General features: G+C 41.4%; 1 protein-coding gene and 1 non-coding gene across 3 annotated transcripts; both read right to left on the minus strand.

Moving 5' to 3' along the window:
• Window positions 1-56,539: 56,539 nt before the first annotated feature.
• Window positions 56,540-320,808, minus strand: LOC124615630 (GPI ethanolamine phosphate transferase 1). Of its 2 annotated transcripts, XM_047143638.1 has the most exons (15): window positions 320,397-320,808; window positions 297,939-298,059; window positions 275,133-275,232; window positions 218,456-218,690; window positions 197,840-197,970; window positions 195,858-196,048; window positions 181,252-181,479; window positions 158,987-159,293; window positions 129,644-129,819; window positions 129,373-129,560; window positions 102,014-102,225; window positions 85,345-85,535; window positions 69,726-69,815; window positions 57,080-57,271; window positions 56,540-56,984 (listed from the first exon to the last, which is right to left on the minus strand). In XM_047143638.1, the coding sequence occupies exons 1-15, from the start codon at window positions 320,606-320,608 to the stop codon at window positions 56,652-56,654; spliced, it is 2,907 nt and encodes a 968-aa protein (XP_046999594.1). In that variant the 5' UTR covers window positions 320,609-320,808; the 3' UTR covers window positions 56,540-56,651. The 2 variants fall into 2 exon arrangements, with proteins under 2 accessions (XP_046999594.1, XP_046999595.1); XM_047143639.1 differs by lacking the exons at window positions 275,133-275,232; window positions 297,939-298,059; window positions 320,397-320,808 and adding an exon at window positions 274,087-274,198.
• On the minus strand, window positions 176,675-176,749 carry Trnal-uaa. Its single transcript has one exon. It is a non-coding gene; the product is annotated as a tRNA-Leu (tRNA).
• Window positions 320,809-416,070: the final 95,262 nt, after the last annotated feature.

Genomic DNA, 416,070 nt, shown 5'->3' on the forward strand with positions numbered 1-416,070 from the left:
GAGCGGTTCTAGGCGCTACAGTCTGGAACCGCGCTACCACTACGGTCGCAGGTTCGAATCCTGCCTCGGGCATGGATGTGTGTGATGTCCTTAGGTTAGTTAGGTTTAAGCAGTTCTAAGTTCTAGGGGACTGATGACCTTAGCAGTTAAGTCCCATAGTGCTCAGAGCCATTTGAACCAATTAGAGGTAGCTGCCATTCATCACACCACTGGAAATTTTGTCTAAGTCGACTTTTATTTTCCTACAGTCACTCAACTTCGATACCTTACCGTACACCACGGCATCAGCAGCAAATAATCGCCGATTGCTGCCCACCCTGTCCGCCACATCATTTATGTATACAGGGTGTTACAAAAAGGTACGGCCAAACGTTCAGGAAACATTCGTCACACACAAAGAAAGAAAATACGTTATGTGGACATGTGTCCGGAAACGCTTACTTTCCGTGTTAGAGCTCATTTTATTACTTCTCTTCAGATCACATTAATCATGGAACGGAAACACACAGCAACAGAACGTACCAGCGTGACTTCAAACACTTTGTTACAGGACATGTTCAAAATGTCCTCCTTTAGCGAGGATACATGCATCCACCCTCCGTCGCATGGAATCCCTGATGCGCTGATGCAGCCCTGGAGAATGGCGTATTGTATCACAGCCGTCCACAATACGAGCACGAAGAGTCTCTAGATTTGGTACCGGGGTTGCCTAGACAAGAGCTTTCAAATGCCCCCATAAATGAAAGTCAAGAGGGTTGAGGTCAGGAGAGCGTGGAGGCCATGGAATTGGTCCGCCTCTACCAATCCATGGGTCACCGAATCTGTTGTTGAGAAGCGCACGAACACTTCGACTGAAATGTGCAGGAGCTCCATCGTGCATGAACCACATGTTGTGTCGTACTTGTAAAGGCACATGTTCTAGCATCACAGGTAGAGTATCCCGTATAAAATCATGATAACGTGCTCCATTGAGCGTAGGTGGAAGAACATGGGGCCCAATCAAGACATCACCAACAATGCCTGCCCAAACGTTCACAGAAAATCTGTGTTGATGACGTGATTGCACAATTGCGTGCGGATTCTCGTCAGCCCACACAGCTGATTGTGAAAATTTACAATTTCATCGCGTTGGAATGAAGCCTCATCCGTAAAGAGAACATTTGCACTGAAATGAGGATTGACACATTGTTGGATGAACCATTCGCAGAAGTGTACCCGTGGAGGCCAATCAGCTGCTGATAGTGCCTGCACACGCTGTACATGGTACGGAAACAACTGGTTCTCCCGTAGCACTCTCCATACAGTGACGTGGTCAACGTTACCTTGTACAGCAGCAACTTCTCTGACGCTGACATTAGGGTTATCGTCAACTGCACGAAGAATTGCCTCGTCCATTGCAGGTGTCCTCGCCGTTCTAGGTCTTCCCCAGTCGCGAGTCATAGGCTGGAATGTTCCGTGCTCCCTAAGACGCCGATCAATTGCTTCGAACGTCTTCCTGTCGGGACACCTTCGTTCTGGAAATCTGTCTCGATACAAACGTACCGCGCCACGGCTATTGCCCCGTGCTAATCCATACATCAAATGGGCATCTGCCAACTCAGCATTTGTAAACATTGCACTGACTGCAAAACCACGTTCGTGATGAACACTAACCTGTTGATGCTACGTACTGATATGCTTGATGCTAGTACTGTAGAGCAATGAGTCGCATGTCAACACAAGCACCGAAGTCAACATTACCTTCCTTCAATTGGGCCAACTGGCGGTGAATCGAGGAAGTACAGTACATACTGACGAAACTAAAATGAGCTCTAACGTGGAAATTAAGCGCTTCCGGACACATGTCCACATAACATATTTTCTTTCTTTGTGTGTGAGGAATGTTTCCTGAAAGTTTGGCCGTACCTTTTTTTAACACCCTGTATAGAGGATGACAGCGGTCCTGTCACACTTCCCTGGGGGCACTCCTGACGATACTCTTGTCTCTGATGAACACTCGCTGTCTAGGACAACATACTGGGGTCTGTGTACGCCAGCCGTTCACCAACGGCGAATGTGCTGTGCTGTGCTGTCCCCCTCGGCCCTCGCCGACAACTTCGTTTCCGTACATTTTTTATTATTTATTTATTTTTGGCGTTGGTCAGCAAAGACAATACAACTAACAGTAGTTACAAAAGTGCCATATTAACATAATTATGATTTCAACAGTAGAACAATAAAAATCCGATGTGCAGACGTTATTAATCTGACATAAAAACACTAAAAGACAAACACCAGACAGCCAGCAATAGTTACAACAGTGCAGAGATAACGTTAGTGCAATATTCACTCAGTATAGTCATAAGAATGTGAAGTAAAAAGGTAAGTTCGTTATATAAATTAAAAAAGAAGCACACAAATTACGCCCCAGGGTTCGAACCGGGCCGGTTCCAGAGGAGGACGCCGTGCACAGCAACTTATAATTGAAAAGTGGACAACTACTTCGTTTACAAACATAAGTTCGTAATGCAAAGTAAAATCTCGAACGAACGTACCAGTTTTCGAACCGGGCTGGTTCTATGCGAGGACAAGATCCACACAGCTTACAAGTTAATGCTGGATACCGGCGTCTTTCAAACAATTCGCAAGCAAATAATATACATATCAAACCGGTGAATAAAGCAGATACACTTGTAGGATAGGGCTAGCCTCCTGCAACACATTTTTTGTAAGAGGCCGCCTGCACTGCCGAGTACTTGCTGCACGACAATATGACATGGCTCAGATCCGCCACCGCCGTTGTGTCCTGATCACAATGTCCAGATGATTATTTTCAACCGGTATAGGTGAGCGGGATAACGGTTTTGTGTAATTTCGTAGGCCTAAGCTGCTTGAGTTCTATACAAGGTGAGTAGCCGGCCGAGGTGGCCAAGCGGTTCTAGGCGCTACAGTCTGGAACCGCGCAACCGCTACGGTCGCAGGCTCGAATCCTGCCTCGGGCATGGATGTGTGTGATGTCCTTAGGTTAGTTAGGTTTAAGTAGTTCTAAGTTCTAGGGAACTGACGACCTCAGCAGTTAAGTCCCATAGTGCTCAGAGCCATTTGAACCATCTTCTTAATACTTCTTCATTCCTTACTTGGTCTTCCCATTTCACATTTGCCATTGTTCTCCATATCCACACTTCTAGTGCCTCCAATCTTCTTTCGTTTTTCTTCCTCAATGTCCGGGTCTCCGCAACATACAGTGCAACGCTTCAGATGTAACACTTGGCAAGTCTTTTCCTCAGATCTTTGTTTAGTGGTCCGCAAAGTAATTTCTGTTTCCTCTTGAATCCTTCTTTTGCCATCGCAATTCTTTTCCTAATTTCTGTTGAGCAATACATATCAGCCATTATTACACTTCCCAAGTAATTGAAGTTTTTCACTTGCTCTATTTCCTCTCCCCCTATTTTCATATGGCATTTTCTCCCCTTTCCTCCAATTTCCATGCTTTTCGTTTTCTTCTTGTTAATCTTCATTTCATATGCTTCTAATTTTGTGTTTAGATCATCTAACATTTGTTCCATCTCTCTTGCACTCTCTTGCACAACCATGTCGTCTGCAAATCTTATACACTCCACTCGCCAACCCCCTGTACAAAATCCTCTCCTTCCATGGATGTATTCATGAGATGGACCTCTTTGTAAAACATTCCGTATGTAAAGCTTCCCCCTATTCAAGTAACTAACCTTAAAAACTACTGTTTTTTGTACTCCCAACAGATTGTAAATAAAAACTCGTCTATGGAACGAAAGTTGTCCCGGAGAAATGATTTGAGATTAGCATTAAACATGCATTGCTACGCGTCAGACATTTTATGTTGTCGGACAAATGATCAAAAACTGTTGTTGATGCAAAATGAACTCTTTTATGAACCGCTAACTTCTTTAATGATGGCACTAAACGTCATTTTTTTCTTTTGTTTGTAGTTGTGGACATTACTGTTCTAAAATCGTGGTGAATTACTTATGATGGGTTCATTAGTGAATATGTATACTGCGTATATGTATACCCAAAAATTTGGACTATTCTGCCCTGTTTGTTGATGGCTGCTCAAATTGAATATAGTTTATTTTCTCAGAATTCAGAGAGAGGTCTTTTAAAAACATTATTAACAATTTCTCCTGTTGTTTTCTCTCTCTCTTATATTACTTTCCCCAATGGGCTTTGCCGCCTGCAAAAAGTACCAACTCCGTTTGATGAGTGTTAAATACGAGGTCTTTCACATTTATAAGGAATAGGAGTGGACCAAAAATTTAATCCTCGCGAACTACCTTCGCGTTTTTTTCCCTCCCAGTCACTAACATTTTCTCTCCTTTTAGCGCGGTTCCAGTCCTCGCACCAAGGAACACCAGTGCCCGCAAAGGAACCCAGATCTACGTATGTCAGTGATACATGCCGGCTTTTCCCTGCGAAGACGTGTCTGTTGGAAAATCATTCGTCAGAAAATCTAAATCTGGATCATCTCATCTTCTTCCGTTGAAGAAGCGGATGTTGGCTTTTTCTGAAACCAAAGGAATATAACAAAAACTGTTGTCTCTAAGGCAGACATTCAGATTATGTGTTCATTCCACTTTTTTGTAGTGTCTAATCTCTTTTGTCATTGTTGTTTTTACGCCTAGTAACTGTCTTGTATCTTCACTCCACTCTCTCTCTCTCTCTCTCTCTCTCTCTCTCTCTCTTAGCGTTAGTCCAAGAAGTGACCTCAGAAACCTCATCTCAGCTGCTTCATTTTTTCGTTCATCTCTTTTTCTTAGGATGCAGTTTTGCCTATCATAAATAGGAGCTGGCTTAGCTATCAAATTATGTAGTCTTAATGTTATCACTTTCGTCATAGTTGTACCACGATACCTCCTTACAAAACCATCTATAGCATTATACTTCTTCATATTTTGAACTACATATGAATTAATTTTATAATATGTTGTAACTTTTTACAATTCATGGCGGTATGGTACAGGAACTAGTGATAAATGTTTTGAAGAGATGAACAGTCTTGGCTACAAAAAAGGCTTCATTATTTTATATTTTGCGAATAACTGTTTTGCTTCGTTTCAAGCATCTTCAGATTGGCCTACAAGGAAAAATGCAAACTTTTCTTAGAAAATTGCATGACCCCGATTTAGTAAAACTTTAGATTACGTTGGTAGCTCTTTAGTATTGTAGTAGCGGTTCGTTGAAGGCTATTCTGAAGACGCCTTAAACAAGACGAACCGCGTTGTTGGCAAAATATAGAATAATAAACAATGTTTTACAGCCAAATTTTTGATGTATTGATTTTCTATGCCGAGATAGTTAAACGAATTTACCTGTTCTATTGTTTTGGGTACCCCAGTCATTCATTTCATTTTACTTAAATGTTTATCGCTATTTTTGCTCTTCTTATGTGTTTCCCTTGAATTGCCGTTACTCATAATTCGTATACAGATACCACCATTTGATAAGCTTGTGAAATATTAGTCAATTTAAACACAGTTTCTTGTGAAGCATTTTCACTATGTGTAGGAGAACTTGGATCACCTGCAAATAAAATAGTGTTAGTAAATTTGTTCCTTCCCAGATCCGTCTTCACGCGATTTTTTAAATTCATTCTTCTATAACTCTGATTATAAAAACAATCAAAAAGAATTAGTAAGAGAGTACACACTTCTTTTAGTTCCTGTTTTACAGGCAATAACTCGCCGTTTATACTGATTTTAGTGCTACTGTACACTGATTTAATGGCATTCAACAACTTTCGGGGTACACTATAGTAAGAGAGCATTTCTCATAATTTTATCCTACCTATCCTACCGTAAACCTTCTCATAGTCTAGAAAGAGGAGAAATATACGATTGTTGAATTCTCTTCTCTTTTCTATCTTCTGTTTTCATAGGCTGTGACATTAAAACTTCAGGTAATGTTTCTGAGATCACTTAGCATCTCCGCCAGTAAATCCTACACCCACGTCCACGATGGTGAAAACTGCGTAATCGTTGGGCAACGCACTCTCTCATCGGGAGTGTAGCAGACGAGGGAGGCTGAAAGGCGAGTGCCCAGAGCCTTAACTGGGACTTTTCGGTTAAGGGAGAAAACCCCGACAGAAAAATCACGCGAGTCAGGGGACGTTAAGGTGGCAACCCGCCCCCCCCCCCCACCCCCCACCACAACCACCGAACTAGAGACTTGTATCCTCAAATGAGGAAAATGTAACTCACTCGAAGGAAAAAGCTGGACAGATGTATAAGGAGCAGATAAATGACAACGAGACGGGTGGAAAAAAAGTAAACTCTTTATTATTTCAAAAGTAATCGTCATATCTGTTATTTATGCCGTTGAGAGACACACCGGAGAATGCCTTCAGGAAAAAATCTTTGCGTTTGTCTGTGGAACCATAATCGTACCTACGCAAGGACCTCTTCGTCCGCCGGCCGCTCAGGCCGAGCGGTTCTAGGCGCTACAGTCTGGAACCGCGCGACTGCTACGGTCGCAGGTTCGAATCCTGCCTCGGGCATGGATGTGTGTGATGTCCTTAGGTTACTCAGGTTTAAGTACACTCCTGGAAATGGAAAAAAGAACACATTGACACCGGTGTGTCAGACCCACCATACTTGCTCCGGACACTGCGAGAGGGCTGTACAAGCAATGATCACACGCACGGCACAGCGGACACACCAGGAACCGCGGTGTTGGCCGTCGAATGGCGCTAGTTGCGCAGCATTTGTGCACCGCCGCCGTCAGTGTCAGCCAGTTTGCCGTGGCATACGGAGCTCCATCGCAGTCTTTAACACTGGTAGCATGCCGCGACAGCGTGGACGTGAACCGTATGTGCAGTTGACGGACTTTGAGCGAGGGCGTATAGTGGGCATGCGGGAGGCCGGGTGGACGTACCGCCGAATTGCTCAACACGTGGGGCGTGAGGTCTCCACAGTACATCGATGTTGTCGCCAGTGGTCGGCGGAAGGTGCACGTGCCCGTCGACCTGGGACCGGACCGCAGCGACGCACGGATGCACGCCAAGACCGTAGGATCCTACGCAGTGCCGTAGGGGACCGCACCGCCACTTCCCAGCAAATTAGGGACACTGTTGCTCCTGGGGTATCGGCGAGGACCATTCGCAACCGTCTCCATGAAGCTGGGCTACGGTCCCGCGCACCGTTAGGCCGTCTTCCGCTCACGCCCCAACATCGTGCAGCCCGCCTCCAGTGGTGTCGCGACAGGCGTGAATGGAGGGACGAATGGAGACGTGTCGTCTTCAGCGATGAGAGTCGCTTCTGCCTTGGTGCCAATGATGGTCGTATGCGTGTTTGGCGCCGTGCAGGTGAGCGCCACAATCAGGACTGCATACGACCGAGGCACACAGGGCCAACACCCGGCATCATGGTGTGGGGAGCGATCTCCTACACTGGCCGTACACCACTGGTGATCGTCGAGGGGACACTGAATAGTGCACGGTACATCCAAACCGTCATCGAACCCATCGTTCTACCATTCCTAGACCGGCAAGGGAACTTGCTGTTCCAACAGGACAATGCACGTCCGCATGTATCCCGTGCCACCCAACGTGCTCTAGAAGGTGTAAGTCAACTACCCTGGCCAGCAAGATCTCCGGATCTGTCCCCCATTGAGCATGTTTGGGACTGGATGAAGCGTCGTCTCACGCGGTCTGCACGTCCAGCACGAACGCTGGTCCAACTGAGGCGCCAGGTGGAAATGGCATGGCAAGCCGTTCCACAGGACTACATCCAGCATCTCTACGATCGTCTCCATGGGAGAATAGCAGCCTGCATTGCTGCGAAAGGTGGATATACACTGTACTAGTGCCGACATTGTGCATGCTCTGTTGCCTGTGTCTATGTGCCTGTGGTTCTGTCAGTGTGATCATGTGATGTATCTGACCCCAGGAATGTGTCAATAAAGTTTCCCCTTCCTGGGACAATGAATTCACGGTGTTCTTATTTCAATTTCCAGGAGTGTAGTTCTAAGTTCTAGGGGACTGATGACCACAACAGTTAAGTCCCATAGTGTTCAGAGCCATTTGAACCTCTTCGTCCGAAACACGACGGCCACGAAGAACTCCGAAAATGCGGAAGTCGCATGGGGAGAGATCGGGTCTGTACGGAGAATGTGTAAGGTCTAAGGGCTTCCAAGCAAAATTTCTGCAGCGTACACGAAACAAACTTGGCCCTTAGACATCCAAACCAACTCACTGATGACGTCTAATGTGAGCTGGACATATAAAATTATTCCATTCCACTGTGGCAAGTTGCTACAGCCATCAGCTTAGAATTATTTCAAAACAAAAACAGTCTTTGTTGAAATTGTTTAAAGTTATGGACATTAAATAATTTTGCAACCAATACTGTTTTTCCTCTGAAATAATTAGACATATACGCATCTTTCAGCAAAACTGTTAATTAACGCGTGTATACCAACAGTGTGGCAATGTGGGTTAGACAGTCAATACTATGATGTTCTACAAACAGATACAATGCATTATTATTAAAAGGTATAAATATGCATCCCTTTATAAAAGTAAAAAATTTTACATACAAGTTTAGATCGTAGTTTTCCCTTCAACACTTCGGGAAACAAATTCTATAATGATATCCATAAGTTACTTTTCCCCAGCCCCGTCTTGATAAACATGATGGTAAATAATGTGAGACCTGAGTTTCTCCTGGCGTATACAACTTTCAAATAACTTCCGGGAATTCAGCCAGGTAACACTTTCAGACGCTGCAGAGGAAGTTAGGAGGGAGGCATGCCGTGTTTTGACTAGGGCTCGTCCACCCAAGAGTAATGTAACAGCAGCAGAGAGGGCTGCTTTACGCTCTCTCAAAGTTGATCCCAGTATTGTTATTTTACCTGCTGACAAGGGCAATGCCACCGTTGTTTTAAATAAACATGATTATGTACAAAAGATGCAACGTTTACTATCTGATTCAACGTATCGCAGAATCGATGCTGACCCCACGAAAAGTGTTGAGAGAAAGACCAACAGCCTCCTGAAGAAAAGTGGTTTGTCGCAGGACACAATCAAGAGGCTTAACACCTATAGTGCGGTTCCCCCTAGGTTATATGGCCTTCCAAAGGTTCATAAGGAAGGGGTTCCTTTCCGTCCTATAGTGAGTAACATCGGCGCCCCGACATATTGTGTATCCAAGCATCTTGCTTCTCTGTTGGGTCCACAAGTAGGACGGTATGAACATCATATCAGGAACTCAGCTGATTTTTTACGTCGTTTGGAGGGACTGAGGCTGAATGTCTCTGATATTTTAGTGAGTTTCGATGTGGTCTCTCTCTTCACTCGTGTTCCTCTGTCTGATTCGTTGCGGTTAATTGAAGCCAGGTTTGGTGCTGATTTAACTAATCTCTTTAGGCATGTGTTGACATCCACTTACTTTTTATTTAATGACCAGTATTACGAGCAGACAGATGGAGTTGCGATGGGTAGTCCGTTGTCTCCTGTGATCGCAAATTTGTTTATGGAAGACTTCGAGGAACGTGCATTGGAGTCGGCGCCTTTAAAACCCGCCTGTTTCTATAGATACGTTGACGATACCTTCGTTGTTTGGCCTCACGGTAGGGAGAATTTGAATGTCTTTCTAGAACATCTGAACTCGATCCACCCGAACATTTGTTTTACGATGGAGGTGGAAAAGGATGGTTGCCTTCCCTTTCTCGACGTGTTGGCTAGGAGGAAGGATGATGGATCATTGGGACATGCAGTCTACAGGAAACGTACTCACACCGACTTGTACTTACAAGCTAATAGTTGTCACTATTCGGCTCAGCGTGAAGGGGTACTTCGTACCTTGGTACACAGGGCACATATCGTTTCTGACGCTGAGACTTTGCCAGCTGAGCTGTCCCATCTTGAAGTTACATTTCGTCAAAATGGTTACAGTGATAGACAGATTGAACGTGCGTTGCGCTATCGACCAACTGTACATCAGGTGATTGATGATAATTCTGAGTCAACACCTAAGTCTATTGCCTTCTTGCCTTACGTAGGAAACACGTCCAATAAGATAGGTCGTATTTTACGGAAATACGATGTGAAATGTGTTTTCCGACCTCCATCTAAAATTAGAGCACTTTTGAGTTCCGTTAAGGATGATCTTGGACTGCGTAAGGCGGGTGTATATCGTGTCCCTTGTAGCTGCGGCATGGCATATATTGGTCAAACTATCAGGACCGTGGAGGACAGATGTACTGAGCATAAACGGCACACACGATTACAGCAGCCAAATAGATCTGCTATTGCCGACCATTGCTTGGATACTGGTCACTCCATGTTATATAATAACACCGAGATATTGGCATGCACGTCCAGCTATTGGGACAGTGTGATTCGGGAGGCAGTTGAGATTAAACTAGCGAGCAACCTTGTTAACAGGGATGGAGGTTTCTGTTTAAACTCTGTTTGGAATCCGGCTCTCTCCCTTGTCAAGAAACAGAGGGACAGACTCAATGCTACCTCACCTGCGAATTCATAGTGTCACTATCGATAGCTCTGACTTTGGCCATCTTTGGTGGCACTAGTGTTCAGTGTGTGTGTGTTATCTTTCCTGCTTGGGTCCGAGAACCGAGGTATTAAATTTGCATGTACGCCGCCTGTCCGTTGCAGTTTGCCTTGAAAATGGCGGGGTGTTCTCCCGCCGAAATATCGGCGGTCGCTGAAAGTGTTACCTGGCTGAATTCCCGGAAGTTATTTGAATGATGGTAAATAGTAGATCGTAGGTCCCCACTGTGTCATTGTTGATACGAGGCAAGTTTTAGTCATAGTAATGCGCTGATTGACCTCTCGGAGGATGCTGCCGATGCTAGAACTGTCATAATCAGAATGATCACGCGGATAACTTCATGAAACAGATTTTTAATCCTACCACGTTCATCAAAAGCTGCCTTCAAATAGCATGTACAATGCATTGCTGTATGCAAATCGTAACAGTTGGCAGCATTTCAGGCTGTGCGTGGAGAATCTACAGGTTAAAGTCTGCTGTGTGTACTCCGAACAGCTCTTCCAATTGTCGTGTAGATGAAGAATTTGTTTGGGATGACATAACAAATATCTATTCAAGATGGTAGAGTCGCATTTGATCCTCTCGGTTGAACCTTCGACTAATCTCAATCAAGAAAAGATCAATTATTTCAAACTGGCCTCCTTAAATCTTCGTTCATGAGACAGATTTAGTTTCTTAGAAGAATGTTTTACTTTCTCCAACAGCGTATCAAATACTTCCGTAGACCTCAAAATCACAAGAACCTCTTTTAGAACGTCTACGGAACGTTGCACCCAGACAGCATAAAATATGGACTCTGTAGAGATCTGGCCAATTTCTCGTATAGTCCAAACAGTTTAATAGTGACTGTCATATAAAAAATAGCCTCAGATGGTTGGAAATGCTTCGTGTAGCTCCATAGGACTGGCCGTCTTTCGTCTCTAATTGAGGCGAAAGACGGTTAGTCATCCAGTACTTCAATAATTTTACCCTTAGAGTCCACTGAGCCGTAGACATTGGTGTCAAGCCGTTGAATTTTCGAATTTTACTCCCTCTTGTCGTAACGAAATAGTAGCACAACATCTGCATACACGTTTTCCCTTTCGTGAATTCCAGAGTTAGATTTGAGATGTCTTTCGCAGTCATAAAGACAGCGGAGAATGGATCACAGCTTCTTGAAACACCCTGTAGCGCAAGATCAGAACAATGATTACTGCAGTGGATGTAACAGTTCTTTGGCCAGTCTTGAAGAATTTCTTCCACAGCCTTGTTCCGCCCAGACATATTAGCTGCACCATCAAATTAATAGATGCACAGAAACACCATATCTAGTAAGAATCTTATGAGGATGACTTCAATGGTATTGGCAGTGTTCGTGCCCTGGAGCGCACCCGACTGTATGAACTCAGAAAAAGTTATTTTAGTTCGAGCGTCTCACGGTCGACGCAACGTGCGCAAGAAATGAATTGTTCCTTGCCAGCCACGTCCGTCATTGAGTCAGCCTTAATTCCGGCAAATAAAGATTTTTAATTTCTTGTACAATTTCTCGTTGGGTCTCGTGCGCCGTAATTTCTAGTATTTGTACCGCCAGAGTCAACCAAGTGTCGCGGCGCTTCGACCATATCTTCAGTTCTTGTACATCGTTCTTGTTCTCACCGAGATACGTCATAATCTCTCAGTGCGTTTCCTGTTCGACACAGCAACCTGGCTGAACTGATAATCACTATCAAGGCGGTTCTAGCTTTCTCCTGATCGGCCGGCAAGTTTGCCAATCACAGGTGTGCTGTTTTCACATCGCCGAATAATTGCCACAGGCTGTTGGTGGTAAAAATCTCTTTTTGTGTATTTTCAGCTTTTCTATATCATTTTTCCAGTTACTGAAATCATCTTTAAGACAAGTCGTTTCTTCCTGTGATCTTCTATTGCTTACTATATGGGTGGATTTAGGGCAGTCATTACAGAGAACAGATAACAGCTTCAAGAATAAAAAAATGGTTCAAATGGCTCTGAGCACTATGGGACTTAACATCTACGGTCATCAGTCCCCTAGAACTTAGAACTACTTAAACCTAGCTAACGTAAGGACATCACACACATCCATGCCCGAGGCAGGATTCGAACCTGCGACCGTAGCAGTCGCGCGGCTCCGGACTGAGCGCCTAGAACCGCTAGACCACCTTGGCCGGCACTTCAAGAATACGATAGTTTCATTGAGTCATGAGCAAAAATTGCTGTCAACCAAAATACTTATCCCAAATTTCCTGAATATAGCATGATTTCTATGTGACTGACTCCGCCATCAAATTATGTGACTACGGGCCGACGGGGGTGGAGGGGGGTGGGGGGGGGGCAGAGGGGGTCGTAAACGCATCTCGTCGCCCTCCTCCCCCGACCTCGACTTTGGTGTGGGATGCACGCCCCCTCCCGTGTGCCTCGCAGTTGATTAGCCGTTGGAAACCATATTCCTCACACATACACACAAATACAATAAGTAGTCTAATATACAGACATGGGCACGGAACGCTTTATTGCCATGTTAAAAGTCATCTCTACGGTTGTTCATATTACGTTGATCATTGGAAACACACAGGAACACAACGTAATAGCATACCAACACAAACTCTTTCTTATATTAAATGTTCAAAACGCCCTTTTGTTTATGTCTGGTTACTGCTGGGCCGGCATTATTGGTGACGATTATTAAGGCCCCCTGTTCTTCCGTCCAGGCTCAAGGTACGAACTTACAGTGTTTTCTTAGAGAGTACTGTACCCCACCTCGTGGAAGATGAGCCGTTACCAGTGCGGTGAATCGTATACTCAGCTACAGGTGCTATAAAGTTCAGTTTCGATGCCTGTCGGCTTCTAGATAACAGATTCCGCCGCATAGGAAGAGGCGAGTCATTCCGTGGCTTCACGTTCTCCAGACATGAAGAGACTACGCTTTTACTTGTGCGGACGTTTGAAGTAGCTTGTGTATCGAAGCCCAGTACAAGATGGAGAGATTCTACGAGTCCATACTATGGAAGGCTGCGACCCCATGCACAATACTGGACGGATGCATCGTCGCATCCGGGATTCGATACATCGCTGATGCATGTGTCGCTGCTACCAGAGGGCATCTTGAACGTTTCATGTAAGAAAGAGTTCCTGTGGTATACTGGCACGTGGTGTTCCCTTGACTTTCCCTTAGTTGGTCTCTCTTCATATGGTTCAAATGGCTCTAAGTACTATGGGACTTAACATCTGAGGTCATCAGCCCCCTAGACTTAAAACTACTTGAACCTAACTAACCTAAGGACATCACACACATCCGTGCCCGAGGTAGGATTCGAACCTGCGACCGTGGCAGCAGCGTGGTGTCACTATCCACGTTTATAGAAAATGAGCTCTAGCACGGGAACAAAGTGTTTGCGGGTCCATTTCTAAATAAGATACTTTCTTCGTCCTTGCGTGACGAATGTGTCCAGGGGACAACGCTTCATTAATTAATTCATTCATTCAGTTCGCTTGTTGTGGTTTGTAGATCCCGCAAAGAAGGAGAACCTTGAGGGATATCGAACAGCTCGATTTGCGAACAAAAGACAAGCAAATTACAGAATCTTAATCCGTATGCTGTATTAGTAATAAATTACATTACATTGTGTAATGCTGTTCACGATTACACCAGCTATATTTAACCTAGTAAATTAGAAATAAAGTTACTACTTAGGAAGAAGTTACTTTTTATCAGTTAAATAAACTAATAACACCATAGAATAATGAAAACATTTAAAAAGATTGGACAGGTGCGTGCAGGACTATTGCTCTGAGTGTTCCGTTACAAAATTAAGTACGTATATAGGCAGTTCATTCATTCCAGATATAGGCAGTTCATTCATCCCAGCAATAGGGAATCTCAACAATTTTTGCCTGTTATCGATATTGATACTGGCAAGATAACGATCGGTTCCGGGAATTCCAAGAGTTTCGAGAGTGTGTAAGTTTGAAGTGGGATAGAAAATGACAAAAAATATTTTTTCCGTGTGATGTAATTAACAAATAAGAAATTTATGATTTTTTTTCCCTTAACTCATACTGTGAAACCTTGCTTCTTCCAACAGTCAACGGGAAGTACGCTGCAGGTTTTAATGAGCGAGTTTGCAAACATCAAAATACAGTGTCCGCCAGAAAAATGTATACACTTTTTGTCAGGCTGTACCGACATATCGGTATTGTTTCGATTTGAGTTACGAGTGTGTTGCAGTATGGTCTTTGGCTCAATAGATGTTAGTACTATCATCTTGGTAATGAGAAAACAAGACGGCTGGATCACGCTTAACATTCGAGCAACGAAAATTTATTGTGAAGTGGTTCTTCAAGTTTGATAATGTCGTTGAAGCGCAACGCCAATGGAGGCGGGAGCTTGAAACAGAACCGCCATCGCGCCTAACAATTAAACGTATCACTGACAAGTCTGAATTGCATAGAACGATTTGTAATATTCACAAAGGAAGATCAGGAATACAGCGTACATCTACAAGTCCTGCTTCGTCGGCTCTCGTGTTGGAAACGCTTGTTAATTCTCTATAGAAGTCTGCTACGCAATGTGAACGTGAAGTGGGAGTTAGCAGTGGAAGTATACGAAGAATTATGAAAGCTGCGAAGTGGGAAGTTTACATTCCACGATTACTGCACGCGATTACTAATGACGATCCTGATCGCTAATGGAACCGTGAATCGGCAAATAGTGCGTACTGGGCACCAGAAAATCCACATTTTTATGTGGATAAAGCGGTCAATCTACCAGGGGTTCATGTGTGGTGTGGACTATCATCTAGGGGCTTAGTAGGACCCTTTTTCTTTGATGCTTCTGTCACTGGAGAAGTGTACCTGAAATGTTAGACACATCAATTTTGCCTGGTACGCGCTCTTTATGGAGCTGATGAAGAGGTCTTCTACTAACAGGAGGGGGCGCCACCACACTACCACCTAGCCGTACGAGCTTTCCTGGATGACAATTTTCCGGGGCATTGGATTGGACGAAGAGGGCCCATTGAGTTCCCTCCACGGTCGCCATATCTGACACCTGTGGACTTTTAGTTGTGGGGAACTGTGAAAGATAACGTCTATCGACGTAATCCACGCACAGGGGAGAAACTTCGCCAGGAGATTGCAGCGACACGTGCAGCGATCTCCACTGTAACATGGACTGACGTAGTTGCGGCGACCGCTCGTCGTTCTGTTATGTGTACAGTCGCCGGCGGTGAACATTTTGAACATTTAAAGTAAGCATGTGCCTAACTGAAGGTTGTACAACATGTGTGGTCAATTATTAAATGTAAAATAAACGCATAAGTAATACTTTTCGTTCGTTGAAGGGTGTATACATTTTTCTGGCGGACTCTGTGCGTATCATACATGGCCGTATCTTTTGGCTCCATTGACTTAGAGGCTTCAAGTTTTTACATCCCCAAGGGACCATAGATCATAATACGTGACATACACTACTGGCCATTAAAATTGCTACACCAAGAAGAAATGCAGATGATAAACGGGTTTTCAATGGACAAATATATTATACTAGGACTGACATGTGATTACATTTTCACGCAATTTGGGTGCATAGATCCTGAGAAATCAGTACCCAGAGCAACCACCTCTGGCCGTAATAACGGCCTTGATACGCCTGGGCATTGAGTCAAACAGAGCTTGGATGGCATGTACAGGTACAGCTGCCCATGCAGCTTCAACACATTTTTTTAAATAGAGGTGGAGCCCCTCCACGCCCACACCGGCATGATGGCCAACACAAAAGGTCTACTGCCATCTCTGCATAAGGGTTAGTATTCACTAAAGTGAGGTGTCGCAGGATGTGGGTACTGCGATGTTTGCGTACGTCTGGTTAGGATTAACCATTAATACGCGCTCATCTGGAGATAGATTGGTCGAAATCTGACGAAGGGTAGCGGTTAGAAGGGCAGAGGAAAAAAAGTGCCAAGGCAAGAGCCAAGGGAAAAAAAACCTCTGCGAAAGTTAGGTCGGGCGGCAAGAGCAGTAGCGGTTGTCTTGCTGCCTGCGATAGGTTGTGCAAGGACAGGCTTTGTTAGTAGTGGGTATCATGCATGTCGATACCTTGACGTTGTGCGTTTGTGCTGCTCGGCGGCTGGCGCTGGGTGCTGGTACAAAGTCCTCGTTCAGCGTCCTGCAACCTGCAACAGTTATGTTTGTTATCGGTCTTGTGTCCGATAGGTCATATACCGGAGGCACAGTGTGAGGGAGTGTTGGGAGATTGTTCGTGCGTCTGTGGGCGAGCTCGTCGGTGTCCCTGCTGTGGCCTGTTGGTCGGCTCTAATAGCAGCTGGTAGTTGCCAGTCAGTATTGCTGAAATGCAGGGGCTTACCGACGTTTGTCGCTGTTTGCGTATGTTAGTTTACCATAGGTGGTTATGCCCTAGCTAGCAGTGTCTTTGGTCGCTTGTGTTTCCACCTGTGGTTGTGATCGTAGTTTCCCAGAGTGAGGATGAAAGGATTGTTCGAGTGTCTCGAGTTCCTGTATAGTCGTGTGGCGTGTTTCTTGAATACTTCCTTGAGGGTATCAAGGCGGTATTCATGGTGAAGATCCACGGTGCGTGTGTAGCGTGGAGCATTGCTAATGATTCGTAGCACTTTGTTCTGTATGATCTGCAGGCGGTGCAGTCGTGTGGGAGCTGCATATCCCCAGACGGGAGCTGCGTACGTCATCAGAGGTCTAATCAGTGTCGTGTATAAGGACCTCGACACCCTCCTATTCAGTGTGCTTTCCCTGTTGAGCATTGGGTAGAGCTGTTTGAGCCTCGCGTGCGCTCGGTTGGCAACGTATTCGATGTGGTCCCCCCATGTAAGTTTCCGGTCCAGCCAGACACCAAGGTATCTGACTTTCTCTCGGAAACGTATTGGGCGTGTATGTAGTGTTATCGGTCTGCAGTGTTGGTGTTTGCGCAGTAGTTTCGGTCTGCGTGTGAACAGAACTGCTTCGCACTTGTCGACGTTTACTTTAATACGCCATCGCTCCAGCCAAGGCTCAGCTGTTCTGAGTGCTGTCTGTATTCGTGAGTTGATGTTCGACGGTTTCCAGTCTTGCGCGAGGATGGCTGTGTCATCCGCGTAGACGGCTAACGTCGTGTTTCGTGTCGCTGGGTAGTCATTAATGTACAGGTTAAACAAGATGGGCCCCAGAATGCTTCCTTGGGGTACTCCAGCTTGGATACCGTGTTGTGTTGATTGTTTATCCTGCACGTTAGTGTTGAAACATCTGTTCGTGAGATATGAGTGTATGAGACGTACGAGCCCGTCTGGGAAACCAGCTTCGCTTAGTTTGCGTATGAGTCCGTTGTGCCAGAGACGATCGAAAGCCTTTTCGATGTCTAGGAGCAGCTTCAACACAATACCACAGTTCATTAAGAGTAGTGACTGGCGTATTGTGACGAGCCAGGTGCTCGGCCACCATTGACCAAACGTTTTCAATTGGTGAGAGATCTGGAGAACGTGCAGGCCAGGGCAGCAGTCGAACATTTTCTGTATCCAGAAAGGCCCGTACAGGAACTGCGACATGCGGTCGTGCATTATCGTGCTGAAATGTAGGGTTTCGCAGGGAGTGTGAGAATTGTAAGATCCTTATAGGTCTCTGTAAGGCACACAGCTAACTACGTTACACATGTTCAGATTACTCTCTTCTGATGGCTAAATACTTTATTTATTTTAAGCGCTGTCCCAAAGGACAAATCCATGAGTGAAGTGGGAGCTTCACAGAATAGATGATGACGTCAATTAGATATCGGCGATGAAAATGTAATCTTTGAAATTAATTATAACAGTCTAAATCACAAGCCACGTTTATTAAATGCTGACTGGTTTCGGTCTTCACCTGATCATCTTCAGACCTACAGCCATATAGATGGACAATGGAGGCGTATGGAGCAGGAATTTTTTAGATTAGATTAGATTTACTTTCATTCCAATTGATCCGTAGTGAGGAGGTCCTCCAGGATATAGAACATTTCAGAGAAACAACAATACACGACAAATCTTTACAACTCAAACAAATAAGCTAATGTACCATTCCACAGGTCCCAAGTGGAATGATTGTCATTTTTTTTTTAATGAACACTATATGAAAGAAACATTTTACAAATACTAATGCACTAAATCTAAAATATTTTTTTAATTTATTTATATGGTAATAAACGCGTAATACAACTACTATAATACTTATTTACAATGAACACATTACTGCACTGAAATTGTGCAGAAGTATATATATATATTTAATTTCTCAGTAGAACCAACTGTATATATATATATATATATATATATATATATATATATATATATATATATATATATATATATCAGTTGGTTCTACTGAGAAATTCATCATTGGAGTAGAAGGAGTTGGTCACCAATAAATTCTGTAGGCTTCTCTTAAACTGAATTTCATTGGATGTTAAGCTTTTTATGGCTGCTGGCAAGTTATTGAAAATGTGTGTTCCTGAATAATGCACACCTTTTTGTACAAGACTAAGTGTCTTTAAATCCTTGTGAAGATTATTCTTATTTCTAGTATTGATGCCATGAATTGAGATGTTGGTTTGAAAAAGTGATATATTTTTAATGACAAATTTCATTAAGGAATAAATATATTGGGAAGCAGTAGTTTGTATCCCTAGTTCGCTAAACAGGCTTCTGCAGGATGTACTTGAGTTCACACCACATATAACTCTTACTGGACGTTTTTGTGCCCGGAAAACTTTAGCTTGGCTTGATGAATTGCACCAAAAAATAATCCCATATGACATTATGAAGTGAAAGCATAGTATGCCAGCTTTTTCATTTTTATATCCCCTATGTCTGACACAATTCGCATTGCAGATAGAGATTTGTTAAGACACTTCAGCAGTTCTGTGGTTTGCTCCTCCCAGTTGAATTTATTATCATGCTGTAATCCCAAGAATTTAACACTGTCCATTTCTTCTAACTGTTTGTCATAGTACGTTAGGCATATACTCGTGGGACACCCCTTACAAGTTCTGAACTGCATGTAGTACGTTTTTTGAAAGTTTACTGACAAAGAACTGGCTAGGAGTCAGTGATTAATGTCCACAAATATTTTATTAGCCGATCTTTCTAGCTGAATTGAACAGTTGACTATCGTCATTCAGCGGTTCCTGCTCCATGCAGAGCCATTATCCATCAGTATGGCTGTAGGTCTGAAGATGACCGTGTGATGATCGAAACCGGTCACTTTGCGATCTCGTCTCTTATAATTAATTTCAAAGATGACGATATCAGTTGGCGGATAAATGAATGAACGAATAAAAACAGGACACGGCTTGGACAGGCAACACTGGCGTTCGTGGGGAGGCTGGCACCAGGTGGCCAGTTTTGGCGGGACTCAGGTGTACCGAGCAAGAGTCTGGTCTCTGTGCAACGCACGGCCAACTGCCGGATCGGAGGGTTGGCCTTGCGCGCCACCCCACCCCACCTCACCAACCCCCCAGCCTGAGGAGCGCAGCGTCAGTTAACGGGGCTGCTGCTTGTCGCCGGGGGAAGGAGGCAGGGAAGGAAGGAAGGAAACACAAGAGCGGCGCGGCGAGGCCGGCAGGGGCAACTTGGCAGCCAGCGCCGCTGCGCGCAAAGCCACACCTGCGCGGGCCGCGCCGCGCGACCTTCCCTCCAACTGCCACCGGCTGTGGCGGGGCCGGGCCCGGGGCTTTAAACTCGCCTCTTCTCAACTCTCGCGGGCGGCTGTGCATACGGGTCTGCTACAAATGGTCCACAGATTTTGGAAGCTCTTTACTTTCCACAGTATTATATGTACAAACGTCATTGATCGATTAAAACGATCGTAAACTAACCACGCTTGCATATTGCACTCTACGAATGTTCTATAAGCGTGCGTCTCTGGTCTACGGTTGCCAGGTATCCAACTTTATATATACAGGGAGGTCCATTGATCGTGACCGGGGCAAATATCTCACGAAAAAAGCGTCAAACGAAAAAACTACAAAGAACGAAACTTGTCTAGCTTGAAGGGGGAAACCAGATGGCGCTATGGTTGGCCGGCTAGATGTCGCTGCCATGGGTCAAACGGATATCAACTGCGTTTTTTAAAATAGGAACCCCCATTTTTTATTACATATTCGTGTAGTACATACTAAAGAAATATGAATGTTTTAGTTGGACCACTTTTTTCGCTTTGTGATACATGGCGCTGTAATAGTCACAAACATATGGCTCACAATTTTAGACGAACAGTTGGTAACTGGTAGGTTTTTTAAATTAAAATGCAGAACGTAAGTAAGTTTGAACATTTTATTTCGGTTGTTCCAATGTGATATATGTACCTTTGTGAACTCATCATTTCTGAGAACGCATGCTGTTACAGCGTGATTACCCGTAAATACCACATTAATGCAATAAATGCTCAAAATGATGTCCGTCAACCTCAATGCCTTTGCAAATACGTGTAACGACATTCCTCTCAACAGCGAGTAGTTCGCCTTCCGTAATGTTCGCACATGCACTGACAATGCGCTGACGCATGTTCTCAGACGCTGTCGGTGGATCACGATAGCAAATATCCTTCAACTTTCCCCACAAAAAGAAATCCGGGGACGTCAGATCCGGCCAACGTGCGGGCCGTGGAAATGTGCTTCGACGACCAATCCACCTGTCATGACATATACTATTCAATACCGCTTCAACCGCACGCGAGCCATGTGCCGGACATCCATTGTGTTGGAAGTACATCGCCATTCTGTCATGCAGTGAAACATCTTGTATTAACATCGGTAGAACATTACGTAGGAAATCAGGATACATTGCAAAATTTAGATTGCCATCGATAAAATGGGGGCCAATTATCCTTCCTCCCATAATGCCGCACCATACATTAACCCGCCAAGGTCGCTGATGTTCCACTTGTCGCAGCATTCGTGGATTTTCCGTCGCCCAATAGTGCATATTACGCCGGTTTACGTTACCGCTGTTGGTGAATGACGCTTCGTCGCTAAATAGAACGCGTGCAAAAAATCTGTCATCGTCCCGTAATTTCTCTTGTGCCCAGTGGCAAAACTGTACACGACGTTCAAAGTCGTCGCCATGCAATTCCTGGTGCATAGAAATATGGTACGGGTGCAATCGATGTTGATGTAGCATTCTCAACACCGACGTTTTTGAGATTCCCGATTCTCGCGCAATTTGTCTGCTACTAATGTGCGGATTAGTCGCGACAGCAGGTAAAACACCTACTTGGGCATCACCATTTGTTGCAGGTCGTGGTTGACGTTTCACATGTGGCCGAACACTTCCTGTTTCCTTAAATAACGTAACTATCCGCCGAAAGGTTCGGATACTTGGATGATGTCGTCCAGGATACCGAGCAGCATACATGGCACACGGCCGTTGGGCATTTTGATCACAATAGCCATACATCAACACGATATCGACCTTTCCGCAATTAGTAAACGGTCCATTTTAACGTGGGTAATGTATCACGAAGCAAATACCGTCCGCACTGACGGAATGTTACGTGATACCTCGTACTTATACGTTTTCGACTATTACAGCGCCATCTATCACAAAGCGAAAAAAGTGGTCCAACTAAAACATTCGTATTTCTTTACGTACTACACGAATATGTAATAAAAAATAGGGGTTCCTATTTAAAAAAAACGCGGTTGATATCCATTTGGCTTATGGCAGCGGCATCTAGCGGGCCAACCATAGCGCCATCTGGTTTCCCCCTTCAAGCTAGACGAGTTTCGTTCTTTGTAGTTTTTTCGTTTGATGCTTATTTCGTGAGATATTTGGCCCGGTCACTATCAATGGACCACCCTGTATACAAGTCCGGTCTGCTCAGCTTTTGTTAGGCTTTTTAGCGATGAAGCAGAAATCTCACAGCTACTGCCAGTTCGATTCTAATGACGTAAAGGCCGGCAAGCAACGGCAGCGGCAAGCGTTTCCGCTTTGACGCGGCGGCTCGCGGAATTGGCGTTCCCATCTGGAAGCGGCAGACGCTAGCGGTAGCCAATGACGGACAGCCACTGAGGTACGGGGTGGGACCCACCGAAACGACCGGTGCGTTTGAATAACTATATCTTACACCTACAAGAAGGAAAGAGGAAGTTGGGTGAAGACATACCAATTTTTCATTTTCTGTACAATGTATTCTTTCACATATTTCATTATTCGTGTTTTCTCATTTCAACATAAACAGATTTCATGACTACCGTTCATGATTGTTCACTGTCTCCTAACACATTGAAACAATGTACGATAAAAGAGATTATTCAGATAGTTAAGCGAGACAAAAATTTAAAATGTGATACGGTAGCAGGTACACGAAAACAGGAAGAACACAAAGGCTAGGTGGAAGGGATTAAAGTGGAAACCACCTGATAGAATTTCCCACAGAGCATAATGTAATCATCGCCAGCACCTTGCTTAAGAATCACGAAAGAATAATATATCTTTGGAACAGAGTTTTCGAAACCAGATTTTAAATTGTAATGCATTTCCTGGTGCAGACGCAAACCTGACTGAAGACTGTCAATAGCAAGAAAAGCGTTCTGAAAAAGAAAATTTGTTCACACCGAATATGTCCAAAACGTGGTGATCAATAAGAATGCTGAAGATTAGATACGAGGATCGTGTGACTAAAGAAGAGGTACGGAATTAAATAGAGGAAATTACGGCACAACTTTGACAACAATAGGGGTTAGTTGACAGGACGTATTATGGGGCGTCAAAGAGTGAGGACAAAGGGGTTGGGTGATAGTATTCTGATAATAATCATCTGTTGAAATACTATTCTACTATTTTATCTATTAATGTAAGCAGTGAATTTACTCTTCCATGCACTCCTCCACAAAACATTTAAACCAAAACTGAAATCAGCTGAACACCAAATCTTTCAACCACTGTCTGACAACTACTGGATTCACTTTCAACTTTCTATACCTATCACTGGCTAGTCACACACACATACAGATATAAGGAGAACAAAAATAAACAAACATTAGTTCTCAGCATATAATTCTGCAGGTTGGCAACATGTACATAAACAAACCAAACAGGAAGGGACATGAGGTGAACAAACTGTAGTTACGACTTCAAATCAGTGTTTTCGGTAAAATGTCTACAGCTAGTGACAGAAGAAAAAAAAAACATGAAAATGTGCTTATGTTCCATAATCTAAGTTTTAGCTCAACCTCCAACATGCGACCAGGTGAGGGGAAACGTAGATGTCCGACAAAAACTCGATTCACTGTAAGTAATCAGTTATTCACGTAAGAAAGATGTGAACTATTTTATAAGCTGCAAGTATCACATATCAAAACAGAACTGAATCATTCTAGATTCCACCGAAGATGCCTTAAAGTAAAAGGCGAAACGCGTCTTGAACCAATAAAGTACACTGGATAAAGAAAAAAACGTTTGTTACTTCCAAAGGAAATAATCAGTAGCTGTAGATACTTAGCAAATTACATCTTATGACATACCAGTAAATTAGTCTCGGTTTAACTTCTCATTCCACATGCTATTAAATGCCGTTTAAAAAAATTCATCTATCCCTTCCGAAAAACTGTAGTTTCTTTCATATCTCGGTAGATAAACAGATTTAGGATATTTATCATGTGACGAAATACATGACTTTTTACAAGTTATTGTTTGCAAAAAAACACTTTTCGATTTCCTCAACCGTTTACGAAATTTGCAGTTGATACAACCACATGGTTTACGACGAGCAGGACGAAGTATCGGTCGCGTCGCGAGCAACCTGCGCGCGTCACCGCACAGCCCGTCCGCCGACATATCATTCAATATCTCGAGAACGGTGATAGCTATCGTTCTGCTCTCAGCTTTAAAAACAATTTCGATATGTTGACTAAATTTCATACGCAATAATGTATTACCTAAAATGAACTGTACGCAAACTCCACGCAATGCGTTTTTACCTCTGCACACTCATTAAAATTTCGTGTAAAGGTTTACGTAAATGCAATACAGCAAGTAACCACGGCGAATAACGAAAATAAATTCGGTCCTTTATCGAGAGAAGATATCAAGCTGTAACATGTCCAAGAATCAAATTTTTCTACCGAATAGGTTCCTTGGAATTGGATGATAAGTATTTCATAGCTGCCGCCGCGTCCGCGCCAGCGGTTCGGCGAAAGTTCGTGTGGCGCGGGGTTCCGTACCTGACGTCACGCTCAGCGCGTTCTGTGATTGGCGGCGCGCACCTGGAGTGCGGCACGCGGCAGCGGAAGCGGTTCGACATGGTCAAACCGCGACGCAGAGCCCGCCGCGCCGTGCCGCTGACGCCGTTTCCATGGCAACCACTCCGCTGACGCGTTGTTTTGACGCGCGGCAGCCCTAGTGGGAACCGGCCTTAAGTGTGATGTGTAAGGGTAAAGAGATATGCCACAAGGATATATCGATATGCCAACCAAAGCTATCGTTATGTACACTGAGATGACAAAGTCATGGGAAACCTCCTAATATCGTGTCGCACCTCCTTTTGCTCAGAGTATTGCAGCACCTCGACGTGGCATGGACTCAACAAGTCGTTGGAAGCCTCTGCAGAAATATTGAGACACATTATCTCTGTAGCTGTCCATAACTGTGAAAGTGTTGCTGGTGCAGGATTTTGTGCACGAACTGACCTCTCTATTATGTCTCACAAATGTTCGTGGGACTCAAGTCGGGCGATTTGGATGGCCAAACCATCCGCTCGAATTGCCCAGAATGTTCTTCAAACCAATCGCGAACAATTGTGGCCTGGTGACACGACACATTGTCATCCATAAAAGTTCCATCGTTGTTTGAGAATGGGAAATCCACGATTGGCCGCACATGTTCTCCAAATAGCCGAACACAACCAGAGAACCAACCCATTACATATAAACACAGCCCACATCATCATGGAGCCACCACCATTCCGCACAAGACATTGTTGGCGTCATGGGTTCATAGCTACGTTGGGTCTGGGCCACACACGAACCCTACCATCGACTCTTGTTAACTGAAATCGAGACTCATCTCACCAGGCCACGGTTTTCCACTCGTCTAGGGTCCAATCGATATGGCCACGAGCCCAGGAGAGGCGCTGCAGGTGATGTCGTGCCATTAGAAGACACTTCCTTTAGTCGCCTGCTGCCACAGCTCATTAAAGCCACATTTCACCGCACTATCCTAACGGACACGTTAGTCGCACGTCCCACATTGATTTATGCGGTTATTCCACGCAGTGTTGTTTGTCTGTTAGCACTGATAACGCAAACGCCGCTGCTCTCGGTCGTCAAGTGAAGGCCGTTGGTCGCTGTGTTGGTCTCTGTGAGAGGTAATGCCCGAAATTTGGTATTATCGGCACACTCTTGACCCTGTCGATCTTGGAATATTAAATTCCCTAAGGATTTCCGAGATGGAATGTCTAACTTCAGTTACCATATCGTGTTCCATGTCGTGTTTTCATCTGTATACGTGCTCATCGCTATCTCTTGAGTTCTGTCACCTCAGTATATGCGTCCTATATTTTTCTTCGTAGGCCGAACGAGCCGTAACACATTGTGTCAATCACGCTGCCCGCACAGCGAGCGACGCAAATGAGAATATGCCCATCAGCCAATACCAAACCAAGAGGAAAAAATTTAGAGCAAACGCGACTTATATGTACATAATTGCCAAAGGCTGTTTCAGATCAAGGGAATGTGAATTTAGCACCCAATCAAAGCGCTTTCATTGAAGGACATTAGCTTTATGTACCTACCTGATAACAAACAGCAGAAGCTACAGAGCCGGCTTCTGAGACCGATCGGTTCTAGGGGCTTCAGTCCGGAACCGCGCTGCTGCTACGGTCGCAGGTTCGAATCCTGCCTCGGGCATGGGTGTGTGTGTTGTCCTTAGGTTAGTTAGGTTTAAGTAGTTCCAAGTTCTAGGGGACTGATGACCTCAGATGTTAAGTCCCATAGTGCTTAGAGCCATTTGAACCAGAAGCTATAGACATTTCGTCTACAAAAAAATGTGAAGTTGGATCGCTGTAAATTCTTTGACCAGTGTCAAAATTTCGCGAAATTTATATAACATAAAAAGATGAGTCTGCTTTTAAAAAGCTTTTGGCACACAAAAAATGGACAGCTTATTTCAAATCACAGCTCAGTGGAGATTTTATTCGGAATTATTGAAAATAACAGAATATTACTTTGTAATTCCAGACCATAACGCCAATTTCCAAAGGATGCTCTCTTTCATAAACGCGCAATAGATAAAGGGACGCAATAAATGGCGAACCGACACAATCGCAAAGATGACGATGTTCTTGTGTAATTTTTAAATTAGACTGTCAAGAGCTCCGCGAAATGATTTCCAAGAAAAGTACGTTCTTAATCAAATTGGTTTGAATGAGTAATATTAATGCTTAGCTACAGATTATTGCCATTTCTTTGTAAGTGTAAGTAAATTATCGAAGGTAAGGCTAGATAACTGCTTATTTTGTTTAAGAACTTTTAGTTTCTTTTGGCATAAGATTTTCTTAGTAAGAGAACTGAGCACTTACTTGCTACCATAACTGCCAAATTACAAAGCTGTTTACTGATTCTTTTTTCTTATGCCGCAAACACTGGCTGTAACTCCAAAAAAAAAAAAAATTAAATTAAATTAAATTAAAAAAAAATAGATGGGCTCTGAGCACTATAGGACTTCACTGCTGAGGTTATCAGTCCCCTAGAACTTAGAACTACTTAAACCTAACTAACCTAAGGACATCACACACATCCATGCCCGAGGCAGGATTCGAACCTGCGACCGTAGCGGTCGCGCGGTTCCAGACTGTAGCGCCTAGAACCATTCGGCCACCCCAGCCGGCGGTGTAACTACAGAAAACCCCAACTGATTCTACTCCTATTTGAAATCGTTAGTCTGTTTCTTAGGCCAAAATGCCCGGCTAAATGTAGCGCTTATGCCGGCATTTCCATTTTTCAGTCTGACAACCCTGCTCCAGTCACACGACACACATCCAATCGGTAGACAAGTTCGTCCCATAACTCCTGTAGCAACTTTCTGTCAGTGGCCATCACAGCAGCATTGATGCCCTCTCTGAGTTGTACCAGTATTCTTGGCAGTCAGAGTACGTCAACACGGCCCTTAATGTACCACCAAAGGAAAAACTCTCAAGGCCTAAGGCCAATGGACCTGCGTGTCCAAGGGAACAGAGCCACATCATCTTCACCATTATATCCCATCCAGCGATTCTTGGGATATCCATCGTTTAGGTATCGACGATCATCGATGTTCGAATGAGGGAGTGCCCCGTGTGGTTGGAAGATGAAATTTTCCCGAATTAGCAATCAGTTGTGGAAACAACCACAACTGCGAAATATCGAAGGTAAGAATTGCCCGACACCGTCTCCACACAGAAGAATAAACGGTCCATATAGCTTCGTCTGTGACTCTGCACAGAAAACATTAACCTTCGGCGAATCTCTTTCGTGCGCCACAATTGAATGACGATGTTCAGCGCACCACATTCTCGCGTTGTGGCGATTAACCTTTCCAGGTAAATTGGATGTTGCTTACTCACTGAATATCAGCTTGGAGGTGAAATATTCGTCCTCAACTGCTTCTTGCATCTTTTGAATGCATGTGCACTGTTGTAACAGATAAATAATAGAACTCTTTTCTTGCTTTCTCGCCATTTTGTCAAGCGTCTGCAATCGTAACGGTAACTGGTAGACATAATGCAAAGTCGACGAGTTTACGGCTCTGTTCATGCACCAGTCATTTTCCTATATGTAAAACATTGCTTGACAACTGCTACGAAACGGGGGCATTGTTGGACAGGCAATGATGGACGACATGAAACAGAGTACATACGCAATAGAGGTGGAGTAGGATATTTATAACGAAAGATGGTACAGATTTCACCACATGGGAAATCAAGGTAACAGGCATAAAAAAACGTTCATGTTTGAGTCAGGTTAGACTCCCAACATAAATGTCGACATTGGTCTCTCAGTAAGGAATACGTCCTCCTAGGCACAAATGCACAATTGGACCTGTTATTCGTGCTGGCTACCAAACTGCTCAGGAGTCCTTGGGGATATTGCCCCACTCCTCTCTCGAGACGGTTTCAGGGGGTTTTCGTTGAGAAACACGTCTACCAAGAGCATCCCAGGCATGCTCTCTAGGGTTTAGGTTGGGGATTTCGCAAGCCGTCCCATACGTTCAGTCTTCACTTTTTAGTGTGTCCGGTGCGGTCGGGCATTGTCGTCTATAAACAGAATGTCAGGACCTACTGCAACCGTAAACACACGGACATGTTCAAGTACACAACGGTACCGCGCACAAAGATATGCAGCGGTGTTCCGCCATTGTGCTAATGCCTGACCACACCATAAAGTCTAGGCTCTACTGATGACTTTTATAGTGTCCCTTCTGAAATATTCAAGCCGATATATTTGAAGTAAATAGTAAAAGGACTTTGAATAATATTATATGGACATAAACGACAAATTAATTATGAAAATGTATTAAATTAGCTTCAAAAAATCACTTCGAGTCAGATCATTTCTTCTGCTGTATGTAAGGTACGCTTGCTGTTGTAAAGCGGTAGCTTCAGTTCTATTTGTTTTGTACGTAGCGAATAATTCAAGTGTGTATTCTGTGCTTAGTGGAAATATATTTACAAAAAATGAGAGCATTGTGTTAGTTAAAGAACCTATGCAAAGAATTCTTCCTGAATTAATAATTGCAAGAAGTTATTTAGCATTTTTTCAGTCTCTGCGAAGCGAGCAGCGGTGATCTTTGACTGGCAACAATTGGCCGCCATTACGCGGCGTATTTAAATTTATTTTTTTGTGTAACGTTATCACCACAGCCGGAGCAAAAAGAATCATTTCAAGTTATTCAACTAAATAAAGTGAATTTTATTTCGTCAAAAAATGCACACTTTCAAAGATGCGATTTATTCTAGGTCAGTGAACTTAGCCTGCATTACATTTCGCCGAAAGCATTTGAATTAATTTGTAGGGAGCCTGGCGCTCATTTGAAACATAATTTAATATTTATCTTTGGCCACCTACAAATCAATTATATATATATCCCTTTCTTGTGTTTCACTTAATAGTAATAATAATTAGTAACCACAGAAAGAAAGGGATAATATACATTCATGAACATTCTGTGGTATGTAACGTGTTTTCCCTCTCTCTCCACACTAAATGGTCGCCAGAATCACTTGCCACAGTGAAGCGCGGTTCGCTTCTAAACATCACTCTGGACCACTGTTACTGACCCCAAGAAACATGTTCCCTACACCAACGAAACCTTTCTCGATGATGACGTGGCTGAAGTGAGTTGGATTTAAAAGGGTTCCGATCATACAAACCACCCAGATTTAATGACCGCGAAATGACTCTGATGGAGACACTTGTACCGGTAGCGATTGCAAGGTCTGCAGCATTCAGGTTAGGAATGAGATGCCGGTTCCATTTCGACACTAGGACTACATATCGATCCCACGACCACTGGCATGCTTTCGCATAGCATTTTCACCTTCAGCGGCCCTTTTAATATGGTTGGTTCGTTGGTTTGCCTGGAGCGGTTTAGGGAAATCACGGAAAACCTAAATCAGGATGGTCGGACGCGGGATTGAACCGTCGTCCTCCCGAATACGAGTCCAGTGTCTAACCACTGCGCCACCTCGCTCGGTTTTAATATGTAGATGACACTTCGGTCACACTCATTACTGTGACACCCGACCGACCGGCTTCGAGCCGTCCAACAGCTCGTCCACGATCGTAAGCACTCAAATAATGTCTTGCGGAGATGTTGCCGCACCACACAGAATAACGCACTAATCAGTTCCGCAATAAACCTCGTCAAACACAGCACTGGATGAATTGTCGAATGCATACAGAAGGTTCGTGCATAGGCTTCGCTGTAGTTAACACGTCCCGCCCTCTAGATCTCCTACTATCACTGGTCGGGTGTTCCGCAGCAGATGACAGTTGCTCCTTATCAAGTGCCAGTTCTTCCTTAGCAACTGTCAAGCAGTGTACTTTGGAAAATACAGAGCTTTGAAAACGAATGTATCAGTTGTAGTAGCCCTGTGTATCACGACATGCCTTCCCACCAGGGCGTCATCACACAGTCATTCACATATCCACATATGTAAACACACAACGAAAACATTCACTAAGTTTCAATTACCATATGGGACCTTTGGTAACACTGTCCCAGAAATAAAATAGCCCCATTCCCCTGGTTCCGTCTACGGTTTTTCGGAGGTTTTTCTCGGTTATCGGGTCAAGTCCCCACCCCTCCCAGACATTCACAATTAGTATTCCCTCTGCCCCACTCCCAGCCTGCTGGAATATTCGGCTTAAAAGAACGAAGTTCTACAACAGCCCGCCCGACCCTCACGAGTTGGGAATAATAATAACAATAATGAATTAGTCTTTACATTCAAGCATGAAAAAGATATTACCACTACCTGTTTGTCAATGCTATAGTGGAATTCCTTGAACGTTTAATAACAAAAAATTGCGGTTATTGGCATTGCAGAAACCAGAGGCACAGGCAGAAAAATTAATGTTCGTAACTACGTGAACACGGTAATTTCAAAAACTACATGACGAATTTTTATGGGGTTTACACAGGTAACTCGAGTGTAGCTTGGAGCAACATATAGGCTTTATTTCAAAACGGGATCACGGAAAAAAGATATCGTGATTTAAAGTGCAATCTAAACCCATCGTGTTTGTCTGCTCGTCTGTTTGAACACACTACTCTCCAAAACTACTAGACGAATTTTCATGGAGTTCCGACAGGTAATTTGACTGTAGCTTGGGGCAACATGCAGACTTTATTTCATCCACACTGGATCATGGCAAAAAAGATAACATGATTTAAATATTTATAATTTCGAAGGTGTGTTTATGTGTTACTGAATGGATTTTGATGCAATTTGGTTTGGATATAGCTTTAACGCTGAGAAGAACATAGGTTACTTTAGAAAGTGTGTAGTACAATATGTTTATTGATTTGCAGAATATTAGGTGAAGTAGGGGAAAATATTTACTGTTTGAAAAACCTATTTATTCTTTAACTTTTCTTCTTTATCACATTCGTGAAAATGCTTTTATTGATTGATATATGAAAGAAATACAGTAGAGGAAGAATGGGTAGCTTTGAGGGATGAAGTAGTGAAGGCAGCAGAGGATCAAGTAGGTAAACAGACGACGGCTAGCAGAAATCCTTGGGTAACAGAAGAGATACTGAATTTAATTAATGAAAGCAGAAAACACAAAAATGCAGTAAGTGAAGCAGGCAAAAAGGAATACAAACGTCTCAAAAATGAGATCGACAGGAAGTGCAAAATGGCTAAGCAGGGATGGCTAGAGGACAAATGTAAGGAGGTAGATGCTTATCTCACGAGGGGTAAGATAGATACTGCCTACAGGAAAATTAAAGAGACCTTTGGAGAAAAGAGAACCACTTGCAAGAATATCAAGAGCTCAGATGGAAACCCAGTTCTAAGCAAAGAAGGGAAAGCAGAAAGGTGGAAGGAGTATATAGAGGGTCTATACAGGGGCGATGTTCTTGAGGACAGTATTATGGAAATGAAAGAGGATGTAGATGAAGATGAAATGGGAGATATGATACTGCGTGAAGAGTTTGACAGAGCACTGAAAGACCTGAGTCGAAACAAGGCCCCGGGAGTAGACAACATTCCATTAGAACTATTGACAGCCTTGGGAGAGCCAGTCCTGAAAAAACTCTACCATCTGGTGAGCAAGATGTATGAGACAGGCGAAATACCCTCAGACTTCAAGAAGAATATAATAATTCCAATCCCAAAGAAAGCAGGTGTTGACACTGGACTCGCATTCGGGAGGACGACGGTTCAATCCCGCGTCCAGCCATCCTGATTTAGGTTTTCCGTGATTTCCCTAAATCACTCCAGGCAAATGCCGGGATGGTTCCTCTGAAAGGGCACGGCCGACTTCCTTCCCCATCCTTCTCTAATCCGATGAGACCGATGACCACGCTGTCTGGTCTCCTTCCCCAACACAACCAACCACAGCAGGTGTTGACAGATGTGAAAATTACCGAACTATCAGTTTAATAAGTCACAGCTGCAAAATACTAACGCGAATTCTTTACGGACGAATGGAAAAACTGGTAGAAGCCGACCTCGGGGAAGATCGGGTTGGATTCCGTAGAAATGTTGGAACACGTGAGGCAATACTGACCCTACGACTTATCTTAGAAGAAAGATTAAGAAAAGGCAAACCTACGTTTCTAGCATTTGTCGACTTAGAGAAAGCTTTTGACAATGTTGACTGGAATACTCTCGAATTCTGAAGGTGGCAGGGGTAAAATACAGGGAGCGAAAGGCTATGTACAATTTGTACAGAAACCAGATGGCAGTTATAAGAGGCGAGGGACATGAAAGGGAAGCAGAGGTTGGGAAGGGAGTGAGACAGGGTTGTAGCCTCTCCCCGATGCTATTCAAAAGGGAACAAAAGAAAAGTTCGGAGTAGGTATTAAAATCCATGGAGAAGAAATAAAAACTTTGAGGTCCGCCGATGACATTGTAATTCTATCAGAGACGGCAAAGAACTTGGAAGAGCAGTTGAACGGAATGGACAGTGTCTTGAAAGGAGGATATAAGATGAACATCAACAAAAGCAAAACGAGGATAAAGCAATGTAGTCGAATTAAGTCGGGTGATGCTGAGGGAATTAGATTAAGAAATGAGATACTTAAAGAAGTAAAGGAGTTTTTCTATTTGGGGAGCAAAATAACTGATGATGGCCGAAGTAGAGAGGATATAAAATGTAGACTGGCAATCGCAAGGAAAGCGTTTCTGAAGAAGAGAAATTTGTTAACATCGAGTATTGGTTTAAGTGTCAGGAAACCGTTTCTGAAAGTATTTGTATGGAGTGTAGCCATGTATGGAAGTGAAACATGGACGATAAATAGTTTAGACAAGAAGAGAATAGAAGCTTTCGAAATGTGGTGTTACAGAAGAATGCTGAAGATTAGATGGGTAGATCACATAACTAATGAGGAGGTATTGAATAGAATTGGGGAGAAGAGGAGTTGGTGGCACAACTTGGCTAGAAGAAGGGATCGGTTGGTAGGACATGTTCTGAGGCATCAAGGAATCACCAATTTAGTACTGTAGTGTAGCGTGGAGGGTAAAAATAGTAGAGGGAGACCAAGAGATGAATACACTAAGCAGATGGAGAAGGATGTAGGCTGCATTAGGTACTGGGAGATGAAGAAGCTTGCACAGGATAGAGTAGAATGGAGAGCTGCATCCAACCAGTCTCTGGACTAAAGACCACAACAACAACAACAACAACAACAACAACATTCAACATACTGCCATTCAACACAATGAATACAATGCTTATACAATCCTCAACATGTTTATTTCTTACTTCCATACACTATACTATACCGAGGAGACAGAAGTCGTTGGGGACCTCCTTTTGCCCGGCGTGGAGCAGCAACTCAATATATATAAATGACCTAGTAAATAGTGTCGGAAGTTCCATGCGGCTTTTCGCGGATGATGCTGTAGTATACAGAGAAGTTGCAGCATTAGAAAATTGCAGCGAAATGCAGGAAGATCTGTAGCGGATAGGCACTTGGTGCAGGGAGTGGCAACTGACCCTTAACATAGACAAATGTAATGTATTGCGAATACATAGAAAGAAGGATCCTTTATTGTATGATTATATGATAGCGGAACAAACACTAGTAGCAGTTACTTCTGTAAAATATCTGGGAGTATGCATACGAAACGATTTGAAGTGGAACGATCATATAAAATTAAATGTCGGTAAGGCGAGTGCCAGGTAGAGATTCATTGGGAAAGTCCTTAGAAAATGTAGTCCATCAACAAAGGAGGCGGCTTACAAAAGACTCGTTCGACCTACACTTGAGTATTGCTCACCAGTGTGGGATCCGTACCAGGTCGGGATGACGGAGGAAATAGAGAAGATCCAAAGAAGAGCGGCGCGTTTCGCCACAGGGTTATTTGGTAAGCGTGATGCCGTTACGGAGATGTTTAGCAAACGCAAGTGGCAGACTCTGCAAGAGAGGCGCTCTGCATCGCGGTGTAGCTTGCTGTCCAGGTTTCAAGAGGGTGCGTTTCTGGATGAGGTATCGAATATATTGCTTCCCCCTACTTATACTTCCCGAGGAGATCACGAATGTAAAATTAGAGAGATTCGAGCGCGCACGGAGGCTTTCCGGCAGTCGTTCTTCCCGCAAACCATATGCGACTGGAACAAGAAAGGGAGGTAATGATAGTGGCACATAAAGTGCCCTCCGCCACACACCGTTAGGTGGATTGCGGAGTATGAGTGTAGATGTAGATGAACTGACCTCTCGATTGTGTCCCATTAATATTCGATAGGATTCATGTTGGGCGATGTTGGTGGCCAAATCATTCGCTCGAATTGTCCAGAATCTTCTTCAAACCAATCGCGAAGAATTGTGGCTCGCCGCTGACATGGCGCATTACCAGCCACAAAAATTCCATCATTGTTTGGGGACATGAAGTCCACGAATGGCTGCAAAAGGTCTCCAAGTAGCCGAACACAACTATTTCCAGTCAATGATCGCTTCACCTGGACCGGAGAAACAAGACCATACCATGTAAACACAGCCCACCACCAGCTTGCATAGTGCCTTGTTTACGGCCTGAGTTCGTGGGTCTGCACCACACTCGAACCCCCCCATCAGCTGTTACCAACTGAAGCTGGGACTCATCCGACCAGGCCACGATCCTCCAGTCGTCTATGGTACAGTCGATATGGTCACGAGTCCAGGAGAGGCGCTGCAGGCGATGTCGTTCCATTAGAAGACACTCGCGTTGGTCGCCTGCGCCACATTAGCACTCAGTTTCGCCGCACTGTCCAACAGATACATTAGCCGCATGTGCCACACTGATTTCTGCAGTTATTTCACGTAGTGCTGCTTGTCTGTTAGCACTGATGACTCTACGCAAACAGCACTGCTCTCGGTCGTTAAGTGAAGGCTATTGGTCACTGTGTTGGCTATGGAGAGTGGTAATGCCTGAAATGTGATACTCTCGGCACACTCTTGACATTGTGGATTTCGGAATACTGAATATGCTCAAGATTTCCGAAATGGAATGTCTCGCTGCAACTACCATTTTGCGTTCCACGTCTGTTAATTCCTGTTGTGAGGTCATAATCACCTCTGAAACCTTTTCACGTGTATCACCCGAGTACAAATGACAGGTGTGCCAGTGCACTGCCCTTTCATACCTGGTATACGCGACACTATTGCCAACTGTATATGTATATGAGCACATCGCTACCCCCTGATTTTTGTCAACTCAGTACATATTACTTGCGAAAGTAACTCTGTTACATTTGCTCGACTAAACTGCTGAACCAATTTCGTCGAAATTTGGTATGGAGATAGCTTGAACCCTGAAGAAGAACATGGTCTACGTTAGCAAAATAAAACAAAAAGAAAACAGGAACCTAAAAGTGTGGTAGGGGTAGGAACACCATTTTTAACGTAAGTGAACATAAACCGTGCAAAAAACTATTAAATTTGTTGCATAATGTACACGTTGTGTAATGTGTAGCTACTTCAGGAGCACGATGCATAGATGTGCGCACCTGCCTGCGCTCGTCCGCATGCAGTGCTTGGCAGCAACGCTCTCTGCATGCCGTGTCGTTGCACTGGGATAGTTTTATTGGGGGGGGGGGGGGGGGGGGGGATAACGAAACTTTTGCTATACGAGCACGCCCACAGGTAACTTCTAGTGTATAAGAAACAAAATTAAAGAGAAAAATCGCGGTAAGAATGTGGTCTGTGTGGAACAGACTCAGTGACGTAATAAGAAGACAAAGTCGCGAACATGGGCGAGGTAATCAAAAGGGCCAGCGCTAGATCCACACGGTCCCAGTCTTTTTCGGAAAAAAGAAAAAAAGAAAAAAAAACAAAAAAACAGACGAGTTATGGGAGACACCCATTGTGAAGAGTCAGCCTTAATAGTGGATGAAACATCATAACGGATGACCTCGAGAAAGCAGAACTGTTACGAAACAGGTAATAAAAATTCACAATTGTCCCCAAGATCCGAAATTCGACAAAACCCACGAAGAAATGGTAGCACGTGAATAACGTTTGGTACTCCAAAATTCGAACAGAACCGCTGAACAACCGCTAGTTCTTGAAATGAAGGAATCTGATATACACTATGTGATCAAAAGTATCTGGACACTTGGCTGAAAATGACTTACAAGTTCGTGGCGTCCTCCATCGGTAATGTGGCGATCCGATGGCAGGGTGTTGGTATGGTGAATGCCCGGTGAATGTCATCTGCCAGTGTGTATAGTGGCCGGCCGGAGTGGCCGAGCGGTTCTAGGCACTACAGTCTGGAACCGCGCGACCGCTACGGTCGCAGGTTCGAATCCTGCCTCGGGCATGAATGTGTGTGATGTCCTTAGGTTAGTTAGGTATAAGTAGTTCTAAGTTCTAGTGGACTGATGACCTCAGAAGTTAAGTCCCGTAGTGCTCAAAGCCATTTGAACCATTTTTTTGTGTATAGTGCCAAAAGTAAAATTCGCAGTCGCGGGTGTTATCGTGTGGTTGTGTTTTTCATGGTGGGGTCTTGCACCCCTTGTTGTTTCGCGTGGCACAATCACAGCACAGGCCTACATTGATGTTTTAAGCACCTCCTTGCTTCCCACTGTTGAAGAGCAATTCAGGGATGGCGATTCAGTCTTTCAGCATGATCGAGCACCTGTTCATAATGCACGGCCTGTGGCGGAGTGGTTACACGACAATAACATCCTTGTAATGGACTGGCCTGCACAGAGATCTGACCTGTATATTATAGAACACCTTTGGGACGTTTTGGAACGCCAACTTCGTGCCAGACCTCACTGACCGACATCGATTCCTCTTCTCAGTGAAACACTCCTTGAAGAATGGGCTGCCATTCCCCAAGAAACCTTCCAGCACCTGAACGTATGACTGCGAGAGTGGAAGGTGTCATCAAGGCTAAGGGTGGGCCAACACCATACTGAATTCCAGCATTACCAATGGAGAGTGCCACGAACTTGTAAGTCATTGTCAGCCACGTGGCTGGATACTTTTGATCACATAATGTATGTGTAACTTTTACACTCTTCGTGCGATACTATTATTCCAGATCATACACAGCATCTTTGTCAAGAATATCCACCATAAATTTTGATGTGGACATTAATAAATGCTGCTACTATAACTAGGTCTTTAATACTGGTTCTACACTGCCTGACAAAAAAGTGAAGCGCCCAGAAAGCTAGGAGGAAACGAAATGAAACGTCACTGGTTGAGAGAGTATGTGATGTCATTTCATTTATTACACAGCTGAGTCAAATTTACAAAGAACTTCACAGTACGATTCCACTTATCAGTATAACGATGCACCCCCTCTGGCCTGGCTGAATGCAGTGATTCAGTTGTACCCTCTCCTGAGACAAACTGGCACACAACTTTTGTAACTGGTCATTGGTATCCCTAATAGTGGCACAGAGACGGAGTTGATGCCCAGCGTGTTCCCATAAAATTACATTTGGGACAAATCTGGTGGTATCCCTTGTTGCAGGAAAACCTCGACATCGTGCAGACAGTTCATAGAGCCACGTGAATAGTACAGCCAAATGTGTTCTGGAACACTCTGCACTACGGCTAGATTTCACGACCCCCTCCTCCTTAACCTCTTTTGTGACATGATACATTATTGTCAGTCTCTCCCCCTCTGATATACCAGTTGCCATATGTATAAAATGGTGTGAAAATCAAAGTAGCCCAGCTGTACTCTAGGGTTTTCCCCCAATCCTCTGATGTTATTGTGCAATGAAGACTGCTGTCCTAAGTATGAACTGGCAGGAAATTTAAGATGGCGCATTGTTCTGGTGGCTTGAAATTCATGGACAGACTCTATGAAGTCGGAATCCAAAATAACGATCCGAGATGGCTGACTTAGGACACTGGTGCCACCTGCATAGTTGCCAGATCACTTGTGCTAAATACAGAGTCGGGTTCCTAAGTTTAAAATGATTGGAAACTCAAAAATCATTCGTTTTACTATGACAATACAATTTGATTGCACTAACTTAAAATCCAGTTGTCTTATATTTAAAAAATTCCCCCCACCCTTTCCCTCTCATGTTACAGTTTAACCAAGTGTCACTGTAAGTTTGGATCTGACTTGCTCTAAATGTAAATGCACTCGTGCTATGCTTAAACAAATGCCACCACTGCTGGGAGAGCATATAAACATTTATGTCTTTATTCAAACAAACACCGCACGGGCCAGTCCCCTTTCTGCAGTCGTAGGAAGCCACATAAGGCCATGTAGCATGCTGGAGTGAGTGCAAAACCCCTGCCGCATGCAGGCCAGAGAGCAGGGCCAGGCAGCTGCCAATGGGCTGGATGCAGAGCTACCACTAAGTATATCTGTCTGCCCAGTATTAAAGTGTGTTCATATTTCAACATATTTTCAATGAAGTGCAAATAAAATATGTCTCTCTGCTTAATAGGTTCTTTTTTAGAGTTGATGCACTCATAAATTTTTTTTCTTCGAAAAGCTTAGAATAGTCATAGCACAATTTCTTATGTTGTAGGACAGTGGATGCACATAACATTTTTTAATGGAGTTCATGTACTTTAACCACACTTTACATGGAATATTTATGGTTCCCTGGGAGACATAATACTAAACTAAATTTGGTTTCCTTTAGTATGATAAACAGCAGTGAAACGTAACCTAATTTGTTGACAGTATACACAATGCACACATGCATACAAAGTACTCGGTCACTTTCACATGGTGCGCAAAACAACACAGCTCACACTCGTAGTGTGCAAAACAAGCCAACTCGCATACACAGTGTGCAATCTCACATATATATATATATATATATATATATATATATATATATATATATATATATATATACTATGATAAGCAGATCATACTGATCCATAAACACACACATTTTCACCATATATACAACACACATGTATACACACCATCACTCAAATGAATAGTCTCATATATTAGGGTTCTGATCCCGGCAGCTCAAATAACTCACCTATTATCATGTCGTGACAGACTGATTCTCAGTTGTGATACACTGTGCATATCATGTCTTCATGACTGGACACTGACTTGTTGCACCATATGCAGAAGGGGAAATGCAACAACACCAATTTCACAGCACAGGCATTTCAAGTAGTCTACAACTGTGAGAGCCTTTGAGGCCGCATGACACACACTCTAGCCCTTATCTGTGCAGCACTTGTGTCTGTAAGGTATGGGTACATATCTGAGCAGAGACTTACAAACTCCACAGTTAGCAAACCATTCGCCTCATCTTTCATCAAGCCGAAATCCTTATTTTTAGCAGCTTTATGCCATAAGCATTATCAGTTGCATATCTAAAAATGTAAAATGCATCTAGGGTGGCACATCCTTACTTCATATGGATCACAGCCCTTTATCAACTAGATGAAGCTGTGAATATCCATATAAAGCAACTTTGGCTCTGTGAAATGATTATTCGCAAACTCATAATGGAATTGGTGGACGAGGAGTTTAGATAGATCTAATATACACGTACCCACACACACAGATTTCATGAACTCTGCTGATACCTTAGCCGTATCCAGATCAACAAAACTTTTGTTGAAGATTGTGGCCCATTTTAAATCTGGCCTGGTGAGACACGTTTATGTGACCACTAACTACATTCGACGCCAGCAGGCAATAATCTCTCACAGACAGGGGATGTGTAATACAGTGCAGTCATCACAATGGAGAAATGCAGCAATTTGTCTTGCATCCAAAGAGTATAATCATTGACTTTTGGACCAACAGTGGAAGCATAATCGAAATGGCCAAATTTACAAACTGTTCACATGCCGCCGTGTTACAGTATACCATGATGGGAAAATGGAGCTATCCAAAACTGGCACCAAGACTGTGGCGCACAACATACCATAGATGACAGGGGTGAATGATGGCTGCAGAGTTATGTATGAGTGAACAGACATGCAAATATTGATCAACTGAACATCCAGAAGAAGCAAGGGACTAGCAACAAAGTCTCCTCAACAACCGCCCAGCGAATGTTGCTGCATATGGGCTTCTGCAGCAGCCTATTGGTTCAAGCACCCATGCTGACTGTTGTTCATCAGTGACGAAGGCTGGAATTTGCCACCAATGCTGCAACTGGACATCCACTGTGCAGTGACAGGTGATCTTTTATATGAATCATGCTTTATGCTCCATCAGACACATGACTATTGACATATATGGACCTGCAACAATCTTTGGAAGGGTCCAGGCCCGAGAAGAGAATGCTAAGGTCTGCAGAATGTTTTGGTAGCATTCCCTGAATGATCTCTGGAAGGCACAAGGGATGAACACAAGTATGCATCTATGCTTGGGGATCGTGTCCACCCCTACAAGCAGTTTGATTTTCCTCGGCTTGATGCCAAGTACCCGAAGGCAATTTAACATGTCAAACAACTTGCAGAGCATGTGTGTGGTTTGAAGAGCACTACGATTAGTTTACAACAGTCCCCTGTCACAAGCCCCCCCCCCCCCCCCCCCAACCAGATTTAAACCCAACCGAGAATCTGTAGGCCCACTTCAACCCACTTCAATCACGCTGTTTGCTCCATCTCAATCATGAAACCTAGAGCAGATGGCCATGACACTGGAGTGGGCATTGCTCTACATCTCTGTTGGTATCCTCTGGAACTTCATTGACTCTGGTCCTATACGTACATGCTGCAAAAGGTGATTATTCAGGCTTTTGACCAATGTGACTGGATCAAGTGTAATCTGCTGCATCATAATGCCCCTTACAACGGGTAGTAAATTTTGTGATGTTCTCTAAGATTTTCCATAATTTTGTCGAAAGCTGCATTATTCATAAGTTTGCAAAAATCTTTCTCAAATGTACATGTCTTGGAAGCCCTATTTTTGATATTTAAATCAATATATATCTTCAACCAGGGATGCTGCTGGGAAGAAATAGGGAGGATAACTCTATCCATTAGCAACCCTAACTGGAGATATTTCTAGAGATTATGATAATATACTAAGTATCATGTTTTTCTCTCCAGTGTTGTCAACTTCTTGGGGTGGGAACCATTTCATGGAAATCAGTACTCTGGACATAGCAGCAAATCGCTGTCCATATTACACAGACTGCCTATAAAATATATTGTGTTTCAGAATCCGACACATCACCAAATTTACCCAGCTTGGCAATTTCCTTATCACATAGCCGCTGAAACCCTTCAACAGATAAAGACTGTTGCCTGGTATGACTGTATAAATTGGTTACATCCAAATGCATGATGCAAGTTAAATCGCCAGAAACAATGAACTGCTCATGCATTTGTGGATTACTTCCCTTGACATGCCTAGGGACATATTGGTAATACCACTGAGAATCCCTCATTCAATAAACAGCAGTATGTCAACAATGGTCAAGCATTCAATATTGACAAGTGTCTTTTTCAACATGGCGTGTGACAAAAGTCCTGGTGCAGTGTAGTATTAGGCAGGATCCAGATTGTATGTGTCCATGCATATACCTCAAAATCATTCAAAAATGTCTTTAAGTAAGTGCACACCTGCATCCATACAAGGCTATGCCTACTCTCTCAAATTTCAGATGTTGAACTTCTGCCATACACAAACCACATCCTCATATTCCACATCTGATATGACAGTGCCTGAAAGATTGTTGGTATACACAGTTATGTCAGGCAATGTGGTTCTATTGAGTTTCTCTCTCGGATCCAGATATTAGTATGGGAGAACCCATTTGTTCGTTACCTGGTGAAACTTAGCATCATCAGGAAATGTAGCTCAAGTCAGACATAAATCCTCCTGATGCATCAATTCAGCAAGTTTCTATAGTGGTGTCTGCTTGGAACTCAATGAGTCCAGGCAACACAGAGTAAATCTTGGTGATTCTTTTCGAAAACCAAATACATTTCTCTGTGCTCTTGGGCCGCACACTAACCCGATATTTGCTCACACTGTAATCAGCCAAGGGCTTGGCTAGGAAGTCAGCATCATACCCACTTAAATTATAGTTGAAAATGGGTATGTGTCATTACTTACTCACTTACTTACTTATCTGTGGTTTGGGCCTTAGTGACCATAAACCTGCTCCACACTCCTCTTCCATCATTCCCGGTTGCGAGCCTCCTGCCACCACTAGCCCACTCCTAGTCCCATGTTCTTAGTGTCCTTGTCAATAATGGCCTTCCACCTTGTACACTGTCATCCCCGGTACCTCCTTCCACCTACAGTTCCCAGAAACACATCACGGGGTATCCTCCCTTCATTCATCGTTGCTACATGTCCAGTCCAGGTCAAATTTGTTCTTCTTATTCTTTTTATAATGTCAGGCTGTGCATAAAGCTCTTTTAATTCTTGGTTTTTTTCGAATTCTTCATTCCCCTGTTTGTGAATCTATCACAGGACCAAATATTTTTCGGAGGATTTTTCGTTTGAAAAAAAAGTATTTTCTTTTCGTCTGTTCTCCTAAAGGTGAGGCTTTCACAACCGTACATAACCACTGGCAGAATTGTACTTTGGTACAGCCTGATCTTAAAACTTTTTAACAGGGATCTTTCCTTCAGCACATCCTGAAGGTTGAAGTATGCTCTGTTGCCTCTGACAATTCTTGCATTTATTTCTATTTCACAGTGGTTCTGATCACTGCAGAGATTACCAAGGTATTTGAAAGTATTTGACCTTTTGAATCGGAGACTGTCCACCGTGAGTAGGTCCCCATCTCTCACTGACTTGCTCAGGACCATGTTGATGTTGTTGTTGTTGTTGTTGTTGTGGTCTTCAGTCCTGAGACTGGTTTGATGTAGCTCTCCATGCTACTCTATCCTGTGCAAGCTTCTTGATCTCCCAGTACTTAACGCAACCAACATCCTTCTGAATCTGCTTAGTGTATTCATCTCTTGGTCTCCCTCTAAGATTTTTACCCTCCACGCTGCCCTCCAATGCTAAATTTGTGATCCTTTGATGCCTCAGAACATGTCCTACCAACCGGTCCCTTCTTCTTGTCAAGTGGCGCCACAAACTCCTCTTCTCCCCAATTATGTTCAATACCTCCTCATTAGTTATGTGATCTACCCATCTAATCTTTAGCATTCTCCTGTAGCACCACATCTCGAAAGCTTCTATTCTCTTCTTGTCCAAACTATTTATCGTCCATGTTTCACTTCCATACATGGCTACACTCCATACAAATAATTTCAGAATCGACTTCCTGACACTTAAATCTATACTCGATGTTAACAAATTTCTCTTCCTCAGAAACGCTTTCCTTGCCTTTGCCATGTATTCTGTCTTACCTTCACTGACTTGCAGGCCTGCCCTACTGGCAATCTTACAGTACGAGCCTGCCATTCTTCTGAGCTCTTTTCTGCTATCGCTGATTAGGGTTATATCATCCACATTTGCCAGTCGAGTAATTGACATGTTGTCTAGGGGTATTGCAATGGGGTCAGTTTTCATAAATTCCCGGTCTATTTTTTCTAGCACGAGGTTGAATAATATAGGGGAGAGGGCATAGCCCTGTCTGAGGCCGGTTCAAGCTTCAAACTGTTCTGATAGACCGGTACTTGTCTGCATTTTACAGAGTGTTTGTTCTAGGCACATTGCCACATTGCTCACTGATACTACACACACCATATGTGTGTCTGAACAAAACTAAACTCCTCCCGAACGGGTAACGAAGGCCCAATGGTACCGAACAGCCGCCATGTCATCATCAGCCCATTCTATTTTAGATGGAAACTGAAATTCCTTTAGAACTCTGATTATATTACCCTGTGTATGTTGTCATAGGCTTGTTAGAAGTCACTGAAGAGCATGTGCATGTCTGTATTATTTTCCCAGCATTTCTCCGTTGTTTGACGTAGGGTAAATAGGTGGTCAACTGTTGATCTGTTGTGTCTAAACCCACACTGGTAGTCTCCTACAGCTCCTTCAGCAAGTGGTAGTATCCTATTTAGGAGGCATAGAGATAGTACTTTACAGCTGACATCTAGCAGAGATATTCCCCTATAATTGTCACACACCAGGGGGTCATTCTTTTTCAGTAATGGGCAGATTATGGCGAAAAAAAATTTCGTCTCACGTTTCATACCCAGAACATGGGGAAAATTTCATGACATGAGCCACTTGGTGTTCCCACATGATTGGTATCTTCTGTGACTGCGATTTGGTGATTGTTCATAATCATTTCTTCCTCTTTTACCATTATTTCATAGACTGATAATGTTCTGGGATGTCCCTGGCACTCGTCAATTTGTCTTCACAGTTTTTTCAAAGCATTTATACCACTTTGTAAACCCTTGTTTTACTCGTAGCAGACTTTATTCCATTTTTTATAGCAAACTTTAATACAACTTCCCTGATACTCTTTCATACAAAATAAGTAACCAAAACACATGGAACCTCTTCATCAGCTGACACAGACTAAAATAAATCCGATACACACTGATCAGCCAGAGCACTGTGGCCACATACCTAATAGCCGGGATGTCCACCTTTGGCACGGATAGCAGCGGCGACGCTTCATGGCTTGGAAGCAGTGAGGTCTCGGTAGGTCGCTGGAGGGAGTTGGCACCACATCTGCACACACAGGTCACCTAATTCTTATAAATTCTGTGGAGGGGGGGACAATGGTCTCTGATGCCACATTCAATAACGTCCCAGATGTGTTCAATCGAGTTCAGATATGGTGAGTTGGGGGGGCCAGCACATCAACTGGAACTCGTCACAGTGTTCCTCAAACCACTCCATCACACTCCTGGCCTTGTGACAGGCATATCGCCTTGTTGAAAAATGTCACTGCTGTCGGGAAACATGATTGTCATGAAAGAGTGTATGTTGTCTGCAACCAGTGTACAATACTCCCTGGACATCATGGTGTCTTGTACAAGCTCCACTGGATCCGTGGATGCCCAACTGAATGTTCTTCAGAGCATAATGGAGCTGCCGCCAGCTTGTCCCTGTCTTGCATTGCAGGTCTCAGGGAGCTGTTCCACTGAAAGAAAATGGATTTGTGCCCTCCTGTCGGCACGATGAAGAAGGTATCGGCGTTCATCAAACTGTACAACACACTGCCACTGCACAATGTTCAGTGTCAATGGTCACTTGTTCATTTCACTCCATAGTTGCCAATGTTGCAATGTTAACATTGGCACGTGCACGCATCATTGAGTGCGGAGGCCCATCATTTGGAGTGTTTGGTGCACTATGTGTTCAGACACACTTGTACTCTGGTCAGCATTAAATTCTGATGTTAGTTCTGCCACAATCTGCTGCCTGCCCTTTTTACCAGTCTGCCCAGCCTATTAAACCGACATCTGTAACGAAGTGTGGCCTCTGAACCCCATGATGACTGGATGTGGTTTCTTCTCCGTTTCGCCACGTGCTGAAGACACTCACCACTGCACGCTTCGAATACCCAGCAACTCGTACAGTTTCTGAAATACTCGTGCCGAGCCTCCAGCCTATCACACTCTGTCCTCGGTAAAACTCATATAGATCGTCCGTCTCCCCTATTCTACACATGGATGGCACGCTCACTGATACTACACACACCATATGTGTGTCTGAACTAAACTAAACTCCTCCCGAACAGGTCACGAATGCCCAATGGTACCGACCGGCCGCCGTGTCATCATCAGCCCATAGGTGTCAAATGGCTCTGAGCACTATGGGACTTAACTTCTGAGGTCATCAGTCCCCTACAACTTAGAACTACTTAAACCTAACTGACCTAAGGACAACGCACACATCCATGCCCGAGGCAGGATTCGAACCTGCGACTGTAGCGGTCGCGCAGTTCCAGACTGTATTGCCTAGAACTGCTCGGCCACCCCGGCTGGCCCATAGGTGTCACTGGATGTGGATATGGAGGGGCATGTGGTCAGCACACCGCTCTCCTTGCGTATGTCAGTTTCCGAGACTGGAGATGCTACTTCTCAATCAAGTAACTCCTCAGTTTGCCTCACAAGGGCTGAGTGCACCTCGCTGGCCAACAGTGCCCGGCAGACTGGATGGTCATCCATTGGCGTGCTAGCCCAGCCTGACAGCACTTAACTTTGGTGATCTGACGGGAACCTGTGTTTCCACTGCGGCAAGGCCATTGGCTATGTGTGTCTGAGTAGCAGTCGTTCCTCTCCAGCTGACACTGCTATCGCCTGGACGGGTTTATATCGACAGTGGTTTGGATGTCATAATGTTCTAGCTGATCAGGGTAGATAACATTGTACATATAAAAAGTCATGCAAATCAGATTAATACAAGAAGAAAAATTACACAATTCCCATTAATTTTTGGAACACATCTTGTACTTCTATTAACTCAGAAAACTTTAATCCAATCACATTGTATGCACAGACATTCTGTATACATGTAGTTTAAAGCCTATCTGGAAGTAAAAAAAATTCATAAAGTCTGAACAGTGTAATATACTGGCTTCGGGTCTCATGAACGAAATGAGCAAGCTGGATCATCAGTGCTTGTAGAACCTAGATATATCTGCCTCTACATTCTACAAGCCACCTTACAGTGTGTGGCGCAGGGTACCACTGGCAACACTGCTAGTTTCTCCTCTTCCTGTTCTGTTCGTGAATGGTGCCAGGAAAGAATGACTGTCGACAAATTTCTGCATGAGCTCAAATTTCTCTGATTTTCTCGTCACGATCATTTCACCAGCAATTTGTGAGAGGTAGTAATGTGTTGTCTAACTCTTCTTAAAGAATGCACACCCTTGGAATTTCAACGTAATCATCTTCATGAGCCGTGGGGCCTCTGCTGTAAACTGACACTGTAGTTTGTTCACCATCTCTGTAAGGACTTACTAAATGATCATATGACAAAACTTGCCGCTCTATGTTGCGTTTTTTCTATCTCTGTTGCTAATTGTGTTTGGTAAGGGCACCATGCCAATGAACAATATTCAAGAATCTGTTGAACAAGTACTTTGTGTGTCACTTCTTTTGTGGATGAATTACATTTCATTATAATTCTTCCAAAGAATCTCTGTGTGGTGTCTGCTTTTCTACAATTTCTTTTATGTGGTTATTCATCTTCAAGTCTCTCTGGAAGGTTACTCCTAGGTATTTTATGGTTGTTATTGTTTCTACTGATTTTTCACCAATTGTGTGATCTAACAGTAGTGGATCCCCTTGCCTATTCACACAGAATATACTACATTTATTTATGTTCACAGTCAACTGCCAGACCCTGCACCGATGTTTGATACTGTGCAAGTCTTTCTGCATTTTATTACAGTCTTCTGGCATTGCAGCCTTTCTACAGACAACAGCATCATTTACAAAAAGCCTCAAAGAGCTTCCGACATTATCTACTAGATCATTTACACATATTGCAAACAGTAATGGCCCTGTAATACTGCTGTGGGGCACTACAGAAGTTATTGTTACTTTTGTCAATTTCATCTCTTTCTTACAGAGGAGTGGTTCTCCAGAATCATAACACATGATCATAAGATTTGTTGCACAATTCTGCTAGAAGGTGACGTCATTGAGAAAGAGTTACAGTTATTTGCATTAGTCTTATATCCCTTGTTGGGACTAACTGTAATTTTTTCCAGTCTTGTAGCATGCTCCAATCTAAGATACACTAATGCTAGGGAACTGATGCTTCTCAGTACCATCAATGTAGCACCTAACAGCCAGCCCATCGGGTCCACAGTTATTAGTCAACTACACAAGTCCCAAAAGGCGATTACAGCACAAATATATCTGTGCTCTGACTGTTGGAACTGAAGGCTGCAGTTAACTATGTAACAGTGTGGAGTCAGTAACTCTAAACTCAGAAATATACAATTAAAAATATTCACAATATAAAATCAGCAGTGAGAGAAAGACTTCCAAAACAAAAATTAGTAAAAAAAATACTTAATTACTAAAAGGTGTAGATAAGCTAGAAGTGCACTAGCAGTAGGATAGACAGCGCCCACCTGCAGCCGTGATCCATGAGTGTCAAACTACGTTGCAAGTGTACACTGAATGGCCAGAATAAAACTATTGTTAAACTGAAGTATTGTTATATGAGCGCGAACTTGTAGAGGAAGGAACCTCAACAAACAAAGAGGCAAAAAAGATTTCGTTACAGAAATTGCTTTGTTCATCTGCTGCAACAACTTTTTAAAAAAGTTTTAACATTTTCAAGATATTCAAATGACATCCTTTAGGACAGGGGTGTCCACCCTCCAGCCTGTAAGTGGCCTCAAAAGTGAGCATTTATCACACAATTGGTTAAAAAAAATCCATAACATACTATTTATGTAAAGTCATGTTAAACTGAAACACAATCCTAATATAAAGTAAGAATGAAATACGCAGCCATAGTCTTCAATTTGATACAAGAATTAGAAAATAGATTTCAGGATTTTTAAAAAAATAATCAAAATTGTTGTATTTACGTGACACTGTTTACAAACAATATAGATACGTCATCAGAAGATTTTTAGATGGGACGCATAGAGTTGCAGTCTGACAGTAACCTGAAAGAAAAATCTGATCATGTACCTTTGTCAGAATTTTACAAATCATACCTGCCCAGAGACAAATATCCCTTGCTGCAAAGTCATGCTTTGTATATGTTATCTTGGTTTGGAAGCACTTACATTAGTTAACGGTTAAAATTCAAGAGTAAAGTACACTACGAGGAAAAACGTAACCAAAATCTCAGATGAACACTTTGACATTGAAACCACTATGACTGACCTGCTAATCATACATTTGTTTCCCAATTTCAAAGTCAAATGTTGCATCAGTTCTACAATTTGTAATTATTTATATATAAAATCATTAATGAAATCACATACATAAAATGTCAAACTAATTTAAGTGTAAAATGTATTACGTGTGGTCCAAAAACACTCAACTTCTTCCAGTGTGGCCCAGGTAAGCTAAAATGTTGGACACACCCCTGCTTTAGGATAATAATGACACACACATATCAAGATGTTTACCTATGCATCCAATTTTATGCCTGCATTTTTTTAATGACAACCAAAAACAGCTATATCGCCAACTACTTTACAATGTTTTTTGCAATAAACATTGAAAGATGTGCCTGTTGTCTGTGTAAAATTCTGGACAGATGCCACATTTTATCTCATACTCATCTGATTAGGCATTTATTATGGATTACTCGTTTCTGCTGTAGTTTTACATTGATTGTCAGTAAGTTAAGTCTCGTTTTATTTTTGAAGAAAGAATGAACACAGTATTGAAACAGTTTTTCTATAAATTAATATGACGACTTTTTTGTGCAGTTCAAATTTAGCATCTACACTGCTCGCCCACTTCTTAATTAATTTCTTATGCAAATTAATTATGTCCTTCACTTTATAACCATTATTCACAGCTACTGGTACATCAAGCTCATGGCTGTACTCATCCTAAAGACAATGTAGTGTGTATCATAGATTGGAAATAAGCCTACCTGCACAGCGGAAAGATTCATTGACTTCCAATTAATGAGAGCATTTGCAAAAATCAGTTTATGGTAGACAGTGAAACTCTTATTACTACCTTGTTTTCGTGTGTTAAGATCTAAGAAACTGAAGCTGTTATTTTTCTCAGTTTGTATTGTGAATCTGTTTTTTAGGTGAAATGCATTCAACTTTTCATTAGTATCCCATAAGATGACTGTATCATCAATATATATATATATATAAAATAGGAGGCCATTTTTTCCTTAAGCCCTGGGCATTGGCTAATGAACCTATTTTCCAAATCTTTCATAAAGATTAGAATGTTTTGCCAACTCCTTCTCATTAGGATGATGCAAGACAAGTGGGCAGGACCTCACATTGGCAACGAGGAGTTACAAACCAACCCCGCACCTGACTGCCACGGAATATTTTGTACTTTGCTGGCACCTTAATCCTTTCTTGTCTTTACCTTGCAGGGGCGTTCACTTGCTTTAACAATTTCTTGTAGTTTTTGCTAATCAATGGTTTCAGGTGGGGCGTTGCAGAAATTCTCTTTGCTTTTGTACATATTTTTCTTGTTTGCCTTGTCTGTTTGTTGTATTTGTCTCTTCCAAAATGCCCACCCTACCTATACCGCCCCCTGCTTAGGTGCCACAGTCACAAACGTTAGATGCAACACAGCTAATGCAGGTGTTTTAGTTTCTTGCACAGGCAGATATCTGCACTACTCAACTCGGTGCAGCAGCTACTGGCCAACACTATGCGCCCGACGGAACAAGCACCACCTACTACAGCTGCTATACCACCTTTTCGACAGTTTCGTGAACAAGAAGAGGAATGGCTTGAGTGGTTGTCCCAATTTGAAGCTCATCTACTAGCTCACAATGTACCAGATACTACAAAACTTCCTTATGTATTATCAACGGTAAGAAGTGCAGTGTTCTGCTTAACTCGGAAGTTGTCTCCAAACACCACTCCGAGTGAACTTGCTTATGACCAAGTGGACGAGTTGCTAACAAACTATTATGACAAAGAAGTGAATGTGGTAGCAGCTATGTATCAATGCTTTAATTGCAAAAAACGATCAGAACAAACTTATTGTGAGTGGGTGACAGATTTGCAGGGTATGACAAGGAAATACAAATTCAAATGTGCTTGCAGTGATGTCAAACTCAGAGAACAGATTTTGAAACAGTCCAAGCCGTCATTTCAGCAGGTAGTGCAAATACTAGATCAGTATGATTCCGGTGCCCTGTTGGCTGTTAAATTTGAGCAGCCAGCTATTTGTCAGGTAGAGTCCCTCGTTTGTGATCGGCCCATTCAGCAGTGGCTTGTGATAGCCACACCGAGCAAACATCGCTCCACATCATGTAAGCAGTTCACTAAACATGTGGCTACACAGGTGAACAGAATTAGGGCTTGCCCTCAGTGTTATTCATGGCACAAATACCAAGACTGCCCTTCCCGACAAACTCCGTGTTACGCTTGTGGTAGGAAAAGACATGTACAATCTGTATGTTTGCAACAGAACAAACATAAGAATTCAGCCCACTCACCAATATCTCGGCACCTGGCCCATGTCATTAATGCAATGCATTCAAAGTGTGCAACAGGCATTCGCAAAACTGGCATGCAAACAGTTTCTTCAGTGATATGCCAGTCGAACAAACTTTTTGTTCATTTACTTATCTGTGGGTAACATGTGAAATTTCAGTTGGACACGGGTGCCTCTGTCACGCTGCTAAATCATCACACATATGAACTGTCAGGCACCCCATGCCTGTCTAAAACTAGCATGCAACTGACGACTCATAATGGACAAGACATTCCCGTTCTGACATGTATTGCTCGGGTACATGAACAGACTTTTACAGTGTTACAATCACGCGATTGTGAGAACATATTTGTTCTTGATTCATTTGATTTGTTTGGCTTTAACATTCAGGCCAATGTGCTGTCAGTGTCTGCATTCAATGCAAAAGACAGTATAGCTAGCTTGCTAAAAGAATTCCTGGAACTCTTTTTTGAAAGTTTAGGAAAGGCTAACAATTTCGTTGCACATATTACTCTGAAGGACAATGCTCATCCAAAATTTTGCCAGGCCAGAACTGTTCCCATTGCATTACAGGAAAAAGTCATGGTTGAACTTACAGATTTGCAAGATGCAGAGTTATTGTGCTCATATCAGCTAGTCAATGGGCAAGTCCAATGGTTTTGCTCCCCAAACCTTTAGGTTGAATATGCCTCTGTGTTGACTTTAAGTCTACAGTCAACCCACAAACTGTCATTGAATCTTATCCATTACCACACCCAGAGGATGTCATGCACAAATTAGGCACTGGACGCTACTTTTCAAAAATTGATTTGCAGGACGTGTATCTTCAAATACTGCCTGACGAAGAATCTCAAAAAGTGTGTGCAGTAAATACTCAATTGGGCTTGTTTAAATATTTGGGTTTGCCTTTTGGCAGTGCTTCCGCATCCACCATTTTCCAATGATATTTGGAACAGCTGACAGCACAAGTGCCAAACTGTTCAAACTAATTAGACGATATTGTAGTAGCAAGTCATACACCTGAAGGACATATTGCAAATTTACATCTTTTGTTTTGTGTGTTGTCTGATGCAGTAGTAAAGTGTAGACTGGACAAGTGTGATTTTTTAAACCTCAGTTGCAGTATCTTGGTCATGTCATAAACAGTCAAGGTGTACATCCTCTTCAGTCATATTTCTTAGCCATATGAGATTTGCCAGTTCCTTCCAATGTCACAGAATTGCAGTCAGTTTTAGGGAAAATTAACTATTATAGCCAGTTCATACTGAATGCTGTGCAAATTGCAGCTCCATTGCATCACTTGCATCACAAGAATGTTCCCTTTGTTTGGACAGATGAGTGCCAAGTAGCTTTCCAAAAACTTAAAGATGCGTTGCTCAGTGGTCGATGCTTAGTTCACTTTGATCCTGCCAAACCAGTTGTCTTGCAAATTGACACTTCCTCTTAAGGAATCGGTGCAGTACTTCTGCACAGAATTGGTGATAAAGACAGGCCAATTGCTTTCGCAGCAAAAGTGTTGTCCAAAGCTCAGTGTAACTATTCACAAACCGAGAGAGAGGCTTTGGCTGTTGTGTATGGTGTCACCAAATTCCACCACTATTTGTATGGCAGAAAATTCTACTTAGTAATGGATCACAAGCATTTGCAGTCCTCGTTTCATCCGACAAAACTGGTTCCTGTATGAACTGTCCAAAAATTACAATGATGGTCTTCGTTGTTGCCTCAATACCAGTACCAGATTGTGTATCATCTGACGACTCAACATGGTAATGCAGACGCACTTTCACGTCTTCCGATTGGCCCTTATACAGACTTTGAGGCTTCTGCTGCATCTTGTTGTCATGTTAATGCCCAGGATTCTGAATTGCTTGAATCTTTTCAGCTGAACTATAGGAAAATTGTACAGGCCTCGGAAGCTGATTCACCTTTGAATATTTAGCTAACATACATTCACACATCTTGGCCTCATTCCTTGCATAACATAAAGAACTCTGTAGCGTGCCGATACTTTGCCCATCGGCATAGCCTCACTGAACAGAAAGGTGTAATTCTTGTTCAAAATGACAGTGGACAGTCAGGTGTGTTGATACCTAAAGTTTGCAAAAGGATGTGCTACAGTTACTTCACTAGAGACAATGGGGGATTGTTCGTATGAAACAGTTAGTGTGTCAACACTTTACTTGGCAGGGTATGGACATCCAAATGGAACAGATAACATCACAGTGTCACGCATGTGTGGAAAATCAGTCCGGTCTGCCACAGAAATTCTCCATTTGGCCTAAGTTGCAATTGCCATAGTAACGTGTGCACATAGACTTTGCGGGACCTTTTTGCAACACTTGTTGGTTGATTGTGGTTGATTCATATAGCACATTTCCTTTTGCTGTGCCAATGAACTCGGCAACGTCACATAGTGCAATTCAGGTGTTGTCCTCTAGTTTTTGCCTCGAAGGTTTACCTGAAGTAATAGTGTTAGACAGTGGACCTCAGTTCACATAAAATGAATTTGAAACATTCTGTGAACGCGATATCAAACAGCATCTAACTAGTGCACTGTTCCATCTACAGTCAAACGGTGAAGCAGAAGGTTTTGTCAGAACCTTCAAGCCGCAGATGGCCAAACTTCGCTCTGCATACATCAGGGATGAAGCACTGCAACTGTTTCTCACCTCCTATCGGTCGCACCCAAGAGATGGACCATCGCCGGCAGAATTGCTTCACAGCCACCACCATCAGACACTGCTCCAACCAGTGCCGAAGGAAGGCCGCAAGTGCTGCCTGATATTGTCCGTTATAGGGTTTGTAGTGGCAACAGGTGGTGAGCATGAACCGAGATCGTCTGTCAACTTGGCACTTGCATGTATCTTATTGCATAGCCAACATCAAAATCAACTTTGCTTCTGTCATGTGCACGATGATCTTTTGGTGTCTCTTCCCCCAGATTCATGGATCCACAAGGCAGTGCGGCCACAGCAACTGCCAGAGGGTGTCATCACGACATCGCTGGACGACCCCATGGAGACGGAGCCTTTGCCTTCTCTCATTCTACCGAGGGAGCTGGACCTGCCCACACCACAGCTGTCACTGTTTTTTCATCTGGTTCATGGCATCAGGACCCTTCTGGTCATTTCCGGGGTATGTTTCCACCAGAGCGAGGGCCAGACAGTGAGGTAAGACTGGAAGCTTGACATCCCTGCAACCACAGCTTCTGGTCCCACAATGCACTCACACTCCTGCCTCCCCCGCCGTGTTTGCACTCCCTAGGTTTTGGGGGGGGGGGGGGGGGAGGAATGTTCCGGCTTAATGACAATCGCCGGCCCAAAGATGAAGAACACAAGAGCAGAGAAGGCTGTGAGATGACATCAGCCAATAGCACACTGATTAGGACATCACCACGACCGAAACGGCCTTTACAAGGAGAGAATATAAGCGCCGCTCCTGCCAGTGTCAGCCAGATAGTTGCAGCCCAGCACTAGCAGAGCAGACCCAGAGTAGAAGACCCATCATCCTACTTGTTATACTGAGGCTTGTGCCTTATATCAGTTGCTTACATGGACATTGTATATAGTGAAGGACACTGATTATTTGCCTGTCGCCCATCGCTTGCGACAACTCATTGTAAATCCAAAGTTAAATATTGTCAATCTACTTTATTGTAATAAAAACCATTACTGTGATTTGCTTGAATTCTTGTGTGGTTATCCGAGAAAGCAGCATCCTTTAAGCACCCTGTAAGAGACAAAAGGTTTTGGGTCACTTTGGTTATTAGGGTGCATCATTATGAAATGGTAAAACAACTATACCGCAGATGTTTCGACCATCTCTTCAGCAATCCTCTTCAGGGTGACTAAACTGCTGGACGCTGGGCATCAAGAAATTTAGTCACTCTGAAGAGGATATTAGCCATCATGGGAAATCACAAGCTCTTATGTCAACCAAGTCACAATTTGACAGCATTGGTATCATGGCTTATCAAGACTGAGGTTTATTGTTCAGTGATGATGCTGCTTGTACTGGACAGGGTCCCACAACTGCCACGTCAACGTGCAATCAAGGGGTTCAGGTGGGCCATTCTCGATGGCACTCAGCATATCGGTAGCCCAAGAGGCTTTTGCCTGATATGGCAGACACATTTTTTGCTCTGCTCGGCAGGATTGCATTTCCACATCACATTGCTTTATTCAGGAAATGGGCTTCTTTGGGAATGACAATCATCCATATTGACAGTGTAACAATGTCTGGAGCATCATGGATTGTCAGCACCGTGATTGTTGTTGTGACTTCTCTTGACGCAGCAGATGAGAGAGGCATGCCAATGGTTGTGTGCCCAACATGAGTAACATTATGTTGTTTTTCAAATCATTCCTGGTTCTGTGTACAGCATCACAATGGATGTATTCACATGTCAAGGCTCAGAGGAGAACAAACATTGTAAGAGTGCATTAGTCATTGTCATACAATATAAGCACCCAGCGTGATGGCATCGAGTCCTACTGTGTACATAACGTGGTTACCTTTGCTTCAAACAGCCGGTGATTCCATATGCGATATGTTAAAGCCAGTAGCTGTGTCCTATCTTTGAGGTCTCTGTGGTGTTCTTCAAGCTCAGTTCGACTCAAAGTTAAGTAGAATTAGAGTGCAGCTCTGATGCCAGATGCCAGCTCTGTGCATTAAATTTTGTATCCTGTATACCTATAAATTACCCACAAATATATTTTTCCTACTACACTGTATATGCACAATAAATAATATTTTGTTATTTGCAATCCTTCCTGGTGTTGTGATTCTAATGGCCATCAGTGTATTTTAAAAAGTGTTAATGAGCATGGAGGAATTAGAAAGGAAAAGTGCAGACAGAAATAAAGAATATACAGAAGCTTGTAAAGAACATAATTTGGCATTTATTAATACTGACCAATAAATAAAAACCATCAGTTTCTTATTTACTACTAGAAATGTGCCTTTCCTGAAACTTGCATTTCCCATTTTTTTACTCAGCATGTTTCTTCGCCTGAAACAGAGAATGCATCTTTCTGGTATCAACTTTGTCTATGGGGAGGACTCCAGACTCCAGGGAATAGCTGGGCTTCACTGGTGACGCAGTGTCTTGCCACAGTAACTGCCAAAGTGAAGTTCGTGTCAGCCATTGTGCAGCTCCGTAGAGCACCACCACGAGCAGCGTCATTGTTTCCACAATCACAAAATGAGAAATGGATGTCCCGATCTCCAGCCAACTGCCTTGATTGGTGACTAGGTGCAGGAAATGCATGCCCATGGCATCAGAAAAAATCATCACTATGAAGAATAACTTTTCTGTTGACACCTGTAAAAAGGAAGAATATTTATCAAAGGGCAGAACAAATGTTTGTTCATTAGTTAGAAACTAATTTGTTTTGATAATCTGAGAGCATCACTTACCCTGAGTACTACATTAATAGCACGGAATGTACAGGCAACAGTCAGAAAAGGTATGACAGTCTTCCACAGGATCAGGGCAGTCATCAGAAAGGGAGAAAAAACAGTTACAAAACACCTGACCCAGGTTGGATCAAATGAATTTAAACTGGCTATATTTCCTGTGCCAAAAAATGACAGTACTATGTAGAATAACTGAGAAATGTTAAGGAAACGATCATACCAGCCATGTTAAATGTGATGTGCACTACTAGAGTGTGGTGGGGTCCTAAGGTAGGGAAGAGAAAACCTTATCAGGAAAGGAGGTGGGTGCAATAATAATACCCCGTGGAGGCCCGGGAAAAGAATAGGCCTCCGGTATGTTCTGCCAGTCGTAAAAGGCGACGAAAAGAACAAACCACTAATAGGGCTAATCCCTCTTTTAGCGTGATTACTTGTTTCAGGACAGAACTAAAGAAGCCTTGGACAAGCGCTGTCATGGTCGGGGACAACGCTTGAACCCTATCCCGGCCACAATGGTAACGACACTGCTAGCCAACTGGAAAATGATTTAAAACCAAATAGAGGTGTTTTGCAGGATATGCTTCCTGCAACCACCCTAGAAGGAAAACAAAGACAGAGGATGAGATGGTCAGATGAAGTTAATTGACACCTCATGTTCTGTTATTACCAAGCAACAAACCTAGGAACCAACACAACTGGATACAGATCACAAGTGTACACAACATTTATTACCAGATACCCAGAATTAAAATTTTTAACAGAGCAACGACTAGCTGATCAGATCCGTGTAATAATCAAAAATAACAGGATACCCCAGTCAGAATTAGAAAACATCAAACAACAAGTACAATAAATACTGGAACAAAATAATGTGCAATCAGAAGAAGAAGAAAATACAGTAATGGACTCAAACATCCCAGAGCAAACAAACAAAGACCAATACGCGTCAATTAAACAATCAGAGGAAAACGAAATCATAAGACAGCCACCAGAACAAGCACAAATAGAACACGAAGTGACACACATTTTAGATATAGAAGAGAAATTTCAGCTGACATATATAGATTACAAAGACACAAATACAGACATTAGACCATTCTTGCATAGACCGCCTAATAACCCACAAGTCGAAACAACAATAAAAACTATCAACACAATCATACACAACAAAATAAATGAAAACACAACTATGGAAGAGTTACAACTACTGGTTTATATAGGAGCACTCACTACACTAAATATACATACTAGGCAGAGATCAGAACCAACCAACACACAGAAGAAACCCACAAAACCAGCATGGCAACCCAGGCTACAGATCAGAATAGAAAAACTAAGAAAAGACATCGGACAGCTAACACAATTTATAAGAAATGAAATGTCAGAAAAAAAAAACGAAAAAGGTTAGGTAAAATCTCACAACAAGAAGCGATAGAGCAATTAGATGAAAAGAAGCAGAAATTACAAGCATTGGCCAAACGACTTAGAAGATACAAAAAAAAGTGAAAATAGAAGGAAACAAAACCAAACATTCAACACAAACCAAAAGAAATTTTACCAGACAATAGATAACACACACATTAAAATAGACAATCCACCAAGCATAACAGACATGGAACACTTCTGGAGCAACATTTGGTCAAACCCGGTACAACATAACAGGCATGTACGGTGGATACAAGCAGAAACAGACACATACTAGATGATACCACAAATGCCTGAAATGATAATTTTGCAACATGACGTCACCCAAGCAATTAATTCTACTCACAGTTGGAAAGCCCCTGGAAAAGATAAAATAGCAAATTTCTGGCTAGAGAAGTTCACCTCAACACATTCACATCTAACTAAATTATTTAACAGTTACATTGCAGACCCATACACATTCCCTGATACACTTACACATGGTATAATTTATATGAAACCTAAAGATCAAGCAAACACAGCAAACCCAGCAAAATATCGCCCCATAACATGCCTACCAACAATATACAAAATATTAACTTCAGTCATTACACAGAAATTAATGACACATACAACACAGAACAAAATTATAAATGAAGAACAAAAAGGCTGTTGCAAAGGAGCACGAGGATGTAAAGAGCAACTGATGATAGATGCAGAGATGACATATCAAGCTAAAACTAAACAAAGGTTGCTACACTACACATACATTGATTACCAAAAAGCTTTTGATAGTGTACCCCACTCATGGTTACTACAAATATTGGAAATATACAAAGTAGATCCTAAATTGATACAGTTCCTAAACATAGTAATGAAAAACTGGAAAACCACACTTAATATCCAAACAAATTCTAATAATATCACATCACAGCCAATACAGATTAAGCGTGGAATATACCAAGGAGACTCATTAAGTCCTTTCTGGTTCTGCCTTGCTCTGAACCCACTATCCAACATGCTAAATAATACGAATTATCGATACAATATTACTGGAACATACCCACACAAAATCACACATTTGCTATACATGGATGATCCAAAACTACTGGCAGCAACAAATCAACAACTCAACCAATTACTAAAGATAACAGAAGTATTCAGCAATGATATAAATATGGCTTTTGGAACAGACAAATGTAAGAAAAATAGCATAGTCAAGGGAAAACACACTAAACAAGAAGATTACATATTGGATAACCACAGCGACTGCATAGAAGCGATGGAAAAAACAGATGCCTATAAATATCTAAGATACAGACAAAAAATAGGAATAGATAATACAAATATGAAAGAAGAACTAAAAGAAAAATATAGACAAAGACTAACAAAAACACTGAAAACAGAATTGACAGCAAGATACAAGACAAAAGCTATAAATACTTATGCTATACCAATATTGACCTACTCATTTGGAGTAGTGAAATGGAGTAACACAGACCTAGGAGCACTCAATACACTTACACGATCACAATGCCACAAATATAGAATACATCACATACATTCAGCAACAGAAAGATTCAAATTAAGCATAAAGGAAGGAGGAAGGGGATTTATCGACATAAAAAACCTACATTATGGACAGGTAGACAATTTAAGAAAATTCTTTCTAGAACGAGCAGAAACTAGCAAAATACACAAAGCAATCACTCATATAAATACATCGGCTACACCATTGCAATTTCATAACCACTTCTACAACCCTCTAGATCACATAACATCAACACATACGAAGAAAGTAAATTGGAAAAAGAAAACACTATATGGCAAGCACCCGTATCATCTAACACAGCCACACATCGATCAAGACGCATCCAACACACGGCTAAGGAAAGGCAATATATACAGTGAGACGGAAGGATTCATGATTGCAATACAGGATCAAACAATAAACACCAGATATTACAGCAAGCATATTATTAAAGATCCCAATACCACAACAGATAAATGCAGACTTTGCAAACAACAAATAGAAACAGTAGATCACATCACAAGCGGATGTACAATATTAGCAAATACAGAATACCCCAGAAGACATGACAATGTAGCAAAAATAATACATCAACAGCTTGCCTTACAACATAAACTTATAAAACAACACGTTCCCACATACAAGTATGCACCACAAAAGTACTGGAGAATGATAAATACAAATTATACTGGAACAGAACCATCATAACAGATAAAACAACACCACATAACAAACCTGACATCATACTCACCAATAAAAAGAAGAAATTAACACAACTAATCGAAATATCCCTACCCAATACAACAAATATACAAAAGAAAACAGGAGAAAAAAATTGAAAAATACACCCAACTGGCTGAGGAAGTCAAGGACATGTGGCATCAGGATAAAGTTGACATTATACCAATTACACTGTCAACTACAGGAGTCATACCACACAATATCCACCAGTACATCAATGCAATACAGCTACATCCAAACTTATATATACAACTACAGAAATCCGTAATTATTGATACGTGTTCAATCACCCGAAAGTTCCTAAATGCAATATAACATATACCATACAGTTAAAAGGAAGTCACGCTTGATCAAGGTCCGCGTCACTTCCATTGACATAACGTCTGAGAAAAGAAAGAAATAATAATAATAATAATCTCATACTGATGCATCTACCTTTTAATTTTAAAATACTGTAATATCCAGTGAGACCTGCATTCTTCATCACAATCAGTAAATTATAGGGGCACTCTACTGTATGTAGTTTGGTGATATCTGACTGCCATTTTACATTTTCCACCCTACACAAAACTTCCTTTAGCATCTTTATTCAACACACAGATAAAACACTAATACTGCCCATACTCTCTTCAGAAATGTTGTAGGAAAGTTCCTGTTGAATGTAAATACTTTAGGATTAAAGGAGACCACTCACCAAAAAGCAGAAGTGTTGAGTTGTTGACAGGCACACACAAAAGAAGGAAAACCTGCTGGCATTTGGGGTTGTCCTTTGATGAGTTCGACTAAAATACACAAAAACACACACACAAGCACACACATGCCTAGGCCACTACATGGTGCCAGCTAGACTTGGGGCTAGGAATGTGTGTGTGTGTGTGTGTGTGTGTGTGTGTGTGTGTGTGTGTGTGTGTGTGCACGCGCGCGCATTCAGGCACATCAAAGGGCAATCCCAAAAGCTAGGAAGTTTTCCTTCTTGTGTGTGTGCCTATTGATAACTCAATGATTCTGTTCCTCTTCAGAAATGAACTTTTAAATCTGTGAATAGCAAAGCACCTTGATGTTATTATATGGGAGTAAAACACTTTTGGGTCATGCAAAGCTCAAAATCCTTGTTACCACGGTCTTTCCTTTGTAGGTGTAGTGTGCCTTTCCCATGTTTAGGTTTTAAATTTTGTGGCATCATGGATATTCTGGTTCAGTCCAACCTCCTCACATGTTCCGTCAATGTCTCTCCACATTTTATTATTTAATAGCAAGTTTTAGTGTTTCCAGTCGAGACAGACGCAGCAACAGATAAGTAAACCGCTTTTGTGACATTTACGTGTTCCTAACCAGGAGTGAATTTTATATCATCTGTGTGCTTTAATAGTTTCTTGAGTTTCTGCGTGTAAATTTAAAATCTAATAGCCACAGCTCTCGCGTTTTCATTTGCGTCAGAAAGTAAACCAGTTTTGTGACATATTACAAGTTCCTTATCAGGGGCAAATTATTTAGTTTCACCTGAGTGCTTCGGTAGTTAGGTTTTTGAATATCTGTGTATTACTAGACACAGTTCGTGCGTTTTCGTCAGGGTCTACAGTAGAGTTGCATAGCATGTGCTGAAGTCCATTTATCTGCATAGTTTAGTTTTCCACGGTCTTCAGTATGAACAGGGACTGCGATTGTTGTGTGCGGATGCAAGCTGAGTTCCTGACACTTCGCTCTCAGCTTCAGCCTGTGATGGCTTTGGTTACACAGCTTGAGGCTGCAGTGGATGGGCACCACTGTTGTGGGCCGGCCGTGTGGATCCAACAGACGTCCAGCGCGTCAGAGTCCTCCGATCGGTCCTCACTGGTGGCCAATCCAGTTACTGCTCGCACTGAGGCTGACCCTCCACCTGTGGTCGAGTGGGAGGTCACCCTGGTGCGAAGCAGGCGGCGAAATACTTTCCAGGCGGCCGTATGTAAGGCCTCGCCGGTTTGTCTGACAAACAGGTTCCAGGTGCTGTCTGTGGCTGAGACTATCGCTGAGCCAGATGCTGTCGCCTGTCCTGTTTCAGAGGAAACCACTCAGCCTGCAAGATCCGGGCAACCGGAGAGGGTGGGATTATTGGTAGTTGGGAGCTCCAACGTTAGGCACGTTATGGGGTCCCTTAGGGACTTGGATGACAAGAAGGGTAAGAAAACCAATGTGCATTCCATGTGCATATCGGGTGGAATCATTACAGTTGTGGAAAGGGTCCTCCCAGATGGCATGAAGAGCACAGGGTGCAGCCAACTGCAGGTGGTTGCTCACGTCTGTACCAATTATGTGTGGTTTCGGGCAGCTAACAGAAGTGGTAAAGGCTGCCAGTCTTGCTTGCAAGATGAAAGCAGAGCTGACCATTTGCAGCATAGTCAACAGGACCGATTGCGGACCTCTGGTACTAAGCTGAGTGGAGGGTCCGAATCAGAGGCTCAGTAGGTTCTGCGACCATGTAGGCTGCAGATTCCTCGACTTGTGCCAAAGGGTGGTTGGGTTTCGGGTTCCGCTGAATAGGTTCACTATTCACAGGAGGCAGCTACACGGGTAGCAGGGGCTGTGTGGCGTGGACTGGACAGTTTTTTGGGTTAGAGGGTCTCGGGAAAACACAAGAAGGGCTTCAGTCACAAAGAGAGCAGGCTCAACACAGGAAGAATGTAGATACACGAACCATTGGTATAACAGTTGTAAATTTTTGTAGCTGTGTTGGGAAAGTACCAGAGCTCCAAGCCCTAATAGAAAGCACTGAGGCTCAAATTGTTATAGGCACTGAAAGCTGGCTAAAGCCGGATATAAGCTCAGCTGAAATTTTTTCAAAGAACCTAACGGTGTTTCGAAAGGATGGGCTAAACACTGTTGGCGGAGGCGTGTTTGCTGCTGTCAGAAGTAGCTTAACTTGTCGCGAAATTGAAGTAGATACTGCCTGTGAGTTAGTATGGGCTGAGGTCACTGTTGGCAACTGGAATAAAATAATAATTGGATCCTTTTACCGACCTCCAAATTCAGATGATACAGTTGCTGAAAGGTTCAAAGGAAACTTGAGTTTGATTTCAAACACGTACCGGACTCATACGATAATAGTTGGTGGTGACTTTAATTTACCCTCAATATGTTGGCGAAAATATATGTTTAATTCTGGAGGTATGCATAAAATATCATCCGAAATTGTGCTAAAAAGAAATCTCTGAAAATTATTTCGAGCAGTTAGTTCATGAGCCCACGCGAATAGTAAATGGTTGTGAAAACGCACTTGACCTCTTAGCAACAAATAGTCCTGAGTTAATAACGAGCATCAAAACCGATTCAGGGATTAGTGAACACAGGGTTGTCGTAGCAAGACTGAGTATTGTAATCCCCAAATCCCTGAAAAATAAGCAAAAAATATACCTATTCAAAAAAGCATATAAAAACTCACTTGACGCCTTCCTTAGAGACAATCTCCACTCATTCCAAATTAATAATATAAGTGTAGACCAGATCTTGCTTAAATTCAAAGAAATAGTATCAGCAGCAATTGAAAGATTTGTACCAAATAAATTAACAAACAATGGAGCTGATCCTCCTTGGTATACAAAAAGTGTTAGAACACTGTTGCGGAAACAATGAAACAAACATACCAAATTTAAACAGATGCAAAATCCCCAAGATTGGCGATCTTTTACAGAAGCTCAAAATTTAGCAGGGACTTTAATGCGAGATGCCTATAACAGTTTCCACATGAAACGTTGTTTCGAAACCTGGCAGAAAATCCAAAGAGATTCTGGTCGTATGTGAAGTATGTTAGCGACAAGAAACAATCAATGCCTTCTCTGCACGATAGCAATGAAGATACTATCAAAGACAGTGCTGCCAAAGCACAGTTACTAAACACAGTCTTCCAAAATGCCTTCACAAAAGAAGACAAAGTAAATACTCCAGAATTCGAATCAAGAACAGCTGCCAACATGAGTAACATAGAAGTAAATATCCTTGGAGTAGTGAAGCAACTTAAATCAGTTAATAAAAGTAAGTCTTCTGGTCCAGACTGTATACGAATTAGGTTCCTTTTGGAGTATGCTGATGCATTAGCTCCATACTTAACAATCATATACAACCATTCGCTCGACGAAAGATCTGTACCCAAAGACTGGAAAGTTGCACAGGTCACACCAACATTAAAGAAAGGTAGTATGAGTAATCCATTAAATTACAGGCCCATTTCATTAATGTTGATATGTAGCAGGATTTTAGAACATATATTATGTTTGAACATTATGAATTACCTCGAAGAAAACTGTCTATTGACACACAGTCAACGTGGGTTTAGAAAACATCATTCCTGTGAAACACAACTAGCTCTTTATTCACACGAAGTGTTGAGTGCTACTGACAAGGGATTTCAGATTGATTCCGTATTTCTGGATTTTCGGAAGGCTTTTGACACTGTACTACACAAGCGGATCGTAGTGAAATTGTGTACTTATGGAATATCATCTCAGTTATGTGACTGGATTTGTGATTTTCTGTCAGTGAGGTCATAATTCATAAATTCCAATCACCAACTTTCTCCTTCGAATGCGAAAATATTTTGTTGACACCGACCTACATAGGGAGGAAAGATCACCACGATAAAATAAGGGAAATCAGAGCTCGTATGGAAAGATATAGATGTTCATTCTTTCTGTGCGCTATACGAGATTGGAATAATACAGAATTGTGAAGGTGGTTCAATGAACCCTCTGCCAGGCACTTAAATGTGATTTGCAGAGCATCCATGTAGATGTAGATGTAGATGTAGATGTAGATGTAGAGTTGTATTTTGATGACTGAAATAGAGTCCTTCTACACTTGCCCAGAGTGGTGCTTTCGCTGCCTATGACCCAGACACACATTTTATTCTATATTTTGTGTTTCTCAATCTGTGCCTGTGTGCAGGACTGGGTGTTATAGGATTCTGGAACTGTTGAACAATATAAGAGCTGACTGGCCTTGGAGGGAAGGTTTCCCTGGCTACTTTGTCTCCCGGAGCCCTCATGGACATTTGTTTTCCAATGTCTATGCTGTTTCTCAACACATCACACACATATTTCATAATCCACAAAATAATTGTAGAGGACACTTTGTACCAGTATTTTAGATTTTCTGCCCTGTTCCGTGCACATACTGAGTGAGACGAAACGATCTGTCTGTACTCCTCTACATGTGACTTAACCTCTCTTATCTTATTCTCATGATCCTTAGTCATGATGTATGCTGGTGGCAGCATAACGGTCACACAGTCTTCCTCAAACGCCAATTCTCCATATTTACTGAACAGAATTTTGCAAGAACAATGTCACTATTTTTCCAAGAGTTCAGATTTCAAATCTCTGAGAATATATCTACACTTTTGTATACGGTGTGCTGACCTGGAACGATCCTAGCAGTATGTCTCTGTATTCATTTTGTGTCTGCTGTCGTATATATATTTCATAAGGGCTCCAAACACCAGAGCAGCAATACTCCAGAATTGATTACACTAGCATTTTACACCTTTACAGATGCACAGCACATTCCCATAGCTCTGCCAACAGATCCAAGTAATCCATTCACCACCCCTCCTACAGATTTTAAGTAATCATCCCGTTTCATATTGCTTCCTACTATTATTGGTCTTCCTAAATATTTTATGATGTGAGGCCTTCCAAATGTTAAGCAGTAATCTTATAAGTGGCTACTACTAGGTTCTTTCCATTTGCTGAATGTTTTTCCACATTCAAAGGGGTCTGCAATTTATTACACCAAGTGGAAATTATCACCACGCCTTTTTGCATTTCTGTACAATTGCCCAACAGAATAATTTCTGTAGACAGTACAATCATCAGTAAACAATTTTATAGTGTTCCCGATTCTATTTAGTACATTGTTTAAATATATTGACAACATTAAAGGATTTATTATGTTTCCTTGGGACACTCCCAGTGTTAATTTAATTTCTGTTGCGCACTCAACTTATAGTACAAAATATGAGTTCCATTAGGTAAAAGTTTATCAAGCAAATCGTACACCTGGAATGATACATTAAATGTACATCTCATCATTGATTACTGGCTCTATTGGATGACTCAGTGAGATCTTAATAAATTGAGTACCGAACGCTAAGCCTCGCTTTCATTGAAACGTCCATCCATGTTTGTAAGATTTTCTGCAATACTTTCTTGCCAGACTTGTTAACTATGTTGTTCCAGGAACTCAAAGGCTGCTATATGGTCCACCTTGTTTTGTAATTCTGCTCCAAGAATTGTTCTGTGACAGCTGACTGCTTGACTGTTTCTACTGGGTGTGTCATTGATGTCTCTGGCATCTGTAATCTAGTCTTGTAATTGTCTGTTGTCTCGAATAAGACTGTGGACTGTGGCATTCACCTGGTATTTAGGTGCCTAGATCACTTTTAACACTACAAAACAGACATTTTATCTTCATCGGTTGGAGTGAAATGCATTTTATGCCGAGTTTCCACATGAATTAACCAATTTCCCCACAGATAAGACCGGCATAGCGACATATCATCGCTGAATCATGCCCAAAACCACCTCAGAAATCACATTTATTTATTTTCTCAACTAGTTCAGTGGATATTAATTTCTTGTTTCATATTTTCATTTCTTTTTCATTTCAGTATCAAGCACTGTGGCTGCATCATTATGACACTGGACTTGCCTTCAGAAGGAGGAAGCTTGAAACTCCTGTCCAGCTATCCATGTTAAGGGTTTTCTGTTGTTTCTCTAAACAATTTAATGCAAACGCTGACAGGGCCCCATTGAATGATCTCACCATTGATGAGACATGAAACTACGATTTTTCTTCCTTCTTCCTACCCAGCATTATATATCTTTTAAGCACACTCTATTCACCCGGCCTGCTCTTTTGCTATTACCGAGTGAGGTGGTGCAGTGGACTCATATTCGGGAGGACAACAATTGAAACCTGCATCCGGCCCTCCTAGTTTATATTTCTGTGATTTCCCCAAATCACTTCAGGAAAATGTTTGGACAGTTCCTTTGAAAGAGTATGGCCAATTTCCATCCCCTTCCTTTGCTAATCCAAGCTTGTGCTCCACCTCTAATCACCACAATGTCGATGGGACGTTAAACACTAATCTCCTTCTTCTAATCCTCCTCCTCCCTTTTGCTTGTGTTCAACATCCTCACTATAAACTCAGAGAATCTAAAAGCAAATTGCTGAAAAGAAGGGGAAGCTTAAGGAACTAGTATTTGAGGTATAACATTCAACAATTCTTCTACTTACATTGTATGTCTCATTTAGCGATCATGAGAACAAGGTACCAGTAACAGATTGCATAATGTGTCATTCCACAGACACACGATTAGAAACAGATTGGCTAATATTAGCATGTAGTACCTTTTGCCAGATATTCTACAGTAGTTTGTGGATTTACAGGGTGCCTGATAGCCGAAACTGCCCAGTACCTATTCTCCTAAAAGGATCGGCAACCCCTCAAATACTGAAGCATTATGGGTTTGCATAAGTACAATGCATTGCCTCCTCAGACTGCGTCAATCACGACAATAACAACAGATGGCAGGACAAGCGTCACCAGAGGTCCTGTGTGCCAGGGAGCTATTTCCTCCACCGTGTCATGTGTGCAGAACTGGATCGATACGAATTCCGCCATGCCCCAGCTATACAGGTTGGCACAAGCAGTTTCATACACCTAAGCACAGGTCAATTCATGTGCCGACTCTTAGAAGTCTGTCAGTCAGAGCCACGTTGGAAGCCACCACAGTGGTAACTACGACTTTCTAGTGATTTCATGAGACGCACCTGTCAGCTAACTATGCCGAATGCTCAACCTCTGTCATTTGGGATTATCAGTGGCAAAGTCTTCAAGTCCCACTACATTTATTCACTGTGTGTTCCAGGCATGTACCTATTAGCGTCTGAGTAGTTGTATTATTTTTTACTGAGAAGTGTTTTCTTTTGTTTGTTAAGTCTCTCTACTTTGGTTGAAATAAACCTTTGTTCTTGCTGATCTGCGTCTGATTAATTCTTATCACGCAACTTCCCACAGGAGATATAGCACATATAAAACCCCTTAAGTTACAGGTCAGTTGACAATATCAAAGTGAGATTTTCAGCAAAATACATATAGTGTGGCACACATTTGTTTTAGGCAATTAACATTATTACCTCTTGTATCAACCAGAGGAGGAAGAAAGATTCGAGGTTTAACACCCCTTCGATGGCAAGGCCATTATAGACAGACTACGAAGCTCAGGTTGCGAAAGCATGGGGAAGGAAATCAGCTCTGTCCTCCTCAAAGCAAACATCTTGGCACTAATCTAAATCAGTGTAGGGAAACCATGGAAAACCTAAATCTCAAAGACAGAACAGAGATCTGAGCTGCTATCCTATCAAAGAAGAATCTAGTGTCTTACCTCAGCACCACCTTGCTCGATATACTGAATGAGTTACTGATGTGAGTCATAATAGAAATATTTAGGTATAACACTATAATGTAAACAACAAAAACTGATGTGAGTGATAATAGAAATATTTAGGTGTACTACTACAATGTAAACAAAAAAAAACTTGTTTCCTGTGCACTTTTCTTGTGCTTTTGACACGTTCCACATCATAACAGTTTTCCGTGCTATTGATCAATGGAACATGTAACTAACTAACTAACTAATTAACTTTCCTCATGGAGCCATATGTCTTTTTCTAAATGGAATAGTGTGTGTGCATGAACATGCAAACACCCGAGCAAGCACGCGTGCACGCGCGCGCCGCGCCCACACACACACACACACACACACACACACACACACACACACAAAAAACTGGAACATGAAACATGAAAGCTAATGTGAATTTTGCATCGCAATGGTATTTGTAGACCAACCATTGTTTATCTGCAAGTGAGAGTTGCCTGTTTACAATTTTTTTGCTGTCTCCATTATGGGGATTAATTATTTATAAAAAGGATACAAAAATAAATGCTCGTCGGAAGTCACCTGATGAAACTGCTGCAGAATTTTTTCTGTTCACAGAATAATCTAGAAATGTGCACTGGAGAAGCTGAAAAGGAATGGAAAACATAAGATAAGAACTCAAAGAAATGAAAATTACACAGGAATACAAACAATACAGTGTTAAATTACAAATTACTAGAGGCATCAAATTAAAAAATCTTCTAAATTGTAATTTAACACACTTGGTGCTTAGCATGAGTGATGAGTGCTCGGTTTGACATTTCTCTCCCAATGTCAGAACCAAAGTTTCTGTACATGTTGACAGTATCTATGATTCTAATCTTTGTCTTCTACACACTAGTGTATCTCGTGAATGCTAGTTGTTTCCCGATGATGAGCCAATAAACAGTAAATCGGTTTGAAATAAACAATTAGCAATAGAACATAAATGGAATTTGTTTGTTTTCTCAATCTTAAAAGCAGTTTCTACTTTCATAGATGTTTAATAAGCTTATTAGCAACTGGACTGTAAGTCTCTCTTTCATAATCTGAACGACCAACTTCTGGACTCCAAAACTACTGCAATTATTAAAATAAACACTAAATGGAACAAAATGTAAAAAGCCCATGTGTGTGTGTGTGTGTGTGTGTGTGTGTGTGTGTGTGTGTGTAGAAAAATGAAGCCAGGTCTCAAGTCTGGAATTCAAAAGCAAGCACAAGTAATCAAGCCTGTGCTGTTCTGTTCAGCAGCATAAGTAGTGGCAGTGACACGGGCTCCACATCTGTCCACAAGTTATGTATGGGAGGGGGTTCAGGGGGCACACTACAATAAGAATCAGGTCAGCTGTAAGAAAACATACACGCTCACTCTGGTAAACCTTCTCTTGATTACTTATGAAGGAATTAATCTAGCTCAGTAGTGGGAATTCCTGGATTGGGTAATATCTAAAATAAGGAAAAGGCAATTACTCATCTGTAGCGGCCACGGCCATGGGACTGTGCGCTGTGTCTGTATGGTTGTGTGTGTGAAAGTGTGTACTTTTGCTAGAGAATAAGCAAGTGCTTGAAAGCTGGTGTGAACATCGTTTCTTGTTACATGTTTCTGTGCTTCATGTGTTGGTCCATTGTCAGTAAAGAATAACATTGATTTCCTGATCTCAATGCATCAAGACTGTTGTTTATTTCAGAGATAGTCTCTTGTTAAATCATGGCGGTATGTCACACACATTCTTAATTTTATTTATTCTAAATCTCTGAACAGTTATGTTCTATTTTTTTAAAATGTTGTTTATATGTAATAGATACATTTGGATGGCTACTTCACACTTTGTAACTTAATTATACTAATCTGATTATTGTGTTTGGTTTTCACACAGATGCTGTGGTGTAATAATATAGAACTTTAACCCTCGCAATACCAGTGGGGGCGGAACATGCGTAAAGTCGCGCCAGTGGTGTGTTGGAGCAAAACGCTTTTGACATCCCTGCACACACCGGTGTTTAATGTATAGCTGTCAGAAGTTTAATTGCTGTATGTCTGTTAATTAATGTTCAGTGTTATATTGAGAAAAATGTTGTGTTGCACAGTTTGAGAATTTCGTGTTGGCAGAGTCAGAGGAGTAACACGTCTGCATTAAATTTTGCATGAAACTCAAGAAAATGTTTACCAAGGCACACGAAGTGCTGCAGGAAGCCTGCAGTGATGAGTGCTTGATGTTATAAACGGTTCATACAGTTTAAAAATGGCCAGATGGAAGTTAAAGATGATGCTCATGTCAGAAACGTCAATGAAATTGTGCATGCCAATTTAAGACTGACTGTCCAAGAGACTGCAGAAGAATGTAACACTTCAGTTGGATCATGTCATAATATCCTGACACAGCATCTTGGAATGCATCATGTTGCCACCAAGTTCATCCCACGGCTCAAGAGATGAAACCAGAAAGACCTTCGCCTCACAGTCTCTGAAGGGTTTTTGGAATGCGCAAATAAGAAACCCACATGTTGAACCATCAGCAGCTAAACTCATGTGTTGCTGATGAGGTAACGCTACCGAACTGTGTGTCTACAACCAACTTGGCTGTCCAATAGGGAGGGTTGGAGGCGGTCACATGGGGGTGGAACCGTGGCCAGCTGCCGGGAGCAGACAAGCCGTCCGCTCTCTTCTGCTGGCAGCTTCCGACCCGACCAGACGCTCTCCTCTCCTGCCCTCTTGGGCAGCAGCCCATTCAGTTTCGGCGACTTCTCTAGGCTTGCTTTTTTTTTTTATGGGATTAAACATTCATGCATTTCAAATATATTTGATTTTTCACCTCAACGGGTGCCCACTGCTTTCCCTTCCTTGCCAATACTGACACATTAACATCTGATGTCAGATGTGGGGTCGTTCGTCTTTAGGCCCGTTTTATTAACCTAACTGCATACCCGATGAAGCTGCCAGTAGTAGTTTGTGCATGACATGCCAGATGCAATGCGCAATAACAAGCGCACACATTTGTGGTTCGCCACGCAGCCTTCTGCTGTTTCAGCGTTCCTAACATCTGCCACAGCGAATGCCAAGCACTTCACTGCGTCACACTGCCATTCCCAGGCAGTCCGGTGGTACGCCACGCTGCGGGTAGCCGCCTTCTACGCTGCTCCGATGTAGCATGGTCGCATGTTCCGGCCACGTGCCGCATGTTCCGGCTGACTAGCTGAGGCATGTCGCACAGCCATCAACACTGCCGACATAATCTTCGCTGTTTTTTTCTGCCACTGTCATCCAACGAGATGCAGCCGTCGATGACCTACAATTGCCGCAACTACGGCTCCTGTAAGTTCATTGTTCAGTTTTTCTTTGCCGCCGCCTCCTTGCTGTCGAGTGTCGGCCCTTTTTTTTGTGATCTAATTTTAAAGTTTTCGGCAAGCACTAGGTGTCCTGACATTATAACCATGCCCCAAACCCGTAGTACCACCACTGGCTAACGGAACTCCCCACCCATGGAAAAGCCAGATGCAGTAGATGCCCTTCGAGCAGAAATTGATAGATTAATGTTAAGGAAGATAGAATTAACAGAAGAATGCCAAAAATTGACTCAAACCAAGTCTGCCGATCTAAGTATGTTAGAAACACACCCTGCTGTGCCGCAAATGACGGCTGCAAGCACCTCCAGTAGCACAGTACCCCAGCCATACATTGCAACTTTGACTAACGGTTTCCCTTCAGTTGATTTCATTCCAACATTTTCCGGAAAAACCTAATGAGCAAATAAATTCCTTTCTACAAACTGTCCGAGATGTAGGCTGTACTTGCACTTGGCCAAACGATTTCTTATTAATTGTACTCCATCTTAAACTGTCAGGCAACACCCGTACCTATATCAAATCAGTTCACACCCTTAGGGACACCACCTCTTTTGCCACGTTAGAAGGTGGGTTGAAATAGAGATATTCGGACAGGCTTGACACCTGCTATTACAGAGACAAATTGTCCACCCTCTACGAGAAGCAAGGGGAGGATGTAGAGGCATTTGCTGACCAAATCTGCACTGTGGCTTGCCGCGTTTACATGCTGGGTTTGGACCCCATCTGTAACGAGGTGTTAATTGAGCAGGTAGAAGCCCACTCAAATGACATATTTATATGAGGAAGCAACCTGTATGTTGAGGAGAGGTAAAGATAACATCACCCACCTCGTTGCACGATGCCACACGACTTGCAATGTTGCAAGAGGAGGCAGCGCATTTTATTGGCAGTTCGGTTCGTTCGAACAAACAACCGCGTCCAATTTTTAAATACGAACAGTCATGCCAACACTGCCGAAGGGCAGGCCATGCTGATGCGCAGTGCCATGCACCTTATTGTTCTTGGTGTGGAACCATAGGGCATATGAGTAAAATCTGCCCACAGAATCTGGGAAACAGGGACCCCTCGCACAACCAGCAGAGGGAACAATTCACCAACAATCCACCATGACCCCAAAATCATCCGCGAAACGGTCAGGGGGCAAGTCATGGTGCCAGACCGTGCCCCCTGGAAAATTCATGCACCCAGTCCACCACGGTGTCGTAAATGAGGCAGTGAATATCCTCCTCAACAGCAAAGTTCGAGGAAAGAATGTAAGAGTGCTTGTCAACATGGGAGCACCAACCAGCGTATTATTCGTGGGACATGGGGACAGACGAGTGTTAAAACCACCCCGTCACCACATTAACGGTCAGAGTGACGAGATCATCATACCTGCTGGGTACTGCCAAGTTCAAATGAAAATTGGAGCTAGTCACTACCCTTTTGACATGGACGTAATTTGAAAACGAAGGCAAGATTTTGATGTCATCCTGGGGAGTGATTTTCTCCACCACAAACAGAGTGTAGTAGGTTACAGAACGCAAACTGCCCATCTCGGTGAGGAAACCCACCGCTTCGGTGGCCCTCACGTCGTTCCGTCACAAGGTACTTGTGAAACACAGCCGCTTCCACAGGTTCCTTCCACGCAAACATGGGCGTTACGTACAACTACCTCTGTCAGAACCAGTGGTGGCATGAGTTGCATTTTCTCTGGCTTGGGGTCAAACACTGCAAACTGCCAATAACAGCCGTATTGGTGGACCCTCTCCATCAAAACGATGTCCTTGACAGATTACAGGTACATGTTAAATGTGGCTTAATGACAGCGGAAGTGCAGGGAAAGAAATTTTATGTTCCCATCTGTTTGGACAATTTTGGAATGAAGGAGGTAGAAATTCCTAGGAGCACCATTACAGCTAGTGGCCACGAGATCGAAGAAAACCTCCCTGCACAAGAGAAGCCAAAACCTAACTGAAAACAATGGCTTCCAGAATGCAGCATATGTCATATTGCTTCCATGCTCAGAGACAAATTCAAAGATAAGTTAGCTCATCTGCCTGCGGCTGACCAAAACAAATTGTACTCCGACTTGGAAGAACACTCCTGTTTATTCGAGGAAAGGCGTTATTTGCCAGCTACTGACCTTGTTTACCATGAAATTCCCACTGGAGGTGCAAGGCCCATTGCGCAGAAACCATATAGAATACTATATCACCTCCAGCCTGTGCAGTGGCCCGGTGTAATGTTAAGTGTTTTCGTGGACTTACTTGTTGAAGAATGCTGGTTCTGCTTTCTTGCAGCGCCGATGTCTTGTGCTAGCACCGGACGCTTCTCCGAAGAGTTCACTGCTAGGAAGGGGAAATTTTCACTCTCTTGCTCTCTCTCTTTCTTCTTATTTAAAAAATACGCTACTCTTGGAATATCATTCAATGCAGCAGAACATATTTATTTCCACTTTGTACAAAAAAAAAACTAAACTTTATTACGTAAGCCCATACATTACCAGGCACCCAGAATCAGTTAATTACACATTTTTGAACACAATTAATACATAAGTTTTTATCACGGCTGACTATCCACGTCCAGTCCATGTACTCTCAATGGCAGTTCAACATCTAATAAACAGTCACTATCTCGAGTCACTCCATTTGTTTTTCAACAATACAAAGCTATATTACTCTTTGCAGCCGGCCACAGAGCTTCCAGGCCGTATTTAATTATTCTTGCCAGGTCGCGCTGAACACTTGCCAGCGCCGATGAATTATCTCCCTTCCAGTTTCGCCTGCACAAACAAGAAATGGGAGCAGTATCCCATGCTCATCCTTAGGCCCTGCTTTAAAATAACGCGTGTTCGAAACGGCTGGAACACAAGTGTCTCCAGACTTTCGTAAAATTCTGGGGGCACTACACCTGTTTGGAGGAAACTATCCAACAGCAGCTAGAGGCAGGGATAATACAACCCTCCGCCAGTCCCTGGTCGTCCCCAATCAACGTGGTCCCAAAGAAATCAATCAATGGAGAGAAGACCTACCATCTTTGCGTCGATATGAGAGCAATAAATAAGGTAACCATCCCTGATACTTACCCTCTCCCCCGTATCGACAAAACACTGGACAGGTTAGGAAATTGCAAATACTTCGCTATCCTTGATATGAAGAGTGGGTACCACCAAATACCAATTGCACCACAGGACAGGCCAAAAACAGTGTTTGTAGTTCCCTCCAGTCCATATGAATTTCTGAGAATGCCATTCGAGGTGCGCAACACGCCAGCCACTTTCCAATGCTTTGCCAACTTACTGCTACAAGGGCTGAAACCCACAATGTGTTTAGTTTATCTAGATGAGATCATTGTCTTTTCCAGAACCATAGATGAGCATGTTACTATGTTAAGGAATGTCTTGTCTAGACTGAAAAGTGCCAATTTAAGTTTGAAAATAGAAAAATGTTCCTTTGCTGAGAGTCAAGTACAGTATCTAGGGCATTTGATTAGTGCTGATGGAGTAAAGCCAGACCCGTGTCTAATTGAAGGAGTAGAACATTCGCTTCCCCTAAGAATGTAAAGGAATTGCAAAGCTTTCTGGGTCTCAGCAACTATTATAGGCGTTTTGTCAAGGACTATGCCACAATAGCTAAACCCCTTGCCCACCTATTGAAAAAAGATATACCCTATCAATGGGCCCTCGAGTGTGAAGCTGCTGTGCAGCATATCAGGGATGCTCTGACTAGTTCCTCCTTATTGATCTATCCTGATTTTGAAAAATCATTCATTCTCACCTGTGACACGCCCAACTTTGTGGTAGGGGCTATTCTGAGTCAAATTATTGATGGTGAGGTAAGACCAATTGGTTACGCATCCCTTCAGCTGAACCAGGTGAAATTTAATTACAGTACTATAGAGAAAGAATTACTGGTATTAAAGTTTGGAGTCAACTACTTTTACAGGATAAAATTTACAATAGCAACAGATCATGCAGCACTTCAGTGGCTATTAAGTTTAAAAGACCCTAGCAGCCATCTCACCCGCTCGGCCCTGAAACTGAGTGAGTATGATTACCAGGTGCAACACAAAGCTGGAAGATTGCACCAGAATGCTGATGCCCTTAGCAGAAAAGTGAGAGTAGCTCAAACAGCTGATGTGCTAGTTGATGAATTAAAAGACTCACAGGAAAATGATGCAAAATGCTGCCAGTATTGCTCCCATCGGGATTTTGTTACAGAGGATGGAATTCTATACCACAAGACCCCCCTGGGTAAACGTATAGTAATATCTAAAGACTTACAATCCAAAATTATTGCCAGTGCCATAACAGCATTCAAGCTTGCCATAGTGGACGAGGAGCCACAAATGCCTGCATTGCCACAAAGTATTGGTGGACAAAAGATGGCCAGATGTTGCCAAGTATATAAAAAAAATTGCCTACCATGCACCCAAAGAGCACCACCCCCACAAATCAAAATTATCTTACAATCTCTTCCCGAGGCATCAAAACCCTTTCAGTTTGTAGCTTTGGAAGTAGTCGGGCCTCTTCCTGTAAGTACACAAGGACGTAAATATATTCTATCCATTATTGCTCACTTCTCCCGATATCTTATTTTGGTACTCATCACTGACATATCAGCTGAAACAGTAGCACGAGCTTTTATAGATCATCTTGTCCTTCCTTTCGGAAACTCTGAAGCCATCATAACCGATCAAGGAACCAATTTTATGTCCACCTTATCTGTCCAAGTTTGAAAAATTGCTGAGAATTAAAAAATGGAGAACCACCCCTTTTCACCCCTAGGCAAATGGCCGTATTGAATGTGTCCATTGCACTGTGAAACGAATGCTTTCCTATTACATCAACTCAGCCCACAGTGACCAGCAAGGATACATTCCGTATGTGGCAAGTGCTTACAATAGGCATTTCCACGAAGCCACAGAACATGCCCCTTATGAGATAAGTGTTTGGCTGCCCTATGGAATCTCCCTTTGAAATCCACAAATTACCTCTGGGAGTCAATAACACAGCCGTTAAGGAGCTAGCCTTAGGCCATTTGGAAAAAGGTACATGGGAACAACCGCAAGGAAACCAGGAAGCAGATGGAAAGAAGAAATAAAAATGCCATCCTCCCTCCCCCCCCCCCCCTCCCCCTGGTGATTTGGTTTTGCTAAAAAAATCCTAGTGTAAAGAAAGGAAGAGTGAAGAAACTTACCCCCTGTATGACGGACCATATTCAATCATTCGGCTCACTTCCCCTGTCAATGCAGAATTACAACTGCCCAACCGCAAAGTTATTGTCCATTTTGATAGGCTAAAAACCTGTTCAGGAACTATGCCTCTCCCATCACCTTCTGAGATAAGCGCTGGATCTTCAGAAGGTTCTTTCTGCTCCCCCCGTCAAGCAGAGCAAACGGAAAGTTCCATCACCCATAGCTCGCCCAAGATATGCTCTGATATTTAAACACCCATATGCCCTTAGATCCAGGGACTAAACACTAAGGTACTGCTTCGTACTTAAGAGACTCCCAGTTATATCAAGCAAAATAAAAAGCAACAAGGCTTAAGCAACCACCTTATTACTGTCCTTTGCAAATGAACATCCTACCCATACAATATGTATTTTATGCTCCCATGCTATGATAACTGAGGTGTTGCCCTTGCCTCCCTCTCTGAAGAGGTTATCAGAGCTTTAACCGCCCAGCCCATTCAGTTTCGGAGGCTTCTCTAGGCCTGCCTTTCCTTTTTACGGCACTAAACATCCATGCATTTAAAATATGTTTGATTTTTCACCTCAGCAGGTGCCCACTGCTTTCCCTTCCTTGCCAATCCTGACACATAAACAATACTGTGGCTGTACGGTAAGATAAATTGCCAAACAGCCACCAATCATTAAACTGATGAAATGTTAAAGTAATATTACTGCTCATTGCCATTACCAGTACAGAACGAAATATACATTTATTACTGAGATGGATTATCAATCAGCTGTTATCAAACAATGGAAAATCCAGGATGGAGTGATGCAATATTATGAAAAGGATAGATTACTGCTCAGCATATAACAGAGATGCTGAGTTGCAGATAGGCACAAAATCTTTGAAAGTCATTTTGTTGTGCCTATCTGAGATTCAGCATCTCCTCTATGCGGTGAGTAGTAATCCATCCTTTTCACTATCAGCTGTTATGTGTTTTTGAGTGCTATTGTGACAGTGAGGTGATCCCAATGCTTTCTCAATAATTACATATCCATGTAACACAAAATACAATGCTGAGACACTGTGCATTGTATTACTTACTTTTAACTGATTCATGTTGTCACCAAGCAGATAACACACTGATTGAAAAAAAAAGCACAAAAAAGGGGAGGAGGAAACTTAATGGGTGGTGAGGGTATGTGATGTAATTTCAGTGACGACAATATCAAGCCAAATTTACAGGGCACATGACAGATGAACCCACTTAACCCGTCTGGACTGGATGAATGCACTGATGTGTTTGGGAAGTGTGTCATAAAACTGTTGTATTGTCTGCCAAGGCAGCTGGCCAACAACTATTGTAACAGGTCCTTGATATTCTGGATACTGGCATTGGGTCAGAGATGACATCCGAGTGGTCCAACACCATGTTCTAGTGGGAACAAATCTTAGGATTTCGCTGGCTATAGGAGTACCTCAACATCATACAGACAGTTCTTAGAGACAAGTGACACATAGATGAGAATAGTCCTGTTGAAAAATAGCACATGATACTGTTGCACGAGAGGTAAAACATGAGGACCCAGGATATCCTTGATGTACCAAAGTGCCATCAGGGTTCCCTCAATCACTCCCAGCTGTGGCCTGAAGTCATACCTAACAGCTCCCCACACCATGACACCAGGAGTAACATCACTCCTTTCCAAAAAATTTAAAGAGTGGGACCTCTCCCTAATTGGCCACTATACCCACCAACAATGTTCATCTAGGATAGTGCACAGCCATGATTCAGCACTGAACATAGTGTGGTGCCATTCATCGGCAGTTTTCCCCTTCATGGTTCCACTCCAAATGCAGCTGTTTGTGTCGTTGTGTTTATTGCAGCCTACAACTGGGATGGTAATTCCATAGTTGGGCTGTTGCTAGTCTCTGAACAATGGTGTTGGACGACAAAGAATGATGCACGAAGCCCATTACTTGTTGGTTGGGTGGCAGGCAGAGATGTGAAGGTGTTATAATGTGCTTGGTGCACAATATGTCAATCGTCCCTTGTGGTGGTCTGACGAGATCGACCAAATGTTGATGATGAGTATGCCTGCTCTCACATTCCTGTGCAGTCCAATGTTGGGCCACTGTCACATCCAAATGTTCTATAAATCTGTACAATTCAACTGGATGGAAAATTAGACAACCACAATGAGGCCTTTTTAACACTCTGTCAGGTGCTGACAACGCTGTCTCACACAAGTACACAGCATCTCCGTGTGCTTCACAGTAACCAATCAACTTCTGTCGTTGTCCACGCCCATTCATACTCTACCAGGACTGGTAACAACACTAACCATTAATCACAGTAACACATTCTGATGGCCATTCTACATGTCACAGAGAAATTGGAATTCTAACCATTTACGTAACCACTGATGATGGGTACGGGTACAAAGTTACATTGACATCCAGTCATGCCTTCTGGGTGGTTCACCTTTTTATCAGGTAATTTATGATGAAAAGGGAATTAACGCTGTATTTTGTACAGGTAATCTTTCACTCTGGAGCTGTGTGTACAATGCTGTAAAAACTATGTACTGGACCAGAACCTGAACATGGAACTTAGTCAGTTATTCAGATACAATTCAGTACCCTGAATCATAGCTCTGTTCTGCCAGAACCTCTCTCTGACATTTCAAGTCTCAGAGAAGCATCTCTGCATACCTGGCTGCTGTAGCATTCTCAGAAGAAAAGATGTCACCAGAGAAATAGCTTAATCGCAAATGATAACGTAATTGGATATACAAAAAAAATCTTCTCACTGAGCTGCAGCAGGAGAACACACATATAAAAGTATTTAAATTTGTAAGCTTCTGGAGCCAGTGGCTCCTTCTTCTGGCAGAGGGGCTCTCCTTCTTCTGGCAGAGGGGCTGAAGAAAAGGAAGAGGGGTGAGAGAAAAGGACTGGTGAGGTTTAGAAAACGGTGAGAGTTCAAAAATGTTACCCAGAATGCTGCCACTTGGTGAGTAGATTTTTTACCTATACTGTTACATTACATTTTCAAAAACTGATTACTTTCTTTGATATATTAACCACAGATTAGGTTTAGCTTCAAGAATAACTCTTCCAGACTTAGGCAGAAAGATACTCTCAGAGTTTAAGCTGTGAGACAGCAGGTTGTAATTCATGACTGTTTCCTCAATTGGTAACAGCATTACCTACGAGAGGCAAGGTTACGAGTTCCAGTCTCAGTTAAAAACACAGTTTAATGGATCAGTAAGTATAAACTTCCTGGCCTCCAAACCTGTCTTCACTCACACAGCATGCAACACTAGAAAACTGTAGCAAAATGCACAAAGATCTGCAGATGATTGACAATTGGTTCAGAAACTTACAGTTGACCCTCATTGTAAACAAATTTAATATATTGTGTCTAAGGTGACAGACCATTCCATGGTGACAGACCATTCCATTTATATTCAATTCATGCTAGATCACGAGAAACAGTAATAACCATAAAATATCTAGGAATATGCATATGGAGTGACCTTATGTATAAGGAACACGTGAAGCTAGTTGTACGAAAAGTATATGCCAGACTGAGATACATTAAAAAAATCCTAAGGCACACAATACACACACAAAAGAAGTGAGTTGCAAAACTGTTGTTGACTGATGCAAAAAGAGCAGTGTATTTCATTAAGGGTTTATGTAGTAAGCACAAGAATATCACAAATATGTTTTCAAATTCTAGTGGCAGATACTACAAGAGGTGCAATTTCCATCTGAGGAATATGGTCTTTGCAAGAAGAGTCTGGAAACATTATCTCCCTCCCACATACATCTAGCAAAATGTCTACAGAGATTTAGTCAAATTACAGATGTCTATGGACAGTCATTATTCATATGCACTACTCACAAATGAAGCAGGGAAAGAGGGAAATGGTATTGGTACCAGAAGTGCTCTCTGCCACATGCAGTGAGGTGACCTGCGGTGTACAGGCGCAGATAAAGACATAAACTTTACTACCCATGCCTGCTGTAAGCTTTCCCTTTGAAATCTGAGTTAAATTACCACGTACCTGTTGCCTGATGATCAGACATTTATGGGAGATGCCTTACAACAGATCACGTCTGACACTGAAGTAAGTCATGCATCTATAGGTTTGTGAAGTGCCTGTAATAAATAGCCACTGACTTGGTAATTACACATGAGGAGCATCTGCTATAAAAGCCAACATTGTGTATATAAACTTAGTTTAAAGGTTTCCAGCTATGGGATTCCCTAACTATGCCTTCCAAACCCCCACTTTTGCAATTCACACTGATAATTTGCCATTTTGGAGAAGTCATTACTTAACTGAATTTCATTCTTTAGCCAGTACCAGTTACTACAGTCTCCTATAGGTCATTAATTCACATAAATTCTCATTAGTAACTTTGGCTCTACTCCCACTAGAAAAAAACTCACGCCTATCACTTAACATTGATACATAAAATTATTAATCAATAACCATTCAACTTCTTAATATACTCTTCCTCTCAACACTGTCTTTAGCTTTTATTGCCACTTATTTCCATTTTAATGATCTAACATTTCTAGGTGCAGAGCCTGACCTACTCACACACCCACTTGTTACACACAGAAACAATGAGGAGACTCTACAATACTCCCACCATTGAAAAAAGGCATGTAGCATACCAAAGGTAGCAGAATGTCAGAATCGCTGGCTATTGCATCCTAACCAAAGAATAGGAGCATAGCACACACAGCACTCTAACACTGGAGCAGAGTAGTCTTCCTCTGATGCTGGACCCATTTCCTCTTCCCTTACAGTGCCTTGTCTTCTTGGTCTTCACCCTTCTTCAGTCACCACACCCTCTTCGTTGTTCATTGTATCTGACCAGCTTGACATAATGTCTCATCCCATTTAAGTCACCCCAGGGGAAACTTGCCAGATGGTGTGAGAAGAAAAGACTGATTGGTGGGGACTGCAGCAGATGAGATCTGAAAACCTGAGGGCTTAAAGGAGGGAGATAGGGTAATACGTGAAACACAGATTATTGGCAAATCGTTGTGCACGAGTTAACAAGAGCAGGAAGTACATTGTATGTGATAGAGGTGGGAGAGAGGGGGTGGGGGAAATAGACCAGCCAGGAAATAAAAGATATAGAAAAATAAAAGGGAGAGAAAAAAAGGAATAAATACTATGAAGAGATGCTGAGACCGAAGAAATGAACAAAAAAATAAGACCAGGTAGGTGGCAAGAACAAAGGACATGTTGAAATGCCAGTTTCTACCTGTGGAGTTCTGAGAAACAGGTATCAGGAGAAAGAATCTAGATGGAACGTACAGTGAAACAGGTACCAAGGGGCAGCAGTTTCATAGGGCAAGTCTTACAGCGGGTACAGTCACAGAGGTACGAGCCAGAGAGTAGGGAAATGGGTGCAGCAGGAGCATGGAGTTTGACAAGGATAATGAAGAGATTGGAAGGCAACAAGAAGGTGTTCTAGGTGAGGTTGGCAAAATGTTGGACAGAATGAATCTCATTTTAGGACATGATTTTAGGAAGTCACAGCCTTGTCAAACTAGCCGATTAATATATTCAAGACCAGGATAATACTGAGTGACAAGAGGTATACTTCTAAGTTGTTTTTTTGGAGGGATCTGCAGTGCCAGGATTTTATTTGATGCTCTGGGAAATCTGCTTTTGAACTAGGCTGGTGGGGTAATTACATCCAGTGAAGGCTGAGGTGAGAATGGTGCTGTACTGCTGTAAAGAGGCTGTATCTGAACAAATATGTTTGCCTTAAGTGGCAAGGTTGTATGGGAGGGAGTGTTTGACATGGAAAGGAAGCCAACTGTCAAAATTTAAGTATTGTTGTTTGTTAGTAGGTTTAATGTGAACAGAAGTGTGTAGCTGATCCTCGGTGAGGATGACATTGGACTTCATGCTCACGATGCACCTATTTCCCTAATCTACAGCTCCTACCCCTGTGCCTGTGTCCACTGTAAGACTTGCTGTAAGCCCTGTAGCTGGCAAAACATATACCATCAACAGGAGAGCCACATGTGAAATGATACATATCATATACCAGCTGTTATGTAAACACTGTTTGGCCTTTTACAGTGGCATGACTGCCACCAAGTTATCAGTTAGGATGAATGAACAGAGGCAGAGTGTGTATACTGGAAACACACAATATCCTTTTGCATAGCATTCTCTGCAACATGACAGTGATGACATTCGTGCCTATTTCACCATACATACCATCTAGATTCTTCCTCCTGATACCAGTTTTCAGGACTCCACAGGTGGGAACTGTCCTTGGTTTTTGGCACCCATCTGGCCTTAACTGACATTAATTTCTTTGGTCTCAGCATTTCTTCACAGTAATTATTCCTTTCTTCACTCCCTTTTAGTTTTCTATATCTTTCATTTTCTGATCTATTTTTTCCTGCCCCCCCCCCCCCCTCCCTCTATCACATACAATGCACTTAGATTTCTGCTCTTATTAACACATGCACAATACTTAGGCAGTAACCTGTGACTTGCAAATTACATTACCTTCCTCTTTTAAGCTCTCAGGTTTTCAAATCTCAGCTGGTGCAGTCCCCAGCAATCGGCCTTTCCTTCTCACTGTGTCCAGTAAGCCTCCCATGACCTGGGTTTCTGGGCAACTTTCCAGAACTCTTCCTATTTCCTACACCTCTCCAGTACTTTCCTCCATCCCTCATTGTTCCCCTTAAAGCCTTCTGCCAGAAGAATGAGCCACTGGCTCCAAAAGCTTGCAAACTGAAGTACCTTTATATGTGTATTCTCCTGACACTGCTTGGTGAGTAGATTTTTTTTATCTAGACAATTAAATTATTTTTGTAAAACTGATTACTTTTGTAGATTTAAAAATGTGTTAGATGTCAATGATGATTTCTGCTTCTGGTAACTTATACTGAGGAACATCCAGATAAATCAAAGAGGACCACAGACATTAATATCATTTAAGTTTTAAGAGATTTTGACATTATATTTGAGAGCTTTGAATTATTGACATATATTTATGGGCACCTAATAATCTGCTAAAACTGACCTGTACTACTGAAAAATAAAATAAGACAAGATGGTGTGTAGTCCAATATAGCTTAATGCTGGTTTGGGATGAAGCAAAAGTTTTCTGATTGGATGGTGTGTACGTATTAAAATAACAATTTTGTAACTGGAAAGGAGGCTGAAAATTTTGGGGTCTGGTGTTGCTGAGGAATGCTAAAAAATAAGCAGATTTAAAACAGAAAGTAAACTGAATAGCTGTTTCTGAAGTAGACAGCTGGGAGTATAAGTTATGTGGGATTAAGCTTGGAAGATAGCAGCAACATGAAGTAAAACACCAATCCTGGTATTGGTGGTGGTGGTGGTGGTGGTGGTGGTGGTGGTGATGATGATGATGATGATGATGATGATGATGGAGTAGTTATATTGACTGTAGCATATGTTGAAAGAAGAAAAGGTCACCAGGAAAGACAGAAATGTGCCAAGAGTTGAACAAACAAAGATTTACAAAATAATTATCATTTACAACTTCAAAAAATGTTAATTAGTGTGTTGTCTCAAGTAGGAAAGTAATAACACAACAAATTACCCTACCTGCTCATGTTGATGTGATACAGCATTCTCAAGACAGAGCCAACAGAGCATATTCACTGAAAGGGTCAACAGGAAGAGCCCTTCATGACTGGCTGACAGTAACAGAAAAGGGACAGCTAGTCCCAACATTATGCTCACAATACGTGGCACAACATTTTGTGAACTAAGCAGAGGCTGAAATATGGACACACCTGCAACAAGCAAATGTGAGGTGTCAAAGTTATCTACTTCAGCTAAAAATCCCAGGAACATACTCAAAATTTTCATATTATGCAGCTAGATTAAACAAGAAAATAAAAACCATATGGCTAAGAGGTTTTGAAACCTTTAAAATCTTCAGTTTGTTACCTTTTCCAGAAATCTCAGAATTAATGCAATATGCATTTAAATCCCTTATTTCTTAGTTTGACTGCCTGGTTCCATAAGAAAAACAATACAATTAAGGGAAAAAGTTACATTTTGTGGAACACTACACATCTGAGCTTCAAATTATAGTCAATAACAGTATCATCTGTTGAGTTTACTAAGACAAGAAATAAGTTGCAGGGTTCTCTGTCTAGACCAGTCAGGTCCAGGTCCAGGTCCAGGTCCAGGTCTAGTTACTGAGGTCAGTCAACATTGAGCACACAACAGTAGCAGCTAGTAAAGAGATTCTGATTACACAAATGCAATTGCAATAGATGTGTTTAACACAAAATTAAATCAAAATAAAAGATAATAACAACATTACACTACATCTATGGAACATGGTGTTTATTTATATTTACTTGTGATGAAATATTTTGTGTAAAGCCCTGAGCTGATGCGTAACACAGAATGCTCTACAGTGTTGGTTCCTAAAGTTGGGACTTCACTATTGGTTTTATTGTTTTCATGATAGAAAAATGGTGTTCACAACAAAAAATTGATCCAAACACAGACACGACCTTAGACACATTTATATGTAGCTCGGGAAACTTCCATTTGCACTTGACCATACTACTGTAACAAGTTCATGTTGCTGTAATACCTGTCCTTTAGGTGAGTGCAATTTTGTATACCAATTACCTCCAATGGCACAGTATTTGGTACATTACAAATCAGAGTGCTAAATAGCTACAATCAATTTTCTATGCTACCTAGGTCCTGAAACTTTGCCTCAAAACTCTGACAAAGTTGCACAATGTCAGCAAACTATGTTTACTTGTATGAAACTCATCTAATAATAAAATTATAATGCCTAAGAAATCACGTAGAAGCTATACCGTGAACCCAAGTTTACCTCTAGCTGTAATTTGCCTTCAGAGTGATAATAAACTGCTTACTTGTATCACCATGTACCTTATCACGTTGTAATGTTGGATATTGTATTTTATCATCATATTAAGAACCTTCTTGGATACAAAATGGAATACAATAAAAGGATGAAAAACATTATCTACAGCTTGTACAGAAACCATATTGCAGTTATAAGAGTCGAAGGACATAAAAGGGAAGGAGTAATTGAAATATGTTACATTTAATATAAAAAGTCATTGTATTGATGTCTAAAACTGACATGTCCCTGATGAAGATTTGTTTTTAGTTTTTTTTATTTTAAAAACACTTTACTGTATCAATTTCTTTCATTGACATATATTCTGCATACTATGAAGAGGATGTTAAATGATTTACCCTGAAAAAAGTGTAAAATGGAAATAACTAACTCTGTGCTATCAATAACCGTTGCTTCAGATGAATAACTGATGAAAATCACCTGACTTCAGGAGATGTCATACCCCTGCAACACAATTGCAGAGAAACCCATGGCACTCTAAGTTTGTCATGTGGGCCTCACTGATGGCCACAGCAATTCCTTAAACAAGCGACAACACCCATGACTTACTTCCCTGCCCAGGAATACCTACTAGCTGCCAGACTTCTTGGGTCACTGACAGAAGGTCATTACAATGACACTGGGGTGGGTCCTCATTCCTAAGGAAGTGACCATGAAACAATCAAATGTGGCAATTATGGAGCCACCAATGTCAAGTAGATTATCTTTGGGAAGGTAGATGTGAACCTTTTTATTGCTTTTAGCTTGTTTGTAATAGCCATCACTGCAACAAGTCTTCAAAATCTGAAGAGAGATTGTTGATCACAGGTTGGATACTGATATCACCATCTCCAAGGTTTTCATATTCATTGACATTCTTGCTAACTGGTCAGCAAGCTCATTCCCCAAAATACCAACATGATCTGGGGTCCAAGGGAATACAATCAAGTTTCCGGCACCTTGGAGGTCAGTAATAAGACTGTATACAGTTCAAAACAAATGTTTCCTAGGATGGCAATGGTTACTGCCTTGTCACTGTATATAAGGAAATTCTTGTGATTTTTGGTGAAAGTACAACAAAGGGCTTGGATAATGATCAGTAATTGTACTTTGAAAATGCTGCACCCTTATTGTAGGGAATCTCGCTCATGATCCTCAAAAGTATGAAGGTATAGCTGGTATGCTCAATGATTGAGCAATCAGCATAGACAACTTTCGAAACAGGAAATTAGCCAAGAACTGAGAGGGACAAATGCTGAACCACAGAGGGGTCTACTGTTTCCTTTGGGTCTGAAGGATAGGTCAGGAGGAATCTTTGGGTGAGGAGCACAGTGTGCATAGATATGCAAAAATGTGCCGACTGTAGGGTTCCAGGAGGGAATGTGGGGATCAGAGTGAAGAGACTCTAGATGAACTGCTATTGGGACACCAGATCTGTTCACGATTGTGGGACATGAAACCCAAGTTGGTGAAAAAGGATATAGTAGTTCAAGTATTCAGGGTAATTGCAAAAACACGTATTGCATAATTCAGTAGTAGCTGATTGTCTGATCCGTAGCAGAGGAATCCTATCCTCTGCCAGGAGGCTTGTCCACAGGACTTGTTCAAAAAGTGCTATCTGAAAGTCAGATTGATCCCTTAATGGTGCACTGGATGCAGTAATCATAACACTGATGGGGCCACTAACCCAGTGTGCCGTAATCCAGTTAAGGTAGGATGCTGGATTTTTAAAGGTTTGAATCATCCATCCATGAGGTGAGACTGAGGCAGTGGAGGCAATCAAGTTTAAACTGGCAATTCTTTTTAAGCAGATAAATATGTTACAGCACTGTCAGCCAGACATCAAATAAAACATCTCAAAAAGTAGTACAACTTTACCACAATGACCGGTTCACTATAAAGGTAATGTTCTGGATGTGGACGAGCAGTTCTGTATTGGTAGAAATGCATACAAAAAATTTTGGAAGCCGGAAAGTAGCGAAATGCAGGAAGGTCTTCGGAGGGATATGCAGTTGACCCTAAATGTAAATAATTGTAACATACTGAGCATAAATAGGTGAAGATACTCATTACCACTTCTTGACTTTTCCCAGCAGACAGAATATGCTACCCTTCAGGAGTGCACCTGGGACAGTAGGTTTTCTTCTTCTGTTATTTGGGTTGGTAATTAAACAGCCATCTTTAAGATTAGATGGCGACAGAATTAAAGCCACTTGGTACAGTACTGTGGAGTACTGTGTCAAGTGGTCTTAATTCTGTCACCAACCAACCTTGAAGATGGGTGTACAGTAATCAGTCGAAATATTGGAAGAAGAAATACTATTGTCCTGGATCCATGTCTAAAAAATGATGGAATAAACATCCATTAGTGACCGATTACGCCACTGGTGAAAAATCACTGACAATGTTAGCAATCATAAAAGTACCTAAGACTAACCATCCGGAGTGGCCTAAATGGAAAGACCATAGGAAAGCAATTGTAGGAAAAGCAGATGTCAGAATGAGATCTGATGGAACAACCTTAGGGAAATGCAACTCATGGGTAATGAAATGGCTTATAAAACACCTGTAAGACTGATTCTTGAGCATTACTCATTAATTTGGGACCCAAACTAGGCTTGACTAATAGAGGGTCGAGGGAGAGAGGGAGGGGGAGGGAGGGAGGGAGGGAGAGAGAGAGAGAGAGAGAGAGAGAGAGAGAGAGAGAGAGAGAGAGAAGATCCAACAAAGAGTGGTACGTTTTGTCATGGAATCAGTTATTAAGCGTGGGAGAATTATGGAGATAATCAACAAACTCCTGTGGCAGGTGCACAAAGAGACGTATTGGGTATTGTGAAGAGGTTTAGTGTTGAAATTTTGAGAGTGTTTTCCAAAAAGAGTTGGTCAACGTATTACATCCTCCAACATATATCTTACAAAATAAACACAATAAGAATATAACAGAAATTAGAACTCATACAGAGTTTTATTCTTCCTGTGTACCTTTTGGGAATGGAACAGAGGAGGGAAATTACAGTGGTACCAGAGGCAACATATACCACACACAATAATGGTGGCTTTCAGAGTCCAGAGATCGAAATAGATTGTCTTTCTGGAGGGTCCATCATAGTAGGCACTCAGTCAATTGTCTGTATGAATGGGTAATGACTATCAGGAATTTCCATCACAAAGGTTCTTGTCTACCCTCAATCAGATTGAGAGAAGATACCTGGAGCTACCAATCAAGAGATCAATGGCTGCATGTTTTCCATGAGCCACACTAAAATATGTGGGGGTGCTAACATTCAATAGACATAAGTCATGATCTGTGATCACTTGATTCATTCAACTGTCTCTGTGAGGTGTTGTAAGAAACACCACCCCACACAGTGTTGTGGGCATTGAAATCACCCAGGAGGAGGGTGTGGCAGAAAAAAATCACAGCCTTCAGTAAAATATAATAACATAGTCAGAGATATACTTTATGTTGTACTCGGGTAGTGAACGCACCCTTTGGTAGCTAGGGGATGTGACATCAGAAAGGGGTACAGGAAGGGACCCCCAAAAGCTAGAAACAGACACACTGTGTTTGGTGGCCATGAGAGCAACATCTCTTGTATATGATCATAACCTATGAATTCAATAAACATGTTCAGTGAATGTGGAACTTTTATTTCAACCAGTCACAACTATTACTCAAGTGACTTCTGAAATTTTCCCGGCGTATTTCTTCTTCTAATAATTTCCGGGTATGCAGCCGGATCCCGTCGACATTCTATTACTCAAGTATTTAGCAGTTCTTATTTTTTAAAACTGTAAGTGAAACATCATAATATGAGGGCCTTTCCATGATCTACCTGACAAAATCAGAGACAAATCCAAAGTCACAATTGTGTAATAAATGAAATCCAAAGGGTATGCAGATGACGAGAAATTCAAGAGGGTCATTTTGAAAGCTAAATGACTTAGGAAGTGACGTCGGGAGCCAGGTTGGGTTTGGCAAAGGTAATTCACCAGCACAGCGACGGGGGTGCCACCTAGCAGCAGTAGCAATCCATGCCACGCAGCAGGAATGGCAGCAAGAGGCGCCACTGACCACACAGCAGCAGCTGCAGCAGCAGCAGCAGCAGAGCAATGCAGTGGCTCAATAATTTTTCTGGGAAACAGCAGGACTCCAAAACATAAACATAAACAATGCAAAGTGAACTGCCTTGGGTAGAGGTGTGTTTTTGCTACTTGTGTTTAGTGAGAATTCAGAAATGAATAAATCAGACAGAAATTATATTAACAAAGTTGCCAGGGACTGTATATCAGAGATGGAGCACTGAATATCTCTGAGACGTAAATGGATCCTGTAAATTTAAAAATGCAAGCCCTGGTAAAAATGAATGACCAATTAGATGAAATTAAACAGAATACAGAAGATCAAGCAAGTGACATTAAGAAAAGCATCCATTCAATGGAAAATACTACTTTTCAAAAATGTTTTTATTTGATGATCCTACAGCCATCAAAACATTTCTTTTGGAATATATTCACTGAATTGCAAATTCTTTTAGCATCAGCTGTATTGGGTATAGCTGTACTGCCGATTGGTGATGTGTGAAAATTTGTGCCGAACTGAGACTCAAACTAAGAATTCCCACTTATTGCAAGGCGATTGGTGGCATATCTGTAAAAATGTATTACAAGCCCTAGTCAGGGCATTGACAATAATGATAACAAAGTCTCACTTCCTCATAGTTTCATTCATCCTTGTGTGGGAATACACGTAAAGTTACAAGCACAAAGGAATGAACAGATTAGACTATGATGCAAGAATGTAGACAGCATGAGATATGGAAGTTGGCTCAGGGAGCATGCTCAGATAGTCTAAAACTGGTAAGGTGACCACTCAATATAAGTGGGAAATCTAGGTATGTATCCTCGAAGCAGAAATTTTCATAAGTCACTGCCATATAGTACAGCTATACCCAATACAGCTGACACGAAAATACTTCACAGTTCAGTGAAAACATTTTGGAAAATATTTTATGCCAAGGAGAAACTTATACTGAAAACAAGCTGAAGTTGGAGATAAAAAGTACCTTGAGTGAATGCGTAAGACTGAATGGTGAGGTGAGGGGTAAGATCAACATGATTGATAACAAGTCAGGAGCTGAATGTATCAAGTTAGAGCAAAGTAATGGTGAATATTTACACCAGCCAAATAATTTGAATTTATGTGAGAGACTAAAAGTAGTTGGGATTAATGTACATGTTGATGCAGATCAAAATTCTGTGGTTTCACAAATAACTATTTCTTTAAAATGTCACGCAGATTTATTTTTTTTTATGCTGCTGATGATTTTATTCATGTTAATGACGAAGTGGATGTTAATGAAGTTGTTAATGGTGAAGTTGGTAGCAATTCAGGTAAAGATATAGCTGATTATAATTTAGAAAATGTTGATGGGGCTGAAGTCATTTAGTGGTGAGATCAGATGCAACAGCTGGAAAAATGAAAATGATATTGTGAAACCAAGGGGATTTATATCAAACAGCAGCATATTAACAGAAAATGGTAGCAGATATATAGCACACAAGACTGGTGATGCTGAAAAATTTAAGGATATGGGAGACTTCAATGTTGTTCTGCTACAGGAAGGGTGTGATACTGTAAAGGAGAACAGCTGGTTTTATAAATGCAGAAATACTTATATTTTGAGTGAGTGGGAAGAGTTTTCTGTGCCATCAGACATGTAATCTATTGGGAAATCAATAAACTCAAGTTTGCAAGGAAGCTGTAATGTAGTGTAAGGCAAAATATTTTTTGGAAAATTACTAATATAATAAAATTTTTGAGGGTAATTTGGAAACACAGCTATTTGAGGTGGAAAGTAATGTAAGCATATTTTCCTAACTTTCAGAATAGACAATGATGAATTTAATAAGGCCTGTTTACTGATAGCAGATATTAGTGTTAATTTTATACTATACATGGAGCAGATGGCAAAAGCAGGTGCCATGATTAACTGCAGCAAGCATCTGTTTGAATTTACAATAGGAGATAACAGTTTTACAGTTCCATTTAACAAGATTTTATTCAGTGAAGATGATGTAGCTTGAATCCAACTCACCATGAGTCTACTGATAACTATGGGCAATGGGACCACCCTGAGTTCTGTAAGAAAAGGGTAGCATGTGCAGTTAATGAGAAGATTAAAATTACTGAAGGGATAAATGAAGAACAGAGGGGACAACTCTCTGAGTAGTTAGAAAATTATAGTGAGCATTAACTGAAGTTCCAAGGAAGGTCCAGAATTTTGAAGATATATAAAAGGTAAATATGGATGGATTATGTATAAATTATGATTCTCAGTATTTTATTTTTCATGTGTGTGCATTAGCCTGACTTAAATTTTATTAAGTGATACCTTTTTGCAACATTTGGGAATGTTAACTGAAGAATTTTGGGGGTAGACTTTTTTTTTCATAATTTTATTGTTGATTATTGGAAAGTGAGAATAAAAGAAGGGTTCCATGCAATGGCTGATGGGGTATGGGGTGGGTGGTACTATTTGTAGTGATCGTGTAGATATTAAATTTGTTTCCTCCCATGTAGAATAGGCATTATTATTAGTTATATGGAGGGGGGGGGGGGGTGATTATCACTTGAGTAATTCTGGCTATAGTAATGAGTAGAAGGCCCTTTTTTTGCAAGTGCTAATTTTATTTAAAATATATTTATTTACATTGGTCAGGAAATAACTCAATAAATTACATACCACCACTTGTATCATTCTGGAGAGCATTTCCAGAACTCACTGGATTGAAAAATACATAAAAATAAGGAGATGTCAACCTCTCACAAATAGCAGTTCAATGCATGGAGCACAGAAACACTTAACAGAAAATATCTATTGAGCAATGGCTCTTTTTCTAGCAAAAGTACACATTCACACACTCAGCCACACAGGCACCAAAACACACTCTGCTGTGGCCACAGTGGAATTAATGATTGATACTCCTGAGGTCACAGGAGTGTGTGGATGGATGTTTGTGTGTGTGTAGTTTTGGTAGTAAAAGAGCTAGTGCTTGAAAGCTGGTGGGAATGCTGTTTTCTATTTATGTTTCTGTGCTCCATGCAACGATCCACTATGGGTGATTTGTTGTCTATCCCTTATTTTATAAATTCCTGAACTTAGGTACTCAGTTGAGCATTCAGTTTCACGATGTAGTCTTTCTGTAATGTTTTTGCAGTTTTTAATATTTTTTTACAATTGTTTATCTGAACTAGGCACTCTCTTTTCAATTTCATGTTAGACTGAATGTGACAGATGAACAGGACGAATGAGTGAGTAGTGGACTGGATGCTAATTTGGACCCATTTTTATATCCAGAAAATACAAGCTGTGCTGAGCCAGAGCACTAGAGGTATCGGAAGAGGTTCAGTCCCACTACTGTGTAGCAAGACAAAAAACAGTTATGACAGTATAGCCAAGAACTCAAGAACGTGTTAAGTGAGTGTGGTGAAAGTGATTCCATGAAAATTTACACTGAATTGTGGATTTCTGTTGTGACTGAAATATGTGGTCCTCTTAGGAACTTTTTGATATTGTTTCAACCAGAATGTTCCTTGAAAAATTTATTTGTTTGAGATGGAATCAGTTTTTTAGACACACAACTGCAAATGCAAGGAAAAATGTGGTTTCATTTTCAATAGAACTTGTAATTATACGGCGTATGTAGGCGAGCGATTTGATCGCCTGGAAGTAGTATGGAGGGAAGTAAAATTGTTGTATGGCTGAATGTTAGTGGGCCCACGGCTCAGAGTGTGCTGCGGTAGGTCCAGCTAGGCAACTGGTACGGGTAAGCCCAGGCACAAGGACAAGCAGCTCACCAGAAATGAGTACATCCCAAAGCTGGGAATTTGAATGGCTATTACTAGCATGGCCTTTGTGAAGAAGATGCTCCAAAAATGGCAATGTGGCAGACAAGCTGAAAGACAGCTTCTTAAGCTCTTTGAGAATCTATAATAATTCACAGTCAAGTATTAAAGAAAATCCAAATGCTGCTGTGATCTCAGAAAAATGGGGCACATCAAATGGGAAAACAATATTAGAGTATCTTTAAAACTAAAGAAGTTAATATTCACAGGGAATAAAGATATTCACAAAGAACCTCCAAATTAATAAATTTTAAATACTCCATGTAATTTCAGCATATGATATCACACATGATAACACTGCACTATAGCTATCATCTCTGAAAGCTACGTAATTGTAACTATTTTATTCCTTTATTTATTACATTTTTGTATATCTTCCCATTATGCAAATGTTTGCCAAAACATCATATACTCTATAATTACACAGTGAACAAACACAGGATGAATACATCATACCTTTTGTCATAGTTGCATACCTATTTGATGAACAGTTTACTATTTTTCGAATAACTTTATTTAAGTACTAATTACTACTGATAATACAAAATCATGGTAATTTAAGAAGTAGTCACTCATGTGTGGTAACTTGCTGACACCGTCCTCGTAAAAGAATGCCATAAGACACTTCTGACAAGTAGGCCTAAATAGCTGTTTAAACAATATTTAATAACAATTTGCTGTCATTCATCATGAGAGAACTTGTGCAAGAATATTGGCTTATTTATTTATGGACAAACCTTTCTTTATATTTATTGTGAATTGTCTGAGAGTGACCAAATGTTTATAGCATTTCTTTATTCAAATACTGTTGTAATATAATAGTTTAGTCTAGGAAATGGCCAAGTTGAGGTAAATCATGTCTGTAGAACTTAAGAATGGTGTATTTTTGGTGGGGACAGCCTTCAGCCAATGGAAAATCAGACAGTAGTGGACCAGTATGGGAGTCATGTGGAGACGAACACTTTTTTGAGTGAAGGGCTCAAGGGAGCAGTTCTGGGCACTTTGATGTGATTTCTGGAAGGAGGCAGACCTGCCTGTGGTACTGAGTGGTATTTGATCATGTAGGTGACTGAGTCTGGGTGGTGAATGGCTGCTATTATACTTTAACTTCTGAAGGGACTTTATATTTCGAGAGGTCTGATGTGCTCCAGAATAGGACTCTTAACTTTTTCCGCTCATATTATGGTACTGAGATTGAGTATGTGTTACTATTCTTTGTATCATGTATGATAATTTGTAAATCATCATGTTGAACTTGGAACAGTTTTGAGCAGGTGAATATCTGTGTATTGTGATTATCAAATTGACTTAATTTTGCACATATCTTTGATTACAATTTAGTTTGGAGAGTTTGTTACCATTTTCATAATGCTCTCAATGTAACTTCTGTCTATTTTAACTGAATGTCATAAGACTACTACTCACTTATTTGGGATGTCCTTTCTTGAATAAACATTATTCAACACAATTCTCTGTCGTTGTTATTAAATTACTCACTTAAGTGGCCGTGCGGTTAAAGGCGCTGCATTCTGGAACCGCAAGACCGCTACGGTCGCAGGTTCGAATCCTGCCTCGGGCATGGATGTTTGTGATGTCCTTAGGTTAGTTAGGTTTAACTAGTTCTAAGTTCTAGGGGACTAATGACCTCAGCAGTTGAGTCCCATAGTGCTCAGAGCCTATGTAACTTTTATTCTGTAATTCTGTGTATTTTGGTAACTGCAATTCTAGCCAATGCATAGACTATTTAACTGCAGGATCACAGCTATAGGTTATTTCCAGTAATTTAGCTGCAGGGCACGAAAGCAGACATGCACGGCTCGGCCCTATGACTACACAGAGCTATTCTTTTTAAACACAGCTGTGAACAGTCCACATACCAAAAGTATGTGTAACCACAAGTAAAGATCAAACTGGTTTGTTCAAATGGGATGATGTTTGGAAGAGCAACTACACTTAGCAGTAACCATTTGGTACCATGGCAATCTCTTTTTTTTTTCTTCTTAAATTGAATTTGGAAGCCTTTTTCATCACCAAGTGTCTTTAAATGTTAGCTTTTTTGAACTCATTAAAGCCATAAACTAAAACTATTAATATGAAACTAATACTACCCTTTCATGAACACTTTGTAGACAGATATGAAATGAAATTTTACTTTCTTACTTTAACCCTTAAGTCAATACTGTTGCACATCAGCAACATGGATTGAAAAATTATTTTGTGCTCCCCTGGTGGGGCTTTAGTGAGCGCTAACCCCAGTTTCACAGATGTAATGAAGTTCTTAGAGAGTACCTATGGGACTAGGTATGCAGTAGTTGACTGGACTGCACACTTCTGGTAATCTCATTGGCAGAATGCAGAGAAAATTGTCGAGTGTGGATTTTCTTTAGTTTCACGTTGTGTTTCCCTTATTAAAAATGAGATTACAACAGAGAACAACAAAAGAAAACCAAGGCAGGTATGTAGAACCATAGTCAACAAGAAACACAGTGAAAAATCATTCAACTTCAGGTTTTACATGTCAATTTGTGTATGTTGCAGATGTGCAACATTGCGTGGATACTAACACACAGCATTAGTGAGGTATTCACCATTTTTGGTGAAATATTCTCATACAGTGGACAGTTTTTTGTGCTGGATGTTACTTTATGGGGTGGTACAGTGACTATGGTAGTTACGAATTGATTATTTAATCACAGTGGTGTTTTGAAGAAAGTTGCTGCTGCAGAAGATGTAAGACAGTTACTAGCTTTACCTTCCGGAAGTGATGATGAGAAAAGTGACTTTCAAGGCTGCAGTGATGATGATCCTACAGCAAATTCAAATGAATTACTTGCTTATAACAATTCTAAAAGTGATCTCTTAGAACAAGATGAAACAGAAACAGCTGAGTTATCACATTTGTCTGCAAGTACCTCACAAAGAACTGAGAATGAAAATGTTTCTCATTGCCTTAAGCCACTAATCAACCACGATTATAGCAAAGCCATTGGCGGTGCCCACAAGCTATCACCCAAGAATCAACAATAGTGAACCTAACGTTCTGAGCTAAGGTGGAGCAATGTCTTTGTAACATAAGATGATCTGGACAAAAGGAGGGTAGACCAACTGCCACACTAATTTCCATCTGTGGCTGAAAAACTACTTTTAGTGCAGTTACTCTTACTAGAACATTGATCAGAATTCAGACATGTTAATTAAACATTCACAAAAAGTCAGAATGATGACAGAGTAAGTATGTAAGTTGATTTTAATAAAAATCTTAGGAAAAAGAAGAAAGAACTGATGTTTCCTCATTTAATATAGAGTGGCTTAGTGACGGGCAACTGATGTTTGCATGTGATATTGCATACATGCAACATCTAGGAAATGTGCTTTCTTAAAAAAACTAGCAACACACGAGTTTTCTCTCTGTTTTACCCTTTCTTTAACCCACTTAAGGAATTCAGAAATGTTATTTCTTTTTCCAAAAAATAAAAAAATCATTCAAATAGTTTTTAGTTAAGTGTTTTCAGCATATGATTATTATTATTATATTATTATTATTGATATTATAAATATCAACTGGTTCTCTCAGAACACTACTGATAATTTTGCTTTATCTGTTGTTTCAACATTGCTTATAATATGGGCAGCAGCCATCTGTTTAAAGATTTTGCTATTCATTTTATTCACATCAAAATTTTGAGCCTCCGCTGAAGTATAAGAAAATAGTTCCATATACAGTATCACTTTTTTGCGTGATCCAACAGTTCAGTATGTCTATGTACAATTATTGACCATGGTAAATCCAGGATGAAATAATGAAAGTTCTATGAAAAGCATAGACTGCTACTCACTCTCCTCTATATGGTGTGCAGCAATCTATCCTTTTCATAATATTGTCATTATTCCATCCTGGATTTTCTACTGCTTGATTTTGTCTACCAACTTTTCTTCCATCCTGCAACCCAGTGCTGTTTTTCTTTGTTATTATTTTCTAATGCATTACTTTAGTCAGTGTCTGTCATTTCCTTTCCTTTCTTTCCTGCATTTTATCTGTTGCCTTCGAAACTGCACCACACACACTGACTTATGAATCACACTGCATAAATCTTCTTGTCAATGCACAACACATCAACATATCCTCTATATGGTGAACATCAATCTATCCTTTTCATGATATTGTTATTAACCATGGTAATTGTGTGTGTTGGTTGTGTACCCTGGTTGAGCGATGATTATAAGAGTATCATATTGTAACTGTAATATGTGCTCTATGCACTAGCCATTCTTTTGTTTCAAGTATTGTGAAGGAAGCTGTTAATGAGCAATCTAAGGTCTTATCCCTGACATTTAACTTGAATGGAAATGAAATATCAAGAGGAAGGAGTTACATAAAAGATCACTGGTAAGACTCAAATCAAATTATATTGGCTACTTATTTTATTAATTATTCATCAAGGTTTCAGTTACAATGGTATGGGCTTAAAAGGAATAAGGTAATCATTTGTGATGGGTGGGAAATCCAGGTTTGAGTCCCGGTCTGGAACAAATTTTCATGTGTCTATAAAAGGAGTACATCTATATCTAACCAAGCTGATGTCAAAGAATTGGCAATCAGGAAATTAATTTCAATTTATAATTTTGTAACCATAGAGACTGGAGGATGTAAACAAGCTACTGGCATTAGAAACTAGTTATATATGTGATGGGTACTGCTTTCTCAGGGACTGAGAACACAAATTTAAACAACTTACAGCTCACAGGGGTGAATTTAAACAGTCATTATTTCTGGGCTCCATATGTGAATGGAACAGGAATTAATATGTTTTGCAATGGGAGGTACCCTCTGCCATGCATTTCATGATGGTCTGGCGAGTCTGGATGTAAAAGTTAATGTAGTAGAGCAGGTGAGGGGATTCCAGTAGCATCAATGCTTTCTAAGGAATGTAGACAACTCAACATCTTTCATTGTAACTTTGTCGCAACAAAATGGCCTCTCTGATGCATATAGTCATTCATTATATTCAGCAAATCCCTTCAAGAAGGAGAACCTTTAGTGATGCTGAATATGTGGTGGTATGTACTGACAAAAGAGAAAATCTGCTAAGGGTATAACTGTCCCACGTACAGCTTCCCTTGTGTCATCGAACACAATTTTATGCTTTGTGTAAGTCTATTCTCTGTCACTTCTGATGGTTCTAAATTGCTACAGTTAGTGTGCTGTTTGTCTTCCTCACAGCACACCTAAAGAGTATGTACAGATTGTAAAAAATGGTCACTGCCATACTCACAAGAAATTCCAGCACAGTATTCTTTAGGCTTATCAGGAGGTGGAAAATAGGTTTAATCAATTCCCTGCAAATGATTGTGCCTACAGTTCCACAGAAAAGGAGCTACACAACAGGTTAATTTTGTGTTGCTTAAACAATTACATGCCACCATTTTTTGAAAACACTGATGTATTAAGATTTAAAATAACCATTACATTCTAAAAAAATTATCTCAGATGTCTAATTTTGATTATCATTATTGGACAATGTGTTGGCTGTAGGTACCATAGTGTTTAAAATTATTCTTTAATGGGCTGGATAATGAAAACTCAATGGCCTGAGATGCAGGTCTGTTTGCTTTGGTTCAGATAATGCTGGTCATTCTGCTTGGTGGGTTCATTCACAAAAAATATTCTGGAGGATTTTTGGGCTTTTGGCAGACTACTACACTCGCAAAAAAATTAAGTTATTCCAGCAATACTGCGATGTTTTATTTGAACACAAATAAGCTGGATGGCCTAGCAACACCGTAAACCATAAATCAACTAAATAAGGCATTTTATCTTGTAGTATAATCACTCTAAATTTTTAAATATAATATGGTCGTGCTGTTACGATTTATTAAGTTTTCTTTTCGTTAGAGGTAGTGCAACAATTTGCTGGTCCAAAAGTGAAAGCAAGTACTCTTGATCCAGTCATCTTTAGCACACTTCCATGGTGCACTTATGATGATGGTGATTAGTGTTATTACGGTTATGATCGTCATCATCAGAAATTTCGGTTTGGAATTACAACTAACAAACGATCTAATTTAAAAAGTAAAAAATACCAATAACTAGAATCTCAACATTCAGATGTCGTGTTTTATAATTCAAGAATTATTTTTTTGAGTAAAAACAATGTTCCATGGGAAATGAATTACGTTTATTTTTAACGGATTTTTTATTCACAGCTGTTATAAGAGCAATCAAGTATGTAGGTTGTTGAACAAGTTAAGTGTAATGTGTGAAACCCTTCTATGATACAATACCTTTCAGGACTGAGTTATGTAGATATAACTGGTGTTCCTTGTATTGTGACTATGGACATATTTATTCTGTCACAATTCCCTAGTCCTGTTTTAAAGACACTGACTTGCAAACAGGATAGACTCATAAAGGTAAAGGTTGTGCAGGCCCATTATTATCAGCTGATGTAGGTGTGGTCTTTATGATTCAAGCTTCTTTAAGCTCCTGTTAGCATTTTGTATGCCCTAAATATTTTACTGGAGACTCACATTTCCAGGGAAGATTAATTGATGCTGAAATAATTGATGGAAGTATGCACAATATGTTTGAAATCAAGTCATGGAATTCTTGTCAATACTGTTCCAACCAAAATTTTGATTCTTCAACACTGCTTTAGTCATCGTTTCAGTTGGCTACTGCGAATAGTGTGTGCTATGCCACCTTCAGTGACTCATTCACATAAATTACAGAACATCAGACTATAACATGGATATAATTTTTAAAGTGTATTTCTGCCTGATGATAAACAAACTTATAAGGAAAATAAAATAAAATTCCAGAACAAAAGGATTTATTCTCACTGTTTAAAAGTCAAATCAGTTTAAGTCAAATCACACTCTTTTTAAAACCAAGATTGTCCACTAACAGGTCATTTGCAAACAAACCACTTATGATGTAACAGAGCATAATGGCAATAGATCTCATCTCACACAGCCTCACCTCTCCTGCCCTCTATATCTTATCAAGAAGCACTTCAACCTACAACTTACAGTGGCCATGGTGATGCCACTAGTCTTCTGTAGAGGTGACTTCAACTCTCATAAATACAGCCTGACAATGCAAATTGCACTACTTCATGAGAGCTTGCCTTCTGAATCTGACTTTTTAGAGTGCTAATAGTTGTTGGGAGTATTTGCCCACCATTGGTCTGAATCAACATTTCAGAGATAACCCCTTAAGCATGAAACCCATTATTTATTTCTCTTTCCTTGCAGTGCTGACTTGCTCCAACACAATAAAAATAGATAACGACTTCAAAAATTACCTCATATTCATTACAGGCATAGACAAAAGATGTCAATGACTTCTGCACAACATAATGTTTACTACTGATTTGCAACACAGCATTATATTTTTGAGAATCTTTTGACAGGTTTGGTTACAACTAAAAACAGAAACACATTTAAAAACTATAATCTTTACTTACTGAACAATAGCCATGATATAGCTTGATTAAAAACTGGTAAACCAGTTTTTTCTCCAAGGCTAGATGATATGTGGTGGATATTCCATACAGTTGCAGTCAAAAGCAACAGGAGGAACAAATAAACAAAGTTCCTGGTAGACTTCTCACTATGAGATTTGAAGTAAAATGTGCTGCATACACCAAACAGCACCCACAAGACACCAGACAAAAGCCTGAAACAAATGAATCTCACAGAAAATTGTTACTGAATTGTGAAGAGCATTAAGCTACAGAATATATTGAGAAGAAGTTGTCTGTCTTTGAGGTTTCATGGCCCTTAGTAAAATAATAGTAATAGTAAAATAATTAGATATTTGGTCAACAGTTCTAAAACATTAAAAAATGGGAAAATACAGTCTTGTTTAAAATTGTAACAGTATACTTATCTTACTCACCCACACATTCATAGTGTAACACAACCGGTAAGATACTGTAAATTTGGTCAAACGTTTCAAGACTTTTTTTTGCAAAAGAACAGGGATAATACAAGAACAAAACTAAAATAACTATAAAGGATGTGACTTCCTCATACAATTTAATGCAGGGCAATTATTGTATTTTTTAATAAAGAACAATAAATTTCTAGTATTACCAAAACAACAGCAAGGTACCAACCCACAATGCTACTTACTACAACACAAACTGTAAAACAGAATCTGGCAAGTAACTATTTTACCCCTTTAAAACAAAATAAATTAATACACTACCACTGCCACAGCTTGGATTTCACCCTAATGTGAACTGTCCTGACAAATCGAAATATTATCTTAGACAACTACTTCAGCTTATGAACACATGTATTCGTGGTTTCATTAGCCCATGGGAGTTATTTCAGCAGAGTATGAAAGAGAAGCTAATTATTTATAGTCTTTTTATTACCTCAAATAACTTACCAGATGTAACTTAAAACTACTACAGTTTCAGCAATGACCCATCAGCACAATTTTGAGTCATGCTGGTGACTTTATTCACCAATTCCAGAAGATTCAAACATGTTCAAACACGGCCAGTTGACTGGACAACATCCAGTTTCCCTACATGAGCATCCATCTGGCTGGATTTTTTTCAGGTACTGTTCTTTCTGGCAATGGTATCCAGATTATGAAATGGTCACTGAATTGTAGATCACTGATGATTTCCCACTGAGAAGTATGTGGGCAGGATGGAGACCACAATGAAAGATCAACAGCAGAGGATGATCTTACAGCCACACTAAAGGGTGTGCTCTGTATCCTGCTCAGAAGAAAAGTATTTTCTACGGACAAGAGGCTCTCAACAGCTGAAACCTGGGGCAGGTATTGCAGAGCCCAAAGCACATAATGTTTATCAAATTCCCCACAGAGCAGGAAAGGGTGACAGAACAATGTGATGAGATCAGTGAGAGCCTCTTGGTAAACTGGCTCACTGGCAGCAGCGTGGGGGGATGGAGGGGGGGGGGGGCTGGGATGAGGGAGGGGCAAGGCAAAGTGGAGAGTGGTATAGATTATCTATCTGGCCACAGGCTCCTTAGCACAAGGGATCAGATAATATGGAATTTGTTTCTTGTTCCTCTCACTTATAGGAATTATTTTCTGAGCTGAAGATTGCAAGGTTATTGTTGTTGCAGCTTGCATGGCTATCAATGTACACATTTGAGCCTCTTTGCAAAAAAAAAAAAACTGCCTCTTTCGACTTAACAATGAATTCTGTGTGAGTGATTTTTAAGTGGTCAAATGAATGAGAATTTGTTTCTGGTAGTAACCATGAACTTAACTGAAGATATGTAGGTGTGCTGAGTCATTCATGCTTTTATGGAAATGAAAACTCATGTCATGATTGAAAAAATGGCTTATGATTTGTGATCTGAGAAAGCAGAAGGACTGATGAGATTGGAAATTTATTTAAATGTTATGGCATACAGAAATGAGCAACTTGTTTGCTTATAAAGAAGAACAAGATACATGAACAATAAAACCAACTGTTAGTCACAAAGGCTGATCCTGTTAATGAACTTCTTATTCACAGTATCCCCTGTCTGGAAGAAAGGAGTAGTTGTAGTGGAAGTCAGGAGAATTACAGGTTTATGGTGGGGTCCCTGAAGCCCTTTTGCATTGAGCAGGTGTTACTGCTCCAAAATGATACATCCATCCTACTTACAGTGTTTTTGGGAGAAGAACTGGAAATTATTCTCATTTCATGAGCAGCTAGGTTGATTCAAGAAAATTCAAGCTTATCTGAGGAAACATGAAATAAATAAATCGTGACAGGCAGCCCATATGAAGCTTTCCAACAGATTAAGACTGGGTGCCAGACCAGGACTTGTACCTGGGAACTTTGCCTTTCATGGACAATTGCTCTACTGACTGAATTATCCAACATACATTGCAAAACTAGCGTTCCCAGAAAAAGGACATTTGGAAGGTAGCAGGTAGAATACTGGCACAGTTGGTCTGCAAGGGTGGGTCATGAACTGTGCTTTGTTAGTTCAGCCTGTAGAGCACTTGCCCACACACGGTCTTAATCTGCTAGAAAGTTTCAAATCAATACACACTTGACTACACAGTGAAAATTCATTAAGGTACCCCATAGGTTGCCTGCTAATTACTGTTTAAGGTGAACTGCTATCCACCCCATTAGTATGTACCTTTCAACATTGTCTTCAATTATTTCTTTTAAAAATAAAGGGTTGTGCCTGTACCACTTCCACAACATGCATCGCTTGTCACTACTGATGTCACCTCCTTACTGATGACACCTCCTTGTATATCACTATTACCAATGCACATGGCCTGCCTACTGCTCAACATTACTTCAGCCAGTGTCCACCTGATCCCAAACCTATGACAATCTTCCTGCTCACTTTAATCAACACTATACTTCCGACCAAATGCTTTACCTTTGAGGGGCAGGCATACAAACAGATCCGGGATACAGCCTTGGGAGCCATGATGGCTCCTTCTTACACCAACCTTGGGTTTTCCAGGGATCCATATACCTTCAGCTTCTGGACTGGTTTAGATACATTGATAGCATCTTTGCCATATGGACTCAGGGTGAGGCTGATCCATTGAAATTTTTGGAATCTCTAAACACATTCTCTCAATTAAATTTCACATGATCCCATTCTGAATCTCATACCACTTTCCCTGATGTTGACCTCATCCTCACTGAGGGTCAGCTGAAACATTTTTTTCACTTAAACCCATGAACAAACAACAGTACTTACATTTTTTGACAGCTGGCATTCCTTTCATGTCAAATGTTCTCTCCCATACAGCCTGGGGAACTTGAGATAAACATATTTGTTCAGATGCAGACTCTTTACAGCAGCACACCACCATTCTCATCTGAGCCTTTCTCTACACAATTATCCCACCAGCCTACACTGAAAGCAGAATTCCTGGGCTATCACATCCAATCCTGGTAGTGTTGATCCTTTCACAACACAGCTTAGATGTACAACTCTTGTCACTCACTGCCTGCCTGGTCTTGAATGTATAAATCAGCAACTTCAACAAGGCTATGACTCCCTAAAACCATGCTCATTCTGTCTGACATTCTGCCCGCACACCTAGAATAGCTTTGCATAAGCCCCCTATCTCTGCAATGTCCTGGTCAGACTCTGTGCTCCTTCTGCACCCATTTCCCTACCCTATGGCTCCTACCCCTATGACCATCCGCTCTGTAGGACTTGTCCAATGCAAACTCTTACCACCACCTATACAGCCCCTGTAACTGACTAAACTTATACCATCAAAGGGAGAGTCACCTGTGAAATGACCATTGTCATACTCTAGCTATTACGTAAACACTGTTCAGCCTACTACATTGGTGTGACTACCACTAAATTATTAGTTAAGATGAATGGACATAGGCAGAGGGTGTATACTAGCAACACACAATTTCCCGTTGTAAGGCATACTCTGAAACATGACAGTCGTGACCTCAGTGCCTGTACCACCACATGTGCCATCTGGATTTTCCCTCCTGACACCAGTTCATCAGAATTCCATAGGTGGGAACTGACATTAAAATATGTGCTTGGTTCTTGCCATCCACCTGGCCTAAATTTACATTAATTTCTGTGGTCTCAGCATTTCTTTTCCGTAACTATTCCTTCTCTATATATTTCATTTTCGACCTGTCTATTTTTCCCCATGTATAACGCATTTAGCTGTCCATTCTTATTGAATCAGACACAAAGTTTTTACAGTAATTTCTGTCTTGCTTATTACCCTTACTTCCATCTTCAAGTTCTCAGGTTTTCAGATCTTGCTCAGTACAGGCACCAACAATCACTTTTTCCTCTTCATGCCATCCAGTAAGTCTCCCCTGATTTAGGGTTCTGGGGAACTTACCCATAACTCTCCCCATTCCTTAAACCTTGCCAGTCCTTTTCCTTCATCCTTCTTTCTTCCCTTTCAATCTTTCTGCCAGAAGAAGGCACCAATGGCTCCAACAGCTCGCACACATCCATACCTTGGCGAGTAGCTTTTTTTATCTATCCTTATTATATTATAAATCTGTATTAGGTAATCCACAGCTAATGCAAATGAAACACTATAGCTTATAGAGGACTGGTAGTGCTGATCAGCCTCCACCTCATGAGCTCTGTGTTTACCAAACCTGAATTCAGCCATTAAGATTGAGCTACTCCAGGTACTTGCCATTAAGAATGATCCAAGAGGCACATGTAGCTTGCAAAATGTGAGATATCTGTTAGTTTGTGTCTAAGATGGTACCCCTACACAATATATTTGTATCCAAAGTTGGAAGAATACTGCAGAGTAGTTGCAGTAAAAAGATATATATTCATCTCTTTGATTTGAAATTTCACTTAATCACTATTTCTTACATTACTTGACTCCTACTTCAAGCAATGGAAAATCCAGGATGGAATGTAACAGTATTGTGAAAATAAAAGTTGCTACTCACCATATAGAAGAGAAGCAGAGTTGCAGATAGGCGCAACAAAAAGACTGTCACAAATATAGCTTTCGGCCCGTAAGGCCTTTGTCAGATTCAGATAGCAAACACACACCCATACGCACTCATGCAAACGCAAATCACACACACATGACTGCAATCTCAGGCAACTAAGGTCATACTGCGAGCACCAAAACTGGTGCATGATGGGAGTGGTGACTGGGGGGGATTAGGAGGAGGCTGGGGTGGGGAGGGGAAGGGATAGTAGGGTAGGCATGGTCGACAGTGATGTGCTGTTGGGGAGCGTGGAGGCACGAATGTGGAAAGAGAGTAGGGCAGCTATGTGTAGTCCGGAGGTTAGACAGAGGGAGTGGAGAGGTGGGGAGGGGGGACAGTGGAAAATGAGAGAAGTAAAAAGACTGGGTGCAATGGAGGAATCAGGGCTGTGTAGTGCTGGAATGGGAACAGAGAAGAGGCTAGATGGGAGAGGACAATGACTAACAAAGGTTGAGGCCAGGAGGGTTTCCGGAACGTAAGATATATTGCAGTAAAGTTCCCACCTGTGCAGTTCAAAAAAGCTGGTGTTGGTGGTAAAGATACGCATGGCACAGGCTGTGAAGCAGTCACTGAAATGAAGGATGTCATGTTTGGCAGCATGCTCAGCAACAGGGTGGTCCACTTGTTTCTTGGCCACAGTTTTCGGTGGTCATTCATGTGGACAGACAGCTTGTTGGTTGTCAATCCCACATAGAATGCAGCACAGTGGTTCCAGTTTAGGTTGCAGATCACATGACTAGTTTTACAGATAGCCCTGCCTTTGATGGGATAGGTGATGTTTGTGACTGGACTGGAGTAGGTCGTGGTGAGATCATGTATAGGACAGGTCTTTCATCTATGTCTATTACAGGGTGATGAGCCATAAGTAACAGGTTGGGAGCACGAGTTGTGTAGGGATGGATGGGTATATTGTGTAGGTTCAGTGGACATTGGAATACCACTGTGGGAGGGGTGGGAAGGATAGTGGGCAGGACATATCTCATTTCAGGGTATGGCAAGAGGTAGTCGAAATCCTGGCAGAGAATGTAATTCAGTTGCTCCAGTCATGGGTGGTACTGGGTCATGAGGGGAATGCTTCTCTGTGGCCAGGCGGTGGAAGATTGGTGAGAGATAGGAAAGATAAGGCACGGGAGATCTGAGTTTTGTACAAGGTTGGGAGGATGATTACAGTTTGTGAAGGCTTCAATGAGACCCTCAGTATATTTCGAGATGGACCACTCGTCACTGCAGATGAAGTGGTGGTCAACATCTAGGAAGGTTTCTTGTTGGGTTGAGTAGGAACAGGTGAAGCAAATGGAGGAGAAGTTGAGGTTCTGGAGCAATGTGGGTAGGGTGCCCTCACCCTCAATCGAAAACGCAAAGATGTCATCAATGAATCCAAACCAGGTGAGGGGTTTAGGATTCTGGCTGTTTAGGAAGGGTCCCTCTAGATGGCTCATGAATACATTGGCATAGGATTGTGCCATGCAAGTGCCCATAGTCGTAACCCTGATTGTTGTTGTGATCTTCAGTCCTGAGACTGGTTTGATGCAGCTCTCCATGCTACTCTATCCTGTGCAAGCTTCTTCATCTCCCAGTACCTACTACAACCTACATCCTTCTGAATCTGTTTGGTGTATTCATCTCTTGGTCTCCCTCTACGATTTTTACCCTCCAAGTTGCCCTCTAATACTAAATTGGTGATCCCTTGATGGCTCAGAACATGTCCTACCAATCGATCCCTTCTTCTAGTCAAGTTGTGCCACAAACTTCTCTTCTCCCCAATCCTATTCAATACCTCCTCATTACTTATGTGATCTACCCATCTAATCTTCAGCATTCTTCTGTAGCACCACATTTCGAAAGCTTCTATTCTCTTCTTGTCTAAGCCCTTATCGTCCACGTTTCACTTCCATACATCGCTACACTCCATACAAATAGTTTCAGAAACGACTTCCTGACACTTAACTCTATACTCGATTTTAACAAATTTCTCTTCTACGAAACGTTTTTCTTGCCATTGCCAGTCTACATTTTATATCCTCTCTACTTCAACCATCATCAGTTATTTTACTTCCCAAATAGCAAAACTCCTTTACTACTTTAAGTGTCTCATTTCCTAATCTAATACCCTCAGCGTCACCCAACTTAATTCGACTACATTCCATTATCCTCGTTTTGCTTTTGTTGATGTTCATCTTATATCCTCCTTTCAAGACACTGTCCATTCCGTTCAACTGATCTTCCAAGTCCTTTGCTGTCTCTGACAGAATTACAATTTCATCAGTGAAAATCAAAGTTTTTATTTCCTCTCCATGGATTTTAATACCTACTCCGAATTTTTCTTTTGTTTCCTTTACTGCTTGCTCAATATACAGATTGAATAACATCGGGGAAAGGCTACAACCCTGTCTCACTCCTTTCCCAACCACTGCTTCCCTTTTATGCCCCTCAACTCTTATAACTGCCATTTCGTTTCTATACAAATTGTAAATAGCCTTTCGCTCCCTGTATTTTACCCCTGCCAACTTCAGAATTTGAAAAAGAGTATTCCAGTCAACATTTTCAAAAGCTTTCCCTAAGTCTACAAATGCTAGAAATGTAGGTTTGGCTTTCCTTAATCTAGCTTCCAAGATAAGTCGTAGGGTCAGTATTGCCTCACGTGTTCCAATATTTCTATGGAATCCAAACTGATCTTACCCGAGGTCAGCTTCTACCAGTTTTTCCATTCGTCTGTAAAGAATTCGTGTTAGTATTTTGCAGCTGTGACTTATTAAACTGATAGCTCGGTAATTTTCACATCTGTCAACACCTGGTTTCTTTGGGATTGGAATTATTATATTCTTCTTGAAGTCTGAGGGCATTTCACCTGTCTCATACATCTTGCTCACCAGATGGTACAGTTTTGTCAGGACTGGCTCTCCCAAGGCTGTCAGTAGTTCTAATGGAATGTTGTCTACACCCGGGTCCTTGTTTCGACTTAGGTCTTTCAGTGCTCTGTCAAACTCTTCACGCAGTATCATATCTTCCATTTCATCTTCATCTACATTCTCTTCCATTTCCATAATATTGTCCTCAAATACATCGCCCTTGTATAGACCGTCTATATACCCCTTCCATCTTTCTGCTTTCCCTTCTTTGCTTAGAACTGGGTTTCCATCTGAGCTCTTGATATTCATACAAGTGGTTCTCTTTTCTCAAAAGGTCTTCTTAATTTTCCTGTAGGCAGTATCTATCTTACCCCTAGTGGGATAAGCCTCTACATCCTTACATTTGTCCTCTAGCCATCCCTGCTTAGTCATTTTGCACTTCCTGTCGATCGCAGTTTTGAGACATTTGTATTCATTTCCACCTGCTTCATTTACTGCATTTTTATATTTTCTCCTTTCATCAATTAAATTTAATATTTCTTCTGTCACCCAAGGATTTCTACTAGCCCTCGTCTTTTTACCTACTTGATCCTCTGCTGCCTTCACTACTTCATCCCTCAAAGCTACCCATTCTTCTTCTACTGTATTTCTTTCCCCCATTTGTGACAATTGTTCCCTTACGCTCTCCCTGAAACTCTGTACAACCTCTGGTTTAGTCAGTTTATCCAGGTCCCATCTCCTTAATTTCTCACCTTTTTGCAGTTTCTTCAGTTTTAATCTACAGTTCATAACCAATAGATTGTGGTCAGAGACCACATCTGCCTCTGGAAATGTCTTACAATTTAAAACCTGGTTCCTAAATCTCTGTCTTACCATTATATAATATATCTGAAGCCTGTCAGTGTCTCCAGGCTTCTTCCATGTATACAACCTTCTTTTATGATTCTTGAGCCAAGTGTTAGCTATGATTAAGTTATGCTCTGTGCAAAATTCTACCAGGCAGCTTCCTCTTTCATTTCTTACCCCCAATCCATATTCACCTACTACGTTTCCTTCTCTCCATTTTCCTACTACCGAATTCCAGTCACACATGACTATTAAATTTTCATCTCCCTTCACTACCTGAATAATTTCTTTTATTTCATCATACACTTCTTCAATTTCTTCGTCATCTGCAGAGCTAGTTGGCATATAAACTTGTACTACTGTAGTAGGCATGGGATTTGTGTCTATCTTGGCCACAATAATGCGTTCACTATGCTGTTTGTAGTAGCTTACCCGCATTCCTATTTTTTTATTCATTATTAAACCTACTCCTGCATTACCCCTATTTGATTTTGTATTTATAACCCTGTATTCGCCTGACCAAAAGTCTTGTTCCTCCTGCCACCGAACTTCACTAATTCCCACTATATCTAACTTTAACCTATCCATTTCCCTTTTTAAATTTTCTAACGTACCTGCCCGATTAAGGGATCTGACATTCCATGCCCTGATCCATAGAATGCCAGTTTTCTTTCTCCCGATAAAGACACACTCTTGAGTAGTCCCCGCCCAGAGATCCGAATGGGGGACTATTTTACCTCCGAAATATTTTACCCAAGAGGACGCCATCATCATTAACCATACAGTAAAGCTGCATGTCCTCGGGAAAAATTACGGCTGTAGTTTCCCCTTGCTTTCAACCGTTCACAGTACCAGTGCAGCAAGGCCGTTTTGGTTAGTGTTACAAGGCCCGATCAGTCAATCATCCAGACTGTTGCCCCTGCAACTACTGAAAAGGCTGCTGCCCCTCTTCAGGAACCACACGTTTGTCTGGCCTCTCAACAGATATCCCTCCGTTGTGGTTGCACCTACAGTACGGCTACCTGTATCGCTGAGGCACGCAGGCCTCCCCACCAACGGCTAGGTCCATGGATCATGGATGATAACAATGGTCATATGAATAATGGATTTAAACAGAAAGATCCACAAAATCTCCCATTAAAGCTGGACTGGTATTACATTAATTATCAAATGAAAAATATTATCCACATAGAAGGAAAACATTGAAATGTACAATTTTATGAGAATACTAGGTTTATGTAATGGTAAAAAGATAATTATAGCACTAATGGAAATTTATGGATGGAGCAATACATAAAGTAAGGGAATGGTAACCCTCACCTACAGCAGATCGATGCATGTGGCACAGGAACACAAAGCAGAAAACATTGTTCTCTGCTTTCAACACACAACACAAAACGGCATTTAAGTAGCAAAGCTAGTGTGAATGCTGTCTTCTGTTGTGTGTTTCTGTGCTCCACGCATCAAACTGCTAAAAAGATAATTACCTTAAAATAACTGCAAGTTTAGTTTCAGTTTGAATGAAGTGTTATTATATCCTATGATCATTTTCTTTACAGTAAACAAAAGCTGTGAATGTAACCGTATTTACTGATTGTTTGTAGGTAATGCCTTCATAAGAGAAGTACTGTGGGTGTGGAAATAGTTGGTCATAGCAAATAGGAAGGAGGTAGTTAGTTTGGAATCTGTCGGGCATTGGGAAAGGTGGTGTTCAATAGTGGTAAAGCCCTGGGCATTAAGGATCTTAGTGTAAAGGGAGGTGTCATCAATAGTGATGAGCCGGGCACCATGTGGTAAAGGGACAGGAGCTGTGGAGAGTTGGTGGAAGAAATGGTTATCATCTTTTATATAGGAGGGTAAGTTCCAGGTATTAGGTTCAAGGTGTTGGTCTACAAGAGCATAGATTCTCTCAGTGGGGGCACTGTAACTGGCCACAATGGGGCATCCTGGGCAGTTGGGTTTATGGATTTTAGGAAGCATGTAGAAGGTGGGAGTGTGAGGAGGGGTAGGGGTGAGTAGGGAGAAGGACTCCTGGGAGAGCTTCTGGGAAGGGCCTAAGGATTTGAGGACTGACTGAAGATCCTGCTGGATTTCCGGAATGGGGTCACTGTGGCAAGATTTGTAGGTGGATGTATCTGACAGATGACTGAGTCCTTCTGCAGATAGTCCTTGCGCTTCAAAACAATAGTGGTGGAGCCTCTATCCACAGGTAGGATTATATGATCAGGATCAGTTTTAAGATAGTGGACTGTGGTTCTTTCTGCGGTTGTAAGGTTAATCTGCATGGTGAAAGATTTGGGGAATGATGGTGAGGCAAGGTTCGAGGTTAAGAAATTCTGGAAGGTTAAGAGTGGGTGATTTGGGTGCAGTGGGTGTGGATGACGGTTGGACGGAGGAGTGAACTGAGTTAGGCAGGGTTCAACATCGGTCTTTGGTCAAGTCTGATTGGTAGGGTTGGTGGCAAAAAAGTGTTTCCACTGTAGGGACCAGGAGAAGGAGAGAAGGTCTTTAACAAGTCCTGCATGACTGAATTTGGGAGTGGGGCAAAAAGTGAGGCCTTTGGAAAGGACTGATATTTCTGTGGGGCCAAGGCTTCTGGAAGGAAGGTTAAAGACTATGTTTTGGATCTGTTTAGGTTCTAGATTGTGTGTGGTGATGGGAGGGAGTTTTGGAGGGTGGGGTAAATGTAGTAGGTCTGCAGGATGGAGTTTGTCAGCTATGAGGGGACATGGAAGAGGTTTGGAGGTTTTTGTGGAGGGGGTGGTCAGTGGTACTTGAAGGCGTGAGGAGGAAGTGAGCAGGATGGAGAACTTTTTGAGGTGTGTCTGTGCATGATGCTCTAGTCCATAGAGGGCAAGAGTTTCAATGCGTGTTATGGGTTCCAGGTATTTGGGATTGCATTGCAGGAGAATTTTGTGGATGGAGAGAAGATACTGCAAGGTGGTTTGGGTTTGGTTGATATGGTTGTGTAGGACTATGTTTGTGAGGGCTAAAGACTGGTGGAATCCAAACAGATAGAGGTCATTGTGGAAGGAGGGATGGCGGCCGGAAATGGGTAATTTGATGGTAAGGCCATTTGGGGGGGGATTCCATGAGTCAAGCAACAGTGCAGGAACAGTATGTGGGACTGGGTTCTGTCTAGGGATAAGGAAACTTTTCTGTATTGACGCAGATGGAAGGAGAAAGGATCTATGGTGGTGGAAAAAATGTGAAAAAATATGTGAGCAACACAGAATTATGTCCGAAAAAATACCCAAAACGACACCCAAGTACATGTGAAAAATCACAAGAAGGATGAAACGGAGGCAACAGGTGGAAACAATTTGAAATCTGTGGGAGTCAACGACAGTAACAGGTGAATACTCACTAAAATTGGCGACAAGTCACAATGAGATGAAAAACGATATAAGTAATATACAAATATATTTTACTGTGGGTAGCGGGATGGATAAGTATGAAGAAGGGGTATGACAGATGTAACTGGATGAGGTGGAATTAGTGGGTCAAACTGGGATAGAACTGAGAAAGAACCTCTCCCTGGAGTCCATCTCTCTACTCATCCCTTCCACTCCCCGCACTCCCACCTTCTACATGCTTCCTAAAATCCATAAACCCAATCACTTGGGATGCCCCATTGTGGCCGGTTACTGTGCCTGCACTGAGAGAATCTCTGCCCTAGTAGACCAAAACCTTGAACCTATTACCCAGAACTTATCCTCCTATACAAAAATTACCAACCATTTCCTCTACCGACTCTCCAAAGTTCATGTCCCCTTAACATATGTTGCCCTGATCATCACTACTGATGCCACCTCCCTTTACACTAAAATCCCAAATGCTCATCGCCTTACCATTACTGAACATTACCTTTCCTAAAGTCCGACAGATTCCAAACCAACTATCTCCATCCTAGTCACCGTGACCAACTACATCCTCACCCACAATTACTTCTCCTTTGAAGGCATTATCTACAAACAAATAGGGGTATGACTATGGGCACCTGCATGGGACAATCCTATGCCAATGTATTCATGGGCCATCTAGAGAGATCCTTCCTAAACAGCCAGAATCCTAAACCCCTCACCTGGTTCAGATTCATTGATAAAATCTTTGCGATTTCGACTGAGGGTGAGGACACCCTATCCACTTTGCTCCAGAACCTCAACTTCTCCTCTATTTGCTTCATCTGTTCCTACTCAACCCAACAAGAAACCTTCCTAGATGTTGACCTCCACCTCATCTGCAGTGACGAGTGGTCCCTCTCAAAATATACTGAGGGTCTCATTGAAGCCTTCACAAACCTGTCCTATACATGCTCCCACCACCACCTACTACAGTCCAGTCACAAACATCACCTATCCCGTCAAAGGCAGGACTACCTGTGAAACCAGTTATGTGATCTACAAGCTAAGCTGCAACCACTGTGCTGCATACTATGTGGGCTTGACAACAAACAAGCTGTCTGTCCACATGAATTTCCACTGACAAACTATGGTCAAGAAACAAGTGGACCACCTTGTTGCTGAGCATGCTGCCAAACATGACATCCTTCATTTCAATGACTGCTTCACAGCTGTGCCATATGGATCCTTCCCACCAACACCAGCTTTTCTGAATTGTACAGGTGGGTAAATTCCCTGCTATATATCCTATGTTCCTGTAACCCTCCCGGCCTCAACCTTCATTAGTAATTGTCCTCTCCCATCCAGCCCCTTCTCTGTTCCCATTCCAGCACTACACAGCCCTCATTCCTTCATTGCACCCAGTCTTTTAACTTCTGACATTTTCCGCTATCCTCCTTCCCCACCACTCCGCCCCTCTGTCTAATCTCCCAGCTGCACATGGCTGTCCTACCCTCTTTCCACTTCGTCCCTCTGTGCTCCCTAGCAGCACGTCACTGTCTGCTACGCCTACCCTACTATCCCTCCCCCTCCCTGCCCAAGCTGCCTCCTTAACCCCACCCAGTCGCCACTCCCATCATGCACCAGTGATACTGCTCGCTGTTGGTCACAGTTGCCTGAGACCGCAGTCATGTGTGTGTGTGTGTGTGAGTTTGTATGTGTGTGTTTCCTGTCTAATTCTTATGAAGGCCTTATGGGCCGAAAGCTATATTTGTGACAGTCTTTTTGTTGTGCCTATCTGCAGCTCAAATGGTGAGTAGCAACTTTCCTTTTCACAATATTGTTGGCTCCTCCTCCTGTTTACTACCAAAGAAGCACAGAGATTGCACATTTTGGCATTATTACTATGTTCCTGGCACTACATAATTCACTATAAATCCATAAAGCAGCATGCCAACACTGATATGCGACCAGACCATTCAGTCTTCATGAACTTTATTGTTCCAAAGTTGATGACGACTGGCCTTACAGAACTTGGAATAACACAACAAGTTGTCAAGACTATGGAGCTGATATCATACTGTGGTATGCTACGTATGGCATGTATGAACCAACCATCTTCTCACATAGACCCCTGCAATAATCCATACATTTTTAAACATATGCCATTGCTTGGGGTAGTAAAGCTGTGAGGGTCGGTCATAAATCATGCTTGGATAGTTCCGTCAGTAGAGCACTTGCCTGTGAAAGGCAGAGGTCCCAGGATAAAAACTGGCACTAATCCCACACTAGAATGAATCAAATTACCTTGAGAAAGATTCCAAGTTCCAGTTACGTAGATCAGTCAATACACTTTTAAGACCTCTGCAACTACCTAAAAGCTTCAGTCTAATACGAGGCCTCTACCTACGACCATATGTGCACCCATTGAGCTACAACATTCATGCAGAAAACCTCGAAAAACTGGACAGAAAACCACACTTGTGCATTGCAACATATCAGCAAATTCTTGTCATCTTCTGTAGTACAACAATAAGCTTATCAGTCACTGTGAATCACTAACTAGACACCAGAAACCAGTAACACTTTGAAGCAATTTCTCCCACCCAGATGGGCCACAAATTACTCCTACAACCAGGAGGATTGATGGCTGAGTCCTCAAATTTGATAGTTCAAGCAACTCCCAACATTATTTAAACATTGAGGCCTTTTAACAAATACGGTCTGATTTGGAGAATGATTAGCTTTTGACTCAACTGGATGCAGTGTTGTTGGACATCCCCTTATCTTGTTAGCAGCAAGACTGCTGCCTGCTGCCAGGACTTCTCATATTATTTTTCACTGAGTGATCCCTCTTCCTCCATAAACCACGGTCCTTGAGGAATTAGGGCCTTGCTTGCCTCTACAGTATATACGAAATGGCAAAATGCATGCATGTCCAAAGGAACACTGCATTGTACTTCTTAATAACAGAGGAACTCTATATTGTATTTATTCACCAATACCAGGAAGTTTGTGTCTGGCCATTATTTGTGCATGAATAGCTGAAGCTTTTAAGGTGACTGCTCACATAAAGCAAGAAATCTGGATTCGAGTCCCAGTCTGGCACAAATTTTCATTGTAGTCATTCTAATACACAGGTGAAAGTGGTTCATTTTTCCAACTGCAAATAAATTTCCTCTACAATATAAATACAGTACTGTGCACACAATCCCATTGGAAGGGCGTCCATGGAGAGGTCATAATGTCATATGATTCCAGAAGAGATGCACCAGCACTTTCTAAATCTGCAAGGACAACAGTCTGGATGATTGTCTGATCTGGCGAAGTAATTCTGCCAACACGGCCTTTTTGTGTTGGTACTGGTACTACAAATGGCTGTAAGCAATGAGGAACTGCACCATTATTTTATGTAGCTATATTATCTGGCATAATGATGATGGCATCCTCTTGGGTAAAATATCCTGGAGATAAAATAGGCCCACAGTAGACCACTGGTAGGGGACCACAAAGGAAGATGTCGTCAGCAGGTGAAACAAAACTGGCATTCTATGGGGCAGAGGGTGGAATGTTACAGTCCTTAATCAGATAGGTAGGTTAGATAATTTACAGAGGGAAATGGATAGCTTTCAGTTACATTTAGTAGGAATTAGTGAAGTGCAGTGGCAGGAAGAACACGGCTTCGGGTCAGGTCAGTATATGGTTCAACACAAAGTCAGATAGGTATAATGTAAGAGTATGCCTAATAACGAATCAGAAAACAGGAACACGGATAAGCTGTTACAAACAGTATAGTGAACAAATCGTTGTAACTGAGATGGACATGAAGTCAACAAACACAATATTCATGTAAATGTATATGCCAACTAGCTCTGCAGATGAAAAAAGGATTGAAAGAAATTACAATGAGGTAACAGAAATTATTCACATGATTTAATCATTGCTAGGATTTAGTTTAAGAATTTTGAAAGAGGGTTGCATATGTGGAAGACACCTGGGACACTGGATGGTTTCAGATTGGTTATATGATGGTAAGACAAAGATTTAAAAATCAGATTTTAAACTGGAAGACATTTCCAGGGGCAGATGTGGTTATGAAATGAAATGCAGATTAAAACTGAAGAAACTGCAGAAAGGTAGGAAATCAAGGAGATGGACCTTAATAAATTGAGAGAACCAAAGGTCATTGAAAGTTTCAAAGGTAGCATTAGGCAATGTTGCACTTGGGCAGAGGACAGGAACATAATAGAAGATGCATTGGTAGCTCTGAGAGATGAAATAGTGTATGCAGCAGAGGATCACAGAGGTAAAAAGTAAAGGCCTCATAGAAATCCTTTGGCAACATAGCAGATAAATTTAACTGCACAGGAGAAAATATAAAAATGTACAAATGAAGCATGTAAAAGGGATTACAGACTTCTACAAATGAGATTGACTGTAAGTGCAAAATAACCAGGCAGGAATGGCATGAGGACAATGCAAGTCTGTAGAAGCAGACATAACTATCAGAAACATGGCAACAATGGGAAAATTAGAGAGACCTTTGGAGAAAAGAGAAGTAACTGTATGAATATCAAGAGCTCTGATGGCAAGCCAGTACTAAGCAAAGAACAGAAAGCTGAAAGGTGGAAGGAATATATAGATGGTCTACATAAAGGAAGTTAACTTGAGGACAGTATTGTAACAAAGAAGAGGAAGTAAATGCAGATGAGGTGGGAAATATGACACTGTGAAAAGAAATTGATGGAGCACTGTAAGACCTAATTGCAAACAAGACCTCTAGAGAATATGATATCCCCTCAGAATTAATCAGATCATAGGAGAAAACCAGCAGTGGAAAAATCATTCCATCTGGTGTGCAAGGTATATGACATATGTGAAGTACTGTAAGACTTCAGGAAGAGTTTAATAATTGCAATTCCAAAGGAGGCAGGTGAGGACAGGTGTGAAATGGTAGTAAAATATTGACATGAATTATTTACAGAAGAATCAAAAAGTTGTAGAAGCTGACCTCAGGGAAGATCAGCTGGGTTCATTATCAGGAGAAAGAAAACTGGCATTCTACAGGTCGGAACACGGAATGTCAGATCCCTTAATCGGGCAGGTGCGTTAGAAAATTTAAAAAGGGAAATGGATAGGTTAAAGTTAGATATAGTGGGAATTAGTGATGTTCGGTGGCAGGAGGAACAAGACTTTTGGTCAGGTGATTACAGGGTTATAAATACAAAATCAAATAGGGGTAATGCAGGAGTAGGTTTAATAATGAATAAAAAAATAGGAGTGCGGGTTAGCTACTACAAACAGCATAGTGAACGCATCATTGTGGCCAAGATAGACACAAAGCCCATGCCTACTACAGTAGTACAAGTTTATATGCCAACTAGCTCTGCAGATGATGAAGAAATAGATGAAATGTATGACGAGATAAAAGAAACTATTCAGGTAGTGAAGGGAGACGAAAATTTAATAGTCATGGGTGACTGGAATTCGTCAGTAGGAAAAGAGAGAGAAGGAAACATAGTAGGTGAATATGGATTGGGGGGGAAGGAATGAGAGAGGAAGCCGCCTTGTAGAATTTTGCACAGAGCATAACTTAATCATAGCTAACACTTGGTTCAAGAATCATAAAAGAAGGTTGTATACGTGGAAGAATCCTGGAGATACTAAAAGGTATCAGATAGATTATATAATGGTAAGACAGAGATTTAGGAACCAGGTTTTAAAATGTAAGACATTTCCTGGGGCAGATGTGGATTCTGACCACAATCTATTGGTTATGAACTGCAGATTGAAACTGAAGAAACTGCAAAAAGGTGGGAATTTAAGGAGATGGGACTTGGATAAACTGAAAGAACCAGAGGTTGTAGAGAGTTTCAGGGAGAGCATAAGGGAACAATTGACAGGAATGGGGGAAAGAAATACAGTAGAAGAAGAATGGGTAGCTCTGAGGGATGAAGTAGTGAAGGCAGCAGACGATCAAGTAGGTAAAAAGACGAGGGGTAATAGAAATCCTTGGGTAACAGAAGAAATATTGAATTTAATTGATGAAAGGAGAAAATATAAAAATGCAGTAAATGAAGCAGGCAAAAAGGAATACAAACATCTCAAAAATGATATCGACAGGAAGTGCAAAATGGCTAAGCAGGGATGGCGAGAGGACAAATGTAAGGATGTAGAAGCTTGTCTCACTAGGGGTAAGATAGATACTGCCTACGGGAAAATTAAAGAGACCTTTGGAGAGAAGAGAACCACTTGTATGAATATCAAGAGCTCAGATGGCAACCCAGTTCTAAGCAAAGAAGGGAAGGCAGAAAGGTGGAAGGAGTATATAGAGGGTTTATAGAAGGGCGATGTACTTGAGGACAATATTATGGAAATGGAAGAGGATGTAGATGAAGACAAAATGGGGGATAAGATACTGCGTGAAGAGTTTGACACAGCACTGAAAGACCTGAGTCAAAACAAGGCCCCAGGAGTAGACAACATTCCATTAGAACTACTGACAGCCTTGGGAGAGCCAGTCCTGACAAAACTCTACCATCTGGTGAGCACGGTGTATGAGACAGGCGAAATACCCTCAGACTTCAAGAAGAATATAATAATTCCAATCCCAAAGAAACCAGGTGTTGACAGATGTGAAAATTACCGAACTATCAGTTTAATAAGTCATAGCTGCAAAATACTAACACGAATTCTTTACAGACGAATGGAAAAACTGGTAGAAGCCGACCTCGGGGAAGATCAGTTTCGATTCTGTAGAAATGTTGGAACACGTGAGGCAATACTGACCTTACGACTTATCTTAGAAAAAAGATTAAGAAAAGGCAAACCTACGTTTCTAGCATTTGTAGACTTAGAGAAAGCTTTTGACAATGTTGACTGGAATACTCTCTTTCAAATTCTGAAGGTGGCAGGGGTAAAATACAGGGAGCGAAGGGCTATTTACAATTTGTACAGAAACCAGATGGCAGTTATAAGAGTCGAGGGGCATGAAAGGGAAGCAGTGGTTGGGAAAGGAGTGAGACAGGGTTGTAGCCTTTCCCCGATGTTATTCAATCTGTATATTGAGCAAGCAGTAAAGGAAACAAAAGAAAAATTCGGAGTAGGTATTAAAATTCATGGAGAAGAAGTAAAAACTTTGAGGTTCACCGATGACATTGTAATTCTGTCAGAGACAGCAAAGGATTTGGAAGAGCAGTTGAACGGAATGGACAGTGTCTTGAAAGGAGGATATAAGGTGAACATCAACAAAAGCAAAATGAGGATAATGGAATGTAGTCAAATTAAGTTGGGTGATGCTGAGGGAATTAGATTAGGAAATGAGACACTTAAAGTAGTAAAGGAGTTTTGCTATTTAGGGAGTAAAATAACCGATGATGGTCGAAGTAGAGAGGATATAAAATGTAGACTGGCAATGGCAAGGAAAGCGTTTCTCAAGAAGAGAAATTTGTTAACATCGAGTATAGATTTAAGTGTCAGGAAGTCGTTTCTGAAAGTATTTGTATGGAGTGTAGCCATGTATGGAAGTGAAACACTGACGATAACTAGTTTGGACAAGAAGAGAATAGAAGCTTTCGAAATGTGGTGCTACAGAAGAATGCTGAAGATAAGGTGGGTAGATCACATAACTAATGAGGAGGTATTGAATAGGATGGGGGAGAAGAGAAGTTTGTGGCACAACTTGACTAGAAGAAGGGATCGGTTGGTAGGACATGTTTTGAGGCATTGAGGGATCACAAATTTAGCATTGGAGGGCACTGTGGAGGGTAAAAATCGTAGAGGGAGACCAAGAGATGAATACACTAAGCAGATGCAGAAGGATGTAGGCTGCATTAGGTACTGGGAGATGAAGAAGCTTGCACAGGATAGAGTAGAATGGAGAGCTGCATCAAACCAGTCTCAGGACTGAAGACCACAACAACAACAACAACAACAGCTGTTGTTTTCAAACTGTTACTGACTGCTGATGACAAACTTCATAAGACAGTAGATGTACTATGAGGCTGTTGTCAGTGTGCCCGACTTGTTAAAGACCTGTGTAGAAGAGGTTCTAGAGTGGAGATCACACAGTTCTTAATGCACACTTCTGTGTAACAAACACTTTTTTCCTCAATGACAAGTTACCCCAGAATATGATGATCTATAATATAAAAACAAACATGGAAAAGCTAAGTATTGCCTCAGGGAAGTGATATGAGATTGTGTGGTAATTGGAATAAAAGGATAAACTTTAATGTATACGTGGTGAAAAAAATTATTGGAAACGTATTCCAACTATTCACAATATTTGATTATAAACAACATTTTTCATTTTGTTATCTTATAAGCACAAATTTTTCTAATTTCCTACTTGAGAGCAAGCTACATATAGTTGATCATTAGAGAAGCAAGATCTTTGAGGCTGATGCTGCGATATTTTGAAGTTTGTCCTTGCAGTTTGTTAATTGTAAAAATGTAGGCTAATTTGATCGGAAACTGTAGTCTTTTAAATTGGAACCATTGGTATTCTGGGGATAAATTGCGTGTGTTCTTAGTATTTTCCAGTCATAAGTTTGGCTCTGATGATGTTATTCGATAGTTGCTTGACGATCATCCTTGTTCCATTACATAGTTTTGGTGAGTTGAGATTTCTGGGTAGTATGATCGGAGATCCAATTTCAAGTTTATTTATTTAATCGTATGGCTAGGACCCCCCATCGAGCAGGTCGTTCGCCGGGTGCCGGTCTTCCAATTCGACGCCACTTCGGCGACCTGCACTCAATGAGGATGATAGGATGATGATGAGGACAGCACAACACCTAGTCCCTGGACGGAGAAAATTCCCCGACTCAGCTGGGAATCGAACCCGGGCCCGGAGGATTGACAATCCGTCATGCTGACCATTCAGATACCGGGGCCAGGCCAATTTTAAGTTGAAGACAGTGTAATGGCATTCATGGCACTTGCAAAGAGTTTAGAAATTCTGCAGGGAAGTTCACACTTTTTTCTGCATTTACCATTGTGTCAATCGGTTTGTATATTCTCTTTTCACCAGAAACTTTCTTTTGAATATTAAAGCTGATGTCGCCGATAATATTCTTTTAGTTGCCAAAACTGCCCTTTCAAATAGGCAGTCCAGACTGGTATAGTAGTGAACAATGTTTGGTTAAATTTGGTCGAGGAGTTCATTTTCAGCAGTGGCTATGTTGTAGAAATCACTTGAGTTTAGTGACGCTGGTCATCTGGTCAGTAGGATATGTGCCTTCACCTATTTGTAAAAGCTGTTGAGCCAAATGTGCTGTTGTTGCATCTTTCAATAGTTCAACTCTCACATTTTATTGTTAGTCACAGTATTTGTATGGGTGGCCAGAGATGTGATTTCTTTAAGCATCCAATGATCTCATCTGCTGATGCTGAATTGGGGATAACTGGAAGTGTTTGTCAAAAATATCCTGAGCATATGAGTAGAGCTCCTCCCGTTACTTCAGAGTTTCCTCACAAGCCTTGTAATGTTCAGTCTTTGACTTTGAGTGATTTCATGTGTGCCATTGTGCTTTCATCCCAGAAGATAATTTTAGCTTGGTTTAGATGTTTACCCCATCGAGATGCTCTTGAGATTTTACATACCGTGAATTGTTCTTCGGCTATATTCAACGGAAGTTGTAGGGTGGAATGACGAGTTTGTCCTCCTTGTGTAAGTGCGGCTGCAATGCCGGATGATGCCAGAGCAAGTGTGATGTGTTGTTTAGCACATATTTCTGCCAGCAATAGATTTATTAGAAACGTTTTCCCGATGTCGCCTGGCGCATCCAGCTAAATAATTCTGCCAGTGTTGTTGTCGATCCGGTCCATGATAAAGCTGTAAATTTCCTTTTCATTTTTATTGAGGATGGTTTGCTGTGAGCAATGTACTGAAATTGTTCATCAACATTGTAGCTTTTTCCCTTTGTAATTTCAAAGTTAAGCAAACTGATAGCATCTTTTCGTGGTGCTTGCATCCCAAGTTGTACTAATGTCTGGTTGTTTATTACTAAATATCTAGCTTCTGGGCAAATGAGTTTTTCATTGAAGATGTCATCATTGAATTCGATAGTGAATTCAGGATGAACTTGTCAGATTTGGTATAGTAGGTCGTCACTCATCCTCTCTTTGAAGGAGTCCAATAGCTGTTTTGCATTTGATGGGTTACATGTTGTTAGAATTATGGCAAATAAATCTCTCATTTGTTCAGCAGAGGCTGTTAGTGAGGCTTCTTGTACTGTTAATTCTCACTCGTTGTCGTTTTCCAGTAGTCCTAAGTGTTGGCGTGCTTCTCTGTATGTCTGGCACAGCCAACCGTCAACAGTCTGGAGATCTGTGAAACTTTCTGGTTCCCATATTTTGTGTAGCAACATCCAGAGATAGAAACATTCGGCATTGTTTGGATGCACGGTATATACTCAGCCTAGTGCACCAGTTTTCATTATTCCTGAATGATCTTCTGCTGCATTTCCTTGTTTTCATCACTGAAAGATTTTTCTTGTTTTGCTCTGCATATAACAGGTAGAGACATCAACACACAGTAATGTTTTTGTGAACGGATCTGTTTGGCACAGCTGGTAAAGAGCTGTAATTTTTCTGCAGTGTCTTTTGTGAAGTAAACTCTCTATCCATTTTTCTAACATACTGCTAGATTTGCACAGTTGGCTGACATTTGTGCATGGAAAAACACGCTGCTTCATTATGTTGATGTGTCTCCCCATTTGGTAAATGACAATGTCACTTTATTTTCCCATTTGATACATGAGAGTCTCGTTGTTTCCATTTTATTGTTTGCTATCTTTGGCTATTTGAAATACTACCATATCACTGCTTTTGTTCAGATACTTACAGATATATTGATGAATTTCACAGAATTGGAGTATTCTACGTTTCTGTGCACTTGGAACATTTTGTAAAGTAGTGTGTTATACAATACTACCCACTGAATATTTATTTACAGTTTGTCGCTGTCTCATATTCGTATTTTTGCTGTGAAGCCACCATTTTTGGGTGATCATCATCTGTATTCGGGATAGCCATCAACTCAAGTTTGCGCGTCATCCAAGTACAGTGTCGTGTGTGTGTGTGTGTGTGTGTGTGTGTGTGTGTGTGTGTATTTTCCATAAATTATACATGGCGCATTGGGGTTTGATGGCCTGCATGGTCTGTGAATTATGTTTTCTGCTGCTGTGCCATACTATTCTGGATCTTCTTGTGCATTGGGAAATTCAGCTTGGATGATTTTATCAATATCCATGGGATGAAGTCCGTTGTGTAGCCATATGAGATCATTTTTGCCACTCGATTGTGTACACCCAGCATCTAACAGTTCCAAAGGTGTGGTATTTTGTGATGACTTCAATAAATCTCATTTGTTTTTGTCAGAAAACTCGGGCCATTATGTCGTGTCGATGTATGGAGCTTGTCCGTACCTCAGTTGTTCTTTGATTTCTAGCCACGAGTTGCATGTGAATGTTAAGAAGAGGTCAGATCATCCGTATGTCAAAGCATCTTGAATGTACCTGTGCCTGTGTCTTGAACTTCCTATGTATGATGAGGGTAAGATCACCATCATTCCAATGTCGTCAACCGTTCTGTCATCTACGACTGCGTCTCAAAATTCAATGTATTCTTCAGTCATCTATGATTGCGTCTCAAAAGTGAATGTATTCTTCAGTCATCTTCTGCATCTCAAAAGTGAATGTATTCTACAGTGTCTACTTTCTCCTGATTGTCTTATCTAAAGCACCCATTCTGCTTCTATTTTTGCATACATATCTACCAGGAATTGTTGGAATAAACGGCGAGTATTGAGAATATGATGTTTTATTGTCTTTGATCATTAAGCAGTAAGCGTAGAACTCATTGGAAGTGACTTTTTTTATTTGCTTCTATGGCTGTTTCAGGTTGGATTTGTTTGATATTAAAATGATAGTCATCCTTTCCATGCAGAACTATTAATGGATATTGGAGGTTATCATATGAGCAGTGTGTCTCTGCAATGCATTTCAGTTCTTCTCTTCATTGTAAAACTGTGTCACTCTCCCTCCCCCCCCCCCCCCCCCCACACACACACACACAACAACACAACAAAATTATGATGGCAACTTCATCTATCTGAGGTGCATAAAATCAATGTTCGTGTTCTCCAGGTGGTCTTTTGTTGGCTCGAACTATAACTTTACAATCATCAGAAATCATTCATTCTAGTGCTGTTTTGAATATATGAATCAGTTGAATGTATCTATGTAAGATCCTCTGTACATCTTGGACTACTCATCTCAATCCACTGATATTTGTGCTTTGTTGATGAATTTCTGTTCCTTCATTCCCAATGAAATATAATTGCAGAAATTTATCGTCTTCATTGGGCAGTTGTAGTAATGAGCCCATGTTGTGACAGATAAGTCCTTGGATTGAAAAAACATAATCAATATCATCTCTGTTAGTGTTGACTGAAGTGACACCAAAAGAAGTCATTTGGAAGCAGGCACTGTATGCTTTTATTTTTTGAAGAAAGCGTTTTGACTCTGGAGTTTCCTCGGTCATGTAGTGTAAAAATTCTTGCGAAGGTGCTTCCAGTGGTACTAATCCAATTTTTCCATTCATGCTCTACTGAATTTTTTTGCATTGCAAAATTGGCAGATGTTATCCATTATTTCTTACTACATTAAGTTTCTGTTTGTTGTATTCTTTTGTCAGCCTGTAGTGGAATGCTTCATTTGTTAGATTGTACTGTTTACTTTTCCTCATCTGCGCTTCTTGTAGGATAATTTTCATGGCTGGCTTGAATTAGATTTCTTTTATTGTAAGACTGGGTCGCAATTTCTGATTCTTCAATTCATTCATTTTGTTATTCTTCGGTTTCTCCACTTCTCACAGTGCTCACTGTTGATCGTTGGAAGCTTAGACGTGCTTCGATCTCTTCATCTCTTTCACTTTTTCGCTGTTCTTTTTTGTTTTTGTCATTTTGCTTTAGAACTGGCAAGATCTGCTCCTCTTTTACATTTGGGCAGTGTCTAAAAAATTAACCATATCAACCATTATTAACAAATGCACTAAGACACTTTACACACTTTATTGTCAATTAATATTCAATCACTGTATAACTTTGACTACTCACACTCACTGTTTGTTTTTATTCATTCACTGCACTACTTTTCCAGTTCCTCCCTTCGTCACTGATAAGAAACTGATGTTCAAGTCCATGATAGGTCTTGCTTCATATACCCATACCAATCGATAGCCCCACCAGTGGTGAATTCCAGAATGTACCAAAAATGCTTTGAATGGTCCACAATGTTCCAACACATTCCACAAAATTCAAGACTGTTTTGGGATGTTCTGCGATGCTCCCGAGCATTCTGGAATCTTCCTCAAAGTTGCCAACTATTCCTGGATCTTCCAGAACATATCAGGTCATGGTGGAACATTCTGGAAAGTTGTGGAATGCTCTCAAATGTTCTAGAAATTTCTAGAGGACGAAACTTCCCAGCCCTTATATCTTCAAAAGCACACCCTTCAGATAAAAATGGGAATTTTCTTCGTGGATCGAGGAGAGAAGGTACTACACCATATAACTCCCTTGATTGTACTGGGACTCGTTTCTGATTGTTAACGGTGTGCACATTGTACACTTACTTTTATTATACTGATTAGAGTCCAGTGTGTTAATCATTACGACACTTCAGTAGGAATGTAGAAATAAAACTGATCAAAGCAAATATTATTTTAGCACTGCACAGGTAATGGTCTAAAAGAGTGAGCTATGCAGGCACACCTGACATCCTGCCCTCATAGCTTCAATTCTCCCAGCACCTCTCTCATACTACACTGAAGTGCCAAAGAAACTGGTATAGGCATGCCTAGGCAAACAGGCAGAATGTGACGCTGCTGTTAGCAACACCTACATAAGACAATAAGTGTCAGACACAGTTGTTAGATCGATTACTGCTGCTACAATGGCAGGTTATCAAGATTTAAGTGAGTTTGAACATGGTGTTACAGTCAGCGCATGAGCAATGGGACACAGCATCTCTGAAGTAGCGATGAAGTGGGGATTTTCCCGTACGACCATTTCACGAGTGTACCATGAATATCAGGAATCCAGTGAAACATCAAATCTCCAATATTGCTGCAGCCAGAAAAGGATTCTGCAAGAACGGGCCAATGATGACTGAAGAGAATCATTCAATGTGGCAGAAGAGCAACCCTCCTGCAAATTGCCGCAGATTTCAATGCTGGGCTATCAACAAGTGTCAGTGTGCGAACCATTCAACAAACACCATCAATATCTGCACAACACAAAGCTTTACACCTCGCCTGAGCCTGTCAACATTGACATTGGACTGGAAACATGTTGCCTGGGCGGATGAGTCTCATTTCAAATTGAATCGAGCAGATTGATGTGTACAGGTATGGAAACAACCTCATGAGACCATGGACCCTTCACGTCAGCGGGGAACTGTTTGAGCTGTTGGAGGTTCTGTAATGGTGTGGGGTGTGTGCAGTTGGAGTGGTATGGGATCACTGATATGCCTAGGTACAACCCTGACAGGTGACATGTAAGTAAGGGTACCATCTGATCACATGCATCCATTCATGTCCACTGTGCATTCCGACGGACTTGGGCAATTGCAGCAGGACAATGTGACACCCCATATGTCCAGAATTGCTACAGAGTGGCTACAGGAACACTATTCTCAGTTTAAACACTTCCGCTGGACATCAGAGTCCTCAGACATGAACATTATTGAGCTTATCTGGGATGCCTTGTAATGTGCTTTTCAGAAGAGATCTCTACACCCTCATACTCTTATGGATTTATGGACAGGAATCATGGTGTCAGCTCTCTCCAGCACTACTTCAGACGAGTCCATGCCACATCATGTTGCGGCAGTTCTGTGTGCTCGCGGGGGGCCTACATGATATTAGGCAGGTGTACCTGTTTATTTGGCTCTTCAGAGTAGCTTTGATGGTAGATCATTTGTTGTGTGTTGATAGCTCAGTTGGTAAGAAAACTGCACACAAAAGTAAGATCCAGAATTCGAGTTCCAGTCTTGCATGAAATTTTATTCTGTCAGGAGGTGTCAAATGAGAGTACACACTGTTGTAGAATGAAAGATTTATTCAGCATTTTGTTATATCTGTGCTTGGATTAAGCAAGTTACTAAGACAGAGGAATGCAATGCCAGGAGAGAAAACCTGTGTACATATACGGGACTCATTATAAGGAAAGGAAATTTGTTAGAAATGGGTCAGACATGTAACAAATAATTATTGTAATACATTATCTAGTAAGTAATTGTAAAGTAAAACTTACAGTATCTCATTCTGTGGCTGACTTCCTATGACAGGGAGCATAGGAAACACGGCAAGAAATATACTCGACACACACCAGACCATTGTTAGTCCTCGATTACCATTGTTTTGTCCTTTTATGTAAAGGGGCCAGCACAATATGCCCAACATTCCAAAACTTAGTACAAATCTATGAAAAAATGAGAGTACCTGACAATTAATATTAAAATGAGTTGATGTTCAACAAGTTCGTTTGTATCCATACTTGAACTATATTCGAGACAGATACTTACAAGGATTTCAATGCCAATTATGTATGCAAAAACGAGAAGTATTCCATATTTTGCATCACAGTACTGCTTGGCATGGTTAAGTACATTAACCAGAATATCAATGTCTTGAAAGACATCCCACCAAAGAATTTGTGGTAAGCAGCAGTAAACGTAGAATTGAGATGGTAAAGACTGCACTGAAAACATACAAAATCATATTATAAATAACAACAAAATAATTAGTGTGGTACATAACAATAAGTCAGTATGCTTTAATAAATGCTGTTATGTAAGCTTCTCAGTTTAGCAAAATAATGGAAATCATTTCTTTCCATCTCTGGGACTGGGTGTAAGATTGTTCATCATTGCCAAATAACTGATTTAAGAAGTCTCAAGTTGACATACTGCACCTCAAGCAACTACACTTGCCACACATATGGAAGCTTTGACCCTGATAGCCACTCCATTGCATCCATTGGTATAACTCATTTTAAATCAGTTAGCCATGTAAATGCTTTTCTGGTTACTATATCAGCTTCCTCATCCCCATGCATTCCTACGTACCTAAGTGCCCATCAGAATGACACTGCTTTCTCTAATGACAATATTATGAAAAGGATAGACTGATACTCACCATTTAGTGGAGTCATTGAGTCGCAGACAGAAGACTGTCAAACAAGTACGCTTTTGGCCAAAAAGGCCTTCATTGAAATTACACACACGCAGAATAGGAGTAGGGGACAGCACAATGCTGGTTGTGGGAGCATATAGGGATGAAATGGAAAGACAGTCGAGCAGCTAGATACAGTCAGGAGGTTAGATGGGGAGGGGGCTAGACGACGTATCGGGAAAGGTGAGAAGTACAAAGACTGTGGGTGCGTTGGTGGAACAGAGAGCTGTGTAGTGCTGGAGTGGGAACAAGTAAGGGAAAAGGTGTGTGCTGGACAACGACTAACAAAGGTTGAGGCCAGAAGGCTTACAGGAACATAGTGTATATTGTAGGGGAAGTTCCCACTGCGCAATTCAGAAAAGTTGGTCTTGGTAGGAAGGATCCAGATAACATAGGCTGTAAAGCAGTCATTAAAATGACGAACATTGTGTTGGTCAGTGTGCTCAGCAACTGGGTGGTCCAGGTGAATCTTTTCCACAGTTTCTTGGTGACCATTCATGTGGACAGACAGCTTGATGATTGTCATGCCCACGTACAATGCAACACAGTAGTTGCAGCTTAGCTTGTAGATCACATGGCTGGTTTCACAGGTAGCCCTGCTTCTGATGGGACAGATGATGCTTGACCAGACTCAAGTAGGCGGCAGTGGAAGGATGTCTGAGACAGGTCTTGCAGCTAGGTCTGTTATAGGAATAAGAGCCATGAGGCAAGGTGTTGGGAGCAGGGGCTGTGTAGGGATAGATGAGGATATTGTATATGTTCGGTGGGCAGAAGAATACCACTGAAGTCCTTTTTGGTTGAAAGTTTACTTGTTTCGCAGTATTTTTGTTACACCTATCTGAGACTCAACATCTTCGCTATATGGTGAGTAGCGATCTATCCTTTTCATAACACTGTCATTATTCCATCCCAGATTTTTCCATTGCTTTGCTTGACTTCTTCCGTAACTTTTTTAATGGAGTAGGGTGTTCTGAGACAGGAGTACTTAAATAACGAAAGGCGTAAACATAATCACTCACTGTACAGTTGAGGTACTGATCAGCCAACAGGCATACAAATAAGCCAAATACCAATGCTAGGCTTTTGGACAATGTCCTTCATATGGACTTTGGTCATCCAGTGGAACAACACTCTGCTGGCACAACATGCTCTACTTCAATGCCTGTTTCACAATCTGTGCCAGTTGGATCCTAACTGCTCCCCTCCATATGATCTATTCATAGTCCCTCTTCCCTCCAAATCCACATCTCCAGTTCATCATGTGCCATACGCTACTTCCCTTGCCTGTGGCAGGATGAGCTCACCAGTCGCACATTTCTATCCTGTTGCTTCACTGCCTCTCCTTCCCAGATGTCTTCCTTCCTTTTCTTCATCCCCACCTCCGCCTCTCCTTCTCCTTGCTCCTCTCATCCAACCTCCTTCACAGAATCGCTAACTCCAGTCGAGCTGCAATACTGGGACAATGGGAGTTCCCACCTGCGCAATTCAGGAAAGCTGGTGTTGGTGGGAAGGAGGCATATGGCACAGGCTGTGAAGCAGTCACTGAAATGAAGAATGTTTTGTTGGGTGGCATGCTGAGCAACAGGGTGGTCCAGTTGTTTCGTGGCCCTGAGTTACTAGGGAAATGCTCCTCTGTGGCTGGACAGTGAGACTTTGGGTAGTGGTGGGTGACTGGAAAGAGAAGGCAAAATGGTTCAAATGGCTCTGAGCACTATGGGACTCAACTCCTGAGGTCATTAGTCCCCTAGAACTTAGAACTAGTTAAACCTAACTAACCTAAGGACATCACAAACATCCATGCCCGAGGCAGGATTCGAACCTGCGACCGTAGCGGTCTTGCGGTTCCAGACTGCAGCGCCTTTAACCGCACGGCCACTTCGGCCGGCTAAAGAGAAGACAAGGGATATTATTTTTGTACAAGGTTGGGAGGATAATTACAGTCTGCAAAGGCCTCAGTATCTTTAAGGTGGAGGTCAACACCTAGGAAGTTGGCTTGGTTTGAGGAGGACCAGGTGAAGTGAATGGGGAAGAAGGTGTTGAGCTTCTGGAGGAATGTGGATAGGGTGTTAGGATGTTCCCACCCTCGATCCATATCACAAAGATGTCATCAATGAATCTGAACCAGGTGAGGGGTTTAGGATTCTGGTTGTTAAGGAAGGATTCCTCTAGATGCTACATGAATACATTGGAATAGGATGGTGCCATGCGGGTACCCATAGCCGTACCCTGGATTTGTTTGTAGGTAATGTCTTCAAAGGAAAAGTAATTGCGGGTGAGGATACACTTGATCGTGGCGACTAGGATGGAGGTTGTTGGTTTGGAATGCGTTGGGCATTGAGAAAGGTAACATTCAATAGCAGTAAGGCCACGGACATTAGGGATGTTGCTGTAAAGAGAGGCGGCATCAATAGTGATGAGCAGGGCATCGTGTGGTAATGGAATAGGAAATGTGGAGAGTTGATGGAAGAAATGGTTGGTATGTTTTATGTAGGAGGGTAGGTGTTGAGTAATGTGCTGAAGGCATTGATCTACAAAAGCAGAAATTCTCTCAGTGGAAGCACAGTAACTGGCCACAATGGAGCGTCCTTGGTGGTTGGGTTTATTGAGTTTAGGAAGCATGTAGAAGGTAGGAATGCAGGGACTGGTAGGGGTGAGGAGAGATATGGACTTTGGGGAGAGGTTCTGGGATGGGCCTAAGGGTTTGAGGAGATTGGAGATCCTACTGGATCTCCGGAATGTGGTCACTGTGGCAAGGCTTGCAGAAGGATGTATCCCCCAAATGGCATTACCATCAAATTACCCATCTTCAGCTGCTACACTTCTCCACAATGACCTCCATCTGTTCAGGTTCTGCCAATCTTTATCCCTCACCAAATTAGTCCTGCAAAACCATATCAATCAAGCCCAAAGCTCCTCGCTATACCTTGTCTATATTTGTAATATTCTCCTGCTATGCAATCCCTAGTTCCTGGAACCTACAACACACACTGAAACTCTTGCCCTCCAGGAACTAGAGCAACATGTACAACGCTGCCTCAAAAAAGGTCTATACACTGCTCACTTCCTACTCCTGCCTTGGGGCAGCACTGTTCACCACCTCTACAACAACCTCCAGACATCCTCCACGTCCCCTCAAAGCTGACAAATCCTTTCTCACAGACCCACTTCATTTACCCAACCTACCATAACTCACTTCCACCACCACCACCAACACCACACTGAATCCAGAACTCAAACAGACCTGAAACCCAGTCATGAACCTTTCCTCCAAACACCTTAGCACCACAGAAATATCAGCCCTTTCTGTGTTCTCTTACTCATTATTTACCACATATTGACACACCACGTTGATTTAAGGATAAATTTTTGCTAATTGGGTCTCATAAAATTATGTCAAAAGTTTGTATGTCACATTCATGTAAGGGTGGCCACAGCTATCTCCCTTTTAACTTTACCTTAAGATATAAGTAGGCTGAATTGTCATGGGGCACTCACTGTTTGTTTCATAGCCTGAGGGAGCTTAATGTTGCTGTACAATATGAGGTTAGCAGATAATTTGTACAGCAATGGACGTCACACATGATGCTGCCAATAGCTGCCCAACCCCTCCCTTACAAATGCCATCCTGGAGCAGTGACCTCCCTCTTTCCAGGCAGTGTTAAGTGAGATACAGTTAATGTTCATCATTAAATGTGCGTTCACGAGCACAGTGTGCTGCGCGCGATAAATGTTAGGCCCATATGCTGCTTTTTTCCCTTTCTCTAAATTTGTAATCATATAAACTGTGTATGATAGCATTGTGATGTGTTAGTTCTACCCACATTGGTATTTAAACTGTGTAGTGTAGTGAGTTCAATATTCTGTGTTTCTGGTATGTTTATACTGCTTTGGGCAGTTAGGTAGATATTTTTTTTCTCTCATCATTTTCTTTTATCTGTGTTCTGACTACATTTGGTAATGTTGTGTTGTCGTTGAGTGCATTTCATTTTGTCTACGTTATTTTGCTTTTATGAGCTATATTACTTCCTATTTGTAATTATTTTTTCTGTACATGTTTCTTATGTTCTCTTGTTTGATTACGTGTTTGTACTTTGGCTGCACTGTAGGTTAAGGTATAGATAGATAGAAAGATAAGATTTATATGCAGTGATTACATGCCCTGCAGACCACGTGCTGCTTCCACAAACTGCCTCCATTCCTTCCTGTTTTGTGCCCGGTTCCTCCAGGTGTCTTCAATTCCCAGGGCTGCTAGGTCCTTCGTCAGGTCGTCCATTCAGCGCTGACTTGGTCGTCCAATGGGGCGTTTGGTGTTTGTTTTCCCCATTAGTGCCCTCTTCACCTGTCTTCCATCTGGCATACAGGCTACATGGTCCACCCATTGTATTCTTTTGCTCTTTATCTTCTGCAGGATATTTGGTTGTCGCATCAGAAGGTAGACTTACTCGTTTTTCCTCCTCCTCTATTCTCCGTTATCTAAAACTGGTCCCCATATCTTCTTCATTACTCTTCTTTCAAATATTAATAGCTTTTCCCTTTCTCGCTTAGTCGTGCTCCATGTTTCTGAACCGTACATTGCTGCTGGGCATATCACTGCATTGTAAATTTTCATCCTAATGTTCACTGAGATCGATTTAGAGCCGAGCGTCTCTCTGAGAGAATGCATGCATTTCCTTCCCACTGCTGTTCTTTCCTTGATTTCCATTTTTATGTCGTCCGTGGTAAACCGAGATCCCAAGTATTTGAACTGGTGTGCTCTCTTGAACCTCTTGCCATCTGTCTCAAGAAATTCTTCCTGCTCTTGTCTTCTTCCTAATTGCATGAACTCTGTTTTCTCTCGATTCACTTTTAGCCCTACGTTCTGTGCATAATTGTCCATTTTCTGGTACATTTCTTTCAACTCGTGCTTTGATTCACTTAGTAGTACTATGTCATCTGCATATGCGAGACAATTGAATTTACTGTCCATCTCTACTCCAGCACACTCCTGTGCCTACGCTCTTTTATTACTTTCTCTAAGATGACATTGAACGGAACACATGAGAGAGCATCCCCTTGTCTGAGGCCAGTCTCAATGTCGAATGTTTCTGATGTGGCTCCTCGGAAACATACTGCTGCCTTCGACCCTTCCATGCAAGCTTGCACCATTCTCACTAGCTTCTCAGGGATTCTGAAGTCACGCATTGCATTGTATAAGCTATTCCTGCGGTTGCTGTCATATGCAAGTTGAAAATCGACGAACAGGCTGTAGATATCTTTATCATATTCCCAGTGTTTTTCAAGCAATTGTCTTAGTGTGAAAATGTTATCTACTGTCAACTGGTCTGGTCGAAAGCCAACTTGGTACCCCTGTATGTTGTTCTCTATGAATGGTTGCAATTTTCTGAGGATAATGATGGACAGCACCTTATACGTTACATTCAACAAGCTGATTCCTCTGTAGTTACCGCATTCCATTTTGCTTCCCTTATTGTATATTGGGCATATTATAGCCAATTTTCATTCTTCTGGCAGTGTCTCCTTCTCCCATATCAAATGGATCAGTTTATATATCTCTAAGTGTAAGCTCTCACCTCCCTCCTTGATTAATTCTGATGTTATTCTGCCCTCTCCTGGGGCTTTGTTATTTCTGAGTCCTTCGACTGCAATCTTCATTTCTTCTTCACTAACTTCCCATTGTTCTCCATCTTTCCTTTCCTCCGTAGTGTTTGCAGGTAATATCTCATCTTGGTCTGGGCAATTCAACAGTTCTGAGAAGTATTCTTTCCATCTTTGTACAATTCTTTCCTTGTCATTTATCAAGTTGCCGTTCCTATCTCTAATGAAAAAAGTGGGGCTCTGAAATCCATGTTTCCAATTTTTTATGTATTGGAAGAATTGCCTTGAGTTCTTTTTTCGGCTCTCTGCCTCAACTTGTTCTAGCAAAATGGTTACACATATTCCCTTCTCTGCTCTTAGGATTCGCTTTGTCTCCCTTCTGATGTTGACAAAATGTTCCCTTTTCTGCGCATTATCCCTGTCAGCTAGCCACTTCTCCCTCATCTTCCTTATCTTTTCTGTAGCCTTCTTCATTATGTTCTTTCTTCCCAATATATCCTCCGCTACACTTAGTACCATGGAATTTATTTCTTTCCACCTTTCCCCCATGTTCTCTCTTGGTTCCAGGGTCTCTAGGACCTCAATATGGTTTTTGATTTCTATAGAATATTGTTCTTTAACAGCACTTTCTCGTAGTTTCTCAACATTCAAACCAGGTTTTAGTGTCCCCTTCTTCTTATCCATGTAGGTGAACATGAGTTTAAGCCTGCACACAATGAGGCAGTGGTCTGATGCACAGTTGGCTCCTCTATATGACCTCACGGCCACGACTCTCTGGCTATAGCACTGGTCCACCAAGATGTGATGTATTCTGGTTGGTGGCTCTTCCATCCGGTGAACATCATGTTCCCCTATGTATTCTCTTGTGTTCAAAGTAAGTCGAACTTACTCTCAGGTTCTTTGAGGTAGGTTAAGGTATAACAATGTATATTTCTTCCCTTTATCTTTCTTCTGATGGACCACCCCCCCGCCCCATTAGCGCTTATTTTTGTAAATTCCATTAGAATTTAGAAACAATTTTCGTGCCGAAATTTAAGCAATTATCGAGCAGTGATGATATCGATTATGATGACAGCACTATGGTCACTTCTTTTTTTTCCCGCCATAATGAGCAAGGGAGTCACATGGAGGTGTTTAACTGTGTGCTTGGTGTGAAGAAGTTAAGGAATCAAGCTAAGAGGACAAGTAAATTTTGTGACCATAACGGTGTTTGATGCTGTGCAATCATTTGTGTACCTCATTACATGTAATCCACAGTTCGCCAAGTCAAAAACCACAAGAGCAATTGCGAGAACATGATTAGGTGCATGCAAGCATTTCATCCGCGCTGGTAAATGAAACTTGGATTACCTATATTGCCACGAATGCCGCATCTGGATTGCAGTGTGGGGTGATGTATTGTGGTGTAGTGTTCGTGTATGTATCAGTGTATCAACATATTTGTTACTTTGTGAAGCATGTAACAGTGCAGCACTGTGTAGTGCAAGTGTTAAAAAAATACATCAATGGATTATACTAGGCTGAAACTTAAATTTTGGTAATTGGCACTCCTTTATTCCTCTTGTTGGTTATCATTTATTACAGCAATACTCAGGCGGCTGCTCCTAGACTGCAAGGGAAGAACAAATGACAATCGGATTTACAAGGTGAGTGGGTAGGAATAAGCCAACGCAGACTGTACTATAACCCCCCCCCTCTCCCCTTCGGCTTTTGCTTACAGGCCTCACCCTTTGCTCCACTTCCAAATTGAGTCATGCAGGACTTGTTACAGATTATGCTTGAATGGTGAACAAAAAATGGTTCAAATGGCTCTGAGAACTATGGGACTTAACTGCTGAGGTCATCAGTCCCCTAGAAATTAGAACTACTTAAACCTAACTAACATCACACACATCCATGCCCGAGGCAGGATTCGAACCTGTGACCGTAGCGGTCGCGTGGTTCCAGACTATAGCGCCTAGAACCGCTCAGCCACACTGGCCGGCAAATGGTGAACAAAAGTGGACAAGATGTAGAGAATAAGGAGGAACTCAAGAAAATGTGGAAGGAGTATTTTGAAGAAGTCCTGAGCCCAAATGGAGATGTGAATGAGGAGGAACAAGCTGAGGAGAAAAAAGAAGAGGAACAGCAAATAGAAAAAGACCTTACATGGGGGGAAGTGGAAGAGGCATTGGGCAAGATGAAGGGAGGGAAATCACCAGTTCTGGATGTAGTGATGGTGAGAGCAGCAGGAGAGGTGGGAACACAATGGTTATATCGAGTAATGAAAATTGTGTGGAGACAGAAGATGATCCCAGAAGACTGGAAGAAGGGAATAATTGTCCCGATCTTTATGAAGGGAAATAGAAAAGAGTGCAAGAACTATTGGGGGATAACACAGATGAGTCAGTGTGCAACGAGTTTTGAGAAAATTTTGGAAGCACGAATTCGGGCAAAATTAGAAGGAAGAATGTGAGAAGAGCAACATGACTTCAGAACAGGAAGGTCCACGGTGGATCTAATTTTTGGTGTACAACAACTGCAGGAATAGTGATGTAGTGATGGATTCTATAATGAGTACAGTAGCACAAGTAACGTGAAAGGAAGATGAAAGCTATGGGGTTTGCAGATGATCTAATGATTTGGAGGAATAAGGAGGAGGAAGTACAAGAGCAGTTGGATGTACGGGAATGAACAGTACAAGAATATGAGATGAAATTTAGTATAAGTAAGAGTGAGATGATTATCACAACAAGAAAGAAGGAGAGAGGAACAACTGGAATAACAATTGGTGCGGAACGATTGAGGAGAGTGGAGAGTTTCAGGTACCTAGGAAGCCTGATACAGGAAGATGGAAAAGACGACAGAAATAAATGAGTGGGGGAGAAAATCAAAAGCATTTTGGAAGTGTGTCAGAAGCCTGATATGGAGCAAGGATGTACCCCAAATCAGTAAAAAGGTTATATACAGGTCATACTATGTCCCAATAATAACATATGTATCAGAAACCAGGGTTATGAAAGGAAGAGAGAAAAGCAAAGTACTATCTAGTAAAATGAAATTCTTGAGAAACAGTATTGGATTGACAAAGACTGACAGGTTAAGAAATGAGAGGATCAAAGAGTTAATGAAGGTGGAACCATTACAGGAGGAGATAGAGAAACCAAAGGCTGCAATGGTATGGACACATTAAGAGAATGGAGGAGAAAAGGATACCCTGGAGTATACATGAGATGAAACTGAAAGGAAAGAGACCAAGAGGAAGCCTGAGAGACAGATGGCTGAAAGGAGTAGAGGAATGTGTCCAGAAGAAAGGAGAAGACTGGACCAAGGCGAAGACGGAGAGTTGGTAGCACGGCAGACGACGATGGAGAGGCCTATGTTCCATACAGACCTGGCCAGAGGCTGGAAACTGTTCAAGAAGAAGAAGAAGAAGATGATGATGATGATGATGATGATGATGATGAGGACCTGTTAAAGACCTGCTCTCCTTCTCCCGATCCCTACAGTGGAAAAACTTTTTTTGCCACGAACCGTAGCAATCAGACTCAACCAAAGACCAATGTTGAACCCTGCCTGACTCAGTTCACTCCTCCATCCAGCCATAATCCACCCCCAATGCCCCCAAATCACCCCCTGTTAATTTTCCAGGATTTCTTAACCTCAAACCTTGCCTTACCATCATTCTTCAAATCCATCAACATGCAAGCTAATCTTACATCCACAGAAAGAACAGCAGTCCACTGCCTAAACACTGATCCTGACCTTATAATCCTACCTGCGGACAAAGGATCTACTACTGTTGTTTTGAACCGCAAGAATTACCTGCCAGAAGGACCTCACCAGCTGTCAGATACATTCACCTGCAAACCTTGCCACAATGACCCCATTCCAGAAATCCAGCAGGATCTCTAGTCTCTTCTCAAATCCTTAGGCCCATCCCGGAACCCCTGGCTGCAATCCAAATCTCTAGTCACTCTTACCAATCCCTGCTTTCCTGCCTTCTACAAGCTTCCTGAACTCCATAAACCCGACCATCCAGGAAGTCCCATTCTGGCCGGTTACTGACAGCTTGTTACTTGTCATGCCCACATAGAAAGCAGCAAAATGGTTGCTGCTTAGCTTGTAAAACACATGACTGGTTTCACAGGTAGCCCTGTGTCTCATGCGACAGATGATGCTTGTGACCAGACCGGAGTCAGTGGTGGTGGGAGGATGTATGGGACAGATCTTGCATCTATGTCTATTACAGGGATATGAGCCATGAGATAAGGGCTGGGAGCAGTGGTTGTGTAGAGATGGACAAGCATATTGTGTAAGTTTGCTGGACAACAGAATACAATGGTGTGATGGGTGGGAAGGATAGCGGGCAGGACATTTCTCGTTTCCGTGGTAGTCGTTGTTCTCGTAGACTGATACCTTCAGCTTTCATCCTATTATGCGGAACCTACCCTCCCATATGCATAATGCCTATGGCCTTACCACAGTTGAACGCTACCTTTACCAATGCCCGATAGATTTCAAACCAACAACCACCTTCCTACTCACCACAGCCAACTAGATCCTCTCCCACAATTACTTCTCTTTTGAAGGCATTACCTACAAACAATAAAACAATAAGGGGTATGACTATGGGCACCTGCATGGCACCATCCTATGCCAATGTATTCATGGGCCATCTAGAGGGATCCTTCCTAAACAGCCAGAATCCTAAACCACCCACCTGGTTCAGAGTCACTGATGACATCATTGCGATCTGTATCGATGGTGAGGATACCCTATCCACATTCCTCCGGAATCTCAACACCTTCTCCCCCATTTGCTTCACCTGACCCAACTCAACCCAACAAGCCACCATCCTAGATATTGACCCCCACCTCAAAGATGGCTACATGAGTACCTCTGTCCATATCAAACCTGCCACCCGTTCCACAACCAGAAGTCCCTTCTATACAACCTCGCCACCCATGGCCCTCGCATCTGCAGTAACGAGCAGTCCCTCTCGAAATATACCGAATGTCACACTGAGGCCTTTACAGCCCATAATTATTCTCCCAACCTTGTACAAAAACGAATCTCCCATGCTGTATCATTCCAGTCAGCCACCACTTCCCAAAGCCTCACAATCTGATCACAAAGGAGCATTTCCCTAGTAACTCAGTACCGCCCAGGACTGGAGCAACTGAATTACATTCTCCTCCAGAGATTCGACTACCTCTCATCCTGCTGTCCACTGAACTTACACAATATGCTCGTCCACCCCTACACAACCCCTGCTCCCGACCCCTTACCTCATGGCTCACATTCCTGTAATAGACCCAGTGCAAGACCTGTCCAATACATCCTCCCACCACCATCTACTCCAGTCCAGTCACAAGCATCATCTATCACATCAGAAGCAGAGCTACCTGGTGCAGCTGGGAGATTAGATGGAGGGTTGGGGAGAAGGGAGTTGTGTGTGTGTGTTTTTTTTTGTCTGTCTGCCATCTGTTTTTGACAGAGGCCTTGTTGGCCGAAAGCTTATTTTGTGATAGTCTGTTTCTTGTGCCTACCTGTGACTCAGTATCTTTGTTATGTGGTGAGTAGCAACTACACTTTTTACAACCATACTCTGTGTGTTACCAACCACTAACTTCGAAAAACTGTTGCCTGCAGGACTTTTCTCCCCTGTCATATTATTTAGGCATTTAAAAAGCTTTAATGCAGTGAAAGTCTTTGATATAAGGTTTTTCAAGTGTGGTTAAGTGCGGCAACTGTGTGAACTTGAAGAGCAGTGCCTGAAGAGAACTACAGTCAGATAAATTGTTAATGAGGAGAAATGTACTTAAAGCAAACATTTTTTGCAATAATAAGTTAATTGAAACTGGCATCACATCATAGCCAAGCTGGAGGGAATACTGCAGACTGGAAGGCATCCCCAAATGCTGTGCAACTGACAGTGCTCTTTATGGTGCATGTTATAATATTTACTGCAATAGTGAAAGAGTTCACACAATATAATTCCCTGTGAAATGTAATTTTTCTGAACATAATGTCTGAGAGATAACTTACAATGTATCAGGAGAAACATTCAAGCAGGAAAGGTAGAAATACTGGCAGTTTCCAATGCTAACTGTAGCTGTGAAGCTGCCTCAGAATTTTATGCTTCAAGGCAGTGGCACAAGTTCCCTCCATGTTGGAAAAAATTAATATGAGGTGCTGTTCATGCAGAAAGCTTAGAGTATGATTATGTCCAACTGGATAAGATGCCTGAGAGTAGAGGAGAACCTCACCTAGCTCGCCTGGTTTCAAGGACTTATATCAGATGGCTGCTCAACATTCAGTTAAATGTTTACTCCACGAGCTCATCAATGCAACACACTAGGACCTACTCTTAGCTGGAGAGATCTGTACTAGTTTTAGGACAGAAATGAGTATAGTCTATTTGCATAAGTAGGAAAGTTCTGGTAGAATGTAAATACTTTACAAGTAAAGGAGACCACTCACCACTCATGCCTAGCTCTCTGAGCTGCAAGCCTCCACAATCCCTCTTCCTACCTAATGCCTCCCTCCCCCCCCCTCCTCCTCCAACACTATCTGAAGCAACCCTCACCTCAACCTAGTCCACATGCCAAACTGCAGTATTGGCATTGTGTGCCCACCCGGTGCCATATAGAGGCATAGCCGTGTGTGTGTGTGTGTGTGTGTGTGTGTGTGTGTGTGTACACCTAAAGTATTTATTATCCTCCTTAGAACAAATTTTCTTAAAAAGCTACAGAAGAAACTATTCAGAAATTACATGTAAATGTTGAAAACAACACTGTACTGAAAGTTATCTGGCGCTGGAGCTGCGTTGTAAGCCACTAGCAAGCTAAATTGTAACTCCTGAATGCGGAAGGCGTAATTGTATGGTTCTTGATTGTTGTAACTAAAATCCAACATCTCCCTTCCTTACTCTCATTATCACTCTGAAATATGGGCTCCTGTACATCTTCAGATGCTATTTCATGAAAGTAAATCAACATTTCCCATGCTACATCCACAGGGGATGTCAGTAGAGCTCCTGCATTCAACAGAGCAAGAACTGGCATTGATATGCCACTGGCAGACGTACTTACATGCTGTGATAGTTGATCTGGAGTGATTATTTCAATTCAAGAACTGTTGTTGTAACCTCAGTCTTTTCACTAACTACTGTTGGTAGTGTTTATTGTGTGACACAAATGATTCCAAGATTTACCTTTGCCAATTGATATTTAAGCCTTTGAAATTATTCCTACCTTGTACCTGACAACATAGTCCTTGTACTGCCATGAGACAAAACTGCCTTCAAAACTAAAGACAGGATGATTTTGGCACAAATATTTTATTTTTAGACTTTGGCAGATCACACCGTTAAAGCTATACTCCTTGTACTGGGGTTACTAAACTCTTTCATTTATTTATTGATGTTTGTTGTAAACACCACACAACCCCTCCGTGTTTTGTAAGGGGTTCATCTGATGATTAAAACAATTTTTGCCAAGTTGCATCATGGTTTGCAACCACATTAAACTTAAGTTTTCCCTATGTATACCTGGGTTAAATTAGTTTAGAGATTGGAGGAAGGTGTGTACAATAGGGCCATGCCTAGTAAAACACTGTCATGTTCAAACTAAACTCTAGTTGATGAAAACTTTCCTTGATGTAAGTACATATTGAGAACATTTACCATCATGGTAAGAGACAATGGACATCTCTTATTAATTAAAAAATGCAAAATGTGGATACTCAACAACGTATTATTACAGTATTAATTAATAAAATGATATAGGATAGTACAAATAAATTAAATTGTTTTGAAGTAATATCATAAAATTATCTTTTTGTGATATGCTGGCCTCTACAAGGTAAATATTAATCAATATATACCAACCACCAAAAAGTTCTGAGACTGATTTTATTCCTCACATATAATGGATGTTTAGTGTGGTAACTATGTTGACAACTTGAACTAACGACTGTAAGCAACATATGTGCATTTGGCCAGTCAGTTGTGAGCAGGCACTGTTAAGCAGTGGACAAGCAGCCATAGTTTGTCAAAACTGTTGAGTGTCAAATTGCAATGGAAGAACATCCCTAAATCAAGTGTTCAAGACATTCTCCAGAATGACCTGAAGAAGAGAAAAGCATGTACAAAGTTTGTCCTGTGCAGACTGCTTCCAGAACAAAAACAATGAAGCATGAACTCTGCCTGTGAGTTGACTGAAATGCAAAACATGGACAATTCTTTTATGGAAAAAATAGTCACTGGTGATGAGACTTGGTGTTATCAATACAAATATAAAATGACGAAGTGCAGAGATTCGCATGAAGTGTCTATGATTAGATTGACATTCAAGTCAAAATCACGAGTGAGTTGAACTGCAACCCAAAGGAGTTTCTGACAGTTTCACATGGCTGTATGAATATTACATGCATTTTACTCAAGTGGGGGGGAGACTATGTATGACACCTGAAACATGAAAACCACCAACTTAACTTTTCTCTATTTTTTATTAATCCAGTCTCAAAACTTTTTGGACTGACAGGGTATAAATATGCCAATATTGCCTAACAGGCACTATATGTTATGGCACAGAAAATCTCTGTGGGAACAGATACTCAATTGTATAAGCACATTACAGTCTCTTAAAAAGTTCATGATGATTCTGCAAGTTGTTGCATTTTCTGAAATGATGATAGTGATGACATTAATGGGTAACTGTTTCAATTTGTTTAATCTCTCAAACAAAGCTACTTGCTGATTGCAATGCTACTCACACAAATAGAATATAGGATTTGATCTTCTAATGATGTGTGTTTTTTTTTAAATTTGGGGAGTCTTTCATTCCTATTATATAGAGGTAACTGGGATATTTCTGTTATGGAAGCTTATATTTATAATGTGATGTTGGGTGCCTTCTACTGCAGTAATGGACGTTGTCAGCAGATATACCACAGCATTCTGTTCACCCTGCTGAGAATCCAACTAGGCAGCTCCCTTTTGTGCCTGCGGGGTTCACTACATGGGTCCGTTGTCTCCGTTTCGCTCTATCACGGGTTGCATCTGGGTGGATGTTCACCTATTTAAGATCTTTATGAATCGTTATCAGCCAAACATTGCTTAGGTCATCCCTTGGGTCTAATGTCGATGACTTCAAGTATGTAACCCGCCTTGGCAATAGAGTCATTATTGGCCCGTAAAACATGCCCAAACCATCGAAGACAACTCTCACACGTTTTGTATTGGGTCGGTACACCAAACTGTTTCCTAATGCAGTCATTAGAAAAGTGATCTAACTTTGTGAGGCCTGCTGTCCACCTTAGCATCTTTGTTTCCATTATACTTAGGCAGCATTCTGTCTCAACTGTAGTTGGCCAGCACTCACAACCATACAAGGCGACTGGTCGGATGACAGTGTGATAGATTTTTGATTTTAAATTATCTTTCATCCTGTGGTCACAAGTGACTCTGGTTGTTGTTTGCCACTTCATCCAGGCTGCCTGAGTTCTGGTGTTGACCTCTTCGGTGAGTCGGTTGCCAATGGTGATCGTGGAACCAAGATACTTAAACTTGCTCACATGAGTCAGATCTTCACCATTAATCATGATGGTTCCCATTTCACGTCTGTCTGATGTCATGTACTCGGTTTTCTTCAAATTAAGGCACAAACCGTGTTGCGCCAACCAATCACTCCATTCTTGAGTTAAGCTCTGCAGATCAAGCTTGTATTCTGCTGCCAGCATCACATTGTCAGCATAAAGTAGGTTCCATGATAATGGCAGGTGCAGGTCAGCTGTCATGGTGTCCATTACGAGAATGAGCAGAAATTGTGATAATGCAGAACCTTGATGGACGCTGACTGTGACGGGGAAGTCCTCGGATAGCCCTGAGGCTGTACAGACAAAACTTCTTGGCTGTGCGAAAAAGTAACTGCACCTAGTTAATAAGCTGCTCTGGCACATCATGCTGTCAAAGTGCTAGCCAGATGAGACTATGTGGCACCCAATCAAAGGCCTTTTCGAGATCCAGGAATGCTAGATGCAGCAGCTTGGCTTTCTCATGATGTTTCTCGACTAAGAGTATTGCAGCATGAATCGCATCAGTTGTGCCGCAGTTCTTCGCAAATCCAGCTTGGTTTCTGGAAATCTGTGTGATCTCATGGATCCTTTGGTCCAGAACACACTCAAAGATTTTCATGGCGTGGCAGAGAAGTCGAATTGGATGGTAGTTGGTGTGCTCAGCGGGATTTCCCTTCTTCTTAAAGATACGAACAGTGATGCTCTGCTACTAATCAGTTGGTGTTTGTCCCTCATCAATAATGTTGTTGAAGAGTTCCGTTAACCATTCGGCTGCCTTCCAATGATGGGAACACCATAACTCTGCTGGAAGGTCGTCTGGGCCGGTGGCTTTCCCAGGCTTCATTTTCCTCAAAGCAGTCTTGACCTCTTCAACCGCAATTTCTCTTATGGGTCCTTCAACAGCATGGCCGGTGGGTATTGGTGGATGGGGAAACTCTTCTGTTGAGATCTTCTTGAAGCAGCTGTGCCATCATTCTCTTGCCTTCTTCCAGTCAACTAACGGATTACCGGCCTCATTACTGACTCCGTAGAACTGATGAACATCTTGTGAATTGCGATGTCTTGCTTTAGCGAGTCAATATAAATCCCGCTCTCCTTCACGTGTGTCAAGTTTTGCATAGAGATCAGCATAACATGAGGATTTGGTTGCTGCTATAGCCTGTTTTGCATATCTTTGGGCTGTTCTGTATGCATTCCATCAGCAAGAAACTCATGATACAATTGTTTCTTTGTGTGTACCATGTCTTTGATGGTGTCATTCCAAAGCCAAGTATCTATATCTATCCTCGGTTGTCCTGGTTTTGCTGTCCCAAGAATTGCATGTGCAGCTTCATGAGCAGACACTTTCAGTTTCTCCCAGCTTTTTTCAATTGTGGTAATTGGTGGCAAAGTAATTCGGGCTATGATGTCGGCTTCCTTATCCTTGAATTTCCACCATTTGATTCTCGCAGGTCCTGTGCGATCTATGTGCTTGTTTGTTGGCAACTTGATTTGTAGCTTACAGATGAATGGACAGTGTTGTGTCGTGACTGTTTCATACGGGATGACCTTTTCATCAAACACATCTTTGAGATCACGGCATCTCGTGAGGATGTAGTCGATCTGCGCGGTGTTAGTGGTGCTGTAATACGTGATTCGATGTTGGGGTGAAGGGTACACAGTAACCAAAATAATTTTGTAAGGGGTGGGGGGTGGGGGGTGGGGGGTACAACGTAACTCAAAATTTTCTAGTTTTAATTTTTATTTCCAGGGTAATATTGCCTTGATAAATAATGCCCTTTTTGTTGTTTCTCTCTCTGCTACTCTGTAATGCGGTAAACAAATTCATGAACAACTGTGTGGCTCCTTCTTTTAGTTTTCTCTCTGTCCTGTATTAATCAGACTTAGTAATGGTCCCACAGAAGCAAAAATTAAGGCCATCAAGTAGTTCTGGTTGTGACTGTGAGGAGGTTGCTCTGCAGGCTTTGGAATCAACTTTGGAAGGAAGGGAGAAAGAAGATTAGGATTTAATATCTCATTGACATTGAGGTCATTAGAGATGAGGTGCAAGCTCAGAATGTTTCATGGATGGGGAAAGAAATTGCTGTGCCCTTTCAAAGGAGCCACCCTGAGATCGGCCTGGAGTACTTAAGGGAAATAACAGAAAACCTAAATCTGGATAGTCAGAGACACACTTGAACCACTATAATCCTGAATGTGACTCCAATGTGCTAACACTGAGCCACCTCACTTGGTTGAATCAACTGTGATTGGGGCATCCTGACCACAGATCTACATTATTTGAGGGGTCATTGCAACAGCGGCCACCTCTGAACCACAATCTCCAGCATCTCACTAGAGACACTGGATGTTTGATTCTTCTGTCTTCTTCATCCCAGCTGCTGGAGACCCCCATGGGTTCTGTACCCTGTTTTTTTGCCAGTGGAGCCATCAGTGCTTCTGGTACCCTAACCTGAGCAGCTGCACCTGTTTTCTTACCTTGTCTTCCAGATCAAAGCGTTGATGCTCCACAAGTGCCACCCAGGACCTCATCTGGCATCAGCTCACTGCCACCACACTGTCCTCCCCCCATCAGCCAGATGTTTTTGGTTCCAAACACTGATTCAAGGAGGGAAGGATCTTGTAATCCCACAGGAGATAATGACTGATGATGCGACATCGATATGACTCACTACACCTACATTCAGTGGGGTTGCTGTGAGTGGTGAACAACACAGCCCGTTCAGGTCAGGTCAAGATGGGCAATCAGCCAGTTGATGTAAGGCCAATGCTCACTTCTGACTGCTAGAAAAAGTGTTTCTCTCCATGGCCAACTAACACCCTGATGATAACTCTGGACCTGCTTGGAATCTGATTACAATGCTGTCCGCCTATCACTATTAACTAATACTTCAGTGAACTGTGGAATCACTCAGCTAAGTGACTGATCACAGCCTCGCTTACAAGTGGCTTCTACCACTGAAATTCAAATTGTGCTACTGACAATTGCTTTAATTGGTAGTCCTGGAAAATGCACAAGATCAGTCATTGTTATTAACTATTTTGTATGTCAGTGTATTCCACAATTCCATAAATGACTTTGAGATGTAAATTGGGAATTGCAGACTATCCAGAAATTTGCCAGCCACAAATTTAATCTGATACACTGATTCTCTAGTGAGATGCTGGAGCACTTGCCCGCGAAAGGCAAAGGTTCCGAGTTCGAGTCTCGGTCGGGCACACAGTTTTAATCTGCCAGGAAGTTTCAAATTAAATGGTAGTTTTGTGGCTCACTTCCACTATCCTTGTAGACATAACAACCATATTAGCAACTATGTCTGAATTGACTGTATTGAACTGCTTTCAACGATTGATTCACTAACAAACAAACAAACATGTCAAACAACCTCTATGAGGCTTCTAGGTAGATCATATTTTTGGAGTCCAAGTATAAGCTTTGATTCCCAAAACTGCAGACAATATTTTAATGTGGGTTGAGGAGCACCTTCCTACCAAATGAAATGGAAAATTTCTAAAACTATCTAGTGAGAAGATACTTTATGATGTTCTGTGAATAGGAAGAACAAAACAATTTTTGAAAGTGCAATATGATTTCAGTATCTTCCTTGCAAATCACTGGAAATTTAAAGGCAATGGACACAAAAATTTAAAGGAAGCATGTGAGTGGTTCTTGGATGGTGTGCATGCATAAATATTGAAATCACATGATATTTTTGCACAAAATCTTGTCATCATTACCAGATGGTCTGATGCATTTGAATTTTGTACATCAAAGGGCTTGTCTATGATCACCTCCATTCATTATGTGATCAGACAAGTTACACATATGAGCCAGTGCTTGGTCACATTACAAAGGTGTTGGGGTAAAATTTCCACTTCCTCTACCATTGGCACTAAAGCACAGCAAGCATGTTGCTGATCCACATGGTCTTCACTTGGCTGTGGGGCAAGAAAGGGGGCAAATCAACTTCATATAGCTCAGTGTAAATTGCTGAATGTACATAATACAACCTTCCCAAATTGCACAATCATTTGTTTGGTGAGTACAACCATGTGTCACTCTCAGCTGTGCATGCCTGAGCAGATGTTGTGAAGGTGCAGAATGCTTAGCTAGATGAGTTTCCTTTACTTGCCACTACATACCATAATGCATTGTAACATAACTTGACTGTTCTTGCTACTACTTTCTGGGTTGTCCTAAGTCCTGTTACCCTGTTGATGAGTATTGTGCAAGACCATCAAGCCAGAGAAGCTTTAGCAGACGAAACAGTCAAAGACTGTCCAGATGAACCACAAATAAGTGTCCTGTTGACAAGTTGACTACTCAGGGGCTAAGAAGTTACATCCACAAAAGAAAAATGTATGCTGGTCTAGAGGCACGGAGTTGGCAGTCTCATGACTGTATTATCATAGTACATGGTTCTGGGTGGTTCATCAGAGACAGAGGTAAGATCAGGAATGCCCCAGGAAAATATGAAAGAAACACTCCTGTTCCCATGAACATAAATGACCTGTTGCATTGGATTGGCAGAAATCTGATATTCTTAGCTGATGATGCTGCTGCGTGTGGAAAAATGTCACCATTGAGTGATTACAGGGGATTCAGGATGACTACTCGCAATGGTGGTCATGCAGAGACTGTCAGAATGAAAACATAGTTGAAAATTCCTGGCAGACTAAAACTGTGTGCAAGACCGAGACTCGAACTCGGGACCTTTGCATTTCGAAGGTAATTGCTCTACTGACTGAGCTACCTATGCACGACTCACAACCTGTCCCCCACAGCTTCAATTCTGCCAGTACCTCATCTCATACCTTTCAAACGTCATTCTGGGAACTACATAGTTCCTGTAGTCGAAGACGGCAGAGTTAGCAAAGTGAATGGATAGGCAGAAACAAAACCTAAAGAGTAACAAAAATCATTGTAAGTAAGAGCAAACAGCCCTGGTAACAATCTGAAATAGAACAGATATGATCACTCACTCTATTATCAACACGTGTGCATCAAAGGTTTCAGAGAATATCTAGAACTGCTAGACAATTGTTGGGCCACATTATTTACAGGCACTATTGCATTAGAGAATGGGTCCATGTGACAAGTCGACAGTGGTGACACTTTCCATGGGACAAAACTGTGGCTATGAGTCTGAAGCTTGAATAACTCTGCCCTATCCTCCTGTCAATACTTGGGCGATGTGGGCAATCTGTATCACTGTCAGATACTAAAGCCCTCCCCCTTTAATCGGTGCATAGGGCTACAGATGGCCTGGGCTGGGCCAACCTTGTCAAGGAATGGGCAAGAGTGGTGCTCAAATCCCCACCAAAAGTGCCCACAGTATCCCTCATCATGATGGCTGGGTCAACACTGTCTGTTAAATTGCCAACAACCTGACAGTTTCTAGGGTGCTGATTTGTCCTGCCTGTCCTGCCTGCAGGGGAGTGGGTGCTGGCTGTAGTTAAGATAGGAACAAGGGTTCAGACTTCAAGGGCACTCCAGTCTGAGAATGCTCAACCTATGACGATTGTTTGTTCTGGGGGTCTCTGGTGTTGGTGGGAGCCGGAAGGGGCTTACAGGGAGGAAGTGGTTCCACCTCTCTTGGTTCCCACCTCTGGTCACAACTGAACCCCTGATGCTGCCTGAAATGAAGGCAGAAGTTGTAGAGGTGGCAGGCAGGCTGTTGGGTAGGCTGGTCCTGGGCAAGGTTGCATGGGAAATGCTCAATCTACATCTGCTACCAGACCTTATTGTCAATAACAAAACCCAGGGTTCTGGACAAATGTGCAAACCCATACATGGGAGCCCATGCAGTAATAAGGCTGTGTGCATGGGCAGCAGGCCTGACGGGTCAGGCACAGCAAGTTGAAGAGGGTGTGGGATCCGTGCTCTTATAAAATTTTGGCCGGACTATGTCTAATTACAGGGGTTGACTGGTAGGTTGCACTGTCATCTATCATCACTATCTAGTGCACCTGCATTTTGAAGGTCTTGACCATCAGGTCACTTTCTAATTGCCCACTGGATTGAAAGAGATAGAGGTCACATACTCAATACTATTGCAATTACAAAGACCCTGAAATGTAGACCCTGTAACAGAGAGTCACTGTCAGAAACTGAATGGAAGGTGTCCCTTGTCCCTTCAATTGCAAATATGATGGTGATGGCATCAATGCTAGCTGCCGTGGTATTGGTAGCCATCTGTGCCACATATGGACAGTGTTGTGACTCGCCGATCATTCAAAACGCCGCCGCGCAATTACGCGCGTCCTCTATGTGCGGCACTGTCTGCCAGGCTAGCCATGCAGCAGCTGCGCCACCCAAGCGGCCAGCCGAGCAGCGGCCGCTAGACTGGGACTCAGTGTTCATTCGAATGCTAACGTGTACGCATGTCTTGCTTGTCAACTTACTCTGTGACTTATATGTGTTGTGGCGTTCTGAAATATATGTGTTAAACTTGACGTTATAATGATTGGCGACGAGGTAGTGGATTTTTCCTTTTCACCGTTGACCCACAGGTTTCCATGGCTACTGTCGAGCAACTACTGCAAAATCTCCTTGAACAGCACACGCTTCTAACAGCGGCGATTCGCGATTTCGTCGCGGCGACAAATGCGGGGCGTTTCTCGTCGTTGGCTATATCTCCTTTTCCTCCTTACGACGAGACGGCGGAAGACTGGTCTGATTATGAAAAATGTCTTCGACAGCACTTCTTGGCATTTCATGTCACGGAAGAACAACCATGTAAGTCTCTGTTCCTTTCCTGGATTTCACCTCAAATGTATTGGTTGTTGTCGCAATTGGCTCCTTTGAAGGATCCTGCGTCTTTGTCCTTTGCTAAAATGTGCTCACTTCTGTCTGGCTATTTTCAAAAGCAAACGCATGTGGTAGCCTCTCGTGTTGCCTTTTATTGTTGTCAAAAACAGCCACATCAATCCTATTGTGCTTGGGCTACTGAACTTCACGGCCTCAGTCGAAAGTGTCAATTTGTTACTGACTTTCACAAAGAATCCTATGCCGATTCCACGGTACGGGATGCTATTATCCGGTCGGCACCCGACAAAGAAGTTCGGCAACGGGCCCTTCAGTTGGCAAATCCGACTCTAGATGAAGTTCTCTCCATTGCGCAGTCTTTTGAAATTTCTTGCGCCGCTGGGGCGCAAATAGAGGCGTGGGGTGATGTCGGGGAAATACAACCTCTGTGCGCTGTTGACGACGCGTGTGGCGTGTCCCCGCCGGCCGACGTGACCGTAGTGCGCTCCCACGCACAGCCTTGGCCTAACCATAAACAACCCGCTATGAAACTGCAGCAAAACCCCTGACAACTTCCTTCATGTCCGCAGTGTTTTACGAAACATTCATGCGAGGATTGTCCGCAACCTGGGTTGTGTGTCACAATTGCAAAAAGAAAGGTCATGTGTCTTCCGTTTGCAAATCCGGCTGTATACATGATATTCATGAACACGATGCTGATTCTGTGTTGTCTGCCAATTGCACTTCTTCCCTTTCAGGGAAGTTATTCCTCACTGTCCAAATACTTGGTCGCGATGTTGGCATGCAGGTGGATACTGGTTCTGCTGCCACTATCGTCAATTCTCAGTTGGGTTCTCCAATCCTGTCACCTGTCACTAGGCAATTACAGACTTACAACAAACAGAAGATTTCTCTCTTGGGACAATTTGATGTGGAGGTATCTTACAAATCTGTCGTTCGTACTGTTCCCATATTTGTGGTCAACCATAGTAATGTGGAGAATCTTTTTGGTTTCGATGCCTTTCACGTTTTTGGATTCTCCATAGATGACTCTGTCAATATCGTCTCTGATGCTACTCTTTATGCTCAATTGGATTCCTTGTTGACAGCATTTTCGTCCCTTTTTTCTCCTGGGTTAGGCCATGCAAACGACTTTGGAGCTCATATCACTCTCAAACCCACTGCTCGGCCTAAGTTTTTTCGGGCGCGGCCCATTCCTGTGGCCCTTCGTGATCCTGTCAAACGGGAGCTGGATTGTCTCACTGTTTCAGAGGTCTTGCTTCCTGTCACTTCCAGTGAGTGGTCCTTTCCTGTCATTGTCGTTGCTAAGCCAAATGGTGACATTCATCTCTGTGGTGATTTCAAGGCCACTGTAAATGCTCAATGCCTTATCGACACTTACCCTATGCCTCGACCTGAAGAATTGTTCACTAAACTTGCTGGAGGCCAGTATTTTTCTAAACTTGACCTGTCAGAAGTTTATCACCAACTTCCTCTCGACGCTGCTTCCCGGCAGTTTCTGGTCATTAACACACCTTTCGGCCTCTATCAACACCAACAATTGCCATTCGGGGTTGCCAGTGCCCCTGCTCTCTTTCAGCGATTCTTGGAACAATTATTGCTCACTGTCCCTGGGTGTATAAATTGCAAGGATGACATTGTTGTCCCTGGCTCCACCACTGAAGAACGTCTTCAGAATCTCTGCACACTTTTTTATGTCTTACAGACTGCCAGTCTTAAGTGTAATCTTCAGAAATCAAAATTTTTTCAGGCATCTATCACGTACTTGGGGTTTCAACTCTCTCGGGATGGTATTCATCCGCTTCAGCAAACTGTCGCTGTGATCGATGCCCTTCCTCGCCCTACATCTGTTAAGGAACTGCAGGCCTTCTTGGGGAAAATAGCATACTATCAAAGGTTTTTACCGTCTGCGACTTCAGTGGCTCAGCCATTGCATCGCCTGTTGCATAAAAACGTGCCTTTTCACTGGTCCGCGTCATGCGATGTGGCTTTCCAGAAATTGAAGACTATGCTGAAACAGGCCCCGTGCCTGGCTACTTATTGACCTGACCAACATCTTGTTCTTGCCATGGACGCCTCTCAATACGGGGTCGGTGCCGTCCTTGCGCACCGTTTTTATGATGGTTCTGAACAACCCATTGCTTATGCCTCCAAAATGCTCACGGATGCCCAACAAAAGTATTCTCAAATTGAATAAGAAGCTTTGGCCATTATTAATGTTCTTCATAAGTTTGGTGTTTTTCTCTATGGATCCAAATTTCATCGTGTTACAGATCACAAACCACTTGTTTCCTTGTTTTATCCATCAACGTCACTTCCCGACAAGGCTACACACCGCCTCCAGCGTTGGGCTCTTTACTTGTCTCGTTTCAATTATGAGATTCATTTCTGGCTGACGGCTCAACATGCAAATGCTGATGCTCTGTCTCACCTTCCCATGGGTCTTGATCTGGCATTCGATAGGGACGAACTTTTGTGTTTCCACCTGGATGTTGCCGAGCAGCGGGTTGTGGGTGGGTTCCCCATCACCGGGGACCGGCTGGTGGCTGCTATGGGTTCTGACCCTACCCTCTCCCAGGTTTTACACTGTATTCAGAAGGGTTGGCCGGATCGTCTGTCCACTAAGACTTCTGATCCGTTGCGGAACTACTACGCTTTGCGTTACCGCCTCACGGCTAGGTATGGTGTTATCCTCCTTTCCACCGAAAATGCTTCGCCGCATGTTGTGGTACCTGCGTCTTTGCGTGCTTCGGTCTTGTGCCTCCTTCACCAAGGGCACTGGGGTGTCTCTCGCACACAATCTCTGGCGCGCCGTCATGTGTACTGGCCCAACATTGACTCTGAAATCGCACACATGGTCGCTGCCTGCGGCCCTAGTGCGTCACAGGCCGCCACCCCGAAGTCATCTTTGTCACCATAGCCTTTGTCTGATAAGCCCTGGGAGCGTATTCATGCTGACTTCGTGGGACCTTCTTTAGGTACTTATTGGCTTCTCGTTAGTGATGCCTACTCTAACTTTCCTTCCATTGTCTGTTGCACATCGCCTACCCCCGCGGCAACCACCAATGCTCTAGCTCGCATTTTTTCTATGGAAGGCCTTCCCTCTACGCTTGTTATTGATAATGGTCCGCAATTTGCCTCTTCCGATTTGGCGGATTTTTGTGCCCGTCACTGCGTCATGCATGTCACGGCCCCTCCGTTCCATCCACAGTCAAACGGTGAGGCTGAACGACTGGTCCGCACATTTAAGGCTCGGATGAGGAAACTCCTGACTTCTTCTGCTGCTGATGATGTGCTTCTCCAATTTCTGGCTTCTTACCGTTTCACCCCCATCGGCGACCACAGCCCGGCTGAGCTCTTACATGGCCGACATCCCGGCACGCTACTTCATCTTCTGCGGCCTTCCACCTTACGGCTGCGGGTGCCTTCGCTTGGCCGGTTCACCGCTGGTGACCTTGTATGGGTACGGGGATATGGCTGGCAGCCAAAATGGAGTCCTGGCTGCACCTTACGACACCGTGGCCGACTCCTGTATGAAATCCAGATGGACACGGGTGTTGCAGTGCGTCATTTGGACCAGCTTTGGCCTCGCGTGCCGGCAACGCCTGTTCCAGATGCTGCTACACCACCTTCGGCTCTACCTGACGCTCAGGATTCTGGAATCTCTCATTACTTACAATGCAGTCCTCTCACCATCGTATCGGTGCCAGCACAAGAACTGACGCCAACAGGAGACGTGCCCACGCAGGAACCAGATGACCATCATCTGCCAGAGCAACTCTACTTGCCTCCTCCTCCTATGGATGCGGACACATCACCCATGTCTCCTGTAATAACAACCGGACTTGCCGCAACGGGCAGATTGGTGCACGGGGCCCCAGCAGATTCGACCCCCACGTCTCCTGTCATCTCGATCCTTTATCACCGGGGACACTTCCGTCCGTACGGGAAGCCTCCTCCTCGAGACTTTACAGCCAGTCAACCAACACCTATGGACGTTAGCAATCTACAGGTCACCTCCATCAAGACCTGTGCAAAAACTTCAAAGGGGGTAAAAGTGTTGTGACTCGCCGATCTTTCAAAGTGCCGCCGCGCAGTTACGCGCGTCCTCTACATGCAGCGCTGTCTGCCAGCAATGCAGCAGCAGCAGCACCTAAGCAGCCAGCCAGCGGCTGTTAGACTCAGACTCAGTTATGATTTGACTGTTAAAGTGACACCCGTCTTACTCTGTTTACTTGATCTGTGACTTTCATGTATTGCGTTGTCCTTGAAATATATTTGTTCAACTTTAAGTTATAACAGCCAGACTACTGGATGATTGGATTCTTAGCAAATTGGATGATGTTGTTGGTTGGTTGTCATCAGTTGATAGTAAAATCAAGAGCAACTACTGCTAGTACTAAGAAAGTAAACAAAGTATCATGAGACATAGCTTGCACTGATACTGTTACCTCATGAGCTTTGGCAATTTTTAGCACTTCACTCAGTGTTGCATCAGTCTAAAATGTTTGCAATGATTTCTCTATCAGGAGCTAGACATATAACAACATCATGGATCAATGAGTCTGCATATGATAGATCACACTGTTTTAAAATGACAAAAACAGACCTCCCAATTGTTGTTTGCCTCATCAAAGCAAGTGAATGGTTCAGGAGGGAGGCAATGATGTTGCAGCTGCAGACTGTTGCTGGGTTTGCAGTAGCTGTAATAGCAATTCCTGCTGTTGCTGTTGGAATTCTCACTACTTTTCTTGGCGTTGCTGGAGTTGCTACTGTCGCAGTTGCAACTGCTGCTACCCCAACTTTAGAAACTCAAGACTAATGCTTCACAGTGAACAGATGCATGGTAAGAAAGTACTCATCATCACTTTTCCATCCTACTCTGCCTAGATAGAACACACTTTATGATGATGCAGACTGGCAGCGATGTTGAGACTGGTGAGACAGACACTTCCTGTGGTTGATGAGAACGGAGTTCATGAAGTGAACAGCTAGCCAGAAACGAAGTCCACACAGTTGTGAAAGTTGTCATAAGCATGAATAAAATGTCTAGGGAGCAATCCAAATCATAAAATGTAAACATAGGCAAGGTCAATCGCTTTACTATAAATGGCACATATTGAAGGCTTCAGAGAATAACGACAACTCCTGCACACATGCAGGGCAGTAATATTTACAAAAACTGTTGCTTCAATGGATGGGTCCACAGCTCACATGAAAGGGCACGGTGACATTATGGCCTCTGCATGAAAAACTGCAGCTGTGGTATGAAGACCAAATATCTCTGACCTTTCCTTCATATCGATACTTAAGCTGGACAAGGAATCAGAATTATTGTCAGATGGTGAAGTTTCAATTATGGCTTCTCATTATGTAATGGATCAGACACAATTGAGGGATACTGTATTCTCAAATGTAAAAGACATATGAGTTTTAGTGAGAAGCAAACAACAGCACTATAATATATACTAATCTTACAAAAATTGAATTTGTTAAATGTGATTTGCAGAGTATGCATGTAGATGTAGATGTAGTTCCTTTACGGTAAAAGCGAAATTACCGTATAGCATTATTGACCGGGAGACCCCGTCTGGAACTGTTTGGCCACCGGTGCAACACCACTATAACAACATGTGGAATGAAGAAGATGAGAGGAAATGATTAGGGCTACACAAATACCCGGTCCACATGTGAAGAAAATATCTAACCTGGCTGAGGATCAATCTCTGGGACCCAACGATCTAGAGACAGCAACGCTAACCATTAGACACCAGCTGTGGACTTCCTTTATGGTGTTTGAACTTCATGCTACACTTATTTCCACAGTGTAGCTTCAACAGCAAATTAGTGTTTTTTTGGGAAACTTCAGTAATTTTATAGCATTGTAGTTACCTTTTTACTAAGAGATCTTTTTCTCCTTGCTTAACAGCATAAAGTCCTGCAGGTGCAAATGCTTTACCAGTCCACAATGAAAAACCTTGATTGGAACTCGTGAACATTCAAGATGCAGCGCTTTTGCTCTGAAATACCTGAGAGAGAAAGAGAAAGAGAAAGAGAGAGAGAGAGAGAGAGAGAGAGAGAGAGAGAGAGAGTATTTAGTATTTATGTGCAATCTGCCATCTAATCAGGCCTTATTCTTGCTATGCACAGTCAAGACTGTCTTGGATTTTTACACACCAACTGGGTTTAAAATATTCCTTCAAAATACAATGACAATCCACAGAGACAAAGAACATTTCAAAGAGCACCTGTATCACAAACAGCTCTTACAAGCCAGCAAATCCACTACTGAAGAACAATGTTTTTCATAGACACACACAAAGAGGTACGAAGTTGTTTACCTGGCTGCTACTTACTACAGCAATACAGTAAAAAAAAGAGACTGTAAACCCACATTGCAATACCCTGATAAATCAACACAGAGAATACTGAGTAGTGAAAGCTAATGTCAGCTGTGTTTCAAAGCTTAGTGATAGCCACAGAAGCCTAGCAGATTTAAACTCCACAATCTCTTTGTTGTGATCAGATGAACGCATTTACATTGCACGTCCAGAGGAATAGTGATTTGAATAAGTGAGCACATATATACATTCATATGTGTCCCACATTATCAGGTGTCAGATCACCTGATGATAACTGAAATATATGTCCACAAAATAGTGTAATTTCTATGAATTTTTGTGTCACACAACCTGAAAATAACACAAGTACATAATATGCCAGCAAAGACTTAGATCAAATTTAATGCAAGGATTTTATCTGAACATACCTTGGATCAGCACCAAAGTCATGCTAATTAAAAGTACAAATATGCTGTTCACTTTTGGGCTGCCTTTGAAGAACCAGTTTCTTACTGCTGTGAATAAAGCAGTTTTCTTGTATGACGTCTTAACCCTTGGAGCATTAGGCAATTTGTTGTTGAGAAATTTACTTTCTCCAACTAATGCACACAGAAGCTTTGCAATCCATCCTAGGTAAGCTAATGTCATACACATTAACAGAAGGATCTGGTAGTAATTCTGGTAATAGTCAAGACCAGACAAACTTAAGGCAACCAAATTTTCACTGAGTAATATCTGAAAAGGAAGGAAAACATGCTATCATAATTGTTCTGGTATCAGACTTTGTAACTTATTAAGTATAACAAACAAATAAACAAAAAGACTAAAAGCATGCTTAGTCTTATAAACTTACAGAAGTGTGCACACACTGAATAAAGTGAAGCACACCCATTAATGAAGTAGAATGCTAGTCTCAATTTCCAGCAGTAGATTAAAAAAAATATTTAGTTTAGCTCATATATGTGGAAAGAATAATCAAATTATATTATAATTTAATAGAAAAGAGAATTCATTCTTTTGAAAATGTAAAATTACAAGGAGACAGATGACTGGCCTTTATTTACTTTCAGGCTGCAAAACTAACTTTTGCAACTATGGTTCCTTCCTCAGGGAGGAAAGAGGACTTTTTGGAATTTTGGGAAGGAAGGGAAGGGTCACACAGACCTCAAGTTGAGAGCGACTCACCTGCTGTGATGACCACGAGAGAGAAAGATTAAATTCATGTCAGAGAGGGTAGGAAGTCAAAGACAGCACACTAGTAAGCAATGTGCCAGTTTTGTTCCACAGATGATAGAATGACAGAACAAGAAGTAAAAATGAATTGAGAGGAAGAAAAAAGAGAAATGTAAAGAACAGTGCAAATAAGAATTAAGAGACAAGGAAAAATGAGAAGAAGATGTCGTGGTGATGAGGGGAGACAAAAGCAGTTGCCTCTCATCCTGGCGTCTTGAGTAACCTGCCATTCCTTTTTAACCTTCCTGGAGCTACCTAAAAATCTACGAATATTTAATCTGCCTGTTGCCCTTCATCCATGGTTTGCAGGATATTGTGAGAAAAATGCAAGCTGAGTTTTGCACAAGTTATGCTTTCTAAATCTGTACTGATTTGTGGACAGAAGCTTATTTGTCTCACAGAAATTTATTACACTCAAAGTCAGAATATACTCAAGAATTATGCAGTAAACTGAGCTAAGGATACTGGTCTGTAATTTTGTGGGTCTGTTCTTGTGCCTGCTTAACGATTTTAGGTAGGATCAGAATATTCTTGAATTTTTGTTAACAGTGGACGTTTTATATATGCATGAATTTCTACTAACTTCTGCCTGTCAGCATTTCAGTGACCTTTTAAAATTTTAAAAATTGAGAGTGCAACAATCTATGTTTTACAAGCACCTTCTGAAGTTTGTTATTAATCCATGGCAAGCCTTTTCCACTTAATCAGCACATATTTTTCCAGAGAGTGTCATTTACAGTTAGTTTAAACTCTGCCCATAATTCCTCTATGACCATCATACCTAAACTAAATGACGTCCATTCATTGTCTAAGTAGGAAACTAACAATTGACTATGTGCTCTTTCCAACAGGAAAACTCTCCTGCATTCTTGATGAACTGATTAACTTTGATAACTGTTATTGGTATAACAGTTCTAAATTGTCATAGCTATGTTGGAAAAGTACCAGAGCTCCAAGCTCTAATAGAAAGTACTGGTGCTCAAATTGTTATAGGCACTGAAAGCTGGCTAAAGCCGGAGATAAGTTCAGCCAAAATTTTTGTGAAGAACCCAATGGTGTTCCGAAAGGATAGGATAAACACCACTGACGATATCGTCTTTGTTCCTGTTAGTATCTTGTAGCAAAACTGAAGCGGATACTTCCTGTGAGTTAATATGGGTAGAGGTAAATTCTTGGCAAGCAGAGCAAAATAATAATTGGATCCTTTTACTGACCTCCCAACTCAGATGATACAACTGCTGAAAGGTTCAAAGAGAACTTGAGTTTAATTTCAAATACACATCCAACTTGTACAATTATAGTTGTTGATGACTTTAAATTACCCTCGACATGTTGGCGAAAATACATGTTTAAATCCAGATGTACGCATAAAACATCATCCGAACATTCTCTAAAGATTATTTCCACCAGTTAGTTCATGAGCCCATGTGAATAGTAAACAACTGTGAAAGCGCACTTGACTCCTTAGCAACAAATAATTCTGAGCTAACAACGAGCATCAAAATGGATACAGGAATTAGTGAACACAGGTTTGTTGCAGTGAGACTGAATATTGTAACCCCCAAATCCTCCAAAAATAAACAAAAAATATAACTGTTCCAAAAAGCAGATAAAAATTCACTTGACACCTTCCTGAGAGACAATCTATACTCCTTCCAAATTAACAATGAAAGTGTAGACCAGATGTGGTTTGAATTCAAAGAAATAGTATCAACAACAATTGAGAAATTTATACCACATAAATTAATGAACAATGGAGTTGATCCTCCTTGCTACACAAAATGGATCAGAATACTGTTGCAGAAGCAAAGGAAAAATGATGCCAAATTTGAATGAATGCAAAATCTCCAAGACTGGCAATGTTTTACAAAAGCTTGAAATTTAAAGTGGACATCAATGTGAGATTAATGTGGACATCAATGCGAGATGCTTATAATAGTTTCCACAATGGAACTTTGTTTCGAAACCTGGCAGAAAATCCAAAGAGATTCTGCCAATGCCTTCTCTGCATGATAGCAATGGAAATACTATTGCCTACAGTGCTGCAGAAGCATAGTTACTTAACACAGCCTTTTGAAATTCCTTCACCAAAGAAGATGAAGTAAATATTTCAGAATTCGAATCAAGAGCAGCTGCCAACATGAGTAACTCAGAAGCAGATATCCTCAGAGTAGTGAAGCAACTTAAATCACTTAATAAAAGCAAGTCTTCTGGACGAGACTGTATACCAATCAGGTTCCTTTCACAATTTGCTGATGCAATAGCTCCATACTTAACAATCATATACAACCGCTCACATGACAAAAGAAAGATCTGTACCCAAGACTTGAAAGTTGCACAGGTCACACCGACATTCAAGAAAGGTAGTAGGAGTAATCCACTAAATTATAGGCCCATATCATTAACGTCGATAAGCAACAGGATATTGGAACATATACATATTCGAACATTGTGAATTACCTTGAAGAGACTGGTCTATTGACACATAGTCAACATGGATCACAAAATATTGTTCTTGTGAAACACAACTAGCTCTTTACACAAACAAACTGTTGAGTACTATTGAAAAGGTATTTCAAATGTATTTCATATTTCTAGATTTCCAGAAAGCATTTGACACTGTACCACACAAGCGGCTCGTAGTGAAATTTCATGCTTATGGAATATTATTTCAGTTATGTGACTGGATTTGTGACTTACTGTCAGAGAGGTCACAGATCATAGTAACTGATGGAAAGTCATCGAGTAACACAGAAGTGATTTCTGGCATTCCCCAAGGTAGTGTTACAGGCTCTCTGCTGTTCCTTATCTGTCTAAATGATTTAGGAGACAACCTGAGCAGCCATCTTAGGGTATTTGCAGATGATGCTGTCGTTTGTTGTCTAGTAAACTCATCAGAAGATTAAAACAAATTGTAAAATGATTTAGAAAAGCTATCTGAATGGTGCGAAAACTGTCAACTCATCCTAAATAATGAAAATTTTGCTAAAAGGAATCTGTTAAACTTCAGTTACATGATAAATCAGTCTAATCTAATGACTGTAAATTCAACTAAATACCCAGGAATTACAATTACAAACAATTTAAATTGGAAAGAAAATGTTGTGGGGAAGGCAAAACCAAAGACTGTGTTTTAATGGCAGAACACTTAGAAAATATAACAGGTCTACTTAAGAGACTGCTACACTATGCTTGTCCATCCTCTTTTGGAGTACTGCTGTGCGGTCTGGGATCCTTACCAGACAGGATTAATAGAGTGATGATGATGAGGCCCCATACTCTGAGGAGCGTAGGGGACGATGCGGAAGACCCGCACCACCGACTAAACATCGAGAAAATTCAAAGACGAGCAGCACATTTTGTATTGTCGTGAAATAAGGGAGAATATGTCACAGACATGATATAGGATTTGGCCTGGACACTATTAAAACAAAGATGTTTTTCATTGTGGCGGAATCTCCTCAAGAAATTTCAGTTACCAACTTTCTCCTACGAATGGGAAAATATTTTATTGATGTCAACCTATATAGGGAGAAATGATCAATATAATAAAATATGGGAAATCAGAGTTCACATGGAAAGATATATGTGTTGTTTTTTCCATGCGTTGTTTGAGAGTAGAATAATAGAAAATTATTGGCACTTAAATATGATTTGCAGAGTATCCATGCAGATGTAGATGTACACGTACATGTAGATAACCATCATGATAAAATCATGATCATCACTTCCTGTCTCTATAAGGGCACTGTTCACAAGATCAGGCTTGGTTTTAGCTACAAGGTCTAAAATATTTCCATTGCATATGGGTTGTTGAACTAGCTGTGCAAGACCGTTTTTGGAAAACGTATACAAAATTACTTCACAAGGTTGTCTGTTCGCATCATCTGCAATGAATCCATAGTTGCCCTTTCTAACGTCAGCACGCTACTTCACCTCCAACAAACATTGCATTAATGGGGTGCTTCCATGTTACTCTGTGTAGATTTCTCTGATTGATGCTACAATTGTTACAGTGGAATTGGATGGTCGGTAGGAAAATCTGATGATTAACTTGAGTTTACCTAGGCCAGTTACTCGCATCAACTTCACAATCAGGTGCAATTTCAACCTTGATAGACACCATAATTTTATCAGTTGCAATGAATACTCCCCTTCCTGTAGTGTCCAATCTGTCTTTTTTATATATGTTCCACACCACATTAAATACTACAGAACTTTCTGCTTCAGGTTTTATCCAGTTTTCAGTTCCAAGTATAATTCGAGCATGACAGTTTTCCTAGAGGGCAGTAAATTCAGGGACTTTTGTATGAATGCTTTGGCAATTTACTGTAAAAATATTGACAAAGTTTCCATACTTTGTACCTGGTTTCGGTCTCTGCATATCAACGGGTGAGCATTCATCAGAGGACCTCAAACTATCACTCAGCCTAAAAAAAAACCCTATGTGCACTCCACAAGTACTCTGCTACCCAAGTAGCTGCTTCCTCTGTGTGTTGCAACCCTGAATTATCACAGGGAATCCTACATATCTTCACCCCATAATGCAGGTCCATAAATCTGGAGCCAAGACCATCACAGAACTGACATGCCTTTGGTTGAGATGCTCTACTCAGCTCCAAATCAGAGAAGCACAACAATCAGTCTCGCCTTCCCATCGAATCTGGTACATCTCCCCTGACCCAGAGTTCTGGGTGACTTTTCTACACTGTACCCCTTTCCTTAAACCTCTCCAGACCTTTTCCTTCACCCCTCTTCCCTCCCCTTCAACTCGTCTGCCAGAAGAATGAGCCACTGGCTCTGAAAGATTGTGGAAGTTCAATCCTTTTGAGCGTGTGTTCCCCTGCCACCACTTGGGGAGCAGATTTTTTTTTTATCTCTCCATTACATTATATTGGGTCTACAAAAAGACTGATGCACCAGTAAAGAGCAACATCCACTGTCCTACATTAACAGAGGACCTTGCCAATAGTTTGAAAAAATTCTGGTCCTTCATAAAAGTGCTAAATGGGTCGATGGCTTTTATTCAGTCACTTGTCAACCAGTCTGGTGTGGCAACAGAACACAGCTAAAGGAAAGCTAAAGTATTAAATTCCACATAAAAAAAAGAAAAAGAAAAAAAAAAATGTTCACATGAGAGGATCATACAGACATGACACTGTTTGACTGTCACACAGATGTCCCTATGGCAGGCATAGAAAGAAATACTGCTGGTACCAATAAACAACCAAAAGAGTTGAAAACAAATAAGTCATCAGATCTGGAGAGAGAGGGAGTACTCTTCAGCACTGCCTCCTTACCTAGCTAGCATTTATTACAAATCTCTCACCTAGCACAAAGTGCCAAGCAACTGGAAAAAAGCACAGGTGACACCTTTATATAAGAAGGATAAAAGAACGCACTTGCAAAATTACAGACAATACCCTTTCCATCAGTTTGTTGCAGAATTCTTGGGCACATTCTAAATCAGAATATAATAAATTTCCTTGAAACAAAAAGGCGTCTGTCCATAAATTAGGATGGATCTAGAAACCATTGGCCATGTGCACTCAGCTTACTCTTTTTTTCACATATCCAGTGAACCATTGGTGAAGGACAACAAGCAGCTTCCACATTCTTAGATTTCCAGAAAGCAATTGATACTGTGCTCTACTCCAGCATGTTAATGAAGGCCTGGGTATGCATAATACAGTCTCCGATATATGAATGGCTCAAAGAGTTTTTAAGTAATAGAACCCAGTACATTGTCCTGAATAGCAATCGGTCATCAGAGACAAGGATATTATTGTGAGTGACCCAGGGAAGACTGATGGAACTGTTCTTGTTCTCTATACAAACAAATAATCTGATAGTTATGGTGAGCAGCTATATGTGACCGTTTTCTGGAATGTGTAGCAAAGTGTCATCTGTCGAAGGATAAAGGTTCAACTGGACAGAATTTCTATTTGGTGTAATGAGTGGCAGCTTGCTGCAAATGTAATAAAACGTAAGCTGATGCAGATGAGTAAGAAAAGCCATCCTCTAATGTTCAAATACAGCATTAGTGGCATGCTGCTTGTCACTGTCACATCAGTTAAATATCTAGGTGCAACGTTGAAAAGCAGTATGAAATGGAACAAGCACATAAGGTCGGTACTAGGAAAGGCACATGGCCAACTCTGGTTTATTGGGAGAATTCTAGCACAGTGTAGCTCATCTAAAAAGGAGACCATGTATAGAACACTTGTGTGACCCGTTCTTGAATACTGCTTGAGTGTTTGGATCACTACCAGGTCAGATTAAAGGAAGACATTGAAGCATTTCAGAGGTTTGTTGCTAGATTTCTTACCAGTAGGTTCAATTAACATGTGAGTATTATAGAAATGCTCTGTGATCTCAAATGAGCCTTGGAGGGAAGACAACATTCTTTTTGTGAAACATATTGGAAAATTTTAGAGAATAGGCATTTGCAACTAACTGCACAATGATTCGACAGCCACCATAGTACATCTTGCATAAGGAGCACAAAGACAAGATAAGAAAAAATTAGTACTCATAATGAGACATATAGCTTGACAGTCATTTTTCCCTAACTCCATTTGCAAGTAGAGCAGGAAATGGAATAAATAGCAGTGGTACAAGATAACTTTTACTATGCAATGTTGGTGGGTTGTGGAGTATGGATGTAAATGTATGTACTGATATAGAGAGGATGAAGAATAAGGAAATGGGTGGTCAGCATAGGTGGGGGATAGGGGGAAAAGTCAGTAACAGATTGGATGGTTGCTGATAGCTGTATTGGAATGTGGCTGCAGGATGGAGCCGGGGAAGGGTAAACGGAGTTGTGGTGCTGAGGGTATTTTGAAGGATCTGCTTCCACATAGATAATTTAGAGACAATGGTGTTGATAGTGGAGACCAGAGGGCATAATCTGAGGAACAGTCATTCAGCTTTACTATATTACCATACAGTACTGAGGAGCATGCTCCTCAACTGACTGGTTCCACTCTCTCTCTGCCACTATTGAGTGGTGACTGGTCATGTGGGCGAACAGCTGATACATGACATGACTGTTTAAGCAAGTGCCTGTAACTATAATAGGATAGGATGTCTCTGGGATACAATCTGCAACTGTGGGAGCTGCCATTATCCATGTGTTCCTTCCTTGTCTCCTGTCCTCTTTCTCCTTCCCAATTCTTCACCTTTATTACCTCTTTACTGTGTAGCATCAACTCACTCCATTTGATTATTTTTTTTTTTTTTTTGTTTGTTTAGAAAATTCCATAACATGATCATCTGTGTCCTATTCCAACAATGAAAGTACAACTTTTGTCTAAATTGTAAAAGGGATTCATGACAAAATCTTCTTGGTCTTCCGTAAGGGTGGTTACATTGAAATTCCACTATGTTTCAGGGTATGTCACTCTCATCACCTGCTGGCAAAATGTTGAGATTACGAGGGCATCCCATGTACATACCTGACCGGTGGCGCCCTAGCACAAAGTCACCATCTCGAGGTGGGGGTGACTGACCGGTGGGGCCCTAGCACAAAGTCACCATCTCAAGGTGGGGGTGGGGACATGGACCACCCTTCAACTCTCAGTACATTCAGTCTTATCCAGACTTGTAAAGTGTCAACTGATGGGTGCAGTCTTGGCGTATATCTGCTAGCACACGGTGCCATGCTGAAAGCTGTAACCCTGACCTTGTTGATGAGTCTGTCATGAAGCCTTATCCAAGTTGATTATTTAATAATGCAGTGCCAAAACCCATTAGCTCAGCACATTTTTATTTTCTCAAATTTAAATGTATGTCCTTCACTGAGGCTGTGTTCTGCCACTGGTGATTTATCTTTATGCTCCAAACACATGCATGTAATGTGTTCCTGCAGCATTGTGAGATCCCACACTGTGTTTACCCGATGTACCAGAGGCCACACACACAAGGGATGCTATATACGAGGTGTGGCTAGAAAAAAACCGGACTAGTACTGGTGAAACAATAAAACGAAAGCAATAAGGCTGGAAGTCGCGTGGCCTGTCACGTGACTCTCGCTCCGCCTACTGCTCGAGTTTCATCTGCCTCCTGCACTCAGTCTGCCCGTGGCGTCTGTTTTAAGTAGTTGACGTTTTGTCTGTGCGTCGGAAAATGTTGAGTGTACAGAAAGAACAGCGTGTTAACATCAAATTTTGTTTCAAACTAGGAAAATCTGCAAATGAAACGTTTGTAATGTTACAACAAGCGTACGGCGATGATTGTTTATCGCGAACACAAGTGTTTGAGAGGTTTAAACGATTTAAAGATGGCCGCGAAGACACCAGTGATGACACTCGTACTGGCAGACCATTGTCAGCAAAATCTGATGCAAACATTGAAAATATCGGTAAACTTGTTCGACAAGATCGCCGTTTAACAATCAGAGCAGTGTCTGAGTTAACAGGAGTTGACAAGGAAAGTGTTGGGCAGATTCTTCATGAAAGTTTCAACATGAACAAAGTGTGTTCAAAAATGGTTCCAAAGTGTCTCACAATTGAACAGAAGGACGCCGAAGAATGATTTGTTCTGACATCCTGGAAAACATTGAAAGTGATCTCACCTTCTTACAAAATGTTATTACTTGCGATGAATCGTGGTTTTTTACTTACGATCCCGAAACTAAACGCCAATCGATGCATTGGAAAACTCCTGGTTCTCCATGACAAAAAAAAGCACGAATGTCAAAATCGAAATTCAAGGCAATGATGATTGTTTTTTTTGACATCAAAGGGATTGTGCACATTGATTGGGTACCAGAGGGACAAACTGTGAATCAGCATTACTACATTAGCGTCCTGGCTACCCTACGTGAGCGAGTACGGAGAAAACGGAACGATTTGTGGAGAAAAAAGTCATGGATCCTTCACCAAGACAATGCCCCAGCTCACAGTGCGTTGTCAGTGAAGACGTTTTTGGCAAAACACAACATTCCCATCTTAGATCATCCACCCTATTCACGTGATTTGGCCCCCTGTGACTTTTTTCATTTTCCTAAAGTCAAGTCAGCTTTGAAAGGAACTCGATTTGAGACTGTTGAAGCAGTAAAAGAAAAAGCGACAGAAGTAATGTATGGACTTACCGAAAATGATCTGCAGCATTGCTATGAACAGTGGAAAATTCGTATGGAGCGGTGTAGAGACCGAGGAGGAGAGTACATTGAAGGAGATAACATGAAATTGTAAATAATTGTAAATAAATGTTTTTTCCAGCATCAGTCCGGTTTTTTTCTAGCTGCACCTCGTATAACAGGTATTTACTGTTGCAGCATGTCCTTTAGTGAGCCAAGCATGTCTTTCAATTTTTGTTGTGGTCAAACTATGGCTTTGATGATGGTTTTTTCCAAGGATTCTCACAGTTTTGGCTGAAGGAAGCTCAAATATAAGGGATAAGGCGAGTCTCTCTTTCTCTACACTTTCTTTGCAGATGACTGTATCACTTATTTTGTTCAACGCACATCTAATCTGTGTTTTGCTCTATCCATTTTGGGGAAACACATCTTTAAGGTGTTGCAGCTAAATTGGGAGGCTGTCTTTGTCACAAATGGCATGTCCCTGTGAACTAGAGCTGTTGGAACAGTGTACCACTGCACTGGATGATGACAGCTCATTGCCTGTGAGGAGCTTCTTTCTGTAGATTGTGTGTCCTAGGTTTCCTTCTGATTTTCCTTTTCTTCTTCTTCTTCTTCTTCTTTCTTTCTTTCTGGCCATCTTAGGACCATGTTAATTCGCTTCAGCTTCGTTTCTTCTGGTCTTTCTTCTTTCACAATATTCTTTCATTTTCCTACTTTGCAACCTTCTTCGTTCTTCTGTCATAGATGATTTTGTTCTGAGTCTCTTTCTATCCTTGAAAGCTTCGAAGGCCAGAATTTTTGATTTAAAAATCACCCTGTTCTATATCTCTGGTTCCTGTATTCTCATTCCTTCCAGATGTCTTTGTATCTCTTGGACCCATCATACTTTGCTTTTCTTGTTCATCAGAAATTGTGTGATTCACCATGTTAACCTCCCCTGGTCCATTCTGAGGATGCGCCCGAAGAGCATGCTCCTTCTTTTCCCGATGACGTCATAAATTTTTTCTCTCTTGGTATACAGTTCCCAGTTGGCTCGGTTTCTAAATTGACCATTTACATTCTACAATGTCCTAATATTCTCCCGAGAATCTTTCATTTTGTCAGTTCTAAGTCTCTTGAGTCGAAACAAGGCCCCGGGAGTAGACAACATTCCATTAGAACTACTGATGGCCTTGGGAGAGCCAGTCATGACAAAACTCTACCATCTGGTGAGCAAGATGTATGAGACAGGCGAAATACCCACAGACTTCAAGAAGAATATAATAATTCCAATCCCAAAGAAACCAGGTGTTGACAGATGTGAAAATTACCGAACTATCAGTTTAATAAGTCACAGCTGCAAAATACTAACGCGAATTCTTTACAGACGAATGGAAAAACTGGTAGAAGCGGACCTCGGGGAAGATCAGTTTGGATTCCGTAGAAATGTTGGAACACGTGAGGCAATACTAACCTTACGACTTATCTTAGAAGAAAGATTAAGAAAAGGCAAACCTACGTTTCTAGCATTTGTAGACTTAGAGAAAGCTTTTGACAACGTTAACTGGAATACTCTCCTTCAAATTCTGAAGGTGGCAGGGGTAAAATACAGGGAGCGAAAGGCTATTTACAATTTGTACAGAAACCAGATGACAGTTATAAGAGTCGAGGGGCATGAAAGGGAAGCAGTGGTTGGGAAGGGAGTGAGACAGGGTTGTAGCCTCTCCCCGATGTTATTCAATCTGTATATTGAGCAAGCAGTAAACGAAACAAAAGAAAAATTCGGAGTAGGTATTAAAATTCATGGAGAAGAAATAAAAACTTTGAGGTTCGCCGATGACAGCAAAGGACTTGGAAGAGCAGTTGAACGGAATGGACAGTGTCTTGAAAGGGGGATATAAGATGAACATCAACAAAAGCAAAACGAAGATAATGGAATGTAGTCAAATTAAATCGGCTGACGCTGAGGGAATTAGATTAGGAAATGAGACACTTAAAGTAGTAAAGGAGTTTAGCTATTTAGGGAGCAAAATAACTGAGGATGGTTGAAGTAGAGAGGATATAAAATGTAGACTGGCAATGGCAAGGAAATCGTTTCTGAAGAAGAGAAATTTGTTAACATCGAGTATAGATTTAAGTGTCAGGAAGTCGTTTCTGAAAGTATTTGTATGGAGCGTAGCCATGTATGGAAGTGAAACATGGACGATAACCAGTTTGGACAAGAAGAGAATAGAAGCTTTCGAAATGTGGTGCTACAGAAGAATGCTGAAGATAAGGTGGGTAGATCACGTAACTAATGAGGAGGTATTGAATATGATTGGGGAGAAGAGAAGTTTGTGGCACAACTTGACTAGAAGAAGGGATCGGTTGGTAGGACATGTTTTGAGGCATCAAGGGATCACAAATTTAGCATTGGAGGGCAGCGTGGAGGGTAAAAATCGTAGAGGGAGACCAAGAGATCAATACACTAAGCAGATGGAGAAGGATGTAGGTTGCAGTAGGTACTGGGAGATGAAGAAGCTTGTACAGGATAGAGTAGCATGGAGAGCTGCATCAAACCAGTCTCAGGACTGAAGACCACAACAACAACAACAACAACAACAACAAGTCTCTTGATCACTCTGGTTCTTGCTAAGCTGAGAGTTTCTGCTGCATATAGAGATTCAGGGTGGATCACCGTTTGATAATGTTTCAATTTTGCATTTATCAAACATTCTTCTTATTGTAGGTGTTGATAGTTAGTTTATATGCTAAGTTCAATTTGTTTATTTGAGCTCCCATTGCTTCTTTTTCAGTGAGTTGAATGTCTATCCATTGTCCAAGGTATTTGAATCTCTCCACCTTCTGAATTTTCCCTTTTTCTATAGTCATCCATCTAGGAGCTGTCGTGATGTTTGTCATATTTTGTGCCTTCTCGATAGAGATCTGTAGGCCTGCTTTAGCTGCCTGTCTCTGCAGTTCTGTGGTTTGGTTAATCGCCTCTTCCAGTGATTTGGACAAGATCACAATGTAATCTGTGAATGCTAGACAATCTATCCGTATTCCTTTATTCTTACACCCCAGTCATATTCTACAACAGCTTTCCTCTGAACTTGACCTTGGATGTTGTGTTGCTTAGGGTCTGTTTAACCACGTTTCTGTATTTTCTATCCAAACTCATCTCCCCTAAAGTTTGGAACAGTGTGTGTCTGTCTACAGAATCATAGGCTTTCTTGAAGTCTATAAATGAAGGCACAAACGTTTTGCTTCTCTGTTTTTGATAAGCGATCATCAGTTTTAGATTCAGGATCTGTTCTGCGCATGATCTTTTCTTTCTGAAGCCTCCTTGGTACTCATCAATTTGTGAATTTAGTTGTTCTTCCACTCTATTTAGCAGTGCTCTTGAGAGAATACCTTATAGGTCAGAGGTATTACAGAAATTCCCCTGTAGTTCCCAGGTTCTGTCTTATTGCCTTTCTTGTGTATAGGATGGAAGCTGCTCTTCTTCCCAGATTTTTCATATAATTTGTGTTAGTTCTATGATCACATTCTCATCTGCATACTTTAAGAGTTCTGCAATGATCCTGTCTTCTCCAAGTGCTTTGTTATTTTTCAAGGTTCTTATTATGTTCTTAACCTATCCTATAGTTGGCAGTTCTGAGTCAGGGTTTGGTTCTTTCTCACTGTGGTTGAATGCCTTGGATGGTGCTTCACAATTCAGGAGGCCTTCAAAGTATTCCGCAATGATCTGACTGTTTTCCACGTCTCCATACACTGTCTTTCCTTCTTTATTCTTAAAGCTGAGGTTTAGAGGATTATATCTACTTAAGTTGGTCTTGAATGTTCTATAGAAGTCTCGCATGTTGTTCTTCTGGAAGTCTTCTTCTATTTGAGTTAAACTTTCTTTCAAATATTTCCTCTTGAGATTTCTGATGGTTTTAGCAGTGATTTTCTTTTTATTGGAATGTCTAAAAATTGAACACACCCATTCTGTTCTTGCCCCTTTGTGAACGGTATGTTTTGATGGATGCTGTTCAGGTGGTCCAGGAACTCATTCATGGACCCTCTGCCATGTTCCCAGACAATGAAGACGTCATCCACATAACAGAAGAAGCATTTTTGGTTTGAGCCATGCAGTTTTTAGTACCATCTCTTCAAAGTGTTCTGTACAGAGACTGGCAATCCCAGGGCCAAATAATGAGCCCACGACTATTCCATCAGCTTCTTCATAGAACTCCTCATCACATTTTAAATAGGTTGTGGTGAGTAAATGTTCTAACAGTTTCACTATTTGGGGCTCAAAAAGATTTGCTAAGAGTACCAAGGTACGCTGAACTGGTACTGCAGCGACGTGTGGGTGTACTTTCAAAAGGGCTGCACTTGCAACAGTGCTATGTCATCCACAGACTGTCAGAGCCCACCATGGGCCCCAGTCTATTTGAGTCTAGCCGAGCTATGAGCGCTCGGCCTCAGTCTCCACGGACTGCTACAGTGTACGTAATTAGTTCCCGCTGAATGTTACTTAAATACTGGGTTCAAGTTGTTAATGCTTCCATGGAATGAAATTGTGTTCAGTCCATTGGTCGTGTTGCTCTTATACCTAATCACAACACAACTAGCAACGAGTGTGGTCCTGTTCTCTATGCAAATTTCTACTCTGGTTGGTCCTCCATTTATTCTCATGATGGTTGATGGTGCTACAGAGGACATTTTAAGTCAGTCGGTTGAAGAGCAAGAATCATTCCCCACAGCGTAGCATCACCAATCACAGGTGCTGGATAATCAAACTCTGGTACTTAAATCATTTTCTTCTGTTTTGTCTAGTAAGCATGTTCCTCAGCCTGTGTCGCGTGCTGTTTTGCCCTCCATGGCCCCCATGGCTCATCCGCTTCCCATTTCTACATGATGAGGCCACTAAGGAATAGGACGCATATGAGAAATGTCTGTGACAACACTTTCAAGGTTTTGGGATTACTTATGCTATTTTATGTTGTGCCTTGTTCCTTTGATGGATATTGCCAGGAATGTATCACGTCCTATGTCAATCCACCCCTTTGCAGGTTCTGTCCTCTTTAACGTTTGACCAAATGCGTGAACTTCTTTCAAAATACTACCTTAAGCGCACCCGTGCTATTGCGATCCCAGGCTGAGTTTTACCGCTGTAGGAAGCAACCACTTCAATCACGTCAAGTATGGGCAGCTGAACCCCATGAGTTACGTCATCATCATCATTGTGTGTCCTCTGTTCATAAAGAACCATATGTTGATCAGATCGTGAGATATGCTATAATTCGTTTAGTTCCAGATCATGAGGTGTGAGAGCATGCCTTCCAGTGTGCAAATCCATCTATCTCCGAATGATCCTCATGTGGATATGGTCATAAACATTGTATCGGCTATTTCTGTTGTGCCAAACAAGCTTTTCATTGATGTTATGCTTTTTTGAAAAGTACTACACATGCAAATGGATACAGGAGCTGCATTAACCTTGTTAAACTAACAAAGTTATATAGATTTGGGCTCCCCTCTGCTTCTCCCTATGTCACAAAAGTTAGTAAATTACAACAAACATTCCCATTCTTACCAAACACTCTGCCCCAGTGACCTGTCAGTCAGTAGTTTGGTCATTTACACTTCTTGTTGTAGATAATGCACATATGGAGAGTCTTCTAAACCTTTAAGTTCTTTGGTTTTACCAATTCAGAGAAGTGAATTTAGTGTCTGAACAAGTGCCATACACACAGTTATATGCATTATGTTCTGAGTTTTCCTCTTTGTTCTCTCCTTGATTGGGGTGTGCCAACAATTTTCAAGCGCACATTATCATGAAACCTTCTGCTTGCCTCGTTTTTTCCAGGCCCTTCTGGTTCCAGTGGCACTCAGGGAACAAGTCAATGATGAATTAGAGCACCTCATGGAATCCGGCACTGTTCGGCCTATTGTATCAAGTGAATGGCCTACCCCCTTAGTTAAAGTAAGGAAACCGTCATGCTGGTTACCCTATACTGCGATTTTAAAGTTTCCATGAGTGCATAATCTATAGTGGATTCAATACTGTACTCGGGAGAACTCTTTGAAAAGTTATCAGATGATCAATATTCCTCACAAATTGAACTGTTGGATGCTGATTTACAGCTCCCTCTAGATACAGAGTCACTATGTATATTATTTGCAAATACCCTCTTTGGACTGCACCAATACTTGCAGTTGACTTTTGGCGTCACCAGCGCTCTCATTGTTTTTCACTATTTTTTGGAACAACTTACAGTGCTTGTGCTGGGTTGTGCAAACTACCTAGATGACACTGTAATTTCTGGTGCCTCCACTGAAGAACATCTACCCAATCTCTGTACTCTTTTTTTATGTGCTCCAAGCAGCTGAGTTGAAGTCTAGTACTTCTTCAGATCCATACGGGGTACATGTAATGTATTGCACACAGCGTTAGTCAAGCAACTGCTCACTCAGCACAGTAGCCAGCATCAGCTTTGGCAGCGTGAGAACCAAACTCTCCTCTCCTTCCAGCTCCACAGCAAGCTATGCTTTCACTTCAAGACAACAACTCATAATAATTTACTATGTTTCAAAATGAAGTTTTTTGTGAGGGTCTCAAACCCCTGTATCAACATGTCTCAGCTCTTGTGTTACTTCCACACACTAAGTTAGTCAAAGAATATAAGGTTTTACTAGGCCAAGTCACCTACTACCATAAATTTTTCTCTGGGGCAGAGGCAACTGTGCACCTGTTACTAGTGTTGCTACGCAAAGGGAGTCAGTTTCGTAGTCACTGGCTTGTGAAACAGCATTTTCCACCCTTAAGACCACATTTCAGTCTGCGCCCTTCTTAGTGACGTATCAACCAGACCTCCACTTGGTCCTTGAGACAGACATTTTGCAACATAGTAAATTATTATGAGTTGTTGTCTTGAAGTGAAAGCATAGCTTGCTGTGGAGCTGGGAGGAGAGGAGAGTTTGGTTCTCACGCTGCCAAAGCTGATGCTGGCTACTGTGCTGAGTGAGCAGTTGCTTGACTAACGCTGTGTGCAATACATTACATGTACCCCGTATGGATCTGAAGAAGTACTATTAAATATTAATCATTCTTTTTCATACTTAACATACCAAATTCTATGGCTAACACAGTCATACCGTTAAAATTTCAAATCAATAACTTTAATACTTTTGGAGATATAGATTTTTACCTAAAACACATCATAGCTGTGCTATCATTGTGAAACTGAGTTAGTGACTGTAATGTATTCATCTATAGTATCAACTGAAACTCCAACCAAGAGGATATGTTCACATAATGTAATTTTCTGGAATTTTCTTTAATTTCATTACCACTGATTTCTGAGGTAATTAAGAGAACTTTGGAAAATTATTATTTCATCATGTTTTTTGTTGTAAAGGTGTTTTGGAGAGACCGAGAGAGCAAATGGAGGACATATGCATATTGAGAATGTGACACTTTCAGAATGAGATTTTCACTCTGCAGCGGAGTGTGCGCTGATATGAAACTTCCTGGCAGATTAAAACTGTGTGCCCGACCGAGACTCGAACTCGGGACCTTTGCCTTTCGCGGTATTTTGCTCTACCAACTGAGCTACCGAAGCACGACTCACGACCGGTACCCACAGCCTTACTTCTGCCAGTACCTCGTCTCCTACCTTCCAAACTTTACAAAAGCTCTCCTGCAAACCTTGCAAAACTAGCACTCCTGAAAGAAAGGATACTGCGGAGACATGGCTTAGCCACAGCCTGGGGGATGTTTCCAGAATGAGATTTTCACTCTGCAGCAGAGTGTGCGCTGATATGAAACTTCCTGGCAGATTAAAACTGTGTGCCCGACCGAGACTCGAACTCGGGACCTTTGCCTTTTACGGGCAAGTGCTCTACCAACTGAGCTACCGAAGCACGACTCACGACCGGTACTCACAGCCTTACTTCTGCCAGTACCTCGTCTCCTACCTTCCAAACTTTACAGAAGCTTCCGTAAAGTTTGGAAGGTAGGAGACGAGGTACTGGCAGAAGTAAGGCTGTGAGTACCGGTCGTGAGTCGTGCTTCGGTAGCTCAGTTGGTAGAGCACTTGCCCATGAAAGGCAAAGGTCCCGAGTTCGAGTCTCGGTCTGGCACACAGTTTTAATCTGCCAGGAAGTTTCAATGTGACACTTTATTAAAACTATGTAAATGTATCCATGAGAAAGTTGCGCAGTAAGGCATCCAGAAGGGGCATTGAGTGTTAAACAATTTTTTTTTTTTTTTTTTGTGCAGATAACGAAACATTGTGGCAAGCACTTCTTTAGAAGGAGCTTACTGAAGAACTGAATCTGTTAACTTGCAAGTAGTCGTGGATCAGTAACTGTTCAGGACAGTCAAAATATTGGATTGGATTAAACAGCTTCTGGCTGCTTTCAGGTGCAAACTTGTAACAGAGGCAGTCAGTAACATTGCATAATTGATGTTGAGATATTACATATAGCTTGAAAGCTATTTTCTCTGTTTTAAAGACAATAAACCAACTTAAGGGAAATTTTAGACGTGTTTTCAAATGAGTTATGGAAGAATCCTGAACGCTCATTAATTTAATTAACTTTCAGGTACTACCCATGGACTGGAGTTACGTGGCCTTTGTGTGGTAGGTATTTAATTGAATTTCCATCAACACTACTTACGTTGGCTAACCAGTATCTATGATCACAGAGTGAAGGGGCAGGCAACCTGCAGCCTATCCAGGTTGGTGGACTGACTGTTTAACCCTGAGGCGGGCACGTGGCGGCATACAGTGCCGCCAATTTTGTTTTCTTTCAATAATTACGTCAGCTCGCCGAGCACACAACAGTGGTGCTAGACATGCTTCGATTGTTTAGTCACGCGCCAAACTGCATTGCTGCGCCGTCATTATACCCACCATAACAGCTGTGACTCACCTGTAAAGCGGACGACTGCACCGAGACGGCACTGCGTACCGCACGCGCCCGGTAATGTAAGTACGCACATGTAACCATACCACTGTCGAATGTTTTGATTATTAGAAGCTTTGTTTTACAACTCTGTGGGTGAATGATGATTTAGTTATTAATATTGCTTTGGTATTACAATTATTTTATTGTCTCCCAGGTCCGCACAAAGGAAAGGACTAACACCAGAAGAAATTGAGCATCTTCTTCTGCAATCATCTGTCGAAGAAAACTACGCAGATTTCTCTGACAGCGATGAGGAAGCAGAAATAATTGAAACTGCAGATCATTCCATCGAATCTGAGCAGTCATGCATTGACGAGAATAAAGTGAAAGGAATGCCACATGATGACAGCCATTTTTATATTGGTAAGGACCAAGAAACTTTGTGTATAAATAATCCGTTAGCACTACCAGGGAAACCAAAACGTAAGAATATAATCAAAGTCCTACCTGGCCCGAAACACATTGGTAGAGAAACTAAAACTGAAATTGAAAAATTTCTCAAATTGTTTGAACCTGAGATAATTGATTATGTCGTTGCAAACACAAACCTGGCCTTGGCTCTGATGGACTGCCATTTGAAAGAAAGGGCTCAGCTCTCTACTCTACCATGAGATATTCAAGGATATCTGTCACCTCATCAACCAATTCCCGCTAATCACGATGAGACTGTAACAAGGTGTGGGAGGTGCCATCTTTGTGGTGGTAAAAAAAAAAAAAAAAAAAAAAATAAAAAATAAAACTACTGTCACTTGCAATAGCTGCAAAAGATTCGTTTGCAAGCAACATTGCCACAATGTTGTCACATGTAATGATTGTCCGGCCAGTGTGGTCGTGCGGTTTTAGGCGCTTCAGTCTGGAACCGCGTGACCGCTATGGTCGCTGGTTCGAATCCAGCCTCGGGCATGGATGTGTGTGATGTCCTTAGGTTAGTTAGGTTTAATTAGTTCTAAGGTCTACGCGACTGATGACCTCAGAAGTTAAGTCGCATAGTGCTCAGAGCCATTTGAACCATTTTAATGATTGCAGAGCTTCTCCGGAGGAAGAAAGTGTGTGATTCTTGATATGTATTTACTGACTGCCTTGTTCTTTATTATTACTACAAAGTTTTTATACATATTACACGTTTTTGTAAAACTTGCTTTAACAATGGAAAACTATCGAATCATATCTGTGGTTATAATTTAATTAGAATTTGTTATTAAATTAGCGCTTAGGAAATATCCTGGAACTGTATGTCAGATATTCTGTAACAATTTTAATTTTGCCATGCACCTTGGATATATGTATACAGATCATATTAAAAGTTGATGTTAAGAATGATGTTCTAGACAATAAACAATTAATTCCACCAAAATATTAAAAAAAAACTGATTTTTTATGTATTTAAATGTAGGCGGTACTGAGTGCCGCACGTGCCCGCTGACGCAACAATCTTAAGCGCGTCTGCCGCAGGGTTAAAGGATAGTGAGAGTGCAACCCGACCTGCCACAACTTCACAGTATGGTTGGGGAGGTACTGGCCCAAAGATATCCTGATGGCTCCAAGTGGCCTATTGCTTTTGCCCGAAAGCTGCTGAGTGGTGCTCTCAGAGAGAAAAGGAAGCTTTGGCCACTGTATATGCTGTGAAGGAATTCCACACTTTTCTCTATGGTACCAAATTCCATCTGGTCGTTGATCACGAACCATTGGTTTCTTTGTTCCATCTTTCTGTGAATGGTGAGCTCCATGTGGTTCCCAAGTCATGTAGCAACCGTAAACCATAAAATTACCAAATATGCAGCAACCAGTTGCAAAATCATGTTTTATTTATTCAGTTTTGAAATCGATTTCAACTGATTAAGAGCCATCATCGGTGCTTTCAACCAATATCGATTTGCAAAAGTGAATAAATAAAACATGATTTTGCGACTGGTTGCTGCATATTTGGTAATTCCATCTTTCTGTCATTATCAGATAGAGCAGCACATCAAATTCAATACTGGGCTCTTTCCTTTTGCATTACAACTATGATATTCATTTCTGCCCTATAAATCAATACGCAAATGCTGATGCTTTGTTCCGTCCGCCAGCTGGCCCGGACCCAGGATTTGATGAGAAGTAATTGCTTTCTTTCCACACTGATGTCACAGCACAGTGGACGGTTGATGGTTTTCCTGTAACTAGCACTACGATTGTGAAGGCTGTAGCTTCGGATCCCTTTCTGCAACAGGTCATACCATTCATACAACATGGTTGCCTGGATTCACCGACTTCTTGTGTGTCTGACCCCCTCCGTAATTATTACATCTTTCAATTCTCCATTGTGGATGGTGTTCTGCTATTAGACCCAGATCATGCGGCCCATAGGGTAGTGATCCCCTCACTGCTTCATTTGCAGGTTCTCTGTTTACTGCATGCAGATCATTGGGGTGTAGACTGAACAAAAGCCTTGGCCATCGACATGTGTTTTGGTCTGGCTTAGACGGTGATGTTACCCACCTGCTTGGCTCCTGTTCACAGTGTGTGACACACCACGCAACTCCTCAGATGTCATCGTCTCCTTGACTGACCACGTCACACACATGGGACCATATACATGTGGATTTCACTGGCCGCTCCCTCAATGCTTACTGGCTGTTGGTAGTTGACACATATTCTTGTTCTCTGTATGTCATTCATTGTGTTTCCACATCCATAACTGCCAACGTCGCAGCCTTGTCTAAAAAATTTTCACTCAGTGGCTTGCTAATGATGGTAGTGTCTCATAATGGTCCACAATTTTCATTGCAAGACTTTGCAGCATTTTGCAAAATGGCTCTGAGCACTATGGGACTCAACTGCTGAGGTCATCAGTCCCCGAGAACTTAGAATTACTTAAACCTAACTAACCTAAGGACATCACACACATCCATGCCCGAGGGTGGATTCGAACCTGCGACCGTAGCGGTCGCGCGGTTCCAGACTGTAGCGCCCAGAACCCCCCCCCCCCCCCCCCCACACACACACACATATATATATATATAGGTGCATGTGCAAATGCAACTCACAGTCTCTGGCTACTGTAACCAGACTCTGAAGCCAGACTCAGACTCCTAGAGACTGCGGTCATATTTGTGTGTGTGTGTGTGTGTGTGTGTGTGTGTGTGTGTGTGATGGAGGCCTAGTTGACTCAAAGTTCACTTTCTGACAATCTTTTTGCTGCATCTATCTGCAACTCAGCATCTCTGCTATATGGTGAGTCGCAACTATCCTTTTCATAATATTGTTACATTCATCCTGGATTTTCCATTGTTTGATAAATAACATTTAACTTCTTACAAGCATAGAATAAAAATGTATACACACAAAATCTAATAACACACATACTTAAAAAATAAAAGGATTACTATCTGAGGAAAAAACCTGTACACTAAAACACTATGGTTTTTGTTTTTGCTTCTAAATGTCCTGATTGTAAAAAAGAATTGTACTTACCACATTTTCAAAATTTTTTTCCACTATATTTCTGTTGATCTCATCCAGGAACTCATTTTCTTTATCCTTTGTAAGAGGTGCAAATGGACGGTACAGGAAAGAAAGTGTTCCTGTCTCTACTGACTGACGTTTCATCTTGTATTGAGCCAACATTTGCTGTGCATTGGCAAACATTGCTTGAGATAAATCAGAGCTACTGAAGTTCAGGTACTCTTTTGGAATTAAACCCTGAAAGAATAAATATGGTTAAGGGCTTCTGCTATCATAAAACTCAGTGCCCTTATATATACTGATAACCCACATGCAGTTAGTAATTTTCATATTGATTACATCATGTTAATGATATGTCACAATAATGTGGACTGTGTCACCTTATTTATGAAAGTCATGCATTTTCTCACTGAATGTATGGCTTTACAGTGATTGTTTATGTGAATTACACACACACACACACACACACACACACACACACACACACACACACACACTGAAACATAAAACATAGAAATAATATGTATAAAAATTTCTCTATAGAGTAGAAGCTGGCCAGAAAAAAATTTATAATCCCTTTTTGTCATTTATTTTTTATTCCACAATTAAAATGTGTATGCTTGTCCTTTTCTGTGCCGGAAGCAGGTTAGGTTATGAACAGTGGGTGACAGTTTCATTCCTAGTGATTTAACTGTGGATACTAATGACAGATTCAAATTGCAACCACTAGTTAATGAGAGATGTTGTTGTTGTTGTTGTTGTTATTGTGGTCTTCAGTCCTGAGACTGGTTTGATGCAGCTCTCCATGCTACTCTATCCTGTGCAAGCTTCTTCATCTCCCAGTACCTACTGCAGCCTACATCCTTCTGAATCTGCTTAGTGTATTCATCTCTTGGTCTCCCTCTACGATTTTTACCCTCCACGCTGCCCTCCAATACTAAATTGATGATCCCTCGATGTCTCAGAATATGTCCTACCAACCGATCCCTTCTTCTAGTCAAGTTGTGCCACAAGCTCCTCTTCTCCCCAATTCTATTCAATACCTCCTCATTAGTTATGTGATCTACCCATCTAATCTTCAGCATTCTTCTGTAGCACCACATTTCAAAAGCTCCTATTCTCTTCTTGTCCAAGCTATTTATCGTCCATGTTTCACTTCCATACATGGCCACACTCCATACAAATACTTTCAGAAATGACTTCCTGACATTTAAATCTATACTCGATGTTAACAAATTTCTCTTCTTGAGAAACGCTTTCCTTGCCATTGCCAGTCTACATTTTATATCCTCTCTACTTCGACCATCATCGGTTATTTTACTCCCTAAATAGCAAAACTCCTTTACTACTTTAAGTGTCTCATTTCCTAATCTAATTCCCTCAGCATCACCCGACTTAATTTGACTACATTCCATTATCCTCGTTTTGCTTTTGTTGATGTTCATCTTATACCCTCCTTTCAAGACACTGTCTATTCTGTTCAACTGCTCTTCCAAGTCCTTTGCTGTCTGACAGAATTACAATGTCATCGGCGAACCTCAAAGTTTTTATTTCTTCTCCATGTATTTTAATACCTACTCCGAACTTTTCTTTTGTTTCGTTTATTGCTTGCTCAATATACAGATTGAATAACATCGGGGATAGGCTACAATCCCATCTCACTCCCTTCCCAACCACTGCTTCCCTTTCATGCCCCTTGACTCTTACAACTGCCATCTGGTTTCTGTACAAATTGAAAATAGCCTTTCGATCTCTGTATTTTACCCCTGCCAACTTCAGAATTTGAAAAAGAGTATTCCAATCAACATTGGCAAAAGCTTTCTCCAAGTCTACAAATGCTAGAAATGTAAGTTTGCCTTTCCTTAATCTTTCTTCTAAGATAAGACGTAGGGTCAGTATTGCCTCACGTGTTCCAACATTTCTACGGAATCCAAACTGATCTTCCCCGAGGTCGGCTTCTATCAGTTTTTCCATTCGTCTGTACAGAATTCGCGTTAGTATTTTGCAGCTGTGACTTATTAAACTGATAGTTCGGTAATTTTCACATCTGTCAACACCTGATTTCTTTGGGATTGGGATTATTATATTCTTCTTGAAGTCTGAGGGTATTTCGCCTGTCTCATACATCTTGCTCACCAGATGGTAGAGTTTTGTCAGGACTGGCTCTCCCAAGGCTGTCAGTAGTTCTAATGGAATGTTGTCTACACCGGGGGCCTTGTTTCGACTCAGGTCTTTCAATGATAGCATAAAGAAATAACTACAGTCTGAGTCTGCAATTCTTTTATTTAGATGCTTAAAAGGTGGTTTTGGATGTACATTACATACAACCTCTATTATCCAGCTTCGTGCATTAAATACTTTGTATGAAAGTGTACTGCTGTTCAAGAATATTATTCCCTGCGGCATTAATGAATATAAGTCATCGTTGTTGTCACTGTTGTTGTTTTTGTTGTGGTCTTCAGTCCAGAGACTGATTTGATGCAGCTCTCCATGCTACTCTATCCGGCACAAGCTTCTTCATCTCCAAGTAACTGCTGCACCCTACATCCTCCTCAATCTGCTCAGTGTATTCATCTCTTGGTCTCCCTCTACAATTTTTACCCCCAACATTGCCCTCCAATACTAAATTGGTTATCCCTTGATGCCTCAGAACATTTCCTACCAACCGATCCTTTCTTCTAGACTAGTTTTGCCACAAATTCCTCTTCTCCCCAATTCTATTCAGTACCTCCTCATTAGTTACGTGATCTATCCATGTAATCTTCAGCATTCTTCTTTAGCACCACATTTCAAAAGCTTCTATTCTCTTCTTGCCTAAACTATTTATCATCCACGTTTCACATCTATTCATGGCAACACTTTGAGAAAAGACTTCCTGACACTTAAATCTATACTCTATGTTAAAAAATTTCTTTTCTTCAGAAACGCTTTTCTTGCTTTTGCCAGTCTACATTCTATATCCTCCCTACTTCAACCATCATCAGTTATTTTGCTCCTCAAATAGCAAAACTCATCTACTACTTTAAGCATCTCAGTTCCTAATCTAATTCCCTCAGCATCACCTGATTTAATTAGACTACATATCATTCCTTCGTTTTGCTTTTGCGGATGTTCATCTTATATCCTCCTTTCAAGAGGCTATCCATTCCGTTCAACTGCTCTTCCAGGTACTTTGCTGTCTCTGACAGAATTACAATGTTATTGGCAAACCTCGAAGTTTTTATTTCTTCTCCACGGATTCTAATTCCTAATCCAAATTTTTCTTTTGTTTTCTTAACTGCTTGCTGAATGTATAGACTGAATAACATCAGAGATAGGCCACAACCCTGTCTCACTCCCTTCCCAACCACTGCTTCAATTCCAAGCCCCTCAACTCTTTATAACTGCTATCTGGTTTCTGTACAAATTGTAAATAGCCTTTCGCTTCCTGTATTTGAACCCTGCCACCTTCAGAATAGGAAAGAGAGTATTCGAGTCAACATTGTCAAAAGCTTTCTCTAAGTCTACAAATGCTAGAAACATAGGTTTGCCTTTCCTTGCTCTATCTTTTAGGATAAGTCGAAGGGTCAGTATCGCCTCACATGTTCCTACATTCAAACAAAATCCAACTGATCTTCCCCAAGGTTGGCTCGTACCAATTTTTCCATTTGTCTGTAAAGAATTTGTGTCAGTATTTTGCAGCTGTGACTTATTAAACTGATAGTTTGGTAATTTTCACACCTGTCAACACCTGCTTTCTCTGGGATTGGAATTATTATATTCTTCTTGAAATTTGGAATGTAAGTATGAAAAGGAAAATAATTGACACATTATGGTCACCAAAAATAGTGAGCAAGAACTGAGAAAAAGTTCCTAAATTCATGCATGAAGAAGATTTACAATGCACGAATTTGAATTCAAGCCTTTATTAACAAGCACAGGCACAATTTATAATCATAGGTGTAAATACTGCCTTCTTTCTGTGCTCTATTGTTGTTGGCAATAATGTGAGTGGACTCAACTTGAAAATTGTGCCTGGGTGGCAAAATCACTGGAGCCAGTCCTATAGAAAAGACATTCTTACTGATGAAACATGGTTTGAGTATAAATGACTACTGCATGTTTCTAATGTTAAAGAAACTTTTCAGATGGAAAGCACAATACAACACACCCAGATGACATGAACAAAGATTAAATTATTGACATGAAGGACACGTGGACAGATCACACAGTCAGCCGTAGCGCAGTGACTGCAGAAGGAGTGGTAATGAAATGGACTCAGAACAACAGTGTGGTAAGATGTGAAGGCATGGGTCCTTCCAGAAGGACTGCACCACGAGATAATTCACCTTTGGCAATGAATAGAAGAACTTACCAGAACACATAATGTACAATCAATCTATCAAAAGGAAAACAGTATGAATTAACAATGACATTTGTAGCATGGCACTGGCCACGAGTCCATAGTTCACTTCATTTTAATACAAATTTATTGTGTAAAAGCTTAACTGCTGAATAGAATTATAAAAATATTATGCTACATTAATGAAGCTGTTCTTGTTAATTCATTTGTCTTTTTTTTATGACCTATATTGAGCTCAACTTGGGCACAAAAGTGTGATTAGATTAGATTTACTTTCATTCCAATTGATCTGTAGTGAGGAGGTCCTCCAGGATGTGGAACATGTCAAAAAAACAACAATACATGACAAATATTTACAACTAAAACAAATAAGCTAATGTACCATTCCACAGGTCCCAAGTGGAATGATTGTCATTTTTTAATGAACACTAAGAGTCATTTTACAAATACTAATGCACTGAATTTAAAATAAAAAAGTTTTTTATTTATTTATAAGGTAATAAACATGTAATACAACTACTGTAATACTTATTTACAACGAACACATTACTGCACTGAAATGGTGCAGAAGTTAGATTATACACACACACACACACACACACACACACACACACACACACATTTTCAATGAACACATTACTGCACTGAAATTGTGCAGAAGTTATGTTGTACTTATATACAAATCAGTTGGTTTTACTAAGAAATTCATCAATGGAGTAGAAGGAGTTGGCCACCAATAAATCCTTTAGGCTTCTCTTAAACTGAATTTCATTGGTTGTTAAGCATTTTATGGCTGCTGGCAAGTTATTGAAAATGTGTGTTCCTGAATAATGCACACCTTTATGTACAAGACTAAGTGACTTTAAATCCTTGTGAAGATTATTCTTATTTCTAGTATTGATTCCATGAATTGAGCTGTTGGTTTGAAAAAGTGATATATTTTTAATGACAAATTTCATTAAGGAATAAATATATTGGGAAGCAGTAGTTAGTATCCCTAGTTTCCTAAACAGGCTTCTTCAGGATGTTCTTGAGTTCACACCACATATAACTCTTACTGGACGTTTTTGTGCCCAGAAAACTTTAGCTTGGCTTGATGAATTACCCCAAAAAATAATCCCATATGACATTATGGAATGAAAGTAAGCATAGTATGCCAGCTTTTTCATTTTTATATCCCCTATGTCTGACAAAATTCGCATTGCAAACAGAGATTTGTTAAGACGCTTCAGCAGTTCTGTGGTTTGCTCCTCCCAGTTGAATTTATTATCAAGCTGTAATCCCAAGAATTTAACACTGTCCACTTCTTCTATCTTCTTGTCATCGTATGTTAGACATACACTCTTGGGACACCCCTTACAAGTTCTGAACTGCATGTAGTGTGTTTTTTCAAAGTTTAGTGACAAAGAATTGACTAGGAACCAGTGATTAATGTCCACAAATATTTTATTGGCTGATCTTTCTAAGACTACACTTGATTTGCTATTTATTGCAATGTTTGTATCATCGGCAAACAAAACAAACTTGGCATCTGGTAATGTTACTGATGAAAGGTCATTGATATACACAAGAAAAAGTAAGGGCCCCAAAATGGAACCTTGTGGGACCCCACATGTAATTCGTTCCCAGTTGGATGAGGCCTGATAGCTTGATACACGTCTCTTTCCTAATAACACCCTTTGTTTCCTGCCAGAGATATAAGATTTGAACCATTTTGCAGCATTTCCTGTTACACTATAATATTCTAGTTTACTTAAAAGGATATTGTGATTTACACAGTCAAATGCCTTTGACAGATCACAAAATATACCAGTTGCCTGCAATTTTTTGTCTAATGAATTAAGCACATTTTCACTGTAAGTGTAGATAGCCTTCTCAATATCAGAACCTTTTAGAAATCCAAACTGTGACTTTGACAGTATGTTATTTGAGATAAGATGGTTATAAAGACGACTGTGCATTACTTTTTCGAAAATTTTTGAGAATGCTGGCAACAGTGAAATTGGACGGAAATTTGATGCTATTTCTTTATCTCCCTTCTTAAACAGTGGCTTAACTTCAGCATATTTCAGCCATTCAGGAAATATTCCACTGATAAATGACTGGTTACACAGATAGCTTAATATGTTACTTAGCTCAGAATCACATTCTTTAATTAACTTTGTTGATATTTCAACATACCCACTAGATGTTTTTGATTTTAAAGATTTTATGATGGACATTATTTCTGTTGGGGTAGTGAGGGTCAAATTCATATTATGGAAGTTACTTGAAACGTCTGGTCTAAGGTAATCCATAGCAGCATCTACCGAACCTGACAACCCCATCTTTTCAGTAACAGTCAGTAACAGTTATAAAATGTTTGTTAAAAAGTTCTGCAACACTATACACATCTGTCACCAATGTATCATTTACTCTTAATGCTATTTGTTCCTCTTCATGTCTGGTTCTACTGGTCTCCTCCTTCACTATATCCCACATTGTCTTTATTTTGTTATCTGATATGACTATCTTTTCCTTGTAATATATTTGCTTTGACATCTGTATTACAGTCTTTAATATTTTGCAGTATTTCTTATAATGTGTTATAGCATCAACATTGGAAATGTTTCGGATTGACAGATACAGTTTTCTTTTTATTTTACAAGATACCCCTATTCCTCGAGTAATCCATGGCTTCTTTGTAGAGTTTGCTCTAACCTTGGTAAGTTTTGGGGGAAAGCAGTGTTCGAATAAGGTAAGCACTTTATTAGCAAAAATGTTATATTTTTCATTCATGCCATGAGCACTGTAAACATCAGTCCAGTGAATGTCTCTGAGGAGTGTCCTAAAATAATCAATTTTTGGCTTACTGATTACCCTCTTGAGCTCAGATTTAACAGATTTTATATCCTGTTCAGTATTAACATTTAACAGAAGGAACTGCATGTCATGGTCTGAGAGGCCATTGACTATTGGTTTTGTAATATAATTTTGTTCATTGGACTTTTCTATAAAGATATTATCAATGGCTGTTTGTGAGCAAGTGGCTATCCTAGTGGGGAACTTTACAGTGGGAATTAAGTTGAATGATAGTGTTACTAACTCAAATAAGTTCTTATTGGGAGAGTCTTTAAGGAAATCTACATTGAGATCACCAGCAACCACTATTTCTTTGTTTTTGTTTGTTAAATGGGCCAGTACAGCTTCAAGGTGGTTTACAAACAGATTAAAGTTACCTACAGGTGCTCGATATACACTTAATATTATGAAGGAGTTTTTGTGAAATTATAATTCTGTTGCACATGCTTCCATATGCTGTTCTAGGCAAAATTTATGAATGTCTATGTTCTTAAACAACAATGTGAACAAAGCATTAACACATGGAGAGGAAATATTGCCACCATATGCTGCTTCTTGCTGGAAATATGTATTGTGCGAAGTTCTTGAGTGATACAGCAGGGAAACAATCAGTTTGAGCTCTGCTTTCTGTGGTAAGTGTGGCATCAGCTGCAGTTTTGATTTCCAGTCTCAGAAGGTCTAGCACATCAGTGTATTCATACTTGAGGTGAACTGTTTAGTTACTGCATAACTGATCTGCAAGGACACCCCTTGGGCACAGGAATGGGATTGTCTATTTAGCCAAGCAAGAGGAAAAAAGAAATAGCCTGCAGGTTTTTAACACTTTTTTAACGCGCTAACAAGATGGGTGACAATGTACTCAGATGAACTGTCTTAAATTACAGTGATACATTTTTAAAATTAAAAGCAACTGGCCAAGAGTTGTTATTCATGGAAGGTATTACAGGGATGACACCCCCATCTCAGATAAAAGGTATTGTGGCAGAATACATGGAAGAAGTTTGTATGTATGAAAGACATAAATGTTTTGAGCTTTTGCTAATAATAATGTGACAAAATCTGTATTATTAGAGTGACAAGTTCCTTGAGGCAAGAACAGTATTTTGTGTTCATTTGACACACAGTATTATGGCAAGAGCAGCCTATACATTGTTGCCACCTTCACAAAAACACAGCAATTACGTAACACTGTTCTTGAGTGTTAAAAATGAAAATGCATCACAGCTATTGGCGGCATCTCTCAAGTAAGTTTCAAAAGCACTCACACTTTGTGTCTGTATTTTTATCAAAGCTTATGCTGAAATGGTTGTGATTAGTATGCTTCATGAAGTCAATACACTTCCTGTAAATTCAGTTCCTTTCTAAATGATAATTCAGCTTCTTTCCAGGCTATAACACAAAATCACATTTTTCAATTAAAGTACATGATATTTCCTAACTGTTTGTGTAATGGGCAGAGCACATTGTAGATGCATTTTGCAGCTACTGGGGCTGCAGAGGGCTCCAGTCCACAAGTTGGCTGGCAGCAAGCAGTGCTCTTGCACATTACATGGGCATCAGCAAAAGTCTGTCTCCCTCAGTTGACACTTATGAGCGGTAGTTGTAATCTTTCGTTATTACATAAAAAAATTAAAAAATAAAAATTTAAAAAAATCAAGCTATGACCATGTAACTTGGTGATGGTTCTAGTCTTTCTCTACACATTCATCCTACAATGCAACACATTTTCCTCAAGGATGGACATCTTTGTGGAAACCTTTATTGTAGAAGTATGCCTTCTGACATTCTGGAAACCTTCCATCTTTAAAACCATGTTGTTATTCTGTAAATATCTACCATGCAACTGTTTCTTCATGTGAGAAAAGAGGCAGAAGTCACTGTGTGCTGTTTCAGCAGAATATGGGAACTGACACAAAATATGATAGCCCAAAGAAGCAGCACCCTTGTCTCCTTTCATCGTCACAACAAGTGGGCTGCTGCCATCCTGGGGTATGATTGACCTGCCTCTCCTTTTTAACATTCACCAATCTACCCCTCTCTCCTCCCTAAGGAAGGAAAATTAGTTCCAAATGTTACAGTGACGTATGTACCCTTATGTGCGTCTACAGACAGCATTTCTGCTGATGGTAAGTGTTGTTGCGGTCTTCAGTCCAAAGACTGGTCTGATGCAGCTCTCCATGCTATTCTATCCTGTGCAAGCCTCTTCATCTCCGAGTAACTACTGCAGCCTACATCCTTCTGAATCTGCTTAGTGTATTCATCTCTCGGTCTCCCTCTATGATTTATACCCTCCATGCTTCCCTCCAGTGATCCATTGATGCCTCAGAATATGTCCTACCAACGGATCCCTTCTAGTCAAGCTGTGCCACAAATTCCTTTTCTCCCCAATTCTACTCAGTACCTCCTCATTAGTTACATGATCTACCCATGTAATCTTCAGTATTCTTCTATAGCACCACATTTCAAAAGCTTCTATTCTCTTCTTGTCTAAACTGTTTATTGTCCATGTTCCACATCTATACATGGCTAAACTTCATACACATACTTTCAGAAAAGACTTCCTGACACTTAAATCTATACTCGATGTTAACAAATTTCTCTTCTTCAGAAATACTTTCCTTGCCATCACCAGTCTACATTTTATATCATCTCTACTTCGGCCATCATCAGTTATTTTGCTATCCAAATAGCAAAACTCATCTACTACTTTAAGTGTCTCATTTTCTAATCCAATTCCCTCAGCATCATCTGCTTTACAAATAATTCGACTACATTCCATTATCCTCATTCTGCTGTTGTTGATGTTCATCTTATATCCACTTTTCAAGACAGTGCCCATTCCGTGCAACTGCTCTTCCAGGTCCTTTACTGTCACTGACAGAATTACAATGTCATCGGTAAACTCAAGATTTTTATTTCTTCTCCCTGGATTTTAATTCCTACTGCAAATTTTTCTTTGGTTCCCTTTACTGCTTGTTCAATGTACTGATTGAATAACAACAGGCACATGCTTCAACCCTGTCTCACTTCCTACTTACTTTTGATGCTCATTGATTCTCGTAACTGCCATCTGGTCTCTACGAATTATATACAGCCTATTGCTCCCCTGTATTTTATCCCTGCCACCTTCAGAATTTGAATGAGAGTATTCATCAACATTGTCAAAACCTTCTCGAAGTCTACAAATGGTATAAATGTAGGTTTGCATTTTCTTATCCTAGCTTCTAAGGTAAGTCATAGAATCAGTATTGCCTGGCGTGTTCCTACATTTCTATGGAATCCAAACTGATTTTCCCTGAGGTTGACTTCTATCAGTTTTACCATATGTCTGTAAAGAATTTGTGCTAGTATTTTGCAACCACGACTTATTAAACTGATAGTTCAGTAGTTTTCACACCTGTCACCACCTGCATTCTTTGGAAATTGAATTATTATATTATTCTTGAAGTCGGAGGGTGATTCGCATGTCTCATACATCTTGCCTGCCAGATGGAAGAGTTTGGTCATGGCTGGCTCTCCCAAGGCTATCAGTAGTTCTAACAGAATGTTGTCTACTCTCAGGGCCTTGTTTCTACTTAGGTCTTTCAGTGCTCTGTCAAACTCTTCACACATTGTCATATCTCTCATCTCATCTTCATCTACGTTTTCTTCCATTTTCTCTTATTTGCTTATGACTGGTTTACCATCTGAACTCTTGATATTCATACAGGTGGTTCTCTTTTCTCCATAGGTCTCTTTAATTTTTCTGTAGGCAGCATCTACCTTACACCTAGTGACATATGCTTCTACATTCTTACATTTGTCCTCTGGCCATTCCCGCTTAGCTGTTTTGCACTTCCTATCGATCTCATTTTTGAGACATTCTTACCTGCTTCATTTACTGCATTTTTATACTTTTTCTTTTCATTAATTAAATTCAATATCTCTGGTGTTACCCAAGGATTTCTACTAGCCCTCATCTTTTTACCTGCTTGATCCTCAGCTGCCTTCACTATTACATCTCTCAAAGCTACCCCTTCTTCTTCTTCTTCTTCTACTGTATTACTTTTCCTTGTTCCCTCTGAAATTCTCTAAAACCATGCCCCATCTCCTTAAATTCCTACCTTTTTCCGTATACTTCAGTTTTAATCTGCAGTTCATAACCAATAGGATGGATGGAGTGTTTGGAGGAAGAGACCAAACAGCGAGGTCATCAGTCTCATCGGATTAGGGAAGGATGGGGAAGGAAGTCGGCCGTGCCCTTTCAAAGGAACCATCCATAACCAATAAATTGTGGTTGGAGTCCATATCTGCCCCTGGAAATGTCTTACAATTTATCCCTGGTTCCTAAACTTCTGTCTAACCATTATATAATCAATCTGAAACCTTCTTGTGTCTCCAGGTCTCTTCTATGTATATAATCTTCTTTCATGATTCTTAAACCAAGTGTTAGCGATGATTAAGTTATGCTCTGTGCAAAATTCTACCAGGCGGCTTCCTCTTTCATTCCTTACCCCCAGTCCACATTCACCTACTACTTTTCCTTCTCTTCCTTTTTCTACTATCAAATTCCAGTCCCCCATGACAATTAAATTTTTGTCTCCCTTAACTATCTGAATAATTTCTTTTATATCATCATACATTTCTGCAATCTCTTCATCATCTGTGGCTGTTTGTAGTAGCTTACCCGCATTCCTATTTTCCGGTTCATTATTAAACCTACTCCAGCATTACCCCTATCTGATTTTGTGTTTATAACCCTGTATTCACCTGACCACAAGTCTTGTTCCTCCTGCCACAGAACTACACTAATTCCCATATCTAATTTTAACCTATCCATTTCCTTTTTTAAATTTTCTAATCTGCCTGCCCGATTAAGGGATCTGACATACCAGTTCCGTAGAACACCAGTTTTGTTTTCCTGATAATGACATCCTCCGGAGTTGTCCCCCGCTCAGAAATCCGAATGGGGGACTATTTTACCTCCGGAATATTTTATCCAAGAGGGCGCCATCATCATTTAACCATACAGTAAAGCTGCATGCCCTCGGAAAAATTACAGCTGTGGTTTCCTCTTGCTTTAACCATTCCCAGTAACAGCACAGCAATGATGTATTGGTTGTGTTACAAGGCCATTTTAGTCAATCATCCAGACTATTGCCCCTGCATCTACTGCCCCTCTTCAGGAACCACACGTTTGTCTGGCCTTTAAACAGATACCCCTCTGTTGTGGTTGCACCTATGGTACGACTATCTGCATCACTGAGGCACACAAGCCTTCTCACCAGTGGCAAGGTCCATGGTTCGTGGTGGGAGTACTGGCCAGCAATCCTGTATCATAATTTTGTTATTTTATCGAGAACATTTTCCTTTTGTTGATGCTGATATAATAACCTCTTTTCAAGGCATTAAGCATTCCATTCAACTGATCTACCAAGTCCTCCATCATCTCTGACAGAATTACAAATCATCGGCAAAGGTTTTAATTGCTTCTCCATAAACTGTAATTCCTTTTTAGAATTTCACTTTTGTTTCCTTTCTGACTGCTCAATGTAAATATTGTTTAACATGGGAGGATAGGCAACAACTGTGTCACACAATTGTAAACTAAGGCCTCCCTTTCCTGAGATTTGAGTCATATAACTGCTGTCTGGTTTCTGTAATAGTTACAGACACCTTCTTTTTCCCCATTTTTTATCCTTGCTTTATCTGAGAAATTCCAAGATTATATTCATGTCAACACTGTCAAGAGCTTTCTCTAAACATATGAACGCTATAAACATAACCTGTTGGCTTCCCTCTTGGGTTCTTCAGCTGATGCTTGTCTGATGACCTTTTTTCACATTTTGATAGCACAAATGACTGGCATTGTCAAAGCTTCATTCTCCATTGCTGGTGGTGGACTGCAGCCGAGCTCACAGCTGCAGACTATACATACTTGGTGTGCCAAAGTCCAAGGGCTTCTCCATGGTCATTTCTGGTGCAGTTCTCCTGTTGCTACCTGCAATGGTCATTTGCTACAGCAAGGGAATCCAGGATCCATTTACCTTGAGGCTTTCTTCTTCCACATTTAAGCTATTCTCACGTTTGTGTATTTCTATTGCATTTCTGAACAAGTGAGTGTGATAGCTCTTCTCCACCTGCCCCCACCCACAATGTCGCTTAACAATTTTGTACTGTAAACTTAGGTTTGCCTTTCTTTAACCTATCTTCTATGACAAGTCATAGCGTCAGTATTGCCTTGTGTTCTCCTGCAGCTGAAAGAGGTGTCACAGCGGTAAGACACTAGGCTTCTATTCTGGAGCACAGCAATTCAAATCCCTGTCCAGGTATGCTGATTTGGGTTTTCTGTGGTTTCCCTAAATTTCTTAAACTGAATGCCGAGATGGCTCCTTTGAAATGGCACATCCGATTTCCTTCCTCATTCTGGTTGTGCAATATTTTCCCTCTAATCTATCTACGCATGCGTTTCTAGATTTCTCCAGGACACAAACCAACTGCATCCACGGTCAGCTTCTACTGATTTCCATTTTTCTGTAAATTATTTCTGCCAGTGTTTTTCAACCATAACTTACTGAAATGACTGTTTGGTAATATTCACTCCTGTTGGCACCTAAACTTTATTTGGAGTTGGGATTACTATATTCTTCTCGAAGTCTGAGAGTATATCTTGTGTACCAGGTGAAGCAGTTTTATCATGGTTGGTTCTTCCAAGTATCTCAATAATTCAAAGGGAACGTTATCTACTACAGGTGACTTTTTTCAACTTATGGCCCTTGCTCTAAAGACAGCAACGACTAATATACAAATGCCTAACTGCTCTGCAATTCTAATTACATCAAATATCCTACCTGGAAATTTAGATGGTGATTTAGATTCCCCACGCAGTTTTGAGTATCGACATCGACAGTGAGAAGACGTCAGAGATAGTAGGGCTACAGACTGGAACAGCAGCTTAGGCCCTTGTGAGCTGCAGCAGTGCAGCAAGCACGTGAGGTGGCACCAACCTCTGACAAGTGTCAAATACCATGGCCCACCTCTTGCTATCCAGTCTCTTACTAGTTTTTGAAGCCTTCAGTTATTTGCCACTGAATAGTATTAGAGTCTTGACCTTGCCTGGTCTACGTTTGTGATTTGGATTGTTCTCTGGGTCATTGTATACACTTAAGATGACTTTGCTATGCTGTAGACTTGTTTTGGTTAAAACTCCACTATCATTAACCTTCACACTGCTTGTTTTGTTCTTCTGGTCTCTACTCAGCAGTGAGAGTTATTGGAAATGGTGTTTCACCTATGCAGAGTAGCACAGAAAAGGAAAGCCATGTACTTTTAAAGTATCTGCATGCTTTCTTCATGGTGCTGTAGCCTCCACTACAGTAGTGTGCATGTAAGACTCAAGTAGAAAATCTTCTGGCTATACTACAACCATAAAAAATAATCATCATTTACTCACCACAGAGTTAACAGGCAGGGAAATTCCAATAAGGGCAGCCATAAGGGGAGCAATATCAGCCTGGTGAACATCTTTACGTAATGTGTCCAATTTATTCTCAGTTCCTGTTACTAACTGTGGAGTATTTATCCCAGCACCCCAAGCAATGAGTGGTGTTTCTGTTTCAGATGGATCCCCAGCGCCATGAGAGCCTTGAAATATACACAAACATTTGGTTATCCTGGAGTCATTAGTTAACAACAAAGACTGAAGTTTACTATCATTATTCTGAAAAATGTGGTCACAAAGTGCATCTGGCAATATAACAAAACTATGGAAACAACTGTGTATCTGTTCCCCACTGGCAACAAGTGTCTGGCTCTAAAAGAAGTTTTGTATACTGTTACGAAGAAACAGAAATGGAATTTATTTATTTAATCGTATGGCTAGGGCCCCCCATTGGGCAGGCCGTTTGCTGGGTGCCGGTCTTTCAATTTGACGCCTCTTCGGTGACCTGCAGTCGATGAGGATGATAGGATGATGATGAGGACAGCACAACACCCAGTCCACAGGCAGAGAAAATTCCCCGACCCAGCTGGGAATCGAACCTGGGCCCAGAGGATTGACAATCTGTCAGGCTGACCATTCAGCTACCGGGGGCGGACAGAAATGGAATGAATACACGAGAGAGAGGGAGAGAGAGAGAGAAGGAAAGAAAAAATTGAATGCAAAAGATAGACTATATTTAAAAGAAACTGGTTTTGTTGAACAAAATATTTGTACAAAGAAGTTGAAGAAATACATAACTACGGCCCATCATAAGATTTCTCTTTATACATATTCCCACTGGAACTGAGATTCACTGACAAAGAAGAAATAATGTGCCTATTAATTCCAACCCAAGCAGTGATTTGATGATAAGATGAGGCACATGCTTTTTTAAAAAACACCATAATCCCTTATATGTTAAATCCTGAAATATTTGGATACTGAGAATATTTAAATCAGGAGAACTGATTTCTGAAAATATGCTGCCTTGTAATGTGACAGTGAACCTGATTCAACAGTATAACATGTGCTATTTTCTAAGATGAGAAGATTTACTGCTATGGAAATACAGGCTTGTTTTCTAGTGAGACAATGTGGATAAGTCCATTTTTTCCGACATCGAACACTCTGGAGCTGAATCAGTGAAACTGAGACACAAGCCATGACACTGGAACAAAGAAAAATGTATGAACTAGGAGGTGGGTCACATTATAGTATCTGGCAAGATAATACCACATGGAAGTGGTCAGTAATGGCAGTAGCGTGGTTGTGAGCAGATTGACCACTGGGGGAGGGGGGGGGGGGGCAGTGCCAGCTTATAAACAGGGAAGTTCAGGGCACTGTGGCTTCCATCAAGCTTATGACTATCACAAGAAGATGTGAGAATGATGTCTTCATTTATGAAAGGCAGTAACACATGAATTGGAAACCAGAACAAAGCATAAGCCATTGTCAGGCAAATGTAGAATATCTAAAGAGCAAGTCCAAAGGAAACCCATGAAACACAGCAGGGTCTGTTCCAAGATACTGACACATGCATGACGTAAGGCTTCTTACAAAACTGGATAATAACTGTCCGGCTGTGCATTTGGGTAATTATGGGCATTACCCACAGACACTATATGATAACCTGACCTAGTGCAAGTGCTGTGTACAGAGAGAATCAAGTGCTGTCAACTTGGACAGCTCTATGACCTCCGATTTCTCATCTGCATCAGCATCTGTATTATATGATACAATACATGTAACACTTAAAGACTGTGGGTTTTCTGACTTTTTATAGGGGATGTTTTGGCAGTTACACTCTCTTTTAACTTCTGTTGGTGTCAATCCTAGCACTGCACAAAACTTATGTATATAATGTAAACTATGATACCACTTCTGCACAGAGTAAACAACATTTTGATTTCAGTTAAATTGTTATTAGCATAAGGCAAATAATCTTATACACTTACCCCAGTCTGTCATCCCATGATCAGCTGTAAAGATGTATGATGTTTTCCCATCATGATTGTAAAATGATTCAAAGAGTTCTTCCATTTTTTTCACACCCTCATCAACAGCCTTAATATTCTCTTTATATTCTCTATAACATAAGAACCATACTAATAAATTCAATACTTTTAATTAATAGCAAAACATCACACATAAAACAATGAGGTTGTCAATTGAATTTCTCAGCATTACTTAACAAACGATTGCATTAATACCTAAAAACACGGTCAGTAAATAGTAAAACATTTTTTTCAAGTCAAAAGAAGAAAAGAGTGGAGAAAAGATCTACATGCACAAAAACAGAACAATTACAATATGGGACGCATTATGTCTACCGTTCATCATTACATCTCTTCTGAAAACATAATAATTATTAGGGTCACAATACAATGGCTGCAATGTAGATAGGATAAAAGGCCTGTCTATACTCTAGGAGGCAAAAATCTGTTCCTTATGTTTTTTTCTACATCTACATCTACATGGTTACTCTGCAATTCACACTTAAGTGCCTGGCAGAAGGTTCACTGAACCATTTTCATACTACTTCTCTACCATTCCACTCTCGAATGGCGTGTGGGACAAAGGAACCTAAATATTTCCGTTCGAGCTCTGATTTCTCTTATTTTATTATGATGATCATTTCTCCCTACGTAGGTGGGTGTCAACAAAATATTTTCGCATTCAGAAGAGAAAGTTGGTGATTGAAATTTCGTAAATAGATCTCGCTGCAAAGAAAACTGCCTTTGTTTCAGTGAGTGCCGCCCCAACTTGTGTATCATATCAGTGACACTCTCACCCCTATCGCATGATAACACGAAACGAGCTGCTCTTCTTTGCACTTTTTCGACGTTCTCGGTCAATCCTACCTGATAAGGATCCCACACCACACCGCACAGCAATATTCCAGCAGAGGACGGACAAGTGTAATGTAGGCTGTCTCTTTAGTGGGTTTGTTGCAACTTCTAAGTGTTCTGCTAACACAGCACAGTCTTTGTTTTGCCTGCCTCACAGTATTATCTATGTGGTCTTTCCAATTTAAGTTGCTTGTTATTGTAATTTCTAGGTATTTAGTCAAATTGACAGCCCTTAGATTTGTGCGCTTCATCGTATACCCAAAATTTATCAGATTTCTTTTAGTACCCATGTTTAGTGCCAATTGCCATTTTTTTCACCATACAGAAATTCTCTCTAGATCATTTTGTAATTGGAATTGATCGCCTGATGATTTTACTAGACGGTAGATTACAGCGTCATCTGCAAACAATCTAAGGGGGCTGCTCATATTATCACCTACATCATTTGTGTGAATCAGGAACAGCAGAGAGCCTATGACACTACCTTGCGGAACTCCAGATATCACTTCTGTTCTACTTAATGATTTACTGTCTATCACTATGAACTGTGACCTCTCTGAGAGGAAATCATGAATCCAGTCACACAACTGTGACAATACTCCATGTACACACAATTTGATTAATAGTCGGTTGTGAGGAATGGTATCAAAAGCCTTCTGGAAATCTAGGAATACGGAAATCTGAGATCCCTTGCGACAGCACTCATTACTTCATGGGAATAAAGAGTTAGCTGTGTGCACAAGAACGATATTTTCTGAATCTGTGTTGGTTATGTATCAATAATGCATTTTCTTCACATGATTCATAATTTTCGAGTACAGTATATGCTCCAAAATCCTACTGCAAATTGAGGTCAGTGATATGGGTCTGTAATTCAGTGGGTTACTCCTATTTCCTTTCTTGAATATTGGTGTGACCTGCGCTACTTTCCAGTCTTTAGGAACAGACCTTTCATCAAGAGAGCTGTTGTATAACAGTGACATACACGACAACTGTAACAGAATAGGAGCAGTGTTTATAACTGCAAAAAAGCTCGACCAATAGGTGTTGGGTAAAAATGGATTACATTTCAGGAGAAGAGGCAAAATGCTTAACAAAATTTCTGCTGATACCTATAAAATTCCAAGTAAGAGTGAAACTAATACGGAATGACTGTGATGGTAAACAATGTATGGTATCAAAAATTGTAAGACCTACACGCTATCTGAGAAAAAGCACACTATAATTTTAATGCTGTGAATGCTGACTTAAAAGACAAAAGTTACAAAGTTGATAAATTGCAAATAACTTTACGAATGAAAAAAGTAATAAATTTTCTCAATGAATGCTGGCTCTGGCTTGTTGACATTAATATTAATGCTTAATGAAATAAAAAAATTCCAAATTACTATAAGTTGTTTAGGTGAAATAAATTGTGTGCATTTCTGCAGTCTAGAAATCATGCAATGAGGAGTACTTTAACTATTTAAATGAAAAGTGTATGTTTGAGTGCTTTAGCGGAAAAAATGATTTGAAATATTTGAATGAAAAGTGTATATTTGAAAGCTGTAGTGGAAGGGACCTAAAAGTTAAAGAAAATGTGATCTACTAAGTTCTAGAGAAAGCAACAACTTACAATTTTCTGACTAAATTTCAGTGTCTGCTTGAAAAGTTCAATAAAAAATATAAAAGAGACAGTAACACGTGTTGACTTCCACATTACTATCATGTTTACAAGCAACAATACATCCAAGTTCATTGGTATAATTAAAAAAAGTTGCTACAAATTACATTTTTTTTAAAACCACTGGACTAAAATGCTCAGTCAGCAACCTGTATTGATATTACTTTAACTAATAAATGTGCTGGATAAACTGATTCTTTTCCACACACAGTGAAAAACAACAACACAGCTGTGAAAAAATGACATACATATTTGTGTTCTAACTATGAACACTAGGAAACACACAAGCATAAAAGAGATACAATTAGCTGAGTCACAGACTGGCATAAATGAGACGACACTATCCACATCAAGTGTTGCTACTATAGTGTTGCAGGCACAGTGAACCTGGTGACAGAAGTCAGTGGCCAGGCTGCACGTGATGGCTGCCTACGGTAGTTGCTAACATGCTGTGAGAAAGTTGGAGTGCACTACACTTGCCATAGTGATCTGAATTACATCTGCTGCAGGCAGTAGGTGCAGTAGCCAGCATGTTACTACACTTCTCTTTCCTTGCGGGGAGAAAGACTGGGCATCATCACCCATAATACTTTAGCTGAAGAGATGTCCACGGCATCTGTGATAGTGCCGGGGATGACATCAAAAGGTGCAAGAAGTTTCCAATCTGCCCAGACCTGTGCTTATGGGCAAAAGAGAGTGGACAATGGCAACACAGTCATCGATGGACCGTGTGACGACTGCTGGGAAGGACTGGCGGCAGGAGGGGAGAGGGGGTGGGAGCCATCAGGACATTTTGAGTTCATGACAAGCAACAGTGGCACGGGCAGCGACAATGGTGGACTGGGGAGAAGATGCTCTGGCAATGTAGGCTGCTGATAGTGGTGCCTACTCAGCATAGTGGGAGGCCTGGCACCGGTCACGGAATCAAAGCCACTATCAGTGCTGACAAAGCTGCGACTGCCAGGAGAAGCTGGCACAACCACCCCTGCTCAACCCCTGGAGTGGCCAGGACTGACGAAAAATGTGGTATTGAGCCCATGGACCACAGGAGCCTGCGCCCAACCTTAGATGCAACTGGTTCTGGTGGCATGCCTTGAGTTGATCTTCAGTGTGAACCATGAAGACTTGGTGGTCATGCTGGCTGTGAATGGTGGCTGCAATCCTGTGGTACCAGTGTCGAAACGTCCAGGCCCAGAAGGATGTGTCGGGTGCGATCATCAATAAAACCTACACTGCTGATCATGCACGAGCTCGATGGGGCTCTTGGCCCCAATTGGCATCTTTCTGTAAGAATTTAAAAAAAATTGAGAGCCTCCTAGGCCAGGAAATCTTCTAAGTACTTGTACATCAGTGTCTTAAACATTTTGACAAGGCACTCCATCTCACTGTCCAAAATTGGATGGAAGGGAGGCACTGTGGCATGTCAAATGCCATTGTGTGTACAAAAGTCCTTGAAAGATTGCACCATGAACTGGGGACCACTGTTTGAAATCAGCATGCAAGGAAAGCCTTCTATGGAGAATATCTTTGACAAGGCCTTGACAGTAGTATCTGCATTGCAGACTGACAATGAATGGTATGGGGATGATAAGAAAATCATCAATTCCCAATAACCAGAAAGTTTATAAAAAAAACTACCAGCATAATCAATGTGGACATTTTTCTATGGCTGGACACAGCAAAAAAGCAGTGCACAGCACTGTACACCGACATAAACATATGCAGCACATCACAACAAGGTTTTCATCTTCCGATTTATGCCTGGGCAAAATACATGGTGGCATGCCATAAGTTTTGTGTGAGAGATCCCCCAGTGACACTGATAAACAGAGGACATCCCACTGCAGAGATGCTGGAAACATGACACAGGATCTAAGCTCTTCCATTGACAGGGTAATAATGCCAAGAGAGAGAGGCAATGGCAAAACGTATACAAATTCCAAAGCAGGTCTGATGTCTGACCTGGTGGACGGTTGTGCCCCCCACATTATATCACGCTTATGACCTGCCGGAACATTGGATCCGTCACCACAGCAGAGGCAATACAAGACCTGGTGATGGGAAAGCCATCAATGATGTGTCTCCATATTCAGTTGAAAACAAAGCAGCTCCTCCTGGTCGAAAGAGAGGTCAGGGCTCTTGCGGAGACAGGACAGTGCATCCATGTTTGCATGTTGCGACATGGGATGAAATTTGGATCTTATAACTGTACCAGAACAGAGCACAATGCTGAAGATGATGAGTGGCGGCTGACAGGCTAATCAGGGAAACTATGGGATTATGGTCAGTAATTAAATAAAATTTTGCACCATACAAGAACACATGAAAATTTTTAAGGCGTAGATAACAGAGAGAACTCTGTTTTTCCAAGCAAGGTCTTTCTTTCCATCTGAGAATAATGTTGCTGAGCCAAGCTGAGTGTTTCTGAAGCAAAGGTAATACAGTGTTCAGAGCCATCTGAATGACTATGGGCAAGGACTGCACTCACATAGTACTGGGATGCATACGTGGACAGGACCAGATGCTCGCTGGGCTGAAATGTTGCAAGACGTGGCGTGGAGCGAAGACTGTCCTTAAGCTGCACAAAAGTATGCTCAGAGACTGCACACAAAACACAAGGGGCACCTTCCTGAAGCAACAGATGAAACGGGTGGGTGATAGTAGATGTTGGGGAATAAACTTGTGATAGTATGCCACTTTACCATGGAATGCTTGAAGTTTTCACAGATTAGACAAATCGAGCAAGGCCTTAACAGCATCAACACGTTGTTCCATGGAGCACATGCCACATCGGGAATTTTTATGACCCAAATAAACTATGGAAAGTTGGAAAAGTGAGATTTAGTGAGATTACATGTGAGATCCACAGCCTGTAGAACAGTAAAAAAAAAAGAATGGATGTCATATAGGTGATGCTCTCTCACGACAATATCATCAAGATAGTTTATGCAATGAGGGACAATCATCGTAATCTGTTCCAAAAATGTTGAAAGATGGCAATTGCACTAGCAACCCCAAAACATAAGCCTATAATACTGATAGACACTGAAAAGCATATTAACCAGAAGCAACTGTTGTGATGCTTTGTCCAGTGGAATCTGTAGGTATGCTATGGCCAAGTCGATATTTGAAAAGAATTGACCCTCAGCAACTTTGTGAGCAACTACTACAGCCAAGGGAGGGGGTTTACTGTGCATTAATAGTACGCTTGAAGTCACCACAGAGCTGCAGACGGCTTCTCTACAACCACTAGCCCATTCACTTGAAAAAATTGGTCTAATCACTTCCAATTATGTTAAGTGATCCAGCTCAATCCTAACCTGGTCGTGTAAACCTATTGGCACTGGCCACTCCTGAAAGAGGTGAGAGCAGGTCTGCTGTGAAACTGTTGCAAAATTTAACCCTGGGGTAAACAGATCCATAAACTCAGAACACAAGGAATCCAATCCATGATAATGCACTTGGTCTGACACCCAATGCACCACATCTGGAATAGAAAAACCAAAGATAGTACAGGCATCTAACCCAAATAAATTTTCAGTGCTTGCATCATGAACCACCAAGTATATAACTGATTTGAAAACTGCCATGAATTGGCGGAAAACAGAAATCTACTGTCCGTTATAGTTTACAAAACAATGCTCGATGTGTGACAATGGTTGGACCCTAGCCTGGCATACATCTGTGAGTTGAGTAGGGGCATGGCAGCCACCAAGTGAACTTGTAGCTTTAATAGCTTATCCATTACCTGCACTTAAATGAAAAGTTTGTTCTGGCCTGCAGTCAACAGCGAACACAATGATGAAACAGTATGAATAGCAATATCCACCAATTCCTCAATGACTCCTGGGGAAGGGGGGATAGAGATAAGACATACTACTCCTATATGATCTTTGTTTTTACATTTGTGGCAGGAGATCGCCAGTTCATACTGTATGAAACAAAAGAGGCTTGAAGCAAGTGGTGTTCACTGTTCTTGCTGCTGATGACATGTTTGCATCAGCCCAGTTGGTTTGTTTGTATGAGGGCTGTTCAAAAAGTATCCAAACTTTTATTTATAAAATCAATCTTTATTCTGATACAATTACTTAACACTAGTCACCTTCAAAGCAGTCCTCCTACGCTTCAACACGCATTACTGAAAGCTGCTACTACTGCTGGGAGCATCACTGGAAAGCCTCTTTTAGTGTGGTATGCAGCTGCTCCATTGATTTCTGCATAATGTCTTCCCTCTTCTAAAATCTGGTCCCTTTCAGACTCTCTTTCACTTTAGGAAAAAGCCAGAAGTCACTCAGTGCTACATCAGGGAAACACGGAGGCTGACACACCACAGCTGTGTTGTGTTTGACCTAAAACTCAGATCTAATTGAGAACGATGAATGGGAGCATTATCATGGTAAAGATGCAAACTGCCCATAACCTACAAGTCTGGCCATATGCATCTCACTGCTTCACCATAGTGACACAGAACCTTTTGGTAATACTAATTGACATTAGTACATTCAGGATCGTACTCGTGATGGATCACGTCACAGGAGTCAAAAAAGACCATCAGCATGACTTTCATACTGCTGTGGACCCGCCTCACCTTTTTTGGTGTCAGGGATGGTTAATGCTTCCATTGCAATGATTGGAACTTTGTTTCTGGGTCATACCCATAACCCCAGGACCCATCACCAGAGATAACTGTGTTAAGAAAGCTGGGATTAATGTTCACAGTATCCTGCATGCCCTGTATGATCTGCAAACAAAGTTGCTTCTGCTCGGTTGTTATCAACTTTGGCATAATTTTTGCTGAGACTTTTCCAAGGTCCCAACCTTCCATTAAAATGAAATGAATGGATTCAATACTAATTTTACCTTCATCTGCAAGTTCTCTGATCATGATTCATCTATTTAGCAACACCAGGGTCCTTAAGTGGTCAATAACAACCTCACTTGTGCATGCTGAGATCCTATCTGAAGATGTTTCACACATGACTGAAGATGGCCATCTTTGAAGCACTTGTACCACACCTTTATTTGTGTGGTACCCATTGCTTCATCCCCAAACATTTGTTGAATCTTGCGGAGTGTTTCCAACTTGAGAATCACCAAGCTTCAAACAAAATTTGATGCAATAATGTTGATCCACTTTTTCTTTAATTTTGCCCACAACACAAAATCTGATGATTACCACTTACAGCAACTGGTCGTTTCTGTAGTCATGGAAAAAAAAAAAAAAAAAAAAAAAATCAGACATGCGCACTACGTATGCATACAAACAAAAAGCCTGTGCACCCCTATATAATTGTTGGTTTCAACAGTAAAAAATACGGTTGCACACTTTTTGATAGCTCTCTGACTGTGGTGACCATCTCATCTCTTCCCACAGCATGCTAGGCTCCACACACCAGGGCTGTACACTGTCAACAACAGCCCCTCATTGGCAGCCAGTGGCATGGGAGACCTTGAACGACTGTGCAATATTCAAAACCTCCTCTATCATAGGGACTTCCAACTGAAGGGCACATTGACACACCTTATCTGGAGCCAAATGAATGATTGTGTTCCTGACCACAGTGTCTGCATAAGACACAGTAAGGATAGATTAAATAAAGTAGGTGGTGGTGCGTTTCTGTCTGTTGGTAGTAGTTTATCTTGTAGTGAAGTTGAAATAGATAGTTCTTGCGAATTACTATGGGTAGAGGTTATACTCAACAGCCGTACCAAAATAATAATTGGTTCCTTCTACTGACCCCCGACTCAGATTATATAATAGCTGAACGGTTAAAAGAAAACTTGTATCTCATTCCAAATAAGTACCCCACTCATACCGTTATAATTGGTGGAGATTTCAATCCACGCTCAATTTGTTGGTGAAGGTACATGTTCACAGCTGGTGGTAGACAGAAAACATCTTCCGAAATTGTACTAAATGCTTTCTCTGAGAATTACTTTGAACAATTAGTTCATGAGCCCACATGAATTGTAAATAGTTGCGAAAACACACTTGACCTCTTAGCCACAAATAATCCTGATCTAATAGAGAGTGTCATGACGGATACAGGGCTTAGTGAACACAAGGTCATTGTAGCGAGGCTCAAATACATATCAACCAAAATCACTAAAAATAAACACAAACTATATCTATTTAAAACAGCAGATAAAAATTCGCTTGATGCCTTTCTAAGAGAGAGTCTCCATTCCTTCCAAGCTAATTATGTAAGTGTAGACCAGATATGGCTCAAATTCAAATATACAGTATCGACAGCAATAGATAGATTAATACCACATAAGTTAATTAGACATGGGACTGATCCAGCATGGTACACAAAACACGTCAGAACACTGTTGCAGAAGCAACAAAAAAAGCATGCCAAATTCAGAAGAACGCAAAATCCCCAAGACTGGCTAAGTTCGCAGAAGCTCGAAATATACTGTGGACATCAATGCGAGATGAAAGGTCTGTTCCTAAAGACTGGAGAGTAGCACAGGCCACACCAATATTCAAGAAAGGAAATAGGAGTAACCCACTGAATTACAGACCCATATCACTGACCTCAATTTGCAGTAGGATTTTGGAGCATATACCGTAGTCGAACATTATGAGTCACCTTGAAGGAAATGGCTTATTGATACATGTTGTTGTTGTTGTTGTGGTCATCAGTCCTGAGACTGGTTTGATGCAGCTCTCCATGCTGCTCTATCCTGTGCAAGCTTCTTCATCTCCCAGTACGTAGTGCAGCCTACATCCTTCTGAATCTTCTTAGTGTAGTCATCTCTTGGTCTCCCTCTAAATTTTTACCCTCCACGCTGCCCTCCAATACTAAATTGGTGATTCCTTGATGCCTCAGAACATGTCCTACCAACCGATCCCTTCTTCCAGTCAAGTTGTACCACAAACTCCTCTTCTCCCCTATCCTATTCAATACCTCCTCATTAGTTATGTGATCTACCCATCTAATCTTCAGCATTCTTCTGTAGCACCACATTTCAAAAGCTTCTATTCTCTTCTTGTCCAAACTGTTTATCGTCCATGTTTCACTTCCATACATGGCTACACTCCATACAAATACTTTCAGAAATGACTTCCTGACACTTAAATCTATACTCGATGTTAACAAATTTCTCTTCTTCAGAAACGCTTTCCTTGCCATTGCCAGTCTACATTTTATATCCTCTCTACTTCTACCATCATCAGTTATTTTGCTCCCCAAATAGCAAAACTCCTTTACTACTTTAAGTGTCTCATTTCCTAATCTAATACCCTCAGCATCACCCGACTTAATTTGACTACATTCCATTATCCTCGTTTTGCTTTTGTTGATATTCATCTTATACCCTCCCTTCAAGACACTGTCCACTCCGTTCAACTGCTCTTCCAAGTCCTTTGCTGTCTCTGACAGAATTACAATGTCATCGGCGAACCTCAAAGATTTTATTTCTTCTCCATGTATTTTAATACCTACTCCGAATTTTTCTTTTGTTTCCTTTACTGCTTGCTCAATATACAGATTGAATAACATCGGGGAGAGGCTACAACCCTGTCTCGCTCCCTTCCCAACCACCGCTCCCTTTGATGTCCCACGACTCTTATAACTGCCGTCTGGTTTCTGTACAAATTGTAAATAGCCATTCGCTTCCTGTATTTTACCCCTGCCACCTTCAGAATTTGAAAGAGAATATTCCAGTCAACATTATCAAAAGCTTTCTCCAAGTCTACAAATGCTAGAAACATAGATTTGCCTTTTTTTAGTCTAGCTTCTATGATAAGTCGTAGGGTCAGTATTGCCTCACGTGTTCCCATATTTCTACGGAATCCAAACTGATCTTCCCCGAGGTCAGCTTCTACGAGTTTTTCCATTCGTCTGTAAAGAATTTGCATTAGTATTTTGCAGCCGTGACTTATTAAACTGATAGTTCGGTAATGTTCACATCTGTCAACGAGTGCTTTCTTTGGGATTGGAATTATTATATTCTTCTTGAAGTCTGAGGGTATTTCACCTGTCTCATACATTTTGCTCACCAGATGGTAGAGTTTTGTTAGGACTGGCTCTCCCAAGGCCGTCAGTAGTTCTAATGGAATGTTGTCTACTCCCGGGGCCTTGTTTCGACTCAGGTCTTTTAGTGCTGTGTCAAACCCTTCACGCAGTATCGTATCTCCCATTTCATCTTCATCTACATTCTCTTCCCTTTCTATAACATTGCCCTCAAGTACAGCGCCCGTGTATGGGCCCTCTATATACTCCTTCCACCTTTCTGCTTTCCCTTCTTTGCTTAGAACTGGGTTTCCATCTGAGCTCTTGATATTCATACAAGTGGTTCTCTTTTCTGCAAAGGTCTCTCTAATTTTCCTGTAGGCAGTATCTATCTTACACCTAGTGATACATAACCAATACAAATTCAGAAAATATTGTTCTTGTGCAACACAGCTAACTCTTTATTCCCATGGAGTAATGAGTGCTGTCGACAAGGGATCTCAGATCGATTCCATATTCCTAGATTTCCAGAAGGCTTTTGATACCGTTCCTCACAACCGACTATTAATCAAATTGTGTGCATATGGGGTATCACCTCAGTTGTGTGACTGGATTCGTGATTCCTCTCAGAGAGGTCACAGTTCGTAGTGATAGATGGTAAATCATTGAGTAGAACAGAAGTGATATCTGGCGTTCCACAAGGTAGTGTCATAGGCCCTCTGCTGTTCCTGATTTACACAAATGATCTAGGTGATAATCTGAGCAGTCCCCTTAGATTGTTTGCAGATGACGCTGTAATCTAATGTCTAGTAAAATCATCAGTTGATCAATTCCAATTACAAAATGATCTAGAGAGAATTTCTGCATAGTGCCAAAAGTGGCAATTGGCACTAAACAAAGAAAAGTGCGAGGTCATCCACATGAGCACTAAAAGAAATCCGATAAATTTTGGGTATACAATAAATTGCACAAATCTAAGGGCTGTCAATTCGACTAAATACCTAGGAATTACAATTATGAGCTACTTAAATTGGAAAGACCACACAGATGATATGGTGGGGAAGGCAAAACAAAGACTGTGCTTTTTTGGCAGATCACTTAGAAGATGCGACAAACCCTCTAAAGAGACAGCCTACATCACACTTGTCCACCCTCTGTCAGAATATTGCTGCACGGTGTGGGATCCTTACCAGGTAGGATTGGTGAAGGACATCATAAAAGTGCAAAGAAGGGCAGCTCATTTCGTGTTATTACGCAATAGGGGTGAGAGTGTCACTGATATGATATACGAGTTGGGGTGGCACTTTCTGAAACAAAGGCAGTTTTCTTTGTGGCGAGATCTATTTACGAAATTTCAATTACCAAGTTTCTCTTCCAAATGCGAAAATATTTTGTTGATACCCACCTACATAGGGAGGAATGATCATCATAATAAAATAAGAGAAATCAGAGCTTGAACGGAAAGATTTAGGTGCTCTTTTTTCCCACATGCAATTCGAGAGTGGATTGGTAGAGAAATAGTATGAAAATGGTTCGATGAACCCTCTGCCTGGCACTTCAGTGTGAATTGCAGAGTAACCATGTAGATGTAGATGTAGATGTAGACTCCATGACAAGCTGACACTTATGACTGAGGCTGTGAATCTCAGTTGCCCAAGCTCGATATGACTGCTGTGGGTGTTTGTGACAGTAGTAGAATTCAACTTGCACAGCAACCACATGGTTTCACTTTTGGTAATAGGAGGACAGCAAACGAGACTTTTCACCAAAAGGAAGTAACGCTGGTTCTTATAGAGGAGCTACCTAGCATAGTAAGTGATACATATAAGAGGGTATACAAGCTAAGAAAAGAGGCTTACAGGCCTCTATGTTGACCACCATCAAATGCTGGAACAGCCACTTCTCGTAAGCATCCCAACATTCTGTGGATTCATCATACAGCATTCAGCGGATTCATCATAGGCAAGGAATGGTGGTGGGTCAACATCTGGTGGCTGAACAGAGGTTAAAATATCAAACAATCCTTCCAACATGGCCGTATGCACCTGTTGTTGTTGCAGAAGTGACTGGAGTAAAGCCTCTATGGAGAGCCAAATGGCAAAAAAGACATAGAATCCAAACACACAAAAATTCGAACTTTGTCGTCACTTGTGTTCTAACTAGGAACAGAAGGAAACACACAGCTGTAAAAGAGATACAATTTACTGGGTCATAGATTGACATAAACAAGAATACAAGGAAAGTAGTTTACGCGCCTCAAACACAATTAACACCCGAGTGCCTAGAGGCCTGTGAGTGCTCTTATAAAGATGCTACCCACGTCAGGTGTTGCTGGTGTTGTGTGCACATTGCACGACAGATCTAGTGAGGCAGCTGGTAATAGGGCTGCCCCTGGCAGTCACCTCGGGTAGTTGCAGGTGTGCTGTTTGAATGCTGGCACACACTACACTTGGCATAGTGCACTGACTTACATCCGCTGTGGGCGGTAGGTGCAGTGATTGGAGGATTACTACAATTTACACACATCCATAACTAAATTAACAAAAGTACATCCACATACAAAAAATAAATAAATTTGGAAAGAAAGAATCACATTTGCCTATTTGCCAGTTCACAAACGAACTTCACAAGAAAATAAAATTTAGCACCTGTATCAAATTTATCTTGCAAACACAATGCACTAAAGTAAAATATGGTATGCTAAGTCCTCGATCTTAGAAATAATACTGTGCACTGGTGAGTTTTTTTTAGCAACAATGTGTAGCTCTGCATCATAGCTCAACACATTTCTAGAAGGCAACCAAGACAAATGATTTGTACCATTTTAGTAGGCAGTGTATTTGTCATTGCCAGAATGTAAATTTCACTGTCTCAAACTTCTTACTTGTTATATTACAGGGAGACAAAATGAGTGGTCAGCACTTACCTGCAGCATGTGAAATAGCAAGAAACACTGATAGAGGTATTTAAAAGTGGGATCAAACGATACGTGCGTCCCCCCACCCCTTCCTGCCCCCCAAACACACAAGTGTGTGCAAAATCTGAGGTCACTAAGTGCCCAAATGACGACTTAATATGAGCAGTTTCCAACAGAAAACACTCTATGCTTTTGGGAGTTAGTTGACACACGGAGTTAGTTGACACACAGGAGTCTAAATTATAATGAATATTGCCAGTGAACCTGGAATGCTAGTTAACAAGTAACACACAAACTGGAAAGGTAAAATAAACAATCACAATGAACCTCTTTTTAAGAGGCCAACCAGTAAGAGTTCCTACAACTCTGGTCAAATATTAAATGTCCTTTGCCATGTTGCTACGGCACGTAAAGAGTAGGTTGTGTTCGACAGCATTTGCTACATCTGCTAAAACCTCAGATAGCCCAGATGACAAACACAAATTAAAATGTAAGGGGTTAAAAATTGATATTGTGTTAGAAAGTGATGCATCATTAGTGGTTCATTATAGTGAGAACAAAGAGGTGTGGGTTTACCATGTAACAGGTGGCGCTGGGTAAAAAGACAGTGCTCAACGTGCAGTCTAGCTAAAATTATCTCCTTGTAAAGAGATGGACAAGAGGAATTTGTCTGTGCTGTAGGGAAGGGTTTAATCTCCAATAGTTTGTTACTATAGAGAAATGACCAGTGCTCATGCTAGAGTGATAAAACGTCTATGTACAGTAACGATGAGGAGACTGATTGAGGGGACAGAACTGCTAAAAGGTATGGGTAGTAAAGTTGCAGCATTGGCAGCAGCATCGTCAGCCTTGTTCCCCCACGATGCGACATACCCAGGAACCCTTGTGAATGACACATGGTGCCAGCATCAGTGAGCAAGTCAAGGCATTTCTGGATCTGTTGCACTACAGGGTGGTACATGGGCAATCACAATGCGTATGACAGACTTGCTTGTATTGTTTATCTATCATATGTTTCTATTACACCCCATCAACGCTTGTATCATTGGAAGATAATTGACTGTTGAGTATAGCATCATAAGTTTGGTGTCACAAGACAGGTAATATTCCATTGCAGTATGGTCACGAGCATGCGAGACACTGGTACATAATGAGGTGGCACTGACAGAGATAAGCAGAGTGTTTGATGGTAATGTGATATGAACTATGCAAATGCGGTGGAGGAAGTGGTCTGCAGCCTTAATTTAGTAAGTAAAACTGCGGCCAAGTACTGAAGATGGCATTGTTGAAGATCTTCTCATTGGGAACTCCGTAATCAGCCAGAATGGGAAGGCCAGGAAGATTTTTGGGAACCCTTAAGAGAACGGGTATACAGAAAATGGTGAAGGAGACAAAAGAGAAGGGTTCTGGGTAAATGTTTTGGGTTGAATCTAAGGTTGCACGTCATTATGGTCTATTGGGATGACACCACCACAATGGGGAATGAACATGGAATACTTCTACAAGCGACAGAGAATATCTGCCATATTATCATTATGATCCATCCCAACAGGTCCCTCCCCATCCCAAACTGTAAGTTGACAAATGAGACATACTTGGAACTAATGAAATCTCACTCTCTGTTAGCAGAAGTTGCCCCCCCCCCCCCAGAACACTGTATTTCTGACAAAGTCCTAGTAAAAATGGGGTGAAGCAGAATCTGTGCAGATGACAAAAGAGGTGGAATTTTGCACTGAATGTCACAGATACAAATCATTATCGTAATAAAAAATAGTTGTAGTATTCATTTGGCTTCTCACAGTTGAACTTGTGTGTTGCATACCACTACTGAGGAGTGATGTGTATCATTACATCGTCTTACCGAAGAATGATACTTAAGAATGAAAACCATACAATAAGTTATTGTAGAGGGGAACACAAATATTTTGCACATCTGTTATTCTATTTTCATGTGGAGAATCATGCCAAGGGATGACATGTGTCTTCAAGATGGCATGGGCTTTGGAAAACTCTGAGAGGTTAAGCCAAGTGCAAATTTGGAGTCCAGAACAGTCTGCATAGCATCAAGTACTTGAATTACGATGGCATTATTATGAAAAGATTACGCTGCTACTCACCCTTTACCAGAGATGTTGAGTCACAGATAGTCACAACAAAAAGGCACTGGTACAATGAGCCATAGTCTTTTTACCTTTCTCCATTTCAACTGCAGCCCTGCCCCACATGCACCCTCCATCCGAACTCCCAACTGCACCTAGCTGCGCTGCCTTCCCTCCACCTTCTCCCTGTATGCTCCCACTCTCCGCCTTGTCCCTGTATGCTCAAAAAAGTGACAGTTTACCATTACCCAACCTTACACTGCAATCCCTCCCCTTCCCTGCCCCAGCCTCCTCCTTACCCCCACTACCCAGATTGCTTCTCCCATCATCCACTGCTGCTCACAGTCTGGCGTCATCAGCCATAGACTGTGGTCACGTGTGTGTGTTTTTTGTCCAAACCAATGAAGGTTTTTTTGGCCAAAAGATTACTTGTTTGACAGTCTTTTTGTTGCATCTACCTGTGACACAGCATTTCTGCTAAATGTTGTAGCAATCTGTTGTTGTTGTAGTTGTGATCTTCAGTCCTGAGACTGGTTTGATGCAGCTCTCCATGCTACTCTATCCTGTGCAAGCTTCTTCATCTCCCAGTACCTACTGCAACCTACATCCTTCTGTATCTGTTTGGTGTATTCATCTCTTGGTCTCCCTCTAAATTTTTACCCTCCACGCTGCCCTCCAATACCAAATTGGTGATCCCTTGATGCCTCAGAACATGTCCTACCAACCAATCCCTTCTTCTAGTCAAGTTGTGCCACAAACTTCTCGTCTCCCCAATCCTATTCAGTACTTCCTCATTAGTTATGTGATCTACCCATCTAATCTTCAGCATTCTTCTGTAGCACCACATTTCAAACGCTTCTATTCTCTTCTTGTCCAAACTGTTTATCGTCCATGTTTCACTTCCATACATGGCTACACTCCATACAAATACTTTCAGAAATGACTTCCAGACACTTAAATCTATACTCGATGTTAACAAATTTCTCTTCTTCAGAAACGCTTTCCTTGCCATTGCCAGTCTACATTTTATATCCTCTCTACTTCGGCCATCATCAGTTATTTTGCTCCCCAAATAGCAAAACTCCTTTACTACTTTAAGTGTCTCATTTCCTAATCTAATACCCTCAGCATCACCCGACTTAATTTGACTACATTCCATTATCCTCGTTTTGCTTTTGTTGATGTTCATCTTATACCCTCCCTTCAAGACACTGTCCACTCCGTTCAACTGCTCTTCCAAGTCCTTTGCTGCCTCTGACAGAATTACAATGTCATCGGCGAACCTCAAAGTTTTTATTTCTTCTTCATCGATTTTAATACCTACTCCGAATTTTTCTTTTGATTCCTTCACTGTTTGCTCGATATAGAGATTGAATAACATCGGGGAGAGGCTACAACCCTGTCTCACTCCCTTCCCAACCACCGCTTCCCTTTGATGTCCCTCGACTCTTATAACTGCCATCTGGTTTCTGTACAAATTGTAAATAGCTTTTCGCTCCCTGTATTTTACCCCTGCCACCTTCAGAATTTGGAAGAGAGTATTCCAGTCAACATTATCAAGAGCTTTCTCTAAGTCTACAAATGCTAGAAACGTAGGTTTGCCTTTCCTTAATCTAGCTTCTAAGATAAGTCGTAAGGTCAGTATTGCCTCACGTGTTCCAATATTTCTACGGAATCCAAACTGATCTTCCCCGAGGTCAGCTTCTACTAGTTTTTCCATTCATCTGTAAAGAATTCGCATTAGTATTTTGCAGCCATGACTTATTAAACTGATAGTTCGGTAATTTTCGCATCTGTCAACACCTGGTTTCTTTGGGATTGGAATTATTATATTCTTCTTGAAGTCTGAGGGTATTTCCCCTGTCTCATATATCTTGCCCACCAGACAGTAGAGTTTTGTCAGGACTGGCTCTCCCAAGGCTGTCAGTAGTTCTAATGGAATGTTGTCTACTCCTGGGTTGTTTTGACTCAGGTCTTTCAGTGCTCTGTCAAACTCTTCATGCAGTATCATATCTCCCATTTCATCTTCATCTACATCCTCTTCCATTTCTATAATATTGTCCTCAAGTACATCACCGTTGTATAGACCCTCTATATACTCCTTCCACCTTTCTGCTTTCCCTTCTTTGCTTAGAACTGGGTTTCCATCTGAGCTCTTGATATTCATACAAGTGGTTCTCTTTTCCCCAAAGGTCTCTTTAATTTTTCTGTAGGCAGTATCTATCTTACCCCTTGTGAGACAAGCTTCTACATCCTTACATTTGTCCTCTAGTCATCCCTGCTTAGCCATTTTGCACTTCTTGTCGATCTCATTTTTGAGACATTTGTATTCCTTTTTGCCTGCTTCATTTACTGCATTTTTATATTTTCTCCTTTGATCAATTAAATTCAGTATTTCTTCTTTACCCAAGGATTTCTAGCAGCCCTCGTCTTTTTACCTACTTTATCCTCTGCTGCCTTCACTACTTCATCCCTCAAAGCTACCCATTCTTCTTCTACTGTATTTCTTTCCCCCATTCCTGTCAATTGCTCCCTTCTGCTCTCCTTGAAACTCTGTATAACCTCTGGTTCTTTCAGTTTATCCAGGTCCCATCTCCTTAAATTCCCACCTTTTTGCAGTTTCTTCAGTTTTAATCTACAGTTCATAACCAATAGATTGTGGTCAGAGTCCACATCTGCCCCTGGAAATGTCTCACAATTTAAAATCTGGTTCCTAAATCTCTGTCTTACCATTATATAATATATCTGAAACCTGTCAGTATCTCCAGGCTTCTTCCATGTATAGAACCTTCTTTCATGATTCTTGAACCAAGTGTTAGCTATGATTAAGTTGTGCTCTGTGCAAAATTCTACCAGGCAGCTTCCTCTTTCATTTCTCCCCCCCCCCCCCCCCCTCCTCCTCCCCAAATCCATAATCACCTATTACGTTTCCTTCTCTCCCTTTTCCTATTACCGAATTCCAGTCACCCATGACTTAAATTTTCGTCTCCCTTCACTATCTGAATAATTTCTTTTATTTCATCATACATTTCTTCAATTTCTTCATCATCTGCAGAACTAGTTGGCATATAAACTTGTACTACTGTGGTAGGTGTGGGTTTTGTGTCTATTTTGGCCACAATAATGCGTTCACTATGCTGTTTGTAGTAGCTTACCCGCACTCCTATTTTTTTACTCATTATTAAACCTACTCCTGCATTACCCCTATTTTATTTTGTATTTATAACCCTGTATTCGCCTGACCAAAAGTCTTGTTCCTCCTGCCACCAAACTTCACTAATTCCCACTATATCTAACTTTAACCTATCCATTTCCCTTTTTAAATTTTCTAACCTACCTGCCCGATTAAGGGATCTGACATTCCACACTCCGACCCGTAGAACGCCAGTTTTCTTTGTCCTGATAACGACGTCCTCTTGAGTAGTCCCGCTCAGAGATCCAAATGGGGGACTATTTAACCTCTGGAATATTTTACCCAAGAGGACACCATCATCATTTAATCATACAGTAAAGCTGCAATGCCCTTGGGAAAAATTACGGCCGTAGTTTCCCCTTGCTTTCAGCCGTTCACAGTACCAGCACAGCAAGGCCGTTTTGGTTCGTGTTATAAGGACAGATCAGTCAATCATCCAGACTGTTGCCCCTGCAACTACTGAAAAGGCTGCTGCCCCTCTTCAGGAACCATACGTTTGTCTGGCCTCTCAACAGATACCCCTCTGTTGTGGTTGCACCTACGGTACAGCTATCTGTATCGCTGAGGCACGCAAGCCTCCCCACCAACGGCAAGGTCCATGTTTCATGGGGAGGAGTAGCAATCTATCCTGTTCATAATACTGTCATTATTCTATCTTGGATTTGCCACTGTTTGAATTAAGATTAAGTCATAAGTTAGTACACATAAGTTTGAGAAATGATTTAAAATTTTATACATACATGATGTATATTGTTCAACAGCTTAAGGCATTAGATTATGAACAGAAAGCATAATGGAAGCTTGTTTTCATTTGAATGGAAAAATCAGTAAACAGACTTTTGCCTATTGGGTCAATGAGAATCATTATTAAACTCAAAAAACACATCCCCATTCAAAAAGCGTAACACTGTGGTGTGCTATTTGCAGTTTTACCATCATAATCCCATAGTTTGTTAGGACTAAAATGATACTGCGACAGATACTGCTGAACATTACAGCCATATGCTCAAGACTTCCTCAGTTTCTCAACTGCCAGATTACATCTACTCTACTTCAAAATGTTTCTTTACAAAAGGATGATACAACCCTAAACAGTGCATTATTGTCAATGGATCTCATTACCAATTTTCCAGGAGTAGCCTTTTGACATTTTTGTGACATCATAGCCCTTGACCACTTTTGTTTGTGGGGATACCTCAAATCACATGTCAGCAGTCACATGCCAAACTTCTACTACTGCTATGCCATCTAACGTGGCGCAGGTAACGTGAATACTCTACCCTATATTAAAATAAGTTAGGGTACACAAGAAATGACTGTAGGAAGGAAGGAGGTAAGATTTGGGATTAATATCCCGTTAACAATGAGGTCATGAGAGATTTAGCATAAGCTCACATTGGGGAAGGAAACAGGCCATATCCTTTTCACAGGAACCATTCCAGCATTTGCCTTAAATGATTTAGGGAAAATACAAAAAACCTACATCTGGGTGCTCAGACAGGGTTCTGAATGACTGTCGTCCACAATGTGTATCCAGTGTCTCCCCACTTCGTCAGCTTGCTAGAAATATGTCCATAAAAATACGATGAGGAGTTAACAGAAACCACAGATGTACGGAACTACCTAAATAAGAGGATTAAAATCTTACTCAAAGCAGATAGGAGCAGTTTCTGGGTTGGCAAATTTAATATTACCTCAAGATAAGACATGAAACAAAGTAAAATTGACTAGTTATGTACATTCACACAGAAAATTGCACACACATCAGGAATATAATCAAAAGAATTTATGCAGAACTTCAGCAGTATCTAAACAATCATGGCAAAGGTCTCCATCATTTGCATTAAGATAAAACACACTGCAATTAAAAGTATTTAAAACCTACTTACTTTGACCCTGGTTTATGAGTATGCCCTGCAGTGTCAAGGCCCAACAAGTGCAGAAAGAAAATAATTTTATCACTGTGAAGTTTCTTTAATAGTTCCGGATTGTTTTGTGCTGATTTTATAAAATTAGAAACTTTATTAAACACCCATGTGTCCAAATGGATAGTGCTCTCCTTTCCTGAGAAGTCTTCAAGTTCTGAGCCATACATGTCCATGAAAACATGGTCACCACTAGCACCTGCAATTACAATACAGCCAATGTTAAGTCTCATGACAACTACAGTCTAGGCCAACAATTCTCCAATGTAAGCTGTATATAATAAACAAAATCATACATGCCTAACATCATACAACTGTTTTAACAACTATTGTAAACCTACAGTCAATTTTTTTATATTGCTGTAGTACAAACAGTAATATACTTTAAAAATAAGAATTGTATCAAGTTTTAATATTTTAATTTGTTTTGCAGACATCATTATTTCATGAATTTCATTTTAGTGTTTCACAGATCATGTGGGTTTTCATGAAATGTGCTTTGGGAACACAAGAAAGTAATACATGTAACACAAGACAGCAATTTCACGTAACTGTGCAACACAACAGCAGGAAGACAATGAACTAGGTGAATTGTGCTATTCACAGAAATTATCTTTACTTCTCAGTGAGCACAAGAATTCTCAAAGCAATATTCATTGTTACTCTTTTGCTGTCTGTTCACAAATAGTCTTTTTATTTTACTACACTTATTCCCACAGCATCAAACTTTACCCTAGTCAACTTTGTCTTGCTTATGACTTCATCCATCACATTTTTCTGCTTCACAGAACACAAAAATGTGAGATGGAAAAGTCAGTGATTTCATGGCAGTAAGGAAGAGAAAGCAGCAAATAACTCACAACAGAGAGAATTCTTTTAGTTTATGCATGACAGTGAATGCATCTGCAGTATGAGGACAATGTAGTCAGCTGAGACAATGCAGGAAAGCATGTACATATGTTTGTGTATTTTCAAACTTGTGTATGTGTGTATTCACTGCTCAACACCTCAACTACAGTGTCGGAAATAAAAAATGAAACACCCTCAAGGACTGTGTACAGTGACACTAGGGTATAATACATGCATACTGAGGGGTTTTACTGTTAGTGATTAATTTGTCACGGTGATCAGCTATTAGACAACACTCACTGACTGTTACTGTGCACCCTCTGTTTGGATTCTACAGGCAGAAACTCAATTAAGTTTAGAGATGAACTGTGTTTGCAAGATGCATTCTAGGGTACAACCATGCCCCACTGAAGAGTATGTATTCCTTTCAAACAGGGTCAGTTATTTGAAGAGGGTTGCATTGTGGGCCTGTGGGAAGGTGGATTAACTTATTGGAAAAATGGACACACTGTATCGGTGGCGTGTCAATACTTTCAACAGTGGTCTGTGAAATGATCCCGCACCTGTAGATCAGTTTCTGGACATCCACATCACACAGATATGCGTCAAAACTGATGCATTGTGAGAGCAGCAATAGCCGACTGGACATAATCCAGGAATGAAGTCCAGTAACACATTGCACCAGCTGTGTAATCATAGACCATTGGGAACCATATACTTGCAGCAGGATTAAAATTATGTGTAATCTGGCCAAGCTACCACTGACAGCACAACACCATCAAGCATGGCTCCTCTGGTGTCATGAAAGAGTTGACTGGAGAATGGAGTGGCATGTGATGCCCTCAGTGATGGGAATAGGTTCTGTCTGTATGCAAGTGATTAAGGTACAAGTGTATGGTGTACTCCCAGTGAGCTGCCTGTTACTCAGTGCATTCACCCATGACACACAAATCCCATCCCACACTTCACGGTTTGGGGGCCCAACAGTTACACAACTTGTGGTCACATTGCACAATGTGTTATCCCTGTGCTACTGGTTTTTTTCGACAGAGAGGTGATGTGCTTTGTCAGGCAGGACAATGCACATCCACATATGGCTGCTGTAACACAACATGCTCTTCATGGAATACAACAACTGCCCTAGCTAGCAATATCACTAGATGTCTTGCCACCTGAATGCATATGGGACATGATGAAGTCAGAACTTACTACTTCTCCAGAGCCTGTAAGAACCGTTGCTGGAATGCAACAAAATGCGGAAGAGGTTTGAGACAATCCATTGCAGGATGCCATTTAGCACCTTACGATAGTTTGCATGACAGAATTCATGTCTGCATTGCTGCCAGACGAGTTGAACTCGTCCTTGAGGGTATCGTGTTTTTTCCAGCAGTGTATATGGCAAGGAGTTACTTTAACACTTTCCATTATAGATTAATAGGATTTCAGAAATGAGTGCTTGCAAAATCCAGTTAAGTATTGATGACAGAGCTGATTAAAATCAAGAAACTCACTACACCCAACCAATAAGTGTGTCCCAAAATTCTACAGCAAACAGCCTTCTATGACACACCATGCATTTCTTTCAATCAGACTAACTATCCAACTTTAAAACAGCAGTTATTTTATTTATCATATGATGACAAGAGAAAAAATACTAGACAAATATTTGCAATAAATATATAAATTTCCATACAAACCATGGAAAGTCATGGATGGAATAACGACGATATGAAAAGAACAAATTGGTACTCATCACAGAGGGGAGGTATTGAGTTGCACACGGGCACAATGAAAAAGACTCCTTAAATATTAAGCTTACAGAAAAAAATACTTCTTTTGAAATAGAAGAAAACACAAGCACAGCTCATGCACATGAGCACTGTCACTGGGTGATGAAGCCTGACTGCAGTCATTTTCATTGTGCCTGCCTGGGTGTCAATGACTTCACTATGTAGTGAATAGCAAACCTATCCTTTTCATACTGTTATATTTCTACATAGATACACACAATATCAAGTTCACAATGTGTTGATAGCCCTAAGTCCAGGTTTGAAACCCAGTCAGAAGCTTCAGTTGACAAATTCTGAAGGTCTTCCATTGTTCCTTTGAATGCTCTGAGGGAACATTCAAATGTTATATAATACGCAATTTGCTTCTCTTTGTCACAGTCACACTGATGAATGGAATTCCATCCTCATTGCTGTAGCAATATCCTAGGTCTGTCCGCATCAGTTCTGATTCGATTCATCATGCACCATTATCATTGAGGGAGTTGCTCCCAGGGAGTTTTAATTACTTGGTGATACATCAAGGGATTTTGCTCCTACCACTGACTGCTCCAAGCATCTTACATGTTGAAATGACTATTCTGTGGAATGATTCTTGGGTGCCACCATGGTATTCCTGATCTCAATCACTGGGGCTCTGATAATGAAAATTCTGAATGTATCGGTAATTCCGGATTATTTTTTTTTTTTCTTGTTCACATATTCAGTGATGACTGTGATTTTCTTGTGAATGGTGGTAGAGTATTACAAAGAATGAGTAACCAGTGTGTGTTTGAGGGAGTGATACACCCTGTGTCATGGCTCATTCCTTGACTGTGTGTTGATTATTTTAGTGTGAGCAGAGCTTAATCAGGTTGAACAGCATATTCAGTGACTGAGTATGAAATAGTTAAGGCTAATGATCTGAGGACTGTTATCATGACCCATGTGATTTCCATTAGCTTCTGGATTTTGTTGTTCCAAGTCTTAATTTTGGCTGTCACATTCCGGAAATGGATTTTGTATGTTGGTGTTCTGTCTATGGTCAAACTAGTTATTTTAGGATGTTGCAGTATTGCAGAGATGATCTCTAAATGTCATGATATATTTATAGTTCACTTGTTTGTTCTGTAGAGCTATTTTGCAACCCCACAGGGCAATCTTCTGTAAACATTTGCTTCAAGTGGGGACAGCTTTGGTACATATTAGGTACTACAACTGACAGGAAATTAATGGGATTTTGGTGGCTCACTTTTATCTATCCCTTTATGTTGTTTTCAGGTCCATCGACAGATGCTCCTTCATCTTTCAGTTTAAGACTCACAAGGAAGTAAACAGTGGAATTGTAAAACAGTCCTATTCAGTGACAGATTCCAAAAAGGCAGCCTTTGTTTCGTTATCATCTATCCTGGCACCTGTTCCATGAATAAGGAAGCAGACACAAATTTCATTCTGTTGACTGACTTCATATATGTGCACTACTTCTTGGAATTTCTTGACAGTTCTGTGAAAAGACTTTTGCTTTGAGTTTGTAAAATGCTCCTCGCAAAGTCTTCCTGACAACTCTTTTCATTGCATTTCAATTCTGCATGTCCACAATATTCTGAGTTGTCCTGAATTTGTGGTGCTGCTCTCTCTACTTCCTTATAAATCCCTGATGCTATTATCATATCATGGTACAACTTTACTACCTTCCTCTAACTTGGTTGCAAATACTCACTCAACAAGTGTCTAATAATGTTATTAACTTACATCAGAGATCATCTGCTATTTCTTCCTTAGGATTAAATATTTGTAATTAAGTACATAAGCAATTTGTAATTTTCCATTAACCAGATTATTTACACAAACACACTTTCCTTCAACTACATTTTAAACATGAATAATTAGCTACATAACATTGTTTCCGTGGTCACTATTCCCCACACATACCCAAATTGTGTCAGTGATGTTGAATAACTCAGCAATCAGTACACCCCTCACACTGATATCTTGAGTCAGTTGTTTAATAATCTTTTTGAGATAATCTCATAACAATGCATTCAGCACAGTTTTATGCATGTCTTTAACCCCCTGCAGCACTCTCTGTCAATAATTGGGAGGTATGGAAACCATTCAGCACATTTCATGTTTAAGAAACAGATGAAGACATTTATACTGAAATGTTAGAATAATACAAACAGTGACTTACATCTTCATGGGAGAAATCACAACAGGCATTCTGCCAGATTTGATCACAGGCCCATTGTTGTTTTCACTATGTGAATGAACTACCAATTTATTTGAACAGAAGGCAGAATTAGTCTTTTTTTTTAGACAATACAAGCATTATTGCCGAGTCAATCAAATCAGCATTGACAGAGAAAATAGTAAATGATGTTTTTATTTAAGTTATTGACTGGTTTTGCAGAAATGGACAAGCTTTATACTTCGAAAAAATAAGTAAACAAAAAACCACACAACTCTTCTAGTTTTGTACAGTCAAGATACCCCACCTATAATGAATGTAGTTTATCAAGAAAACTTAATAAACTGGGTAAATTCTTCAGTATGCATATTCATGAAAACTTAAATTGGAAAAACAATACAGAAGACCTGCTAAAATGTTTAGCACCAGCTATTTTTGCCATGAGAATAACTGACAACTTTGTGGACATATTTTGCATATTTTTATTCACTGATGTCCTATGAACCAATATTCTGGGATAACTCATTACTTAGGCAAAAAGTGTTCATTGCACAAAATAAATTAATTAGTATTATTTTTGGAATTCACACTACATATTGCAGACATCTGTATTAAGTAATCTGGAATATTAACCACAGCCTCACTGTAAATTTATTCACTCATGATATTTGTTATCAATGATCTTCATGAATAATCAATCCCGCAATCGACTGAAGTGCATTTTGCTGTTTGCACGAAGTTTATTGCTGAAGTTACTCTCTGTGTCTAAGTCAACCTGTGTTGTAAACAAACCTCTAACTTCTGCAGTCAGAAATAAAAAGTAATGGAGTAAAAACCCTACACACATAATAAGTGACCCTGACAATGAAGAAAAATATACAAGCATGAACAATTTATTTTGCGGACAGTTAAATATATCATCATAACAATGGAAGACACAATAAGTTACACACCATCCATGACGCAATTCAAGGAATTTGCCTTTAAATCCAAGTTTTTGAGGTCTCTCTCTTCCTGCAATGCAAAAAGTGAACACATCCCAATGTAAAGAACTGAACTCTAATACAGTGCAATATCCTTTGTTGATTAAATGAACACAAAAAACAATAGTGAACTACACACCACTATGCATCTGATCTTTCCGCTACTCCAGAGGATGATGTTAAGCCAGATTGGTAAATGTTGACTGTTCTTGTTCTGTTGCAAGTTGGCAGCCGCTACATTCTGAGAAGCCAAATGTTACGTCCTCACTGATAGTGAAAAATGGGTGGAACTCCGACTTCAGAGCACTTCTGCTCAAGCTAGAGAAGGTTCTTGATTCACTTTGTAGGAAGTACCAGAAATTAGTTACATGTGGTGACTTCAATATTAATTTTGTATATGATGGTGCAAGAAAATGAATGTTGGTAGGTCTCCTAAATTCATATGATCTGATTCAGACTGTGTTTTTTCCAAATAGAGTGTAGGGGAACAGTAGCACAGCCATAGACAATATTTTTATTCATTCTTCATTACTAGATGTGCATTCTGTTAGTAAATGTATGAATGGCCTTTCAGACCATGATGCACAAATTTTAACACTAAAAGGCTTTTGTACTCAAACTGATGTCATATTTAATTACAAACTATGTAGGAAAGTTAATCCAACAGCAATAGAGAGTTTTTTAAACCTTGTCAAGGAACAAAAGTGGGAGGATGTTTATAGTGCCGGTAACATGGATGATAAAAACACTTTTCTCATGCTCTTGGAGAGTTGCTTTCCATTAGAATGTTCTAAATGGGATACTAGCAGTAACAGGCAGCCCAGGTGGCTGACCAGTGGGATAAGGATATCTTGTAGAACAAGGCAGAAATCATATCAAAATGTTAGAAGTAGTAGGAATCAAGCTACAGTAGCCCATTACAAACAGTATTGTAAGGTGCTTAAAAATGTTATTAGGAAGGCAAAGAGCCTGTGGTATGCAAATAGAATAGCTAATTCACAGGATAAAATTAAAACCATATGGTCAGTTGTGAAGGAAGTGTCAGGTCAACAGCACAAGGTCGACGATATAAAGTAAGTTCGCAGTAAAAATATTTCTGTTAGTGATAAATCAGATATATCTACAGTGTTTAACAATCATTTTCTGAGCATTGCTGGTGAATTAAATAAAAATTCAGTTCCTACGGGAAATCATATTACTTTATTGGCAAATGCCTTTCTGTGACTGATGCCTGAAATACTCCTCTGTGATACAGACAAGAGGGAGACTGAGTCAATAATTAAATCACTGAAGACTAAGGACTCTCATGGTTATGATGGAGTGTCTAGCGGAATATTAAAGTACTGTGCCCACATGTTAGCCCTGTATTTAGCCATATTTGTAATTTTTCCTTTAAGAATGGTCAGTTTCCTGAGTGATTAAAGTACTCAGTAGTAAAACCGCTTTATAAAAAGGGAGAAAGGGATAATGTAGATAATTTTAGACCTATTTCTATGGCATCAGTGTTTGCAAAAGTTATTGAAAAGGCTGTGTATGTAAGGATAAATGATCATTTTATACAACATGATTTGCTATCAAATGTACAGTTTGGCTTTAGAAGTCGTTTAACAACTGAAAATGTTATATTCTCCTTCCTCATTGAGGTGCTGGATGGGCTAAACAAAAGGTTTCAAACACTTGGCATATTGTTTTGATTTAACTAAGGCATTTGATTGTGTTTATCACAAATTATTGCTCCAGAAGCTGGACCATTACAGAATACGGGGAGCAGCTCACAACTGGTTCACTGCTTACATTAGCAACAGGCAGCAAAAGGTCATTATTCACAATGTTGATAATGGCTGTGATGTGGGGTCTGAGTGGAATACTGTCAAGTGGGGGTGGGGGGTGCCCCAGGGATCAGTGTTGGGGCCACCCCTGTTCCTTATTTATATAAATGATATGCCCTCTAATATTATGGGTAACTCTAAAATATTTATGTTTGCTAATGCTTGGTGGTAAAGGATGTTGTGTGCAAGGATTGGTTTCAAATAGTGCAGTACATGACCTCAGTTCATGGCTTGTAGAAAATAAACTAACGCTAAATCACAGTAAGACTCAGTTTTTACAGTTTCTAACTCACAATTCAACAAAACCTGACATTTTAATTTCACAGAATGGGCGTATGATTAGTGAAACTGAACAATTCAAATTTCTAGGTGTTCAAATAGCTAGTAAGCTGTCGTGGAAAGCCCACGTTCAGGATCTTGTTCAGAGACTTAATACTGCCATTTTTACTATACGAACGTTATCAGAAGTGAGTGATTGTTTGACATGAAAATTAGTCTACTTTGCTTATTTTCATTTGCTTATGTCGTATAGTATTATATTTTGGGGTAACTCTTCCCAATTTAAAAGGATACTTTTGGCTCAGAAACGGGCGGTTCGGGCAATAAGTGGTGTAAGTTCATGAACCTCTTGTCGACCCCTGTTCACGAGTCTGGGTATTTTGACATTGGCATACCTCTCTCTCTCTCTCTCTCTCTCTCTCTCTCTCTCTCTCTCTCTCTCTCTCTCCTGTCATTTCTTCATTTCTTGTTACCAATACTAGCTTATTCCCAAGAATAAGCAGCTTTCACTTGGTTAATACTCGGCAGAAATCAAACCTGCATTTGGATCAGACTTTCTTAACTCTTGTGCAAAAAGGTGTGCAGTAACTCTTCCCAATTTAAAAGGATACTTTTGGCTCAGAAACGGGCGGTTCGGGCAATAAGTGGTGTAAGTTCATGAACCTCTTGTCGACCCCTGTTCACGAGTCTGGGTATTTTGACATTGGCATATCTCTCTCTCTCTCTCTCTCTCTCTCTCTCTCTCTCTCTCCTGTCATTTCTTCATTTCTTGTTACCAATACTAGCTTATTCCCAAGAATAAGCAGCTTTCACTTGGTTAATACTCGGCAGAAATCAAACCTGCATTTGGATCAGACTTTCTTAACTCTTGTGCAAAAAGGTGTGCAGTATACTGCTGCATCCATTTTCAATAAGCTACCACTCGAATTAAAAAATCTTAGCAGTAATCAACATGCTTTCAAACTGAAACTGAAGAATTTCCTCATGGGTCACTCCTTCTATTCTGTCGAGGAGTTCCTTGAAAAATTAAGCTGATTCTTATTGTATTGTTGATTGCGTTTACTTAAACTTATGGACTAACTTTTTTTGGGTTCATAAACATTTATTTTTATCTGTTATTACTTTTATGTTGTAATTTCATGTGCTGACACGTTCCATGACCTTGGAGATTTGCTCCTCAATTTGGTTGTATGGAACTTGACATGTAAATAAATAAAATAAAAATAAAGATTAGATGACACAAGTGCACTTTAAATAAATATATTGTACTTGTCCTGTAGGTGAAGAAATGCTACACTGTTGACAACTTGTGGGAGCCACGGTTAACTGTAAGCAGAGCCACAACACAGGCATGTCTCTATGTACACCGAAAACTTACCAGTAGAGTTAGCTACCAATAGCTCAGTGCAATGTTTGGCACCAACTAGCAATGTAAAAGTACTCTCAATTATCAGGAATCTTGAACTAGAAGATTGCGTCTTAAACACTGCCCTGGTAGTCTTCATTAATTGGCAGCCTGGAGGTTCTTCACTGGTGGTGACGTTCAAAGTGCCGCTCACGGTGCCCGCAGTTATTTTCAAGGCACCAGCTCCAACAATATCGATAGGCTACAATTCTGCAGTTCTTGTGATTTCTGCTGCATGCTGATGCCCTCAGAGGCACCGTCCGCCAACTCAACTGTTCTTCCGCACCGTGTTTGCATTTATGGGGTCTGCCGTTTATGCCCAATGAGCCACAAATTTTGTTTGCAGTCATGGAAAATATTTTTGCTCACCAATAGGTTACTGATGAACATAAACACTTTACAATAGTGGTCAGCAATTTAGACCAATGGGCACCAGCACCGGTGTCAGATATTATTAAGCACCCACCAGGTCATCAAGCTTACCCCAAGCTTTAAAAACTGAATTAATTGCTCACTGCAACATATCCCCAGACCAGAGGCTCAGGCAAATGCTTTATCAAGAAATATGTGGCAACAAAACCCCTTTGGAATTTGGTGTGCGTCAATCAATCTACAATATATGACAGATGCAATATCAATTTTGGACATCATTCTGTTACACACATGGCAACAGCAGCTACCATCACAAGTGCAAGAAGTTTTGGTAGTGAATGAAGAGCAACCAATAAGCAAGCTGCTAAAAGTGGCCAACATAGTACACGCAACATTGGAGTCTGCAGAAAGAGTTGCCATGACAGCAGCAGCAAATGATGAATCAGCCAAGTCCACCCAGCTGACGCTGAACTCACTGAAAGAAATGACACAGGACTGTGGCATCATTATGTCCTTCCACTCACCAAGTGATCCCAAAGTGCTTTGACGTTTACTCAACACAGTTGAGACACTGGTCAAGCAGTTCAGGTGCAGCAGCAATGGATTGGACCTAGTAAATAGTTTTGCTTCCAATAAATACAGTTTCACAACCCTAAGATACCCATAACCTTGGGGCAACTTAGGTAATGGCTGCTGGTATTTTGGCTGACAAACTTTAAAATGCACAAAAGCATGAGTCTACCCAAACGACAATTGCAAGTAGAACAAAAAGCATGGCCAGCCATGGATCCAAAATAATCAATAAGTGGAATGTTGTCATGCGGTATATGACAACAAGCCAAAAGAACATTTGCGCCTGTAAGCAGTAAACAGATCGGCAGTCTCCACCTATGGCCACAAAGTATTGACTATTGATGTACACCTCGCCACCCCCTTCACATGGACATTTGTAGTTTCCGACACTGCTAAACCTATACTAGGTGATAACAGCTCTTAGACTTAATTGCCACTTCACATCCATCCATAAAGCTTTGGACAGTTGTACTTACATCATGCTCCACATAGGTCTCATTAGACTGCCGCTCCAACCACTGTACAGTGGACCCCTTCTGTATTTGTGCTGAGAATACCCCACCATGGAGAGTTTGCAAAACCACAGTCCCTACCGAGCAAGTCACACCACAATCTTCAGCATACACCAGGCGAATGTTGCAAGCCTCACCATGCCCGGAGACTCCTGACAAGACCTTAACTGCAGTTACCATCCTCCTTTATCTGACAGCAGTCACAACGTCATCACAGCTCGCAGCTGAACCAATGCCATGGCAAGAAGTTCACACACGAGCTGGTCGGCAAATAATAAATTTTAAATTTCCTTACATTTCAGGTACTCTGCAGTGTACTGGAGAAGAGGCTGCCAATACAACCAACAACCACTCCCAATATTAACTCAACACTCCGAAGAATAATGGAGACAGTATTCCACGGACTCTTGACCACCGATGTAGTCATGAAGATTATGGGGTGTGTCGCACAACTCTTTACACAGTTCACATCAGGCTCGCTCAACTGGACTAGCATAGAAACTATCATCACATCACTGTTTACATCTATACATGGATAACACACCACACCATCCCCAAAATGCAAACACCAACACAAAGTGACAGATCCTGTTTTGGAATGCCAATGGGATTGCAAACAAAATAGCCGAAATGGTTGCGTTCATAGAGTGAAAAGGTAACCGAATCACTCTAGTAAAGGAAACACTACTTACACCACACAAACAGCTAAACATAACATCCCAGGTTACTGCATTTATCGTACCGACCGAGCGTACGGGGGAGGGGGGGGGGGGGGGGGGGGGCACAGCCATCATCATACACAAAGACATAGAAAACACCCTGCACTTGAGAGACTTGAGGCCACGGCTGTCAGGGTCAAGTTCAACAGAGTCAACACTGCACTGTAACCGCTGTACAACGCTCCTAAAAACATAGTAAAACATGATATCAGCACAGTTCTCAACATAGCACTGTGGGTAATTGCCGCTGGAGATCTAAATGCAAATCACCCGGACTGGAATTCATGACTATGTAGCTCCAACAGGAAGAAACTATACGAATATGCACTAGGCTGAAACTACATTATACTTAGGCTAGGCATTCCCACATATGTGCCTGCACAGGACCGACACAGGTCAATCATGTCATCAGACACAGCCCTCATCAAGGGCATCACATGCACACTCAACGATTTGGACTCAGACCACATGCCTGTAACACCACACACAAAACAAACACTGCAGGACACAGAATATTGAACTACTAGTGCACGAATTGGACTCTGTTCAAGGAAATGCTTGATAGTTGTATTCCGGACATCCACTAAATTAACAACATGCAACAAATAGATGAGGCACTGGAGGCTCTTACTACTGCAGTCCAAGAAGCGATGACTGACACCACTTCATGTACAACATCATAACAATACTCAATGGCCCTGCCCCAGGAAATCTTGGGCCTTATCTCAATGAGGAACTGCCTCAGGAGATACTGGCAGCATACCAAGTGCCCGTTCTATAAACTGCACGTCAACAGATTCCAGGGTATAATATGGGATAAACTATAAACATTTCAAAATGGGCAATGGGGGCAAAAACTCTCAGGGCAAGATATCACATGTCCTGGCATATGGAAGCTAGCCAGACACTTCACCAGGGAGAAACATTACATTCCCACACTACAGGGACCAGACAGCCCAGCCTATGCCGTGAAGCAGAAGGCAGTGCTTATGTTCACAACACTTGCAGCATCTTTCATGCCGTATCTGGCTCCTTCATATCTAGTATTCACACGTGAAATGGACCAGGAAGTTACATGACTTGTAGCCCAGCGCCTGCACGACAAAATCAGACACAATAGCATAAACAAAATTACTTGAGCTATCAAGCATACCAATGCTAGGAAAGCCCCTGGGCCTGATGGCATTCAAAACCGTGTCCTCCAGGAGTTAATGGACAGAGTAGTAGAATACCTAGCAGACATAACGAATGCCATCTTAAAACACCAACACTTCCCTGAATTTTGGAAGGCGGCTAAGGCCCTGATGTTCAGGAAGCCAGGGAAAGACCACTCGCTCTCACAAAATTACCGACCCATCAGTATGCTGTGCTCGCTCAGCAAGATTGTTGAGAAGGTAATACATAAATGCATCACCAAGCACTGCATCATCAATGACACCCTAAGCACTCCGTCTTCAGGTCACAAGTGGCCCATCGGGACCATCCGACTGCCGTGTAATCCTCACTGAGGATGCAGATAGGAGGGGCGTGTGGTCAGCACACCGCTCTCCCAGAATGACACCCTAAGATCGGAGGAATTTGGCTTTTGGGAATCACCATTCAACAACACAACTCCTCTGCGTACTCGAAAGATCTAACACATGGCTACAACACGAACAATGCCACAGGGGCCATGTTCCTGGACATTGAAAAAGCTTTTGATCATCTCTGGCACAATGGCCTTATACACAGACTAAATGATACTGGTTTTGCTGACAGACTCGTACATCTCAAACACTCATATCTCACGAACAATTGTTTTAAGACTGATGAGCAGGGCAAACAATTGACACAACATGGTATCCAAACTGGAGTATCTCAGGGAAGCATATTGGGGACCATCTTGTTCCACCTGTACATTAAAGGCTTCCCAGCAACAAAACACTACGTTAGTCATCTGCGCAGACGATACAGCCATCCTTGGGCAAGATTGGACACCGTCAAACATAAATTCACGAATACAGACAGCACTCAGAACTTCTGAGCCTTCATTGGAACGATGGCGTATTAAAGTAAATGACGACAGGTGTGAAGCAGTTCTGTTCACACACAGACTGAAGCTACTGTGTAAACATCAACACTGTCAATAGGTAACACTTCATGCATGCCCAATATGTTTCAGAGAGAAAGTCAGATATCTCGGTATCTGGTTGGACTGGAAACTTACATGGGGGGGACCACATCGAATACGTCGCCAATAGAGTGCATGCGAGGCTCAACCAACTCTACCCAATGCTCAGCAGGGAAAGTAAATAGAATAGGAGGGCGTCGTGGTCCATATACATGACACTGATTAGACGTCTGATGACGTACAAACTCCCGCCTGGGGATATGCGGCTCCTACACACCTGCGCCGCCTACAGATCATACAGATCAAAGTGCTACACATAATTAGCAATGTTCCACGCTACACATACACCATGGATCTTCACAGTGAATACCACGTTAAAACCCTCAAGAAAGTATTCACAAAATATGCCATACGACTATACAGGAACTAGAGATACTTGAACAATCCTTTCATCCTTACTCAGGGAAACTATGATCACAACCATAGGTGGAAGCATAAGCGACCAAAGACTCTACTAGCTAGGGCATAACCACCTATGGCACGCTAATATACACCCCCATAAGCGACAACATCTGCAAGCTCCTGCATAAAAACAATGTTAAATGGATATGTCACTCGCTATTAAAGGCAACCAACAGGCTACAGCAGGGAAACAGACAAGCTCGTACACTGATGCATAGACAAACCGCCAACATTACACAACATTGTGAATCTAATATATGACCTATCATACCCAAAACAATGATGAACCTAACTGTTACGGATATGCTGACACTGACCTAGAAATCAACACTGGCACCCAGTGGCAGCCGCAGAGTAACACCACTGCACAACGACAAAGGTATTGATCTGCACAATACCCATCACTAACAAAGCCTACCCTTTCATGATCTGTCGCAGCAAGAAAATCGCTACTGCTCTTACAACCCAACCCAACTATCACTGATGTTTTTTTCCCTTGGCTCTTGCCTTGGCACTTTTTTTCCTCTTTCCTTCAAACTGCTACCCTTCATTCAACTTTTGACCCAATCTATCTCCAGATGAGTGCATACTAATGGTTAAACTAAACCAGATGTATGCAAACATTGCATTACCCGCATCCTGTGAGACCTCAGTTTAGTGAAAACTAACCATTATGCAGAGATGGCAGCAGACATTTTGTGTTGCCCATCATACCGATGTGGGCATGGAGGGGCTAAACCTCATTTTTTTTAAAAAAGGAGAAGAGGACGGGGATGGCTATTTGGAAATAATCCATCACGTAATCAACTGTAGCATAGTAGTTACTCTTAATTTCCAGTTATCCTGGGTTGTTTACAAATGTATCTTTGTACATTGATTAAAAAACAGTAATTCTGTACTGTTAAATGCTGTGTATGTCATTTTACACGGTGTACAAAGCTTATCTACAGATCCATTGCAGTTTGAGAAATGAGAGATATTCACCAATAAAATACTAGATGGAAAAATGATTCTGCACCTTCCTCAGCAAATCTAACTCTCACACAGAAAGTAATACAATACTTAGTTATAAAACTCTTTGATAATCTGCCCACTGAAATAAAATGTCTGACAGACAGTTGAAGTGTTTTCAAATATAGAGTAAAGTAGTTTCTTCTTAGCAATTCCTTCTGCATCACAGAGGAATTTTTGAACAGAAATAATGAATAGTGTGCTTTTGGCATGTTCAGCTCAGCTGTTGATTCCATTTTATGCATAATATTTTGACAAGCCACTCAGTTGTCTTCTTCAATGCTCTGAGTTGTGTCGTATGTGTTACGTGGACTGCAACCAGATTGTGCATAAAATGAAATCATCAATCACTTTGAGAAAATCTGATAAATAATATTAGTCAATTACAAATCAGTAAATTACTCCCACACACTCGCATGCAAGCACAGGAGTGCGCGCGCGCGCGCGCGCGCGCGCGCCCACACACACACACACACACACACACACACACACACACACACACGTGCGCGCGCCAATAGTCTTTGCAATCTTTTGTTCAACCGACACAGTCCATATTATTACAACATTTATCATGAATATGATCCGTGGAATACTGAACTACTACACTATGTGATCAAAAGTATGCGGACACCTGGCAGAAAATGACTTATAAGTTCGTGGTGCCCTACATCGGTAATGCTGGAATTCAATATGGTGTTGGCCCACCCTTAGCCTTGATGACAGCTTCCACTCTCACAGGCATACATTCATTCAGGTACTGGAAAGTTTCTTCGGGACACGTACAGCACAAAAACGTACAGGCTGACCTTGTCTGTTGACCGACAGAGACTGCCGTCAGTTGAAGAGGGCCGTAACGTGTAATAGGCAGCAGACACCTATCCAGACCATCACACAGGAATTCCAAACTGCTTCAGGATCCACTGCAATACTACGACAGTTAGGCGGGAGGTGAGAAAACTTGGATTTGACGGTTGAGCAGCTGCTCATAAGCCAAAAATCACACCAGTAAACGCCAAACGACACCTCGCTTGGTGTAAGCAGTGTAAATATTGGATTATTAAACAGTAGAAAAATGTTGTGAGGTGTGATGAATCACGGTACACATTGTGGCCATTCGATGGTAGGGTGTGGGTACGGCGAATGCCCAGTGAACATCATCTGCCATTGTGTGTAGTGCCAACATTGAAATTCGGAGGCGGTGGTGTTATGGTGTGGTTGTGTTTTTCATGGAGGGGGTTTACATCTCTAGGTGTTTTGTGTGGAACTATCACAGCACAGGCTTACATTGATGTTTTAAGCACCTACTTGCTTCCCACTGTTGGAGAGCGATTCGGGGATGGCGATTGCATCTCTCAACATGATCGAGGACCTGTTGATAATGCACAGCCTATGACAGAGTGGTTACACGACAATAACAGTCCTGCAATGAACTGACCTGCACAGAGTCCTGACCTGAATCATATAGAACATCTTTGGGATTTTTTGGAACACAGATTTCGTGCCAGACCTTACCGACCAGCATCGATACCTCTCCTCAGTGCAGCACTCCGTGAAGAATGGGTTGCCACTCCCGAAGAAACTTTCCAGCTCCTGACTGAATGTATGCCTGCGAGAGTGGAAGCTGTCATCAAGGCTAAGGGTGGGCGAACACCACATTGCATTCCAGCATTACAGATGGAGGGCGCCACAAACTTGCAAGTTATTTTCAGCCAGGTGTCTGGATACTTTTGATCACATAGTGTATGTCTTCATTTGACCTTTCTGGTCACATAATAGTGTCTGGTATGTTTGCAAACATACATTGTTCTATTTCAGAGTTTCAGTATACTTTCTCTGGTACACAATAGTGATTCAATATGTTGAGGTTCTAACCATCCCCCTCCTCCTCCTCCCCCCTCTCCCACCCCCATTCCCGGTTTTATTTGAATAACTTTACTTTCTGTTTGCTGCAACAGTTAATGAATCTAACCTAAGCTCATTGGTCAAAGTATCAGTCATTTTCTTAAAACACCATGCCGGTTGCTTAGGAGCGCTATTGATGGTGCAGAAGTGGTACCAGGTGGTCACATGACCCTCCACCACAGATGTAAGTTGTGGCAAAACACCATGCCTATTTGTTGGAGTATCAATGAGGACTGTGTAACATGTCTGCAACAAATGGTGATCACTTGCAGCCATGTAATGTGGTGTCCAAACAATGGTGATATAAAACTTCTAACCAACAAAGATGAGTGTCATGCCCTGTCAAGACAACTGGTTTCAAACCTGGCAGGAATTGCTTCTGCCAGTGAATGCAAGTCCATCTCAATCAGTTTCGAAGAGAGCATTACAATGGGAACTGCTTGCAATGGACATTTGGAATCTGATACCTAATGAAATGCAGAAAACTAAAAGAGATTCTAGTTGTATGTAAAATACATCAGTGGCAAGACACAGTCAATGCTTTGACTGCATGACAGCAATAGTAATGTCACTGAAGTGGAGATACTAAATATGGTTTCTGAACATCCCTCACCAAAGATGATGAAGTAATATTCCAGATTTCAAATTACGAATGCTGCCAACAAGAGTAACTTAAAAGTAGATATCCTCAATGTAGCAAAGCACCTTAAATCACTTAATGAAGGCAAGTGTTCCAGTCCAGCTTACAAACCAATTAGGTTCCTCTCAGAGTATGCTGACACAACATCTCCATACTTGGCAATTATATACAACCTCTTGCTCAATGAAAGATATGTACCTAAAATCTGGAAAGTTGCACAGGTCACATCAATACTCAAAAAATGAAAGAGACGTTATCTACTGAATTACAGACCTACATCACTTATGCCAATATACACTACGATTTTGGAACCTGTGCTTCAATATCATGAGTTACCTTGAAGACAACTTATCTATTGGCACAGTCAGCAGGGATTCGAAAATATTGTTCTTGTGAAACACAATTAGCTCTTTATTCACACAAAGTAATGGGTGCTATCAACAGGTGATCTCAAACTGCTTTCATATTGCTAGATTTCCAGAAAGCTTTATATAATATTCCTCATAAGCATCTTCTAATCAAAGTGCATACACATGAAGTATTGTCTCAGCTCTCTGACTGGATTTAGATTTCCAGTTAGAAAATTGATCACAAAGTCATTGAGTAAAACAGAAGTGATATCTGGCATTCCCAAAGGAAGTTCCTTATATACATAAAAGTTTAGGAGATGATCTGAGCAGCCTTCTTAAATTATTTGCAGATGATGTTGTCATTTGCCATCTAGTAAAGTCATCATAAGATCAAAACAAATTGCAAAATGATTTAGACAAGATACCTGTATGGTACTAAAAATGGTTTTTGTCTCTCAATAATTAAAGGACTGAAGTCATCCAATGTGTACTAAAAGGAATCCATTAAATTTTGGTTACATGATAATTCACTCAAATTTAAAGCCTGTCAATTCAATTAAATACCTAGGAATTATAAACAATTGAAATTGGAATGGTCACATAGAAAATGTTATACAGAAGGTGACCCAAAGACTATGTTTTATTTGGCAGAACACTTAGCTTGGTTGGTTGGTTGCTTTGGGGAGGAGGGGAACAAACAGTGAGGTCATCAGTTCCACGAGATTAGGGAAGAATGGGGAAGGGAGTTGGCCGTGGCCTTTAAAAGGAACCGTCTGGCATTTGCCGGAAGCAATTTTGGGAAGTCGCAGAAACCTAAATCAGGATCATCAGAACAGGACCTGAACTTTCATCCTTCCGAATGCGAGTCCACTGTGCTAAACACTGTGCCACCTTGCACGGTAGAACATTTAGAAGATGCAGCAAATCTACTGAAGAGACTGGGAACAATACACTTGTCCATCTTCTTCTGGAGTACTGCTCTGTAGTACAGGATCTTTACCAGATAGGATTGATAGAGAACAGTGATAAAGATCAAAGAAGGGCAATTCATTTTGTGTTATTGTGAAATAAAGAGGGAGATCTTTTCATGAAATTTCAGATGTCAATATTTTTTCCTCTGGATGTTAATGTGAACACAGTTGCTGGAAGGCATGTTAATTTTCACTGTTCTGTATGAGCCATGCAAGTTCACCTTGTCTGATCATGTTCTGAAACTTCCAGCCATGATACCAATTCCAGAACGAATTTTTTGAGTGCTATTTCTTTTGCTGCCTTCACCAAACTTCTAAATACAGTCTTACAGCATTTTACGTAGTTTATTAAGTCTACATTTGCATTACTTCTCAGTTCTTTATGTCAACTAGCAGCTACTTCATAGAACTGAGGAAGCTTCAGTTCTTTTGATAGCAACAGCTTGCTTCTAAGCTCTAGAAAGTTACAATTAGCTAGTGTAAGCACAGATAGCACTATGCATTATAGTGACTGTTTGTTATTAATACAGAGTACAGGTAAAGTTCCTAAGAGTTGCCACTCATTTGTTAATGTTTATCTTGTTTGATCCATTTTCTTTGATGTTTTGCTCTTTTATGCCATCTATGGAACACAATGAATGAAAGAATGAATTAATGAGTGAATGAATTAACAAGTGAATGATTGACACAGTGAATACATATGAGCACAACAAACATTTATTAACAAAGACTATCTATTACACCACTGATATATTTATTACGTAAATGACTCAAAAATATAAACTAAGAGACTTACATAATTGGAAGCTGTATCATGATAACAGATTGGGTTTGCAAAGCAACAGCTCATGTGCATTCTGGGTAAGCACAACACATGTCTGTTCACAACACTCCTCATTTCCACATACAATTAGGGGAAAAAATTAAACTTTGAAATCCCAGATAACAGTGCAGAATGTCATACAATGGTGTACAGACATCTCATGTCTCAGAGCAGAGCAGGTACAATTGTATGTTGATAAAAGAAACAACTGGAAACAATAAAAATATGAACAACACAAAATGGAAACTTATATGGGTAGACATCCCACTGCATGATTTGAGATGGCAGACAGAACTGTAGCTAGCCATTGGGGGGAAATTGTACAGACATTCAAAGACTTCTTTCATTTTTGTGTATTTCAAGAGATGAATAAGAAACTCAGATAGGTAATAATGCAAACAATGACATTCATGAAGTAATGTCTATCAATAGAAATATGAAGAAAGGAAAGGTACCAGTGTGTGTGTGTGTGTGTGTGTGTGTGTGTGTGTGTGTGTGTGTGTGTGTGCGCGCGCGCGCGCAATACACATCTTACAAAGGCCCTTAGTCTGATAGCTTACCCCACATTCTAATTTTAAAAGTATCTGTCTGCTGCTTAAACACCTCTTGTATGTGGAGAACAGCATTCTATTTTATTTCATATTGTTATTCCATCTACAATTTTCTGCTGTGTGCTAACAGAGTGTTGGCAGTTGTGATGACTGCTGTGTCCAGATGGCTTAGTCGTGAGAGTATCCGTTTAGTAAGCATGAGACCCAGATTCAGATCCTGGTCCGGCACTAATTTTCAACTTTCCCCATTGATTCCAATCAATGCCCATTCACAGCCAATATGTGTAACTCCTTTGCGTCAAAATGATATTTCACTCAGGTTTTAGTGCCAATCTCATGGCAGTAACAAAGTTTAACACTTTATAGTCTGTACATCAGTCTCTCCCACATGTGTGTTTATGAATGTATTACTTTCTGCAACTCACAATTATTTTCACTGATGTCTCTGTAACACCACGATTTAGTCACAGTTTTAAACCATCACTTTAATTAATTCCTTTCAAACCAAGTGATCTATATGTTTCGTCATCCCTGCATACTTCACACATGGAACACCAGAACGATGCCTAAGCATATCCAAATTGTCAAAAATTTTTGTGCAACATCATATTAATAACATTGCATAACCCAGGAAATAAATTTATAGAAAACATGGATACTAAACAAGTCAAACTCCCCTTCAAAGAGTCTAGAATCGCAAGGATGTGTACTCTGTGGGGTTACATGGTTTTTGAACTGTACTTCACGGGCAATCTGTCACAATGATGCGTATATATCAACTTTAGCTCATAAATAATTTCCAGTAAGTGTTCTTGAACTTAATTCTTTTCATGGTCATGCTATGTAGTGCCATGGAGCTATACCATTAGACTTCTTTGACTTTTTGCGATGTGCAGGTGCTGGAAGAGAGCTCCAATTCTTCCAAGCTACTTAATGACGTAAACAGTTCTGTGACATCTCTTCTGTATTTTACGTGCAATGTTTTTCTTGTACAGCTTCAATTACAATAACAGGTGAACAGATCTCTTACTTCATAGCTAATGACAGATGTATGTGTACTCCTTTGACATTAGCAATCGAGAGAGTGACAGTTTTTATAACAATTCTTCAATTGTTTATGATTGTTTGCATTCTTCTTTGTGTCCTTTTGCTCCCTGACCTCCAAGGCACTGCCAAGTCATCAGGTCCGAAGAACAAGTGCTCCTCCACAACTGGCAGAGCAGTTTACTCTTCATCACACCTTGCTGATATTTGTAGGTGACATGACATATGCTTCATTTGCACATACATATAATGAGAGTGCACACAGTGGGATGTTCTACACTTAACAACTACCTAAACTACATTTTCACTTCTCATGAACATGTTTTGTCAGCCAAAGAGGATAAAAGTGCAACATGTTATTGCTAAGAATCCCATGTCACACCACAGATCCCGCCCTCCCCCACCGCCCTGCTCCCCCAACTCAGACAAAAGACGTTGTGTAACTCAACATACTTAATTACAACACCTCATAATGACAAAATATTCTTTAAATAATAATAAGTTTATTTTTATTTCTATTATCATGATATTCTGCACTTAATCTTTTAAAATATAATCCATTTATATTTTTGATGAATATCTATGCATGTTCAGTCGAACATTCCTTTTTTCAATCACATCCTATATTCCAGTAAATAACATTAGTATTTTATTGCTCTCTTTGTACAGGATTTCCATGTACATTGTTCCCATTTTGTAGCAAAGAATAGGAGAAACAGTAGGTCTGTTTACTCAGACTACATGCAGTGTGATCAGAAAGTAATGGGAAATTTCATTTTTCTTGAAGAATCTTTGCTTATTCATAAACAGCAACTTTGTCCCCCTTCAAAGTAATTCCCATCAGACATAATACACTTGTGCCAGCACCTTTTACAAACTTGGAAGCACTTCTGGAACTTGCTTTTCATTATGGTGTTCAACTGCTTCAGTGATTCTGTTTTTATCTCATCACTGGAGGCAACAAGGCGTCCTTTCATGGTTCTATTCAGCCTCGGGAATAGAAAGAAGGTGCAGGGCCCATGTTTGGAGAATACAGTGGCTGAGGCAACATAACAGTTTTGTTTTTTGCCAAAAAATCAGAAATGCATTGAGATGTGAGTGGGTGCATTATCATGGCGCAATTTCCATGAGTGGTTTAGCCACAAGTCTAGTCTTTTCTTTGGATTGTTTCACGCAAATGGTGCACAACTTATAGGTAGTACTCCTTATCTACCATACAACCATAAGGCAGGAACACAGGATACACTATCCCATTGTGATCAAAGAAAACAGTTAGAAGAACCTTCACCTGTGATCCATCTTCTTGAATTTTTTTCGGTCTTACCTCTTCAGTTTCCATTGGGACACCTTGACCTTGCCTCTGATGGCATACTCATATATCAATGTTTCATCAGCAGTTACAACCTTTTTTAGAAGTTCTGGACTGTTGTTGAGTTCATTCAGTAACTCTTGAGTGATGTCTATGCAATGTTGTTTTTCATCAAAATTCAGCAATTTTGGTACAAACTCTGGAGCTGTCATTGTCTTCAACATCTTCTCGACCCTTTTTGAATCATTTATACCACTCGTAAACTCTTGTCTTACTCATGGTAGATTCACCACAAGCCACAGTCAACATTTCAAATGCGGTGCTGCATTTTATTCCATTTTTCAAGCAAAGTTTAATACAAATTATTTGAGCCTCTTTTTCAAAACTAAAACTGACCACACACTAACATGTGTAACCTTTTCAACTGTCAACAGTAAACTAAACATCCAAAACAGCTGAAAATGCAAAAATACATCACGAAATGTGTACCAATAAGATACAAAATTTGAAAATCGTTTTCACCTCTTATCTTTGTTCGTCACATGTATCTGTCCTTTTTTGGTTTTACATCATTAATCATAAGAGTGTTAGGTTTGACAAATTTATTGAGATAGAAAAGAGAGAGATTTGTTTTAACTGTACCGTAAGGAGTTACATGTTGAAATTTTAAACTACACCTTCTTTACATCTTCAGAGCTCAGATTTGTGGTAAGTCAACCCACGTGGAAATGTGAATACACAGAATCATCAGTGCCCATGTACAGCTATTACACTTTAGCTGATTTGGAGAACACTTTGATCGTGTGGCTAAGCATCACTGTACAGCTTCATACTTCTGAAGGAGCTGCACTCACACTCTCTCTATGGAGATATAATGTGTAAATATTTTTAATTTCTTCAATGTGAGTGTTCCTCTCCTCACCCCTCTACATAAAAGAAACTGCACAGGTCACTCCTCCTATGGATTCACCAGGCCAAGGCATAGGCCATCCCTTCCATGGATTTGCCTACTCTTTAATCTCCAATACCCACCCAAAATCAGGAACAGCCCATTTTAAACTTTTAACAGTATACACAGTCTCTGACTCCTATTCTTTATGCATTTGAGTGATGAAGTTTCTCCATAATATATTGACACTACCCAGTTATTCCAAATGTGTACTTCCTAACTTTTTTTCTACAACTCTGACCTATTCTCCTTGCAGTGTTATAAATTACTTATGCATAAATACCATTTGTTAATTACTGATCTCCCAGGATCTATTCATGACTACTAAATTACATGATTTATCTTTCTCTATTACCACAGCAGTCACATTCTGCCCACACTAGAAAAAAGGTCCTGCAAGAGGGCAGTTTAATGATAAAATAATATATGCTTCACTTCTTGAGAAGCATACTGGCACTATACATTGAAACGTCTTCTCAAGTCCTACAGAGAATAACTTTAAGTTTGCTCTTACACTGTATTTACTCTTCTCCATAATTATAATGTATGACACATCTACTTAATATCTTGCCAATTCATCACTTTCAGGTTAAAACAGTTAATATATTAATAACTATTCCCCTTTTTTATTGCATTGACTGAAATCATCTACATACTAGCACTCTTTCTTCTGAGGTAACTTGAGTCTCCTAGATCTATTTGCTACTAATCTGTAACTCAGTTCATTAATGCTTTTTCTCCATAGATAATTACATGGTCAAATATGGCCATCAGACAATTTTCTTTCTATTATGTTCTCAATTTTCTTTCTGGAGTGCTGCTTTACCTTTACTTATATGTTACTCCATCATGCCTACAGGGAATAGTTCCTGTTACCACGCTTCCCCCATTTTTGTGACAGGGCTAACATGTGTAACATGTGCATTACTACCAAATATATTGTTTGTGTCAGTAAACTGTATGTGTGTCTTGTGATCGTACATGTGTTACTGCCCCATGCTATTCCACCTTAGGGGGCTGTAATTACCACAATGTGGTCTGTGTAAAAGACAGGTTTCAGCAATAGAAACATATGAATGTGGAAAGAGCGACGATAGAACAGACCCTCCAGATGGAGAAGTAAGGAAAAGGAAATTGAGAATTAATTTGTTAGTATCAGAGGAATAAAGAAGATAGAACCCCCACAGTCAGAATCCCATGCCATCCCCCCAGCCCACCCAGGATCCCCTCCCTGATGAGTTCTCCACCAATACATGGGAGGATGAAGTGTGATCAACATATCTGGAAGATGAAGTGTGATTGACATATCCTACGGAAGGAACTTGTCTCGGCTTCACACATACAGGCCCTGAAAATTGATCCTAACACACCCTACTATAAGCAAGATGGTATGGACTAACAACACATTCATAATCAATCAAGCAGCCATTATTACAAGTAAGTCTGCCTATTGTCTCTGTCTCCCTACATCACTAGCTTTTGGTAGACACCCTCCCTTAAAAAAAAATTAAATTATATAAATAAATAAATAAACCAACAATAATATGTCATAATAGAAGAAAAGTAAACAGTTCTCCTTACATCATTACACATAATGTGTACACTGATTCTGCCATGTGATACAATATACCTGTAATGGTTTCTGTATTATCGTATCTGCTCCTTATACTTATGAGAGAATTACGTTAAGTCTCTCTGTGACATGTCACTCAACGATTAAAATTAGGGTAGGACAGTAGAGATCCATTCAAGTTAAAGAACACAATAGCAAGAATAAAGGTCACTGCTTCAGAGAAAACGAAATGTGAAATATTGAAATAGTTAACTCGGGCACCCAATGGGTGTCAACCAGCCGATTATGCAAAACCCGCAGATTTTCCCGGGAATTTGAAATTCTTTAACATATCAATATTATATAACTCTTTATCTTGTCCTGTTTTACATCATCATCATCATCATCATCATCATCATCATCATCATCATCAGAATTTCCTTCCAGTGAGCCAGATAGGAACTTGGTGAATGATATGCCTCCATTGATTTCTGTCCAGGTGTAGCTTTCCCCTCTCTATTACATCCCCCTCCCCTCTTGAGATCTTCCTTAACCTGATATGTCCATCTCTAGGCCGCCCAATTGGTCTTCTTCCTGGTACCTCCATCTCCAAATACTGGCACGGTGTTTTGAGTTGAGTGCATTCGCTTCACATGACCGAACCATTTCAATCTCAAAGCACGCATCCTCTCCTCTGTAGTCAATGTCACCTGCAGGTCTCTCCTTACGTAATCATTCCTGACTCTGTCTCTCCTAGTTTTTCATAGAGCTGACCTAAGTAGCTTCATTTCACATGCTTGTATTTGACTCTCTTCTCTCTTATTTACGACAATGGCCTCTAGACTATACATCATGATTCGCAAGAGACAAGTTTTATACATGGTCTGTTTGGCTCTTAGAGGGACTTCCTTGTTCCAGATTAGATTTTGTACTTGGCGGAAGACACTAGATCCTTTTGTTATTCTGTTTAAGACTTCTAGTTAGGAACTTCCATCGCATGATATGATGCTACCCAGGTAACTGAAGCTTTTCACACATTCATCCTTCTCCCCCTCCAGTATGATGTTACAAGGTGTGGGTCTCCTACTCATCTTCATTGCCACTGTCTTGTTCCTATTGACAGTTAACTTGAATTTTTTAAATTTTGTGTTCCAGTAAACTAGTCTCCTCTGAACCTCCATTTCCATCTCTCCCCATATGGCGATGACATGAACAAAAACAACAGCATTGAGATCTTCATTTTCTTCTTCCTTGATTTCTTTCATGATTTTGTCCATAAGTATAATGAAGAGTAGAGGGAAGAGCAAACTGCCTTGCTGAACACCTCTCTTTGTCTTAAACGATTTCAATCTTCCACCTCTGACTTGTACACTGCTCTCACAACCTTCGTACAGCATATGGACATTTTTAATTAATGAATCAGGAACATTATGTTTTCTTAAACATTCCCATATTTTATCCCTTGGTAGATTGTCACATGCTTTCCCAAATCCACAAATACTACTATCAGTCCTTTCCTTTTTCCCAATACTTCAAATGGTTCTGAGCACTATGGGACTTAACATCTATGGTCATCAGTCCCCTAGAACTTAGAACTACTTAAACCTAACTAACCTAAGGACATCACACAACACCCAGTCATCACGAGGCAGAGAAAATCTCTGACCCCGCCGGTAATGGAACCTGGGAACCCGGGCGTGGGAAGCGAGAATGCTACCACACAACCACGAGCTGTGGACTCCCAATACTTCTCCATTAACTGACAGAGGGATAAAATGAGATCTATTGTTCCCCTATTACTTCTGAACCCATGCTGTTCTTCCTCTAATTGGGGTTCTACAATTTTCTGGAATCTTTTTTCTATGACCTTTCCATTATCTAAATGCAGTGTGATAACAGCGTGATTCCTCGGTAGTCGGTGCATATCTTTCTACTACTTTTCTAAACAATGGTATTATAATTTCTCTTTTCCATTCATATGGCACTTTGCTTTCTTTCCATATCACCCCCAGCATCTGGTGTAACCACTGTATTCCATGAATTCTTGTGGTTTTAATCATTTCCGCTGTCAGCTCACCTACTCCAGCTGCCTTCCCACTTTTCATCTGTTTCAGGGAATTCTCAGTTTCTAACCAAGAGATTGGAACCTGCTCCTCCTCTAATTCAATGACTTTGATGTCACTTTTTTGTGCACCTTCCCCATTCAGTAAGATTTCAAAATAATTGTTCATCTCTTCTCTGATACCTTCCATGTCCCTGATAATATCCCCATCCTCTGTTTCAATTGCTTTTATGCCTTCTCTATCAGACCTTTTACTTTTCAATAACCCATATAAGCAGTTTTTGGTTCCCTTTACTATCCTGCCTTAGTTTCTGGGTGAATGTTTCCCAACTCTTCTCCTTCTCTTCTTTCATAAATCTCTTTACTTGGAGTTTCTTTTGTCCGTATTCCTTCTCCAGTGTTGTCAGTGTTGTCACCTTTTGGCACCAGTCCCTCGTTCTGATTTCTTTTTTCAAACTCCATGTTTTTCTTTGTCATATTACATTTTTTAATAGTGTCTTTCACTCTATCGCTCCACCAACTGTTTTCTTTGTCTTTCACTTTGCCCTTCGTTTTGCCACATATCTGCACAGCATTGTTAACTATTGATGTTTTAAACAGGTTCCACTCTTCCTCTACACTGCCCCTTTCAATTTTTGGCAATTGTTTTACAGTCTACTAAAAACATTACTTTCGAACATGGAATACACACTATTTTAAATGGTCCACAGTATTTTAGAAAAAATGATTTACTAATCTCTTTCTTCATATTTAGATTACGAGAATGTGATTTAATCAATACAGTCTGGAAATTACACAGTGTTCATGCATTAAGCTTGCAGCTTCAGTTAACAGCTGACTCTTATCGCTTGAAGAAACTGCTTACTTCATTCATCACGTCATTCAAAGAAAACTCTCCTTACGCTTTGATCAAGCATTACATAAATAAGTAATGAGGCTACAGAGCCTCAGGTAAGTGGTAAAATTAATCACTAAGATAATAAAATAACCAACATAACCAAACATAATTATAAATTTGAATATTTTTAGCATGGTGCAGCAGAGTCAGCAATTGTAAAATATAATTATATTAAATTTCAGCCTCCAGTTGCATAACGCAAAGAAACTTTATCTAGGTTTCGGCTATAATAATGTAGCCTACTTCAAAAATGTCACAATATACAATTAAAATTAAAACATGCTGGATATTGGTCTTATCAAACTTAAAATGTTAGTACTACAGTACATAGTCATGAGACTGCATCACTTCTATTAATGTTCTGCTGATAGGCCACACAAACAGGCCAGACAGGTGAGCCATGGGCACTGAGTCGTAAAGGCCGCTGTAATGGGGCAGTACTGGTAGCCAGTCCTGGCAGTCAGAAGTGGACGCCACCAGTTTTACCGGCCAGTAAGTCTATACACAAAGCCAATAATGGCTTCCAAAATTTTCTCATCTGTGGCCGACAGTGAGCTTGAGGCGACTTTTGACAAAGTGGTGGGTGAAATTGTTGTAACTTTAAGTGAGGAGCTGAGAACCATTTTAAATCAACATAGAGTGTGGGTAAAAGACTGGGTAGGTCGAAGAGAAACCCTTGGAGTACCATCCACTTTGTTTTGTGAATTGTCAGTGGCAGATCCTTTAAAATATAAGACACAATTGAGAATGACTGTTGAACAATTTAATGAGCTTTTGAACATAATTGAGCCACAGATAGCCAAGAGATATACTGTTATGAGAAATTCAATAACTCCCAAACAGAACTAGAGGTTATGCTGCAGTATTTAGCAAGTGGTGACAGTCTTCAGTCTCTGGCATTATTATTTCACATACCAGCCACCACAATTTCAAGATTCATTCCTGAAGTTCTCCATGTAATCATAAATGGATTGCGACACTATTTAAAGGTGAGTTTTACTGGTTGATTATTGTGTAATTTGATAAAAGTAGACCTGTAGAAAGTCGTCTAGACATACCTGCTATTAATTATGTAATTATTTAACAAATGCGACATTACAGAAATTTTGTAATGATTTGCCTATTTGGATAGTGAATTGTTTGGTTTTTATGTAGACTAACAAATCAATAAATTATATTTTAATGTTTATTTATTTATTTATTTATTTTGTTGAAGGTACCTCAAACTGTTATTTAGAAACAAAAAATCTTCATCCATAACCTTCTATTACAAAACTCTGTCCGACTCCGTAGCTCAGTCAACAGCGTTGCTGACTACCAGGCAGGGGGCCTGGGTTCAAATCCCAGCAGGGGACTGGGTGTTATGAGTTTATTATCATCATTTCATCATCATTGACATGTAAGTTGCCGAATTGGCTTCAACTACAGAGACTTGCACTAGGCAATAAAATGCCACATGATCATTTCATTTCATTATGGAACTTTGACAAGGCAAATAAAAAGTTCATCTCTTTTTTGTCATGTATTATAACTGACCCAAAGTTTTCTACAAATGAAACATTACTTTATATATATAAACATTACTTAAACATTAACTCAGTATTTATTTCTGGAGAAGTTATTGAAGATTTCTGTATGTCGTATCATATCATCAACTGTGAATACGTCTGAGTTCAAACTGGTAAGGTCTTCTTCTTCTGCCACATAAGATGTACTTCCATAAGGTGATGCCGAAGTAACTGGTGAATGTAGTGGCAAGTAGTTTAGCTTTTCTTTGGTGATAAAGGCTTTGGAACTTTTCTTGCAAGATTGCAGAGCTTCTGGCAGGAAGTGTTTTCAATTGGTCAGCAATGTGTTTGCCAAACAGGTCATACTCGTTCACTACTTTTTTGTAGACGATGTTCTCTCTGTAGCAATTTATTAATTGCACTTTCAACTTTGGAAAGTTTTGAAATGCGTCTTTTCTTTGAAACTGGTGTCACAAATTGGTTCTCTTGCGCTGTCATCATCCATGTCTTGAGTATTGTCTTCCTCATTTTCTTGACGTTCAGTAAGGAGACTACTGGCTTCCTGTTGTCCATCATCATATTCTTAAGTGGGACTTTTCTGAAAGATACAAATGCGACATTACGGAAATTTTGTAATGGTTTGCCTATTTGGATAGTGAATTGTTTGGTTTTTATATAGACTAACAAATCAATAAATTATATTTTAATGTTTATTTATTTATTTATTTTTTTGAAGGTACCTCAAACTTTGGATGAGTGGAGACAACTTCAAAACAGTTTTGAGATCAAATGGAATTTCCATCCTGATGTGATGCATTGGATGGTAAACATACTTCCATCAAACAGCCACCTGGAAGTTGTGCAGAATTTTACAACTACAAAGGGGGTTACAGCATAATACATTTGGCTTTGGTTGACGCTGATTGTAAATTCATTTATGTAGATGTTGGCACAAATGGAAGGGCTAATGATGGAAGTGTGTTTACGCTGTCTACTTTGAAAACAGCCATTGACAACAACAGCCTGAATTTGCCTCCGGATTATATTATTGTAGCAGATGATGCATTTCCCCTGACTAAAAATTTAATGAAACCATTCTCGAGAAGAAACTTGTCCTTAGAAGAACATATATTCAACTACCGGTAATCAAGAGCACGAAAAATTGCTAAGAATGCTTTCGGCATATTAACAGCTAGATTTAGAGTATTTCGAAAAGAGATTGAAGTTAATTTATCCATAGTTGATGTAATAGTGCAACCTGCATGTACAATTCGCAACTGATTATGTACAGTATCGCCAGGTACGTACTTTGAAAGGAGATGGGCTGATTATGAAGACACAGAAACAGGAGTGCTGCATCAAGGTCTATGGCGCACAGCTGGAACTGAGCTACCATCCGTAAGTAGCATTAGTATAGCAAACGCCTACTCAAAGCAGGCATCAGAAAGGAGGAATAATATGGGTGCTTACGTCAATAACAAAGGACAAGTTTTTTGGCAAATGATCGCCATCGGAATGTAAATATGGTGCAAGATGATCACTAATTCAAACTTCAGATTGTATCTACTTTTGTTCAACTATTTAGCTTTTCTACTCTTACAAAATTAGAATTTTAACAATCTCTTATAATCAGTTCAGAAGCTTGTAATACTTTTTTGTAAATAATCAATAAAAATTAGTTATTATATTATTTAAAAAATTGTTTCATTTTCCCATTAAAATTTTTTGCTTACATTGGAAAATATAATGAAACATTTCCACGTATTAAGAATTCTAAAAAGGCAATTTTTAGCTATTTCTATACTCAGTAATTTTCAAGCCATTTACTTAGAATAGAATAGAATACGTTAACTTACCAAATTTGATTGAGAGTCTCGAGTTACGACGACGCTGTTTAAAAACATGTCAGCTGTTTTGAAACATGGTAGCTTCGGCGTATAAACATCATCAGCCCCAGCTCCGCTTCTTTTAGATGAGATAACTTTTAGTAACTCACTTCTGTATATTGTCTTGATAGTATTTATTCTTGCTCTCAAAAATGCAACATTGGGACCAACTACATCCCGACTTTCAAGGCCTTCTTTCAGTTTCAAAATAATACTTTCCCTTTTTGTTTTGTTGGAGTAATCTTCATGGCGTTTATTCCACAGTAGTTCATAGTTTCAGAAAGTTTCTAAAAATATTTCAATATTATCCGTACCCCAATTCATGATCCTAGTACCAGTATCTTTGTTTGCACTTGAACAAGACATACCAAGTCACAACACGACAGCATGGCATGACAACCACTTCACCTAAGCTCAAAAACAATGGCAAAGCTCCTCACATGACGGCGGAATCAGCTCTAGTTGACGCTGATTCTGAGAAGACGAGCCTGTCTTTGGCTCAAGATGGTGCAGTTTACACAAAAAAAATTGTTATTCCTGCAGTTTCTAGGGGAGAGAGAATAGATCTTACCATTCTAGTTGATTTGTCCTTGCTGGTTGAGCCTGATCGGGGATTAGTAAAACTCAATCCCTCAGCAGGTCAGGCCAACGAGTGGTTGGCCTGTGGTGAGGTTGTTAGCCCAGTCCTTGGATGATCCGGTTGCGGGAGTGGCCTGCTTTCCCATCGAACTTCTTGGCAATGGCGCAAATCCTATCTTGGAGAGGAAGGATCCCGGTGTCCTCGTGGAGTTGGTGCATTGAGTAGCACCTCGGAAGATGCATGGCAATCTTCAGGGCATGATTTTGTATCCGCTCCAGAGTCATAATGTGAGCATTTGCGGCTTTCCCCCAGACTACGGCTGCATACTCTAACAGTGGGCGGACCAATGTTAGGTATAGACTGATGTCGTGTTGCGGTGGCAATGACAACTGTGGGTTTAGCAGTGGATACAGGGTGTGAAGGCGTCCTATTGCTCTCCCTTTGACATCACGGATGTGATGCTTCCTGGTGAGCCTGTGGTCTAAGGTGCCCCTAGGTATTTCGCTGTCCCACTCCATGGGACAGGTTCTCCCAGGATTTCGACTGGTGTAAGCCCTGGCAACAGAAGTCTTTGAGTGAAAACGACTACCTGGCTCTTTGTGGTGTTTAATTTCAGCCGCCATTTTGTTGCCCATGAGCCCAAGGTGTCGCACCCGCGATGGAGGCAGTTTCTAAGTTCTTGGGTGTTCATGCTGTGAGTGAACAGCGCCGTATCATCCGCGTACAGCACCAGTTCAACTCCTGCCACTTTTGGGGTGTCGGCAGTGTACGGGGAGTACAGTGAGGGGTCGAGTACCGACCCCTGTGGCACCCCTGCACGTATCTGCCGGTCTGTGGACATACCGTCATCGGCCCCCACATGGAAGGTTTGTTCAGACAGGTATGACCGCAATGGGATGTCGGTATCCCTTGTTCAAAAAGTTTGAACTTGAGACTGTTGTGCCACACTGAGTCAAACGCTCAGGAGACGTCGAGAAACACTGCCCCAAGGTATTCCTTTGTTTCCAGTGCCCTCATCACCGGTTCTACCACCTGCAGGAGCTGGTGGGAAGTGGTATGTTCTTCTCGAAATCCAAACTAATCGACCGGGATGGTGCCCTCCTGGGTGACAAGCTGCATTAGTCTTCTTGCGTACAGCCTCTTGAAAACCTTCGAGTGGGAAGGGAGCAGGCTGATGAGTTGGTAGCTGGATGCCTGGCGTGGGTCCTTTCCGGATTTCAGAATGGCCACAACCTCCGTGTGTTTCCATGCAGAGGGGTAAACACCTGATCAGAGGATCTCATTGTAAACATTGGCAAGTTGCTGGTGTAATCCCGGCGGAAGGGTTTTCAGCAGGAGGTTTGTGACGCCATCACTGCCTCCAGCCTTCTTGGGGTTCAGCGAGTAAAGCTGCACAGCAACTTCTTCCTCCATTATCGGCTTGATAACGCCGCCTTCCTCCCTTGTGGCGTAGAAAGTTGGTAGTTGCTCGTGGACCCGCCATATGTGCTCCCGGTCGATGACGTCGGCCACCGGTGTGCTGCCAGTGTAGGAAGGGTTTTATCACCCTCCATACACTACCACCCTCAGGATTGAGGATAGTCACAAGGTCTGCCCATTCCTGGTTCTGGTGCTGCTCAACTGCTGCCTTAATTTCCCGTCTCATGGGGTTTAAGCGGCACTTTGTGTCTGGTTGGCGAGTAAGCTGCGATTCACGAAACAGTCAGTTCTTCTCGGTGATCGCATCCAGAATAGGGCACAGCAGCTGTCGTGAGAAGTCTCGTGGCCCGTAGCGATGTCTCGGTGTGGTTTCATCTGCTGCTCAGAGTATTCTTCGTGTGAAGAATGCTAGGGCGGAATCTGCCCCTACCTCTACAGGGTTTGGTACGGCCTCGAGCAGTTCAAGTGCTTTCATCCAAAAGCGCTCGGCGTCCAGCCTGCGATTGCTCGGACGGCTCCCTGGAAGAGAAGCTCCGACCACGTCGAGGCCAAAAATAACCGGTATGTGGTCAGAGGACAGGACGTTTCGCATCTCAGCAGTTGCGAATTCCCTGATGCCCTTGAGAAGAGCAATATCAAGCAAGTCCGGTTGTCCCCGTACAGGGAAGATAGTGGTGTCAAACAGCCCCACAGTGATCACGCCATTATGGTGAACAGCACAGAAGAGATGGCACCCACTGCAGTTGACAGTTTGCGAGTTCCATTTGGTGTGTTTTGCACTGAAATCCCCGGCAATGAAAGCTCGCCCTCCAACGACAGCAGGGCATCGAAGTCGGCTTTGTCTAGTGGTCTGCCAGGCTGTTGGTACACCAACCCGAAAAGAGTCTTTCCGGTGGTGGTGTTGACGCCCCCCTGGCCCCCCTGCCACTGGATGGTGATCAGCAGTGGGCGGTGGGGCAATTTCGTCGCCGTAGTCAGTGCAGTCCCATCCCCGTCAGTCTCGGCTACTTCCGGCAGATCTGCATACCAGTTTGCAGCCTGGACCTGTTCCAGCATCACCAGTTCAAACACCCTGGCCCTCGCTGTGTGGTGCCGGGAGGGCACGATGAAGCCTTCTTCATTGGGTTGCCTCGGCGATGCAGTCATCCTGTGACACACCCTCCTCTTCATCCACCTGGCGCAACCGGAGCTGCCTCAGGGGAGGTAGTGTCCTCTACAGGCACGGCTCGGCGCTTCAGCAAGGTTTGCTCGACCTCTGCTGGCTTGTCCGGTGTTGCCAGAGTGGACATTGGCAAGGGCGTGGCGGCTTCTGTAGCCAGCACGGCTGGTGCGACTGTTGGAGCGGCAGCTGTCGTGACGGCTGCGGCATGCGCTTGGATGTCGCAAGCCACAGGTACCAAGGACCAGAGTCTCAAGAGTACCTCCTCCCTGTCCTCTTCTGTACCGGTGGCCAAACGTTGCATGTAGATGCAACTCTCCTCGGGGGTCAGCCTAGCAATGGCGGTGGCAATTTCCTCCTTTGTCAGAGGGATCAGCGACTCGATGCATCGTCTCAGTCCTGAGAGTGTGCGGGCGTGGCACTGAACATTAGCGGAAATTTCCACGTCCATCCGGTGGCCACACGCACCACTCTCGCTCACCGTTTTCATCGGTGATGAGGGGTCAGACGCTGCTGTCATCCAGGAAACCTCCCTTGGATCGTCATCTGCCACACCCTGTGTATCACCGGAGTTATCATTGCGTTCTGGCTCCTCCTCCATGTTGTGGCCCCCAACACAACAACTTTGTTTTTTTAGAATGCGACGACAATTTTTGCTTTCATTTGATAGAGGGGTCACGCCACGTGGATTTTGCCACCCAAGTCCCTAAAGGCCCTCGCAAGCTGATGTCGATTCTGGAAGAATACTGGTGAGCAAGAACACGCAAGGTGAGTAGCCAACTGTGTGAACCCTCATGACCGGTCGTTACAAACTCACGAGCAAAGGGTTAGCCTCGGCAGCGTCAGCACAGAGCGTCCACACGCTTCGGCAGCCACAGGGCAAGTGTCCCATGCGTCGTGTGTATGTGAATCAGCCCTAGTGGTGACCACTGCACTTAAGAACCATCCAATAATGACCCCAGTAGGTCACTTGATCTGCTACGGCTGCCTCAACGGCCACAAAGATCAAACATGTTTGACTTTCATTGCCGCCACTCGCTACTGGCCACGGAAGGTGCCAGTGCCCCTACACACAAGGCCACTGGCACGATAAATGGTGGCAGCCGCTACTAGCCAGTTATAGTGGACGCCATCACTAGCCGCATTGACTGGGCGCCACGGGCATCAACACAGCGAGCTCAGCTGATGGTCGCGCGTGTGTGGAGTAATACAAACTTAAAACCAGAAAATGTTAACTGAGATTACTATGGAACATAGTTTACTACAATAGTTCAGACTATTAATGGCATTAAAACCATACGTCACTGAAATTACCATTCCATAAAATGCAAAAGACATATAATAAGTGTATTGTACATAAGTAAGAATAAAAATTAATTGATAACGTTATTTGTTACAACCGCTAAAAATGTTAGTGGTAAACAAACGATAATAACTGAAGGTACAGTTCTATGAGAGGCAATGACATTATATATCATAAAGGAACCTTTTAATAACAAAAGGCCATAAGTTACGGTTAACAGTGCCTGAAATACGTGGAACTTAGCTAAGAATTAACGCCCGTAAATGATAATAAGGACAATTGTCTCATACAGCTTAGCGGTTAGATATACAATATGTGATGAGCAATTAATACATAAGAAACCAGTAGGCTGTATGTCATAGATAGATACTGACATTGGTAGAAGATCATATAAAGTAATGGATTTATTGGATAATAGGTGTGTGCAACGTCACAAAACGTTATGTATCCAGTGGAGTTATACGCAAACTTTATGAATCTCTTAAATATAAATACACAATTTTATGTGTAACAAATTGTGAAACAGCATGGAACATTAATGAGCAGTATACAGTATTAGAGTTAATGGGTTAATAAGTAGTATGTAAGGGCGTACCATGCCATAAGTTATTATAAATGCATAATCATTATCAATGTAAATGTTCAAAGTAAATGCTCGCCAAAATTTGATGTTAATACTCATCAAACGCCACGCTAGTAATGATAGAAGGTCTGTCCTGCAGCGACACATGAAAATACAACACATGCAAACTGAGAATAAGTCACTGAAGTCATACCGCAATTAACACTTTACCCCAATGCGAACTCATTGTTACATGCATACCGAGTTACGTAATACTGCCTCCAAGGCTGTTCCTTGCAACTGCACAGACGCGACGTGGCTTCCGACGCGGAATGCATGCTGATACGAATCTAGAGGAGAACTGGGGCCTGAATCCAGCTCGCAGCACTCTTATTTATATAGCTGCAGTGCGGACTGCCAAAAGCGCAGCCGACAAAATTTGCTTTCCTGACTAGCCGCTGGGGCTAGTAGAGCACCACTTCAAGTTACTAAATAATTAATTGCTTCATTTGCTGAAGGCCGATGAAGCTCTCAATTTAATTGTGCAATCAGTACACAGGTAAGTATCTATAATAAAATTCTGATGTGGCTAGGTTAAATACTTTTGGTGGGAGAATTATTTTAGTTGCACTGCACGCAATAGATGAGTTCTGAACTTGCTCTCTGGAGAGACGCTACAGCTATAGTTTTATAGCCACCTTTTGGAAACCTCTTATATCTTTGTTATTATAGGGTATCTCCATTCTACCTAAATCTAAACATCCTAGCTTTATCTAATCACTTACTTAAACTATCTTGCTTCTGTACTTTTAGGACACAAAAGCAGAAAATCATGAATTTCAACCAGAATATTACTTTGTGAGATTTAGCATGCTGTTTCCATTAAATCACAACGAGAAAGGAATCCAAAAACAAATTTTGAAGTTTCTAGCTCCTTCCTGTTGCGCCGATGATTTTTACGTAAAACGTCCAAATTTCGATAAACTGTTAAAGTTATTAAACTGAAACTTAACACATTATCATTTTAGCATCACTCAGATTATTTACTTTACTTTTAAGGTATTGTGCAACATTCCTGACATCATAGCTAGTTACAGCGGACTAGGCTGGCACACAATGGAAAGCATATGAATTCTATATGGCGTGAGTAGGCTGCTTCCCTACAGCCTGTCATAGAATTGTACCTTCAGTTATTATGGTTTATTTGCCAGTAACATTTTTAGCTGTTGTAACAAATAATGTTATCAATTCAAGTTTATTCTTACTTATGTACAGTACACTTGTTTTGTCTTTTGCCTTTTATGGAATGGTAATTTCAGTGACTTATGGTTTTAATGCCATTAATAGTCTGAACTATTGTAATAAACTATGTTCCATAATAATCTCAGTTAACATTTCTGGTTTTAAGTCAGTATTACTCTGCAAGTGCATGCGCACAACCACCAGCTGAGCTCGCTGCGTTGCTGCCTGCGGCGCCCAGTTAAGACTCAGCACCCGTGGCCCACCTGTCTGGCCCATCGGCAAAACATTAGTAAAAGTGACGCAGTCTTATGACTGTGATGACTATGTACATTTTAAGTTTGGTAAGTCCACTATCTGGCATGTTTTAATTTTATATTGTGACATTTCTGAAGAAGGCTACATTATTATATCCAAAACCTTGATAAAGCTTCTTTGCTTATGAAACTGGAAGCTGAAATATAATGTAATATAATATAATATAATAATTATAAACTCTCACAAAACAAACCAAGATCATACTGTCTTGTTCCAAATCATGTGAAAGACATATCACCACTAATGATCAATGATGTTTGCAACATTAATCACTACAACTTCATCCCAAGTTGGGAAAATAGATGCATCTTATGTTTTTAACGCAGCAATGTGCCGCTGTGCAGTTGTCATGTAGTTAGCTGACCAGCCGCTGCACTGCGAATCGAAGCTACGATTCCATTGTGATGGTTGGCTGCTCCAGAGATGCAGTCAAAACACTACTACACTTGTGGCCCCTAAATCATCACACAAAATTATTCTGTGCTGTTAACATTTTTCTTCACTCACATGCCAAAGGTTAGTTAAATATGCAGATATCTTTTGCAGCTGACCTAGTTGCTAAGGTCAACTAATCTTCTTTATCCAATTTTTTGCAACAATTCAAATATCTTCAGTTTTAACCAAATGAAAATTACTTCTTAAGTATTTAAATTACTTTGGGTGACATTAAAGCATGTGCCAACTTATGTCTTCTGCACTGTCTACTTCTGTTGCTCTGGGCAATGTTGTATTGTCTTCTGTTATTTATTGAACATTATTCTTATTTCTGCAACAGCTCTCTTCTTCAGCACCTTTTATTGGCGTCCTGCACTTAGGGCCCAAAATGCTGTGTTATCTCCTCTGTTAGTTTTGGGCACTGACAGACAGTGAGATAGTGATGAACTACTAATGTTACATAAACTGATTTTGCATCAACTCTTCTGTACTTTACACACAATGTTTTTCTTGCACTGCTTCAGTTACAATAACGCATGAACAGATCTATCTTACTTCATAGCTCATGACAGGTTACAATATACATACGTATTGCTTTGACATTAGCAATTGAGGATGACAGTTTTTATAAAAATTCTTTAATTGTTTACAATCATTTACATTCTTGTGTGCCTTTTTGCTCCTTGACCTCCAAGGCACTGCCAAGCCATGATGTCCAAAAGACAAACGCTCTGCCACAGCAGGTGGAGAGGCTTATCAATCACCATGTCTCGCTGATGTCCGGAGCTGATGTGACCACACTTCATCTTCACATACATAAAATGAGGGCACGCACATTGGGATAGTCGACACTTAACAACTTCTAAACTATGGTTCCACTTCTCATGAACATCTTTGGGTGGTGGTGGTGGTGGTGGTGGTGGTGGTGGTGGTGGTGGTGGGAGGGGGGGGGGGGGGAGGGAGGGGGGGGGGGACACCTATCCCTGTCTTAGAACCATCCAATATTCCACTTTCAACTCTGTCACTGAGATCTGCCAGTCTCCACCCACTCCAACTCCCACTATCACTAGCCCCTACTGACCACTCCTATTCACCCTCAGCCCTGTCTGTTTGCCAAGTTTGAAAGCTAATTATTACCTGATCTTATATATGCCTATGTGGCGTCCGTAACAACATTTTCGTTTTCTGAAAGAATGGCAAAAACAAGGCAAACTGCAAAATTGTACTTCAGTCTATTTACTGGTACAATTGTTGAAGAGCCATCAGGGAAATCCACATCCCTGCCAGATGAGAGAAGTAAACATCTAGAATGTTCAATGAATTAATTTCATCTGTCAGCTTGTCAGATGGCTTCATTTTTCACTGTGTCATTAGACTTAGGGATATCATTTAAAAGATGGTAATTGCTTGTTCTGTACTGATTACACTGTTCAGTCACAATGGGAATTTTATAGAGCCATCTAATTGGGAAGTGCTTTCTCCCCTATGAACAATGGCCCCGTACCTCATGTTATGTGGGAATTGTGCTTATGTATATACACTGAAGTGTACCTGACTACAATGGATGTGTGCATTGTGTTGTATGATGTTGAGAGAAAGGTGAGGATGAAATCCAATACCAGCACATAGCCAATTCCTTTCAAACAGCACCAAGTATCATGTCCCCATCTGATGGGGTGGATCACAAGCAACAATTTCATAATCAATAGTACCACATACTCTGACAACAGGAGGTACTGCAGAGAAGTTTGGAATTTAATCCAAGATATTGGAACAAAATCCGGTGACCAGAAATCTTACACCATGACCACTCCTCTCCTCGCTGACCAAATACTGCTGAAATTTTCTGACGTTTCCATGATATGTTCCAGCTACCTCTGAGCCAAGCATCATCAACCAGGCATACATTATTGATTTTGGCCATTAAATCAGGTAAAAATTTGAGAGTTCAGAATACTACAAAATGAACATGTGTCTCATGATTTGACGGCCACATAACTGATCACTGACCATGATTTAGATACATGTAATGTCATAAGTAAGCAATTATATTTTAAACAGTGTGACATTGTCATATAATTTAGCCTATGTTCAGTGTCCACAGGTACTTTAGATATGAAGGCAAGGCATGGAATGCACACACAAGGTTCTCTGTGGAATACTCTCCTGTTCCAATTGGTAGTGTCATGGTGTGAAGTGATACTGCTAACAACACCTGATCTCCACTGTTTGTGGCCCGGAAAAATTGGTAGTGGAACAGTATGTACATAAAATTTTACAATTTCATGTTTTTCCTTTCTAAAACAACTACAGAAATCAACAACCCAACAATATAATTTTTTTTTTCTTTTACACCACAAGTATTTCTCAATTGCCTTTGAAACTTAACACTTCTTAGGCCTAGAGGCTTTACATTCTTTAGGCCTGTAATGTTACTGGAACCATATGAGGAGATACCTTCTGGAAATGTACTGAAACCGGAGAAGTGGAATGGCAATTGTAGCAGTTGTCACTCAATCAGAAATTTATCACACATCTGTACAATAATATAATCATTCACATTCCTTGCCACTGTGTTAGAAGTGGCATTAACTTGCACTTTTGTTTTCTCAAAACAAACATTTATAAAAAAATCTTTACATTATTAGATGCTGTCCTGTTTCATATCAATGTGACAGAACCTTTTTAGGTAAGTTACCTGCTTGATAGAATTTCACTAAAAACAGCACCAGATTAATTAAACCAACACTAATTTTGTAGTTCAATTGCAATAGTCTATAGGGTGTATCAGGGTGTGTACTGAATGGGATGGCAAAAGAGATCATTTTCCAAAAGGGAATCCTGGTCTGAAAATGCATAGTTTGGGCACTATGGAACAGTGAAGTTGTAAGAATGGTGGTATCAACTTGTCTTCTTCTTGTATTTTGGAGCCTACTAGCCATCTGTGTACATTGATTCAAGGACTGTGGCTAATAGCATTACAATATATGTCAGTACACAAGAAATGAAATGAGTGCCATGCTACATTCATATGGAAAAGTTCATGGCAATGACAGACCTGATGCACAATTGTATGCAGAAGGGTTTTGTAAAAGAAATATTCTACACCACTCAGCATTTGCAGCAACCAAAAGAAGGCTGTGGGAGGTTGATTAGTTGCATGAAGGTACTATACTTTCCATATGCAGTTCTTCCAAAATTGTAGTATGTATGTACAGCAAAATGCATTTTCTGTGCTTTTTGCACTTTATGTACTTATAGTAGTTCTAAATCTGGTGGGATACCTATGCAATTCTGCATTAAGTATGTGAAATAAATTACTTCTTGTCTAGCAGGTGTCTACCACAGGTCATTGGAGAAACAAACTTCCCTAGTGATTGGAAAAATATGCAGTTTATTCTCATTTTCAGGAAGGGTCATTGAAAAGATGCTCACACCTCTAGGTCTATGTCAGTGACAATGATCTGTTATAAAATTTTGGAACACATTTTATGCTCACATATTATGACCTTTCTGGTGACCAAATCTTCTCTGTAGCTATTCACATAGATTGTGCAGACAATGATCTTGTTAACCCCAGTTCACTCTATTAATCCGTGAGACCCAGAAAGTAGTGGATGCAGGCACCCAGATCAATGGAATGTTCATTGGCCCAGAACTTGTTCAGCACAGTCCATGCTGTGATCTAATGAATAAAACAAGAGCGTATGGAATATCAGGCCAGCTCCATTATTGGATTGAAGAGTTACTGTCAAATTGAACACAACATGTTGATCATAGCAAAGAGAAATGTTCTGACAAAACAAATATCTTTTAGTGTACCACAAGGGTGTGTTTCAGGATCATTACTATTCACAATATACATAAACGATCTAGTGAATAACAAAATAGGCTCCATGAGGCCGTCAGTAGATTACGCTCTCATGTATAGTGTATGTGCAATTGCAGAAAATTGCAGCAATATGTAGGAAATCTGCAGAGGGTCAACACTTGATGCAAAGATTGGAAGTTGATCCTTGACATAAACATATGTAGTGTTTGTTCATGAACTGACAGAAAGATCTGTTATATTTTTTATTACACAATTATCAAACAATAACTGGAAGCAGCTGCACCTATTAAATACCCAGGAGTATGCATACAGACTGATTTAAAGAGGAATAACCATATTAAACTAATCAGAGGAAAGGCAGGTGACAATCTGGATTAACTGGAAAGAAAAAAAAATGGAAACAGATTCCAGCCATGAACAAGATAAAGGATTGTTCCACAGCTGCTTGGTAGGAAAACTTCATACTTGTAAATAAAAAACACATAAAATAGTTACTTTGCAGTATTAATTTATTAAGTGAATCAGTTTTTGGCTTACAGGGCCATTTTCAGACTCTTACTCAGACTGAGGCTTACCAAAGGTCATTTTCCCCGTACACCATTTGTGACTAAGAAGGTAGTCAAGGAATAGCATCTTTGGTTACTAATAAAAATGTCCTGTGTTCCGTCTGATTAAATTTTTAAATAAAAATCATCAGTAATGCTGGCTTAAGATTTCTGATACAAGGAACCACACCTGCTCTGCCAATGGCCTTGTCAACAATGGCAGAGGAGAGGACAACATTTCAGTGCAACATTTTGCCATTGAGATGGGAAACTGTCCCTAAAAGATAGAAGAGCCAGCAATGATCAATGACGTGAGGATGAAGAAGGTGATGGAAACCACTGCATTAAAGACACACAATATGTATCCTCAGGGTATGTGGCAAGTAACTGAAAAAGTGTAATAATAATGATCTCTCCATTCCTCTCAGATTCCAGATTAGTTCTTTTGTGGCGGTGTTCGTAGCGACAAGCAATTCGCTGTAGAAACGGCTTACGAAGTCACCGCCACACTTTTAATAGCGGGCCGACCGGTCCGCTGGAACAGTGAACAGAAAGATGAAAGCCCAAACACTCAGATTAAATAAAAGTCGGTACTTATCTTTATTCACGAAAATACAGAAACAAGGTCGTGAACTCCGTGTCTACGGAAATCTGTCTAGTTCGAGTCGGAGCGGCTAGGTCAGCGTCGGCTGACGACAAACAACAACTCTGCTGCGATGAACACCCAACTGACTAGCAAGTACACAATTCGGTGGCGAGTATACAACTGAGCGGCGAATACAGAACTGTCCTAGCGCTCGCGACTCCAGCGCTTAAGAAGCCAGAAGCCAGCGGTGGCGCGCGCAGACTTGCGGCGATTTCCTGTATCGCTGGCGCTGCTTATGCGGACGGCGTCCGGACTTTGATGCTGCCAACCTTTTGGCAGCGGGCTCGGGTGGCATTACTGGCTAGGATATAACAAGTTCCCCATTTGGATCTCCAGGAGGGGACTGCCAAGGGGGAGGTTCTAAAAGAAGTAGACTGAATACCTAATGAAAAGGTAAAATTCTATGGGTCGGAGTGTTCAATGTCTGAGGTCTGAATGCGACATGGAAGTCACAAAATCTGAAAAGAAAAATTCAAAGATTCAATCTAGGTTTAGTGGGGGTCAGTAAAGTGAAATGGAAAGAAGACAAGGATTCCTGGTGAGATGAATACAAGGAAACATCAGCAACAGCAGTAAATGGTATAACTGGGGTAGGATGCTTCAGGAATAGGAAGTTAGGACACAGAGTGAATTACTGTGAACAGTTCAGTGATAGGGTTGTTTTCATCACACTGAACAGCAAACTGCCACCAAAAACAATAGTTCAGGTATACATGCCAACATCACAATCAGAAGAAGAAGAATAAGTACAGAAAGTATATGAAGATACAGAAAGGGTAATTCAGGATGTGAAGGAAGATGATAATCTAATAATAATGGGAGATTGAAATGCAGTATTAGGGAAAGGAATAGAAGACCAAATTATGGGAGAATATGGGCTGGCAGAAGGAGTTAGAGAGGAGACAGAGTAACTGGATCTGCAGTTAATTTCAGCCAGTAATAGTGAATGCATTCAACTTGTTGACTGAAGGAGGAGTACAAAAATTTTCAGGAAAAGACAGGAATACAGCAATAAAAGTCACTTCGGAATGAAATAAATAGGAACTGGAGGGAAGTCAGGGTGAAATTGTTATAGGAAAAGTGTTAAGAAATCGAAAAAGAAATGGTGCCTGGAAAGACTGGTTCAGAATACAGAGAAGTAAACAAGCTTTGATGAAATTAAAATAGTGTTAACCTCTATTGACAGTGTAATGAAAACTTCCACTTTTAAACACAGAGGAGATAGCACTGAAGTCCTCTATGAGGAGAAGAAACTGTCTGATAATGTGATAGAAATGAGTCAGCCTGGGAAACATAGGTGATCCTGTATTAGCCAAAAGATTTTAACAGAGCTTCAGAAGACTTATTATCAAATACAGCAGAAGGCTTAGATGAAAATACAGAAGAATGGAAAAGAAAACTGAGGACGTGTTAGATTAAATCTGTTTGGCTTAGAACAGGTAAAGTCTTTATATTTGTTGAGCTACAAAAAGCATTTGACAATGTAAATGATGCAACATTTCTGAAATTCTGAGAAAAGTAGAAGTAAGCTATGGGGAAAGAAGGGCAAAATATCACACGTACGAGAACCAAGAAGGGCGATAAGAACAGAAATCCAAGAATGCAGTGCTCAAATTAAACAGGATGTAGGACAGAGAAGCAGTCTTTTGCCTCTGCTATTCAATCTATACATCAAAGAAGTAATGATGGAAATGAAACAAAGATTGAAAAGGGGGATTAGTAATCAGGGTGAGAGGATACCAATGATAAGATTCAATGATGATGCTGCTATCCTCAGTGGAAGTGAAGAAGAATTACAGGACATACTGAATGTAATGAACAGTCTAGTGAATGTAGAATATGGATTAAGAGTAAATTGAGGAAGGATAAAAGTAATGAGGAGTAACAGAAATAAGAGTAGCAATAAACTTAACATCAAAATTGGTGACCACAAAGTAGACAAAGTTAAGGAATTCTGCTACCCTGGACTGCTACCCTGGAAGCAAAATAAAATGTGAAAGATGAAGCAAGCAGGTGTACTGGGATAAACTACAGGAGTGCTTTGAGTCAAAGAGCAGACCACTAGGTACTGGACACTGGCCACCACTGGTTGTCAACCTGCATGGTCAGCACGCCAGCAGAAGCTGCCCCTCCCATGTCATCAGACTTCCACATGTCAGTGGCCAGGGAGTGGGATAGCTAAAGCAAGCTTCTGTGGTTTGATCGACAGCCTCATGACAACAGCCAGACTTTGGTCACCAACTATGTTCAACACATTTCTGCATTATATGCAAACGCGGTCTCTTACACAAAGTCAGCCAGGAGCAGCTGCATTAAACCCCACTGTACCAGCACATCATCAGTGAACAGCTGAGCATTAATATGATGTACAGGCTCTGCCTGTAGGCAGCATGCAGATGCCACTGCCACCACTACTGTCATCAAGCCTTGAACCTCTGTCCCTGCCTGAGTGTTTGGGCATTCAGGCAGCACAGCACCTTGCTGTGTTCACAGAACTACAAAGCTGGGGTCCAGCCATCCCTGCATCTGCCAAGGCTCAAACAGGAAACTCCTTTACTCTGTGAGGCTGGGGTGAGAGGCAGTCTGCCGCATTCGCAGCCACAGCAAGGGATGTCAGCCAACAGCTACAGGTCATCTAATCCGAGACTTCCCTTGACACAGTGGCACTCGGTCCATGCTAGTGTTGACTATTGGCTGGAAGTCTGTGCATTGGAGAAGCCATGAAGGAGTATTTGACTTGCTCACCATAAACACCAGCAGAATCGAAGTTTAATGAATGTAAACCAACAGCAATAATGAGGGTCTTGTATCTACATACTGCCTTATTCTCAAACAATGGAAAATCCAGGATGGAATGTAACAATATTATGAGAAGGAAAGTTGCTACTCACCATATAGCGGAGATGCTGAGTCACAGACAGGCACAACAAAAAGTGTTTCACACTTAAAGCTTTCGCCCAATGGCCTTTGTCAACAATACACATACACATATGCACATACACACACTCACAAACCCAACTCTCACACACGACTGCAGTCTCAGGCAACTGAAACCATACTCGCTGCCTTATTCTGCTGCACCTGCATCCATCTTCAGCAGATAATTGCTGCTAGACCCAGCCATCCCAGAGATCCCATTATAACTGGTATCAGAAGTATGTCTTCCACTACACCATTATATTTGGTGCCACTATAAAATATGAAGACAGGCATCAAGTGCAACACAAGGGCCAATTCTGTGTTTCCACAGCAGGGATGTCCTATGCCTCTGTATAAGTAATTTCCTATTTTAGAGCTTTTTGGGGCCTGTAGGCCGTTTCCCTAGTCATTTTTCTGCCTTATCATTTGAGTATACTGTGTATTTGCTTTGATAATAAGTAGACGATATGGATAAACAAATTTCGGTTCACAAGGTGATTCAGCATCAAACAGAATAAGTAGCTCAGTTGCAGACAGAATTAGGACAACTATGGGAGGAAATTGTCACACCATAGGGTATCTATCCTCAATACTAATACCACTTTGTCAGTCAGTCCATTTTGCGGGAAATTGGGGGAAGATGTCTTTGTGTTTTTTGAAAATTTGGTTACAGCTCCAGGTTTGGAAATTGGAGTAATGAGCATTTATTAGGTGTAGCTAAACTAAAGTTAGCAGAAGATGCTAGGCTGTCTGTAATGCACCATGAGAAACCAATGTGAAAGTTCATATGAGAATAGCTTTTTCCACCAAAGAACTGATTACATTTTAATAGTAAATTGTTCACTGTGTGTAACTGAAAGCACTGTCATTGGTTCCATTTTGACACTTTTATCTTGCCACTCAACATACTGGGCATTCCAAAGGCACAGTCGATTTGTTGTGAGGGAAATAAGTATTTTCACCTTTACATGATGGTACTGTTAAGTAGTACAGAAAGTAGTATTGGTATATAAAATTGAAAAATGTATCAGTAAGTAGTAGCTGAGGAAGCAAGGATTCAGTCAGAAACATGGATGTGTAAGGATTTGTACTGACAGCAACATGTATCAAAGAGTCTTATCAACTTATATAAATTATTGTAATTATTATTTAGTACAATACACTATTTTTACATTTATGTTTTGGATGTTAAAATAGTTAAAGAACTATTTCTGATCTGTAAGAATAGCGTAAAAAGTTTTGCCTTTGTATACTGGTGTGGAAGCCAAAATAATTATTGATAAAAGTAGTGTATATATTGTGGAGCAATGGATGATGAGATGTGGTGTGGTTGCTGATACGAAAAAAGAAAGTAATGGTGGCAATACATATGACTAATGAAATCAAGACCCCAAAATATACCAATGATATGGGGAGTTTTAAGAGGAATATGGGAAGAACTGAATGATGGTGTACGCAAAGAAGACTACAAACTAAAGGTTGCCCCCCTGTATTATTATGCCACTCTGCAAGCTTTTAAAAAGAGGAAAAAAGGAAAAGGAATAAAAAAACACTTCTTTATGAAGACTGAGATGGTTACAGTGTTGGCCTGAATAATAAAGAAATAATCAAAGAGCACCAATGTGAAAGTTCATATGAGAATAGCTTTTTCCACCAAAGAACTGATTACATTTTAATAGTAAATTGTTCACTGTGTATAACTGAATTTTTAAGTTTATTGCTTGAAATTGCCTTATTTTTCCAACTTTGATGACACCCATTCTTTTTTTATGTCACGTTCCATTAAATGGATGATCTGCAACAAGAAATAATCTAAAAAGGTGCTGGGAAGTTATTCTTATTTTTCTGCCTAACGAGATTTGACCACATTTCATTATACCACAAGTGACGTCCCTGAAAATCCAGGTAAATCTTGTTGTTGTATTTTGTAGTACATGAACCAGTGAAATTATGTTCAGTTTAGTAAACACAACTTATAAAGATGTTTTGAGAACATGTATTTAATTTGTACATATGTCTTTTAGTATGTAGTGAGTTTTAAATGCTCATAATTATTGCTGTATTTATATTCACAAGGATGCAATGTTTATTATGATATAACCCAAAGAACAGTGCAATATACTGCTTGAATTGTTCACACACATGGAAGGCAAATGCAGTACAATGAACGATACACAAGTTCCCAATAGAGTCTTGCACTCCAGCCTATACAGTAATTAGGTCCAACAGGGAGTGCAGCAAGCAAGCTGCACATGCAACTGCTTTCACATTAGCACGCTTGGTGGCCCCCAGTGGCTGAATCAAGCACAAACTTCACATGTGAACTATGAAGTGATTGAGACACAACATCGGTAGTTATAGCACTCCTCTTCCTTTGCAAAGAAGTGACCACATTGCTCACATCCATTTCTTCTGTGGTTGACGGAGGCTGTCAGGTCAGAAGTGGTGCGAGCACGAACAGGTGTGGCACCCACAGCCTGTGAAAGGCCTTACAGTAGGACAGGCGACACTGGTGCAGCCTCCATTTCCCACCATATCTCCTGGCAGCTGAAGGGGACATCCACTGCAGAGGACACATTGGTAAAGATGTCAGCAGCAGTGGCAGAGAAGGCGAGGGTGCCCACTGCGATGTAAGAGACATCCAGGCAGATGGAGGATGCGGGAGGAGGGGGAGGGGGGTCAGAAGCACACTCGGTGCACAACCATCAATGCGACGTCATACACTGAGGAGCCAAAGAAACTGGCACACCTGCCTAATACTGTGTAAGGCCCCTGTGAACACACAGATTCAACTAATGTCTGAAGTAGTGTTGCAGGGAACTGACACCATGAATCCCGCAGGGCTCTGCATAAATCCGTAAGAGCATGAGAGAGTGGAGATTTCTTCTGAACAACACTTTGCAAGGCATCCCAGATATGCTCAATAATGTTCATGTCTGGGGATTTTGGTGGTCAGCGTAATATGGTCCTACTCAAGGCTGGATTTATCGTTAAGTAGGAGTGGGAGTGGGAGGGCTAGGCCAAGTTCCGGGGGATCAAGCAATACAGGCTCCGACAAAGATAGCAAGTGGCGCGCCTCAGAATAGGCAACTCTCTCAACCCAAATACGTGCCCATGGTACAGGGTACAGGATCACAGTTGGGAGCGGAACATCAGAAACCAATATCGGTCCTGCAATGATCATAAATACAGACGTTTCTTGTCTTTACAAACCTTAAGTCGGAAGAATGTATATAAAACGATATACCAAAATTATGGTCACTATGCAACCAAACCAACAACTGGGGCACAATTCTCAATAATGATAGGTTAATTCTCAGATCTGTGGTGACTAAACACACACACACACACACACACACACAATTTAAACAGTACATATGTACATAAAATTAGAAAAAAATGTAATCAACCAAGGAACAAGCTCAGAATACTACAGCTGATGGCCGTAAGCTACCAGGTAAACCTGCTGCGGATAATACTATTAAATACCCAGAATTATTTTACCTTTTAAATATTAACAGACGGAGGTAAAGAACTACAACAAGATAATCACTGAAGCAACAAGTAGCAGGTGTTAGTGACAACAGTAATACTTAAGTTGCCAGATCTGCTGTGACCCAGCATATACATACATTAAAAATAAGGACGTTTAAACAACTAAAGGGGCTTAAACAGCAATATAAAAAAAACCTATGTAATCCACCAAGACACAAGCCCAGAGTACAACTGCTAGTGGCTGTAAAACATTTGGTAATAACAGTATTTTCAACTGTACTGATTGAGCACTCAACGGCACTTTGTCGAAAGGCTCTTCTTGCGGCTTGTCGTTAAACAAATTGTGATTCGACTGCGCATGTTAATAACAACAAGAAATATCGATGGCGCACTGTCGAAAGATAGTAATCTTGCCAAGTTATTTATAATCACAGAGCAACGACGTATTTAGTAATAACAGTAATTTCAACTGCACGCTCATTGAACACTCAATGTTGCTCTGTCGAAAGGCTCGTTGCTTTGCTGTTAAACAAATTGCCATTCAACGGTGCACGTTAACAGCAACAGGAATATCAACGGCACTCTGTCAAAAAGTAGTAATCTTGCCAACAGTATTTAATAATCACAGAGCAACGACGTATTTGGTTATAACAGTAATTTCAACTGCACGCTTATTGAACACTCAATGTTGCTCTGTCCAAAGGCTCCTCCTTAAGGGAGGCTACAATGCATAAGGAAAGAGCAATCTTACCACAAGAAGCCAGGAACTTGATAATACAAACAGCAGAACATAATGCCTCCAGGCACATTGCCTCACTTCCCTTCTGTATAAGTCGCAACACAAACCGTGATGAGGCATGGCTTCCCACCTCAAAACAGTTCACCGTACAATACAATCCCGCTTATGAAATGTGGCCGTCCATGCGGGCCACCTAACACAAACTGCATGTATGCTAGTACGTCCTCTCTCTCCGAAAGCGGCCAGCGATCACACACTAAGCGCCGTGACCCCCTCTGGCGATGCACCCGAGGAAGGAGAGCGTGGGTCACAGTGGATGTGTTTAAACTCAGAAGAGTGTTCCTGAAGCCACTCTGTAACAAGTCTGGACGTGTGGGATGTCGCATTGTTTTGCTGGAATTGCCCAAGTCTGTCGGAATGCACAATGGACACGAATGGATGCAGGTGATCAGACAGGATGCCTATGTACGTGTCACCTGTCAGAGCCGTATCTAGACATATCAGGGGTCCCATATCACTCCCACTGCACACATCCCACACCATTACAGAGCCTCCACCAGCTTGAACAGTCCCCTGCTGACATGCACGGTCCATGGATTCATGAGGTTGTCTCCATATCCGTACACATCCATCTGTTTGATACAATTGGAAATGAGGCTTGTCCGACCAGGCAACATGTTTCTAGCCATCAACAGTCCAATGTCAGCATTGACAGTTCCAGGCGAGGTGTAAAGCTTTTTGTCATCAAGGATAAACTAGTGGGCCTCCAGTTCCAAAAGCCCACTTGTTGATGGCCCGGCATTGAAATATGCAGCAATTTGTGGAAGGGTTGCAGTTCTGTCACACTGAATGATTCTCTTCAGCTGTTATTGGTCCTGTTCTTGCAGAATCTTTTTCCAGTTGCATCAATGTTGGAGATTTGATGTTTTACTGGAATCCTGATATTCATGGTAAATTCATGAAATGATAGTACAGGAAAATCCCCACTACATCGCTACCTCAGAGATGCTGTGTCCTATCGCTCATGCGCCAACTATAATACCAGGTTCAACCTCACTTAAATCTTGATAACCTGGCATTGTAGCAGCAGAATCCGATCTAACAACTTGGCCAGACACTTGTTGTCTATATAGGCTGTATTCTGCCTGTCTACATCTCTCTGTATTTGTGATATCAATATAATAGAGGGAAACATTCCACGTGGGAAAAATTATATATAAAAACAAAGATGAGGTGACTTACCGAACGAAAGCGCTGGCAGGTCGATAGACACACAAACAAACACAAACATCCACACAAAATTCAAGCTTTCGCAACAAACTGTTGCCTCATCAGGTAAGAGGGAAGGAGAGGAGAAGACGAAAGGAAGTGGGTTTTAAGGGAGAGGGTAAGGAGTCATTCCAATCCCGGGAGCGGAAAGACTTACCTTAGGGGGAAAAAAGGACAGGTATACACTCGCACTCACGCACATATCCATCCACACATACAGACACAAGCAGACATATTTAAAAGACCAATATGTCTGCTTGTGTCTGTATGTGTGGATGGATATGTGCGTTAGTGCGAGTGTATACCTGTCCTTTTTTCCCCCTAAGGTAAGTCTTTCCACTCCCGGGATTGGAATGACTCCTTACCCTCTCCCTTAAAACCCACTTCCTTTCGTCTTCCCCTCTCCTTCCCTCTTTCCTGATGAGGCAACAGTTTGTTGCGAAAGCTTGAATTTTGTGTGTATGTTTGTGTTTGTTTGTGTGTCTATCGACCTGCCAGTGCTTTCGTTCGGTAAGTCACCTCATCTTTGTTTTTATATATAATCTCTCTGTATTTGAATACGCATGCCTATACCAGTTTCTTTGGCACTTCAGTGTAGCTGGTCAATGTGTAATGATGCCCCCCTCAGTCATGTAGACAACACACAGGTGTCAGCCACAGGTATTCTCAATTACCGCTGGCACCCATTTCGGCAAGCGGCCATACCCATGAGCCCAAACAGCTGTGTCGGGCCAGAAGGTTGCAGCACCAGTGCTGATTGATGGCGTGGGGTTGGCCGAAACAGATGTAGCAGAGTCTGTGGCTGACGACCATGCAACAACTCTACTGGATTCTTATCGTCAAAAGGACTGAACCTACAAGAACTGTGGAACCGGTCAAGAGTTACTTCTGGCGGCATATCCAAAATGGACTTTTTTCATCAGAGTCTTAAATATTCATATTAGTCATTCTGCATCTCCATTTGATTGAGAGCAGAGAGGGGGAGCCGTGATATGGTGGACACGACCTCCTTTTTTTTTTTCTTCTTTTTTTTTTCCAAATATCTTCAAATTCCTGAGATATGAACTGGACACGGTTGCCTGTAACTACAGTATATGAACTTCCATTCCAAAAATTTTGGACAAAGCTGAAATTGTTGCCACTGCAGAAGTAGACAGACAATGCACCCCCATATAGCATACAGAAACTTAGAATAAACGTCAATTACAAGCTAGTGGAAATTTAAAAAAAGGACCCACAAAATCTATGTGAATTCATTTCCCAGGCTACTGTGGATCTGGCCATAGTGACAAAGAATCAAGGCAAACTGCCTGATGGGTGGCACACTGTGCGCAGGCTGCAACAACTCACACATTTCCCAATCAATGCCTGACCAAAAAACATGTCTGCTTTTGTATGTGACACAATGCAGTGGTCCACATGCAATAAACGCATAACCTCCCACTGAAGGGCAGATGGGATTACAGCCGGTGGAGTAGTGTCATCTGTAGCTAATAGCAGCACGCCATCCCAAACAGAAAGACAATTTTGTAATCCAAAATAATTTTTCAAAGGATCAGGAGCATGGCCTGGAGGTCAGATTACAGCAACTTAAACGCCCAGTCACAAGTGGAAACCAGCGCAAGGGAACATCTTTACATAATAATACATAGAATGGTTGTGCCACAGTAGCAGCATCTGGTATGAATTTGTGATAGTATGCAGTTTTGCCTAAAAATGCCTTTAATTCATTGATGGATATGAGGTGTGGAACACAGCAATATCATCAATATGCTGTCTCAATGGTCTAATGCCAGTATGCGACACTTCTAAACCAAAATAAATAATGGATAGTTGAAAAAACTGGGTCTTATAAAAATTGCACTTTAATCCTGCAGGCTGTAAAACAAGAACATGGAGCATGAAGGTTCTGCAAATGTTCCTCTATAGAGGCACCACACACTGCTATGTTATCTAAATAGTTGATGCAGACTGGAAGTGATACAATAAGTGGCTTTAGAAAGCACTGAAAAATAATGGTGTGTTTCCCCACCATAAGGTAAATGCTGGTATTGATAAAGCACAAATGGGGTATTGGTAACTAGAAGACATAGATTCCTCGCCGAGCGGCCACTGTAAATATGCCTCTGCCAAGTCAATCTTTGAAAAATAATGGCTTCCTGATAATTTTGCGAACAGCTTGTTACAGCATAGCAAAGTGTAGGTATCAATGATTGACTGTGCATTAATAGGCATTTTAAAATCACCGAAGAGGTGTATGGTGTATTTTACCGGTAGGTTTTTTGGGTATCACCAGTGGGCTTGACCATTCACTGGAAGAAAGAGATCGACTAACATGAAGGTACTGAAGATGATCAAATTCTACATTTACTTCATCCTGTGAGGGTACCAGTAACAGTTGGGCCAGAGAAAAACGGGCAGGCAGACTGTTTCATCATAATATGAGCCTGAAATTCAGTTGCACAAGCAAGTCCTGGAGAAAATATACATGAAATTCAGCACAGGGAGTCTGCCACTGTTGATACGGAACTTGATTAGAAACCAAATGCACTTCATCATCAATGGAGAATTCAAACAGTTTGAAAGTGTCCAAGCCAAACAGATTTGCAGTGTAAGCATTGTCTTCTACTAGGAATGTTAATGAACAAACCACAGTAGGTGCAGAAAACTGTCCAAGAATGGGAATCTGTTGTTTGTTATAACTCACTAGCCTCTGGTACACTGGAGTCAAAAGGAGAGAATCCAAATCCACATGAGTCTGAGAATTCACCAACTTTGCTGCTGCACCTTTGTCCATCATCATTCTCAATGGTTTGTTAAACACACACACTTCATATACAACTTACCTTGAGACACCGTCACTGCTGACACACTATTCACATCCATGTTCTTTTCATCCTCACTCAGGTTTGGAAAAGAGTTTCACGCAGAAACAATGTGTCATTTCTTATGGTACCTATTACACATTGCTCAGCACTTGAGACATGCAGTCCATTTTTTTTTAATGAAACAGTATGAGCATGAAGGCGGCAGAGCATGAGGCTGTCGCTGTTGTGATGTGGACTGTTGTTGTCGTGAACAATGATTACCTATACATTAAGACACTAGCTGGACTGCTGCAGTAGTGTCTAAATTCCCTTGCGAATGAACTGATGACTGGGAGGGGTGAGGGGAACTGATTTCTGAAATGCCGAACCAGGCTTCTGTCTGACAACCTGCAGCACATGAAACTTCAAATGAGCTACATTCAAAACTTCAGTAGGCGTAGGATTTTCACACTGCAGAGTTTGCTCACTAACTTCCTTATCAGGAGCAAAACGTATGATTGCATCACGAACCCCAAAATTGGTGTAGGATTCCTTATGAACATTTGTCACAAAATTACAACAATGGCTAAGTTCACATAGTTCTGGTGCCCATGCCTTGTATGACCGTTTTGATAACTTTTGGCAGAGGTAAAATTTGACAAAAGCAGCAATAACATGAGTAGATTTACAATGATAGGCAGAAAGGAACTCTCACATCTGAACGAAAGAAAGAGTTGGAGGTCCTTGTAAGGGAGCGAGCTCACACAACAACTGGGGCGAAATTCACGATAAAAACAGGTCCTTGCACAAGTTTACTTCTGTTACCTCAAATGCCTGGAAATGTTGCTGAAAGCATTCCTCATAAGTATACCATTCTTCTGCTGCACCATCATATGCAGCGGATGGTGGTGGATATGTTGTTGACAGCGTTGCAGGTTGTGCCAATGTAGTCATTAAACTGGAAATAGCAACTGCCAGTGCCTGCTGCTGCTGCTGCTGCTCAAGAAGAGATTGAAGCACCACTTCCATGGAAATGAAACTCAAAGGATTAATGACTGAAGTGGGACATGTGGAGACAAATACCATATTCATCTGCAAAAAGTGTTCTAACCCAAAGTACACTACATTTTATTGCTCAAACTGTTCACATATATGGAAAGCAGAGTAACAATACAATGAATGATACACAAGTGCCTGGTGGAGCTTTGTGCTCCGGCCTATAAAGTAATTAGTTACAATAGGTGTTGCAGCTTGCAGGTTGCACATGCATCTGCTGTCTTATTAGCAGGCTAGGTGGCCTCTAGAGGCCAAATCAAGCACAAACTTCCTGCACAAACTATGAAACGGTGCACGCATAACACTGGAAGTTACAGCATATTACTTTATGTACTATTCTGTGGTAATGTTTTTACATATTTACTGTGTGGGCCAAAAGGATTTTAAAATTCAAATTTTGTAACATGATTAGACAGATCATTACCAATAATTATCAATACCCTGTCAGAAGTAAGCATACTGCATCTGGTCACAGATGGGAAGGATTTGTCACCCTAGTCAAGATTTGTATTCAGTGTAATCCATTGGAGAGCTGTTTGTGGTGTCATAAGTGTCCACTTCAATCTGATAGCTAATGGGGATGCATAACTAGGGAGGATACCAAACACAATCCAAAGAAGCTCCAACACCATCATTATCAAACTCTGATGGCCCATAGTGCCGAAACTATGCATTTCCACACTGGGTACCTTCTTAAAAAATGACCATAACATACTACATGTCTTTGGTGTTTTTTCTTTGTACACTCTGTATGAAAATACTGTCTGTAGTTATTTAACAACATAGCTGATCTAATGATTAATGAGTATACATACCTTTTGCAAACATAGGTAGAATGTCAGGACTTCCCCAGGACCATGTGAAGCGGCTCTGATTGAACACAGTATCGAACTCAACAGGATTTTCTTTCCACCCCTGAAAACAAAATGCATAGCTGATTGAAAAGTTTATGATCACAACAAAATTTGCAGATAGGTAATAATTTAAAAGATGCATACGAAAGAAGCTATCTGGATGAGCAAAAGCCCAGAATAAATGTTTTCTCCGATGGTACAATTAAGTTCCTTTGCACAAAAACACGTTTGAAATGTTATGGACATGTAGCACAAATGGGTGACTTACAATTAGCCAAGAAAATTTGCCACATCTGAAGTACGACTGCTAGAAAACATATAAAAGGCTCTCACAAAAGTCACTGTTTACCCAACAGCAACTACATCGACAAGACACAAGATTAAGTCAAAATTGTTCATCTTTTTCTATGCTGCCCGATAGCTTAAACTGTATCTGTTAACATGCAGTTGCTACTGGGACACTTAGACTGTGTACCCACTGTGTTTCAGGAGGTATGAGTGAATCCATAGAGGTGGTCATATGCTTGTATTTCCATAAGTGAAGTCAAATGGTTGTACACTGCTTCAGGAAAGCTCAGCATTTACTTGTAGGCACAGCAATAACATTGATGCAAGTAAACTGTGTAACAAATCTACCACACCATGAAAACAGTATCGATCAGATACATATATTACAACTGTGAATACAACTCTTCATTTATACAGTTGCAATGGTTTCCATCGTAACTCTAAAAAAAACACTGTCATTTGGGATCTACACACAAATCCAAGGGGTTGGGGTGTCATGGAGGTGAGACGCATTGTTGTAAATAGTTAAGTAAGTTGGGTTGCACAAAATATTTCATCTAAGTGGGGGGATCTGTAGTGTAACATGGGATTCAATGCAATAACAAGTTACACTTTCATCCTCTTAGGCCGATGAAAGATGTTCGTGGAAACTGAAAATGTAGTTTAGGTAGTTGTTATGAGCAGAACACCCCACTGTGCTTGCACTCATTTGACGTATTTGCAGATATATGAAAAAAGGAGTTACCTTGACACTGGCAAGGCATGATGAAAAATGTGTGTTTCCACCAGCTGTGGAGACCCTGTAATGCTTAGATGCCACGGCTTGTCAGTGCCCTGGAGATAAAGAAGCAAAGGGGTGCTGCCAAGAATGTAGACGATGGAACAAATTAAGTTTCATTATGAAAACTGTCAGTCGGCTATGTGCTGTTGTATAATGTCATCACAGGGGTACATGTACAAATGTTGTAATCTGTCATAAGCTATGAAGTAAGAGAGATCAGTTTACCCATCATTGTAATTTGAAATGTACATGAGAACCATTGCTGGTACAAGAAAGAAGAGTTGTGAAAACTGGTTTATGTAATTTAGTAGCTTGAAATTGACTAAAGCTCTTCCAGGATCCACCTCACTCCAGAAGGTGAAGTAGTCATACGTCACTATCTCATGGGACGGTATATCAGGACCACAAAAGGAAACCACTTCAAGAATAGTAACTGGAAATTATTTAGGAGATAAAGCTGACACATATGCATCAGGGTGACAGATTGTAAATAGAGTGTACCACACCATAACCAACCAACCATTGTCATTACACTCCAAGCTGAATGTGTGGTCTAGGTAGAAACTAGGAGGTTGCATGAAGTGACCTGGTGGATACAGCCAATTGAGGGAGAGAAAGATCTTTATGAAGGTTTTCCCATTGAATTCCAATCTGGAGTCCTGCCATGTGTCAAATATCAGAATTCCTGACTGAGTAAAATGATCTGACAGTTGGGATAGTTACGGAATTGAGAGACAGAGAAGGCATAGTAAAGTAATGGTTGGTGAAGCCAAAACTGCAGCAGTAGGATCCCAGACTCAGCCAACAACTGTCTAGTGATTTCTTTTGGAAAGCCCTGGTGACAAACGTAGCCTCAGCTGCAACAATTATAGTGTTGTTTAATCATATACATGGAATCCATAGTTTAATTGTGATACAACTACAGGCCTAATGAACACTAACAGAGTAAAGTAGTCAGCAACCTAAGAGGTCTGACAGAGAAATCAGAGTCATTCAGTTCCTGTAAACAACTTAATGGATAGGGGGAAGCCACGTCCATTTATTATCAGAGCAGCCCTAGGAAGTAGGCTTTTACAATCTCTTTGAGGTGTTGGATTACTTGGAAAAGTTCTGTATCTCGATGGATCAAGATGCAATGACAAAAGCCCATGATCTGCATTTTGGTGAGATAGAAAGTACGGTCATGATTGTGGCCCAAGGAGAGGTCCTTTACATGGCTTCTTGGCATTGACACTCAGTGAGAGCCATGGACTGAAAGCTACACTAAAGGTAAAAGGTAAAAGGAGTAATGGTCAGTCCCATAGAGTCAATTATTCCATTGATGGCTACAAGGGAAAAGGCAACACTGAACACAGAGGCCTGAAATATCTCATTCTCCTGCAGCTGTGGGGACAGCTGAGGTGTTTATTAACTAACCATGAATGATCAGTAGGACACGAGGTTGTATATAAATGTCAGTAAAGTGCAACAAAAATCCCAGCCATAGAGTATGATCAACATATGATAGTATAAGGCAGTGTCATACACTTCATGTAAGTCAAACGAAACTTCAGCAAGATGGTGGTATTTAGTAAAAGGTAAGTGAAGTGGTATTGCCATTTCTAATCTGACCAAGTGGTTGGTTGTGGTCTGGTTCTTCCATATACTATACTGGTAGGTGGGCAAAAGGCCTCACGACTTGAGGGACCAGCACAATCCAAGGATCATCATCCTGTCAAGTGATTTAAACAGCATACAAGTAATGGTGCCTGGTCAGTAGCTGTCAATGGAGGATGGGTCCTTTCCTGGCTTAAGGATTTGGATAATGGTACTATTCCACCACTGTGTGAGATATTCACCACTGAGGAAGATAAATTAAAAACTCTGAGAAGTTAATTTTTCTGATATACATTAAGGTTTTGGAACAGTTCATTATGGAGCAAGTCGGCACCTAGTGCTACGTCATGTTGTGAGTCAAGGCCAACAAGTAGTTCCCTCTCTGTGAATGGTTCATTGTATGGTTCTGAACAGTGTATAGTAAAAGACAGGAAAATGTCCATCCTTTATTTTGTGCCTGGAAAGAAGGGCGGTAAGAGTGAACCATTGATGTGTCTGCAAAGTTGATCACAAAATGCTCCAAGAAGTCACGGGGATCAGTGGAAATACCATGAAGGTGAAGGCTAGGAATAGTCATTGGGCATTGGTGGTCAAATAACCCACAGTGTTTCACCCCCATCTGGGCAGGGGGGGGGGGGGGGGGGGGGTATGCATTTCCAGGGAGGATGTAAACTATTCCCAGCATTCTTTGTTTTTGAAGCTATTTGAAGATTATGAAATTGACTATCAAGAAATGTCATTTGAGTCATTCATGAGCTCGCTGACAGTCTTGCATTCTCACCCCAATTTCCCCAGCCCTCCATCTGTGAGAATGGCCCTTGGAGTATAGGATTGCTACAGAAGTGTAAGACTGATGGCCAAGAATGAACTGTGTGCTGTACTGAAATGGGCAGGGAATCTGTCATTGGGATAACATGATTTAAAATCATCAACCAACAATACAGTGAGGAGACTCCAAGCAGATTGCCTGGGACACCCCCAAAGGTGTTATGCACATTAAAAGCCTCAGGGAGGAAGAAGGGTCGGCGGAGTTGCTGCATCAGGTTAAGTAACTCAGGGTACTGTATTTTCCAGTCTGACGGGGAGGTACATTTTAAAAATAGTGAGATCAACAGCCATTCAATTCCAAGTTGGATTAAAGGAGGACATCAAAGCAATATAAATGCGCTGCTAGATTTATTGCCAGTAGTTTTAGGAACACATTATGACGATGCTTCGTGAAATCATACACTGTATGAATCGCTGGAAGGGAAGATGATGTCCATTTCACAAACCACCACTGAGAAAATTTGGAGAATCGGCATTTGCGGCTGACTGCAGAATGGTTCTACTGCTACAAACATACGTTTTGGGTATGGACCACAAAGACAAGATAAGAAAAATTAAGGCTTATACAAAGGCATATAGATATGTAATCAATGTGACTGTGTCGAGTAGCATACCACTAATACTGTATTCCAACATTACACAATTGTTTTCCCTACTCATCTGCATTAACTTGTATTGTTCTACAATTACAACAATTAGCTATTCATCAACCCAATTGAAATTCTACGTCACCATATACTGTCCCTCAGTCACTAAACGAAGACACTTTCTTGTACACTACAGTGTCGTCAACAAACCGTTGCACATTGATGCTCACCCTATCATGTACACTCGGTGCTGACTCACATACCTGGGAACCTATTCTGAATGCGTAGATCTTTGTTAACAGTCTGTAGTGGAGATTCCCACATATGTAGCTGAGAGCTTGTCTGGGTCAGCCTGAGCCACTGGATCGGCTATCTTTAATAGCCTATTCAAATCACTACAAAGGCATGAGAAGGTAGTTTTTGGTCACAAAAAGATGGTGTTATATACAATGGGATGATTGGACATAAGCATTAGTCTGCTGTTTGAAGTTTTGAGCTAAGTAGTTTGTTGATAGAATTCATTCAGAAGTTTTTGCAGTATGAACTGTTTTAGACGATTTGACACAGAAAATTTTTCTAGCCTTAACAATGTTTTGGATTCATACAAGTGCAAATATATGTTTTAGTAATAAAAGTGTTTCAAATTGTTAAATAGTTTGGAGCCGTACATCATGGGTCATTAAATGGATGGAATAGTTGTGAGTTTATGTTGAAACGTCAAATTGCAACACTTGTTTAGAGAGTTATTCTGTTTGTACTCCGCTTGCTGTGAGAAATTCTGCATGGCAAAAATGTAGCAGCACTGAACAATATTAGTGTTGTTTTTCAGCAATGCTGGTAAGCCATGCTTGTTTCTCGAGGATCATCACTAATATAAATTATTGTACCATCTACAAACAAACTTGACTGTTTTAGGGTTCATGTAGCCACTAAACAAACCTTCTTTTCTTAACAGCTTATGGGTTTATTACACTAGCTGATTACAGGAAATTATATTAAAAAAATAGAAGTGCTATTTCATTACACCTTCAGATTTTCTGTCAAGTAGACAGCTTAATACAAACATTTCATCAATATTTATGCAGCATGTGCACTTAGCTGAAGATACAGTTCTTCCCAGAATTCTTGTTTCTTGGTTTTGGGACATCACACTTGCTGCACATTGGGCACTCCCTACCTAGTTTTGTCAAGATAGTATCGAGATATTATGACCCCTTCTATTTATTTCACATTTTGGTCCACATACTGATATAATATTATCCCAACCGCATTTCTGGTATTGTCTGTCCCATTATATATAGAAGTTTATATCCTCTCCCTATCTGTCATCATCTTGCCCCCTTCCATTTTTTTGATACGACGTCTTTCTATACAGCACTTAATCCAGCATTGTGTCCTGTCCTAGTGCTGATGTTCCAAACAGAAATGCACACTTCTGACCTTTGCACAATGAACCATTGTTTAGATGTTCTGTCATTTGTGGGGAACACCCTCATGTTTTCATCACTCGAGGGGGTCATCTTAGCATTATACTTCCCTTTCATTTGTGTGTGCCGCATAATTGCATCAGTTTTTCGCTTAAATATTTTATGGTTGGTTGCCACTTGACACCAAGGTCAGGATCTTCCTGGAAGACTTGAGACTTGCTATTGACTCCTATGGGCTCTTACACCACTGTTTCTGATTGTTGCTCTGACCTAAATGCTCATCACAGCCTTGGACCTCAAAGAAGCTCTGGTGGCAGTCTTGGTATCAAAGATTTCTCTCCAGCCTTTGTGGTCCACAGGTGGTATTTTATTTCCCTCCCATCCTTCAGCTGCAATTGCTGCTTATGAGCACTCCCATATCTGCAACCTGGGAATGTGTCCCCTAGGATTAAAGCTTACTGAGGAGAGTTCTTTTCCTTTGTGCAGATTTTTACATGTTCCTTCCACCTATCAGCCCTCTCTTCTTTGCATAGTAGTGGCTAGTCATCTGGGCTCTTGATTTTCATACAGCTGCTTCTCTCCTATAGGTATCATCTATCTTTCTCATAGCCATACATGCTTCTATAGCTTTCCATTTCTTCTCTTCCCATGCCTGCCGTACCGTTTCACACTTCCTGTCAATAACATTTTTTGCAGGACTACATTCCCTTTTGTCCACTTCATTTACTGCATTTGTGTGTTTTATCCTTTCCTCAGATAAAGTGAATATATCATGCCTTATCCAAAGTTTTCAAGTGAGCCTTCTCTTTTTGCTTATTTGGTTTTCCGCTGCCTTTACAATTTCACCTCTGAAAGCTATTAATTCATTTTTTATTGTTTTGATTTATCTTGTTTCAGTCAGTTGTTACCTAATGCTGATTTTGGAATTCTCAACAACAAGTGATTGGTCGGTTGGTTGTTTTGCGGAAGGAGACCAGACAGCGAGGTCATCAGTCTCATCGGATTAGGGAAGGACGGGGGAGGAAGTCGGCCGTGCCCTTTGAAAGAAACCATCCCGGCATTTGCCTGGAGCGATTTAGGGAAATCACGGAAAACCTAAATCAGGATGGCCGGATGCGGGATTGAACCGTCGTCCTCCCGAATGCGAGTCCAGTGTCTAACCACTGCATCACCTCGCTCGGTAACAACAAGTGATTCTTTCTGGAGAAGAGATGTGGAAAAACAATGTCATAGCATTCTGCAGATTCTTCAGTTTTATTCTGCAGTCCATACACAATAAATAATGGTTCACGTGTGCCCCTGGAAATGGTTCATAGTGTACAGATACAGTTGGGTAGAAGTTATCAAAAACAAGTATTAGAGCCCAACAGGTTATGGTATATTTACCCCATACTTATGAATTAGTTCACAGATTTATTTTTTTACTTGCTTAGAAAGGCAGCACTGCCTGGGCATTTATTTATAGCTATGCCTGAGCTTTGTATGCGTGGAATTTATTTTTGTCTCCTAAAGCTTCTTTGTGCACAATGTTTGTAGTGGTATGATTGGGGCACGGACAAAGAGCTTGTTTGCTTCAGTAACGTGGGAGTGAGCAACATAGAGCTGGCAGTGCAAAAAGCAACTGACATTATGGTCCATGCCCGCAACTCACAGTGTCTGGACTCAAGCTTTGTTCATGGTCAAGGCATAACGTAAGCTCCCTAGGAATTGTAAACACTTAAAGTGAAATGGGAATAAGCAGGATTGGAGTATAAAATCTCACTTGACTGCACCACTTTTCATCAAAATTTCTGCTTCTATGATGTTACATTGGAGGGAAGTAACTTTAAGCCTTGTACCATACCCATTGGGCTACATCAGCTGTTGTCACACAACTGGCAAGTACGACATAACAGTCACTCTGTGTCCGCTACCGTGAAGTGTGGCCATCAGGGAGAGACAAAGCGGCTAAGCGACTGAGCATGATGGCTGTGTGGGGACCATCCAGCTCTACTTGTGCCACGCCGTTTATGTATGTGACTGCTGCACCAGCGATCCCCTCAGTCTGCTCATGCTCATCATGCTATTTACATTGGCTATAATGGTACTGCACCTGTCCTGCCAAGTGGCTATGCCATATCTTGTATCTGTTGTGAACTATTGTTCTCTGAGATCATTAGCTATATTCGTTCTGGAAGTGTTATCTTGTGTTTTTTTATGTTCTGATTTACAACATAACTGGCACTGACTAGGCACATTTTTCATGTCTGTTACACAACAATAGTTCCCGCGCAACATGCTACCTTCCTGGGTGTGTCAATGGAAGTTTTGGTACAGCAATTGGGGGATAGAAAAGTCAGGAAGCCTTGTTGTCCTCCTGGCAGTCAGCTACAAATCCGCCATGATTCCCACCTTACAGAAAGATGGCGGAAGAGTGGGAAGCTTAAGCGAAGTGGCCCCAGCAACACTTTATCGCATTTCAGGTAATGGATCCAGCCATCGTGAAGTCAGTTTTCCTACTGTGGATTGTACCCAATATGAACCAGATTTTGTGCAAACTGGCCCATCTCACAGAACTGGCACATTTGACCTTTGACAAAATGTGTGCTCTATTATCTACCTAATTTCACTGATTCTGGTATGTCGTTGGATCCTAAGTGGAATTTTATCAGTGTCATAAACAGCCTAATCAGTCATACCATGCATGGGTGACTGAACTGTAGGAACTCAGCAGGAAATGCTGTTTTATGACTGCAGTAAATAAGGAATCGTATGCAGAAGTGATTAGGGACATGATCATTTGAGTGGCTCTGGATATTAGGTGCATCAGAAAGCTCTACAAACTAAGGACCCTGCTTTGAAGGATGTTTTAAAACAGGGTCAATCCTTTGAAGTTATACAGACTACAGGCAATCAATTAGAATTCTTGGTCAAGGTGGTGGATGTCATGTCAAACCAAGAAAGGTGTTCCAATTTTTCCAACACAGCAAATGCATCTACAGTAGAGCACAAACATCACAACACTCTGGCTCTGTCTCATAAACAAGGACAGTAGTCTCACTCCCCTGACCTGCACTTGTTTCCTTTGTAACCAGACTGTTTTTGAACACATGTCAGAGAAGACTGCCCTGACAGGTAAGCACAGTGTAAGGACATCTCATGTCTGTCTGCCATGATCTGGGCAAAACACACTCATCTTGACAGGAACTAATGGACACTAATGTGATTTTGTCAGAGTCTCACATCACAGTTGTGTCACCAGGAAACTGTTGATCATACTCACTTTGCACAATAAACAAGTTCAACTATATGTTGGCACCAGGGCCTCTGCATCCCTGTTAAACCTTCAAACATATCATTTCAGGGATTGAAAACCTTCCATAATGAGTACCCCGAAATTTCTCTGACAGTCTAGGAGAAGCGGAAAACTTTACAGTGTACAATATATCAATATGTCGGCACACCCTTGCTTCTTCTGTGAACAACCATGCCTTTTGCATTGAGGGATGGTATCAAGAATAAGCTCAATAGATTGACAGACCTGGGCATCACTGAACCCATGTTTGCAAGTGAGAGGGCAACAGCTTTTGTTATTGTGAAAAATACATCACGAAAACTGGACCTGTGTGGAGATTTTAAGGTTATGTCAATTCCCAGTCAGAGATTGATATCTATCCCAGATGAGCTTCTCTCTGCACTTTCAGAAGCCAGTAGTTTACAAAGATCGATCTCTCCTAAACTTGCTTACAGCTACCCCTCAATGAGGAATCACAGGATGTCCTGGTAGTCAACAGGCCACATGGATTACATCATTTCAGACGCTTAGTTTTCGGGTGGCCAGTGCACCAAAAGATTTCTGAGCAGCTGTTGCAGGAAGGTTCAGGCTGTATAAATTATCTAGATGACACTGTGGTGACGGAGGTCACTACGGAAGAACACTTAGGAAACATGTGGTGGCTGTTCCGCACACTCCAGTCCACAGACCATAAATGCAATCTCACACATTATCTCTCTCTCTCTCTCTCTCTCTCTCTCTCTCTCTCTCTCTCTCTCTCTCTCTCTCTCCCCCCCCCCCCCCCCCTCTTTTTTTTTTTTTTTTTTTTTTTTTCCAAACACTGGTCCTGCGAAGGTATTACGCCCAAACAGAAACTGGTCGAACCCACCATTGCCCTTCCTCGCCCCATAAATTCAAAGGTGGTCTATTTTATCTGGGAAAAAAATCTAATTACGGAAAATTTATCCCAGGTGTGCCATTGATCGTGCACCCACTCAACAACCTGCAGGAGAAGGGTGTGCCTTTTGTATTGTTGGAGGTATGAGAACAGGTATTCAAAACCCTGAAGCAGGCCCTCCTGCCAGCACCATGTTTCACCACATTTCAAACGGGCAACCAGGTAGTGGTAGCAGCAGACGCCTCTGAACGGGGCTTGGAGGCTGTCCTGGCACAGAGAGATGAGGATGGCTCTGAATATCCAATTGCATTTGCTCTGAAGATGCTCAATGCCATACAGCAGAGGTACTCACAAATCGAGAAAGAGCCCTTCACGATCATCTTTGCGCTGAAGGAATTCCACGTATTCCTATACAGAACAAAGTTTCACCTCATTAAGGATGATAAGACCATGATATCCATCTTAAGTCCTGTAGCAAACTTACTACATGCACACTGACTAAGCTGACAATCAGCGCGCCAGCCGATGGGAGTGTCCTTAAAGACGTTTCCATTTACAGTCACTCCCATCAGCCATCGAGCTGAGTGTCAACTTAGTTTGTGCATATAATACCTGAGAGGAGTACCCACCACCTCCAGCACTGGACATTCTTTCTCAGCAGGTACAATTACGAAATTCACTTCTGCAATACCACTCAACATGACTATGCAGACATGCCGTTCCATCCCCTGACCTGAAGTTTGACCAAGACGAGATCTTGTGCTTCCTGCTGGGCAAAGAGGCTCAACAGGCAGTGGGCACTTTTGACAGCATGAAGGACTTTGTGGTTGCGGCCACAACCAGGGACACCCTCGTACAACTGATATGGCAGTACATACAACAGGGCTGGCCCGACAACATTACAGGTCTGGACTCCAATCCGTTGCGGCATTACATCCACTTGTGACACCTGCTAATACTGGTCGACAGAGTGATCTTACTAACCAAACATCAATGGTCTTTCATGGCAGTCCCACTGGAACCTCTGTGCCTGACATTCTTATGGCTCATGCACCATAGTCGTTAGGGCATCTTGGGAACTAAACTGCTCACCTGGTGCCATGTGTACTGGCTGGGCGTTGGGTGGCAAGACGAACACCTTGTTCACAAATGTCATCAGTGTGAACAATAGCAAGTAGCACACTGTCAAACGCTCTCACCCATGCCAACACCCTCACGCCTCTGGGAAATGGTTCATCTTGACTTGGCGGGTCGCTTCCTGGGTACTACCTGGCTGATTGTCCTCAATGCGTACACCAACTTTCTATAAGTGGTCAACTGTCAGTCCATACATGCGGAGCTAAGGTCAGAGTGTGCAGCACAATTTTCGCTACTGTAGGACTTACTCTCACACTGTTGGACAATGTCACATTTTGGTTACCTGGTTTTTGTTGAGTTCTGCTACAGAAATAGCATTTAACACCTGCTGTCTCTGTCTTTCCACCCCCAAAAATGGTGAGGTTGAAAGACTTGTCTAAACTTTTAAAACACAGATGAAGGAATATGTGGCAGCTGCTCCTACAGTGAAGCATTAACACTTTTTATGAGTTCCTACAGGTCAATGCCGACAGGGAAAAGTGTCTCGCGGAACTCCTCAATGGCTGTAAGCCCCATACTATCCTCCATCCCATGCTACCAACACCTGTGGGGCCATCTGCAGTGCTGTCTCCGCATTTCTGGGCGGGCATCTGCATGCGGGCATAGGGCTTCAGATGTCAGGACAAGTGGATTCCTGCATCATCCAACAGCAGCAGGGAAGTTAAGTGTTCACTCTGGCACAGGGGACTGGATGGTGACACACCATCAAAATCACCTCTATCCATGTTTGTAAGATGGACTTAGGAGAGGCCTCTGCTACCAGCGTTGGGGCCACCAAGACTCCAGCTGTTTCGGCCACACGCTGCTGTCTACATTGACTGGGAACCGCTCACTGAAATGAAGCTCGCCACTTTCCCATGTAAGAAGGGATGTAGTAATTCAATGTGCTGTCTTTGCTTGACTGACACATGTAACGTGATGGTCTCTTGAAACACTCTACTGTGAAGCATGGCTGCCAGGGGGAGAAGAGTGCAGCTAAGTGATTGTGCACAATGGCTGTGAAGACGTCTCCAAGTGCAACCTGTGACACGCCATCTACATATCCAATTGTCACTTGGCGATCACCCCAGCCTGCTCTTGCTCATCAGACTATTTACTAAGCTAGCTAGAATTTTACTGTGCCCACCTTGCCGTGTGGTTATGCCATACCTTGCCACACACTGCACCCACTGTGAACTATTGTTCTGTGAGATCATTAAATACACTTGTTCTGGAAGTGTCAACTTGTGTTTTCCACATTGCGAGTTACAACAAGAGTGTAAAAATTTCAATGGATTACTGGTATAGTCATCTTGCTACACGACTCTAGTAATAATTTCTCTCTCTCAACATGTGTGAGTATGTCTGAGTTAATTCTTGCAGTTTGATCATTTCAAGTTGTCACAGCCCTTTACAAAGCCAAGAGTTTTAACGAATTGTTGTTTGCATGTAATCACCATAAACTGAAGAAATAAGGTATTGAAGCAAAAGTACTGTACGGGCACAAATCACCAGGCAAAATGATTTGACCATCTTCTTACAGGAAGTTTTAACAATAAATCAAAAAACTACTGTCCATTTGCATTGCCTCCTATTCATGGCTGCATGTTCACTGTTAAGTCCATCCGCATGGTATCGCCACAGACGTGAGATCTTCAAGTGTGCTCTTTCTCATCTGCCCTTGTTTTCCGTGGTACAACTGAAAATGTCTGCCTAAAGCTATCACAAAACGGATTTTAACACCACCGATGACCTGATCATTTTTCTGAATATCTCTGAGGATTCTATCAACTGCCTCCACTACTTTTTGATTACTCATGGTGTACTCCACCAATATTATTGAGCAGTAATCACATAGAACCCTGGCTTTGTCATTGTTCCTAGAGGTGTCACAAACTGTGTTCACTGATATCCAAATCTATCAGGAGTTTAAACATTGTAAAAGCAGTTTTACCATCAGGTAACAAAGTGGCTGTGATTCCCAATAAAGCAACAGCTAATTGTCCTTGGGCTCATAATTGTGCCGATATGGTTTCAGTGAGGAACGTTTTCCCTGTCCCACAAGATGCAACCAGAAAAAAATTTCTCCCATATTACTGTAGACACACCCATAAATGCATCTGAATATTGTGCGCTGTTCTTCCATTAGGTTTTGGATCCATTTTGCAAGTTTTCCACATGTTCTGCTGGATTGTAACTCATTTCCACTGTATTCTCTCTGTCGATGAATTCATCTTATACTAAAGGTGCTGGCAACCGAGCTGAGGGAGAGGATTTCTTCCTACAGATGTAACCAAATTTTGAATAGCCACTAAGCATTAAGAGCACAGTCACACAATCCGTAGTTCTGTTCCCTTACAATATTTTGTCCAAAATTCCTAGAAAAGTCTTCAGCCATCTTAGCTTGGTGGTTTTGCCAAAACAGTGCAGTGTCAGGAAGGGCACAAAATACCAGCGAAATGGCAAAGAAATGTTGCAATCAATGCATATTGTCCTTAACGCCTACTTCAGCCAGAGTGTCATCATCTCGGTGCTTGTTCTCATCAAGTAAGTGGCGTTCTCAGCAAGTATCTTGATGAGGGGGATATTCTGATAATTGTCTGTATATCAGAAGGAGGAGTTGGTCCGCTCCTTGTTTGTAAAAACAAGCACAAGTAGAACATCTGGCATTGTTTGGATGAACCATATGTTAGTCTGTATTCATAAAGATAAGATCGTGGCACTTAATTCTGTCACTGATGTAAACTTCAGAAAACACTGAAAATAATTCTGTCACTAAGGGGGGAGGGGGGGGGGGGGGGGTGAGTAACAGCGCCATTTATTGGGTCTTTGATATACTATGTTGTGATGATCATGTCATTGAAGTAGGTCAGCATCCAAACTAATCTGAGCACACTGCTAAAATTTTAAATTCAAATTTTTTCCCGATAATCTGATATTGATGAAATACAGTCTGTATGCTGTCTCAAGCTATGCTCAAGTTACCTGTGACAACGCCTTGACAGTTCATCTACCAGTTTTGTAGATTAGCATGTTGAGACAGACAGTCCAAGTTTTTAAGAGTAGTCTTATTATATTCTGTTACATTCCCTACATCACCCACAATCAGTTGTTGGCAACCATTTTCAATGTATAGATGAGATGGTTTTGCAGTTTTATTATTTGTATAGACATACACATATTATTGTACCTTAGCCAGGGTTGGAGACGTTAAAAAGCAAGTACACCAGGAGTGTCCAGTACCAACAAAGTTGAAACTGCCAGCAAGATCTGTGTCTGGTTCCAGATAACAATAATTGCTAAGAACACTCCAATGTGACATCATAGTTGGAGGCCTTGTTATAATTTTGGTGGTAGTAAAGAATGCTTCTAGTTTGTCCCAGTTCCTATTTAGAGTCACTATGGAGCAAACACATTTTACTTGAATTGGGCAGAGGTCATAAGACACAAGTCTTAATAATCTGTGACTAGGGAAAGCTGAAAAAGTTTTCCTACTACCAGAGACACACAAAGTTTTTCTGGAGCTGAAAGTTTATTGATAAAAACAACATTAGTGGTAATATAGATTAGTTAGTGTAAATGCCAGAAGTAGGACTTATTTCCTTTTTTTTTTTTTTTTTTTTTTTTAACAGTAAATATTAATTAAGAGCAATGGAAAATAGTCAAACTTTATTTTAGTTTTGTTTTTCACTATTTCCCACAGCTAGAAGCAGGGTGCAGGAGTTTAGTAATTTTCAACGAATAAGAAAATCTTGGTGTCACCCGTAACTAAAAGACAACAGAAAATATTGATCTAATGTTCAAAGAGAAAAGTAAGAGTTTTACATAGGCCAGAGTCGCAATGAATTTCTCTCACTTCTACTAACTATAAGCCTAAATACTTTTGGTCACTCACCATTTCTACCTCTTGCTTAAATTACTGAAATTAATCAGAATTTTTACTCTTGCTTAAATGATCTGCTTTCAGCAACTTTACAGAACATAAGCAAATTTTTATGACCCCAAAAAAGAAAACGCATTAATTTGCGGAGCCATTTCTGACATAACTCTCTCAACTTTAACAGCTAATTGCTGTCATATTTGGCGTTCCCTTAAAAAAAATAAAAATAAAAAGAAATCTCTGGTGAGAGTGGAAAAAATATGTTTAATTGATTTTAAGATGATCCAGGTAATTATATTAAAAGCTGTTCTGTTTTCCAATTAAAATGATGTCACTAAAAATAAATAGCAATTATTGCGCTAAACACTGCACGCAGCCAGAAACCAGAACAATTCAGACTATTTTGATATAAAAATATAATATTTATTCTTGGCTTTACACTTTCATCCATTTACCTGTGAAATAAATGGTTTAATTTCAATTGCAATGTTTGCAACGACAGCCCCAAAGAGATAACAAACTTTTACTTCATTGAAATGGTCTTAAGTGGACACCTTGGCCAACACATTTTCCTTCAGAAAAATTTGATTTTTTCCATACATCCATAGCACTGTCATATTTTCTCTAGATTCTAGTGCTCTGAGAAGCTTATGTGTGATTATTCCTGCTCACTGAAAAAAGGTTTACGCATGTTGCTTTGTCACAAAAGTGCAGCATAAAAATTAGACAAGGAGATTCAGAGTAGTTTAAAATCTGGTTTCAAAATCTGTCTCCACATTACACAACTGATCTAAAATATTGTGGTGTTTATACATCCCTTCAACATATACAACCTTGTTCAATGAAGATATTACGATAAGGATACATCCCCTCACCCTACAGGGGAGACATCACAGACGGGCACAGCAAAAAGATTACTAGGCACATTAGCTGTTGGCCAGAAGGTCTTCTTCTGAAATAGACAACATACACACATTCACGCAAACGTAGCTCACACAAGATAGATCACTGTCTCTGGCAGCCAAGTCCGGACTCAATGGTTCATAAATGTAGTGTCTGGAATAATTAAATTCTGCTCTGTGAAAATTTATACCATATGGCTTCCCCTTCCAGTCTTTTACCCCAGCCCATGTCCTCCTCAGAACTGTATCGAGGCCTCGGCGAGATTGGCCCCTGTGAATGGTGCACACAAGAGAGGGTGAGGAAAGAGCAGTAAATGATTTCAATCGCCCTGCCTGCAAAATGGTGCCTTTCCCTCACCCGGGCTATAAACGCACGCTGTTGTCACAGTGTCAGTTCTTCCAAGTAACATCATAAAGAAGTAACTACTACCAAACAGACTTGGGGCACCAAGGCGAAAGGAGTACCAGGAGAGGCACACTGTAAATTTTCTACACAGGATGTATCGCAATTAGTAGTGACGACTCGGGGTGCCACAATGAGAGGACTGCCAGGGGCCAAGTGCAAGATTTGTAAACAGTGTGTATCACAACAAAAAAATTACATGGGTGGAAGAATACAATGGAAAAAGCAGGAGAGGAGAGCTGCCAGATGATAAGTTACTTGTGTTGAAAAATGTTCTCGAACTGGTCTTGAATAGTACACTTACTTCATACAGCTGCTGACTGTAAAGCAAGCTCATGTTCAGCACTGGAGTATTTGCTGCAAATCTGCTGTGGTATTGCCGGATTTTAAAGGTTGGCAAGTGGGCAATGAAGCAGATATGCTATGTGACCAAAGGCTTCTGATTTTTGCAGATTTCTGCCAAGTGAGGACTGAAGTGAAACTGAGAACTGAAGCAAAACTGTTTAAGCTGGGATGTTTAAAATTATTTAACAGAATAATAAGTAAAATGGCAAACAGTTCTTAAATATAACAAACTATTTCATTTTACTTTAGTTTTCTGTTAGCAACCATGCAAAGGAGATGCTCTTTATTTTATACTGAAATACTTGCAGTAGATTTTGTTGTCAAATATAACAAAAAGAAATAGAAACTAAAATAAAAATATTTTTTCGAAAAGAATATGTCCTCAACACTTGTTTATAGCCCTTTCTCTTTTATTTTCAACTAATGAATTATGCACTATTAATAATTTACGAGGAACAAATAAAATCGGTTATTTGTTGTACATCATATTAAAATCAGCGTGCAGTAGCTGATATAAAAATATAAGAGATACGTCACAGTTTAGAAAGTTTGTACAATTTGTCATTAATTTACAACAATGATGCTTTTAATTAGTTCTCTGCAGTATTTTTCCATCTGCTGTTGTTACCTTCAGCCCAAAGACTGTTTTGATACAACTATTTACTCTAGCCTATTCTGTGCGAGCCTCACCACCTCTGTATAACTGCTGCAACCTACGCCTATTTGAACCTACTTACTGTATTCATATCTAGGGCTCCCCCTAAGTTCCCCAACCCCCCTCCTCCCCCCATTACCAAATTGGTAATCCCTTGATGTCTCAGTATATGTCCTACCCACTGATTCCTTCTTTTAGTCTAGTTGTACCTAAATTCCCCCCCCCCCCCCCCATTTTTATTTGTTATTCCATTTGCCAATCTAAGCTTCAGCATTCATTCTTCTGCAGTGTGACATTGCAAAAGCTTCTATTCTCTGTCAGAATTGCCCTTCATCCACATTTCATTTACATACAATGCTATATTCCAAACAAATACCTTCAGAAAAGATTTCTTATGACTTCTGATTATATTAAAAGTTAACAAATTCCTGTTTTCAGAACAGCTTTCCATGCTATTGCCAGTATGCATTTTATTTCTTCTGTACTTTGGCCATCAGCAGCCTACTACTTTCACTGTCTCGTTTCATAATCTAAATCTATTACCATGACGACTTCATTCCATCACCATTGTTTTACTTTTACTGATGCTCAACTCACAATCTATTTTGAAGACACTGTTGTTGTTGTTGTTGTTGTTGTGGTCTTCAGTCCTGAGACTGGTTTGATGCAGCTCTCCATGCTACTCTAACCTGTGCAAGCTTCTTCATCTCCCAGTACCTACTGCAACCTACATCCTTCTGAATCTGTTTATTGTATTCATCTCTTGGTCTCCCTCTACGATTTTTACCCTCCACGCTGCCCTCCAATATTAAATTGGTGATCCCTTGATGCCTCAGAACATGTCCTACCAACCAATCCCTTCTTCTAGTCAAGTTGTGCCACAAACTTCTCTTCTCCCCAATCCTATTCAGTACCTCCTTAGTTATACGATCTACCCATCTAATCTTCAGCATTCTTCTGTAGCACCACATTTCGAAAGCTTCTATTCTCTTCTTGTCCAAACTATTTATCGTTCATGTTTCACTTCCATACATGGCTACGCTCCATACAAATTCTTTCAGAAACGACTTCCTGACACTTAAATCTGTATTCGATGTTAACAAATTTCTCTTCTTCAGAAACGCTTTCCTTGCCATTGCCAGTCTACATTTTATATCCTCTCTACTTCGACCATTGAAGACACTATCCAATCAATTTCACTGCTCTTTCAAGACCTCAGCCATCGCTAACAGAATTATGCAAACCGCAAAGTCCTTACGTCTTCTTCCTAAATACTAATTCCCTTTCAAAATTTCCTTTCAGTTTCCTTCACAGTTTGCTGAATAACATCAGGGATAGGATACATGTGTCTCACTCCATTCTCAACAACTGCTTCTCTTTCAATTCCTTCCAGTTTTATAATTGCCATGTGGTTTCTCTACAAGTTGTAAATTACCTCTCAGTCATTGTATCGTATCCCAGCTATCTTTAAAATTTCAATGATTAAAATCCAGTCCACACTGTCAAAAGCTTTTTCTAAATTTACAAATGCTGTAAACATAAGTTTGTCTTTGTTCAACCTTTCTTCTTGGACAAGTCGTAGGGTCAGTACTGCCTCACGCGTTTCTACATTTCTGTAGAACCCAAACTGTTCCTCCCCAAGGTCAGCCTCTACCAGTGTTTCCAATCTTCTGTAAATAATTCGTGTCAATATTTTTAAACCATAACTGATGGTTTGTAGAACTTACAGCTTCCTGCACCTGGGTTCTTTGGAATTTAAATTATTATATGCTTCCTGAAATCTGAGTATATATCTTGCATATGTCTTGCACACTGAGTGGAATAGTTTTCTCATGGTTAGCTCTCCCAAGGATTCTGAGGGAACGTCCTTATTTCAGGGGACTCATTTCCACTTACATCTTTCAGTGCTGTGTCAAATTATTCTCGCATCAGCAGGTCTTCCAGCTCAACTTCACCCACTTCCTCTTCCCTTGCTATAATCAACACACTTTATATTGTGGATAACCAAGAGTGTAAGAATGCATTCTTGTTAAACAAGGAATATTGAACATCTGCCACAGTTCTGTTTAACAAGAATCCTTTTATATTATTTTCTTCAAGTTCATTTCCCTTGTAGGGACCATAACCCTCCATCTTTCAGCTTTCCCCTTCTTTATACAGCACTGGCCTTTCCCCAGTTTCAACTGAATGTTGTTAATGCTCCTTGCAAAACTCTCAACAACCTCTGGTTCTTTCAATTTATCCAAGTGTCATCATTATCTTAATTTCCTACATTTTTGCATTTTTTGAGTTCTGTCCTGCAGTTGATAACCAATAAATTGTCCAAGTTCACATCTGCCCCTGAAGATGTCTTACCCATTGAAATCTAGTTCTGAAATCTCTGTCTTACCATTACATAATCACTCTGAAACATTCCAGTGTCCATAGGTGTCTTCTACATATACCACCATCTTACATGATTCTTAAATCAAATACTGACGACGATTCAATTATGCTGTGTGCAAAATTCTACCTAGTGGCTTCCTCTTTTCATTCCTCTCCCCCAGCACATGCTGTTCTATTATTTTTCTCTTTTTTTCATACTACTGAATTCCAGCTACCCATCACAACTATATATGAACAATTTCCTTTATCTTGTCATGCATTCTGTTGATCTATGGAAATGGTACACATATATAAAGTTGTATGGCCATTGGCTTTGTGTGTATCTTTGCTACAATGAAGTATTCATAATGCTGTTCATAGTAGCTTACCCACATTCCTATTGCCTTATTCATTATTAGACCTACTCCTGCATTATCTCTGTCTGATTTTGTGTTGATAACCTTGTACTGACAGGACCACAAGTTATGTTTTTCCTGCTACTGGACTTCACTAACTCCCACTATATCTAACTTCAACCTATCCATTTCTCTTTTTAAATTCTCTAATCTGCCTACCTGACTGAGATATCTACCATGCCATGCTCCAACCCACAGAAAACCAATTTTATTTCTCCTGGTGACAAAATCCTCCTAAGTAGTCACCATCCAGGGATCCTTCCCATTCAGTGCGGCAGCATTCCCTTGGAAGAAAAAAGCCATAGCTCTGGTTTCCCCTTGCTTTCAGCCCTTTGCAGCATCAGCACAGCAAGGCCATGCTGGTTGCTGTTACAAGGGCAGATCAACCCATCAACTACTAAAAACAAGGGTAGATCAGTCAATAAACTTCTGAAAAGGCCTGGCCTCTTTACAGACACTCCTTTGTTGTGGTTGCACCTACGGTATGGCTACCTGTATCGATTGAACGTTATAGCTCATTTTAAGAAACGCAGGATCACCTTGGTACGGCTCTGGTCCTCCTATCATTTTTCCTCCTATCAAATTAAGTTTCCACCTCCCTTAACTATTTCAATAATTTCTTTTATCTCATTACACATTCTTCCAATCTCTTCGTCTGCAGAGCTCTCATGGAAATAAAACTTGTTCTATGAAGTGGAGGTTTTCTTTTCGTCTAGCTTAATAATCATAAGCCATTCACCATGCTGTTTGCAGTAGCTATACTACACTCCTATTTTCTTATTCATTATTAGCCCTTCTCCTGCAATGCCCCTTCTTGACCTACTGCCACTAATCTTGTACTCACCCGACCAGTAGTTATGCTCTTCCTCCCACTGCACTTCCTTCACTACTATATCTAATTTCAATCCACCCATTTCTCTTCACAGTTTCTCTAATCAGCCTACTTACCTGATCAAGGGATCTAACACTGCATGGTTGTGACAATACGAGTCACAGCCTCCATTTAAATACAATAAGTAATTACATATGTTATCAGAGATATGTTTTACATTGTATTTGTGTAGTGAACACACCCTCTGTAGTCTGACACCAGGCAAGGGGTGCAGGAAGGGAATCTGACAGCAAGAAGCAGACACTCAGTTGTTACCGGCTATGAGGGTAACATGTTTGTATAGTGAGAGACTGGTTGACGTGTTTTGATAAATGTGTTTTGTACAAATCAAGCTTTTACTCAACCTATCGTGACAAACAATCAAATATTTAACAGTTCATATTTTTTAAAAACTGTATGAGAACTTCATACACCCCAATCCCCACAATGCTTGATTTGTTTCTCCTAACATCAACAACCTACTAAGTAGTTATCACCTGGAGGTTTGAGTACGGAACTATTCAACTCTAGGAATCTTTTATCCAAGGGGATGCCATCATCATAATATCACGTAGTAGACCTGCATTTCCAATGTAAGTGGGGAACTGTTCCACTTTAGGAATATTTTACCCAAGGGGAGGACATAATCATAAAATCATACATTATACAGCTGCATGTCCCCAGGAAATATAATAGCTGTAATTTCCCCATACTTTCAACTGCTGCCCCTTTTCAAAGAACATATGTTTAGTCAGGTGACTCCACAAATAACCATCCCCCCCCCTCCCCCTTTCAGTGTGATTGCATCAACAGTTTGGCAATCTGCATCATTAAGATATGCAAGGCATCTCACCATGGCAAGATCCATGGTTCATGGTGGGATATCAATAGTACATAGTTATGAATTTACCTTTCAGATTCAGCTCGATGTCTAGAACCATAGAACTGTAGTTACTGTTATGGTGAATATCTTGTGAACTCTTGGAATCATGGCCGTTCTTTGCTTTTGTAGGATGATTATACACCGAGGGGACAAAAGTCATTGGATACCTCCCAATATTGTCAGGCCTCCTTTTGTCTGGCGTAGTGCAGTAACTCGACATGGCATGCACACAACAAATCAATGGAAGTTCCTGCAGAAACACTGCACAATGCTGCCTCTATAGCCGTACACAGTTGTCAACATGTTGTCAGTGCAGGATTCTGTGCAAGTATTGACCTCTCGATTACATCCCATAAATGCTCGATGGGATTCATGTCAGGAATCTGATTGGCCAAATCATTCGCTCATACTGTCGAGAATATTATTCAAATCAACTGCGAATATTTGTGGACCAGCGATGTGACGTACTGTCATCCATAAAAATCCATCGTTGTTGGGAACATGAAATCCATGAATGGCTGCAAACAGTCTCCAAGCAGCCAAATGTAACCATTTCCAGTCAATGATACATTCAGTTGGACTGGAGGACCCAGTCCATAACAATATGGAGCCACAACCAGCTTCCATAGTGCCTTGTGGACAACTTGGTTAGATAGCTTCATGTGGTCTGTGCCATACTTGAAACCTACCTTCAGTTCTTACCAACTAAAATTGGGACTCATCTGACGAGGCCACTGTTCTCCAGTCATCTAGGGTCCAACCTATATCATCATGAGCCCAGGAGAGGCACTGCAGGTGATGTTGTTCTGTTAGTAGAGACATATGCATCTGTTGTCTGAAGCCATAGACCATTAACGCCAAATTCACCAGACTGTCCTAACGGATATGTTCATCACACATATCCTACTGATTTCTGTGGTTATTTCAGTTGCTTGCGTGTTAGCACTGATAAATCTACAGAAATTCTGCTGCCCTCAGTCATTAGGTGACGGGACTGTTGGCCACCTTGTTGTCTGCGGTAAGAGATAATGACTGAAATTTCGTATTCTTGGCATACTCTTGACAACGTAGACCTCAGAATATTGAATTCCTTAAGGGTTTCTGAAATGGAACGTCCCAACAAATGACAGCTCCGTCAATGGAGCCTCCTTTTGTACCTTGTGTTTGTGATATTACTGCCATCTGTGTATGTGCATATCACTATCCCAAGACTTTTGTCACCTCACTGTTTTTGTAGTTATTCTTAAACATTAGTGACAAAATATTTTTCTTACCCTTGCTACCGCAGAAGGATCTTCATACAGTCCAGCAATAATTGCAACATGACCTGGTCTAGTCTCTGTTGGTACCCTAGTATGTGAAATACCCCAAGTTCCTCTTGTTTCCACAATAAACCTAAAGAGAGAGGGAGAGAGAAAGGAGATAATCAACATGTTTTTAACAGAACAATTATCAAACTGTACCACAGAGTACAAGAAATCCTCTATCTTACTTAAAAATATAATTCAGATAGCCTTCTTTGTACATGATAGAGATTCATGTTACATAGAAGATAAAGAGCATCACATAATAAGGAAACAATAATCTATTCTCCATTTCAGTTAATGTTCGTCATTCATCTGCAGAAATGGAGTGTAATACCAAACCCACATGAAAACCTGTTATATGCACATAACATCACATTTAGCCATGACAATGGCACTGAACAGCAGGCAGAAAAGTGCATGTCATTTAGTTGCAAATCATAGTAATAATGTATTCAACAATTTTAAATGCATGTTTCATTTTAGAAGAAGAATCTTTGATTAGACAAAATATGAAGTGATTACAATTTTTTTTATATTTATGTGGATTGTGCAATTTGGCTTACAAAACAAATATCTGATTCAGAATCAAAAAGTAGCATGGGAAATTATTGATATTAGTAATTGGCACATTCCACATCACAGAGACAGACTACATACGTGACACAATAAAAGAACTATGCCAAATTAAGCATAGACCAATGTGTGTGTGTGTGTGTGTGTGTGCGGGCGCACGTGCTAGAACCCCGAAAACTGGACTCTCTCAATAACTCGACAGTCCTGGAAACTCGACAAGCCTGACACATTTTTTGGCTTTGAAAAAAGAAACAAAACATAAACACCCACGGTATTTTTGTAAAAAGCTAATTTAATTTACAGTAATAATCATGCTCATAGACTATTACAGAGCAGTGAATAAATAGCTCTGAAGAGACTGAAATTATATTTAAATAAATCCTAAACTATCATCAAAAGAATAAAACATAAAATATTGCTGTCGCACAGTAATAGCACTTTATTTCACTTATTAATCAGCTAATTTAAGCTTACTCTGAATAAGGCTCAGGGTTCATTAAATAAAAACAATATCTCAAAGTTAATGCTTTAATACAGTTAATAAAGTTAATACAGTATGTCTAATACTTTCAGTCAAAAAGTATGTAAATAGCAGGTTTTAATTGGGTCTTACACCCTAAAAATATTTAAGTATTTGAAAATAACTAATACAGTACTATAGTAACATAGTAATACAGTACTAAACTAGTACTAATATTTTGAAACTGAAAATTTAACATTATGAATGTATTTAATTCTCTATTTTACAAAGATTTTAAATGTTGCTCTAAATGCCATTATTAGGGCTACAGTGTCTTTAGAAAAGTGTAAATGTTGACCATCTGACTGGATCACTGAATATGAAGTCATTGATGACTGGTCGGATATCCAATTCATCCAAAACATCTCAGTGGGCATGAAGAACAGCCAAGTTGCTCAATCGCTTCTGTCCCATTGTTGATAGGATATATAACTTTAGACGTCTACGGGTGCTAAATGACCATTCTGCTGTTGCTGTTGCTGTCGTGATTGGAACTACTTGCAGAAGCTTAATGCACTTCACTACTTCACATAACATTTCTCCAACTGCAGGCTCTTGTGTAATGTACTTTCTTAAATCATGCATGTTTTTAAGACTAGTTGTTTTTATTAGCGATATTGGCTAACATATTCAAGTGTAGGTGCAGTCTTTCAATGTCTAGGTCATTTTTGAAAAACTCAGTTGATTTTCCCAAATTAGTTTCACTTCTGTTTACTAAAAGGAAGCATTCTTGTTCAACTGCAATGACCTGTGTGAGTCCAGTTGAAGCAAACCGCTAAGTAATGCAAGATTGCACCATTTCACATACTTCAATGTAAATAGCTTTGTAGCATTCCTTTGGGGTTTTGAAAGTGTGCGATGAGCTGGCTTCGTTGTTTTCATACTTCTTTGGTATACTTTGATTCCGAGGAAGTGAAAAATCAACTTTTGAAGGTTTTTCTTTTAAACACAATTCCCAAAAGTGTTCAAAACTATCATGCCTTCCCTTCAATTTACAAATCAAGCCCTCATATATTTTTTCCAGATCAGCAACACGTAGACGAGGACATTGAATTTTTTCATTGACATCCTCTACTGGGCTCATTGCATGGCAATAAAGACGTAAAAAGAAATAAGTCTTGAATTGTAACACTGACTCATGGTAGCCTGCACATTTGTAACCTGCCTCTGTTTTGTCCTCTGCAGAAAATGTTACAAAAAACTCTAGAAGTTCTTCAAAGATTTTCAATATTCTCAAGATACTAGAAGCTCGCATAATCCATTGGGTCGGGCAAAGGGGTCGTACACCAGCTTGGTCGTTGGCACTCTCACAGCGTATGCTTCTGAGAAGTCAAAAGTCCCATCCCTTTGTTGGACTCCCTTAAAGTGTTTATTAGGTCCTTGGCTAAAGCCATAATATCCCTCATAGATGTAAAATCTAAACAGTGAGCAGTGCAGTGCACATAATGTGCTTTTGGTTGTAGATCCAAAACCAACTTTTTTAATCCTTTGAACTTACCTCTTATATTCGAGGCACCATCATAGAACTGTCCTCTTAAGTTATCCATTGACAAATGAAGACGAGCAAAAATGTCTTTTAAAATACTAAACAGAGTTTGTGATTCAGTGTTGGGGGCCTCGTATAAGCCAATAAAGTCTTCTTTTTTTGAAGAAAATTGTAATAGATTTTTAGCATCTGCCTCTTTGCAGGTTTTGCAGAAAACTTTTTCGGTAGATGCTTCATATTCTAGCCATGTATATTTGATCCACCAAGACTGCTGACATGATTTTCCCTTACTGGATTTTCCAGGTTTCAGCTGTGAACAGTTCTCGCCTGAAGATGACGAAGCAATTGATGACACAGTAATTGCTGGAGGCTGACTTGCAGTGTCATCAACTTCCAATCGCGGCTTTTTGGAAACAAATTTATCCATTGCAAACTTAATTCACAACACTAAGAGACTAAAGTAAACGAATAAAATATAGTCAATATAAAATAGTCCACTACGCACTAAAGTCCGAACACTAAACATGTCTGCAGCATGCACTGAACGAAACTATCCACACTAAATGACTGCAACAGCAGGGTGGGGTTTATATAGAGCGCGGAATCGTAATGTCTCGAAGCATCAAGGTGATGCAAGGCAGAGGGTTCCAGGCACTTCTGCTCCAGTCCTTTTGATGTCGCTGCGCCGGGCTTTACCCGAAGGTTCACAAGCCAGGACAAATTTTAAGTGTGCCCGCAGCACCGTGACACTATCAAGATTCACAACACTCTTTTTCAGTTAACCTGCTTACTACCATAATAATTATTTGTTTTAACTCATCACTGAATGTATATTAAAAGGTAACTATCATCAAACAAGGAAAATAAAAAATTCCAAAATAATTTTATGATTTTACAAAGCATAATATAGCTAATAATTTTCTTAAATTATTGGGAGGGGGGCTCTGTCACCCCCCCCCCCCCAAACGAATTTTTGAGGGGGCTTGCATGCCCTCAGGCCCCATGGAATCGGCACCTGCGACGATGTGTATGACTGTACAGCTGACACTGTTCTTTTAGAGAAGCTTAGGTATTGCAGTATTGGTGATGTACCTTGCAGATGGTTTTCATCTTACATGAGTAACAGAAACACGTATTCTTATTTTTTTATTTATGTTTTAAATTAGAAGACACCCAGTTAAAAAGCTAGAGGGGATATACCGAGCCATTGCTTCAGAGTGGAGTGATAAATGCTGTGACTATAACAACACAGATCAGTAATGAATCAACTTCTGCTTTACATAATTACCTCTAACTACATGTTAGTAACAATAAGGAACCTGATCAGAGTACATTTGAATATCCAACCCAGATGTTTACACTATGTAGCTATTAGTGTCCTTAAGGCAAGCATCTTCAAAGATAGTTGTGTTGGGAATAAATATGAATGGCCTGCTAACAAAACCACTCTGCAAACAGCTTTGTGGGACAATGAGTGCAATACTCTTGGCTGAAAGTTTTATGAATCACCATCCAAGCCCAAGCGTGATTGTGTTCTATGAGTAGGTTTTGTCAGAGGTCCTAGTGACTGGTGAGTGTTCCCAGCTTCTGTGTTCTGTACCTGCACATTGCACATTAATACACGATGTTTGCCTAAATAATCAACAACATGTGCCGCAATGAACATTAAAATCTGCAGCAGAATGTGTGCTGTTTTGAAGACTGTGTGCCAGACTCAGACTTTAGCCAAGAACCTTCATTTTCACAGGTATTATTCTTACTGACTGAGCTACAGTATGTGATCAAAAGTATCCGGACACCCCAGAAACATACGTTTTTCATATTAGGTGCATCGTGCTGCCACCTACTGACAAGTACTAGATAGCAATAACCTCAGTAGTCATTAGACACCGTGAGAGAGCAGAATGGGGCACTCCACGGAAATCACGGACTTCGAACGTGGTCAGGTGATTGGGTATCACTCGTGTCATACGTTTGTATACAAGATTTCCACACTCCTAAACACTCCTAAGTCCACTGTTTCCGATGTGATAGTGAAGTGGAAATGTGAAGGGATACGTACAGCACAAAAGTGTAGAGGCTGACTTCTTCTATTGACTGACAGAGACCACTAACAGTTGATGAGGGTCATTGGTTGGTTGGTTTAAAGGCGGGAAAAGGGACCAAACTACGAGGTCATCAGTCCCTTGTTCCTAATAAAACAATGCCACAAGTGTGAGAATAAAAAGGACGAAACAGAAAGAAAGGAAAAGCCACAAGAATGAAGGGAAGGCAACAAACACTAAAAGGAACAAAAGAGGACAAGAAAACAACAGAGAGATGCTAGAAACAGAAGAGAGTAAAACATGAAAGCAGAATACAGTGGTTGGCCAACCACGAGAATAAAAAGGGAAAGCCTGCCACTCTGTAACACATTAAAACCTAAAAAAAAAATGGTTCAAATGGCTCTGAGCACTATGGGACTTAACATCTGTGGTCATCAGTCCCCTAGAACTTAGAACTACTTAAACCTAACTAACCTAAGGACATCACACACATCCATGCCCGAGGCAGGATTCGAACCTGCGACCGTAGCAGTCCCGCGGTTCCGGACTGAGCGCCTAGAACCGCTAGACCACCGCGGCCGGCTTTAAAACCTCCACCCTAAAAACACTATGGTGGAGGACACAGAGGGACAAAGGACATGTGCTAAAACCTACAGAGAACTATAAAACCCACTCTCATGGATAAAACGTAAAACTAGAGTTGCTGTGGAGGCATTGCTGCCCAACACCGAAGGTAGGGTGCTGGGAAAGTTAAAAGTCTGCTGTAGAGCGGCCAAAAGTGGGCAATCCAGCAAGGGGTGGACAACTGTCATTTGGGAGCCACAGCGACACTGACGTGGGTCCTCGCGATGGAGTAGGTAACCATGCGTTAGCCATGTGTGGCCAATGCAGAGCCGGCAGAGGACAACTGATTCCCTGCGAGAGGCCTGCACAGAAGACTTCCGCACCTTCATAGTCTCCTTAATGACACACAGTTTGTTGTGCGTGCTGTTATGCCATTCCGTCTCTCAAAGCAGCAAAACCCTGCGGTGAAGATGGAACGCAAGTCAGCTTCAGAGACGCCTAAATCCAGAAGCAGTTTCTGTGTCGCCTGTTTGGCCAGCCTGTTGGAAAGTTCTTTGCCGTGGATTCCGATGTGTCCTGGGGTCCACATAAACACCACGGAACGGCGGGACTGTTCCAGGCCATATATGGACTCCTGAATGGACGCTACCAGAGGGTGGCGAGGATAGCACTGGTCGATAGCTTGTAGGCTGCTCAGTGAGTCAGTGCACAGGAGAAATGGCTCGCCAGGGCATGAGCATATGTACTCAAGAGCACGAGATATGGCCGCCACCTTTGCAGTGAAAACACTTCTGCCAACTGGCAAGGAGTGCTTCTCAATATGTCCTCCATGAACATATGCAAAGCCTACGTGACCATCAGCCATTGAGCCGTCGGTGTAAACCATTTCAGAGCCCCGGAACACGTCAAGAATTGAGAGGAAGTGACAGCGGAGAGCGGCGGGGTTAAGGGAGTCCTTAGGGCCATGCAAAAGGTCCACACAAAGCTGCAGCCGAGGTGCACACCACGGAGGCATACGCGAACAGACAGCAAGTAGAGGTGGTAAAGGGAAGGACTCCAGTTCGGAGAGAAGGGACCACATACAAACCACAATTATTAGCCCCAATCTGGGATGCCAACACAGGAGATGGACTGCCACGAGCAGGAAAAGGAGACAGTAATTTGGATGCTCAGGGGAACTATGAATGTGTGCTGTGTAAGTGGCGGGCAGTTGCGCACATCTGATCTGCTGTGGAGGGACACCAGCCTCCACCAGTACGCTGGTCACCGGACTTGTCCTAAAAGCTCCTGTCGCTAATCGAACCCCACAGTGGTGCACAGTGTCGAGTAAATGCAATGCTGAAGGAGCTGTCGAACCATAAACCACACTCCCATAGTCAATTCTGGATTGGATAAGGGCTCTGTAGAGCTGCAGCAGCGTACAGGAATCTGCACCCCAATTGGTGTTGCTCAGGCAACGGAGGGCATTGAGGTGCTGCCAGCACTTCTGCTTAAGCTGGCGAAGATGAGGGAGCCAAGTCAATCGAGCGTCAAAAACCAGTCCTAGGAACTGATATGTCTCCACTACAGTGAGTGGATTGCCATTAAGGTAAAGTGTGGGTTCTAGATGAATGGCCGACAGAAGTGCATGACACACAACTTTGCGGCTGAAAACTGGAAGCCGTGGGCTAGAGCCCATGACGGCACCTTGTGGATGGCTCCCTGGAGGCGCCGCTCAGCAACAACAGTAGTGGAGCAGCAGTACAAAATGCAGAAGGTGTCTGCATACAGAGAACATGAGACGGAGGGCTCGACAGCTGCTGCTAGACCGTTAATGGCCACTAAAAATGGAGAGACACTTAATACAGAGGCCTGTGGGACTCAATTCTCTTGGATATGGATAGAACTATGGTAGTCACCAACTTGGACACGGGAAGTACAGAGAGACAGGAAGTTTTGGATAAAAATCGGGAGTGGTCCGCAGAGACCCCACTCATCCAATGTGGCAAGGATATGATGACACCAAGTCGTGTTGTATGCTTTACGTAAGTCAAAAAAGACGGCAATCATGGGTTGCCATCTAGAAAAGGCTGTTCGGATGGCAGACTCGATGGACACAAGATTATCAGTGGTAGAGTGACCCTGGCGGAAGCCGCACTGACATGGAGCCAGCAAGCCATATGACTCCAGGACCCAACCCAACCGTCGACATACCATACGTTCCAGCAGCTTACAAAGAACATAGGTGAGGCTGATGGGCCGATAACTATCTGCATCAAGCGGTTTTTACTGGGTTTGAGCACTGGAATGATGGTGCTCTCCCACCATTGCGACAGAAAGACGCCATCGCACCAGATCCAGTTGAAGATGACGAGAAGATGTCACTTGTAGTCAGATGAGAGACGTTTAATCATCCGGCTGTGGATGGTATCAGGCCCAGGAGCTGTGTCGGGGCAATGTGCAAGGGCACTGAGGAGCTCTCACTCTGTAAATGGGGTGTTACAGGATTCACTGCAGCATGTAGTGAATGAGAGGACGTTCCCTTCCAGCCGGCGTTTGAGTGTGCAAAAGGCTGGGTTGGTTGTTTGAGGTTAAAGGGACCAAACAGCAAGGTCATCAGTCCCTTGTTTCAAATAGACTCCATTCTGCTAACGGGACATCTCAGTATAGTCAGAAAAATAAAACGGATAAAGGGGAAACGTAAAAGGGCAGTCACGTTGTCATTAGTAAAAACAAATGAGGGAAGTTGGCAAGAGAACGAACCCAACACTATGCTGAAACAGCATAGGCAAGACCACCTGTGACTTAAAAGGTACAACTGCTATAATGCAGAAAGTACGTATGGGAATAGAAAAACTAACCAAGCCTTAAAAAGAAGGGGTAAAAACAGAGTAAAAGGGAAAGAAAAGAGGATTCCGGTCAGGGAGATGAATCGGGAATCTCTGAACACTGCCTACAGTGGGAGACACCCAAACACTCACCGCCCTGCCCCAACACCAGAGGGAGATTAAAAACTTTAAAACTGAGAATAAAAACCACTCTCCCGGAGGAAACCTAGAACCAGAGAGACCATCCGGGAATCGTCAGCCAACATCAAAGGTAAAGTGTGGGGGAGTCTGTACTTAGCACGCAGAGCCAAAAGAAGGGGGCATTCAACCAAAATGTGGGCCACTGACTGGAAGGCTCCACAACCACATAGCGGGGGTGGCTCATCACGTAAAAGGAAACCATGGGTCAGCCTGGTATGGCCAATGCGGAGACGACACAGTGTGGTCGAGTCCTTGCGGGAGAGGCTAAAGGAAGAACGCCATGGGCCTGTATTCACCTTAATGGCACGAAGTTTATTAGACAGTGGAGTAGCCTCCCAAGAATTGGCCCATGACTGTGCAAAGTGGGATTTGATGTGAAGCCGTAAATCCGCTGTAGGAGGGGTTACAGAAAACGGGGGGTAAGTAACTGCTCCCCCAGCCAAACGATCAGCGAGCTCATTACCCGGGATACCCACATGGCCCGGGACCCATAGGAAGTCAATGGAACAAGCAGCACGGTGAAGATCAGCGAGATGGTCATGGATGGCAGAGACCAAGGGATGGCGCGAAAAACACCGGTCAATAGCAAGAAGGCCACTCATCGAGTCCGTACATAACAAAACGCGGTTGTGTTGGGATTGTTTAATAAAGGTAAGGGCCCGGGAAATTGCCATCAATTCCGCAGTAAACACCCCACATGAGGGTGGCAGTAGATGATTTTCCGTTCCAACAAAGGACGTGAAGGCATACCCAACATGATCAGCAGATTTAGAGCCATCAGTGTAAAAAACAACAGCATCCCGAAACTCCCATAAAATTTGGCGGAAAAAGGAACGGAACACCACCGGGGGGATGGAATCTTTCGGACCGCGGCGGAGATCCATCCGAATTCGAGGCCGAGGAACTAACCAAGGAGGGGTGGAGGGGAGGGAGCGAGGAAGACAGGACAAAGAAGGAAGCCGAAAATCACGGGTAAGAGACGCAAGGCGCAGCCCAACCGGTAAACCCGCCCGAGGGCGGGAGTCAGGCGGGCGACGTCCATGGTCTGGGAATAGGATAGAATAGGAAGGATGAGCGGGAGAAGAACGGATAGTAAGGGCATAAGACACCAGAAGCTGGGACCGCCGAACAGAAAGAGGGGGGGCAAAAGGCTGGGGGTAATTCTCCGACACAAAGGCTCGAGCAAAGTGCTAGGCAATCGTGTTTTCGTCAGTACATAACTTGCCATTTATGGTAGCACCGGGGACAGCTGTTTGGGCCTGGTACCTGAAAAGACGTTTGATCTTTGCCCAGACTTGGGAAGGTGACGTGTGGCACCCAATGGTGGAGACGAATCTCTCCCAACACTCCTTCTTCCATTGTTTGATGAGGTAGCGAACACAGGCATGGAGCCATTTAAAGGCTACGAGGTGCTCCAGGGAAGGGTGCAGCTTATGCCACTGTAGAGCTCACCAACGCTCCTTAATTGATTCAGCGACTTGCGGCATCCACTAAGGCCTGTCTTATGCCTTGGGCACCCTAAAGAGCGAGGGATCGCATTTTCTGCCTCAGAAACTGTGGTGCCACCGCCAGACACCACACTTGCTAGGTGGTAGCCTTTAAATTGGCCGCGGTCCGTTAGTATACGTCGGACCCGCATGTCGCCACTATCAGTGATTGCAGACCGAGTGCCGCCACACGGCAGGTCTAGAGAGACTTCCTAGCACTCACCCCAGTTGTACAGCCGACTTTGCTAGCGATGGTTCACTGACAAATTACGCTCTCATTTGCCGAGACGATAGTTAGCATAGCCTTCAGCTATGTCATTTGCTACGACCTAGCGAAGCGCCATTACCAGTTACTATTGATGCTGTAAAACATGTACTGTCAAGAGCGATGTTCACCATTTATGGATTAAAGTTAAGTATTCCAACAACTACGTACATTTTTTTGCTAGTCTCATTTCCTTGACCTGTTCCAGACCTCACGCCAGCCTGCGTGAGCTAAAACGCGTGCCTTTCGGCTTCCTCTCATAGTGGGTTGGCTGTCTTGCCAATCCACAACAGAAACAATTGTGCTAGTCACCTGCTCACCCATCACATCGATGTTACCGTGTGGGGGAGATTCAGCGGTGACAGCAGAAGTGAAAGCTCTCCAGTCCGCCTTGTTCAAAGCCCATATGGGCAGGTGTCCGTGTGCCTGACGCTGGGGTCATGACAGGAAGATGGGGAAGTGGTCACTACCACACAGGTCGTCATGTGCTCTCCAGTGGATAGATGGGAGAAGTCCTGGGATGCAAATTGATAAATCAATGGCTGAGTAACAACCACAAGCCACAACTGATATGTGTGGTGGCCCCAGTATTTAAGAGGCAGAGGTCGAATTGCAACAGTAAAGTTTCGACATCTCTGCCTTGGCCAGTAAGCATGGTACCACCCCACAAGGGGTTTTGGGCATTAAAATCTCCCAGAAGTAGGAAAGGTTTAGGCAGTTGATCAATCAGTGCAGCTAATACATTCAGGGGTACTGCACCATCTGGAGGAAGATGTACATTGCAGACAGTTATTCCCTGTGTCGTCCTTATTCTGACAGCCACAGCTACAAGAGGGGTTTCAAGGGGCACATGTTCACTACAGACCAAGTTTAGGACATAAACGCAAGCTCCACCTGACACTCGATTATAGTCAGTACGGTTCCTGTAATATCCCTTACAGCCGCCGAGGGCAGGGGTCTGCATTGCTGGGAACCAGGTTTCCTGGAGGGCAATGCAGATAGCAGGTGTAAAGCTTAACAGTTGCTGTAGCTCAGCCGGGCGTTGGAAAAAACCGCCGCAATTCCACTGGAGGGTGACATCATGAGACTGGGAAGGCATGGAACATTCAATGAGGCAGTTTACACCTCAGAGTAACCTGCTGCCACCGATATATTGCCTGAGCAGTGTAGTGCCCCCAGAATTTTTATGAAAGTCTGGAGACACTTGTGTTCCAACTGTTTCGAACACGCGTTATTTTAAAGCAGGGTGTAAGGATGAGCATGGGATACTGCATCCATTTATTGTTTGTGCAGGCAAAACTGGAAGGGAGATAATTCGTCGGCGCAGGCAAGTGTTCAGCACGACCTGCAAAGAATAATTAAACACGGCCCGGAAGCCCCGTGGCCGGCTGCAAAGAGTAATGTAACTTTGTACTGTTGAAAAACAAATGGAGTGACTCGAGATAGTGACTGTTTTTTAGATGTTGAACTGCTGTTGAGAGTACGTGGACTGGACGTGGATAGTCAGCCACCATAAAAGCTTATGTATTAATTGTGCTCAAAAATGTGTAATTAACTAATTCTGGGTGCCCGGTAATGTGTGGGCTTACGTAATGAAGTTTTTTTTTTTTTTTTTTTTTGTACAAAGTGGAAATAAATATGTTATGGTGCATTTAATGATATTCCAAGAGTAGGGTATTTTTAAAATAAGAAGAGAGAGAGAGCGAGAGAGTGAAAATTTCCTCTTCCTAGCAGTGAAATCTTTGCAGAAGCATCCTGTGCTAGCAGAAGACATCGGTGCTGCAAGAAAGCAGAACCAGCATTCTTCAACAAGTTAAGTCCAGGAAAAGGCTTAACATTACACCGGGCCACTGCAAGAACGTGGCGACTGTGATAGGGCCTGAGAAAGAAGGGAAAATATTAAAGAAGTTATAAGAAAAAGAAAAGAAAGGAAAAAAAAGGGTTGGGAGTTGCCATAGCAACCGATAACAGAGAGGCTGAAGAGCGATTCCACGATACTTATCCAGAAATATTGTGTTGATAAATGGTGAAATGATTAAGGGAATCAAGAAAATCGCAAAACACTGCAACTCAAATTGCCGATGCCGCTGTCTACAAACACCGCCGCCGCCGCACACCGCCGCCGACGCACACCGCCGCCGACGCACACCAATGCCGACGCCAATGCACACCAATGCCGACGTACACCAGCGCCGACGTACACCAGCGCCGACGTACACCAACGCCGACGTACACCAACGCCGACGTTGCATCACACTAATGCTGACGTGGCCGTCCACAAAAGCCAACGCTGTCGTCCACCTACACCGATGTCGCCTTCCACCGATGCCGGGTGAGCAACTACTGACCTTTGATTGTTTGTGAAGTGTGGGGTGTTGTGGAAATAAGCGAATGTACTTTTAATTATAACTAGATTAAAGGCAAAACAAAACACAATGGAAAAGGAACCTCAATCCGTACAGTCTATTGGGGCTATGGGGATTGAAAAACACGGGCCAGATTTAGGCGAATTAATGAGGTTTACCAAAGCGCAGTTTGAATCACAAAACACAAAACTAGAGACTCAAGTTAATACCCTAAGTAATCAGATGCAAGAATGGAAAAAAGAATTGTCCGATTCCCTGAGTGAACAGACAAATATTTTATTTAAGGATTTAGAACAAAGAAATGAAGCTAAACTAAAAGGATTAGTTCAAGAATTACAGTGTGATGTAGACTGTAAATGTAGTAATTTGGAAATACAATTTAACGAAAAATACGACAAAATGTATGTAATGTTACATTTGATGTGGTCGAACAAGAATTAACTACGCTAAAAACCAATGTCCAGAAACAAGATAAGTTGCTCCCACTAGTACAAGTGCAAATTTCAGGGGTCAAATCACGGGTGGAAACCGTAGAACAGAACTTCAAAGAAAAGTTAATGACTGCAGAGCTTATAAAATAGTAACTTCCAATTTAGGTAACACCAAGAAAGACTTAGAAACGTTGAAGAAAGAATTCAAGCTTATGCAGGAGAAACTAGAGAAAGATACAGTTTCCCAAAATATTGTATTAAATAAGGACATGATAACTTATTTGCAATGGGGATCAAATTCAGGCTTGTTGAGACAGTTTCCTAAATTCAAACCAGACGGGGAGGTACACCCCGCCCATTTCTTAAAACAGTTTAACCAAGCCAATAATGTTAAGGATACAAAACGATATGTACAAAAACCCCAGGGACATTGACGTTCTGTGTCAACGGGCGGAGTGACATCCGCCGGTTCCCGAGTTGGGTTCGGTGTTACTTCCACATTAGTTTTCCTACACCGAACTCCCTTCAAATCTTCGACTATCCTGTAATCTATTTAGAGCCCTTAAGCTATCCTATCATATTAGTATTCAAAGAGACCAATTATGACTACACGATTATGACTAATTTAAGGAGTCACAATAAACAGTAACATCTAAGCACGAGATAAAACTAACAGGGTAATATTCTAACAGGAGATATAATATGATGGTACTGTTTAGGAAGAATGATACCTAGATGGCATAAACTGAACATGTATATGAAATATAAAGTGAAGTGACTAACTGAATAACTATTTGATTATATTGTATATGATTTCTATTTTTATAGAATGTTTTATATTTTTTGTAAAGTGTGATGTGATAGGGGAGGGTTTATATCTAATTTTGAAAGGGGTGGGTAGCATAGGCACAGACACGACCTACACACCACGCCCTTCATACAAACCTCACAGACAAGTGTGACTGGTTATTCATCATTTGCCATTCCATAGGAGTTGCCAAGATCTTTTCTTCGGGGACTTCAAAGGTAATGGTGAGAATGTCCATTCTGCAGGAGACGTCAAGCATCATACCTCCTCCGGCTTCTCACTTAAGTACCGGCGAAGTGGGGATCCTGGGGAAGGGGGATGGGAAGGGTTTCCTGTCTTTGGGGCTTTCTTCTTTTCTTCGGTCTTAGCAACAAATTCTTTTATTTCCTCTCTTACTTCTCTTAAGAGTACCAATCCATCTTTCCCTCTGTCCACATTCATATACTTCTATCGCTGAAGTCCTTCTCTTTTCCGTGATTTCTAAAAATCTTCAACTAAGAACCTTAGTGGGCCAAAGAATCAGGACGCATGATCACACTTCCACACTCAAACAATTAAATACAAAGACGCAGACAGGTAATACACAGGGAGACGTAACAACCGTCGCAGATAAGGAGGGAGGTAGTGCTCAGGAAGGGCTCGAGCACATGTGCTAAGTAATGAAGGTTATACATCTCAAGTGAAATGGTATAGTAAGCTTAAGCTAAAGGAACAAGGGGGGACGAAGTGTATATCCGCCTGTGTTCATAGCTATAGTAGTACAAAGTAATATGAATGGAGATAAAAAGAAATAGATATTAAGCCAGACATATCGAGTCAAATAAGCTTCTGATGAATAATATGATTGTGCAGACCGAATAGCCCGATGAAAAGAAATAAAGTTACAACCATGGACGAAACATATTTAGTTATTAAGGCTATATAAGTGGGCTGTAAGCAATGAACAAGCGAAGAATTTAAGCAGGTAGGCTGAAGGATTCAGGAGGAGCAAAGGAGAGGTAGACAGAAATTTTACCAGGAAATTTTAAATAAAATAGTGAGCAGAGGAGTACGAAAGAGGCAAGACTAGCAATCATTGTTAGAGAAGATAGGGAGGGCGCATCCGATGTAGATGAAATGAGAGAAAGAGAGACAGGTAGGCAGACCCAGAGGAGGCTGACCTACACTGTGCGGGCAGGGGCACCAAAAACGCAATTGACCTGTACCATAGTTTAGCATAAATGGAAGGGGTGTACCTACCCAAGGATGAGGAAGAAGATTTTTTCATAGTATCAACCATTACGTAGACTGGAACCCAAAGGGAAAGGGTAGCATAGTGACCTGAGATTGTAGTGGAAAGTTTCTCCTGGTAAATTTGAATTCTGAAATTTTTTTAAATAGAAAAGGCGAGTCCTGCGCGAGGAGATAGGAAAAAGAGAAAACCCCAGTACAACTAATTTTTCTTAGACCCGGAAAACCAATGGTTATCATTGCAACAGCTTCTAAAAAATAAAAAAAAATAAAAAAGTAAAGACTCGACTCAGAATAACGCCTGAACTTTGAAACTGGCTAAGGGGAGGGACTTATTTTGGCTCAATCCTGGAAGCAAGAGTAGATAAATCTATTGGAAATAGCTAATACTTGTTGTACTATTAGTTTATCATATTACTATGTCTATGAAAGATGTTACCAACAGCTTAATGAAATACCGGAGATGGAAGAGAGTTTTTGTACCTAATGCTTTTATGTAGTACAAAGTAACAAGATAAATGTTAAGAAAAAAAATTATTAAAATATATGTTGTGTGCAAAATAACTAGTGTTTGAGCTAAGGGGAGGGATATGAAGTGCCCCCAGAATTTTTACGAAAGTCTGGAGACACTTGTGTTCCAGCCGTTTCGAACACACGTTATTTTAAAGCAGAGCATAAGGATGAGCATGGGATACTGCACCCATTTATTGTTTGTGCAGGCGAAAGTGGAAGGGAGATAATTCGTCGGTACTGGCAAGTGTTCAGTGCAAACTGCCGAGAATAATTAAATACGGCCCGGAAGCTCCGTGGCCTGGATGCAAAGAGTAATGTAACTTTGTGTTGTTGAAAAACAAATGGAGTGACTCGAGATAGTGACTGTTTTTTAGACATTGAACTGCTGTTGAGAGTATGTGGACTGTGTAGCTGTTTTTACGGATGGGTCGAAACAAGGGGATTCCGTTGGTTGCTCAGTTGTTTTTCTGGATCGTGTCCTCAAGGTCCGACTGCTCAGACTTTTACTGTCTTTGATGCAGAATTGTCTGCGATCCTGCGGGCACTGGAGCTGATGAGACATTCTTCCTCTCCTAAATTTCTTGTCTGTTCCGATTCACTCAGTACCCTTCACTCATTGCAACGTTTGTATCCGGCAGACAAAATAGTCCAGACCATCCAGGATGCCCTCCTCCGACTACAGCGACTGGGGAAGGTTGTAGCTTTCTGCTGGGTTCCAGGGCATGTCGGCATTGCTGGAAATGAAAGGGCAGATCTCGCAGCCAAGGAGGCGTGTCTCGATCCACAAGTATCTCAGTGTGCTATCCCCCTGCATGCACTCACCTTGCTGTTGAGCTCACTAGTCATGCGTCGGTGGGAGGATGAATGGCTGGAAGTGACTGACAATAAGCTCCGTATAGTCAAGCCCACAACGCGTGTGTGGTGTACTTCATCTCAGCCCCATCGACGGGACGAGGTTCTCCTCACTCGGCTTCAAATAGGCCACAGCCCTATGACGCATGGCTTCCTGCTCCGGCGAGAGGACCGTCCAATGTGTGGTGCTTGCGGCGTCCAGGTCACTGTGCGCAACGTTTTATTGGATTGTGTTTTATTTTATGACCAGCAGGCCGCGGCTGACTTGCCAGCGGACCTGCCATCTCTTTTAGGCAACACTTGGACGAATGTGGTTAAAGTTTTAAAGTTCTGTGCCATGTCAAATGTTTTTACAAAGATTGTAGGGAGAGGATTTTAATTTGCTCACTGTGTGACAAGCTTGCCCATATTTTATGTAAGTGGCCAGCCAATGACAATTTCCTGTGGCATTCTTGTTGCTGTGCTTCAGTTTTATTAGGTCTGTCCACATTCGTTCCTTTTAATGTGTGGCAGGGTGCTGATGACCTCGATGTTGAGTGCCCATAAGCCCCAACACACACACACACACACACACACACACACACACACACACAGTACATGGACTGGACATGGATAGTCAGCCACCATAATAGCTCATGTAGTAATTGTGTTCAAAAATGTGTAATTAACTGACTCTGGGTGCCCGGTAATGTGTGGGCTTACGTAATAAAGTTTAGTTGTTTTTTTGTACAAAGTGGAAATAAATATGTTCTGGTGCATTGAATGATATTCCAAGAGTAGTGTATTTTTTAAATAAGAAGAGAGAGAGAGTGAAAATTTCCCCTTCCTAGCAGTGAAATCTTCGGAGAAGCGTCCGGTGCTAGTAGAAGACATCGGCACTGCAAGAAAGCAGAACCAGCACTCTTTAACAATCAAGTCCATGAAAACGCTTAACATTACACAGGGCCACCGCAGCAGTCTATATCCATTGTGTCTCAGGGTCTGGCAAGATCTTGGTCCTCAGCGGACACCAAAATCTCCACCCCATCCTCAGCCGCAGACCTTGTAGGTAGCGGTGGTGTGGGTGCCACCGAAACTTCCTTGGTCTTAGGGGGTTTTCTTTTTGGATTTCTCTTGCTGCTCCTTGGGTTTCCCTGGCTGGGAGGACTTCACTGGCTCAGTCTCCAGGACTGAGGAAGAACATGAAGCCCTACGACCAGCTGCTTTTGCGCTCTTCAGCCACTGGCGGGTGTCATCTTTCCCACTAGAAGAAACCTGGGAAGGGAGTAATCCAAGAGACCCCTTCCTAGCGAGAGAAGCTGGAGAAGACTTACGATTCTCTGGCTTAGAAGTGGGGACGGATGTCCCCGATGGTTGGGGGGTTGTTGCTCCTGAAGTAGGTGGTGCAGGAGCAACAGGGAGGGAAATGCCCCCCCCCCCCACCACCACCATCAAGGGGGCATGTGCAGTCTTCCAGCTCCGAGAGGTGACCTGGGTTGGCAGAGTTGATGTTGGATGAAATGTACACCTCTCCGCTCTAAATTAGCATGCAACTCATCGTCGGATTGCAAAAGAAGGTCTCTGTGAAATATGATACCCTGGACTATATTTAAGCTCTTCTGGGGCATGACGGTTACAGAAACATCCCCCCGCTTGTCACAAGTGAGTAACTCCCGTGACTGGGCAGAGGATGCTGTTTTGATCAAGACTGACCCAGATCTCATTTTAGACAAACCCTCCACCTCACCGAACTTGTCCTCTAAATGCTCAACAAAAAACTGAGGTTTCATCGTCATGAAAGATTCCCCATCAGCTCTCGAACATACAAGGTACTGGGGCGCGTAAGATCCGCTGCCATCCTTAGCCTGACGTTCCTCCCATGGTGTGGCCAGGAAGGGGAACGATTTGGGGTCATACTTCTGTGCGCTGAATTGACCTCGTGATTGCTTAGAGACTGCTCGTGTTTCACCACCAGCAAGAGATGATGTACTACACTTCATCGTGTGTCATCCGTCCTGATGCCACCCACTCCGACCAGGGGCCCTCCCCACAGGCGTCACCCAGCCTCAGCAAAGGCCACCTGGCAGGATGGCCATTGTCGGGAGTCCCGATGCCCCAGGTGGCTGGACATCTGCCCCTTGGGAAGTAATGGCACAGGCATCAGCAGAGTGATCCCTGTGTGGTCAGGGGGCTACAACCACCAGGGTACATGGCGGCTCCACCACAACGGACTGGCTACCGCGCTGGATATCAGGTGCAAAGAAGTCCATGGTCATCATCGAAGCAGAAATCAACACTCATAGTGCATGGCGGAAAACACACCCAGGAAAGTGTCCTCGCCCAAGAGATGGAGAATGGGCAGGACTGCAATGCGATGACGAGAAAGTGGGCTAAAGATCTCAATGCACGATGAACATGATGCACCTTGTAAGGTGCCCTTCCCAAATTGGCTCGCTCTTCAGGAAAATTCTGAAGAATGGAGGCCTAACTCTACAGAGGACCATCACATAAAGGTTGAAATGTGTGAAAGTCCTTTTACTCGTCTCGTACAACAGGCAGGAATATCTCGGGCCTATTCTAACCTCCGGACCTTCAGGGGGGGAAGAGGGTCATAATGTGTAATAGGCAGACATCTATCCAGAGAACCACACAGGAATTCCAAACTGTATCAAGATCCACTGCAAGCAAGTACTATGACATTTAGGCGGGAGGTGAGAAAAGTTGGATTTCATGGTCGAGCGGCTGCTCATAAGCCACACATCACACCAGTAAATGCCAAACCACGCTTCGAAAGGTGTAAGGAGCATAAACATTAGATGACTGAACAGTGAAAAACATGTGGAGTGACGAATCATGGTACACAATGTGGCAATCTGATGGCAGGGTGTGAGTATGGTGAATGCCCAGTGAACGTTATCTGCCAGTGTATGTAGCGCCAACAGTGAAATTCGGAGGTGGTGGTGTTAAGGTGTGGTCATTTTTTTTTCATGGAGGGGGCTTACACCCCTTGTTGTTTTGTATGGCACTATCACAGCACAGGCTTACATTGATGTTTTAAGGAGCTTCTTGCTTCCCACTGTTGAAGAGCAATTCGGGGATGGTGATTGCATTTTTTAACATGACTGAGCACCTGTTCATAATGCACGGCCTGTTGCAGAGTGGTTACATGCCAATAACATCCCCGTAATGGACTGGCCAGCACGGAGTCCTGACCTGAATCCTATAGGGCACCTTTGGGATGTTTTACAATGCTGACTTCGTGCCAGGCCTCACTGACCGTCATCGATACCTCTCCTCAGTGCAGCTCTCCGGGAAGAATGGGTTGCCATTTCCCAAGAAACCTTCCAGCACCTGATTGAACATATGTATGCAGGAGTGGAAGCTGTCATCAAGCCTAAGGGTGGGCCAACAAAATATTGAATTCCAGCATTACCAATGGAGGGCACCACGAACTTTTAAGTCATTTTCAGCCAGGTGTCCAGATACTTTTGATCATATAGTGTATCTACATCTACAGCTACACTCTACAAACCACTGTGAAGTGCTTAGCATGGAGTACATTCCATTGTACCAGTTATGATGGCTTTTTCACATTCTATTCACATACAGAGCACAGGAAGAATGAGTATTTAAATGCCTCCATGCACAGTATAATTAATCTAATCTTGTCCTCACAATCCCTATATGAGCGATACGGAGGGCATTGTAGTATATTCCTAGAATAATAATTTGATGGCAAAAACACTTCACACTAATTACAGTTTGCACAAAAAAATTTACGGGGTCATTTTTCCTGCATTCTACAAACTAACAGAATGTGAAGAAATATTAAAACATAATGCAATAATAATGATGTTACGTTCTGCCATCCACTTGACATTGATTTCGAGAGTACAAAACAATATACATTAAATTATTTTTTACATATTTTAATACTAACTTAACACAAAACTTTATGATTAACAACATTTAGTTTTCCCACAAGGAAAGGACCCGAATAAATTTTTGAGCAAATAAATATGATAAATGTATAAGTGTATATTCTAGCATAACTCTGCAGTTTCTGGAGCAACTAACTAACTATGCCACCTGATTATAACTGGCTCCAATCTCTATTGCAAATGGGGGTTTGAGTATGAATGATTTCTGGGAACATAAAGACAAGGTCAAATGCATCTAAAAGTTTCCACTGCATTCAACAAGTTTCTATGTAATTAAAATTACACTTAAATGGCACTGGGACTACCATCCATCAGTATAGTAACCCAAAAAAATCGTACATTCAACACTAATAGCATCTGTTTCCAATTGTTGTCACAAGCCACCCCTTTCACACTCAGACCCCAGCTCCTAAGCCTGATTATGAAATGTAATGAGATCTATCACCAACCATGCTAGTGAGATCAAAAAATATGGAATTGGCATGTCACCCCCTCAAAACTTCCACCTCACCCTTGCATACATGGACTTTTTTTCCTTTCTTTTCCCCAGTTAATAACACATATGAGGATCAATGTGATTAAATATTGATAAGGAGTTAACACACTTTTATAGACAGCTGTATGTGTACTATTCTAGGGCAACGTTTCACCCAAGAAGTGATATGACACTAAGCAGAAATTTTGAATACAGATGGCACGCTACACATATTATCAGACAATTCTTTAGCTTCCTAGGCATACTGATATCTGTCTGACAACTAATTTACACCTTTATTAAGAGTGTCGTCAAGAACAATTTACACTTCAGAAACATATGTTACACCCTCGTATTTAATATCAGGAGGAAAAGTTAACCATACTATTCATTACTATACTAACATTGATAAGGAAGAAGGGAAATAAGCTACTATAAAGATCTTTGGCCATTTACTCACTAATCAGAGGCATAACATAATAAAAATTTAGGAACTACAATCTGTCTAGTTGGGAAGAGAAATACAGAGTCATGGTTTTTTAGGTGGTGCTGGGAGGGGCACATCCAACATTACAACAACAAGGTATTATATGTTAATTTTTGGGGCACTGAATAAATTTCTCTCATCACACAATGACTTCCTCCAACGTCTTTGGTAAGCTGTGACTGTCAAAACAAATACTGTAATGGTATTTAAACTTAACAATGAAAGACAGAGAGGGACAGAACAATAGAGGAAAAAACGACAACAACAGAATTTTTCTGTCCATGTTCTGTATATGACCCAATAAACTAGATATAGAATAAAAAACAAAAATTACAGTTGACTAAAATAATTACTTCAACTAAATAAATAAAAGAACTTTTTCTTTCTATGATAAAATGAATAGCAGTTGCACTAAATTAATGCAGTACAACACGGAATAGTGAAAGCACTGCAGGAAATATTGATGAACTGTGATACATAAATCCTGTCTTTTTCTGTAAATTTCAAACCACAGTGTTTTCTTTTCGAATTTTACACTAATGAACTGTTACAGGCTTAGAGTATATAATGTAATTTTGACTGTAACAGTAAAATTTGGGGGCAAGGCAATATGCACTGCACAGAACCTACTGCTCAAGATTGTTTTGTATTCACATTGACAGCAACATGAACTGAAAACCAGGTATTATATCAGACAATATTTCTTGCTTCAATTCAGCAATTTATTCTTTACATTTGCTCTAGTATTCTAACGACAGCCTCAAAATGGTTTAGTTTCTTTTGATGTTATGGTAATGAGCAACCAAGAATAATTTGAAAACAGCTTTCAAGAATATAATACTAGGAACAAGAATTATCTTCAACATCCATGATGATCCTTGCAATGGCACAAACACGAGCAAAATTATGCATTTGTATGCAACCAAAATACAAGTAAATTAAAGCAGGTGATGGACAGGAACCTAACCTTAAAAATAAACTGGCATTACATTTACTCATGGACAACTTTTAATCGAGAGTGTAATTTGGTAACCCACTATAAACATAGATTAATAGTAAAGTAACCGGGCACTAAAATCACTGAAGTGAATAGTCATCGTGTAGTGGTCTATGAAAATATTCTATTTTCATGTACTAGCTGGCACTTCCATACGCTGGAAAGACTCCATGCACATAATCCATGAAAGATAGAAAAAAAAACAAGTACCATTCAATGTTCGAAAAATATTTTTCGTTGGTCCCAAGCATCCAGAATCAGTTATGACATGATTTGTCAAATAGACAGTTCAAAAAAGTTAGCAAAAATATCTGTTTGCCAGTCGTCGGGTTTTCAGTAACAGAAATTGATAAAATTCTATCTAGTTTACATTTACGAATAAAATGTTTCAAACTTACTTTAGAAAAGGAGAATCAAGATTTTCACAAGCCTTGTAGAAAGCTTCTGATCGAAGACCATCAGCGACAAAAAGAACCAGCCTTTTTGCTGGAGCGTAGCGTGTAGTAGCATTTGGTTCAATTCCTCTCACTATAGTCGACTTAAAATAAATGTCAAAAATTGACGCAAGAAACACAACGTGAACAAGTAAAGCTTGAAGTATTACGTTCATCGTTTTGGAAATCACTCAATAACACTACTTGATTTATTGCAAAGCAGATATCTAACCACAGTACTGAACACTCTGCATTCATGTCTCAAATGGTGACCATGACAATCCACACCACAACCAGTATTTATTTACACTGCACACCAAAGCAACACGCCTTTAAACATTATCACAACAATCCATAGACATTACATGTTAAAGCATCCAGCCGTCCTACGATGTTAGAAGCTTTGAACAAAGGAGGGCCGCCAACAAAACGCCAGCCATTTATATTATAGCATAGCATCCATAGAAGATCTGAATATTAGTTATTGATATTTTAAAAAATATACAGTTTGAAATAAATGTTACTGGTGCTTATTTAAATGTACTAGCCAGACGTGTAATTGCACTAGATGTACCAGATGTACCACTATATTTTGTGTCTTTATGACTTTGCATTGGCTGCTCTGTACAGAACAAATGAATAAACGTTTTTGAGGACTTTTTGAATATAGGTATAAATCGCTAAGGATTTGCGATTTGTTGAGAAGACGACACGGGAGCTCTGTGGTTCTTTTCTGTGAAATATTTCTTTAGCAGCAAAATCGGGAAGATGCTATGCGGTAAGTCACCATTTTAATTTTGTCAATAGTACTGTAGTTAGTGGTATGAATTGCAACAAACGCCTGTACGTTTCCGAGTTGCCTTGCACAAACGACGAAAGACTCTCCGTTGATATAAGACACATATTCATAGGTATATAATTTTGGAAATTTCAATTTGCTTTTCTTTTATTGTGCTTACAAACTGTGATACTTTGTAAAGAGCATCCATGATAACGCCCGTATTGTCCAACTGCATATTCTGCTCTAACGTTTTCGTCTGTTGCAATGAGAAAAACATCAATATAACTGTTGAGATCTTCAAAATTCCCACATAATTTAGCAGTCGTAACGCTATTCAGAAAAAATCTGGGTAGACACAAAAGGAAATATGGCGGCCTGCGTCCAAATTTTTCAAAACGGCTTCCCCGTGGGATAAATAACTTCAGTATTCAAGCAGTGAAACAGACGGCTCGGCTCTGCGACAAAATAGATCCAACCCTGAACTTTGAGGTGTAGATCGAGAAAACTGCCCTTTTTATACATGTACGGTCATTTATTTTTAATTGGTTTCAGGCAGGCCCTATTTCATCAGACACAAAAAACTGCGTTTTGTCCACCTGAAACTACGCGAATATTTCAATTTTCAAGTTCCAATAAAAGCATAAGAAAGTAAAGTACTGTGAACAGATGTAAAGAGGAACGGCTTATTTTTCTTAATTATTACGACTGCCTCCTTGTAAGAGGAGTATTACTATCCAATCTGTTTCTTTGCTGTTAGGGTGTGGATATGATGTCATCGGCGCCATATTGTTGCTCCGAATCGGAAGTATATCACTTGTTTGGAATATCACGACTATATACTTACGTAACATATTTTGCTACCCTACTTTTTTTGTATAAAGTGCAGGTTTTGTCAGGCTGGTCGTGCAGCAGACGGTGTTTTCATGTCTCCGATTACCATTCGGTATGGAAATGTGTAAACATGGCGTGTCTAACATCATCATAAAATGTACCTGTGGGCGAAGTTGACTAAGTTAAAATGCATAGCTACACTGTTCTTGGTGTCTCTACGAATAATTTATGTCGAGTCTGTTCACCAGTTTTGAATTAGTAGAGGTCGGAGTAGGGGCTGTTAATGCCTTATGTCAGATCTTTTTCAGTCTCAACGAACAAACATTACTTTGTTTAACAGCTTTCGGTGATTGCTACACTATGGTAAGTATTGGTGGGAACGCTATGTCGCTACTGCTTGTACTCTGTGGCAATGCGTCAGTTCACATAGCCTACGCCCTACAGGAACTTACGTTTAAGTAACCAGATAGATCAATTAAATGCGAGAAAAGAGCCCAAGTCTTTACAGCAGATATTTCTGGCTCACATGGACTTGCGATCATTGTGTTATTCATAGTTTCCTTTCGCTGTCCTGTGTTCGGGTTGCACAAATCACATAGACTCATCGAGTAAGCGTAGGGTCATTCCACTGTTGCAGGTGTGACATTTTGTCACATTTTTCACGCGTAAAGTTATATTTATTTGTACTTCAGGTGTCAGAGTAAGGCTAACTTTAATTTAGTGAATAGAATAGCGTGTTATTAAGTTCCTGTAAAAATTCCAGTCACCAGTAATGACAAATTCAGCTTGTAAATATGTAGCATTTAATAATGTGAAGCGATTCGTGAAGATAAGGAAATTCTCTCGTTAGGTCTTGAAAAAGCAGCTTAACCATTGCCCAAACCGAATATTTATTGTGGGACAAGTCATCGCTAACAATGGCATAGCTAGGTACGGTGCCATCCAGGCCACAGCTGTAAATATAGTTGTCTGCTGTTGGTGCCAGTGAGCACTCTGGATTTCATCCTGACAAACAGAAGTATAATTTTCAACATAGTCAACCTGCAAAACCAAATCGTGATTACTGAAATTTACTTTTGCATCCTCAAAGTACTTTGATTGCTTCTTCTTAACATAACAGTGCAGTTTGAATCCCAGAAGCTGTTTTCCTGTTTCTTTAATGGCATTCAAAACTGTCCCAACTGTTTGTATACGCCGAGGGCGACCTTCAACATCTTTCCATTGAGTCCATTCAAGCTCTTTGTTCAGTATTTCTTCATCAACAAGGCTCTTCGCATTTAAAGTGTTAACTTTTTGCAGGCACTGGACATACACTTACAATTTTCTGTGTCACAAACAAGAATGCTAACTAAATCTTGAGCTCTACTTGGAAATGTATTGGTTTCTCTTGCAACGCTTTCAACCAAATACTGTATGTTTGCATGGTATCGACAAATACACATATTATATGGCATAAATGATACAGGGTATACAAAAGGTGGACGAAGAGAGAAGAATTTTGATTTTTTTATCTGACACTCTGGATATTCAAGAATAAGTTTTTCATATGCTTCAGATATTGTCATCATCATATAGCACTTCTGTTTCTGTTCTCGTTCTCCTGTTTCAGGGTTCTTGACACTAACCACATCATTTCTTCCTGGTTCTTTTCGGCTTATGTCGGACTCCCTTTCTTTGTACATATCTTTTTTTAAGTTTATTTGCAACTTCAGGCAGCTCATCGTTAAACAGCTTTGCCACTACATCCTTTCGTTTCCTTGGGCTGCATGGTAAGCTTTTCCTCACCTTGTTTACCGCCTTCTCAAGTGATCTTTTGGAACTATATGATTTAGAGGGCGACAAAATACAAGATGAAGTGGGAGTTTGAGCAGAAATTTTATTCTTTTCTCGATGCCTTCTTTGTCTTTCCTTACCTTGCATACGTTTAAGTTTCTTTTGATCGTCCTGCAAGCCAGCTTTATTTTTTTCTCTCCGTAACTTATATCTTTTGCGTTCCTTTTCTAACATTGACTGATACTGAACTGGAGATTGCTTCAGTTTCTCCCTAAACTTGCGGCACCTTTCAGTGGATGACATGCTCGTCCTATAATAAGTTACAAGAATAATACTTTCAGCTGGTTGATAATAATAACAATCACAAGAATAATATCAACAATAACAATAACTGTGTCTGTTGTTACAGTAAAATTTCCTTGTTACAAAGTTCTGGTATCATGGTAACAGCTCTTAACACTTTGGCGTGTCACACCCGAAACGCGTTTCTTGACATGATAGAGTGTTCCTACAAAAAAATATTATAATTCAAAGTTGTAGCCAATGTAACTAACCTCACTTTTACAAACTTCCAACTTTACATAACATGAAACTAAACTGATAAACAAATAAATGTCTATTTCTGTGTTGCGGGTGTGGCAGAAATTCCGTATTTTTTTAAAAAATGATTCAGAGCTTATTTACCTGTATTATAAATGTAAAACCACAGTTACAGCTTCACAATTATCCAGATAGTATATGCACAACACATGGGCATTCAACTTCGAAGACACTAGTCTGTAGGGCTGCCAACATTTCACATTAAATTCTACAATTTTTTTCCCTGACACCAAGAGTAAGTTTGTAACTGTTTTACACCTTTCAGGCCAGGATATAATGAAAACTGGGATTAATTTCTGCTTCCTTGACCTTTTGGCTACAGAAAGATATGCCACACTTTAAGATCTTTTAAACTTTATTTTTTATTATGAAGGGTCCTTTCACATGGAATGACCCTGTAGTGGCTACACATCGCTACTGATTGTCATTGTTTTACAATCAGTGTCATATCGAAACTTCCTTCCTCCTCTTCCTGTACCACCCTCACATCCCCTCTGAAACTAGCTACCCAAAAGTGCACACTTAGTATCTTAGGAATAAAATCTAATTTGTAAGATTATTTTGTTCCATTTATGCTGATTTTATTACCTCTTTTATGTTTACTGGTGATTTCAGTTGTTGCCCAGTAATTGTAGTTCGCCTCGAAGATATCAGATTTTGTGTTATAAACGAAAGGGCTGCGTCCAAATTAGTTTGCTGCAGGTCTAGTTGCATATGTGCGCTGCAATACATTGTAAGAAACACTCGTCTGAAAATTTGAGATATATATGTGTCATGGAGTAATTTTATGAACAGTGGCAGCAACAAATTCTCACAGCTTTGATAATGTCATAATTTACGCAATATAAAATCGTATTGTGTATTCACGTTTATCGGTATTTCACATAGTACTACAACTATGAAAGCTCTGCAGACTATAGCTGTGTGAGCATGTAAATGAGGGGAATATTGTCGCTTCTGTCCTTTCCGCCTGCATTCAGTAAACGCCTTCCAGTTGTTTTCTTTTTTGAGGGGGGAGGGAGGGTCTTTCCTCTATTGTTCCATGCTACTTGTTAACATTCACATTTAATGAGCCTAAACTCCCGATACATTAGTTAACACTCCTCTCCTCTCAAGAAAAGAAGACAAAAAAATCTGCCCCTCACATATGCACAACTGTTCTCAGCATCACAATTCCCCTCCAAAATTTCGAAGTTGGTTTGCAATGCCTGTCAGAAATGGGACAGAACCCACAAAACTTTTATTAGAACCTACAGGAAAGGAAATACAAATTAGTAAATGACGCCAGCTTGGACTACAATAAACACACTACGATCTGTTGTCTCTTCGTTTAGTCACCAACATATGTATAAGATGTACAACAGGTGCATAAAATGTATATAACTAAAATTCTGAGTGCCTACAAATTATGGTACCACTCAGATTCATGAAGCTGAACATTTTCCTGAGAATCGAGGTTCAATATTACGTACGGCCTCACCCAATTACGTGAACTTTATAATTAATGTCACTGACTATTTTCTAGTGGAACATAAACTCGATCCTGGCACGGATACGCCATATTTGTGCAAAACCTCGTGATGATGAATTTTTCCTTAACCCTCCACAATTACTGACAGGCAGGCCACATCATTAAGAACTAACCTCTAAATACTTGTGCACAAAGTTAAATCGAAAACAAGAAAATTACGACCCTAGGCATAGCTCTCAAACAGAGGAATTTGCAGTATCTCATTCTGGTGGTGATTTTAAGTTGATTGCTAATATCTTCCGGAAAGTAAATTAGACGCCTATAACTTAATGAATGTGAAAGTGTCGAATAGAAGCAATGATTAAACTCAGTATTTACGTTTATTCATTAACAAATTTGTAAACTCAATATATTAATGCACAATCAAAACCTGTGGTAAAAAGCTCTATCGAAATTTATATAACGATTATACGGGAAGCAGTGCTGCTTCCCTATCAGTGAATGCTTCTTGCCTTCCTAAGAATTTACTGTGTCCCGTTGTTCAGTGTTCACGACGACTATTTTAATCCCACAATGCTTGATCGGAACAGTGACTGGAAATTAGTGACTAAAATTCAGAAGACCACTCATTCATTATCAGTGTAAAGGAGATGAGACAGGCTATCATTGCATCTTTCAAGTGTTCTGCCAATAAAACGCATTCTTTGGTTCGCCTTTCGCACAACATTTTCCGGTGAGTTTTTTCCAATTTAAGTTGTTCGTAATTGTAATTCCTAGGTATTTAGTAGACTTTACGGCCTTTAGATCGACTGATTTATCGATAACCGAAGTTCAACGGATTCCTGTCAGCACTCATGTTGATGACCTCACGCTTTTCCTTATTTACGGTCAATTGCCAATTTTCGCACCATACAGATATCTTTTCTAAATCGTTTTGCAATTTTTGTATTATCTGATTACCTTACTACGCGGTAAACGACAGCGTCATTTGCAAACAACCTAAAAATGCTGCTCAGATTGTCTCCTAAATCGTTTATATAGGTAAGGAACTGCAGAAGGCCTATAACATTATCTTCGGGAACGCCAGAAATCGCTTCTGTTTTACTCCATGACTTTCCATCAGTTACTACGAACTGTGACCTCTCTGACGGGAAATAAAGAATCTAGCCGCATAACTGAGACGATATTCCATAAGCATGCAATTTGATTGCAAGCCGTTTCTGAGGTACTGTGTCAAAAGCCTTCTGGAAATCTAGAAATACGGTATCAATTTGAAATCTCTTGTCGACAGCACTCAGCACTTCGTGTGAGTAAAGAGCTAGTTGTGCTTTACAAGAACGATGTTTTCTAAATCCGTGTTGACTGTGTGTCAATTGACCGTTCTCTTCGAGATAATTCATTATGTTCGAGCACAATGCATGTTCCAAAATCTTACTGCACATCGACGGTAACGATATGGGTCTCTAACTTAGTGCCTTTCTCTTATTGCCTTTCTTGAATTTTGGTGTGACTTGTGCAACTTTCCGCTCTTTGGATACGGATCTTTCGTCGAGCGAGCTGTTCTATATGATCGTTACGTACGGAGCCATTGCATCAGCATACTCTGAAAAGAATCTAGTTGATATAGTCTGGACCGAAAAACTTGCTTGCTTTCATTACGTGATTTAAGTTGCTTCACTACTCCGAGGATATCTGCTTCTAAGTTACTCATGTTGGCATCTGTTTTTTAATTCGAATTCTGGAATATTTACTTCGTCTTCTTTGGTGGCGGAATTTCAGAAGGCTGTGTTTTGTAACTCTGCTTTAGCAGAGCACCGTCATCGATAGTATTTTCATTGCTATCGCGCAGAGAAGGCATTGATTGTGTCTTGCCGCTAGCATACGGCCAGAATCTCTCTGAATTTTGTGCAAGGTTTCGAGACAAAGTTGCTTCGTGGAAACTATTATAAACATTCCGCATTGAAGTCCGCACGAAATTTTGTGTTTATGTAAATTATCGCCAATCTTGGAGATTTTGCGTTCGTTTCAATTTGGCTTGCTTTTTTCGTTGTTTCTGCAACAGTATTCTGACCTGTTTTGTGTACCAAGGGAGATCAGCTCCGTCGTTTGTTAATTTATTTGGTATAAATCTTTCAATTACCGTGGATACTATTTCTCTGAATTCAAGCCACATTTGGTCTACACTTACGTTGTTAATTCGGAAGGAGTGGAGAGTGTCTATCAGGAGGGCGTCAGGCGAATTTTTACCTGCTTTTTTTCAATAGATATATTTTTCATTTATTTTTAGTGGATTTGGGAGCTACGGTATTTAGTCTCGCCACGACTACTCTGTGTTCACCAACCCCTGTAACCGTTTTGATGTTCGTTATTAGCTCAGGATTATTTGTTGCTAAGAGGTCAAGTGTAATTCCACAATCGCTTACTATTCGAGTGGGCTTATGAACTAATTGCTCGAAATAATTGTCAGAGAATGCATATAGCACAATTTCGGACGATGTTTTATGCGTACGTGCGGATTTACACATGTACTTTCGCCAACATTCAGTCACCTCCAACTATAACTATATGAGTAGGGTACGTCTTTGAAATTAGATTCAAGTTTTCTTTGAAGCTTTCAGCAATTGTATCCTCTGAGTTGAGAGGTCGGTAAAAGAATCCAGTTATTATTTTATTCCGGTTGCCAAGAATGACCACTACCCATACTAACTTACAGAAACTACTCCAATTTCGCTACAAGATAAACTTCATCCAACAGCAACGAATACGCCACCGCCAACTGCGTTTAGCCTATGCTTTCTGAAAACCGTTAGGTCCTTCTCAAAAATTGAGGCTGAACATGTCTCCGGGTATAGCCAGCTTTCAGTGACTTTAACGGTTTGAGCATCACTGGTCCGCAGCTCGTGGTCGTGCGGTAGCGTTCTCGCTTCCCACGCCCCGGTTCCCGGGTTCGATTCCCGGCGGGGTCAGGGATTTTCTCTGCCCCGTGATGACTGGTTGTTGTGTGCTGTCCTTAGGTTGGTTAGGTTTAAGTAGTTCTAAGTTCTAGGCGACTGATGACCATAGATGTTAAGTCTCATAGTGCTCAGAGCCTTTTTTTGTGCATCACTGTTTTCTATTAGCGCTTGGCGCTCTGGTACTCTCCCAACACAGCTACGGCAGTTTGCAAGTGTTATACAGATGTCTGCTAGATCTGCGTTCTTCTTGTGTTCAGTCTACATATTTTGAGACTGAAGCCCTTTCTGTGTTTTCCCGAGAGCCTCTAATCTAAAAATCCGCCCAGTCCACGCCACAAAGCCCCCGCTACTCGTGCAGCCGCGTACTGCTTGTAATGGACTCCTGACTAATTTAGCGAAACCAAAACATCACCACCCGACGGCCGAGTTTCGCATCTTGCCTGCAAGAGATCCTCAGATGCGGACATCTTCGCGTCCTACCAGCAAGTACTTCTCATGCGGCGCTCACTAACGTCCTGTGTATTCCATGCCGCCAAAAGGGTATCAGTCGCCAGTAGCAAAATTACGAACCACGCTGCGCGACCACGAGGATTCCCTCCAACAGATAATCCCGCGAAAAACAGTGCGTCTTTTCCAGCCTCCTTTGACAACATGAAAACTCTCCCCTAACACAAAAAAAGCAATGGAAATTCAAAGAGGCCCGCTGCAGGCTAGTTTGTTTCCGGTGGTCTGCTCTTTCTACGAGAGGCATCTACTAAACTTCAAAAGACGTCAGCATACATAGGAAAGCGCCCCCGACTCCTACATGCGGTGCCATGCTGCCCGTGTTCGGACCTAAGCTGCCAGCAATCATTGCGTCCCTGAGGGTTTTGCCCGTCCTCACTTTCTGCAATCCCACGGCCACCGACCTGTTTGCCTAAGCGTTTGCTGTCACTCTGACTCGAGTCCAATAAAGAGACATGCAGACTACACAGGGCATGCTGTTGCCAATCACTATGTTTTATTATATCAATGAGATTTACATTCGAATTTCCCCTCTTGTCAGCCCCAGAATAATAAATATAATCAAACTATTGATGGAATCGGAGCGCAAAAGACTTGGTGCATTTCAATAGGTAGATGAAAATATTATCACCATAGCAAACGCCAGCTTCTTTAGACAGCTATATATGCCTGTAACTGAATTCCAAATATTCCTTTTTTATGTAGGGAGCACATTGTGCTCATGTGAGAGTGATCTAGATGCTTGTAAAACAATAAACTGGTAACCAAGATCGCAGGAATTCTTTTTATTCCATGATTATCGGTTTCGGCGAAACTAAAGCTGCCATAATCGGATCTTAGGACACATACAGGTTACAACATCAAGGCAAACAATGGTGATATTAATGGTTGCCTATAACACGCAGGCCTTACTAAATTGTCGTAAGTAGCACATAGGCGTCCAAGAGTGATAACATTATAAATATTAAGTGTCTCCATCACATACAACCGCAAGTTTAGAGGTGAATCGTTCTCTGTCTTACTGAAAAACATCAAATACAGCAGTCAACTCGCTTGTATCACTGGTGCCTCAATAGACATACAGTATAATGCTACCTCGACGGAAAAAATTGATCGCCTGTCCTGTTGCACTAACTCAGGCCGTTTTGTTTCTACATGGGTTGCAGAAGGTGGTGGATATGTCTTTCTCTGACTTCTGCTCAGTTCCACTTAAATTGGAACGATCACATGCGCTAAGCTGTAGAAATGGGAGCAATTGCAAGATGCGTAGGGGCTGACTGAAACCACGTTGGAATTTTACTGTAGCAGACATATTCGAGAAAGGTGTCTCGTTTCAAGATATGAGAGTCCCAGAAATATGATACACGTGTGGGTGAGATCCGACGCAGGTATGTGGTTGAATGGAAAGACATGATTCCAAATAGTGGACATCATTTCTATCAGATAGTGTAACACAAGCGATCTGAATAGCCTGTGTACATTTTCTTACAATCTCAATCAACACATTATCTGTTACTACTGTTGTGTTCCTTCTCAATCAGTCATCGCCTATAACTCAGTGGATATCTCGCAGAACCTCTGATATGGTATCAAGTCAGAATACGTTAAAAGTACTATAGAAATATCTAGCTGGGGGGAGGGGGGGGGAGGGAGTCACAAATACCGCTTACATACCACATCCCTTAGCCGAATCACTTTCAAAATTCAGCGATTTTATAACGAGGTAGAATCGTGGGCTAGTGTAACTGGAGTGCTGGTCTGATAATATACACTGCAGCGATCACCGTCTCGGTATTTGTCTGGATAGAAAAACCACCTCATTCAGAGGTAATGTCGTACCTCGATTTATAAAGCCAGTATAGCTTTAACATGTATACTTGTGTGGACCTGTAGAACATTGACCGCTTGTGACAGTAACATACAGTTGTTGTTGGGTTCGAGTTTTTTAATGGTACTGATATTTCTATTCCCAGAGCCACAGCCTAAATGGCTCTCAGCACTATGCGACTTAACTTCTGAGGTCATCAGTCGCCTAGAACTTAGAACTAATTAAACCTAACTAACCTAAGGACATCACACACATCCATGCCCGATGCAGGATTCGAACATGCGACCGTAGAGGTCGCTCGGTTACAAACTGTAGCGCCTAGAACCGCACGGCCACTTAGGCCGGCTAGCCGCAGCCATCAACAGAGTGTATTTCCGATACTTCGCTCATTGTCGAATGTCGTTCAACTGAGACCGCGATCGTAATATTTAGTTGTAAGTACAGGGACAAAATATACATGTGACCGATTTCTTAGCATAAAAATTCTACCTGTACGTGCTCGGCCTGCAGCGCCGGTGACCTGTGAGGGGTGATTCACTTTTCCCGTTAAACGGTAGGAGCTGTCAGACAGGAGGTGCCTGTTGGAGTGTAGGAATGTAGATGAATTAAGTGTGTTGTCCTCTAGATGACCAAATAGCGAGCTAATACTTAGTATGTGTTGGATATCTTTTGTGATTACGTGGAAATTTGAGAAGATTCAATATGGAGGTGTGTTTGTGCTGGATCGTTATTCCTGCCCATGTAATTTCTTAGGTTGACTGCTTCTGCACATTTAGCGCCTTTATTTAGTTGCGAGAAGATCGATTGTGGTGTGTGCGTCTAGCGTGTGAAAGACACGTTTGCCAGTTCTCTAGACATGAGAAGCACTTTAGTTGACCTTGTAAATTATGGGAATGATTTGGAATCTACTACATCACTGACATCGGTATTCGAGAGTGGAAATATCAGTTTCCTCTATTTGTTTCGAGTTGTCGAGTAAATGTCTTCGCGGACGTGACAAGATTCTAGTTAGTCAGTAGTTTACAACACGCCCCACCTAGCTAAAGTTTCGGGTTTGTAGAGAACTAATTTCCAGTCTATATCTTGGGAACTATGTTGCGCTAGCGATTAGATGCGCGATGCGTCAACTACACGTTGGACGTGTTCTGTTAGAATCGCGAGCAGATTTCTATTGTACGATCTGTGATATCAGTATACGCATGCGAGCTATATGCTGTGACGTCACTATGTGCGCACGGGATACACACGTCACACGAGTACCGTTAGAATCACAGGAGAGAGAAAGCGGACGAACAGATGAGAGGGATGATAGCGCTCTCTGTTGATGGTACTGTGTACTAAGTCTGTTGGAGTCTGGACCTCGTGGTGAACACGCTGGATGAGTGTACTGCATCATATTGTTAAAATAAATAGTGCATGCAAAATAATAAAGACTTATGTCCAACACAAATCGAGTCCTTTTTCTGCGAATCCTTACTAGGAAGAGGTGGTGGTCGGCTAACCTAGGTTAGTGGAGGTAGCCCAAGTGACCTTTCTTTCCCGCATTTTCTTAGGTTAGTGGAGATAGCCCAATTGACCTATCTTCCCGCCAAATTAAAACTTGGCGCCAGTTCATAGGTTGAGGTGGCCATCAGATGACTTAGGTTAGTGAAGGTAGCCCAAGTGACCTTTCTTTCCCGCCATTTTCTTAGGTTGGTAGAGGTTGCATGGTCCTAATGCAATTCGAACTTCCCGCCAAGAGGGGCGTGACTTGGGGGGGGGGGTGGCACTTTCCCGCCATCTTGGATAACGTCACCGTCGCTATCTTGGATGACGTCATCAACTAACGTTACGGACGCCATACATCATCGCCGCCATCTTGGATAACAGTACTTTGGGGCTGCACCCGCCTTGGGGTTGGGTGACGTCATCGCCGCCATCGTGGATAACGGTACTTAGAGGCCGCACTGGCATCTGCCCCAATACTCCCCATGACTATAAGATTTTCGTCTTTCTGTATGTACTAAATTACCTGCTCGATGCATTCGGGAGGACGACGGTTCAATCCCGTCTCCGGCCATCCTGATTTAGGTTTTCCGTGATTTCCCTAAATCGTTTCAGGCAAATGCCGGGATGGTTCCTTTGAAAGGGCACGGCCGATTTCCTTCCCAATCCTTCCCTCACCCGAGCTTGCGCTCCGTCTCTAATGACCTCGTTGTCGACGGGACGTTAAACACTAACCACCACCATCACCACCTGCTCGATGTTCTCATATGCTTTCCCTGTCTCTTCATCTTCTGCTTGTAATGTCGGTGTGCTTCCCTGAACTATTGTTGTCAGTTTGCTGTCGATTCTGAGGAGAACAACTCTCTCACTGAACTGTTTGATGTAATTCACTCTCTGCCCTACCTTGCTACTGATAACAAATCCTACTCTTGTGATACCATTTTCTGCTGCAGTTGGTGTTACCCTACGTATGTATGTATGTATTGAACTGGGGACCTAGAAACGATGGAGAGGCTTCATCCCCGCCATAGTCCTCAGTGGTTGACAACCCCACAACAGGCTACAGCAGTCCACTCAGCCCATCGCCGCCCCACGCCGAACCCAGGGTTATTGTGTCGTTCAGTCCCCAGTGGACCCCTCTGGGAACGTCTCATTCCAGACGAGTGTAACCCCAATGTTTGCATGGTAGAGTAATTAAGGTGTACGCGTACGTGGGGACAGTGTCCGCGCAGCAATCGCCGACATAGTGTGAGGCTCAATAAGGCGAACCAGCCCGCATTCGCCGAGGCAGATGGAAAACCGCCTTAAAAACCATCCACAGGCTGGCCAACACACCGGACAGCGACACTAATCCGTTGGGCGGATTCTTGCCGTGGACTGGCACGCCTTCCCACTCGGAAAGCAGTGCTTTAGACTGCACAGTTACCCGGGCGGGCGGTGTTACCCTATACTCATCTGATCAGTAATCCTTGTCTTCTTTCCATTTTATTTCACTGACCCCACTATATCTATATTGAGCCTTAGCATTTCCCTTCTGAGATTTTCTAGCTTTTCTACAATATTCAAACTTGTCATTCTACACGCCGACTCGTAAAACATTACTCTTTCGTTGGTTATTGGATCCTTTTTATGTGGTCACTTCTCCCTTGGTAGCCCCCTGCCGGAGATCCGATTGGTGGACTAGTCCAGATTCTTTTGCCAATAAAGAGATCTTCATGAAACTTTTTGAGTCATAGGCCTCATGCCCTGAGGATACATGTTATGTGTCTTTAATGCAGTGATTTTCACTGCCTTCTGCGTCCTCATGCCGATGATTATCCTTGATTCGTCCGCCTTTTAGGGCAGTTTCCCAAGCAAAGGGCAAGAGAGTGCCCTGAACCTCTGTCCATTCCTCTGGCCTCTTGACAAGCTTGTTGGCAGCCACAATTTTAATGTCTGCATGTTTGCTTATATTGGCTTGTAGTCTTTCTAATTCGTTTACTTCCGGTTCTTTTGTTGTTTCGAACCATGTTGAAATAGACTGAAAGTCAATCAACTGCATTTCAATTTCTTTAATTTCCAAGCAATCAGATTTAGACAATTATATTGTATCCAGTGATACATAATAAAATTTAGTGTTTCCGACAACTCTTTGGTAATTTTTTCAAATTTGGGAAATACTTGCAGTTTCTCAAAACAAAATATGGAAATTTGTGGTAAGGACTGTGGGGCCAAACTGCTGAGGCCATCGGTCCCTAGGCTTATGCACTACTTAATCTAACTTTAACTGACTTATGCTAAGGACAACACACACGCCCATGCCCGAGGGAGGACTCGTACCTCTGACGGGAGGACCTCTGACGGGAGGAGCCGCGTGAATTGTTGCAAGACGCCTCAGACCGCATGGCTACCCCGCGCGGCTTTCTCGAAACTGTAACGTTATTAAAAACAAGCAGTTTAGCCTCAAAAGCGAGAGTAAGATTTATCCCAACAATAACTGTTTTGTTTGTGACTTGAAGCTTCACATTCAAACGACTCGAATTCTGTCACATTTCGGTAAAAAACATCAATTTTGTAAGCTACATAACATCAATTAACTGTGAATGTTGCACAATTTCCCCCTAATTTTGTTAAAAAACAGCTTGATTCCTTTCAAACAATCTACAAACCTTTGAAGTACGCTGCCGTGGTTCAACGGGCAAGCACTGTCACACATCAGAAATCTATTGTACCCGAGCTGACTTCATCTAGCAACAATTAGAACTTTCTTTTATTAGAAGATTTCGACGATGTAAGATTCACCATTTTTACGACTATGGTCATTATATTGTCAAGGGAAGCGAAATGACCCTTTGCACACAAGACTTGTATGATGCAGAGGAATTCAAGAACTGAATGTCTAATGTGCGCTTGGAATAAACCAATAACACAATTTTTTTGTCCTCCATATTGCCCGCATCACCAGTCGTTAGCGAAACAATTTTGCTTAAATCTCTTTTTTTTTCAGTAAGCGAATTTTTAACAGCCACATAAGTGTCTGTGCGCTTGGAGTTGCTGGCAACCATATTATCACAATTGATTATTCTTTGATGTCATTTACAGCACAATATCGAGCAAAGACAGCTAAACGGCCAGGTTTAGTTACATCTTACTTTCGTCAAGACACAGTTTAATATAAGGAGAGGATTTGATGTAATTTTTTGTTGTTTTTTACATTCTCTACGAGTTTTAGGATTCTGTCTTTTATTGTTTCTAGATGAAGGGACCCTTCAATGAACCTGGGTCCCTGTCACAGGTGGAGTGATTTGCATGCCTCATCGATAAGAATAGCCGTACCACAGGTGCAACCACAATGGAGGGGTATCTGTTGAGAGGGCAGACAAACGTGTGGTTCCTGTATAGGGGCTGCAATCTATTCAGTAGTTGCAGGAGCTGGATACTTAACTGATCTGGCCTTGTAACATCAATCAAAATGGTCTTGCTGTGCTGGTACTGAGAAAGGCTGAAAGTAAGGGGAAACTAAATCCATAATTTTCCCTAGGGGCATGCAGCTCTACTCTACGGTTAAATGATGATGGCATCTTTTTGGATGAAATATTCCGAAGGTGAAATAGTCCCCCATTGGGATCTCCTGGTAGGGACAACTCAGGAGGACGTCAGTATCAGGAGAAACAAAACTGACATTCTACTGGTCGGAGTGTGGAATGTTGGATTCCTTAATCAGGCAGGTAGTTTAGAAAATTTAACTAGGGAAATGGATGGGTTTAAGTTAGAGATAGTGGAAGGTAGTGATGTTTGGTGGCAGGAGGAACAGAACTTCTGGGCAGGTAAATACAGGATTATAAAAACAAAATCAAATAGAGGTAATGCAGGTGTACGCTTAATAAACAATAAGAAAATAAGAATGGGGGTTAGCTACTGGGGACAGCACAGTGAACACAACATCATAGCCAAGACAAACATAAAGCCCTTCCAGGGACAAATGTGGATTCTGGTTACAATTTATTGGTTATAATTGTAGATTAAAACTAAAGAAACTACAAAAAGGAAGGAAATTAAGGAGACAGGACCTGGGAAAGCTGAAAGAACGAGAAGTGTTGAGGGTTTCAGAGGGACCATTAGACAGCGATTTACTAGAGCAGGGGAAAGGAATACATTAGAAGAGGAACGACTAGCTTTGAGAGATGAAGTAGTGAAGGCAGCAGACGATCAAATAAGTAGAAGGACAAGGGTTTGTAGAAATTCTTGGCTGTCACAGGAGATATTCTGATGAAAGCAGAAAACATAAAAATGCAGCAAATGAAGCAGGCGAAAGGGAATCCAAAATCCTAAAAAATGAAACTGACAGGAAGTGTGAAACAGCTAAGCAAGAATGGCTAGAGAGTAACTGTAATGACTTAGAAGCATAATTCAGTAGTGGGAAGATGTATGCCGCTTTCAGGAAAACTAAAGAGGCTTTTGGAGACACGAGAAGCAGCTGTATGAATATTAAAAACTGAAACGGGAAACCAGTCCTAAGCAAAGAATGGAAAGCTGAAAGACAGAAGGAGTATTTAAACGGTCTACACAAGAGAGGTGAGGTTGAAGGCAACATTATAGAAAGGGAATAGGACGTAGACGGATATGGATTGGATTGTTTGGGAGAAGAGACCAAACAGCGAGGTCATCGGTCTCATCGCTGAACGACTGTTGTGTCTTGCTGTCTCAGTGAGACAGTGTTGCCACCTTCACCCTAGGCAAAAATAATGCAGTGCCAACTTTGAATTATACACACGTCTGTCCTTCAGCTAAGGCTTCTGCTTTCATCCTAATGGCTAGTGATGTCATTTCCATTGCATCAGACAAGCCCTACGTCAGAATTACTAACTATTTTATGGCGCAAATTAAGTACCATGTAAGTTTAAGTTAGTTAGTTAATAATACAGATACTTCAATGCATGCAAGTGACACTGGGAATCCCACTCAAACTGCCGGTTCTGGTCACATGCAAATTGTGTTTATAATATTTTTATTGAACCATTTCAAACGGGATGGAAAGGGCGAGGACCATATAAAAACGAAAATAACTAAAAATGCCAAAATAAAAATTTAAGGGCGTGTTGTCATGATGTAAACAAAATGATTCCATTTGATCAGAGATTTACAAAACTGTATTTGTATTTCGTCTGGACAAAATATATGAAAGTTATTGATACGTGTTTATCGATGTTTTAATTAATAAATATTAATTAAATAATCGTTTTTGAAGTGAAATTAGTCGCCAGAACCGGGGTGTTTTGACCTACTTCGATTGAAATATAGTCATTGTTTCAAAAATCTTTCAAAAAAGGCGTTAAGATGTAGATGGACAGTGTTCTCATATAAGGCTTTGCAGGGTTAGTTGATGGAAGCGATCCCCCACAAAACCTATTATATCACTGCGAATAAGAAATGGTTCTGATTGCCAATACACGCCGGCCGCTGGTGGCCGAGCGATTCTAGGCGCTTCAGTCTGGAACCGTGCGACCGCTACTGTCGCAGGTTCGAATCCTTACTCGGGCATGGAAGAGTGTGATGTCCTTAGGTTAGTTAGGTTTAAGTAGTTCTAAGTTCTAGGGTACTGATAACCTCAGATGGTAAGTCCCATAGTGCTCAGAGCTATTTGAACCATTTGAGCCAATACATATTAGGAAAACTAGGGATAATATCTAAAAGAGAAGCCAAATATGAAAATTTTAACCACATGAAGAAAGCTGATGAAGCAAAAGTAAGCAAAAGGATCAAAATGAAAAGGGACAGATAATTTCAAGCAATGTTGTCACTTGCCGGAAGTGTCTATAATTTACATCAAAAACAGTTTTTATTACCTAGAATTTGGGTAATGACGAACAAAGTATTTGTCACTGAAGTAGTAGCTTTGTAATAGACTGACTGGTCGCAATCGATCTTGGATTTATGAAAAGCATGGTGAGTTGAATAGAATTACATCACAATGTGTCGCCCGGCCCCCCATTCGATTCAGTACTTCTCCATTATTTGCGCAATTAACCCATCTTATCTTCAGTGCTCATCTGTAGCAACACATTTAAAAAGGCTCTGTTCTCTACTTGTCAGTACTGTTAACCATCCACGTTTCACTTATAGATAACAATACGCTCCATACAAATTCTTTCAAGAAAACTTCCTGACACACTTATGTTAGATGTTAAAATATTGTTGCGCCACAGAATATTGTGGGTGTACATACCAGAATTTTTCCAAGTTTTACCCGGCGAGCTCAGGGCTAAGGAGACCAGTTCGGGACCAGTGTGCCAATTTGCACGTCAATATAGCGTACCTCCCATGTAGCGAAAGACAGAGTATCAGGCACACAACCTCTGAATGAGTGAAGCAAAATGAGCAATGAAGCAAAAACAGCAACTACACTACAACGTAACAGGACAGTATAAAGTAACACTTCGTAACTTCAAATGCCAGAGTGCAACTGCAATAGTCAAACGTAGCCGAAAGATCCGACCTCGGCGACCCAGGAGAAGTACTGAACCACCACAGGAGGCAAGGAATGCTGACGAGACCAGTGAACGAGGACGAATTCGTTCATGTTCTCTCAGCTACCGTGTCATAGGCATGGGCTCGGCTATTTAAATAATGGGGCGTTTGCTGCTCAAAGACACATTCAGCCATCCGCCACTGTATCCATATCGCCAGAACCTGAGAGAATACTGGTCTGTTGAGTTTCAGTGAAACCGCAACAAGCTGATCAGTGAGGAACTGCCAACTACACGTTTGCTGACTTCAAACGCCGTGACATGGTCCACCTTCTCCAAACGCCGTGACACAGCCAGCTTGCTCCAAGTCACAGTCGTGGGCTGCCGTTGCTGACTACCTGGACATCACGGATGAGGAGAAGACTGTTGTGCTGCCAGCCCTTCGCCCGCTGGGTGTCAATCGTGGATGATCTGCAAGCTGTTGTCCTCACACCGGCCAGGAGTGGTGCGTTTGTGCAGACCCCTGACCGATTCGTAAATATTTCTTGCAGTGTTGTTCAGGTGGTTGAGCAGGGCCTAATCTTAATGACAACCGACATCCTGGGCCACACAATCTGCTTTCCTTATCGAAGTGCACAATGGGCTGTGTACTAAAGCACTCTACTGTAGGGCTGTATTGCATAGCAGAAAGTCTGGGGCGAGCAATTCCCGACAATCTCTGTACTTCCACCTGCACAAAAACACATGGCCATGGCATACTGATGTGCAGTTCCGACGTCACGCCTCTTTGACGGAGCGTGTCAGCTCTTCGTTGCAGTATGTGCTGAAGCCTGGCCACTTTACAGTGGACCAAGGCTGCTTTACCACTCTATAAACCCATCCTGTTGAAAAAATGTTATTACAGACACCGCCATGTTTCTAAAATCTCCTAGCGTCTCTCCAGACCACTCTCCCGCGTTTCAGGCTCAGCCTCCTACACACAAGAAAACCCCAGCTCTCCGAGTCACAACGTTAGTGTTAGAACAGGCTGTCACTTCAGGATAACGGATGGTTGCATTCATGGGAAGATGGTTCAGCGACTTCAGGGTTGCAGTTTTGTCGACATGAGGTATGGTTATTGCAGCATTTTTTGTGTTTCTGATGTACTGCAAGCGTCATAAGGAGTCAGTGAGGTTTCTCTTTGCCACGTGTATAGTTGTATTGATATATATAGGATAAAGGAAGTGAATGCATATAATGATCAAAGATTGTGTGTATTAATTTGTACCGCTTTCAATGGGCAGTGTATTTTCATATTAATTAGGCTCATTGTCTTTAGGTATGGGGTAGAAATATTCCTGAGTAGCCATTCTGTAGAAACATTGAGTTGTAATGAGAGTGTGGTAGTAGTGTATCTCGGTGCTGGCACCGTCGCTTTGCGTTTTGGGTACTGTATAACTTTTAGTGGGCCAGCCTTGTTGTTGTCTGTTCCAGAGGTTGCTACATATTATGGACAATGGACTGGAAGCTATTGGAGATGTTAGTTGTGCTGTGACTATTGTGGATAATGAACTAGTAGAGACATGAGTAGTAAGTAGGACAATGGCGGTGTCAGTGCATTTGTTAGAGCCAGTTGCATACATTCATGGGAAAACTTGATTGATTTATCACTACCTCTCCCTCCACTTAACCTATCGTTCTGTTAATTGATTTGTGACTCCTTGGTGCTCTATTTATGTCACTCTGGGGATAATCTGTCCTCCTGCGAAACCTTGAACACCTCCACCTCCACCACCCCTCTGAAAAACCCACTCGCCGATACAACCACATCTTTGATATAAAAAAACTGACCAATTAATTAAATTGATAAACTAATTATCCCCTCCCTCTCTCAAAACCCCCAGCCTTCCTCTCCCATACCATGCTTTCCCACACTACCCCACCTGAAAATTGCTGGGATGCAGACTCAGTCTGTGCTACAGAGGGAGGATCTCACGACAACAAATTCAAATGAGTGTCAATTACTTAGCAAAGGATATACTGTTCATTTATAAGATTCAATTCACAGGGGTTGAATCTCTTAATTGGACAGGAAAAGCTCACATCCAGCAACTGTATTTCCTAATTAAGTAATCACACTGCTGCAGACTGTAGGCGTTGCGTTGTTGGAAAATTTTCAGTGTGTGGTCACCTTGACATACAGGGATCAGCTGAGGTAGTGCACAGTGCCACAACCAGAGGACGTCCCACTCCCAACCACCACGCTTCCATCTCCACCCCTCACTGAAGAAATTGGCAGGAAACAGACTCGGTATGTGCTGGAGAGAAAAGTTCTCACAACACGAAATTAAAATCAATGTCACTAATATGTTGATCCATATTCATTATTTAATCAGTTTGTGGGAGACAGGGCTCCCCCATTTGTGTAGAGCTCATGTCTGACCGTCATCCCCACTTCCCATAACGTATAACTGTAAGCAACGAGGAATGGAATGAAGTACAGCGTAGTTGCCAACGTTTGGGGTCACCTGCACATGTCTCTGTCGTCCAGGTGCTGAAATAGAGATCAAAAACAGCCCAATGTCATAGTTACAGATCACGATACTAAATATCACTGACCACGAACTGGATGTCAGCTTCCTTTGATCTCGCAGGTCCCAAACAAAGTGGCAACATCCCATTGAAACTTGATACCAGACACTCTTCCCGCCTCTCTGTCTCCCTCCCTCCCTCTCCTTCCCTCTCTGTATCTCTCTCTCTCTCTCTCTCTCTCTCTCCCCCCCCCCCCCTCTCTCTCTCTGTTCCAAGTAGTTCCTGTTTGTGTGAACCAACATGTGCAAAAACACACACAGACCAAGATGTAGTCCTGAACAAAGTAGTGGATACCTGGTAAATCCCCAGCTGTGTTTGTCTTGAAAATATTCCCTCACTCTATCAGATTCACAGACTAATTAATTAAATAAATACCCTTTGTGTGGAGGCAGTTTCTCCTTGCTTCCTATTGGCGGATACTACGACTTCTATATTTGTTGGGATTTGATTCTGCAACCACCTGGTTTCCAAACTGTTCTGGATTTTTTTTTTCTTTCCTTGCCTCCTTTTGTTGGATGCTGGCACAGTTACGTCGTTTGGTAGAAGGTCCATTATGTTGGAGCTAGTTGAGAATCTCAAATTTCAGCTCAGTAGCACCCTATGTCCCTAAACAATCTGTGGAGGCGTTGGATTGATATGTGTGCTTGCAGTACCACTATTGGAAACAATAAATTGACCATCGGGATTTTGATGTCTCGATTGAAAGCAGTGCCGTATAAAATGACAGTTGGAATTTCAATCTTTGACATGAATTTATACCATCACGGCTGTTGAAATCCTGACCATTCAAGTGTATTTTATAAAACGTTACGTTTTGCTGTCTCAGATACACCAGAGCAAAGAAGTAGGAGGAATGGGTCTACCTCATGATAGGATAGTAAAAACAACAATTATCATTGCAAGACAGAGTGCACAGCAATTTATTGAGAAGCAATAAACTGTGATCCTAGTAGTTGTCACGGCTAGATGCCTGAGTTCGCTAAAAAAAAACTTGTACATACACTATGTGCTTAAAAGTATCCAGACACCCTCAAAAACATACGTTTTTCATCTTAGGAGCATTGTGCTGCCACCTGCTGCCAGGTACTCCATATCAGCGACCTCAGTAGTCTGTAGACATCGTGAGAGAGCAGAATGGGGCGCTCCGCGGAACTCATGGACTTCGAACGTGGTCAGGTGATTTGGTGTCACTTGCGTCATACGTCTGTATATGAGATTTCCACACTCCTAAACATCCCTATATCCACTGTTTCCAATGCGATAGTGAAGTGGAAATGTGAAGAGACACCTACAGCACAAAAGCTTACAGGCCGACCTCGTCTGCTGACTGACAGAGACCGCCGACAGTTGAAGAGGGTCGTTATGTGTAATACGCAGACATCTATCCAGACCATCACACAGGAATTCCAAACTGCATCAGAATCAACTACAAGTAGTACAACAGTTAGGCGGGAGGTGAGACAACTTAGATTTCATTGTCGAGCGGCTGCTCATAAGCCACACATAAGAAGCGTAAACATTGGACGACTGAACAGTGAAAAAAGGTTGTGTGGAGTGACGAATCACGGTACACAATGTGGCGATCCGATGGCAGAGTGTGGGTATGGCGAATGCCCGGTGAACGTCATCTGCCAGCGTGTGTAGTGCCTACAGTAAAATTCGGAGGCGGTAGTGTTATGGTGTGGTCGTGTTTTTCATGGAGGGGGCCTGCACCCCTTGTTGTTTTGCGTGGCTCTATCACAGCATAGGTCTGCATGATGTTTTAAGCACCTTCTTGCTTCCCATTATTGAAGAGCAATTCGAAGATGGCGATTACATCTTTTAACACGATCGAGCACCTGTTCATAATGCACGACCTGTGGCGGAGTGGTTACACCTGAATAACATCCCCGTAATGGACTGGCCTGCACAGAGTCCTGACCTGAAACCTATAGAACACCTTTGGGATGTTTTGGAACGCCGACTTCGTGCCAGGGCTCACCAACCGACGTCGATACCTCTCCTCAGTGCAGCACTCCGTGAAGAATGGATTGCCATTCCCCAATAAACCTTCCAGAACCTGATTGAACGTATGCCTGCGAGAGTGGAAGCTATTATCCAGCCTAAAGGTACGTTGTCCAAGACGCGACGCACAGCAGCGACTGCGACGGGTCGCTACGTGACGTCAGAAGTTGTCCGCTGGCGCATGCGCAGTTCGAGTTTGGGATGCGACGCGCGACTGTTGCGGCAGCTGTCGCAGCACTGCACCAGTGAGCAGTGTTGCGACGGAAGTCGCACGACACAAAGACGTACGGCTGCGAGAAGATGTCGAGCCAGTCAAGGAAAACTGAAATGAGCCACTCACAGGATGTGATGCTCTGTGAGCTGGTCTCGCAACAGCCTTGCCTTTACGATTTGAAGAACCCTAAATATAGAGACACTATGTTCAGAGACAGAATTTGGGAAGAAATTGGTGCACAGTTGAAACTGGCAGGTGAGTGAAAGATATAATATTTTCCCATTAATGCAAATTTTTCAGGCCTGTTATGGAAATCAGTATAATCCATGCAGATGTAGAATTAGAATGATGAAAATGAACTTGAAGGTCAATTTTCGCATTACTCTTTTTTGTGACGATAAAAATTGAAAACGGCAAATACATTATAAAATGAACAATCTAACGTACAACGAGAATGTTACATTTTACAATACCTTCACTTTGAAAGTAAACAGTAGATTGGTGTCTTGATGATACCTTCTAGTTGTGAAAAACTACCGCCAGATTGTTGTACAGCTTTCTGTAATCAATAGATGTTCGTTTTTGAGGAAGGCGTTTCTCAACAGATTGCGCAAACAGTATGCTGCAATAAGTAATTTGTCACATTCACTTCAATTCATTGGTAGAAGATGGTGCTCAAAAAACTTGTGCCAAAAGTGCACTACTGTTTTACAAGGCCCTTCTGGTCTGACACAGTTCACAATTGAAATTCGTCTTTTGTAAATCCTAGAGTCATCTTTTGAGTGCAGCTTGGCAAGATTAAATGGATTAAATGTTGATGTCATCCATAACGATGTATGCTGTCAGAATACAAGAATATGGAAGTTCATTTCGATGGGAATAAAGATTCAGTTGCCTATGAAAGTTGCCTTAGTTTGTTCCAAAAGTTTCTGCATGGGAGAAACTGACAAGTATAATTTGGGGAAATTTTGTGAACAAGCACGGACATTATTTCTTCCACATTTCTGCCAGTGTATACTGTAGACGTTCAGAATCAAAATTCTAGAGATGTTTAAGGTGTAACCCTATCTTGTTGTCAAGAACTTGAAACAATGCAATGAAGCTAGCGTGCGCTTATTGTTAATAAACTTATCTTTCATTGGAATTTTAGGTGAAATGTGCAAAAACAGATGGAGGAATATTCGGGACTCGTATCAGAGAAATAAACGAGAAAGAAAGCTTGGAACAGGTTCAGATGCCTCAGCAAAACCAAGAAAATGGGTTCTGCTTGATCACTTGGATTTAAGAAACCTACGTTTCGTGGCATTTTAAATGAAATTGTCAAGAGCATATGGAGAAATATTAGTAACTCATACCGGAGGAATATGACATAAAATGGTTTCATTAGGTCCAAATGTGTCAGCGAAACAAAACAAATGCATTCTCTATCGTGTGATGACCACACGATTCTCGTTGCGCGTCGACAGAACTGGCGGCTAGTCGCGACGCTCCCGGAGATATATGAGCCCAAATCTCGGAAACGGAGATCGATATCAATCTGATCTCAACTTAAAAAATAATTTCGATATGTTAGCTTCTTTTCATCGGCAACGATGTATGACCTAACGTGAACCATACGTAAAGTAGCCAGCGACCACATTTTTCACCGTACACAATTCAAATTTTATGCAGTAGGTTACTTGTAAATTAAGTATCGGGATAACTGTGGCGAATATCGGAAAAATAGACACCTCATTATCAAGCTGTGATGTGAAACTGTAAGATACGCAAACATCAATTTTTTGTGCCTTTTACTTTCCTCACCATTGATAGAGAAGTAATATACAGCGAAAAAAACACGCAAAACCGGAAGAGATACTTTTCAATTTTTTAAAGTAAAAGGAGAATCTGTATCGAAAAACTAACTCTGGGAGCCGATGTAACTTTGTTGCATTAACATACAGTATTTTTTACAGCAAGAAAATCGGAATTCTTATTTTTCTTATGTATTTGAATCCGCCGCCGCCGACCGGAGCTTGGGAAACGGCGACGACTCCAGTCGTGTTGCGGCCGTGTCGCCGTCTGCCAGGGTGGGGAAAGAGGAGGGGGCAGCGTCGCAGTAGCAGCCAAGTGTCGCGTCTTGCACAACGTAACTTAAGGGTGGGCCAACACCATATTGAGTTCCAGCATTACCGATGTAGGGCGCCACGAACTTGTAAGTCATTTTCAGCCAGATGTCTGGATACTTTTGATCACATAGTGTACAGACCATTCACCTCCCAGATATCCACACGCTTCGCCCCAGGCCAGAGGTTGTGTATTTCTCGTTGATTCCTTCCGATCACACACACACACACACACACACACACACACACACACACACATACACACACCGACTGCGAGGTAGCTGTATCCACACAGGCCGGAGAGACCTCCACCTGCAGTGGCCATGCCGACAGCTTCACGCCCATCCACTGCCATACACATACCAACCGTATCGAACACTCAGAGGTCAGAGAGACTGTCACCAATCAATCAACCGATCAGTTTACATGGAGGGAATAATCGTCCAGTGCAAACACCAATCGTATTGAATCACCTTACGCCACACTCACATCCACTTCTGTCACTGCTCTACCAGCATACTGGCTAGTTCACTATTCAGCTATCCAGAAAGCACTACGAGAGTCACTGCCAGGACTTGTTTCCATTGCTGCGGGTAAGAGCCAACTAGCCGGCCAGCTGCAACTTTTCGTTTTTCCCACTTTAGCTAAGGTACACTTTATAAAAATCTATAAGGTGGTTGCCAATAATTCCGTGCTAACACCAAGGCTTGTGATCCAACAAATGTAAATTAATTACTCTGCGTTTGGTGGTCATCCACGTCAAACAATCTATTTCAGCCGTCCTATTGCTGTCCTCAAAAAAATAACTGTTTCCCTGGTCTCAATACTCCCATGTCAACTTTTTCTCCTATTCCTCTTGCTGTCACATTCTCATTCCAAAGTATAAGAATTTTCCTACACCAAGCAGAAGACATGAAAGTACACCCTCATTCCTCCCAATTTCCCCACATTTTGGTGTATTTTCCCTCAGTGTACACGTATTTTTCATCAATTTTCGCAATTTTTTCGATTTTATGTCACTTCTGCTCATGCGATCATGACATCACTTCTTGCCACGTGTTCTGTAACTACTTGTAAATGTAATATAGTTGTCAAGACGTAGCGCAGATGTACTATTTTTCTGTATGTGTGTGTACCCGTATCAGTTTCATGTGGGGAGCCTCCATGGCATAGGCTAGGTTCAGGATACGATCCATATGGAGCTCGTAGGTGGATCCACCACGTGTTATGTCAGGGATGGGAGCCAGGGTGTATCCACGATATGTTACGTTGGGATAAGGTTTAGTGGTGGATCCATAATGCGTTATGGCCGTAGATGGGGTTTGGAGGTGGATTTACCACACGTTACAGCCAGAATAGTGTTCGAAGGGGAATCTACTAACTGTATGTCCGTGGCGGTGTCTCGAAGTGGATTTACGACCGGTAGGTTCGAAGTATGTTCTGGGGGCCCCATACATGAAACCAGTGCATGCACACACACATACAGAAAAATAATACATTTGCGCTAGGTGTTAACAAGTGTACTACATTTACAAGTGATTTTAAAATACGTGGTGAGAAGTGATGTCATGACTGAATGAGCAGAAGTGACATAAAATCTAGAAAATTACAAAAATTGGCGGAAAGTACATATAAACCAAGGGAAAATATACCAAAATGAGGGGAAATTGAGGTGAGTGAGGGAGCACTTGCATTTCTTCTGCCTGGTGCAGAGTAGATGATAACAAGAGGAATATGAGAAAAAGTTGACATGGAAGTACCGGGAGCCAGGGAAACAGTCATTTTTCATGCACAGTGATAAGACGGCTAGAACAGATTGTTTAACGTGAATGACTACCAAATGTAGAGTAATGAATCTATACATGTTGGATCACAAGCCCAGGTGTGACCCCAAAGTTATTGGCAATCACTTTATAGACTTTTATAGTGTCCTTAGCTAAAGAGCGTTGTATTACCAGCTGGGGAGCTGCAATATACAACTACGGAATGGATCGGGCGATTGCCCCTGTGTAAGACTGTTTAATTGTTTTAAACCCTAAAAAACAATGTTTACGATGTGCTTTTCCATACACTCTACCAATCGCAGCCATATGGTGTCAACTAACAAATACCTTTCAGAACAGTTGCTCCAGGGTTTTAACAACATTCTACTGTATGTCTATTTAGGTAATAGGGATACATGCAAATTGACTGCTGTCTTTGATGTTTTGCTGGAAAAGAGAACCATCTGTTCCTAAATTAACCTGGATCTTCGTTAAAGGATGGTAGAAAGTAGATGGAGTAATCGGTCGAGAGGGGTTGTAACGAGGAATGTATTAATGGTAGGCTGATGATGCATTATAGAGAGAGGAAGATGTTGTGGCAAGTCATTTATCACGCATTTAACGTCTGTCTTCGTTTTTCTCTCAGGGTGAATCAGTTGTGTGATATAACTTGTTTTCGACTCATATACAACTGTGTGTTCTGTATGCGACTTACACTACTAGCTATGTGCAATCGTTAACAGCAAACCTCTCCGTACCACAGTCAGCAGAGGACTTCCAACACATGTGTGATTAATCATGTCCACTGATGGAAAACCTATTTCAGCACCCTCCTCTAGATGAATGAATATGTACTCAAAGTACTCCGTTTCTCTGCCACATCTTGGACATAAATTGAGTCTTCAGATTCATAACTACAGTGATTCTACATCAGTGACAGGGGTTTGTGAGGTACTGCAATGGCTCTATATACGTTTGCTCGACAGATGTTGTGTGTGTGGAAGAGACTGCGTTCTGTTCACAGAGTTAATTTAGCATGGCGGGTAATTTCACATGTCAAACACCATTGCTATGTTTACGTTCTATGCTCATCTCTCTTTTCCCAGTATCTTCTTAGTGTGGAATCCAAACACTACAACAATTGTATAGAATTCATAGTACAAGTGATTTACGTAAAATGTTTGTCACTCCTTCCAACTGGAGCTCCATCTTCTTCTTCTTAATTGTCTTTAATATCATCACAACACTCTCAAATGTATCAGGCTCGTATCTACTAATCTACTATATATCAATATGGAGTGCTAAGCTCCTGAGCCTGAAAGCATCTAGAGAGATCGTATGTACGAGTAATTGGATGGGTGACGTAAGTAAGATTGGTATGGAACAGTCTTTGGGGAAGGGCAATTGCAGTATTGGAATGAGAATACTAGCCTGTATCACTAATGCCGGTCAGCACAAGTTTGGAGCATGTGTTCCAGTCTCTGCAAAAGCAAAAGCTCATTCTGTTTCTTCATGAGACATCAAATGTAATGGATATAGTGCCCTCCTACTTCTGGTCATTTTCAACATAAATCAGTGACAATGTTACAGGGAGGATTGGTTACAGACACACAAGATGCATGGAGAGAGGCCATATATAGTTTTGCTCAGGGTTCTTAGCTCACAGGTTTAACTAAAGAGTAGCTCCCTTCGAAGTAGAGGGCTAAGTGCTAGTGCTTTGAATCTCCGATTTTTTCCCACGAATGTGAGAGTGTTTTGTTACTCCATCCACATAGGGGGAGATGGCATATCATAATGAAATGTTACTGAATTTATAAAGTGTCTCGGCTAAGGAACATAGCTTTTTGAATCTCCTCTATGCTGATAGCTATTTCCTGCACTAAGAAACAGTGTTGGTGTCATGTAATGTAGCCTATGTAACAGGGTTTGCAGTATGTCCACATATGTATAATCCTCACAAAATTATGGAAGGGGTGATTTAGCAATGATTCAGAAATTGAGACTGGTGCTGCAATGTCATTGGCTGATAGTATCATGAGATAAACATGACGAGACATTTTGTTGACATGACAACTTTTTGGGAGTGGTGCTTGCACCTTGAGTAATTGAGTAAAATGCATTGAAACTACGGAAAAACCTGGTAAAATTGTGAAAATTTGATGGAAAATACGTAAAACTGATGAAAATACAACAAAAATGTGGAGCGTTGTGGGTACTTGCAAGCTGCATGAAAATCATTCCATTCCTCCACCAGTGGGATTGACAGTTGATGGTGCATACTATCTGTTCTCTGTGGGTTTGAGTCCTGCAGAATACCTGTAGTTCCACATGTCGTTATGCACTGTAAGTCATAAAAATAGAAGGCACAGTGTTCAAGGATTTGGAGGTCAGGATGACACCAAAACAGCGATCATATACCTGGATGCATTATGCATTACCAATATGAAGAGTCAATGCTCAGAGTCTGTTCAAACAATGGAATGCCAAGACATATGCTACCCCATGACCATGAAAATGAGATTAAATGCAGAGGTTATCACCTTTGGACAGTTGTTTGCAAATGCTCCACAATGCCACAAGCTCTTTCAGTTTCCATATTTTGAAATGTCCTCAACATTTTTGTCAACAAGAAACACCGACTCTGTCTTTCATTTCATGCATCCTGTGTGTTGTGGGAGCACAATAGTTTACAGTGTAAACTTTACACCATGCGATGTCCAGCATTCTGTGAGAGCTAATGCACTGAATGTCAGTTTAATACGTGACGCAGACCTCGAAGTCGTGGTGGAAAAACAAAATGTATGATGGTGTACAGAGCTGTTGTCATACACTGCCTGGATGTCTTACAACAGAAAAACAGTGTATCATACTGTATATGAAAGAATAACACAGGAGCCCTCTCTTTTGACTAGTAGTCTGTACAGGCGACCAAACTTTACACTGGACTGTACAAGTGACTTCGATCACTGGCCACGTGCTCCAGTGGACCAAAACCTATATATGTAATAGGATCGCCACATACGCTAAGTGTCAATATTCAGATGGTATTAGCAAAGTGCTATTACAGTGCATACTATGGCGCTCAAAAGTTCTGTTCCATGTAGTTCGTAGTTATTCTCTGTTGGATGGTACAAAAGAAGGAGGGGAGAGAGAGAGAGAGCTGTTTGGGTTACAGACATGAGTGCACTCTTGAGAGACACAGATCCCCTTCAGATTGCAGTGCCTGTATGTAGTTTGGAGACACACCGCAGTGCAGTAGCAAAATCCTCATCCTTCTGCCAGTTTCCGTATGATGGGAAGTCTTCCTAATTTCCCCTATAAGAAACAGCACTGTAACTGCTTGTACTGTCTTTTCTACTACCCTGTGTTGCAGGAGAAAGCATAGTTTGGTGCTGGTTTTACACACTGTACATGTCTGGTGGAGCTATGACAACATTTTCCCATTTCCACTGAATGGTTAAAACACAGTTCTGTCGCATTAACTCAGCTCATCCTGTTTCTCCACAGGATGCAGCCAGTGGCACATATAACATGCAACTCAGTTCTGACTTAAATTGGAACGATCACATGGGCAAAGCTGCAGGGATGGTAGGGTAGAGACTGAGAAACAGTTACAAGATGCATAGAGACTTTCTAAAATCATGCTGGTGGTTTGCCGTATGGGGCTCTTAGTAGCAGATAGGTTTGGAGAAAGGTGACTCGTTTTGAGATATGAGAATGCCACAAATATTATTCACCAGTGTCCGTAATTATTAAAAGATATCTCCATAGAATCAAACGCAAATGTGTGGTTGAATGGAGAGACTTGATACCAAATCACAGACAGCATTTCTACCAAAAACAAAAAGCGTAACACTGTAGATCTGAAAAATCAGTGTATCAGTCATAGGATTTTGTACATTTCTTATGACTTCAATCCAGCATTGTATTTTTTAAGTGATTCATCACACAGCATACCATCTACTGTACGAGATCATTCTCAATCAGCCATCATACTCCCTCGCCTATAACCCTGTGGATGTATCACAGAACCCCTGTGACACTGTCTACATGCCACTGAGATAGAATGCATTACAAATACTATCTGTTGGCTTGAGAAATATCTAGCGGCTGCAAGAGGGAGCTGCAAATATCGGCTTAATACTACGTTCCCTAGCGGAACCACTTTCTAAATTCGGTGAGAAGGGTGATTTTATTACGACAGGGTGCATACACCCCGCGACAACCGGGAAATCCGGGAAAAACCCGGGAATTTTTTCATTCGGGAGAAAATCGGGAAGAACCCGGGAATTTTTCGGAATTCTGGTAATTTTTCACTGTTTTAGTTTTCAGCTACATTTTCGTAAGTTTGGCTGATAAGAAATGATACTCTAACAAAGAATATTACCGTATCCCGCTACTGCAGAATAATACTGCGACAATAAAACAAATGAGAGAAAAAAATAAAACTTCAGTTGCAAAGGAAATGCGCCATTTACAGCAACTAAACACCATGCTCACACAAGCATCTGCCAACAACAAAATGTGTCAGACACTTTAGGATAAAGACTATGCAACACATCGTAACAACAAACTGCTTTTGATGTACATGACAACTGTTGTCCGCTCCGGTAGCTGAGTGGTCAGTGCGACAGAATGTCAATCTTAAGGGCCCGGGTTCGATTCCCGGCTGGGTCGGAGATTTTCTCCGCTCACAGACTGGGTGTTGTGTTGTCCTTGTTATCATCATCTCATCCCCATCGACGCGCAAGTCGCCGAAGTGGCGTCAAATTGAAAGACGTGCTCCCGGCGAACGGTCTACCCGACGGGTAGCCCTACTTACCCGACAACAACAACAACATTAGGCTCGTTTGAGCAATTGCCTGCTATTTCATGCACAAGTGCACGCGCAGTTGAGTTGTGTATGAGCAGTACCTTCTCCCGCTTCTGGCTACTTGAAGTGTCGCTGTTATAGTCAAGCATTAATTGCCTTGCTGAACATTGAAGTTATTTTTGTTGGTTTGTTAGAGAAATTGGCTTTTATTAATCTTTTCCGCTGATGCAATCAATTTATTTGAAATGAAGTCTTTAATTCCACAGTACTGGCTAGTTCCAATTGTTCGCTGAATTTCAAGTGCACATTTTCATCTTCTGGCATGTATGGCATTATGCCATAATAAAGAACCAAACATGAGACAGTGCATTACTTGTTGCAACTGTTCGCTGAGATTCAAGTGCATGTTTTCACTTTCTGCCATGTATGGTATAATGCCATAATAGTGAACTAAACATTCAATAATATGGTACTGGTACGCCTAGAAAATGTACCTGCCAAAAACCACAGTGAAAAGCATATCAGGTTGGAGTCTACTTCATTGTGAATCTGGACATAGGAATGTTTACTTCAAGCCGAGTTATGCCTTTTCGTATGGTTTACGAAATTCTGATGCTCCTGGAGTATCATCTGGTGTCCTGTTTCTTTTATGATGTAACATAAGATCTCGTAATGCTCTGTAAATACGAATATACGGACTTCCTACGTCATCGTAGATGTGCTCGTGCAGTAAAGTCTGTTCTCTGGCGCTCTCTAGCAACTGCTAAAAAGAACCTTTTTTTGATAGGTCTCAGGAAAGTATTGTAAATGGTGACTTGAAAAGCGTTACTTTCAAAGTATGTTTCCTTTTACACAAGGTGAATTATGTTGCGTGTATCAATGTGCAATGAATTTCTTAAATCACAGAGCGTTTGACTCTTGATTAAAACTTAACACTTTGAGGATCAGCTACTTGGATGAATTTCAAGCCCAGAAGACCAGACATTTATATCATTATTTTAAATTTTACTGGCACATTTGTGAGATGTATCTTAAAGTGTAACACATGCAATAAAATATCAGTATTACATTTGAAACCTTAGCTTCTCTGATAGCTTCTCTGGTAGCGGGCGCAAGGCAGAGTAGTTCAGCGCCCCGTCCGCGACCGTGTGTCGCTGGCGTCGGCATAGGAGCGAGAGAGAGCTGCGGAACGAGTGAGATCTCACAGCACTGCCCTGTGCTGGACATTCCGGTGGCCAGATCCAACGTAAACAAAATAACAGAGGAAGTGCAGCTCTGTAAAAGTGGTCCATGAGCGGTAAAACAAGCAAACCATTTACTGTTAAGGTAACAACTAGTGTTCGTGTGCCAGAATTACTGCGCAAAGCTTTAGAAAACAATATCCAAAACAAGAATCGAAGAACAACTTAATAGCTTTATGACCCACAGGTTGATTCTACTAGTACTACACATGCACACTCGTCGTATGTACAATAGGCGTCTTCTGAAAAATACATCAGTTTCTTAAATGAACTAGAGTCATAAATATTCGGTTTTAGAAATAATTTTATGTAAGGGATATAGAGTCGCATTCCTACTGTTAGTAGTTACAAGTAAATATTTTTTGTTGTACTTCGTGCTACAGCTTTTTGTATCCCTTTTCAGAGTTTAGAAATCGGATGCTTAGTTTGCTGTTTCGTACGTAATAATTTTAACAGACCAAGTTTGAAACCTTATTAAAATAGAATTAACGTTATAAAGCTCTTTAATTCTTACAGTCAACATTGTTAAAGAAGACAATTAACATTTTATATGTTTTTGTTTTTCGAAGAAATCATTTTGTCTAGGTTTGGTACAATATTCCGTGAGACTGCTAACCTCAAAGAATTAGTCAAATTTTTATCGCTAAGTAATGAACGGTTCTTAGTTTTAGCAAGCTTTAACAGAGAAAAAAGCGCTCACAGATATATGTGGAACCAAACATTGACAGAACTTGGACCGCGGGCTTGTGCAAAAGAGGATATTTCTCTTATGGGAGACAACTGTAAAATTCATCCAAAGTTTTACACATGAGAAACCGGTCCCTCACTCGGATATCGCACTGCAGGTCAATTACCTCTAGTTGAAGCACTTGTAAGCCGTCCTCTGCCCGAAGGGAAAACGGGCGAACAAATATATCTAAGGCCGGCTGAAGCTCACTTATCTCCAAAAATCTGTTTTCAAACTGTTCTTGTAATTCGAAAATGATTTGAACGTAATCTGAAAAATCCACATCTTCTTTAACGCTGTCTAGTGCAGGAAAGTGACAACAATTCTTCTCGTGCAACTGTTTTTCCCCACAAAATAAGATTTTTTTGAAATGCTTGAATCGTCTGCACTAAATCAACAACAGAGTGATTTTCGCCTTGGAGTGAAAGGTTCAAAGTATTTAAATGACCACTAAGATCACTCAAAAAAGCCAAATTCGCCACCCACATAGGATCACAAAGTAATTCTTCTGGACGTCCTTTCATTTCCAAAAAGGTATTTATTTCGCATCTCAAGGAGAAAAACCGATGAAGCACCTTTTCTCTGCTCAGCCATCTTACTTCAGCGTGGTAGGGGATGTCGGGGTATTCCGCTTCGATATCAGACAAAAATTCTTTATATTGGCGATATGTGAGTCCATGCGATCGAAGATAATTAACCGTTCGAAGAACTGTGTTCATAACACTTTTTATGTTGACAATCTTCGCACAAAGTGCCTCCTGGTGTATCAGACAATGGACTGTCGCGAATAACGAACATCTAACTTAAGCCATTTTTGACCTGACAAAACTCATAAATCCAGTGCGTATCCCTCGTAGCGCAGGGGCTCCATGCGTTGTTACACTGGTCAGGCGTTCCCATTTTAAACCCATTGACTCTAACACGTTTCCCACGGCTAGAAAAATATCCAAACCCTTGGTTGTGTCTTTCAGTGGTATAAGGTCGAGAAATTCTTCTGTGACACGCAGATTGTCGTCGACACCTCGAATGAGTATGACGAGCTGAGATATATCCGCAACGTCCGTGGACTCGTCAAGAGCGATAGAAAATGAAATTAAGTTTGCCGCTCTCTACATTAAACACTCGGTGAGCAACAGTTTGAGGCGAAAGAGCTAGTTTTTCAAATTTTTCCGTGAGGTCTGCTGGACAAATACAAGCCGAGTCGACTAGGCAATCCTTGATGAGATTCCCAGCCGCAAAGGGTTTCCTTGCTTTCGCAACTCTCAGCGAGCATTTCTAACTTGCGCGCAAACTTTGCCCATCTGTTTCCTGCTCCTACCACGGCAAAAAAAGAACACCAATTAATTTTGTTCAATCCTGTTTTTTAAAACACTTTTATCATTTTAACTATTGTTTCATTCATCGAAACTCAAAAAACTAACAATGAAAGATTGGTTTTAGGTGCGTTTTCCCCCAGATCCTCCGAAAAGCAGCCTTAGACGCTATCTAGGACAGCGAAATGTGGTCGCAAAATAATTTTTTATCTATTGGAATATCTGCGTTTTAATTAATTTAAAATATAGATCAAACTACAACATATGTTTTCCCATCCATAAAAACACAAATATATAAAAACAAAGAATGACACTTTGCTGCCCGAGAAAGCGTTTGTGACGGCTTTTCAGAAAGTGGCAAGAAATAATGCACCTTAAACTTTTTCTTATGTCTGTGCAACGCGATTTGCCGGACAGTGTGGCCGAGCGGTTCTAGGCGCTTCAGTCTGGAATCGCGCGACCGCTACGGTCGCAGGTTCGAATCCTGCCTCGGGCATGGATGTGTGTGATGTTCTTTGGTTAGTTAGGTTTAAGTTGTTCTAAGTTCTAGAGGACTGATGACCTCAGCAGTTAAGTCCCATAGTGCTCAGAGCCATTAGAACCATTAGAACCAACGCGATTTAACGCAACCCAAATATAAAAATTAACTGAAAATAAATGTTCCTTTTTGCTGACAATCTGATATTTGATAACTGTCACATTGCTAAGTGACAGATTAAAAAATATAGTTTTATTTATCATCTTTAAAAAATGGTTCAAATGGCTCTGAGCACTATGGGACTCAACTGCTGTGGTCATAAGTCCCCTAGAACTTAGAACTACTTAAACCTAACTAACCTAAGGACAGCACACAACACCCAGCCATCACGAGGCAGAGAAAATCCCTGACCCCGCCGGGAATCGAACCCGGGAACCCGGGCGTGGGAAGCGAGAACGCTACCGCACGACCACGAGATGCGGGCTATCATCTTTATAAATTATAAAGAGTCATACGATAGGAAACCCTTACTTCGCTGTAATGCTGCTTGAAATTTTCTTTGAGTTCTTCAAGCTTTGACTGGCGTTCCTCTTGCGACAAAATTTCGAACTGATGTTTGTGACAGGTATTAAAGTGCCGTTCAATCGAGTACTTTTTTAAGTACATGAGGTTCCGATGACATACCGAACATTTGGCATGATTTTCGACAGCAGTACAAAGTAAATTAATTTCCCACTCGAGTTTAAATAGTGCGGACCCGCCGCTCCCCTTTCTTTTTGTCTGCTGCTGTTGACCATCCATCTCGATCCACTGTAGCCTTAGTTCTGTTGCCTAACGGCTTTGTGTCGCTTTTGGCCGCTGCCGGTACGTACAGGGGCATGGCGAGACGCGGCGGGCGTTCCGCACGGCCAGCTGAGCGACACGGCTGGGCCACTGCGACAACACCCGAATTCGCCCGGGGCGCCGGCCCCGGGCGATCGCGGGCGCTGGCGCCCCGGGGGCACAGTTTGGACGAGCCTGGCTTAGAATATCTGCTGTCATCAGCTGGCGATGTCACTTCATCGCAATCTCGATTACAAAGATTGGGAAACTAACGTGCTGTGTTTGGTGGAATTCGAATATATACTTTCGTAATACGAAAATATGCAGCGTACATGTTGCTGCAGATCGAAGATCTTTCCAAAACTTTTTTTCTGGGTTTCATTTACTAAAGCGTTGAGAAGTTCTACACGCCGGTGTATAAAATGATAACTATTCGAAGGATTCATAAGTTTTACAGTTCCGGGGGAAAGTATACTGTTATATAACAGGGTTCAAAATGGCTCTGAGCACTATGCGACTTAACTTCTAAGGTCATCAGTCGCTTAGAACTTAGAACTAATTAAACCTAACTAACCTAAGGACATCACACACATCCATGCCCGAGGCAGGATTCGAACCTGCGACCGTTGCGGTCGCTCGGCTCCAGACTGTAGACATAACAGGGAAAAAATGTAATTTCACCTGGGAAAAAGCATCTATTTTAACTGAGAAATCCGGAGATTTGTTTTTCCTTGCCCGCGTATACAATCCGCACGAGCTTACACCGCTGGCAACGAACATCCGCACTTTCGGTCTGTTAGTACACACCTCAGCGATCACTGTCTATATTCAGTGTCGCTGTATTTATGTGGAAGACCATTTCATTCAGCCACCCGATGTGGCAGAGCGGTTCTAGACTCTTTAGTCTGGAACTTCGCGACCGCTATTGTCGCAGGTTCGAATCCTGCCTCGGACATGGATGTGTGTGATGTCCTTAGGTTAGTGTGATGTCCTTAGATTTAAGTAATTCTAGGTTCTAGGGGACTGATGACCTCAGAAGTTAAGTACCATAGTGTTCAGAGCCATTTGAACCATTTTTGAACCACTTCATTCAGAAGCAATGCCTCAATTTATAAAGCATGTATAGTTTTTGACATGGATATCGTTAGTGATACTTGTGTGTACCTGGAGTGGCCGAGCGGTTCTAGGCGCTTCAGTCTGGAACCGCGTGACCGCTACGGTTGCAGGTTCGAATCCTGCCGCGGGCATGGATGTGTGTGATGTCCTTAGGTTAGTTAGGTTGAAGTAGTTCTAAGTTCTAGGGGACTGATGACCGCAGAAGTTAAGTCCCATAGTGCTCAGAGCCATTTGAACCTTTTGTGTGTACCTATAGATCCAAAACAGATTTCTATGTAGGGTGACAGTAAAATAGTCGTTGCGATCGTGTTTTTAATATCTGGTCGCTTATAAGACGATTACGTATCTCTTCCTAAATAACACTGCTACCACTCCCAAGAAAAACACATGGAGCATGTCCACACATCCCAGGATTTTCGCTCAGTATTGTTTGGTGTCACCGACATTCAGTTATTGGCGAAGCATTATACTTAGTAGGGGATGTGTGATAGAATCGCTGTGATCAGCAGGATTATAAAGTATGTGTTGGCCTGAAAACTAACTGGTCCGTGTTACGACACTGTTGTTGTTGTTGTGGTCTTCAGTCCTGAGACTGGTTTGATGCAGCTCTCCATGCTAATCTAACCTGTGCAAGCTCCTTCATCTCCCAGTACCTACTGCAACCTACATCCTTCTGAAACTAGTTAGTGTATTCATCTCTTGGTCTCCCTCTACCATTTTTACCCTCTGCACTGCCCTCCAATGCTAAATTTGTGATCCCTTGATGCCTCAGAACATGTCCTACCAACCGGTCCCTTCTTCTAGTCAAGTTGTGCCACAAACTTCTCTTCTCCCCAATCCTATTCAATACCTCCTCATTAGTTACGTGTTCTACCCAACTAATCTTCAACATTCTTCTGTAGCACCACATTTCGAAAGCTTCTATTCTCTTCTTGTCTAAACTGTTTATCGTCCATGTTTCACTTCCATACATGGCACGCTCCATATAAATACTTTCAGAAACGACTTACTGAGACTTAAATCAATACTCGATGTTAACAAATTTCTCTTCTTCAGAAACGCTTTCCTTGCCATTGCCAGTCTACATTTTATATCCTCTCTACTTCGACCATCATCAGTTATTTTGCTCCCCAAATAGCAAAACTCCTTTACTACTTTAAGTGTCTCATTTCCTAATCAAATTCCCTCAGCATCATCCGACTTAATTCGACTGCATTCCATTATCCACGTTTTGCTTTTGTTGATGTTCATCTTACATCCTCCTTTCAAGACACTGTCCATTCCGTTCAACTGCTCTTCCAAGTCCTTTGATGTCTCTCACAGAATTACAATGTCATCGGCAAACCTCAAAGTTTTTATTTCTTCTCCCTGGATTTTAATACCTACTCCAAATTTTTCTTTTGTTTCCTTTACTGCTTGCTCAATATACAGGTTGAATAACATCGGGGAGAGGCTACAACCCTGTCTCAATCCCTTCCCAACCACTGCCCTTTCATGCCCTTGACTCTTATAACTGCCATCTGGTTTCTGTACAAATTGTAAATAGCCATTCGCTCCCTGTATTTTACCCCTGCCACCTTCAGAATTTTAAAGAGAGTATTCCAGTCAACATTGTCAAAAGCTTTCTCTAAGTCTACAAATGCTAGAAACGTAGGTTTGCCTTTCCTTAATCTTCCTTCTAAGATAAGTCGTAAGGTCAGTATTGCCTCACGTGTTCCAACATTTCTACGGAATCCAAACTGATCTTCCCCGAGGTCGGCTTCTACCAGTTTTTCCATTCGTCTGTAAATAATTCTCGTTAGTATTTTGCAGCTGTGACTTATTAAACTGATAGTTCGGTAATTTTCACATCTGTCAACACTTGCTTTCTTTGGGATTGTAATTATTATATTCTTCTTGAAGTCTGAGGGTATTTCGCCTGTCTCGTACATCTTGCTCACCAAATGGTAAGAGTTTTGTCAGGACTGGCTCTCCCAAGGCCTTCAGTAGTTCTAATGGAATGTTGTCTACTCCCGGGGCCTTGTTTCGACTCAGGTCTTTCAGTGCTCTGTCAAACTCTTCACGCAGTATCGTATCTCCTATTTCATCTTCATCCTCTTCCATTTCCATAATATTGTCCTCAAGTACATCGCCCTTGTATAGACCCTCTATATACTCCTTCCACCTTTCTGCTTTCCCCTCTTTGCTTAGAACTGGGTTTCCATCTGAGCTCTTGATATTCATACAAGTGGCTCTCTTTTCTCCAAATGTCTCTTTAATTTTCCTGTAGGCTGTATCTATCTTACCCCTAGTGAAATAAGCCTCTACATCCTTACATTTGTCCTCTAGCCATGCCTGCTTAGCCATTTTGCACTTCCTGTCGATCTCGTTTTTGAGCCGTTTGTATTCCTTTTTGCCTGCTTCATTTACTGCATTTTTATATTTTCTCCTTTCATCAATTAAATTCAATATTTCTTCTGTTACCCAAGGATTTCTACTAGCCCTCGTCTTTTTATCTACTTGATCCTCTGCTGCCTTCACTACTTCTCCCTCAGAGCTACCCATTCGTCTTCTACTGCATTTCTTTCCCCCATTCCTGTCAGTTGTTCCCTTATGCTCTCCCTGAAACTCTGTACAACCTCTGGTTTAGTCAGTTTATCCAGGTCCCATCTACATCTACATCTACATCTACATTGATACTCCGCAAGCCACCCAACGGTGTGTGGCGGAGGGCACTTTACGTGCCACTGTCATTACCTCCCTTTCCTGTTCCAGTCGCGTATGGTTCGCGGGAAGAACGACTGTCTGAAAGCCTCCGTGCGCGCTCTAATCTCTCTAATTTTACATTCGTGATCTCCTCGGGAAGTATAAGTAGGGGGAAGCAATATATTCGATACCTCATCCAGAAACGCACCCTCTCGAAACCTGGCGAGCAAGCTACACCGCGATGCAGAGCGCCTCTCTTGCAGAGTCTGCCACTTGAGTTTATTAAACATCTCCGTAACGCTATCACGGTTACCAAATAACCCGGTGACGAAACGCGCCGCTCTTCTTTGGATCTTCTCTATCTCCTCCGTCAACCCGACCTGGTACGGATCCCACACTGATGAGCAATACTCAAGTATAGGTCGAACGAGTGTTTTGTAAGCCACCTCCTTTGTTGATGGACTACATTTTCTAAGCACTCTCCCAATGAATCTCAACCTGGTACCCGCCTTACCAACAATTAATTTTATATGATCATTCCACTTCAAATCGTTCCGCACGCATACTCCCAGATATTTTACAGAAGTAACTGCTACCAGTGTTTGTTCCGCTATCATATAATCATACAATAAAGGATCCTTCTTTCTATGTATTCGCAATACATTACATTTGTCTATGTTAAGGGTCAGTTGCCACTCCCTGCACCAAGTGCCTATCCGCTGCAGATCTTCCTGTATTTCGCTACAATTTTCTAATGCAGCAACTTCTCTGTATACTACAGCATCATCCGCGAAAAGCCGCATGGAACTTCCGACACTATCTACTAAGTCATTTATATATATTGTGAAAAGCAATGGTCCCATAACACTCCCCTGTGGCACGCCAGAGGTTACTTTAACGTCTGTAGACGTCTCTCCATTGATAACAACATGCTGTGTTCTGTTTGCTAAAAACTCTTCAATCCAGCCACACAGCTGGTCTGATATTCCGTAGGCTCTTACTTTGTTTATCAGGCGACAGTGCGGAACTGTATCGAACGCCTTCCGGAAGTCAAGAAAAATAGCATCTACCTGGGAGCCTGTATCTAATATTTTCTGGGTCTCATGAACAAATAAGGCGAGTTGGGTCTCACACGATCGCTGTTTCCGGAATCCATGTTGATTCCTACATAGTAGATTCTGGGTTTCCAGAAATGACATGATACGCGAGCAAAAAACATGTTCTAAAATTCTACAAGAGATCGACGTAAGAGATATAGGTCTATAGTTTTGCGCATCTGCTCGACGACCCTTCTTGAAGACTGGGACTATCTGTGCTCTCTTCCAATCATTTGGAACCCTCCGTTCCTCTAGAGACTTGCTGTACACGGCTGTTAGAAGGGGGGCAAGTTCTTTCGCGTACTCTTAAATTCCCACCTTTTTGCAATTTCTTCAGTTTTAATCTACAGTTCATAACCATTAGATTGTGGTCAGAGTCCACATCTGCCCCTGGAAATGTCCTACAATTTAAAACCTCGTTCCTAAATCTCTGTCTTACCATTACATAATCTATCTGATGCCTTTTAGTATCTCCAGGATTCTTCCATGTATACAACCTTCTTTTATGATTCTTGAACCAAGTGTTAACTATGATTAAGTTATGCTCTGTGCAAAATTCTACCAGACGGCTTCCTCTTTCATTTCTTAGCCCCAATCCATATTCTCCTACTATGTTTCCTTCTCTCCCTTTTCCTACTGTCGAATTCCAGTCACCCATGACTATTAAATTTTCGTCTCCCTTCACTACCTGAATAATTTCTTTTATCTCATCATACATTTCTTCAATTTCTTCGTCATCTGCAGAGCTAGTTGGCATATAAATTTGTCCTGCTATAGTAGGGATGGGCTTCGTGTCTATCTTGGCCACTATAATACGTTCACTATGCAGTTTGTAGTGGCTTACCCGCACTCCTATTTTTTTATTCATAATTAAACCTACTCCTGCATTGCCCCTATTTGATTTTGTATTTATAACCCTGTATTCACCTGACCAGAAGTCTTGTTCCTCCTGCCACCGAACTTCACTAATTCCCACTATATCTAACTTTAACCTATCCATTTCCCTTTTTAAATTTTCTAACCTACCTGATCGATTAAGGGATCTGACATTCCACGCTCCGATCCGTAGAACGCCAGTTTTCTTTCTCCTGATTACGACGTCTTCTTGAGTAGTCCCCGCCCGGAGATCCGAATGGGGTACTATTTTACCTCCGGAATATTTTACCCAAGAGAATGCCATCATCATTTAATCATACAGTAAAGCTGCATGCCCTCGGGAAAAATTAGGGCTGTAGTTTCCCCTTGGTTTCAGCCGTTCGCAGTACCACGACAGCAAGCCCGGTTTGGTTAATGTGACAAGGTCTGATCAGTCCATCATCCAGACTGTTGCCCCTACTGAAATGGCACACGTTTGTGTGTGTGTGTGTGGGGGGGGGGGGGGGGGTGTTACGACACATGAAAAGAAAATGACTATGTCTGGTCATAAGGGATGTTTAGATTTGAGTGTAAAATTGCGATTCCAGTGCATCGATAGCGATAAGGGCGATGAAAGATTTTACATGAAAAATTATATCAAGTCATGAGAAGGAAACAGATTTACATGGGCAATGAAATTTCCAGAGCTACAGCCGTCAGAAGGAGGTATTTCCAATACTTCGCTCATTGTCGAATGTCACCATATTTGGGCTGCAATCATAATATTTAAATGTAATTACAATGGTAATATGTGGTTAGTTTTCTAGGACGACTGTGCCTGCCATCCGGGTGCATGGCAGAGGTAGCTGGTGACTGGAATGAATGGGCATTTCTGGCTTAAGACTGTCGTGAGTGGCAGGTACAAAGAAAAGTTCCTGCTGGCCAGGTAGATGACTGTTGCCCACAGCCGTGGGAACACGTACTGACAGCAGCCCTTGCGGCGACCTCTCGATAGCTGAATAGTGAATTAGCCAATATGCTGGCAGAGCGGCGATAGAAGCAGATGTGGGTGTCGCATGAGAAGATTCAATATGATGGGTGTTTTTACTGGACAATTATTCTCTCCATGTAAATAAATTGGTTGACTGCTTGGCGACAGTCTCACCGACCTCTGAGAATTCAGGCATGTGGATGGCGGGGGATGGGCATACACCTGTCGGCATGGCCGCCATGGGTGCAGGTCTGTCCCAGCGTGCATGGGTGCAGCTACCCAGCAGTTGGTGGATGATGCAAGCTTCAAGATCACGAGTGTGTGTGTGTGTGTGTGTGTGTGTGTGTGTGTGTGTGTGTGTGTGTGTGTTTGTGTGTGTGTGCGTGTGTGTGTGCGCGTGTGTGTGTATGTATGTGATCAGAAAGAATCAACTAGCGATACACGACCTCTGGCCTGGTGCACTGCGTGTAGACATCTGGGAGGTGAATGGGCTGTAGGTACTAGTGTTTTCAGCGATCTCAGGCATCTAGTCGTGACTGCTACTAGGATTGTGGTTTAGTGCTTTTCAATACATTATGTGCACTCTGTCTTGCCTCAACATGATCCAGGGGATTATTTTCCATCACGACCTCCTCTTGCAGTCTGACGATGAGCTCTGCAGCAATTTAGAATGGCAGGGTGTTCATTTCATCCGGCGCGTTTACAGGGGATCCAAAGACAACAGGGTTGCCGCCAGTGCCTTCATCTTGGCCTTTGAGGGTGATTCATTGCCTGAAAAGGTCAAGGTGATGGTTCACCGCTGTGTTAAACCATATGTCCCTCCCCCTATGCGGTGCTTTAAGTGCTGGAAATTTGGGCACATGTCTTCCCACTGCACTTCCAGCATCACATGTCGAGGCTGTGGACGTTCACTGCATCCAGATACTCCCTGTGCACATCATCCCACTTGTATCATCTGCAGAGAGCAGCACTCCCCCTGCTCGCCAGACTGCACAGTACTCCAAAGGGGGCGGAAAATCATGGAGTACAGGACCCTGGGCCAGTTGACTTACCAAGAGGTTAAACGTAAATTTGAACGGTTACACCCCATTCCATTGACGTCTACATACGCTGCAGCTACATTACCATTGCCATCACGAGTACCAGTCGTACCACACTCTGTGCCACCAACAGTGGAACCTCCAGGCCTCCAGAGTACATCCACCCCCTCGGTGGTAGGGGGAAAATCTTCTTTCATTGCTTCCTAAGCACCTACTTCAGCAGTAAAGCCCGTCCCCCAAACGCAGTGAACATCAGTCCCCTCCCCCTCCCCCCCCCCCCCCAGCTGGAGAAGCAACAGTCTCCTCTGGCTCCTCTCGTTCAGAAGGGGTCCCTTGGGACCCTCTCTCCCAAGGTCTCCACTAATGTCACAGCAGACACTTGCCAGTGGATGAAGGAGCAAAAAGCTGCAGGACGAAGAGCTTCACAGTCTTCCTCCATGCCTGAAGCTGCTTCAGAGAAATCCTCGCACCAAGCCCCTAAAGAGAAGCGAGAGGGCAAGCAAACTAAGAAGTCTACTTATTAAATGGACTCTTCAGTGGCCCCAATCCACCACTCCCTACCAATTCTGCACCTGTGGATGAGGTGGAGATCTCAGCGTCCCCTGGGGACCTGGATCTCACTGATGCCTCATCAACAGTGGGGGAATGGATACAAATACTCAGTCGGTGGCAGCAGGTGACCATGAGGCGTAACCTGCCTCCTTGCATGCTTCATACCTTCCCAGCCTCACGATAACTTCATCCTCCAGTGGAATTGCTGCGGTTTTCTCCACCACCTGGCTGGGCTACGGCAACTGTTAAGCTTTACACCTGCTTTCTGCATTGCCCTCCAGGAGATGTGGTTCCTGGCAATGCGGACCCCTGCCCTTCGCAGCTATAGGGGATATTACAACAACCATAGTGACTATAATAGAGTGTCAGATGGCGTTTGTGTCTATGTCCTGAACTCAGTATGCAGTGAACCTGTGCCCTTCGAACTCTCCTTGAACCTGAGGTTGTCAGGATAAGGACGATGCAGGAAATAACTGTCTGCAGCTTATATCTTCCTCTAGATGGTGCAGTACCCCTGAACACATTGGCTGCATTGATTCATCAACTCCCTAAACCTTTCCTACTTTGGGAGATTTTAACACCCATAACCTTTTCTGGAGTGGCACTATGCTTACTGGCCGAGGTAGAGATGTCGAAACTTTACTGCCTCAGTTCGACCTCAGCCTCTTAAATACTGGGGGCCACGCATTTCAGTGTGGCTTATGGCAGTTACTCGGCCATTGATTTATCCCTTTGCAGCCCAGGACTTCTCCCATCTGTCCGCTGGAGAGCTCACGATGAATTGTGTGATAGTGACCACTTTCCCATCTTCCTGTCATTCCCCTGCGCCATTCCCCCGGACGTCTACCAAGATGGGCTTTAAACAAGTCAGACTGGGAAGCTTTCACCTCTGCTGTCACCGTTGAATCTCCTCCACATGGTACCATTGATGTGTTAGTTGAGCAGGTTACTAGAACGATCGTTTCTGCGGTGGAAGACTCGATCCCTTGTTCTTTAGGGTGCACCCGGCGCAAGTCAGTACCTTGTTGGTCGCCAGGAATCGCGGAGACTATTAAAGAGCGTCGGCGCACTCCACAGCGACATAAGCGGCACCCTTCCCTAGAGCACCTAATAGCTCTTAAACGGCTCTGTGCCCGCATTCGCCAGCTTATAAAAAGACGGAAACAGGAGTGTTGGAAGAGGTACATCTCGACAATTGGGTGCCATACGTCACCTTCCCAAGTCTGGATGATGATCTGACGTCTTTTTGGGTACCAGACCCTGGCAAGTATTACTGGCATGAACATCAGTGGCGTGTTATCTACTAACGCAAACGCAATTGCTGAGCACTATGTTCGAGCCTCCACATCGGAGAATTATACCCCAGCGTTTTGCACCTTCAAACAGCGGATCGAAAGGAAAGACCTACCGTTCACTCAATGTTACAGTGAACCCTATAATGCTCCATTTATAGAATGGGAGCTCCTCAGTGTCCTTGCACATTGCCCCGACGCAGCTCCTGGGCCAGATCGGATCCACAGTCAGAAGATCTAACATCTCTCGTTCGACTACAAGCGACATCTCCTCGTCATCTTCAAACGGATCTGGTGCGATGGCGTCTTTCCATCGCAATGGCGGGAGAGCACCATCATTCCGGTGCTCAAACCCGGTAAAAACGTGCTTGATGTGTATAGTTATCAGCCCATCTGCCTCGCCAACGTTCTTTGTAAGCTGCTGGAATGTATGGTATGTCTGCGGTTGGGTTGGGTCCTGGTGTCACGTGGCTTGCTGGATCCATGTCAGGGCGGCTTCCACCAGGGTCGCTCTACCACTGATAATCTTGTGTCCATCGCGTCTGCCATCCAAACAGCCTTTTCCAGACGACAACACCTGGATGCCATCTTTTTTGACTTACGTAAGGCGTACGACACATCTTGGTGACATCATATCCTTGCCACATTATATGAGTAGGGTCTCTGGGGCCTGCTCCCGATTTTTATCCAGAATTTCTTATCGCTCTATACTTTCCATGTCCTAGTTGGTGCCTCCCATATTTCCCCCCATACCCAGGAGAATGGGGTCCCATAGTGCTCTGTATTGAGTATATCTCTATTTTTAATGGCCATTAACGGTCTTCCAGGCGCTATCGGGCCATCGGTGTCACCTTCCCTGTATGCAAACGACTTCTGCATTTCGTACTGCTCCTCCAGTACTGGTGTTGCCGAGTGGCGCCTACAGAGAGCCATCCACAAGGTGCATTCATGGGCTCTAGCCCACAGCTTCCAGTTTTCAGCCAGGAAGTCATGTGTCATGCACTTCTGTCGGCGTCGTACAGTTCATCCAGAACCAGAACTTTATCTTAATAACGATCTACTCACTGCAGTGGAGACATATCGATTCTTAGGACTGGTTTTCGACGCCCAATTGACTCGGCTTCCTCACCTTCGTCAGCTTAAGTGGAAGTGCTGGCAGCCCCTCAATGCCCTCCACTGCCTGAGCAACAACAACTGGGATACAGATCGCTCTACGCTGCTGCAGCTTTACAGATCCCTTGTTAATCCCGCCTTGGCTATAGGTGTCTGGTTTATGGCTCCACGGCGCCCTCAGCATTGGGTTTACTCAGCCCAGTGCACCACTGTGGCGTTCGACTGGCAACAGGAGCTTTCAGGATGAGTCCGGTGACCAGTGTCCTGGTGGAGGACAGAGTCCCTCCATTGAAGGTTAGGTGTGCGCAACTGCTCGCCAGTTACATTGCACACATTCGTAGTTCTCCTGAGCATCCAAATTACCGTCTCCTTTTCCCATCCATGGTAGTACACCTCCTGAATCGGAGGCCCAGGTCAGAGCTTACGATTATGGTTTGTGTCCGATTTCTTCTGTCTGAAGTGGAGTCCTTGCCTTCACCACCTATACTCGAGGTCCATTCACGTACACCTCCTTGGTGTACACCTAGACCAAGGCTTCGCCTGGACCTTTCACGTGGTCCTAAGGACGCAGTCAACACCGTGGCTCTCTGCTGTTACTTCCTCTCGATTCTTGACGTGTACCAGAACAATGAAATGGTTTACACTGATGGTTCGATGGCTGATGGTCACATTGGCTTTGCGTATGTTCATGGAGGACATATTGAACAGCACTCCTTGCCAGATGGCTGCAGTGTTCTCACTGCAGACGTGGCGGCCATTTCTCGTGCTCTTGAGTGCATCCACTCATGCCCTGAGGAGTCGCTTTTCTACTCTGTACTGACTCCTTGAGGAGCCTACAAGCTATCGATTAGTGCTACCCCCGCCATCCTTTGGTAGCGACCATCCAGGAGTCCATCTGTGCATGGGGACGTCCAGTCGTTTGTGTGGACCCCAGGCGACGTTGGAATCCTGGGAAATGACCTTGTCCACAGGATGGCCAAACAGGCTACATAGAAATTGCTTCTGGAGATCGGCATCCCTGTAACTGACTTGCAATCATTATTACACCTCAAGGTTTTTCATCTTTGGGAGACGGAATGGCATAATCTCAGCATGTACAACAAACTGCGTGCCATCAAGGAGACTACGAGTTTGTGGTTCTCTGCTGGCTCCGCATTGGCCATACATGGCTATCACATGGCTACCTCCTCCATTGCGAGGGCCCACCTCAGTGTCACTGTGGCTCGCACATGACTGTCGTCCACATATTGCTGGAGTGCCCACTTTTAGCTGCTCTGCAGTGGACTTCTAACCTTCCCACCACCCTACGTTCGGTGTTGGGCGACAATGCCTCAACAGCAGATTTAGTTTAACGTTTTATTCGTGAGGGGGGTTTCATCATACTATCTCTGAGGTCTCCACCCTCCCTCCATTTTATCTCTGTCACTCTTTCTTTACATTTGTTTGTCTTGGTGGTCGTCTTTTTCCTAAGTGTGTTCATCTCGCCTTGTCTTTTTGGGGTGGACATTTTAATGTGATGCAGAGTGGCTGCCTCATTGTCTTTTATTATAGTGATCAGATAACCCAGACCAACTGCTCCATGGTTTTAATACCTTCTTCTACCTTTCCTTGTGGTGTATGTTTGCCCCATTTTTTTCCTTCCTTTCGTTTTCTTTTTAGGTGTGATGTTGGGTGTTTTTGTACCTTGAGCCTTTCTTGCACCAGGAAAAAGGGACTGATGACCCTGTAGTACGGTCCCTTTATACCCCAAACCAACCAACCAACTCTTGCAGTGGCAGTTGTTGTTTTTACTATCCCATAATGTGGCAGACCCTTTCCTCGTCCTTCTTCACTCTGGTGTATCTGAGACAACAAACATAGGAATTGTGTATTGCTTTATAAAATACACTTAGCAGCCCTGTAGTGGTCGGGATTTCCACAGCCGTAACGGTATAAATTCATGCCGAAATTTAAATTCCAACTATCATTTTATACAGCACCGCTTCCAATCGAGACATCAAATTCCCGATGGTGAATATATTATTTTCAATAGTGGTACTGCGAGTACACACCGCAATCCAACACCTGCACAGAGTGTTTAAGGACATAGAATGCAAATGAACAGAAATTCGAAAGTCTCAGCGATCCAACGTAACGGATTTCCTCCAAAACGATGTAATTGTGCCAGTATCCAGGAATAGGAGGCAAGGAAAGGAAAAAAAAAAAAACAAATCCAGAATAGTTTGGAAACCGGGAGGTTGCAGGATCAAATCCCACCAGATACGCCAGTCCTAGTAGCCACCAATAGGATGCAAAGAGAAAGTGCCCACACACAAATGATATCTATTTAATTAATTAGTCACTCCATCTGATAGAGTGAGGGAATATTTCTAATTCATCTACAGCTGGGGATTTACCAGCTATCCGCTACTTTGTTCAGAGCAAAAGAGGGGTTAGAGCAGTTCGCCACAGTCTTCTTCTCAAATGTCTTTTTTCCATCCGCTACAGATTTCCATGTGAGAAAAAAGGGATACACCGACTTCCAGCGTGAGGTCTGAATGAGTGGCGAGGGGCAAGGGGACAGATGGAAGGGAGGATGGGTGGGGGGGGGGGGGGGGGTACATCTTGGTCTGTGTGTGTTTGTATATGTTTGTTCACACAAACAGGAAGTAACCACTTGAGACAGAGAGAGAAAGAGAGAGGAGGGTGGGAGGGAGGTGGAAAGTGGGTTTGGTATCAAATTTCGAAGGGATGTCGCCACGTGATGCTTTGTTTGAGGCCACGAGATCAAAGGAGACTGACATCCAGTCTGTGGTCGGTGCTATTTATTATTGTGATCTGTAATTAGTGCCTTAGCAGAGGTTTTTGGCCTCCATGGCGACGCCTAGACAACAGACCCATGTGTGGGAGTCCCCAAATGATGGCTACTATACCGCAGTTCATTCCAGTCCTCAGTGCTTACATTTATTACGTTATGGGAAGCGGGGATAGGGGTGTAGACGTTAACTCTACCCAAATAGGGGCGCCCTGTCCCCTAAATAAGAAATATGCATTGATATGTTGCTGAACTGATTTGAATTTCATGTCATGATATTTTTTTCTCCAATGTGGATTGAGTCATTTTCCTACCATTTTTTTCTGGGAGAGGCGGGGTGAGAGGGGGTGAGGGGTAGGGTGAGACGTCAAATGGTTCAAATGGCTCTGAGCACTATGGGACTTAACATCTGAGGTCGTTAGTCCCCTAGAACTAAGAACTACTTAAACCTAACTAACCTAAGGACATCACACACATCCATGCTCGAGGCAGGATTCGAACCTGCGACCATAGTGGTCACGCGGTTCCAGACTGAAATGCCTAGAACCGCTCGGCCACACCGGCCAGTGGTGAGACGTCCTGTAGTGGCTTCATTGTGCAATAGTTCAGTCGTTTCCTGCATGTCAAGGTGACCACACACACGAAAATTTTCCAGGAAACAACACCTACAATCTGCAGCTGTGTAATTACATAATTAGACATGTATATCCAACCTGGTGAATTGAATTTTATTAATAACTAATATATTCTTTGCTATGTAATTGACATTGATTTGAATTTCATGCCATGAGATCCTTCCTCTCCAGCACAGATGAAGACTTTTTCCCATCAGTTCCCAGATGGGGGAGGGATGGGTCAGTAGGGGATGGGAGGAGGAAGGCTGGGGGCTTTGCAGAGGGGGAGAAGATAATTAATGGATCGATTTAATTAATTAATCAGTTTTTTTGGCATCAAAGGTGTGTTTGTCTTGGCATGTGAATTTCCCAAAAGGGTGGGGAGGTGGAGGGGGAGGGATGGGAAGGGGGTTTCTCAGAAGGACAGATTTCGTCATAAATCAACTTCCAGGTGATCATAAATCAATTAACAGAACGATACGTTATAGGGAGGGCATCCTAACGCAATCAAGTTCGCCCCTGAATGTATGTGACTGGCACTACCGAAATGCACTGGCACCGCCATTGCCATACTACTGACATGCTAATGTCCGAAGGATGCAAATTCTTCGCCACTTGTGCTGCACCACCTTCTCCAAAGGAGAAAGGGAGGAAGAGAAGAAGCATATAAAATGCTTGGAAGGCTAATGGTCAAGCCAAGAAGACTGGAACTTTTCAGGAATGTATGCCTGCTGATAATGGTAAATTGGTCGGAACTGCAATGTTATAGATAATGGGGGAAGAAGAAAACGTCGTGTAATTATTCGTAAAAGCACAGTAAAATTCAGAGTGACCTTGATTTCAGCTGAAGGGGACAGATGCAAGTGTTAGATCGTCACAAGGGTCTATTATCATGAAAGTAGAACCGCCTAACGATACAACATCGAAGAGCAAGAGAAACTGGTTCTGAAAAGAAACAGTATGAGGAAGCATGGCACTGCAGGGTGTAGTCTGTCTGTAACCAGCTGTAAAATAAGAGGGTTAACTGGAGCTAACGACCAGTTTATCGTATGGCGTAGTTCTGCAAGTAGTTCTTTAAGGAAAAGTACGGGAAACTTCTGTGGCAAAGACAGATTTCCAGACGATAAACCTAAACAGTGAATTAAAAAACCACCGGATTGAATAAGGAAAATTGTAAATTTGTGAAAGTTTGTAAGGGAAATAGGAATTGTATAGCGTCATTCTGAAAAGGTTTCAGTGAACCAAAACGTAGGGATAATTGTATAGAATTAAGAAACAAATTGAAGATCCATGTGGGTCAGCTCACACGAACAAAAAATTTGGTGCAATGAGCACAGTGTACAGTTATATCGCATGCGTATTGGGGTTTTAAGGCTTTGTAAGCGTTACTAAATTCAACTTTCAGATGTAAATAACACATAAAATGAAAGAGCAACTCAACCAGCTTTTCTTACAAGTGTTCAGTGTGAACACCATTCGTCACAGGGCACACATCGAGTCGATAGGCGAGCTCTTCCCAAACCGTGAACGATGTGTTTGGAGTAATTGTTGCAATGACTGCTTCGGTCCTGTTTCTTAAGTTACGTAGATCAGCTGGTAGCGGAGGAAAATACACATGATCCTTTATGACCCCCGAAAGGTAAAAATCACATGGCGTCGTATCAGGTGAATGTGGAAACAATGCGAAACAAGCGCTGTCATTCGGCCCCTTGCAGTCAATCCAGCAGTCGGATACAATGTTATTTAACCAGTCACGTACTGAGTTCTGCAAGTGAAGCAGTACACCACCTTTCTGCAAATAAAGTTAGTGGTTCAGCTTCTTCCAGTTGAGTAATCAGTCATAGTTATAGAGCATCAACATAAGAAACGCCAATTACAGTTGCTTCATTGAAAAAGAAATACCGATAAACTTTCCGGCGGGATATGGCACAAGACACGTTCAAATTAGGGTAGTCTCGTTGCAACTGTACTGTCTCGTGAGGATTTGCTGACCCCCAGATGCGCACATTATGTGCATTCAAATTTCCACTTAGGTGAAACATCGGTTCTTCACAGAAAATCTTCGTCGTCAAGCAACAACATTTTGTTTGCAAAGTTTGCACAAAACTGTAGTTTGTAGACTTTGGAGCTTGTAAGAACGACAAGCAGTAAGGAAGTAGTTGTATGTGTCTCCTTAAAAGGCTCCACAAAGACGATACTAGAATTGCTAATTCAAATTAGTCTTCCAATTTGATTTCTTGGGGCGTCATGTCAATGACTCATTTATTCAACACATTGTTCAGTCATTCTTGGTCGTCCCGTACTCTTCCCTTTGCATACACAGTTGGTATCTTCAAACTGATGATACCATCGACGGCTGTTATTATCACATGGACAATTTCAATGGAACTTAATATGGAAACGCATATTGCACTATAAAAATACACTCCTGGAAATTTAAATAAGAACACCGTGAATTCATTGTCCCAGGAAGGGGAAACTTTATTGACACATTCCTGGGGTCAGATACATCACATGATCACACTGACAGAACCACAGGCACATAGACACAGGCAACAGAGCATGCACAATGTCAGCACTAGTACAGTGTATATCCACCTTTCGCAGCAATGGAGGCTGCTATTCTCCCATGGAGACGATCGTAGAGATGCTGGATGTAGTCCTGTGGGACGGCTTGCCATCCCATTTCCACCTGGCGCCTCAGTTGGACCAGCGTTCGTGCTGGACGTGCAGACCGCGTGAGACGACGCTTCATCCAGTCCCAAACTTGCTCGATGGGGGACAGATCCGGAGATCTTGCTGGCCAGGGTAGTTGACTTACACCTTCTAGAGCACGTTGGGTGGCACGGGATACATGCGGACGTGCATTGTCCTGTTGGAACAGCAAGTTCCCTTGCCGGTCTAGGAATGGTAGAACGATGGGCTCGATGACGGTTTGAATGCACCGTGCACTATTCAGTGTCCCCTCGACGATCACCAGTGGTGTACGGCCAGTGTAGGAGATCGCTCCCCACACCATGATGCCGGGTGTTGGCCCTGTGTGCCTCGGTCGTATGCAGTCCTGATTGTGGCGCTCACCTGCACAGCGCCAAACACGCATACGACCATCATTGGCACCAAGGCAGAAGCGACTCTCATCGCTGAAGACGACACGTCTCCATTCGTCCCTCCATTCACGCCTGTCGCGACACCACTGGAGGCGGGCTGCACGATGTTGGGGTCGTGAGCGGAAGACGGCCTAACGGTGTGCGGGACCGTAGCCCAGCTTCATGGAGACGGTTGCGAATGGTCCTCGCCGATAACCCCAGGAGCAGCAGTGTCCCTAATTTGCTGGGAAGTGGCGGTGCGGTCCCCTACGGCACTGCGTAGGATCCTACGGTCTTGGCGTGCATCCGTGCGTCGCTGCGGTCCGGTCCCAGGTCGACGGGCACGTGCACCTTCCGCCGACCACTGGCGACAACATCGATGTACTGTGGAGACCTCACGCCCCACGTGTTGAGCAATTCGGCGGTACGTCCACCCGGCCTCCCGCATGCCCACTATACGCCCTCGCTCAAAGTCCGTCAACTGCACATACGGTTCACGTCCACGCTGTCGCGGCATGCTACCAGTGTTAAAGACTGCGATGGAGCTCCGTATGCCACGGCAAACTGGCTGACACTGACGGCGGCGGTGCACAAATGCTGCGCAGCTAGCGCCATTCGACGGCCAACACCGCGGTTCCTGGTGCGTCCGCGGTGCCGTGCGTGTGATCATTGCTTGTACAGCCCTCTCGCAGTGTCCGGAGCAAGTATGGTGGGTCTGACACTCCGGTGTCAATGTGTTCTATTTTCCATTTCCAGGAGTGTAGATCCAGTCCTTGCAGAATGTAAAACACAAAAAGCTTTCTGTTCACTGGTCACCATCTTTGCTGCTAGCACTTTCTAACGGCCGACACAGGAAACAGTGGAGGCGCATATGCACAAGTATACCAACAAAACTTTTTGAGTTGCTCTTTCATTTGATGTATAATTTATGATTGTAAGTCGAATGTAATAAATGTTACAAAGCCTTAAACCCCAAACACCCAATATATGTAAACGTTTGAGATTGTTGCAAAGGATGATCAGAGGAAATTTGGGACGAATTTTTTGGAAGAAGGTTTGCATCAGATAACAATTTCCATGTATATGCCTAATTTTTTCAAAGTTTTACCCAGAGAGCTCAGAGCCAAGGACGCCAGCTCGGCACCGGCGTGCCATCCAGAATGTCAGTATGGTGTACAGCCGATGTAGTGGAAGACAGGGCACCAAGCGAGCATTGTCACTCAAACTCCAAGTGAGGGAAGCAGAAGGAACAAACGCCGCAATACAACTTAACAGGACAGTATGAAGTGACATTCCGCAACTTGAACCGCCAGAGCACCACTCCAATAGTCAAATGTCGCAGAAAGACCTGAGCTCGGTGACCCAGTCACAGAGAGCCAAGGAGCGTTGATGAGACCAATAAATGAGGGCAAAATCGCTCATGCACCCAGAGCCACCACATCATAGGCATGGGTGTGGCTCTTTAAATGGTGGGGCATTTGGTGCTCAGAGACACATTCTGCCATGCCACCACCCTGTGTGTGTCACTGGAACCACACACTGATGGATGATGGTCAGCCTGCTGCCTACTTGCTGATTTCAGTGCTGTAATGCAGCGAACCTCACATAAACCACAGTTGTGGACTACCGTTGTTGCCTAACTGAGACAGTGCAGATCATGGGAAGACTGGTGTGCTCCTAGTCCTCCTCCCACTGATGGTCAGTTGCAGACAGTCTGCCATCCAGGCATGGCACATTTGCGCAGACTCCTGGCTGACTCATGAACATCTGCTGCAGCCTTGTTCAATTTATGGTGGGTGACCAGAGCCTAACCTTCATGGCTACTGACATGCTGGACAACACAAGTAGTAAGGCAAGGCCAGCATCAACACAGTTTGTTAGTGCAGATTGCCTACATTCAGGGGCAAACCTATTGTTCTCTTTTGATCGACAGGTCCTTAGCCCATTGTTCTGCTAAGCAGATTATGCTCCCCTGAGGATAATCCATTATTCCAAGGAACCTCCATTCCTCATCCTCCCTCTTCTCCTCCCCCTCCCCCTCTTGCTCTCCCATCCATCTGGGAACACCCTTCGCCAAAACAAGTACACTTTTGATATCAGTTTGCTTGAATAATTAATTAAATCGATCAATGAATTAACCCCTCTGTCTCTGGGAAACCCCACAGCCCTCGTCCTCCTCTTCTCCACCTGGAAATAGGCTGGAAAAAGACTCACTTGACTGGCCATTTGGCAGGAAATCGATTGCATTGCATGGAATATTGTTCAAACAATTTCTGGTAGACAAGGCAATGTGTAGAATACTGTTCATTTAAACAATTTATAGGATACAAGGCAGTGTTTGGAATATAGTTTATTTGTTTAAAGAAATTGGCGGGAAATCGATTACAGTGTATGGAATACTGTTTATTTAAACATTTAGAGAGCAACAAGAAAGTATGAAATATTTAAACAATTGCTGCGCTTTTCTTATCCCAATTGTACAAGGAATACCATCAACATAATTTACTGCACGTAATTACACTGTTAAAAATCTTTCGCACTGACCGCAGTACACTGTCTGGCGGGCAGACCACTTCGCCGGGTCCCCCCACGCCACCTGCAACCGCCAGTCCACTCGCTCAGGACCAGCCAAGCGGCCCCAGTGACTGACAGATTGGATGTCGCGCTAATCCCTAAATAAAAGCGTCTGTTGGCGACAACCTATTGCTATTGATACCTGAGAAATTCCTATCGAAAGACATGCTCTCTTCTCAAGTGGCCATGCCCTGTCGCGTGCCACTGGCAGGCCTGCACATACCATCGGTCATGCTCCAAACAAAGCAGTGTTTACCTGTAAACCCTGAGTGGTTGTCCTGGAAATATTCTCTCACTCTATCAGACTGATTGGCTAATTAATTAAATCGATACCCTTTGTGTGGGACAGTTGCTCCTTGTTCCTATTGCTAGATACTAGGACTGGAATATTTGATGGGATTCGATCCTGCAACTACCCAGTTTCCAAAACCTACTGGATTCATTTTCCCTTGCCTCCTACCAGTGGATAATGACACTGCTAGGAAGTCCAATATGTTGGAGGTAGATGAAAATTTTAAATTTCAGCTCTGTTGCATGCTAAGTCCTTAAACAATCTGTGAAGGGGTTGGACTGGTGTGTGTGCTAGCAGTACGATTATCTGAAACAATAAATTGATCAATCGGGAATATGATGTTGCAATTGGATTTTTAAAGCACCATATAACCACTAAGTTGGTCCTCTCTGCTACATTTGGAAGGAAGAGGAAGGGCCTACTACATGATAGGATAGGGGCAACAACAACAAATACCTGTGCAAGACAGAGTCCACTGTGATGTATCAAGAAACACTAAACACGACACACTTAAAATACGATCCAATCTGTAGAAGTAGTGGTTACCGTGGCTAGGTGTGGAGGATCACTATCAGTCGCGGTCTTGACGCCACGATTGGGTTTTTAAAGCACTATAGAATTCCTAAATTGGTTCTGTCCACTACATTCAGAAGGAGGAAGGGTCTACTGCATGATAGGATAGAGACAACAGCAGATACCACTGCAAGACAGGGTCCACTGTGATGTGTCGAGAAGCACTAAACACGATACACTTAAACCACCATCCGGTCCGTAGCAGTAGTTGTCATGGCCAGATGTCGGAGATTGATGAAACACACATCCCGTGCACTATGTCCCAACGTCCACACACAGCGTGCCAGTCCCCTCTTATGCTACCAGCACCAACGCTCAGAGATTGGTAAAACTGCCACCAGACCCACAGCTGTGGACGCATGTGGATGTCAGAGTATGCCACCCTCAGCCTTGGAGAGCATCATGGGATGATTGGAGTGTTAGGGATTTAGATGTTATAAATACGTCCAGCATAAACACCCATCACTGTTAAATCTTCGCTCATGCAACATACAGGAACACTTATATCGCCTCTCACCCAGCACACTGGTCACTTCGCTAGCTCTGGCTAATGCAGATAAGAACCGACAGGCCAGTGCATTCTTTGCACCTGTCCACCTTTCACAGGCTGAGCTAAGCCGTTACTTCCGGTTGCTGACTCCTCGTGACAAGCCTTGCAGCCCGCCATGGTGAACTGCATAACAAACAGCTGCGGCTTGGATGTGTACATTATTTCTACCCAATTCCATCCGACATAGACACTCCAGTTTCAAGAATTAAATTTACCCAAACCGAGACAGCGATATTGTTGACCATACACCTCAAATTTCTCACGAAAAATGTAGATTTCTCCATTTTATTCAAGTTATTTTCGAAGACAAAAGAAATCAGGGCATACACGCTTTTTCACAACACTAAAGTATCGTTACTTGTTCTGAAAATCCTGAAACTGTATGGCATAGGCTACATTTTCTCTAAGTATTCTTTCATCAGGTAGAAAGAAATCTATTCTAATCACCTTAATATCTGTTATGTCATCACAGGACTAGAATAATAAACTCATTTTTGGCTTGTGACAAAGTGCTAAGATCTACCTTTCTCACAGGACGCCTCCTCACTTTCGAACCCCCTTAAAGTAATCAGATGCCTCCCCAAATACAAAGCCTCTTAAGGTAACGGCACAGAGAAGTGGTAATTACCATGTTTATACTACATATCAGTTCATAAATTCGGTAATACATCTGATTTTATTACAATGGTCGTCTCTTTGTGTGTAGATGGGAGACTGAAATTTCGTCAAAAGATAAAATAAAAAAAAATCCTGATTACTGTTTCAAGTCAAGAATCACATCTGTGATACCCTAGCCATCGCATCCACCCACCAGGTGGCATGTCTTTGATATCAAATTAATCTGCTATTCAATGAAATGAATCATGAGAGTACTTACCAAGACGAGTAATTGTTTTTTTTTCAGCAATCGGATTACACTCACCATGTAGCTCAAATGGGAATACCTGGAGGGAAGACGATGTTCCTTTCGAGGAACGCTATTGAGAACCGACATTTGAAGCTGACCACAAAATCATTCTACCGCCGGCAACATGAATTTTGCGTAAGGACTGTGCTATTAAAAATACGATAACAACGACTATGTTACTGTCACACAGCATAAAAAGCTGCCTAAGTTCTACAGGCACACACGAGTAGCTGGCAGTGTTATGCTTTCTGGTAGAAAAGCTGTCTGTGATATGGATAAAGTCTATCCAGTCACCTACACACTTGCACTGGCTCCTGTGGACATGTCTTTTAATGATTACAGCCACCGGTGAATCATATTTGCGCCACAAGCATATCTTCAAACGAGTCACCTTTTTCAGACCAATCTCCTAAGGATCCCACACAGCGAAACTCCAGCATGGTTTCTTAGACCGTCCATTTGCATGTTGTTCCTCAGTCTGCGTCCTGGCCTCCCTGCAGTTTTCTCCTTGTGATTGTTGCAATTTTAAATTGGAACCAAATGGAAGTCTGAGAACGCTATATCCAAGATCTTCTGCATCCTGTGGAGAAACAGGGAATGCTGAGTTAATGCGATAGGACCACGGTTTGATCACTCGGTGGAAATGGGGAAATGTTGTCATAGATCAGCCAACCATGTACAATATGGAAGGCCAGTGTCAAATGAAGCTTTCTCCTACAGAACTAGATAGTAGAAATGAGAGTACGAGCAGTTATGACTTTGTCTCTTACTGGAAAAACTAGGAAGACTCAATATCATAAAGGAACTGGTAGAAGGACGAGGATTTTACTACTGCACTGCAGTGCGCCTCCAAACTACATACTGGTACTGCAGTCCGAATGAGAGCTGCATCTCTCCCTCCTCGTTATTTTGTATCATCCAACAGAGGAAATCTACGAACTATAGAAACTCTACTAACGTCACCTGATAGAGAACTCGATAAAATATTACCGCACTCCTGTCTGCCAAGATATGGCGAAATGAATACCGTCTGCACTCTAGCATTGACCAAAAGTGGCGAGCCCATTAAATATACTTGTGCTGGTCCACTGGAACAAGGGTCCAGCGATCAAAGTCGCTTCCACAGACCAGTGTAACGTTTCGTCACCTGTACTGTAGGAGGATCACATCACACAAACTATCAATTGCAAGACAGGGTCGCTGTGTTGTTCTTTCATAAGCAGTTTGATGCATTGCTTTTTCTGCTGTAACACATCCAAGCACTGTATGACAACAGCTTTGTTCACTACCATACATTTTGTTCCCACAATACACAGGATGGTTGAAATAAAAGACAGAGGTGGTGTTTCCTACTGGCAAAAGAATGCGGAAGACATCACAAAATATTTAAACTGGAAGAGTTTGTGGCATTGTGGGACCTTTCCAAACAGCTGCCTGAATGTGACTCATGACCAGTACATTTAAATTCATTTTCCACAGTGATGTGGTAGCAGATGTCTAGGTGTTCTGTTTCGATTTATTCTTCTCATTGCGATCATGTATGCGACCACTGTTTCGGTGCAGGTCATACCTGGAAGGTGCTGCTCCCATCAAGACTGTCTCTCCAATTCAAACAAGTGATGTCAGTCAATCATTATGTGGGAGTCAACAGTGTATCAGGGGTGGATAGAATGGAAAAGACACCATCGATATGGGGTGATGTATTGTAATAAGCACCACAGCTTGTAGTGCAATTAATTTTAGCAATTTTACCGGTTTTTCCATAATTCAGTACCGATCAATGACATGACAGCATGTTTCCCATTTCTGAACCAACGCTAAACCACTCTTTCACTACTTTGCGTGTACCATATACCAGATAGTCAATGAAGATAGATGACCATGTAGTTTGTTCATTTATGGTTAATTCTCAAACATATACACCAAAATATACCAGACAGCCTCCTACACCGATCTAAATATTTCTAATTTACAATTACGATTACCCATCTTTCCCTATGCAAATGGGAGTCACAGAGCTTTCTCGCATTTTTAGAATAAAGTTGGAGACTGAAAAATCTCCCTGCATTGTCTTTGACCATCCATCGCGACAGCGCTGTCCTCGATTTAATTTTGCAGCTTATCAGAAGTAGGAGGGTACTGTATCCACACCAATCTTATTCACAACGCCCATCCAAGTGCACAAGATCTCTCCAGATGCGCGAATGTTGAGGAAGTTGGCACACATTATTGGTGTATAGTAGATATGAGAGTGTGTGGTGATATAACAGATGGTTATGAAGAAGAAACCTGTGGTTGATGCATGATGGAGATCCAGGCGGATGTAGTTTGAAACATTTTACTTAAATCAACTGTACTATCAATAATGAAGTATTTTTCTAGTATCTGGGGTCAGTATCAAGAAAGTATTGGTAAGAGAGAAATGATTGTGGAACATAAACACATCACTCCTAAGGCTACACAGTTCTGCACTTAAACACTCTATAATGCTAGAATGGTGCGGTTTCCGACTTATTAATCTTGTGGAATGCAACGCTGTTAATATTCCAATGTAAGAAACTCACTTACAGCGCATGACATACATTCTCCCTGCAAGTTTCTCTGTGATAAACAATGGTAGTAAACTGTAAAGTGAGAAAACTACTGCTGTGCACATCAAAGAAAACATCGATTCTTTGTAACACAAACACTACATAGGTTCCAAGAGGTGATGAGGCATGCTGTTTACGAAGTTCAAATCCGATGATGGTTCAGAAGTTATAATATGTTGACAACAATCCTATATAATGATTGACGGCAGCCGAAAATGCATACGAAAGACAGTGACATCTTACGAGGAAGTAAACACCATGATCAGTAGCCAGAGGAGATTTAACTATTTTATCGCCATTCACCACCGTCCCTGGTATCGTTCCTCTTGCGCACGGAAGTCATGGTCCGGTGTTAGATTGTATTGCTCACGGGGAGGGTGATATTGCTGTTTCGCCTTGAAGCCACGTCTCTAGATTTCCTCCTCTCTCCACTGTTAAGGTCTGTATGTGTAGCATCAGTCTGTTCTCCTCCTCCAGAACACGCGGTTGTATTGATTTTCCTCATTTCATGCTATTTTTCTCTAATTTTATGTCTTCTCAGTCAGTTTCCGTAATGTTACTAGGTTTTCGCGATTTTACATATTTCGTCGCAGCTCCCTCAATTTTTACGTACCTCCCATCAATTTTTCGTGATTATTCCAGGTTTTCCTCCAATTTACCGATTTTATGCCATTTGTCAAATTTCTGCCGCAGTTTTCAATAGGTATGTAGTCATATTGCTGACATACCCACATGCTCTTTGATTTTTTATGAGAATATTTGCGCATCTTATACACCAATCTATTGAAAAATTGTAAGATCTGCACTCTCCCTAGGAGCTTCAGTCCGGAACCGCGCTGCTGCTGCGGTCGCAGGTTCGAATCCTGCCTCGGGCGTAGATGTGTGTGATGTCCTTGGGTTAGTTAGGTTTAAGTAGTTCTAAATCTAGGGGACTGATGACCTCAGATGTTAAGTCTCATAGTCCTTAGAGCCATTTGAACCATTTTGCACTCTCCCTGATGATCCAGATGCATACATTTTGGATAGAACGAACATGAAAAGTGTAGTAATAGTCGCTTTGTACCTATATGAAACTGAAGACTCGATTTATGTCCAAGATGTGACAGAGAGATGGAGTACTTTGCGTACATATTCGTTCGTCTAGAGAAGCGTACCAAAACAGGTTTTCCATCAATGGACATATTTCATCATCACACATGAGTTGGAAATTGTCTGATGACTGCGGCATGGAGAGGTCTGCTGTCACACACGGAACGCGCAAAAATATACAGGTTGATCGCAAGTTAGAACACGTAAATGATACACCTCGAGAGAATGACGGAGAAAAATGATTAAATGCGTGATAAAAGACCTGCAGCAAAGCCTACTTCTCTCAGTCTACCACCGTATAGATTTTTATGAAGTGTTCTTAGCTACACCATGCAATGTCCAGTTTTCTGTGAGGGCGAATGGATCGCAATGTGTTAATGTTGATTTAGCACCTAACACAGACTTTAAAGTCGTGGTGGAAAAACAAAATATATGGCGGTGTACAAAGCTGTAGTCATACAGTGCTTAAAAAGCAATGCATCAAACTGCTTATGAAAGAACAACATAGGGACCCTCTCTTGCGATTGATAGTTTGTGGGATGTGATCCTCCTACAGTACAGGTGGCGAAACTCTACGATGGGCTGCAGAAGTCACTTTGATTGCTGGCCACCTGCTCCAGTGGGCCAGCACATGTATATTTAATGGTATCTTCACTTATGGCCAATGCCAGCACACAGATGATATTTGTTTCCCGATAGATTGGCAGACAGGAATGCGGTAATATCTTATCGAGTTCTCTACCAGGTGACGTTAGTGGAGTTTAATAGTTCGTAGTTTTTCTCTGTTGGATGGTACAAAATATCGATGAAGGAGAGAATGTTTGGGTGACAGACATGAGTGCACCCTTAGAGACGCAGATTTTCAGACTGCAGTACCTGTATATAGCTTGGTGGTGCACCAGAACACAGTATCAAATTCTCGTCCTTCTTCCAGTTCGTTTAATATGTGGAGTCTTCCTAATTTTCCCGATAACTAACACAATCCTAACCGCTTGTACTGTCTTTTCTACTACCTCGTGTAGCAGGAGATTGCTTCGTTTGGTGCCAGCCTTACAGATTGTACATGGTTGCCTGAGCTATGATAACATGTTCCCATTTCCAATGAGTGGTCAAAACATGGTCCTGTCGCTTTAACTCAGCTCTTCCTGTTTCTCGATGGGATGCAGAAGAACTTAGATATAGCGTTCCCAGACTTTCGTTCAGTTCCAACTTAAAATTGGACAACGCTTCAGGGAAGGCCGGACAGAGACTGAGGAACAGTTACAAGGTGCAGAGTGACTGTCTAAGAAACCACACTGGGATTTTTCTGTGTGGTATTCTTAGCAGATAGGTTCGAAAAAGATGACATGTTTCGAGATGTGAGAGTGTCACAAATATGATTCACCTGCGGCAGTAGTCATAAAAAGATGTCTCCATAGGATCCAACACAAGTATGTGGTTGAATGGATTGACTTGCTCCAAATCACAGACAGTTTTTCTACCAGAAAACGTAACACTAGCGAGTCTTCTGCATGCCTGTAGAACCTAGACCGATTTTATGCAAGGAGACATAGCATAGTCGTTACGGTCCTTACGCAAAATGTATGTTACTGGTGGTAGACTCCTTCTGCGGTCAGCTTCAAATGTCGGTTCTCAGTAGTGTTTCTCGAAAAGAACATCGTCCGCCCTCCAGCGATTCCCATTTGAGCTACATGGTGAGTGTAATCCGACTGCTGAAAAAAAAAAAAAATTACTCGCCTTGAAAAGTACTCTCATGATCAATGTCATTAATTATCCTACGAATCTGATATCAATGACGTGCCGTCTGGTGGCTGGATGCGATGCCTAGGGTACCACACATGTAAATCTCGACTTGGAGCAGTAATCACGTGTTGTTTTTTTTTTTTTTTTTCTCATTGCGGCGATATCTTTTAACGAAATTTCAATCTCCCAGCTACGTAGGGAGAGACGATCATCGTAATAAAAGCACACGTATTACTGAATTCATAAAATGATATTTAGTGTGAACCTCGTATTGTCAACTTTTCTCTGCTGTTATCTTCAGAGACTTCGTATATAGCGTGGCATTTGGTTACTTTAAAGGGGTTCGAAAGTGAGGAGGCATCCTGTGAGAGAGGTAGATCATAGCTCTCCATCATGAGCCAAAAATGAGTTTAATATTCTAATCCTGTGATTGATGACATAACAGATATTAAGGTGATTAGAACAGATTTCTTTCTACTTGATGAGAAAATACTTAGATGAAATGTAACCTTTGCCATACTTACAGGATTTTCAGAACAAGTAAGCATACTCTAGCGATGTGAAAAAGCGTGTATGCCCTGATTTCGTTTATCTTCGAAAATACCTTGTATAAAAGGCAAAAATTCGAGGTGTATGGTCAACAACATAACTGTTTCACATTGGGTAAAATTGATTTTTTAAGGAGGGGTTGTCTATGTTGGGGTAGAATTGGTTAGAACTACTGTATACATCCATGCCACAACTGTTTGTTTCACAGTGCACCATGGATGGCTGCAAGGCTAGTCACGAGAAATCAGCATCTGGAAGTAATGGAGGAGCTCACACCCAAACCTCCAGATGTCGGACACTCAAGACTGGTACCAAACAACGATTTAGTTCGTGGTATGTGCTGTCGTCCATTAGAACCTGTGTAAAAGGTAACTAAAAATAACACCAGAATTACGATCATCATCATCATCATCATCATTTAAGACTGATTATGCCTTTCAGCGTTCAGTCTGGAGCATAGCCCCCCTTATAAAATTCCTCCATGATCCCCTATTCAGTGCTAACATTGGTGCCTCTTCTGATGTTAAACCTATTACTTCAAAATCATTCTTAACCGAATCCAGGTACCTTCTCCTTGGTCTGCCCCGACTCCTCCTACCCTCTACTGCTGAACCCATGAGTCTCTTGGGTAACCTTGCTTCTCCCATGCGTGTAACATGACCCCACCATCTAAGCCTGTTCGCCCTGACTGCTACATCTATAGAGTTCATTCCCAGTTTTTCTTTGATTTCCTCATTGTGGACACCCTCCTGCCATTGTTCCCATCTACTAGTACCTGCAATCATCCTAGCTACTTTCATATCCGTAACCTCAACCTTATTGATAAGGTAACCTGAATCCACCCAGCTTTCGCTCCCATACAACAAAGTTGGTCGAAAGATTGAACGGTGCACAGATAACTTAGTCTTGGTACTGACTTTCTTCTTGCAGAAGAGAGTAGATCGTAGCTGAGCGCTCACTGCATTAGCCTTGCTACACCTCGCTTCCAGTTCTTTCACTATGTTGCCATCCTGTGAGAATATGCATCCTAAGTACTTGAAACCGTCCACCTGTTCTAACTTTGTTCCTTCTATTTGGCACTCAATCCGTTTATATTTCTTTCCCACTGACATTACTTTCGTTTTGGAGATGCTAATCTTCATACCATAGTCCTTACATTTCTGATCTAGCTCTGAAATATTACTTTGCAAACTTTCAATCGAATCTACCATCACAATTAAGTCATCCGCATATGCAAGACTGCTTATTTTGTGTTCACATATCTTAATCTCACCCAGCCAGTCTATTGTTTTCAACATATGATCCATAAATAATATGAACAACAGTGGAGACAGGTTGCAGCCTTGTCTTACCCCTGAAACTACTCTGAACCATGAACTCAGTTTACCGTCAACTCTAACTGCTGCCTGACTATCCATGTAAAGACCTTTAATTGCTTGCAAAAGTTTGCCTCCTATTCCATAATCTCGTAGAACAGACAATAACTTCCTCCTAGGAACCCGGTCATATGCCTTTTCTAGATCTATAAAGCATAGATACAATTCCCTGTTCCACTCATAACACTTCTCCATTATTTGTCGTAAGCTAAAGATCTGGTCCTGACAACCTCTAAGAGGCCTAAACCCACACTGATTTTCATCCAATTTGTCCTCAACTAATACTCGCACTTTCCTTTCAACAATACCTGAGAAGATTTTACCCACAACGCTGACTAAAGAGATACCTCTGTAGTTGTTACAATCTTTTCTGTTTCCATGTTTAAAGATTGGTGTGATTACTGCTTTTGTCCAGTCTGATGGAACCTGTCCCGACTCCCAGGCCATTTCAATTATCCTGTGTAGCCATTTAAGACCTGACATTCCACCGTACTTGATGAGTTCCGACTTAATTTCATCCACCCCAGCTGCTTTATTGCACTGCAATCTATTGACCATTTTCTCCACTTCCTCAAACGTGATCCTATTTCCATCATCATTCCTATCCCATTCTACCTCGAAATCTGAAACATTACTGATCGCATTTTTTCCCTAATAATAATGTTACTTTTCTATAACGTAATTGATTCTGCAATATAGCTTATGTCTACTACATAAGAATAGACTATTGGAAGTTACAGAAAAAAATTAGAGCAGTGCTTTATAAACTGTAGAAAATATTTGTAGCTGAATTCTGAAAAATACAACTTGCGGGGAAATTGCAAATGAAGCTATGAGTCCAATTAAACTGTGCCTCAGAACATTCCTGAAGCATGAACTTCATCCTATAGCATTTCTTCATCTTCAAGCTTCCTCTTGGCATTCTTTTAGCACTTCTTGTTTCTTTGGCAACTTGAAGAGCGAATCTTTCAGCTTCATGCACCCGTTGTCTCTCACACGCAAGCAATTGATCTTCCACATTGGAGCCACATTTTACGCCTAATTTTCTCAGATCTTCCAACCTTCCCATCATTCCATCACTGAAACATATCACTGCATCTAGTACACCAACTTTAAATGTATTTAGTACTACAAAAACATTCTTGGGTAATCTTTCCCATATGCAATGGTTGAAACTTTCATTTGTACTCTGAGTGCCCCATGACGACATTTACTAAGGAAAACAGGGTCACTCAGGTCTCAAAAAATTGGTTTTATTTCACTCATAACGGGCACAGGAAGAGAATGTTTATGATGGTATATTTGACCACTTTCTTTTGCTTTTTGGAAACCATACCAAAAATCTGCTCCTTTAGGGCAAAGTCCATGAACAGGGTGGTCATCTGTGGACAACTTATGAAAGTGGGTGGCCCATACAGCCTTTCTCATTGCTGTAACATCATTCAGAGGTGCAGTTCGTCTAATGGCCAGTCCGTAATAACTCTGAAAAGGTCTATTTCAGTTTCTGTCAATCTGTCTCTTTGTAACTTCCTCAATCTAGCACCCATCCTCTTTTGCACATGTCCACAACACTGCAGTTTTGTTACCAAAGTAGAACCATCAACATTGAGCTCATTAATTTTATTGAAAGCTTTACTGTCCCCATCGACTACGTACTTTGTATATCTAACATTATAAACAGGCACCGACCTCTGAAATATTTTTAGAGCTCCATCACACTCCATACATCCTCTGTAACCATCATAATTCTTAGAACACTGATGTTCAATATGTCCTTCAGTGTTACCATGGCAGATGTGGCAGTACTTAGATAAGCACTCAACATCAACAACTTTTCCATTCTCCAGAGAAGTAGCACTTACAACACCATTCAAGAAACGATCTCCTCGATGTTGCCATGTCCCATCAAGTGCAACAGCAATGTCCCTGGTTCCACTAATATTTACAGTTTCTTCTACTGCACGTTTCATAGATGCTTTAGACACAACCGTCAAGGCAGCTAAAAGTATTTTTATGTATTTGCTGAACCTACTGGGAGGAGGAGGAAGTCCATCAAACCTTTCTGTATTGCACACATTGCATACACTAACTTCAAATCCAAGTCATATGAATTATGCACAATGATCGAAGTCAATTTTGAGGTAGATTTATTGCAAGATCTACACAGACAAACTAATTTTGACCCTAAACACTTCCTGCTACTTTGTTGTTCAGTTATTTCCAGACAACCTACAGCATCTCATTGTTTACATTTCGCCACTTCCTTTATCAAAGAAGATATGCTGCCCACATCAACAACAACAAATCCACTGCAAACAGCAGCATTGTTAACACAAAAATATGAATCACTAGGAGGTGTACCATGTGGGAGTTTCTTCCCGAAAGAACTGATACATAGGTTACAGTATGGCTTGATTTGTATGTGAACTGTTTACCACAGAATTTCCTTATATTGGATTTCTTGATGTGTGGCAAAATTTGTATTTATGGCACACTAAAGGATGTGTACTTCCACAAATATATATAGCACTTGGGCAACAAACATTCAGTAACACTTGAACAAACGATTCAGCGAAACAAAAGGAAATACTATCAAAAAATAATCATTTACAAGCACTAGAAACCTGCACTGTTACCAACATACACAATGTATCATACATATAATCGCTGGGCACAGAAAGTTCACAGTTCTTTTCGAAATAATACTGGTTTCTGTAACAGAAATAAAGGGAGCGTGGTGGCATACATAACCATAACTTTAAAATTTGGTATACAGGGTGGTCCATCGATCGTGCCCAGGCCAAATATCTCACGAAATAAGCGTCAAACGAAACCACTACAAAAAACGAAACTTGTCTAACTTGAAGGGGGAAATCAGATGGCGCTATGGTTTGCCCGCTAGATGGCGCTGCGATAGATCAAACTGATACCAATTGCGTTTTTTTTAATAGGAACCAACATTTTTTATTACGTATTCGTGTAGTACATAAAGAAATATGAATGTTTTAGTTGGACCACTTTTTTCACTTTGTGATAGATGGCGCTGTAATACGAGGGCTATCCACAAAGTACATTACGTTTTGGAATTAAAAATAAATAAAGTATTGGAAATTTTTTTATTCTATACAGATGAAAGCCACACTTAAATACTACTTTTCTACATAGTTGCCATTTAAATTAAGGCACTTATCGTAGCGATGGACGAGCTTGGAAATTCCTTCGTCGTAAAATTCGGCCGCCTTCGCCTTCAACCACGTGGCGACTGACTTTTGGGACAGAAAAGGTGTGATTTTTGTGGATTTCCTGGAAAGAGGCACTACAATAAACTCTCAAAGGTATTGCCAAACTCTGCACAACCTCAGAAGAGCAATACAAAACAAGCGCAGGGGAAAGTTGGGCTCAAAGATCTTGCTGATTCACGACAACGCCCGGGCCCACACGGCAAATGCCACTCGTGAAGTTCTCGACTTTTAAGTGGGAGTTGTTTCCTCATCCGCCGTACAGTCCCGACCTGGCACCGAGCGACTTCCACTTATTCCCAGCAATGAAGAAGTGGTTGGCTATGCAGCGTTTTGATGACAACGCACAGCTTCAAGAAGTGGTAACCACGTGGTTGAAGGCGCAGTCGGCCGAATTTTACGACGAAGGAATTTCCAAGCTTGTCCATCGCTACAGTAAGTGCCTTAATTTAAATGGCGACTATGTAGAAAAGTAGTATTTAAGTGTGGCTCTCATCTGTATATAATAAAATAATTCCAATATTTTATTTATTTTCAATTCCAAAACGTAATGTACTTTGTGGATAGCCCTCGTAGTCACAAACATATGGCTCACAATTTTAGACGAATAGTAGGTATGTTTTTTAAATTAAAATACAGAACGTACGTACGTCTGAACATATTATTTCGGTTGGTCCAATGTGATACATGTACCTTTGTGAACTTATAATTTCTGAGAACGCACGCTGTTACAGCGTGATTACCTGTAAATACCACATTAATGCAATAAATGCTCAAAATGATGTCCGTCAACTTCACTGCATTTGGCAATACGTGTAACGATATTCCTCTCAACAACGAGTAGTTCGCCTTCCGTAATGTTCGCACATGCATTCACAATGCGCTGACACATGTTGTCAGGCGTTGTCGGTGGATCACGATAGCAAATATCCTTCAACTTTCCCCACAGAAAGAAATCTGGGGACGTCAGATCCGAAAAACCTGTCATGAAATATACTTTTCAATACCGCTTCAACAGCACGCGAGCTATATGCCGGACATCCATCATGTTGAAAGTACATCGCCATTCTGTCATGCAGTGAAATATCTTGTAGGAACAGTGGTAGAATATTACGTAGGAAATCAGTATACATGGCACCATTTAGATCATCATCATCATCATCATTTAAGACTGATTATGCCTTTCAGCGTTCAGTCTGGAGCATAGCCCCCCTTGTAAAATTCCTCCATGATCCCCTATTCAGTGCTAACATTGGTGCCTCTTCTGATGTTAAACCTATTACTTCAAAATCATTCTTCACCGAATCCAGGTACCTTCTCCTCGGTCTGCCCCGACTCCTCCTACCCTCTACTGCTGAATCCATGAGTCTCTTGGGTAACCTTGCTTCTCCCATGCGTGTAACATGACCCCACCATCTAAGCCTGTTCGCCCTGACTGCTACATCTATAGAGTTCATTCCCAGTTTTTCTTTGATTTCCTCATTGTGGACACCCTCTTGCCATTGTTCCCATCTACTAGTACCTGCAATCATCCTAGCTACTTCCATATCCGTAACCTCAACCTTGTTGATAAGGTAACCTGAATCCACCCAGCTTTCGCACCCATACAGCAAAGTTGGTCGAAAGATTGAACGGTGCACAGATAACTTAGTCTTGGTACTGACTTCCTTCTTGTAGAAGAGAGTAGATCGTAGCTGAGCGCTCACTGCATTAGCCTTGCTACACCTCGCTTCCAGTTCTTTCACCATGTTGCCATCCTGTGAGAATATGCATCCTAAGTACTTGAAACCGTCCACCTGTTCTAACTTTGTTCCTCCTATTTGGCACTCAATCCGTTTATATTTCTTTCCCACTGTCATTACTTTCGTTTTGGAGATGCTAATCTTCATACCATAGTCCTTACATTTCTGATCTAGCTCTGAAATATTACTTTGCAAACTTTCAATCGAATCTACCATCACAATTAAGTCATCCGCATATGCAAGACTGCTTATTTTGTGTTCACATATCTTAATCTCACCCAGCCAGTCTATTGTTTTCAACATATGATCCATAAATAATATGAACAACAGTGGAGACAGGTTGCAGCCTTGTCTTACCCCTGAAACTACTCTGAACCATGAACTCAATTTACCATCAACTCTAACTGCTGCCTGACTACCCATGTAAAGACCTTTAATTGCTTGCAAAAGTTTGCCTCCTATTCCATAATCTTGTAGAACAGACAATAACTTCCTCCTAGGAACCCGGTCATATGCCTTTTCTAGATCTATAAAGCATAGATACAATTCCCTGCTCCACTCATAACACTTCTCCATTATTTGCCGTAAGCTAAAGATCTGGTCCTGACAACCTCTAAGAGGCGTAAATCCACACTGATTTTCATCCAATTTGTCCTCAACTAATACTCGCACTTCCCTTCAACAATATCTGAGAAGATTTTATCCCACAACGCTGATTAAAGAGATACCTCTATAGTTGTTACAATCTTTTCTGTTTCCATGTTTAAAGATTGGTGTGATTACTGCTTTTGTCCAGTCTGATGGAACCTGTCCCGACTCCCAGGCCATTTCAATTATCCTGTGTAGCCATTTAAGACCTGACATTCCACTGTATTTGATGAGTTCCGACTTAATTTCATCCACCCCAGCCGCTTTATTGCACTGCAATCTATTGACCATTTTTTCCACTTCTTCAAATGTGATCCTATTTCCATCATCATTCCTATCCCATTCTACCTCGAAATCTGAAACATTACTGATCGCATTTTCACCAACATTGAGCAACTCTTCAGAATATTCCCTCCATCTGCCCAAGGCATCCACAGGATTCACCAGCAGTTTTCCTGACCTGTCCAAAATACTTGTCATTTCCTTCTTACCTCCCTTTCGAAGACTGCTAGTTACACTCCAGAATGGTTTTCCAGCAGCTTGACCCATAGTCTCCAACCTGTTTCCAAAGTCTTCCCACGATTTCTTCTTGGATGCTGCAATTATCTGTTTGGCTTTGTTTCTTTCTTCAACATAATTTTCTCTGTCTACCTGGGTTCTGGTTTGTAGCCATTTTTGATATGCCTTCTTTTTCCTTTTACAGGCTGCCTTGACTGTATCATTCCACCAAGCTGTTTGCTTCATCCTACTCTTACACACTACTGCTCCAAGATATTCTTTAGCCACTTCTAGTACTGTGTCCCTGTACCTTGTCCATTCCTATTCCAATGACTGTAATTGACTACATTCAACTAACTGGTACCTTTCTGAGATCACTGTTATGTACTTGTGCCTAATTTCCTTATCCTGAAGTTTCTCCACTCTTATCCTCCTACATATGGACCTGACCTCCTGCACTTTCGGCCTCACAATCCCAATTTCACTGCAGATTAAATAATGATCAGTGTCATCAAAGAATCCCCTGAATACACGTCCCTCACAGCCTTCCTGAATTCCTGATCTCTTATTATATAGTCAATGACAGATCTGGTTCCCCTGCCTTCCCAAGTATACCGGTGAATGTTCTTATGTTTAAAAAAGGATTTTGTGATTACTAAGCTCATACTGGCACAGAAATCCAAGAGTTGTTTCCCGTTCCTGTTGGCCTCCATATCCTCTCCAAATTTACCCATAACCTTTTCATACCCTTCTGTTCGATTTCCAATCCTGACGTTAAAATCACCCATGAGCAGAACACTGTCCTTGTCCTTTACTCTAACAACTACATCACTGAGTGCCTCATAAAAACTATCCATCTTATCTTGATCTGTCCCTTCACAATGCGAATATACTGACACAATCCTAATTTTCTTGCTAGACACTGTCAAATCTATCCACATCAGTCGTTCGTTTACATACCTTACACCATACATTAACCCCTCCAAGGTCGCCAATGTTCCACTTGTCGCAGCCATCGTGGATTTTCCGTTGCCCAATAGTGCGTATTATTCCGGTTTACGTTACCGCTGTTGGTGAATGACGCTTCGTCACTAAATAGAACGCATGCAAAAAATCTGTCATCGTCCCGTAATTTCTCTTGTGCCCAGTGGCACAACTGTATACGACATTCAAAGTCGTCGCCTTGCAATTCCTGGCGCACAGAAATATGGTACAGGTGCAATCGATGTTGATGTAGCATTCTCAACACCGACGTTTTTTAGATAACCGATTCTCGCGCAATTTGTCTGCTACTGATGTGCGGATTAGCTGTGACAGCAGCTGAAACGCCTACTTGGGCATCATCATTTGTTGCAAGTCGTGGTTGACGTTTCACATGTGGCTGAACATTTCCTGTTCCCTTAAGTAACGTAACTATCTGGCGAACGGTCCAGATACTTGGATGATGTCCAGGATATCGAACAGCATACATAGCACACGCCCGTTGGGCATTTTGATCACAATAGCCATACACCAATGCGATATTGACCTTCTCCGCAATTGGTAAACGGTCCATTTTAACACGGCTATCATGAAGCAAATACCGTCTGCACTGGCAGAGTGTTACGTGATACCACGTACTTACACGTTTGTGACTATTACAGCGCCATCCATCACAAAGCGAAAAAAGTGGTCCAACTAAAACATTCATATTTCTTTATGTACTACACGAATATGTAATAAAAAATGGGGGTTCCTATTTAAAAAAACACAAGTTGATATCCGTTTGACCTATGACAGCACCATCTAGTGGGCCAGCCATAGCTCCACCTTGTTTCCCCCTTCGAGCTAGACAAGTTTCGTTTGACGCTTATTTCGTGAGATATTTGGCCCTTTCATGATCAATGGACCACCCTGTATATAGGTCATTTTTCATCTGAAGTCCTATAATGTATACATCAATGTAATTGGGAAAGACTATAGAATTTTATAGAGTCATAAAAAATTTTGATGTTTCCACCATTTGTAAGTACCCTGTATCCTTAAATAAACAATATTCTACACATTGTCTTGTCTACCAGATATTGTTTAAACAATATTCCATACACTGGAATCGATTTCCTGCCAAATGGCCAATCAACTGAGTCTTTTTAGCTCAAATTTCCGTTTGGGGGAGTGGAGGTGGGGGGCGCTGGGTGTTTTCCCAGAGGGGGAGGGATTAATTATTTGATGGATTTAATTAATTAGTAATCAAATTGATACCAAAAGTGTGCTTGTCTGCGCGAGGGGTGTTCCAGATGTGTGGGAGAGCAGGAGGGGAAGATGGAGGAGGGGGAGGGGTGGAGGTTACTTGGAAGGGTGGATTTTCCCCAGGGGATTATGAACCACTTAGCAGAACAATAGGTTAAGGACCTGTCAATCAAAAGAGAACAATAGGTTTCCCCTTGAATGTACACTTGCCCCTGAATGTAGGCAACCTGCACTAACAAATTCGCGCTGATGCTGGCCCTGCCCTACTACTCACGCAGTTGGCTAGCTTCACCTAAGCATGCAACAGACTGTCTACGAGTACTGAGGTGCAGGTTTGCACTGCACTGCAGAACATGTGGGGCAGGCAATGCCTGCCCATCCTTATGCTGCCACCCACATGACAACTTGCAGCCACAGCACACTGACCTGTGCATCTAACACCATGACTCCTTGATGAGGTATGTCAGTACCTCGTCGCTGCATGTCATGAGGCCTAGCTGCTGTAGGATAGACCAAGGCAGCTTTATTGCACTGTAAGCCACAGCAGTTCAGAAGGAACAATGATGTACATAATTACAATACTGGCATACAATAATTCATTACTTCACACTGAGGCTACCTTTAGCACGAAAACGAGTGGGCAATGCTCCAACAAAAAATTTTAATAACTTACCGACTGATATAAAATGTCTGACAGATTGCAAAGTCAGATATAGAAAAAAGTTGAAAAGTTTCTGAATGACAAATCTTTCTTTCCAGGGAACAATTTCTACAATTGAATTGTGCAAAAGATGGTGAGCAGGAATTAAAAGTCAATTTCTGCATATTTCCTTTAAAAAAGCTTTATAAGTGTTTAGCAATTAGCCATATTTACAAATTCTTTTGCGATATGAATGTAAAATTACTAGTTCCACATCATTAACGATTCACCACGCAGATGACCCACGGTACATGAAACTAACTAACTTGTGCAACATTGTTACGAGTCAACAATACCTTGTTGCATGACAAATACTATATCTACTCGATATAAAGCTCTGAACCGAGTTGTTTTCGACTCCCAGTCCCACAGAAATCACATATACAGGGGCTGCGGTTTTTTGCTCTGCGATATCTATGGCGCTGTCGTCACCACAAGTCATTCTTAGCCATGTCAAAATGGGAATATAAAGTCTCAGTGTGTTTTCTTATACAGCTTGTAGAGTTTTTTTACTTGCTGAAACCATTGGATTTTGAAAAATCTTACCAATATGCTCCATTCGTTGCACCAAATATTTTGCATAGCTGTTTGGTTCCCTTTGGTTCTTACAGGGAGTGGTCCCTAGCACGTGCGTCTCGCGGGCCCCGAGGAATCGGTTCATGACGTCATCGGTAAGGCTGAAAGCGTGACAGCGCTGCCTGGTGACTAGACCTGTAAACAACTCTGTTGACGTAAGTGACGTCACACGTTGGCCACAGCGTTTGTACAGACTTGCCATCAGTTATTGTTTTGGAACGTCAAATCAATCCAGATTGTTTGAATGAAGCTTCCATTAACAGAATGAAATGTAGAAAGAAGGTTTGAATGCCAATAATCTGGATTATGGTGACATAATAATCCGCAGCGTAGTCAAAGTTACACATTAGAGTCTTACGTGATTGATTGAAGCCAATTGATAACAAATTATTGGTCGAAAGGCAGAGTGATTTATAGCATAACACATATTACGCATTGAGGACAATGTGTATAAATGTTTTTAACGCATTAACTGCAGCTTACCAATGTAGGCTAACTACCACTGAGACGTTTGCAGCACGAATTTGTCTTTGAACCCATACCAGCAGTAGTAAATGCGGAAAAACAAATCAAATATGGTAAAGGATACGTATTGGAACGCCCATTGCATTTTTCCAGTTTGTGTACGATATCTGTAAATAATATGCATCAAAACACGTCGGATGATTGTTCATTTTCTAATATATGTTTTTTGGGGATGACCCAGTAGTTTTATTTTTTTATTATGAGAAATGCATTAAATGTGGGAAAGTGCATTTAAATACGCCGCAAACAAATATTAGGCAAAGCCACACGTCTGTCTGTTATCACAACCGTTATTTCTCATTCGCTGTGTTCCACAACTGTCGACGAAATTAGCGATTTTCAACCTAATGTAGACCTCAGACTATGCTACAAATAGTTATTACTCCAGCCAAGGTTTCTAGGGGAAGGGGGGCGAAATCCAGTATAGTGCTCTAGCCCAGATATGTGCTCTTGCCCAGTGTGTGTTACTGACATGCTTAAATTTTGATCGCTGTTTCTCTGTAAACAAACAGCTATATGCCAATCACATCTCCCTGTATGTAGTTTCTCAAAAATCCAGTTCATGTGATCTTAAGATAAAAAGAGCTCAATGAGGGAATATTAATAGATCCAAGCAGTAAGCCTACTGACATCTCCAAATTGTAAGACTGCTACAGATGCAAGTCACTGATTGTCAGAGTGTATCAGTGGGACAAAACATTTGAAGTAAATCACAAAGCTGAGGTTAGTTCAACTATTACTTCTTAATGTAGTAGGCAGTCACAATTTTCTTCCGTATTTTGATGTACATACATACTACACAAGCAACCAAATGGTACCTGGTGGAGGGTACCTTGTACCACTACAAATCATTTTCTTTCCTGTTCCACTCGCAAACAGAGAGGGGGAAGAAAGGCTATCTACCATCCGAACCCAGATTTCTCATGCCTTCTAAATTTTCTCAATAGTGTTGTACAAAAAGAACATTATTTTCCCTCCAGGGATTCTCATTATGCTCACACATAGTTTGAAACTACTGGTAAACTATATAGCATCCAGACTCTGAGTTGCTTCAATGTGTTGCTTAAATCTGACCTGGATCTCAAACATTGGAGCAGTACTCATGAATGTGTCACATAATTGTTCTATACGGGTGGTGTAAGTGATCTTCCCCTCATTTCCAGTCACAAACTATATTCATCTTCCCAGAGGAAGGAAGTAACAACCCTGAAAGCTAGAAAGGTTTTTTTTTTTTAAAGTGCTGTTTTTCTCTCATACTTTGTAAAAGTCATTTCATAATTTTACAATGAGTACTGTCAGCTGTTCATATAATGGTAACATTAAAATCCTGTTAATTTGAACCTTAGTGTTAACATTAACTAGCAATTGCATTCGTGTGTCGAAACATTATGTTTAATTATAGTTATAGAAGGAGAAGCTAATAAAATATTTTTTTTACTTTGTATTTTTTTATTACCTTAGGATTTTCAGTTTTCTGCCTGATGTCTAGCAGCAACCTGTTAAAGACTTTCAATCAGAATGTGATATTCCATTCTGAATCGTAGGCAGGGATGTATAGCCTACATGGACATTGTTTTTACTTCCAGTATTTTGCAAGTTCATTTCACTGGACAGAGTAAAATTACCCCTATTATGAACAACAAATACTATTAGGGAGTAAATATGTTGACATGTAAGTGAAAGACTCCGAAGGGCTCTGAAAAGACTTCTGTAAGAAGCTGCGCTATCAATTTTACACAATAATTTTACTCACATGGATAAAAAGTTTTGTTAACTTGCCACATCAGATTTGAATAAAATCTCAAGCTTTTCATAGCAGCCTCCATCACCGTCACCAGTAATGGTACTGGTGTGGTGTACTGTAGCAGCACATTAAAAGTTAAACTTCCTGGCAGATTAAAACTGTGTGCCTGACCGAGACTCGAACTCGGGACCTTTGCCTTTCGCGGGCAAGTGCTCTACCATCTGAGCTACCGAAGAATGACTCACGCTCGGTACTCACAGTTTTACTTCTGCCAATATCTCGTCTCCTGCCTTCCAAACTTTACAGAAGCTCTCCTGCGAACCTTGCAGAACTAGCACTCCTGAAAGAAAGGATACAGCGGAGACATGGCTTAGCCACAGCCTGGGGGATGTTTCTCATTCTGGAAACATTAAAAGTGTTTCAATTGAATTGATTCTGCATTATTTCTCTTGCTCATGTCCTTGACATTAATGCTACCAAGTTGTGTTCTTGTACAGTAATTAGTTTCCATGTTATAACATGTTAAATATAGAAAGTTTAACTGTAACCAAGCAGTAGTTTTCTTTGATGACAATATCAGTTCCAATGCACAACTGAATTTCAAAATCTGTCTTGTGGGGTGAAAATCCATTACTGCTGCTATCTTGTGCTGACAGTGAGATGACTTTAATAGAAATACTGAATTATTTCATTTGTAATACAGTTTCATAGTTTTTGTAGTTGCTCATGACCTTTACACTTGCATGCAATAGATGTAGCATCAGCATACAGAACTATCCTTGAATTTGGGGAGCAGTATTTTGTCATTTACATAAATCACACAAAAGAAAGTATCCCAGTACAAAGTCCTGGGTACCCTGTATTACGTATCAGTAATTTTAGATCAGTGTATGCCACTCGCCATTCTTAAGAGTGAAAACTGATTTGTGTTAGATAAGGTTTTATTAAACTGTGAACAATTATCAGTATTATTACCCAGCCGTTTTCCCAGAGTATTTACTATCTCTCTCTATAAGCAATTGATAGAGATTAGCTTTCCCATCTATAGCTTATCGCAGAAAGTTCAGTAACACCTTCAACATGTAAGGAATTGAGCACCAACTATTGGCACTTTTGCAACATCACCATAAGGTTTGATATCCCTATTGAAAGACGAGCAGAAATTTTTTGTTAATTGGTGCATAATAAGGTTCTTTTTTGGTATACCAGTGCTCAGTAATAACTGAAACATCTGGTTTATTAAAACATGCTATTATGTCCAAATCATTGTGCTTACTTCCTAGGCTTGTAAAGTTTTGGAAGATGATCTTTGTTCGCAGGTTGCATTGTCACCACATGTTTTTTCTTTTTTTTGTTTGTAACCATAAATATCCTCATTAAGTAAATCAGATGTACTTGTCACACTGGGAAGAGGACACAAAAAGGTCACACATGTACAAAATAATAATAAAAGGAAAGATTCAAAACGAGTTTCTTACAGCAAAATGTAAAACTTAATTGTTTTTGGATATATTACTTACTTATATCCTTCATTCAAAAACTTAAGAAGGCTGTTAGTTTAGTGTCTTCAAGGCATAATGCTGTTTCACTGAGCATCGCAACAATCAAGCCTGAGATAGTAGTGTACTATGATACTACCTATGAAGAAATTGATGCACTGGATGCGAAGTGCACTGTTTAGTCTACCCAGCAGGTGTTCCAGAAGATGGCCCTGCACTATTCTATAGCATCATGAATATTTGTGTGGTATATACATTAGTGATATATTCATCACTGACAGAAAATTTAATAATCACATTTTTCCTTCAAGTTTCTGAAATGGCAGTTGATGAGATCATATCTGAAGAGACAGCTATCAACCCACACTTTCAGCATGAAGTAGGACTACAATTACCAGAATTCTGAAATGTGGATCTAGTAAACCTAGAGTTGCCCTAGGAAAATAAGTAAGATGTGACATGTGTCCCAGATCAAAGATAAGAAAATGAAAGGTTGCTGTATTAGTTATAGCACACAAATATGCAGTGATTAAGAAGTGTGAAATGACTGTGTTCAAAGCTATGTAGACTTGTTTAATTCCTGGTTTAAGTCATTCACATTATTTCATTGCTGTGTTTCCTGCTGCCATCCATTAATACCAGAATGTCAACAACTACTTTGTTACTTCAAAATCTTCAACATGTTCACTGTGGCTGACACAAAGGTCAATAAGAGCTACTAGCCACGAGCTTTTAAGTGTCAGCTGCAGTGAATGTGCAAAACAAGAAAATTTTTGCTATTTAATTTAAAGTCCTATTCAGCTTCCTTTTTCAGGCATCTTTATTTTTAAATATTAAAACTGATGAGAGTTTCATTACAAGACGCCTATTTTTGAAATCTGGATGACATCATCCCAGCACTGCAACAAAATATGCACCATACACAACAGGTTCAATGTAATCTCTCCTCTCCACAAATTGGCACCTCAGATGTGTTATATGTCATATACAGGGTGTTTCAAAAATGACCGGTATATTTGAAACAGCAATAAAAACTAAACGAGCAGCGATAGAAATACACCGTTTGTTGCAATATGCTTGGGACAACAGTACATTTTCAGGCGGACAAACTTTCGAAATTACAGTAGTTACAATTTTCAACAACAGATGGCGCTGCAAGTGATGTGAAAGATATAGAAGACAACACAGTCTGTGGGTGCGCCATTCTGTACGTCATCTTTCTGCTGTAAGCGTGTGCTGTTCACAACGTGCATGTGTGCTGTAGACAACATGGTTTATTCCTTAGAACAGAGGATTTTTCTGGTGTTGGAATTCCACCGCCTAGAACACAGTGTTGTTGCAACAAGACGAAGTTTTCAACGGAGGTTTAATGTAACCAAAGGACCGAAAAGCGATACAATAAAGGATCTGTTTGAAAAATTTCAACGGACTGGGAACGTGACGAATGAACGTGCTGGAAAGGTAGGGTGACCGCGTATGGCAACCACAGAGGGCAACGCGCAGCTAGTGCAGCAGGTGATCCAACAGCAGCCTCGGGTTTCCGTTCGCCGTGTTGCAGCTGCGGTCCAAATGACGCCAACGTCCACGTATCGTCTCATGCGCCAGAGTTTACACCTCTATCCATACAAAATTCAAACGCGGCAACCCCTCAGCGCCGCTACCATTGCTGCACGAGAGACATTCGCTAACGATATAGTGCACAGGATTGATGACGGCGATATGCATGTGGGCAGCATTTGGTTTACTGACGAAGCTTATTTTTACCTGGACGGCTTCGTCAATAAACAGAACTGTCGCATATGGGGAACCGAAAAGCCCCATGTTGCAGTCCCATCGTCCCTGCATCCTCAAAAAGTACTGGTCTGGGCCGCCATTTCTTCCAAAGGAATCATTGGCCCATTTTTCAGATCCGAAACGATTACTGCATCACGCTATCTGGACATTCTTCGTGAGTTTGTGGCGGTACAAACTGCCTTAGACGACACTGCGAACACCTTGTGGTTTATGCAAGATGGTGCCCGGCCACATCGCACGGCCGACGTCTTTAATTTCCTGAATGAATATTTCGATGATCGTGTGATTGCTTTGGGCTATCCGAAACATACAGGAGGCGGCGTGGATTGGCCTCCCTGTTCGCCAGACATGAACCCCTGTGACTTCTTTCTGTGGGGACACTTGAAAGACAAGGTGTACTGCCAGAATCCAGAAACAATTGAACAGCTGAAGCAGTACATCTCATCTGCATGTGAAGCCATTCCGCCAGACACATTGTCAATGGTTTCGGGTAATTTCATTCAGAGACTACGCCATATTATTGCTACGCATGGTGGATATGTGGAAAATATCGTACTATAGAGTTTCCCAGACCGCAGCGCCATCTGTTGTTGAAAATTGTAACTACTGTAATTTCGAAAGTTTGTCTGCCTGAAAATGTACTGTTGTCCCAAGCATATTGCAACAAACGGTGTATTTCTATCGCTGTTCGTTTAGTTTTTATTGCCGTTTCAAATATACCGGTCATTTTTGAAACACCCTGTATATGTTATACATCATATAATACTACAGTTAATTTTCCATATATCTGAGCAAAACGAGTTATTGTGGGTCCATGTTTATCTCATCTAGGCATTGCATCTTTCCCTTAACTTCAGTATGCTTTACAATAAAATTTGTATGAAAAGTTTTCTGCGTAAATTACCTATTCTACAGCTAATGCTTGTGTAACCCAATGTGCCATTCAGGTGGGTTTACTGGTGTGTCAATATAATTGTCAGGTTTGGTTTGAAAGGGGTTCTTGAAATATATTCCCACATAAATTTTTATCTATTCTCGGTTGCAAAATATATTACACAATGTCAGTGCCATTTCAATGCAAAGATTTTAAATCATGCTGGGGAATATACCAATAACACAGTTGCAGCATACCTCAGAAATTTAATTTTAGTTGCTTCAACCAATGACAATTACGGACCAAGTCTTGCACTGCCCTGTTTTGTGTATTAACCCGTTGGCTGGCATGAAGGTGCCGGTGGTCACAGCAGATTGCTCTGCTGGTAACAACCAGGTATCAGCAATTTTACACTTTAATCTTACCGAGGAAAAATATTTACTTATATCTGATATCCCTTACCATTTCAAGACAATTTTTCGGTTTGCGGTATTTTTATTTAAATGACTACAAAGTTATTCATGAATTCAGTTTTAGATACATATTTAACTGTGTAAAGGATAATTCCTGAAACAGTAATTAGCATTCTAGCTGTATCTTTTTAGCCAAGGCTGTACAGATGCATATACTTCACACTAGTTCCTAAACGACTGCTTAACACATTGACTACCATGCTGCTGACAGCAGAGCAGCACACTTAGTGCTGTATTCCAGACCTAATCATGTCAGGGCCAAGAAATGCAGAAGATAATCTCTCAGGGAGTACTATAATCTAATAATGTAAACTTATAACTAAAAAGGCCATTTCCAATTATGTCTACCAAGCAAATTATGCTTTGAGTCAGTGATTTCTTTTGCCATAACTGACTAGTGAACACGCATGCCATAGAATGGTGAATATTTATACTTTGCCTGTGAGAAGCAGCTATGCACATAGTCCAATTTATGTTGAAATTATCACCTGGGTATTTTAATTAAATTTGGTCTACTATAAGCAACATGATAAAGGAATCAAAAGAAACAAACACACACACACACACACACACACACACACACACACACACACACACACACACACTGAATTAATTTCTTTATTAACAACGCTCGGATTTCCACATCACCATAGAGGTACCAAGCTTGATGCGCTACTCGTTTTTTTACATGGCGAGTTTCCCCAGTAGGCCTATAAACCATGAAACAGACAAAAAGCTACTTCTCGCTGTCTTCTCTTCTTTGGATTTTCACTTCAGAAACTGAAACATCCATTACAAAAACAGATTACATCACTCACAAATCTGGATTCAGTCATTGAAATTCATACCTATTTTACTGTAAAAAAAATACTTACTGTGATGAATGATGTAATTTTGAACATTCAAAAGTTTTCAAATGTGCAGGTTACTGACGTTAGAATACAGTTACTACACACTTTTTGATCAGGAAAAAGTTACGATGATTGCAACTTAAATACCGAAGCCATTTGTTATGAGAATACACCATTACCACAAATAATAGATGCATTGAAAGAAACTTTACTGGGTAACATAATGCATCAGAATACTATAGGCAGAAAGAATGAAATTTCTGTAGATTTACCATACACTTTACTTTTCTTGAGCATTATAAGATTACTAATGGAAGTTACTTGCCGTCCATTATCTGGAATATAAACTATCCCTTCTCCTCTGCAAACATCTGCTTTTGCAGCAAGTATTATCAATTTCTTTCCGTGATTGAAAAGCTTTAACGCACACAAATCACAATACCCGCCATTATACACACACACCCACAATGCATTAGCATGTCATGTTCAAAGAATATCCGCGTTTCGAAAACTACCAGCGATACTGGCTAGCGTGAGAGACGACGTCATGTCATAATGTGACGTCATGATTCCTCGGGGCCCGCGAGACGCTTCTGTCCCTAGCACTGGGATCGACACTTTGAACGTAACATACGGTGATATAGGTTAAGATCGCAGGTATCACATTCTATAGCCACTCACTCTGATGGACCCTCATTTGCGAGTAAGTGAAAAAATAATTTCAGAATTACACTTGTTGCTCAGTAGCGTTAAAAAAAAGTCGTGTTGCATATTGTGGCTGCGAGATGTTGTTGTCTGGTGTGGTCTTCAGTCCAGAGACTGGTTTGATGCAGCTCTCCATGCTACTCTATCCTGTGCAAGCTTCTTCATCTCCCAGTACCTCCTACAACCTACATTCTTCTGAATCTACTTAGTGTATTCATCTCCTGGTCTCCCTCTACGATTTTTACCGTCCACGCTGCCCTCCAATACTAAATTAGTGATCCCTTGACGCCTCAGAACATGTCCTACCAACCGATCCCTTCTTCTAGTCAAGTTTTGCAACAAACTTCTCCCCAATCCTATTCAATACCTCCTCATTAGTTATGTGATCTACCCATCTAATTTTCAGCATTCTTCTGTAGCACCACATTTCGAAAGCTTCTATTCTCTTCTTGTCCAAACTGTTTATCGTCCATGTTTCACTTCCATACATGGCTACAATCCACACAAATACTTTTAGAAACGACTTCCTGACATTTAAATCCATACTCGATGTTAACAAATTTCTCTTCTTCAGAAACGCTTTCCTTGCCATTGCCAGTCTACATTTTATATCCTCTCTACTTCGACCATCATCAGTTATTTTGCTCCCTAAATAGTAAAACTCATCTACTACTTTAAGTGTCTCATTTCCTAATCTAATTCCCTCAGCATCACCTGGTTTAATTCGACTACATACCATTATCCTCGTTTTGCTTTCGTTGGTGTTTATCTTATATCCTGCTTTCAAGACACTGTCCATTCCGTTGAAGTGCTCTTCCAGGTCCTTTGCTGTCTCTGACAAAATTACAATGTCACCGGCAAACCTCAAAGTTTTTATTTCATATCCATGGACTTTGATTCCTACTCCGAATTTTTCTTTTCTTTCCGTTGCTGCTTGCTCAATATACAGATTGAATAACATCAGGGATAAGCTAAAACCCTCTCTCACTCCCTTCCCAATCACTGTTTCCCTTTCATGCCCCTCGACTTTTATAAACTGCCATCTGCTTCCTGTACAAATTGTAAATAGCCTTTCGCTCCCTGCATTTTACCCCTGCCACCTTCATAATTTGAAAAAGAATATTTCCTTCAACACTATCAAAAGCTATATCAAAGTCAAAAAATACTAGAAAAGTAGGTTTGCCTTTCATTACTCTATCTTCTAAGATAAGTCGTAGGGTCAGTATTGCCTCACATGTTCCAACATTTCTATGGAATCCAAACTGATCATCCCCGAGGTCGGCTTCTACCAGTTTTTCCATTCGTCTGTAAAGAATTCATGTTAGTATTTTGCAGCCGTGACTTACTAAACTGATAGTTCGGTAATTTTCACAACTGTCAACACCTGCTTTCCTTGGGATTGGAATTATTGTATTCTTCTGGAAGTATGAGGGTATTTCACCTCTCTCATACACCTTGCTCAACAGATGGTACAGTTTTGCCAGGGCTGGCTCTCCCAAGGCTATCAGTAGTTCAAATAGAATGTTGTCTACTCCTGGGGCCTCGTTTTGACTTAGGTCTTTCAGTGCTCTATCAAATTCTTCACACAGTATCATATCTCCCATTCCATCTTCATCTACATCCTCTTCCAGTTCCATAATATTGTCCTCAAGTACATTGCTCTTCTATAAACCTTCTATGTACTCCTTGTATCTTTCTGTTTTCCCTTCTTTGCTTAGAACTGGGTTTCCATCTGAGCTCTTGATATTCATACAAGTGGTTCTCTTTTCTCTAGAGCTCTCTTTAATTTTTCTGTAGGCAGTATCTATTTTATCCCTAGTGATATACGCCTCTACGTGCTTACATTTGACCTCTAGCCAACCCTGCTTAGTCATTTTGCACCTCCTGTCCATCTCATTTTTGAGACGTTTGTATTCCTTTTTGCCTGCTTCATTTACTGCATTTTTATATTTTCTCTTTTCATCAATTAAATTCAATATATCTTCTGTTACCCAAGAATTCCTACTAGCCCTCGTCTTTTTACCTACTTGATCCTCTACTGCCGTCACTATTTCATCTCTCAAAGCTACCCATTCTTCTTCTACTGTATAGCTTACCTCCATTCTTGTCAATCATTCCGTAATGCTCTCCCTGAAACTCTCTACAACAATTGGTTTTGTCAGTTTATCCAGGTCCCATCTCGTTAAATTCCCACCTTTTTGCAGTTTCTTCAGTTTTAATCTACAGTTCATAACCAATAGATCGTGGTCAGGGTCCTCATCTGTCCCTGGAAATGTCTTACAACTTAAAACCTGGTTCCTAAATCTCTGTCTTACCATTATATAATCACAATAAAGGATGGCAGCCAAAAACAGTTGCAGGATAGAATTTTTTTATTAAAATTCTTGACCAAGGTTTCGGTACATATAAATATACCTTCATCAGAAGTAAACTTCCTGAATAGAAAGACACATTCATTAGAAAAGCCATATCAACGAAAGTGAGAAACTTTCGTTGATATGGCTTTTCTAATGAATGTGTCTTTCTATTCAGGAAGTTTACTTCTGATGAAGGTATATTTATATGTACCGAAACCTTGGTCAAGAATTTTAATAAAAAAATTCTATCCTGCAACTGTTTTTGGCTGCCATCCTTTATTGTGAAGAATTTTAACAGTTGCTGCTGCAGCCATGTTTAAAATCTTGCATTATATAATCTATCTGAAACCTTCCATTATCTCCAGGCCTCTTTCATGTACACAACCTTCTTTCATGATTCTTGAACCAAGTGTTAACTATGATTAAGTTATGCTCTGTGCAAAGTTCTGCCTGGCGGCTTCCTCTTCCATGTGACATAGGTGGTGACCTGGAAAAGATAGCTTCCCTGATTCATGGCACCAACGTACACTTTGTTGAGCTGTTCTGGCATCGTGATCGACCACACCTTGATTGGGCTGTGAGGCGAATCAGTGTGGGGTTAGGGATGGCTATGAGGACAGCCAACTTTGCTCATGTTTCTCTGGTACCTGTCAGGACTATCAAGAGATGGGGTTTTACTAGGCATGGCCTACACCTAAACAGGACTGGGAAGGGAAGATTGGTGTATGAAAGTATAGGAGGTGGATCTTGGGCCACACATGGTCAAGTACCTGTTGTCATAGGTAGGAAAAGTAGGTCTTTTTTTAGGATAAATCCAGACAACACGTTACGCTGCAGAAAGAGTATCTCCAGCATTTAAAAAAATACTGGAACAATCACTCACAAGACAGATTTTAAGACTTGAAATATCACACATACCAGATGTCACAAAGAAAAACAAACCATTGGAAAGAGTAAAATGGGGCATTTCACAGACTTAACAGTCCACCATCAAAACGTGCAATCAATAAAAAATAAAGTACAACTATTAGATGTTGGGCTCCAATCTTTGAACTGCACAGTAGTTTGTATTACTGAGCACTGATGTTGAGACACAGAAATCCAACATATAGTATTATCATTGCATGAAAGGGCAAACTCTTATTGCAGAACTACTTCAGGGGGTGGAGGATCATGCATTTATATCAGAAAAGGAACACAGTCCAAATCAAGACATGACCTCAGTACAGAAAGTGAAGATAAACACTTTGAAATATCAGCTATTGAATTAACAGGGCTTGATATCACCAAGAAATTAATCATTTTGTGTGTGTATAGATTTCCCAGTGGTAATGTGGACACTTTTTTCAATAAATTAACTGAAGTTCTAGATAAAGTGTCAAGTACAAAGGTCAACATAATTCTGTGTGGGGACATTAACATCAACACTAATATCATAAATGAATCCAGCAGCACCTTCATAAAAATCCTTCAAAGCTTTGGCTTGTCCCTATTGGTCAATAGTGCAACAAGGGTTACTACAATGACTGCATCAATAATTGACCATGTGGCCACAAATATGACAGGGAAAAATGGGATGTAGCTATAAAAGATCTCAGACTATCAGACCATCTCTGTCAAATAACAACAGTAAAATCAGGCATCGAATCATTCCCTAAACTCCAAGCCTACAAACGACATCTATCAGAAATGAAAATAAAAGATTTTTCAAAAGAACTAGAAAAACAAAGCTGTGATGAAGTGCATAAGGAAACCAATGTGAATATGAAATTCTCTAAATTCTCCACATTGTTTAAATTGAACTCTGAAAAGGCATTTCCAAAAGTATGAGCACCTGTATTAACATCTCACAAAAACAGATGGACAACAGCAGCTATTAAGAAGTCCTCCCAAACACTTAAACATCTCATTTCCTTAAAAAAGAGTTGGAATGATCCAGAATTCTTAATTTTCTATCATAGATACAAAAAGATCTATAGCAAGTTGGTGATTGCTGCAAAAAAGTAATTTAATGACAAAATAATATATAATGCAGAGAATAAAAGCAAAGCAGACTGGGATATTATAAAAAAGGGAACAGGGAGAAGCAAACAAACGTAGAATAACATACAGCTAAGGGAAGGGGATAAGGTAATAAATGATCCACCACAACACTTAGAATTTTTGAAGTATTGCAGAGAAGTTACAGCAAAAATTCCCCAAAACAAATATAACACCAGTAAATTATATTCCACTAAATACAATGATGTTCCTTCCATCTCCACAAACAAATTTTATAAATATGGTTTGTAGTGCAACAAGGGTCAACTGAGAAAGGAAGAAGTCAATAAAACTGTTCAAAAATAAAAAGTCAGTAGGCTTAGATGAAGTACCAACGTGTGTACTGAAACAATGCGTATGGATTATACAAGGCCCCTTATCAAATATAATAAACGAATCCTTCACATCAGGGAAATTTCCAGAGCAGTTAAAACAGGCAAGAGTTGTGCTTTTGCTTAAGAAAGGTAATGCAGAAGACATAGAAAATTACCAGCCCATTTCCCTGCTGTCAGCATTCTCAAAGATAACAGAAGCAGTTACGAAAGACAGATTAATGAATTACCTGAATAAATGCAATCTTTTAAGCAAATCACAGTTTGGTTTCTGAAGTGGCAAAAATACCGAGTCAGCCATAGTAGAATTCACAAAAGTTTTACTTGATGCTCTTGATAAAGATGAGTGTGTCCCAGGCATATTTTTGGATCTTTCTAAGGCGTTTGATTCAGTCAACCACAAGATTATATTAAATAAATTAGAAGCATTAGGAATAAGAGGAATAGCTTATGACTGGATTCAGTCACACCTCGCAGGTAGGGTACAAAGATTAGAGATAACACATACTTCTTCCACAAGGTAGCATATTAGGACCAATACTGTTCCTGATATACATTAATGACTTTCCCAGTAGTGATACTCATGGTGAAAAAAATCTCTTCGCTGATGACAGCATTATTATAGTCACTGAGAAAACAAGAGAACTCCTTGCCGAGAAAGCAAATTAAACTCCCAAGGAAGCTTATGATTGGTCAATAAGCAATAAAGTGACATTGAAAATAAAGAAAACTAATGCCATGAATTTCAATTTGAAGAGGAAAAATGACAATGTTAAATTAAATGTAGATGGTACCTCTATAGACAGTGTAACAAATGCAAAATTTCTAGGAATGAATGTCAATTCTCAGTTGAAGTGGTGTGAACACACAAAGGTACTTGCAAACAGAATGTCATCAGCATGTTATGCCCTTAGAATCCTATCATCAGTGTGTAACATGCAGTGTCTTTTAGTTACATATTATTCATATGTACACTCAATTCTTAGCTATGGCATTCTTTTTTAGGGAACAAATGCACAAAATATGAACACAATTTTCAAACTCCAGAAAAGAGCCATAAGAATAATAACCAAAAATACTAGTCAAGCTTATTGTAAAGATCTGTTGAAAACACTGGGGATTTTAACTGCTCCATGTGAATACCTTTACCAGTCAGTTGTACACATCAAAAAGAACACTGGTAATTACTGCACAAACAGCTCTGCCCATGACCATGCAACAAGAGGTAGACTCAACTTACATTTACCAAGGAAATATAAACATAAAACTCAAAACAGCTTTTTCTACCAAGGAATAAAGCTGTACAATAAATTACCAAAGAGATTAAAGAAATTGCAAAACTACACTTATTTAAAAAGGTAGCTAAAAAGTACCTGTTATACAATACATTTTATACACTGAAGGATGACTTAGATAAAGCAGAGTAGGGGTTTGACAAAAAATGTCATACAAATAAATAATAATAATGATTATAAAACATCCAACATTCCACATAAGACCTTCACTTTGTTTTTTCCTTCTTTTTTCCTTTCTTGAAATACTTACCCCAACCACTATGCTAACACCTCTTCTTCTTTCTGAGCTCAACATCTCACTCATTATCGAGGAATGCTGACGCAGTTTTTCAGTATAGCAAACGGGATGTTGTGGTACAGAAAATGGCCCAGAAATCGCCAGTGTGTGTGTGTGTGTGTGTGTGTGTGTGTGTGTGTGTGTGTGTGCTGAGTGAAGTGTTCTGAAAACAATGTGTGTGTAGTGTGTGCAGTGACTGATAGTGAGATATGACTGAATAGTGTGGCATTACATTATTTAAAAACAAGTTATTAGTCAAAAAAGTATTGTATACCAGGTAGTAAATCTAATGATTGTCTCAAGCTAGAAGTCTTTAAATATATGTGTATACGAATTAGCTTATTTTAAATTGGTCTAAAATTGTAAATACTTTGACATGTTCTATATCCTTGTAAAAAGAGATCTACGGATGAATAAAGCTACTGCTACTACTACTACTACTACTACTACTATGACTACTATTCCTTACACTCATTCCATATTCACCTACTACTTCTTTCTCTTCCTTTTCCTACTATCAAATTCCAGTTACCCATGACTATTAAATTTTCGTCTCCCTTCCCTATCTGAATAATTTCATTTATCTCATACATTTCATCAATCTCTTCATCATCGTAGAGCTATTTGGCATATAAACTTCTGCTACTGTGGTAGGCATGGGCTTCGTGTCTCTCTTGGCTACAATAATGCATTCACTATGCTGTTTCTAATAGCTTATCCGCATTCCAATTTTTTTGTTCATTATTAAACCTACTATTGCATTACCATTATTTGATTTTGTATTTATAAATCTGTATTCACCTGACCAGAAGTCTTTTTCCTCCTGCCACTGAACTTCACTAATTCCCTCTACATCTAACTTTAACCTATCCATTTCCCTGTTTAAATTTTCTAACCCACCTGCCCGATTAAGGGATCTGACATTCCACACTCCGATCCGTAGAACTCCAGTTTTCTTTCTCCTTATAACAACGACCTCCTGAGCAGTCCCCGCCCAGAGATCCGAAAGGGGGACTATTTTACCTCCGGAATATTTTACCCAACACGACGCCATCATCATTACACCATACAGTAAAGCTGCATGCCCTCGCGAAAAATTATGGCTGTCGTTTCCTCTTGCTTTCAGCCGTTCGCAGTACCAGCACAGAAAGGCCGTTTTGCTTAGTGTTACAAGGCCAGATCTGTCAATCATCCAGACTGTTGCCCCTGCAACTACTGAAAAGGCTGCTGCCCCTCTTCAGGAACCACATGTTTGGCCTCTCAACAGATACCCCTTCGTTGTGGTTGCACCTACGGTACAACTATCTGTAGCGCTGAGGCACACAAGCCTCCCCACCAACAGCAAGGTCCATGGTTCATGGTTCACAAGTTCACAATTATATGTCACTGAATTCTGAAAGCATACCTCTTGGTTTTATAATGTTGTACATGTGCATCTGTAACGAGTCCAACACTTTGCAGTTCTTCCAACAATAATTCTAGGCAGTTGCAAGAACGTTTTGAATCCATAATATCCAGAAGTGGTATGTACTGCAGACACAGCTATTGTAGTGGATAGGATGGTAACTTCAGATGCAGGAGGGCGCAGTAATTATTTTTATTTTTACATCTTTATCGAAATGACTTTGATCATTATTTTTATTCAGTTAAATGGTTTAAATGTAATTTTGTTATTTCTATTCCTCTGTCATATAATTTTAATCACCATCCGAACTTTTTCAGTTGCTTAATTTTTTCTTTGTATCATTGTTTCCAATCTGAATTTTTGTGAATGTGAATTATTATTGTATTCAGTTATTTGAAAATTCCGATCTATCAGTTGAAAAACCAAAGATGATATAATTTATTCATATTTATTGTGCAATTGTGTGAAAAATGTATTTTTATTCGTCAGTTGTGCAATTTTTTGCATGCTAATCGTCAGAGAAACATTTAAGACAGCCTAAATTCCTGTTGCACTATGGACGAAACAACACAGATGAATATTTAAATGAAAGATGGGTTTATAAATAAAACTAAATATGAGCAGAATGATAAACAGATATAATGAACACAATAACCTGAACGAAAAAACAGGATGATAATACAAAAGGATTTAAATCAAAATTAATACATAAAATTAAATAAAAAAACATGGACAAAGATTTCAAGTGGAAAAAGAATGACAGGAAGAAAAATGTGCAAATGAAGAAGTTGATGCTATGATTAAAATGATGTGACAATGGAATGGAAGTAAAAAATTACATTTCAGTCAATTAACTGAATAAAAATGATCAAAGTCATTTTGCTAAAGATTTAAAAATGAAAAACACTTGTTACATCTGGCAAGACCCGAACCCCCACACTTCTATATGTGTATCTATTACCCTTGCCATTACACCAGACAATCGAAGTATGTAGTATGGGTTTTTTAGTGCTACTGACTGGTTCACGAATTTCTGAAATTTTATTGTCAATTAATCACAAATGAGAGGCTACCGGGGGAATGTTTGCAGTGTGTGTGATACATGGGATCTTAACCCACATAACTGTATAGATCATTTCGAAAGCTGGCCCCACTGCTGGAGTCTTCTCCTTGTTAGGAGATCGATTGCATAAAGCATACAATTTTCTGCAAATACCTGAAAGTAGTTTATTCCATGGACTTCTCTGATGGAATCATTAACAACTAGCACTAGTCTACAGTTGGTGCCATGCCATATTATGACAGAGGGGTATAAATTTTTAAGTTGTACCCCTAGATGACTATTTCTGTTTATCGCTGTTGAGGTACCATCACATCAGAAACATATAGGACAACCTTCTAAATATTGTTCACTCATTTCAAAGTTTTTTTTACAAAAAAAGGTCATAGTGATACTACACCTGCACCACACTAGTTCAGTCAGGTCTAAGAACATAGTTTGACAGCTGTCAGTGTCCTCCACAAAGGTTTTAAATGCACAACTAATGTCTGCTTCTTGCTTAGAGTGGTAGATTCATCTATTAATCTGCTTATTTTCCTTTTTTGTTTTCTGCATTATGTTTCATACATACTCTTAGCAATATAAAATGTAATATTAGTGCTACAGAAATTTATGTGAAGGATTCTTCCCATATTCAGCCCATTAAGAGACTGGAGATCTGTGTCAACTGGCATATCAGTAAAGGTCTCAGATATTTTGCAATTTTGAAAGCTGTACTAAAAATGTGAACTGTGGTTTCAACTTCTTGTTTCATTGTTATAACTTCTTGATCTAAATATTGTTTTTGCTTAATTCTACTATTTCTGATGCAGATATGAGTGATTTACTTAATTTGTTAACGAATTTTTTCTTCAAACTTTGTTTTTGAGCTCTTTTATCACTTCCTAAACAATTCCCAGCATCCATTCCTGCAGAATGTAAAGTTCCTATGGCTTCTTCAGAACAATTATCTTACATTCTAAGCTACCTTTATTAGTAACTATCCATAGATTCTCAGCACTAAAATAATTCCACTGAAAGCAAAAGCATGGTGTCTTTGAATGAACCCATCACACAATTTACTGCAGAGCTCTCAGAGGTACTGTACTTTCCACAGGGTCAAGTCTTTTCACTGCACTTTCAGCACTAATACTATATTCATTTGAAATTTTTGCAATATTGCTTTCACATTCGCCTAACAATACCATTTTAACCACTTTATTATTTGCTTCTTATTTCATGATAAAATATGTAACATTTGGTTTCTAACTGGTCACAGTACCTACTGCTATTGCAACCAGGATCCTATTTCAGATGTAACCTAATTCTAGATATGAGTTTGATTAACATCAAACATAGATTAATCTTTGTTTCAATGCTAAGCAGTAATGTATTGCATTGACTGTTATCAGTTAACATTTAACCTGGTTTTGTGCAAATGGACAAAGTGGTTAACATCAGACGAACTAAGTCAGTGTTGAAGCACAGTTTTCTTTATAATCCTTTTTAAAGTGCTGCAAAGGAAATATCTTTTTCAATATTATCTTCTTATCCATTATTTTAGGTTTATGCTATGAGATTATTTTGTATTACCTGACTGACTGAGTAAATTATAGAATTTTTAAACAACTACAGGATTGATATTGTAAGAGTCGGGCCATACCACCATAGATCTGCAGGTTTTAGAACTTGTGATACTCTTTCTATTTGCGCAGTTGTATAAATGCCAGTGAGTACCAGCTGAACTGAAGCCCTGAAGAAGCCTAACAATACCATACTTTAATATTTGTGGAAAAAAACCTGAATGAAATAATGCATAATGTGTGACTTAAAACTATATGTATAATAGCCACAAACTTTAAGTATCTCATTGGAGATATCAACAACTCCAATGAACTTTTGCTTTTGAGAGTCATAATAATTTTCTTTATTTTACCTTGGACATGTAAGATCGTGTTATTTCAGTATATTTTCGGTTTTGTTTCTTCAATGTGCTGTTCTGTTTCCCCTCCAAACATCATGAACTGAGTTTCTCATCTACTTTTAAAAAATAATTATTAATAATTACGGCTGGAGATGAACCATTATGATGTTCCCATTCCCATTCCATTAACAGAAACATTGCATGCCAGTTTCTAATAAAATTTGCATATCCTGGACAATTTAAAACTACTATTGATATTTTATGGTGCTTTTTATAGTATGAAAGCACTTCAGACTTCCCTGTTCTGGGTGTTTTGTAGATGCGCATATTTCATTCTGAAGATGCACTGTTAGCAGTGGTAGTCCTAGGATCCTCTGAAAACTTTGCAGAGATAAATTTGTGTTGTTGTGATAACCTATGAAAATTGACTAGAAATATATTGAAGTACTAACTGCCAAACTTTATTTGTTGTCCATTTCAATTATTCGCTGTAATTATGATATTTATGTAATTTATAAACCAGGTCTCTAAAGGCAGCAAAAATGAAACAGAATGTGGGAACAGAAGAAACAGAACATGGGAGCAGAAGGTTTTCATTAGCTGCTCTAGTATTATGAAGTTTTCACGTAATTTTGACAGTAGTTGCATGCCTCTCGGTGTCCAAAGCTG

The sequence above is a fragment of the Schistocerca americana genome, chromosome 5, assembly GCF_021461395.2.
Source record: "Schistocerca americana isolate TAMUIC-IGC-003095 chromosome 5, iqSchAmer2.1, whole genome shotgun sequence".
Classification (NCBI taxonomy): Eukaryota; Metazoa; Arthropoda; class Insecta; order Orthoptera; family Acrididae; genus Schistocerca; species Schistocerca americana.

Coding starts and splice junctions, on each gene's coding strand:
- LOC124615630 (XM_047143638.1), bottom strand. CDS start 320,608: ATGAACGTAATACTTCAAGCTTTACTTGTTCACGTTGTGTTTCTTGCG. Junction 129,561..129,643: donor TAATTGGCATTGAAATCCTT/GTAAGTATCTGT, acceptor ATTAATTGTCAG/GTACTCTCATTTTTTCATAG. Junction 57,272..69,725: donor TCCGACGAGCATTTATTTTT/GTATCCTTTTTA, acceptor AACATTTCTCAG/TTATTCTACATAGTACTGTC.